Raw genomic sequence first — 523,379 nt, forward strand, 5'->3', positions numbered from 1 at the left:
CCACACAAACACTAAGTACTTGCTGGTGGTGTCCTAACAAAGAGCCATTTAACTCTAGCAATGTGTTTATTGGGAAGCTAATGACACCCATGTAGCCAGCTCTCAACCAAATGTTTCACAATATTTGGAAGAATAGCAAAATGAATACATTATAATTCTTCCTCTTTTTCCCAAGTTTATTTCTTATGCTATTAGATGGCTATAAAGTCAAGATGGCTTCCAAGAAATACTAGGCTGCCTCTAGAACAAGGACCATCAGCCATAGCAGACACCAACCTCCTCATACGGAGTTGAGGGGCCTGGAAAAAACTGTCCTCAATTAAGAAGAACAGGGATGTGAGTAGGAGAAGAAAGGAAGAAAGAACTTTCCAGAAGAACAGAAGAACTTATTATAAAGACACAAATGCAGGAAGAAACATGTAGGGTGTTCAGAAGATACTGCTTCTCTGGAACATCCTCCCCCACCCTGAAACGGTCTGTGTGGCTTGCTTCCTTACCTCCTCCAGCTCTCTGCACAAATGTCACCTCTTCATATCACTCCATCTAAAACAGCTTCCTTCTGCACCTGCCGGGACTCACTGTCCCCTTAACCTGCTTCACCGCAATTATCACCAGCAGAGATCCAATCACATAGTAGAAAAAAAAGTTCATTATAAGTGGAGATCAAAGCCCTAAGGCAGGAACAAGCTGTGGAATGCAATCAATAAGGGCAAAAGTGTCCCCAAATGCCTTTAAAGAACCATGGGGGAGGCCCTGGGAAGGGGCTTTGCATTCTGCATCTATCAACTTTTGCTCTATGGCAACTACAGATGTGCAGAGCAGGAAGCATCTATTTCCAGGTCAGCTGGGCAGCCATCAGCTCTGTGTCTCATTCTGAGGCTTGAACTGATGCAGGAGCAGCAGGCTTGGGGGTACGTTCTTGTCCTGGCAAGATCAGAAGTGAAGAGGGCAAACCCAATGTTCATGTCCATCACCCATAAAAGTCAGGTGCACCACCATCCCATAGCCAAAATATATCAGTGACAAAGTCAAAGTCAAGGGGCAGGGAATTCACCAGAGCTGATTCCTCAAGCCTCATGGGATTATGCATTAGGAGCAAGTATAGTGAAAATGGGGACATTTGACCATGGATTTGTTTTTCACATTCTCTTCACTGCATGAATAATAGACCCAGCCTAGCCTAGGGGCACAGAGTCAGAGAGACCACAGCAGAATGTATCCAGTGATAACACAGCTTACTGAGGCCTTGCTATGTACCAAGAGTGAGGAGGATACAAGAAAAGCCCAAGACTTTGACCCTGTCTTAGAGACCACTGTATGAAACTGTGGTCTACTAGGAACTGCAGCCTTGAGGGAAAGGGGAAGCATGTTTGTTCTTTGTTTCCAGTGTTCTCCTAGCCCTAGAACAACTAGATGGAAGACAGAAAAAAGCAAGCAGGAGGCCCCTGCTCCAGGGCAGGTGTCTGACGAAAGTCACCATGGACATCAAAAGAGTAGAAATGAGCACACAGTCAAGAGGTGAGCAGAAAGGTCCCTGACTACTAACTGCATGTGCCATTTTCAGAATGAAGGATGAAAGGAAGGAGGACAACTTGAAACTCATTTCAGCTGAGAAGATAAGGTAGCAGGATGGTGAGTCAAAGGCAGCTGGCTGGCTCACAGCCTCCAGGAGGAATGGAAGGGCTTCCATGCCACCCCACTTAGATCCTGTGTTGTCACATCTCAGGTTCCCAATACAGATGGCAAAATGAGCTTCTCTGAGAAGGCATGTTTGGAAAGCAGACCACTTTATAGAAGGAACACATGCCACCTGGAATTGTTATCCATGGAGAAATGAACAAGTTCTCCATGAGAGGGTGTCAGAGTGTCTCCATGAGAAGCTGTGACAAATGTCACGCAGAGAGATTCTGACCTGAGCAGGGCCAGGCAGAGGAGGTTCCTCCCTTAGGTGGTACGATGGTTTGGATCCTAAGTGGTCCCCCTGTGCTGATGGTTTGGTCCTCTGTGGTGCTATTGGAAAGTGGTGGAAGCTTTAGGAGGTGGGGCCCAGTGAAAGGAAGTGAGGTCACTAGGGGTGTGTCCCGGAAGGGGATATTGGAACCCTGGTTCGGCCTCTTCCTCTCTCTTCCTTTTTGCTTCCCAGGTGCTGGTGAGATGAACAGTCCTCTTCTGCCATGAGGTCCTGGGCTAGCACAGGCCAAAATTGACTTATCTCAGGTGTTTGTCATAGCAATTAAAAGCTGACTAACACAGACTCCATCACATCAAGGAGCTGGAGATTCCTTGAGATCCTGAATGGCAGGACAAAAGTAGTCAGATGTCAGGGACTGGCAATAGCATTTGTCAGACACCCTCTCCTTAAGAACTGTTGAGGCTTATAAAAGAACAGAATTCTGAGGCCCAAAGAACACCCATTTATTCAAAATTCTAAATTAAAATAAATAGAAATAATAATAATAATAATAATAATAATAATAATAGCATAACAATAATAATCATATAACCAGAAGAGAAATAGAAGCCAGTTAAGTGGGTCATATCAAATCCATAACTTCTTTCAACTTCAGTTCTTTCATCTCTAGAGTTGGGTGTTTGGACCAAACCCCCTTTTATCATCCCTTTTCTTCGGAAATTCTGTGATCCATTAAAGAGCACCTTGTAAGATACTCTCCAAAAATGTCAAAAACAAAAACAAGAATCAGAAGACATCCGTGGGATTGAGAGAGACGGTCCTGGTGCTCTGCCTTGCCCTTTACCTCGGAAGACGTGCGTCCTTGAAAGGGACAAGTTGGAGCACTCAATAAAACTGTAGAACAAAGGAGTTTCAGGAAATTACCTGGACAGGATGAGATCACCTGAGAATCTTGAATGGATTCATGGGCAGGGTTGTGAAGCTGGAGACTCTGCTGAGACCAGTTGTTACAACAGCTGCTGTGCCTGAGGACAGTCAGGTTGCCAACGCCAGCCTCGCTCTGACTTTCCAGAAGGGACCTGGGAAACCACCAACTGTTGTTTCTCCATTCCATCCTAGCCAGGCTTCTGGAATCTTTAATAAAACACAGAAGTGTAGAAAGTTGAGATCAGCACACCCATCAAGGCAAAGGCAGGAGAGGTTCTCCAGGGAGGAGCCATGGCCAATCAGTGGAGTCCTTGGAGCACAGAGAAAGGGGAGGAGTCATCTGTGGATTTTGGAAATGCCTTTGACAAGTGTCCACACCCCAAACCTTAATTGTGGGCAAATAAGGAGTAACTGGGTTTCCACAGGATAAAGGGACTACTTGAAAGCGACAAGGAATTGAATTTCAATGTAAGAAAACCAGGTCATTAAAAAAAAAAAAAAGACATTTCTTTGTTTAAAAAATAAGAAAGGGGGTTCTCAGAGGTCCGAAGGGACCCGTCTTGGTGAATAATCTTATAAAAAGATCTGAAGAACAAAGTACACGGTGAAACTTTCAACTGTAGATGTTCTTAAGACATTTTAAGTGAAATGGTGAGTCAATGGGATAAGGATTTGAAAGCTGAAGAGAAAATGGTACAAGAATTTCAATTTCAGGGCAAGTTCAAGTTAAAGCACTTTAAGAACAAAGAGTTTTAAACCATCACCCAGAAATTTTCCATAAAGCCAAGAGAAGATTTAGGGAGTTATTTACTCTCTGAGAACTTAAAGCCTGAAGCAGTAACATCAGAGACAACAAAATTCCAGTCACTCCAGGAGGATTTGTTAAGTGAATGAGTGAAGTACTCAGCCATCAGAAAGACCCCAAATGGAAATACGTCCTACACTTGAACTATATGTGACAGGCTGTTAAAATGGGACTCTCTTGCCAGGTAGGGTGATATACAGTAGTAATCCCAGCCACTCAAGAGGCTGAGGTGGAAGGATTACATATTCAAGGCCAATCTGGGCACCGTAAGATGCTACTCAAAACAAAATTAAAAGGGCTGGGGGTGTAGCTCAGTGGTAGAACGCTTGCCTAACATGTCTGAGATTCTGAGTTGCATCCCCAGTACTGGGTGGCAGTGAAGGCCCTCTTGCCCCTGTTTCAGTGGAAGCATAGAAACAATAGATGTTATATTCCAAGTAAGGCCATTGTTATTTATAGAACTTATAAAAGGAGATGGCTGGTAATCTCCAAAAGATACACACCGAATGATTCCACAAAATAGCATAATTATAGAGATGGAGAACAGGCTAGTGATTGCCAAGTCAGGGATGAGAGAACTGAGTAGTTTTGTAAAGGGGTAACAGAGGAGAGCCACAATTAAACATTTTGATGGTGATGGTGATGGTTACCTGAAACTACATGTAGCATAAAATTGCACAGAGACACAAACACACGTGTACAATCGAGTACATGCATAACTACTCAAATCCAAATAAGTCTGTGGATTGTACCAACAATGTCAATTTTCTGGTTTTTCTATGGCTGTCATCATGCAAGATATTAACATTGGAGGTGAAGACCGCATCATATCTCTTTGCAATTTCCTATGAACCTATAATGATTGCAAAATAAAAGTTTTATAAAAAGGGGTAGAGCCGGGAACAGTGGCACATGCCTGTAATCCCAGCGGCTCGGGAGGCTGAGACAGAAGGATCACGAGTTCAAAGTCAGCCTCAACAAAAGCAAGGTACTAACTAGCTCATTGAGCCCTGACTCTAAATAAAATACAAAATGGGGCTGAGGATGTGGTTCGGTGATTGAGTGTCCCTGAGTTCAATCCCTGGTACCCCTGAAAAAAAAAAGAAAAAAAAGGGGGGGGGGGGGGTTAGAGTCTCAAATACAAATTTCAACCCTAAGTTGACCACTCAGCTCTCGCCTACATAAGAGAAAAGTCAAGAAAAAAGAGTGGAGGCTGGCAGAACATTTCTAGAGAATTCTCAAGGTTCTCTGATTCTAATCCTGTCCTTGGAGTAAGGACTGGGTACTGGCCTCTTGTGTTAAAGTGAGTGAAGAGCCTTCATAAGGAACACTCTGAGAGGATGCTCTTTGTCCTTTGTAGCTGAAATACATTCCACTGTGTCTGACGCCCAGCTGAGAAATTCCAAGAGTAAGAATTGGGTTAGCCAGCTACTGGCACAGGAGCCTAGGAGAGGAGGCTGGGCTGGGCGGCTGCTCTCATTCAGTTCGTTAGTGCAAAGATATATGACTGCTTTTCCTGAGCCACATGTGGACCAAACAGCGCTCTCCGAGAGGGTTGCCTGGAGACACAAGAAAGCAGCAGAGACGAGAGATGCTGCTGCATCTGGAGAGGCGTGCATTACCTGTGTGGATGCACAGGTGAGAGGGAGGTGTATTGTGATTGGCTTGTCCAAAAGCCAATCACAGCTGAGTACAAGGATCAGCTTGCAACACTTCCCAATTCTTGGCCAGGCAACACCATGCTCACAATAGCAGCAGGCAAGGAAAAATTTCTCTAACCAATATTTTCTTTCTCCCCTCCCTGTGCTCCACCCCAGAGGGTCAGAAATCACAGATAACAAGACAGAAGAGGAAGATGATAAAGCACAAGGTGAAGAAAGAACATACCCTTCTCCCTGCTGGCTCCTCCACCTACAACAGGTCGCAGTCAGGGGAGGAGGGGAAAACTTGCTGTCGATTCGAGTACTATATGTTACAGAGTTCTGGATTTTTAAATTATTGATGGAAGAACCTTGTATTAAGTGGGTGCCCCAGAAACCTGCCTGATTTTTTATCCAGAAGCAAGAGAAGAACAGAGCCCACACTACAGACTTAAAGGGACAGTGGGAAAAAGAATGTTGGTTCATGATCACACTCCAGGGTCCTGCTTGCTCAAGGCGATGGTTACGCTGAGTGCACACGGAGGACTCTGCAGCCCTATTTGATCAAGAAAGATAACACAGAAGTGGAGGGGGCAACTAAAAAGGCCAAGGGCACAGTGACGGGGAAGGCAGCCCTGGCATCCAAGAAGAGACTTACAAAGATTATAACATCAACATGAAGGCAAAGGTTGAAATAAATTTTATTGAAATCAGTAAAATAATAGATTATATGGATAAGGTCAATAAAAATTCTTCGTCAGACTCCAGAATAAAACAATAAGAGGGCACCACTCAAAATAAGGAGAAACAAAAACAAATGCTGGTATGTTTTTAACCTATACCAATAAGTGGTTAAAAGAATAAATGGCTATTGTAAAACATTAATTCACTCAATTTTGAAAAATAAGTATACCACATAAAACACTTTTAGAGAAGAATCCAAAACTATGTCAAAAAATATAAAGTCCTGAAATGGAACTAGAAATACCCATCTTGTTTTGATATTTAATAGGCTTCAATAATAAACTTTAATTTTCTAGCTGGGTACCGTGGCGCACACCTATATTCCCAGTGATTCAGGAGGCTGAGGCAAGAGGATCTTGAGTTCAAAGCCAGCCTCAGCAACTCAGTGAGACCCTGTCTCTAAATAAAATATAAAAAAATGTTGCTCAGTGGCTAAGCATCCCTGGGTTCAATCCCTGGTACCCCCCCCCCCCCCCCCAAAAAAAAAAACTAAAATATGCCCCATGGAACCCTTTCTGGGGAGAAACAGATATCTATTATTACAGTCACACCAAATGAGATTCATTGTAAAAACTTAGAGTTTTAATAGCTACTATATTGATTTAAAATGTATTTCATGAATAGATGAAACATCACTAATAGAGTGTCACTAACATTATTCCAGCAATGACACCACGATGATGCTTAACTTCATCTGAACAGGCTACAAGATTTTTAAAGGTTTAGGATCATGGTTTCCACTCCCCCTGCCCCAAAGGCCTTCAAAGCACTGCTATGCCCGACTCTGGCATCAATGTGGTCTGTGCTTAGGAGGGCCCTGAGTCTTTGGTGACCATTCCAGCCTGGACTGCATACTTCTGGACTTCTTTCACTTGAGAAAAAAATAAACCTTTACTTTGTTTGAACCACATGACTAGTGTTGTTTGTTATATGTAGCCAAACCTAATTCTGACATACGGATGTTTGGTAAATATTTGTTGAATAAATGAACATGTGTTTTTTGTTCTTAAGGTTTTGTTAAAAACAGGCAGTGCTATATTCCCCACTCCAAGTCTATAATGAAGCAGTTCTGGAAGTGGTAACCAGGTGATTGTGATCTTTATCACATTAGTTTGAAACCATTAATTGATGATCCTTCCATTAAGCTGCATTTATGCAGAACACAACCACTAAGGGTTCACTTCCCTGATAGCTGTGTGACCGAAGGCAACTTGCCTCTGAGCCTGTTTTGTCATCAGTAAATTGGGTCAATGTTGTAAGTTGCTTCATAGCTGGACAAAGAGTATGTACGTGTGTGTGTGTGTATATATATATATATATAAAACAAATATTTGGAAGTTTTTTTAAATTACAACCACGAACATTGTTACCATTAGAGGCCCTCTTGGCTCTGCACAAGGAGACTGAGTATGCTCCCAGAAGTTCCTGTTGTGAAGTCTTAAACATCTTTAAAAGAGGGGGGAAAAAACTCAGTGTACTATCATTTAACTTATTTTAATGTTTCTTCAAAAATGGTAAAAAAAAAATACTAAAGTACAGGAAAGGAGTGATCATAATGTTATGGCCAAGGTCACAGACATGGAATTATAAATATACATTTTAAAACATTTCCTGTGTGGGAGACAGAGATGGCTTCCCCCACCAAGAAGGCCCTGGGGGGAAAAACTAAATCAATAAATGTGATTGTAATAGCAGCTCTGCAGCCACTGCATCTAGTAGGGCTGGTCTACGGGCTCCTGACGGTGTTTGCTTTTATCCATTTTTCCAGGTCCTTCCATCTGCCTCTGCTTCCTCCCGTCTATCCATCTCATCTTCTTCCATCACAGCCACCTCTGAGCATTCCACCTGAACCATTGTGGTGCATGAGGCCACTCTTCCTGCCCACATGCCACCAAGACCCTCTTCCCCACCTGGGTTTGGGGAAGGTGGTAGGAGGAACCCTCAGGCTTACACAGGTTGCATATTCTCCAGGTGAAGCTCTGGTTTCCACAGCCAGGACCGGGACATTGCCAGTCTTCAGCTCAGTGCTGGATGTGTCCTCCTCCAGAGGGGTTCCGCAGAAATTCCCAGGCCATCTTGGGAGGAAGCCTCCTCTGTGCTCTCCACAGTTGCCCCTGCAATGCATGGATCTTCCAGGACCTCCTAGGCCACCTGGACCTCCATGGAGTGAGATTGGCATTCCTCTGCCCTCTCAGAGTGGCACGCCACCCCGCATGCTGCCACTGAAGGATTCTTGTAAGCAAGAGAGACTTTCAGTTGGCTCATTTGAAAGTCTTTTCCATCAGACCACTCCATGGCAGCCTTGGCAGCCGGCAGGTCTTCCTAGCACACCAAGGCATGGCCTCTGGCCTTTCCTGTTTCCTTGTCCAGGTGGATGTGGATCATGGGCTGCCCGGTTCTCTTGTTCGTCTTAACCCCACACTGCTTGAAGGAGGCTGTCAGATCATCAAGGGTCACATTGTCATCTAATCCTTGCACATAAGCACTGTTCATGTCTTCTGCTGTCTGTCTTCATTCAGACCCACAGGAGGGCCTAATCAACACCCGGTCCTTCAGCCATGGGTTCACCAGGCTTATTGAAGCCACCTGGCTATCCAGCGTCCATTCCGCCACATCCTTCTCCCTTCCCACCTCTGCTCATGCCTCCACATTCAAATCCCCCTCTTTCCCTGCCCCAGTTACCAGGGCCACTTGTGTTCTGGTTCTTTCCTGGTCCAGAAAATCCTCCTGGCTGCTTCCCATAAACCCCTGTACTAGTCATGGTTCTCTAGAGGCACAGAGCCAACGGGAGGGGTGATTATTAAAAGGGGATTTATTAGAGTGGCTCACAGGACCAGAAGCTGGGTAGTCCACAGTGGCCGTCTGCAGGCTGGAGGGCTGGAGGAACCAGTAGCTGCACAGCCCATGAGGCTGAAGCCTCAGAACAAGAGGGATCAACAGTGCTACCCCAGTCTGAGACTCAAGGCTTCTGGCAACTCCCTGGAGAATCACTGGCAGAGTCCACTTTGGAAGAGTGAAGAAGCAAGAGTCCCATTTCCTCAGGCCATCGCAGCAGCAATCAAGGGCCTTGAAGAAGAATCGAGCTCCGCATCTGCCACTGCTTCCTCAGGCTTCCAACTTTATTCCATCGAAGCCACCATCCTATTGGACAGTGCTACCCACACTTAGGGAGGGTCTCCCCTTCAGTTCACTATCCCACATGACAATCATTCCTACACACACCTTATTGACACACCCAGAAGCCACTTAATCTTTGGCATCTCTCAATCCAATCAAGGGGACAATTCAGATTAACCATTAGGACACCTGTGCTGCTGGGTTGGTCCTGGCCGAGCGGTCTCTGCTGCTCTATTGGGAGCCTGACCTGGAGGCTGGCTGCAGGATCCAGTGGGTGGGGGTAACGAGTGGGAAGCTGCAGTCCACAGCTGGCGTGTTGACCAGAGCTACGGTGCTGTCCATAGCTGCTCAGATGCCCAGAGATGTTCTGCTGAGAGTAACGGCTGTATTCATAACCAGCTGTGTAGACAGAGAGCTGGTAAGAGGATAGGATGGAAGGGCACCGACTGACTGCATGGGGTAGCTCCCAGGAACTGGGGACCACTGTAGTGACTCTGTCTGTATCCTAGACTGGACTGGGTATAAGCCCCTGTGCTCCACGGAGGTTGACGAGTCTTAGTGGACTTTTCCATCTTGCAGCCTTGCAGGTGCGGTAGCTGCCAGCTGCTATCCAGAGGCTGGTTGAGCAGGCTGAGTGCCGTGCACACACTGAACTGCACAGAAGGCCTTGGTGGCAGTGGTGTTATCATACCCCTGGCCAGGCCGGCTGTATGCCTGGGGCTGCAGGTGGAGTAGTATAGCCAGCAAGAGGTTGTCCATAGGAAGTTGCATGTGTGACCTGAGCATAGGTGGTGGTGGACAGAGCCCAGCGTATAGCTGACAGAGGTAGGCTGTGCAGAAGTTCCATGGCTCTGTTGCCATATGCCTGGTGGTCTGTGCATATCTGTGAGTTGGCTGCACTTTGTCAGCTCTAGCCCAGCTGGGCTGCAGCTTGGCTGTGGATACTGTGATCTGTAGATGCCATTTTCTCTCCTAGTAATATTCTTTAGAAGACTTGACGTCAATGAAGAAGAAGTTAGTGAGAAGATAGTGAGATACTAACTCTTCACAAAGCTGGCCCATATTTGGGGCTGATAACTGGGATAACCGAGAGGTGGACCCAAATGATGGCATCCTGGCTACTGACACAGACAACTGAAAGAAAAGTGACCAGAGGGCTGAGGGCTTGCTGCAGCTGAACTTCTAGTTAGATAAATATGCAGGCATAGTTTCCCTCAAAGACCAAATGCCTGTCATAGTCTCAACATAATAAAAAAAGAATGTCTCAGATTAGCCACTTCTAACCTGTCTTATCTTTGGAAATGAAAAGACTATTTATAGATATCGGCGTCCTTCTGGAAGGGCTGCTTTGAAGATGACATGCAGGCGGTCTCCATGAGGTCCTCATTACAGGTCCCTGGAGCGCAGGTCCTCCCATGTGACGGGCCTCACTGAGCTCCAGCATCCTGGCCCCTCCCCTGGTCCCATCAGGCCCAGGATTAGTAAAAGCACACAAGTGCCTCACTGTGTTTGCTGGTCCCCCTAACTTTGCCCACACCTCTGTAGCTCTTTTCCTTGGACTATTGTCCAAAGGATATCAATGGACAAACAGCCTCCCTGCTCTTCAGCTCTCCGATTGGCTTGCTCTGTGTGTCTGTCAAAGACATCTGGCCCACTCTGCATCTCCAGGGAAGGTTCCTTGATGACCAAGGCTCTGATGCCTGTGCCAGGGCCTGGGGCTTGGTCACTAGCTTTGCAGCACTGTGACCCATGAGCACTTGGGGCCAGAGAGAAGTAGCTTTGCAAAAAAGCCCATGAAGAGGAGGCTGAACCTCTTTTTAGATGGGCACCCCGGGGCTGATTAATTTTTATCCCCTGACATTGACATAAGCTTATGTGATTCTAAGTAACCTGCATGATATCAGGAGTAAGTCTCCCTGTGGCATTTACTGTGGGGGGAATAGAACAGGGAACAATTTTGAAGTGAATGCTATTGGTCCTGAGAGATGCTAAGGACCCTGAATGCAAGTAAAGGAGGAGGGAATCCCGTGAGGCCTTACCTTTGTTGAAACATCTATTGATCCTCTTGTCAGCTCCGCAGAGTGGAACACACTTGGGTTTTGAGGTTGTGTGTACCTGGGCGACATTCTGGCTTGAACCCTGAGGGCCTGCAAGGCCCAGGGATATTGTCATAATTTCTCTGAGTTTCTCTTTCCTCTTTTGCAAAATAGGGATCATATTCTTCAAGGACTCGTTTGAGGATTAAATGAGACACTATGGGAAGGCCTGGCCCCGGGTCCAGTGCAAAGTAACATCTCGGATAAATCATATCTATATTTCTTGTCAACGCTCAGCTGAAATAGCACAATACATCAGACTCTCGAAAGATCTTCTGCTTCTTTGTGCTTCGTAACATTTTCTCTTGAGTATTAATAATGCCCAACAGTAGCTGTCTCAGAGGGAATCTTCCCTGGCCTCTGCACCTGAGTCTTTCCATTTTCGGACTTCACAGCTCTGGCATCCGTCAAGCTTGTAAAACTGCAGAGTCTAGGGCTCCACCCCGGGTCTGGAAGGCATGAGGACTTCCAGTCTGGATGCAATGGGCTTTTAATTTCATTGGTGATTTTTTTTCTAAAGGCCAAGTCCAAGAGGGAAGGAGAAGGTTGCTCTTAGCTGATGAGAACTACGTCACAACAGCCAGAGGAGGTTCCCTTGCCCCAGTCCCTGGCTTCTGGTAGACATGGCAACCATCTTTCTGGTCCCCCAGAAAGATGCTCTCCTTCCTAGAAAAGTATCCATATATCCAGGAGTCCAATCCAGATCTGCCTATACTGTCAGGATTTCCAAGCAAATTTCAAGGCTCACACTAGATCAGCAAATTTTTATCAAGAAAAGAAATAAGCCTGTGCTGGGACGTAGCTTAGTGGTAGCATGCTTGCCTAGCGCATGCAAAGCCATGGGTTCAATCTCCAGTCCCGCAAAGAAAAACAGAAACAAGACCAAGGAGTGAGTGAAAGCGAATCCCTCTCTAAATGATCCACCTACAACATCCCACAGGAGATTACAAAGTACCACCTGTCTGTCCCTTATCAAAAAGCAATAATGCCAGATTTCCTGACTTACTTCTGGATACTAATCAGGAAACACAATTGTTTTGTAATCTGTAGAGTTCCTTTGCTTCCTTTCTTTTCTTATTTGTTTTCTCTATTTTGAGTGGCAAAAAATAAAACTTACTGGGTGCATTGTGATGTAAATATTAGATTGTGCCTGAAGGTTCTTCTGGCATATGCTAGCGCTCTGGTACGTATCCCACTTCCATGCATTTCCTTAGCCTTGACCCCTATTTGTTCATCTATTCCTTTTTATTTTTATTTTTGGTACCAGGGATTAAACCCAGGAGTGCTACCACTGAGCCACATCCCTAGTATGTATGTATGTATGTGTATATATATAAACTTTTTTTTAGAAACAGGGTCTTGCTCTGTGTTTAGGGCCTCACTGTGTTGCTGAGGCTGGCTTTGAACTCATGATCTTCCTGCCTCAGCCTCTAGAGCTGCTGGGATTACTGATCTATTGCTTTTTTTTTTTTTTTTTTTTTTAGTTGTAGGTGGACACATATCTTTATTTTATTTATTTATATGTGGTACTGAGGATCAAACCCAGTGCCTCACACATGCAAGGTGAGCACTCTACTGCTGAGCCACAACCCCAGCCCTGATCTATTACTTTTGACCAATGTGAAGCAAGCAGTTACTTCCTCCAGATCTCTATTGAACTATCCTTGTCACACTGACCCAATCACATGCACACAGGAAGATCTTTGGGATCTTAACCATCCAGAATCAAGGGCCCTATTCTTTGAAAGGGCAAAATCTACATCTAACATTAATGAGGAAATTCAATTATTTCTTTTCTGACAAGTCTCCCAACTTTTTCTGTCAAGATAGCTCTTTCAATAATTAACTTTTATGTTATTCCCGAGGGCTGGCTTAGGACATATCATATTGTGATGGAAGATGAAAACCATCCTGGGGCTGTTAGGGTTTGGGACGGTGTGAGAAGTAGCCAGAGTTGGTCCCTGCCAGATATTATTCATCTGGTTCATAAAGTCTTTTCTGGGGATGACTCCAGAACCATTGCTTCTTTCTTTGTTGTCTCTAAAAAATGAAGTAAATAAATATGGTTAGGTCCCAGGGAAGCCATGCCTATCTCTAGTGATGAGCCTGGTGACACAGCTGATATGCAGAGTTTTCAGTCTCATCTGATCCCTAGAGAAGGAGACAGATCCATTTATCCTGGCCATTATCCTGCATCAGATGACACCCAGGTTAGGAGCAAAGGATAAACACTCATTCAACATCCATTCATTCCACAAATGTTCACTGGGCACCCATTCTAAGATGGGGTCAGGTTACAGAGATGGGCACAGCATGGTTTCTGCTCTCAGGACACCCACAGGCTAATGGGGAGATACCACCTGTCACAATGACCTGTAGGAAGCAAGCAATCAAGATGCAGCGGGGGTGAAGGGAAGGAAGCTTGGAGGATCCACCAAATACGCAACATGGAACCCCGGATCAGGTTCCAGGGAGCTCATCCAACCACTGAACAGAACCCCAGATCACACTCCATGGCAGGTCAGTTGGGTTATCTTTTGGTCTAAGGAGAACATCATTACCATAGTGTTTTGAATGACATTTGAAGAAATGACTGCCTAATGCTCCCATAAGTCCAAGCTCTTTGCTCAACATTATGGAAAATTACAGCCTGTTGGTGGAGATCATTTCTCCCTGACATGGGAAATCATGTTCCTGTGAGTCACTCCACACCCCACAGCCAGTATTTTTCATCACATATGAGCTATTATTTCCAGCTGGGTGTTGACAAGACAGAACTGTTCACTAATGCTTAAGTAATAGAGTGGAAAATAGTTGACAAAATATGAAAAGGTTGATTTTGATTATACATACAATCTCTTCTTTAAAGAACAAAATGTGTTTGTGCCAGCATGAGTCATTCTTCACAGGGTTGTGAAGTGATCTATATATTTAGATGGTTATTTAATTGGTTTGTTTTAAAATAATAACTTGACTAAAATATGCTCGCTTTCTGTGTGCATATTATAAAAACTTAAGATATATACAACGAAATCAATGCATGAAACAAATCCTGCTACCACCAATAACTCCTGTTAATATATTGTAAGCATCTGCTCAGATATAACTCTATAATGGAGTGAAGGAATGGATGAATGAACAAAAATAACTTTATAAGAATGGAATCATATTTCTTATAAAATACTAAATTTAGTTGCATATGAATTTAATAGAAAACAAAATATGCTAACATTAAAGTAAAGTGATAGAATTTATAGAACTTTCCTTATTCTTAAACAATTGCTTGAAGAATAAGAAAAAAATATATCATTAATAGAACATCTTTCTAATTACTTGTTTCATTCCCAGAAAGGTTGAAGTGAAAGATCTTGCTATAAAAAGTTAAGTGACCAGCATGCTTGTATTTTCTCCCATCTTTCTTTGTACCATCTCCTGATTATTTTGGTGTTTTATTTTGTTTATTTCATCAAGTTTATGTGTTGAGATTCGGTTCTGCAATCATACTTCTCTCTGTTGGTGCTGTTTCATTTTACCTTTGGTTCCATATTTAAGCTGACTCAACACTTACTGGCGATTGTTTTTTCATTCCTTGATTTGGCTCTTGGTGGGATGCTTTTCTTCATTGCAATGACATATAACATTGATCATACATGAACATGGTCATGTGGCATTTACTATGGGCCAAGGAGTATTTCAAGCACTATGTATGTATAAATTCACTGAATCTATGCAACTCAATGACATAGTGACTACTATTGTTCTATTTTGCAGATGAGGAGACTGAGACACAAAAACAAAAACAGTTCAACAACTTGTTTAAATTACAGAGCTAGTAAGTAGCAAAGCCAGGATTCAAACCCAGGTGGTCTGGCTTCAGAGTCTGCATCCTTGAAGTCTTCCTTTCAGAAGGTTTATGGTTGCTGTATTTTCTGGGCTCTGTTATGTCTGAAAATCCCTGCCCCTTCCCTTTCCCCTTCCCCTTCCCCTTCTCCCCTTTACCTAAGGGGCAATTTGACTGCATTAAAATTTCTCTAGGCCACAGTTCTTTTCCTGTGTTAGATATTGCTCTACTGTTGTGTGGTACTGGGAGTTAACAGAAAGAAATCTACAGCCTCCTTAATATTTTCTCCTTTTTGCTTCTTCAGTTGGACAGAATTCTTTATCTTTGAGGTTGAATAGCTTAATCACTAGATGACTCAATGTATTATTCTATATCGGTTTTGCCTAGACCACAGTGTGATCTTTTGAACTGCTAATTTAATTCATCTATCATTGCAGGAAAACTTTCCTGTATTATGTCTTCCAATATTTTTCTGGTTTATCTGTTGGGATCTTATCAGGAATTTTAGATATCCTTATATATAACTGTCTTAGAGCTCTTTCGCTACTATCTAATTGATTCTCTTCCTTTACATTTGCTGTGATTATATCATCTTTACCTGTAATTGGTCTGACTTTTTAGCCATGTCTACTATTTCTATTTCTATTAGTTACTCAGCATTTTATTTTGTTCCTTTAGTTCTTTGATATACAGATCCATCTCCTTTTGTTGTTTTATCATCTTATTTTGATCTTTTGTTTTATTTATGTTCTTACTAAGGTCTCACATAATACACACACTTGCAAGAAATCTGCTTACAATTTTGGTTTTGGTTTTGGTTTTGAATTCTTCCAGGCAGGAGTTTTTTCATGACTTCAACTTGTATTTTTTCCCCTTAAAATATTTATACAGTAGATGTGCCCCTTCCTCACTCTCTTTTTTTCCTGGCCATGAGATGAAGCAAAGAGAGTGAGCAAGTGGCAGGGCCCCACAATACCCCTGAAAGGCATGCTCCCAATGACCTAAAGACCTCCCACAAAGCCCCACCTTCTACAAGCTCTACCACCTCTCAATAGTGCCACCCTAGAAACCAAGACTTTACCACATGGGCCTTTGGAAGACATTCTAGATCCAGATACAGCAAAGCCCAAGGTTTCACTCCTTTCTAGGATGCCCAATTCATCTAACCAAGGGCAAGTCTACTCTCCTGACCTCACCACATTCCTGCAGGTCCACATTTTGACCTGGAGGCCCTTCCTCCCCCAACAATACCCAGGGTCAAGCACTGCTTCAAGAACTTTTCCTAAAATTTTCCCAAAATTTTTTTACTCACTCCCTCAGTCTTGAAGCTAGAGAGCATTGGTGGGAATCTTCATGATTTCATTAACTATCCATCTTTTTTCCAAAAGCCTTGGGGAGAGAGGAGGTAAGGTCTCTCTTGCCTCTACTTTCTGAGGATTTTATTGAGCATTTTAAAAAAACAGATCTGATTATTACTACATTTTCTCATTTGTGTTAGAATTTTAAAACACAAGAATATTTCTGCCCATTTAACTTTCTTTTTAAATTCACCACAGTCACCATTTGAGTAAGTTCACAGTGTTGTTCAACAGTCACATCTTTCCAGTTCCAATTCTTTTCATCAACCCAAGAGAATACCCCACACCACTGAGAAGTCACTCTCTATTTCTCTCTCCCTAGTCCCTGGCAACAACCAATCTGATTTCTGTTTCTATGGATTTTTGTTTTGGTTTGGTTTTTGTTGTTGTTGTTATTGTTGTTTGTTTTTGTTTTTGGTACCAGAGATTGAACCCAGGTGTGCTTAACCACTGAGCAACATCCCCAGCCATTTTTTAAATATTTTATTTACAGATGGGGTCTTGCTGAGTTGCTTAGGGTCTCACTAAGTTGCTGAGGCTGGCTTTCAGCTCACAATCCTCCTACCTCAGCCTCCAGAAATGCTGAGAATACAGATACGCCACACCTCACTGTTTCTATAGATTTTTTTTAAAAGCTATTCTTATTATTTTATATAAAATATAATCATATAATGTGTGACCTTTTGCATTCTGCTTCTTTCACTTAGCTTAATGTTTTCATGATCATCCATGTTGTATATACCAGAACTTCATTCTTTTCATAGTCCAATGATATTTGATTCTAGGAATATCTGTGTTTTACTCATTCGTTCACTTGATGGGTATGTGAGTCATTTTCACCTTTGGTGATTTTTGAACAGTGAGGCTATGACCATTCTTAGACAAGTTTTCTTTTTTCTTGTTCTTTTTTTCCCTTTTGATGCTTGTTTTCATTTATCTTGGATATATACCTACAAGTAGAATTTCTTGGTGTGTGAAATTGAACATGGTAATTCTACTGTTAACTCTGAGATATTACCAAAGTTCCTCCATGGTGGCCATTTCCATTTCCACTAGCAATGCACAAGTGTTTCAGTTTCTCTATGTCCTTGTCAACACTTATTATTCTCTTTTTTTTATCACCATCATCATTATTATCAACCAGTTCACTTTTTAATTATTTTTGCTAATATTATCAGATTAACACCCTGGAAAAGATTTATGAAATCTTGGTCTCTCATTTTCCCCAGTTTTCTCCACAGTGGTCTCTTTGTTTTCTGGCAAAGCCATTCATCCTTATGCATTTGTGGAATTGATTGATAAATATTTATTGAGTACTTACCACACACCAGATTCTGACTAGGCATTGGGGATAAACGAATGAGGAAGACAGGCTCACCCTCAAGTTGCTCATTAGAGAACAAGCAAAATAGATATTAGTTTCCTACTCCTACCATAACAGATAGCCACAAACTTAGTGATTTAAAGCAACAAATATTTTTAGTTAAAGTTCTCCAAATTAGATGTCTATCATGGGTCTCACTAGACTAAAAATCAGCATGTCAGCTGTTCTACTTTTCTTTCTGGAGACCTTGAGAAAGGATCCATCTCCTTACCCTCTGGCTTCCTAGAAGCTTCCTAATACCCTTGGCTTGTAAGTTCTGCCTCCATCTACAAAGTCAGCATTTGAGCTTCTGACGCTGCCTCTGTCATCACATCTGTCTCTTACCACAACCAAGAAAAGTTCTCCTCCTTGGGATTCCTGTGATTAGCTTGGGACCATCTGGCTAGTTCAGGACAATCTCTTCATCTCAAGGTCCTTCCTTTAATCACATCTACAAAGTCCTTTGCCTTGTTAGGTGACATATTCTAAAATATGTTCCAGTATATTCTGTAACAGGCTCCAGGGATTTGGGCATGGGCATCTTTGGGAGAAGGGATATTATCCGCCTACCATAAGCATGTACACAAGTAATAACAAAAGCAGGCAATGCTTATTGAGAGATCCCTATGTACTGATACTCCTGTAAAAGTTTTACTTGAATTAACTTATTTAACCCCTATAATGTTCTTCTGAAATATGAACTGTTATTACTCTTACTCATAATCAAGGAGGATGCTAAAGTGCAAAGAAGTAAAATGATTTGTCTGAGGTCTCACAACTTGTAAGTAACAGAGCAAGGATTTGAACCCAGAAATCTAGCTCTGGAGCTTATACAATTAGAAAGGGTCCTCTTAGTAAGTAAGATTGGGAAGTCCTTCCTGAAGTAGAGTCCTTCCTAACTGGGTTCCTGCCTTATGTTCTTGGAGATCCTCTGAACCCCTCAGGTGTGGCTGCACTAGGGAGGGAGGTGGTCCCATGAGGTGGATATCCAGGACTACTATAATTTGGATCTCGCATGTCCCCAAAAGCCCACATGTGGAAGACCTGGTCACTAGAGTATGGCATTACTGGGACGTGATGAGACCTTTAAGAGGTGGGGCCTAGTGGAATGAAGTTAGGTCACCAAGAGTATGTCCATATAGGGGATATGGAAACCCTAGCCCCTTCTTCACTCTTCACTTCTGACTGCCAGAGGGTGAGCAGCTTCCTCCACCACACACTCCCACCACAATGTACTACCTCATTATAAGCTCAAAGAATTGGGAAACAATAGACCATAGTCTGAAACTTCCAAAACAATGAACCAAAATAAACCTTTCCTCTTTTTAAGTGGTTTATCTCAGGTATTTTGTTACAACAATGAAAAGCTGATTAATACAAGGGTCCAGGGTCCAGCTGGGATTGGGATTCTCATCAAGGAAGGCCAGAATCCCTTAAAATATTATGAATTCTGGCATAATAGTTTTTTTTTCATATCTAGCCATTGATTAAGAAAATATATTACGGCAAAAATTATGTTAAGTATTGAAATTCATTTAATAAATATAATCCTATTGATCAGAATAATTACATATTTAGAGTAAGGTAAGATAGATCTACAATCTCTTAGCTACAATCCTGAACTTCATAAAGCACTAAAAAAGAGGGATTTTTTTGTAAGCTTATGATAAACTAATTTTGGAGGCAAAGCCTGACCTAAGCTGACATGAGCCCATTTATAGATTTTTTTTTTAGCCCATTGGTAGTGAGTAGTCCCTTACTTAACTGAAGAAATATTAATGTGTTTGATTATCAGGCACAACCCCAGAGTCTTCTGGGAATTTTATTAATATATGGGGTATCCTACTGCCTTCCTAAAACCCAAAATATCTGATTTCCAAAATACATTTGGTCCCAAAGGTTTGAAATAAATGCTTGTAGACCTGTAGGAGATGTATGTGTGAGATATATTATCTGTTGATTCTATAATCAGTGCTCAGTGCCCCCATGACCCATTGGCGCTTTGCAATAAGTTCCCTCACATGTGCACCAAGCTTTCTGGCCCACTTGGCAGTTTTACCTATGGTCTTTTGTCCTAAAATGTCTAAGTCCTTATCTAGAAACTACCTCTTCTCCTAGAGGCAAGTTCTTCCCTACTTAAAATAAATACTATATGACTCCAATGCATTTAAAGGAAACATTCCACTGTAATAATAAGCTACCGTGGCACAGCTACAGAACAACATGGGAAGGTGTATAATCACCACATAGAATTACAGAGCAGAGCAGACCACTGCGGATGGTTTATTACAGCATGTCTTAAAGAGATGGGCAAAAGGTCACACTCCCTGGGTTCCAAGGCTCTTAGAAACTCCAGTCCTATGAAGCCTAGTGGAGAGAAAGCACTGGCTGGAGCAGCATCAATCCTGGATTTTAATCCTGACTCTGCCATCTCATGCTGAGTAATGGTAGAACCCTTTACCACTCTGGACCTCTGTTTTTTCATCCATGAAAGAAGGTAGTTTTGGTTAGCTCTACAGTGTTAGATGCTGGGATTCCGAGGCATGCCCTTTTGCGGGGGCACACATACATTCAGGAACACAATTCTAACAGCATTACAGAACTTCATCTTTAACCCAGGTCAGCTGCCTTTGGAATGAAATGCATGTTTTCTGCTGATAAATTTAATTTGTAACAGCTAACAAAATATGTTCATTTATATGTATGTAATCACTTCTAAATAACCAAAGGGATCAACAATTTATCAAGTTTTCATCTGAGGTCAGTGAGTGAGCAACTCCCTCCTGCTTTTCCTTGGGACTGAGAGTTGAGAAGTCAACCCAGGGCAGAGTTGGCCCCAGTGATGAACTCATTAATTCAGAACTTACTCTGCCCTGGACACTGTGCTCAGCAGAGGAGCCGGAGAGGAAGAAGCTGTGGAGTTGGTGTTGTTGGCTGTGCTTCTGCGTAGCTATCTAGCCAGCACAGCGTAAGACCCGCTATATGCCTGGGTCTGACAGTGATGAAAGGCTTTGTTGATTGGCACAATTGAACCCTACCCCTTTTTTTCTGTATCACAAATAATTAAGGTAGAATGTTGATGGCAGGAGGCAGGAGATTATTCTGGAATCAGGTTTTAAGTCAGAAGACTGGTTTTTAACTTACCATCTGAATGCAAAACACATCACATCATAATGTCCTCTACCTAAAGAACTGGGCATCCCCAGGGGTTAGAGCACCAACCGTCAGATCCAGCTGAACATGCACCTGGTGACAAGCTTAGGGCCTTTTAGCTGGCCCAGGGGCAGCTGGGCGCTGGCCTCCTTGCACCGTCTCTGCCCTCTCTACAAGGAGCAGGCGACATCACTGTCCCAGAACATGACTCAGGGCCAGTGCTTACACCCCCTGCACACACCCACTCTACAGCCAGAGAAGAATCAGGCACGGGTTTTGGCCACATCTGGCCAACAGGCCTCCCTGTGGGATTTGCCCATTCGGACAAGCAGCAGACGAGTGAGGAGGCCGACATGCAGAGGCACCAGAGGATCTCTCAACTCTGAACCTTACTACTGCTGGCAGACAGGGCCTGGATATGCATTTTTCGAATCAGTGGCTGCTGAATGGATAGGTCACCTGCCAAGGCCCAGAGCTGGGAACCCTGCTATCTCACCTATTGCCTATGTCTCTCCTGAAAAATGCCTTCCCAGGTAGATGCACGGGCTCATTTACCAGCCCTTTTGCTAAAGATCAATTCTTGGGACCTCTGTTCAAATGGCTCCATCAGGGACCCAGTGGATCTGAGAAGTCAGCTCAGTAGAGTCTGCTGATAGGTTGTTAAGAGCATTTTTTAGAATTGGGACTGTAGCTCAGGGGTAGAGCACTTGCCTAGCACATCTGAGTCCCTGGATCAATCCCTAGCACTGTGAAAAAAGAAAAAGAAACAAGTTTAATGCTCCTGCCTAGGGCCTGGCTCCTTTCTGCTCCTTAGGGACTGGGCTGGGGCAGTGTGTAGGTTTGTACTGTGATAAGCTCCAGGGTAGGGCCTGGTTAGCCTCCTGCCTGTTATTGCCACCCAAGATGGACAGCTGAAACCTCTCTTACTCTTCTGCATTCCCTTGTTCCAGGCCCCTCCTGCCTCAGATAACTGGGATTCTCCTCTTGTTGCCTTTCCTGCAGCGACAGTGTGTTTCATGGAGAACTCGTTCATCTTCTGGGAGGTTTGTTGATTTGAGATGTTCTTCCCCTGAGGAAGATTCACACGTGGTGACAGTCTGTGGGGGGAGAAATCTGCTTAAGTCTGAGGTATAAGCCACGACCAGCCACACCGCAGCCTCAAAGACGGGTCAAAGAGAAAGTATTTTCAGGTGGAAGCTGTCAGCTTGAATCAAACCCCAGGGACAGGTTCTTGTTCTCTGGCATAATAAGATGGCTACTGGTTGGTCTGCAAAGTGAGGCTTGAAGTTAATTAAGGTTGTTCCTTTCTGAGGCGGAACCCAGGACTGGATCCCACAACCTGAATTTCAGGGCCACTGGAAGATACTAAGGGCCCAGGTTCTTGTGGACCCCCTCTGCCTCCTTGCACAGGCATTGTCCCCCACTGTTTCCTCTGAATGGCCCTTTGCCTTCCTTGAGGCCATCCCAGCAGCCCTGACCCATCTTGCTGCTAGCTACAGTGGGGACAGGAAGTGACCACAGCTGCTCTGAAAGCTGGTACTTGGGAGGCCCTGGCAGGAAAACCAAAAGCCAGCATGGTGGTGATGTAATGGTTTTTCAATAGTGACAATCTGAAAACACAGCCCCTTCCATACCCTCACTCACAGACCCAGATCTTGCACGAAGAGGATAACCAGAGATTGACCCAAAAGGAGGTCCTGAGCAGATTTCAAAGCAGAATCTGGTACTCCTCCCACCCCACACTGTGGCAGACCTCTTTGGGTGATCTACTTTGACTACAGACGGTGACACTGCCATGAGGCTGGGTGGTCTTTTGGACCCTCTGGGTACCACTATGTGCCCAGCGTGGAGGAAGATGCAGGGCCATCTGCCTCATCCCCAGATGCTGACTCGCCGTGGATGCTCGCTGGGTCCCGATCCGCTGGCTGGTTATAGACACAGCAGGTCATTCTCCTCGCCCAGCATCCCCCAGGGGCTGCAGTTCCTGAGTTGCTGAGCAGAAGGGCCAGGCAGTGCCCTCCCGCTGCTGTCAGGGGCAGAAGGGCACTCTTTCAGGGGGTGGCTGGGGAGTGGGACTGACGGTTTGTTTTCTGCAGGATTTTCCCCCTCCACCAGCCATCCTCTGTGCTAAAGGGTTATATGCTGTGCTGGATTTATTGGCTCTATCTAGAATCTATTTTCTCCAAAGGCATTGTCACTGGCGTCCACTCTTCCATTCTGTCCTGGGGCGTAAAGAGATCTGAAATGGACAAGAAATGGAAGAAATTTAAGACCCAAGAGGGAGTAGAGCTGGATGGTACAGGACAGCCCTACTCCTAGAGCAGATCTGAAGCAGAGAGAAGAATCACTCAAATAAATTTTCCTCACAATACTGCAGAAGGCTGTCTTCTGGGCAAAATCATTACCACCATCATCACCACCACCACCACCACCATCCCCACCATCATCATCACCACCACCACCATCCCCACCGTCATCATTGTCTCCTCCCTATTGTATGTAATGCTGTTCAGCCCATGTGTGGGACATCCTAAGTCATGTTACACCCAGGAGCAGATTTCAGGTCTCTGGACTTCCACTCATTCATTCAGTCAACTGCTCATCCCTGGAGATGTGAAAGATGCATATCACGGCTTGTCTCCTGGGTTCCACAGTCTGATAAGGATGACTAAACCAAACCCCCCACATCCAACCCATCATTACTTTCCCAGAGCAGCTCCAAAAATAACCTTCAAGTTTGTCCATCCCCCATTCAAGCCCCATTTTTCTCATTTGCAACATGGTAATGGCCTTCTGTAATACATTAGAGTACTGTTTACCAAATGTTTAATTTTCTGACCTCACAGTGTCCCTGCCTGGAGAGGATACAATTTCTTTCTGCTGAAATCAAAATTGGCCATATAAGCTGGGCATGGTGGCACATGCCTATAATCCCAGAGACAAGGGTGGCTGAGGCAGGAAGATTGCAAGGCAGCCCGGCAACTTAAGGATGCCTAAGCAGCTTAGCAAGATCCCATCTCATAATAAAAAATAAAGGGCTGAAGATGTGACTTGGTGGTTAAGCACCCCTGGGTTCAATTCCCAATATCAAAAAAGAAAAAAGGAAGAAGGAGGAAGAGGAAGAGGAGAAGGAGGAGGAGAGGCAATATAACTTTAATTGGACAATAAAATATGGGCAGAAGTGACATGTGGTGGTTCTTCCAGGCACAGGTGGTAAGAGCCAGTACATGGTTTGCTATGCCCCTTTCCTGTGGTAGTGACCATGCATGTTCAAGGTGGTGACTGCTTCGTCCACCTAGATCCTGCACTGAGTGAGTCCCAGCTGACATGCAATGGATGCAGAGCATGAATGATAAATAAAATGTTGCTGAGCTCAGCCTCAGAGATGTCGGAGCTGTTTGCAAGTGCTGCATAACCTACCCTGTCCTGGTTGCCATGTTTCCTAAATGTCTTTCTTCTTTCTACCTTGCTGCTTTCCAATCCAATCTTCAAATGGCAGCCAAAATTATCTCTTAAAAACAAATTAAATTTGCTAAAACCTTTCCATGGCATTTAAGATGAAATCTAAGCTTAATAACATGGTTCCTAACGTGACCCTTGCTTCTTTTCTCTCCTCCTCCAATGTCACTAGCTGTCCCTTGACCCACCCCCTATTCATCTGCTCCAGTGTTCCCCCTTCTTGCAATGTCCTTCCTAAGCTTGATTCTTAGCACTGAGTCTTCGCATGTTTCCACCACTCCCTAGAACATTATTTCACCTTTTCTTTTGGCTCTGGCGATTGAGCCCAGGGGTGCTTTACCACTAAGCCACAACCCCAGCCCTTTTTTATTATTTTTATTTTGAGATGAGGTCTTAGGGCCTCTTGCTGAGGCTGGCTTTGAATTCTTCATCCTCCTGCCTCAGCCGTGGAAGCCCCTGGGATTATAGGAGGGCAACACCACACTTAGCTCACCATTTTTAGCATGGCTGGTTCCTTCTCGTATTTCTGATTTTAGCTCAAATGCCTCCTCCTAGGAGAGGTTTGTCCTGTTTATCCAATTAAAATTAAGAATCCTCCCACCATGTTCTTGTCATTAACAATCACGTTCTGCTCATATGCAGCATATCTACCTGTTTATATTGATTTTCTACCTCCATTGAGATATATACTCCATGAGGTTAGGTCCAAGCCTGCTTTCTTCACAATGGTGTGTGCAGCACCCACAGGTGCTTGGCATATACATATTGAATGAAAATGAATGAATGACTGCACTAAGTAATTTGATAGAATCAGGATTGAAGTGGTAGCACCAGGAACTCACACGAATCTCCACATGTCAGGGACATTTTCAAAGAGGAAAACATATTTAAGAAGGTACAAATCTGAACTAGAGAGGCTCAGAAATAGCAGCAAAGGCCTATTTTGGGGGTAAGACATAAGGCTGGTTCCAATATTAATCCAGAATTCCAAATCACATGCAAAGAAAGGCTAGGCTGCCAATCCAAATCTCATGGATAGACCCAGGCGATAGACAAGACCTCCAAAGAGACAGCAAGTGCCCCTGCTGCACTCTCCTGCCTCCTCTGACCACATGTCACGCCGCAAGATGATAGGTAGGTCCCTGAGGAAGTGGTAGATTTTTTCTTTTTCCTTTTGCTCATGTCTTCTCTAATAGAATTTTGCAAAAGTATCATTCCCCTGAATACTTTTTTTTGGTGGGGGGCGGTACTAGGGATTGAACCCAAGGGCTCTTAACCACTGAACCACCTCCCCAATCTTCTTTTTTTTTCTTTTTTTCTTTTTTTTTGAGACAGGATCTCACTAAGTCGTAAGTCGTTAGGGCCTTGCTAGGTTGCTGAGATTGATTTTCAACTTGTGATCCTTCTGCCTCAGCCTCCTGAGCCACTAGGATTATAGATGTGCACCACCACGCCCAGCTCCAAATACGTTTTTAACCTTTAATCTTTCACTTTAAGTTTAAATATTTGCAAAAGATGTAATTTTGGCATATTGTAAATAGTAATTTTTTTGAATAATCTTACATTTATTTAATTGAACCAAAATACAGTACTGTGGTGATTTGATACCTCCAGTTTAAAGATGTGTGAGTGTGGTTTTTCTTTACAGCTGAAATTTTTACATCATACCTTTTTTTCTCCTTGAGCTCATTTTTTTTTTAATTTTTTATTGTTGGCTGTTCAAAACATTACATAGTTCTTGATATATCATATTTCACAATTTGATTCAAGTGGGTTATGAGCTCCCATTTTTACCCCATATACAGATTGCAGAATCACATCAGTTACACATCCATTGATTTACATATTGCCATACTAGTGTCTGTTGTGTTCTGCTGCCTTTCCTATCCTCTACTATCCCCCCTCCCCTCCCCTCCCCTCTTCTCTCTCTGCCCCCTCTACTGACATTCGTTTGTCCCCCTTATATTATTTTTCCCTTTCCCCTCACTTCCTCTTGTATGTACTTTTGTATAACTCTGAGGGTCTCCTTCCATTTCCATGCATTTTCCCTTCTCTCTCCCTTTCCCTCCCACCTCTCATCCCTGTTTAATGTTAATCTTCTTCTCCTGTTCTTCGACCCTACTCTGTTCTTAGTTACTCTCCTTATATCAAAGAAGACATTTGGCATTTGTTTTTTAGGGATTGGCTAGCTTCACTTAGCATAATCTGCTCTAATGCCATCCATTTCCCTGTAAATTCTATGATTTTGTCATTTTTTAATGCAGAGTAATACTCCATTGTATATAAATGCCACATTTTTTTTATCCATTCATCCATTGAAGGGCATCTAGGTTGGTTCCACAGTCTAGCTATTGTGAATTGTGCTGCTATGAACATCGATGTAGCAGTGTCCCTGTAGCATGCTCTTTTTAGGTCTTTAGGGAATAGACCGAGAAGGGGAATAGCTGGGTCAAATGGTGGCTCCATTCCCAGCTTTCCAAGAAATCTCCATACTGCTTTCCAAATTGGCCTCACCAATTTGCAGTCCCACCAGCAATGTACAAGTGTACCCTTTTCCCCACATCCTCGCCAGCACTTGTTGTTGTTTGACTTCATAATGGCTGCCAATCTAACTGGAGTGAGATGGTATCTTAGGGTGGTTTTGATTTGCATTTCTCTGACTGCTAGAGATGGTGAGCATTTTTTCATGTACTTGTTGATTGACTGTATGTCCTCCTCTGAGAAGTGTCTGTTCAGGTCCTTGGCCCATTTGTTGATTGGGTTGTTTGTTCTCTTACTGTCTAATTTTTTGAGTTCTTTGTATACTCTGGATATTAGGGCTCTATCTGAAGTGTGAGGAGTAAAGATTTGTTCCCAGGATGTAGGCTCCCTATTTACCTCTCTTATTGTATCTTTTGCTGAGAAAAAACTTTTTCGTTTGAGTAAGTCCCATTTGTTGATTCTAGTTATTAACTTTTGTGCTATGGGTGTCCTATTGAGGAATTTGGAGCCCGACCCCACAGTATGTAGATCGTAGCCAACTTTTTCTTCTATCAGACGGCGTGTCTCTGATTTGATATCAAGTTGAGCTCATATTTTCATTCCACATTGTCTACAGAATTTTAAACTAACATAAATTCCTTGGCTAGTAACTATCAATATACTATAAATTTTGATGATTATTAAATATAAAAGTCAAACTTCATTAAAAATGCATCTTTCAGTGGGATAGATGAGGCTTCTTTTTTATATTAGCTGATGAATCCATGCATTAGCATTGCTTTTTTGCTGGAATAAGACGGTTTCACAAACAATTATGCTTCTAATTACTATGTTTTAGAATGCAATTGCTCAGAAACCTTGGGCCCATAAATATGTAGGTATACATGGAAGGCATATAGATATGTTTTAGAAATACTACTCAATTTTTTAAAACTCTGATTTTTATTCTAAAACTAATAAAGTGATCTATTATCACAAATGATATTTTATGGTCAAGAGCTGACAACTCCATTAGGTCTTCCTTCAATTTTATTGAAAGCATAGGCTTGAAACTCACCCAACTTGTGAAAAGAAGAATCATCCACTGTCTTATAGGTAGAGAGGTGCACCAACACAGTCATCAAGACTGATCAAAGCCAGGTGTGGTGGTGCACATCCGTGATCCCAGTAGCTCAGGAAGCTAAGGCAGGAGGATTGTGAGTTCAAAGCCAGCCTCAGCAACTTAGTGAGACTCTCTCTCTAAATAAAATACAAAAAAGGGCTGGAGATGTGGCTCAGTGGTTAAGTGCCCCTGAGTTCAATCCCTGGTACCAAAAAAAAAATTTAAAAAGACCCGTAGAATGACTATCATTTGTACATTTTACTCTTTTCCTTGAGGATACCTTGTTTAACCTAAGACTTATATAAAAGATTGAGAAAATCAAATTATTGCTTATTTCATTAGGCCTTTTTCAATAAAATATTTCTTATTAAATGCTTTCATATTATCACATACTTAGAACTTGTTTTCTTGTATGTTTGTTTTTTGTTTTTGAGATCTAGCCCAGGGCCTTGCACGTGCTAATCAAGCACTCTACCACTGAGCTGTATCCTCAGCCCTTAAATATTTTTAATGCACTTTTGAGATACGAGTTCATTAGTGGAAAATGTCAACCATATAAATAATTCTCATTGTCAAACCAGTCAGCCAAGTCAGGCTTGCTTGCCTTTATCAAAAGTCACTCTTTTTTAAAAGTCTCAGGATCTCTCTCAACAGGGAAGGTTTCTTTGGCAATATCAGGAAACTGAAAAGACAAGGGTTTGTGTGTGCATGCATACATGATAAACACTGAACCCAGGGCATCACACTGCTAGTCCAAGTGTTCTACCTCTGAGCTACATCTTTGGTCCTTTTTTAAAACAAAAAATATATTTTGAGACAGGGTCTTGCTAAGTTTCCCCAACTGGGCTCAAACTTGAAATCCTCCTGCCTCAGCCTCCTGAGTAGCTGAGATTACAGGTGTGGACAACTGTACCAGCTAAGACAGGTACTTTTAAAAAAAATACTGTCTTTTCACTTCACCTTTTGATTCCACATAGTTTTTCACATACTGGGCTATGCACGATAGTGTAATTTAGGATGGATGAAAAACACATGTTTTCTTTAAAAAAGTCAAAGGAGACTATAAAAAGAAATGTGGAGGAGAGAAACAGTCTTGTTTTCAGGTCAGCCCTACTCAATTTAGATAGAGTGCATATGAAAATTGAGCATCTGGAAACAAATTCCCTTATATCTAAGCAAGCATGCAGTACTCTTGGAAAGTCTTCATGTACCCCAGATATTTTTTTTTTCTTTTGTAGTGCTACGGTATGAACCCAGGTCTTCTCACATGCTAGGCAAGTACTCTACCACTAAACTACACCCAGGCCTCCAGATTTGGAGACCCGTGTCCTATTGCTCTTGGGAGAAGTCTATCTTGTGATGCAGACTGAACCAAAATTCTCCTTCATGATAGATCCAGACAGCTGGGTATAAAAACGGACCACCAAGAATTGCCCTCACCCATTCCATCAGGACTGCCTCTCTTCTCACCACGTCCAGAAAATGAGATGTAGCCATTGGAGTGGAGAGTGCTGTGGACCCCTTCTTGCTGCTGCTTCTGCTTTGGGAGAGGTTATTCCAGTTGCTGGAAGATTGCCCATCTTTCTGAGATGGGAAAAATGGGGAACATGCTTACCTCCTGCCACCTACATTATCAGCTCAATACTGACCCAAGGGAGTTCCTAATTTTATGTTCAATGTCTTACTCTGAATGAATCAAAGTAGTTTCAGTAAATTTAAGTTTTACCCAGAAATAAGTCAAAGTGGGATACAAAACAGAATTGAGATTTTTTTCATTGCCTTATAAAAACATGCTTTTGATTTGCCAAAGACTCTGCATAATAATGCCTAGTCCTTACAATAGTGCTACAAGGACACTATAGTATCCCTAACTTACAGGTGAGAAAACTGAGGCTCACTGAGGTTTGTTATCTTGCCCTGGGTCTCACAGATAGCAAGGTGCAGACTCAGATCACAAGGCCTTTGCAATTTCTACCAGGCAGTGCTGTCTCAGTACCCTTCACCTGTAGTACTTGTGGCATACAGGGAACATCTTTCCTATGTCTTCTACAGATGATTATGGGTTGTAAGTCATGCCACAATTAACAGTAGAAATTTAATAGAGTGAAGAAATTAAAATTGCATGTGATTCCCAAATCTCAGTTTGGCCAATAATCTCAGCCTCTTACTCCTGATGGACTTTAGAAGGATTTATAACAAGTGACAATGTTTGGCAGGTTCTATTTTTACTACTTGGCTTTTCTATCCTACTCCTGGATAGATAGTAGCATGTACAAAATAAATTTGAACATTGCACAGCAGGAAGAGAGAGAGAGAAGAGAATCCAAGGGTTTCAAGGGTTTAAATTATATGTGGATATGAGTGAGGTGGCAATTGTGACATTTGTCTTTGTAACTTTGAGTTGACACAGGTGTTAAACTCTCCCTCAATTAAAATGCATAATAAAGTACATCGACAATGGCCATGAGATCTAAATCAAGCTGATGAGAATAATGAGTGGCAGTTCACAGTCTGAGACTGTGGCAGACACCCCGGGCACCCGACTCCCAACAGCAGCCCTCCTCCACCCACCTCTGACTTCAGCCGTGGCTGCAGTGAACAACCCAAGTAATCTCAGACTCACCTTGCTCTGTCATTGTCCATCTCAAGACTAGGTCCGTGGACCTTTCCACTGGGCAGTGGTGGACACACTTCTCTGATGCTACCAGATACTCAGACCACCGAGAGCACAGTCCAGTACAGGAGGGAGGATGCTGTTTATTAATGTCCTGGGGCAACTTAGAACCAAGAGGAATGGCAGCCAGGGGACAAAATGTCCCAATCTCCCACACTTAGCGGGTGGGGGTGACTCTGGGACACATCTGCACACATTTCTGGAGGTTCTGATAGAGTCAAGCCCCTGGTGCCCACAGTGACAATGGATTCTCCTCCTCCTCTGTCTCAACCTCTCAGTTTCTCATTCCTGCTTTATGGAACCACCTCTCCAATAAACAACTTGTTCCCAAGACCCTTAGACTCTTGCTTTTGGTAGAGCCCCAAAAGAGACCTGGAATTATTAGATTTCTTTTTTTAAATAGACCATTCTCCATAAACATAGCTAAACTAGACAACAATTAAATGGCAATGCAGCTGGTTCTTCTAACCAAACAGCTATTCTTGACTTACAAATGGGAAAGTCAAAAGACAAAGGGACACACACCCCCAGGGAAACTGTGTAAAAACCTTCATAAGGGCTTTTCAAACTGCACCTTAGAGCAAGGCACAGAGAGGCACACACCTGTCATCCCAGCAACTCGGGAGATTGAGGCAGAAGGATCACAAATTCAAGGCCAGGCTCAGCAACTTAGGGAGACCCTGTCTCAAAATAAAACCTTTTAGAAAGGTCTGGGGATGTAACTCAGTGGTAGAGCACCCCCTCTTTCAATTCCCAATACTAGGGGGAAAAAACCTATACCCTGGAAATTCTGGTTTATCTTTATGGAGGATTGCATAATTCCAATTCCACGCCTCCAAAAGAATCACAGCCTCTTCAAATCACTGTCTTGTCACCAGTACTGATGAAATATGTGGTGTGGGGCAGAAAAAGAAGGTTGCTGCAATCACAGCTTTTTAAAGACATATTTTTTTAGATGCAATTTTGTACCTTACTCAATAGTCCTAGCTATTTTTAATTGTAAGTTTAATTTAACTCTGGCCTTCTTGTCCCCACGCTTGGCTTGTTGGAGCTAAATAAAGAAAAAGCCTAAGCTTTTCTTTCTAGCATTTGTGTTGAACTTGAAAAGTCCTTATCACTCCTCCAGGCCCCCTCTGCTTTTGGAATGAATGAAAAGATGAACATGTCATAGAACTGCATCTCTATTCTGACAGCATGAAACTTATGACCTGTTTTTTCATTCTGTCCATTAAAAAATAACAAAATCCTCTTTCCCAGCAACTTTCTAGTGAGAATTTGCCAACTAAGAGTAACTTGGAATTTGCATGTAATTCTTTTACAATACTCTGGAAACCTGCAAAATTTACAACTGCACAAGAGAGCTCCACATTAAAAACGAAGACGCTGGTGAGAATACCATCTATCTCCACTCAGAATACATCATTTGAAATGAGAAATTTAAATAAGGCCTTCCACCATATAGGTTGAAACTGGCTTCACAGGAGTCAGACATTTTTAAGCATTTTAGTTGAACCCTAGTGACTTAAAGCCAGGGAGGGTAAAAACCTGACACAGGTGGACTAGCCGCTGCAGACATTATTAGTTGATCACAGCACTTCTTGTCACCAAATCTGGATGTAGTGTCTGTAGTCTCCTCAACACAGCACTTGAGTTGATCAGTGTTCTTAAATTAATGGAAGAAAATCAGAGAAGATAAATATAAAACAGTATTAAGAATACTCTTGAATTTGGAACAAAACAAAGCCCTTACCCATGAGACGCTAGTTTCTAGTTGGGAAACACAGAATAAATTGATAAACATGTATTTAATATCTGGAGCAGCCTTTGCTCATCACTTTCCAAACATCTTTCCATCACTAAACTCAATATCTGAGATAATCAACTTGTAAAGAGAAAATATTTATTCTGGCTCCTGGTTTTGGATGTCCAACTCCATGATTGATTGGCTCCATTGCTTTTATACCTGAGGTGGAGGTGCTGGATGGCAATGGCAGGTAATGGAGCAAAGCCACTCGTCTCATGCCCAGGAGGCAAGAGAGAACAAGAAGGGGACAGCGTCCCACCATCTCTTCCAAGGGCACACTCCCAGTGACCTAAGACCTTCCACCATGCCCACCTTTGAAAGTTTCCATCACCTTCCAATAACACCCTTTAATAGGTGTTGGGAATAGAGCCTTTAACACATGGGAATTTGGGAGACATCTAAGATCCAAAATGTAGCGTGCCTACTCATTGTGTCTCTCTCAAATTAACAGAATAATTACTTTGATCTGGGCATTTGACCTCCCAGATAAAAAACCATATTTCCCTACCCTTTCTTATAGCTATGTATGGCATAGGACCAAGGTCTGCTTAATAAAATGTAAGTGGGTACATGTGGTGAAGTATACTTTATGGAACTTCCTCCAGAAGTTCTTTATTCCACCTGCTACAGGGACGCTATATGTTATGAGATGCAGCAGCCATCTTGAATCAAGAGGATTGGGTCACATCCTAGGCTTCAGGTTTTGAAAACCTGAAAGAACCTTCAGTTCTTGATAACCACAGAGGTACCCTACCCAACAATCCATATTCAAACTTTTTTTATTAAGAAAGAAAAGCATTTCTACTTTATTGAAGTTACTACTTTCAAGTTTCTGTTTTCATAACTTAACCTAATCCTAATGAGAGTTAAGATATATTTCATGCTTGTAATAATTATCCAAAGGAATTCTACTATCATGTATAACCAAAAAGAACGAATAAAAAATAAAATAAAATAAAGTACATGTACACACACCATATATAATATTGAATTGGATACTTAATAGAGATATATAGGTCTAATACAGAATATCAGTTGATCACAGAAGAGAGACAGGCTTCAATGTTCCACTGGAACAAACAATTGTGGGATTAAATTTTGATATTCAGTAGGAATAAAAATACATATTTTCTCTTGTGGTTGTAGATTGTATTTATGGGCAGTATCATTTCTAAGAAGTTGCAGTGTTTGCACTGAGTAAATTAATGAATGGTTAAACCACTATATTAAATTGAGATATTCTTTTCTGTTTTAAAACAGTTTATAGGGCCATAAATTTTCTATTTGCATGAGGTATTTCAAGGGAACATGTTTCATCTGCATTCTAGTCCTCTTTATATTCTTTCACAGAAGCATCAGCACCATTTGAAATGCCAGTGCTGCAATCCTATCCTCCTTGTTTTTAAAGCACCAAAGGCATGCTTATTTGCATATTAGTTGGCATAAATTTGAATATTAATTTCACTAGGCACTGCCTCTAAATCCAGAAAATAAATACTGCCTGCTGCTGTATAATCATATAGAAAACCAGTATTTAGGACTTGTGAGTACCTAAAAGTTTTAAACCTCCTTCATATAATTATAATTGTATTAAACTTATGTACATATGCATACATATTCATTCACACAGCAGTCAAATTTTGTGAACTTCACAATGAATATGGTCCCTTCACTTCTTCCCATGGGAATAAATTGTAAAAGTTTCCAGTTTGGAAGAACTGATAGCCCAATTTCAAGAATGTATCAATTGGGATCATTCTTTTAGCTATAAATAACAGAAAACCAACCTAAAACTTTTTTTTTTTGAGTTGTAGGACATAATACCTTTATTTATTTATTTATTTATTTATTTATTTATTTATTTATTTATTTATGTGGTGCTGAGGATGAAACCCAGTGCCCCATGCATGCAAGGCAAGCATGCTACCACTGAGCCACAACCCCAGCCCCAACTTAAAACTTCTTTAAGCTAAACTGTGAATTTATTGGCTCACTCAACTTGGAAGGCCAAGGATGATCTGATTTTGGTAAAATGAGACTCAGGTGTTCAAATGATTTCTCTCTCCATCTTTCTGCTCTGCCTTTCTCCATCTTTCTCCTCTGGCTTCATTCTCAAGCAGATTTCCTCTATGTATGGTAGCAAGATACCCTGCCAGTCTCAAGTCTGTATTCTTCTTGCACATAATGACCATTAGAAGACGGGGAGGGAACCCTCCCCTCCATCTGATATCCCCAGAGGAAAAAATAATTGCCCCTAGCCAGCCTCAATCAGGTGCCCACCACCATGGTTAATAACTTTACAGAATTATATGCAGTGAGGAAGGACAAATGCTGTGGAAACAGTCAAAAATGGGTGGGGAGGTGAGGAACTGTATACCTTGGTGCTGATAATGCCAAGGTCGCGGGTTCGTTCCCCGTACGGGCCACCAAATGCCGCAGTCTGGCTGGGCACAATCAGGAGCCACTTGTCAAAAGAAACTAACTTTATTTTTAGAACCACACACGCCAAACAAAACAGCCTCTCAGGAAAAACCCTCAGAGCCTCAACTGCCACCACCGGCTTTCCACAAGCCTCTCTCTCTCACACAAGCTTCTCCCCACCTCCCACAATCCTCCTGTTCTTGAGGCCGATTGGCTGGGTCACGTGGGCGGAGCCAAAAAAGTCCCCCAATGAGCAGCTCCGTGGTCTGAAAGGGCAGGGAAACAGCCCAATGAGCATCACCGCAGAGGAGCCAATCAGCTAGATGTTGCTGGGGCCGAGGAGCCAATCAGCTAGATGTTGCTGGGGCCGCTGTGAGCCAATCATCAGCCAGCAGCTGGAAGTTTGCTGGCAGCTGGAAGTTTGCTGGGGCCCCTTTGGCTGTGGCTCTCAACAATGGAGGGAAGCATGATTGCTCCTTGGTTCTTGCTGAATGAGGATGAGAGCAACTTTCCGTTGAGGTAGAAAAGCTGGTCCCTTCTTAGCATGTCGAGCCTACTATTGTTGAAAACCCACTAGGGAGGTCCTAGAATGTACTAGGGCATCTCAAACATGTTCTTCCGTGTTCAAACACACCACCTGGAGTTTTGAAAAATACACATTCTGATCCAGTAGGTTTGGAATAGGGATCAGGATTCTATAGGTATCACAAGTTCCCAGGTCATACTGATTTGCTGGTCCATGGACCACACTTTGAGTAGCAAAGGTAGACCCTTACTCATTACTGAAAGTCTGTTTTACTTGAAGAGCACAGCACCGTGGTTACCCTTTGTTATGGTTTAGATGTGAGGTGTCCCCCAGAAGTTCACGTGTGAGTCAATGCAAGAAGGTTCAGAGGAAAAATGATTTTGGTTGTAAGAGTCTTAACCCAATCAGTGAATTAATCCCCTGATAGGGATTAACTGAGTGCTAACTAAAATGGTAAGGTGTGGCTGGAGGAGGTGGGAATTGGAGCATGGTTTTGGGTATCTGGCAAGTGGAGTCTCTCTGCTTCCTGATCATGATGTGGGTTGGTACCCTCTATCACACTCTCTCACCATGATGTTCAGCCTCACCTTGAGCCCCAAGGAATGAAGCTGGCTGTCTATGGACTAAGACATCTGAAACCCTGAGCCCTCAAATAAACTTTCCTCCTCTATAGTTGTTCTGGTCTGGTCCTTTAATCACAGCAGTGAAAAAGCTGACAAAAACATCCTTATACAGAATTATTTCACCATCTTCATTTTGCCACAGTTCTGGATGCCACAGACAAAGCCACCTTTATTGCTCCCACCCAAGAGTTAATGTGAAGGTCCCTGCCTTATTTAATCTCCTGGAGCAATTTTACTGGCTTCTGCTTTGGGTATAAAAAAAGTCCCTGATGGGCAAGATCCCTCTCTGTGACTGGCACCTGTCGAAACTGGTACACTGTGCTGAGCAATTAGGTCTTGTCACTGTTTGACTGGCTTTCAGTTTGCATTCTCCTAAATTATGGAGAGTTTAGGAAAACTGAACCAGTGATAGCACTACTTTCTGGACATGCAAAATTACTTGTTTGCATAATGTACAGCAAATTCATAAGTCTGACTCAGCTCCTGGATGTTCTTGCTCATTTAGCATGCAGGTGTATAAAAGATGCATAAGACCTTCGCCAGGGTGCTTTCTCCACACATAATACAGCTGCATCCTGAACAAACGAGAATTGCATCCGAACTTTCAAACAGGGACATGAGAACATGAACTACTGGAACTAGGCATTATTTGGCTGAATGCTGCATTCTGTGCCTCCGTTTTTCAGCACATAGCCTGATTCCCTCCTTCCACTCCCCAGTTGAGCCCACATCCAACTTCCTGCTCCTTATCTCCATGGAGGAGCAAGGGGTAAAGGAAAAACCATCAGGACAGAGAAAAATCCTACCATGCACTTTCCACCAATGTCTTTAATACATGAAATCAGGTGAAAATGAACTTCAAAGATGGTCTTTAAAGGGGAGGAGAATTTCTGAATGGTACGCGTTTGCAGGGAGGGAGCAATCCTACCCATTTGGCCTGGGAGATTCCAGGTGTTCATAGGCTGCTGGTATGTAGACAATTATATGTAAATTTCACCCAGAGAAGCCATCATCTTCTCCTTTTTAATTTTACTCTCTCTCTCTCTCTCTGTACACACTCTAGGGATTGGACTCAGGGTCTCCAGCTTTCTAGGCAAACAATCTACAACTGAGCCACACCCCCACTCTCTTCTATGTCCTGTCTCAGAATCACAGCCCAGTGAACAGCACTGCTATTCCCATGAGAAAGGGAAGCAGAACCAGTGGCCCCCTTGCTGTACCCCATACTCAGCACCCCAAGCCCCAGCCCTCCAGTTCAGAATGGCTTTTGCCACCCTCTCACATCAGTCTCTCCTGGAGTCAGAGCTCAGTACACACTGCCCCAAAACACCAAAATGTCAGTCACCTCAGGTATGTGAGCGTGGGCACTTGCTTGAGGTACATGGCTCAATTTCCTCCATAGAAAATAAGCCATTCTTGAGAATCAAAAATTCCTACCTCATTTTGTATAAATCTGATGGGAAATTTGGTCTGGGGAAATTTCCATAACTTAAGATATGCAAATTTGCTATTTGATTATAATACCAACCCATGATCCAGTACTACTACCCTGCCTCTTGTAAGATGAGAGGCCATAAATGCTAGTATATTAAAAATGTATCCACCAAAGTAAAATTAACGCTCAGCAAATGCTTATTTTTCTAGAATTTTATTTCTCAGATGGATTGGTATAATTTTTAGTGGTACACATTGCCAGCCTATAATAAATATATAAGCCCATCAAAACCTGATAGAAAATTGCATCAGAAATACACTGGGAACTAGGGATCAATTCTACACTAGCCTCAGGGGGCACATCTCGTGACCTAATAGAATGTTTCCAATTCTAATTTCTCTGATTCTGTGAAATCAATTTTTCCATAAACTATAACCAGTACACAAGTGTTTTGCAAAAAAAAAACTAATTGTATTGGCATAATAGGCATGTCGAGTTATGGTGTAATGGACATTCTGTTGTTCTTTTATTGAAACTAATAGTCTAGCATTAAAAGGAGTAAAATACAGAAAATGATAACAGTTTATGGTTTTGATATTTTTTTCTAGCCTTTTAAATTTGATGGTATAGCATATTGGCTCTCAATCTCCTTTTATGGGTATTTGAGGTTGACCCTGTTAAAAATGACAAAGAAATGGCTGAGAAGAAGCATTATCCCACTCTGCTACCCTCAGCAGTGCAGTCAAGAAACAGCCACACTCTGGCATCTTCATCTGCTAGGTTCATACGTCAGCCGCTGCTGCTGGGAAGGTTCAATGAGGGAGAAGAGTTACGAGGACCAGGCTCCTGCTCTGTAATGTTGACAAATTAGCAGATCTCAGCTCTCTGTCTCAAAAATACTTCAACCCAAGGAGATTCAGATGAAATTGAAGTTGGTCATGCAACCCAGGATGACCTTGAATGGAATAGATCTCTCTGTCTACGGGGCATAAAGACTACAGTGCACTCATCAATCAGGAGGCCCACAGTATCAGAGATTTACCTTACTAATTTGAACTTCACAGGCATTGGAAGCTGAAGCTGTTTTGTTAATTGTTATTGTTATTTAATGGGATTTGGATGCCTTTCCCAAAACAGAGGGACTTCCCCCTTTGTTTGGTCTGGCGGTGGTTGTTGTTTAGTACTGGGGATGGAACCCTGGGGAGCTTTACCACTGAGCTATAACACCCCCCCACCCCCATCCTTTTATATTTTACATGTTGACACAGGGTCTTGTGCTGGGACTAGTCTTAAACTTGTAATCCTCCTGCCTCAGTGTCCAGAGTTGCTGAGATTATAGGTGTGTCTGCCACTGGGTTTTCCTTTTAGATACTTAGCTATTGTAGATGATAATTAATTTTGGGATTTTATATTTAATGTTGGACTCACACTCACTGGGCTATAAGGGCTAAAGTCAGAAATTGCATTTCTTCTAACCGGGTAGCCGTAGTTGCTACCCAGGGTCTCAGTAAGTAGAGGAACCAATTTGTTCAGAAACAGTTTTCCCCTGTTTCCCTGGAGTGATTATTAAAATATAAAGTCACTCTGTTGTTATGTATATGTTAAATGAATGAGTGGATGAGCCAGCACTTGGCTGAGTATTGGAAATGACAATGGCCTTAGGGTCAAGAAAAACTGGTGGAGTCCTAGCTCTGCCCTGTATCAGCTATGTGATTCAGTCACATGACTTAAGTTCTCTAAGCTTCTTCACAGTGAAATGGAAAATATAGATCAAATATGGTGCTCATCACACCACAACTTCTCAATAAATTCTTTTTTCTTCTCCATTCAAAGTAGCATTATCCAAAACGAGTTAATGAACTGTTGAAAATGTTTAGTGTCTGTGCTGTTCAATATGGTGGCCACCAGCCACACCCGGACACCAAGCACTTAAAATGAGACTAGTGCTATTGAAGAAATTAATTTTCAAATTTATATAATTTTATTAATTTAAATAGCCACATGTTGCTAGTGGTTACTATTTTAGACAGCATAGGTCTAAGGGGCTCTGTAGGTTTTAGAAGATCCCAATTGGGGAATGACGTAAAGAGCAAGTTTTAATAGAATTCTCAGTAACTGTTCTGGGACCTTCAGCATCTACAACTAATGAGTGCATTCCATTTCTTTTGTGAATCACATATTCTGGGGCTGACCAATTTGCATTGTTTTAGTAAATTGTCACCATTTGGATGCTTATTCATTTTTTGAGAATCCAGTTCTCAAAATAGCACACATTAGATATGAAATGACTTTGCCTTGTTTTCACCCATTAGAGACAGACCCCCAGAGGACCCTCACCATGCTAGGAGAACCATAATTTTATAACACTACTTGGCTCCCACCAAAATTATGAAGCCACCAAATGTTTCTTACTGTTGAAATAAATAGCTCACAGTTACTTGGAATTTTTCCTAGTTTTGGTGAACAATATTTTAAGCAATTTTGAATGTCAACCTTTTGTAATTTGGGAATCTCAATTTAAACTTGTTAAAGGGGGAGAAATGGGTTTTATTCAATTAAAATTACAGACTATTGCATTAGTCTTTGAGAAATAGTTAATTGTTTACTTGAGGGGGTAGGAAAATGAAGTGATACATTTGCATTGGATTTCAGAAAAATTATTTGGGGCACTTTACCTGGGAAGGCAACATCATTTAAAAACTCAGGTCACTTTTCTCTGCAGCTACTTAAACATAGTCGTGAGTCGCTCATTTAAAACACAATAGTGTATTGCACTGTGAGTTGATTTTTAAGGCATTTTGTATACATATTAATACCAGAGCTTATAGTCACTAGAGAAGTGAAATGTGTCCTGGGTACAAAATGCTCAGTGTTGGGAATTTCAAGAAGCTGCAAGACAATCAAATATATATTTTTAATTTGTTTTAATTAGTAGACGAGCAAATTTCTCTGAAGATAAAGCAAATTCTTCCTTCACTGCAATGTAAAAAAGGACCAATAATACCTCACTGAGCATTCTTGCAGACTGCTGCTCAAGATGGCAGTATTACAGTAAGTATCATTTTGTGCCTTTTGGGTTAAACTTGTGAGTCTTTTTCTTTACAGATGCCCAGTACTGCCCTTTCAGAAAGTGCCTAGGTAAGAAACTCATTGCGAGCCATTGTGACCCCAGCTTTAGCTAGAAACCCAGCTCTGTTCCAAAGCAGGACAAACTGAAAGTGTGGGCTTTTTATAGGCAAATCTAATTTCTTAACCACTCTCCTCAGAGAATCCTCTGCACCCTGTTGCCAGGTTCTTGCTGATGGAAAGCCAAGGCAGGAAACATTACCAGGTACTCTGCGCACACCAACAGTTAATTATTAATTCCAGTGGAGAGTGGTTCATGAGATTATATGCAGTTACAACATGATTAACTCTCTGCTCATCAATTCAGTTTTTTTATCGGAACTGTTGCCGCAAATATGGTATAAATTTTCTGGGCATAGCATCCAGTTCCACCTTATTATGCAGCACAGCTTTCAGAGATAGGAGGTACTATGGCTAATCTTAATTTAATTTTAGAAGAAGTTAGCTCTCTAGCTTGCTACAAGCTGCATTCCACTTCTGATGTTATCCCCAATTCGAATTAAGACTTGCTAGAAAGAGCTGTGTAAATTGTGGTACTAAAGAATAACCTTGTATCTGGAATAAAAGTGCAGAGTTTTAGAACTTTCCTGGCACTGTTGAGTCTGTGCCTGCAACAAAGGTAGCTGGATGCCACATCACAGTTTACATGTGACTTGCAGCATTTATACACCATTCAAATCTACCAGTAAGAGCATCACTCTAATCTGCTAGCATCTCACAACTCCCAGAACCAAGCCACTGGCCTTTCAGGAGAGAACGCAGTGTTCAGAAAAGTCCCTCTCTATTAGAGAAAATAAATAAGTTGATGCCTTTTTAATCTGAACAGATGCATGGAATTTCCTATGGGGGATTCTCACAAGGATGTTTATACTTGAATGTTTTTCTGCAAGAGGGAAGAAAGAGCCTGATGTCCTCCTGGATCAAAAACATGAGCTTTTCATTAACTCATGATGAATATATATATATATATATATATATATATATATATATATATATATATATATATATATATCAAATCCACATCCACTTAAAGAGAAGGAAATTACTCTCTGGCTTATTGGACCAGGCAGGACCTGTGAGTCCCATTGGTCCTTAGCAGAGCCTCAACAACTACACGATTGAAGTAATTCTTCCAGGACTATGGGTATTATTCTGCCTTCCTATTACATAGAATCTACACCAGGAAAATGAGGTGCAAACACAAATCAGATATTCTCCAGGGATGTGTTTGCTGAGTGTTGCCTGGAGAAAGTTCCCCCAGCATCCAAATTATGATTGGAGAAAAAAAATGGAAGACTCAAAGAGAACCATGCTGCTTTTTGCAGACACAAGGCAATGGAAAAAATAAAGCCTGTGATGAACTATTTTCCTCCCCACTGCTACTCTTTTTTCAAGGAATCTTCCCTCAGTTTGTGACCAGCCTTAATGTGAGAGCCTCCAGTCCATCCTGCTACTGTTTCATTTCTGGAGGATTTTTAAAATATGCTGAAACTAACAAATAAGTCTCCACAGAAGTGTCAAAAGCCCATATATAGCTTCGTATCTGTGAGTGTGCATGTGAATGTGTGAACACGTACACACGAGGGAGCAATGAATACCTCATGCAACCCTGTTCAGAGAAAATAACATTAAAGTTGAGGGACCTTAAATTAAAGCTGCTATGGGGAAAGCTTTTACAAAATTATCCAATTGCTCATTTAGAAAAGTGAACATTCCAGAAGAAGCAAGAAAAGGATTTAAAAGAATGAAGGAGAATTTAGAGAACTTGCTATACTAGATTTTTATAAAAGTGAAATAAATAAAACAGTATAGTGCCAACACAACATTATGACCAGTGGAGCATAATAAAAGCATAAGTGCATATGATTTCTGGAGAGAGAGAGAGAGAGAGAGAGAGAGAGAGAGAGAGAGAGAGAGAGACTCACATATGTATGTGGTTTTATGATTTATGTTACAATAATATTGGCATTGTGTAATAGAATAGGAATGGTTTGAACTTTAGAATCAGACAAATCTAAACCTGGACTTGAATTCCATGTCTATCACTTCCTAAGCATGTGCTCCTCAGCAAGGTAATACTCTTATTGAATATTAATTATCTAAAATCTAATACAGGAAATGATACATATCTTTAAGGGGTGAGTATCTGAGAATCAAATGACACCTACATGTATCATTTAAGGTTTTAGTGACAAGCAACAGACATATACTTGGGCCAACTGGGACAAGCCTACTAGGTTGCTTACAGAATTTCATACAGAACCAGACTTGGGAAAGAGAAGAGCGAGGAAGACTGAGCAGCAGCCAGGACCACAGAAATTCATGCCACCACATCATAAACATACACTGGAGATCATATAGACTCTTCAACAAATGGTGCTGGGAAAACTGGAAATCCGTAAGTAACAAAGTGAAGTTCAACCCCTCTCTCTCACTCTGCACGAAACGCGACTCAAAGTGGACCAAGGACCTAAGCACCTACTAGACCAGAGACCCTGCACCTACTAGAAGAAAAGTACGCCCAACTCTTCATAATGTCAGCTTAGGAGTCAATAAGACTACTAAAGTGCAAGAATAAAATCAAGAATCAATAAATGGTATGGTATCAAACTAAAAGGCTTTCTCACCGCAAAGGAAACAAATCACAAATGTAAAGAGATAACCTACAGAATGGGAGAAAATGTTTGCCACTTGCACCGCAGGTAGAGCATTAATCTCCAAGATATACAAAGAACTCAAAAAACTTAACACCAAACACACACACACACACACACGCACACACACACAAATAACCCATCAATAAATGGGCAAAGGAACTGAACAGACACTTCACAGGAGAATACGATCAGTCAACAAATGTATGAAAAAATGTTCAACATCATTAGCAATTAGAGAAATGCAAATTAAAACTACACTGAGACTTCATCTCACTCTAGTCAGAATGGGAATTATTAAGAATACAAGTAACTGCTGGGCACAGTGGTTCACACCTGTAATCCCAGTGGCTCAGGAGGCTGAGGCAGGAAGTTTTTTAATTCAAAGACAGCCTCAGGAACTACAAGGCATTAAGCAACTCAGTGAACTCTGTCTCTAAATAAAACACAAAATAGGTTGGGGGGTGGCTCAGTGGTTGAGTGCCCCTGAGTTCAATCCCTGGTACCCTCCCCCCAAAAGAAAAATAATACAAGTAGAAATAAATGTTGGCAAGAATGTGGGGGGAAAGATACACTCATACATTGCTGGTGGGACTAGAAATTGGTGCAACCACTCTGGAAAGTGATATGGGAATTCCTCAGAAAACTTGGAATGAAACCACCATTTGACCCAGTCATCCCACTCTGAAAAATTTAAAATTAGTATACTATACTGACACAGTCACATCAATGTTTATAGCAACTCAATTCACAATAGCTAAGCTATGGAACCAACCTAGGTGCCCTTCAACAGATGAATGGATAAAGAAAATATGGTACATATACATAATGGAATATTACTCAGCCACAAAGAAGAATGAAATTATGGCATTTGTGGGTAAATGGATGGAACTAGAGACTATCATGCTAAGCAAAATAAGTCAATCCCCCAAAATCCAAAGGCCAAATGTTTCTCTGATATGTGGATGCTGACTCGAAATAGGCAGTAGGGGAGTGGGAGCAGTCACTGGATTGGACAGGGGTGGGGGTGGGGGAAGGGAATGGGATGGGAATGGGAAGGACAGTAGAATGAATCAGACATCACTTTCCTATGTTCACTTATGAATACACGACCAGTGTGACTCCATATCACGTACAACCTCAAAAAAGGAAGGTCATGCTCCATATATGTATGATATGTCAAAATGCATTCTACTGTCATGTATAACTAAAAAGAACAAACTTTAAATTTTTAAAGAAAAGAAATTCATGCCATCAAAAAGTATGTGAGCAATTTCACCACTCCCACCACCCGCTGCAAGGCACTGGATGCCACAGCCAGAACATCACACTCATCCCAGGAGGTAGGCATGGCTACCATCACTCATCAACATGGTGACTGCTTGGTCCTCCTCCTTCGGATCAATAGATCCAGTTGTAAAGTCCAAGGGTCCATTGAATAGCCTTTCCTAAGTTCAGAGGAGGCTGAGAAAATAAGTCATTGACATTTTTGAGTTTTATAGTCAAAGCAAGCTCTCTCATCTAGCAAGATTCACAAGATGGAGAATTTACCAAATGAAGGAAGGAATTTTCAATTTTAGGTCACCTAAGAAAGGCATAAATCTATCACATAATGTATCAAACCATCTAACACACGACAGGCACTTAGGAAATGGTGATTATGAATATTTTCACAAATCTGTGGGATTAATGAATAATCCATTATTCAAAAAATGGTGCAGAGACCATTAGTTATTTGAGGGTGGGGGGGAATCTACAATTTACCAAAGTAAATTATAAATGTATCAAAGATTTTAAAAAGATTTTTAATAGAAGACTTAAATCTGTAAAAAATTAATTCATCCCAATGGGTCCATCACATCAGGCTCCCAATACATGCTGAAAGTTCACTAATTTCAGCCTAGTGGGTTTTCTAATGGCGACCCTGTGTTCTGGAAACACAGGAGAGGCCTACCACCCTATCACTTGGAACCACCCCTACATGCCCCAGTCTTAATTTTGTATCTGACTTCCAATCAAAACTTTCTTCTTTTATTTACTGAAAATAAGATGTACAAAGAGCTTGCAGTGTGTTTCCACAAATCTTTCTTAAGGTCATCTGGTCCGCACAGCAGATGATGCTATCAAGAGTACTCTGCAGGCTTGGATTCTCCATCACCACAAAATTGTAGGATTCAGGTAGGCAAGGGTCTTGTTTTACACTTTTTCCTTTTTACTCTGGCACAGTGCTTTGAACATGGGAGGCACTCAATTCATGATTGAAGGAGAAGCCTAAATTGTTTGTTTAGCTGTTTTGAAATGTCTGATAATGGTTTCAGCTTTGAGCACTAACTCAGATAAAGTAATCTCTGATCCTCAATTTCCTGTCCTTTTTTAAAAAAATAAGAACACTTACAGCCTCTATTCTCCCCAAACTTCACATAACATCAAATATTGATCATTTCGGGCCTGACAAAACAATTCAGAGGTGACAGAGATGGACAGCTTTCAAGAACCTGCACTATGCTTTCTCGTCTCTTATCCACAGTCTTTATTGTTCCCAATATCCATCTGCCACTCCTGTGTCCATTTTTTTTTCTTTTTTTTTTTTTAATTTTTTATTGTGGGTTGTTCAAAACATTACAAATTTCTTGACATATCATATTCCACACTTTGATTCAAGTGGGTTATGAACTCCCACCTTCACCCCATACACAGATTGCAGATTCACATCAGTTACACATCCACTGATTTACAAATTGCCATACTAGTGTCTGTTGTGCTCCGCTGCCTTTCCCATCATCCACCCTCCCCCCTCCCCACCTCTCCCCTCCCCTCCCCTCCTCTCTCTCTACCCCCTCCACTGTATAACCCTGAGGGTCTCCTTCCATTACCGTGCAATTTCCCTTCTCTCTCCCTTTCCCTCCCACCTCTCATCCCTGTTTAATATTAATCTTCTTCTCATGCTCTTCGACCCTACTCTGTTCTTAGTTACTTTCCTTATATCAAAGAAGACATTTGGCATGTGTTTTTTAGGGATTGGCTAGCTTCACTTAGCATAATCTGCTCTAATGCCATCCATTTCCCTGTAAATTCTATGATTTTGTCATTTTTTAATGCAGAGTAATACTCCATTGTGTATAAATGCCACATTTTTTTTATCCATTCGTCTATTGAAGGGCATCTAGGTTGGTTCCACAGTCTTGCTATTGTGAACTGTGCTGCTATGAACATCGATGTAGCAGTGTCCCTGTAGCATGCTCTTTTTAGGTCTTTAGGGAATAGACCAAGAAGGGGAATAGCTGGGTCAAATGGTGGCTCCATTCCCAGCTTTCCAAGAAATCTCCATACTGCTTTCCAAATTGGCTGCACCAATCTGCAGTCCCACCAGCAATGTACAAGTGTACCCTTTTCCCCACATCCTCGCCAGCACTTGTTGTTGTTTGACTTCCTAATGGCTGCCAATCTTACTGGAGTGAGATGGTATCTTAGGGTGGTTTTGATTTGCATTTCTCTGACAGCTAGAGATGTTGAGCATTTTTTCATGTACTTGTTGATTGACTGTATGTCCTCCTCTGAGAAGTGTCTGTTCAGGTCCTTGGCCCATTTGTTGATTGGGTTGTTTGTTCTCTTATTGTCTAATTTTTTGAGTTCTTTGTATACTCTGGATATTAGGGCTCTATCTGAAGTGTGAGGAGTAAAGATTTGTTCCCAGGATGTAGGCTCCCTATTTACCTCTCTTATTGTTTCTTTTGCTGAGAAAAAACTTTTTAGTTTGAGTAAGTCCCATTTGTTGATTCTAGTTATTAACTTTTGTGCTATGGGTGTCCTATTGAGGAATTTGGAGCCCGACCCCACCGAATGTAGATCGTAGCCAACATTTTCTTCTATCAGACGGCGCATCTCTGATTTGATATCAAGCTCCTTGATCCATTTTGAATTCACTTTTGTGCATGGCGAGAGAAAGGGATTCAGTTTCATTTTGTTGCATATGGATTTCCAGTTTTCCCAGCACCATTTGTTGAAGATGCTATCCTTCCTCCATTGCATGCTTTTAGCCCCTTTATCAAATATAAGATAGTTGTAGTTTTGTGGATTGGTTTCTGTGTCCTCTATTCTGTACCATTGGTCCACCCGCCTGTTTTGGTACCAGTACCATGCTGTTTTTGTTACTATTGCTCTGTAGTATAGTTTGAAGTCTGGTATCGCTATACCGCCTGATTCACACTTCTTGCTTAGCATTGTTTTTGCTATTCTGGGTCTTTTATTTTTCCATATGAATTTCATGATTGCTTTCTCTATTTCTACAAGAAATGCCGTTGGGATTTTGATTGGCATTGCATTAAACCTATAGAGAACTTTTGGTAATATCGCCATTTTGATGATGTTAGTTCTGCCTATCCATGAACAGGGTATATTTTTCCATCTTCTAAGATCTTCTTCTATTTCTCTCTTTAGGGTTCTGTACTTTTCATTGTATAAGTCTTTCACCTCTTTTGTTAGGTTGATTCCCAAGTATTTTATTTTTTTTTGAAGATATTTTGAATGGAGTGGTTGTCCTCATTTCCATTTCAGAGGATTTGTCGCTGATATACAGGAATGCCTTTGATTTATGCGTGTTGATTTTAAATCCTGCCACTTTGCTGAATTCATTTATTACCTCTAATAGTTTCTTTGTAGACCCTTTTGGGTCTGCTAGGTATAGAATCATGTCATCTGCAAATAGTGATAATTTAATTTCTTCTTTTCCTATTTTTATGCCTTTAATTTCTTTCGTCTGTCTAATTGCTCTGGCCAGTGTTTCGAGAACTATGTTGAACAGAAGTGGAGAGAGAGGGCATCCCTGTCTTGTTCCAGATTTTAGAGGGAATGCCTTCAGTTTTTCTCCATTCAGAATGATGCTAGCCTGAGGCTTAGCATAGATTGCGTTTACAATATTGAGGTATGTTCCTGTTATCCCTAGTTTTTCTAGAGTTTTGAACATAAAGGGATGCTGTACTTTGTCGAATGCTTTTTCCGCATCTATCGAGATGATCATATGGTTCTTATTTTTAAGTCTATTGATGTGGTGAATAACATTTATTGATTTCCGTATATTGAACCAGCCTTGCATCCCAGGGATGAATCCTACTTGATCATGGTGTACAATTTTTTTGATATGTTTTTGTATCCCATTCGCCAGAATTTTATTGAGGATTTTTGCATCTAGGTTCATTAGAGATATTGGTCTGTAGTTTTCTTTCTTTGAAGTGTCTTTGTCTGGTTTAGGTATCAGGGTGATGTTGGCCTCATAGAATGAATTTGGAAGTTCTCCCTCCTTTTCTATTTCCTGAAGTAGCTTGAAAAGTATTGGTATTAGTTCTTCTTTAAAGGTTTTGTAAAATTCTGCTGTATACCCATCCGGACCTGGGCTTTTCTTAGTTGGTAGTCTTTTTATGGTTTCTTCTATTTCCTCAATTGATATTGGTCTGTTTAGGTTGTCTATATCCTCCTGACTCAATCTGGGCAGATCATATGACTTAAGAAATTTATCTATGCCTTCACTATCTTCTAATTTATTGGAGTATAAGGATTCAAAATAGTTTTTGATTATCTTCTGTATTTCTGAAGTGTCTGTTGTGATATTGCCTTTTTCATCCCGTATGCTAGTAATTTGAGTTCTCTCTCTTCTTCTCTTCACTAGCATGGCTAAGGGTCTGTCGATTTTGTTTATTTTTTCAAAGAACCAACTTTTAGTTTTGTCAATTTTTTCAATTGTTTCTTTTGTTTCGATTTCATTAATTTCAGCTCTGATTTTCATTATTTCTTGCCTTCTACTTCTTTTGCTGTTGTTTTGCTCTTCTTTTTCAAGGATTTTGAGATGAAGTATGAGATCATTTATTTGTTGGTTTTTTCTTTTTTTAAGGAATGAACTCCAAGCAATGAATTTTCCTCTTAGAACTGCTTTCAATGTGTCCCATAGATTCCGATATGTTGTGTCTGTGTTTTCATTTATCTCTAAGAATTTTTTAATTTCCTCCTTGATGTCTTCTATAACCCATTGATCATTCAGTAACCTATTGTTCATTCTCCAAGTGATGTATGCTTTTTCCTTCCTTCTTTTATCGTTGATTTTCAGTTTCATTCCATTATGATCAGATAAGATGCATGGTATTATCTCTACTCCTTTATATTGTCTAAGAGTTGCCCTGTGACATAATATATGATCTATTTTTGAGAAGGATCCATGTGCTGCTGAGAAAAAAGTGTAACTGCTTGATGTTGGGTGGTATACTCTATATATGTCAATTAGGTCTAGGTTATTAATAGTGTTATTGAGTTCTATAGTTTCCTTATTCAACTTTTGTTTGGAAGATCTGTCCAGTGGCGAGAGAGGTGTGTTGAAGTCTCCCATGATTATAGTGTGGTGGTCTATTAGACTCTTGAACTTGAGAAGAGTTTGTTTGACGAACATAGCTGCACCATTGTTTGGGGCATAAATATTTATGATTGTTATGTCTTGTTGGTGTATGGTTCCCTTAAGCAGTATGTAGTGTCCCTCTTTATCTCTTTTGATTAACTTTGGCTTGAAATCTATTTTATTTGATATGAGTATGGACACGCCTGCTTGTTTCCGAAGTCCATATGAGTGATATGATTTTTCCCAACCTTTCACCTTCAGCCTATGTATGTCTTTTCCTATCAAATGCGTCTCCTGTAGGCAGCATATTGTTGGGTCTTGTTTTGTGATCCATTCTACTAGCCTGTGTCTCTTAATTGGTGAGTTTAAGCCATTAACATTTAGGGTTATTATTGAGATATGGGTTGTTCTTCCAGCCATATTTGTTTATTTATGTTACTAAACATGGTTTGTTTTCCTCTTTGATTATTTTCCCCCCCTTTACTGTCCTACCTCCCACTGTTGGTTTTCATTGTTATTTTCCATTTCCTCTTCCTGTAATGCTTTGGCGAGGATGTTTTGAAGAGATGGTTTTCTAGCTGCGAATTCTTTAAACTTTTGTTTATCGTGGAAGGTTTTAATTTCATCTTCCATCCTGAAGCTTAATTTCGCTGGATACACAATTCTTGGTTGGAACCCATTTTCTTTCAGTGTTTGAAATATGTTATTCCAGGATCTTCTAGCTTTCAGAGTCTGTGTTGAAAGATCAGCTGTTATCCTGATTGGCTTACCCCTAAATGTAATCTGCTTCCTTTCTCTTGTAGCTTTTAAAATTCTCTCCTTATTCTGTATGTTGGGCATCTTCATTATAATGTGTCTAGGTGTGGATCTCTTATGATTTTGCACACTCGGCGTCCTGTAGGCTTCTAGGATTTGGGATTCTGTCTCATTCTTCAAGTCTGGGAAGTTTTCTTGTATTATTTCATTGAATAGACTGCTCATTCCTTTGGTTTGGAGCTCTGTACCTTCCTGTATCCCAATGACTCTTAAGTTTGGTCTCTTAATGTTATCCCATATTTCTTGGATGTTCTGCTCATGGTTTCTTAACTGTCTTGCTGAGCTGTCTATGTTCTTTTCCAGTTGAAATACTTTGTCTTCATTGTCTTATGTTCTATCTTCTAAGTGTTCTACTCTGCTGGTAGTATTCTCCATTGAGTTTTTAAGTTGGTTTATTGCTTCCTGCATTTCTAGGATTTCTGATTGCTTGTTTTTTATAACCTCTATCTCCCTGTATAGTTGATCCTTTGCTTCCTGGATTTGTTTGCGTAATTCGTTGTCAAAGTGATCTTTCATTGTCTGATTTTGCTGTTTAATGTCTTCCTTGATACTCCAGATCATCTGAAGCATGTATATCCTGAATTCTTTATCGGACATTCCATCTGCTGCAGCTGTTACCTCTTCTAAAGTTGCGTTGACCTGCGTTGCTTGTGGTCCTTTCTTTCCTTGTCTTTTCATACTGCTTGCGTATCTTTCCTGCAGGTGCGGGCGGCGGCTCTGCTCTCTCCTTATTCCAATTGGGGTGTCGTGGCTACCACGCCAGCAGGTCACTGGGCCTGTTCTGGGAGCTGGTGGCGGCTCTGTTCTGCCCCTACTCCAATTGGGGTGACGAGTGTACCACGCCGGCAGGCCACTGGGCCTGATCCGCCGGTCGGTTGCAGGTTTGCCTACCCTGCAGGCGCGGGCGGCAGCTCTACTCTGCCCCTACTCCAAATGGGGTGACGTGTCTGTCGTACCAGCAGGCCACTGGGCCTGTCCCGCTGGTCGGTCGCAGATCTGCCCACCTTTCGGGCACGGGTGGAGGCTCTGCTCTGCCCCTACTCCAATTGGGGTGTCGTGACTACCCCGCCTGCAGGACGCTGGGCCTGTTCCTGGCAAGGGAGGTGACTCTGCTCTGTCACTACTCCAATTAGGGTGGTGTTTGTATCACGCTGGCAGGCTCCTGGGCCTGATCCGCCGGTCTGTTGTAGGTCTGCCTACCTTGAAGGCGTGGGCGGCGGATCTGCCCTGCCCCTCCTACCACGCCTGCGGACCCCTGGGCCTGATCTGCAGGTTGATCACTGGTCTGCTCACCCTGCGGGCACGGGTGGCGGTTCCGCTCCGCCCCCACTCCAATTGGGGTCACGTGACCACCACACCGGCAGGGCCTGATCCGGGCGTGGGAGAAGGATCTGCTCTGCCCCTACTCCAGTTGGGGTGACGTGTGTACCACACTGGCAGGCCACTGGGCCTGACCCGCCAGGCTGTCACAGGTCTATTTACCTTGCAAGCGCGAAGGGCGGCTCTGCCCTGCCCCTCCTACCACGCCCATGTACTACTGGGTCCTGCGTGGGTCTGCCCACCTGGCGGGTGTGGGTGGCGGCTCCGCTCCGCCCCCTCTCCAATTGGGGTCACGCGGTCACCACGCTGGCGAGCCGCTGGGCCTGCTCCGGGGGCTGGCGGCGGCCCGGCTCCTTCCCTCTGGCTCAAGGACAAATTGAGGAGACTCGGGTGACTGAGCCTCACCCCCCTTACCAGGAGACCAACTGCTTATGTCACCGCTGGTATTGATGAAGATCTCTCCTCCACCGCTTTCTGCTGACATCAGATCTCTGCCATGTTGGTATCCTATGCGAATGGCAGCATTTCGTTCCCCTTGCCGGGCAACCCAAGCAACGGGTGAGACCTGACCGGCCCTCAGCAGGACCCGGACCGAGACGCAGTTTCCGCGGGCTCCTAGCCCCGGTCCAGGGAAGTTCCGGGAGCCGGAACTCGGCCGCTCCGTGCTTGGTGTAAGCTCCTATAAGTGTAAGCTCCAAGAAGCAGTCCCCACGGGCTCAGTTCCAGGAGCCGGAATTCGGCTTCTTAGTGCTTGGTGTTTGCTCTGATAGTAGCAGGGTCCAAGAAGCAGCCTCCGCAGGCTCCGCAGCCCTGAGCCAGGGCGGTTCCAGGACGGTTCCGGGAGCCGGAACTCGGCCGCCCCGCGCTCGGTGTTCACTCCGATAAGATCAGATTTTAAGAAGCCCCCAGGCGCTGAACCCTAGCAATCTGTCTGCAAGCCACAGGCGAATTGCAGCCTGAAATTACCTGTTCTATGGCTGAATGAGCTGCGGTCAGTCAAAAACAGGTATGGTGACGTCAGTTTACCAACATGGTGGCTGCTGGCCTCCTCTGTGGTCTGACCGGTGTGGAGAACCAAGATGGACCGCTTCCTTCCCCCGTCTCGAACCCAGAATTCAGCCCTGAGTGCGGTGCTTGCGCGGCTGGCAGAAACTGCAGCACTGTAACCCTGTGTCTCTATCCCAGCGCGCGTTGCAGACTCTAGCCGCGGGGCGATTTGCTGAATAAGCAGTTTTACCCTCCGTGCGACAAACCTCTCGCGTTTGAGTCCCCGTAGCCGATCCTCGTGCGATGGAAATCCTTCCTCCAGGTTCCAGCGCACCCCACTATTGCTGGAAATTCCTAACAAGATATCCTTTAGCCGTCCTGACTTGTCATACTCCCACACAGTGAAGCAGCACACAGGGGTAATGCACTCCCCTCGCCGCCATCTTTATACTTCACTGTGTGTCCATTTTTGAAAGTCTAGTCAAAGATGAGTGAAGCTGGTCAGGGTTTTTTCTTTCCTAGCTATGCATCTCGTTGGTTCCATTTTTCCTCTTTATCTTAGCTCTTTTCGCTACTGTTAGAATGGAGAGGTGATCTGAAGCCATAATTTCCCCATGACCCTAGTGCTTCTTGCTTTTCCTGTGGCTAAAAGATTCTGATATTATTTATTTAAGTTGAGAGCTTTGGACACAAGCAACTGTGAGTCTGTTCAGTTGGCCCTCCACACCTGTGGTTTCCATGTCCACAGATTCAACCAACTGCAGATGTAAGATATTTGGGGGGAAAATTGCATCTGTACTGAACACGTGCAAACTTTCCTTTTTGTCATTATTCCCTAGACAATATAGTACAACAACTCTTTGCATAACATTTACATTGCACTAGGTAGTAAAGGAGACATTATTTTAAATATACAGAGAAATGTGTGTAGCCATACTACACCATATTATATAAGGGACATAATACACTATACAAAGTCTAATCTGGAACAGAAAAGATCCATTCTTTATAGGACATATCAGGGCACATACAGGATTGCCTGGAGCCCTTAGTTTGGGCAATGATTTAGCAGATAAAACTACACATGACATACATATTTTCTCTACACTAGAAGAAGCTATAAATTTTCATAAAAAGTTCCATGTCAATGCTAATACTTTACAAAAGCATTTTAAAATAACTAAGGAACAAGCTAGACAAATAATAAAACAATGTCAAAATTGTGTGACCTTTTTACCACAAGTTAATCTTGGAGTCAATCCTAGAGGATTGATACCTAACCATATTTGGCAGATGGACGTCACACACTTGCCAGAATTTGGAAAATTAAAATATTTGCATGTTACAGTTGATACTTCTTCTGGATTTTTGATGGGCTCCCTTCATGCCGGAGAAAAAACTAAAGATGTTATAGCTCATTGCTTACAAAATTTTGCCACTGTGGGTGTTCCAAAACAGTTAAAAACAGAGAATGCCCCTGGTTATACTTCTACCTCTTTTAAACAATTTTGCTCAACATTTGGCATTACTCATATAACAGGAATCCCATACAATCCACAGGGACAAGGCATAGTTGAAAGAGCTCATCAAACTATTAAAATGTACTTATTAAAGCAAAAAGAAGGAATTGGGAAGGGGTATATATTCCCCAAAGATAAACTTAAAATAACCCTTTTTACTCTAAACTTTTTAAATTTGGATTCATCAGGACTTAGTGCTGCGGAAAGGCATATGTGTCCAAAAAATGTACATAAGCCCAAGGTACTTTGGAAGGATATTCTAACAGGACAATGGAAAGGTCCTGACCCAGTGATTGTCTGGAGTCGGGGGTATGTTTGTGTGTTTCCACAGGGAGAACAGCAGCCGATTTGGATTCCAGAAAGATTAACTAAAGCGATTTCTACAGACCAAAAAGAAGATGATTTGGCTCAAATCCATAACAACTGATATCCAAAACTCCAGTTTGGCTATTCTTGCATCTGCAACAGAACCAGGATGCTTTTTTCAATATCTATTTTATTATTGCCCTTTGCCATATCATGAAGTTCTATTTTGTTTTTTGAGCTCATACAGACCTAGGTTAATGTTTTGCTGATCAGTTCTATTTTTTGACTATAGAGTTTTTAAACATTGCAATGGAGATTTCACCTGTAAAAAGTTATAAGGCCTTTACTATAATGTTATGTGTTGTATGTATTATATTATGTGTGCACACTTGTGTTTTGTGTTATATGTTTGAATGTATGTATGTCCATATATCATATAAGATGAGCGCTCATGATAAAATGGATCCAAATATTTTTTTTCACGTGATTTATATGGTTTAATTTAAATTGGGTAAACAACTGTTGAGGATTGTTTTAATATGTAAACAAAAAAGAAGGTTAACAGATCTGTTTGTTTACTTTCACCTTTCCTTTTCATTATATTTAATAATTCTCTTAAAGACAATGTAAATTGTTAAGAAAATTGTTTTCTTTTAGTGCCTTCGGTAATGTTACATAATTTTTTCTTTAGCCATTATTGCCAGAATTCCTATCTTCATCCCAGTGCTGGTGAAGTCAAAGATAAAACCAATCTACAGCTTCTACAATAGCCATCACTGAACTGCTTGCAGAACTTGCCTGGACACATTGTGAGCTCACCTGTGTGCATTGTGAACTATCTGTTGGTACAGCGAATTGTGGTAGTGCTGGAGTATTTTTGCTGATGGTGTCACCAGTGGTACAATTTTTCAAAGGAGCCCTCAATTGGCTTAATGTCATGGCATTTTGCATCCTCCTCTACTAGTGATGGTCTAAAATTTGGGGGCCAACAGAGGTGAGGCAAAGAACCTCACCCCCCCACAGGTGCAAAGGCCTATCCACAAGTATGGCTGTATGCTGGACCGGTAGTCAGTGACGGGTATGATCCAATTGCAGTGGTACCAACCTAAGACAGGAGGCTGACGCCTAGAGGTCAGTTCATCCGATGACGGGTAAGGACCATATGTTGAATTGGACTGCCTAACAGGCACGGTCCCTAAGCCACATGCTTGTTGTTTAAACAGAGAGGGGGAGATGTTGAGAGCCACAGCCAAAGGGGCCCCAGCAAACTTCCAGATGCCAGCAAACTTCCAGCTGCTGGCTGATGATTGGCTCACAGCGGCCCCAGCAACATCTAGCTGATTGGCTCCTCGGCCCCAGCAACATCTAGCTGATTGGCTCCTCTGCGGTGATGCTCATTGGGCTGTTTCCCTGCCCTTTCAGACCACGGAGCTGCTCATTGGGGGACTTTTTTGGCTCCGCCCACATGACCCAGCCAATCGGCCTCAAGAGCAGGAGGATTGTGGGAGGTGGAGAGAAGCTTGTGTGGGAGAGAGAGGCTTGTGGAAAGCCAGTGGTGGCAGTTGAGGCTCTGAGGGTTTTTCCTGAGAGGCTGTTTTGTTTGGCGTGTGTTGTTCTAAAAATAAAGTTAGTTTCTTTTGACAAGTGGCTCCTGATTGTGCCCAGCCAGACTGCGGCAAGCAGCCACACACCTTCAAGTGGATCTGGGACCAATACCCCTGCTTTCAGAGAGAGCAATGTATATTAGTATTGTTTCTATTGTTTTTTAAAAAAGGAAAATCCACTTCTTACATATATGATATTTTCATTTTTAAATATTTAGGAGAAAAAAAGACCCTCTGCCAAGATATATCCCTAAATAACACTGTTTCTGAAAAATTCCACTTGAAAAAAGACCATTCTTCTACTCTCTCTGATTCATCTCTCAGAATGAAAAAGACCAAAAGAGTTTTAGTAAAAACTCTCTTTCATATTTATTTGCTAATGTAAAGCCAATCTCTAAATTAAGAACAAGCTCACAAGAAAGGTTAGAAAGTTATTCACACCAATCCATTAGTAAGTCTGTTTTTGATTGAACTTTTAAATAAATTTTGATAATTAGTGTGTCTTGGCTTTTGGTTTTCAAATAAGATGAAAGAATTCATTTCCTTTTTGACTTAGAACTATGCCAGATTTAGCCCAGTCAAAATTTCTCCCAATGAGGCAAACACAGTTGGGAATCCCTTAATTCTCACCAGGAAAAGACATGTTGATCATAGAATCCCATTACCAAATTTTAAGTGAACAAAGTGTTAGACTATGTTTTTAATTAGGCCAGGGGTCAGTAAACTTTCCCTATAAAGAGCCAGATGGTAAATATTTTCAGTTTTCCAGCCATATGGTGTCTGCTACAATCTCTCAACTCTACTATGACATACAGTGTAAAAGCAGCCACAGAAAATACACAAATGATGGAATTTGGCTGTGTTCCAATAAAACTTTATTTCTAAACACTGAAATTTGAATTTCATGTGATTTTCACATGACAAGGAAGACAATTATTCTTTTGACATTTTTTTCCAAAATGTAAATGCAATAGCTCCTGGGTCGTATCAAAATAGGTGGCAGGCCAGATCTAGCCAGTGGGCCATAGTTTTCTGACTCCTGCTTCAAGTGAATTGGGAGTGGATTTCTTGAGAAGTTTTCACTAAATAATGCATAATGCTGAATCCCCAGAATTTCCTCATCTTCCATAATTCACACCCCAATGCCTTCAATTTATTCTATACACTCATTAAAAAGAAAGATGCAACTGCATATGTTCTGATATTGTAGGGTTCCAAAGCACAGGTATGCAGTAGGCCTTCATTTGTGGTTAAAGAAAGATCTTCTATATGCAAAGAAGATCTCATGAAGGATGTATCAGAAAAAGTAGTTACCTCCATAGGAGGGGCAAAGGAGGAAAAGAGTTAGGAAGTGACAATGTCACTAGGTACGATTTTGGACTTTCCAACTATTGTACCACTGAAATGAACCTATTTTTCAAATAATAAGTTAATTTTTTAAAGAATTTTAATGCTTGAACAAACAACTGGAGGGATCCTAAAATCAGTATTTAACATCTTTTACATTAAAAGATAGGGCCTCAGAGCTAGAGACTTAGCTCAGGAATAAGTTTCTCATTACTGTATACAGGGTCCTAGGCTCAATCCTCAGCACCACAAGTAAAAATGGAAATGAAAGCAGAGATGTGCATTGCCAACTCTGGACCCATTTTATAAGATGGCCTCTAGCTGGAAAAAGAGCTGTGCTAACAACAAAACACCAGCCTCTACAAGAAAGGTGAGCGTCTTTGTAAGTGCTAAGGGTACACTGTTTCCAAGATAAGACTCTTTAAAGGCAGAGGAGATGCTGACCTTTTTACAACTTCAGCCACAAATGAATAGTTTACATCTTTTATGGCCTAAAGGGTTTTAGAAAGGACAAATATACACATCAACTCACAAACAGGCCCAGAAACACTTCCTAGATCTTGTCATTAATTGGTGTGTCTGTACCTGAGAACCATCAGATCAGCAGGGCAGAGCTCTTAGGGTCATCCCGAGCAGTCATAGACCCAGAGCAAAAGTACAAATAGATGTCTTGCCTACGAGTCACCCACTTCTCTTCTCCCTGATCTCTACAATACCTCAAGAGCTGGTTCCCATGCATGTGGACATCATAGCCTGTGAGTTCATGCTCTGTCCCCTGCACCTCCATCCCATGCAAAGATCTGCCCCTAGGCCACCACTGGAGGCCAGGATGTGCACACCAAGCAAAGTGTAGGGCAGGGAATTCTAGATGATTGAAGCCCAAGAATCTGGAGCTTGGTCTTAAAGAAAAGACAATGGACTCCAAATGGGCAATTATCTTTGGTAAGGAAACTTTCTTCAGACAAGACTGTGCTAGGAACCTTACTTCCTGTTTTAATAGGACTGCTAAAACCAAGGGGACCCAAAAGACTATACAGGAGTACAGAATCTGTGCTTTCACTAAAAGATTAATTAACTAAATTAATAAAGTAAATAGAACAAAAGGAAGGAAGGAAAAGGGAAGGGAGGATAATAGTCTGCTTTCCATTGCTGTGACCTAAGAAAATCAACTTAGGAGGAGGAAAGATTTATTTGGGCTCCCGGTTTCAGGTTTCAGTCACTTAGCCCTATTTCTTTGGGCCTGTGGAAGAACAGTACCTCATGGCAGGAGTGCATGGAAGAAGAGATCTGTTCACCTCATGGCATCCAGGAAGCAAAAGGGAGAAAGAGGAAGCAGCCAGCACCCCAAGTCTCCTTCAAGGGCACAACCCCAATCACCTAACTTCCTTCCATCAGGCTACACCTTCTAAAGGTTTCACCACCCCTTAACAGTGCCAGAGGCTGGATCAAGTCTTCAATATGTGGAAGTTGGGAGAAACTTCAAGATCAAACTACAGCAGAAGGGAAGGAATAATGCTTCTCTAACTTTTCTAACAAAGTCCCCTAATATCAAAAAATAGTTGAAGAGCTAGCAGCAGGGGCTTGAGGACAGGTTCAATGCTAAAAATTCAAAATATCTGTAAAGGATTATTTTATCTTAAAACTTTATATGATTTTCCTCATGTTGTTGATAATGTGTTTTCAGATTTTAAAACATTTGAAATTAGCGTTTCACTTATATTAATTGAACTTTTTGCAAAACATCTTTCATTACAGCAATGATTAAGGAAGTCTCTATGTAGCTTTGGCATCAGGTGCTGCCAGCACACTATGGAGCAGCCCAGTTTAAAATCATCATGTGACAAGCTCTACAGCCCAGACCAAATTCAACAGAGCTCCACTCCCCCTGATTCCCAGGGTCAGTCACAGTGAAAATGGGACATGCATAACACTGAAGCACAGGCTATCGGCTCTTTGATAGAGGTACAAATCAGCTCGTGTCTGCAGTAACGTTATTTAAAACCTTTGTGGCTATTTCCTTGATGGTAAAATAATTCTCACACAATAAAATAAAACAATACATTTTAAAATGCTTAGAAAAGTCCATGGCCTACAACAGGCTCTCAATGAATGGATAGAATCCTGACTTGGACCTGAAGTCTACAAAAAGACATTTACCATGAATGTTTCTGGTGCTTCAGAACAGGATTCAACAAACTACATCATGGGCCAAATGATAATGGGCCTGGGGAGAGTGAGGAGAAGAGAAAAAGAACAGAAGAGAAAGAGAAGGAGGTAGAAGACAGAAAGGAGGGAAAGAAAGGAAATGTTAAGGACAAGGGAGGGAGGAGGAGAAGAGAGGAAAGGAAAATTCAGCAGAGACCATATGTAGTCAACCAGGCCTAGAATATTTATTATATAATTCTTTGCAAATAAAGTTTGTCAACCTCTTATTTTAGAAAAAAGAAAAAACACAAGGGTCAAATAATACCTTAAAAGTTCAGACCCTGAAAGAAATTAGTAGCAGACTGAGATAGTATCAGCTATTTCACAATAATGCTGCATAACAAAACATCCCAATTTTCCACGTCTTAAAATAATCATACTGTATTTCATACATCTGTGGGTGAGCTATGCTCAGCTGGAGTGGCTCTGTTGATCTTGGCTGACTTGCTTGTGCATCTGTGGGTTGGTTGAGTTCACAGAAGGGATGTCTGCTCTACAATGTAAGTCTTTCTGTCACCCTCCTTTAAACCAGTGGGCCATCCAATATGTGTTCTTTTTATAACAGTGACAGAGACTTAAAAACATTGGCAATGTGCAACAGCCCTACAGACCTAGACTGAGACCTAACACATTGTCACTTATTTCCCCTGCATGCCATTGGTCAAATCAAGCCACATGACAGAGCCCAAAGTGAAGTGGCAGGGAGATGCTCTCCTCCAGTGCAAGAGCTGCCTATTCAGATGGCAAGCTTGGGAACAAGGGAGGGTGGAAAATTTGGGCCAATAATGCAAACTGAAACTCAATTCAGTATTTACTAAATACCAACACGTCCAGGCATTCTTCTAGGTGCTGGGTATTTATCAGCAAATAAGACTGACCATCATCCCTACGTGGGAGCTCAATTCCATCAGGATGTAGAAGAGATTTAATAGCCAACACTACTGCTCCTTATCCATGTTGCTTTGTCTTACTGGGGCACACATGGTTGGCATATTAGAGCCTGGATCATCTGACCTTGGCCAGCTGTATGTCCCAGCATTCAGAACCGGGCCTTGGGCAAGGTAAGTGCTCAATAACAAATGAGTGAGTGAGTGTATGAGTGAATGAGGCATTTTCCACCTCTCCTTCCCAGAAATCACTGACTCTCTGTCATTTCATCTACAGATGGAAAGGAAAGAAATGACAGAATTCAGATCTCCAGATTAGCAGATGACGCAAAGCTGGGACGCAGAGCAAATGACAAGTGACAGTGAAACTGGATTTCAGAGAATTTGAATCATTTGGGCGAGAGAGTCCGCAGATGGCACATGCTGCTCAGCACAGAAAAATGGATCATCGCTCCCAGACCAATGACAGTGCAGTCTGAAAGACCTGTGAGAGGAGCACAGCGTTTGTGCAGCGGCTGGTCGGGAAGGATTGGGTAGATTATTAGAGACCCTGACCTTGTCATGGCAGCACCCAGGTGACCCACACCTGTGGCAGGAGGGAAAACCAAACTCAACAGGGAATTTTGTACCCACTGGGGCTGTTGACTTTGGTCCTCCCCCCAGAGGAATGAGGGCAGCCCCACTGCACAGCAGAGAGGATTTGGTGAGGCTGGCAGGTGAGCACAATGCTGCTGCCACCCTGGCACCTAAAAATCAGAGCCAGCAGAAAGTCCAGGTCTACCATGCCGAGGTGGCTCTGGGTGGCCACAGCAGCCCTGGGCAGAAAGTCAGCTCATTCCAGCCCCAGTTCTGCTTCCAGAAAAAGGCCCTGACCTCAGTTTCTTCATTAAGATATTAAGATATTTAGGGCTGAGATTTTAGCTCAGTGGTTGAGCCCTCACCTAGCACATATGAGGCATTGGGTTCCATTCTCAGCACCACATAAAAGTAAATAAATAAAGATATCATGTCATTTACAAATTAAAAAAACATTTTTTAAAGATATTAAGTTATTTGACCCACTTCAGTTTATAGGATTTTAGGGGGAATTGAAAGCATAAAAATAAACCAGAAACTGCCAACCCTCATGCAAAATAAAGCCAACTCAGGAAAGATGAGTAGAATTTAGTGTCATCTTAAGCAAACCAATGGTGTTTTGTGTTTGGAGAAGGGATGGCATTGAATGGACATTTTAAAAAAAAATGAGAATCACGAAAGAGATTGTTTCCAAAGTTGAAAGTAATACAGCAAAAATTAACTGTAAGGAATGGCTTTTCAAAGCTTGAGGAGTGAAAGTTTCTGAGGTCCAAGTCCTCTCAAGAAGGTAATAAACAGGGCATGGAAGTTATCCAGGAAGGTCATCGAAGCTGAATGTGAATGGGTCCAAAATGCACCAACATCTTTTGGAATGAAAGGGACAGAAAGAGTAAGGGAGGGCCAGGGGACCAAGATCAGGGTTTAAAAGGTAACATGTTCTTTTTCTCAAACAACTGTGATCTCTGACATGGGGTGAGCACAGTCAGGCTTATCCTCGCCCCAATAATTCCTGGCAACCCAGCCGTGGTATTGGCACAGGTGCTGGCCCTTGGAAAGCGCTCAGCTTTCCTGTGATTTCTCTGCAGCTCTTCAGGACCCATCATCTGTCACTACTTTTATTTCCAGCCTGCCTCTTCCCCTTCTGACCCTTGAGACCCTATGAGGAGGAGGAATAAGGTGTCACCGCAAGAAGGAAGCAACTTTCCACATCCACAGAGTGAAAAGCAAAACAACAACAACAAAATTTACGTGATCCATGCAAGCACAGAACTGGGGAGTAAAAACTGATAAATCATCTCTGTTCATAAAGCAAATTCTCCCCGACTGGCACCCAGATTGAAACAGAGGAGGAGCAGGCTCTTCACCTGGGCGCACCTGGGCCCCTGCAAATGGAGTGCCAAAGGGCTCTGAGGATTATGCAAATGAGGGCAGTATTTATACATCTGGGTGATACATCAAGTATCAGAAGGTGTCTCCAGGCATGAGTTACAAGGCCTCTAAAAGCAATGAGTCTTTTATAGGGTTGTAGATAATGGTGATTTTCCGTAAATCCTGCTCCAGTCACACAACAGGCCAAGAGCAATTAACATGAATTAAATGATCCCCAGAAAGAGGTTGCTTTGCTGACACATTGACAACCTCGAAATGCACTTAGCTTACTGACCTTCTTGAGGTTGTCTCTTCAGTTGTTTCAGGGGCTCCAGGCAGGTCCCTGCTGCCCCAGACTGTTGTGAATGTGCATGCATGTACACACACACACACACACACACATACACACACACACACATGTACCACCACTCAGTTCAAGCACAGTCCTATAGACCTCTACCCTGAAATGTGTGCATAAGAACTGGTGGAGATTTTATTAACACAAGATTCTGATCCAGTAGGTCAGGGGTGGGCCTGAGACTCTGCATTTTTAACAAGTTCCTGGATGATGCCAAGCTGCTCGGCCTGACACCTTCACTTTGAGAAGGCACACTGTACAAAATCCCTGGAAACATCCCCCAGGTGGGGTGGCCAAGTTAGGTGTGGGGAGAACAATACAAAATATCCAGCGCATTCCTAAAGTGCTGGCCTTTCTACCTGTTTTCATGATCCCAGGGAACCTGGAATGACTTCAAGATCAGCTACACTGTCTGCATAATATACTGCTTGCCCATTTCTCACCATTTGCGGGGAACAAATGGGAGACCACAAAAGGAAAGAAATGAGAAAGCTCTGTATCATGCAAACACTGTAGCTGATCTCCAAGTCATTCCAGGTTCTGGAATAACAATCTCTGGTAAAAGCAGATGAGATGGAAACCAGCTCTGAGAAAGATGAGTCCAGAAATATCTTCCCTTCAGGTCCTCTGAGGGGAACCTGCCTTTTGGATAGACCACCTAGGAAAAGCCATATACACCCCCATTATGAGGAACTTGGAGATGGGCCTTTTTCCAAGATGAAAGAACTAGGGGGCAAAAGAAGAGCCTTAATGCAGTCAGAATTCCCACCCTTAGGCAAAAGTTTGCCTCTCTGTTTTTACACTGTAGGGAACAAGACAGGAGCTAGATGTAAAGGCTGGCACCCAGGGCACATGCTTATAATCCCAGTGACTCAGAAGGCTGAGGGGGGAGGATCAAAAGTTCGAGGCCAACCTCAGCCATTCAGTGAAGCCCTCGGCAACTTAGTGAGCCCCTGTCTCAAAATTAAAAATAAAAAGGGCTCAATGGTCAAGCACCCCTGGGTTCAATGCCCGGGACATACAAATAAATGAAGGTTGGTACAGGACCAATAATGTAGGCCAGAGTAGGGAGAGTTGGTCTATCCAGGCCCAAAACTCAGTGTGTGTGTGTGTGTGGACAGAAGGGGCAGGAAGAATGTGAGTAGTGAGAGCAGTAGGCAGTGGACAAGGGTCAAACATCTGGAAAACAGCCCAAGAAGTGTTGGCAGGGACTTACTGACAATAGAGTGGTGACAGCCATGCAGAGGTGACCCAAGTGGGGCAGCCAGCAGAAAGAAAGAGTCAAGAACTCAGAGAAAATCACACAGAGGGAAGGAGAGAGAAGTGAGAAATCTGTCAGGGCCCATCCCAGGAGCAGATGTGAGGTTTGTGGCAGCCCCATAAAAGTGTAGGCCAATCCAGTCATAAAATTATATTATGATATGATAACGACGTGGCTGCAGAAGGCATCAGTAGCAACGTGCTGCCTGTGGAAGGCTTCCATTTTAATTCAGTAATGATGTGACTGAAATTAGAAATGTGCCCTGAAGCCACAGAATGGGGCCTCTCTGCTTAAAGTAACCTCGAAGCAATTTTCTGATCCAAAAAAAATTCAGGTGTGAAAATTCTTGGAAGGGCAGGAAAAGGGGAGCATTCACTTGGGTGGAGGAGATCTCAGAAAAGGAAGTCACCAAAGAAGCCAGGGAGAGGCCCAGGGATTTTACGCAGAGAACTCTTGGGATTCCTCAGAGACTGGAGTCATCTGACCAAGAAACATGCCCTTGAGTCTGTGGCCTTTCCTTTTTCTTCTTCCTGACACTTCTCCTCTGCAGCATTTTCAGTGCGACTCAAGCCAAGGCAGCTATTTATAGAGCAAGAGCCATTCTACCACAGGGTGTGGTATTTAATTTAAAGAGACGTCAAAGAGTGAGGGGCAGATGGCAGAGCAGGCGGCATGTCTCGATGACCTTGGTGGGGGCACCTGGTCCCACAGATGCATCCTGAGTGTACAGATCTAGAAATGCACTCTGACGAATGAACCTTCTGAAGGAGCTTCTGGGAGGAAAGGGTTCACTAATAAGCCAGGTGCCCCAGTGGATCTGTGAGTAGTTAGTGAAATGACACTTGGGAGAGACCCAGGTGATCCTTTCTGGAAAGTTGTTAACTCAAGAGACTCAATTATATATCACAGGTTCACCTGGATATGGAAGAGCCTGAACTTGGAAAAAGAAAAGGGACATGGTCTCAAAACAGCCCTTCCTTAACCCACCCCAAAAGAGTGACCAATTCTTGTCTCTTCTCCTCTTCCTTCCCACAAATTGGATGCAGACCACTCTTCCATTAACACATTTTTCATTTAACTGGTTATTTTATTGATTTCCCAGAGTTGCTGTACCAAGGTACCACAAACTGTAGCTTAAAAGCAGAAACTCATTGTCTCCCAAATCTGCGGAATGGGCATAGAACATCAAGGTGTTGGCGGGGCCATGCTCCCTCTGAAAACTGTAGGGAACTCCTTCCTTACCCCTTCCCAGTAATCCTTGGCAATTCCTTAGCTCACAGCTGCAAACTACAGTCTCAGCCTTCACTATCACATGACGTCCTCTCAGTCACAATGGACTAGGAGTCCCCCTATCCTATATGATCTCATTGCAACTAATTAAATCTGCATCAACTCTATTTTCAAATAAGTTCTGAGGTACCGGGGGCTAGGATTTCAACTTTTATGGGGGACATAGTTTAATTTAATAATTTAACAGTTATTCCACAATGAGGTTCATAAGCATTAAGCACCAATTAGGCACCAAAGAACAGAAGTGTTGCAGTTGCCATCAGTAAGGCAAATCCCTGCCCTCAAGGATCCCATGTGTTATTGAATTTTATATATACACACATACACACACACCACATACTTATATACACATACCTACAGGTTGTCCCTCAGTATTTGTGGAAGATTGTTTGCAGGATCACCCATAGATACCAAAACCTGAAAATATATGTATACCCAGGCTCTACCCCAAACCAATTATATAAAAATCCCTGGAAGAGGACCCAGCAGACTTAGTATATTTTAATAGTTTCCAAGGTATGATGGTTACTTTTATGTGTCAACTTGACTGGACTACAGGGTGCCCATATTTGATCCAACATTATTCTGGGTGTTTCCATAGGGTATTTTTGGATGAGTTTAGCATTTAAAGATATAGACTGGATAAAGCAGACAGTCCTTTCCAGTGTGAGTGGGCCATATCCAATTAGTTGAAGGCCTGAATAGAAAATAAAGGCTGATCCTCCCCTGAAATAAGAAGGAATTCCTCCTGCCTTACTGTCCTTCAGCTGGAACATGGTTTTTGTTTTGTTTTGTTTTGTTTTCTGGCTTCAAATTTCAACTGAAATATTGGCTCTTCATAGGTCTTAAGCTCTGCTGATCTTTGAGCTGGAAAGACAGTATTGGCACTACTGGGCCTCTAGCTTATTTATTGCAGATGTTAGGCCTTGTCAGCCTCCATAATCATGTGAGTCAATTCCTTATAATAAATCTCTTTATATGTTTATATGTGTCATATATATATCTTATATATGAAGGATAAATGCTCATATATCACATATTTAGGTCATATGTATGTGTGCATGTATGTGTGTATGTGTGTGTATATGTGTATGTGTGCGTTTCTCTGGACGATCCAACTAATACACCAGGTGTTTATAATATGCAAACAACATTAAGAACCACTGACTTCTAATACACAGATAAGAAAATGATTAATTCTGCCTGGGGAGGAGACTTCACAACAGCCATTGCCAAGCAGATGGGGACAGAGGAAAGACTATTAACAAAGAGAACAAAGAAGAGAGGGTGAGAAAAAGGAAGGAGGTATTGCCGAGGAAGCTAAGATGGACAGGTTGAGCCCTGACTGTGCCCAGCTGCAAGTGGCAAGGTTTAGTAACATAGGGAGCTACTGACAAGCTTTGGTCAAGGGAGTGATGTACCATTTCTGCATTTTAGGAAGAGAAATCTAAAAACCCGTAGAGAAGAGGGGAGGAAAGATCGAAAGTGAGGTAGACCAATAAGAATACCAGTGTAAAAGTCTACTATGGACTCAATGTTTATATCTTCCTCAAATCCACATGTGGAAGTCCTAACCCTCAATGTGACGATATTAGGAAATGGGGCCCTTGGAATATAATTAGGTTTAGGTGAGGTCAAGAGAATGAGATCTTTATGATGGTATTAATGCCCCAGCAGAAAGGGGAAAAGATACCAGAACTTCCTGTCTCCTTCTTGTGAGGACACAGCCAGAAAGCCACTGTCTGCAACTCAGGGCCCCCCACCAAGAACCACAGGGAGGTTGTGTGTGTGTGTGTGCTAGAGCTAGAATAAACAGAATTTTGGCATGTAGACTTGGGAAATAAGGAGGAGATGTCAAATATAACTTCAGAGTTCCTAATTTGGGTGACTGAGATGATGGTGGTGTTAAGATTGGGAACACAGGAGGAGAAACAGATTTTGTGGAGGATGTAAGGAGTTTTTGTACACTTAAATTTGAGATGCCACAGGACATTTGCTAAGAGGTATCCAGTGAGCTGATAAAAATAGATGTTTGGCCCTCAATAAAGAGGTTGTACTCTTTGTTAAAAAAAAAAAAAGTTTAGGGATAACCAGAATATAAGTGATAACAGAATTCATGGGAGTAGGTAGGATGATCTAGGAAGAATATAAAAAGGGCTGGAAATAGGAGCCCAGGTACTTAACTGTTTAAGGGACACATGAGGTGAAGGAAGTTATCAGAGGCAACAAAATAGCAATTAGTGAAGCAGAGAAAAACCGGTGGGAATGGTATGATGGAAGTCTTCTGAGGCAGAGTCCAATCAGAAAATAGAAACCACACATTCAAAACAGGGGTGTTTAGTATGAAGAATTATTAAGCCATGATCCTATCATGGCGAGTAACTATAAAGATGGGAAACACTAAAGTTTATCCCCAAACTGAAGAATATCTAAGGAGGGACATACTTGAAAGGTAAATTCAGAACTCACTGCGAAATGTGTTAAGTAGAAAAGAATCATGTTTTCAAGCAGTTAAAGGGGGATGGATTGTGTATTTGCCAAATAATAACATTTATAAAATAAAGTGAATTATTGACACATCAAATATTTCAAAGATATCCAGTAATTAAATAGAGAGAGGGTGGTATGGTTGTGGAGGAGAGGGACAGGAAGAGAAAGTAGGGTAAATTCTTGGCCATCCCTGGTAAAAGCAGTAAATAATCCAAAATATCATATTTTATTTTAAAACAACTATGAATGTATCATGGAGCATAAGGAAAGATTGGCACAAAATCTAAAAATTTATTTTTTTTTCAAGATCTTGAGTTTATTTTTTTATTGGTTGTTCAAAACATTACAAAGCTCATGACATATCATCTTTCATACATTTGACTCAAGTGGGTTATGAACTCCCATTTTTACCCCAAATACAAATTGCAGAATCACATCGGTTACACATTCACATTTTTCCATAATGGCATATTAGTGACTGTTGTATTCTGCTGCCTTTCCTATCCCCTACTATCCCCCCTCCCCTCCCCTCCCATCTTCCCTCTCTACCTCATCTGCTGTTGTTCAATTCTCTCCCTTGTTTCCCCGCCCCCTTTCCCCTCACAACCTCTCATATGTAATTTTGTGTAACATTGAGGGTCTCCTACCATTTCCATATGATTTCCCTTCTCTCTCCCTTTCTCTCCCCCCACTCGTCTCTGTTTAATGTTAATCTTTTCCTCATGCTCTTCCTCCCTGTTCTGTTCTTAGTTGCTCTCTTTATATCAAGGAAGATATTTGGCATTTGTTTTTTAAGGATTGGCTAGCTTTGCTTAGCATAATCTGCTCTAATGCCATCCATTTCCCTGCAAATTCCATGATTTTGTCATTTTTTAATGCTGCGTAATACTCCATTGTGTATAAATGCCACATTTTTTTATCTATTCATCTATTGAAGGGCATCTAGGTTGGTTCCACAGTCTAGCTATTGTGAATTGTGCTGCTATGATCATTGATGTGGCAGTATCCCTATAGTAAGCTCTTTTAAGATCCTCAGGGAATAGTCCGAGAAGGGCGATAGCTGGGTCAAATGGTGGATCCATTCCCAGCTTTCCCAGGAATCTCCATACTGCTTTCCAAATTGGCCTCACCAATTTGCAGTCCCACCAGCAATGTACAAGTGTACCCTTTTCCCCACATCCTCGCCAGCACTTATTGTTGTTTGACTTCATAATGGCTGCCAATCTTACTGGAGTAAGATGGTATCTTAGGGTGATCTTGATTTGCATTTCTCTGACTGCTAGAGATGGTGAGCATTTTTTCATGTACTTGTTGATTGATTGTATGTCCTCCTCTGAGAAGTTTCTGTTCAGGTCCTTGGCCCATTTGTTGATTGGGTTATTTGTTATCTTATTGTTTAATTTTTTGAGTTCTTTGTATATTCTGGATATTAGGGCTCTATCTGAAGTGTGAGGGGTAAAAATTTGTTCCCAGGATGTAGGCTCTCTATTTACCTCTCTTATTGTTTCTCTTGCTGAGAAAAAACTTTTTAGTTTGAGTAAGTCCCATTTGTTTATTCTTGTTATTAACTCTTGGGCTATGGGCATCCTATTAAGGAATTTGGAGCCCGACCCCACAGTATGTAGATCGTAGCCAACTTTTTCTTCTATCAGATGCAGTGTCTCTGATTTGATATCTAGCTACTTGATCCATTTTGAGTTAACTTTTGTGCATGGCGAGAGAAAGGGATTCAGTTTCATTTTGTTGCATATGGATTTCCAGTTTTCCCAGCACCATTTGTTGAAGATACTATCAAGAAAAACTGAAGGCATTCCCTCTAAAATCTGGAACAAGACAGGGATGCCCTCTCTCACCACTTCTGTTCAACATAGTTCTCGAAACACTGGCCAGAGCAATTAGACAGATGAAAGAAATTAAAGGCATCAAAATAGGAAAAGAAGAACTTAAATTATCACTATTTGCAGATGACATGATTCTATACCTAGCAGACCCAAAAGGGTCTACAAAGAAACTATTAGAGCTAATAAATGAATTCAGCAAAGTGGCAGGATATAAAATCAACACGCATAAATCAAAGGCATTCCTGTATATCAGCGACAAATCCTCTGAAATGGAAATGAGGACAACCACACCATTCACAATATCTTCAAAAAAAATAAAATACTTGGGAATCAACCTAACAAAAGAGGTGAAAGACTTATACAATGAAAACTACAGAACCCTAAAGAGAGAGATAGAAGAAGATCTTAGAAGATGGAAAAATGTACCCTATTCATGGATAGGCAGAACTAACATCATCAAAACGGCAATATTACCCAAAGTTCTCTACAGGTTTAATGCGATGCCAATCAAAATCCCAACGGCATTTCTTGTAGAAATAGATAAAGCAATCATGAAATTCATATGGAAAAACAAAAGACCCAGAATAGCAAAAGCAATTCTAAGCAGGAAGTGTGAATCTGGAGGTATAGCGATACCAGATTTCAAACTGTACTACAGAGCAATAGTAACAAAAACAGCATGGTACTGGTACCAAAATCTAAAAATTTAAAGGGAGAACAGAAAAAGCGTTTTCGATTACCTTCAGAGTCCAGCCACCTGCATTCTTCTCCTCTGCCACTAGGGGCACTGCGGTGGGAAAGTCTGAGCATCTGGGCTCCCAGAACTTCTGAAAAAAAGCAAATTCATCTGCATGAGAAAGTATTTGGAAATCTCAGCTGAACAAACTAATCCATGGGGTCTAAATTCCAAACTAGAGAAATCTAGATAATCCACTGAATTTGTTTTTTTAATGAAAAAGTAAAATTTGGAAAGAAATTTGGCAGGACTCATACTTTTTAATTCTCAGCATTTCCTTATTTATTTTGAAGAAGATTATGTGATTTGTGTAAACAACTTTTTCTACTATAAGCTGATAAAGGGAAAGAAACATCCTTTCATGGACCAGAGTGTGTCGAGTCATCCCAGTGACTCTTTTTGATCAGGACTGACCTAGTATACTTTGTCTAAAAATACAGCATATCCTGCCCCTCTGAGGCCTGATTATTGAAAATGGGCCCCTAACATTGCAAAACCTTTTGCTCTAGAAAACAGACAAGTCTCCTTAGCTTGTCACTTCCGCAGGGGAAGGTCCAATCATTCACACAGTCCCTATGGCTGGCAACCATCAGGTTTCCCCTCAGGGGCCGGCTGGATCTCTAAAATTCTCTCCATCTCCAAGGGTATCAGGGTCTTCAAAAGGATTGCTAGAAGGAATATTCTGCCTCACCTATTGTGACAGTTCATTGCATTGATGGCTTCCAAAGAAACACCTCTCCTGGTACACACACACACACACACACACACACACACACACACACACCTGGCAGTCATGCCTTCTTGAACTTTCCTCTGGGCTAGAACTGTGACTTGCTTTAACCAGGGGAATATGGTAGAAATGCAATTTCTACTTATGCGTTCTTGGGAGCTCTGGAGTGCTAAGAAAGATGTCCAGCTTCTCTGCTGGAGAGATCATTAGGAGAAGGCAAGGCCCTGAGTCACCCGGGAAGAGTGGAGAAAGGCCCAAGCTGACCAAGCGCACAGCTGTCTGCTAGCTAAATGCAGTACTATGAGTGATCATTGGCAAGGCCAGCAAAAGAACCAGCCAGTTGATCTCAGCCCTAACTGCAGAATCTTGAGCAAATAAAGCAGTTGTTTCAGGCCATCAAGTTTTAGGGTGGTTTGTTTCACAGGAATATTCAGCAGGGAAGGAGGGAGAATACAATTATGAATGACCCTATAAAACAGAAGTTGGCAAGAGTTGCACAATATGTCAAGGGTCTGACTTTTTTCCTTATGTTGTGATAAAATGAGGTGTTGCTAATTTCCCCCAATCTATGACTGTGTTAATCATGTCTTTTTATTCTGTTTTTTGGATGCTTTAACATCTTGGGTCTTGTGGACCCTTGAGGGATTGCCCCCACCCAGGGTTAGAGTGCTCCCTTCTTATATAAATCAACCAATCCAGAGCCCACATCCCAAACACATTCTGTACTTGGCTATCTCATTCTGTGCTTCTGTTTACCTGCCCTAGTCTGTCTGCCCCAGGACCAAGTACCAGACAACTAGGAACATGCCCTATGTACCAGAGACCAACAAAATCATTCAAATTAGCCAATCCTAAACCTTATTTTTCCTTACCTATTTCCTTTGCAGAAACCACAATAAAAGCTTCCAGCCACATTTCACTTTTCAACTGCTCCCTTGGCCTTCTGACCAAATTCAGTACTTTTCCTTGTGTCCCTCCCTCCAGTAGTGTGTCATAGCCCCTTCTCTTAGTACCTGGGAACATAGCAAACTATCTCTTACGACAGTTGTCTCCTGATCTGTGAACTTTGTCCTACTTGAATAGGAAAATCTATTTTCTAAAACAAGAACTTGTGAGTACAAATAAGTGGACAAATCCTATAGCAGGTTTGACTTCCTCATGTGCCTAAGATGGAAAAGCAGAGGTGACAGGGAAGGACATATTGTTATATCGTGCCACAAAAATTAATAACTACCATTTTGAATGTTCCCATTAGTTCTCAAGACAGCTTCCAGAAATACATTTCATTGTCCCCATTATCCAGAAGTGAAAATCAATGCATACCTTAAATAAAAATCCACCCATGGAAGTAGGATTCCAACCCAGTTTTGTTTTAATCCGAATGTAGAATGTGCTTTTTTCCTGATTTTCCCAATAATTTTTGGTAGGCTCACCAATGTTTTCTGGTCTTTCCTATAAGTTATACAAAGCCTTTGTAAGTTTTCTATGTTGAGTTTTTGAACAAATGAACTTTGCATTTTTAATCACCTTTTTCTGATTATAAAAGTGATCATTCTCATTAACAATTTGAAATATAGAAAAGAAATTTAATTCACTCAGACACTCAGAGATAACCATTATCAACACTTCAGTGTATGTCCTTCTATTCAGATTAAACTCACCATCTCTTATAACCCACTTTTTAAAAAAAATATTTTTTTAGTTGTAGATGAACACAATACCTTTATTTATTTATTTATTTTTATGTGGTGCTGAAGGTCAAACCCAGTGCCTCTCACATTCAAGGCAAGCGTTCTACCACTGAGCCACAACCCCAGCCCATGACCCACTTTTAACCCAAAAATATACTACAAGCATTTTACTACTTTTTAACCTAACTTTCCATTGTTAGCATAGAAATTATTCCTAATGCTTTTTGTTGTTGGACATGGTAGCACATGCCTATAATTCCAGCAGCTTGGGAGGCTGAGGCAGGAGGATTGCAAGTTCAAAGCCAGCCTCAGCAACTTAGCAAGGTCCTAAATAACTCAGTGAGACCCTGTCTCTAAATAAAATACAAAACAGGGCTGGGGATAGGAATATGACTCAGTGGTTGAGCGCTCCCAGATTCACTCCTCAGTATAAACAATACACACACACACACATATGTGTATATATATATATACATATGTAATTATATATGTACATATACATATATATTTCTAATGTTTTGCTATTAAAGTGTTCTAATGAACATTCTCACATGTCCTTATATTTCTTTGTGAGCACCTCTGATTAATATTTTAGGATAAACTCCCAGATGTAGAATTGCCCAAATAATATGCATATTTTTATGACTTTTGATACTTATTTGTCCAGCTTCCCTCCAAAAATGTTATACCTCCTCCATCTACCCCAGAATCTTTTTGAATCTTTGTTAACATAAAATAGTTTATCACTAGACATTGTTCTCTGTGTGTGCACACACAAGTGTGTGCAAACATGTGTGTGCATGTGTGATTAAAACACACACAGGGTCCTTTCCATGTAAAATATAAGCAAAGTATAGTCTTTGATTAATACATGTAATTGGTAAATACAGAGACTCCTTACACTCAGAATTTTTCTTCCAAAATAAAAATATCTCTCAAAAAAGCTTGCTGACCTAATAGTGGAGTGACTATTGTCTATTCAATCACTCAGAACTATGACACCTGACTACCACTATCGCTTAGATGACAGGCTTATATTCATCCTTCAAAATCTATTCTGATTATGGGAAACTTATACAGTAAGTCCAGAGAGGAGGCCAGTAACAGTGTGACCTACTTCTATAAAGGAAGTGTGTCTGGAAGAGGTGGCATTTTATCTGAATCTAAAGAACTAGAGAGATGTGCAGTCCCAGAATGCAAATAGAAGACTGCATCATTTCTCTGCACCACATAGGCAAAGGAATATGCTTCTTACCTGGCATGATCTCAAGTGTCCTCCAAACACATTCATGCTCTCAAATGTCACCTTCCTCATTCTGGCCTTTTGTCGTGTGCCCTAAAGTCTGAGTAGTAACACCTCAGGCTTCAAACTGAAAGGTCCCTGTTAAAATGCAAATAGATGAGCCAGAAGGGCTAACACCTTAACCCATTAGCAGCTTTAACAATTCGGCTCAAATGAGTCTATCAAATGCTTCTTAGTCACCTAAAAAGGCCCCACAGAAATGAGACCTGAATATGTGATACTACTCAGGGCCAAAGTCAGGGTAGAGTGGTAAGAAGTATCTTGGATGACCTGGGGACAGAAAGACCACTCTGATGACAGAAGGGACAACATAGAACATTTTTGAGGATGCTGAGGTGAGAAGCTTCAAAGAAAGTGGTCACTGGGGTCCAGGCAATGAATGGGACTTGTACTGAAACATTGAGTCCCTTTCTCTGCTGGTTTCCTAACCACACTGGTCTGTAGTTTCTATTCTCCACCAACAACAGAACTTTCAGCAGCAATATTACTCTAGGTTGCCACACCATGCCCCACTGTACTCCAGGTGTACACAGGTAAGTATCAGAGGCAGGCCCAGCACACTCCTGGTGGCACCCATTAACAAGGCACGAGCTCTGTGGATAGCAACGAGGAGATTTATGTGTGCTGAAGGAAGGTACTAAATATAATGGCCTCTTCACTGGCACATGGTTATGGTACTATTATGGCTTTCCCTTCATGCCTGTCACTGGATTATGGTAATTTTTTTCTAGCCATGGGTTTTAATCAGAGTTGAAGTCTCTAAGTTACTGACAGCTCGGGAGAGCTGTAACTACTCGAAGATTGACTTCACACTGTCACAAAATCATAACACAAGCAGAAAGCTTGAGGCTCTCACTAGCCTCCTCCCGCCAATTAGAAACAAAGCAACTTTCTAAACAGCGGGTTCCTTTCCCAGGCTTCACACAAAAGGGGAGGGAGGCAGAGGACACCCACACCCCTCCTCCTCCTCCTAAGGTTCAAAGCAAGAAACAATGATCCTGGCAAAGGCAGTGCAAGAAGCAGATATTGCAATTTAGCTAATGGTCTCTACAGGAAGCTAGAAATCATTCCTTTGACATGCTGTGGTACTAAAGCAGCATCAGGCCTTGTTCAGTCCTCCTGACCTTGCAGTAGCTCTTCACAGAGTTGTCTATGGTCACTAGTTTAAATAACCACAGCAAACCCTAAGAAGTGGGCCCTGTAGCCTTGGCCTTGAGACAGAGCCAATGGCCCCTGTGGCCTTGGCTTCTTGTCACCACATGTAATGGAAAGTCCCTCCTGACCAAATGGAACCCCAGCTGTGAGGCATCTAGGATGAGGTCAGGTGTTAGGTAGAGGTCAATAAACCTTTCCTGTCACCATGGAGAAGTCACAGGAGACTGCAGTACCAACCCTTGATGAACCCTAGATAATTCTGCTGGTTGCCACCAGGGTCTTTCCACTTCCTCCAATGGCAACCCTGTCTCCCTCCCAGTATAGTTGTCCTTAGGAACCTCATGGCCAGCATAAATTGTTCTGGCATCCAACTTCGGTTAGTCCTTTACATCCATCCAAACCCTTAATTGCCTGAGGTCCTGTTCTCCAATAACTATCACAGAAATCGATGCCTGAATAGATTGGCAAACAGGCAGTTGGGCCATGGGTGTAGCTCAGTGGTAGAATGTGTGCCTACTATGTGCATGAGGCCCTGGGCCCGATCCTCAGAAGCACGCACACAAGCACACACAAAGACAGGCATGGGTTATGGGGCAACAACAATTTTAAAATCTCATGCTAAAACAGGGGTTGCTCATTCATGTTACATATTCATCTCAAGTTGCCAAGGGGCTGCTCCATAGTCTGGTGGCCCAGGACACCATCCTTAACTTATCATCCCTGTGGGGAAAAAAAGGCACTAGAATCTTATTCTTGCAGTTAAATGAACTGGCTCATAAATTATAATTATTACTTCTACTTTCAATTCATTGACCATAATTAGTCACATGACCTCATCCAACTGAAAAGGGATCAGAAAGGGAGCCATGGGGGATGAAGTCCCCAAAGATTCACTTTTCTGCAAAAATATTTGGTGAGTTGCATAAATGACTAACAGTGAGCGTGACATGTTTATTTTACACTATGAAGAAAAATGAAGATATGCAGAGAAAAAAGTTACCCCTCTCAGTGGTCTTTGCTAATACAATGAAGCTTATTGTGTTCAATTCTGTAGCTATAGGCAGGAATGACCAGATAATGGGAGGTGCGGGGGGACCTCTCTCTCCAATTCATACCCTATATTTGTTTGATTCACTCATAGTTCTCAAAGTGGTTTGCCAGAGTGAATCCAAAATTCTACAAATATGTGAAGATGATGAAAAGGATGGGTGAGAATGTGTACAAAGAGTATGCGAAACAATTTAAATAGGAAGAAAAAATTAGAAGCCAAGACAGGAATCTGTATGGGAGAAAGAGCTGATGAAAATGGAGCTGGACAAGGATAATCTTTGCTGCTGGCTGCTAGCTTTCTGGAAGCATAAAAACAAAAACCAGTGTGCAGATTATTGCATCAGCCTGAACAAAGCAGTGAAGGACTGGAGCAGAGTTTGAAAGAAAGAGACATCTCAGATCACGGTGGAGGGAGGCATAATTTATGCGAAGAAGCAATGACATGTGGAAAAATGGAGATGGTTGTTGTGCTTAGACCCAGGAGAAGAGCTGAGATTTAGTGGGAAGCCTTGAAATGGCAGCAGGAAGTTGGGTTTCCGAAAATGGAAGGGCAGAAGAATCTTATTCTTGTATCCTTGCAAATACTATGTATGTGCTCAGGGCAAAAATCTGCAAAGGGAAAAGCAAACCTCAAAAATGCCAATGATGTAGTGTGGAGCATCCTTCATCAGGGCAAGAGTAGGAGAGAGGAGAAATCTCAAGGATCTTTGTGGACCGAGATAGCAATTCCAGGGAAATGGCACTGTAAGGGGATCCCACACGCAATCTGTCAGCAAATTCTGTTGGCTCTACCTTCAATGCATAACCAGAAGGAGATTCATCTCACTACCTCCACCTTCCACCTCCCTCCAAGTCACTCTAATCTCTTTTCTGGGTTTTTCAGCAGCCTCCTATTGAAACACTTGTTTCCTGACTGTGTTTCCTCTGAAGCCACCAGAATGATCCTCGGAAATGTAATCATTTACATTTATATTTGCCTAAATCTCTTCTGTGCCTTCCTATTTGCTCTAGATCACAATGCCTTTCCTTGACCTAGGATCCTGTCCTCTGAATCTTCTGGACTTAATCCCCCCATCATGGCCTTTCTCACCCACTTGGCTTTGGGCATACTAGTAGTGTTGCTGCTCCCTCTGCCAAGCCTTCTGTCCCAGGGCCACTGCACAAACTGTCCTCTCTGCTTGGGATCTCTGCAGGGCTAATCCTACACCTCCTCTGGGCCTCTGCTCAAATACCATTTTATCAGTCAAGTCTCAAATTATCTGTTCTATTTAAAAGAGAAAATCTTACCTCTACCTCTGAAGGCCTTATTCCCCTTTGACTATCTTTACTTAACCAGTTTTGTGGAATTGGATTGCCACATTGTACTTTTCATATTCTACCATAAGTAAGCTCCAAGAAGACAGGAAGAATTCTGGTCTGATTTGTTCACTGCTATAACCACAGAGTCTGGAACAGGACCTGTCAAAAGTATGAGCCCAACTAATATATGTTATTTTAACAGACTGAAATTTACCCCCAGACTTATCACTGCATGGATGTAGCATCAAAAAGATATTCCAGGGACAAGGTATTTCTTTTTCTTAAAATGCCTTGTGGGATTCAGGGCCTCCTCCTCCTATCTGCTATCAGCTACCATGGATACAGGTTTCTTAAAGGGGTCAAGGATGCGACAAATGCTTTACATTAGCTTTTATGTCCGCAATAAAATTAACAACAAGCAAACCTTGAGTAACGGAGCTATAATTCTGTCTTGCAATTCTGATCCAATACAGACTGTAAGAGCTTGGCTCTGGAGGCTAAAAACTGTTTCCAGAACCCTCAATGGAATTATACCTCTATAATTCATTTACTGTTATACATTTTATATATGTTTACAGATAAGAGCCAAAAAAATCACACAGCCAGCAAAACCAAAGATACCAAGTGGTTTTCATTTTTAAATTACAATCATTATGTAAGATATAATATTTTGCCACACTATAGTATTTCTAAGCTAAATAAGAAATACACTTAACAGCAAGGTAAACATAATAAGATCGCTTTCTTAAAAATGAATATTGCCTTGCTCTGTCTTCAGGGATGTTATTTTCAATAGCAATATCAATTCACAAAGAAAAGTCAAGAGAATAATTATGGATTTTTAGCCAATGGGACTGATATATGTAAATAAGATCAGAGAAAGTATTGGATAATACCCTTGAAAGGACTCGAAAGTCATTGTCCCACCACAGCTATTTTTCAACTATATAACCAACAACAATTCAATGAGCCTTCATCATTTACGTCCAAGTTTCTAATGAAACAAACCTCATGAAAAATAAACAATCATACAGATGGGCTTAGAGAGGTCTGACTGAGACCAGATTTGCTTTTACTTAAAAATATTTTTCTTTTATTTATTTTTTTTTTTTGAGGTAGGGTCTTGCTTTATTGCCCAGGTGGTCCCCAACTCCTAGGCTCAAGCAAATCTCATGCCTCTGCCTCTTAGGAGCTGGGACTATAGGTGCACAGCACAAAACCCAGTTCTATTTTAAAATAATTTAAAGTGGGCCTGGGAGTATGGCTCAGTGGCAGAATACGTGCCTAGCATGCATGAGACCCTGGGTTTGATACCCAGAATCACACACCAAAAAAAAAATAATTTTGATTTAATTAAAAACATTCTATTTAAAATAATTTAAAGTATTCAATAAGAGTGCAGTGTCTGAAAAGTAAACTAATCAATTAATTGAAAAGATTCAAAAGTGTTTTGTTAAAAAGGAACCAAGGCCAGTTGCAGGAGGTGGGCAGTTGTAGTTTGGGTCTGTAAGGCTCCCCAAAGGTTCATGTGTTCCAAGCTTGGTCCCCACCTGGTGGCGCTACTGGGAGGTGTGGCACCTTTGGGAAGTGGGGCCTTGTTGGAAGAGATGGGTCACTTGGGATGTGCCTTCCAGAAGGGTCTATCTTGTCCTCACCGCTGCCCCTCTGTTTCCTGACTGCCATGAGGTGAGCAGCTTTGCTCCACTTTGCCCTTCTACCATGACGTCCTGCCTCACCACAGGCCCAGAACACAACAGGGATGACCATGAACTGAAACCTCTGAAACCGTGAGCCCAAGTGAATCTTTCCTCCTTTAAGTTGGTTTTCTCTGATATTTTGTGTTAGCTTTTTAATGCTGTTACCAAAACACCTGACAAAAGCAACTTAGAGGAGGAAAGGCTTAGCCTGGGCTAATGGCTTTAGAGGTTTAGTCCATGGTCAGCCAGCTCCATTGCTTTGGGCCTGAGGTGAGGAAGAGCATCATGGCAGAAGGATGAGGAAGAGGAAAGGAGCTCAGCTCACAGCAGCCAGCAAGCAGAGAGAGAGCACAGGAGCCCCGGGAAAACAGACCCATATTTCACCCCATAGTCATCACCACCACATTAATGTGTATTACTGAGAATCCTAGGCATCCCAATTTCGCACCAAAGACAGTTTAGTAATAAATAATTTTTATGTAATACCAATACAATTTTTTTTAAGGTTTCACATAATGGCCACACCCCACTTTTTTTTCCAAAAGGTTGGCATAAAATCTATGACCATTACACAGTAAAATACAGCATAACCCAAGGCACACCCTCTGTGACCCAGTGCTTCCAGTCAGTTACCACCTGCCTACAGTTACCACCCAGTAATCCATTCAAACACTTAGTTCATCAAATGGATTAGTTATAGTTTATTAAGTTACAGCTCTCCTAATCTAATCATTTCACCTCTGAACCTTCCTGCATTGTCTATATCACATGAGCTTATTGGGGGACACCTTGTATCTAAACCATAATATTTTGTCATAGTGACAAAAAGCTGACTAACTCAGGAGGAAATGACATTTTTCTTACATCAGACACACTTAATGATAAGACATAAATGCTTTCCTCAACTAAGGAGCTACAACTTCATTTGAGAAGAAATATTAAGGACCTAGAAGTTCTCTGTGTGGATATCTATCCACAGGACACTTGGTTACCATTTATAGCCTATTTCAAATACAGGCTGCTGAATAGCTTCTAAAGGGTATGTTTAAGATCTTACAAATGTTTTTCTTGTTTCAATCAGACATGACCTTTCAAATATATAAAACTGTACATAAGAAAAACTGCCCACAAGACTTCTAGAAAAATTCAATTCACAAATATTTCTCAAGCACCTGTGATGTGTGGAGCATCGTTGTAAGTACTAAGGAAGCAACCATGAAAAAAATATAAATGTCCTTATCTTCAGGAAGCTTCTATTTTAATGTAGAGGTGGGGGTGGGGAAAATAAGCAAATGAGTTATATATTCTTAAGATGATAACTGCTCTATGCTACAGAGAAAAATCAAGGGAGGGGGGAAGTGCCAGTGAAGGTGGAATGAATGCACAATTCTTAAGAGATTTAAGGTGGCCTCCACTGACTGGGGACATTTAAGCAAAGACGTAATGAATTCCAATACCTAGAAGAACTTTCCAAGCTGAGAAAACTACATATGCAGAGATCCTAAGTGGAAGAATGCCCAGCATGTGCTTGGAGCATAGAGCGAAAGAGGGGAAAGCAGGGGGTGAGGTCAGGGACCTCAACGACTGTTTTTTTTCCCCAGTGAGGGGAACCATGGAGCAGGACAGTGACAGGACATGACCAATACCTCCAAAGCATCACTCTGGCTACTTTGCTGAGGATAGCTGGGTTGGGTTAGGAGTGCCAAAGTAGAAGCAAGGAAATGAGTTAGAAAGCTATAACACAAATTCAGGCCAGATAAGATTACTACCGTCCTTGGACCAAGATGGTAGCCAGCCATGTGGCTGATGCATGGCTAGATTCTGAATTTAGTCTGAAGATAAATAAAACAAAGTAGGGACAACAGGATGCGACACTTCCAAAGATTCACATACCACTTTAGGTCTGTACGATCCTCTCCCAGTTAGGCCTAGGGCAGTGTTACAATATCACCCATCCACTGAAACTTCACTGGCATCAGTGAAAATCTTGAAGGAGAGTTCAGAAATGGAGATTCTTCAGGAAGATTCAGAATTAAAGACTTCCTATATCAATGGAAGGTGCAATGTGTCTGCTGTGCAGTACGTACATATTAAAGGAGAGAGTGTCACTCTGTCCCTCCTTGAGTTACCCTTTCTCCTGTTCTGTCACTATGCTAGCAGCTGCAAGAGAACCACAGAATACTATTTCTGTGCTCCACAGTTCCCAGACGAGTTAGGGAAGCATATGAAGCTCTCTCCTCCTTTCTCCTTCTGTTCTTCCTCCTCTGTTTTTTCTCCTCCTCCTCTGCCTTTGTCAGGTCTCCCTGGGGCTCTTCAGGCACCAAGAACAAGGAGATGCCGACTCATGCTCCGAATCACTGTGAACTCCCTGGGGACTGTGCTTGGGTTTTTTTTGTTTGTTTGTTTTTATTTTCACGGGCTTGTCTACCGTCTAATGCTTGTTTATGTACAGTGTTCTGCCTCTTTCTTGTATTTTTTCTTCTGTTGGCCCTAGTGAAGGTAAAGCCAGAAACCAAACAGGACCTGGCCCTGCAAACTCCAGACTCAACCAAGATCACATGGGGTCTTTTACTGAGGTGCTGCATTCCATCATCCAGGTTGTTCAGACCTTTGAGTTAATGAACTCCCCCAGTGCCAGACACCTGCAAAAGATTGTCATTGTTTTGGTTCCTGATGCCTTTGAAAATACAGCTAAGATTTGATACTGGAAATCATGTGTGCAAAGGAAACCTGAGTTTTACTGTGTACTTAGTTTGTAAATCGTGTCTTTTAAGCATATGCCGTGGCAGATGGTAGGTGATACCGTGGCATGTTTAGTTCGATGGGATCCTTGCTAACGCTCACACGTTCCATCTGCACTCTCTAGAGGCCAGGGCATTTTGGTACCTGAGCTAAGAAATCCATCAAAATCAAGAAGACTTTTAAAATGGTAAGTAATGGTAACGGATCTGTGCTGGGCGTGTGCTAATGAAAATGCAGAGCTTCTCCACCGGGAGTGGAAAAAACCAAGCTAAACCCAGTATCAGCAATTCTCCCCACAAGGCTGTCACTGTGATCTGTGATGCGCTATCAAGATGAAATTGGAACCAAGTGTACTTTATTCAGGACATCTGTGAGATAAAAAATATAATGCTCCTTTTCTATCTTTGTGACATTGTTCGCAAAGATGTGATTTGGCTGTTAAAACCATTTGCACTGTATCTCAAGGCTAAGGCTGACAATTCAAATAAAAGCCTCTCTCTCTCTTTGGTTTGTTATCTGAACTGCAGCTAGCTGTCATGGCCATTCTACGCTCTGGGGCACACGGGAAGGGGGCGAGGTGTTTAACTGGCCTGCTAGAGACTTCCACCCGACTCCAACCTTCTGATCTCTATTTCCTGGATGTCTAGGGAGTTTTTGTTTTGTTTTGCTTAATGACCCCAAACCAGATGCAGTGTTAAAAGAAAAATAAAGATGTTTAATTTTTTTAACATTAGGATGTTTAATTTTTAATAATTTTATCATATGCCCTTTGTTAGAAAATGAAGAGTACATATTGGTATGAAGAAGAAATTAAGATCCTACCATTTTAGATTAATACTATGAATATTTAAATGCATTCCATTTTGATTTTCTATGCGTATACTCGTGTGTTGTTGGTTTGGGTTTTTGTCATCCTTGTTGTTTGGGTGCTGGAGATGGAACCAGGGCCTCATGCATGCAAAGCACCTGCTTTACACTGAGCTATATCCCCCACCATGTTGGTTGGAATTTGTTCTGAAAAGGAGCAGAGGGCTGGGGGAGTGGGAAGGAACAGTTTTGTGAATTCTCATTAACAATTGATGATGAGCATTTTAGTTCTCAAACAGATGTGGCCACACTACTTTCTGCCATCATCATTAATCTGCAAAGAACACCATTCCAGACGAGTGTCTCTCTGAACTGTCATAAATCACTTTAGAATGTTCATTAAAAGAAACTGTGAAATGTCTCTCCCTACAAAGATGCAATGTCATAAATGCAGAATTTTATCTAAAATATTCAAGTTCATTGTCCCTTCTGACAAGCTCTGTGTCTTTGTCTACTCAACCCCAACACCCCTTCAGAACCTCAAGTCAGCCTCATATGTGTAACCATCCTGGCCTGCCAAGGATCCCCTCAAGATGTCCTATTTATTGCCCCTTCACCTCAAGGGTACCCCTGACTTTTTGGAGATTAAGTCTTTCTTACAACCTAATCTAAAGGGACTATCTCCCTCTAAAACGGCAACTTTCAGAGCTGGGGGTGTTGCTCAGTAGTAGAACTCTTAACTAGTGTGTGGGAGGTCTTGGATTTGATCCCCAGCACTGCCAAAACAAAACAAAACAAAAGGTAGCTTTCATATAAATATATTTGTGCATTCTTGGACACACCAGATTTTGAAATGGTACTGACAATCTTTTAATAGTCTTGTGACCCTAAGAAGGTAAGGAAAAATCTGAGAAGATAAAATCTGAGAAAAGCTTAGTCATTGGCATCTAGAATTGGCTGACAGCTCTTGGGTCTGCCCTAAAGGTTGGTATTCATTGGTCCGTGATGTTGCCTTTTAATTATGGCAAACACCCATTATGCACCCTCAGGAGAAACTGTAGTGGTTCAAGGAGGAGCAATTTGGCCTCCTTGAAAGAAATTTTACTTTTGGAACAAGAACGTGGTGTTCAGTGTCCTCACTTGTCTTTTGTCCCCTGAGCTGACCTCGCATTAAATTCACACCAACTGAGCCCTTGGCCAAGATTTCTGTGGTGGTGGAGAGGTTAGGATCTGCCAGGGGCTACAAAGGTACCAGCAGGTGCCAGAGGCCAATGTTCCAATACAATTTTAGGCAGAAGTATTCTTGCTTATGTTCTCTTTTTCCACAGTCAACATAGATGTCTATTTTCAATTGCATACAAATTCTTTAACATCTTGTGATGCAGAAGTGAGAAACGAAGACATCCACACCATCAGGAGATCTGGAAAACCTGTTTCACTGAATTATTTCCTTCTCCTTCCCTGGGTTGTGGAAAGGGAGAGGGAAAAGGGGTTCTTAAACTTCACTGGGATATGTAGGAAAAAAATCTGGCTAAGATGTTCCTCAATGGTTGCTAATAGAAGAAGCTGCATATATGTTAAAAATCTGTAATAATTTTTTTATTAAAGGGGAATCAGAAGGCTGCTATGGTTTTATCCACCTATATCCTGTTTGGTTCCCCATTCCTTGCATTATTTTTAGCTATTATAAGTAACTACTGCCATGCATGATGATTTCCAAGTTTCTAAGCAGTAAGAGTTAGTATATTACGTTAGGACACACAACCTGAAGTAAACTCATTGCCTGTATGGTTAAAAATCCACAAGTTGGTGATCTCTTAGCTAACCAATTACACTTTGTTATGTTAGTTTCTGTGCTAAAAATAATAGACAATCTAAATAAAAACTATAAATATAAGCAGGGGGATAAAGCTAGAAAACATAGCTTTCCAAATATAAAAATCCTGCATTCAGGATCCAGCACAAAACTGAGAGAAAATAAAACAAAGTTTCATTTTTATAGAACAGGTCAGGGTCAAGGGCACATCCATTAAAAATAAATTCTATAAACATGGAAATCAGCCACTTGTTCTCAGAAAATGTTGCAAGAGCTCAGAAGAAATCTACAGGTGTTGACATTTTCACTGCCTAACAAATTTTAGCTGACAAGAAAATGCATCAGCAATGCCTAAGTCAGAAAAGAAGAAAAGAGAAATCTGAAAGAGAAAGACCCGTCTCCAGGGAGAAACCCAAACAGTTCTTGGAAGCTGGGAAAGGGGAGATGGTTGGAAAACTTCAGGAGAAGAAGAAATTTTCAGATATATCATGTGCATTTGATGGTGTGAGAAGAAGAGAATTATAGGAAATGGACAGCTTTTGAAACAGAAACCCCAAACACCTCATAAGAGGTGTTTAAAGGACAATCCATTGAAGGGAATTACCTGAGACACTAATATGTGTGCTTCTGTCATCACCTTGAGCACAAAGTAGATTTTGAACTATAAAACAGAACAAGTCAGTTTTATTTCATAAAGTCTGCCTCTCTGGAAAATATGGTGCCCTAAATTGAGATTGTTGTTACATTAAGCTTTACTATTAACTCTCCAGTGGTTTTAGAAGGGTAATTTATTGGAATCATTCTGAAGTGTAAAACAAGCTTGCAAGACAAAAATGAGCCAAAAGTTTAAAAATTAATTGAATAAATCAATTTGATAAGTAGTCAAACATTTAAACAACTCTGATTTTTTCACACAAAAATAAATTGCCTATCAATAAAGTTGATATTCAATGCAGTCCATTTTCAATTATCAGTGATGGAAAAGAGTCAGAAATGAGAAACAAGATCTGTAGAGAGCTTTGAAACTTGATTTCCATTTAAATCTCTCTTTCATTTCCATTTCAATCTTTTTTTGAGTTTTAAAAGCCTCTCTATTTCCTTTCTGGTCATTAAGCTTTTATTAAGAGCCTACTACGTGCCAGGCCCTCAAAAGAAATCATGGCTAAGGGGCTAAGTAGCATTCTAAAAATAGCAGTAGACTTCAGTTGTTTCCTTTTATCATCTCAGCAAAAGACATAGCTTAAATTGGAATTAATATAAATAAATAAATAAGAATATTCTTATCTAAATTCTCCTGTACAAGAGAGTTTTCCACTAGCTCACATTCTTAATCTTGATCTGTTCATAAGAACAAAATAGTAGCTGGGGGAAAGAGGGAAGAAACAGAAAATAGAAAATTAAGATAAAAATAGAAAAATAGAGTATAATTTTATTAATTGAACAATTTTGAAGTTATCCATAATTTTTTCTAGTAGATAAAAAGTTATAAAATGGATACATGTGAATGTTATAATTGACAAGAGGTTAATGTGGACCAGATGTAGGAATGAGACACAACCAATGATGTCCCTTTCTGACAATGACCAGGAAGACAGGGTAGCTGGAGAGATCAGGAAGCAGGAGAATTGATCCACATTTATTACAGAAGTGACAAGAGAAGAAAACCCAGGAAGTAAAGAATAAGTCAAGGCAATTAATGATGAGCTCCTTCAAGTCGTTTTCTTATTTACTCCTTCCACAAATATTTGAGGTATACCTATTGTGAGCTAGGCACCCAGAGAGCCTATCCAACTCAATGGTGTATAATAAATGTTTTCTTGAGTCAGTAAATAAAAGAAGAAAATAATGAATGAACAAACCAATGCTCCAGAATGTTCATACATTCTTTGGCACCTGGAGCCCTCTGCTAGGTAACACTTCTTGTTGGCTCCTGTTGGACTCACTCTCACCCATTAATAATGAATCTTAAATCCCAGTTGCCATGACTTCAAGCTCTCACAGGCCACCCAAACCAAATGAAACCAAATGAATATGTTCTATGAATTTTGAAGAAATCTAAGAAAAAGGCAGGCTGTAGAATTCCAAGAAATATGACTAATGATCTTATTCTTAATTTTATCACACATGAACAAAATGAAAGTAGAAATATTAGGTGACCAAATATGGCAGAGATAGCAGACATCTTCTTGGATAATTTCTGATAAAGTACCCTAACGTGGACCCCACAATCAGCACCATACTTTTCTGCAACAAGAGGCACGTTATTCATGACATGATCTTGGGTGAAGCATCAGTGCTCTCTCAGGCATCATGGCACTGGGTGGGACAACATTGCAGGTCTTGGCAGTAACACAGTTGTGCCCAGCTGTCCAATAGTGCAACACAGACTCAAGCTAACTGAATATGTGATGACCAGGCTTGGAAGGGATTTGGGGAGGACCAAGGCTGCAGAATGTCTCTCAAATATATCTTATGCCAACATCAGGAACAGAAGTTACATGGATCCAATGTACCTGCAGGAATCTAAAAGGAATTCTTCCAGAATTCAGTGCCTGATCAATGGTGTCCCAGAAATTAGCACTTAATAATAATAAACTCTTACAAACTGATATATAGATATGTGTGTATATATAGATACATATATATGCATGTAGGCATATATGTATAAGTATATACATATGTATATATACATAGACACATATATGCATATATATACATATATATTACGTGTGTGTGTGTATGTGTATGTATCTTTTTAAAGTTCCCCAGGTGATTCTAATGTGCAGCCAAGGGTAAGAACCACCATTAGTATAATGCCTTTTCCTCATTTATTGAAAGGGTCATGTTCAACACCTTGATATAACAAAAGAGAATAAGAAGAAAAAGCTTAGCTCTATTTAACAAACTTTTATGTGACAGGGGAACATTCAAAAATGAAGAACCAGGGAAAACTGTATTTTTATGTAAGTTATGAAAAAAGTAGACAGTGTAAAGAAGCATGATTGGATAAAAAGGAGCGTGGCCTAATGTTAATAAACTGGGGGTATTCAGCAAGCTACCTATTTGGCTTTTTTCTGTCTCTTTCCCCAGGACATGGGGCAGGACACCTACCACGGAAGTACCTTTAAGGGGGAAGAGTGCAGGTCAGAGAGTGACCTTTCCAAGTTTTATGTCTTGCTTTGGAAAGATGAATTTAGTTTCTATGGCCCATTAGAGGGAGAAAGAAGAGATAAAAACAGCAAGACAGGAAGAGAGAACTTCTTGCTTCTGAGTCCCTCCTATCTACTTCAGCTCAAAAATACTCAGCCGAGACACCACCTTTTGGGATATCACATTCTGAATCCTCACAATAGTATCACAAAAGATCTAATTCTTCCCTGTCCCTCCTCCAGGTCCCACTATGAAAATGACAGGTTTTTCCAACATTAAAAAGTCACTAGATAAAGGTCTTCAAGAGTGTCACAAGCTTTACCCAAGACTACACTTAGAAATGTTTGTTGATCCAGGCACTTCACAGAATAAATACAAACAGTCAACAAATATATGAAAAAATGTCCAACATCTCTAGCAATTAAAGAAATGCAAATTAAAACCACACTGAGATTCCACTTCACTCTAGTCAGAATGGCAATGATCAAGAACATAGTAACAATAAATGTTGGTGAGCATGTAGGGGGAAATGTATACTCATACATTGCTGGTGGGACTGCAAATTGGTGCAACCACTCTGGAAAGCAGTATGGAGATTCCTCAGAAAACTTGGAACGGAACCACCGTTTGACCCAGCTATCCCACTCCTCAATTCATAATAGCTCAATTCGTAATAGCTAAGCTATGGAACCAACATAGGTGCCCTTCAACAGATGAATGGATAAAGAAAATGTGGTTTATATACACAATGAAATATAATTCAGCCTTAACAAAGAATGAAATTATGGCATTTGTTGGTAAATGGATGGAACTGGAAACTATTATGCTAACTGAAAAAAGCCAATCCCCAAAAAACCAAAGGCCAAATGTTCTTTCTGATAAGTGAGTGCTAACACACAATAAGGGAGGGAGGAGAATAGAAGTTTATTGGATTCGACTATGGGGAATGAAGGGAAGGGGCCGGTGGGAATAGGAAAGACAGTAGAATGAATTTGACATAATTTTCATATGTTTGTATATGAATAACAGCCAGTGAAACTCCACATCACGTTCAATCACAAGAACGGAATACTAATTAGAATAAGTTATACTCCATGTGCTCATAATATGTCAAAATATACCCTATTGTCATGTGTATATACAAAGAACAAATTCTTTAAAATTCCTGTTGATTTGAAAAAAAATGGGAGAAATTGCAGAGTAAAATTAAGTGATCTAAGGCCCAAGGCAGTGGTGAAATATAGTCCCTGCCATAATGAAGGAGACAATATGGTCTCTTCAGGGCTCATCCCTAAGGTTTTCTGTTTGTTTGTTTTTGTTTTTTCTTTCTAGTCTGCCTGATGGAGTGGAGAGCCCTCCATAAACCCCCCACCAAGTTGCTCTTGCTGTCTCATGGCCCAGCCTATTTCCTCTTTGGCACTTGTCACTGAATAACTTGCAATTACTTAGTATATTGGGAGCAGAATTTTGAAAATACTTAATCAGCTTTTCCTGTTTGTTTTTGTACTGTAGACCCAAGGTGTCCATCTGCCTTGGGGGAGATGAAAAATTGAAGTAGATGTAAACACTGAAAAAGGATGAGGCTGGTACTCACATCTGACATACAAAATGGGATTATGCTGCAAAACAATAGTTTTACAAGCCAAGAGTTTGCATTGAGAGGATTTTCCAAATTCCTCTAATATGCACTTTATTAAGAGCCAATAATGGAGCTCTTCTGCTGTGAGAAGCTATTCCTTTCCCCCTAAGACAGAAAAGCCAGTGAGGCTTGATATTCAGTAAGAGGAGGATATAATGCAAGGAAAATTAAAAGCCAAAACTGAAAGCAGAAGCTTGAGGAAGAGTGGGGGAGGGAAGACAAAGAAGAAAAAGAAGAGAGAGTCAGTGGACCTGCTTTGAACGAAGAAATTAGTTGCTGTAAACAAAGAGGATGGTGCTCGTAACACCAAACCACCCTCTGTTTAGGACTCTTGAAGATGGCACCCATATTAGGGCTTCCCTCCTTCAAACTGACCCTACAATGCCGTCAAGAAGAAGGTTCTGAGTATTAGCTTTTCTGAGCCACTCTCAACTCCCATCTAATCTGAATTCCAACATAAGCACAAAGAAATTTAACATTTTGGTTAGCCTGTGTAACCTTTCTTTGGATACACACACCATTTCTATCAGGTTTGTTGAAATTTTGAAAGTAGTTTTACAAAGTAAAGCTGTAGCTTGTGCCCATTTCAGATGACATTCCATAAGATAATGAATTCTAGATACCCAAGCAAGAGTTGGGTGGGGAGGCCTTCTTTTATCAAATGCCAACATTCCCAAAATTTTACCTGGTAATAATATCATGCACAGTTTGTTTATTAATTATTCAGTCATTATTTATGATGCATTATAATGTACCAGGATATAGTCAATACAGAGCTCACAATAGAAAAAGGTGTCAGTGTAAAAAAAAGGATTGTAACACTATCAGGGGTCAAATTGTATCCCCCCAAAATATGTTGAAGTCCTGACTCCCAGTACCTGTGAATGTAAACTTATTGGCAAATAGCATCTTTATAGATATAATCAAGTTAAAATGGGGTCACACTGGATTATGGTGGGATCTAATCCAATATGACCGGTGTCTTTTTTTTTTCTATTTTAAGTTGTAGATGGACACAATACCTTTATTTTATTTATTCATTTTTTACGTGGTGCTGAGGATCTAATCCAGTGCCTCACATATACAAGGCAAGTGCTCTACCACTGAGCCACAACCCCAGCCCCTGACCAGTGTCTCTATAGGAGGATAAAGACACAGACACACACAGGTGAGACACATATGAAGAAGTATACAGATATTGGAATTATACCATGCTATACTGTGGCTCTTAGATGTCCTTCAAAACCTCACATGTTGAAGACTTAACCTAGCCTGTGGAACTATTTAGGAGACAGTAGAACCTTTGAGAGATGAGACCTAGTGGGACAAAGTAGATTATTGAGGTGTGCCTTCAAAGGGAATATTGGGACCTTAGCCTCTCTTTTCCTCTCTCTTTTGCTTCTGTGGAGTGGACAACTTTCTCCACCATATTCCAACAAAAGGTCGAGCTCATTAGGGGCCCAAAAGTAAAGTAGTCTACCAACCATGGATTGGAACCTCCAAAACTATCAGCCAAAATCACCTTTCTCCTTATAAAGTGGTTATCTCAGGCATTCGTTATAGTAATGGAAAGCTGACTAACATACTGCCCTGAGCCAAGGAAGGCTAAGGATTTTTGGCAATCACTGGAAGATAGAGAGAGACATGGAATGGAATTCCCTCAGAATCCCAGTGGGAACCAACATGGCCACCACCTTGATTTTAGGCTTCTAGCCTTTAGAACTGTATGAGAATAAATATTTGTTGTTTTAAGCAACCCATTTTGTGCCATTTTTTAACAGCAATCCTAGGAAATTAATAAAAGTACCATCCAAGAAGAAATGCTTCAATAGAGTAGTCCTACAGTAGAGGGAAACACCTGGAGGGAGCAGAGACCCTTGCACAGACAATAGAACTCTCCTCTTTCTTCAGAATGATGCAGAACTGGTTGCAAGTAGCTGCTTCATAAAAATTGCCAGCTTAGCCCAAGCAAGGCAGGAGACCTACAAAAATGATTTGTTCATACTGTATTCAGAAACCATGCTTAGTTAGTAACTCTGAGTAGGAACCAAGGATATGGTAGACCAAGATGTAACTCAACTTTAAAATGCAGGACAGGAAGTTTTCTACCTGTATAGATAAAGAAAATGAGGAATCAATGACTAAGCTGGAAAAGATGGAATGATGTTTCTGCAGGTAGATATAAGCTGCTTTTAGGGCATTAAGAAAAGAAGCCTAAAGAAAGGAAGCATCAGGGAGCAATGTAAATTCATTATCTGAAGATGCAATATAGCCAATCATTGGTACTCAGAAAAAAAAAGGATTGAAATTTGCTCAATCTGTTTCCCAAGGAGATATTATCATCTTTATTATTATTACTTTCACCAAGTTGACACTTTGTCTGCCAAACTGATATTTTAAGAGAGGTTTTCTTAGTAGAAATGGATTCCTATCTTTTTCTCCCAAATTCCAAAAACAAATACATACCCCAGTGAATGCATATTTAGAATTCCAAAGGATTTTCTAGGTAAAATCTACTCTGCCATATTTTAAAACAAATGAGTTCAGTTGCACAAATACATTCATGCCAAATCACTTCAAAAAGAAATACATGTCAAGCTCCATAGATCATATTTGATTTTTTATTCCAGTAGTAGATATCATTGTAAATCACAGAAAGAGAAAGGGTGAAAAAGCTTGAGCCACTATCTCCCATTATAGGAAATGTTACTTTTTTCTAATTCTAGCTTAATTGAAATTATTTACCAAGATACAAATGTTTGCTTTGCAAGTAAATGTAGGAGAATGTTTCAAGATACATGTTTTTCTGAGTAAGACTATTGAGCAGTATCTTTAGCAGGTCTTCTAGAAAGAAATAATTAACTCTTAGATTTATAGAGACTGATGAGCTGGGTCTGTCTTCTTTCCTACTACTGACTGAAAAAAAGTCTGACAGAGAAGCTGGCTGCGTCAGGAGCTTCCAGATCCTTCTTAGTTCTTGCTTTTGGTATATCTGCATTTTTAGCATTAGCTTGATTAAAGGTAATTACCTTCAGAAGGAATAATTTTATGTGCCTTGGCTAAAAACTTTTGCACCGAAACAACGTTCTTCCTCCTATGGGTAAGGCAGACTCTGAAAATGTAGGAATAAGTGATATTGGAGAGAAAGAAACAAAACAGAAAAATCTACATGTAATTAAGGACCTGAAGTCCAAATGGTGGGTTTTGATTAACATGTACCCTTTTCCTAATGCTAATTCATTTGTTCATTTATTGGAGTTCAAAATTGCACCCTATGCCCTCCAGCCTCGGCAAACAAAGACATGATTTAAAATACCAAGACACAAATGTTCCATTTATTTCTGTGTAAAAGAGTCATTATTAAAGTGACTTATTTTTTTTCTTCAGGAAACTAGCTCTTTTCAAGTTATTTGCCATGTTGTCAATTATTACCATCATTAATAATGATAATGATAATCATTGAGAACTAGCAATGTGCTTAGGAATAAATAGAGCAACATCTAGGCATGGTCCCAACCTAGTGAAACAATGATGATTTTGTTTCACCCCCGAGTTCATGAAGTGGGAATGGCAGATATCAAGGAAGTCCTTACCCATTATCTTCCCTCATCTTTTTTTTCATTTCAAAGTTCCCCTTTGCATTTCCTTGTGCATACAGAGGGTGTGAATTCACAGCCAGCCTCTGTGTATGACCTGGCACTGGCTTTACAACCCTTGCAGTTCTTCAGGCTGGCACTAAATGCCAGTTTGCCCCCAGCTGAGAGGGACTGGATGTCAGTACCACTGGATATGCTATTAATGGAATCTGTTATCAAGTCACAAGACAAGATGCCAGTCTGGCACTATTCTGCAAACTGGAAATGCATGGGGCAAACACAGACACCCTGTCTGACGATGAATAGCTAAGCTGTGAAACCAATTGACTGGGCACCTACTAGAAATTAGCCTGTCAAATATGATTGCAGTATGTGTGATGGAGCATCAGGCACTTGTGTGTCTGTTTTTCTATTCACATGTATGTGCTTCCTTCAGTTTTATAAATGCATATGTGAGGATATATGGAGGGTAAATAATAACAGGAATCCTGGGGCAATATCTTGCTTGGATTAATGTGTTCCAATAACATTATGAATATAAATCTAAGTGAAACATTAGGGGCAAGAGTAGAAATTGTATAATGGCTCTTTTCTGAAGAATAATTGCTTTGGAATAATTTAGTCTCACTAGTTTCATGGATGCCTAGAATAAATGTGTAATTTATTTTAATCATTGTATGGACTTTGACTTACAAACCTGAAGGTACATCCCTCCCCACCAATGCCAATGCTTTTCATTCCATTTCCATTCCAAGTTTCAAAGTTTGCTTTTAAAACCTGAGAATTGTGCCTATGATAGAAAAGTAGTAGCTCTTCTTAACTTTCTCCTACTCAGGTATCCATAGAACAAGGTTTAGAAAGAAAACCAAGCAATGCTTATGGAGGAAAGCACTGGAGGATGGCACTTCTGTTTTGAAGCCCCATGCTATTTTACTTGTTCCATTTGTTGACCATCTACAGACTACTAACTAATCACAGGGGATCAGAAGCTCCCCCACTTCCAGCACCACCACCACAGGAACCCCTAGAACATGAGTGTTTCTGAAAGTCACAGGTAGGGATCATTGAGAAGGAGGAAGGTGAATACTTGGCCTAACTTCCACCTAATTGACTTCTACCAGTTGGCTCAGTTCTCAAAACCTCTCTTCGTGGGCAGTAGAGAAACACACATGAACACCAACACACAGACGCACAACATGGATCCAAAACATGTATGCACATGCTAAAGATAAATTCTTCTCTTGAAAAAAAACACATGCTCTTCTGAGAACTGAATACCGCCTTTGCTTTGGTATAATAATCTCAGTGGAAGTTATCTGTGCATATCAAAGGGTGAAATCTGGTCTGGGCTAATTAAGTTTGTTTTCCTTTTATCATTTAGGCATGTAGGACAGCATTTATCATGCTTTTAAGAATTTTTCTTACATATACTTATATGTTAAATGTGCTGTGAGTACCTATAGTAAGGACTTAAGTTGTCACTAGTTCTCGATTTTTTTCTTTGCTGGGAGTTACAGACCTATAGCAGATTATTTCTGGCCAAGATGTTTTCATTCATTTTTAGAAGAGAGAAAGGGTGAAGGAGTGTGGAGATTTTTTATTCAAATAATCTGATATTTATACCTTTAAACTTCCAATTACAGGGCACAGATTTGCTGTGAACCTTCTGTAAACCCATCAGTTAAAAAGCCTGTGTAGTTTTACAGTGTGTCACCTCCAGCCTCTGATTAGCAAATCACAGGCCAAGCTAAAACACTTAAGTAATGCTGCCGCTTGTCTCAGTTTGGAGGGCTAGATCATTTCAGTTTAATAATTTGGATATATCCTTGCAATCTATCCTTCTTCCCTCTGTAGAGGTCTATTCCACAGAGAAGGAACTTGGAGCCAAATTATGCACTACATTTTCCTTATAAGAAAATGCCAAACACATTTGCATTGATAGAATTTACGAGGGGGTTGTTGCACTCACTCTCTGAAATTACCTTGTTCATGTATTCATTTTGGGGTTGTCTCCTCCTCTAAAATGTAAGCCCCATGGGATCAGAGACCTATCTGAGCAACATCATACCTTCACATCATTGCCTAGAGCTCACAAATATTTATTTGTTGAATGGACAAATTCATTCATTCATCTATTCCTCGAATATTACAGATGACAAAAATAAGTCCCCCCCACCTTTGTTAGGTTCAGTTTTCTAGAAGAGACTCAAGCACTAAACTTATATGATAGTGTAAGTGCAATGAGCCCAGAAAGGAGAGGAAACACCACATATTACCTTCAAAACTCTAAGGCAGATTTTATTTTTATATATGATACAGCGTGAATGTGGACATCTTCACTACATGATTCCCCCTACTGGTTAGTTATTCATTCAACAAGCATCCATTGAGAGCTCGAGCAGTGCTGCCATCCCTATGATCTGAAACCACACCAGAGCACGAAGCTGGCAGTCCCAGGGCAGAGGCAGCCTAGTGTCAATGGCAAACTGGGGTAACATCAGGGCTGCTGGGGAGCTTAGCAGGTCTCTGTAGTCAATCTAGTTCTTGGTTGGGGTAGGCAACTGGTACTGGTCTATTTGAAGTCAGAAGGACAAAGTTCAAAAAACACTGCTAATTCTCAGTTTTTGCACCAAGTGGAAAGGCCATGATGTCCGAGCTAAGTGAGGATGCCTGTGAAGTCTGAAGGCTTCTTCCCTTATTTACCATTTAAACGCATCATTTTCAGGATCAGAATTTTCATTTTCAGGACTTGGTCCAGGGCCCTGGCATCAGAATGTTTTCAAATATGTTCACTCCACCCCTGACTTAAGGACCTGTGGGACAAGGGACACAGGACTGGAGGCCTTTGAGATAATCAACCATCTAACGTCAGGATAAGTGATCTCTATTTATTTATCATATGCTATTTTATTTTAAAACATGCTGTGGTCTCAATGTTTATGTCTCCCCAAAATTCATATGTTGAAACCTGAGTGATGGTACTAACAGGTGGGCATCTATGGAAAATGATTAGATCATGAGAGCTCAGTCCTCATAAATAGGATTAGTCCCCTAATAAAAGAGGCCTAAGGAGCCTATTTGCCTGTTCTACCATTTGAGGACACAGAGAAGTAACCATCTATGAGAAATGGGCCCTCACCAGACATGAAATCTGCTGGAATCTTGATCTTGGACTTCGCTGGCTTCAGAACTTGCCGCAGTCTGGCTGGGCACAATCAGGAGCCACTTGTCAAAAGAAACTAACTTTATTTTTAGAACCACACACGCCAAACAAAACAGCCTCTCAGGAAAAACCCTCAGAGCCTCAACTGCCACCACCGGCTTTTCACAAGCCTCTCTCTCCCACACAAGCTTCTCTCCACCTCCCACAATCCTCCTGCTCTTGAGGCCGATTGGCTGGGTCACGTGGGCGGAGCCAAAAAAGTCCCCCAATGAGCAGCTCCGTGGTCTGAAAGGGCAGGGAAACAGCCCAATGAGCATCACCGCAGAGGAGCCAATCAGCTAGATGTTGCTGGGGCCGAGGAGCCAATCAGCTAGATGTTGCTGGGGTCGCTGTGAGCCAATCATCAGCCAGCAGCTGGAAGTTTGCTGGCAGCTGGAAGTTTGCTGGGGCCCCTTTGGCTGTGGCTCTCAACATCTCCCCCTCTCTGTTTAAACAACAAGCATGTGGCTTAGGGACCGTGCCTGTTAGGCAGTCCAATTCAATATATGGTCCTTACCTGTCATCGGATGAACTGACCTCTAGGCGTCAGCCTCCTGTCTTAGGTTGGTACCACTGCAATTGGATCATACCCGTCACTGACTACCAGTCCAGCATACAGCCATACTTGTGGATAGGCCTTTGCACCTGTGGGGGGGTGAGGTTCTTTGCCTCACCTCTGTTGGCCCCCAAATTTTAGACCATCACTAGTAGAGGAGGATGCAAAATGCCATGACATTAAGCCAATTGAGGGCTCCTTTGAAAAATTGTACCACCGGTGACACCATCAGCAAAAGTACTCCAGCACTACCACAATTCGCTGTACCAACAGATAGTTCACAATGCATACAGGTGAGCTCACAATGTGTCCAGGCAAGTTCTGCAAGCAGTTCAGTGATGGCTATTGTAGAAGCTGTAGATTGGTTTTATCTTTGACTTCACCAGCACTGGGATGAAGATAGGAATTCTGGCAATAATGGCTAAAGAAAAAATTATGTAACATTACAGAAGGCACTAAAAGAAAACAATTTTCTTAACAATTTACATTATCTTTAAGAGAATTATTAAATATAATGAAAAGGAAAGGTGAAAGTAAACAAACAGATCTGTTAACCTTCTTTTTTGTTTACATATTAAAACAATCCTCAACAGTTGTTTACCCAATTTAAATTAAACCATATAAATCACGTGAAAAAAAAATATTTGGATCCATTTTATCATGAGCGCTCATCATATATGATATATGGACATACGTACATTCAAACATATAACACAAAACACAAGTGTGCACACATAATATAATACATACAACACATAACATTATAGTAAAGGCCTTATAACTTTTTACAGGTGAAATCTCCATTGCAATGTTTAAAAACTCTATAGTCAAAAAATAGAACTGATCAGCAAAACATTAACCTAGGTCTGTATGAGCTCAAAAAACAAAATAGAACTTCATGATATGGCAAAGGGCAATAATAAAATAGATATTGAAAAAAGCATCCTGGTTCTGTTGCAGATGTAAGAATAGCCAAACTGGAGTTTTGGATATCAGTTGTTATGGATTTGAGCCAAATCATCTTCTTTTTGGTCTGTAGAAATCGCTTTAGTTAATCTTTCTGGAATCCAAATCGGCTGCTGTTCTCCCTGTGGAAACACATAAACAGACCCCCGACTCCACACAATCACTGGGTCAGGACCTTGGTTAATCTCTCTGGAATCCAAATCGGCTGCTGTTCTCCCTGTGGAAACACACAAACAGACCCCCGACTCCAGACAATTACTGGGTCAGGACCTTTCCATTGTCCTGTTAGAATATCCTTCCAAAGTACCTTGGGCTTATGTACATTTTTTGGACACATATGCCTTTCCACAGCACTAAGTCCTGATGAATCCAAATTTTAAAAGTTTAGGGTAAAAAGGGTTATTTTAAGTTTATCTTTGGGGAATATATACCCCTTCCCAATTCCTTCTTTTTGCTTTAATAAGTACATTTTAATAGTTTGATGAGCTCTTTCAACTATGCCTTGTCCCTGTGGATTGTATGGGATTCCTGTTATATGAGTAATGCCAAATGTTGAGCAAAATTGTTTAAAAGAGGTAGAAGTATAACCAGGGGCATTATCTGTTTTTAACTGTTTTGGAACACCCACAGTGGCAAAATTTTGTAAGCAATGAGCTATAACATCTTTAGTTTTTTCTCCGGCATGAAGGGAGCCCATCAAAAATCCAGAAGAAGTATCAACTGTAATATGCAAATATTTTAATTTTCCAAATTCTGGCAAGTGTGTGACGTCCATCTGCCAAATATGGTTAGGTATCAATCCTCTAGGATTGACTCCAAGATTAACTTGTGGTAAAAAGGTCACACAATTTTGACATTGTTTTATTATTTGTCTAGCTTGTTCCTTAGTTATTTTAAAATGCTTTTGTAAAGTATTAGCATTGACATGGAACTTTTTATGAAAATTTATAGCTTCTTCTAGTGTAGAGAAAATACGTATGTCATGTGTAGTTTTATCTGCTAAATTATTGCCCAAACTAAGGGCTCCAGGCAATCCTGTATGTGCCCTGATATGTCCTATAAAGAATGGATCTTTTCTGTCCCAGATTAGACTTTGTAGAGTGGAAAGCAAAGAGAAAACAGTAGAAGAAGGGGAAATCCTACCAGCATCTTCAAGAGATACTATAGCATTAACTACATACTGACTATCAGAAAATAAATTAAATACAGAATCTTTAAACATCACAAAAGCTTGTAAAACTGCATTAAGCTCTACCTTTTGAGCTGATTGTTTGGGTACTAAAAATGTAAAAGTTTGATCAGGGGTAACTACTGCTGCTGTACCATTATTTGACCCATCAGTGAATATATTTGGAGCATTCATGATAGGTGTTTTTCTTGTCATTTTTGGAAAAATTACAGGATGCAATGACCAAAAAGACAATAAAGGATTAGATGGTAAGTGGTTATCAAATGAAACATTAGATTTGCACATGATTATTGCCCAAGTATTTAACTCATTAGCTAACTCATCAATTTGATTCATAGTATATGGAGTAATAATTTTATTGGGAGAAATTCCAAACACTCCCTTGGCTGCTTTTATTCCTTTGAGTATTAATTGTCCTACAGCCTCAGGATACCTAGTAAGAATAGTGTTAGGAGAATAAGATAAATGTATCCATAATAATGGACCTTCTTGCCAAAATACTCCTGTAGGAATATTTTTTGTTGGTAGTACAATAAATAATAAAGGCAAACTTATATCAATTCTATCCAAATGCATATTTTCCATATATGTTTCAATGATTTTTAATGCCTTTCTTGCTTCAGGCGTTAACATTCGGGGTGAATTTGGATCTGATGGACCTTTTAGGATATCAAATAAAGGTCCCAACTCTCCTGTTGGTATACCTAAATAAGGCCTTATCCAATTTATGTCTCCTAATAACTTTTGAAAGTCATTAAGTGATTTGAGTTGATCTACTCGTATTTGAATTTTTGGTGGACGGACCATGGTTGAGGATAATAGAACTCCTAAATAATTAATTGGGAAATTTAATTGTACTTTATCTATTGCTATCTCTAGATTATAATTTTTTAATAAGTTTGTAAGTGTGGCATAACATTCTAGCAATGTGTTTTTATCTTTGTGTGCTAATAATACATCATCCATATAGTGAAATATTTGTAGTTCAGGATTTTGATTTCTAAGTGGCTGGATTACTTTGTTAACATAAATTTGACACATAGTTGGGCTGTTAGCCATCCCCTGAGGGAGTACTTTCCATTCATATCTCTGATCAGGACCTTCATGATTCAGTACAGGGATAGTAAATGCAAAACGTGGACTATCCTCAGGATGAATTGGAATTGAAAAAAAACAATCTTTAATATCTATAACTAAAACATACCAGGTTTTTGGCAAAGCAGACAACTGAGGAATCCCTGATTGAGCAGGTCCCATAATAACCATCTCATTATTAATGGCTCTTAAATCTTGCAATAATCTCCATTTACCAGATTTCTTTTTGATGACAAAAATGGGAGTATTATGGGGAGATACAGAAGGTTGTATATGTCCTTCTGCTAATTGTTGTTTGACCAGGTCATGGGCTGCTTGTATCTTTTCTTTAGTCAGGGGCCACTGAGGAACCCATACTGGTCTTTCTGATTTCCAAGTAATTTTTATTGTCTCAGTGGCCCTTTCTGAAAATCCAACCCATGTCTGTCTGTTCCTTGATCTATTTGTATTGGTGCTGCTATACCTTGTTCTTGTTTTTCTAATCTTTTTCCTTTCCTAAAACCTTGTCTAGTCATAATAGTGGGTGCATTTTGATTGATGTTATTTGTTAATGTCAAACCTAATTGATCTAGGACATCTCGTCCCCATAAATTTATAGGAAGATGATCCAATACATATGGCTGTATAGTTCCTTCACATCCTTCAGGATCCTTCCAATCTAATACCATTGCACTTCTATGGGGATTAGTTGCCACTCCTAGGCCTCGAAGCGTTTGAGTGGCTTGTTGTAATGGCCAATGTTTTGGCCATTCTTGACGAGAGATGATGCTAAGGTCTGCACCTGTATCCAGTAGCCCATTAAATTCATGTCCTTGAATATTTAGTTTTAGCATGGGGGGAGAATCTAAATTTAAAGTCTAGGATATTATGTTATAGCAGCCCAAACAGACTAAGACATCACAAAAATAAAATTGCAACTTTATTTGCACTCCAAATGATGACCCAATGTATGGTCAAAACATTTGTCTCGTTTAGTAGCTAATAATAATAATAAAGCTAATATATGTTTAGTATTGATTTTGTACCAGGGCTCCATCCTAGAAATTTCCCATTGATTAACATACTTAATTAAAATACTCTGTCCTCATATCACATGACTTATAAATGGTAGGTTGAGACAACCTAGACAGCTGGGCTCTAGAGCCTAAAAACCTCACCACTGATCATTGCTACCATTTATTGAATGCTAGCTATATTCCAGGGACTTAAATTTATTTTTATCTCTGTAAGTCAATTTCTTATAGCAACACTGCAAGATAGATATTATTTTCCTCATTTCACAGACAAGGACATTCATAGATTGCCATAAGTCCTGAAATCAGGGTTTAAATCCTACAGACTATCTGCTTCCTCTGTGACCCTCCTACTCACTGATCTTGCTATTATCTTACCTGATTCTTGCTTCATTTTGTTTTCCTTGGTCAAAAAAAGCAACAAGATGTTCTATTTGAGCATTCATTAGGAGGTGTCTATGTTCCTTTCTGAGAATCAATCTTCCACATTCATATGCCACTGCATATCTTTCCAGTAATGTTCATTTATATATTTTCATTTGTTCCTCATAACAATTGTGAACTATAAAATATGGGTATTATTGTCCCTCATTCCTGAAATGAGTAAATCTCATAAAGGAGGGTGAATAATGTACCCAAGGAACTTGGACTTGGACTGGCTCTACTTTCACTTACTTTGTCTCTTTTTTTGTATAAACATCCTAAAGAAAAGTTAGAAGGCTGGGAAAATCAGACCAAAAAAAAAATGTGCTGCTCATCTCAGAGACCATATGTATTTGTACAATAGCTCCTTACCTGCAGTAAAGATATCTGAAAAGAGATCAGAGGATTCCAGTTAAATACAAAGAACTAGACACATATATTTACCATTACTGCTTCTTAAAACTATGCAAAAATAACAGAAAATGCATAAAACAGAGCATAAACCTAAAATAAAAAAGACATTGAGAGAGAAGTTCAAGACTGGGAGGCTGAACATCTGAGTACGAAAAACTCCACAAAAAGAACAGGCAGGAAGGAATTACCAGAAAAATAATTATATTTTTCCCCAAAACTCAAAGTTTCAGATTGACTCATCAGTAGAATAACCATCGCAATATATGAAAAAAGATCCACATTCACTATTCCTATTGTTATGAAACTCCAAAACACTAGGAAGAAAGAAGATCCTAAAGGCATTTAAAAAATAATAAGTGACATAAAAGGTCTAGGAAACAGAGTGGCATAGCATTTCTCATAGCACTAAAAGTTAGAATGGAATAATGGTTTAAACAGTGTAGGAGAAAAAGAAAAAGTCTGGGAGAAATTATTTCCAACCTAGAATTCTAAACCCATCTACACCATCAATCAAGTATGAGGTTAGAGCTGGGCACAGTAGTGTGTGTCTGTAACCCCAGCCACTAGGGAGGCTGAGACAGGATGTTTTAGATAGCTTATTGTCACTGTGACCAAAATATCTGACCAGAACAACTGAGAGGAGCACAAGTTTATTTTGCCTCACCACCCATGGTGGGCCAATTCCATTGTGCTGGGCCCAAGGGAGGGCAGAATTTCATGCTGGAAGGGTGTGATGGAGGAACACGGACAGCTCCATTCATGGCAGCCAGGAGGCAGAAAGGGGAAAGGGCCACAGGGAAGATGCAGTCTCCAGTGCACATTCCAGTGACCCATGTCCTCCAGCCACACTCTACCTGCCCACTTGGTTAATCCATTCAAACTAGGATGCACTGATTAGGCTACAACCCTCAAATCCAATCATTTTACCTCTGAACATTCCTGCATCAACACAGGAGCTTTGGGGGACACCTCCTAGCTAAACCGTAACACAGGAGGGTCACAAGTTTGAGGCCTTCTCAGTAACTTGGCAAGACTCTGTCTCAAAATAAAACATAAAAAGGGCTGGGGATGTAGCTCAGTGGTAGAGTGCCCCTAGGTATTCTGCCTGCCCTGCACACAGAGAATGAGGTTAGAATTAAAACATTATCAGATATAAATACCTATATAAATGTTTTAATAAATAAAATATATACTGCCTGTCCTTTCTTAAGAAGATACTAGAGAATGAACGTGCTTTACCATAATAACAGAATAAACCAAGAAAGAAGATATGGAATAGGAACAAGAAAACAGGGATCCAGTATATGTGAGGAAAGAAGGGAATACCCAGGATGATAATGATAGTGGAGGCAGTGATGATGATGATGATGATGATGATGATGATAGGATTGCTCAGGGGGACAGTTGTGCATCAGGACCAGGGAGCAACCATTCCAGCTCAGAACAATAGGAAACACAAGGTTCTAGAGCATATCTCTAAAACAAAAATGAAATTGATAAAGATAGTTCGACTATACTGAGAGGTAATTAACACTTAAAACCTTAGGAATAAATTAGAGACATATAGAGCCAAACAAATTAAAAAATAATTCAGTGAAAATGTAAAAATTTTAAAGGGTATAAAATTACAATATGCTACATGGTTCAGCTTTGAATAGTATTAACATGGTCAAAAGAATATAAATATCAAGTATGAGAGTGTGCAGGGAAGGAAATTGTTAACCTGGAATTCTACACCCAGTCCAAAAAAAAAGAAAAAAGAAAGAAAGAAAATCACCTAATAATGAAGGTAAAACAGACTATTTCAACATAGAGATGCTGCAGTAATTCAGCAGCAACAGATAATTTCTATAAGAAACATTAAAGGGAGTCTTTAGGCAGAAAGAAAATGATAACAGATGGAAACATTTATCCATACAAAGGAACAAGGAGTGCTAGAACTGGAACTACATGAGTAAATACACAAAAACGTACTCTCCCCTTAAGATTAAGAACAAAGCAAGAATGTGCATTATCACCTCTTCTATTCACCTTTCCTAGAGGTTCTACTCAGCACAAAAAGCCAAGAAAAATGCATCTGGATTTAAAAGGAATAAGTAAAACTCATTTTACTTCCAGACACTGTGATTGTCCATGTAGAAAATCTGATGTAACCTACCAAAAAAACTAATAGAACTATTAAGTTAATTTAGCAAGGCTACAGAATGCAATTCAATATGCAAAAAATCAATTGTATTTCTAAATACTGGGTACAGTTATAAATTAAAAACAATGCCATTTATAATGGCACCAAAAATAACATGCTGAGAATTAAATCTGACAAAATTGTGCAAGACACATACACTAAAAACTATAAAACCTTGCTGAGAGAAATTAAATGACTAAAAAGAACTTATAAATTATTAAATAAGACTTAATATTGTTAAGATGACTCTTCTCCATGAATTACAGATTCAATGCAAACTCAATAAAAATCCTAGCAACTTATTTTTATTTTAGAAATTGACAAATTGTTTCTAAAATTTATATGGAAATGCAAAGGACTTAGAATAGCTAAAACAACTTTCAAAAAGAATAACAATTTAGAGAACTAACGCTAGCCAATGTCAAGGTTTATTATAAAGCTATAATAATTAATATAGCATTATATTGGCATAAAGGCAGACATAGAAATCAGTGGAACAAAGCACAGTTCAGTAATAGATCCACATACACATGAGCAACCAGTTTTTTACAGTGGGGCAAAGGCACATAAGTAGAAAATGTGCACATGTCCCCAGTGCTTAGAAATCCAACTGATACTCTTTTCTTCATATGATGCTAGAACAATTGAATATCAGCTATTTTTTAAGAACTTTGATCCATTTCTCACACATATACAAAAAGTAACTCAATATGTATCATAGACCAAACTTGAAAACCCAAAACTAGAGAATGTCTAGAAGAAAACATGAGCAAATCTTTGTGACTAGAATCCAGATCCCTAATTTTGGAGTTCCCATTCACAATTCAAGAATCACTTATACATTTAGGGTGACAGCTAGCTTTCACACATCACCCTGAAACAGGAAATGGAACATGGGGAACCTACTTCATTATAATAACTATGCCTTTGACCAGAAACCTTGTGTCTTGTCTTAGGAAAAAATAAATATATATGCTTAAAAATGTAATCATTTGGGCTGGGGTTGTAGTTCAGTGGTAGAGTGCTTGACTCACACACATGAGGCACTGGGTTCAATCCTCAGCATCACATAAAAATTAATAAATAAAAATTAAAATATGGTGTCCATCTACAACTAAAATTTTTTAAAAAATTAAATATAATCATTTATACCTTGTCCCATCCTACACCATCACTCTAATGGTATTAACTGACACTTATCTTCTGATGGCTCCCGAATTTATATTAACAGTTTTTAGAGTGGTATTTTTCACTATCTCTGAATCTTATCCAAAAAGATGCCTCACTGATATCTCAAATCCAATGTGTCCAAAACTGCACTTAGTAGCCTCTCCTACACAACTGCATATGTATCTTTGGAGGTATCACCTCTACTTAGTCATCTCTGCTAGAAACTGGGTGATCACTTAAACCATGTGACAGTACAGGAGAGGCAAGAATCAGACACAATTTCAATATTTGTAACTGGAATGACTGAGAGTGGTTTATCATCAACAGAAAAAGAAGTCCATAGAAGGAATATTATGTTCAGGAGGGAAGATGCTGAGATTGTGGACATTTTAATTTCAAGGTGCTAGTAGGGCATTCAGGTGGAGATTTCTAGCAGTCAGTTGAAAATGCCACTGTACATGACAGATTGTTGATCTTGGTTACAGAAATGAAAGCTTGAGAGCTTTTCTGAAAAGTTTAAACTGTGGTTTGACAGAAATCATACTGTTTCTAAGAGGGAAAACACTCAGAAGCATTCAACTGTGGAGGACAAACCATCAGGGAGGAAGAGAAAGAGTAATGTTGAGGAGAAGGAGTAGCACTGGAGCATGATTTTTTGACCACTTAAGGGACAGGTAGTAGAAGTCAAATTTTTGTGGTAGGTCCTTGACCTGATGGTTCTTCAATATGTAACTTCTTTCTCCTTTACTTAATGAAATCTCTTTCTTCTATTTCCTGCGTGTGTGTGTGTGTGTGTGTGTGTGTGTGTGTGTGTGTGTGTTTCTCCCTAGCCTGGAAGTACCTGTATGGGGAAGGCAATGTGGAGGACAAGGGCCTGGGTGTAGGTTTTTCACTCCATTGCTTTAGGAAGGCGGACAGTAAGGAACAGACTAGCAGAAAAAGTTTTAAGGCTCTGTCTGTCCTTTTTTATTTGTGCATCAATGTAGCAGAGTTGACAGCCTGCCTGAGAGAGGCTGAAGGGATGTGTGTTCTGCATGTCTGGAATTTATTCCTTTGGCTCTGTAAGATGTGACACTGCATAATGGCCATGAAGAAATAATTTTGAACTTCTGACTATCTTGGCAAAGGTTTCAGAAAGACATATGGACAGAAGCTTCTGGACATTTGCAGACGAGCCCTCCTTCAGTGTCTGTCTTTGTAGGTTTGCTTTTACCTCTAGTCCTATGGCTCTTACCTTTGCTTTTTCCTGTTTTTACTTAGGAGATAAAAGATGTATTAATGTAAGAGCAAGTCATCATTATGACACATATCAATTTCTCAACTCTGAGGCAGTGCACAGACACAGGGCTCTGGGTATTAACCCAGCCAGGATTAGAGGGGAAAAAAGTCTGGGAGATTCTGGATACACACAGTGAAAAATATGAGTTGTCACCATGCAGTGGTTCAGCATCCTCATCTATAAATTCACAGAGAGGTGACATTAAAAAAAAAAAAAACTCCCTCCTAGGAATGATAACTGCTTAATAGGATTCTAGGAACAAGCTCCTCTATATCTATGACCTTAAACTTCAGATATATTTGAGGAATTATTCATTTCTCATTGAAACAGATTTTGACATAAACACATTTTTATTTTAAAATAATCAAAGTGGGAAGATCTCTTTTTTTTGGTTTGGTTGACAACCACTGATTGAGGCTTTACCATGGACCAGAGGCTAGAAATTTGAGTTCATAAATTTAAGCTCAACCTGGGAAACACAGAAAGATAGCAAGATGTTGTTTCAAAATAATAGGAAGAATAGTAACAGTGATATAATTGAGATAACATGATCAATCCAGTTAAGTCTCCGATAAGTTTCTGGGCAGGAGTTGGGAAGTCATCACATGTTAAATTTAAACTTCATCTAAGGCCTTCATTTTATCTTGATCATTTTCCCCCTTGAAAAGTATAATATGGTCAGAGGGAACAAAAACTCAGAAAACACCAAAGCCCAGATCCTACTCTGTGAAAATTGACTGTGCTCTGCCCTAAAGTTGCCTTCTAAAATGAGCTCCCAGAAGAATGCCAGTCAAGAGGTCTGTCAGGAGCCAATTTTTATTCATTTATCAGTGTTTTGTGAATCCTCTGAGAAAATTCTTAGGAGTTGTACTATTGGGAAAAGAAGAAAGAGACTGAAAATGTGGATCCAGAAATTCCCCAGGGTATGAGGCATTCGTGGCTTAGACCTCAAGTATTTTTCCCCTAAGGAAGCACTCAAAATCACCTATAGTTGGAATGCTTTAAAAATTGCCTAGTTGATGGTCAGTCTTAATGGGATAAGGTTTCTTTGTTATCTCAGTGGTCATTACACTATCAAGGTCTAAAAAAATAGCTTTTCTATGAAGTTTGAGAAAAATGAGTAATCAAGCACTATTCTGCATTCCTACACATGTATAACCACACACAGATGAAGTCAATCTTAGGAATCTGGTTACAGATTCAGAGAATTACAGAACTAGAAAATATTCAAGGGGTCATCTCTTCCAGCATCCAGAGCCTCAAAGGTTGTGGACAGTAAGGTATAGGTCAGCAGCAAGACTAGCAGGCTATAAAGACCATAGATGATATTTGGGGCATATGCCAAACACCCATGTACAAGTCTGAGATAGAATGGAAGAATGTGCATTGATGGCTTTTTTCACATCTGGAAACAAGATTGCTTGCTGATGGTTCCCAGTTTTACCCAAATGGGATAAACGTTTTCTTAATTCTCGTACAAACAAATAAACCAGGAAAGGGCTCTGATTTGTACTACCTGGATTTGATAGTTCCTTCCTTCAGAACCCAATAAACCACGGACGAGGAGGAGGCAGAAGCAAAGTCAAGCTTACAACCATTGCATCTGCACAGGAAGGGACACGTATGTTTAGAAGAATTCTATGTTTGGCTTAATGCTCTGATGTTGCCATTTATAAGTTCTAAATAATTATTTTTAATAGAGGGCCCTGTATTTTAATTTTGCAGTGGACCCCACAAATTATGTAGCCAGCCAGTCCTGGCATAGAGTAGTAGTTCTGCAGCCCCTAACCTAGCTATGTGGATTGCATGAGTAAGGACAAGGAAATCATCCCCAGGAGCAATGAGTAAATAGTGGCCAGTACAGTTATCATATTTCTGAGAACTGGAAGGGCACCAAAACAAGAAAGACGTGGCTCTTGTCTTCAAACAATCTCAATCTAGTATGACAGATTTTCTTTTTAAAGGTTTGATTCTTCAATCCCAACAAATCCAAATGAGTATATTCATCTCAAGATTGAATAGGACACTTCAGATAGAGCCCTAATATCCAGAGTATACAAAGAACTCAAAAAATTAAACAATAAGATAACAAATAACCCAATCAACAAATGGGCCAAGGACCTGAACAGACACTTCTCAGAGGAGGACATACAATCAATCAACAAGTACATGAAAAAATGCTCACCATCTCTAGCAGTCAGAGAAATGCAAATCAAAACCACCCTAAGATACCATCTCACTCCAGTAAGATTGGCAGCCATTATAAAGTCAAACAACAACAAGTGCTGGCGAGGATGTGGGGAAAAGGGTACTCTTGTACATTGCTGGTGGGACTGCAAATTGGTGCAGCCAATTTGGAAAGCAGTATGGAGATTCCTGGGAAAGCTGGGAATGGAACCACCATTTGACCCAGCTACTGCCCTTCTTGGACTATTCCCTGAAGACCTTAAAAGAGTGTACTACAGGGATACTGCCACATCGATGTTCATAGCAGCACAATTCACAATAGCTAGACTGTGGACCCAACCCAGATGCCCTTCAATAGATGAATGGATAAAAAAAATGTGGCATTTATACACAATTGAGTATTACGCAGCACTAAAAAATGACAAAATCATGGAATTTGCAGGGAAACGGATGGCACTAGAGCAGATTATGCTAAGTGAAGCTAGCCAATCCCTAAAAAACAAATGCCAAATGTCTTCTTTGATATAATGAGAGCAACTAAGAACAGAGCAGGGAGGAAGAGCAGGAGGAAAAGATTAACATTAAACAGAGACATGAGGTGGGAGGGAAAGGGAGAGAAAAGGGAAATTGCATGGAAATGGAAGGAGACCCTCATTGTTATACAAAATTACATATAAGAGGTTGTGAGGGGAATGGGGAAAAAAACAAGGAGAGAAATGAATTACAGTAGATGGGGTAGAGAGAGAAGATGGGAGGGGAGGGGAGGGGGGATAGTAGAGGATAGGAAAGGTAGCAGAATACAACAGTTACTAATAGGGCATTATGTAAAAATGTGGATTGATTCTGCAATCTGTATTTGGGGTAAAAATGGGAGTTCATAACCCACTTGAATCTAATGTATGAAATATAATATGTCAAGAACTTTGTAATGTTTTGAACAACCAATAAAAATAAATAAATTTTAAATAGAAACACACACACACAAAAAAGATTGAATAGGAACTTCCAACTGCCAAAGGAAAGGGGTATAACTATTACAAGAAATACAGGAAGAATGTTTATCTGTATTTGCAATATCACAAAGACTAGCTTTGTAAACCATACTCTAGTCTATGATTACACATGGAATTAGGAATCTCGTGTCCAACACAAGTGACACCATTCTAGCACCAGGACTTACTACTACAAACTGGTAAAAAAAATTCTTTCTACCAAGACCCATAAAGAATAGAACACAAAAGGTGAGCCCCAGAGTGGTACTGTAGCCTCATGAAAACCCAAACAGAGTATAAATAGAAAGAAGTTGAGCAAAAAAAGAAAAGGAAGGAATGGGAGGGAGGAGAGAGACAAGCTGACTGTGTTCAGTTTCTCAAGGTACAATCATTTGTCCAGGAAGGCAGTGAATGGAAATTGTAAAATAAAGGGTAAGCCATATTTAGAGCAATAAATTTTATGAAATGTTAATTGGATTTACTCTCAGAACTCCCCTTTTCATTATTATGTTTAATACCAAACACTAAAAAATTAATCAGGAAATTCCATCTGGCCAACAATTCCAATTTATGAAATTCCTTTTGCTTCAGAAGATTAAAAGCAATCCCTTGGAGTGAACTGAACATTCCAAGACAGCCCTAAACAGCCCCAACAAAGACTCTAGAGTGTCATTTTCTTTTATATTGTAACATCTTTGAGTCACTTGCAATCTATAAATAAACTTGCATTTTACAGAAATTCCTCTACAAAAAGCAGCACCATGCTGGAATTCAACACATGAGACTATTTTTAAAAGTGTTTTGATTTTTAAAAAATTAATTATAGGCCCTAAATAACATAGGAGTTATAACTTGGCTGACTATAAGTTTTGTGTTGCTTAACAACTCTTTAAAACAATTCTGCTACATCCATGTTTTAAGTTTGAGTTAATGTTAATTTAAGATTTTCTGGATTATCGGGGAAATGGAATCAGTAATATTCTGAAATCAATGTAATACTTACATCTATATATATTGTTGTTGTTGCTGTTTTTAGATCCCTTGGGTCTCCCAAGGTATAAGAAATTACTTAATAAGATGAAATATTGATAATAAAGTCTTTCTTTTAAAAGCTCAAGAAGAGAAAAGCAAGGAAATTTGTGGCAATGTTTACTTTACCAGAAAGGCACATTCCAATGCAGATCTATGAAACAGTAACATTATGATTAATGAAAACTGGACCTTAAAAGAGCGTACTACAGGGATACTGCTACATCGATGTTCATAGCAGCACAATTCACAATTGCTAGACTGTGGAACCAACCCAGATGCCCTTCAATAGATGAATGGATAAAAAAAATGTGGCATTTATACACCATGGAGTATTACGCAGCACTAAAAAATGACAAAATCATAGAATTTGCAGGGAAATGGATGGCACTAGAGCAGATTATGCTTAGTGAAGCTAGCCAATCCCTAAAAAACAAATACCAAATGTCTTCTTTGATATAATGAGAGCAACTAAGAACAGAGCAGGGAGGAAGAGCAGGAAGAAAAGATTAACATTAAACAGATACATGAGGTGGGATGGAAAGGGAGAGAAAAGGGAAATTGCATGGTAATGGAGGGAGACCCTCATTGTTATACAAAATTACATATAAGAGGTTGTGAGGGGAATGGGAAAATAAACAAGGAGAGATATGAATTACAGTGGATGGGGTAGAGAGAGAAGATGGGAGGGGAGGGAGGGGGGATGGTAGAGGATAGGAAAGGTAGCAGAATACAACAGTTACTAATAGGGCATTATGTAAAAATGTGGATGTGTAACCGATGTGATTCTGCAATCTGTATTTGGGGTAAAATTGGGAGTTCATAACCAACTTGAATCTAATGTATGAAATATGATATGTCAAGAGCTTTATAATGTTTTGAACAACCAATAAAAAAAATTAAAAAAAAAAAAGAAAACTGGACCTAAATACATTTGTCCTACTGGACTTATTAGTTGATATATATATTTAATTATATATGTATATATATTTTTAAGTTGTTGATAAACCTTTATTTATTTATTTGTTTGTTTATTTATTTATTTTATATGTGGTGCTGAGAATCAAACCCAGTGCCTCACACATGCCGGGCAAGTGCTCTACCACTAAGCTACAACCCCAGCCCCTTATTAGTTGATTTTTAAATCAAAGGATAACAGGAGAATTATCCCTAGATGTAGATCAGACTTACATGCGACCATATACTTGGCAAGAATTATGGTCTTTATCTTACATAAAAAGACACAGATAATATGATTTAGAAATTGTAGTATTTGGGAATTTTAGGCCTCTGCAAGTAACTGTTAACTGCCCTTTCAAGAGTATGTGGTTTGAAACTACAGGAAGAAAGCAAATTACTCAAGGAAGAAATCTATTTCTGCCTCTATCATAATTGACAAGGATTAAGTGTAGAGGCCCACTCAGGTTTTTTCTCTAGAAAAAATATCTCCAGGTGGTTTTCTCCTAGGAATTCCTTTGGAGTAGAGCAGACATAAGCTATAGTAATCAGAGACAGAACAAGACCTCAGATACATGACTCTTGTAACAAAAACTAATTGATTTTCTGTAATTTGGCCTGTCTTGCCACATTATATTTCAGACAGAGTGAAAATTACAACTTCTAAGCCTGCTGGTTTTTGACAATTGGAAATAAATCACAATATTTTTGAAAGAAGAAAGAGTAAACAAAACATTTGATTCAATGATGCCATAGAAATCCAACAAAAACATACACTCCATTTTATTTTTCAATTCTGTGGACAACATCTATTAACTTACACAGTCAGAGACACCGTTCATTTGATCTACTGCACAACAGACACAATGCGAAGGGATATTATCACTTTGAAGCAAGTGACATCTTATATCTCTGTTGGATAAAGAGAACACAAGAGCAAAAGGCTAAGCCTAGCAGAAGTTTCTAGAAAGAATTTAAAAGGAATATAGACCAAAAGCAAAATATCCATGGTCTTCCTTGAGGAAGTGAAGTACTATTGAGTAACCACGATTGCTATACTGGTGGTTGTTCTAAGCAATCAGATCCTCTTGTGGTTCCCAAGGACCTTCAACTCCTAAAATGGTAGTCAGCCTATAGAACTAAGCAAGATAAATATTTTCTTCCTAAATTCAATATTCTTCATTTTGACATCTGCTAAGGATTTTAATCTGAAAGACTGTAAGATGTGAAAGCGACTCTCATAAATTGTGAGACATTTCTTGAGATCGTGTGAGTTCCATTGGTAAGTAGAATACAATGAATTTATTTAAAAGTTATGTAAATTTTTCAAACTCAAAGCCTCTGAATCACTGAAAAATGTTTCCCAAAGATGCCATACCAACATACTACAGCAGTACATAATAAAGACAACGGCTTTAGAGAATGAACACAAATAGAATATTAGACTAGGTGGGCCCTTGTTTACTGGAAGTCTTTTATATAGGCTTACTTTCTTTTGCCTTTTGAAAAACACAGTATCCAATCCCATTCTTAATACTATTTCTTTTTCATTTTTATGATATGTGAGAGGAGTTAAAACTACCTTTCTTAGAGCAAAGCTGATCAAAGTATGCCATCAACACCAACTTGAAATCACTGTTGGGCCATCATCCAATCTTACTTTTGAATTAGAATATAGTCAGATTCCAAAGAGACATGAATAATGTCTGTGCTGGTCTTTCCTTTCCTAATTAGTATTCATGAACTGCTGGAATTTTTCTCCCTTCCCCTCTCTCTGTCTTTGCATTTATCTCAGTAGTTGTATCATTTGATTGCTGCTTGATTGTAATTCAATCTGGCGCCTCTTCATGGAGCACTACATTTCCTCTCGATAGTTATACATTAAACTGTGGTGACCCCAAAGGCTCCACCACTGACAAGATTTCAGCCTTTCTTGCTTTGTGCAGTTCATTTATTCTTGGTTCAAGGGCAGCCTAGACAGACACCGACAGACACTGATTACCTGGCAGGGTTGTAAGATAAGGTTTTCTGCTCTCTTTTGTACCATCCTGATGAACTCTGGTATAGTCCCCTCTGTTATCAAGTAGGAGTTCATGCATAGGGAGAAAGGTCTCATCAAAGTCCATGTGACCTAGTGGGATAGTTCTTTAAAGTCATACTGTTACTCAACTCTTTACACTTAAAATCAGGAGAACTGTCTGATATACAAAAACTTCATCTGCTTTTAAATCTAAAAACTCCTGAGTAGTATTTATGCATGGTCCTGAGTTTAAATAATGCTTAAAAGCACGCAGGAGTGTGTGTGTGTGTGTGTGTGTGTGTGTGTGTGTGTGTGTACATGCGCTCAAAAACTCTCAAACTTTGAAAGCCAAATACTTGATTCAAAAAACACAAAAGGGAGAGCATCTTAACACAGCAGGGATTTGATCACATGCAGCCTCTAAAAACAGTGTCATGTGTTCTACCACCCATTACTTGCAACTCAAAAGTATCTTCCTGCAAGGAAACGGTGAGTCAAGGGGATGTGTGCAGGTGGAGCTTTTTCTTACACATAACTCCTGTTTGCTCCCAGGGATGAGTCAGATTGTTAGAACAGACAACTGCCGGGAAAACAGCAAACCACCCCCTGAGAGCAGTTAGAAGAAGGAAGACCAGAGAGAGATTATAGTTCACCAGACAGGCCTGAGAGCAGCAATGTACTGGAATCATCTTTCCCGGATGGCACTTCATCTCTACCAAAGCATTGGACAGGGTGTTCTATTTCCTTGCATTGGAAAGGAAGAAAGAGTTATAGATTTCTTTGCCTCCAAGCAATCTTCTAGAGAAAGCAATTGTTCCCTCCACATCCGTATTTTATCAGAATCAAGACTTTAATGGAAAAATAAAAGGAAATGAATCGTGTTCTCCCAATTGCTCGGCAGGCATGTATTCCCAGTCTTTCTTTTCTCCCCAATGATACTTAACTGGAACTTAAAATGTGGGTAATTCTAAGAAGTAACTTGGTGTTTTCAGAATGCTTTTTCAAATACAGGACCTACTTTAGTTTCTTCCTACATGAAAATGATCCTGTCAATTTTTGTCATATGTCCATCATTTTAAGTGAATTGTTGTTTTATTTTTAGAGAGAATTTATACTGGCCTAACTATCATCCCTTCCTACCACATGGCATGGAATTTCAACAGTAGGCTGCTTTGTATAGCCAAGGAACAGATAGAAACTAACAAATAACAGAGAAATCAAATTCACCATTGAATTGAGAAATACGAAGATAACCATCCACACTCAGCTCTGTTAGATCGCCAAGAGCCTTTATTCATTCTTCTGCTAAAAGTTTTTAAATTGTTGCCTTCAGTTCCACAGGACACAGGTAGTTAATTGAAGAATAGATTAATTCACACAATTTTAAGACTCTTAAAAATACATACAAATATATTTTGAGATACATTGCCATGACAGTGGGAACTATTTTCTTAATTTCATCTGAAATTGTAATTTTCCCATGAAAATTGTTTGCTTTATTTTAAAAAGTATAAACTTAGAACCACTAATATGTGTATTTCCTTTACATTGTGTGCACACTAATGAAGAACTTAAAAATCCTGGAATGCAATGATATCTTCATATTATTTACCCCATTGAGAAGTAGAGAAAGGATGAGAAAGGGATGATTACAATTAAACACAACTTAGATTTGAAGAATCTAAGATATAGATAGCTGGAGATTATGAGTCAAATAGAGAGGTGGGCCAGTCCATTCCAACTCTGACATTCAAAGACTCTCTGAAGAATATTAAACAAAATCAAGGATGTTATTTTATACATGCTTCCAAACTATTGCCATTTATAAATAACAACTCAAAATTATGCTGTGGCTACATCTTTAAAAAAATTTGTTCTAAATCTATTTGTGCTATTTCAATTATGTGGATAAAATAAGAGCAGAGAAACCCTTCCTGGAAAACATTTTTTTTTCTTCTAGAAATTCTGTCCTGCTACCTCCTGAGCTCCTTGAAAATGAAAATCTCTGTCTTCCAGATGACAGCCACCTTGTCGGTAGAACCAAAATAGCTCTCTCAGCTAGAGAGCTGTCTGTCAGTAAGAGTTCTGACAGATATCAGATTTGGCATGCAGGAGAAGGGCAAGAACGGCCCCATGGAAGGAGATTTGAGGGGAGAACCTGACTAGCTGAGGGGCAAGGCATTTGAAAAACAGTCACCTCCTAGATACCACATCAAGCACAGAGAAACCATCAGGCATTTTTGGAAGTAACACAAAATCTTGGGAGAACAGAGAGTCAGAAAGATGGGTGACAAGTTCCTATTTCCACCATTAGCTCTTGTAGGACTTTGAAAGGGCCATGGTTGGATAAAACATGCACCAGACTGGAAGGTTCCATTTGTGAAAGGAACTGACTATGTTTACATGCATAGGATTTTCTCTCCCTCTAGTGGTGGGGTGGGGGGCCTTTGAAGGGACAGCCTGTCACTACTGCAATACTGCTTCATGAGATGAATTTCCATTACACTGCCTTCTTCCCATAAAAGCTAGGACTGTCTTTAGGTGTGCTCTATCCTTTATGGTAGTTTTCGAAACACCCCCAACACTACTCCATGTAAAGGAGTAAACTATCTTCTAAGTATGCTGATTAGTGGTAAAGGTAGTGGTAAGAAGGCAAAAACCTCATACTTTCTTTGACTAGAGGTGCAGGATCCCTTTCTCCTCCCTTTCATGCTGTACTCCTGATCCCTAATTTTTCTGGGCCAGAAAAACCTGAGGAGTTAAGACAAAAGAGAAAGCAAACTCATCCACAGTAAAGGTGGAAAATATGGAAACTCAGAGGAGAGGGAGAGACACCAATAAAAAGCATCTAAAGTATAGATCTGAACCTGATATAAAGGGCAATAACTAGAAGTAGTTTAGTCATTTGAAAATACTTCTGGTGTAGCAATTTAGATCAGCTAATAGTGAATGAAAAAGTATAAAAAACAGAAAAAGTAAATTATGACCATTTTAAAGAGAGTAATTAAAATTTCCTACTTCCACATACCATAATGCCATAATTGTACAAAAGTATTAATGGAAACAGATCATAAACTGCAGTTGTCTAATCAACAGGTTGTTGATTAATAATGGAAAACTTACCACTTTGAAGTATGCACAACATGCAGCTTTTTCTTATGCTCTATACTCACAGCTAGGCATCAATGATGCCTACTTAACTTCTCTTGGATGTCTCCAAGGCAACCAAACTCCTATGTTTTCACTGCAAACCTGTTCCTTTTCTAGCTTCCTTATCTCAGCTGTTAACTACATTAGCCATCCAGTTATGCAAGCTAGAAATGCAGGGGTTACTCTAACCAGGCTAGTTTTCCACTGTCATATCTAAACCCTCCCTTAATGTTACCTTCTATTTCAAATAGATCAATTGGTCTTTGCTTTCATCACCACCTTAATTTATCTTCTCTCCTAAACTACTCCTCCAAACAGCATCCACTCTGTCCTTTGTCAAAAGCATTTTCCACACTACTTCATTCAACAAATACTTTTGAGAGGCCTACTTTGGACTCTGGAAGCACCATGGTGAATAAAAGGATTTGTGGGAAACAAGATAAACATCAAATAATTATAAACTCTATGTGAACAATTAAAATTGGATGATAAACTAAGAGAATGGATACTGTGTTCAAATACAAGGGATTAAAGCAGAAAAGTGAAAGAATTCGGCCGGGATGATGGTATCTGCTATCCAGCCTTCCGAGAATATAAAGAGATTGTTTCAGATGCTGGCCTAGAACAAAAAAATGAGAAAAAGTTAAAATGCACATTAAGGTTCAATCTGTCTCCAACCACCTTCTGCTTAAATACAGCACCTTCTTTTTTGTATGTTCCCATCCCTAGAATGTAAACACCATTAAGAGCCCAAACTTGTCTTGCTCTTTGCTATACCATTATGTTTAATAACTGTGCATGCAAGTTCTTTTAATGCACAAATCTGTATGCGAAGTGGGAGAGCCGACAGATAAGGCAGATAAGTGGGTCTGGAGTTCAGGAAGTTTCCCTGATGTCAAGGTCATTGGCTGGGCTCACAAGGTTAACTGGCTATGAAACCAAGGCCAGGTTTCCCAGCTTTGGCTCTCTGGCACCAAGCTCTCACGCTCACACTCACACACGAGCGCACAGCGCAAACCTCTTCAATTCCCCGCTAGGAGGAGTCACACCTCCCGACCCTGACACCCTCTCAGCCTCTCCTCTATTTCTCTTTCCTTCCCCTCCCCGCCAGAGTTCCGGCAGCTTCGAGTCGCAATGATCGCCGGGAATAGTAGTCTTCCGGTCCAAGCCTATAGAGTCTCAGTATTTTTCAGAACTACGCTTCCCAAGGAGCCCTGCGGCAGAGGACGCTGAGTCACCTGACCCGGACTCTGGAGGTGCCATGGCGGCGCCCGTGCTGCGCTGGGGCTGTCCTGGCACACGTTGGGTTTTAGCGGGGGTTGGCGGCGGTGTTCGCCACCGAAGAGGGGCTTCGATTGGGTCCACGCCCAATCCGACAAGGGAACAGAGTACAGTGGCTCAGAAGCCCCTCCACACGGCCCAGAATCCGAGGAAAGGGTATACCATTTTCATACTGTTACTGCCCGCCTAAGTGTGAAGTGGAACTGAGGCGCCAGGGAGATGATGGCCACTACAGCCCAGTTTTAGAGGTTTCGAGGGGCTGGAGGGTGGAGCCCTAGGGCCTGAGAACACAAAATGAGCCCTCTGTGAGTCTCGCCCTCATATACTGTCTTAATGTAGGCGTTATTTGGGAAACTTGGTGTGATGTAGCAAGTGTTTTGAGCCGAAGGTTGCACAGACAGAAGAGCAAATTCGATAGCTGTGAGGTTGGCCACACTAGAACGGGAATCATTTAGCTGACATATCTTTAGCGCTACTATGGGCTAACAATGTTCTGAATGTGGAAAGAGAGTTTTTATCTTACAAGCTATCTGGGGTATTGGTGGCTTAATGTCATTAATCAAAAATACGTAATCAGAAAACATCAGCGATATGTGGAGGTGTTTTATGTTAAACACGTGTGTCTAGACTTAAGAGAACGTAGCCAACTAAGAGCGTTCCCTTTTTGTTATGTAAGAATTTTGCTTATTTTGGTAGATATTTCCTGAGCAGCTGTTTAAGCTTTGCCGCATAAGATTTAAATAGTTTCTTTTTAAATACAGAAACATAAGGTACGTTTCTAATATTTTGGGTTTTTTCTTTGACATTAGCATTATTTTTGTTTTTGAGTCAGAGAAACAGAGGGAAAATGTCCAAAAGCATTTGATTTCTATTCTTTTCGTAAATTAGATTGACTCCCTGTAAATGGAAAGTATATTTTTGTCTCGCATAATGAAATTACAAAAATGCTTTGAATGATGCCTAAGAGAATTTAAGAGTTCCTGATGAATTCTTAGTATTCCTTTCACAAGATGTTTCCAAACTTTAAAAAGAAGGAACTTCTTGTATTGAAATGATTGAAACAAAACCCAATACATGTGAACAAAAATCAAAATAATATAGAAGATGTCTTGGGGAAAAGAGCAGGATAGGCACGTACATAAATTTGATATGGATAAGCACACTTATAATTATCGGGAGGGAGCTGTGTACCAACCCAACAGAATAGGGATGGCTAGATAAGAGAGATTATTTTAGCACTTCGCTTCTTAAATTTGATAGCAGTCAAGCATAAACAAACAAAGCAACCTGAGATTAAATCTCAGAAATTTGGAGTGATTTGGGAGCCATTGTGGCCCTTGCCTGTAATCCCATTGACTTGGGAAACTGAGACAGGAGGATTGCACAAGTTCAAGGTCAGCCTCAGCAATTTAGCAAGACCCTGTCTCAAAATAAAAAGGGCTGGGGATGTAGCTCAAGGGTGAAGTGTCCCCTGGCTTTAATCCCCAGTACACTCTCTTCCCAAAGTGCCACATCTGATGGTTAGTTTTCCTTTGTGAAATTTTTCAGGAGTATCATTTAGTGGTGATCTGTTATATCTGTGACACTGGTTGTTGTACCTGTAAGCCATTGTGATAAAATCAATTTAAAATATGACTGAGAATTTCCTTTTTTAACCTATTTTTTTTTTTTTTTTTTTTTGTAGTCAAATCCTTCCATTTGTGTTAATTCTAGATAATATTTGAAAGACCAGCTTTCTTCCATTTACTCAGTGGTTCACTGATAGGCACCGTTAATTTAGACATTGCTGCCCGGCAGTTGTCACCTGATACCATTTCTAAATTATATTAAGATCCCAGATTATTTTGTTCTTTGTAGCCTTCCCGTTTATGCAATGAATCTCCTAATTCCACATTGCAAACAAATTTATTTTGCCCATCTCATTTGAGGTGTTCAATATGAATTGCTTTTGATTTAGTCACCAATGAAATTTATACATTTTAAAATGTAAGGATATAAAATTTTAATAAGTTAAAAAGGAAATTCACATTTGGGTTTTAGGCTTATAGAAATGTATTCGTGCTGACAGATGTAACTACTTCTTAACCATGATCTCTTTCTTATCAGTGAACACAAATGGGCAGCTGTTGTAGGATTGGAAATTCATGCCCAGATTTCCTCCAACTCTAAGCTCTTCTCTGGATCTCAAGTGTGTTTTGCAGCACCTCCAAATTCTTTGGTTTCTTTTTTTGATGCATCTCTGCCTGGAACTTTGCCGGTAAGGTTTTTATGTAATTCTATTTTCATTAGAAAGTGTTTAAACTGAACATAGATAAAGATTTCTTTGTTTTAATATATTGATACAACTCAGGAAATAGTTGTTTAGGGGATTATGGATAAAGGGAAATGGGCTAAATGTTTTCTAAAGACCCATGTCTATAATTCTGTTTCTAAGTGAACTTTCATATTCAAATTCACTTGTTTCACAAACATTTTAGAATGCCTACTAAATACCAGACATTGAGCTGGCTCAAAAAGATGAGCAAAGCTCTCTGCCTTTGAGAAACCCAAAGACTAGTGGGGGTGACATGTCTTAGAAACAAATAGAGTACTCTTGTGAAGGTAACATATAGAGGATAGTTTTGGAATCCAGGAAAAACTACAGTTAGAAATTGTAGGGGTATATTTGTTAAGGAGGGGTTCCTGGAAGAGGCGGTGTCTTAGCTCTTTGAAAAGCCAAATAGCAGTTAGGCAGTTAAATGGAGGAGGGGAGGAACCTAGTCAAAGGAAGCACATATATCATATGATATCACTGTGTAAGATCAATAATGATTGTGGTTATTGAAAATTAAGAAGAGATCAATAATGGAGAAAAGAATCAACCACAATATGCAGTGGGTTAATTACTGATTTTGCTACTCGTTTTTACCTTAACCCAAGGAATGACTAAGCCTAGCATACTATCAGCAAGGTTTTTAGCATATGTTTTCATATAATTGGCTGAATTATGAAGAAAAGGATAGAAGGAACAGTGTAAACGTCTGAGCTTATATTCTGGCCAGGACTGATGGAGATGGGGCCAGCAAGGGTCATCATGAGTGAATTTCATACTCTGAAACATTTAAATACAAGGGAATGCTGGCTGAACTGCATTGGCAGGCTTGCAGGGGTAAAAGTCTGTTTTTCTTGAAGTCACTGCCCAGACTGGAAAGTTCTTGGCAGTGCCTCCCATGTGCCTGCTTTACCAAGGGCTTTCATTGTCTTAGGACAGCATCTCCATCTCAGACTTTTGTCATACTTGGGTTTTTTGTCATGGAGGACTTTCATTCCTGCAGCCTTATCCAGGGCTAGCTTTGACTTGCTGTTGGGTTTCCTTAGAGGAAAATAGATGTGGTGCTCTCTCTTTTTTGTCTTTCTGTCTCTCTCTGGCTTAAAGTGTCCAGCTATGTACAGAGATCTTGGTTTGTTTGAGAAAAGACAGTTTTTCAGTAATACGAGCATTTTGTGTGTGTGTGTTTGGGGGGTAGGGCGGAAAAATAAAACAAATCTAGATTAAAGAAATCTAAATAGGTAAATATCTATTTAGACAAGTTAAATGGAAGGCAGTTTATATAACACCGAGCCAGGCTCGGTGGTACACACCTGTAATCTCAGTGACTTGGAGGCTGAGACAGGGGATTGCAAGTTCAAGGCCAGGCTCAGAAACTTAGCAAGGCCCTAAGCAGATTATTGATATCCTGTCTCAAAATAAAGATGGAGATGTGGCTCAGTGATAAAGCACCCCTGGATGAAATCCCCAGTAACCCCCCACCCCCAGCAGAAAAAAGCAAGATGAGACACAAGCTCTGAGTTCCTTCTAGATTTTTCCAGCTGGGAGTATGATATGCAGCAGGGTACTTCTTACAGTTCACATTTAGAAATAGATCCATTTGCAGATAGGCACATTTTGTGTAAACAGACAACAACCTAAAATGTTTAAGCTTCTGTTGTGCCTAAATGTAGTGAAGTTTAATTAAGGACAGTTAGAAATTTACATCAGGCCAATATGTGTTGAAATATATCTTGTCATGCTCTAAAAAAGAAGGGGCTTGACCAGTGATTAGTTAAACAGCGAAGGTGTTGGGGACATTGACCATTGAGAATTAGGTTTACATTAATTAAATTGTAGGCAGAAGCTACAGTTTTGCAAGAGCTAGGATTTGTTCTTCTTCAGAGCCAACAGCATTCATTTGAGTGGCCCAAAGTGATGATTCTCTTAACAGAGCTGATCTGCCTCTTTTTCAAGAATGTTTCTGTCTTTAAAATACCTATTTTAGTACATGAGTAAAATTATATCAAAACTCCTAGAATAAGACATTGTCACTGAAAACATTTCAAAACCCCAAGATTTGCCTATAAATAGATTTAAAATGTGCTAGAACATTTAGACAGGTGTCCTTCTCTAAACCCTATGATATAACGATGTGCTGATATCCTGACTCTATATCTGGTAACTGCTTTTAACAAACTCAGAAGCTGAGAGTATGTTTCTCAGGATTAGAATAGATCATTATGTTATTGTTTAGATCAGTTAAGCCAAAAAGTATGTGAAATTCATGATGACGCTTGAAACTCTCTGCTCGAGTCTGCACTGTGCCTTTCTCTCCTGAAGTGGCTTGTTGACTGCTCCTTCACGTGGCTGTGTTCCTCCACCCAGCCCTGACATGTTGGCTTCCTGTGCACCATTCCTGGGCTCTTGCTTTCTCAAGTCCCCTTGAGGAATCTTTCATTACCTTCTCTTCTGGGTAACAGATCTGTATTTCTAATGTCCTACAGTATATTTCCATCAAAATGATTCACCATCAGCTTAAATTCAGCACTTAAAATATTGAACTCATTGGTTTTTAAATACATTTATTTATTTATTTTTATGTGGTGCTGAGGATCAAACCCAGTGCCTCACTTGTGCTAGGCAAGCTCTCTACCACTGAGCCACAACCCCAGTCCAAGCCCATTATTTTTGCTTCCCAGAGCTTCACTGCCTCCTGACAAAAGAATAAATCAACAAGTGGGTGGCGGGGGTAGGATATGCTTAGAAATGGATGTTCAGCGGAAAAATGTCTGTGTGTATGTGTTATACACACATGTATATCAAAGAAGGGAAAAAGTCATTGGAAAGAGGATGTTTATTCAGTTGATGGTTTTGGACAAATGGGTTAGGTATTTATTTATTTTGGGGGGAGTACGAGGGATTGAATCCAGGGTGCTTAACCACTGTGCCACATCCCCAGCCCTTTTTTTATTTTGAGACAGGGTCTTGCTAAGTTGCTTAGGGCCTCACTAAGTTGCTGAGGCTGGCTTTGAACTTGCCATCCTCCTGCCTCAGCCTCCTAAGCCACTGGGATTACAGGTTTGTGCCACCATGCCTGGTCTAGTTAGGTATTTAGAGAAAAATGTTTATAGCTCATCTCATACATCAAAACAAAATTCAAATATTTATTTATAAATTAAATGTAAAATTAAAATAAATATTCATTTGTCCTTGGGATGGGGAGAAACTTTGTAAGCATGAAAGAGGAGAAACTCATAGGGCAAAATGATGGAGTTTGTCTACTTCATTCATCCAATAAATATTTATTGACCCACTCATTCATTTAAGGATCCACCCCAGGAAATTAATAAAACAAAATGTGGGCAAAGACTTCTTTGCAAAGTTGTCTATAGCAAGGCGATTTATAATAGTTTAAAATTGGAAACAACCAAAATTTCCCAGTGGTGTGGGAATGGTTGAGTGAATTATCATTTGTCTGTACAGTGAAATAATATCATGTTTATGAAGAATTTTTAGTGGCAGGAAAATGCTAACAGTAAAAATCTCATTAAGATAAATAAAATTTGCATGTAGGTTACTTAATCTTCTTTTGCCTCAGTTTCTCACTTGTGAAATGAGGATAATATATTTGACACAATTGGGTTTTTATGAGAATTAAATGAATCAATGCCTTTAAAACATTCAGTCACTGGGTGCAGTAGGTAGTGCACGCCTGTAATCCCAGTGGCTAGGGAGCCTGAGGCAGGAGGAGCTCAAGTTTAAAGCCAGCCTCAACAATGGCCAGGTGCTAAGCAACTCAGTGAGACCCTGTCTCTAAATAAAATACAAAATAGGGCTGGGGATATGGCTCAGTGGTTGAGTGCCCCTGAGTTCAATCCCCCATACCAAAAAAAAAAAATTTAGTCACTCTGCATGGAAGGTGCACAGTATATCTTAATCAGTATATTGCGTAATGACTTTGATGGCTTTCATCTTTCAAAGACTCTTTGTAATGTTGCACATGACAGCAGAAATAAACACTACACATGACAGCTGGTTACTTAACATGGATTTCTTTAGTTCAGTGATCTAGCCCACAAAATTAACTTGGCTCTCCCATTATCTCAGATATAGAAAATTAAATGTGTAGTGAAAAATAGTATATTGGATAAAATTGTTTCTGAGTTAATAGTACTTCATTTGCAAAAGAGAAGGTTGGTAGGATTTTTTTTTTTAATTCATCATCATATAGAATTTTGGTTTTGTACAAAAAGTAGTGACCAGTTGGTTTCCAGATACACTAAAGAGAAGACAGAAAAATGCAGCCAAAAGAATTTAGGTTAGAGTGTAGTCTTTTTCTATAGATCATATTTGGTCTGTGTGTGGTTTCTTTTTGCACTGCTGGCCTTTGAAAGAGATGCCTACGATTACAGAAGGCCAAAGTGGCTAGAAGAATAGTAGTCCTTTAAGATAGCTCAAGTTCATTCAGTCGGTGTTTATTGAGTGCCTCTATCTTTTTGTTGTTGTTGTTGTTGTTGATGGACCTTTATTTTATTCATTTATGTGTATGTGGTGCTGAGAATTGAACCCAGTGCCTCACACATGTGAGGCAAGCACTCTACCAATGAGCCATGATCTCAGCCCCAGAGTATGTCTCTTGATTTCATAAAAAATGAGATTATTTAGATTATGTTAACATACATCTTTCTGTTGACATTTATTCTTCCTCTCTGTTGGTGTCTTCATTCCTTCATGTACCTGTCATTTATTGTAAACTTACCGAGTGCTGGCCATTGTTCTAGTTCTAGTAACAGAGCTTTGAAGGAGGCAGCAGACAGAAGTGGGTCTTGCTCTCATGGGGCATGGATAAGTAAGCAGGCAGTTGTATCTGTTTATAAAAGTCTCAGTAATGGAAAAATAGTGTGCTTGAGGAGCACAGAGGATGGTGGAGTGCAGCCAAAGATAGAAAGAGTTTGTGAGATTGCCCAAGTAAAAAGTGAATGGAATGTACAAGGGCCAGAAGAAACCAGGATGTGACTTACTCTGGGAACTGAAACATGTTCCACCTGTCACAGGGACAGCAAAAGAAACTGGTATCGGATAGTGAGCCCCGCAAATTCCAGGGCCTGCCTAGTCCTCTCCTCTGCCTTTTTGTTTTCTCCTCCTCCTCCTTTTTTTTTTCTTTTTGTACCACAAATTGAACCCAGAGGAGCTTAACCACCGAGCCACATATTCTGCACCTTTTTTCGTATTTTATTTAGAGACAGGGTCTTACTGAGTTGCTTAAGGCCTTGCCAAGTTGCTGAGGCTGGCTTTGAACTCACACTCCTCCTGCCTTAGCCCCCAAGCTTCTGGGGTTACACATATGCACCACCACACCCCTGTCTTTATTAAGAAGATTAAGTGACCTGGGATGTTCATCTTTTCTCTTCCCTTCCTTCCCCAGGTAAGAATCTGAAAAAAACATCTTTGGAGATTTCATATGTCCTAAAGGAGAGGATCTCATGTAGTGGCATTTGGGGGTCCCTGAGCTGCCTTGTCTTAGAGTAAAGGTTACCAGTCAACAAGTCCTGAAGATATACATAGAACTTTTTTTTTTTTTTAAAGGGGGAGAGAGAGAGAGAGAGAGAAAGAGAGAGAGTTAGTTTTTTATATTTATTTTTTAGTTTTCAGTGGACACAACATCTTTATTTTTTATTTTTATGTGGTGCTGAGGATCGAACCCAGCACCCTGTGCATGCCAGGCAAGTGCACTACCGCTTGAGCCACATCCCCAGCCCATACATAGAACTTTTGATCAGCATTTTAGTACTTCACTTTCAAATGTAAGTTGATAGCCAGAAGCACCAGACATTTGAAGAAATTGTCCAATATGAGGGACAGAGTTTAAAACAGAATAAAAATGAGCTTTTTGAAATTAATATTATGGTATCTCTTCCTGTTTCCCCACAAAGAATCCTCAGAAGAATTATTAGATAACGTCAAGAAAACCTTCCCAAAAGTAAAACATGTGCAATGACCTGGACAATGGAAGAAAAAATAAGAAAATTAGAGAATCAATCCAGGAAGTTCAATATCTGATTAATAGGAGTTCCAGAAAGGGAGGAAACAGCTGTGAGGAAACTATCAAGCAAATAACACAGATTAATTTCCCAGAATTGAAGGACATGAACCTCCAACTTGAAAGGGCCTGCCAGCTCCCCAGCACAAGGAGTAAAAATAGTCTCACGTGCGGGCACGTCATGAAATTTCTGAACATTGGGGATAAAGATAGGATCCTGAAGCTTACAGAGAAGAAAATAAAGTCAGGTCACATTGCAAAGGACTGGGATCAGAGAGACATTATGGAATAGGGTCTTAAAAATTTAGTGGTGGAGGGGGGAATTGTCTAACCTAGAATTCTGAACCCCACACTGTTGATAAGTATGATAGTAGAGTGACATTTTCAAGCAGGCAGCCTCTCAAAAAATTCACGTTCCACTCTCCAGGAACCAACTGGAGTCATAGAGACATTCCAGGTTGCAGGTTTGCAGCAGCAAACCTGTTGCGCATTGGGAGAGAAGGAGGGACAGCTGCAGAATAAAGGACTCAGAAAAAAATGGAGAGGTGGAATAGTGGGTGTCTGATGTTTATTTGGAGAAGAGATTTTACTTGTAATCTGCACTCTCCGAGGAGATAAACTGTAGCTACATAAAAAATGAAGCAAATGGAAGAAAAATAAAAGATATATCACCTCCAGGAGAAACAAAACATTCAAGAAAGAAAATTAATCATAATACACTTAACAGCTCAGCGGAGAAACATAATGAGGTAGTAATTATAGAAGCACCAAGTACTTAGCAAAAACTGTTGGGCTAAGGATGTGGCTCATGGTAGAGTGCTTGCCTAGCATGCATAAGGCCCTGGGTTTGATGCCCAGCACCGTGCAAAACAAACAAAAAAACTGTTAAATATTAGGAAATAAAATAACTAAATTTTTATCTACTATAATTGGAAGTCACATTCTAAATTGGTAAAGCAAGAAAAAGAACAGCACATGAGTGTATGTTTCAGAGACATTTTTAGCCATTGAAAGGAGAACCCTCTCCTTACTCCATTTTAGACCCTAAGTTGTTTGTTTGTTTGTTTGTTTGTTTGTTTGTTTGTTTTTGGAGGAGGGGTAAGAAGTGGGGCTGTTATTGTTTGTTTTTAATTAGGTACTGAGTGAAAAACTTAAAACACCTAAGAGACTATTAATCACAGAGGGTTCTTTCTAATAAAGTTTCTTTTTATTTTATATATAACATTAAATAATAATCAGATGTTACCTGTATTGGTTTCTGAGGCTTCTGCTGGTGGAATTTTCTTCTTTTGTGTTCTCAAAATCCACACACTAAAGATCACCCTCCTCCCCATATCCTAACAAACAACTCACCCTTACTCTGATTTTAGGAGGAATAGACTCATCCATATTTTAGATTCATCCATACTGAAGCTCATGCATGTGATGGGGATCTCTCCTCTGCTGGGTCTGAAAAAACCCACCATCCTAGCTACCTGACTTTCAACTTCATGTTGGCGAGTTTTTCGTGGGGGAGGGGGTGAGCACTTAGAGATGGGCGTGTTTTATTTTTGAACAGAAATGTAATAAAGTAGTAAGTGTGGGTAAATCCTTATGATAGAGTAAGTACAAAATAATGCAAAATGTCTCATTATTATTTTCTCACTTTGTAACTTAGTATCAGTTATCTCTTGGAAATGGAATGGACCAAGTCTTATAGCCCCATGTTCTAAAAACAAGTATACTGTGTCATTGTGACAGTTTATCAAGTCTGACTTTTTGCCAGATTAAGGAAGGATTGTCACGTGGCAAATAGCCAAGCAGCCTCAGCCTTCGCCAGCAGGTGATGGATTTTCCAAAGGTCTCCTGGCACAGCATATTATTTAAAAATAGGAAGATAAATACCAGACGAGACTGCTCAAAGATCTGAAGGAGGTAGCTGCCAGGAACAGGACTGGATGTAGGTAGGGGTGATGTGGGGGCATTGCTGCTTTTCCTTATCCATTAATTTAAAATACATGCCTATAATATTTTGTTTAAAAATTAGAGGTTAAGCTTCCTGAGAAAGATGTCTCTAGAGCACAGGGAGGAAGACTACTGTCCCACTGTGACCTTGAGGGAAGAAGTGTCTCCCATGGCTCAAGTAAGCTCTTAGGTTTGGTCATGGATCGTTGAAGAAGCTTCAGTCTGACTTTTTCCTTTTCTAGAAAACAGTTTTTTAGATCTCACTCTCCTTTCTGGTGCTCTTTCCTCCTGGTGCTGGTACCTCTTGCATTCTGGGTCTGTAGGTGATGGAATCTGGGTTTTTGTACACCCCCAGCTCTTTCTGCTTCTCCTTCCCTCTTGAATGATAGTATAGAATTCTAAGCTGACATTTATTTCCCCTCAGCACTTCGAAGATGTTCCCCTCATTGCGCTCAGGCATCTATTCCTGCTGATGAGAAGTCTGCATCCCTTGTAGGTATTTTGTTTTTCTCTGATAGCATGAGCCAGGATGTTTCCAGGGGTGGGGCAGTTTTTTGTATTTATTCTACTCTGGGCTCAGTGTGATTTTTAACTTAAGGATTAGGCTCTGGATGATGGCAGCATCTATGGGGTGAATTCCTGATGTCCTCTGCCAAGGCATGTGAGACTTTATTGAACAAACCAGTTTCTATGTTAATTTCTGGACCTTGACTGTTGTACAGCTTAGGTTGTGCCAGTCCAGTCCCACACCCAGCCAGGTTCAGGGGCTGTGTTTTCTTAAGACTCTTTCACCCATGACCTAAGGTGGGTGGCCTCTCGAATACCAGCTCTTCAGTTGGTGGCAGAAGGTTTTCAGAGTGAACCAGGATTTTTTGGCTCACATCTTTCTGCTGAGAGCCCTTCTAGCTCCCTGCCCACATGAATTCACAGCCTTGACTTCTGCTTCGAAGGATTTTAGATTGCTGACAACCATCGTCTCTTCAGCCTGGTCAACAATAATGATTTATTTTACTAACATTTACTGAGTGCTAACTATGTAGCAGGTTATTTTAACCTCATAGAGTTGCTATGAGGCTCTAACTGTGGTTATCACAATTGGTAGGTAGAGAAGCCAGAATTCAGACCCAGTAGTCTGGCTTCAGGGTTCATGGTCTTGATCCCTTTGCTGTCCTGTCTCTCTGTGGTCGCCCCTGGGCATCCCATGGCTTTAAACTCTCAACACTCTTGTGGCCCCAGAGGATTTGCTTTGCTTTGAGCTTGTCTGTGTGTGTGCGCAAGTATCAGTTTATATGTATGAAAATGTCTCTGTGTTTAAATGTGATGCTTTTTCTCATCCCCTGCCTCCACCCCTGTCCGCACCAGGTCTGCTTCTGCCTAGCCTGCTGTCCTGACTACTGTATAAACACATCTTCCCCATTCTGATTAGTGACCCTTCTTCTAAATGGGTTTTAGGAACACGTTTATTTTATCTTCTTATTTTACCTTAGTTTTAGAATTTTATGGAATTCCATCATAAATTTGCAGACTGAAAAGATCAGTCAGCCCATTTTACTCCTTGTAGGCAGGATTACAGCTAAACTAAGGGTGGCATTCTTTTTTTATTAGCAAGGATTCAGCCTCACTCATTATTTTGACTTAGTAAAACCTCTTACTGTGGCACAGAATCTTCCTTAATTTATTAGCTAATTATTTGTCTACAGAACTATAGACAGGATCCTAGGTTATTTGCTTAGAGTTGTTTATTTCCTCTTTATCATGTCTTTCCAGTTTCTCTCCTTGAAATACTTGTATATGGATGTGAAATGGAAAGAAAATTAGGAAAAAAATATATGTATTGGCTAAAATGTCACAGGATTTACAAGTCTTTTTGTTCCATAATTGGCCAAATAATGCTGCCAGTAATGGTGAGATTTCAGTAAGGCATCGAGTTTGTTGGAAATGTGTGCAAACCTCTGTGCTCTGTCTTACATGGGTGTGCTCGCGCACACGCACACGCTCCTTCTTTGTAATTTGAAATACTGGTTTTTGTCCCTAAGCAGCAGAAAGGGGAGGGAGGGGAAGAGCATTCCAGTTGCTTGCTGGTAGGAATGCTCCGTTGGCCCAATAGATACCTTCTGATAATCAGGCTACACCACAATTAGATTAATTAGAAACCAGTGACTCTCATGTTTTGCTTGTCTGAAAGCTCTTATCTGTACATAACACAGAACCTCCTAGCAACCATGAATGCCTCTTGTTTCCAGAAGTGGGGGAAAGACATTTAAAGCTGTTTTTCACACATGTATGCAAGAACAGTCTCCTCTCCTCTCAGAATCAGACTGTCTAAAAAGCGTTTGGGGCTTTTCATACCAAAGATGTTTAGAATCTGGTCCTCGCAGTTATGGAATGAAAACTGGGATGTTATTTAGCACATTTTGCAAAACTTTCTTTTACTCATAAAAGTATACATATTATTAGCAAGAAGGAGGAGAATGAAGAAGGGGAATAAATAATGCCTGTCCCCTGGGCATTAACAGTACAGATACCAGGCCTTATGTTGGGGATTTATTCTCGAATCCAAGCATGCAGGTTGCACCAGAAGGGGTCTTGCCTCCCTCAAGAAATCAGGGTGTACTGGGCATGGTGGAGCATGCCTGTAATCCCAGCAGCTCAGGAGTATCATGAGTTCAAAGGCAGCCCAACAATGGTGAGGCACTAAGCAACTCAGTGAGACCCTGTCACTAAATAAAATTCAAAATAGGGCTGGGGATGTCTCTAAATAAAATTCAAAATAGGGCTGGGGATGTCTCTAAATAAAATTCAAAATAGGGCTGGGGATGTGGCTCAGGAGTTGAGTGTCCCTGAGTTCAATCCCTGGTACCCCACCCCTCAACAAAAAAGAAAGAAAGAAATCGGGATGCGGATGCGAGAATAAGGCTCTTTTATAAAGTGTTTTGTGATTATTTTTTAAATTTCTTCTGATAGAAGAATTGTTTTATTTTAAAATTTCTTCTGATAAAGCCAGCTAAATCTGCAGTATTCTTACTCTCTGAACATAAGCAGATATTAGTAATAACTTTTGTTTGGGAGGCCCTAACAGGTTTAAAAATACTTGAGTAGTCTACGGGGCATCTGGCTGAAATGTTTTCCTGACCCTTAATTCTAAATGTAATTATAAAGTGGTTTTTAACATAAAATGTGGAAACGAAACAGAGACTCAAGAAAACATCAGGGGAAAAGTGTTTAAATGCATACATTTATAATCAGATCTGTACTTAATTCTCTGTCCATTCACACTTAAATGATGTTTAGTTATTTGACTAAGAAGACAAAATGTGACAGTTTTCTATTAAAATTTTTTTCCATTTCAATGATTTGCTTTAATGTAATCTGCAGAACCTATAATTACATTGTGTTCTCAGATGTTCTTCTTGCCAGTCACTCTCCCAAGTCACTTTTATAGTTTCCTCCATTCCTTTGAAGAGTGTGCCTTTCCAATGATGAAGTGTTCTGCCTTGTGCTGTATCTTTTGTCCCAATAAGAGGCGTGTCTATGAGCTCATACCCACAAGTGTGGAAGAGTTCCCTTTCAGCTCTTCAACTCTTCAGTGGTCCAAACTTGCCTTATCATATTATTAACTGGTCATCTCGAATGAACTCAGATGACTCATGACCATGATGGACTTCAGCACTCACCTCCCTCTAGTGGGGAAGAATTTGACTCTCCACTGCCATGGACCTTTTCCCACCTGTCAGTGGATTCTTGAAAGGCTCCTGTTTCATAACAATTTTCATTTCCCCTGTCTCTCTGCCAGTTGTACATGCAGCATTCCCAGTATGCAACATGACTCTATTAATAACGGTACCTCTACTTTCTATCAATATATGTTTCATAAAGTTGACTGATCATCCTTTTATATATGTTGTTCAGGAGGAGTTCTATGTTTGTGGTTTTGAAAAGTAGTTTATCGACTCCTTGGGCCACTTAACAGTACCTTGCTTAGAACGTACATAACACACTTGATAAGTACCTCTCTGAATCCTGCTATGTATTAAACATACACATACACAAGGAGTCCATGTGAATGAATTTTCCAAGCATCTAAAACCCTTTTGATATTTTTTAACCTCTTTATAGGTCTCTTTCTAAATGCATTATATGCTTTCCTGCTTTTAAATAGGGTATATTGAAGCTAAGGCAACCTTTCTTGATTGCTCAAGGTTATCAGCAACATCAGTTATTGCTCAGTGTTGTAATATAATGGTGCCTTGAAGGGCTATTGAAGTGTGTAAAGCCATCTGATTCTACAGTAAATGGCTAGGATGGCCCATTCTTTTTAGCTTTCATAGTGCAATGTTTTTCCTTGGATTTACAAGCCACTACCTCTAACCATTTTTTTTTTTTAAAGCTACTGTCTGTATATTTGGTTCTAGAAATCCATTCTTGCTCATTTCTCAATTATTATTTCTGACCTGCTCTAGCCCAGAAAGCTAGATCATCACATTTGTTAATGTAAATAGGAGTAAGGCTCTGCACAGAGACATGCCCTACAGAATAAAGTACATAGATAGCGTGAAAGCTGTTTGGCTTCTTGAGGCTATAAACCAAGGAGACTAGATTAGGAAGAGAGCCTAAGTCATTCAGTTCACTCCTTTTAATTTACAGAAGGAAGAACTGCTGTTGTGACTTGCCCATGGTCACACAGTTTAATGTCCTTAATGAAATATCAGTTCAAATCAAATTTGAACTGATATTTCTCACTCCTAGTTTAATGAACAGCTCCAAATTTGTGTTCCCATTGTAGTTGGAGCTTCAAGAAGTATAATTTATATACATGGCTGTTATTTTGCAGGTATGCATGAGTATATATCTTAAAACATGAATGCTGTTAAGAGATAGTTATGTAATATGTTTGTAGATATATGCCCATATATTCATATGCAAACAGATACATTGACCACAAATCATTGATGCTGACTGTATGCTCCAGGTATTATGATTAGTTATGAGTTAGTAAATTTGACCTCTCTTCTAAACCTGAAGAGAGAAAAGTAGAGTGCTCAGTCATTAGAAATAGGTAAAAGGAGATCTCACCTAATTAGTCACAAATTCAGTGCCCAATGTGCTGGATTTCTCCCAACTCACCGTTAGGAGAGCAACCCTGACTTTAGACAGCTCATAGCTAAATAGATCTCCATGCAGACAGTGGTCATTCTAATGGAGACTTCTTTTGGAATGTTTTTCTGTGCTTTATTCTGGGTAATTTTCTCTATAACTTCTTCCAGTTCACTAATTCCCTCTTTTTTTTCTGTTCTTCTCTGTAATGTATCCACTGAGTTTTATACTTCACTGAGACTATCTCCTTTATAAAAATACTAATTTTCCCTTCTAAATCTCCTTTTGTTCTCTTGAAAGTAATGTGTTCCTTTTTCACATATCCAGTTCTTTATTTGCTTAATAATTTTCAATCTGTTTATTTTATAGTCTGTGTTCACTAATTCTATCAGAAATTCTTGGGAGATCTTATTCTGCTTTTTGTATGTCTGCTAATTCCTGCTAAGGGCAGATGATTTACTTGTGTGTTTTATAATTTGGGATCATGAAGTTATGTTTTAGGGGGACTCTAGTGTTTGGATGGAGAGCCCCTCCAAAGAACTATCTTATTGGCTTTTCCCCAATGCTTCATTTCTTAGCTACAGCCATTTTTCGTTTTATCTTTTAGCTTAGGAATTCATGGGCCACGGAGCTAGTAAATTTGACCTCAATCCTGCTGAGAGTAGGTTATCAATTCTAAGGGCAGACTTTCCCCCCATAACCTAAGGTTGAACCCTTAGAGTAAGGAACAAAGGATAGGACCCCGTAGATGGGGCTGCAGACAAAGCTGTGAAGATGGATGACTCAGAGACTCAGAATTGGGCAGGAAAGGCATCTTTTTGCCTCTCTTTGGCTGTTTCCCTCTGTTCCCTTCTCGTTGCAGTTCTTCTGTGTTGTTCCATATGTAACGTGGTTCTTCATGCCAGCTGAGCTGAGATTTGTGCACCTTCTCACTGTGCCTATGCTATTGCTGTAGAGAGGGATCCATGACTCAACTTTTTCTGAATTCCCCGTAGATGTACAGGAATGCACACCCTCACCTGTTGCACTTAAAGATGTTTGTGTTGGTCAGCGTTAAGCTGAGGTAATCCACTTAAAAAGAGTGAAGATTTGTTTTGGTTCATGGTTTCAGTCCATGGTCACTGAGCCTTGTTTCTTTGGGCCTGTGGCAGTACAGTACCTCATGGAAGGAGCACACAGTAGAGGAGGCTCGTTCACCTTGTGGAGGTCAGGAAGTGAGAGATGAGATCAGTGTCCCATAACCTTCTTTGAGGTTATGCCCCCAGTTACTTAAGACCTCCCTCTAGGCCCTATCCAATAAAGATTCTCCCACTTTGCAGAAACGCCAAGTGAGGACCAAGCCTTTAACCCCTATATGCCTTTTGGGGACACTCCGTATCTAAACTATAGCAATAATCATTGAAAAAAAAATTTCATCTTTAATGACTCATTCCCCTGTTATGTTAAAATGATGACACCAGCTCTTTCTCCTCAAGGAACAACAGAAAGCAGTATGGTGAAACTGAGGGGGGTAGCTGATGCTAGTGGGAGAAATCACTGAGGGCTTTGGGGGTTTGTTTTCCCCTCCGCCCCAGCCCTGGGGAGCCTGCGGACCTCATGTGGCCTTGTCCTCAGGTGAATCTTTGGGGCTGCAGAGCATCTCTTAGACTCAGTGTTTCTAGGAACTCTGTAATCCTTCCCTAGTAATGGGGTATCTTCAGGCAGCATGCTTGCCTCCCCAGGTTTATTCCTAAGTGAGAAATCTTGAGTATTGCATCTGTTAGGAAGGGTTCCCCGCCCCTCCATTTCCATATCCCCTTATTGGTTTCTTTTCCTTTCAAAGTATGCCCTTGGATGAGATAGTGAACACAATAAGAGGGAGCCCTTGTTAGAGAGGAGTGTGCAATACTTAGAACTCTTTTAACTGTTCAAAATGAATTTTGTGCAAAATTCTGAAATACTAGAAAAGGACGTGGGAATGTACAGAAAATAAAATACAAACACATTACCAAAATGTCTGGGAGTATAAAAACTTAGGGGTCCTTTGTTGATATAATATGTAGTAGTTAAAAAAAAAAACAACAACAGTGTTCTGTGACACTCTGTCTCTGACATTCAGGTAGCTCATACAGGCTTTGTTCTGGTGATTTATACTAGAAGCCTATAATAAAAATGCAGCCTGAAATCATGCAGCTGGGTACCTTTCATTTTTCTTCCATGGACAGTTCCAGAACTTAAAAAATTGCAGCAGACCTGGAAAAGCTCTTCCCTCACAGAAAATGTATACCTACCCGGCCATGGCAGACGCCCTCTTGGGTTTTTCCTGCTGTGGTGCATCATGGTTGTTGATACTTCCTTCCCCTCTTGAGCTAGAACCAGTTGAGAAATCTTAGCATAGAAGTCAGACAGATGGAGACGAGCATGTCAGCTTCGTTACTGATGATAGCTCGATTGACAAAGGCAACTTGATATGTAGCCAGATGGCTTCTAGTACTTTATGCTTAAGTTGACCTCAGCTCCCCCAAACTGCAGGCTTTCTGCTTCTGCAGAAAGTTTATCATTTGGCTGGAGTCGACCAGAATACACCACTCCGTGGGCCTGCTGATAGAGAGCTCCGACAGGCTTTGTTCTGACGATGAGTGTGAGAAGCCTATAATGGAAATGCTCAGACAGAAGTGGCTGATCCACATGTGTTCATTTCCTTTTCCCAAGTCACTTGTCAGAGAAGTCGCTCCTGCCACATGGGGACATGGTGACAAGGGAATAGAGGTTGCCCAAATTCTCAAAAAGAGAAAACATGAAGCCACTCTTAGCATCTGCATCGTATCTGGGAAGAGACACTTTTTTGGGGGGTGGGTTCTGTGGAATTCTTTGTCCACACTGCAGGTACATTCTTGGGATCTGTAAGTCTAAGAAAGGCCCACCCCCGTGGTCAGTCTGAGGCCATTCAGATGGACCTTTCTTACTTGACCATTTTTATGTGCTTTCTGCTACACATTTAGTATTAAAGGGGTGGGGCGGTAGTTGGCTATCTTCTATACTGCAGCATCTTGGGGAATTTTTTCCCTTAGCTCTTTTTAAAATCTTGGCAAAGTTGGGAAGTCATTTTGCCATTGGCATTCTAGAGATGACAAGCGTAGGCGTGGTGATTCTGGCAGGGTTAGGTAGTCAGACTGGGCTCCTCCGAAGAGCATGCTGTTCCTCATGGCAGAGAGTTCTTGCTGGGGAGCCTTGCTCCCTAGTCCACCTCTGGGAGCATCCTTATCAGAAGGACTGGAGCTGGGGCAGGGACAAGAAGTGAGAATCAAAACACACTTGTGTTTCCAGGAGCCTTAAAATATTCTGTTCCAAATTTTGATGCATGAATCTCCTTTCACAAGTATAGAAGCAGGAAGCATAATCAATCAAGGGTCTTTGTCATGCTCTGCAGCTTCCTTAGGAGACACAGACAGGCAGGAATCGGTGATTGTCAATAGCGCTTTGAATTTTCAGTGGTATTTGCCAACTCACAGGCCACCCCAGTGAGCAAGGTCGGGAGCTCCAACCCCAGTTGATAGGCAAGGAAACTGAGGGCCTGATTGATTTACCCAAGGACACAGAGAAATCAGGAGCCGGCTGAAAATATAAATGAGAATGGCCTGGTTCATATTCTTAGCGTAAAGCTCCAGACTGCCCTCCCTCCTGCCATAATTGCTAATTGTTTATTTACAACAAAACATAAGAGGGAATTTTTCCTTATAGCTTTTCGTAAACCTTTAAGATGGCTATAGCTACTCCTTACCTTTGTTTACTTATGACAGTCAACTAACTTATTGACTTTATTTCTTACTCTTATTCATCTTTTACACCTATGCAGAGAAATTGATGTATATGAAAACATAAACACTCAAGTGGCATGTAAATTTGATTTAGTATTATTATAATGTTCATGTTCTTAACTTTGCATCATTAAAATATAAACAGAAATACTTTCATATATAGTGGCCTGTATAAGAGCAGGGAGGGGGACTGATAAACACGTAACATTTCCTGAAATAACTTAGATGGCATGTATTCGCAACAGAGTAACAATTAATATGAAGCTGTCAGTCATAAATTCTTTTAGAGGTGCCCAGTTGGGAAATGAATGAGTATATTCACATAGAGAGGCAACAGAATGGAAGCATTAGTGAAAAATAAGACACACATATAATTTGGGAGGGAAATGAAAGTACTTTTCAGCAGAAAAAGATATAATTGGACAAAGTTATTTTCCTACCGGGTAAAAGAACAAATCTTACTTTCATATTCTTGATTATGTATATATGGAATCTTTATGTAGGATTTATATACTTTTGGATAAATACTGCAGAATTCCCTGTTCACAGATTGTAACATGATACTAAGGGGGGGGGGGTGGGGTCACACTATCATTCATTACATACACAGGGATCTTAGTATGTCCCCATAACTTAATTGACTACAATCAATTAAGGTAGATTTATTTAGTATATAAGTGCTTTCTTTTCCATGGCTGATTTTTGGCAGCAGTGGATGGAAGCTTTAGGTACCCATGTGGTTTACAAGTCAGTATCATTTAAACAATTCCTGCCTCCTCTAGGCCCTACCATCCCACTACCCCACTCTCTTTATAATTGATATATTCCTTGAGTTTTGTGTGGGAGACTTTTTTTTTTTTTTTTTTTTTTTTTTTAGTACTGGAGATTGAACCCAGGGGTGCCTAAACACTGAAGCACATCTCCAGCCCTTTTTATGTTTTATTTTGAGATAGAATTTCGCTAAGTTGCTTAGAGCCTTGCTAAATTACTGAGGCTGGCCTCAAATTTGCAATCCTCCTGCCTCAGCCTCCTGAGCTACTTGGATTACAGGCATGCAGATATGGGAGACTTTTAACATCTCACTATCCTTTCAGGAGAATTACATACTCTTCTGCCCCTTCCCTGCTTACTTAGAAACAAAACTCAAACTTTCAGAAAAGTTGAAAGTGTAGTACAGTAAATACCTATCCTACATCTAGGTTGCCCCCACTTCAATGAGCCATTTGAAAGACCTCATAGAAGTTTATTTTAAATACTTCAATGTCTGTCTTTTCTAAGAGTAAAAGCATTCTCTTATGTGAATTCCTCTATAGTGGTCACACTCAGGAAAGCTAGTATTGACACAAAATTATTATTATCTGATGCAGTTCATACTTAGGTTTCTAGAATGGCCTCAGTATTAGCCTTTATCCCTGCAATCCAGCATCCAAAGATTACATGGTACATTCACTTGTCATGTCTCTGTAGTCTCATTTTTTCTTTTTCTTTCCTTTCTCTTTCCTTCATTTTTCTTCCCCTTTCCTTCACGACATTGATGATTTTGAAATATCCCAGGCCAGATATTTTTTCTTATCTACTATGGAAGTAAACATAATTAATGGGGATATTTGCACTATAGAAGTTCAGCCTTTTTTCTTTCCCTTTTAACCGCCATGATTTCAGGGCTTACCAGAACCTCTAACAAGACACTGTTTCTATTCAGTGCAGAAAATTAACTCTTTCACAGACTCCCTTCTCAGAACATTCATGGGACCAGTGAACACAGTAGGTCCATTTTTCGTTGACTGGCATGTGTCTCTGGGGATTCACTTTTGATATTCACAGGTCTTGTTCCACCAAACTCCTTATGAACACCAACAGTGAGCACCTCGCTGCATGCCGTACTTGGTCAGGTTGGTTCAAGTCAGTTGTTCCCTTTCTCAGCAATAATGCAATCGTTCACCTTAATACTAATCTCTCATATACAGAAGTAGACCTCATTCTGATCATTAGAGCATTTCAGTCATGAAAATAATATTTCCCATTACTTCCTCTGATTGCTCTTCAGGTTTCAGTGATGTGATATAGTTTATCATTGCATTCCATAAAATCTCTCTAGGTATAGAATCTTATGAGTAAATTTTAGGACAGGTCTGGAAAGACTTAGCAGTTTCAGTTATGGGAGAAAATCTAAAATGATGGGGTTTATATGGCTTGGCATTTTTAATTTTTGGATACTTTGTTTCAAAGTCATGAACTAGAGAAAAACCAATATTCATAGCTGAAGTAAGGGGAAATCTTTTTTCATTAAAGATCCTGTCTCCCATCTCAAAGTTGTATTCAAAAAGAACAATGTTTTTCAGTTTGGTTGGCGGGTTGGTTTTGGTTTTTGGCTTGATTCCTGTGTCCGCTCCTGGCCTTCCTACCTATTTTCTCCATTGACTCGTTGAATTTTAAAGGTAGCTGCTACTTTGGAAAACAGGAAGTCACCGATGTGCAGCAGGCCATAGTGAGATGTGGGTAACGATTGGCTCAGTTAACTGGTTTATAATTGGCCAGCTTGTTGGAAGCTCATTTCTTTCACCTAAGAATGAGCTTTTTCCAGCCAAAGGTGAGTATACAGCATTACCCAGGAAAATTTTGCTTCACTATAAAACAGAGAAAATGAAGCAATATGAGCTTCCTGACACATTAAGAAATATGTTCTCTGTTCCACTGGAGATAGCACAGTAATTATCACAAAAGGTGTTGGTTATCATTTAAGGGGGAAATATTATGTTGACATAACACATAATTTTAGCATCTGTTGTGCCTTACCTTGGATTGTAAATCCAGACTAATGATCTGTGGAGCTGTTTAGGCCTTTTCTCATTAGACATCCTTGCCTCCTAGAAAAGTTTGCACATGAAGGATTTGACTGGGGTAAGCACTTTGCATTTAATAACACTTCCATTCTGAAACAGGAATTACTAAATGCCTGCCGGGGTGGAGTTATTTAATTTGCAGGACAGTCCTGCAAAATATAACTAATTTTTCTTTTGCACATTAGGAAATTGAGGCCTGGAGAACTTGTACAAGGGCACATGGCTATGAAATAGTAGGAGAGAGATTCAGATTCAGGTCTTTCTAACTCAATTTTGGTCCGGTTCATCTGTTTATAAAAGTCTGTTTAGAAAGCGAGTTAATCACCAATGACTAATGCTAGATTAGCAGCCGTTGGGAACATTGTGGGAAGAGGAAGAGACCAGTTAACCTGCACTCACAAGACTTGTGTTTTACTGGCTGCCAACCACTCTCTAGCCTTCCTGTTTAATTTGGCTAACTGGCCAAACATGGGCCTCCACAAATGAACACTATCACCATAGTTAGGGTCATTGATCTCCAACCTCAAAGTAAAATCCAGAAAGTGTTGTGTGAGAACTCTTCTTGCCCAGGTTAGAGGCAGGCCTAGGACCCGCATAGGCCAAAGGCATTGCCCTTCTTACATCCTCAGTGGTACATGTCAGGTCTTAGTGTTCTAGTAGTCCATGGAAAAAGCAAGAGAAATTGCTCGTATAGGCTGCCTATTTCTAGCCTCACTTTGGGCACTGGCTGTCGGTCATCTGAGCTTGCCAGGTAAGCAGAGGCAGGAGGATGAGAAAAACGAGGCTTCTGATGTTGTTTACATCAAAGAAGTATTCTGAGCTCCCATGGGAAGTGGAATTGGGACTGAGGGCTGGGAATGAAGAGGAACTTCAGAGCTGAGGGACAGCTGCAACTGCCAGCCACACCTCTCTTCTTTTGACCAGGAGTTATTGCACGTGTGATGGATACTTTATTTTTTTCCCTTTTGTGAAAGAGGGTCATAAACGAAAGAGAGAATGTAGCATTTACTTTTTTCTCTTCCCTAGGCAATGCTTGTGTTCTTCATGTTTCACGTACAGAACATATATGTTTACATGAGCACACCTGCATATATATTTAATACCTGAATAGAACTAATACTTATGATGGTAAAATTCTACTTTAAAAAATTATCTTAACCAGTTTTAGCAAGCTGAATTATCACAGCGTTATTACAGTTTTGTATTTGTTTTGGGTGATGATAAAAGGGCTCAATGGTGAGAAGGAGTGTGGGGCGCAGAAATGGGGAACCATTTTCTCTGTTGTAATGAAAATTTATCACATGATAACTTGCTTTGAATACGAATCAGAGGGAGTTCATGCTTTGAGAGAAATTTATGGTGAGCAGTAAGATAAAGGCCCGTTTTACTGCCTTATTTTTACTTAATAAATTTTAATTACTTTCTCTCCATAAATTAAAGCATTTACCATGCTATATCCTAATTATCAGATCTGTCATGTTTAGCATAAATTTCACAGAGTAATTGCCATTTGGGCTTTTTGAAAAACATCACCTTATAGTCTTTGTTTTAGTGTTCCAGAGGAGTTGTCAACTAAATTTTCAGTGAGGACGCCAGTACTGCTGTGTCACCTCAACTTTGTAAAGATATACGGATGGATACTCACTGGACTAACTTTGGGTATCGGAGCATCATGGACTTGCCAATTGAGGGCAAAGTTGGAAGGGCAGAGAAATAGTGAGCATTCCAGACTATTTAGAGAGTCGTGCAGTTTGCTCCTTCAAGACCATCCCAGGTGTCTCCCAGGATGGCTCCCAGGGACTGGCTTTCATGAGCAGATTTATTTTTAATTAGTAGAATTTCACATAAGATGCTCAAATCCTAGAGAATGTTTCACTGACTTAGTAAGTTATGTAATCTTCTTTATTCTGTTAATTTGTTCAGCAAATCCTTTTCTAGTATTGAAGGTAGATTTCCAGTTCAGCTCACACCAGGTGAGTTAGCACAAATGTTCCTTACAGATTAGTAGTATGTCATAATTCTTGGTTCCCAGCATGTGAAAAAAGGAACCCACCAAATTTGCAGTTTTATGTCAACTGGACGGACTTGAGAGTGGCAGCATTTTATTGATTACTCATTTTTCCAAAGAAAAAGCCAAATAAATGAACACAAAATATATGTGTTTGCTCTGCCTGTCATGGCACAGGTGTCCTCAAATTTGCAACTCCTGTTTTTCCAGCTCTTCCTGGTGCAGATCCCAGTGGGTCAGCTGCCTTCTGTCTGGGTAGAGCCACCAGGAGGTGTGATGAAAGATTGCAGATAGGAAGAAAGAAGTAGCAGAGTATTATTCCTCCCCGCTCTACCCTGTCAGCATCTCTAGTGACACCTGGATCTCATCATGGCTCCAGCTTCTGGGAGACAGGGCCGCCATGTTTTCCGCATCCTCTGGTGGCCCCACACCCTGGCTCTCCAGTTAACACTGCTTCTCCCACTTCTCTCCAGCCCTGGGATACGCTGGCTTCTGCTGCTGAGAGTCCCCTAAGCTGTTCTCACAGTGCCCCCTTTGACATCTCCACTCTTCTATTTAGTGTGCAAGGAAGTCTGTGCATTTAAAATGTTCCACTTTACATACCGAGAGTGCCTTCCTTTTCCTAATACATTTTATAGAACAATTTTGCTTTTATTTCATAGCTTGTAGTCTTTGGGGTGTTGATAAAGGAAATGTTAAATTATTCCTTACGTCAGCTAATGTTGGATCCGCTTGGTGTTAGGCTTAGGCCATGGGGCAAAGAAGAATAAGCCAAATGACTCGTTTGCTCTCAGGGAGCGCAGGCTGGTCGGGGAGATGGTGCTTCCCCTGAGTGTCATGGGAACAGAGGAGCAGGAATACCTAAACCTGGATAGTGGCAAAAAAGAGCTCACAAAGGAGGTGACATCTGAGAGTCTCACCAGGTGTCAGAACACTTCTTGCTCAAGCAGATGAGGAAGAAGAATGTTACCAGCAGCAGTAGCAGTTTGTACAAAAGCATTCTCACACTTGGCTGCAAGGGAGCATTAGGTTTCAGGTACTGAAGATGCTGAGCACCTGGACTGCATCCTTTGGGTGTGGTGGAGCAGTGAGGCAGGATTCTAGGCAGAGAAAGTACATGAACAGATTGACCTTCACAAAGGTCGCTCTTGGAGGATGTGAAAGAGACACTAGAAGAAGAAGCATCTGGCCAGGTGGTCAGTGGCCCCTCGTGGTTGGAGGGGGTGGTATTTGAAGGGAGGCTTGAATTATGTCCTAGAGGATGTAGGAAAACAGAAAATCAGGATGTGTTAAGGAAGTAGAATGTGTAGAACATAGTGATGGGGGGTGGTGTTGGGAATTGTCATTATGTGATGGTCTGTTGTACCCAGAGATCAGAACATGATTGTTCAGTTAGACTAAATGAATCTCAGAAGGCTTTTTCTCAGATTGGGATCCCAGTATCTCCTTGAAGCTCTCCTGCTCATTTCTGGGTTGACTTATGCTACACTAGACGTATTTTAAATTCTAAACAAAGTATGGTTGCAGCACTACTCACATTGACCTGCAAGCCCAGCAAATGATTCTTTTTTTTAAAAAACTCTCTCTTCCCATTTGCCACCCACCACCCCTGATATCTTTTCCAGACCATGTTCTGCCCGGTGTCTCCCCAGCTAGTCATGAAATTGGTTGACTCTCATCTCTCACTTCTGCCTCTTACAGCTTTCTTGCCTTCTGATGAAATAAAATAATTAGCCTCCCAGTTGATGAATCATTTTATGAATCCTTGTGTCAGAAATCTAGCAAGAGAACATCCTCTGCTATTTGAGACAACCTACAGGTCCACACATTACCAGACCCTCTATATACCACAGACTGTGTATTGAGTGTTTTAGAAAGCTAAAAAAAAAAAGAACCCACAGTGCCTGCCCTCTGGGAACTCAGCAGCTGGAAAGACCTATGTAGAGAGAATCTGATAGAAATAAAACATTAGAGGCAACATCTGCCTTAAACTGTCTGCATCAGGATTTGGTTTGAGGTACTGCTGTGGAGTTATGGCCAGGTTAATAGTCTTGAAAACTAAAACTATCACACTTTATTCTTTGAAGATTCAAGATAGAAGGTTATGGTTGAGAGCCTGGGTTCTGGGGTCTGACTGCTTTGCTCTGCTACTTAATATCTGTGTGACCTGGCCAAATTAGTTCATCTGTGAGCTTCCCTTCATCACTCTAAGATGAAGATCACAATAGTCTCTGTGCTAAGATTGCTAAGAGGACATTTATGAGACACACATCTCAGACCTCCTCATACAACACCAGTGCACAATAAATACCTGTTGTTGATCATGCCTGAGGGCAAAAGGAAGTGTCCCCAGGCCCAGTTGAGAGAGATGAGCTGAGTGAGTGCTGAGAACTGTTGGTTTCCTTCCACTTGAGAGCTGTTATGGCTAATACTGTGATCCTTCATCGTCCTTTAGAGTAATTATAAAGAAAAGTATGGAACATGCTTTCTTCAGGACAAGTTATTCTTTTGAGTTTCTAGTTAGCCTTTGGTCACCTCACACATGGTCCGTTATCACCTAGAGCACTTCTAGAAACAAGTTTAAAGGCTGGCAGGTGGCAGGTAGGACTGCAGGGCAGATTGGGCATTGCTGGCTCTCTGAAATCTTCCCCCAGCCCAGTACCCATCGCATTCCTTCCCCTGTGAGTTCTCCCATGAGTTGAACACCACTCTTTTTTCCCATTTGTATTGGGATGAACAGACAGTTCTTATCCTCGTGAGACTTATAATTGTGTAGAAATATCTGAACAAATTCAGTCCACTGTGAACAGCGCAGATGGAATTGTACAGACAGAAAAGGTACCTGGGAAGCATAGTAATGATGGCTTCGCAGAGGTGGGGACATCTCAGTAAGATTTTGAAGGGAACAAGGACATGGAGAGTCAAGAGGTCTGTGTAGTTTGTGTGGGAGAACTGGACCTTTGGGGTGTGGGCGGGGGCACAGGAGGAGATGACATTTAAAACAGAGGACAGAGTTAGACCATCCAAGAGCTCGACTGTATCATGGGGCCACTGGGGGCCATTAAGCGACTTCCGGCAATAAAATACCTACCACAAGGTGCGTTTTTAGCAAGATCACTCTGGTGGAAGATGAGCTTGAAAAGGGTGTTGGAAAGGCAGCAGGTTCATATCACCACTGCAGATTCATTGAGGTCAGGGACAGAGTCCAATTTATCTCTGGATCCCTAATGTTTAGTACATTGTAGACACTCAAGAAATGCTTTAGACAGACCAAGTTGAATTTTCCAGCTCGGCATCCTATCCTCAGAACATGCTGACCTGGACCTCCATCTGTCACAGGCAGCTTGACTAAGATCATAATAAATTCTTGTTTCTTGGCATTCTTTTAACTGGCCCTCTGTTTACTAGCCCCTCTGTGCACCTGCAGCGTGGCAATGATTGATGCTTATAATTCTGACCCTGAAGTACTTCAAGCCTTCTAAATCATCAAAAAAAGATTAAAGTATATTCAATATTGCTCGAATGTTTGTGTGTTTTACTGCATTCTTTTTCTTTGGAAATTGATGGTTTATCAAGTGCTGGGCACTTGCATGTACTTGGGCACAGTGAGAGTCTGTGATCACATACGACTCGCAGCTCCCTCCTGGTGCCAGGCATGGGCAGTTTGTTTTGCGTGCTCAAAAACAAACAGAGTAACCTGGGCTCTCTTCATGCTTGGAAGGAGGACACAGCGTAGCCCCAAAGGGACAAATTGAGAGAGTGGCGGTCAGAAAAGCTCTGGGAGTGAGAAAGCCAGTGTGGTGCAGGCAGGGAGTCCCAGAGTCACAAGCGCTGCAGAGCTCAGAGCCAAGACTTGAGCTTCAGGATCGCCGACCCCAGGCACCAGGCTGGGGTTTGACAGGATTCTCCACAGCTCTGTTTGTTTTGTAATGACAACCACTTGGTGAAATACCAAACATCGGTTAAGTGAAGACATCAATACTGAGAGCACCCTGCTCCCCAGCACACCTCTCCTCGAAAACCTTGATTACTGCAGAACTGACGACATTATTAGGCCCAGAAGGAAGAACTTGGAATAGAAGCTGTGAGAGGGCTCCCTCCATTTGTAACCTGGGTTCCTAAAAAGAGGGGTGTGATGTTGTCATAGTGGGGAGGTTTGTGTGGGTTTCCTTTGGGGGGTTGTATATTGCAGCAAGTGGAGGCTTCTCTTAGTTTGTCTTGCAACTAAGTTTGCTTTTAAATCTGTGTGTCATCAGGGCTGGGGTTGTGACTGAGTAGTAGAGCACTTGGCTAGCATGTGTGAGGCCCTGGGTTCGATCCTCAGCACCACATAAAACTAAATAAATAAAATAAAGGTCTTAAAGATTTTTTAAAAATCTGCATGTGATCAGTCAGCACTCATCATCTCAGCACAGAGAACCAGTCCCCAGACCTCAGGGATTCTGCTTGTCACCTAGGCAAGGGCACATGTGGGCTTCAGAGCTTGCCAACTGGGCAAGTCTTGTAGTCTCTCTAGGTCTTTATTTTCTTTGTCTGGAATATTGGGATAATACTAACTCCTTTACAGATTAGAATAAAATAAAATAATGGATATGAAAATTGCTTCACTGGAAAGCCTTATCTATTTAAGTAATAGATATAATTACTATTGTACAATATATGTCTATTATATGCATTACAGTATTACATATAAGTGCTCAATTTACTAAAGAACACCATAAATACTATAATAAAACATAGAAATATATTTCATTGCAAGCACAACATCTTCACAAATTTTCCCAAAGTAGAATGGGAAGTGAACAATTTATTGAGTCTCCATGACTAGCTAGTATACTATCTACTCCTCAAGGTAGATATCAAATCCCTGATTCAGAGATGAGGAAACTGAGGTTCCTAATAACGTGGATATCCAGAGCAGAAGTGGGCTGAGTCCTGATTGCTGATGGGCTCTTTCTCCTCTACCATGTTCTCTAGTCGTTTACCTACTTCCAGACCCCAAAGTTCCTAAAGCTGTTCATGTCCTTTGGGGCTGGGATGTTTGCTACCTGTTTCTGGGTCCTTCACTCCTGAAAGAGGTTCAGGGTGGGTTCACAGGGAACTTCCATGGGCCCCTGCAAAGCCGAGCAGCATGAGGGAGTCAACCATGTGGTACACTGCCAGTCAGAGCCCCAGTCAGGGAGCTGGCCAGGCCTGCGTTGAAAGTTGGGAGGCCACGGGTGCCCCTTTCCCAGCCCTGGAGGAAATGTAGTTCTCAGAAGTTCATTCTTTCTCTGTCGGTAAATAAACACCTGTCAGTCTCCTGGGTCCCACCTGGGCCTTTCCAGTTCAGATCTCACCCAGGTGGTTTGCTGAGCCGCCTCTGGACCCTCTGTGGGGGTCTGACAGGCTCCGTGTCCTGTTTACAGAAGTGGGTGGGTTAGTCACAAAGTAATCCATTCTACTAAGCCTCTCTAGGACTCTTCTGTTAACTTTAACAGCAGAAATTGGGGCAAAGGGTCCCCAGTGGGCCCACACTGTGTGCATTTTATTTTTTGTACCATTTTCCTGGTTTGCAGACAGACAGCTTGTGAATCGGAGCTGCCCACGTAGAGAACCGGAGCTAATGCCCATGGAAGGGCCCAGTTGAATATTCAGGGAGGATGTCAGTGTGAAGGAGAAGCGCTGGTTCAGCTGGCTCTGGTTCTGAAAGGAGCTCCTGTGTGGCTTTTCCGTAGGTTCTCAACAGGAGGTGTGTCGAAGCTGCAGTGATGACAGGCCTGGCTCTGAACTGCCACATAAACAAGAAGTCCTCCTTTGACAGGAAGCACTACTTCTATGCAGACCTCCCAGTAAGTATGCTTTGTGATCCACCCCCTGGAAGTTCTCAGAGCCGGGCCAGCCCTGCCTTGCGGGGTTTGAAGCCAGGGAGAGAAGGCTACCCGCTCATGTTTTCAATCAGCGCTCTGTCCATCCCAGCGGGGAGCTCTGGCTGGCCCTGATGAAGGCAGGTGCCCCCTGATGTTTACTAGATTGGATGCAATTGTCCTGATTGCTGACTCCTTGCTTAGCCTCATGCTTCTGGTGGCTCATTCATAATTGAATGGGGACTAGGAGAAGCCAGTGTTGTCAGGCGCAGCCCCACCGTGGTGTTTGGTGCTAATTGCCTGCAGGACAGAGGCTGACCCTGTGGCAGATGCACTGGTCTGGTCGGTGCCCACCACAGACCACAGATATTGCCAGAGCCGCTCTCTCTTAAGTTGAAGCTCTCAGTAAGATGGCTATTGGGGACATTTCTGTCATCTCACACGGAGCAAGTAAGTGAACAGTAGTAAGCAGAACCACGAGCCAGAAAGCTGCAGGAACAACAGAAATTGGCTGAGCAATAAACTTGGTATTTACCTGCCTTTTCCTTAAAATTAGATTTTTATTTAAGTGCGTCCAGTGTGAGTGAAAGCCGCTTTTTCCAAATTCAGAGTTGGAACAAAACTGAAACATGGAGTGGGTTTCCCAAAATAATGTGTCATTTGATCTGAGCCTCCAATAGTAAGTCTAGCTCTCCCCTAGACCATGCAAAACACTAGAGATAAGGTTGCTTAACCTCTTCAGGTCATTCTCCTTGACCTGAAGGTTGGGGTGATTTGTTGTGTAGTGGGCAGAGACAGGAGGAGAAGTAAATAAAAAACAAAATAGGACCAGAACACTGCAATGTAGTCACCCGCCTCCCCTGGGCTGCCAACCTTCCAGCCTTCTAGCAAGCTCTGCTCTGGTTTGAATTTCTTCTTTGTGATTGCTGGGAATTGAACCCAGGGTTGTGGAGTAGTAGGCAAGTACCCTACTACTCAGCTACATCTCTAGTCCCCATTTCTTCATCTTTCAAGAATGACGGCCACTTTGGTTAAGGTGGGAGCCTGAGCAATATATGATGAAAACGAGAGGTTTTGGTTATCTATGGCCTTCTGTTCTTTCTGGCCCAGGTGGGTCATATAATCACAACTGCTGTTGCCAAATATTCTGTGGGACATATTTATACTAAAAAAGTATTCATTGTTTACCTGAAATTCAAATTGAACAGGGGCATCCTATATTTTCTCCAGCTTACCTTCCCCAGAGTTTAGTTTTATAAATTGAGACTTCCTATCTTAGCATAGAAAATGAATTAGCCTCCTGCAGGGTTCTCAATGTGTGGTTCCTGAGCACCAGCATCAGTATCTCTTGGGACCTCGTTAGAAATATAAATTCTCAGGCCCCACCCTAACCCACTGAATCAGGAACCTTTGCGATATCACCAAGCACACTGCTTTGACAAGCCCCTGATATTTCCGATTCATTTAAAGTTTACAAACTGCTGGCTGGTCTAGTGAAGAGGAGGTCAGACTCTGGAGCCAAACCACCAAGTTCACATGTTGACCTTGAGACTTCCTAGATCTGCATGTGGCTTTAGGCAAGGCCCTTAACCCTTCTGTGCCTTGTGCTACTTAGGGATGTCGTGGGATTAAACGAGTGGAACCTACTGAGAACTAAGCGAGGGCTACAGATGATGTAGCTACGATTCTTTGCTCTGCCTCAGTTCTCTGCGTTGACCTGTGGTCTCTTCAGTGTGTGTTGATGCACGTGTGCATTTGAGAATAATTCTTCCTTTCCACTCAGAAGGAGGTGCCAGAGTCCTTGCACCATCCATCAGTATTTGGGTACTGTGTGCTTTCCATTTGCTGAGCGTGAGCGTCACAGCTCTTTCTGGCTCGAGAGAGGGAAGCTGGGTCAGGGAGGGCAGCTGGCATGATTGGTTAGCTGAAAGAGCAGAACCAAAGCAAGCTCAAACACACTGACCACCGCTGTCATCCCCTTGAGAGTAGAGAGCGAGAATGCACAGCCAGCATTCACTAATAGGGACGGCCTGACAGCGCCTGGTAATGAGATGCAGGGTTTAGGCTAATGAGCTAAATGAAAACAATAAATTCTTTTTAGGGGCCCCAACAATGAAATTATTGTTATTCCCCCAAATGGCTTTCCGTAAGGAAGATGGGTCTGGTGGTGTTAATTGCACTGTTATGGTGTTCTTGTGAGGGGTTTGGGGAGGGGAGGATAGGGAGTGATGGGAAAAGCCAGGCTAAATTATGGCAGCAGTGCATAAATGATTTTTTTTTTCTTCTTTTTGTTGTTTTTCACTTTGGTTTCACATAAGCCTTTAGCTGTGTGACAGTAAAAGGAGTAGTCACCTGGATCCCAGCTCTCGGTTCTGGCCTAGTGAGTGTAACGCATGTGTCTTTGAGTGCAGGCGGGCTACCAAATTACCCAGCAGAGGCTCCCGATCGCTGCGAATGGCAGCCTGGCCTACAGCGTCTGTGTAGGGAAGAAGCGGGGTCAGTTGGTCTCCAAGAGGGTGCGGATCAAGCAGATCCAGCTGGAGCAGGACAGCGGCAAGAGCCTTCACGATGACCTGAGGGCCCAGACGCTCATTGATCTGAACAGGGCAGGTAGGCGCAGTGCTTCAGTCTTTCCTTCCAGCCTCTTGGCTCCTTGGGTGTTAGACACCTTTCTTCCCTTCTGGAGTTTTCCAAAACCAATTGAGAAAGTCAGCAGACTTCCCTACCCAGTCACGGACCCTGCAGCTGGATGTATGTTAAAAGAAATAAGCCAAAGTTAGGAGTCAGTATATGTGGGGGAAGGAGGAACAATTTCAAGGCCAGAACCACCTCGAGAGCCCTTTGGTAATGTAGGCTTTCCCGGAGACTTCTGCCTGGTTTGTCTGCTGATGGACTGGCCAACCACAGGCAGGCTGACTCTGCCTCTCTCTGGTAGGAGTCGGCCTTCTGGAAGTGGTCCTGGAGCCCGACCTGTCCTGTGGAGAAGAGGCCGCAGCAGTCGTCAGGGAGCTGCAGCTGATACTTCAAACCCTGGGGACCAGCCAGGCAAACATGGCAGGTAGGAGCCACAGGGGCACTGTCCCTCTGTCTGTGCCATCTTGCTTTCTGCTTCCTGGGCCTCTTCTGAGTTTTGTTCTTTGCCATCAGTTATGATATAGTTTACATCCCATTTTCAGCCTTTGCCCACCGGCTCCCCACCAGCTTGGATTCTTTTCTGAGCCTCAAATAAAAATAAACACATACGTAACAGCAGCGCGGTAATGCAAGCCAGTGAACATGAGCACAGGAGAAGGTGTCTTCTCCCAGCTTCTTACATCAAAACCATGAGGACTCATGAAATAATGTGTTTAAACAGTTTCATCTTTCCCAGAAAGAAGATACCGTGCCACAAGAATAATTCCTGAGTTCTGTATAGATATAGAGAGTTGCTACTTTTAGACAGGGGGATCTGTTTCTTTTCCTTTTTTTGTAGAAGTTTCACCCCTGAAACATCAACTACCCTGATTTGATTATTACACTGTATACATGTGTCAAATTAACACACTACTCCATAAATTTGTACAATTAAAATAATTATGAAAAAAAAAAACAGTTTCCATCCATGTGCAACCAAAGCCAAATAATATTGGCTGTTGGCCCAGATTATGACTACATAAAGCTTTACCCTGACTTAATTTCAGTAGAAGTAAAGTAGGAAACTCAAGCAACAAAATAAACACCTATACCCTTGGGAAGGAAAGAAACTGTCCCTTTTAAATGTTTGAAAATTGGATATAAATCACAAGTTTGGGGCAAGCTCAGTGTCTTGGTGGCTCAACTCCCTTAGCCCTTGCTCCTTTGCCCTCCCTTAAATTACTGAAAGCTAATCTCTCCCATGGTTTCTTCCCAATTTTCTGTTCCCAGCCTCCAAGCACTCCCTGACTGAATACAGGATCTGAATGCACAGTCGTGGTCTTCTATGGCACACACCACCAGTGATAACATTCCTCTCTCTGTTGGTCCATAGTACTGTTAACACCCTTATCATGTTTCATGATGTATTTGCATGTTATAGAAGGCCTTTGGAATTTGTAATGCCACATTTGTCACATACAAGCAATAGAGGGTACCATCAAAGCTTTGGTACAAGTCAAGTCTGGAGACAGCACTTGCTTATTTGCTATCATCTTAAGCCAAAGACTAGAAACACAGAGCCCCATAAATTTGAATTACATAAAGGTTAGCTGTCTACACATTTCCTTTATAGAAATGAGACTGAGAGTTAAAAGAAGTCTCCATTTTCCATTTATCACTCATGCTACTTTTTACCCACAAAACATATATGAAATATGGGCAGGTTGGATGGTTATCCATTAATGCGCTAAGCATTGATTCTCTATTGCTTTAAGAAAGTTTTTATTATTCCATTCTTCTTCAAAATCACTGTGATTCTTGTGAACCCTGTGGAATAATAAACAGGCCACCTGTTAGCTGAGAAATAGTCCCATCTGGGTCCTTGCCAAGAGATAAACCATAACAGCAAGAACTCGTGAGTCAGTGACAGCTGAGCATGTTCATTAAATCTCATTTGTTGTGACACTTTTTGTTTCTTTTAAACACAAATCCAGCAGCTTTGCTTCCGGCACAGCAGCCGAGTGGCTTTGGTTGTTCTGAAGGCTATGGGGAGTCGGGGACTGCCTGCAGTCTGCTGGAGTCCGGCTTCCTGGTAGATTGTGTCAGCCCTGACTCCTCGGCTCATCCTTCTGTCCCACTACCCTAGGACCCCTGTGTCAGCACTGGAGACTGCATCCTGGGTACCTAGGGCCACCCTAAAGAAGAGGTGGCAGTGAAGACCAGCGGACACGGTGCTTCTGGAATGAGGCCTCCGCTGCTCTGGGTTGTGATTGAGTTCCTGATAGTTTTATTAAAGAACATGAACCAGTTCAAGCCATTTCCAAGTCATTTCCTTCTCAGACAGCACGTGTGTAGAAGTAGACCTACTAAGTGTTTCAACAATAGTAGTATCTACCAGTTGGAATATTTAAAATATGCTCACCAGTTCACTAAGAATTTTTAAAAATTGTCATACCATCTCTTTACAACATTCCTGAGACATTCCTTACCTGTGGTACAGGTCAGCTACAGGGTTAGGTGGGGTTATTTGCCCAGAGTTCACAAGAAGCACCTGAGCTGGGATTTGAGCGCAGGTGACGACTCCAGAAGATCTTTATTTAAGCACCACGGCAGTGTCGAGACTGCCACAGATACCCACTGGGGGAGTAGCCAGAGGAGCAGATCACGAGTGCTAAGGGCTCTAAGGTCCCGGACCTGGGCTGCAGTCCTGTCCCACAGCTTCTCATAGTAGAAACCTGAGCAAATTTTCTGATTTCTCTGTGCCTCACTTTCCACTTTTATAAAAGGTATCCCCAAGGAACGGTGTGTGGAAAGTGAATGGAAGAAACCAGGAAGGACAGGAAGCTGACAGAGGCCTTGAGTGGAATTGGAGCAGCTGCATGAGAGAAGTGACTTTACGGGGGAAATCTGGAGTTCCATTTTGGAAATGCTAAGTCTCATATGCCCCGGGGCTGTCTCAGTGGGTTTGTCATGGAAGCCAGGTTATGGAGAGCTAATGTAGTAGTGTATATGAAATAGCACAGGGCCTGGGGAACAGACAGTGCTGGGTAAGTGCCTATGCTCTATTAACAAAAATAAATAGGATTGCTGTTAGGGAATCACCACATTTTTTGGTTGAGGTATGCTTTGTGAACTATGTTCAGTAGAATTTGGTCCCTTTCACATGGGGATGTACCTCAGTGGTAGAGCATTTGTCTACCATGGGTGAGGCCCTGGGTTCTATCACTAGCACTGGGGGGAAATTACAGCATTTTATATGTGTGCGTGCATACTTTTTTTCTTAAATCTTGTTATTAAAGTATTGGGGAGTATTCAGCAACCAGAATGAGATAGCTTGACAGACCTTCCTACCAAAGCCTGGAGTCCCTGCTGTTTGCAGAAACAGTTTTCTGTCGTGATGTTGTATTTCTGTTGTGTGAATGTGTTTTAGAAAAAAATATGTAACTGCACTCTATCACTGTGCTCAGTGGTATAGTATTTTAGTTTTGCTGTTACAAATCTCTCTGCCTTTGGAAGACAGAAATTGAGCTTGGTAACATTCTCATGATGAGTGAATGAAGGCCCTCCCTCTGTGGGACAGAATGCATTGAAGTAAACCTGCCTGGTAAGGCTCTCATGCACTTGAGGCAATTTAACTTAATTTGTTTAAAAGGTATTTTGTCTTCTCTGGATAGAGTGTCTTTTGTTAATGTTTGATACTGTATTTGAATCTAGGCTCTCGAACTCTCTTTCAACACCGCAGGATACTAAATGATTCCTCTCAGACATTTATGTAGTGTGGTCTTCTCTGGAAGAAACTAAAATTCATGCTTTTATTCCTCTTCCAAATTAGAATTCTAAATTGTGAAAGATGGTTTCCTTTTTAAAAGCAAGTGAGTAATTCAGGGTTCCCTGAGTTCAAAAAAAAAAAAAAAATTGTCTCCCAGGTATGGAGATTTGGTTGAGCGGAGCTGGTTATAGATGGAAGTTTGCCTTTGAGCTGAATGGGCCTTTCAGAGGAGTCCAACTGTTGATGAGTCCTGCTCAGTCAGAATCTTAGAACCTGTCAGGAGCCTATGGTGAGATGGAGGCCAGCCTGCTTACTCATTGCTCAGGAAGATAACAGCGTGTTGGCATTCATTGTTGAACACCGAACAAGCACCATGTGCCAGCCCCATCTCTGGGTTCTGAGAAAGACCTTGTTCCTGCCACAGAGAGCTTATATTCATGGGGACACCAGGACATTAACAGATAAAACACAGTAATTACAGTGATAAGTGCTTCAAGGAAATAAATGAGGTGGTGTGGTTCAGAATAACATTGGAAAGTGACAGTGTTGCTTTTTAGGTTCCCTCAGAGAAGGTGGCATTGAGTTAAGGCCTGAAGAATGACTCGAGGCACAGCCACATAGAGCTGGGAGATGAGCATTTTGGGGAAACAGCTGTGGCCAAGGGCCTGAGGTGTAAAAGAGCTCAGAATACGCCCTGGGGTGCCCAAGGTGACAGAGGGCACTGTAGGAAAAGCAGAAGGAGCAATGGCATTAGAGATGGCTATAAAGTTGGCAAGGGACCGATTACAGGTAATGGCGAGAAGTTTCGATTTCTGTCCAAGTGCAAGGGAAATCACTGAAAGGTTTCCAAGCAAGGAAGTGACATCGTAGTAAGATTAATGTTTTAGAAAACTACTCTGGCTGCTCTGTGGGAAGTGGATTCCAGAAGGAGAGAGTGACACCCAGACCAGTTCACAGGTGCTGGTGGTAGTTCAGATGGAAGATGAGGCAGTTTGACGGTGCTGGTGGCAGTGATGGTAGAGAGGGGTGGGTTCAAGGTGGTTTCTGGAGTGACTTTTCCGTTACAGGCCCGTGTAGAAGATCTGCTAACCGAAGAAAGCAAGGGTACCTCGAGGGAGTTTAAGGATGTAGGTGGTGGTATTGTCTGAAGTCGAAAGCTGAGAACAAAAGTGTCCTCGTGAAGGGACAAATAGGGGTTGGCAGTTGAAATGCCCGCGAGACTAGTGTAGCAGTCTGAGGAAAGGACTGGGCTGAAGAGAGAAATTTAGGTGACATTTGACTCCATGTACCCCTGCGGAGAAGTGTAGTTAAGAAGAGTTTAGAAAAGAAGGCACCAGAAAATGAAATCAAAATAGAATGTCCAGGGAGGCAGGAGGAAAACCAAGAGGGTCAGGCCATAGGAGCTGAGGTCGGAAGATATTTCTAGAAGGAAGGATTAGTTGCTCTGTCGTGTGCTGCTGAGTGTCCAGAAAGGTGAAGACAAACACGCCTTGCGTTCCCTGGATTTGGCAGCCAGAGAGTTGGTGGTGCCTCCAACAAGGGCATTTTCACAGAGGTGGGGACAAAAGTGGGTTGGGAGTAGGTGGGAGGTGGGATAATGGAGACGACACTCGTGACAAAACTTGTTGAAGAGGATTTGCTGAAAAGGAAACAGAAACAGGCTGGATGGCTGGTGGGGTGAGAGGGGGGCTCGGGAGAACCTGGTTTGGGCTTTTGTTTGTTTTCTTAGTGAGAAAAGCTATTACCCACGTACACAGCGGAAGGAGCGCTGAGGAAGAGGTCGGTGACTGACTGGGAGAGGGATAAGTGAGAGAGCCATCTCCTTGAGAGAGCACCAGGGGCCTTAAAATTTGGCCTGGTCCTCAGGGAGCTTCCATTTTGGTCTTAAAGAGAAGGTTACTTCGAAATGGGCTCAGCTTCGTGGTATAGATTGTGTGTATTCTGAGGTTGGAGGCCCTGCCAGTAGAGGCTCACTTACCAATGGGGTCAGAGGATATTTCGAGAAGGAAGGCTGAGTTGTTCTCTCACATGCTGCTGAGGTGTCCAGTAAGGTGGAGTAGAGGGGGGTAACACTACAGTGGCAACAGTTCAGAAGGATGAACCGAGGTGGGGGAGGGGGACAGGAGCAGTGGTACTGAGTGTGTGCCGCTGATGTAGACAGGAGGTAGTGCACAAAGGCTCCCCTGGCTGCAAGGGAGCTTTCCCATGGAACAAAAGATGGGCAGATGTGGGTTATGTCCACCTGCAGATCAAGTGAGGGCTCCTGAGTACCGAGAGGAGACGAGATGATCCAATGGGAACTGCCATTGTGCTTGAAGTTAGTGACCGAGCGATGAAAAAGCCACAGTGTCGCAGGATGAAGTTGTGGTCACACTTGGGCCACTGGACGGGGGCACTGCTGTGTGAAAGAGTCAGGACGTGATCCCATAACTTCCGCTGAGGTTCCAAGACCTCGGGCAAGGTGGCAGCAGTGGAAATGGAGAGGAAGTGACAAATCCAGAGACTGTTTGGAGGCAGGACCTGGTAGGATCTGATTGGCAGTTTGGATGTAAGGGGCAAAGAAGATGGAAGAGGAAGGGGACTTCAAGGTCCTATCCTAGCAGGATTTGAGACTCAGAAGAGCACAACTTGTTCAAAAGGGGATTTAAAATAAGGAAGGGGCTGTGGGATTTTTATAAAAACATTGAGAGGGCAGTGCTAGAGAGATGGTTAGAGTAGTTCCTGAGCAGAAAGGCATCTTTTCAGGCACTTGGAGCCAGAAAGTGGGTGAGCTCTTCCCGTTCTGTGAGAGTGGGAGAGAAGGGGCAGCAGCGGGCAGCTGGGACTCTCACCCTTGGTGCAGGATTAAGCCATTCCAAAGGTCACCTTTTCTTGGCATGGAATTTATTTTCAGTTTTTTTATTATTTTACTACACTTTTCATGTGGAACCTTGGGAAGTGAATTTATTCAGGCCATTGAAGCACTCAAATTTGCAGATTACATTTTAAGTTAAAAACCTGTCTAGGAACTGGGCATATCATGGCACACACCTGCAATCCCAGCTCTTCAGGAGGTGGAGGCAGGAGGATCGTGAGTTCAAGGCCCACCTGGGCAACACAGAAAATCCCATCTTAAAAATCCACCTAGGAAACGAAAATCCAGCATTTTGTCTTCTTCCTGTTCTGAGTGTTGTAAGTGAAATTGGAGAACAGAGTATTTGAGCTTTACTTTGTAAGGTACTCGACGTAATTATTTCATATCTTCATCTGTTTGTCTTAGACTTTTGTCCCCTTTTCTTCCTCAGAAGCCTTTAGTCTTCTCCACAACCACCTGCTTCTTTAGGGGAGGGCCTTTAAGGGGCAGAGTAGGTCCTCCCAGGGTGGGGTCAGCCCCTTGGTCCCACCACAGACACCCCCCATGACTTCATAACAGCTCTGCTTTCCCCTTCAGCAAATCCTTAAAGAATCAGGAAGGCTTTGGAGCCATGTTTGTGGGAAGAAGAGATTATTACAGTACCTGGAGGGAGGAGGAGGGAGAAAGCCCAGGTTTCAGCTCTTGCCCTTGAGCTGTAAATTCTCAAGGACTGTCTTATAAATCTCCTGGAATCGCTGTGAGAAATCCACACTGCATTGGAGTGCAGTGTAGTGTTTTCAGATAATGATTTTAGAGGCTTTTTTCCCAACCCCAGTTCTGACACTTGAAAAAAAAAAAAAACTTCATAATAAAACTGCAGAGTAAATCTCCATTTTAATAGTGTTCTTATTTAGCACAGAAAATGTTAGAGACTCCCAGCTGGTGTATTCAGAACTTCTCTTCTGAGTGTGCGTTAGTACACATCTATATACACAGGCACTTGAACCCCTGAGGGGTCCGCTCCTCAGATGCCTCAGTACTGATTCTGCCGCTGTTAAGTGAACAGAAGAACCAGCCATTTTCTTCAGGACCAGCTGTGTCCTCTGCAACGTGAGGTTGTTGTGACTAGGCAGCACGTGGATATAGACGTAGTTTACCTCAACATCCACCAGCCTTCAGAAGACAGCGCTGCCTCACAGAATTTCTCCAGAGTTGTCTTTTCTCTCTCCTTCCAGAGGGCCAGTTGCGAGTGGATGCCAATATATCTGTGCATCACCCTGGGGAACCCCTGGGCATCCGAACCGAAGTGAAGAATCTCAACAGCATCAGGTTCTTGGCCAAAGCCATAGGTGAATATCAGCTGTTGTTCCTGTTGTTTTGCTTTGTGTTGGTCCTCTCTTGCTGCACAACAAACCTCTTGGAACTTAGTGACTCACTCAGTAACCCCTTTGATTTTCAGTTCTGTGCACTGGTTGGTTCTTCCATTTCTCCTCTGCTTGCTCCCATAGCTGTGCAAAACCAATAGGTCAGCTGAAACAGGGGATCTGAGATGGCCTCACTCACACGTAGGGGCCTCGGTGCTGGGTGTCCACCAGGCTTTTCTATCCATATAGCTTTCCAGCCTTCACTTGCCTGGCCCAGGCTTTCTCATTTACCATTGGAACATTCCAGAAAAATGGAGGCAGAAGCCTCAAAGCAATATGAGTCCTAAGCTCTAGAACTCTCACAGTATCACTTCCAATATATTCAGAGCAGATTGAATTCAAAGCAGACTCAAGTGGAAGGAAATAGACTCACCTCCCAAGGGGAGGATTCACAGGCTCTTGTTGCCATGTTTTACCGTGTAATCATACTCTTTATAAAGTCAAGTTCATTTTAGATTGGCCATGGTTTGAATTTATGAACTCATATGTGGTCATTTTAGATTGGCTGTGAAATGACATAATGGCTCAGTATATTTTTCTGCTGGTTACTATTTTCAACTAATAGATTCTCTGTGCCCGTACAATCAAGATTGGTCTTACTAGAGCACACTGTGGGCATTTCATTGAGGAAAAATGTCTGATAATTATTGAAATAGCTTATCAGGATAGACATCTATGCACTCCCATAGAAACTGATGACTGAGTCACAGGGGAAGACATCTTGTAGACAAAAAATATTTTTTTAAAGCCCAACACAACAAGAAGGAGGGAAAGGAATTCAAAGTGCATCCCTCAAATGTGCACAAGGAACAAGACGACAAAACACATTGCCAGAATGTTGTTGCCCCAAAATGTTTAGTAGAATCCTGAGTCGTGTCAAGCAAAATATCAGAAACAATACAGAAAAGGTGATTCCAGTTTTGTATAAAACCTTCCATCCCGAACTCAGATGGTCACCCAGACTCCATAAAGACACTCACACATCTACAGAAGTTCAGGGAAAAGACATTAAAAATGGCCAAGGGAATAGTTTCTGGGAGGGGGAAGAGAAAGGGAAGGTCCCCATGTGAAGACAGGCTAAAGAGGATGAACTCCTCTGTCTCTAAAAGGGGACATGACCATGTTTCTGAAGCCGCCAAAGGTGCAAGTCAGGGAAACTCATGTCTGTAACCTATGTATTTGAATGGGAAGCTTGGAACCAACAAAAGAGAGTTCCATTTCACCTTGGGCCAGGAACTGTTCTAGATCCTGTGGTTCCAAGAAGTGTCAATGATAACCTAAAAAAACAAGCCACCATGTTTTAAGTAGATTCATCCCTAATCAGTTACGAAAGAGCCTTCTTCTTTTGTCATATGAAGTGTCCTTTGGAGCAGCAGTCAGAAAGAATTTTACCAGCTCAGTGGAAGAACCAAAGCTTTGCTGTCTTGAGCTTCACTCTCCAATCCTGTAATTTTTCCATGATGATTTTTCTGCCTGCATTTGGCTTTTTAGCCATAATTTCATGTCATTCAAAGAGCATTCCAGTGGGGGAGAGGTGGAATAAAAATGGGCATCTTCTGGTATTGCTTCTATTATGTAGCAATTCAATTCAAAGGGTGTGAATTTAAACAAGGAAAGAGGTGCGGTGGGGGGAATTAAGGGAAGATTTATTTCCATAGTGGATAAAAAATACAATCAAAAGATGACATTAAATTCTTTTTATATTTTTTATAGACTATGAAATTCAGAGGCAAATCAATGAACTTGAGGCTGGAGGTAAAATTCTGAATGAAACTCGTTCATTTGACTGCAAGCTGGGGTGAGTTCGCATTGATATCATCTTGACCCCAGTGAGGTGGGCCCTGGGATCTGGGCTAGGTCACAAACCAAACATCTGTTCCTGAGGAAGGCCCTTAGGTTTCTGCAATGTGCTTTATTCATCAGTAAAATTAGAACAATGCACCCTACAGGGATTAATATATGCCCTACCGGACCCTTGAGAATTTTAAACTGACCCAGACCTATACCAGAATGCTTGGTCTTAGGTCCTAGACCTGTTCTTATTCTAGCTTACCTGCTCTGTGGTCAGAATCTTTGCTTCCTTAAATAGTATACCAGACCTCTACCAGCTTAAACTAGAGACAGAAGAAAGCTAAAATCTGATTATAGGCATGCCTTTTTGTTTATTTAGGTAACTTTGACCCTGATTTTCCTATTTAGAATTTTGAGGATTGAAGCAAAATACTGAAAAAAGCTCAAAAGCCTGGAGTTTGAGCCGGCTTAAAGCTGGAAACATTGTCTGGAGATATAGCTCAGTGGTAGAGAATTTGCCCAGCATGTATGAGGCCCTTTGTTCCATCCCCAGCACCTTAAAAAAATTCTGGAAATATTGAAGTCATTTCTTCTTATTTTAAATCATATTTCTAGATATTTCCATTTATTATTATGTTTTCATGAATTCACACAGGTGTCTCCTATGGAAAGCTAAAGAACCTGAATTTGCCTGTGTCCCTTATTGGTAGAGGAAACCCTGTGGTGGTCACTTTTCCATTACTGTAACAAATACCTGAGATGATCAATTTATGAAGAGAAAAGGTTTATTTTGGCTCACAGTTATAGAGTGTCGATCCATGATTGGTTGACCCTATTGATACATCATGGTGGGAGTGTATGGTCAAGCAAATCACTGACCTCATGACTGGGAAGAAAAAATGAAAGAGATCCGGAGTCTATAGTCCACTTCAGGGACATGCCTCCAGTGATCTAAAGACCTCCCACTAGGTCCACCTATTAAAGTTTCCACCACCTCCCAGTAGCACCAAACGGGGGAACCACACCTTTTTTTAACACATAGGCCTTTGGGTTCACACAAGACTCAGACCATAGCAAACCCCTCCTATGCATGTAGGCTAGCCGGTGTGCATGCAGTGTTTGTTCAACATTGTCTTCCTTAACTGTTGTAGGTGCACTGTGCCAATGAGAGACAAAGAAGGAAAACAAGACTACAGGTGATTATCCTTGTATCAATATACTTACACATTTGGGCTTAGGAGCATATTTCAAATCCATTTGAAGAAGAACACAGTGATCCTGGAGCGTTTTTAGGAATACTTACTACATGATGGAAAATGAAGCAAGACTCCCTATTTTATGTGGATCCTGGGAGAAGAAATTACATTTTCCTTGTTTGATAGCCTCAGATTGCCTGGTCTGATCAACTGTGGAAGACCTTGTTCACTCCTGTGTCAGAGCTGTACAGTTGAGCTGAGAGGATAGAAGTCGATGTAGGGGCCTCGGCTATTTTTACTCTTATTACATTCAGTAGCAAATTCTGAAGTTGCTTGAGAAAAAAAAATGAAAAGAGGTGTGTATGTTAATGGCATTTCCCTTCTAATCTCAGGTGATGTTATTTCATTGACAAACAAGTTTGGTTCAGTAGAAAATTTGCAAATAAATCATAAGGATAGGCTTAAAATAAATTGAACTTTTGCTTCTTCCCATTGAGTTTAGCAGATTGCCAAGGTGGAGGCTTGAAGCAGCAGTGTTGTTGAGATGAGCCCACTTCTCCTTTGTGAGTTGCAGGATATATAAGTGCAGATGTTGCTGTCAGTGAGGATCAGATGTAGCCTTTGCCCCAAGGACTCCCATCTGTGTCTGTCAAAGTCAAGATTGTTTAATTATGGTGCTCTTCTAGGTGCAGCCTGTTTTTCCCAGGAACCCTCTTTGTTCCTCAGTGTTGCTCCCTACTGTATTTATGCTGTTTTTTTGCTGAGCATGGAGTTTGCCTTTTAATTGGGACAGTGGCTTCTGCTCAGTCCCTCAAGTTAGCTGACAGTGAAGCCTCCTTTTGGTTTCCTCTTGCCTTCAGAAATCACACTGATTCATAGCAGAGCTTTAACATTGAATTTTGATGAGTTGCTTGCACTTCTAATCTATTACCTTCAAGCCACCATTTATTCTGCATTCTCCTGCTTTTATATAAACCCTTTGACAATTATGAGCAGAGAGAGAACATCAGTGCTGGAACAGCAGGGAGGGACATCTTTGTTTCATATGCATATATACAGTGGTAGGCTTCCACGTTCTTAAAAAATTAACTTTTAGAGCAATTACAGGTTTACGGCAGAATTGAGTAGAAAGTGCAGCGTTCTCCCACTTACTCACAGTGCCCTGCCCGACACAGTCTCTTCTTACTAACATCTTGCATTTGTATGGTCTCTTTGTTATAGCAAGGAACCAATATTGATACCTTATTATTAACTAAAGTCCATAGTTTACATTAAGGTTTCCTCTCAGTGTGATGGACTCTGTGGGTTTTGACATATGTGTAATACATGTATTCGCCATTACTGAGTCATATGGAATATTTCACTGCCCTAGAAGTACCTTGTGCTCCCCCTGTTCATCCCACCCTTACCTCTTGCTTCCACATTATATTTAGGCAAAATTCATTTCATTTCTTCTCCCACTCAAGAAGGAACAGTCCCCTCCCCCACCTTTGACTTTTCATTATTACACAAATACTGCTAAAAATAGTGTGAATTTAAAAATAGGGGAAGGTCATCTTTCTCCCTAATAAATTGTTCTCAGTTGGTCCCGTTGTTTCCAGCCTGTGTCTTAATGAATGTGTACATGGTCCACAGTCATAAATGAGAATGTGGCTGAGCATTCTGCTTATTTTACTCACCATTGCTTCCTGAGCATGGAGAACGGCAGGCTTGGTGATTTGGGCACTTGGTGAGCACTGTGCAAAGATTTTCCGGGGAAACTGGGAATTGATGTTATAGGACATTAGAAATCGTTTGCAAGTAACATAACATCTGGCACAGAAATATTCCTATCAGTGGTAGATCTGTGGTTCTAATCAATCCAGATACTCCAGATTCCAGTTCCGTCTCCTCTCTCCTCCCAGGTTTATGCCAGAGCCCAACCTGCCTCCCCTGGTACTCTATGATAGCACGACTCTGCCTGCAGGTGCAGACTCTCAGCAAGTGATCAACATTGACCAGATTCGGGACATGCTCCCGGAGCTCCCCAGTGTGACCCGAGAGCAGCTCGTCCAGCAGTATGGGCTGCTGCCGGAGCACAGCTTCACGTTACTGGTAGGTGGTGATCAGAGGCGGAAATGAGCTGGCTGGGCAGGCAGGGGGTGGTGTTCTGAGAGGCCCCTGCACGTGCACTTGGTCGCAAGTGGGCAGGCGTCTTGACTCCTACGATAGACGCCCCTGAGAAGAGTGAGGCACAGTGTCCTTGCTCACTGTCCTTTATGGGACTGCTCCTCCGCACCAGAAGAGAAAACAAATCCCACTTAAGTCATTTCTCCCATGTAGAACTGAGCAGCCGCTCCCAGCAGCCGTGGAGACTTTTTGAAGCCAGTCCAAATGTTATGGATGAGTGTTTTCCCATGTGTCTGCAGGACAAAGGAAAATCAATGTATAGGGTTTCTAGATGTCTAACAGTATCGAACCGTGACAGGGTCTGGCAGGATGTTAGGCTCTCAAAAGTCAGTCGGTTGTTTTACCAATTGTAGAAGAAAACATTTATTCCCCACAAAATGCTGGGAACTGTGACTAAAAGTATCAGTCCTTTGAGGCTTGAGGATGCATCTAATGGGACCAGTAGAGAATCTGACACCATTGAGATCTGCTTAGGGATTTTCCATCCTTTTCAAAGCTACTCGGGCTTTGTGGTTTTCTTTGTTATGGCAACGTTAAAGTGATACAGCATCAGTGAGCAGAGCATTTTGTCACCATTGTCTTGTCTGTTAGGGAGAAGTGGAAAGTTTTGCGACTGTGGCTCTCAGGGAGTAAGGTATATGCCCCAGTCATCTTTTGGAGCAGCAAAATCTGTGGAAACTGGACTTTTGCTTTTATAAATAACCAATAATAACTATAGGAGGTAGTACGGTATGGCTGTGCATATTTATGTCTTTTAATAACAGCACCTAGAGGTTTATAGTAGGGTAGGCAATCAAATGTCTACTGAGCGATTGTTTCTCTTTACCATCCGTAAGTTGGCTCCCTTGAGAGACATCCAGGGTGCCTCACGAGAAGCTCTTTTACTACCAATAAAGATCAGGCACCATCAGTTTCTTGCCAGTACCTTAGGCGGACTTGATCCCTGCCTCCTCCAGGCTGCCCTGCATCTTAGTCATCCATCTGTGGCGGTTCCATCGCTGTGCTTCAGTTGTTCATTAGCGAATCTCCTTGAGCATCTCCGGGCAAGCACTGTGCCCGCCTTCCTGTCGCTGAGCACAGAGGAGCACGTCAGCAGACCTAATGCCAGGTCTTTGGCTGAAGCCGTCCGTCAGCTTCCCATAGAGAGCTCCTCTTACCTGAGCCTCATATGGCTCCTGTTCTTCCTGAAGTTAGGTGGCAGTCCCCAGTTTTAGTCTTACACTCCTCCCCTCATCTTCTCACTTGAGTTTCCAGCCCACTTGGAGTAAATGCTGAATTCCAGATCTGCATTTTATTGCTCTTTGCCATCTGTGTGGGGGCTGGGAAGACGGGACACAAGGCCACCCAACCCAGGACATCGTTACCTCTCAGAGAGAGGCTTTGACTAGCTGGAGAGGCAGCCCTCTAGGAGTGCGTGATGTGCCGAGGTTTTTGCTTGGCCATTTGCTTGGTTGCTTGAGTATAGAGAAGAAGCCAGCAGATACTGCAGAGGAATCCTTTTGTAGATCAGCCTTCTCCACAAGAGAAGAGAAAGGACCTTTTGGAACCTCCTCTCAGGAGCGCAGCTCTTTCTTCTAAGGCACTGGGTGAAAGTGTGTGTAGGTGTATGAGGATATCTCTAGGATCCTCACACTTGGCCCCGATGGGTGTGTTCTGGGGACAGCAGCTGTCTCATCTCCCTGAGCTTCAGTTCCATGAGGGCACGGGCGTCTCATACTTCCCTTTGTGCCCCCGTCTTCATTCATGCGTCCTTCACGGGACCAAAACCTGGTGTCAGCCTTCAGTAAGGTCTTTCCTTAGTGCTGCAACGAGCAAGTCTGCATTTTAATAGTTTAAGGGCCTGTCAAGAGAAACCTACCTATAATTATTTTGTTCAACACTTTATTAGCTTTGCCTAGGTGCAGGTACTGAGATAGGGACAAAGACTGTTTTTAAGATCCTTTTTGGCCTCCTTAGAGTTTATGTATGCATACATAATACAACAGCTAGCCAGCCCACAGGGCAAATTGTGACAGAGCTAGATGGGGGCCCCGCGGAGGTGGCGACGACTCAACTGAGACCTGGAGCACGTCAGAAAGAGGTGGTTTGTTTTAGCTGTTTTTGAAAAGAATTATAATGTTTTGGTACCTCAAACACATGCTTATTTTGTAGCTTGCGGATAATATATTAGATGATTAGTCTTTTTAAAAAAAAAAAAAGTGAAAGGCCTAGTACCTGAAATTTCCACGATGAATGAGAACAGGAGCAGATAGGAACAGACAGAGAATGATTCAGACAAATTGTTTTCCCCAAATGAAGCAGCCTGAGCCCTTTATGACTTCGTAATCATTGGAAGCTGGGTTACTCATAACATTCCCGAAAATGATCTGTTCATGTTTTTCCCTGCCTCCATCAGAAACACAACAGATTGCTGAGAAGGGCAGATGCACAAATCTAATGAACCATCTTTCAATTTAAAGAGTGCCCAGGAGTATTCATTAAATAAATAGCAGTGGTGGAGGTGTGCTTTGCAGGGCCTCGGCTCCGTGCTCCCTGCCTTTGGATTGCTTATTTAATTAAGCAGTGTGCGTATATCCCCCCATCCCCACACGACGTGCCTTCCCCGCAAAAAAAATCTTCATAATTTAACTCATCTTTAATTTATATTGTCATGTCCATGTGCAGTGAGCACTGAATTGCATATCGTTATCTTTGATTTTTGCACAAGTCTAATAGTATACCTTAGTATCTGCCATGATGTCAGAGGCATGGTGGGTGCTCAGCAGCTGGGATGGACAGGGAATGAGCCGGGTATCGCTGCAGTACACAGGAAAATCCTGGGGGAAGTAGTCCTGATGAAGGGATCGATGTTTCCAAAGACCATGCACCTGAACCACCCTGGGACAACCCAGCAAATCATGGGTGACATGTGTGTCATCAAACTCTGGGTAAGGAGTTCAGCCATCCCATTACCTATGACCATACACAAGTCACTTGGTCTGACCTTTGTGTTCTGAATTAGTTTCATTGGGACATTAAATCAAATCTACATTCTGGTTTTCTCTCCTACAACCTCATGTGGCTCCCTCCCAGAAGAACTATTACTGGTTTTTCTTCTGCTCACATAAATAAATACCTTGCCCGCCTAAGATTTCAGTTTATTTAACTAATGTCACTTCCCCATCTTATATCAAACTGTCTTGCTCTCTGACCTCATTTGTAAAGATTAAGGAATAGAAATGTGGAAGCTGACAGTCCACAATAGCCAAGCTCTGAAACCAGCCTAGGTAGCATCCAACAGATGAGTGGATAAAGAAAATGTGGTACATATGCACAGTGGAATATTACTCAGCCATAAAGAAGAATGAAATTATGGCATTTTCCAGTAAGTGGATGGATCTGGAGACTATCATGTTAATAAGCCAGTCCCAAAAAACCAAAGGCTAAATGTTCTCTCTGATGTGCAGATGCTCACACACAAATAAGGAGGGAGGTGTGGGAGAATAGAAGTTCATTGGATTAGACAAAGGGGAAAGAAGGGAGGGAGAAGAGATGGAAATAGGAAAGACAGTAGAATGAATCAGACATCACTTTCCTCTGTTCATATATGAATACACGACCAGTGTAACTCCATATCCTGTACAACCACAAGAATAGGAAATTATATTCCATGTAGGTAGGATACGTCAAAATACACTCTACTACATATATATCTAAAAAGAACCAATAAAAAATAATAATAAAAAAAAGAAATGTGGAAGCTGAGATTCAGGTATTTGGATTCTGAAAAATGAGATTCTTCTCACATAACCAGTCCTCCTCTGAGTATATCCAGGAGTAGTTATCAGAATGGTCAGGGTTGTAATCACGTGCATTTTTCTTGGCAAAATCATTCCTGGCTGATGTCCATGAAGCAGCTCTTGTAAACTTCTGTCTTCTTTCCCTCAGGGAATGCAGAGGAACCGTAGCCCTTTGTCTGAGTCTCACATTTGAAAGTCTGCTTGCAAGAGCATGCTCTAGGGTCCCCAGTGTGCCCCTTTCCAGTGTGTCCTTAGGACAGCCCTCTAGGCAGGCATAGGGAAGGAAATGCAGCCTCTTTGGTCAGGTAACTTTCCCCGCCCACATTCACACCAGGCTGACCAGAGGGATCAGGCTCTTTGTTTCTGAGCCTTCCTGTCTATCTGCACACTGATGTGCTCCTGGGCCAAGTGGAAATAAAGTTTCAGGGTAATGGCTGTTTTGGATCACTTTTGTTTCATTAGTAAAGAAAATAAGTAATAAAAAAAGATGAGGTCAGAGAGCAAGGCAGTTTGATAAAAGACGGGAAGTGACATTAATTAACAGTTAACATTAACAGTTAATTCTCTTACTGTTAATGCTCTATACCATGTTCGTTTCCCGAGGCACAGAGACTGTGGGTTTCTTGAAGATTCTGACCACTCCTGTTGGTTTTTAAATGTCAGACTGCCCTATAAATAAACATCAAGTGCTGTCTGCTAAATTTAGTGAAAATCGGTCAACTCCCATGAAAAGCAGAAATGATGTCAATTTTCCAAGTGGAAAAATTAAGTCAGAAGAGAAGCAGTGTAAGCTGTTCTCGGCAGCTTTATTTATTTTGTTTCTTAAACAAAATGGCTCCTTCTGTCTGTTTCATCAAGAAGTGTGTCCACCTGGGCCATAAGGTGTGGGGCTTGCAGGATGGTCTTGCCTGATGCCTCGAGTCATTCAGCCTGGCACATAGTAGGCACCTGGTAAGGTCCAGGTGTGTGCTGTCAGGGAACTGGCCGCGTGTGAAGTCAGTAGCTAGAAAGATGTGGCCTCATCTTGCTCGGCAGGTTTCATGGAGGAAGTATAGACGGAGCAGCCCGGGTTGGTTTCTTAAGGCCTACCCTTTGCCTGTCCCTCTTATCACATAAGCCTTCAGCGTGGCTGTGTCGTTTTGGTGCTTTCTGAGTAGCCCCACAGGGAGAGGGTTAAAATACTGACAAAGGGACAGATATTCTTGATTGCAGCTCTAACCTCTGACTCTCAGGAGTTGGGAGGCTCTGCAAGGCTCAACAGAGCCAGTCCCCTCCTCAGCTGAAACGGGAGGATGACTTGCTTACCCCAAAGATACTCCAGTCTCCGTCAAATCTAAAAAAACTAAATACAGTCAGGCAGACTCCCAAGAATATTCTGCCAGAGAGGAGATGAACACCAGCAGCACACAGACATGATGGATGGAGAGTTGTTCACCAGAGGCAGAATTTTAGAAAAATCCAGCCTGGCTCCAAAGGACAATGTGATTGCAAACCCAAGATCAGTAACCTGGGCTGCCGTGTGTGTGTGTGTGTGTGTGTGTGTGTGTGTCTTTATATGCAGCCTCAAGATGCATCATCTTATTTGAACGACTTGATTTTCTCCAGCTGGTTCTTTCCCTTTGCAAGTCATAATGCTTTGTTTCTGACATCATAGAAAAGGTTAAGGTGTCTCCAAGGGACAAAGAAACAGAAAAGCTATCATGACCACAGTTGGTTATCAAATGGATTGTTTTTCAAGACTTTTACTTTAAGTCTCAAATAAGCTAGAAACAGCCTGGTTTGCTTCTGGATGAATTGCCCATGAAGCAATTGCCACAATAAATACCTGCATATCCCTTATGTAGTATTGCTTTAAAGCTAATGGTTTACAATAGTATCTGAAGCCATGTTGACTGATTTTAGACTACCCAGACTCACCAAGGTGCAAAGCAGTCACCTTCTAACTGCCGTTGAAGGAAAATCCATTTGGTCAACATTGCTGTGGCCATATTTTAGCTCCATGCAATTTTCCAAATTGATTTTATTCTTCATTTTATAAATTGCATCTGGAGCTTGCCAGCTTAGGGACGCTTTTACAGTTACTCTCTGTACTAGAAAAATAACCAAAATTTTGTTCTGGTAAAGTTGAATAAAAAGAGGCATCTTCTGATTCTACCCCTGCAAAAACAGGTCTCCATTTCTTCCAAATTCAAGTGACGGGGGCCTTCAGATGTGAGGATTCTCTGCTATCTGACCCCCTCAGCAACCTGCCTGTTGTGGACAAAGCAGAGGGGGCAGTGAAGTCCTGAGCCCCCTACCTTGGAGACCTGCAGGCAGTTCTGTCCCCAACCAATCCTGAAGCAGCATTTCTTAGTTATGGAATAATTTCTGATTCAAGACAAATAAAATATGCCACTTCAGGCTTCAGGCAGATCTTGAAGCAGATATGCATATCTACATGGCCGGTGAGCTCCTTGCCAATTTTAATCTGCAGCCTGAAAGCTCCTGTTGAGCAACCCAAGTTCTCCCCCGGCTGACTTGCTTACCCCGGATGACAGTGGTGGCTTGTTTGACAGCGTACTTCGAGGGTCCCATTCTTGCAGATGCAGGCTCGTAACTGTGCAGCGCTGCTGCCAGCTCTCACTGCTTTTGATTTTTTGTATTGTGATTATGCAAGAGAAATGCTTATTCCCAAATGGGCCTCCCTTTGACTTCTCTCCTAGAGCAAGTGTACCTCCCAAAGTGTAAATTCATTTCCACATTGGCCTAAGTGTTCCCTGCACAGACTGGTGCACTGGATTGACTCAGGATTTGTGTACAACTCGGTTTTGCCAGAAACATGGCACAAGTGAAATTGTTGAGAGCTCTGCTCAGAGTGTAGGATCTCCAGAGCTCCGCTGGAGAACATGGCCCAGGGCTGGGAATCACAGGGACCAAAATAGGACTATCCACCCCTAGTCGTGTGTCCTTGGGATGGCCCAGAGAGCATGCCTTTGGTGTGGGTAGGTCTGTTCAGAGCTTCTGCAGATTCTTGTAGTTTAAAAGTTGCAACTGTGGTTCAGGATACTTTTGGCTTTCTCCTGAGGGGGGACTGTCACGTGAGAATGCTGCTTTCCAGGCAGCCTTGGGCCAGTTAACTCCCTTTTATTCCCCACTGGAAAGGCCCGTCTCAGTGGTTATTCTGCTTGCAGGAACCCTCCCTGGAAGATTGTCACAGCCCTTGGAAAGGTTCATTCACATCACAGACCAGAGCCGTTGCCAGCCCCCACCACCATCCCCAAAATAATTCCAGACCTTCATCTCCTACAACTTCAACCTTCAGACCTAGAACCATTGCTTTCTCGGCCCTTTTCACTTCATTTCCATCCCCAACTAGCAGTTGGTGTTATTTTCACCGCCACGTTGGTGGGTTTGAGTTTAATTTAGTTTTTCTTATCTTGTAAGAATAACCAAATTCACAGGAATAAGGAGGGAAGGACAGAGCCCCCATGGATGTGTAGATGACAGGCCCCCGACTGTCTTTACAATTGCTCAGCAGCTATTCAAGCCCTCAACCCCTGCCACACAGGGACTGGATGTAATTCCCATTTGTGGCTCCACAAAATGCCATGTTGTGACACATGAGAGCCTTGCCCAGTTAAAACCACCAGCCTTCAGTCTGCAGAGGCAAAACCTCCTGGACAGCCAGCCCCTCTCACCACAGGGGTGACCTGCCCATTTAGGTGCAAGCCTACCACCTGGATTACCCTTATTAGAGGAACCAGAGTGCAGTAGATAAAATAGAGTATGCTTAACATCCGAATTCATGAGAAATTCGGGGATGTGTCTCATTGTGTCAGAAGGTACTTGAGAACTGAGCAGTGTCTAATTTCTCTGGTGCAGTGGCATGGGGGACCTCTGGCCACCTTCCTGTCCCATGGAACCCTAGTGGCAGGGGCTGTAGGTTTGCCACTATCTTCCTCCTTAATATAGGAACTGGAGTGTGTCGTGCCAGGTGGCCTAGGTGTACCTTGGCAAAGGCAAACAGTGAGTTTACCATTTTCTCTTTCCAATTTCTAGGCTAATTGCTGGGGACCTCTGAAGCATCTTTCATAGGTTAATAACCTTTGAACATCTGGCAGGTATCAAAATAATGGAAGGGTGGGGAAGCGCTCTCTTTTGATGAGCTCATTGCCTCTCATCAAGCCTCGCACTGATAGGGGCTCAGTCTCAGTCCCCAGGAAGGCATCGACCGTGTCCTCCTTGCTCAAAGGCAGTGTCACACAAGAACACAAACTGCAGATGTTCAAATTCCTGGCTCTGCTGCTGTCTTGCTGTGTGGCCTCAAGTACATTAGTGCTTCGGTGTCCTCATGTGCAGGAGAGTCCTGATAATCCTCAGCTCACAGGTTGTTGGAATTCACTTACAGGACAGGCCCCTACAATTGTTATCATTGTAACCTTCACCATCAGCAGCCGTCATACACAGCTGCCCACAGGGCTGACTACCAGGTATCTAATAGGTACAGTAGTCTCCCCTTGCCTGTGCTTTCAAGTTTTCAGGTAGCCACTGTCAACCATGGTTCAAAAGTAATTAAATGGAAAATTCCAGAAATAATTTGTATGTTATAAAAAACTTTTCACTATAGGGCTTGAGTTTTGGCTCAGTAGTAGAGTGCTTGCCTTGCATGTGTGAGTCACTGGGTTCAATTCTCGGCTCTGGGTTTGATTCTCAGCACTGCATATAAATAAATAAAAAATAAAGGTCCATTGACAACTAAAAAAAAAATTTTAAAACTTTCATTACAGTATATTATTATAATTGTTTAATTTTATTATTAGTTATTTTTAGTCTTACTGGACCTAATTTATCAATTAGAACTTGTATCATAGATATTTATATGTGGGAGAATACAGGGCTTATTTAGTACTGTCCAGGGTTCAGGAATTGACTGAGGATCTTGGGACATATCCCCCCCATGGAGAAGGGGAGCGCTATATTTAGTAAATGCTCTCGAGAGCCGTGATCAGCCAGCATCTCTAATCTAGGGTCCCTCATAGGTGCCAAGACACTCCCTGTCACATAACCAGCTGTTTCTTAACTAGTATTTTCTGGGCTTCTTTTTCTTCTCTGAACCTGCCCCTGGGCAGCTGTCTCTATCAGGTTTCATTCTACTTATAAATATAGTCCAGCCTCATTTCTGGACTGTCATCGGGTTCACAGGGTGTGTGACTTAGAATGAGAATTGCAGTTGAGAAATCAGCCTTCATCCTATTCCAACTGGACAGTCATCTAACACTTTGTTGTCTCTGAAGGTAGAAGACAAAGGACAACTTGGGGACAGATTGCTTCCCCTATGCAAGGGTAAACTGAGGCTCATTCCGAGAGCAAGCAGCGAAAGTGAGGTGATCTTCCACTTTGCCTCACCCCCGCATTGACCAGCTGACAGGTCCGTTAGTAGGTGAGGGCTCCTGTTATCGTCTGAGAGGTTCACCTGACATTGACTCTGGATGTCATTGAATGCTTTGGGAAATTTGATTGAAATGTGAAAAAGATGCTTTCCAGTCACAGAGCTCGAGACTTCCTGGTATTATACATAAGACAGGACCGATTGTCCCTGCTGCACTTCAGCAACCTCTGAGGAACAACTGGAGTCATGTGAACCAGGAGATTGACTCACTGGGTGGCTGAAGTTTCAGTTCTGTCCTGTGTAGGACAGATGAGGCTTATGGCTTCAGGGAAGGACACTGAAGGTCCTCTAGTGCAGTGACCTGTCTGCATTGCTCTTAATATGATTTTTATGTAAGGGAATTACCGGTCTGCTGTTTTTCAGAGAAAACCAGATGGTCGCACTGCCATGTTCACCAGGGACTTCTGAGATCTGTGCCAGGCTTATTAGCATTTGCCAGTCTCATCGAAGAACTAACACTAGGAAACCAGAATGCATGTGCGTTTTTCCCTGGAAAGCGGGCTTGGGCTCTGAAGAGCCAAAGCAAGCAGCCCGTGCGCAACTTTTATTGATCCATCATTCTCTGGACAGCTGCAGCACAGCGCAGCCTCCGACAGCCCCACTCCCTGTAGCAGATTTTCACGTCCACTTTAAATTGAGCACTGAAACTGTGAATCCCCCAGTGAAGTACAGTTCCAACTCGGAGAGGCTTCATCACAGCACTGACGTGAAAAGACAAACAGAAATCTGACTTGCCATGTTATCCATCCAATAAAAAAACCACCCAAGGGTAGAGGAGTAGATATTCATCACGCCCCAGCCGCTCAGCCAAGCCTGCAAGCTTGAGCACAATATTTCTAGGTGGATTTCGGGAACCTTTCCTTAGCAAAGCAGAGTTCTCCTCCTAACGGCTCATTTCGCCAGCGGGCCTGCCTGTCTGGGTTCAAACAGAGAACTCTGCCCATTTGATTGGGGCCGGAAAGCAGTTTTCTCTCTCCCCAGTGATTTGCACACCATTGCAGAAGTTTGACTATTTCCCGGAAGCTGAGCTGCACTTCCTCTTCATGTTGCTTGAATTTGCCTTCATCTGCAGTCAAGCCTGGGCTGCCGAGGTGGCCTTTGCCCTGCTTTAGCATGAACAGAATAATAGCTATTGGCTCGAAAGGAGATTCAAGAGACGATTATGGGATTATTCAGCAGGCCCGTCACCAGAGAATTTATCTGGTACAAAGGGCGCATACATTTTTTTTTTATTATGGAATTTCTATTTCAGCACTTGTGCCTGTGTGTATATATTAAAGTTTCTAGTATAACTAAACTTTGAGAGCACTTGTTAGTATTTCTTGTTTCTTCCCGGTATCTTATTTTTCCAGAAAGTTCCTTGCTTAATGATGGGTTCCCTGAAAGGGGAGGAAGTGGAAGCTTTAGCTGCAGTATGAATGTTAAAAAAATAAAATATTTCAAGGAAAGTATAGTTTGACTTGGATTTCAGCAGGTAAGGGAAATCTGTTACTTAAAATGTGTACCCTTTTGCGTTTGGAAATTTCAGCCTCCACCACATGAGTCGAGCATGTTTTTATTTTTTATTTTAGGGGCAGTCTTAGCTAAATTTCTGAGTTGTGCTAAATCACTGAGCTGGCGGCCATTAGTATGAAACCTGATGAGTGCCCAGTCACTCTCATGCATAACTGTGGCAATTCCACTATTTAAAGGTCAATGTAGGACATCTAAGAATGAGTGTTTGTGACATGGTGACAGCAGACCCTGATTCCATCCAAGCAGCTACAGTGGCCCAGCGTTGACTTGGCTCTGTGTTAGAACAGCATGGCCCTGGCTCATGCAGCTGACCGTCCAGAGGGGACTACAGTAAAGTCTTCATGAAGCAGCTCTCCATGTTCATTCAATCCTCTGGTGACTTCAAGGAGCACGATGAGAGGCAGGGCCAGCGAGCCTCGCCTGCTCACAGGGCCTGGGAGCCAGCAGCTTCCTCCACTGGTTCTGCGCCTGGCCTGACTGGGTCACGTGCTCATTCCTTCTTGATCTGCTCCATTTCCTACCTTCTTTTCTAGCAATCACTAAGACTCCTAACAGGAGACAGGCCTAGAAAGGAAAAACGGCATTAAACATGTGGGCCCAGTTTGCAGCTCAAGGCTAGAGGCCGCTGGGTGCATGAGTGATGTGAAAGGACAGAAGAGTGTGTCCTAGTGTGTCCTTTACTGTCCTCTAGGCCACATAGTCAGGGCTCTTAAAACACACACGATCATTCCTTCAAGAAAATGCTGTCCGAATGCAGAGTGGCAGTAGTAGAAGTAGAATTCTTGCCTTTTACTGAAAACGATCAGAATTTTCTGGTGACATCTCAGCATTTAGCAAAGAAAGAGTGAATGTCAGATTTGCCTTAGAATGCTGATCTTTCGTTTTGGGGGAAGGCTTTATATAATTTTTTTTTTTTTTAATAGAATGAAGTTGGCCTACTGGAGTTCTTCCAAAATGTGATAAAAGAAACTAGGGCAGAGCCAAAAAAGGTGGCTAGCTGGGTCCTCAACACTTTCCTGGGCTATTTAAAGCAACAGAACCTGACTGTCAGTGAGAGGTGAGTGAGATCTGGGGATTTCTTTTCTTCCTTTATTATGAACTCTGTCTAAAAATAGTTGAAATAGGGCAGGGTGAGTTTTTCCTCTTCCTCTTCTCCCTCAGGCTCTCCTGAAAAGACAACAAACATGGCCTGTATATTCTGAATTCTAAAAATAGTCTCTATCCCATCTGAAAATTCATCTATTTGTTCAGTTCTCCTGACTGTGCACCATGTCCTTTGTACTGTGCTAGGGGCTGGGGCTGGTGGCCTGCAGATGAAAGATGAGGAGTTTGTACACTTGCAGGGGATACAGACCTGTAAGAAAACAGTCACCTCAGTGTGATCCTGTTACTCTAGAGGCAAACGTGGGCTGCCGTGACTGCTAATAACAGGGCCCTGTGTGGGGGCTGCAGAATCATCCAGGGCTTCCCCCAGGTGACACTTGAGCCCAGCCCTGAAGAACTAGTGGGAGTTGCTGGGTAGTGGGAGGGACAGAAGCACTGAACCAAGAAAGCAGTAGCACCATGCTCAGAGGCAGTGGCCATGTACACTCAGGAAACAAGACTACAGAGTGCCTAAGCAGGCAGGACAGAATGGGGGCAAAGCTGGAGAGACAACCACAGGCCACCTGGAAAACTCCTATGCAAAGCCCTAGGGTCACATTGGGGGAGTATGGTGTACATTAGTAAGCTCAGCTGCTGTAACAAAACACACCAGACTAGGTGGCTTAAATATATTTGTTTCCCACAGTTCTGGAGGTTGGCAGGTCCAAGATCAGGTGTTGTGGGTGGAGAGAGAAAGCTCTGGGTCTCTTCTTACAAGGACAATAATTCCATCTTGGAGGCCTCACCTTCATGACCTCATCTAAACCTAATCACCTCCCAGAGGCTACACCTCCTAATACCATCACATTGGAGATTAGGGTTTATATATCTATATATATCTATATCTATCTATATCTATATCTATCTATCTATATCTGTATGTATGTATGGGGGGAGAGGGCATAATCCAGCAGAGTAGAACAGTCTAGAGGCAGAAAGACCAGTTGGAAACATCTTAAAGGAGTGCTAATGAGAAGTGCCCCAGGCCTGAGCCAGGGTGGAGATGGCCCAGCTAAAGTGAGGGGACTGAGCTGGAAGCAGTAACCCCCCAAACAGCGTCACACCTACATTCCTTGCTTGGCCACTTGAGGTAAAATGGGTGACAGTCTTTCTCACTCTTGGTAGAGACAAGGAAAAGGAGTAAGTTCAGAGGGAAGGGCTAGAGGACACCACGATGCACGTAGACATGCTGAGTTTGAGCTGCCTGCAGGACAGACACCCCAGTGGGAGCCAGGAGTCAGTGTGTGTGTGTGTGTGGATCATGGCTGATGCGACGTCTGGGAGGGATAAATTTGTGAGTGCTCACTTGTTCGCTATTTAGCACATGTTTGCTGGACTCTGCCTTGTGCACAGTCCCCAGGCAGATGCGGGCCCTGCCCTCTGAGAACTGATAGTTCAGGACCTGGCGACTGTGAAGCAGCAGGCGGTGCTCTGCGAGGGGAAGGAGATCCCGGCTCCACCGAGACCCGAGTGAAGGGTAGTGGAGGAGCCGCGGGTAAGAGTTCTGGTCATGGGGGCCAGCAAGTGTGAACATCGCCAGGCGAGTCTGGGGTGGCCCCCCGGGAGAGGTTGCTAATGCAGGGGAGGTGGACGAGCACTTACAGCACATAAATGGGCAGAGGACAGCCACCAGGGAGGCTGCGGCATGCTGCGGCGGCCGAGGGGGGAACCTGAGGCTCTGTGGCCTTTGATGAGAAGAACGGCCCAAGGGACAGGAGACTGAGACAAATGGCAGAGAAGTAGAAGGAAAACCAGGGAGAGTTGGTGAGCTGCCCATTTCAAGAAGGAGAAATATAAGCGTCAGGTTTGAGTATAGGAGAGTTCCTTAGGCAAATGGCCCTGCAGGGCCCTGGGGAGGTGGCGCGCAGGCCAGGAGGGTGACGACACCTCAGGGGCATCCCAGGGCCATGGAGAAGTAGAAGGAAGATAGACTCACGTTGATCTGTGATTCCGCAAAGTCATCTGGGCACAGAGGCTGGCCGCACAGGCCATGTGCAGTCTCCTGCTATCGGTTACGTGCCCACGTAGTGGGGTCGGTTCACCTCCTGACCCGGCTCCTTGCCAGCCTGACCATGGATGAGTTGGCTCTGCCCCTCAGTGTCATTCTGTGAAATCAACTCTGATGGGGCCTGCCTCGGAGGATTTTGTGAGGAGAGTGCAGTCTCTGGCCTCAGTTCCCTTACTTTCTTCGCCTTGTTGACAACACAGTCTGCTGAACTCCATGGCATCCGTGGTCTTTCATCCCCATCCTCCCAGGTGTGACCTCTCCACTCAGAAATGCCACTCTACACTGACAGTACGATGGCCACTCAGGCAAGGCAGGATCCATCCAGAATTTATGGAGGAGACACAGCTGTACCAGAGCCTTAAAGGACGGGTAGGGTTTGATGAGCCAGGGGCCCGAGTGTTGCCTGTGGGAGTCAAGGTGTGGGAATGGCAGGGAACTAGCACGAGCAGAACTGAGAAGAGCAGAGGACAGAAGATAGCCAAAAAGTGTGTGTGTGTGTGTGTGTGTGTGTGTGTGTAGATATACAGGCCCCAGCCCAGTCCCACTCCCAAGTCACTGTCATTCTCCTGAAGAGGCCTAGGCTTCTGTGTTTGAAATCTAGGCAGAGTAGGTCACTTCCTGTTTCACATCTACAAAGCAAGATGGGACAGAGAGGAGGGAGACTCACACTGTCCCGAGAACCCAGGAAGGCCCCAGGCAGGCGAGGGGCTTGCGTGTACAGAGCAGGTATAAATCCCTCGGCTCTGGAGTCATGGCTGCCGTACTGGGTATACTTCTTGGAGCTGCTGAATTTTAGTCTTGGGAGAAAACTTTGGTAGCAGATTAGGAAACAGAGGCCCTAAGACATAAGGTGACTTCCCTTGGATACATGCCACTCTCCTGACTTTTGCATCAGTTTCTTTATATGTCAGTCTGCTAAACAACCAGTGGCTTCTAAAGGAACTGGAGGATGAATTGTTGAGTAATTTGTTGAGTAGTTTGGAGCCCTGGTTCTGTCTAAGTAAACATTACAGTCATTCCAAACCATGTGAGGAGGAGCTGAAACCAGTGGTAGCCGCTCTGTTTCTGCACAGTTCAAATAACCTTTAGCCAACTGGGTCTGTCTTCTGTTGTTAATGGCATGATACCACAGACTTGGCTCATGGTTCTGGTCCAAGATTAAGTGGCCGCATCTGTGATGGCCTTACTGGCAGATCCTGAAGCCATGGAGGATACCACATGGCAACAGACAGAGCACAAGAAACATCAGACCTATTAATCCATCAGGAAAGCAGAGCCCTGATCACCTCTTAAAGGTCCTACCTATCCCTCCCCTTAGTATCCCTTGATAGACATTAAATTTCAACCCAAGTTTCAGAAGGGACAGTTCATATTCAAACCACAGACACAGAATGTACCAACCTAACCCTGGAGCAAACATTAATTAATGAACAGCCTTGGCCACTAGGACTTATGTTACCAAAACTTAGAGGGGCAGTAGCTAGCTACTATGTCCTACTGACACCCCATCAGGGAACATTCTAGCAATCAAATTTATAGATGCTGATTGTGCAAATTTGCTTTCTTCATATCAAAAGACTGGCATATAAAGAATCCAGTCTTTTCTGAACTTTCTGATTGTTTTTCAGTATGTTACTTTGGGAGGTTATTTAAATTAATAAGAAATTTCAAATTGTTAATAGGTTTGCTTTAGTTAAGAAAGTAGAACTGGGACTGGGGTTGTGGCTCAGGGGTAGCCTACCATCTGTGAGGAACTGGGCTCGATCTCAGCACCACATAAAAATTAAAAATAAAGATATTGTGTCCATCTATAACTAAAAAACAAATATTAAAAAAGAAAGAAAAAGTAGAACTATAGTTAAGAAAATGGAAATTGCAAATTGCCTAAGTATTTTGTAGTAAAATCAGGCCAGTGCAGCTGTCTGGTTGTCCAGGTCAGGTGAGTGTCCCAAACTTCAGGTCTACAGTGGGCATGAGTCCTAAGCACTGGGAAAGCAGGGAGGTTTTTGAGCCGAGTTGGGAGTGGTGATGCCAGGAGGTTTAGTCCAGCAGTGTCATGTGGGATGGCTTCCAAGAATGGGCCACAGCCACTGGAAGCATGTTAGATCATTGGGGCTATTGTCACAACACTGTCAAAAATGACAGTTTGGGGAATGCAGGAGGAGGCACGGCTGTAGTTAATGTTTTGAAGATCACTGAGATTTGTCAGTATTGGGCTAAACTTTCAGGGAGTGGGCAGTGAGCTAAGCAAAAATGGCATGACCATCTGCACCAGGTAACCAGAGGCATGGCACTGCCATCATTGAGACCAAGAGGGTGCTGGTCAGTGGGAGGCTAAGTGTAGCTTGGCAGGCTGGCTGGCGAGTCTGTTTTCACACAGCCTGTGAATAAGAATGGATTTTTTACCTTCTTTAAAAAGTGGGTAGGGCTGGGTGTAGCTCCATGGTGCATGTGTATTTAGCATGCTGGAAGCCCTGGGTTTAATCTCCAACACAAACACACACACACACACCACGAAAAAAAGGAAGGAAGGAGAACGTGTGTGGCCCACAGATCCTCAAATATTTGCCATCTCGCTTTTTCCAGAAGTTTGCCACCTGGTTTAAAACACATAGTTTGGGTGAGCGTGGGACCTCACAGGAGGCAGGTACAGCAGCAGCAGCATCCCTGGGAACAGATGCGCTTCCCCTTTGCAGACTGAGGGAAGGCCAGGGACCCAGGAAGAGGACCTGGGGGGGGGGGGTGGACGGACAGCTGAGGGAGGAGCAGAGGGAGGCCTGGAAGAAGCCAGCTCACAGGGGCTGAGTTTGGGTCGGGGCAGCAGAAGGGAAGGCTGGAGTTTGGCAGCAAGTGAGTGGATGGTTTCTGAGCGGAGCTGCTCAGCAGGCTGGGGTGGACCCCAGTTGACACATGCTTCTGAGGGCACAGAGTAACCAGCAAGGCTAGATCATTATTGGCCAAAATAAGGTAAGAAACCCAGCAGCTCTGGTAGTTTGTGGGCATTTTCAAGATAGGAGAGGTCTGAGCATTTGTGAAGGGTGAGATTATAAAGCCACAGGATGGAGAAAGTACACATCCCAGGAGGAATCCAAATCGTAGGCGTGTGGCAGGCGATGGGGTGGAGAGCATGGGGGGAGGGGCGCTAGGGGCCACTGGCCTTGCATTAGCTAACCTCCCTAGGAAGTGGGAGGTGGGGTGTGTGCAGGGAAGAGGGTGGGCAGGAGACTGTCTGGAGCAGTTGCTGGGTGTGTGGGCACAGGCAGGGCACTGGGGTGCCAGTAGGGTGAACAGCAGCCTCAGTGAGCAGCACACTCCAAGCCCAGCATCTTCCTGCAGCAGCTTCTTGAGTCCCATTTCAACAGAAGCAGAGAAGGGGGGACTCGGGCAGATCAGCTTGGGATCGAGATGGACAGCCATTTCACTAGGGTGGGCCCTGGCTGAGAAGTGGCAGGGTGTCTGCTCTCAGAATCCAAGCTGGACATGAAGTTGGGACCCTAGAAGAACTCAAGGGAATGGATGAGATTGGAAGGTTTGAAAGATCCCGTGTCAAGGGGGAAGACAGTCTGCACAGAGCCTCCACTTCCCACATCAGAGCTTCCCTAGTGGAGACACAGTCACTGTCCGGAAGCCAGTATTAGATCTGACAGCAGCAAATTAGTAGCTTCTCTTTCTGCTGCCATTGGCTTTGAAATATGATGGTCTGTTTAGTTACCTGGGGAGGGGGGTCTTTCAGGCTTGGTGTGATGGGTACCAATGTTTGTCATCCCCTCATTCTAGTTATGCACTGGCGTACCTGGAATTAGTATAGTAAGCCTTCCATATGTGAGGGTTCAACCAACTGCAGATCAAAAATATTTTGGAAGAAAATTGCATCTCTACTGAATACATACAGACTTTTTTTCTTATCATTATTCCCCAAACAATAGAGTATAGAAACTATTTACGTAGCATTTGCATTGTATTAGCTATACCTAATCTAGAGATGATTCAAAGTATATGGGAAGATGTGCATAGCTTCTGTGCAAACTGTAACGTTTATATAAGGGACCTGAGCGTCCACAGATGTTAGTATCCTTGGGATGGGGTGGGGATGGCAATCCTGAAACCGACCACCTCAGATACTCTATTGGCAGGAGGAATCCTGTGACAAAAATATTATTGACCTACTATGTGTTGAGCATTATGGAACAAAAAGATAATTGGAAAATCCCATGTGCTTTTAGGTCAGTGGAGAGATTTATAGTGTAAATTTATAACCTAACAAATTGAGGTCACTAGATGAATTTCTCTAAGTATTTTCAGTGATTTTGTGTTCTTTTTCTTCCCCATTGCTAACATTTCTGTGTGCTCAGAATTCCTGTGTGGAAATCCTAACCCCTGTGGTGGTGGTATTAGGAAGTAGGGTAAATAAGTGACGTTAGTGCCCTTATAAAATAAGCCCCGGAGAGCTGCCCTGGATGCCTGTGAGGACACTCCTGAGAAGAGGGACTTCACAAGACACCACCTGCTGGTGCCCTGATCTCTAGCATCCCTGCCTCCAGAACTGTGAGAAAGAAATCTATTGTTTATAAGCCACCAGGCAATGGTATTGTTATATCAGCCCCGATGAACTGAGATAATTAACCCATATGGGGGTAGAGACCCTATATTTTGCATGCTCTAGAAACCTCAGCCCTTATTGCGGGTCCAGGCACAGTCTCCACTGTAAGATAATTGGCTGCTGTATTTTCTAGGATTGCAGAACATGCAAGCAACCCACATTTTTAGAGAAACCTGATTCCTTTCTACTTGTCAGTAAGATGGGCGGTTGGAAAAGGATAGTGATTTATTTCACAGCCCTATGCCCCTCTTTCTTTTGAGATTTAATCAGCATGGTTCACAGATGTTCCAAACACTAACTTAGTAACACTAGACACTTTCCAAACCTAATTTCCACTTGAAATTACCCTTTATTCATACTTTAGAATGAACAAGCACTTCAGGGCTGACTCTGTGTGTTAGCTGATTTGAATGAACAACCATATGTGTTAGCTGATTTGAATGAACAACCATAACGGTTCCCCTGTATCTGGGTCTGAGACCCGTAAGCCACTCCTGGTTAAGTTGCACTTTACTGGGCTGGAGTTCATGGAAACTGGCATAGGAGCCAAACTCTGGTTCCCTATGTAAGAGCCACAAAGAAATGAACTGTGAATGGTGGAAACCAGGACTTAAATAGTAGGTAAATTTTCAAGTGGCATGTACCTTTCAGAAGCTGTGACTTACGGACATGTTTGTGTGGTGTTTTTAAGTCTCCTCTTGTTTTAAACTAGTCCCCTAATGACCTCAGATAGACGGCATTTCATTAGCCTAGTTGCTGCATATGCCTTAAAGTAGAAAACCAGATATTTGTAAAGGAGGCTGTAATTCAGTCTCATCTTTTCAGTCATCTTGACACACCCCTTCACCCTACCCCAAGTGTGAGTTAATGACACGTTGCTGTGTTTCCTTTCCCCCTGACCTTTTGTATCATGGCACCTTGGCAAATAAGTTACATCACAGAAGTGTAGATATAATGGATTTGGGGCCCTTCTGTGTCCAGAAAGCTGTTGTGAATCTGCAGAAGAGAACAGATTATACACAGGGCCCATGAGGACAGGTAGAGCCGTGGCTGGGAGACATTGTGTTCCCCTACAGAAAATCTCTCACAATTATAAGGAATTTATATTTGCATAGAAACAACACAGAAAAGTGGCTTTGTTAGCTGTTTTGTTTGAAGTAATTTTTAGGCCGATCTTTCCGTTGAAAATATTTAATTACTGGATTTTTTTCCCCCTTTCTCTTTGTGGTTCATGAATTTTGCAGCCACCTCCTTTTTTTGACTAATTGCACTGAGCAGTTGTCTGTTGCTACAGCTTCTGCCAAACAGCTGTTATTGTTGGGTGGTAAAATAAGCAGAAAAAAACAAAACCAGTCACAAAAATTTGTTATATCCTAAAATACAAAATAAATAAGTAAAATAAAATAGAGCCCAATTGGCCTGTTATTTTCATTCCGGGGTGTGGTTGTGATTATTTAAACGTGTAAGATCGAGCAGTTTGGGTCCTGAATACCCTGACAGTGTGAAATGTGAACTTTCTTTCTCTTTCTCTTCTTGGGGCCACCTAGTCCTGTCACACCCTCTGCACTCGCTGAGCTTCTCGACCTTCTGGAGAGGAAAGCCATTTCTTCATCCGTAGCTAAACAGGTATGTCCACACTTCCAGAAGTTTCTCACTGCTCCACTATCCCAGTAAATGTTTTCTATGAAATCCAGATGCTGTTACTAAGTAGATTTCATAGTGAAAATATTAAAGGCTCGTCATATCAGTGGAGGCTGAAAGGTAGAGAGATCTGGATTAGCCTCCATGTACGACACACGCAGTTTGCTCCTCATCTTTGCTCTTTGGGGGAAAGAGTTATTGCTTGGTCTTGCCCTGAATGTCTCCCTCAAATGTTTGTTTACTTAAAAGGCTGGGCCCTACAGCTCATGGGGGTTGCCAGACCACAGCCTCCCCAGAGCCAAAGGCAGCCTCGGCTCGACCTCCAGCCTGCCTGGTCTTCTCAGGTCCTCACAGCCTCACAAGTCTTAAGCTGCCTCTGGGTCTGCTGCCTGGTAGCCCTCGAGAGTCAGTGCTCAGCAAGGAGGGTGGGGTCCAACTGCCACACATTTGGTAGATGAAATTTTACACATGTGCCCAGGGTGAAAACTCAGAAAAATAGCTTCGTGTAAGGTGGTTTTCTGCCTCATCTCCACCTTCACTTATCAGCAGGAGGTGTGTGAGTGATTCCTGGAATTCAGAAAACTACAAATAAGTGCCCAGAAAGATAAAGAACTTCTAGGCAGCTGCCTCATCTCAACTTCAGAGATCGCAGCTGTCAATGCTTCAGCCAAAATCCTAATGTTATTTTAATGGTGCCTTTTGCATTTAATATTTATACGCACTGACAGTAGTGGCAGGTTACAAAGTGAGGCTTTGGGGAAGTGGCTGCTTTGGGCTAATTATGAGGCACCATGGAGCATACAGCAGGCTCTCTGCTGTGCAGCTGGAGACAGGAGCTGATAAAGGCTCTGTTAAGCCCCCTCGAGTGAGCCTGTCAACTACAGGGACCCACCATTTAGGAAAGGCTTTGGGTTGCATGGATGTCAGAGGAATACAAATGTTTATGACAATGCTCAGCAGTTGTAGAAAGAGTAGATGGCCTGAGGGTAGGAAAAAACTATGTGTGTGTGTGTGTGTGTGTTTGTAAGAGCACATGAATTATTGTATCTGAAATGAAGGAGAAAAATATCTTCCCTTCTCCTTCCTGCTCATCCTGCTCCACAAAAAAGAAAAGAAAACAAAAACCTAGGGCAGTGCCTGAGACGTTCCAGTGGGGAGAAATGGAAAATGCTGGAAGGTGTTGACAGCTGGGTTCAGATGTAGATAGAGACAGGCTTGCGTTTTATCCACTTCAGAAATGTTTAAAGAAATTTTGGCTGCTTCTGTGGGGCAATCAAACCCAAATAAAAACCTGTAAGAAAGGTGCTTAGTGTGTGCTACATAAATAAATAAGGGACTCTCCCTTATATGTCATGGCTTTATCTTTTCATTTTCTACTTTTTGTTTTCTGTTTTTAAGGAGCTCATTAAATTTCAGGGGGGAAATAATGTATTTTGATTATAAGGAATTTAAGTAATGCAGAAAATATAAGATTCTCAAATTCCACTACCATTAGCTACCATTAATATTGGGTGAACATCCTTCCAGGCACCTCCCCTACATATAAACAGGGAGGGAGAGAGGGAGGAAGGGAGAGAGGGCAGACAGCTGAAGTTAGGTAATGACTTCCAAAAATTAGAGTTGATAGTGTGCTTTAAGTTTTTTTAATTATTAAGCATACAGGTCATAGGTGTTTTTAACTTATGAAGCTTTTTATTTTTTCTTAACACACATTAACTACACATATTAATGGAATCTATGTGCTATTTCCATACTGCACCAGTCATTTCTACCACACTTCTGGCACCCCGCCCCCAGCACCTTCCCAGTCCCTTGGAAAGCCTTCATCTGTAGGCAGAAGTGGGACGGCTGGGCCACGTGGCAGATCTGTGTTTAGGCTTATGAGGGCTTCCATACTGCTTCCCACCATGGCTGTGCTAGTTCACACTCCCATCAGCAGACGATGAGAGTGCCTTTTGCCCCACGTCCTCACCACTATTTGTTGTGTTTTGGTTTTTGTTCGTTTGTTTTGATTTTCTTTCTTTTTTGTTGTTTTTTTATAATAGCCATTCTATCTGGAATAAGGTGGTTTTCATTGTAGTTTTGATTTCTATTTCCTTGATGGCTAATGATACTGAGTATTTTTAAGTATTTTTATTGGCCAATTATATTTCATCTTTTGAAAAGTGTTTGTTGAGATCATTAGCCCATTTTTAAATTGGATTTCTTCTTTTTCTATGAAGTTTTCTGAGTTCTTTACATATGCTGGATAGTGCCATTTGTCAAATGAATAACTGGCAGGTATTTTTTCCTATTCTGTAGGTTTCCTCACTCTCTTGCTATTTCTGTGGCTCCACAGAAGTTTTTTAATTTGATGTAACCCTATTGACTTTTTTGCTTTCTTCCTGTGCTTTTAGGATTCTGTGCAGAAAACCACTTTCAGAACCAATTATGACTCCCCTATGTTTTCTTCTAGTAGTTCCACAGTTTCTAGTCTTCCACTTAGATCCTTACCCATTTCAGGTTGATTTGTGTACAGGGTGAGAGAGCAGGTTCAGATTTCATGTGAATATCCACTTTTTCCCAGCACCGTTTGTTCAAGAGGCTGTCCTCTCTCCAGTATGTCGGTGGTGCCTTTGGTGAGCTTCAGTGGCTCTGGATGGGTGGGTCTACTGTGGCATCTCTGTTCTGTCACATTGCTCTGTGGGTCTGCTTTTATGCCAATCTCATACTTTCGTTTTGGTTACTGTGGCTCTGGAGTACGTCTTGAAGTCAGGTACTGCGCTTCTTCCAACTTTTTTCTTTTTCCTAAGATGGCTTTGACTACTCAGGGTCTTCTGTGCTTTCATACGATTTCTTCGATTGTTTTTTCTAATTTTTATGGTTTGGATCTTAAATGTCCCCCAGTGGCTTATGTGTTGGTCCCCAGCTGCTGGCACTATTGAGAGGTGTTAGAACCTTTAGGAGGTAGGAGTAAGGGGGAGCTAGTGAAAGGGAGTCCAGTCAGTGGGGACAAGCCCTTGAAAGGGATATTGGGACGCCCAGCCCTTTGCTTTCGCTCTCTTTACTTCCCAGCAGCATGAAGGGAGCAGCTCTGCTCCAACACACACTCCTCACCATGATGTTCTGACTCACCACAGGCCCCCAAACACTGCACTGAACCAACTGTGGACTGAAGCCCTAAAACAGGAGCCAAGATAAATCTTTCTTCCTTTTTTCTCCTCCATTATTTTGTCCCCTTAACGAAGTTAACACATTTGTTCTATGAAGAGTGCCAGGTATTTTGATGGGAAGTGCCATGTGGGAATGTGAACATTTTAACAATATTAGTTCTTCCCGTCCATGAACGTGGGCCTTTTCATCATTTAATATCTTCAATTTCTTTCATCACGTTTTATAATTTCCATTGTAGTAGCCTCTCACTTTTTTCGAGGCTCATTCCATGGTCGACTCTGGGCCAAGGTGAGGCCGAATATCATGGCAGAAGAGTGTGGTGGAGGAAAACAACTCAAGACACGGCACCAGGAAGCAGAGAGAGCTCCATTCACAGGGACGAAATATAAACTCCAAAGGCATGCCCCAGTGACCTACTCCTCCAGCCATACCTTACCTGCCTTCAGTGCCATCCAGTTAACCCACAGAGCTGAATCAATCCACTGATTAAACTCCATAAACCATGAACTTTGGGGGAAACCTCATTGATAAGCCATAGTACTTGGAATATCATTTTGTATCCTTTCACTTTCAGTCTGTGTATCTTTACTTGTGAGGTTCATGCAGGCAGCACATCGTTGGTCTTGTTTTTCTAAATGCCTTCAGCCAGTCTATATCTTTTAATTAAAGAACTTAATCCATTTGCCTTCAAAGTTATTATCGGAACGAACAGACTTGTCTGTCATTCCGTTTGTTTTCCTCTCGTTTTAAATATTCTTTTTTTCTTCTCATTGATCTTTGTGGTTTGATGTTTTACTGTATTGATAATGTTTGATTCTTTTCTATTTCTCTTTTGTGTATCCACTCTTCTAGGGGGACTTTTACATTCTCCTTTTTTATTCTAGTAGTTATCTTTCACTGCTGGATGTGGGACTCCTATAAGCATCTTTTGTAAGGTTGGCCTGGTTGTTAAGAATTCTCTCAGCTTTTACTTATTTTGGAAGGTCTTCTTCCCCCACCTCCCCCTCATTTTTGAAGGATAGCCTTTCTGGATATAATTGTGTTCTTACAGGATTGGAATATTTCAATTATTCCCTCTTGGCTTCTATGGTTTCTGCTGGGAGATCATGTGTAATGGGGCTGCCCTCAAATATGACTCAACACTTTTCACTTGCAGATTTTAAAATTCTTTCTTTGTCCTGCACTTTTTTTTTTTTAGAATTTTTTTTTTAATATTTATTTTTTAGTTTTCGGCGGACACAACATCTTTGTTTGTATGTGGTGCTGAGGATCGAACCCGGGCCTCACGCATGCCTGGTGAGCGCGCTACCACTTGAGCACATCCCTAGCCCTGTCCTGCACTTTTGATGGTTTGACTATCATATGTTCATGGTCAGGATTTTTTCTGTTCATGAATATTTGGGATTTATTTATATGGGATTCAATTTTGTAAGCCTCCTACACCTGATATCCATGTCTTTCTCAAGATCAGGGAGATTTCTACTGTGATTTAGGTTTTGTACTCCCTTAATCTTTATTTCCTTACCTTTGGATATTTCGGTGATGCAGATGTTTATTTAATGGTATCCTAAAGATTTTGAATGTGCTCTTCATTCTTTGTTTTTTTTTTTCCTTTTTTTCTGAATGTGATATTTCCAAAGCCTGTCTTCCAGGTTCAGATATTCTTTCTTCCACTTGGTCTTGTCTGTAGTTGAGGCTTTTTGACTGGAGTTTTTATTTGACTTATTGAACTCTTCATTTCCAAGATGTGTTTGGTTCTCTTTCAAAATCATCTTCTTCTTTTTTTTTTCCTGAGTTTCTGATTTATGTTCTGTATTGTCTTCCTTATTTCATTTAACTAAATCTGTATTCTCTTACATCTTATTGGCTTTTTAAAAAATCTTTCTTTTGAATTCTTTATTAGACATTTCATCCATTTTGATTTTTTAGGAATATCTCACTAGCAAGTTATGATCTTTTGGAGATCTCATATTGCCATTTCTTTCATATATTTTTGTGCTCATTGCTGTGATTTGTGCCTTTGGTGAATCAGATATCTCTACCACTTTTATGGGATGGCCTTCTTGGTCAGCAGCTTCCTCCTAACACTGTGTCTTTCATTGTTGCTGTTTTTGCAGGGTTGGTTTGGGTGGGCACTGTAATGTGCTTCTGTGGCTGTGGGCACAGGGCTTATCATGTCAGCAGGGAGACCCACCACGTCTGAAGACACAAAAAGTAGGGATATTCCAGAAGTTCAGGCAGGTTTGGTGTGGACGGCAGAGTGTGAGGCATGCTCCCCGTGTGGAACTCCCGCAGTGGGCCGTGGCCCCTGCGGGTTGATGGGTCTTCAGACACTGTTGATGTTGGCTCGCCCCGTAATAGTGCAGGTCTGAAGCTCTTGCCCTCTGACTGGGCTATAGCATGGGTCCAGGTGCTTCATGGGGAGAAGTGGTGGCAGGAAGTGTGGCAGCCCCCCCCCCCCCGTTTTGCTCACACACAGTCCTGATGGCAGTGGGTGGTCAGACAAGCTGCAGCAATGGGAACTGGGCCAGCGTGGTGGGTGCAGGAGCTGTGATGTTCCTCTCTGCTGCTCCCGAGGGCATGCCTGCCCAGAAGCAGGACCTCAAACTCCCTCTTGTAGTACACACCTGGGAATGAGCGGTGGGAAGGGCTCTTCTCCCGAGAGCTCTCTTCCAGCTGTAGGTGCTGGCCAGGGAACCAGGGATCTTGGGCCTCCTTGGCTGTGAGCACCCAAGGGCTGGAGGACCACCAGGGCTTTTCAGCTTCTAGTTCTTCAGTGGAAATCCCCACTGGAGCAAGCAAGAGTGGGCACAGTGGCACCAGGCAGACTTGCTCTCCAGACCTCCTTGGGGGCTGCACCGCTGCAGCTGGACGACAGCTGGAACCACAGACCTCTTTCCCCGCCCTGTTAGTGTCCAGCACCTGTGCGGGACTGCCTAGCATTGCCTTCAATTCTGGTCCCAGCGTAACCTGCAGGCTGCGAGCCTTGGTGGGGGGACTTCCCGGGAGCTGGGATTGCTAGCACCCTGCAGGTCCAGCCCTCTGGGACTCCCACTGTGGAGCCAGCCCCGCTTGTGCTGGGACGTCTGTTTCTTACTGTGCTGCCGTCCCAAGTCTTTAAGTCGACAAGCTTCTGTTTTTCTCCTGTGGGTTTCCAGTGTTCTCCCACAGTACACACAGCCATCTTGAAATCTCATTTGTGTTCGTTTAGTATGTTCACATAGCAGCGCCACCATCACACTGTTCTTTCCAGAACATTCCTATCACCCATAAAAGAAAACCTGTGCTCGTCACTGCATTAGCCCTTCCCCCTGAAACTTATCTGGCTCCCCAGATGTGCCTGTGCTCGATATTTAATATGAGTGGACTCACAGAATAGGTAGGCTTATGTAATCTGGCTCTTCCACTGAACAGTTCATCCATGTTGTGGCATGTGTCTATCCTCCATTCCTTTTTATGGCTAAATAATATTCCATTGTACAAATAAGCCTCCTTTTGTCTAAGTATTCTTCAGTTGATGGACATCCAAGTTGTTTCTACTTTGGGACTCTTATGAATAATGTAGTTTTGAACATTCATGTACATATTTTTGTTTGAACATGTTTTCCAAATTCTTGGGTATGTATATACATGTAGAAACGAAATTTCTGGGTCATATGGTAATTGCTTCACTTTTTGGAAGAACTGCGAAATCATTTTCCAAAATGGCTGTGCCATCTTACATTCCCACCTGGGGTGCAGGAGGTTCTGGTTTCTCCACATTCTCACCAGAACTAGTTATGTTATCGTCCATCTTTTTTTATTATAGCCGTCCTGGTGGACGGGAGGTGGTCCCACACTCTGTATTTGATTGCGTTCCTCTAATGACCTGGAGTATCTTTTTGTGTCGCATTTTATAGTGTTACTTTTTTAAAAAGAAAAGGTGTCGTAATTAATTTTTCAGAATTTAACCAAAGAATCCAAGTGTGTGTGGGGTTTTAGGAACCTGTGAGCCAGAACAAAAGGCCTCTGGTTCTCCCCGTGACTGGTGTTGCCTCTGATGAAACGGGGAGACATTCCAGTTGTGACTGGGTGACCAGGGGGTGAGGACGAGTGTTGACTGTGACAAATTCCTGGGGTGACAGATGTGTGGAAAGAATTATCCTGTCCGGAGAACATTCTGAATCCCAGAGGACCTCCTGCTCTGTGTTCTAACTTGTTTTTAATCCGTCTCTCTCTGCCTGTCCCTTGCCAACATCATTGCCAATTATTTCTGTCCCCTATACATGTCAACGTACCCTCCTCCCAGGTGTTCCGACGGGGCTTCTGAGGTTTCCAGCCTCACCTGGCACCCTGGGGCCAGGGCAGCTAGAGGTCACTGCCGTGAAGCTGTCCTATTTTTCAGAAACAGAAATAGAAACCCAAAGATTATGTGTCGTGTGCGCAGCCTCCTGGTAACCGCCCACAGAACCAGCCGTGCTCCTCTCACCAGATCTAGGTCTGCGTATTAAAGTGGCAGGTGGCAGTCCCTGTCTCCTCGTCTAAGGGCAGGGTCAGCTCACCTACGGATAGCATCCCAGGATGTGCTGCTGCTCGTGACTCCGAGGCCCCGGTGAGGTCCAGCTCAGGGAGGCCATGCCACATGTGTGTGTCTCCTTTTGCACACCTGGAAACAGACGCAGGTGACCCACTGTTTGCAGTTCACGTTTCCAGTGAGACTAGGCGAGACTGGGATCCACAGAGGTGGAAATCCCATTAACACACTACCACGAGCAGCTTCCTCTGTGTACTTGGGGTCTGCGTTAGAGAGAAATCACCAAAGTCTCTTCATGTAGAGCGTTACATGTCATGCACCAAAGCTGTGTTCACGATGACGGTGCCTTTTTCACTTTGTGATTCAAATCTTTGCACTTGTCACAGTGCCCTGCCTGCTTAGGGGCGTGGGTTGGTATTTGTGCCTTCCTACAGTGAATTCTCACAGTATCTGTCCTTGATCAGGGAGGGGAGCCCTCCTTGCCTCCCCTTTGGGCTGGCCTTTCCTGTTCACCCTGACCTTGGGAGCCCAGGACAGTGGGGGCCTTGGCACTTTCCTTCAGGATACTTTTAAAATAGCTTTAGCTGGAGAAATAATCAGGTGGCAGTTAAGAAAAGTGTGTGAATTCGGTCCCCGGGGGCCCAAGGGCTGAGTCCTACCCCATCTGTCAAGCTGGCGTGTGTGTGTGTGTGTGTGTGTGTGTGTGTGTGTGTGTGTCTGCGCGCGCGTGTGTGTCTGGACACTTCCCAGCTTCATTGCCACATATTTTTTGATGGCCATTTATTAGCACAGCATGGCGCTAGCAGATCCTTGCGTGTTTGTCTTGGGCGGGCGGCAGTGGGCCTGAGAGCTGTGCTCCTGGCCAGAAACGGTTGACTTGGCCAGCGCTTCTCAGGGTGGGATTGAACCCCACAGAGGCCCGGGATTCATGCTGCAGCAGGAGGCTCTGCAGCCACAGGAGGCCCAGGGGAGCAGACCTGGCCAAGGCGGGACCAGCCCCCTTGGTGACTCCCTCCCCGCTGGCTCCAGCCAGGGCTGAGGACAGGATTGGACAGTTGGAGCCTGCTGTGTCACCCCGGGGTCTGGGCTGTGGTGGTACTTCACTAACTTGTGAGGTCAGTGAACTGACGGGTCTAACTCTGGGAGTGAAGTACACTTTGCCACCAGGCTGCCCGTGCTCCTGGAGGCTGCTGACTGGACAGTCCAGAGCGTCGCTGCTGAACCCCCACACCTCAGGGAGCTGCCAGCCTCTGCATTTAAAGTCACCTGTCCTCTCCGGGTGCCAAGGCACACACTTGTAACCCCAGCTATTTGGGAGACTGAGGCAGGAAGATCGCGAGTTGGAGAACAGCCTGGGCAATTGAGCCCCCATCTCAAAATAAAACTGTTGGAAAAGGCCTGGGGACGTGGCCCGTGGTCGAGGGCTTCCCCAGCATGTGGGAGGCCTGGGTTCATCCCCAGCGCCACAGAATGTAAGCGTACTTGTCCTGCTGGTGTCCTGCTTTTCCATCTGCACGCTGTAGATCAGAAGTGGTCCCCAAGACGTCACCACTGTGGTGGTTTTTGTGGCCTCAGCAAATCCAGTCAGCACCTGAGCTCCCAGGTCCCAGCAGCACTAGGTCGCCTCTCTAAGGGGCTCCTTCGGGGTCTCCAGGACCAGGATGGTGTACGCAGGGACAGACCCGGGAGTGCCCCACAGACTGCAGCCCTGGCGTGAGGAGCAGTCGCCTTGCCTACTGGGCGTCTCCTCCTCACCAGGGGAGGCTGCCATGGGGTTCCTCACAGCCATCTTGCAGGTGGTACTGTGTGGCCAGGGTCTGAGGTCCCGGTCTCTCCTCTGAATGTCGGACATCCAGGAGCAGGTTTTCCTGGAGCAACCAGGGCTGGGTGTCGGTGGCCAGCCCTACCTATAAGGGTCGAATGTGGCAGCGGGGACCACTGGGGACTGTGATGTGTGTTTTCAGTCATTTTCCATTTGCTGTCTTCAGCGTGGGGCTCTTACCTGCCCCCTCCTAAAGTCACAGCTCCCTTGGGCCGAGTTTCTGGACTTCACTGCAGCTGCTCCTGCAGCCCACGCACGGCCCCATCCTCCCCTGCACGTCACTAATTCACTGGACACAGGCAGATCCATCACTGACCCTCTGACTGTGGTCAGCAGCAGTCCTGTGTCTCCACGGCCCTCCTGTGGGAGAAGAGGACATGCCACCTCCCTTGGCACAGTGGGCGCCTGGCTGACCCCAGAGGCCTCTCGTCCCCTCACCGACACAGTGCTTCTGCCTGGGGAGAACTCTGGGCAGTTACCTCATCCAGAGTGGCAGCCAGCCTGCTCCCGGCCAGGGGGATGGGGGAGGGCCCTTCCCTGGCCAGGCCCCCACAGCTGGGCGTTAACTGAACCCACCTCTCCCTGCCCTGGCTCCACGGGTCACCACAGTGGCAAGTGGAGGCGGAGAAGGCTGAGCCTGGCTTCCGACTGTCCTCCACCGCAGGTGTTCCAGGAGCTGTGGAGGGGCCAGGGGAAGACGGCCGCGCAGATCGTGTCCGAGCAGAAGCTTGACCTGCTGCAGGATCCAGCGGCCCTGGAACAGCTGTGCCTCGCCACCATGGAGGAGCATCCTCAAGTGGTGACTGTCGTAGGGGAGGGGGGAGAGGGTGTTCGCCCGGGGCTGGAGTGGGGGCTGCCCTGCTGGCCAGCACAGGGCCAGCCGGGTCAAGGCCAGACACCTTCCCGCGGCTTCCTGCTGCAGCCCAGAGGCGGCTCCTCGTGAGGGTGGCCCCTTGCATCAGTAAGTCCCTCACTGTTTGTGTCAGCCCTTTAGCTAAGGTCAGAAGAGATGAAATGAGGTGAACCTCCCTTTCCTGTAAGAAAACTCCACCATGGCGCTGACTGTAGGCGGAGTTGTGTTTTGAAGGAGTATCAAGCTCTCCAAGTTCAGCCTCCAGGTTGAACGTGGGTGACACGTGCCGCTCTCCCCCACGGCCCGTGTGCCCAGCTCTGGTTCCCAAGGAGGCCCTCTCAGGGATTAGCCAGCAGGCAGGGCTGCAGGAGGGAAGAGCTAGGGAAACACTTTGGCTTTGTGCCTTTAAGAAGTAGGAAGAAAAGCAGAAGAGAAAATTATGTGAAAATTACGGAGAACATCCTTTGACAGGAGCGTGGCTGGAAACCAAGCCATTTTGTGCAAGAGCGCAGCCCCCGCCCAGCTCGCGACAGCTAGAGAGAGCTTCCAGTGGGGGAAAAATTGCTAGCATCTCTTTCAGAATAATACCCACCCTCCCGTCAAGCTTGCCGGGGACACTAACAGCTCTGTAAAGAGCTCTTGATAAGGAAAATGAGCCTGCACCGGGTCCCGCAATCTCCATCTTCCTGCCTTCTCTGCAGTGACTGATAAGGACACACTTAGTTTCAGACTCGTCCTGCGGCACTTGAGTGCAGACGCGCACACTTGCTGTTGCTGGATGGATGCTGCAGAGCGGGAGGTCAGAGTGGGTGGCCCTGGCACTTGGTGGCTATTTGATAGGAATCTAGCACCTCCTGCCTTCATGTCCCCCGCCACCAGTCCCCAGCGTATGCCCCTCACTCAAATGCCTGGCAGGAGTTGCCGCTTTTTAGATTTGTTTTTTGTTAAGAGAATCTTGTTGGCAGGAAGTGGGGAAGGAGAGTCTCAAGTCCCAGCAACTGGCGACTATCACTACCCTCACTCTGGACTCGGTGATCCACCGCAGACCCCATCCTTGTGTCGTTATGGTGACCCAGAGGAGTGTCCTGGCTCCTGTGGGCCAGCTTCTCGGGCTCTCAGAGGTCACTCATGACCCATCACATGCTTTTCATGTGCACTGTCACAGGAAGCACAGAGCCTAGAACCCCTCACGAGGGTTCCACTCTTTCCTCATGTCATAGGGAGGGGACAGAGAAACTGTGTGTAACTTGCAGCTGACTTAAGCATCGACTGAGGGTTCTCAGGTGTGACTCATTGTCTCCTCTTTTCTGTTTTTAAAGGTGGTGGACGTGAAGAAGGGAAACCCCAGGGCGATCAATAAACTGATCGGCTTGGTCCGGAAAGCCACCCTAAGCCGAGCAGACCCAGCCCTGATAAAGGACATCCTGGAGAAGAGGCTGTGGTCGTGAGGTGTGTTGGGGTCCCTCTGCCCGAGGAGGACAGCGTGGCTGGACAGCCTGTGAAAAGGAGGTCCACGTGTGGAAGGAGCTGGCATCTCAGTCCCTGGCTGGGCCACGCCTTGGAGATGGTAGGCTTGGAGTCACACGCCTGGTGCCTCCGGCAGAAAGTAGCCACAGCCACAGCCACACCCACTGCCCACAGGCCCCAGCAGCGCGAGGGGGCTGCAGCCTCATGTGGCAATAACACGCTCTGCTGGGCGGAGAGTGGAAGCAGAATAAAAGGCGTGCTGCTGCGCCAGGCCCTCCTCCCCGAACCTCACCTCGCTGTCCCTCAACAGCTGTCCTCGAGCCCTGCATTGCAGAGGCCAGGGATTAATAGTGTCCAAGAGAGACTGCAATTTGGATGTGGTGTATTTAGACCTAAAAACAGGTTAATGAAGACGAAAACAAGAAACAAATCAGTGCCGTGAAATACATTTGATTAGGGAAGTCGCGAGACAGGAGGAAGGACATAGCAATCCCATGTTCACTGAGCAAAATGACATTGCACATTCACCTCCCTGGGGATCCCCACGGCAAAGGTCTGAGAATCAAATAAAAAAAGAAAAAAAAACAAGTTTTCAAATAAATTTAATGAATAAAATATATATTGAAATATCAGATAAAAATTAACTTACACTTCAAAGATGTGTAGGTTGACAACCGTCCCCCCAACCTCTGACCAAAAAAGAGAAAAGCTGTAACATTGATTTGTTTTGCTTGGAAAGAATAATATTATAAACTAATAAATCAAAATCTTGACCTTTAACAGTAATTGAGGTGTAGCTGATAGTCCAGTGACAAGGCTGTGTGCGCCCCACCCCCACCCCCGCCCCATTGCTTGAGACGGGAAGGCTGTTCTCTGTTGCCCGGACGCCCCTGTGACCCTTAAATGCCTGGTACCTTGGATCCATGCTTCCTAAAAGACCAGTCTTGCAAATGCTGTTTGGAAAGTACTTGAATGTGACATGAGCACAGGGACAAAACCTTTGGAGGCCCTGATTTTAAAATGAATTCCCTGTCCTACTAAGAACCAAAAGTTACTGGGGAAATGTCACTCCAGGGGCTGCTGGGGAATTAGACCCCCCCCCTCGCCCCGCGCATCGCCACCTGAGCCACGACAGTTCCTGGCCTTCGGACAGGGCTTGGGACTGACGGAGCAGTGAGCAATGCCCTGCCCAGCCAGAAAGGCAAAGGGAGGACACCAGTTGTGTGCTTTTAGACAAGTGAAAAGGAGGTAACGTTTTTTAAAAAATATATATTTTTTTAAAAAATTAGTGACTTAGAACAATAAGAATGTGTACCTCACCCAGGAAGCATCTACCCACACTGTTGCAATACTGAAGTAATTCTCACCAACCTCTCACTCCGTGGGTCCCCAATTCCACACGGGCATGGCTGCTCTGGGGTCTTCATCCGGCAAGACGTTTATTTTATAAGAACTAATGACACTCATTTTATTTCATAAGCTGCATTTTTACTAAAAAGTTCTGACTTCTTGGTGACCAAACCTTACAGAAAGCACTGAAGGATCTTTCCAGACCACTTCAAATCATGGACTTATTTAAATAGGGGCACTGCCAAATCAGGACACCAAAACTATGACATCAAGGGAAAACTGCCTGTGGACGGGTGACTCCAGGGGAAAGGGCCACAGTTAGGACGTGGGATTTCACAAGGCTAATTTCCATCCAGCTCTGACAATGGACTGTCAGCTTTTGAAAATCAGACTTGGTTGACATCAGCGGTTGGGGGTGGGGGTGGAATCAAAGCACAGCTCTGATTGGAACCCAAGCTACTCGAAAGAGGTGTTGACATAACACCCTAAGAAACGCACGAAGTGCGGCTCCGCTCCTACACGGGCCTCAGTGAGATGCAATTTTACATTCTTGTCTGAGTGTGAATTTAGACTGGTTCTGTTTGTACCATTTAGGGGAAATCTCATTAAAATGTATGAGCTGGCATGGTAGCTGAAGCCATTGCCATCTGTCACTGGAATCCACACACCTGTAGGTGGGGTGTCTAATGCTGAGGCTCTGACTGGGAGGAGAATGTGCTGGAGAACTGGCTGTCCCCCAGGACAGCCTGAACCAGGTCTGCCTGGTCAGGCCCCAACCATGTGTTCTGGTAATTCCTGGAGCCGGCTGGTTGGTCCTGGTGGGAAGGGGTGATGTTAGCCCCAGCATATAGCACGTGACCTAGCACAGGGAGTGTTCAGTAAAAGTTCATCTAACTTGTGAAAATTTGTCAGGCCCCTTTGTAAAAGAGGCCGCCAACACCTAAGATTTTCAATTCTGGGTCTAGAAGGCAGCTTTTTGTATTCATCTGAGCTCACGCGTCCAAACTGACTTCTGTTCCTCTCAGGGTGTAAATGGAAAAAATTGAGATCGTTACACCTAGGTAAGGACGTTTTAGCCGAACCCCCTCCATCCACTTTTGTTTTTTTTTTTTTTCTTTTAAGTAGTTATTGCTAATCTGGAAGAAAGCCATGAAATTTCTCAGAGTGAATACCTTCCTCTTCAGCAGCAGGTTAGTTAACTCAATACATACCATGGCCATGACCCACAACTTATGTCATATTTTTCATTTTGGCTGAATTCAGCTGCATCATTTCAAGGACTCCACACAGTGGCTACCAGGGAGAAAAAATGCCCACTGTATGTGAAAGGCATCTTATCTCCCCGTTACCAACGGCAGCACGGGGGTGGCTGCTGGGCTGCTCCTGCAGGTTTTAGGGAATGCATTTGTGGATTGTCAGCAGAGCTGACCCTGGATTGGGAGGGTCAATAGGTTGGGAGGCATCTGAATGGAACTATCTCCTTTAGTCGGATGGCTGAAAACCACCGACACCATAGTCCCTCCTTAAAAACATCTGCAGGACAAGAGTCCTAGTTACAGGAGGGCCTTACTTATTCCAATAAAATGTCAGCTGCATACACTCACACAACCTCCGCTCCATGAAATTTATAATCTGGCCTAAGAGCTTCCATCACCTCTGTCAGGTTCTGAGTGATACAGTAAATCTGAGCTCCCCCAGAGATGCCTAAAATGCATATTGAACTCATCTGACGGAATCCTGGTGCTGGCCTTGTGACTGGTGTGGGGGTTTACCACATCTCCACATCTCTGTAAGGCAAGAACGCAACTCACATCGACCCCTAGGCTAGGAAAGGTCAGCCTGTCTAAAGTCATCAGTCGGAGGGTTCTGAGAGCAAAGGCTAAAGATCTGAAGGCTTCCCCCCACCTTGTCCTCGTTCTTCTTTTCCCTAAGGAACCTCTCTGAAAATCTCATGCTAAAGCCCTGTTTATCCAGTTAATGAGCTGCCAGCATAATCTGTGCTCCAAAACAAGTAGTGACCTAATAAATGCCTGAACGCAGAGAGGATTTACTGAAGCAAAATTATCTCAAAAACCATTCTTTGTCTTACAAGAGCTTTTTCTGAAGCATTAGGTTTATGATGGTCATTCAAAAAGAATAATAATAATAAAGAATGTCAACTCCATTCTCTTAAAATGTCCCTCACTGATTTGACTTAGGGTGAAGCCTAAAGTGGTTGGACATATTGTTTAAGCTGTTATTTGATGGGGAATTAGCACGTGTGATTTACAGGCTGAAGGCTGAAGCAAGAGACCAGGGTGGCTTCTTAATGACTCAAAGCTGGTGTGACTTAAGGTACCAGAGGACCACTGCTTCAGGGAAAGATAGGACCTCAGAGCTGGCTGAGGTTCACAGCAACCCATATGACACACTGGCCAGGGCCAGTGACTCTGAGTAGCACGTGCAGTCATAGCTGTCCTGCAATAAAGTGTTTCATAAAAATGGCAGGCATGACAGCCACTGCAGTAAATAGAGGGTGGTAATTAGCAATCAAATTGAACTGCCCCTAGAAGAGAACCGGAGCATAGACAGAGATTCAACAGCACACGGTGAGGGGTCCTACCCCTCCTGGGGCAGTGCTTCCCCACTGAAAGCAACAGACAGACTGACCCAGAATGGGCAGTCCACGCACAGCCTTAAGCCTCCAACAGATCAGGAAATATCCCGCATGACCACTGCAGCCACGGGGATTCAGACATCAACGGCAGCTTCCAACCACTGGCTGCCCAGATTACATGGGAAACCCAAATAGCCACATATCTTGTTTCTAGATTGTCTCCACAGGAGGACGCTTTCCCGACACCCCAGCCCAGATGCCTTAAAGAAAATCAACTACATCTGACCTAAACAGAAGCCACCTCTGAGGCCTGTGAAAGTACACAATGCGTCCTCCTAACAGTGACACAATTCCAGCCTCAGCCAGTTAAGGTATCTTCCAACACAATGATGAACTAAATGGGTCTAATTTCACCATGCCTCTAAGTGCTGGGGAAGGACTATCTAGTGACACAGAAAGTCTCAGCTCTAGTGAACTCCAGCACCTCCACTTCATGGCTGGGAAACTGTAACTGACCCCCATGAAGCTGTGTTTTAGCCTAAACATAAGCTGGAATTTGTTTAAATTTTTACATTTACCTGGTCATATTCAAAAAATCAATTTTAAATATCCCAGTGGTCTCGCATAATTTGAATCATAAACTCACTCAGTTGAAAACTTGAAATCAGACCCTGAATTATGAATTAAGGCTAATGTCGTGCTGTTCCAGGAATCCCTGACTTGCCGTCCCTGCTCAGGCATCGGGCTAGACACAGCGACGCCAGGGCCAGGCTGCACCAAAGGGCTGTGCCCACTCTTTCTCCAACAAGCAGTGATGTGGGGCTTGTCGCAGGAAAGGACCCATGCCCCTGGGCCACGTTTTAAAATCTATCTAAAATTTCCCAAAACTCATTACCAAAAAGAAATAGTATTTTAAGGACCTCACCTGTTTTATTTAGAACTGAAATATTCTACTCCACTGCTTTGATTTTTTCCCACCAAGAAGCTCCTCCCCTCACCTGCCTGCTCTCTGTTGTCTTCCTAGAACAAGGTTCACATCTCAACATCTTTCAGGACTTGCTCTTTGTTCGTGGCCCGGGCCTCTGTCGTTTTGCTTCCCACCAGTCTACACCATTCCCCGAATAGCCTATTCCTGGCTACGTCCCTCAGCCACATGGGTTTTCTGATGCTCTATGTCCCAGTCAGTTGTTTTTTACTTAATTTTATAAAACCCTGAACACAACCATCTGAAAACTGCAGCAGATTCACATCCCAGTTTCCAACTGCAAACAGGGAAGGGGGGCGGCATCTCATCATGTAAGTTTGTTTCCATGAGAAGTTGAATCTTCCTGCCCCTCACCCTAGGCTCCAGTCATCTCTGTCCTCCTTTAAAGTAAGTCTGTACATACTGGAAAAATTTTGAAAAGGCACAAAGTCACTCTCTTTCCCAGTGGGCACCTTCCACGGAGGTGGCTGTGGCGTTCTATAATGAAATACAGACTCAAGAGTCAATGCCACCAGCGGAGAGGAATATCAAACCCAAAAGCCAAGAATACCATTTCCAGATGTAGCTTCAGCAGTATGTGACCTGCAGAGTCCAATAATCGGATAAATACTCACGCAAAACAAAGTTCAAGGGTAATAAGTTACAGCTTAAATTCCATCTTTGACTGGTCCTCCTTCTCCACCTTCATTCCTGATGAAGACTTTTGGGCTGTACAAAACACAACTTGGCGTCAGGAGCCAGAGAACCATCGGTTCAAAGCAGCAAACGTGAAGTCAGGATGTGCCATGAACAGCTAACTTTATGTTTTGCTTAGACTAGAAACACTCCCAGCCCGGAGCCTACCAGCTCTCCCAGCCCAGGCCAGATGGCCTCGTGTCTTCTTCCCTGGGGCCACCTCGCCATGTCTCTCAATTCAGAGCTGCTTCAGGATCCCTGTAACACAAAACGGTGCCCTCTGCTCTGCAGTGACTCTCTCCTCCATTTTCCTTCTATGTAAGGGGCCAGATTAAGACAAATTGGTGCTCTGGAGGCACAACCCCTGGGCCCATGGATGCCTGCAGGGCTCTGCAGATACCCCCTGAGGGAACAAAGGGAGTCAGGACTTTCAAGTTCCCTCCAAACAGGCAGAGAGGCTCATCCTTATTTGCGTCTCTCCTGTAGAACTGGGCCCAAAGCAGAGGGGAGTGGGTTTTCACATCTATAAATATCAGCTGTGTATTGTCTCATTTTTAGCCCACAATTACTGTGCATCTCCCTCTTGGTAGTGGCTCAGGGTGGCCATGGCCCTGAGAACAATCATGCCTCTTGCAGTAGGGCGAGAAGCAGAAAGAAGCTCTAGTGCAGCACAGGGGGCCAATCACGAAGCCCCTTACTCACAAGCCAGCATTTCTGTGCAGAGTGAGTCCCAGGCAGATGCTTGGCTTTGCGGGCTCCCTGTGACCTGTGTGCATTTACATCCCAGCTCCCAAAGCAGGCTGCTCGGGGCCCACTTACATCCATAAAGTGCAATGCGTTCGCAAAAGCAAACAATTCAAATAATGACCAGCATCTTTATGGTTCTATTAAGCTTACCCTTATTTTTTGCTTCCCCAACTCCAAACTCCACCCCCCCATAAAAAAATCCCACTATGGAAGAGCTTCACAAGTTAACATTTGTTTTCATAAAACAATGACAGCTGTCTTCCTGCGTAAGGTATGAGATGCATTTCTTCATCTGCTCCAACTCCTAGAAACTAAGGTCACCGTTTGCATAGGTAGACTTCATTCTGTGCAAATCTTACTAAAGTAAGGCTATCGTCCATGTTCAGGTGGTGTGATCGTGACGATCAACAAAAGCAACAAGAAATAATTCCCTGCATTCCAAATTCTCCCCACCTACACGTGACTTCCCAGGCGGACAGCTGAGACGGGTTTTCCTGCACCATAAGGCAACATATGTTGAGAGGACACAAGTCCTGGAAGTAAAATGCAGAGGGACATATGACATGCCGTGTGACGGAGGTGAGAGGAGCTCCGTCTTTATTCTTCCCTTTTATAAAACGGAAGCCAAACACTGGCAGCAGGAGCATCCATGGGTCGCAGCTGCACCTTCTTCATGTGCTGCCCCAGGGCCGGCCCTCTGCCACGGGGCACCTCTGGGGATCACAGAACCCCAATATTTGCTTTGCTCCATCTGAGCTGCACACGGCATGACTCCAAAGGATGGGAAATGACAACCCCAAGTGGGAGGAAAAACTGAGCAAAGAAAACCCGCCAAGGGAGCCATCAGCTCATGAGACTCACATTCCATAGGTGAGGGGGGAGACCCGGCCAGGGAGGAGGCCAGAAGACCCCTCCCCGCAAATCAAGTATCGTCAGGAAATATCAAAGTAGAAGTTTCTGGTAAGCAGCTTTGCATTGAACATTCAGTCTAGACACTCTAACCTTATAAAACAAGAATCTCTATTAAAATAACAATTTTTTAAAAAAAGCTAACAACATGAGTCCTCGAAGTCACCCAGGATCTTGTAGCACAGAATGGAGTGTTCCTGGGCCAGGGCGGCGAGCTCCTTCAGGAACTCGGGGAAGAGGGCGGCGGCCAGCATGGTGTTCCTCACGGGCAGGGGCAGGTTTGGGGGTGCCCCCACCACCTTGGCTCTGTTGGTCAGGAAGGGCTGAAGCACTCTTGGGGGACCTTCCAAAAAGTTCTTGCCACTTCCTGTCCTGGCAGCCTCCTGAATGGGGTCTGTAAACAGAAAGAAAACTGTCATGGGGACGGTGTGTGTCCCTCCCCCTGCCCTCTTCAGTGCGTTTGCAGGGTAGGAGGAGGGGGGTTGTCAAGAGTGCAGTTCCTCCAAAGTCCCAAAGACACAGCACTCCTGGCACACATCTGCCCAGAAGACAATGTCCAGCATACAGCTTGGGATAGGAGATTTTATCCAAAATCCTAAATGAGGATCTAGTGCAGAAATTGTGGCAAGAACAATTGGGTTGGGGTCTGGGATCGTGGCTTAGTGGTAGAGCACTTGCCTGGCATGTATGAGGCGCTGGCTTCAATTCTCAATTAATTAATAAAAAGTATTATGTTCATCTACAACTAAAAATTTTTTTTAATTAAAATTTTAAAAAATAGGTTGGTCAAGATACCTCCCAGCAAGAGCAGTGGCCCACAGCTCTAGCCCCAGCTGAAGGAGGGTGGCTGAAGAGGGATAACTGGTCAAGCCCAGGAGTTCAGGGCCAGCCTGGGCAACACAGCCAGACCCTGTCTCAAAAAGAATATGAGACAGGAACCTGCCTGCTGCCCAGGATGCGGGGCGGGGCCAGGGAAACAGGCCTCTCCTGCCGATGGCATCAGTCGGGTGCAGGACTGGCTTGCCAGGGTGTCTCTTAGGACACCCACTGCTCTCCCAAGCTTCCAGTTGAACTGACTGTCCACCTTCACCAGGGCAGCCCTGGTCACAGGATGCAGGGCCAGCACTCGAGCTCGGTGCTCTCTGCATCTACTGCTCGGCCTCAAGGGCTTCCCAGTGAACCAGTCTCCTCCTGGCCGAGTTCTCCAGCCCTCAGTGCAAGAGGAGAGGGAAGATGCCTTCTAATCAGCAGAATAATGGGGAGAACATTGGGATGCTGCAAAGAGCAGCCCAGGAACTCCTGCAGCCACCAGGATCCGGGGCGACACGCAGCTTGGCAGAAGCTGACATTTAAGTAGGGTTTCCAGGGGGTTCTTCTGAGTTTCAGTAAGGCGGGTCTTCATGATATGAGCCCAAGTTCCATCATATGCAAGTGATTTGCATTTTCATACCAACTCAGTTTTACTAATTAAAATGGTTCAACTTCCCTGACTATTTAATTCCTGAACATCTCCAGCCCTCGTATATTTGTAGGAATTATTTATGCCACCTTCTGACCCCTATCCAAACGGTCTCATTACTCCTTTTAAATCATTATATTCAAGCTCTTCATTATTTTGGCTGCTTTTTAGAATTCAGCTCCATTTTTCAACACTCTTCTCAGAGTGTTGCTTAACTGCAGTACTAAAAATTCTTGACATTTATAGTACTTTCCACATTGCGCTCCTATAGTCTTCAGTGTTAAAAAAAAATCCTCTGCTTTACTGCTTTAAATATCCTTTTAGATTAAAGCTTATCACGGTTCATGTCATAAAGAACTGGAGAAGCTGTTGAGAATCTGTCTTCCACCACCTTTCAGGAGAGACTCCTACGAGGCTGTCAACACAAGTGTTGAGGTGGCTGAGATCTGTGCCACCCTTGGGGGCCATCCCTCACCGCCCCACCTGGCCTTCAGGCACTGCTGCTTTCCAAAGGGCCCAGTGAAGCCCCTGGGTCTGTGCTGGCCCTCTGCTGGGAACTCCTCCCTCCGCATCTCTCCTCATCCAGATCTTACGAGGCACATGGTGGTTAAGAGCACCGACTGTCATCAGCCGGCTGAGCCGCTCCAGGCAAGCTGCTTTCCACTCTGGACTGTCCCCTCCTTGCTGGCAAGAAGCTCACGTGTTGTTACTGTAAGGATTAATCAAGGACACAGGGCCCACTGGTGACCCTCACTTTGTCACCAGTTCCTGCCCCTGGAGGCCTTCCCTATGCTTCTGCCCATTTTACTGCCCAGCTAAGGCCTGGCTGCTCTTTGGCCCTGATGTCCAGCTCCTGTCAGGCTCCGTGCTTCCCCAGGGCTGGGTCCCCACCTGATGACGCGTCTTTCACGACCTTTAACACCTCCCTCGACATTTGCTGAATGACTGAAGGAAGTGACCAGCGTCAGTGCCTGCATACCCCTGATGCTCCCTGGGCCAGCTCGCAGTCCTCTCTCCACCGTCCTCATTCAAATTCCCTCCTCTCATCTCCCCTAAAAGGCTTCTGTGGCTTTATTTATCTAGCTTCATCTATGAATAAAAAGTGTCATCGCTAAGGCTTATTTACCCAGCTAGAATTCAAGAATCAAAACTGCCTTTGCTGATGAAGGCAGAGCGTGCCAGCCGGGTGAGGACCAGCCAGGGGCAGTGTCCTTAACAAGGACACCAGCAGCTGGGGCAGACCCAGGCAGGCTCACCACCCCGTGTTGGCTTTTCAGTGTGTCATGAAGCACCAGCGAGCTCCGGAGTCAAAGGCAATCAGACCCGAGTGGCCGACCCTTCCTGGCAACCAGCTCATCCCGAAATGTCTCCCTCTCCTTCTCTATAAATGGGACGTCACCTACCTGCCCGCCTTCCCTTCTAGAGTAAGGGCTCAGTTAAAGGCGTGATGTACAAGGAAAGAGAAGAAACCGACATTGTGGTTGTTCACAGATTTGAGGGGGGAGAGAAGTGCCTGGAGAGTGGCTGCCTCCCAGACCATCCTTCCCAAGACTGCACCAAGGCAGCCGGCCACGGAGGCGGCCTGCTCTGCACAGCGTCCTGTTCCTGCTGCTGCAAGAGGAAGTGAGGAGCTGCCAGGAGGCGCAGGGGACCCAGGTGACATGAAGGCAGCTTGGTGCAGGGCCTGAGTTACAGCCCTAGTAGGAAGCCTGACAAGCCAGCCCAGCCCCTGAGGCAGAGACAGGGAGGGCAGGTGGGCAGGGCGGTCAGGACAGAAGTGGTTCTGAAACGTGGCCTGAAATGCGAGTCTGAAAAGCCGCCACAGAAGGTGCTCAAGACCAAGACGGGAGTGTCTCAGGAGTTAGGAGGGAACCGTCACCCGTGCAGCTGGGGACAGTGGTGCCAGGCAAAGGCCCTGGCACAGACCCTGGGGACCCTTCCCCAGATTCTAACTGGAAGGTGCTCTGTGTCCCCGTGGGAACAGGACTCCCAGATTCGACTCATTTGCAGGTGATCATGCCCCAGGAAGTGCTACAGAAATCGGCTTTTTAGAAGGGACAGGAAACCATCTCACTCTGAGAGTGTCACTTTGCTAACCTGAAAGAAGTGAGGGAACTAATCTCAAAAACTTCATATAAAAAGAAGTCGGGGCTGGGTTGTGGCTCAGTGGGAGAGCGCTCGCCTAGCACAGATGAGGCATTGGGTTCCATCCTCAGCACCACATAAAAATAAACAAGGAAAGAGAAGAAACTGACACTGTGGTTTTTCACAGATTTGAAGGGGGAGAGAAGGTATAAAAAAAAGTTATTTAAAAAATTTACAATAGCCTAAAAAAAAATAAAATACTTGGGAATCAACCTAACTAAAGACGTGAAAGACCTCTTCGACGAAAACTATAGAACGTTAAAGAAAGAAAGAAGAACTTAGAAGATAGAAAGATCTACCTTGCTCTTGGATAGGCAGAATTTATATTGTCAAAATGACCATACTACCAAAAGCATTATATAGATTTAATGCAATTCCAATCAAAATCTCAATGACATTCCTCAGAAATAGAAAAAGTAGTCATGACATTCATCTGGAAAAATAAGAGACCCAGAATACCTAAAGCAATCCTTAGCAGGAAGAGTTAAGCAGGTGACATCACTATACCAGACCTTAAACTATCCTACAGAGCAACAGTAACAAAAACAGCATGGCATTGGCATCTAAATAGACCTGTAGACTAGTGGTACAGAACAGAGGACACAGAGACTAACCCACATAATTACAGTTATTGTATATTAGACAAAGGCAAAAATACACACTGGAGAAAAGACAGCCTCTTCAACAAATGGTGCTGGGAAAACTGGAAATCAATATGCATCAAAATGAAATTAAACCCCTGTCTCTCACCATGCACAAAACTCAACTCAAAGAGGATCAAGGACCTAGGAATTAAACCAGAGACACTGTGCCTAATAGAAGAAAAGGTAGACCATCATGTCGGATTAGGATTCATCTTCCTTAATAAGATTCCTATAGCACAAGAATTAAAATCAAGAATCTATAAATGGGATGGATTCAAACTAAAAAGCTTCTTCTCAGCAAAAGAAACAATCAGTGTGGTGAATAGAGAGCCTACATTTTGAGAGTAAATCTTTACCTCTCATACATCAGATAGAGCACTAATCTCTAGGATATTTAAAGAACTCAAAAAGATAAACACCAAAAAAAAAAAAAAAAAACAAACACAAATAACCCAATCAATAAATGGGCCAAGGAAGTGAACAGACACTTCTCAGAAGAGGATATACAATCAATCAACAAATGTATGAAAAAATGCTCATCATCTCTAGCAATTAGAGAAATGCAAATCAAAACTACTCTAAGATTTCATCTCACTCCAGTCAGAATGGCAGCCATTATGAAGACAAACAACAATAAGTGTTGGTGAGGATGTGGGAAAAGGCACACTCATACATGGCTGGTGGGACTGCAAACTGGTGCAGCCCATATGGAAAGCAGCATGGAGATTCCTTGGAAAACCAGGAAAGGAACCACCATATGACCCAGCCATCCCACTCTTTGGTGTGTACCCAAAAGACTTAAAAACAACATATGACAGGGACAAAGCCACATCAATGTTTATAGCAGCTCAATTCACAATAGCTAAAGTGTGGAGCCAACCTAGATGCCCTTCAGTAGATGAATGGATAAAGAAAATGGAATATTATTCAGCATTAAAAGAGAATAAAATCATGGCATTTGCAGGTAAAGGGATGGAGTTGGAGAATATAATGCTAAGTGAAGTTAGCCAATCCCAAAAAACCAAATGCTGAATGTTTTCTCTGATGTAAGGAGGCTGACTCATAATGGAGTTGGGGGGGACATGGGAGGATCAGACGAACTCTAGATAGGAAAAAGGGGTGGGAGGAGAAGGGAGGGGGATAGGGCTAGAAAAGATGGTGGAATGAGATGGACTTCATTACCCTTCCATGTACGAATACACGAATGGTGTGAATATACTTTGTGTACAATCGAGATATGAAAAATTGTGCTCTATATGTATAATATGAACTTCAATGCATTCTGTGTCATATATGACAAATTAGAATTTTTTAAAAAGAAGACTTAAAAACAGCATACTACAGGGAAAAAGCCCAGGTGTGAGTGACATCCACCTGCCCCACACCCCACACCCCATCATAGGTCAGGCTGTGTGTGCACCTGGCTTCATGAACCGAGCAGGACAGTCTCAAGCACCTGAGCTCCATTATCCGGGCTGACTGCCCAGGCCTTAGATCTGGCTTCTGCACATCAAAATGGAGCTAAGGGGACCTTTCGTGCCCGTGGCACAGGGCTGTCTGGCAATAAAAATTGACTGCCTGGGAAAGCACTTGACAAACTGTCAAATACAAACGAAGACTGAGCTTGGGTAAAGAGACAATGTAAGGGGCCTGGAGCCACCTTCTGTCTAGTGGACTGCAGGAAAGGCCACAGTTCTTTCTAGCTCTTCCCATCAAGAAGGGGCTTTCGCTCCATTCTTGAATCTGGGAATCCAGAGACTTGCTGCAGCCAGCAGAGAGCAGCAGATTTGACCTGTGTGAGCCTGAGCCCCAGGAGATTATCCACACCCCTGCTCTCACTCGTGGAACCCACTGACCAGCCTGGGCTAACCTGCACCACCCCATCATCCAGCCACCCACCGAGAGCGTCCTAAGTGGGTCCAGGCAAAACCAGCTGCACTGGGCCCGGGTCAGCAGCACACCAGGTACACATGCACACGTACACAATCACAAGCGGCCACTGTAAGCACTGAGTTCTGGTGGCGGTCTGTTACACACAGTGCTGACTGACGTCTCCCACGAGGTGAGTCACCAAGCTAGCTGCCTGCTCAGGAGGAGCACGGCTAGCAGACTGACATCCACGTGTCGAAGAGAGGACACAAGGGCTTCAAGTTCATACTCCCACCAAGCTCTGAGGTCTCCCTTCCCTCCCTGAAGGGCCTGCCTGCTCTTCTCTAAGCCCAACAGCTCAAAGCCTGGCCCCTCGTTCTGCCAGTGGCACCTCGCAGTCCCCTAAGGGCTCATCACCGGCAGGGTTCTGGCTGTAGTCAGAAAAAACCTGAGGGGCAGGGAGAGAACAAATTCTTTATTTGAAAGTCGAGGGAGGGGCTGGCAGAGCACATGTGGCATGCTGGAGGCCCCAGGTTCCATCCCAGCACCCAGACAGACAAAGAGGTCCAGGGATATGGGCCCCATGAGGCAAAGTGACCAAGATCAAGTAGCTACACAGAGGCAGGATCTGACAGTGATACAGAGTTCTGGGTTCTTTTTCAGCTTCTTTTAAAAATTTAAAACTTGCCCTGAATTAAATTTCAGCCTCTCATTCTCAATCTTTTCTCTGATCAGCTGCCTTTAGCCCAGGAGGAAGGGCCCTCCTCTCTCTAGTTCCCTGCCAAAGAAAGCCTGGCTTGTCCACAGGTAGAGGGGAAAGGCCAGGGCAACACTGGGCCTCTCCTACTGTGCTCCCCGGGGCCTGCATCACAGTTCAGAAGACGGCAACAGTCACAAATTTATCATCCCAGAGCTTAAATCAGGCAAAGCCAGGTGCTCCCAGGCCTGGCTGGCCAGCAGTACCCTTCTCAGCCCTCCTCTGCAGCACCAACATACCACTCAGAGGCTTCCTGCTCTGTCAGGCCCCCTCCCCCGCACCCCCCCCACACCCCTCTGCCAGAGCTGATAAAAAGGTACTGTCCAGAATCTCAGCGCACACCTGTAATCCCAGTGGCTTGGGAGGCTGAGGCAGGAGGATTCAAAGCCAGCCTCAGCAAAAGGGAGACCTAAGCAACTCAGTGTGACCCTGTCTCTAAATAAAATACAAAATAGGACTGGGGTATGATTCAGTGGTACAGTGCCCCTGAGTTGAATCCCCAGTGCCTAAAAAAAAAAGAATCTTAGGCTGAGCAGAGACTTTTACTTCTCCCAATTGAAATGAATAGTTTTCACCTTCCAGAATCCTAAATCAATCACATTTATATTTTTAGCTCAAGAGCCTCTGAAAACACAATAAAGAGAACAGACGCCCTCCTCAGGACAGGGCTAGCCAAAAAACGGCCCTGGGAATGCACACCGTGCCTCTTTGTGGCCGGCAGCTGCTATGTGACCTGCTGGGGCCTGACAACCCTGCACATCAGCCCTTCCCTGCACTGCCCTGACAGGAAAAGGAGTGCCCAGCCAGACCCCAGCAGGGCACAGCCAGGGCCAGCAGACCTCCTTTAGGTTTAAGAACACTAAGAGGAGGTTCTTTCCTGTGACATCAAAACAAAAACACCTTCAGAAGCTCCTAGGGCCCTGGGGCCGGAGCAGCTCCCATGAGCACAAACTAGCATGCAGGCAGCTGGAGGGGCAGTTTGAGGAGGAGGCGGTAGAGAGGGCTGGCTGACCTTTGGTTAGTGCGGCAGGGGTCACATCAGACATGTCCACCCGGAAGAGCAGGTACTGCTGGGCCTGGATGAGGAGGCCTGGGAAGTCTCTCTCCACCGAGGCAAACTGTTCAATCTTGTTTTTCACAGATGCAAGGACCTGTCAAACACATTAACGATGCTAAATGCCCCACAGTGGATCCACTCTCGGTTATCCATACGTCTTTCAGGTACAGCTCTCATTATGGGAACTATTATGATATTAGGCATTTGCTCATTTTTAACTGCCTGGGTGTTCTTGTTAGGGCACCCTCAAAATATCAAACTAAATGAAGCTCTGCAGTTTGTCTGGACTAATCTACACAGCTAGCATAACCGAACAGGGAAGGAAAGCAAATGAAACAGGACAGTGGGATTTTTGAATAATGACAAGATTGTGAGAAAAGAAGCCCACAGATCAGCATCCAGAAAATGTGAGGGCACAGACATACCTGATAGAGAGAGCGCACGCTCGGCTGGAAGACCATGTTGGTGTTGAGCAGGAAGGAGCGCAGGAGCGGCTGCGGGTAGCTGGCTAACTGCGTGATGATCCCAATAAGCAGCAAATTAACATGCAGAGAGTTCTCCAGCATGTTCTCCAGCTTTGACAGGACCACGCTGATGAATGGGCCTGCGGGAGGAACACAAAGCTTCAGGGCTGGCTGGCACCTGGGGACGTGGCCCTTCACAATGGCGGCACCACTGGAACCACAGCCCCAGACCACCATGGACCACCAGGTGCAAATCCAGATGGGTCAACATATCCGGGCCTTTTCCTCCCTTAAGATCCAAACAGAAGACAAACCACAACCACAAGAAGACAGAAAACTATGCATAGAACTCGTCTTTCTGACTCCATTTTATATTTTGAAAATTATCAAGGGCCTTGAAACAAAATCAGATGAAAAATTTCATTGTCAAAAAATTAAAATAAGCTTTCCCATGCTGCTTCTGTATTCTCGCGCTGCCAGTGCTCAAAACGTGACATTCATCGTCTCAGGTGGCTGTGCGTGGACCGCAGGGTGTCACGCAAACATCAGAGCCCATTTAAAGCTCTGGAAACAAGAAGCCTTTGTGGGGGGCTGGGGGCGTGGCTGGATGTAGACTGCTTGGCTAGATGCACGAGGCCCCGCTCTACAAGACAACAGGAACCCTTGGTTGTTGAGAACAGCAAATGCACATGAAATAATGCCCACCACACAACAGTGCTGAACAGGCCTGGGGTGCCCTGAACCTGCACCCTGAGAGATTCTGCTTCGTCGAGAGATTCTGCTTCATCAACTGTCGCAATGTCAAACAACAGGAGAAAAGGGGTGAACAAAGGCCTGGGGCTGTGACAGGAGTAGCCCTGGCAACACAGAAGCCACTCCCAACTCTCAGATGAGGAAGAGAAGGCACTCAGTCCTGAGAGAGGGTCTGGTGGGTCACAGATCTTACAAAAGAAAATCCACACGACTACAAAAGCAGCTCATTAAAAAAAAAAAAAAAAGTGGCAAAAAAAGAGCTCCTGTTTCTTTGGGTCACTAAAAAATTAATATGCTTTATGTCTGAGTTCACTGAAGGCCCAGGGAAAACAAGGAATAAATAAATAAGCCTGGCATTAATAAAAATTACGTAAGCATGTTTTAAATTTTTACCATAAAAATGTTCCATTAAGCAAAATCAATGAGACTTTTGTATTTCCCCCAGTGGAGCTATTGATGATGCCACAAAGCCGCGGCATATTTACAGCCAAAGCACACGCCCCTTGATAAATAAACACGCCTTATGAAGACTTCACCACCATTAATGCAAATTGAACAAAAACACTCTTCATCACAAGATGCTTCACTTGGAAGCCCTGGTAGGGTATGAGAGCAAAACCCTTGGCAAGGGAACAAGGTCAGCCCTAAGAGACGGGAATACCAGGCCAGGCACCGTGGCGCACCTCTGTAATCACAGCGACTCTGGAGGCTGGGCCAGGAGGCTTGCAAGTCTGGGACCAGCCTGGGCAATTTAGGGAGATTTTCCATATCTTGAAATAAAAAGTAAAAGGGCTGGGGATGTAACTTGGTGGTAGAGCCTCCCTGGGATTAATCTTCAGCACAGAAGGGAAGGGGGAAGGGAGGGGAGGGGGACAGGGGAGAGACTCTACAGGGGAATGACGGGTGACTACATACTCCTGTCTGGAGAAATGTCCACAGTCTCTCAAGAGAGTCTCAAAAGCCAGAGGAGGTGCCTTCCTCGCACGTGTCCTGCCAAGCAGCCTCTCTTCTCCATCCCTGGGACGGGGGCAGACTCCTCAGCCACTTTCCGTGGCAGAGGGAGTAGATGGGCCAGGGGGTGGAAGAGCCCCTGGAGAAGCCTACACATCACAACTGGGCGGTCTGCCCAGCGCAGGAGCCCCCTGGCACCCAGTGTGAAGGCTACCAGTGACCTTCCCATCAAGAACCACAGAAACGTCAGCGGGGGCTTCTCGGAAGGCATGCCAGCCCAATTTTGGCTTTGCGGGTGGATCTCCCGGGGGAGGCTGCTGCCCTCAACCCCCAACTCTGGACCATGTCTCCCCACCCATCTCGCCTGCCCCCTGCAGTCTCTGGCTCCATGTCTGTCTCTGTCCAGGTGGTGCAAAAACGAGTCAATGAGGACCTACTTAGGTGGGAAGAGTCTTCTGTAAACATGTCCCCACTGCGATCTCATGACTGATCCCAGACTGCCCATGGCCTCATCCAGCCACCATACAGACATGAAAACTGCTGACCGCCAGTGACCAGGGGAGACCATCTAGACCATCACTACTACAAGTTGGGGAGACACAGCTTGAACCCCACAAACGGGGAGAGTAAGTCTGGAACAGTATCTCATCGGAGTGGCAGATTTGGGCAAGGCCAGAGGATGGCCACACAACCCACCACTGACACTGAGGTCCACTCATGGACAGCAGAGGCAATGCAATGCCTGAGGGACGGCAAAGCACAGACCCCATGGGCCCTGTCAAATCCTACTTTATTCTTAGTTTCTAGCACTTTTTTTTTTTAACTGCTTAGCAAAAAGCAGTTGCCCGGGGAAACTGGTCGTCAGCTGAGATCAGCAGACAGAGCCACATCTCGGAAAGCCACAGGTGTGCGTGGGGGAGGGAGCAGCTGCTGCTTTCCCTGTTCTCCTAGGAGGACAGGTAAGCTCCCGCCTCCCAGAGCCTGGCTCCTGAACATCCCACAAAGGCTCCACAAAGGCTCCGGTGTTAAAGGCCTGGTCCCCAGGCTGTGACACTACTGGGAGGTGGAGCCATTAGGAGGCTCACCTTAGAGGGAGGAAGTCAGGTCACTGGAACATGCCCTTGAAGGGGAAATGGGGACCTTGGCCCTCCTCCCGGTCACCATGAGGCAAGCAGTTTCCTCCCCAGTGAGCTCCTTGCCATAATGTGCTGCCTTCCCAAAAGTCCAAAAAGCAATGGGGCCAAGCAACTATGGACTGAAACCTCAAAAACTGTGAGCCAAAATAAACCTTTCCTTCTTATTAGTTGATTGTCTCAGGTATTTTATCACAGTAACAGTTAACAAACCACCATAAAATATTTAATTTGTCAGAATGACTAAGACAATTTCCATTGCCTATCCCTGTCATTCAGTTCTCTTCCCTCAAGTATCCTCACCCCGTGCCTCCATCGATCCTGCTCCTTCTGCATTTCCCAAATCAAAGAACAGAGCTGCCATTAGCTCTATTCTCAGCTCTGCAAATTCTAGCTTGGAAACATCTGAACGTAGACCTACACACACACACACACACACACACACACACATACACACACACACACACTCACACACCACACGGTGCCAGCTCTGCCTTAGGTCAGAGTTTCATCATTTCTTGTCTGAATTCTAGCAACAAATTTTCTATTTTAATAGAGATTAAAATGATCTTTAAAGTGATCATTACATCTATATACAATGGTATAAGGGTATTAAAAAAAAAAGGCCACCTTCATGGAGGAAACCCCTGTCCCTGTGCCCTGTTAACAGATTTTAGTATATCCTTCCAGAAATGTTTTATGTATATAACAAGATAATAATAGCTAAATTATTGAAAACATTTATTAAGTACCCCCTGTGTGCCAGCCAGTGTTCCCAGGCACTTAATACAACCACCCTAGGAAGCATATTTATTATTTATTCCATATAAAGATAATGCAGAATGCTGAGTGCACTCAGTTAGTAAACAATGGAACCAGAGTTTTAACTCATCTGCGGCCAGCGCTCTTCACCAGCACGCTCTCGCCTCCCAGGTGGACAGTGTGTCCCCCTCCCTCTTCCAGCATGTTTTTCAAACCAGTGGCAGCACTCTGTACGCTATCAGGAACTTGCTTTCCCACTAAGGATACGTCCTGGGGACCACGGGACCAGCACGCACACAGCTGTCTCATTCTTCTCAGGGCCACCGACTATTTGATGGCTAAGGGAGTCGCGTCAATAAGCCAATCCCCTGCTGATGGGCATCAGGGTTGCTTCAGGCTTTTTCGATTGTAAACAATGCTGCGGTGAACATCCGTGTAGACACCTCTTGGTGCCCAAGTGTGGCTACAGCCTTGGAAATGTTCCTAGAAACAGTTGCCAGGTCACAGCAGTGGTGACTCCTGAACTCTGACACAAGGATAGTCTTTCACTGTTCTTCCTGGCACAAATCTGTCCCCACCCTACGGCTCTCTCCACACGCCTGCCAGGCTGGCTTGATCCTCACGGCCCTTCCTGGCTTCAACACTTCAAGGGCTTCTCGGTGCAGGGCACCAGTTCCCCTCTTCAGCTTGGCGCGAAGACCCCCCAGGCTTCCTCTCCCACTTCCCTGCCCCTCGGACCCCTGCTGTCACACAGGCTCCTCTGCACCCCTCATTTCCTCATCTGTTTCAGCTGGGCTTCCCTCACTCTGCAGCCCCTCCTGGGGAAGCCCTCCCACTGGCCCCCTCAGAGGACAACCAAGTGCATTCCTCACTAGGAGAGCACAGGCCTTCCCCAGCTCTCCTCTCAAAGACTGGATTTTTTCCATTTTGTGTCCATAGCTCCTAAGTTTATAGAACCTGACAAATATTATGGTATCAACAGAAGACTGCTGAATACATGAACAAATAAAATTAGATAAATGGAATGCTGTAGTTTTGTTGGGAAGTGAATTCATTTCAGTGGAAATTGGGACTCCCTGGAGAACACATTTGGAAGTTTGAAAACAAAGCTCTCATATGGAGAGAAGGGGGAGTGTTTTCTGAAGCTGTGTCCGAAGGAGAAAAAGGCAGTTTTAGTTATATTGACCTAGATGTGAAAAACACCATGTTTTCTCAGTTCTCAGGTGCATCATATGTAAAGTGCTGACAAATTTAACAAGTGTTGCATTAGCTTTCTCTCCTAAGCTGGGCTTTGCTTAAGCATCTCCCAGGGATGATGCTCTGGGAGCTGGGGAATGCTGGCATTCTAAAGAACAGCATTTAGAACCAAGGGGGACCCTGACGTCCCATGAAAAGACCACAGGACTAGGCTGGGATTTCTTGGTGGGCGAGAGTGGATGGGACAGGCCTCCAGTGAGAATGGGAGGTGGAAGCTTAACTTCTGTCCTTTCCCTTAAGCTGAGATCTCTGGCTCCCTCCCTTCCTCTTATCAGCTGGGAAACCTGAGATGATCTAATCCTTTTTACTTATGATTGACTGATTGAATTTTAATTAAAACTTGTTCACACTGAAATGTTATCTCAGCTAGAACCTCCAGCCTTATAATTGTGGAATTAGAAGCTTTCTCCTTGTTTAAATAAACCTTCAGGCATCAGTAAACAGATGAATAAATATTGGGGGAGGAGAGAAGAAGAGCCCCTTAAAATTGCATTAAGCCTACTTGGCTGGACCAGAGGGCAATCTGCTGCTGTCATCCATCTCAGGGGACCCTGGAGTAGGTGAAGCACAGCCCCCTGCCCCGCCCCCCCCCATGCCTCCCCACTGCCTGGGAAGGAAAAGCATCAGCTGAGACTTCGGGGCCACCTTCAGGCACAGTAATAAAGCTCCCCACCCCAGGAATGCAGCCAGTCTTCACAGGGCCAAAGGGAGGGCCCAGGGAGCCAGGTCTCAGGGGAATGCCAAGGCCACAGGGCTGGTAAGAGGCTACAGCCAGGACCCACCCACAGGCCTGATTCCAAGGCCAGTGCTCTGTGACACTATCTTCTTCCAGCACCACTCCCTGCTACCAAACAACATTTGGGGTCCCACTCCAGCCTCCCTGAGTATAATGGACCCTTCTCACCTGTAGAAATTCCCTTGGCACCACCATTTGCAAGTTCAGATTTTATTGCCTAATAATTAGTGACATTTTCTATCCTAATTCCTCACCCCATGCACTCATCTGCTTCCCATCCTGTCCCTTTTGCCTGGCATGTGATGTCTGCCAGTTGCTGGCAGCGTATCACCCTGCAGATGAGCAACGAGTGCCTACGGGTCTGCTCTCCTTATCTTAGGGTGAAGACCTGCAGTATCTGAATGGACTCCCAAAGGTACAACCCACTTCCCATGACCTCTGATGTGTGTGCACAGCTTCTGTCACTCAGAAATGTTCTGGCACCTTCTGCATGCTGGGGACAGAGCAGAACAAACACTCCAGTGGGCGAGGGTAAGTTTTGAAAAGACACCTATAAACAAATGCCAAGGAGAACTATATATTAGACTAAAGGAACTGGTTTACTGAATACTAAGGCTGGATTCCCCTGTAGCTTAGTCAGTCCTATTACTTTATCACAGACTTATCAAAGGAAGTAAAATTTAACCCCTAACTTGCTAAATGAACAAGACAATCGTTCTAAGAATGACAAAACAAAACTACGATATTGCTCTTTACAACAATATTTTCACTCCTGTTAAGTAGATGGATAACGCTGCTCACCTTCACCTACCTCACTTTCCTGTTCCAAAATGCACACGGATTCTCAAAAGCTGAACCCACAAAGCAATTTAAGATGGTCACCTGTGAACGGGGTGCTCTGAGTCCTCACGGCTTGGGGCCTGGCACAGGCCGTCTCCTCTCTCAACCCAAATGGGGAGCGCACAGGCTCGGAAGGAGCTTCCGCCATGAAAGAGTCGAAGTCCTCCTCGTCCTCCTCGAGGTCCTTCTCCGGCTCTTCCTCCTCCTCCCCCTTTTCTCCTTGGCCCTCCTCGCCCCTTCCTTCATGCCCCTTTGTGAGAAGCAAGGGGTCGGGCGGGGCTCCATCAGGCTGGTCCATCAGGCTCTCGGGGCCCGAGTCCAGCTCCCTGATGATCTGGTCATACTGGGCCATGAAATCCTCGCTCCCGGGGCTGACCCCGGCCGGGTCGGGGCTGTGCTCGGCCTCGGGGCCCGGGGCTGCTGCCCCCGAGTCCGACTCCGGGGCGACTTGAGGCTCGCTCTCTTGCTCTGGCTCCTTGGACGCGTCAGGCAGGGGGTCAGCCCTGTCCCTCTGCTCTTCCTCCTCGGCATCGGGCTGGGGGCCGGGCAGGGGGCCGTTGTTCACGGGGGGCAGCTGCGCCTCGGGCTGGGCCTGGGCTGGGGGCCCCGCGGGCTCCTGCTGCGACCTCACGGCGTCCTCGGCGTCCTTCTGGGCACAGAGCCGGTACACCATCACGTCGTCCTGGAAGTCCGACTCCTCGATGTAGGGGCCTCTGAAGAGCTGGATGGCGTTCCTCTTCATCTCCTGGATGTGCTTCGGGGGGTCGACGGGGGCTGGGGGGCCGGGAGTCTCCGCCTCGTCGTCAGGCCCGGGGGAGCCCACGTCAGCCCCCGAGGAGATGCCCGTGTCGTAGCTGTCGTCCCACTCCAGCTCCGTCTGGCCCCTGTCCTTGGCTGCGGCCGGCTGGGGCCCCACTGCCCCGAGGTGGGCGGCCGGGCAGGCGCTCTCCTCGGCCGCGCTCTGCAGGAAGGTGTCGGGGTCCGGGGAGTCCCCATCGTAGAGCGCCGACCAGACGCGGCAGTCCCGCATGCAGCGCAGGATGTTGGAGTGGGCCTCCCACAGGTACTGCAGGTAGCTGACGTCCAGGGCTTTGCCGTACTCCACGATGCAGGCCGCGGGCGCAGGGGGAGGCAGGGGATGCTCCCCGGGCCCTGCAAGAGAGCACAGAGCCGTCAGGACCAGAGCCTGGCCAGTGTGGCAGGAGGGGTGGGCCCACTCAGGCCAAGCTGGTCACCAGCCACTCTAGGTCTAGAGATCTCTGACCAAATGGTTTTGGATTAAAAAAAAAAATGCCTAGATTTGAAGAAAGACAGACAATGACAGAGAATCTACTCTCTGAGAAGACAGAAATGGCCAGTCGGGTACTGGCGGTAGCCATCCAAAAATATTTGACACCAGTCATTAGAGAAGTAAGAAGGCTAATCAGGGCCGCCTCTAGGTTGAGAGGATTACCTGGTGCACCTAATGGTACCTCCTATAGACTGGGTAATAACTGGTGACTACCTCCTGCAGACTGGGTAATAACTGGTGAGTTTTTACTTTGACTCTAAAGTGAAAGGAATAACCCATAGGTTCAAGGTAACCCATGAATTTGGGAACTGGGTTTTCTGTAGAGAAACCCTGGATTTTAACTCATTCTGCCTTCCTGGGGACTTTTGGGATATGGAAATATACCATATGGTCTCTTTAAGTCAAGTCACACTCACTGGCCCACTCATTTTAAACTGGGAATTCTATCTTACCACATGACCACTTTTGATGTTACCAGTTCCAACCTAATTACTGAAACAGTTGTGAAAACATCTGCAATTAAGTTTCCATTTTCCCTTAAAAGAAGAAAAAGAAAGACAAGGAAAAACATATTCTACCATGTCTTCACCATCCAGATGCTGCAGTTCTTTATGACTGCTGTGGAAAGTTAGTCCTCTCAACAATCCAGCATGGTGGAGGTTACTTTCCCCACTTACAGCTGGAGAAGTTGAGACTCCGAGATAGAAACACACTCCCCTAACTGGGCCAGGGCCACCATCCAAGCACAGGCAGCCCCACCCCCAACCCCCATTCTTCCTTCAATGCCACACTTTTGCAAGCCTCTCCCCCCACCCCCAACAAAGATCTGAATCTCTACTAGACTGGGTGAGGATCGGGCCTTTACAAGTGCACATTTTCAGGTTGTTCAGGTAGAAATGATTCATCTGTACAGCTCTACTGCCAAAAGGGTGGTGTTTGTCTCTTATAAACCTTAAGTAAAAATACATCAAGGGGCTGGGGCTGTAGCTCAGTGGCAGACGCTTGCCTGCACGTGTGAGCCATTGGGTTCGATCCTTGGCGCCACATAAAAATAAACAAATAAAATAAAGGCATGGTGTCCATCTACAACTACAAAACAAAATTTTAAAATACATCAAAAACTGCCACCAGCTATATTTACTGAGCACTTACTACATGCCAGTCTTTTAAGAGTTACTTTAAGTGTCTTAACTCACCTGTCCTTGGAATGACCCTTCAGGGGAGGTTCTATTTCACAGATGAGGAAAAAGGCTTGGAAGGGTTCAGTGATTTGCCCCCCAAAAGTGGTAGAGCCAAGACTCAGAACCCTACCTGTGAACCACTGCCCAGTCATTACATTAGCTAACTAAATAGGTGTGTGATCCACCCATTAGAGCGTTCATCTGGTGTTCACCTGGCCACAAGAAGGGCAACTTAAACCAGAGGCCAGGGACAACTGCCAAGGTGACGACCTGGTGCTTCAGTGAACACTGATTACCAGGTGTCCGTACCCTTGTGAGCCAGAGAAGGAGCCAACTAGTGACACACGAAGGAGCAGGATGTACAAAACCAAGGGATATGGAATCAGAGTCTACTAGCTAGACTTGAACAAGTCAAGTCCTCTCTGAGTTTGTTCTTAATCTATAAAACAGGAACACTGCCTTCTCCAAAGCAGCAAATGGGATCACACACAATCATATGTTTAATCTGAATTTTGAGTTCTGCGGCAAGTTGAGCCACAACATCATTCTTGGAACAACTTGCATAGTAAATTTTTTAAAAAGACATCAATTTTTAAATATGTTTTTAAGAATAACTTTGGAATGAGAAAAATATAAGATATCCACACTATTGTGCCTTACAGAAAAATATATTTAAGGTACAGCCACATAAATTGTTGATTTCTATGTATACACTATATCTTGATTAAAAGACCAAGAATCAGTAAGACAACCTTAATTCCTAAAAACTGCACTTATATCAAATACTTGGATACTTTCTTGGTCAAGAAGCTCAGTTCTTAAACACATGTCACCTAAGAGGACTGTGGCTGGGTGGACAAAACGGCATGATGGGAGGGGATATCAGAACACTGGCTGCAAACACTTAAGTCACCTCCAGGACTGGATCATTTCCTAGTGGTCACAGGACAGGCAGAATGTTCCTGAACTCAGCCGTGTGACCATTAGAGATATACAAATATTTGTCCTCTTGTTACCAGCTGCTGCCAGAGGACCAAGGTTAATAGAGGTGGCCATTTAAATTTAACTGGTACAAAGTGAACTGTAGATGACAAGTAGGACATGAGTCTTAAAACTCCTGTGGGTGAGAGCATCTAGGAGAGTCCCTCATATGTCCGTCAGATTAATCAGACAGAGCTGACACCACAAACTGCAAGTTTTATAATAAGATATATATTTAGGGGGTGGGTGCCTGGGATTGAACTCAGGGGCACTTTACCACTGACCTACCATCCCAGCCCCTTTAATTTTTTTGTTTTGAGACAGCGTCTGGCTGAAGTTGCTGAGGCTGGCCTAGAACTTACAGTCCTTCTTCCTCGGCCTCCCAAGTGGCTGGGCTGGGTGTGTGCCACGGCGCCCAGCGATGAGGAGACACAACTGACAAACACTCCCCGAGTGGGACACTGTGGGGTTCAGACGAGTACTAGCTCCACCCTCACGACAGCCGTGGCCACACCTGTGACCCTCATTTTGTTGTAGATAGTCACATTTGGACTTTGCCACAAGAAGGGTCACTTAAAACAGAGGCCAGGGACAACTGCCAAGGTGATGACCTGGTGTTTCAGTGAACACTGATGACCAAGCGTCGGTACCCTTGTGAGGCAGAGAAGGAGCCAACTAGTGACTCACGAAGAAACAGGACTCTGTGTTACTCCGCCTGCCTGAGGCCCCAGGCCCCTGGAGAGATGGAACGCAGCATCCTGCGTTAAAGGTCGTCACTAGTGAGTTCCTACCTGAGCCATCATGTGTCCACTTTGACCACAAAATATAATCCCTCTCTTGATTCCCAAGCGTCAGCGTGATCCCGCTGGCGCAGCAGACAGGGGTCAAGGCGAGAAGCTTGGCCGCAGACACGGAGTAGCAGTCTCTTTCCTTCACGGCCCACCTCTGACTGAGCATCATGTGATTGCAGGGGATCAGATACCTGGAAGGACAGACAGAGCTGCATCAGTCCCTGAGATGCCCTGGACCCTGCTGGGACTGAGTCCCAAAGCACCGTCAGCCCTGGTGATGGCAGCCAGGATTCGTCCCCTCCCCACCCCCACCAGGCCACCAGGGCTCGCCCACTCCCTGTCCAGGCTGCTCCTCCCGACAGAACCGCCCCTCACAGAGCATCACAGGCCTTCCCAACTTGACCTCCATGAGCTTCCTCCTTGCCCCTGGCCTCTGCACCACCCGAAATTCCCCTGGAGTGTGCTTTTCCTTTCTCTGGCTGACAAATGCCCTGTCACCCTGCAAAGTCCAGCTCCAGGGCCACCCACCCTGAGAAGGCTCCCGGCTCTCTACTCCAGGACGGAGCCGCTCGCTCCCTTCCCTCTGCTCACTGTTGAAGCACCACTGTCGCCTGGTCCACGAGTGCTTCAGGCCTGACTCTTCAACATGATTCACTGCCAGAGCAAGGACCCGCTTCAGCTGTTTGTCCTGCACTCCTGAAAACTTGGGCTCAGAGCAGGCACTGAATGAAGCTGGCCAGCAACCGCTGTGTTACAGTTTGGATGTGAGGTGTCCCCCAAAGCTCACGTGGGAGACAAGGCAAGAAGGTCTGGAGGAGAAATCGCCTGGTCAGTGAAGTAACCCCTGATGGGAGCTCTGAGGGTGACTGGAGGCAGGTGGGTGTGGCTGGAGGAGGTGGGCATCGGGCGCGGCTTTGGGGTATGTATTTTGTATTGGCGAGTGGAGTCTCTCTCTTCCTGATCAGCATGTGAGCTGCCACACTCTTCTGCCAGGATGTCCAGCCTCACTTTGACCCTGAGGAATGGAGCCTGCTGTCTGGATTGAGACCCCCAAATACACTTTTCCTCCTCTAATATTGTTCTGGTTAGGTCTTTTAGTCACAGTTGTGAAAAAGAAAAAAAAATTAGGAAACTAGGTGATTAGGTGACGGAGAGCATCTTAGTGTGGTTATGAACCTGGAGACAATAAACTGCGCCATCTTCTCTGACGCACCTGGAGCCATTGGTGGGCTTCTTCATGCGTAGAAGGAAGGGTATACGTGGCTTTCTCTCTTCACAGGGACAGCCACACTGCTGACTTAAACCGAGATGGAGCCCATGGGATAAAGGACCCAAGGCCAGCCACAGCGTGAGCAGGAGCCAATCCCCTGAGCTCTCAGGGGACCAGTCACAGCCTTTCCATGAGCCTGAATGGCTTCTGTTTCTGTGCTTAGCTCTGGAGAAAGAGGCCAACAAGCTGTGACTCAGGTTCCCGACTTAGGATATGTCCCAGAGCCTGCAGACTTGGAGCTGTCTCCCTCATCCGCTGAAGATCCAAATGAGGAAACTGGAGTTGATATTAATGACCAGTCCACTGCAGAGTCCGAGTCAAGAGGAAGGCGACTGAATTCCCTTTCATGGTCCTCCTACAGTGAAGGTTTTAAGAATGCTTTCCAGGTATGAAGTGACAAATTTGCCACCTAACCCTCAGCTCCTCCAAAAATCAAACCGCTTCTCACATACTCTAACTTCCTGGTGTAGCTAGGTAAAGGGGTCCTGTCCCCTATCCCCTGTTCTCTGCCCCGCCCCCCACAAGTCCACACTATCACCAAACCACACCCACCCACCAGTCACTTCTGACATGGTGGCATCTATTTCCGTAAGCTCAGTTCCATGAAAGCTAAAAGCCACAAGAACAAAAAGGGCAGATGGAGGAGGACAGCGTGGGAGAGGGGCAGGCCTGTTCTAACCCCTGGCTTCACGGGGACTCATATCTGAGCCCTACAGGAGGAGCGCTGTCACGGGCAGGAAACGAAGGAGCCTTCTTCCCAAGGATCTCAGCGTATACAGATGCTCAGAGACCCAGAGTGACACAGAAGACAGAGGCATCCTCCCACCTGGGTCTCAACACAGCACAGCTGGGCCCCAGTGGGCACCCCCGGAGGGTGGGCTGCTCCAGCGTGGCAGGAGGGGCCAGGGTACTTGGCAGCACTAACACAAGCGTCAGAGCAGGGGGAAACACACTGGGAGCCGCTGGACACCAAGGTGGGAGGCAGACCTGTCAGAGACCCATGCTGGAACCCTTGCTTGGGGACCCTAAGAGGCGATGACCTATGTTTGCAGGAAGGCAAGATCTGACAAGAGATGGCAGGCGAGAGCCAAGGAAACCTGTCCTGTGGTTGCTGATGTGAATTCTTCCTTACCACAGGCTGGTGGTATTCAGATTACCCAGGATTCACTGTATCCTTATTTTGGTCATTAATTATTTATGGATAAACTACTTCAATGTTTTTATATACTTCAGGAACTCAATGAGTACTTGCAGCTCAAACCAAACATATTTCCTGATTTAAGTTGATATACACAGATTTCTACTGTTGTTGGAAGTGTTAAAAAAAAAAAGAACACTGGATCAAAGCTAATAAAGCTATTTATCAGATACCACCAGTCAGTAGCTTGAAATTGTTTTAGAATAAAGAGTTACTAGCAATTTGCAACTTTGCAAATACATGCTTGCAGGAGAAACTAAGGATTTTCTTCTGAATAAATCAATTGAAGGGAGATCCCCTGTCCGTTAAAGAGGAGGTTCTATGAAATTGGAAATAGGGGCGTCCATTCAAATGAATAACCTCCCTAGTATTGAAGGTAGTCATTTCACAGGGTCTTTAAAATGAAGGATCCTCACAGAGGAAGGAACAGACAAACGCTACCCAACCCTCTGTCTTTCCATCACTTAGAGGGAAAAATTGGGAATGGAATGAATGCTAGAAACTTCTAAAATGTCAAATATCAAAACAAAGTGGCGTCCATAGCAGAAAGCTCACATAAGCACTTAGCGTAGGTATCTGTCATCACTTTATCTTATTTGTATTTAAATTCAGAAAGATGTAAAACTAGTCAGAGATTAGTTATTGACTTTAGACGTCCAGATGACTTGAACCCATCTCCCATCACAGTAGGGAAAAAAATGTCCACATTGTCCTCTCGGTTTTCGTTAATTCTCCAACCCTGGGTCTACTTCCTTTGTTCCTGGATATCACTCATTAAAATAAACCATCACTTCTGTCACGAGCCAATGACAGGAATGGTGACAAAGCACACATCCTGCTTATTGCTACACTGATGAGAAAAACAAAACAAAGCAGTGACATACAGCAAGGTGAGCAAGGCGCTTCTCCTGAGATGACAGTCATCCCAGACCGCACCATAGGAACAGAGGGCTCAGAGAGAGTCAGCCTGGCCACGGCTCCACTCCTCCTCCCCGGCGCCTGCCTCACTCCTGCCTTCCCTGGCTGCACATCCCAACAACGGGAAGAGGGCAGCATTCCTCAGGTGCACACGCGGCCTCTCTCCAAGCACAACAGCTGCTACGGGAACCTAACGGTGACATGGTGCACACGGGCATTTCTGGAAGGAAATGCCAACCGGGATACTCAGAAACAGCATTCAGGTGTCTATCAATTAAATTTTCACCTAAACTGGGGACGTTCCAGGAATACAGGGGCAAATCTGTCACCTCACTGCTTGTCAGCATTGCCTGTCTGTCCTTGGCCTATCACATGTCACTTCCAAGGAGGTGGGTGACTTCTTGGTTATCTGCTCACTAAAATATCCTCTCCTGGGGTGTCTTATTTCCACTTGCTTTTCTGATACCTTGTCAAATGAGAGAAACTTGTATCTGTTACGAATGGAATATCACTTTGAAGTGTCAATGTATAAGAGCATTTGAGTTGCAATAGAAAGTGACATAAGGTTATCATTTATTTATCACATAATAAATAACTTCATTAAAAAGCATTCATACAATCTTTACTGCTCTAGGGCCTCTGTGAACTCTGAGTTTGCCATGAACGTTTGAAAGACAGTAATGGTAGCAAAAAAAAAAAAAAGGATGGGTTATAAATCTATTTTTTTATGTCCTTTAAAGTTTACATGACTAGAAGAATAGAGTTTTCATTGTTCTTGCTTTGGAGACATTCTAAATGAGAGAAGATAACTGCTTTCATAAGTTTAAGGTTAAACTTTCTAAAGAATTCCCTCCCTAAATTTGTATAATACTTCACAGCACTTTAAAATATTTTCACATGTATCACCACACATGATCTTCACAACCTTATGAGGCAGCACATTCCAAAACCAGAACAGGTCAGAGCAAAAGAGCAGTTCAGAGGAAGGAGACCAGGAACAATGGCCTCTTGTGTGCGTCTTTTCCCTCTCTCTCTCCATGAATTCCCCCAGCAGTGCAGGAAAATTAGACATACAGGAACCAGGGCTGGAGTTGTGGCTCAGTGGTAGAGCACATGCACTGAGTTCCTTCCTCCACACCACATAAAAATAAATAAATAAAGGTATTATGCCCACATACAACTAAAAAACTATTAAAAGAAATAGAGGAACCATTCAATCAAGACAACCATATCGGGACTGGGGATGTAGCTCAGTGGCAGAGCACTTGCCTATCATGCAAAAGGCCCTGATTATCCTTAGTACCACCAAAAAAAAGAACAACTCTATTATGGTATTATGATCTCCATCATCCTCATTAAAGAAAGAAAGAAGGAGAGAGAGGAGGAGGAGGAAGGAGCCAGCTCAGGTCCAGCCTTTGGTGCATTACACCATCAAGAACTTTGACAACATGCCCTGCAGGCACTTTCTGGGAAATTACTTGTTCTTACCCTCTATGGAAATGACTATCCCAGACTTGGACACATTCCTATTTCAAACATGAGCTGGTTTCTCCATCTTCATAAGGTACATGTCTTGGTCCCAGAAGCCGCCTTGGCTAATGCCATCTCTGAGGACAGTTTTTAATACTACAAGTAAGGCTTTAGAAGCAGAGAAAAGGTGATCAGAGCTCACCTTGTAAAGGTCACTGAATGGCCAGCAAGCAACCCTGCCATCACCTGGGCCAAAGCCGTCCTGACCCACATGGCTGACCCACAGTGGAGACGCTTTAGCCTCTGGACAGGGGCCAGGCTTCCAGGTACACTGAAGAGCCAGCTGCTCTTCCTGCCATCAAAGAAGCAGTGTTTAAGCATTTGACATTAAAATACAAGCCAGTTCTACCACCTAGGAGTAAAAGCCTGGTTTTTGGCAATAAGAGACTTCAAGAGGTTGCTCTTCTGGATTCCCTCCAGGCCTGGTTAAAGCTTCCATCGCGTCAGTGGAGACCTGTTGGGACTCAAGTCATCCTTTCAGGACAGACTACCCAGGGCGCCACTGTACGACAGGATTTGTTCTCTGCTAATGCCTTAAGATTAGTTACTGATGACCTGATCTCAACCCTAAAAAGTTCAAAAACATTTTTTACTTAAAAATCTAATAGGTAAAACTCTCCCATAAAGCGGCACCTCCGTGAGGCCCCCCACAACACACAGCTACCAACTTTTCTGGACTCATCATCTAACCGCTCTCTTCTGCTCTGCACCAGCTTTCAGTTGATTCTGGAGCTTATCAGGGTCTTGGAATCCTCAGGAGGTGTTGGAACAGCTTTCTGGGTCCTACCCCACAGCTTCTGAGTTGGGAGAATCTGGGAGGAGACTGAGAACTTGCATTCCTGACCAGCTCCAGGGGTACCGCTGCTGCTGCTGCTGTTCTTCCAGGATCAACCCCCCCTTAATTTTCCCAAGATACCTATTTGTAAATGCTGTGACATCCACCCTAAATGCCTTCTCCTCCGTACTCTCCACTCCAATCATGACCAATGTGAACTAAGGAAAGCCCAGGGCTACTCCCTCTTCCCTGCTCTCTGCTTCATCCACCCTTACTCTGAAGGACGGGCAAGTGAGGGTCAGGAAGTCCTGTGAGGAAGGAGAAGGGGGTGGCCGGCTGAGGGATGCTGGCTCTCTCTTCCATTCTAACCACAGCAAGGGAGTGTCAGCACAAACCCTGACCAACTCTCCTCAGGAGCATCTCCCAGCCCTGGCCCTCACTCCCCTCTCGGCTTTGGGGCAACTTTCTATCTATCTCTGTTGCTGGTACTGCTGGGATGGGTCTCACTCAAGGAGTCAATCCCAAGATTCAGGATCTGGGTTCAGAGAAGAGGAGGAAGAGCAGCATGGGGTAGCCTGGGGTGTTATAGATTTATGCACTGGGGTGTGGGGTGGAACCCCTACACAAAAGCAGATGCTTCCCTTGAGGACTAGAGAAGAGCTTGGCTGGGCCAAGGTAAGACTTGGTGCCAATGAGTCTCCTACCTGCATCACCAAATCAAGTATCTCAGTAGCAGTCTGTTCTGATTCCCAATACCCACCAACCACTAGTGAACTCTTTCCACCTGTACTGAGGGCCATCTGGGCCACCTTGAGGAGAAGTCCTGTTAGCTCAGCTGCTCCCACACCTCCCTCCCTGCAGAGTTGCACATGGAAAATGCTGATTAAATATTTATGGAATTTAATTGAAACATGATCACAGATCTGACAGTGCACACTAGATGTGTACCACTACCAAAGAAAAAGCCAAATTGTATTCAACAGCATTTCATCTTTGGGATAGTTGTTTTTAATAACAAAGATCCCTAATAAACATACTTCAGGAGAAAGAACTTCAACCACCATGCCAAAGAGCTTTCATGATACTTGTGAAAATTTCCAAATAATCTACATGATGTTTCTAGGAACACATTTATAATAAGATGCATATACCCCCCCCTGCCAAAAAAAAAAAAAAAACTTCACAGAATAAAACTGAAATTAACCTTGGGATACAATGCAAAATTTAAATTGATGCTCTTGATGACGTTCTTCCTTAGAAGTGTTGCTCGTATTTAGCTTATATTACCAAAGTAAAAATAAAATACTAATAGCATACAATTAATTTTGCTTTAAAGGGAGCCACATAGACACACACACAAAGGTGGGGGGTAACTCACCTTAAAACTAGTTGTAACATCACATCTTCACAATGTAAACCGATGAGAGTTCTGAATAGCGCCAGGGACACCACGCAGAGCTGGGAAGCAGTCAACACATATTCTACTTCAGAGAGTGGAATCAAAACTCTACTCCTCACAGATGGCAAATAAATCAGAATTACAAAATAAAATGTGCCCCCACCCCCCAGCAGTGTTGACGAAAAGCACACTGCTGCCAGAGACTGGGCATTCTGGACTTTCCTACGGGAGCTGCTTAGGAAGCCAGTGCCTAGAATTATAGCACCAGGCAGAAGGAGCCTCCTGCAAAAAGGCCTATCACCAACTTATAAAGATCCAGATAAACACGCCCCCTACAGCTCCCCCGACACACCTACTCCCCCCACCTCCCTCCACCTCCCTCCACCTCCCTCCACCTCATATGGAGCTCCTTTACAGGTAATTTGTTTTCCTGGGTCATTTTTTCAAACATGGCATTGCTTATTTACAAAAGAGGGATCACAGAAAATGCATGTAACCCGGAAAGTTCCCTGCAGAGAATTCAGCCCCAAGCCTTGGCTCCTCCTTGGTGCAGGGGCAAATATTCTGCTTGATTCCATTTCCTACAGTGCTAAGGGTATGATGATATAGCTCCCTAATAAGTTCATTAAAAAATAACAAGAAGTCTTTTAATCTCTGACTTCCAAAAGGGAAAGATAAACTCTAGAACAGGGGAGATCTATAAAGGTGCATTACAAAACCACTGTACCCTTTGAGAGTAAGCTTCCACCAGGCCGCAGGGCTATTTAAGTAATGTAGGCTCTCATTCTTTGCACAGGAGAAAAAAGAGCTTGCCTGTCATCTAGGCAGGATGGCCTTAAAACCTGGTCAATGAAATCCACTATGGTGTTATAAAAAAAGAGCTATACTTCACCTGCCCCAAAACATCTCTTTTGCCCAGGGCAGGTCATACACCTGTAGTTAGCTGGAAGCAACGTATCCTGCCCCATTCCAAGTCATTGCCTGCACTGGTCCTTCACCTGCCATGCCTTTTTCTGCCTTCTCCAAGCCTAAATCCTTCTTATCCTCCCAGGCTCACTTCAGGCATCACCTCCCCTTGGAAATACTCATAATTCTGCCACCCAACCCCTCCTCCTCCCAGTCTCAGGTAGTCTTCTCACCTACTGCCACAGTAACCCCTGCAAATCGCCGTGAAGGGTGTTCAGCAGAGTGCTTTTTTCTTTTTATTACTGAACTGCAGGAGTTCTTTATTTATGTACAAGAATTATGCATATGTATAAAAGTGCCTATCATTTTGTGGATTTATTTTCAATTTCTTGAGGGTGTCCTTGGAAGCACAGAGTTTTCATTTGATGATGTCCAGTTTATCTGTTTATTCTGTAGTTGCTCATACCTAAGAAACCACTACCAAGGCTACGAAGATTTACTCCTATGCTTTCTTTTAAGAGTTCTGTAGTTTTAGCTCTTATGTTGAGGTCTTTGATCTTTGATCTATTTCTAGGTTGACACATGTGGTGTGAGGAAGGAATTCAACTTCACTCTTCTGCATGTGGGTATCCAACTGTCCCATCTTTGTTTATTGAAAAGACTATTTTTCCCCCACTAATTGATCTTGAAAGCCTTGTTAGAAAAAACCCATTGACAATGAAGTTGTGAGTTTAGTTCTGAAGCCTCAATTCTATTCCATCAATCTCTTTGTCTATCCTTTTACTAATACCATGCCGTTTTGATTGCCATCATTTTGAAGGAAGCTTTGAAATCTCAAATATTTACACCGAAACTGAACTCAATAGACATTCATGTTTCCCACCACCTAGTCCTGACCACCACTCCCCTCTCTACCTTCTGTTTCTGTGAGTTCAATTACTTGACATGCTTCAAGTGAATGGAATCATCATTCTTTTGTTGATCGGCTTACTTCACTTAGTACAATATCTTTAAGATTCATCCATGTTGTAGCATCTCAACTGTTCTTTTTCCAATTTATTTTGGCTATTCTGAGTTCTTTGCATTTCCATATGAATTTTAGGATCAGTTCATCAACTTCATCAAAAAGACCAGCTAGGAGTTTCACAGGGATGCATTACATTTGCAGATCCAACTGGGGAGTATTCCCATATCAACAATATCAAGTCTCCAGTATATGAAGATGCTTTTCCATTTATTTAAATCTTCTTTATTTCAACAATTTTTATAGTTTTCACAAACATAAGTTTTATACTTTTTTGTGAGATTTATTCCTAAATATTTTATTCTTTATGATATTATTATCAATAGGACTGTCTTCTTAATTGGATTTTTGGTGTGCTGAGTTCTATTAAACAGAAATAAAATTGACTTTTGTGTATTAATCTTGTATCCTCCAATCTTACTGACCTCATTATGAGTCCTAATAGTTTTCCAGTGTAGTCCTTAGTTTTTTACATAATATCATGTCATCTACAAATACAGATGATTTTACTCCCAATCTGTTTTCTTATTTAATTTTCCTGGCTATAACTTGAAGTATATAAGGAATAAAGCTGGTGAAGCAGGCTCTTATCTTGGGGGGAAGCTCTCTTCACTATCAAGTACACTGTTAATTCTGAGTCTTTCATAGATGTCCTGTATTAGATTTCATATGTTCTCTTATTTCCAGTGTGTTGAGTATGTTTATCATGTCAAATGTTGTGAAATGCTTTCTCTGTGTCTACTGAGATGATTATATGATTTTTTTCTTTATTCTGTTCATATGACATATTACATTAATTTATTTTCCAGTTTTATAGCAGCTTTGCAATCCTGGCTTGCTAAATCCCACTTGGTCAGAGTGTATAATGCTTTTTAAATATTCTAGGTTTTATGTGCTAGTGTTTGTTGAGAATGTCTAAATTCATAACAGGTACTAGTCTGCAATTTCCTTGTGATAACTTTAGGTTTTCAAATCATAGACATGAGTTGGGATGTATTCCCTCCTGTTCTATTTTTGGAAGAGTGTGTCATAAATTTAGATTAATTATCCTCTTTTATAATTTGTTAAAAACAAAACATACAACATGAAATTGAACAAATTTGGGTTTTCTAAATGTACAATTCAGTAATGTAAAGTATCTGTTGCATATTGTTGTGCAACAGATCTCTAAAATATTTACAATGAAATTAAAACTCTGTAACCACTGAACAGCCACCCCTCATTCACCCCAACTCAGCTCCTGATGGCCCTGTTCCACTTTCTGTTTCTATAAAGTCTGACTGCTTTACATACCACATATGAATAGAATCATGTGGGTTCTCCTTTGTTGACTGGCTTCTTTCACTTAGTATAATATCCTCAGGTATCACCCTCAGCTTAACATCATCCATGTTGCAGCATCTCAAAGTGAATTCTCCTTTCCTTTGTGATTTTTTGGTTTGATCTACTAGTTATTTAGGAGTTTGCTATTTAATTTCTATATATTGGGGAATTTTTTTTCAATCCATTTTGATCAGAGAACATACTTTGCATAATTCCAATCCTTCGCAATCCACTGAAGCTTTTTATTTTTTAAAGTTTTTCAAAATAACTGGAACACTGAGGCTTTTCTTATGACAGAGCTCATGGTCTATCTTGAAGAATGCTCTATGCACACTGGGGAATAATGTGTATTCTTCCATTAGGTGGAATCGTAAATGAATATTTTCTCTAGTGTAACATCTTAATTTCTTTAACGATCTTTTCACTATATTTTGTATTATTAGTAGTTGCTCTAGTTCTTCTAATATGCTTAAATTTATCAGACTCTACTTTAGGTTTATGCTAAGTTAGTTCCAGTGAAATACAGAAATTTTGCTCCCACCTAGCTCTATTCCTCTTCCCCTCTTTGTGAGATTACTGTTAACACATTACATCTATATGTTACAAACTCAAAGATACATTGTTCGATTATTATTGTTTTAAAACAATAATTACAACTATTGGAGAGAGGGTTATGATAGGTGGCAGTAATAGCAATAGCAGGATTTTCAAAGGGAATCGGGGCTCCAAACTAAAGAGTCACAACCTAGCCACCTGTAATCCCAGTGACCCAGGAGGCTGAGGCAGGAGAATCGCAAGTTTGAGGCCAGCCTCAGCAACTTAGCCAGATCTTCAGCAATTTAGAAACCCTGTCTTAAAATTAAAAAAAAAAATTTTTAAAAAGCACTGGGGATATAACTCAGTGGTGAAGTGACCCTGGGTTCCCAACTTCTCAGACTTTCACTTCAAAATATGCATGGAAAGAAATATGATCTCTAACATCCAGACTTGACACTGGTTCCTTGGTTTTACCTGGACTTAAGGTCTTATGTTCTCCAGAATCCTGCCCCTTGAGAAGTGCCTTCTGCTAATTCTACAGAAGAGCTAACTCAGACAAACCGAGAAAGATCTCCTGTGAAAAACAGTAAGTGGGAAGGCTCTTAATAGAATAATAAATCCAATTAATCTCTATACAATTAAAAAGAAGGTAATGGATGTGAGAGAAAAAGAAAAAAAGGGTGAGGGAAGACTAGGGAAGGAAAGAAGAGAGAATATTCATAATGTCATTATCAAAACAAACTCTCCCGGAATCCAAGTGACAAGTTCCCTTCCTCCTGGGCTCTCCTTACCCGAAATGGGGTGTTGATTCGGCTGGTGAGAGTGTCTAGAATGTGGACGTTCTCGTGCTGGTGCAACAGGATAAACCGGAGGAAGATCTCAAGCAGTGCTGGCTCGGAGATGCTGCGCAGGAAAAGGTCCAGGTAGGCGGTTGTGGTCATGACCTCCTCCACAGTCACCTGGGACGGAAGATAGTGAGCACAGGTGAGTGCCTCTCCATGCTGCAACACTGCCTACCCAAGCCCAGCACTGGCCACTGCAGGACAGGCCAGACAAAGGTGCCCACCACCTACTCACATGGCAGAACACCTCAGGCTGCCTCCAAGCTTCAATTCAATGAAAAAAAAAAGTGGAAAGAAGCAATTCAAGTGTTATGAAAACTCTACTCCTCAGATACGGTTCAAATACGTGTAATCAAAAATGGGGAAAAAAGATTATGAAAAGTATTTACATGGTTAGTAAAGGGTTAATCAGAAAGTCTGATGTAACTTGTTTAATTATTAGTCATGCAATAAATATTTACTGGGATCTACTATGTAAAAGCAGCTGGAAACATGGAACATATTTTATATCCAGGAACATGGACCATAACAAACAAAATGATAATACAATAAAGTGCAAAGGAGAGGTACCAAGTGCTACAGATGTTCAAACATGTTTCTGGAGAGTTTCAAGTCAACTTTTTGTAGTATTATTACAAAGTACTACAAGCACTTACTACTTAATACAGTAACTGTGACTTTTTATAATACAAATTAATATGTTCTAACCTATATGATTTTCCCCATGCAGTAAAATATCAATCTCTCAGTGAATAAGAGTCTGAAGGGTCTAGTTTTTCAAAGAACTGAAGATATCATGCTTGAAGCATCAAAATCTGAACCTTAAACATTTTGATTGGGGCCAGATGCTATGGCACATGCCTGTATTCCCAGCGGCTCTGGAGGCTGCGGAAGGAGGATCATGGTTCAAAGCCAGTCTCAGCAACTTAGCAAGGCCCTAAGCAACTCGGTGAGACCCTGTCTCTAAATAAAACACAAAATAGGGTGGGAGATGAGGCTCAATGGTTAAGTGCCCCTGGGTTCAATCCCTGGTACAAAAAAAAATTTTTTTTGGAAATTTTTTAAGGAGCACATGCTTCTTTATTCTCCTAAAAGTGTGACGTAACATATGTCTTAATGATTAGCAGTCACTGCCAGGGTCATCACTTGCTCTACCTGGGTACAGAAACATCCAGACTCAAATGCAAGAAAATCACCAAAGAAATGGTTTGAGCTTTCAGATTCCAAAAGGCACACCCTGGAAATCTTAGAAAGCTCCCTGCCGTGAGTCCAATGGACTTGATTCCAAATGAAACAGAGGGCAATACTTTTTGAGGGATTATATTGTCTCTTTTCTGGTTTATCTTCTTTCTTCCTCCCTTTAAAAGTGGTAGCTATCACTTTATTATACTATTACTGTGCTTTTCCTTTTATACTACATTCCTCTTCCACTTTTAATTCTCAGCTTTCAAAACCCACAGATGAGTTTAGAAACCAGATGTCCAGAGCTGCTAGATACGTGCAGATAGGCCCTGAGTGATACATCTGTGAGTAAACGCTTGGCACTATCTATTTTGGCTGTTCAAGTTACTTTTTTAAAAGTTCTTGGTGTTCAGCTGTTCTAGAAAGATGAGTCCAGGTGGATAAGATATTACCAAATCAGCAGTCTGCTTTCTTTATTCTAAACAAGGCATGCTCGTGAAGTCCATTTGTATTTGCTCTTCTAGAATCTACTCAAACTCACACGGCAGTTCCCCGAGTGGCCTGGGCAAAGCCCCAGAGTACAGACTTCCCCCAGGTCGGCACCACCAGTGGGAGCCTCAAAATTCAACATGCCATGCTCATCTGACTGTCTTGAAAGTAGCCTGTAACCCAAACACACCTGTGGAAACAGGGAAGCATCAAGCACTTGGCAGGTGCCCACACTGAGAGGAGTGCTTCTCCTAGACTGCTCCTGCTCCTCCAACAAACTGCTTCTGTCCATGCGATTCCTATGTTCGTGGCACTTCTAATGCTGTCCCAGGACACACTGTGTCTTTTTCTTCATTACTCCAGTCCCGTGTCCAAACCTGGTATACAGTCAGTACTTACTCCTGAGTGAACAATAGCCCCTAAGGATCTAGTGATTTACATTTGCCAGAGTTGAGCTTATCTTTAAGTTCTTACTTATTTTCTACGTGTATCCTGACAGCCCAGAAAACTAAGGACTTTTTTGGGGGGTGCGGGGGTGGGTGAAGGTGCTGGGGATTGAACACAGGGCCTTGCAAGTGCGAGGTAAGCACTCTGCCACTAACTTACGCCCCCAGCCCAAAAAACTTTCTTTTATAAATAACTCTAAAATAATGGGTGTCATGAAGCATACCTAGGGGCAAATGAACCCAACCACTCCAAACATGTAGTCCCATTAGCTCACATCCACTTGACTACTGCAACCTTGGGCTGTTCAGCAGAAAGTTAATCCAAAATGATTTAGGCAGAAGTCTAATTTCCTAGTGAGCCTGATCACTAGAAAAAAAAGTACAACTGTGTAATCCTTCCAAATAGGCCACGTGTGCAGTTCTTTAATACCATAGTTTCAACTTAACTACCGACACAGCTGAACTGACATGTCATGCAGAATTCAAGGAGGTGCTTTTGTACCAATCATGCATCATCAGATTTTCCCCCTTAAGTTACACATGACCTTAATAAGCTCAAAAGCCCAGCAATAAACTCCTTAGAACATAAGCCCCAGTCTTGGGGGGCTAACATGAAAGGAGGGCATTAAGCAGCTATTGTTTACTACTCTTAGGCTGAATAAATGGAAGATTTGATTTCTTTTTAGAAATCAAAGCTGTCATTAATAAGCTAAGAGGATTTAAGGGAGACTTGGAGGAGCAGGGTTTACATAACAGGCTATAAATATTAAAGACCCAATTTCACTAAGTATCAAGTTGCAAACTCTTTATAAATCAAGGTCACACTCACCTTAAACTAATACTCTAGCCAGGAAAATCTGGTTCCCTTCCCATCTCTTCTCCCCACCACGTCCTGGGAGCCTTTAGAAGCCTTTTATCCAGGAAAATCTTCTCCTGCCCCATTATCTTACTTTCAGAAACTTTTTCTAATCCCTCCCAATAGGCAACCTGCTGAACAAGGATGAGACCAGAGCCTGAGTGTGATCACTTGAGAGCTGACGAGAAACCACCAGAGGAAAGATGCTCTGCTGTGCAGAATGTAACGTGGAATCCTCCACGACGGCCCTGACGTGGCAGGAGCCAGACAGGAAGACAGCAGACCTCGTGCTCCAGGGACAAAGGACACTGAGTGTGAGTGTAGGGAAGACCATGTCTCACAGATGACCCCAACGTCCACTGACTGGTTCCCACATGAACTGCAGGTAGGTATGAGCTTACACAGAAACCGCACCTTAGCACCACATCACATCAGTAATAAAGTCTAAGGATACGAATGTTACTTCATACCAACAGCGGACCACAATGACCAAAATGGCCTAAAGAAAACTGGGTTTCCTCAAATAACTGTCCTTGGCAAGATAAGGACAATTAGACCTTCAGAACCCATCTGTGTGAGCACTCTGATGTGCTTACTTTTCAGACCAAGTTCGAGAAGAGGTCTCTGACTTAGGTACCTGATTTTATTAGTCAAGTCCAATTTCTTTCCATCCTTTGAAATAAAATCTTCACCCATTTTCTATGACCTCCTCCAGCCCTTGTCTGGGTCCCTTCATGCCAGGTGCCTTTGCTAATCTCCTAAATGGGTGCTTTTGAAAGGACAGTTTCACACCCAAGAGTGGGTGAGTGGATTCAATGTATTATTGGTTCACTAACAGTTTAGACTAGATTCAAACAGAAAATGTTAACATACACTGATTGTAGTAAGAGCAAGTGCTGTTTTGTGAAACATTTGCACATATATTTTGTTGGAAATACATAAAATTCAGTATCATTTATATGTGCTTTGCTCATATTTCCAGTAAATATATATATGTATATGCACAGATCTATACATGTACATATGAAAATGCACAAAACACATTTCTGACCACAAGGAGTCGAGAACATCTGGCACAATTCCCATTCTATCACCCACCAGCTTGTCCCCAGGGCCTATCCTCCAGGATATAACCCAACACGCTCTGGCCTGGAAGAAGTGCATACATGCTTGATATCAGTCCTCCGAACAGGATATCAACTGAGTTTTCAGTCAACTTAACTCCTTTTTACCTTTGCCTAAGAACTCCAAGTGTATCTTTTTTATTAGAATTTCAAGTTTTTCATAAATGGACAGTTTGTTTTCTTTTTTAAAAGGAGATGGGTGGAGGAGGTGACACCATGTGTCACCTTCCACTTCTATAAAATCAAAACTCTATAAAAAAAAAAAAATTAAGGCCAGACCCAGGCGCAGCCATCATGCCCACAATTGCAGCAGCACATTAACTTAATGCGTAGGAGTGAAATTGAGCATACAGACATCCTGACCTTTCTGTAATCAGCTCTAGTTGGGCAACTCCATTTGCATCTAAATTAGCACCAGAATCCTCCCTATAATGGCTGGTTTATGTGTGTCCTGGAAAATAAATTTCCCACCTGCTAATTGTTTTTCGGTGATCCAGTCACATTGCAGCAAACAGATGGATCCTACCTTCTGTCACTCAGGTGGGTGGCAGGCAGTGGGGTTGGGTGACTGTGGCACCCTCTCCAAGTTAGAAGCCACCTTTCCTTGGCTTTTCTTTTGATGTCAGAGGAGAAAACTAGCTAACAGCTGGTTCTGGTGGGTCATCTATGAGTCCTTTACCCCTAGTGGCTTCAACCAAAGTGAGGAAACAGGTGAGACCTAGGAGAATGTGGCTCAGGCACAGCAGCAGAGGGGAAAGGAATGCTGGGGCTGGACCGGCCAAGACAGGGGTGAACCGGTCTGCAGAGAGGACGGGGTGCAAGCCCAAGGCTGGTCCACCCACGCAGGCAAGGGCAGCAGCTTGAGGGACTCCAAGGACACCGAGCGCCCACAGAACATTCAAGTACAGAAAGGGAAGTCGCAGACGCCCTGGCTCTCAGTGGGCAGCCCCTCAGTTGCAGCCAAAAACTCAGGACAGAAAACGTTCAATCATTCAAGGTCTGAAAATAGTCTGCGTTGATGATTCAGGCTTCCTCCCTCCAGGCCCCCTCATGCTTCCCTTCTGCTCCTGGACCTCAAGGCCACAGACTACTGATGCCACCGCCAGAGGCAGGCTGGGGAGGTGAGTGGAGGTGACATTCAAAGTCAATAAGTTTGGTTATTTATTCCCGAAATATCTGAGAACGGAGGAAATGAAAATGAAGGCTACACTGAGGACTTGGGCAACATAAATTGAAAACATACAGTGAAAATAAAGCCAGCGCCTGCCCCTTTCCCGGCATTTCTTCAAAGCATCTGTGATACATCAAACACGGAAGTATAACAAACTATACCTTCAGGGAGAAAAGGGCAACAGGGAACAAATGGCTTTTCAGGGCCCTTCCAGCCCCTGTGTGGAGAAGCCCCTCTCCATCTTCCCAGTGGAAAGTGGGGCTGGGGGTGACCGGGGGGAACCCGGCATTAGAGACACGGGGGGGTGGGGGGCACAGTGCCACCCTTTGTGCCGCAGCAATGGTGGCACTTCCTGGACCAGGAGGCTTCCTCACCAAGCGCATGCTCTCCATGACTGCAGCTGGCCCAAGTGTGATGTGTGTGATTTAACACTGTTCCTACACACCACCCTCCCCAAAGGACACTCCTATAACTTGGGTTTGATTTTTGTAGTTTCCCATTTTGTTCTCAGTAGAGATGGCTTTGCCATGAGTATTGTCAATTGTTACAAATGCTACTCCTTTTGGGGTTCTTAGCTTTTACACTTCCTGGCAATGGGAAGGTAGCAGGGATGGCGCGCTTCAACAGACATTTGTCAAGCCCATGTGAAAGCTCTGTGTTAAATGCCGGGGACAGACAGTGCTTTGCTGTTGTATACAGAAGCCAAAAGCAGTGTGAAATTCCAACATCTAAACCCTCAAGAGTTCTATCCTGGGGTTATGGAGTGATGTTAGCCTTTCAGAGAATATTGCTGTCAGCACAGAGTAGAAAAGGAGATTTGGGAGGAAACAGGGAGTGGAAGATAGGAGAGTGTGGTTTTCAGAAAAGAACACAAGCTTTGTAGCTAGACAGACTCAAGTTCAAGTCCTAACATTCATTACCTGCATGATCTTGATTGTGTCATTTAATCTATTTGGGCCTGCGTCCTCCTCTGTAAAATGAATAGTCCACTATTTACTGAGAGGATTAAAGACAACAGGCATAAATTTCAATACAAAGAGTCTCAGTAAAAGATGACTATTATTTTCTGTTTGGGGGCATTAGTTTAAAATACACCCAATTGGGGCAAAAAAATGACAAATGTAATCTGTGTCTGTCTGTTCATATTTGGGGAGATGTACAATAGCTCTTATAAAAAAATGTGCTTTTTTATTTCCACTCCTCTCCCCCATTCCTCTCAAGCATTTTTCAGAATTAGGAGTATTATGGTTTGGATATGAGGTGTGTCCCCCAAAAGCTCACGTGTGAATCAATGCAAGATGGTTCAGAGGAGAAATGAATGGGTTGTAAGAGTCTTAACCCAATCAGTTATTTAATCCCCTGGTAGGGATTAACTGAGTGGTAACTGAAGTGGTGGGGTGTGGCTGGAGGAGATGGGAATTGGGGTATGGCTTTCTGTATATATATATTGGTATCTGGAGGGTGGAGTCTTTCTCTGCTTTCTGATCCTCATGTGAGTTAGTTCTCTCTGCCACACTCTTCTGCCATTATGTCCTGCCTTACTTTGAGCACCAAGGAATGGAGTTGACCTCTTATGGACTGAGACCTCCGAACCATAAGCCCTCAAATAAACTTTTCCTCCTTTAAAATTGTTCTGGTCAGATCCTTTAGTCACAGCAGCGAAATAGCTGACTAAAACAAAGAGATGCTAACATGGTCACAGGAAACAGGCTGAGACAGTCCCAAGGAATAAGTGTGTCCTAGAACAAGCTGGAGTTAGAGGGGACACAGGAACCCTCTAAAACATTTCTTCTTCTATATTTGCCAATGTGGGCCCATTTAGACCTTGCTCTACTCCCAACAGGTCCAGTTGACCAATATTTGAGAGCAGAAATACAGCTGTCATTGCCAGCAAAAATGGCCTGATGTCCACAGGGTCCACACTGCAACCACAGCTGGCCAAGATGAAGGGTCACTGCTCTCATATATTTTTGTCTCTTGTCCATCATAAACCACTCTCTCTCTCTCTCTCTGAATAGTGAACAAAGGGCTACAGCTTCCTTTTCTGCAGTTGGTATGAGTCATGTGTATCCTATGACTTGATTATAACTCATCAAAGTACAATCAAATATATGATCCACCACAAAGGTCACTTGATTCCCCCATTCCCATTTACTAACTGTTCCAGAAAGCTTCGTTTTGATTCAAACGTCCTAGTTGCAATGTGAAAAACAATAAAAACAGCAAACCCTTGACAGTTGTTGAGCACCTGCTGTTTATTTAGGGGCTCTGCTAAGCATACTGTTTCGGGGCTTTGAGACCACACAATCTGATGGGAACTGATTCCAGATGAACGGAGCAGGAAGGATCCTAACTGAAAGGGCAGGGGGCAAGCTCACAGAATCACCCCAGGCTGGGACCAGCTCAGAGAGGAAAGCAGGGCTGAGGCCAGACAGCTGGGACACAGGCACCCATGCAGCCTCTTCTAAACTCAGAGCAGCTCACGGGGCTTCTTGTGGCAACACAGCTCAGGAGTAGCTCAAAGTCTTTTGAATCAGAAGAATCATTCCTCATTACAAAAGGAGATTCTACCTGCTGCCTTTCAACTGCGCTTTGCCTTGCCCTCCTCCCCTCAAGAAATGGTGATGGAGAAATGCTACTCCCCAAAGTCAACTAGCTTGCTTTCTTTCTTCCTATATATGTAATGTATGTATTTAGTATTGGGGATTGAACCCAGAAGTACTTTACCACTGAGCACCCACTGAGTCCTTTTTATTTTTTAGATAGGGTCTCCCTAAATTACTGAGGCTAGCCTCAAACTTGCAGTCTCCTGTATCTGCCTCCCAAATCACTGGGATTACAGGGATGCACCACTGCACTTGACTCAACTTTCTTTCCTATTCTGGAATTCTTATTAAACCCCTTAGCTTCCAAAGTCTAGGCTAAGTCAATTATCTTTCTCAGTTTTCTTAATGCTTTTAAGAATGTAAACTTTCTTCAGAAACTGCATCTGACCTACAGTGAGTTCTCAAAGGATCTGATGTACCATCAGACACTCAAAGAACAATCAATAAATGTGTTAAGATGGAAATCAGTAGCCCTGTTGCTAGGGGAAAAAAAAAAACAAAACACTTGGTTTTCATGTTGGGGGATGCCTTCATTAACAGGGCAGTTAGTTAATCTGATAATACTTAAACAACAGAGGAAATTTTCTATTTATAGAAAATAACTCTTTATGCAAAATAAAAAGCTTAACTCATGGGACAGTCTTGAATTATGGCAACCTGGAAAAGAGATCCACTGGGAAAAAAGACATGCTTCTGTGGTCTCCCCCATTCCTCTTTCTAATGAATGAGACAGTCCTACTGAATTCAGACGAGAAGGACTTTCAAGCCAACCCTAGAGGGGAAACGGTGTATGGGCCAGAGTCTCCAACAGCAGGTCCCTAGGTGGAAAGGTGGCCTCTCATGCCTGCTGCTCTACCCCCAGCAACTCGGTCGGCCTCTGGACTAAATGCAGCATCCAGAGATGGAATTTTAAATTCAGACCAGCCTTCCTAGTTAGCAAAAGTATAACGAAAGCAAGTTCTGATGATAAAAGACTGTTTTCACTCCTGGATTATGTTCCATGAGCCACAGAAAGACCTCAACACAATGAAAAGACAGAAAACAGGCAGGTGTCTGCCCAACAAATTCAACAATTCTAGTCATTGTGGTCATTTTTCTCTGTTATCCCAAACCTGCTGATCATCTGGCACTGGTTAATCACAGAAGAGCCCTGTCAGAAAGCAAGTCCAACACGGAAATGAGGAGAGAGGGGGCCCTTCAAGTTAGTGTGGGGCGAGGGAAAATTAGAGCAGGAAGGGAGAATAACAGGCTTAACTCCTTTTGCGTTTTCCTTGCTTTTTGGTTTTCTTATGACTACCTGAAGAAAAACTTGCAGGGCATTTGTTGGTGATAAATTTTTAATGTTCTCTTAGGAGAGTACAGGGAGAGAATAAGGGATTCACACCAACTTTCAGACCAGATCTCCCTCCTCTCTCTACACTTGTTTCCGAGGCAAATACCACCTGGCTTCCTTAGATAAGGTGGGGTTTTGTGTGAGTTTCTTTATTTTTTTTTAATTTCTTTGAGTGTCGGGAGGGTGGGGCCTTCCCTATCTTTTCATAGTTCTGATACTTAAGAACCGAATCCTTTGGTACAGCATTATCTCCCTCATGCACTTGTTGAAATTTTTTTTTAAAAGAAAGAAATCTCATTTCCCACTTCAAATCAAAAGTAAATGTAAGCTTAATTTATAACCCTAATTTCCTCTCCTACAATGGGAAAGAAGTGACATGTGGCATTGCAGAGAGGTCAGAGAGGAGGCCGTGCAGCACCGGGCCAAGCGCTACACATTCTGTCTATGTGGTGTGGTAAGACCCTGAATGTCCTCTGTCACCTGCCTTCTACAACTTGAAAAATTATAAAACTAGGTGAGACGAGCTGCAATAGGAGAAGGGGCAGAATCAGGCATGGTGAGGGTCAACACTCATGACCACCTCTAGGCTTCCTGAGACCTTGCCTCTGAGCCAAGGCCAGCCCATGTAGGGCTTTCCACATGTTAGTAAAAAGAGTAGCCCCTAGGCCCACGGTTCGATAAGCAAATGACTTAGCCCGAGCAGAAGGTGACTTCTGCCAATTAAATAAAGGTTCCCCTTTCCTAAGGGTGGACACAGTCCCATGCCAGGGCACAAAGTCTGGCAAGAGAAATGTGAACTCCATCTCTTCTATTCGCAACCTCAGCAGGTGCTGCAGGACTCCATGCAGGGTCCTCCAAGCCTTTCCAAGGATTAGAAAAGAAACTTCTCGCTTCCTATCAAGGAAACAAAACCTGATCAACATGTAAGAAGCCCTGAGGTTTGTGGCAGGCACGATTCAATGTCTTCCCAGTATTCGTTCTCCTGTCCTTCCTTAAGAAGAAACTTTGACTTGATAGCGTAAAAACAAAACCAAAAAAATGCTTGCTTTGCCTCTAGATGTGGCTGTCCATGTCCTGGCCACAACTTAAACAGAAGTGATGTATGGAGCTGGGAAGGACCATTCAGGGGATTTTCCCTACAGCTAACCCTTGTGCAAGCCAACAGGGGGTTTCCCTGAAAACAGGACATTCGCAGTGTAAGTAAATTTTAACAGAGATCTCCTCCCCTTTAGAGCAGTGCCTGGATATAATGGGTATTCAAAATGTCTGCTGAATGAATTCATTAATAAATGAAGGTTTCATAATAAGAGCAGCTAATATGTGCAGTTCATAATAAAGCAGAAGAGAAATGTGAAGATCAATCCAGTAACCATTCTCAATACCCCTCCCAGCACAGCAATGGGGTTTCCAAACTTCTTTTAACCATGATTCATCATCAGAAATAAACTTAACGGTAACACACAATACTTTCCAGTATGGAGTACAGTACATCTGATACTTTCTATTTTATTCTATTTCAAGTGCTAATTGTTATCTGCCAAATTGACTCCCTAATTCATTAACATGATGACTATTTGAAGACACTGATTAAGCTTATATACAATTACACGGATTATATATACATCAATTTTGCTAAATAAGAGTCAATGTCAACAGTTCATATTTTAATTAAAAATCTTAAATTTTTATAATGAAACCACCAAAACACTGTGCTTATTTAGTTGTTAATTCTGCACAAGAGCTAAATGTGACCCTGATGCCCTGAGAACTCTACAATCCAAAGCAACTCACAGAGCCATCCTGGGAAAGGCTGGCCTGGGACACGGGGCCTACAGCCGCTCAGGCGACTTGCCATTCATCTCCCGCCTCCAGTCCACACTGGCAAAGGGCATCGCCATCCTCTCCCAGGACTCATCGGCCCTCCCCCATGCTGGCTCCGCCCCCAGCATCTACCCTGATGGTTCAGCACTCGCCTTCCCTGCTCCTTCCCTTTGCTGATCAGGGAACCACCAATGAGCCTATCTCTAAGCCATGATTCTCTCGGGTCTACAGATAGTCTAAAGACGACAAAGGCATCAAGGGGCGGTAGAAAAGGCTCTGTAGTGGGAATATAAGATACCTGCATTTTCACCCTTAGCATCTGAGGACCACAGCAAGTCATGTGATATGCTTCAGACTCACATCCTCTGCTCCCCACCGCCACAGGGAGACCTGTCATATAGAAGGTCAATGGTGAGAAGTAGTGAAAGCATCTGTGAAAAGTGCCTTCCTGCACAGACTTTGGTGAAAGCAAAAAGAAGGGAGGCTCTGTAAGATAATGGAAAAGCACTATGGGACACTTAAGGACCACCTAATGCGACATGAAGCCACCATCTAAACACTCTACAGCTAAGCTAATGTCAAAGAACTAATTTCCATATGTTGAACCAACCTTGCATCCCTGGGATGAACCCCACTTGATTGTGGTGCACTATCTATTTAATATGTTTTTGTATGCGATTTGCCAGAATTTCACTGAGAATTTTTGTGTCTATGTTCATCAAGGATATTGGTCTTAAGTTTTCTTTCCTTGATGTGTCTCTGCCTGGTTTTGGTATCAGGGTGATGTTAGCCTCATAGAATTTGGAAGGATTCCCTCCTTTTCTATTTCATGGAATAATTTGAGGAGTATTGGTATTAGTTCTTCTTTGAAGGTCTTGTAGAACTCAAGCTGAGAATCCATCTGGTCCTGGGCTTTACTTTGTTGGTAGGCTTTTGATGGCATCTTCTATTCCATTGCTTAAAATTGATCTGTTTAAACTGTGTATGTCCTCCTGATTCAGTTTGGATAGATCATATGTTTCTAGAAATTTGTCAATGTCTTCAAGATTTTTCTATTTTATTGGAGTATAAATTTTCAAAATAATTTCTGATTATCTTATGTATTTCAATAGTGTCCATTGTGATATTTCCTTTTTCATCATGAATTCTAATAATTTGAGTTTTTTCTCTCCTCTTCATTAGCATAGCTACAGGTTTAGCAATTTTATTTATTTTTTTAAAGAACAAACTTTTCATTTTGCAAATTTTTGAATTACTTCTTGCTTTTCAATTTCATTGATTTCAGTTCTGATTTTAATTATTTCCTGTTTTCTACTACTTTGGGTGTTGATTTCTTCTTTTTCTAGGGCTTTGAGATGTAATGGTAGGTCATTTATTTGTACATTTTTTTATTCTTTTAATGAATGAGCTTAATGCAATGAACTTTCCTCTTAGCACTGCTTTCATAGTGTCCCAGAGATTTTGATATGTTGTATTGTTGTTTTCATTTACCTCTAAGAATTTTTTATCTCCTCCCTGATGTCATCTGCTATCCATTGTTCATTCAATATCATATTATTTAGTCTCCAGAAATTGGAGTAGCTTCTATTTTTTATTTTATCATTGATTCCTAATTTTATTCCATTATGATCTACTAGAATACAGGATAGTATCTCTATTTTTTTTTTCTGAGAGTTGCTTTGTGGCATAACATATTGTCTATTTTGGAGAAGGATCCATATGCTGCTGAGAAAAGGTATATTCACTCAATAAAAGATAAAATACCCTATATCTGTCTGTTAAGTCTAAATCATTGATTGTATCATTGATTTCTACAGTTTCTTTGTTTAGTTTTTGTTTGGAAGATCTATCCAGTGGTGAGAGAGGTGTGTTAAAGTCACCCAGTATTATTGTGTTTTGGTCTATTTGCTTCTTGAAATTGAAAAGGGTTTGTATGATATACATAGATGGAAACCCCTGCTTGTTTGCACAGTCCATGTGAGTGATATGTATTTTTACCACCAACTTTTCACCTTCAATCTGTGGCTGTCTTTTCCTGTGAGATGAGTATCTTGAAGACAGTATACTGTTTGTTTGTTTGTTTGTTTGTTAATTCAGTCGATGTCTTTTAATTGATGAATTTAGGGTATTAACATTCAGGGATATTATTACATTTCTGGTTATTTTGGTTTATTTTTGGTTTTTAACTTGACTTGGTTTCTCCTTTGATTGGCTTTTCCTTTAGAGTAGTTTTTCCCTTTGCTGATTTTCATTGTTGTTTTTCATTTCCTCCTCATGGAATATTTTGCCAAGAATGTTCTGTAGTATAGCCTTTCTTAGTATAAGGTTTCATTTTTTCATTATCAAATCTGAAGCTTAATTTTGCTGGATATAAGATTCTTGGTTGGCATCCATTTTCTTTTAGAGCTTGGTATATATTGTTCCAGTATTTCCTAGCTTTGATGGTCTGGGTTGAAAAATCTGCTGAGATTTGAATTGGTTTCCCCCATAAGTAATCTGAAATTTTTCTCTTGCACCTTTTAAAATTCTAGTTTTATTCTGTATGCTAGGCATTTTCATTATAATGTGCTTCAGTGCAAGTCTGTTGTAATTTTGTACATTTGGTGTCCTGATTGCCTCTTGTATTTGATTTTCCAGGAAATTCATGCTTGGAAAATCTTCTGATATTATTTTATTGAAGAGACTGTGCATTCCTTTGGTTTGTATCTCTATACCTTCCTCTATCCCAATAATTCTTAGATTTTTGTCTTTTCCTGTTGTCCCATAATTCTTGGAGGTTCTGTTCATGGTTTCTTATCATCTCCACTGTGTGGTCAAGTTTATTTTCAAGATTATTTACTACCTGTATTTCCTCTCTTTTCTCTTTGTTGGAGTGATCAATTGTTGCCTGTATTTGCTCTCTTAAAATTATGTACATTCTGAACTCCTTCTCTGACGTTTCATCTACTGTGCTATCAATGGATTCTATCATTGTGGCATCTTAGTTTGTTCCAGGTATGTCTTCCCTTGTTTTTTCATGTTGTCTGTGTGTCTTTCTCTCTAGCAGTGCAGATCCAAGGTATTACAGTTTCTAGTGTCCCTGCAGGTTACCAATACCTCTCCTTTAAGGGGGAGATCAATATTTACAGCACCCAATGCAAACACTATGCAGCCTTAAACCAAAAGGCTCCTGTTTAGATTATTACCGTTTTGTCATAATAAAAAGAGATGACATGTTTGGTGAATGTCTACTATACAAATAGTAGGTTTGCATAAGGCTCTACAGTTTCTAATGGTGGACAAAGAGGGTGGGTGTAGGATGTGAGATTTATGAGGTAGGAGGTGAGACTGTAGAGGTATTAGTTCACAGGAAGAGTGAAAGAGGAATCAGGAGAAGTAGGCTAGCAGGGACACCTCTGGTGTCACCAGACCTGCAGGGACCTTGGTGATAGTCTTTCAGGTCCTGATTGTTGTCTCTAGATGGAAGCAGTTTGGGAGAGCCACGTGTTTGTAGATGGGGGGCCATAGCACGGTCACCACTCCTCTTCCTCCTCCTCTCCACCCCCTCCTCCATGCACGGTTGATCCTCCTCCTCTTCCTCCTCCTCCTCCGTGTACACAGTCACTGCTCCTCCTCCTCCCTAATATCAAAGAACTGGAAGACTGTCTGTGCTGTGGCCTTACTTCTCTGACAACCCTGAAGCTTGAAGACTCTGAATTTCTTTCCAAATTGTGAGCCTTCGTTTCTCAGTTGTAAAGTGATAATGAGGAACCAGATGGCATACCTTACTGGCTCCAAAATTCTGAGGTTCTCTTAATTCCATGTTAGCAAAATAAAACTAAAAGGAAATGTTAGCTCTTTGCCTTGGTGATTTTATTTTCCAGGATAACCTACACACTGCTCCATTCTAATGGAGCAAGAAGGGTGCTCACCGCTTTTTTTTTTAGTTGTAGGTGGACACAATACCTTTATTTTATTTATTTTTATGTGGTGCTAAAGATGGAACCCAGTGCCTCACACGTGCTAGGCAAGCACCCTACCACTGAGCCACAGCCCCAGCCCCTCACCACTTCTTTTGCTACATTTATTTAGCCAACTGCATGTTTATGGAGTGCTTTGCATGTGTACTATATAGGAGCAGCTGAGGACAAACTGAAGTACTAGAAGCTTCTGTCCCTCAAGGTACTCTCAGCAGACAGCTGTCAAAGCTCATGTGAGGACACAAAGGCTAAGTTCATGGCATAGGAGAGCTTGGTGGCAGATTAGAGATGAAAGAAATCAGTGTGTGTCTAACTGCAAGGCTTTCGCCAGTGTGGGGCTTGCACAGGGAATTTACAGACAGATCCGTGTTGGACAGACAGTCTGGATAAACAGGGAGTAGAAAGACTGCTCCAGCAGGAACAAGGAAATAAGAAACGGTCTGTGCAGAGAACAATGACTCTGATCTGACTTTGAATTTGCACTGGGAATCATGAGGAGTAGGAAGGGTAATAGGTAGGAAGGAGCCATATTAGATGGGGTTTTCAAAACCAAGTAGAGCATCTGGGTCATCTTCTGCAAGTTCTTTGGTGTGGGAGGGACATTTTGACCACCCTGCTCCTTTTTTCCCCTAAGTATTAATTATTACTTCCAAACTTGCTAGAACCAAGAAAGGCTGGATTTCTTCTTCTTCTTTTTTTTAAAAGACTTGATAGAGGAAAAGGACGTCTCCACTTTTAATGTCTTCTCCCACGTGCAGGACCTCCTAGCCTCTTAGCCTCCCTTGGTCATTCTTCCCAGGATAAGGGAAATAATTTTCATGGTTAGTGAGCTGGGGTGGAGCCTGTCCCTCCTCTCTGCTCTGGAAGCCAGGATCCTGGAAGGAAGAATACATTATTCTCTCTAGTCATCCACACTACAGCTCTATGGTGCCTCTAACTCTAGGGTTTAATAGAGTAGAATCTTGTCCACATGGGCAAACCCTATTCTCCACCATTGGGTTGTTTGTTTGTTTGTTTGTTTGTCTTTTTACTTGAGTTACATTTATAGATTAATTTGCTAATAAATGACAACTTTAAGATATTGAGTGTTACCCCCCAAAATACATAAGTTTTATATTTTTATTAATTTTATTTTTTGATGCAAATGGAGCACAACTTTTCATTTCTCTGGTTGTACATGCCGCAGAGTCACACCATTCACACAATCACACCCATACATAGAAGTAATAATGTCTATCTCATTCTACCATCTTCCTCCTCACCCACACCCCCCTCCTCTCCCTTCCCTCTGCTCAATCCAAAGTTCCTCCATTCTTCCCTTGCCCCTTCCCCCAACTATAGATCAGTATCCACTTATCAGAGAAAACATTTGACTTTTGGTGTTTTGGGATTGGCTTATTTCACTTAGCATGAGATTCTCCAACTCCATCCATTTACCTGGAAATGCTAATATTTCATTCTTCTTTAATGCTGAGTAATATTCCATTGTGTATATGTATCATAGTTTCTATGTCCATTCATCTGTTGAGGGGCATCTAGGCTGTTCCCACAGTTTAGCTATTGTGAATTGAGATGCTATAAACATTGAGGTGGCTGTACCACTGTAGCATTCCAGCATTGGTTTTACTGGTAATAAAGATGCTATCTGATTGGTCCATCAGCCTGACTCATGTTTCATATTTCTCCATCTCTTTCTTTGGGAAGGAGGGCCCTTAATACCTTGATCAGACTGTACTGACTTTTCTTTTCTTTTTTCTTTAATTTTTTAGTTGTAGTTGGACACAACACCTTTATTTCACTTGTTTATTTTTGTATGTGGTGCTGAGAATCGAACTCAGGGTCTCACATGTGCAAGGCGAGTGCTCTACCGCTGAGCCACAACCCCAGCCCCAACTGTACTGACTTCTCTGAAACTGCACTGCACGTCCCTCAGTTACTCAAACTCAAGTTTGCATTGATTTTCACATAAATGGTTTCTTTATAATCCAGGCTCAGCGTCCCTATAATAGAGCACTGCAAGTGACGAGGTGGCTCATTGCAACACACAAGCAATCCTAACAGGAAACCCCATTCAGCAATGCAACATTCATGGCTATTGTATTTGGGCCCCCACCACTCTAAAGTCACCCATTCTGGCCTCTCCTGTGCTCAGCTTCCCAGTGGTCCAACCTTTCCTGCATCCGAAGCCCATGCTACCCATGGCACCAGGTGTGACTTACACCAGAATAATCACACTTCCTCCCTTGCCCATTAAGCCTCTTCCACACTGTTTAAGTGAAAATCTATATCCTATTCCCTCTGAGTGTAAGAGCAGGATGTACACAAGATGAGTGATCACTAAACTTACTTCTTCTAGGAGAGTAACTATGTTTTAAGCCGTTGGTGTGATGAGACTCCAAATGATAACAAATTAACTATATGGAGGGAAAATGCCAAATGCGCCTTTCCAAGCTGGGCTCGGTCAACACCCCACTGTCATCCCCACCAGAAAGACAAGTGGACACACAGGTCATGAAGCTACCATTTCCAAAGGAAGGGAGGGAAGGAGTTGTTGATGACCATCATCATTAATTACTTCTACTAATGGCAGTTTCAAAAGTAGCTACTACTTTCAAAGTCTTGGCTCTGTGCCAACCATTGTATTAGGCACTTTACACTCATTGTCTAAGTTAATTCACTGTGGCCTATCAACGTAGTTATGAGGTATATCAGTCAACTTTTTGTTGCTATAGCCAAAACATCTGACAACTACAACTTCAAGAGGAAAAATGTAATTTGAACTCTCAGTTTCAGAGGTTCGGTCCATGGTTGGTCAACTCCAGCACTTTGGGCATAAAGCGAGGTAAAACATCATGGCAGAAGATGGCAGATGATCACAGTAGAGGAAAACTGCTCCCCTCAAGGTAGCCAAGAGCAAAGAGAGAGAGAGGGCGGAGCCAGGGAAAAGATACAATCCCCAAGGGCATGACCCTAGTGACCTTCTTATCCAGCCATGTCCCACCTGCCAAGTATTGCTACCCAACACAGCAGTCCTTCCAAGTTATTAATCCATCAAATAGATTCATCCACCAATTAGGTCACAGCTCTCATAATCATTTCACCTCTGAACACTGCCACACTGTCTCCCAAGTGAGCTTCTGGGGGACACCGCATAGTCAAACCATAACATTAGGGCTCTCATACATAAGAAAATAGAGAGCTGGGCATGGTGGCACACACCTGTAATCCCACCAGTTCAGAGGCCAAGGCAGAAGGATGGCAAGTCTGATGTCAGCCTCAGCAACCTAGCAAGCCCCTGTCCCTGACTCAAAATAAAAAATAAAAGGGCTCAGGATGTAACTCAGTGGTAAAGCACCCCAGGTTCAATCCCCAAAGACAGATGGGGAGGGAGGGAAGGAGGGAGGGGCTGGCGACAGAGAGACAGAGAGACAGAGAGAGAAAGGAAGGGAAGAAGAAAATGGAGATTTGAAAAGTTGCCCTGAAAGTACAAAATAAGTGGCAGAGACCAGATTCCAACTCAAGTCCACTTGATACCAAGAGTCACCTTCTTCATACTATTTTGAGAAGATGCATCAACCATCTGGACCATGTAGGTAAAGACCCAGTTTTCCATGGGTGCTCCATCCAGTTGCAGGGCTTTAGAAGACTTGCCCTGCTCCTTCCCAACCCACCGACCCTTTTCAACCAATTCAGCTACGTTTTCTGGAAAGAGCTGCCCCCAGGGACAGATCAGGAACTGAACTCCAGAAAACAGCCTGCCAAAGAACTTGCTGGGCACCCCACCCACCTTCCTACTGTCACTGGGATAAGGGTGACATGGAACCAGTGCTCTCCTGAGGACCACTGTAACAACACCCTGAGCTGCCACTGACTGCAGCACTAACCTCAGGCCTCACTGCTCCTGGCTGGCCCTGAACCCCTCTCAGCCTCAGACCTGAGTCCTGCACGGGGACTCACCCCTGCGGCACCTCTGACAGATGGAAAATCACAGGCAGTGCAGGTCCTGCTCCCTGGCCCCCAGGGGAACGCTGGAGAGCAAACACAGGTCCCCGATGCTGACATCACTTAAAAGTCATAAAACACACAACTCTACCAAACTCAATTTGGAATCCAATGCTTCATGACACATTTTTTAAATATTTTATTAGTTGTAGTTGGACACAATACACAAATTTTTATTTGTTTTTATTTTTATGTGGTGCTGAGGATGGAACCCAGCGCCTCACTCATGCTAGGCGAGTGCTCTACCGCTGAGCCACAACCTCATCCGCTTCATGACACATTTTTAATGATTCCATACAACAGTGGTTTGCCAGCCTGGCTCCATGTGAGAACTACCCGGGAAGCTATTCAAAAATACCCATGCTCATGGCCTATTCTGATCTAGTTAAATCAAAACCTCCAGGGAGGGTTGGGTTTCCCTTGCAGGTTCTGACATGGGCAGGCCGTGAACTGTGACCACAAAGTCTCCTGGAGGTCAACAGGGCCACCAACTACATCTATACTACACAAGTGCTGTTTAAGGTACTGCTGAGGGTTAACAAAAACATTCTTAAAACCTGATTTGGGCTGAGCAGTGCTTTGTGAACATAAAAATGACCAAATATGCTCTTTTCAAAGAAAATGAGGAGCTAGGACTAGACAATCCCTGGAATTAAATTCAGAATTAAAATTCTACAAGTGATACATAACAGCCTCTGGACCCAAGAGGCTGACGGGCATTGCAGCTCACAGAGCCAATCAGAACTGAGAGCCCTGGCCCTCCACTGCCCACCCAGTCATCAAGTTCTCCGATTGACGATACCGTCTCCTACCACCTGCAACATGAGACTCATATTTTCCAGAGCCTGTGAAAAGACTTAATATCTCTATTGAAGGAAAACAAAGGAATAATTTGGAAGCTTCCAAAAACTTCATTTATCCAATTGGGTAGGAGAATACTGTACATTCTTGAGTAAGTTAATTGTTCAAATGAGCACTAGAGGAACTCCCAGGAATAATAGGATTTGACTAATTCCCTGCTATGATGGGGAGGCTATAATTGGAAGAACGGATGTTTTGAATTAATGAGTAAAAGAATCTAAGCACCGAGCACTGGCTGAAGAGACAGGGTTGATGTATTCACCCACTGCCTGACCTTCCTTCCACCGCCACGGAACAAGCAGCGCGGTCGATACTGTGCCTTGTATTTTGCATTGTGAGGCATGGAGTGACTCTGCCTTCATTCTGGGTTGCCAACACCATTCTCATGACATTGGGTTTCCACAAAAGAATCTGCAGATTCGTTACATAAAAAAATATTGCTCCTTTCTTCTTTTTAAAGGAGGGCCACCAAAAAATTAAACCCGAGAGCCTCTTGTTAGCTCCACTAGATGGTGCAAGCTCTCCTTTCCAAGCACTCTTACCAGCAGGAAAGGACATTTAAAAATTAGTGCTGGTGCACCCAAGCAGCCCCTGAGATGGGCAGGGTGTCTGCTCTGGCAGAATCTTGAAGAATGCAATTAATAAAAGCATGAGGATTTTTTTCCCTAAATTCTGCTTTGGAAGCTCAGGAGTTAAATTTATGCCATAGAAGGAATCATGGATCTAGAATTTAGCTCAAAAGGGCTCCTGGAAAGAGACGGAATTGAAGCCTCAAGATCTGGGATTGGCTGGAGGTAGCCGGTCACCAGCTACATAAGCTTCTCATAGCCTCTCTGGTCCTTGGTGTCTTTCTCTGATAAAATGATGAGCTAGGACTAGACAATCTCTGGAATTAAGTCCAGAATTAAAATTCACAAGTGAAACATAACAGACTACATTTCTATCTCCAATTTAATCTCTCCATTTAGATTTAGCAAGAACTTTAAACACAAAGGATATGTTTCATGAAATTCATAGTCTGTGAAATTTCTATGAACTAACATGTTATTAATTCATTTACTGAAAAATGTTCACACAAAGCTTACTAGGTAACTGTCCCTGGGCCAACACCACACCAGGCAATAAGGACACAAACACAAGCAGAAGACCCTCAGCTCTTCCCCACACATAGCTCCTCTATGAAATTGGAAACTAATGAATTTCAAGCTCTCAACTCTTAAATTCTCAAACAAAACCCTTTACTGAAGGAAACTGGACAGTGACATCTACACTTGGGTAACCTTCAAGAGAAGGCAGTCTTGGATTTCAGGGCACACTGGATTTTCAGATCAGGGGTGCCCAACCTACAGTCACAGTGAAGCACTTAACATGAGCATGGAGAACACAGGGGCTTATTCAGACAGTGTGACATCTGGATAAACAGCCATGGCAATGACTTATTATTTTTTAACTCAATATTTCATAGGCAACTCACACCAGAAACAGTAAAGTTTAACCACCTCATATAATTTTATTTCTGCAAATGGAGAGCCCACTTCAAACAGGATTCTTAGAGTCATCACTGATTCTTCGGGAATGTTTTTTGTTCATTTTCTCTCTGCTTCTTACTATAAAACATCTAATCTTCCTTGGTACTTTTTCTAGCAATATGTGTTTTAAGTCTGGCTCCCTGTGGACTTTCACAGCAGTTAGGAGTTGTCTCCCTTTCAGCACAGCCACCTCTCATCTGCAGCCAGTCCTCAACACGCTCCCCTCACCTCACTCTTCTCCCACTCCAGGTGGCCCAGAGGGCCAGCCATCGGTGCACACAACCCCTTCCCTCGTCACCATGTCTACACTCACACAGGTGTTTACTTTATTCAAGAGCCATCATAGCACCTAGCATATTCGCGGCAACACGCTAGGTGTACTGCAGTAATGTTCATTTAATGAATGGGCAAGTAAACCAGCAGGTGCAGGCCCTGCTCTCAAGGTGCGTTCCGCCCAGTGGGAGAGGTCAGCCATAGGTTCATGGGGGGCAGCCTTCCAGTGCCACCTGAGTGGTACCAAACAAACTCCAGAGAAGTGCTCAGGGATTGCCTCTGCCTGCACTGACCAGGACGGAGTTCCAGAAGGAGGTGGCCTGAGGTCTGTGCACTGGAGGGTGAGGAAGATTTGGATGCCCAGGGGAAAAGGGAGAGTGTCTCAAGTGGAGGGAAGGCGTAAGCACAGGCCTTCAACCAGCGGGCTGATGTGCGCTCAGACCAGAGCCAACAGGCCAAGGCAGCTGGAGAAGGGAGCCTACAGGGAGGGAGCAGGAGGAGGGGTTAGCCTTGGAAAAGATTCAAACAGTGGGTTGTACCACATCTATGCTTCTCAATTATTTCTCCTAGTATCTTCATATCTACAGTTCTCTATTTCCTCTTGGCAATAAGCCAAATTTTATTAATTATAGATCAATGAAAGAGCTATTTAGTCATCTGAAACTATAAGTTTTCCAACAATAAAACAAAAACAGTCAAAAATCTGCAATAGCTCTGTAATATAAGCTGGATGGCCTCTCAAAACTGTATTAATTCAACGTAATGCACCAAATGAAAGCAGTATATGACACACACTTCTAGTTTCCAATTAATAAATCAAGTATTTCCAAGTCAAACCCTCTCACACTTGTCGCTAAAATCTTCTAGCTCTGTTTAACAGCTCGCTCTCACTGGATAGAGCAATTATTAATTTAGTATGTCTAGAGCTGGCCTGCTTAATATGATTTCTTGGGTCTGGGTTTAATAGTGCTACTGCCGCTCCATGTTACATAGCTGCGGGCCCACAACAGGCCTGGGCCTCTTAATTACATTATTCAACTGCAATTACTGACCAACTACAGTGATCTTTACATCTGGCCGCCCTGCTTCCAGGGGACTCTGCTTGTCTAAGTCCAGGGTCACCGAGGAAACAGAACAATGGTTTGGACCCCACCACTCCCACTGCAAGCTGGGCCAGGCTCCTTAGTGATGGCTCCTCAGTCACAGCGGGACCCCAGCATTGGACATGAAGCACAACGCAATACAGGAGGGATGGCCAGGCACACTGGGCTTTCCTGCTGAGCCCAAGCACCAACAACTAGCTCAGCTTCCCAATCTGCTAGATGGCCCTAAAGGGAATGCCTGCCTGTCCTGAAGCCAGCCAGACGCTGTAGAGACGACAGCAGCAACTTATAAGACAGATCTCACTGCCCCAGGACACCACTGAGACCACCTGCACAGTGCACCAGGCCAGTGATCCAGCACCAGTGTGAGCATGGGGGACCTTTCTGCACAGTGGAGGACAGAAACTTTTTAAGTAACTGATTGACTCCAGGCATGGCTAAAAGCAGACAAAGTTCCATGTAAACAAATACAATTCAACATTATTACAGGAACAGAAACAGTACTTTGCAAAAAATAATACAAGACAACATGATTCAGGAGTCTTCAGTGATTAAAAACTATGGGTCAGTGTTTTAGTCAGCTTTTTTGCTGCTGTGACTATAAAGGACCTGACCAGCACAACTGTAGAGGAGGACAAGTTTATTTGAGGGCTCAGGGTTTCAGAGGTCTCAGTCCATAGAAGGCCAGCTCCATTCCTTGGGGCTCAAGGTGAGGCTGAACATCATGGCAGAAGAGTGTGGCAGAGGGAAGCAGCTCACATCATGATCAGAAAAGCAGAGAGGCACTCCACTCGGCAGACACAAATATATACCCAAAGCCACCCCAATTCCCACCTCCTCCAGCCACACCCCACCACTTCAATTACCACTCAGTTCATCCCTATCAGGGGATTAAATCACAGATTGCATTAAGACTCTTACAACCCAATCATTTTTCCTTGGAGCCTTCTTGCATTGACTCACATGTGAGCTTCTGAGGGACACCTCATATCCAAACCATAACAGTCAGTAACATAGAGAATACGCTTTAAAAATTGAATTACTGAAATGCATAAATAAAAATATGGTTAAGCAGCGGCTGCTCTGCTCACTCCTCACCCTGACATAAGGGATCAGGGCGCTCCTCCTGCAAACTCCACACCCAATTATAGCCCATTAATATTTTATTATAACAGTAATAAAAATTTGAAGATAGTACTTAATTGCTCTTAAAAATCTTCAGTCGTGACTCTCAGTGGGCATAAAAGTCCACAACATGCCCAGTCAGTGAGAGCTGAACTAGCCTCTGGTGGAGTCCCAGCTGCCCTGCCCACATGCACACTACCAGCAAGCTAGGGGACAACTCACAGGTGGCTATTCCCAGCCTCTCGAAATTTTCATCTTTTTTCTAAAGTCCCCCCAAAACTTACATCCATCAGTTGAAGTCAATAAGCTATGAATTACTGAGCCTGCAGGATACAGATCATGAATATGTATGTGCATGTTTGGAAGACAAGGCTGTAAACAATGGGCACCACAAAAGCCTACATGCACCTAAGACAGGTCTTCAAGGACATGTCTGAAATTATTCTACCCAGGTACGCTGTTCAAGCCTGAATTTAGCACACAGGAGACGGTGGGGAAATTGGTTTTTCTGGGAGATTTTTTTGCTTCTGTTTTTCCAAGCACACTTATGGAATTATCTGCCGAATGAAATACAGAAACACACCCGGCTACTCTTTGCAAAAGCCAAAGGCGCAGGCTTTTTTCTTTTTTTTTTTTTTTTTTTTTTGAGGTCATGGTTTTCACCACTAATGCCTCTGAGCTGCAGAAAAGGACTGCGTGTAATTATTTCCCCTTCAACCCACCTCTTACTTCAGCACAGTCCCCTTGGGGTCTCTGCCTCCATCTACCAGAGAAAGTACCAAACTTCTGTCGTCATTTCCCAACAACTTATAAATGAAGGATCCAAAATAACCCACAAGACTAAAGACTTCCCTAGCTCACAAGACCCTTGACTGAATACCAGGAGCAAGCCCAGAGGGCATCTGGACAACCCAGTCCCATCCAAATACCCTGCAGCGCTCTCCTCACCCTGCTAGAGCCAGGACAAGCGCTGAAGCCACCTTCAGCTGCACTGCCAACCCCAGCTGCACGGTCAGCCCTGGACCCCCACCTGGGCAGATTCTCTGACTGCCAGTCAGGCTATTTCACTGGTTTTTAATCTGCTGCCCTTCAGCCTGATCACTGCTTTCAAATAAAAAGTATGTGATGATCCTTTCAATAGGTTCTCTCCATCCTTCTAGAGAGTAGCTTCTACTATTATTATTTTTGAACATTTACTGATCACCTAAAATATGCAGAATTCCATGTTACCCTGTGCATTAGAGGCTGGCCATCTTTCTCTGTCAAGATCCAGAAAGCAAATATTTTAGGTTTTGCAGATCTAGTGTCTATGGTGTATTCATTTTGTTTGTTTGTTTTGAAGATTTTTTTTTTTTTTGGTACCGGCACTGAACTCAGGGGCACTCGGCCACTGAGCCATATCCCCAGCCCTATTTTGTATTCTACTTAGAGACAGGGTCTCACTGAGTTACTTAGCGCCTCACTTTTGCTGAGGCTGGCTTTGAACTCATGATTCTCCTGCCTCAAGCCTTCTGAGCCGCTGGGATTACAGGCATGCGCCACCACGCCTGGCTCCTGCTGACCGTTTTTTAAGTGTACAGCTCAGTAGTGTGAAGTACATTTATACGGTTGTGCAATCAACTCCAGAACTTTTTTCATCTTGCCAGACTGAAAATCTGTCCCAATAAAACAAGAATTCTCCATTCTCCCCATCCTCCTGCCCTTGGTAAACACACTTCTACTTTCTGTCTCTGTGAATTTGACCTTGAATCATGTGGTCCTTGTCCTTCTGTGACTGGTTTATCTCACCTAAAACATCCTCAAGGTTCCATCAATGTTGTACCAGGTGCAGAGATTCCTTCCTGTTTAAGGCTGAATAAATTCCACTGTAGGTGCCTACCACATTTTGCTTATCCACATATCTACTGATAGATGTGAAACCCATCCTTTTATTCTGAGGACACAGAAAAACAAGCCATGGGCTACATGTGGCCCATGGACTGAGGTTTGTCAAACCCTGACCTAGAGGCACAAAAAAGCAAACAGCATGGACCTAAGATACTAAGCTCCTTAATCCAGGGCATCTCCAATGTATCAGGTTCTTCCCAGAATCCCTACACCAAAGAAACACCCACCAAGCACCCATTGATCCAAGTATTTAGATCCAGACAACAGTGAAGTCCTAACAATGCGACCTGACATGCACTCAAACCTGGAATCTGCACACCAGAATCTGCACACCTCATTCCCAGCTCCACAGCAATTCTCCTGTGACACTAGCTTTTAAGTTCCGCACTCACCAAGAATTCCCTGCAAAGGCTTAGCTACATTGAAGGGAACCGATACCATTTAACACTGAAACTGCAAGTGATTCTGATCGAGAAGTTCCCCTGGTGTCCAACAGATGTCACTGTGTTTCCCTAACTACCTGGGAACATGCCGGCCCCTGGGGGTGTGCTGAAAAGCCCAGGGAACCTTGGCACTTGCTTGGGAACCCAGATACGGGCCTTCCAGGGTTTCAGAGGAGTGGCCAGGCAGGGTCAAAGTCAATATGTGGCTAATGTCAGGCACACAAGCTCAGTGCTCAGTGCTCAGTGCTCAGTGACAGACTCAGGCTCCTGACCCCCCCCCTGCTTCCTTCTGTTGGCCACCACACCTCCCAGACCCCATACCACAATTGCTGCCTTGTTTTGTTCCTGAGCCCCTCATCATCTGCTGCCCCCTGCACTGCTCATGAGAGACGCAGGCATTCACCTGCCTCAGGAATTGAAGCAGCCTCTCCCCTGGTCTCCATTCCCCTACGGCCTTTGCAAGCCACAGTGCTGCTGGGAAACTTTTGGGCAAATGTGCCCCTCCTGGCATCACCAGCCCAGCCCTCCTCCCACCAGCCCTCCTCCCACCAGCCCTCCTCCAGCCTGCTCGCCTTCCAGCTGTGTACACGGTCACCCTCCCCACTCTTACCCCCTCACGACCCCTGTCCACCCTGGCCTCTTTCTCTGTGGCAACACTTATTCTCGTCCTTGCTTTTTAACATGTCAGTCTCCCGGGTACCAGATAAAAGCTCATGTTGCGGGGGAGTCTGGTGGAGTGCTTCGCACGTGGACATGGCCTCAGAACAATGATAGTACCCTTTCACTTCAAAGGAGATGGCAGGGTTGGTCCTGGAACAAACATGGGGATTCCTTTACACATCAGAGTATAGGATTTTTTCAGAATGTGCTCATGTTTGATCTTCACAACCTCTACAGAGGAAAGAGGAGTATTAGTATCTTCACTGGGACTCAGAGAGGTAAAAAATTTTGCACAAGGTCACACAGCAGCAAACAGAAGAGCCAGAATTAGAACCCAGATCTTCTGACTCATAGTCTAGTGCTCTCCTGTGACACACCGGGCCTCTGCATGAATTCACGTAATAACAGCCCGAGCTGACGTTGGTTACCTGTGCTTTAGTGTATTATCACTGCATTCCACATCTGATATGTAGCAGGCATTTCCACGTGCCACATTAAGACATCACTATGATTTTAGGTTACTGAGGACAAAGGTCAATACACAGAATTAGACACTAACTACAAACTACAAATAGTAAATATTAAAATGTATTTTTAGGAAAGTTTATATTGCAATATACTGAAGCACTAAGTGCAGGCACTCCCTTCAGGTGCCAGCCATACCTGCTCATTAGTGCTCTCAGGTGTCCCTCAGAATCTACTCTGCATCTTCCCACCCTGCTCTGCACCCCAGTGTGCGCCAGCTCTTTCCACGGTTCCCTTGCCATCTGACCTCCACTTGGACTAGTGCAAAGGGGTTCCAAAAGGAGACCAGAGGAGGGAAGGGAGAGAAGCTGGGAGGATAATCCTGACCCCTTCTGAGGGCTGCCTCAGGCTGGTGGTGACTCATGACTGAAGTTCAGGCTCCTATCAGATGGCCCTGTCCACACAGGAAAGGGCCCTTTCTCTGACTCATTACATACACGTTCAGACCTAGGGGTGGTAGCCATGGTAAACCTGCCCAGAAGATGGTTACAAATTCTTTAACACTCTTACCATCATGAGGTGGGGTCTAGGTCCCCTCCCTGGAAAGTGGGTAGATTCTGTGCTACTATGAACAAAACAAAAAAATTGGGAGAAGTGATCTGTTCCAGGTTCCGAAGCCAAGTCTTGGGGGGATTGGCAGCTTCTACCACTCCCTCTTGGAGTCCCTGGACTTCGACATGGGAAGCCCAACCCGCAAGGCTGCCGGGCTGGGAGGAAGCCTGTTACTCTCAGGGTTTCATTGCTGTGACCAAAAAACCTGACAAGGACAAGCGAGGAGAGGAAAGATTTGTTTTGGCTCGTGGATTCAGAGGATTGAGCCACGGTCAGCCGGCTCCAAGGCAGAGACGCCAAGGCAGAAGGGCTGAGGGGGGGAAGCTGTCAGCTCCTGGCAGCCAGGAAGTGGGGGGCATGCCCCCGATGGCCCACTTCCCCAACCACGCCCCACCTGTCTCCAATTCTTATCACCTCCCAGAAAGTCCATCCAATGATGAATCCACAAGTGAGTTAACCCACTGATGGGGTCAGAGCCCTCATGACCCATCCATCACACCTCTGAACACTGCCGTGGCTTGACACAGGAGCTCTGGAGGACACTCCAGATCCCAGTCACAACAAAGGAAAGAGGAGAGTGGCCTCCAGCAGGCCTGAAGCTGCTTGGGCTGCAGACATCACAGAGCAGAAGCGAGCTTCCCCACTGTGCCCAACTGAAATCCTGAACCAGAACTGTGACATAGACCAATAGTCCACGACTGTTATAGTCACCAAGTTTGGGGATTGTTTATTACACAGCAATAAATCACTGAAGCACCACTCTCTTCTAACTAAGCAGTCCACTTACTAAGGTCCCTCACTACCCAAATTGAATTCCACCTGTTCCTACAGGGCTCTGACAAAATACAAATGACAGTCCTTAGAGCTGTTAATCACATTCTAGGCTTCTGAGAGAACGGCAGGACTGCACTCCCCTGGTGACAATGAAAGTGAACAGAAATGACATGAGTCACTCCCAGACAAAAGCTTCATGAGCCACTGGGCCATTCCTTAAGCTCTCTCCCCTCTGACATTTCAGGGGGTGATATTAGTTCCAGATGATGAGGTTTTTATCAACCCAGATCCCCATGGGAGGATCACATGAAGAGAAGCTACCCACAAATTCTTCATCTCACACCCAAGATGAAAACAAGAAAAAAACGTCTGTGACTTCAGCACCTAAGATTTGGACCTTGTTATAATCATCCTAACTGACATGAGAAGCTCCTTTGTTAATACTGACGGAATGACCATTAGGGGTCCATGTGGCCTCCTGAATATTCTGCACACCAGGAAGGAGGTCTATAAACTTACATTTGCATGCCCATATTTTTCACATCTACAATCAGGAAACCCCTCTCGAACCTCCACCCACAGGGAGCACTGCTGACCACCTGGGGTCAGTGAACAAGTGAACAAGGCAGCCCATTCCCAGCTGGCTGCCCGGGCCTCCTCTGACACAGTCTGGCCCTTCCAGCCCACCTCCTCTCACTGGCTCCTTCACTTGGAGTCAAACAGAGTCCCAGGCCGGCTTCTCCCAGCCCTCCCCATCTCCACTCCTGTTTCCTCTCACATCTGAAATAAAATCCTGGTGAACTTCATCCTGTCTGCTTCTCTGAGAACCCAGGCTAATGCCAGTGCGCATTCAGCTTCAAAATATTAGCTTTGACAAACTAAACACTGACACAAGAAAAGTGGCTCTTATTGAATAAAGTCCGTCCCATTAATCTGAAGTAAAAAGTAACCAGTTTTTCAGAATGTGATACCCCTATCTATGGCTGAGTCTAATTCCTTATTGCCTGTAATAATTCAACATTGTTTTCTTCATGTGACTTTTACAAAGTATAACTTCAACCTATCTGAAAAATTCCCCCTTTTCCAAATGTCCAGAATAGTCTTCCAATCCCTTTTCAAAAACCCTGGAGACGATGTATATTTTGAAATTCAAAACTTTTAGAAATAAGTGCATCTGCCACATTTGATATAACATCCCCAGGAGATCTTGGAATATAAAGAAATAGTGATATTTCTTCCACAAAATATATAAGTGTTAGCCAGGCACAGTGGCGCACGCCCATAATCCCAATGGCTAGGATGGCTGAGGCAGGAGGATCTCCAGTTCAAAGTCAGCCTCAAGGTGCTAAGCAACTCAGTGAGACCTTGTCTCTAAATAAAATACAAAATAAGGCTGGGGATGTGGCTCAGTGGTCGAGTGCCCCTGAGTTCAATCCCTGGTACCAAAAAAATATGTGTGTGTGTGTGTGTGTGTGTGTGTGTGTGTATTAATGCAAGTGGATGAAAGTAAACAGTCTTGAGATGGTTCAGGTAGAGCTGGACAAAAACTGAGTTCAATAAAGGTTAGATTGTATGCCAAATGAATTAGAAGAAAACATTCCATTTAAGTTCAGGTTGTAGATGAGGAATTGTGAACCCGTATGTCCACATTTCAGAAAACTATGCAGCCCTTTAAAACAAAACAGAAAACAAACAAACAGAAAACCAGGTCCACCTTTGTGTTAACGCAGCAGAATAAGTGGCCACCCACAGTGTTGGATGAGGAAAAGCACAAACAGAACAGCCTGCGGTATGGGGCTGGGGATGTGGCTCAAGCGGTAGCACGCTTGCCTGGCATGCGCGCCGCACTGGGTTCGATCCTCAGCACCACATACAAAAAAATAAAAATTAAAATTAAAGATGTTGTGTCCGCCAAAAACTAAAAAAAAAATAAATATTAAAATTCTCTAAAAAAAAAAAAAAAAGAACAGCCTGCGGAGACGAGACGGCCTGCAGCACAGACACAGAGCGGGAAAGGAGAGAGGACCAACCTTCACTCAGGAGCACCCCGCTCCGCACCTTCTACCACCCGCGATGTTTCGTAGTGACTTGTCTCTAGTTAAGAAATGCTATGGGGATGCTGTGTGTGGGTACCGATGGCGATGTGGGGACATTTTAAAATGTGAACTTATTTACATTATTTAGGAGACAGACTGAGTTCGCCTCTGTCAGCTGCCCAGGCTGATGGCAGGTAACTAACATGTCAAGTATAAATTAGGGACTGAGTGCACAAAGATTTATTTAGACACCTAACTAAGGTGCACGTGTCAGGGCAGTGGACCAGAGCCCCTACAGAAGACCTGAGCCCAAACTGTAGGCGTCCCTTCTCCTGTCCAAGGAGCTGATGCAGGAAATAGGCTACAGCTGCTCCCACTGGGGACCCCCCAAGAGCCGCCCGGTTCTGGGCAGTTGCTCCTCTCCCCATCCTGCCGCTCATGAAAGGTGGTGAGCCTTCCCCAGCCCACTGCCTTCCCAGCCTTTTTAATTCTAAATGACAAAAACACAAACAAAATGATGGAGAACAGGAAGAAAAATTAATTGAGGAGGGAAAAACTCAGTCTTTGTTCTCCCTAGGTGCTTAAACAACCCTGGGAGAAATTGTCTGCCGTGGATAAAAGTTGAAGAATCTTAATTAGGGAGCTGCAAATTCAAATCCAATACAATTTCATTCATTTTCTACAGTCATTATTGGCTCTAGGTGGGTTTTTTTTCCCACAACATGTATAGCTCCATAGTTTTGAAATATTCATTATTTTAATTATGGACATAATTGAGAATAATAACAGATAATATATAAAGAGCTATGTAAAATTTGAGTTAGCTATTTGTCTTTTACAAAGCACTGTCCAGGAAGGTACCAAGGGCCAGCACTCTGTTGGCACTTAAGAAAGATCTCACTCACGTATTGTTTTTTCAACCCTAGGCTACCCAGTGAACAGCACTCATGGGAACCCTGCCCACAGAAAGCATGCATGTCCCTGTGTGGGCAGAAGCATAGTTAAGGAGGGGATTCACCTGTGCCTGGTGCTGTGAGGAAGAAGGGCAGTGGGGTGTGGCCAGCAAGATCCTCACCAAGGCGCTGTGGGGCAGAGCTCATCCTCGGCTGTGGATGAGGAACTGTCACTATACTGAGTTATAATTAGCTAAGAGCAAGAAGTCCTGGTGTGCCACCGCAAGGTACGGTGGACACAGATAACAATAATGAACTGTACATTTCAAAAAGCTAGCAGAAAGATTTTGAAAGTTTTCACTAAAGAAATGATAAATGAGGGCTGCATTGTGGCTCAGCGGTAGTGCGTTTGCCTAGCATGTGTGAGGCACTGGGTTCGATTCTCAGCACCGAGTATAAATAAATAAAGACCTATCAACAACAAAAAAAATTTTTTTAAAAAAGAAAGAAATGAGAAGATATCTGAGGAATATGTTTAACCTGATGTAAACATTATGCAATGTACACATCTATCAAAACATTTCATGGAACTCCACTAATGCATTAAAAAGAGTTGTCATTATTTGTAACATTAAAATATGCTAATTATAATAACATGAATTGTCCTGAGCAAATAGTAATTATAATAATTGTCACTATTATAGTAATTATTTTGTCAACAGGTCAATGAGGAAAAGGACAGGAATAAATGAGGAAGAAAGTCCAATTGTGTGAGGAGGCCTATGAATAATTACTGCAAAGAATTTCAATAGCACTGTTGTATTCCTCTGACGTGGGAAGTTCCTCCACACAGGGGCTCAGAGACCGTCAGTGTCATACACTTACCCCATCCCCCAAACAACCACATACAGACTAACAGAAAGACAGCCTCAAAACAAATGCAAGGTTTGTATTTTCCAAAGATATTGTTTATATTTTCTAAGACACATCCAATTTCACAGACTTGGTCCCTTTGTGTCCATAAACAACTAAAAATCTCAGTGTTTTGATATTTAAACCATATCCAAGATTACCTCTTGAACCTAGAAGCAACACAAAAATCCTAGTCAGATCAAGTACTCTATTTGTTTTGGAAAACATGGCTCTGAGGCTCAAAAGGGCCTGCACTTGATAAGAGAGAAACATCTTCCATCAAGACCAGTGCTCTACGTCAGAAACCCTTTGGCATGTAAAGTAAGGCTGCAGAGCCGCTGCAGTCAGGTATTCTTGGCTTCTGTAAAATAAGAGCCCATAGCATGGAACTCCAGCAGGGAGAAAGGTGAGCATTTCATCAAAACAATATACAAGTTGCTTCTGGCTTCTCTTCCTACCAGCAGTGGTAATTCCAGAAACCTGACAAAAATCCTATGAACTAAATATGACACAAGGCTCTTCACTTGGCAAAGAAAAAAAAAATTAGAATTCTAGGTCCCCGAGTGTCTCATAACAGCTCACAATGGAAAAGATATCAGTTGATTTATTATGTAAAATGAGAGTCATAAGGAATTCAGAGCCGTGCTAATGAGACAGCCAACCTTTGATGGGACCTTAACTTGGCTTCACTTTAATTTTTGCTGTCACAAAATTGTTATAATAGAAAATCATGTTCTATTAAGGAGACGGCAAATCCACGACACTCAGGCTACACTGCCCCTCTCTAGGCAACTCATATCCGCTGTGACAGACTCGTCCTCAGTGGACAGCTTAACAGGGTCCAAGCAGCCTCCACCCACAAACTGAATAGGCACAAGATCCAGGGGCCACCTGCCAAAGCTCCTCTAGACTGACGACCTTACTTGACATCCACCAGGCTGGATTCCACTACTCCAAACACAGGGGCTATTTTTAAGACCTGTGCTTGATATTACTGAGAAGTATGGACGCAATGAGAAGGCAAATGGGGTTCAAGCCACCGTGGAGTCAGTTACACTGTGTCTACCCTCTTCGGTGCCCATCAGTTTACTATAAACAGACAGAAGATTTCATTAGCCAATCACTGACCTTGTGGAGAGCAGGGGCCAAGACAGGCACCAGGAATCCGTTGTAAATGTAACTGACAAGCTGATTGCGAATCAAGGGGTGAGCCACCTGGGACACAAACAGGCAGGCAAAGAAAGTTCAATCTTCAGGTCTTAAAATCAAACATTTCTGTATATGTGCTCAATGCAAAAAGGAAATCCAAATTTGGTTCATTTATACAGTATATAAAGAATAATTCAGAACTGCTGTGTGATTTTTTTTTCAAATGGTTTAACCTAGTATAAACAGCTTAGCTAAATCTGGATTTTCAAATTTAAAAAACAACGGTAATTTTCAAGAGTCTATGGAGGGGGACAAAAGACTGAATATATATAAGGATTCATAAATTAAAATTAACAAACTGGTAAGTATGAATTTTACCCCTTAACTTCCTCTAGAGCCCATCTTAACTTGTAACTAATTTCAAAAGACATAACTGTCAAACAGATAATTAAATATACTTATTTTGCTAGCAGAAAGAATTTTCTCATTCTGAAATACACTTTCTGATAGTCATTTATGTTAAAGAGAAAGGGATTTGGAAAATATTTTCAGGGGCTACAGTTGTAGCTCAGTGGTAGAGTGCTTGCCTAGTTTGTGTGAGGCACTGGGTTCAATCTTCAACATCAATAAAAATAAATGAATTTTTTTAAATAAAAAAATTTTTTTCATTAAAACATAGACAATGTTCAAAACCAGAAAACACTGAGAGTACTAACACTTCCCATATTTGACTGTCAAAATATACCCAGCATGATACTTTACCAGTATCTATGAGAAGTAACCTTTCCAGTTGAATCCCCAAACAAAAATTCTTAAAAGCATATGGCAGGCTGGGGATTCAGCTCATTGTGTGCTTATCAGCAGGATCAAGGCCCTGGGTACCACACCAAGGAAGAAGGAGAAGGGGGAGGAGGAGGAGGAGGAGGAGGAGGAGGAGGAGGAGGAGGAGGAGGAGGAGGAGGAGGAGGAGGAGGAGGAGGAGGAGGAGGAGGAGGAGGAGGAGGAGGAGGAGGAGGAGGAGGAGGAGGAGGAGGAGGAGGAGGAGGAGGAGGAGGAGGAGGAGGAGGAGGAGGAGGAGGAGGAGGAGGAGGAGGAGGAGGAGGAGGAGGAGGAGGAGGAGGAGGAGGAGGAGGAGGAGGAGGAGGAGGAGGAGGAGGAGGAGGAGGAGGAGGAGGAGGAGGAGGAGGAGGAGGAGGAGGAGGAGGAGGAGGAGGAGGAGGAGGAGGAGGAGGAGGAGGAGGAGGAGGAGGAGGAGGAGGAGGAGGAGGAGGAGGAGGAGGAGGAGGAGGAGGAGGAGGAGGAGGAGGAGGAGGAGGAGGAGGAGGAGGAGGAGGAGGAGGAGGAGGAGGAGGAGGAGGAGGAGGAGGAGGAGGAGGAGGAGGAGGAGGAGGAGGAGGAGGAGGAGGAGGAGGAGGAGGAGGAGGAGGAGGAGGAGGAGGAGGAGGAGGAGGAGGAGGAGGAGGAGGAAGAAGAAAAAGAATAAAGAAAGAAAACAGACACACACACACGTACTTATGGCTTCAATTTCAAAATATACTGCCCACTAGTGAAGGAAGGAAGGAAGGAAGGAAGGAAGGAAGGAAGGAAGGAAGGAAGGAAGGAAGGAAAAAAAACTGAAAAGCAATTCTAGATAAGTAAGGCTAGATATTTAAATTACGGATAATGTCTGTGTCTCCCCTCCCCCACATTTGGAAAGGAATTTTTATTTCCAGACACTTCTGCAAGAAAATCTTGATAGGCTATACTATTAAAAAATAATTGAAGATGTGATCCATTTGTCTTACATATAAATAAAACCTCCTTCGACTTAACGATAAAAACAAAATGGAACTAAAGTAATTTACTTGCATTTTCTTCCAGAAGCTATTTCTTTATTTGGTAAATAAACAGATAAACTTAACATTTTTCACCCTCCAATCACCATTAAAAAAAAATTTCATAATAAATCCAATATTAAGGTAATATTTATGCTGTATAAAAGTAAAATATTTTTATGAAAATCTACTACATCCTTAAATATATATAAAATCTGATTTTTATTGAAAACAGTAACAAGGAATCTGAAGGTAAAAATCTAATCAAGAAGCCAAATATACAAGAGTTCAGTGGCTGGTTTTTTCCCCTAAGCAGACCAATTTCAAAGCAAATTTAATTTGTGTTGCTAAGAAGATGGTTAACTTCTTCTAAATTCAATTGGGATAACAATATTCTTTATGTGGTATGCACCATTAAGCAAAATAAAGTGTTTTCCTTTGTAGACTCCCAAGAAGACCTTGAAGTAAAAGTGTTATAATTTGGAATACTTAAAAGCCTAAAAATACCTATTTAATGAGTCAGGCACTGAACTTATTTTGATGGGTAAGTGGATGTGGATAATCAAAACAGAATTAACACAATCTATAGAGGATATAATCTACTCATTTTTTTCTCAATTGAGACTTCCCAGAATCTTACAAAACAAACACTTTCGCTCATTCCAGAGCATTTGGTGGGCTTGAAGTAGAGCACCCATATTCCATGAACGTGATTAAGATTAGAAGGGACCCCAGCAAAGGGACGCACCTGGATGACGGCGTTGCAGAACTCCAGGGAGTTCATGAACTGCACGAGGGGCGGCAGCAGGAGCCAGTCGTCCTTCAGCAGGCAGTGCCATTCCTCGCCCTTCTCCTCCAGCTTGGTGGGCAGGGAAGAGTAGAGCCCGCTGAGCCCGGTGGCAAGCACCTGTGTGCAGAAATAAAAACAGAACAGTCTTCTCCAAAGCTCTGAGGCTGCTACTAGAAGCTCCTGAGTGGTACCTATTTTCTAGGCCAAAGACTAAACTTGAAGGAGCAAGGTGGAGGATCAGCTGGTGAGGAAGCATTCTGCAAGTGGAGGGAGCAAAAGGACCAGAGCTACTGGGCCACGGCATGGGTGGGTGGCAGCGGTTGATGGTCCCTTAGTGCCAGGCACCATGCTGGGCTGGAAGGGAGAGAAGTGAGAGGGGTGAACACAGATGAATAAAAAGGACTCCTGTCCCCAGGAAGCTCAGGAAAGGGACAATATGGTGTAGTTGGATACATTGAGCACAAACACCCCAGTCTATGGCGGCAAGCCTGGGGTTGGGGGGACCCAGGACAGAGGGCTGCACAGGTAGGAACCATGAGGGACTCTATGAGAAGGATTCCTTGCAAATCCCCACACACTGAAGGTCGTGATTGACACACATTTCCAGGTTAGAAAGTACTTTAGTGCAAATTATCTCATCTGATCTTCACAAGCAATAGCAAGGAGAAAGCTGGGGGTGGGGTCAGTGAGCTGTGACGAGAGTTCAAATGGAGGGGCAGGAGTTGTAGCTCAGTGGTAGAGCTCTTGCCTTGCATGTGTGAGGCACTGTATAAATAAGTAATAAAATAAAGGTTCATCAACAACTGAAATAAAAATGAAAGAAAGAAAACAGTGCTGGGGATATGGAGAAAGAAAAGACGGTATCTCCAGGCCTAGGAGAGGCGCAGTGCTGTGTGGGTGTAGAGTTACAGGTAGACAGAGGCAGCTAGCTAAATAAGCACCAGCTCCTGCAGGAGTGCACAGGCCAGCAGGGAGAGCCCAAGGGACAGGGGGTCTAAGGCTTGAAGGAGTGCTCTGGGCTGGACATGGCCATCTGAAGCCATCTGAAGCCCAGTTGTGGCCAGCACCTCAAGCCACACAAACCTGAGAGAGAAAAAAAGGGAGACTTAGACAGGAGAGACATGACAAAACAGCCCACAGCAGCTGACACTAGAAACAGGAAAACAGGAGGAGACACTGGCCTAGGTGTGCTAAAGCACGGGAAATGACTTCCACAGGCCTGCTGTGGCCTCGCCCTTCCCCTTGTGCTGCCCCCTCCCTGGGGCACTCTCTGTATCTCCCCGCTCACCGGATCTGACCTGTTCACCCAGTCCACACCAGAAGCATGAATGATTTGTCAAAGGTGTTGAGTGTCAGAGTCCTTCCCAGGAGGAGCACACCAAATGTAACAGTAAGAGTACAGACCTGGGAGGTTTTCCGCCAGAGAAACCAGATGAAGCTGCGGGAGGGACTGGGAAGTGGGCGGAGGACATCGTATAGGATCTACAGTGCAGAATATAGGGCAGCACAAGAAATGGATAACCCATTCCAATGCTGGAGAAATCAAAGGTTCATATATCATTTCTCTGTTCCACTTTCTAGTAACCTTTATTCACTCATCTACTCACTCACACATTTAAAACAAACAAAATACTGAGCAGTTAAAACTTCAGGCCAGGTACTACATTAAGTACAGGAAAATCAACAGTAAGCAAGATCACAGCTTTATCTATTTTTCAAAATTAGGGCATTTGTGCCCAAAGGAAAATGTCACCTATTTAAAATACTTAGCTCCTTGTCAACATATCCAAACAAATCCCTTTAATTCTGATTTTGAATGTGACCCAGATGAGTTGCCTGTTGTAAATTAGAAATCTCTGGCAAAACAGAACAGAGCCCAAAAGTTCTCCTTGAAGAGAAATCTAATCTTGATGCCACATTTTAAAAATCAATTACATTTGCTAACTCATGCTAAATTAACCACAGAACAAAGGCTTTAATTCTGTGTACTCCTGATTTCTTAACCACTTTGAGGCTTTGAAGATGAATTCATAAAGACAGGCTTAATTTGTCTGACTAAAAAGCTGGGAATAACTATTCAGTATATCAATATAATTACAGCAACATTAATTTTCAAATTACATACATCAGTGACAGTAATTAAAAATAACACATACCTAATACTCACTTTTTAAAATGAGTATTCTGAAAAGGGCATAGCTGAGATGTGAACAGAAGGAAGCCGTCCAGATGGAAGGACGATCCATGCAGGACACGCCCTGCACAGAAGTGGCAGCTGGGTGGGGAATCCTGCCATGTTCCTGCCACTACCAGGTGGGGCAGGGTGACAGCCTGCTATCTTCTTCAGAGTGCCAAAGATACTCGGGAGGAAATGTTCTGCAGAATAGAGAATCATCAGTCTTGAGAAGGAGATTCCACACCTTTCCTGCTATTTATAGCCTCCCTTCTGGGGCTTTGCTCAGAGTTCGATTCGTTCACCCAGATCACACGCAGTTCCAGAACCCAGCCGTGGGCCTGGCACGGGCAAGGTGAAAGAGCGGGGAACAGTCAGAGCAGGCGAGCTGGAGAAGAGCACCCACCAACTAAATAACCCAGCACGGAAGATCCACTCGCCACCTGAGGAACTCAAGAGTGCTGTGGGACCAGAACCAGAAAAAGGAGAGGCAACAATGGGTTCTAGGTATTTTCCAGATTCGAGGGTTTAAAAACACAATCTATCTACGTTAAAATTTTTTGAACTTTGAAATTATAAAAAAAAGAATATATACATATAATCACTAATTAAAAATAAAAAGCCCATCCACTATTTTAACCTTTTATTGACTCAGAACACATACACACACCAAAAAAAAAACAAAAAACCCTGAAAGCACTATATTTATTCCCAACACAGTAAGTATTAACTCAATAGTTTTCATTTATCTCCCTTCAAGAGTATCCTTAAAAGAAACTAACAGCCATATGAAACCATACAGGTAAAGACAGACAAAAGACACAGCTCCCTGGCAGCTGGGTGGCCCGGCCAGCACTGAGACCAATCTGGTTTTGAGACAAATTCTGTGGTTGTTGGGCAGTTACTAAAGCTCTCTAAATCTCAGTTTCCTCACTGAGCTCTTGCAAGGATTAAAGAAAATAACCCATGTGACGAGATTAGCAGAACGGTTTCCGCATAGCAATGTTTTCATAGTGATGTTTCCACATAGTAAAGGAAAGATGACCTGGAAGATGACAGGCACAGGGCACTGAACAAGTCACGCGATTTCCATCTCTAAACATCTAATGGTACCCAGTTAATTCTAGAAAAACAAAGATTTTCAGCAGATGGCTATAGTCTGAAGCTGGCAGCAAAACACCTGGTGGAGACCATTTGCTACAACTTCCGAAAATAAAAAGCCTCATAAATTTTGGATATGGGATAAATAACTTTCTACCTGCGGCTGTGTACCTAAAGGTCACTTACTTCAATTTGCATTTCTTGATTTATGTATATATGGGCTGTTTTCCACATTGGCCAACTTGTAACAAATGGCATGGGCTTAACCATCAATATTCAGTGTTTTTTTTGTTTTTGTTTTTTTTTTAAGTGATAGGGTTATTTTGTCCCCAAGCATTTGTTGGCACCAAATTGTTCTCTTGAGTGTTCTTACTCTCCTGGTTTTCTTGGGAAAGCACTTTTCCAGATAAACAGCTACAGGACCGGCCAGCTCTCCATATCAGCTACAAGCTTCCAAAAGGGGTCCAATTTCCTCAAAGAGTCATTACCTCCCAACAGCCTGATCCTAACACGCTTTGACAATCATACTAATTAGAGAAAGCTTTTTGTCAACTATGGCCCGTAGCTGGACAGTTAATAGAGTGTGCTTTTATCTTCAACATAAAGGGGCCTTTTTTTTTTTAATTATGTTGTCAGATGTAATTATAGAAAACTGGGTACAAAAGAGATTATGGGATCTATCCTGAGGGGCAACTTAACACAACGAAGCTTGTCTTCCCTTCTAGCAAACAAGGTCAGCTGTTTTCCCTGCAACTTTAATGGACTGTACAACATTGTGAAACACATTTTTATAAAAGCAACAGTCACTCAGTGAAATCTGCTGGTAATACAGTTAGTGAAAAATCTAAATGTTAAAAACATGCCCCATTCTTCTCCCAGTATATTTTAATTTTTAAATTATGAAATGTTACAAACATACAAAACATAATAGAATTGAAACCCATCACCAAGACCAGATTTTAACATTCTGCGGTATGTTTTTTCAAAGCACTCTACTCTCCCCACACAAAATAAAGCATTACAGCCTGGGAGAGAACCACAGTGGCAGAGTGTGTGCTCAGCATGTACAAGGACCTGGGTTCGATCCCCAGCACCAAAATATAAAATAGATCAAACATTACCAATAGAACTAAACCCTACTCTAACTCTTTCTTCTCCCTTCATCCCCCAAAAGCAACTATAATCTTGAACTTAGTAAATATTTTTCTGTGCTTGTTTTTGTAATTTTACTGTAGATAGATAGATACAAAAAAAGTAGGCATTATAATTTTGAGTTCTAAAACTTTATGTAAATTTTCTGTAAAAGCCAACATACTATATGTACCCTTTTGCTATTACTTATTTTACTCAACATGTTTAGATTCCTGGTCTTCACACATGTAGATGAGGTTACATGCTAAAACATGTGATTCATTCATTTTGAATGTTGAATAGTATTGCATTGATGTATGAATAAACCAGTTTATCTTTTCTTTTATAATTTATATTTTTCTTTTTTTCAAATCACTGTTCTAACATGTGCTAGGTTTCTCTTGGGCAAATACCCATAAGGTGAAGGGTCACAGGGTATTCACATATTTAATCTTACTAAATACTGTTACACTGCTTTCCTAAAATTTGTAGTCTTAAGTCACTCGTTGTTAGTAGATGTCTAGTTAACCTCCATGCTGAGTGTTGGCCGCTGTCCCCTTGTGTATTCAATTTGCACTCCCCTGACTCCAAGGAAAGAATGAGAGCATACTCTCATATGTCACTGGCTTTGGTGTCTTCTGAGGGTCATACATTCATATCCTTTGCTCATTTTTCAAACAGGCTGTTTCACCTTTTTCTTCTTAATTTGTTGCATTACAAATATTTTTATATATTATGGGTACCAATCATTTGTAATTATGTTCATTGTAAATATTTTCTCCTAGTATGTGTTTTTGTTCTTAATTCCAATCTTTTTTTTAAACATGTGTGTGTGTGTGTGTGTGTGTGTTGTATTAGAGGTAGACACAATACCTTTATTTTATTTATTTATTTTTATGTGGCTTGAATGGTGGATCTAACCTAGTGCCTCAAACGTGCCAGGTGAGAGCTCTACCACCGAGCCACAACCCCAGATCCCAATCTTTTCTTTATGGTTGGATACTCTGTAAGATATCTTGAAATTTCATTGTTTATGCATATGGGTTCTTGAGTCACAATGCCCAGGTGCAAACCCTGACTATCATACTAGCCCTGTGGGCTTGTAAAATTTACTTGATGTCTTCCACTATAAAAAAGGGAATGACGACACCGGAACCTACAGCTATGAGGAGTTAATGAATTAATACGTGGAGAGCACTGAGAACAACACCTAGCACCTGGAAAGCACCCCCAAAATACAGGATATCATTGTTGCCCTAATTCATAATTATCTCAGCAATTCTTGCCCTTAAACACTTTAAAGCAATTTCTAACGTCATTTGTTGCATTCATTTAAAAAAAAAAAAAAAAACCCTACTTGGATTTTTATTCAAATCACATTAACATCACACAAACTACACCTAGCAAAGGGAAAGTTGTTCCTTCATACTGTACAGATCCAAGAGTCACCACCTTAGCCAATGGAGCACCATTGGGTGGGACAACCCAACAACCTGATTTAATCAAGTACATGGACTAACTTCAATTTGTAGGAAAACAGGGGAGAGGAACAAGTCAAACTATACAAAAAACATCAAACCCAGGATGTGGGGTGTTCTATAAGACAATGGTTGGTCCCTTCAAAAGTCTGTGTAGGGGGGAAGAAAAGTGGCAGCTGTTGTTTATTATTAGAGGTTAAAGAGACACAGGGTATGATGGAGGTTTGGGTATTAGATCATATTAAGGAACTGAATAATTTTCTTAGGCACAATAACGGTATTGTGCTTATATAGGAGAATGTCATTTGTAGGAAAACATACTAAATTATTTGATTTCTGCAAGTTAATTTCAAATGACACAGCAAAATAAATGAAAAGCACAGATGAAAATACACCACTGAATACCAAAGTATTAACAAATATGGTGTTCATTTTAGTATTCTCCCAAATTTTCATTTTACTTTTTTTATAATATATAGTTATAAAACATAAATTGCATTAACTTTCACAAATTGATTTTGCAAGAATGTTCCACTGTACATTATCTATGAATGACAGAGCTTTCCATTTATTTACATCTTTTTTAATGCCCTTCAATAAGGTTTTATAATTTTCTCCATAAAGGCCTTTCCTATATTTGTTAGATTTATTTTGAGATACTTTTTGATCATCTTGCTTTTGTAAATGTTGACTTTTTAAACCTGCATTTTGCATTCTTATCAAGTGAACCATCTGATATTCTGTGATTTGTTTCAATGCCTGCTCTCCTTTAAGAGCAGAACTATTGGAAACAATTCAAGTAAACCCAACACCAAACCTGGGAGCATTCCACCCACCCCGCCCCCACCTGCCAGAAAATATCTGCCCTTTCCTTAAGTCTCTCTTTACAGCAGCTTAAAGTTTACAATAAAGTTGAAAGGGAGGCACAGAGGTGTTCCATATACTCCCACTCCCTGCTTATGCACAGTCTCCCCATTATCAACACCCCCCACTGACAACTCAGAGCCACCCAGAGCCCATCCATCAAGTTAGAGTTCACTCTTGGTGTTGTGCACTGAGGGTTTGGACAATGTGTGATGGCTGTACCCACCATTACAGTAACATATACAGTGCTTTTGTTGCCCTAAAAAGTCCTCTGTGCTTCACCTGTTCATCCTTCACCCAGTCCTGATTTGGAAAAACTAATCATTTTATTGTCATCATAGTTTTGTCTTTTCCAGAATGTCCTATAGTTAGAATCATGTATAGCCTGTTCAGATGGGTTTCTTTGATTTCATTATATGCATTTAAGATTCTTTCATGTCTTTTCATGGCTTGATAGCTCATTTCTTTTTAGTTAAATAATGGTCATTGTCTGTATGTACCACAGTTTTTATTCACCTGCTGAAGGACATCTTGGTTACTTCTAAGTTTGGGAAATCACAATAAAGCTGCTATAAATAGCCATGTGCAGGTTTTTGTGAGGACATAAGTTTTTCTTTTGAGTAAATACCAAGGAGTGCAATTGATGTATCATATGTCAGTTTCTGTTTCATTTTATAAAACACAGCCCACTGTCTTCCAAAGTGGCTGTATCATTTTGCATTCCCACCAGTAATAAATGAGTTTCTGTTGCTCCACATCCTTCCCATCATTTGGTATGGCTGGTGTGGCCCCTGTACACCAAATGCCAATTTAACCACCTCCCTACCACCTTAGCTTCCTATAATATGCAACCAAACACACCCCACATACATTTCTAAATGCCCTCTGGGTAGTGAACCACCCTGGTCAAAACCACCCATACAGTATTAATTAACAAGGACTCTAACCTACCTTTGGCAATTTGCCTGACCTATTCTAACAAAACTCACTGAGAGCCTTACAAACTATTCCACACATCTGAGGCAATACAGTTTATAAAGACTGGTTAAAAAAAAAGAAAAGAGAGAGAGAGAGAGAGAGAGAGAGAGAGAGAGAGAGAACCAGTGAGTCAGGTGCAGTGACACATGCCTGTAATTTCAGCAACTTGGGAGGCTGAGGTAGGAGGATCAGAGGTTCAAGGCTAGCTTCAGCAATTTAGCAAGATCCTGTCTCAAAAAATAAAAAGGGCTATGGATATAGCTCAGTGGTAAAGTGCCCCTGGGTTCAATCCATACTACTACTACTACTACTACTACTAATAATAATAATAATAATAATAATAATAGACAATGGAACTAAAATGGAAATGTTCACAGAACTGGGAAAGTACGGATAGTTGTTGCCCAATCAACAGAAGACACAAACCTAAAAAGCTGTCATTTATGTCCCCCTTCCAAAGACAGCACCAACACCAAAAAATACTCAGAGATCTAAGACCTCCCATGAGTTCCATATCATTCCCATGGTTTTCTGAAATGACTGGACCTGGGCTACTCCAATATCTGTAAAGAACCTTGTACTTTATTTCTCACCATACCATGGAATAAGAAACTAATCAGAGTATTTCTCGTTATCAGATCTGCAAGTACATATTCGTTTTTTAAATAAAATCAATGCTTCAGTTCTATAATTAAGAGAAATAATTAATTTGTGAAACCAACTGAGAGGGGTCCTGCCACATCCTTTGATTCACTGGAGCAAAATCAACCTGAAAAGATAAGAATTTAGAAAGAGATATGTTCTTGGGGGAAAAAAAACTAAAATTGTTCCCAATCCAATAAAAATGAACCTGCAATGGCAGCACTTCTCATTTCCTCTGTTGGCTTATTTTGAGCTGACATTGCTCAGCCAAAAAGCATCTAAACTTAGATTTCTCTCCCCCCTCCCAAGATTTCCTCTAAACATTTTCCCATAGGAGGTACAACTTGGGTGCGGAGGAAAGGAATAAAAAGTATTTATCATTAACACAGGAGAGACAGAGGGGAGGGGAAGGAAAATATGCCAAGGAGGGGAACTTACTGGACAAAAGTAGGTGTTCTCCACGATGTGGTGGGCCACCATGCTGTTCTCAGCAGAGAGGGACATGATAAAGAGCAAAGCATCCCGCGCTTGTTGGCCTACTGTCCCCTCACGATGAATGAAGGGGATCAGAAGGGAGAAGATGAGGAAGTTGGCAGCCCCCTGGTCCTCACTGGTGTGGAAAAAGAGTTCCAGGATGGACGGGTCTTTGGCCAGGATGCAGCAGAGCTGATTGAGCAGGACCACCAGCTTCCCCTCCACGGCGGGGGTGGCCGTGCCTGAACAAGAGCTCAGCAGCATCATCAGAGGCTTCAGAATGGGCTTGTGGTGCAGCAGGGGCTGGTGCGACTGGGTGACCAGCATTTCATACATCTTCAGCTGCTCCATTTTAGTCTCATCGGTAAACTCCCGTCTCAGGCTCCACAGGAAAAGCTTCTCCATGATGTTCTCAGAGACCACGAATTCCAGAATCGGCCCCATCGCCGCATCCTTGGCTTGCTCTTCAATTAGCAAGAACAGCATGTGCTCTACATAGTTCTGCACGGCGCTGGCCTCATCCGGGGGGATGGACCCATATTTTGCCTGGGTGTTCTTCAAGGGGTCATGCTTCTCTAAGATTTTCACAACCTGTAACCAAACCGAACATTCATTATCTATCTGGGTTTATCATAATCACAAAAACATACCACCCTTGATTTGACCAAGTCATCACTCAAGATGCAGGAACCCGTAGTAAGATCAATGTGATATGTCTGTGTGTGTGTGTGTGTGTGTGTGTGTGTCTGCCCATCTGTCTCTGTCTCTTTCATAAAATGAAAGGGTTAAACTATGAAAGAAGATGTTTGAAGATGCTTATTTATAACAGTTAAAAATTACAGCAACCTAAATGTCAAAGAAAACAGTATGGTCATGCAAATTGAGATTACCTGAATTCCTTGGCTTACTATTGTGAAGACTATTAGAGCAAAAAAAAAAAAAAAAAAACTGTAGTCATATTTAGATGAAAAAAAAAGCTAGCTATGTGTGTGAGATCCATAATTATCAAATATGTCAAAAACACACAGGTGAAAAAGGAGTGAAAAGAAATACAGGAAAATAATAATAGCGTTTGTGTTCAAAAGGAATGACAAGTTCCTAATTTTTTTTCTAAACTGTCAACAACACAATGTTGCCTTTTTAACTTTAAAATACAATAAACAAGTAAAAGGAAATCTGACTAACCATATCTTCCTATAAATGGAGTTGCTTTGGAGATTTCATCAGAGGAACACAGCCACTCATCTGCCCTTGACAAAACAATATCCTCCCTCCTCTACCCGGATGGGCAGCCTCTTCAGGCAAGGTAGGAAAGATGAAAGGAAACTGATGAACAGACGTATAACCAGCAGAATCCACCTGGATGGCATATGATGAAACTCAAAAAAAAAAAGGCTTTCAATGCTCCATTTCTTTGAGAAAAAAAAAATTCTGAGGTAACTAATTATAAATTAAGTCCCTAAATTTTAGAGTGATGAAAAAGTTTTGGAAATAATAGTAATGACTATGAATGTAATTAATGGTGCTGAATGGTTTTTAAAAAATGGTTCAGATGGTATACTTTGTCAAATATACTTCACTACAAAAACAATCAACTAATAGTAGAAACTAAATACATACGTAAGTGGGTCAATCACAGCCCTGCTCTATTCCTCTCCCTCACCCCTGCAGGCATTCCAATGCTTCCTACCTACCTTTCTCTACCCATTGATACTCCTACTTTGAGACTTAGAAATCTGAAAAATTTTATACCACAATTTCCATTTAACTTCATGACTTGGGATGTCTACAATAATCCCATATAATTTGCTCCCTTAAAGTGCATATGCATGGGCTAAGGACGTGGCTCAATGGTAGAGTACTGCTTGTCTAGCACATGGAAGGTCCTGGATTCTACCCCAGTACTGGGTGGGGGTGAGGGGGTATAGACACACATTTTTAAACAACCAAACATCTTAGCAAAGACTTTATTTTTGCTCCTTTTTGCCTTTCTGAGTTGCATGCAATATGCATCTCTGCAGTACCTTCCTGGCCCAGTTCTACGATGTGCTGTTACATATTCTGCATTTAGGTTATAGAATTTTTGCAAGTCACTGGGGAAGCTGGAAAATACACAATGCTCTGTCAGCAAGCATAAGCAATGAGGCAAATGTACTTCTCAGGGAAAGGTCTAAGTTTCTCCCTGTCAGAAGCAGGGGAAAGGGATCTTTGTGGACCAGGCAAGCGCATCCTGACAGAAATGAGTGGATTTCCACAGAATCTATAATTTCTATCAACTTCCATTATAAAATTGATAGTGCTTTGTCACAAAGGAAAAAGTCACCCAATACCCTTGAGTTGATATTTTTAATGAGAAAGGCCTTCGGTGAGCAGCTACACAGGAGATGCGTGGCCCAGTGACGGGTGGCCACAGTGCAGCCACGGGGCAGACATTGGTTATCCTCTGCTTTGTCACAGTCCTGCCTCCAGAGTGTGCCCCAAGCCTACTGCCTCCACCAAGTCCTCCAAATTCCTCACCAGCCCGAAGACCTCACTGGCAGCAGGGCCCCAGGACCTGGGTCTCCCCCTTTCCCTTTGGCTCTGAGCCTTGACAACATCCACAGAGTAGAATCACAGTACCACACTAGTCCCAAGGGGCCTCCACTTCAACACCTCACGCTCTCCAGCCCCAAAAGTTCCTCCCTTTGTGGTTCCACATTATAGAATAGATTAGCTATATGCTTTATCAGTTCCATAATTTCAAAGTCCACATATTGAGTTTACTCATGAGAGCTATCTTTACAGCTCAGTCACCACAGTTAGAAATGTAATTATACTTCTCAGGGGTGCTGAGACTGCCCAAGATGTCTAAAACTGGAATTGTGCCTTCACATTGATAATAGCATGGCGAATTACCTCAGCCTTTCTGGACAACAATCTGGTAATAAGTAACAGAAGTTATGAAATTGTTTTTGCCCTCTGACTTGCAAATCTGACTTCGGGAAAAACGTCCCAAGGAAACAATCCAAAAGTAATTTATTAAAAAATTTTAATATCAATAGTATTTTCCAATAATAAAAAATAAAATATTTTGACCCAAATGGTCAAGAATAAGAGAATTATAATCAAAAGGTTATATCACCATATAATACAACTATTGTTACATATCATTACATGTACCTCTATACATGAAATAATTTAAGTTAAAAAGCAAATATATTGACAAATGTATAATTAGAATTGATCTGAAGAGACATAAGTGATATTTTAAGGTTAATTAGTTCTTTCCTATAAGTTGCTCTAATTTCATAATATAAATTAAAAATAAAAGTAGACAAAGCAATTTATACTAATATCTTTAAAAAGGACCAAAACATTAAGTTTGAAATGATTATTGGACATCTCCTAAGCAATATACATTCATAAATCTGCATATATTTGTACATCTGATATTTATCATGTGTCTCCTATGTAGGTAATACAAAGCAAAATTCCTTATTTACAGGACCATAAATCACATTTTTTCATGAATTAACCTTCACTTATAATATTTATTCCAATGTATTCCTTTGCAAACTCTTCCTTCCCCAGCAGTGCTGGGGACTGAACCCAGGCCTCACTCATGGTAGGCAAGTGCTCCACCCTGAGCCACATCCCCAGTCCTGCCAGGAGGACTCTTATAAAGAGAACTGGGATTTTTATAGAGTGCTGATTGTTGAGCAGAAGCATATTAACTTTCTCTTGGCGTCTCCTCTATTCTGCCCCTGGGTTAATGGGCAGGGAAGCATGAGAATGGGGTTACAACCACCCACCCAGGTAGAAGGCTTGTTGATCTCCTGCAGTGAAGCAGGCAGCTTAAAACCCCTTTCCTCACTCCCAGCCCTCACCTGGGGTTATGGCGGAGAAGTGGGCTGTGTTGCAACCAAGGCCCTTTGTGTCATGGGCTGAGAAGTGCTGATCAGGCCTGCTTTGCCACATTTCCCTTAACCTCCATGCTCAGGCGGCAGGTCCCTCCCAGGCTTCCTCCTGCCCCCTACCAGGCAGACACACCCATAACCTGCTTTCCACACACCCTGGGAGTGATTCGCAGGGCAGGGGTGCCTAAGCCGCTTCTGGGCTGAGCCATACTGAGATGCCAAGAACCTTCACCCCAAGGTCCCACCTCTGCTGCCCAAATGGTGTCATGGTTCTTTCAGTTTCTGGAGACTGATTGCTGATGTGACCTGGACTTCCCTGACCTTTCCCTTGGGTGCCCTCTTCTCACATCAACTCCAACACTCTGGCCTCCCTGATTTCTACTTGCTGCACAGAGCAACTTAGCAACTCTGACCTTCCAGGTCAATGGATGCCACAATTCCAGTGGCTCACAGTGCCTTCCAGTGCCTGGCCAGCTACCTCAGACTCTCAACCTGGCCTTAGATTGCCCACCCCTAGCTCTGACTTAGTCCCACACTATCAATCTCGGGGATAATGTGGGTTCAGGGGGAAGCACTACCAATGAGGCCAAAGGCATCACAGTAGGTGAGAAAGTGAAAGCAAGCAAGACTGTGCTTTGCAAATAGCCCCTCTGCAAAAGAAGTTTACTTCCTTAGGCTGAAAAAACTTTTAGTAGACTGATCTACACCTAACTAAACCCATGCTCACAACTAAAGTAAACCAGCAGAGATCAGAAATTATAATGTAAATGTTTTGCTGATCATAACCAGGCTTTGTTGATTTGAAAACTTTTTAAAATATATAGGCATGTATGTGTGTGTGTGTGTGTGTGTGTGTGAGAGAGAGAGAGAGAGAGAGAGAGAGAGAGAGAGAGACAATTGTGAGCCTGGATCACATTTAGATCCACATGTAAATTATCGCAAGTCTAAAAAGAAAACAAAAATCGGGGGCTGGGGTTGTGGCTCAGCGGCAGAGCGCTCACCTAGCACGTACAAGGCCCTCAGCACCACATAAAAATAAATAAATATCGGGCTGGGGATGTGGCTCAAGCGGTAGCGCGCTCGCCTGGCATGCATGCGGCCTGGGTTCGATCCTCAGCACCACATACAAACAAAGATGTTGTGTCCGCCGAAAACTAAAAAATAAACATTAAAAAAATTCTCTCTAAAAAAAATTTAAAAATAAATAAATAAAATAAAGATACTGTGTCCAACTAAAAAATAAAAATTAAAAAAAAGAAAACAAAAATCAACAGTGTTGTACCTTCCTTGACCGAGGACCACCGCCTAATGCAGAACACTGGATTGTGTAAAACATGGGTCCAATCTAATCTAACATTTCTTGTGTTGCCTTTTAACCCATATATCACTGTCCAGGAAATAAAATGTAATCATTAAAAAAAAATCAGCAGTATGAACATGGTATTCAAATTATCAATCAGATAAAAATAGCCAAATTTAACCCAATTTCAAAGCTATTTGACCTACACATATGAGGTCTGCTGGGGCTAAATAAAATTAACAAATAGCATCTTTTTTTTTAATGAGGAACATCAGATGTTCCTACTCTTGTCCCTATGATGGCCCCATTAGTTGGTGACAGTGGGCCTGATTTTTTTACTTCAGCATTTTTATTCAGACATATATAAAAACAAAACCAAAGACTTTAATGATATAACAGGTATTTTCCTCCAATTTGGTTCACACAAAGACGTCCAGTTACTTCTCCTTCTGACCCTGCCTCCCACTTTGAGAGATCAGAAGCCTGTGCGAAGGAGGCAGCTGTGCTGTTGTGCCCAAACAAGAAAACAAGGCCTCTTGCAAGGGCTCTGACTTATGTCAGTTTTACCTGACACCTTTCAGTATAAAGCACATGCACTGGAATTGGGAAGATTTTAAATCCTGGGCCCTGTCGCTTCATTTGTTTAATTTCTTCCATGCTCAGTACCCCCTCATCATGTTTTGCTTTCCACAATTTCTGCTGCCTGTGGTCAACCACAGTCTGAAAATATTAAATGGAAAAATCCAGAGTGGGCCTGAATTGTAAACAGTTACAAAGTCTAAACAGGCAGTTTAAATGCTTTCAGAATGGAAGATCTACATTAATCACATAATCACACCTCAAGCTAACATATAATTTTCCCTCATGGTAAACACAAGTATTTCTGAGTCGATTCCAGCTTAATATTACTCTGCGTCTTAGATACATGCCTATATCAACAGGTGATTGTTTTTGCTACTCTAGTTAGAGCCTGGTTATTTCAAGAAAGTCATACTTCCAAACTCTTTGGAATGCTAATTTAAAATGGGAGTATGGAAAAAAAACAAGTTACCAGGCAACATTTTCCATCACACAGAAGAAACGCAGGATTTAGCCGTCATACACCAAAATCCACTTAATACCAAATAACTAACAAAATAAGTTTCCATCCAGTTTTTGCTCCTTACTTTTGCTCAGTCTTTCCCTTGCATACCTATCGCCACAGGGGTAGGAGCCTTCACCAAGTCACTTCTTGTATTACGTGCACAGTGGCAGCTCTAGGCCTGAGTCCCAGGGACCTGTCTAAACCCGAGATAGGAACAGGATAGGTAGGAGCTACGGAAAGGACTTAAGAGAAAGGGTCTAAGTAACGATAGACCAGAAAATGATAATTTCAACCACAGCAAAAATCAGACTCTGCAATGAGCGCACAGCGGGGCTCCAACAGCTCCTCCACTCCAGGTCAGGTGGAAGGACAAGCTCACTCCTCAGCCCTGTCTTGAGAAGCACAGGTTTCCTTTGCTTTATTTTCTACTGTCTACTGTTGAGTTTGGAGCTACTGGTAAAACTGGGAAGAGAGGCCTTAGTTCTTAAAATGCTAACAAACATCAACTTACTAAGATGTCCAGAAGATTAACTAGAGTTCTTCAATACTTCCCAACTTCTCATCTCTCAAAGGCTTTAATTTCTCTGACATTTAGTCTACAACACGTCATGCACCAAAGGACACACATCAAAGGACAGAGCAAGTGAACAAGATTCAAATGCATGTGTTGAAGGCACCTATAGATGCTCTGTATTTCTTTAATAGATCTTGGCTACTTAGAGCTCTACACAAGAAACTATGCATAGTCGGATGCACATTTGTAATCCCAGAGGCTCAAGAGGCTGAAGTAGGAGGATCATAAGTTCAAAGCCAGCCTCAGCAATTCAGTGAGGCCCTAAGCAACTCAGTGAGACCCTGTCTCTAAACAAAATAGTTTTTAAAATGGCTGGAAATACGGCTCTGTGATTAAGTGACTCTGAGTTCAATTTCTGGTACCCCCCCCCAAAAAAATGATACTACACCTAAAATATATGATCTATTTTTCATTACTGTGGAAAGAAATTTAACTTAACAAATCTGGTTGGGTCCATTTCTTCCCATCCCCATCCATCCCTTCCAAGATGAAAAATTTTAACCCTGTTCACCAGCTCTTCCTCAACTGTTACCATTACTATATTTGAGCTCTGTCATTTTCTTATCTAAACACAAAATGGTAAAACAGTTTATTTTTGGAGGCTGAAGATGGTATGAAGAGATATGAACTGTAAGACTAGAAAAACGCCGCACCACACGACACAGATTACCAAAGAGTTTTTCCACTTTATTACAAAAGGCTGTGTGTTTATATAGGTCTAAGGAGAGGTCACAGGGCTGAGGTAGATAACAGGTCGCCCGTTTATTGGCAAGCTCTTCCATATGTCAGTTCCAGAGCCCAAGAAGTTAATTCAAATTGGGGCTAAGGCTTCCCACCAGCAGGGTTTGAACACTGGCGCCGGCAGGAAGGTTTTGCGCCAGTGAAAGAAACAAAGAGGAGAAGGAGGGTCATTAGACGCCTTGCTGGGGTTTTTCTCTGGGATGCGGCTGCCGTTATGTTTTCCCAACATGAACCAACTAAAAGTAAAGGCAGAAATGCATATTTCTTATGGATCTTTTTTAAACCTACACTCCTCTGCTCTCCTGGCTCTAAGGAGAAACACAATTTGGTATCCAATGCTTGAACGAAACAGACAGTGAATACAGCAAGGTCCATGAAGTCACAAAGTCACAAAGTACAACTAGGCCATGAAAAATAACTAGTATAGGGGGTTAATTCACACGGTAGTTGAACTGAACAGTTTATTATCTGGTGGGTCAATGCTTCTCTCCACTTTTGCCCTCTTCCATTTGGTAAGAGATAAACTTCACAATCTACTAGGTTATAAAACTGTTCTTGCAGATGACTATAAAAACTTAAACAAACTCAAGCTTCCTGATCACTCAATGCAAGTCCAAATATCTTGCTAGAAGTAAATTATACAATGTTTAAAATTAGTGTACATTCAAAACTGTTTCCTAAATTCCTGAAGTCTTCTAAAGTTGTATATTTCCTGCCTTTCTTCAGCAGTTTACTGAATATCTACAATATCCCATGCTCTGTTCTGGGCACTGGGAACACAAATTAACCTCAAATGGTCTCTGATCTTGAAACACATGCAAAAAGTCAAGAAGGTACTGTACATGTAATTGTAATAAAAGGGAGTTGGCATAACGGTGAAAGAAAACAGGGTGTGATGTTGGAACATGGAGTGGGAACAGGAAAGAGAGCAGGGAAGGATTCCTGGAAGAAATGCTGTCCCAGATGAGTCCTAGAGAAGAAGAGGTATTTATTCAGGGGAAGGAATGTTCTAGACAAAAAGAAGGGCAAATGCCTAAGGCACAGAGGCATGAACTGCATGACGGACACTTGCCCAGGGGTGAGGGTGGATAGGAGCACATGAAGAACCCCACGTGCTATCCTGGCGTGCGTGTGTGTGCGCGCGCGCGCGCACGCGCGCGCACGCGCGGAGGAGGGGGGGGTGTCGGATCCACTGAAGGGTCCTACTAGGGGGTAACCCAGACAGATCTGGTGTTAGATTCACCACTCTAGAAACTTAAGGTACAAGAAAGCCATTCAGAAGGTGGGAGGAGCACAGGCAGGGCCATTTCCTAATTCCAGATGGATCACTATTAGGAATGCACCGATTCCTAAATATCTCCTCTAGAACCACTGTAGGGTTGCCATGAACAGATCGCTGGGCCCAGGGGACAGTCTGGAAACTCACGCACACCACTGGCCATTCACAGTCTCTCCTCTGGCGTGCCCCTGAATCACAGACTGTCCTGGACCCCTGCTGGCTGTACACCAAGCTGTCCCTGACAAACCATAAGGTGAGAGTGGGCAAGTGGATATCCTCCTCCATCCACATTTGCTTTGTAATTCAAGTTCTGGAACCAAAGCTACTAATACATCGTAGAACAGAGCCCGCCAAATACATGTCAGGTATGTTGCACCTGTGCTGAAGGACGGGAACAAAGAGAGAAACGAGACACTGCACTTCTATTGCCTCTGCTTTTCCTAAGTGGTGAAAGCACTGTACTGCAGGTCCTGTTCCCAACCACACACGTGAGCCCTCGTCTCTGCTTCACCCTGAATCTTTTGCCTCCTCCACCCTCTATTCATCATCCAAAAAAGCCAAAACTGTGTTCCAAATATCCTTCTATAAAATGCTCTCTTTTTCTGTCATCAAAACCTTCTTCACAGCCACGTTGCCAAAATGTCACTTCCTCTCTTTCCCAGGCCATTTCCTTCCATAATAGCCTCTTCTCATGCCTTAATTCCTATAATCATCATTATTCACTTTGCTGTTATATTCCTTGCACTGCCATTCAGATCAGCTGGAACATCCTTTAAGCCCAGGCCAAGGTGCTGCACTCTCCAGTCCCACTGGGATGCTCACAACAGGGCGCCTGAAGTGTGGGTGAAATCAACCTCTCAGGAACAACAACCCCTTGGATGCCCAGTGAATTTCCCAACAGGTGTTTTCATCCGGGTAAGAGAAAGGCCCCAAAGGCCTTCTGTAAACAGACTGAGGACAGGTTCCAGATTGAAGAGGAAAATTACGCCTCAAGAGGGAGGAAGGGGAGGAAGGAGAGAGAGAGGTAAGGAAGGACAAAAAGAAGAATGGAAAGATGGAAGGATGGAAGGAAGAGGGAAGCAAGGAAGGCCCAGGTGAAGTTCAAGAAATGGCAGAGCCAACAATACGACTGACCCCCACATTACCAATGACTGAACTCCATTCCCTCTGACAAAGAATTCTCACCTTCAACTCAATACTTTTCTTTGCTAAAAGGAGGGCTAGCTGCCTGCACTGTATTTCAATAACCCAGAATGCCTGGTAACGCTGAAGTCCTTCCTGCTGAACGGGAAACTGAATCACAGGAGCCTGAGACCAATACTTCTCCTCTCAGCAATGCGCAAGAGCAGCACTGGTGCACCACTAAGGCAGGTCAGGCTGACAGCACCCAGCAGCCCTGGAGAAGGTCTGCCCCGGAGGGAGTCAGACAGCAGGTGACCCACCCCCACACAGCCAAGGCGTACCACATCCTCAAGAGTGACACAGAACACCGGGCAGAGCACATCGCAGTTACCCCAGGAGGAAGGGTTATGATCAAAAACAATATACACAAATTAACCAAAGGGGCCCCGGCACGAAGACGATGTGTTAGAATGACAGATGTGGTCAGCCAAGTGAAATGAACGACTGAAGCTAAAGAAGGTTCCTAACAGTTAAAAATGAGCATAAATAATTAAATACTTTAATATACACATACTAATCCATGATAATACCATGTACCTTATGAACACAAAATAATAGAGAAACTTAAAAGGTAAAGAGAGGAGTCAGGCCTTCTAAAACACTACTGCCAGCCACATCCAGTGGCTTCTCCTCTCAGCAATGCACAAGAGCAGCACTGGTGCGCCACTAAGGCAGGTCAGGCTGACAGCACCCAGCAGCACCCAGCACCACTAGGCACACAGATCCTTCTCGGGCTCATGACCCTAATTTGGAGCCACCATTATAAAAGGCTTTAAAAAGTGCAAAGCCAATCCCAGCAGCTCAGGAGGCTGAGCCGAGAGGATTGAGAGTTCAAAGCCAGCCTCAACAAAAGCAAGGCCCTAAAAACTTCAGTGGGACCCTGTCTCAAATAAAATACAAAACAGAACTGGGGATGGCTCAGTGGTCGAGTGCCCCTGAGTTCAATTCCTGGTACCAAAAAAGAAAAGAAAAGGTGCAAAGCCAAAAGCAATTACTCTAATTATCTGGGAAAACTCCTAAATTACTTCCACCCTTTACTAAAGCAGATGTATCCTCAATGTCCACAGCAAATCCATGAAAATCTCAGATTTGAAAAGAGAATGGAAAACACACAAAAATAAAAAACCTTGCCAGCGTTACACTGGACAACAGAAGGAGCTGCACAGCGTGTCGATCCAGAAGCAGAATTGGTTTTGTTGCTTTTTGATCTAAACCATGTCCCCTATAATTGCTGTGATTTACAGGCTCAGTGCCTTAACCGTGTGTTGTTTCCAGCCACAGGAAGGAACTGGATAGTCATTAAAAAAATTGTCACATAAATAGCCACTTACCAGCTCACCTGCGGAGTGTGATGCTGGACACTTGGAGTAAAGAATGCCAACTTTGTTTATTTTACTACCTGTGAACTCCCTAAGGAAAGGAGCAGGCTGGTAAATCTTCTCAACATTCAACCCTTTATTAACCACATTAGCAGATCAGGGAAAAGTCAGAGAAGAAAAAATAAATCATGGGGTAAAAAAAAACTTTTTATAATCAACTTTGGGATGAAGGAGACAGATATTCAAGACATCTCCCTTCCTTAAAAGTACATGGGATTTGGGGCTGGGGTTATGGCTCAGAGGTAGAGCATTTGCCTAGCATGTGTGAGGCACTGGATCCTCAACACTACATAAAAATAAATAAATAAAGGTATTGTGTCCATCTACAACTAAAAATATTAATTTTTTTAATGGAATTTAAATTGCCTGAAACTGGTAGAACACTGAGGTCACATCCATGGGCTCTGGAGTCAAGGAACAAAGGTCCAGGCACTGCCTGGGTACCTCACTAGTTGTACATGTTATTTAACCTCTGTAATCTTCCATTCCCTCGTCTGTAAAACAAGGAAGTTAATACCACCTACCTTAGAGGTTTGTGAGTATTAAATGATATAAGTACTCAGTAAATTCTTAAGAAAAGTGTACTTTAGTATTACCAGAGTTTAAAGACTGGATGGAAATCAGCAGGGAAGTGGGAAAGGGAGGGGAAGTTATTATGATCAAGCATATTGCAAAGTGATGTAAAAGTCACTGTAAGAAACATCTGTTTTTCCAAAAACATCTAAGGAATGTGCATGTTCTTTAAATGCTTTTGTAAAAACCAGAGTCTTTAACAGAGACCTGTTCCAAGTAAGCAAGATGAGAGGTTCCTTTTCTTCCCATCTGAAAGGTTTCCCTCCCTCTGCTTTTGGAAACCCAGTTATCTGTCACAGACATAGGAAACCCTGGTTTGGGGTCATGGTGGCTCTGGGGTCACTGAGGCCAGAAGGGAAGGTCCAGCTCATCCTTACCTGTGCCCAGTGGTTCTTAAATACGATCATGCATGTTTCCGGGTCAACTCCCTGCAGACTCACAGCCTGCTGGAGTTTGCTTTCTGTTGAAACCGATGACATCATAAGCCTTCGAAGCCTCTAAGTCATATTTTATTTTCATGAAAATGTGGGAAGCAGTCACTAACTTCCAAGTGTCATATTAGAAATGTAACTTCTTCACTTTTTTATGGTCACCTTCTGAAACCTGTGAAGACAAGACAAAAGGTGCATCTCATTATGTTGACCTATTTAGGATGCTATGATGTTTAAGACCAGTGGATAGACATCCTCAAAGTCCAACACAGAAAAATATGTATAAAATATATTTATACTCAATCCCAGGGCTTTCCTATTTTCCTTACCCTTGCTACTCAAAATATTAAATGATGGCATATAAACCATACGCATGAATTAAACAATTTGGAGATTTCTTCTCTCTACTACAACCAACCACAAACCCCAAGTTATTATTCTAAATCACTCAAGTTTCTATAAGCAAGAAATTATGATAGAAATGTTTATGGAGTCTCAAACACTATTAAAAGGCAAACTATGAGTTAACAGTGATAGAAATAAATGACTTAATGCAGCATCCAGACTCCCAGGCCTAACATGACCACATATTTTTTTAATCAATGCCTGTCATAATGAAGTTAAAAATATTCACATTTTATGGCTCCAAACTAAGTGAAGGTTTCTAATTTGTCTGAAAAACAACAGAATTCCAAGTAACCTTGGCAAATGAGAGATAGAAATGATCCATCAAAAACATGATGGTGCTTATTAGCTGTGAGAACAAGGTAGTGCACTTACAAATGAAGAATGAATTATGTGGATAAAACACAAAGAAATCCTGACTACAACAGGGGCAGGAGGGGGAGAAGATATTGAGGTCAGCGTGTACCCTGAATATGATCCAGCTGTGTGGTGCTTTTCGATAAAAGCAATAACATAGGAGTATTATCTCACCAGCTTGATCAGCCCAGGAAAGGACCAGGTAGAGTTCAGAATATTATTTCCTTTATTGTAGAGACTGGAAAGAGTTCAGGGGGGAAAAAAGGGTAATTGCAATTACAGAGCACTGGAAAATAAATGCATGATAAGAGTTAAGTTTGCAGACTTATGCCAAAGCAAGAGGAAAAAACGGTATTTTCCACTGAGTAATATGAAGGGTGTTACCAGAAGATCAGCCACGCCTCTAACAGTAAAATGCAAAAAGCAAGCGGGCTGGAGGCTAAGACCCGGGTTAGACTTGGGGTTAGGTTCTTTGCGGGGAATAGAATCCCACACTGGAAAATTCAGAACAAGTTCTTCTGGGAGTGAGGAATGAACACTGAAGGACCTTTAAAAAGACTTTTAGGACATAAGAACAGGAAACTTGCAAGAATTAACATATCTCGGGAAGAAATATTGGCTTCAGAAGAAGATTAAGGTGTACAGAGAGGAGGGCCTGCTGGAAGACCAGGCAAACCACACACTTGAGGAAAATGGCTTTCGTGTATTTTATTATTAAAATTGGCAAATTCCCCCACCTAGCATTCCTAATAATACAAACATGCTGTTCTCAATAAGACACTGTTTATTGCCAACCATGCCTTTTGCCACTGAGAGGAATATTTTATTGGGTTCCTGTGGTGTTCTGCAAATCAGGAGTGCCCCTGACCCCATGCACAGGTTACGCCTTCTCCCATCCCCTCAGTCGCTGCCACTCCCCATGATCCTGCTGCCAGTCTCCCACCTCACTTAGGTTACCTGGCCAGCCTTGACATGAATTTAAGTCCACAGCCCTGTTTTAAATGGTAAGAGATAAAACAAGACTCTTGAATCAGTTTCCTCGTGGTCCTAAACACTGTGTTTCTGCAAAAATGCCAACGCCTTTTATTCCGACAACATCGCCATAATAATAAGGAAAATCAAAGTGTTTTAGTTTTTCTCAGAGGTTGAAAAGTACAAGACTTCCTGAGAGGCTTTCCAGCTTCAGGATTCTGATTTGTCTTCAAAGGTAGGAGAGGAACATGCATCACACCAATTGCTTCTAAATCAAAAACAGAAAAAGATGCCCCCTAAGATCCTTTGAGTTAGTTCTCAAGGAGAATTTACCTGCAACCTTTTCAGGGATGTAAGAATGTAGTTAAGACAGGACAAATATCTCAGCCAATATCATGAGCTTTGATGAAAAAAGAATGTTAACTTTCGGGATTCCCTATCCTGGGGAATCTCTTTCTTGGAAATTATATTCTTCTATGTGCTGGCTATAACACAATCTCTAGCCCTGTTCCCTTAAGAAACATGTTTTTAGTTTTTTTTGTTTGAAATCCTGGGGAATGAACCCAGTGGCACTCTACCACTAAGCTACAACCCTAGTCCTTTTTATTTTGAGACAGGATCTTGCTAAATTGCCTACAATGGCCTTGAATTATCAATCCTCCTACTTCAGCCTCCCGAGCAGCAGAGGTTATGAGTATATACCACCTGAAATCAGCATATTTTCTACCAAAAAGGCATCTTGTTTGGTTTATGCTTATCCAATCATACTTCAGAGACTTGTACCTGAAGAATCAAATGTGCCATGAATACAGAACTACAGCATAAAGAAGACTTGGGAGAGAATGGACGAATGAAGCAAGTCAAGCTAAATGTGAGAAAGAACAGTGCCGGAGATCCTACCAGTGGAAATACTACTGAACACACCCTGGCACCAAAACGTTGGGTGTTTCCATTCCTTCTCTCATTCCCACCTTAGAGCATGGGAACTCTGGCAAGGCCCCAGGGCAACAGAGAACTAAAAGAGGGAGCTGCACATTCCTAAGGGATAGGAAGGAGGACGCCACCTCGTCAAGCGCCAAGGCTTTCCACGCATAGTCTGCGATCTTATCAGTCTTTACTTCTGTCCTTTTTGCACCCATTCCAGGTATTTATTAAGCTCTCAGATCACAGCTAAAGAACCAAGTGAAGTATGGAGCACAGACCTGAGCAAAAGGCTGACAGCAGGTAAAAGAGGTGGCAACCCCCAGAGTCCCAAGTGTGGCCATTCTCAGACCTTCTCCCTCTTGGCCCCTTCTCTCTCCAGTGACTGCGGCCAGGAATGTTCAGAGCGATGCCTGCTACTGGGGGCACACATCCAGCCTGTTCCTCCCCTCCTGGTTCCTCCTGGTAATACTGGGTTTACAGCACTCAACTGTGCTGGGTTCACAGGACTAAGCCCCAGTACTATCAGGGTGGGTTTACAAAAACGGCTAGAGAATTTAGGCAGAGTTAGAAGCCAGGGACAAAGGGTAAGGGCTAAGTGAGCAGCTCAGTTCTCCAAGCCTGCAAGTTCCAACTTGGGAACCTGATCTCTGACCTGACGATGCCCCAGGGATCCAGTTCTACCTGTGGTTCCAAGGAGCTGTGAGGTCTTGAGCAAAACTCACTTGGAGAAGGAATTAGAACTAAGTCACCATTTCTTGGGTCTCTTATGGCTCAACCTGTTATTTTATGTACTTTATTGAAACTGTTACATGGTTGGGGAGGGGTCATTACACAGACATTCAAGAAGAATAAGAGCCTTTGTCCACAAATCTTCCACTGTAAATGAGAGATATCTGTATTCTTTTTACACTTCCCTTAAGAAATCCACAGCACAGAAATCAACTACCTCAACAGAATTCTGTGATGGTTGTGGCTTCCCATACACACCCCATTTCTTTCTTTTTTCTCTCCCGTGGGTTGAAAACCTCATTGTTTTACCATGCACACTGGATGCCCTGAGCTGGTGCGACTGAGGGCTGAAAAGCTTATTACTGTAAATGTGCTTACCATGTGCAATGCCATCTAGGGTGAAGACTCTTCAAATACTGGGACACCTGAAGAGAAGTGAACCTTGTGCCTTCAATTACAAATAATTGGGGGGGATTCATTTTGGGTCAAACTACCTCACACAACCTCTTCTTAGAGCCCAACGAAATCTTATTAAACCTAAATCCTCACTGTGCTCTAGTCCCCTGGCCCAGTTTCCTTCCCTCTCTTGCCTTAACATCACATGGCAACGCTGGGCAGTGTGACAAATGGAGCCAGCATCTACCAACCCCCGACTCCTAGGCCTCTCTCAATGCACCACCGTAGGACTCTGGTCCATTCATTGTTCCAGTGAAGCAGAACCTCCTTCAGTTCCATTGACTTGTAAGTCATTGGTTAACACACGGTGTGTGCACAAAGAAAATCCTCTCACTACACCCATTCCAAGTGGTTTTAAGCTTTGACAGATGCATGCCTCAAAGTAGGAACAAGACTGCAGAACACTGTTAATGCCATGAAAGCACCCCACCAGGTTTACACCTTCATTTCACAAGAGCAGATGGCCAACAGACCATACCCATGCTCTGGGCAACTGAATGATAAGCAGAGCACATGGAGAAGGGAAAATCAAACTGAGCATCCAGATTCACTCCTGAAATTTTGGGGGGACATAATTTTTAAGGCTATTTAAGAAAGTAAGCATATCAACTGCTCTCCTTCAAGAAAGTTTTGAAAGCCACCTCAAAGATGCATTACAGATTTTTTTTTTTAAATTAAGAGTCCAAAACAAAGGCTAATGGCCATTGCAGATCCTAAAATATTACTGAAGAGATGGATGTGGAATTTTGTGACTTTCATGATAACAAAGAGCCAAAGGAACATGTTTAATCAGGGTCATATGGATGTGGGGATCTCACAGTCTATCAGGACAGACCCTAGGCACATCCTGATAACCACTGGTGCTCTCTAACTCCGTGCTGTCTTTGGAAGCAGTGTTTAAATAGTACAGTTGCAAAGCTCCTACATATTCATCAACAATGGTTTTATGGTTATATAAATTATGGCAATTCCAATAAGAGGCAGTTCTTAATGGAAAGATGGCCAGGAGGCACATGGAACAGCACACAAAGTACAGCCACTGTTCGTATAAGAAGCCAGTGTCTTACTGTAACTATGTGCTTATAAACACAGAGTGGCCTCCACGAAGACTCAGCAAGGCTAAGGGTGCTGCCTCAGCACAGGGGCACTAGGTGGCCAGGGGACAGCAGGGGGACAGAGGCTCACTTTTCACTGTTTAAATTTTGTACCAAGTTTATGTACTACTTAGCAAAACAAAATTCTTTGATTTGACAACATAAAAGCAAAAGAACATCCTAAACAATAGGGAAAGTCCCTAAGTCCAACTTAAGTACAGCCATTATCTGTCCTTGAAGTCTCTTCTTAGTCCTATATAAAAGGAATGTGGCTGCAGGATGAGCGTGATCTGACAGGTGCAGATAGGGAGAGAAGGGTCACTTAGTGGAAGATGCTATTTGACTCAATTATAACGACCACAAGATGTTTGAAAGGTATTTAATACAAAACCTACAAAGGAAAATAACTACAGTTGTCCCTGGTATCCCTGGGGGACCAGTTTCAGGATCCCGCAGATAGCAAAATCTGCAGATGACCAAGTCCTACTTGTATGCTTTAGATCATCTCTAGATCACTTATAATACCTAATGCAATTTAAATACATGGAAATCATTACACCATATTGCTTAGGGATGGGAAAATCTTTATGTATTCAGTAGATGCAACTTTTTTTTTCTCAAATATTTTTAATTTGCAGTTGGTTGAATCTGCAGGTGTGGGACTTGCAGATACAGAGGGCCAGCTGCATATCTGTAATTATACAAGTTGTCAACTTCCAATGGAGTGAATATGAAGGGAAATAATGCATCAGGAAAGTGTAAGGAATTCAGAAGGATGGTAGTCTTATTTTTAATGAGCACTGTTTTCAATGGTTATTTTAATATTATTTTCCAATAGTGCTTGTTAAATTAAATTCATATAATTTTGGGCTGGGGCTATAGCTTAGTGGTAGAGCGCCTGCCTCACACACATGAGACACTGGGTTCTATCCTCAGCACCACATAAAAATAAATAAAATATATTTTTAAAAATATTTATATAATTTACCTTTGGCTTATGAGGTTAATATCTCTAGGAATTTGTAAAGTTAATATTTTGCCAAACTCTTTGTCAGACTACGTCAGTGGTTCTCCAAATAAGATCTGAGGGATGCCGAGGCTCCCCCTATTTACAGGGGTCACCAAGGGTTCTCTCTTTTTTTTTTTTAACCAAGGGTTCTCAATAATTTTTTCAAGATCCTCTTTCTAAGAAAAAACAAAATCAGTCAAAGTAAATGTAGCTTACAACAAAGATTGCTCAGATGAAAGAAAAAAAAAAAACTTTCTGCATTGCAACTTACTGTAGCTACACTTGAGTTTCACTAGTCACAAACCTTAAAATTGGCATTTCTTTTTAGGATATTTTATATTAACATGGCAAAACCTATTCCTTCAGACCAAGATTTTCTCTAAAAACCAAACATCAATATGCACCTATAAATAAGTTTCTTAAACTTTCTCTTTTAAAAATATTACACTCACTGTAGGCACAGTGACTCAGGAGGCTGAGGCAGAAGGATCACAGGTTCAAGGGCAGCCTGGACAACTTAGTAAGACCCTGTCTCAAAAAATAAAAAGGGCTGGGGATATGGCTCAGTGGTAGAGAACCCCTGGGTTCAATCCCTAGTATCACAAATAAAATATTTATATATATTACATTCATCAGCTACAGATCTGACTGCTGTAAGCCTTCAAGCATCATTTTGTGGAATTCTGAAATAGAATTTGGCAAGAGACTGGTTACCACTGAACAGAGTGGTACTGTACCTCACTGAGGGGTACACACTCTTCCCCTTGTACAGAGAGATGTGCACATTGTTACAAGCCCAAATCTATCTCTGCACACAGATGTTAAGTATTAATTATCAGTGGCTTCCTTCAGAGACCCCACAAGAGAAAGAGCTCTGAGAACTTGCCATTAACAGTTATGGAGGCTCCAACTCTGCTTGGGGATCCAGGATTAAGGCTTCCCACCTGCTGTTCCAAAAAAATAAAGTAAAACAGAAACGATTCCTATCAGGCAATTCCTTCGCGGCAGCAGGGATGGCTTATTGACGGCCGCCACCACCCAGCCAAGCAGACCTGCCAAGACTCTCCTTGTGGAGAGGGAGGATTAGTTTATCCAGAAGCTCCAGAAGCAACTGGGTAGATCACAATTCTTCCACCTCCCATCTACACTTGCCCCTGGAGTGACGGGCACAGACCTGAATGGCGTCAAGCCATCTACACTTCTGAATTAAAAACTCTTCTCCACTATATTAACGTGTGTGTATCAATGTCTTTTGTACATGGGCAGGGGCAGCAAAAGCAAGCAAAGAAAATCAAAGACAGTGTTCTAAATTAAGTTTTCCTCTAGACAGATTTTGCATTTGGTGCTATTTCTCCCTGGAGTTGGTGCTTCAGGTAAAACACAAGGAGCACGAATGCATAGGGGTTCCTGCTCCCCATAAAAGCAAGCTGCATTTAGAGGTAACGAACTGCCACAAGCAAAGGAGTTGTCAGGAAGGTGTGCAAGTGAAAGAGGAAGCTGAGTACCTCCCTTTATTCAGCAAAAAGTGATTTTATATAATACTAACACATAGTTCCATAATAATTCGCCTCCATTCTGTGTCCTAGGGTATTACCAAACATTGATGATCTGACCCCTTACTATCAGAGTGTAGCTGCAACTTATCTGGGGGTTGGTTCTAACATCAGTGTCTAAGATAAGGCATGAAAAGGTTCAAAATAACTCCCAAACACCCCTTAGCAAAGCACTTGCTAGAAACCAACAGACATCTTTTTAAGTTGCAAAAACAGTTGTAAATCCAACAAAACAGCATGTATTTCGGTCAGGCTGTACGAAAGCAATGTGTGTTTTCAAATCCAAGACTCAGAGATACCCACACAACCAGAGGTGGCTGGAAAGTGGACTAAGCAAGAACACAGCAGAGCGCACATGTACACTACCTAAGAATAACCCCTGCACCTGTGAACCACTATCCTCCCTCCCTTTCAATCCCTGATTTTTTTTTTGCGGGGGAGGGGGATGCAGGAGTCAAGGACATATATATAAGTCATTACACAAGACTGGCGCTTTCTTCAGAATTACCACCCTGAGGGAGCTTCACAAACATTAATAACACCAAAATCTGCATAAAGTGCCAAGTACATTATGTTTCCTGCTTTCATATCAAAAGGAATCTAATACAGGCAAACCATCCAAGAGACAACTCAAGTAATATTAAAGAGAGATGTTTCCATTAAGTAAACATGCCTCTGTTTCTAAAATATTTTAAGTTTACACTCACAAACAGAGCACACAAACACTGCCAATCGGCAGCTCAGTAATAAATATCATGCTCTGCAGAACGATTTTCACAAGTAAAAGAAGGCATAATGATAGAATAGGAGCCAAGAAAATGTAAGCACCTGGGCTTCAGATACAGCTGGTCATGCTGACGTTAACCTTTATCTAATCAGCCCACATGGATACCAGCAGCAGCGGCTTCCAGCCACTTCTGGGTTCCTTCTGTGACAAATCTAAAGAGAATTTTTACTTTAAATCTGACCATTTTTGCTTCTAGGGGCTTCCAAAAATACATTTAATCATAATTAAGTTACATTTAAAATACTAGAGTACTTACTTAGCACCAGAGAATATCTCACACATTATATGTTGTTCATTGATAATCAAGTGATTAAAAGTTGCCATGGCCTTTTTTGTCATGTTTTGAGAATTTAAGCCACAAAATAAGAAAAAGGTAAGAGGACTGCTATGATGTTGGAATTAAATATTTTACATAATTATTTCACAATAACATCTTTAGTCTAACACCATCAGTATTCTATATTTATTGCCTACACAAAACCATAATTACTTGTTGATTGATCAAAATTACTAGTTGACTTGAGCAATTCAGCCAGCAGCAGCCTTCAAGGTAATTAGTCAAATCAGCAGTCTATCAAAGTGACTAATAAGTTTCTGAATCACAGATTAGACTCTAGAACATCACCATAATTTGTAGATTCAGTTTCAAAACCGTGATTCATCTTGTTAAACTCAAAGAGTATTTTCCTCATAATTTAATTTACTCTGTATACCTTTGAGGTTTTTCTTCCCCTTTAAGGAAAAAAAGAAAAGTGACAACAAAAACCAAAGCACAAAATTCACTGAAATCAAATCTTGTTTCAATAAAATAAGAAGACCAGGAAGACAGGCGGGAGCTGTTTATGTTATTGTTTTGAGGGTGGACAGAAAGAAACAAAAATGGATTCTCACCAATCAAACCACTCCTCGGTGCCTCAAATTCCATTAAAGACCACAATTCTCTTGATTTGATGCCAATGCCTCTAAAACACTCTTACCCAAGAAGACTGTTTTTTGAAAGAACAAGGAAAGCAATACACTTAAAGTCTGGAGAAAATTTTCTTCCATTTACTAGGGTCAGTGAAACATCCATCATACTGAGACGCAAACACCTTACAGAATAAAAGATCAGAGGAGCTACACAAGTAGGAGATCAAAGCACCAGTGCCTCTGGGGGACCAGCAAGTAACAGTCTGAACAGGTCCCCCTGCGATTTCTCTCCTAAATCTAGCTTAGGAGGCCAGGGGAAGAAAGGCAAAGCAGAACATGCTATCCCCCCAAAATACTGTGATTAAAAAATAATTGATTCTAGTTTGGTGCTCTGTCTCTCTCTCTCTCTCTCTCTCTCTCTCTCAATAATCTTTTCGAAGTCCTTAAACAGAAAAACCATATAATAAAAGTTTTACAAAAGCAAAAGTGTTCCAATTAGCTACACACACTAACTATAACTAGGCACACGAAATTATCTACTCAGCATAATGGTACATCCAGTGGAAAGAAGTTACAACCATACTCAGCAAATGCTTGCGAATATGTCTCAAGGAGCTGGAATGCACTTAACTAACACCCTCCCTCGGCTCTAATTCCTCCTGCTCAGGCTAACAGACACCACTCTGTCCAGGCGTGCCTCACATGCAAAAAGCACGTTGTCACCAAAAGTTGAAGGGGATAAAAGGCAAAATGGAAATAAAACATGCCCAATATAATATTAACAAAACTTTTTTTCACTAGTTGCCATGATCAAAGACATTATCCTGAACTAAGTGCCCACTAAACCCCTGCCTTGAATCTGACTGCTAATGCCTTTCTTCTCTAGATCTCTTGGTTTAACTCCTCTCCCCACGGTGACACGGGCTCTGATGTACTTATTTGAGGACCAGCTTCGGTGTTCTTGAGAGGAGGAATCCCGTCTTTTGCTACTCATGAGGTGATTCAATAGGCATTTAATCCAAGTGCCCACGATGTGCAGAGCGGGATGTATGGTTAACATCCATTCGAAGGCATCAGGGACTGATCCGCTCACTGGGTGAGATCTGCCTCAGCAAGCAGCGCCCTCAACCAGGAGAGAAGAGGGAGGCCATTTTTTTGAGCACCACCCTGAGCCAGGCACCACACACCCTGTGTGTTCACACACCCTGTGTGTTCACACCCCCAGCGAGGCAGGGACTGCCATCCCATTTTACAGAAGAAACTCAAACTTAGAGAAAAGGGACTGGTCACATGGCTGGCATTCTAGAAGCAGAGTCGGGAGGCCTGGGCAGAGGGAGGAAACAGATCAGGAAGAGTTGGGAAGGACTTCAAGGAGCAGTTCCCTCACCACATCTGTGTAAGTAGATTTCTGAGAGTGACAAAAGGAAGCACTTCAGCTAAGAGAAGAGTTGGTAATGTAGGATCTGATTCCCTGCAGTGCAGCTCCCCACAGAACAGTGCTGTAGGACAAATCCAACTTGCAAGGAGACTAGAAGACTGAGAACAGGAAAAACCACTAGTCAGTAACCACTAGTCAGCCAGTACTGCTACCACCACAAAGTATCAAACAGTCTAGAACACACATTGCTGGAGGGACTGCAAATTGGTGCAATCACTATGGAAAGCACTATGGAGATTCCTCAGAAAACTTGGAATGAAACCACCACCTGACCCAGTTATTCCACTCCTTGGTTTACCCAAAGGACTTAAGATCAGCATACCACAGTGACACAGCCACATCAATGTTTACAGCAGCTTAATTCACAATAGCTAAACTATGGACCTAGGTGACCTCAACAGATGAATAGATAAAGAAAATGTCGTGTATATACACAATGTAATATTACTCAGCCATAAAAAAGAATGAAATTATGGCATTTGTTGGTAAACGGATGGAACTGGAGACTACCATTCTAAGTGAAATAAGACAATCCCAAAAAAACCAAAGGCTGAATGTTCTCTCTGGTATGTGAATGCTAACACACAATAATGGTGGAGGGGTGGTGGAGGGAAATTCACTGGACAAAGAGGAATGAAAAGAAGGAAGGAAGGGGGACTAGGAAGGACAGTCGAATGAATCAGACATAACTTTCCTATGTTCATGTATAAATACACAACCAGTGTAACTTCACATCATGTACAACCACAAGAATGGGATCCTAGTTAGGATGTTATACTCCATGTATGTATAATATGTTAAAATATACTCCATTATCATGTATATCTAAAAAGAACAAATTAAAAATAGTCTAGAAAACTTGGGTTTTGGCCACTACAGAAGTTGCATTTTTCTGCTCATGGTAAGGTCTAGCTATAGAGTCTAACTAGTTAGCAATTCTAATAGATATTAGAAAGATGAGAAAAACTGATGAGCAAAACTTTAAAAAAAAAACACTAACCATTAACTATTTATTATATTCTCATGTCACTTTATTCTGAGAGGAATTTATTAACTAAACTCCATTAAGAGATGTTATTACCCAAAATGCCAGTTCAAAAACTTGGTTTTCCCTTTCATTTGGCACCTACTGATCAGCATGAAGAATACTTGTATACACTCTGTAGTTCTCTGTATACAACTAAAATTAGCAAGTTAAAACATAACTATATGTGCCTTTCTATCAGTTTTTATAAAATGTAAGACCATGCAAAATTTTAAATACAAATTCAGGTCATTAATCACGTTTATCCTCACATTACATCCCTGTGGAACAGATTCTGCAATTTGGCTCATGGTTTCCTAAAATTTCTGCAGACCATGCTTATATCCCATACAAGATGGTCCCAGACTTACCTTCTTTCCTTTGGATAATTACAATACAAAGCACATTCCTCTGTGTGTAGTTTGGGCACCTGTGACTTGGCCAGGTTTCGAATTTAATACTAGAATAAATCACATCATGTATCAAGCAAATTATATAAGAAACTTGGTTCTACTTTTACAAGTTATGTACCAAACCTTCTATGTACATACACACATACACACTCTCTCTCTTTCTTTCTCTCACATGCACATGCGAGCGCACACAGTCTCTCACACACAGGATAATGAATTTGTTAGTGGACTACTTCTTGCACAGCTAGAAGACTATGTCTACCTGAAGACTATATTCATCACTCAGAGATTACCTAGTAGCCTCCTTCCCACACTCCCCTATCCTTTTACTGAATTTCAAGAGTTACAAGCACTGAAATAGATGCTCAAATATCCCCGCCCCCCGAGTTCCCTGCTAACTAGTTAGACTTTATAGCTAGACCTTACCATGAGCAGACCTTATTCTCCCAGCTGCAAGGAGTACCAGTGGACCTCAGCCCTTTTCAGAAACTGCTCTCTACTGAAGAGAGCCGCTTTGCCTAGAGTTACACCCTCCTTGAGGGGAGCACACATTCATAACTAAGGGTGGGTGGGACCCCCTCACTTCAACTCAGGACAACTCTTGAGGGGCCATCATATCTCCCTGGAGGGTTGACACAAGCCTTGGATGAGCTTTGGTGGCAGGCCATCATCACCTCTGTGAAGACCATGCCCCTTTCTTTCCACCCAAGATGATTCAGAGAGCAGACCTTAACAGAGTCCCCCTTCATGCAAGTGTCCATATCAGAGCCTGCACTCAGGAGGACCTGCAACAAGTACCACCAGTCAACGAAGACACTGCACATCTAAGATAATTAGACACATTTAGGAAAGAAAATAATTTTTAAAATAACATTTTTTGCGTGTGGTGCTGGGGATTTGAACCCATGGCCTTTTGGCATGCAATGCAAGCACTCTACCAACTGAGCTAAATCCCCAGCCTCAATAACTTTTTTTTTTAAACGTTACAAGACTTTGATCACCAAAATACTCCAATGCTGCGTCAGTATGCTCAACCCATATTTTCCAATATTCAGCCCTTTATAATTCTGATCCCCAGACCAATCTTAAAAGAATTAACACCAAAAAATGGCTTTTCCTATTATATAAATTGTAAACCTCTATGTACTTACATTACATTGAAAAGCATTTACCCTTCATGTTAGGCTGTTGGCAATTTAGCTAATTTAAAAATAAATAAGTATCAACAATCTGGAGAACAAGGAAAATAAATTAGCCCAGTCACTCACTTGTTTCTCTTAAAAATAAGCTGTTTGGGGCTGGGGTTGTAGCTCAGTTGGTACAGCGTTTGCCTTGCATGTGTGAGGCACTGAGTTTGATCCTCAGCACCATACAAAAACAAATAAATAAAATAAAGATATTGTATATGTCTATAACTTAAAAACTATTTTAAATAAATTAATTAATTAACTGTTTTGAGGGGTTGGGGGTGTAGCTCAGTGGTACAGCTTGTCTTAGCATGCATGAGGCCCTGGGTCTGATCCCCTGTACCAAATCATAAAATTTAAGAAAAGCCCTTTTCAAAGATTTTCTAAGAGGACTCTAATCATAAAAAGCAGAGAGTAAGAAGGAAGAAGAGTCCTTTACTCGACTTTAACATCCACTCATCTCCCTTACAAAAAGGCTATTCGTAAGCTATGTGAAAAGGACATGTGTCCTATACTACCTTGTGAGGAACTATGTTTCTGGGGAACTGTCTTGCCTATTAAACATCTCTCTGATATTTCCAAAATAGTTATCACTATAGTGCAACACAAAGAACACCGGACCAGGGGTCAGAATTCCCGGGTCCCAGTGCTGGTGCAGCCACTGACCTGTGGCACCTAGTGATTCCACCAGATTAATAATTCAGGGATCAGCAAGGCATGGTGGTGCACATCTACAATCTCAGTGGCTTGGGAGGCTGAGGCAGGAGGATTGTGAGTTCAAAGCCAGCCTTAGTAATAGTGATGCGCTAAGCAACTCGGCGAGATCCTGTCTATAAATAAAATACAAAATAGGGCGGGAGATGTGGCTCAAGGGTTGAGTGCCAGAGTTCAATCCCTGGTACCAATAATAATAATAATAATAATTCAGGGGTTGGCCGGTCAGTCAGGCAGCCCAGATTCCAGTACTAGCTTCATCCCTTACTAGGCCACATGACCTTGGGCATGACATTAAACCTCTCTAAGCCCAATGCCTCATCAACAAAATACAGATGACCATAATGTCACACCTCACGGGACAGTAAGGAGATTTGCGACACTGTAGGTGAGCGCTCAGCACAGTGTCTTCCTCATTAGGAGCACTAATAAAAGTGAGCTATCACTATTAACTAGCTTCCATCCAGGTCTACCAGAACCAGAGCTTTGGGGAGAAGCAGTGCTTCAGGCATTTAAAAAATAATGAATATTAATACTTTTTAAGATGTCAACTCGTTGCTTTTATCAGTCTTATATCCTAAATTTCCACAGGAGATTTTGCTCAAAAAAAGAAAGGAAGGAAAATGTCTAAGAAAGTTCAAACCCACTGGACTAGAAGATCTTAGAGCTTAAGCCTTATCTGCCTGGGCCCACTCCAAAGGGCAGCCTTCCCCTCGGAGCTGCCATTTATGCAGTGAAGTAGAGAGGTGTGTCCAGACTGTTGCAGAGAATTCCTGAATCTGCACTGTATCTGTAGGTATTTCTGCCACTTCTCACACACACAGGATGAAATTGATGGTCTCCAGCCCTTGATGACAACTCTTCAGGAGACAAGACAGAGCCAACCACAAAAGACTGCACAAAAGCATGTCACACTATTCTTTCCTGGTTTCAGAACAGAAATATTCCACTCTAATCAGAACTGCCAACCTAGAGAAAGAACTGCCACACCATTTCCGAACTAAGGAACAAGTGGCGAGGCAGAGACCGGCTGCTAGAACTAAAAAATGGGACCAAAGGGAATGTCTCATAACTGGAACCTGAGAATCTGAATTTCCCTTGGCTCTTGAGGCCCGGCCACAGGCAGAAACAAAGTCTGGGCTCTGCAAGAGCAGAAAGTCTGGGGGTGTAGCTCAGTGGTACAGCGTTTGCCTAGCATGTCCAAGGCCTTGGGTCCCAACCCCAGCACTTAATGAATGAATGAATGAATGGGCAAGCAAGTGAACAGCAAATGGTTTTGCTTTTGAGACAAAGCCTCTGTTATCAAACCTGGATATTTCCAGGGTTCTCCTCCTTTTTCAACATGCTTTATGTATATGTCCATGGTACTGGTCAAGTCAAGTACTCGCTTCCTCATGGCATTTCCAGATGCAGTAATGGAAAGGGAGTCTTTAGTCCTGGGTAATTTCTTACTTCTCAGATCTTGGCCTAGACCTCCACCACTAGGAAGCATTCCCAGAGGAGCTCATCTTCTGCCCAAGATTACAAACTCCATGATGACAATGTTGACCTTATTTCACTGTTTTATTTTGGTTTGTTTTTGTGGTGCTGGGAATTGAACTCAGGGCCTAGTGCATGCACAGCGAGCACTCTACCAAAAGAGCTATATCCCCAGCCCCTGCTGTGTTTTTAATTCCTTACATAAATGCTTGCCACTTGATAGGCCCGTAAGAAATATTTGTTGAGTAAATTGATGAATGAATGAACAAATGAATAAGTAAGAGATGGTAGTTGTGCCAAAAATTTAAGCCCAGATTAATCTAGCATTTCCAAGATATTTAAACAACTGCAAGATATCCCCAAAAGATAAATGGGACAATTAAAGTTCTTCTCCTAAGCCTCTCAACCACAAACACATTAAATAGTATTAAAGCATTCACTCTTCCCAAAATGTGAGAGGTTTTTCAGGGCAGGTTTCCTTTCTTTTCTCAGTACTGAGGACTAAGTCCAAGGGGTGCTCTACCACTGAGCTATGTCTCCAGCCTCTTTCACTTTTTATTTTGAGTCAGGGTATCACTAAGTTGCTAAAGCTGATCTCACACATGTGTGTACCACCACACCAATAGTTTTCTTTTGGAATTATTTAATTTTATTTGGAAATTTTAATTTGTCAAGATAATTCTTATAATCAACTGATAACACCATTGTTCTTGGTTAAGGATAGGTGATAAAGGTAGGTTCTGAAACTAAGAAAAGGAAATATTTTGCCTTGGTTCATTTTAGCCAATCTCACTGGCAATAAAGGTGAGATATGAATTTCTTCTGTACTTCTGGCCTTGAAACTGCTAACCTTTTTATAGCTTAATAATCACAATATCAAAAAACAAACTGAATTATAAAAAGCATTTACTTTTCATTCCATATTACTGATAAACAGAAATATTAATCCATGTTCCTCAGACCTTCCTGGGAAGCCAAGTACTCCTCAGGGAAACGTAAAGCACACTGAGGACTTGTATGCTGCCAAACCTGGAAGAGGGTGGCTCAGAGAACGGTTCCAGGGGCAAGAGGCAGTCAAGCTGAGCCAGTCTCCGTGGGTTAGCTGGATACCAAACCTCTTCTCACTCCCATGACAGAAGAGGAAAAGAACCACACAGCCAGACACTGTGGTCACCTCCTAAACCCCTGACCCCAAGGAACCCTGTTAGCACAAGGCCCTGAACAACCTCAAAGAGTCTGAGACCGCCGTGTGTGAAAGGCAGGCCACATTCCAGGTCCCCATCTGCACACTCTTTCCCTGTGATCTGTTACACACTGGCACCTGCGAGGCCCTGTGGGGAGGGAGGATTTATGTAGTGGGCTGTCTGATTAGCGTCGTCAGCATCCCTTTACCTTAGCTCCAGAGAGTTTGGGAACATTGCTTATTTCACCATAAGCTTTACCTCCAAACTTGGTGAGCTGTGTTTCACTATAGGTGAAGCAGATGGAGGTGTGTGGATGGATTAAGATGAGAAACAGGAAGACACAGTGAAAAATCAATGAGTTTGAAAACTGGAAACCAAATCCTCATTCTACTCTCAACCAGCTACCAAGCTTGGACAAGTGACTGACTCTCTCTGTGTCTCACTTTCTTTACCATTGAGTCCTGGGGCTACAGTAAATGCTTTGCAGTCTCCTCCAGGTCCTAAATCTAAGAAGTATTTGAAGCCCATCAAGTCACTACTGAAAATCAACCACATAAGTCTCTCAAAGTGCCAGGCCTTTTAAAGTACTTTGGATTCAATGCAATTCAAACCATGACCCACACCCTGTATCATCCATCCCATGAGCAAAGACTTACCAAAATATTAGTACTCAACAAGCACCGTGAAACACGTTGGAGGGTCCCAAGTTAGAAAAAGTAATAAAATGGTACAGTTTTGGTTCGGTTTGGTTTGGTGGCTTTTTTGTTGTTGTTTTGGGTTTTTTTGTTTGTTTGTTTGTTTTTTTTGGTGTATGTGTATATCAGGGATTGAACCCATGGGCACTGAACCACTAAGCCCCAGCCCCAGCCCTTTTATTTTATTTTCTATTTTAAGACAGGGTCTCATTAAGTTGCTTAGGGCCTCAACAAGTGGCTAAGCCTAGGTTTGAATTTGTGATCCTCCTGTCTCAGCCTCTTGAGTCACTGGGATTACAGGTGTGTGCCACCGCACCCAACTTGGTACAGTCTTTTGAAAGGTAATTTTTGCATATATATCAAGTCTTTTTAAGGTCACAATCTTTTATCTTTTTTTTCTGGTTTTTTTTTTTTTTAGTTGTAAATGGACAGAATGCCTTTATTTTATTTGTTTATTTTTATGTGGTGCTTGAACCCAGCGCCAGGAAAGTGCTCTGCCACTGAGCTACAGTGGCAATCTTTGACACACTTCACTACACAAACAGTAGTAGTCATTAAAAAATTGGAAGTAAGCAATATGTCCATTATAGACACGCTAAGTGAGCAAATGAAATTGTCTACATTCATTGTAATGGTGACTTATAATAATATTTAATAGCACAGGCATACTTTCACACTATAATATTAAGTAAGGAAAGCAATAGGAAAAATTAAATATATGGCATGACATTATGTACAACACATACATTATTACGCATTATTATACAATGCTATGTATAGTTTTTTTGTTTTTGGTTTTGGTTTTTTTTGGTATCAGGAATTGAACTCAGGAGAATTCGACACTGAGCCACATCCCCAGCCCTATTTTGTATTTTATTGAGAGACAGGGTCTGAGTTGCTTAGCACCTTGCTTTTGCTGAGGCTGGCTTTGAACTCAGGATTCTCTTATCTCAGTCTCCTGAGCCACTGGGATTACAGGCATGTGCCACTGCACCTGGCGGTTATGTATAGTATTTATAAATAAGACTAGGAGGCTAGATAAACTGAATAGTAGCTACTCCCAAGTGTATGTCATTTCTTCTTTTGTGTCCGTATTCTAAATTCCCTATCACAGCATGTAATCATTATAATCAAAGAATTTTCTAGTTTATATACAGAACTGAAGGACACAAAACAAGGAAGGTTTTAGCAATTACTACCTTATGCTGCCTATTAAATGCATTTAGTGTTCAGACAGAGAAATGTCACTTTGGGCTGGGGTGGCCAAGGATAGAGCCCGGGGTGGGGGGTGGGAGGGTTCCTTTGATAGAGTCTCACCAGCACAAATATCAAGAGCACAGAATCTAGGGCTGGGTGTCCTAGGTGCCATCCTCACCCTGCTGCTTTCCTTGCTGTCCGAGTGTAGACAAGTCTCTCCAACACTCTTTATTCCTCGGCTTTGTCATCTGAAATATGGGGCTGTTATCAATTTTTTCCTCATAAAGCTCTTAGATTCTGCCTGCCTCATGAGAAGCACTACTCCCCATGCTAACCGTCATTAGAAGGGCATTTTAGGCAACATAAAAACGGTAATATTTCACTCTCTTTTGCTAACCTCTTATTATGTATCAGGTAACACACAGTGCCCATCTCCCAAGTCCAGGAAGGAAAGACTAACATATCCAACGTGTAGATGAGCAATCTCAGGCACAGGGAGGGGTCTGGAGCTGAGCTAGTATCAGATGCCAAGCAAATCTGACTGCAGGGCCCATGCTCTTAATCACGGCACCATCCTGCAGGGGCAGTAAACACCCGCACCTGGGCACACCATTTACTCTTGAAAAGGACAGGAACTGGGTAAAGAAAGCCAGGCAAGAGAGCTCAGCTCTAATTCATTAGGTGACTGAAAGCTCATAAGACATTCTGGGCAAAGTAGTTACAGGACAAAAGATGAATGTAAGGAAATCGGTCTAGCACAGATAAGCGTGGGATAAGCTGGCATGAGGCAAAAAAGAGAGTGGGGAGAGAGAGAATACATTATAAACAAAGCAGGTGTTGTGCTGGTGAGAGACTGTGCCAGGTGATAGCAAAGAGAATACAGAGGGGCAAATAAAAAATGTTTGTGCGTGCGTGTGTGTGGGGGTGGTGTAGCACTGAGCCACATCCCAAGCCCTTTTTGTAAAGGCAGCGGTTCACTGAATTGCTGAGGCTGGCTCAGAACTTGTCCTCCTGAGTCACGGGATCACAGGCAGGTGCCACCACACCCAGCTCCAAGACACTGGGAAGGGAAAATTAAGAGAACTTTACCAACAATGAGTCTTGGGAGAGACAAATCACATCTCACAATCCACTGAGGATATTTTGATTTCTGTAGGTTTTGTCAATTATTTTGTGCAGTTACTTAATTTTAAAGCATTTTTTTAAAAGATCAACAGCAGCACAAAGCAAAGCCTCACACAGCATCGTCTCCATCCAAGCAACTCCTGGGGACTGAAAAGGTGTACCTCAGCAGATGACCAAAGTGACCAACGGGGAAGCAGAGAACATGAACGTTCATTGTGTGAAGGAGGCGGCTATTTACAAAATCAAGATAAAGAACCCACTAATGGCTAATAGGACAGAGCCCAAGTGTGATAGCATCTCCCAGCACAAGGCAGGGCTGATTTACCTCTTGTTTTCCAGAGCTTGCCAACACAAATGTGTGACTGGTCTAATTAGCTCACTCAGCCAAGGAAAAGACATGGCCCAAACCATGCGTCACCCATCACTCCTCCCTGGATGGGGCAATGTCTCACAGAAGCCTATCCTTCAGCCCCACGTTGCCCTCATTAGAGAGAATGAAGCCTGCCAGCACCCGGCACCGAGGCGCTTAAAGAATATCATTGGATGGTGATGACAGACACGAGTCTCAGAAGAATGAGCTCTTATGGTGGAAAAGAAGAAGAGGCATAATGGACTGCAAAAATGTCCGTGCCCTGGCTGAAGTCCCATTACGAGCTCCAGCAGGGCCACCGACTGCACGGCGCCCACCTTCCATCGCGCTCTCAGGCTCCAGGAAGGCAGTGTAGCGCCCCCTCCACCCGGGTCCTGAGCACACACATCTGTAGAGCCTGGCCAACTACTGGATTTGCTCAACAAATATTCTTGGGCACTTAACCATTCACAGGTAATAAAGGATTATCTAGTCTTTTGTTGCTAATGCAAGAGAAGATCTAAAATCAGTCGGTGTGCTTTAAAAAAAAAAAAAAAACTTAAAGGGAAGAGAAGACAATCCAGAGAAAAAAGAAGTGAGGACTTCAAACTTCATCCAACAGTCTGATGGCGGCAAAGGGCAGCTGCTGGCTGGATACCTTTAGGGGGTACATACACGTTCAAAAAGCAAATATTCTTTACGGGGGCAGGGAGGAGGTTATGTAATTGCGCCCACCTCGTGAATGCAGGCCAAATCAGAATGGCAGAAAGAAAATTTCAAATAGTCATTTATCCAAATTGTCCTGCCTGCTCTACCTTCACCATCACTGCCTGGAGGAAACTCAGTCGGGAGGCCCTGGAGAAGCTGGGAACACCCAGGGCAGCAGCGCCACCAGAACCAGGGAATCCAGACACTTGGGACGCGGAGCCAGTGGAGTCTGACACATAAGCACAGTTCACATCTTTAATTTTCTAAACTTCTTATTGTCACCACTAAGATTTCTTTATAAGACTATCTGTTCATGTGTAAAGTCAGGATAGTTTATTATCCCGATTTTATGTCTATAGAGAATTTTGAACATCCTGGAACTTGAAAAATGAATCATCTGGTATCACTTGATACTGAACAACAGCCACCATGAAAGTAAGAAATTTTTCACAGGAAAACAAAATGTTGATTTTTACCATTTTACTAAGTGTATATTACTTATATTTGAAGTATTTGAAAAACAAAACTAGATAGAACTATGCTATAAAATGAGAGTCAAACAAAATTTTTCTTTTTTTTTTTTCTTGTACCCTCAGGGGCATTTACCACGAACCAACATCCCCAGCCCCCCCCCTTTTTTTTTTCCACTTTGAGACAGGGTCTTGCTAAGTTGCTTAAGGCCTTGCTAATTTGTTGAGGCTAGCCTCAAACTTGCAATCCTCCTGCCCCAGCCTCCTGAGTTGCTGGGATTATAGTCATGTGCCACCACATCCAAACAAAATTTCATTAAGAATTGTTTAAAAGTATTTATGAATACCTTCCTTTTAAAGTATGTTTTCTTTAAAATACCCTCTCCCCAACTTGGGTGCAGAAAAGTCTTGGTCAACTATTCAATTTTGTTGCATACAGCACTGTGGGAAAGAATGACTGCAGAAATCCTACTTGCAATTGAGATGGATGGATAGATAGAATACGTCATTTAAGGTACAGAATCATAAAAAATGACATATACATTTCTTAAATATTTTATCATGAAACATAAAAATCAAATTTATTTGCTATCATTTCCATATAGATCAAGGCTAGTTCTTCAACTACATATCTACTGACAGAAGTTCAAATTTGTCTTTTATGCATGAACTGTACTCATGAAATGCATCATCTGTAATTTCCTGTTTGGGCTACCGGAAGTTGAAAAAAACTTTAGTGTGACTCTATCTCAGTGTGGAATCCTTCCATATTTTAAACATCTTTCCCAACCATTTAGAGTTCTGTCTCCACATCCAATTTGACAGTTGCAACATTTTATGGCAACCTACCTTTATTCCTTCCCCAAAAATTCAACTTCCTGGGGCTGGGGTTGTGGCTCAGCAGTAGAGTGCTCACCTAGCACGTGTGAGACGCTGGGTTCGATCCTCAGCACCATATAAAAATAAATAAAATAAAGGTATTGTGTCCAACTACAACTAAATTTTTTTTAAAATTCAACTTCCTTTTCACATACATTTCCTGTTTCTATGTCATATGATGAAACTGTGTAATTACTATAACAATGCTTGCTGCTGGCAATGGGAGACATTTGCAGCTTTGAGAGCTCACTAGAAATAGTCTGTGTTTTTTCAGACAGAATGGAAAGCACTGACAATCCAGGAAAGCACTCAGATAGGTAAAGAGAACTTCCATTGTATTATTAAAAGAAGCCAGCTGCATTCTCAAAAGCTAGCCTCTAACATGAAAGGGTATCCGCAGGCAAGATTATTCTTGTTTGGAAAAAATATGAGTTAAGTCTCTCAGGGAGGGAACTTTGTCTTTCCGCCACATCCCTTGGGGGAGAAATGCTATAGAGTCAATTGCTTTCCAGAAGGCGAGTACAGCGCTATGCTCTATGTAGCTCAAGGTCATCCCCATACTTTAATTTGCAGGATTTACACTGGGAGATAATCCCTAATAGATAGGCGGGTAGAAAAATTACCTGCCTTGAGCAGTTAGCCCATTTCTAAGAAAACTGAGAGATCTGCAAATAAACTTTCCCTCTTCACCCCACCCCCACAAAATAGACACTACTCTATACCTATCAAAGGCCTTCTCAAATAAGCAGTGATAATACTGAGGCCAGCCCACAGCCTCATGTTTGATTACTAGCCTCACTGGAGACCTTTGGGCACAACATCTAAGCTCTAGACTCCACCACTCCCCATGGTCTCCCATGACTGGTCCTCATGGGCAAGCCACTGAACCAGCTGGATGGCCAGATGTCCCATAACACAACTCTGTACAGAAATGTAGATTAGTCCTGGTAAGGAAATAGGAGAGACACTAACATTCATAAAGCTTGCAGGTGATCACAAATACAAACACATGTGTGCACACACGTTTACACACACATACTATAAAAAAAAAGATATCATCCAAAATGTCAACAGTGGTTTCTTCTGGAAAGTGAGACTGCATGTGTGTTTAATTTTATTGGTTTTATCAATTAATTTTATTGGTATATTCTAAATTTCTAAAACTAACAAGTGTCACTAGTATTATTTGTTTTTCATCATCGGAGGGAAAAAGCCTGGTTCATAGGAAGTACTTTTTTTTTTCCTTAAAAATATGTGTCATTTTAGTGACATATCATTTACTGACATATTTAATGATATACTGTGTTCATTCGATCAATCTGCTAATGGGTAGATGTTTAGTTTGTCTGCAGATTTTGAATGTCACTGTGTGCAGGGGACATTCCTTAAACATTTGGCACACCCATGATTCTGTCCTTCAGTTAAAATCTGAGGAGGGGAAGTACCAGCTCACAGGGTCAAGGCATCTGAAGGCCGAGGGTGCAAGCAGACTCCCCGGAGCTGTCCTGCTACATGTGACCGATCATTAAGAACCCATTCTCCTCACTAGTGCTGCTCATAACAGGGGATTCACTTGCTCTTGAATTCTCTAGACTTTGGATTTTTAACAGCAGATTAAAATATAGGAATAATTTGGTTGTCTGTTCAATTAGAAAATTTGGCAATCTTATTTATATTGCAAAATTTTGTTAGAGCCACTAAGACAAATAAAAAAATAAAATGAAATAAACCTCTGTAGGACTCTATATTCAACTCAGTACTTTTGGTGAAGCTAATCATAACATCTTCAAACCATTAGCCTGTGGGATTCGGCCTCCCCACCAAGAACTCCCTGGCTAAGGACTGAGGGGGTCTTTTCATAGTAATTACCTTGTAAAGGGAAATGGAGTGAGTGAGAGAATGTGGGCTCCATGTGCTGCTGCAAGGAACAAGTGCCTAGTACAGAGTTAGCTGTCCCAAGACATTTATTGACAGCATTTCTGTGATAACTTTAATACAGCATAATGAGAACTTCAATGGCAGGTGTTTCAATCCAGTTTTTGTGTTCATTTGTTTGTTTTTGGTAGTAGGAACTGAACTCATGGGTACTTTGTCACTGAGTCACATCCCCAGTCCTTTTTATTTTTTATTTTTAATATGGTCTGACTAAGTTGCTGAGGCTGGCCTCAAACTGTGATCCTTCTGCCTCAGCCTCCTGAGTTGCTGGGATGACAGGCATGTGCCACAGCACCCAGCTGCCCAATCTGCTTCATTTTACAGATGAAGCAATGGGTTTACAAAGCTAGACTGAGAACTCAGGTCTCCCTGATGCAAGACTCATGCTTTTCCTCTAAAACTAATTTGTCTGTTGGTGGGTTTTCCACATACAGATTGGAAGCCAGCGACACCTTAATTCTCACAATTACATTTAATCAGAGCAATCTGCAATTTGAGATTTAAGTCAAGATGCTCAAAATATACTTGGTTTACAGATTTCTACGTAGTTACATAATACTTCCCTGTAGCAGATATTTTAAGTTACAGACTAAAAGCAAATAGGTTTATACACACCTCAGAAGATGATGAATGATTGATTATAAATCCCTATCCTGATACGGGGTTTCTGATTGCATTAGACAGAGGGCATGAAGACTAATTAAAAATGCTCATACATTCATCACAGTTGATTGTACATAATCTACTGCTGAATGTACAAGTGTGGCACCTTCTCCAAAGTGACAGAGAAAACAGATGAATTTCCACTCAAAACTCCCACAGGCTATTTGTCTTGATTTCGGGGTAAATGGGCTTTCCCTAATAACCTAAATCACAAACAGAGTGACAGTTAGAAAACCCTAGGCCAAATTTCACTCCCCTCTGGAAGCAGGGACTGGCCCGGCCGGTTACGCCGCACATGATCAATAAATAATTATGGATGGACTGGTAAACAGGTCTACAGGCATACTTCACGGATTTTCAAAACTAATTTTTCTGGATGCCTACATAATTGGAAGTCATAGTGTGTGTTCCAGGGAGCTAAAGGAAATACACCCCGTATGCCACCACACACAGCCCCTAACCAGCTCCCTCACATTCACGTGCCAGCCCTACGGTGACGGCTCTTGCTCTTGCTCCTCTCTCCCCGTGCCTTCCGGGTGACAACTGCTATCTGATAGTCACATGCCAAAACACCACCAAGGTACACTGCGGAAGGGCCCTTGCCAACAAGGAAAGGGGGGCACCCTCACCTCCACCTGCCAGGGAAACGGCCGCGCACCACAATCATCAGCAGATGGCCCTCAGCTCCAACGGGAGGGATGGGGGGAGGCTGATGGCCCTCTGTGCTCTCCAAGAACCCTTGTTCCCGCCCCCTCCTTCCTGGTCCCAGAAAGCCACTACCACCAACTTCCTCTCTGACCTGATCTAGCATCGAGATGTGAGGGTAGGAGAAGCCACTCATTGTATGCCTGAAAGTCCCACTGTGTGGGAGCGACGAGGAGTGGAAGAGGAAGAGCATCTAGCCCACAGAATCCGCTCATCAGACAGCATGTTTGGAGAACTGACGTAAAATTCAAAACCCAGGCTGGCGGGGGCTGGGGGTAGCTCAGTGGTAAAGCACTTGCCCAGCATGCAGGAGGCCCCCGGGTTATCTCCAGCACCACTAAAAAGCAAAAACAATAATCAGATAGGTGTAGTAGTGCAGACCAGTAATACCAGCAATTCAGGAGGCAGGAACTGGAAGTTCACAAATTCAAAGCCAGTCTGGGCAGATTAGTGAGATCCTAACTCAAAATAAAATAGAGCTGGGGTTGTGGCTCAGTGGTAGAGCACTTACCTAGCACATGTGAGGCACTGGGTTTGATCCTCAGCTCCACATAAAAACAATTAAACAAAACAAAGGCATTGTGTCCATCTACAACTAAAAAAATCAAAAAATATATTTAAAATAAATAAATAAAACACTTGGGATATAGCTCAGTAGTAGAGCAACTCTGGGATCCATCCCCAGTACCACAAAGGGAAAAAAAATCAAAATTATATTCAATGAAGGCATCTGAAGTTCTACTTTTTGATTCATTCAATGTACAAAAGATTTGACAAATGCAAGCAGATTAGAAATTATATAATCTGCATCATAGCAAAAAAAAAAATTTTAATTTTTTTCCACAACAATTATAAAGCTAAGCTGAAAAGGGAGAAAATTAATAAAGACTTGGCTGGGAAAGTCATTCTGGTTTAAGCAATAAAGTGACAAAACCAAGAAAAGATAACAGCTTGAACAATGGCAAGATGGTTACACAGTTACTCTCTGAAAAATTACTACTTTCTGAGAAAACAATCAAATAGCAGTGCAGGATTAAGCAAGGCTACACAGACTCCTTCCATATGAATCACTAGTGAACCAAATTTATATCTTCCATTATGAAACTTTCTTATATATTCCTTAAATAGTTCTGTTTTGATTTCACACACACACACACACACACACACACACACACACACACACAAATTCTTGCCTTTTTTACCCTCTGCTTTCTTCATACATCTCTTCGTGGGCCCAGGAGATCCAGACTCTGACCCAAGCTCTGCCCCTATAGATACTAATGTAATTTACACAATATTAGTGAGCCTCCGTTCACTCATCCATGTATCCAGCCAATTCACTCGGCACCAAATTGAGTGCCAGGTGGGAGGAAGAAACTGAATGAGACAAGCATGGTCCCTGTTCTTGTGGAGCTTGGCCCATAAAAATGAGGGGTAGAGAAGAAATTCTGTTACTGGTGGTAGCTTTGCTTTATTTATCTGTGGTCCTGGGGATCAAACACAGGGCCTTGCAGATGCTAGACCATAGCTCTACCCTGGCCCAGGTTTCAAGTTTTCAACTTTACTCTTCTCCCTCTGTCTTCTGATTCTCATGGTACAAACTTTATTTTTTCCTTTCATTTTAACAACCTCTAACACCCACAAATGGTACCACATGAAAACTGTACTAACAAAGAGACTTGGCCAAACAGGTTCATGTGACAAAAAAAAGGAAGAAAATGTGATGGAGGGATTCTACAGAAATCAAGATCTCAAAAAAAAAATGCACAAAAGTTTCATTTTAGAAAAACAAGATGTGAGTTAAAGTTATCACTGGCAGGGGAGAAGAACAGAGAGCAGAGCCCGCTCTTCCACCTGAAAAATTGGAACCTGATCCCATGAAAAGCTGGTCACTGGGTCATTCAATCCTGATTGCTTAATGAAAGTGTGCAAATCAGCAGATATTATGCTGGAACGTTCCAAGTGTCCCTAATTATGACCGAGTAGATAAAGGCTTTAAAAATCATACTTCACCCTATTTGAAAGGGTGTCTGGCACATCATTAATTAAAACACCTCGGCTCCCAATTACATTAGAAGCATGGTAATTATCTTCATACAAAATATGCTTTATAACACTCAAAATGCTTCAAACCCTGGGGTGACAACAGAATATAAACAAAAAGACCCTGCATTAGGGCTCCTGTCCATTACCACGCTGCTGCAGATCCAAGTGAAGAGCTCCCCCTTTGGGAACAAGGAGCACTAACAGGCCTGAGAAAGACGCAGTGACTACTCAGATCATTATTAGTGTTAGCAGCACCTAACTTCTCCTGGGCCACTACCTTGGGCCCCATGCTGCGCTGAGTGCTTTTTCACATACCCCAAGCTCAGAGGGACTGAGCAACTTGTCAAAGGTGCCCCAGCCAGAAAGTGCTAGAGGAGAATAGGTCTGTTTGGCTCCAAAGTCTATACTGTTAATCGTGACAGCCACCAAAGCCCTAAGGTGAAAAGAGGGCAGGGGCCGTCGGCTGCACATACTTCTCCCCAGAGGAGATTAAACACACAGCCAGAGAAGCCAACGCTGAACCCGAAAGAAGTCCAGATAGGCATCAGAAAACCAGCCTCCCGTCCCAGGGCTGGTAAAATCTGAACGAAGAGCAGTGGGAAGGCTGCTGTGCCAGGAGGGCGAGGTTCGTGGAGGCTTCTGAGCAGGTGGAGTCATCCAGTTACGCAGACTGTGCTGCACACCTCCTGTCAGCTGCCACGGCAACGCCTGGCCTCCAGGCAGGGCGCCAGAGACCCCATGAGGAACAGAGCAAAGAAGGGACCCGGCAGCACCCCAGGCCCTTTTGGGAAGCCCCCTCCAGAGCAGGTCCCCCAGATGGAGACCTCTCCACCTGAGAACTCCCCCTACGTGCCCCCGAATCCAGCTGTGCTGTAGGGAGGCCAGTGCTGACTCCAAGAACTGAGTGTCAGCCGCTGTCCTTCAATGCCTGACAACTCAGAAGGAAGGACCTCTAAAAAGAGTCTGAGTTTTCAGCCACTGAAGAGAAGTCATTAAAACTCAGTGCCTGGGAATCAGATTGAAGAGGAAACTCAGAAGCTGTGGTGGTTACCGGGCACTGGGAACACAGCTCTGCAATCTTACAGGCCTGTCCCTCCAAGAATAAGGAAGGGGCAGCTCTACTCATGACGCTTCCTGCCTCATTAAAATTTAAAAACACATTATGGCCTAGTGGAGTCAAATAAACCTGGCTTTAAATCCCAGCTCTGCTCCCTACTCAGTCTATAGCTTTAGGCAAAGTACTTAACCTATTTTGGCCCCAATTTCCTCAGTTTCAAAACAGGGATAATGCCTTCTGCCCTGCTGGTATCTTATGAGTATCTCTGGGAGTGCACTCCGCACACCAGTGCAGGTGATGCCCTGCCCTACCGCCCCTCCTCAGGAAACTGGTAATATTCCCAACGGCTGCTTGGGGGCAGTCTCCGACAATGATTTTCTGTACTTAAGCGTGCAAGTGTGTGTGTGTGTGTATACACTAACACACACACACACATGCACAACATCAACCTGCTAGTCCAGTGGAACTACATAGTCCTCACAGAACCAACGGTGGGAACCTGGCCTGAAAGCAACGTATCCCTGGGTTGGCCACCAACCTGTGACATGCCTAAATGTCAACTGTGGTATTCCAGGAGCTCAGCCATTCAAATTCCCAGTTCAAATCCAGAAAATAAAGCTGGCCAGCAGCAGGCAGGAAAGCAGACAGGCCGGAGACAGAGGAGCAACTCAGAGAGCAGCTGGGTTGGAGTGAGGGCGCACTCCCAGAACTAGTGGGCCTCCAAGCAGCCTCTGATTTCCCTCCCTCTAGGTGTCCCCTTTCCCCCGCCCTGGTCCTTCCTGGAGCTGAATGCTCTTTCCCCAGGATGGAACAATAAGCTTCCTACTCCTGAGGTCACAGGATGCTGTGTCTGTTCTCTGCAGCCAGAAATAAGGCGGGTGGGAAGCCAACACCGCCTGCGAGAGAGGCCGGGAGGGGCTGAGAAGCACTCAGGCTGCTCTGTGAGCCTCGCGAACAGGTGGAAGGAGAAAGGCCTTGACCCCTCTAGCTGAGAAAGGCCAGCCCCTCACAGAGGCAGGCCACCAAAGGAAAGGCTGGGGTGCGGGGGACACCCACTATAAACAAATAATGGCTTTAAGAAGTTCCGTGAAGTACAATACCAAAGTCGGGAGCCCTACCTTCACCACCATTTATAGGTTCCTTGGGGAGGGGTTTGCTCTCGTTTTTGTTTTTTACTCTAACATTTCTTGAGAATGAAACAAAGCTGGGTTTCTTTTTTTTTTTTTAATATTTTTAGTTGTAGGTGGACATAATAAACTTTATTTTTTTCATGGTGCGGAGGATGGAACCCAGTGCCTCACGCATGCTAGGCAAGCGCTCTCCCACTGAGCCCCAACCCCAGCCCTGAATTTATCTTTGAGGTGAAGCTTTGATTAAGCAACGAAAATCAAAGACTTTCTAACGTCCTCAAAATAAAACCAAACAACAAAACCGACAAGCAAAGCTTCCCTCTACCCCACCCAAAGACATGAACTTGGGAAAGGAGTCCGAGGAGGAAGCGGCACCAAGCCCGCAGGGGACACACATGGGCCTCCCTAGCACCCACCGCCCCTGACCTGGCCTCCCATCCTCCACCAGGTTTTCTGCAGCACTTCTGGGGTCTCTTTCTGTTCATCATTTACTTTATTACCAGGCTTGCAACCCAATTTGTTCCACTCCAGGTCTTCCGGCTTAAATGTGTGAGTTCTATATTTCAACAGAATGGACATCAGGCTTCGGCAGACACCCCTGATGTACATTTCAGAGCCACCTGCTTCAATGCCTCTCTCAAATCTGCATAGGACAGAGAATTTGTTTACTGTTTATTTAAAAGCAGAAGCAGAAAAGTACTGCTGCATACATCAAACCCAGCGAGGGAGACAGGGGGACTCTAGCAGGCCACAGCATAATTTATCCAGATTTACTTTTTGTCAGACCACTGCTCAACTGGGCTTGAAATCTGTTGTTCCCGTTAGCTTTTCCTTCAGCCAGCAAAAGAACCAGCCTTGAGAGCAGCTGCTGTAATTGACAAAAGTATTCCCTTCCCACAGGGGTGGGAGTGGGCAGAAAAGCTCAGATCTAAAGCCACTGGCCTGGGTCCACTCAATATGTGACGAGAAATGCCTGCAATAGCAACCCTTGGGCTTCTGTTTGGAGCTACAGGGTTTTTATTCAGTCCTCTTGCTATCTGCGATTCAGTACCTTTCTAGCATTGAGTGGCAACAGCTCAAGGTGATGAGCAGTGAATCACAACAAATTTCATTGGGTGTTTGGTTGTTGTTTTTTTTTTTCTTTTTGCAGCCTTATAAATAAAATCAGAATCTTGGAAGCGAGTAAACCTTCTGAGGTATGCGTATCTCAAGGTTATTCATTTCTACACTTCTATGGCAGGAGTATAAATACAATCAAAAGAAATGTGGTTTACGATTAACAAATTTCTCCATACGTGAAAACTCACATTTTAATTGTCGAGGCACTGTACTAAAGCACGACAGACCTTTAACTTCTCAATGCTTATATTGCAAAATAAATAAATAAATGGAAAGCTAATTTTCCAGCAGGGCAGAGGAGTGCAGAGGTGAGCAGAAACCGCCAGCTTCAATGCAAAGCTCCAGATCGGAACGGTTTTTATGTGATGCAATTAGCAAAATGGACAGAATAAATCTAATTCCTCATGATGCCTCAGAGAGATTTCAAAATGTTAGTAAAACAATGGCACACAACTTTTCAGGAATCTGGGCAACTTTAAGTGGGGATTTTCAATTTGTCAGGGGTATCTGCTCAGATTATCTTCTCTGGCCCCCAGTGCCTCAAATTCAGGGTTGGGATTTGGAAGCCGTCTGGGCATGTGGAGCCTGGCCATCTCGCCTCTCACCTGTGTTGACTCAAATGAACGGGGCTGAGCCCATCAAATGGTCTCCCCCAAGAATTTAGGATCAGAAAATGCTCAAAGTGTTTTTCTAGTTATTTCAACAACTGGAACATAAATTCAGCAGAAGCTTGAAGAAGCCTACCTCAATTACGTGGAGTAAAAGCCAGTTGAGTGAAAGAAAATAGAAAAGAGTGCTAGCTGGCATTCCAAATCCTGACTTGAGTCCTAGCTTTGCCTGACTTCCAGAATCCTTGCAATAAATGTCCCTTTTTATTGAATCTAGTAGGTGTCTCTTAATATCCAACCTATTTAAATCAGGACTAGAGCAGCATAAGCATGGGATAAAGGTCAAGCTATGTTGGAATGATCCTTCAGCAAGGGAAAATAAGATAATCATCAAAATTCAGAGCCAGAAAGCCCACTTTGATCAAAAGAGATGGCACTGACATGAGAATCTGATTCCTATTTCTGTCATGTATTTATTATGGCATCTCAGTTCAAAATCAAAGAGCCCTGAGTCTCTCTGTGTCAGATGGGTAAGACTTCCCTTCCAAGGGCACCTCTAGCTGTCCTCCCTGCCCCCAACCACGTGAACACATGGCAGCAAGTGCTTCTTTTATCTTCCCTGGAGTGTTCATTTGTTCACATTAAGCATCTTCTCAGAAGCCCACAGTGACTTCCAAAGCTTGATGTGTCTAATTGAAACTCCTGACTAAGTGCTGCATCCCCTCGCTCTATGATACCTAAACACTGTCATAACCCATAATGCCTAAGGTCACAGCCAGCCCCAAAGGTCGGCCCGCTTGATGGCCATCCACAGTCACGAGACTCCCACGCCAGGTGGAGAACATTGCACTTGCCGGCTCTTCCTCCTAGAAATGGCCAAGGAGAATAAGGGGGGGTGGGATGGATCTCAGGGTCTGGATGCTGGAGTATCATTCTGACTTTTTTTAAATAACCAATTATGATTTCATTTCTACAGGTATGACTCTACAAAATAAAGGTGCTGAGGCTTCACATTGGCTTTAGCTTTTTTCTTCTACCCCAGCACTTCTAAGAGGTGTGGAAAGATGACATAAAAGATAAGTAATAACATTTAAGAAAAAACAGGGCAACGTGTGGGACATTGAATGAACTGTCCAGAGAGCGCGTGCTGTTGGTGCCAATGGCACCATGACAGAGGCAGAACTGGAGGCTGCACATCAAGGACAGGAAGGACGTGGATCCACAGAAGGACCGGAGCTTCGGCCACCACAGTGTTCATTTGCCTTCATGTTGGTTGTTGACAAATGATATTAATAAGCCACCTGGAGAAACATTAAAAAACTATTCTGGGAAGAAAAAAACTGTTGTAAAAACTTACTAAATATGCAGGGAGATTTCTCCATAATGGAAAGGACAGTGCTAGAGGGACACTGCCCACCAGAGCCTTCCTGATGTGAGGGCAGGGAGCACAACTGCTGGGCTGGCACAGTATCCAGTCCCTAAGAGCCCCTGGCTGAAGGCTCAATAAACAGTTGTTGAAAGCATACATAAGCAAAGCCTCTACATTTAAGAACCTATGATTTTTTTATTAAAATAAAGAATAAAAGTAGAGAATATGTTGTCCTTTCCCTTTGGCGTCCCTAATAAACAGGGCATCAGAAACCCTCCTTGGGATGATAGAAGGAAGAAGCAAACCTCACACAATTACCATTTTGTACAATAAATGATCAAATCCCACCGTGTTAGCAAGTAAACAAATCTGTCACTTGACTCATTCTCTACACTGACATATTAGCTGAAAATGAGCCTTTCAATAATAAAAAAGGTAAGTTACTCTACAATTGTGAGTCCAAACACTCTCTGAAATACATATTAATTTGCTTAAAAATGCCACCTCTTCTTAAGTTGATTTTGTCTTCCAACCACCTCAACCACAGGCGATTATGTCCCATGTGCCAGATCCATGTGGTCCAAATGATGGACAGCCCCCTAACCAAATGTATTGCCATGGCAACAAAGGGACTGCATTGCTGCTCTCTACCTACCATGGCCCAATCAATTATTAAACATGCCTACACTACAGTGACACAGTATAAATGATCATGTTCATTAGCAGCAAGAGTCAACCGGGAGAAAATCACAAACACCAGAGAGCCACATTGATCACAAAACCAAACACACTCTCCATGAGGGCGAGTGTTAAAGACCAAGTGTAAAGGAGGAGGGAGAAGAAACGGTTCTTAATTTTAAGCTTCCACTTTAGAATTACACGAGCATACAGTCTCCCACCTCTTATTTAGAAAGGGAGAGAGGAAGGAAAGAGATGGAAAGAAAAAGACCTATAAAATGACTTTATATATGTGACACATTTTATCAAAAGCTACCGAAATAGAATTAGATAAGATGGTTCAAGAGCCAAAGGATAAAATCCATCTTAACCTTGTTTTATGGTTTGGGCTTGGTTTCGATTCTGGATCATTTTCTGGTTTATTTCTCATTAGGAGAACAGGCAGGGGACTGGAAAATTGGACCCTGGAGGGGATGGACAGCAGTTGGCAGCCAGCTGTGACCAGCCTGTCATCCAACCTGGTTGAATCTCCACTCACTTCCCACGGGGAGATTTCCGAACAGAGAAAGTCAGACTAAGGATGTCCAGCAGGTTTAATGGGAAAAGAGAAATTTTGCCCCACCAAGAGTAACCAGGAATTAAGTTCATTCTGGGGCTCCTGCAATTCACTCTGGGACATAGCTCAAAATGCAATTAAAACTAACTGTTGTATCTTGAACCATCTCACAGTGAACTGGGCCGGGTCTGGGTTAGAGGGTTCCCCTGTCTTATACTCACAATGATTCAGAAACTGCGTCGGCAGTGAAGGCTGGAGTCAATACTGGGGCTGGATAAATGGCTCTTTGATTCACTTTACTCATGTCGCCCAGTAGAAAAGAGAAGAAAGGGAAAAAGGAAGTAGCCCTCCAAAAGATTCTAATTTATTTATAAGAGATCATAGTCTAATAACGAAAGTTTCAGGCAGAAAAGAGTTTTTACTTGGTTAAAAATAACTGACATGGCCCCAAAAGGAAGTCTCTAATTTACTGACAAATTAAAAGGCATCTGTGAAAGTCTGAAGAACCCGTTCGCACACAGCGTTCCTCTGATACTGCTCTGGATACAGTCCTCTGTCTTTCTGCTTTGCCAAAATCTGGCTTGCTACAAGTTGCAGCTATCAAACCCTGATTGGACTGCAGAGATGACTAAATAATTTACGAAAGCTGTAGTTTTCCAGTACAGTGATCCTTCCACCAGAGATATTAATTTTTATTACAGCAAACATAAGAAAACCTCTTAAAAGATAATGATGTACAATTATTTCACTGTTTGTATGGGAGAGAATGTGAAAAAAAAATATTAAATATTTACCCAAAATAATTCTTTCCCCTTAAAACCATCTTCCCCCGAGAAAAGCATCACAAATACTTAAAATGAAATCCAGGGTGGCCTTTCCACTGCAAATTACTCCTCTTAAGAGGAAAAATGATCACATAAAGAAGCTGAGCGTTTACAAACACTTCACACAGTAGTATTTTATTTATATACCCACATAAAATAAAAAACATGTACCTTGGGGATCATTTACACAAGTAAATGTCTTTCTGATTACCATATAAAAAAGCTTAAGAAAGATAACCTCTCACATCTGACAGTACGCACGAGATGAGTTATAACTGCCATTCTGTTTCCATAATTGAGCAAAAGCCTTTAGACAACTGGTCAAATATCTGCTTCTCATTTTTGATCTGCTGACCTGCATGCAAATACATGCTCGCAATCTATTATGAGATCCATGGAGAACAACGTGTTCTAGGAAAGACCTTTTGAAGTCTTTAGTTTTTATATTTCTTTAATAACTTTCATTGAGAGTATAATATATACAATCCATAAAAGACATTTAGAAGTTGCTATGGCTTAGATAAGTATTCCTCAAAGGCCCACTGTAGCCCAGTGGTTAAGCACCCACTGGCTTCAACCCCTGGTTCCAAAATAAAGCTTGCTTCCCAGGGTGGCACTGCTGGGAGGTGGGAAAACCTTGAAGAGGTATAGCCAAAGCCAGGCATGGTGGCACACACCTGTCCCATCTACTCAGGAGACTGAGGCCAGAGGACTGCAAGTTCAAAGCCAGCCTCAGCAACTTAGTGAGCCCCTAAGCAACTTGGAAAAACCCTGTCTCAAAATAAAAATAAAAAGGGCTAGGGATGTGGCTCAGTGATTAAGCGCCTATGGGTTTAATTTCCAGTATCAGTACAGCCAAATGGGTGGTCTTTGGCTCTGGGGTTACTGGGGGCATAACCTCAAAGGGGACTGTGAGGAGTGGTCTCTTCCTCTCTCTCTCCATGGATTAGCTTCCTGGCTCTTGATGTGAGCACCTGGCTCCACCATTGCCATCCAGCACTCCTACCAGAGGTCTAAAGCAATGGGTCTGCCCAGTCTTGAACTGATACATCTAAAACCATAAGACAAATAAACCGTTTCTCTAAGTTAATTTTCTCAGGTACTTCATTATAGTGACAGAAAGTTGGCTAAGCAAAATGAATATTCTTCTCCCAGTTGACAAGAACTTCATGGGTACCGGTCATAGTATTCAGTCTACTTTCTTATAAATAGCAGGCACTCTCATTCGTCACAGAAATAAAAAATTAGAATATACTATATAAAACTAAACAGTAACATTACTCTTGTAAATATTCTCCTTGAATTTTATTCATAAATCACTTCTACCACTTCCACTTAGATAAACAGAGATTGAACAGATATAACGTATATGTCTCAGTACTGCTTTTCATAGCAAAACACAGTGAACTTCAAAATGTCCGACAATGGCACAGTGATTCCACATGACTTATGGAACATCTATACAATATACAACTATTAAGAAGGATGCAACACTAATCAAAGTAACTACAAGACAGAACACAGTGCTCCTGAAGTGGACTCCCACATTCACAGCCATGATTTCCAACAAAGGAACCAACACAGTCCAACAATGCGGGGGGGTGGGGGGGCTTTTCCAACAAACTGTGCTGGAATAACTGGATATCTGTACAGAGGACATTAACCTTGACCCCTACTTCACAAAAATCACAAAAACTGACTTGAGGTATGTTGAGAGCCACAGCCGAAGGGGCCCCAGCAAACTTCCAGCTGCCAGCAAACTTCCAGCTGCCGGCTGATGATTGGCTCACAGCGGCCCCAGCAACATCTAGCTGATTGGCTCCTCTGCGGTGATGCTCATTGGGCTGTTTCCCTGCCCTTTCAGACCATGGAGCTGCTCATTGGGGGACTTTTTTGGCTCTGCCCACGTGACCCAGCCAATCGGCCTCAAGAGCAGGAGGATTGTGGGAGGTGGAGAGAAGCTTGTGTGGGAGAGAGAGGCTTGTGGAAAGCCGGTGGTGGCAGTTGAGGCTCTGAGGGTTTTTCCTGAGAGGCTGTTTTGTTTGGCGTGTGTGGTTCTAAAAATAAAGTTAGTTTCTTTTGACAAGTGGCTCCTGACTGTGCCCAGCCAGACTGCGGCATTTCGTGGCTCGCATGGGGAGCGACTGAGGGTAAGTGAACTGCTCGCCCCTGAGGGCAGGGTGAGAGGATGGGTAGCCATTTTAAGATTCTTCTTTTGTTATTTTGTTTCACTTGTGTTTTAAGTTGCCTGTCCCTGGAGATGTGTAAGATGGAAGAAAAAACGCTCACATCTGAGGAACAGATAGGGAGAAAGGACGGATGGACATTTCAGGAGGCTATTATAATGATTTTGTGTTGTTCCAATTTTGTTTCACTCAGTTTCAGTTTTGTTAGGCATTATCTTGTTGGGTTGTATTATAGTAGAAATACGGGATCAGAAATTAGTAAAAAACAAACTGAAAGAGTGTTAAGTAAATTGTTAGAGGAAGGAGGCATCAGTAAAATCAAGAACAATCAGGGCATACGTTGATACAATACAAAAATGTAGCCCATGGCTTTTTAAGGAGGAGTTGTTAAATATATCACAATGGAACCATCATGGTGAAGATTTAAAAAGAATAGAAAAGAAAAGCCCAGGGACTCTGCCAGTTGGCACATTGCCATTGTGGACGTTCGTATCTTGTTTGCTTAGTCCAAAGCCTTCAGTTCAGACAATGGTAGAGGAAGAAGAAGACATAATGATTCAAGTAAAAGAGAAGGTCTCTCAAGTTAGTCAGACAGAGGAAAAGATTCAAGTAAAAGAGAAGGCCTCTCAAGCTAGTCAGACAGAGAAAGAAAGTGTAAAACAGAAAAAGCCATCAGGGGGAAAGTTACAACAGGAGACTGCTACTAACACCTTTCTATCACCAGAGGGTGTAAGTGTCCAACCAACAGCACTACCTCTACAGGAGACTGCTACTAACACCTTTCTATCACCAGAGGACGTAAGTGTCCAACTAACAAGGCCACCTCCATATGCTGGGAGGTCCCCAACCCCCGCAGTTGATAGTTGGGATCCTGAGACAAGATCTCAAATATTAACATGCCCTGTATTTGAGGCAGGAGGGCAGCGATTTTACCAAGTTTTAAATTTCAAAACAGTGAAGCAGCTAAAAGAGGCTGTAACAACCTATGGTCCTCAAGCACCCTTCACTGTAAGCATGGTCGAATCCATTAACAACTTGAACATGATGCCAGCAGATTGGGCTAATATGTGTAAAGCTGTGCTAAATGGAGGACAATACCTGTTATGGAAGGTTGCCAATGAGGAATTTTGCAAGGAGACGGCTAGGCGTCTCAGAGAAATCTAGGTATGTTGTTAGGAAAGGGACCTTATGAGGATCAGCAGCAACAAACTGCATATGATCCTGGCGTATACGCACAAATTGCTGCAGATGCAATTAAGGCATGGAAGACTTTACAAGGACATGGAGGTTTACAAGGTCAATTATCTAAGGTAATACAAGGAGCTAATGAACCTTATGCTGAATTTGTAGATAGGCTTATTCAAACAGCTACCAGAGTTTTTGGGAATACAGAACAAGCAATGCCATTACTAAAACACCTGGCTTATGAGCAAGCGAATCATTGGTGCAGAGATATCATTAGACCATGGAAACATGAAGATTTAAACACATATATTAAATTATGTAGAGACATTAATGAACAAGAGCAAGTCGTGGCAGCTGCAGTAAAACAGGCTTTAGATGCCAGAGACATTAATGAACAAGGGCAAATTGTGGCAGCTGCAGTAAAACAGGCTTTAGATGCCAGGCCAAGAACATGCTACAATTGTGAACAAACAGGACATTTTAAAAGGAATTGCCCCATTGGAGGAGGGTTTAACAAAACTAGGTATCAAAGGAGTAGAATACCAGGTATTTGCCCACGATGCCGTAGAGGGAGACATTGGGCTAATGAATGCCGTTCTCAAACCACCATAGAGGGTACTCCATTATCAAAAAACGAACAAGGACCAGGTGTTTATCCACGATATCGTGGAGAAAGGCATCGGGCTCCATTGCCAAAAAATGGACAGGGGGGCCCAATGCTCCGGGGCCCAAAACCACAAATATACGGAGCACTGGAGGAACCCAGCAACCCCATCAGGGTAGTGCCCAGGACACAGTGTCCATCAGATCCCTCATCAGACAAACCAGAGGGAGCGCAGGGTTGGACATCTGCGCCTCCGCCAGAGCAGTACTAACTCCAGAGATGGGAGTTCAAATCATTCCCACAGGGGTGAAAGGACCTCTTCCCAAAGGAACAGTAGGCTTATTATTGGGACGCAGCTCTTCTACTCTAAAAGGACTTATGATAAGTCCTGGGGTAATTGATCCCGATTATGAAGGTGAAATAAAAATTATAGCCAGTTCTCCAAAGGGTATATCAGTAATTTCACCAGGAGATAGAATAGCACAGTTACTAATAATACCCAGCCTACATGATAAATTTTCCAGTCGTACTGTAGAAAGAGGTTCCAAGGGATTAGGCTCCACAGGTGTAGATTGGGCTATGCTTTCTTTAAATTTAGATTCTCGCCCCATGCTAAAACTAAATATTCAAGGACATGAATTTAATGGGCTACTGGATACAGGTGCAGACCTTAGCATCATCTCTCGTCAAGAATGGCCAAAACATTGGCCATTACAACAAGCCACTCAAACGCTTCGAGGCCTAGGAGTGGCGACTAATCCCCATAGAAGTGCAATGGTATTAGATTGGAAGGATCCTGAAGGATGTGAAGGAACTATACAGCCATATGTATTGGATCATCTTCCCGTAAATTTATGGGGACGAGATGTCCTAGATCAATTAGGTTTGACATTAACAAATAACATCAACCAAAATGCACCCACTATTATGACTAGACAAGGTTTTAGGAAAGGAAAAAGATTAGAAAAACAAGAACAAGGTATAGCAGCACCAATACAAATAGATCAAGGAACAGACAGACATGGGTTGGATTTTCAGAAAGGGCCACTGAGACAATAAAAATTACTTGGAAATCAGAAAGACCAGTATGGGTTCCTCAGTGGCCCCTGACTAAAGAAAAGATACAAGCAGCCCATGACCTGGTCAAACAACAATTAGCGGAAGGACATATACAACCTTCTGTATCTCCCCATAATACTCCCATTTTTGTCATCAAAAAGAAATCTGGTAAATGGAGATTATTGCAAGATTTAAGAGCCATTAATAATGAGATGGTTATTATGGGACCTGCTCAATCAGGGATTCCTCAGTTGTCTGCTTTGCCAAAAACCTGGTATGTTTTAGTTATAGATATTAAAGATTGTTTTTTTTCAATTCCAATTCATCCTGAGGATAGTCCACGTTTTGCATTTACTATCCCTGCACTGAATCATGAAGGTCCTGATCAGAGATATGAATGGAAAGTACTCCCTCAAGGGATGGCTAACAGCCCAACTATGTGTCAAATTTATGTTAACAAAGTAATCCAGCCACTTAGAAATCAAAATCCTGAACTACAAATATTTCACTATATGGATGATGTATTATTAGCACACAAAGATAAAAACACATTGCTAGAATGTTATGCCACACTTACAAACTTATTAAAAAATTATAATCTAGAGATAGCAATAGATAAAGTACAATTAAATTTCCCAATTAATTATTTAGGAGTTCTATTATCCTCAACCATGGTCCGTCCACCAAAAATTCAAATACGAGTAGATCAACTCAAATCACTTAATGACTTTCAAAAGTTATTAGGAGACATAAATTGGATAAGGCCTTATCTAGGTATACCAACAGGAGAGTTGGGACCTTTATTTGATATCCTAAAAGGTCCATCAGATCCAAATTCACCCCGAATGTTAACGTTTGAAGCAAGAAAGGCATTAAAAATCATTGAAACATATATGGAAAATATGCATTTGGATAGAATTGATGTAAGTTTGCCTTTATTATTGTACTACCAAAAAAAATATTCCTACAGGAGTATTTTGGCAAGAAGGTCCATTATTATGGATACATTTATCTTATTCTCCTAACACTATTCTTACTAGGTATCCTGAGGCTGTAGGACAATTAATACTCAAAGGAATAAAAGCAGCAAAGGGAGTGTTTGGAATTTCTCCCAATAAAATTATTACTCCATATACTATGAATCAAATTGATGAGTTAACTAATGAGTTAAATACTTGGGCAATAATCATGTGCAAATCTAATGTTTCATTTGATAACCACTTACCATCTAATCCTTTATTGTCTTTTTGGTCATTGCATCCTGTAATTTTTCCAAAAATGACAAGAAAAACACCTATCATGAATGCTCCAAATATATTCACTGATGGGTCAAATAATGGTACAGCAGCAGTAATTACCCCTGATCAAACTTTTACATTTTTAGTACCCAAACAATCAGCTCAAAAGGTAGAGCTTAATGCAGTTTTACAAGCTTTTATGATGTTTAAAGATTCTGTATTTAATTTATTTTCTGATAGTCAGTATGTAGTTAATGCTATAGTATCTCTTGAAGATGCTGGTAGGATTTCCCCTTCTTCTACTGTTTTCTCTTTGCTTTCCACTATACAAAGTCTAATCTGGGACAGAAAAGATCCATTCTTTATAGGACATATCAGGGCACATACAGGATTGCCTGGAGCCCTTAGTTTGGGCAATGATTTAGCAGATAAAACTACACATGACATACATATTTTCTCTACACTAGAAGCTGCTATAAATTTTCATAAAAAGTTCCATGTCAATGCTAATACTTTACAAAAGCGTTTTAAAATAACTAAGGAACAAGCTAGACAAATAATAAAACAATGTCAAAATTGTGTGACCTTTTTACCACAAGTTAATCTTGGAGTCAATCCTAGAGGATTGATACCTAACCATATTTGGCAGATGGACGTCACACACTTGCCAGAATTTGGAAAATTAAAATATTTGCATGTTACAGTTGATACTTCTTCTGGATTTTTGATGGGCTCCCTTCATGCCGGAGAAAAAACTAAAGATGTTATAGCTCATTGCTTACAAAATTTTGCCACTGTGGGTGTTCCAAAACAGTTAAAAACAGATAATGCCCCTGGTTATACTTCTACCTCTTTTAAACAATTTTGCTCAACATTTGGCATTACTCATATAACAGGAATCCCATACAATCCACAGGGACAAGGCATAGTTGAAAGAGCTCATCAAACTATTAAAATGTACTTATTAAAGCAAAAAGAAGGAATTGGGAAGGGGTATATATTCCCCAAAGATAAACTTAAAATAACCCTTTTTACTCTAAACTTTTTAAATTTGGATTCATCAGGACTTAGTGCTGCGGAAAGGCATATGTATCCAAAAATGTGCATAAGCCCAAGGTACTTTGGAAGGATATTCTAACAGGACAATGGAAAGGTCCTGACCCAGTAATTGTCTGGAGTCGGGGGTCTGTTTGTGTGTTTCCACAGGGAGAACAGCAGCCGATTTGGATTCCAGAGAGATTAACCAAGGTCCTGACCCAGTGATTGTCTGGAGTCGGGGGTCTGTTTATGTGTTTCCACAGGGAGAACAGCAGCCGATTTGGATTCCAGAAAGATTAACTAAAGCGATTTCTACAGACCAAAAAGAAGATGATTTGGCTCAAATCCATAACAACTGATATCCAAAACTCCAGTTTGGCTATTCTTACATCTGCAACAGAACCAGGATGCTTTTTTCAATATCTATTTTATTATTGCCCTTTGCCATATCATGAAGTTCTATTTTGTTTTTTGAGCTCATACAGACCTAGGTTAATGTTTTGCTGATCAGTTCTATTTTTTGACTACAGAGTTTTTAAACATTGCAATGGAGATTTCACCTGTAAAAAGTTATAAGGCCTTTACTATAATGTTATGTGTTGTATGTATTATATTATGTGTGCACACTTGTGTTTTGTGTTATATGTTTGAATGTACGTATGTCCATATATCATATATGATGAGCGCTCATGATAAAATGGATCCAAATTTTTTTTTCACGTGATTTATATGGTTTAATTTAAATTGGGTAAACAACTGTTGAGGATTGTTTTAACATGTAAACAAAAAAGAAGGTTAACAGATCTGTTTGTTTACTTTCACCTTTCCTTTTCATTATATTTAATAATTCTCTTTAAGACAATGTAAATTGTTAAGAAAATTGTTTTCTTTTAGTGCCTTCTGTAATGTTACATAATTTTTTCTTTAGCCATTATTGCCAGAATTCCTATCTTCATCCCAGTGCCAGTGAAGACAATGTAAATTGTTAAGAAAATTGTTTTCTTTTAGTGCCTTCTGGAATGTTACATAATTTTTTCTTTAGCCATTATTGCCAGAATTCCTATCTTCATCCCAGTGCTGGTGAAGTCAAAGATAAAACCAATCTACAGCTTCTACAATAGCCATCACTGAACTGCTTGCAGAACTTGCCTGGACACATTGTGAGCTCACCTGTATGCATTGTGAACTATCTGTTGGTGCAGCGACTTGTGGTAGTGTTGGGGTATTTTTGCTGATGATGTCATTGGTGGTACAATTTTTCCAAAAGGAGCCGTCAATTGGCTTGGTGTATCTTCCTCCCTTCTGCTTGTCATGATCGTCCAGCTAAAATTTGGGGGCCAACAGAGGTGAGGCAAAGAACCTCACCCCCCCGCTGGTACAAAGACCTCTCCACAGGTGTGGCTGTATACTGGACCGGTAGTCAGTGACGGGTAAGATCCAATTGCAATGGTACCAACCTAAGGACCATATGTACTATTGGACAACCTAAGGCAGGCACGGTCCCTAAGCCACATGCTTGTTGTTTAAACAGAGAGGGGGAGATGTTGAGAGCCACAGCCAAAGGGGCCCCAGCAAACTTCCAGCTGCCAGCAAACTTCCAGCTGCCGGCTGATGATTGGCTCACAGCGGCCCCAGCAACATCTAGCTGATTGGCTCCTCTGCGGTGATGCTCATTGGGCTGTTTCCCTGACCTTTCAGACCACGGAGCTGCTCATTGGGGGACTTTTTTGGCTCCGCCCACGTGACCCAGCCAATCGGCCTCAAGAGCAGGAGGATTATGGGAGGTGGAGAGAAGCTTGTGTGGGAGAGAGAGGCTTGTGGAAAGCCGGTGGTGGCAGTTGAGGCTCTGAGGGTTTTTCCTGAGAGGCTGTTTTGTTTGGCATGTGTGGTTCTAAAAATAAAGTTAGTTTCTTTTGACAAGTGGCTCCTGATTGTGCCCAGCCAGACTGCGGCAGAGGTATAATACAGATGCGAATGTAAGAGATACAACCATAAAGTTTTAGAGGAGAACAGCATCATGAGTTGGGAGTGGGGGAAGGTTTCTTAGGGTACAGAAAACAATAATAGGAAAAATAATGACTGTCTCATTTTTTGGGTGGAGTGGCACATGCCTGTGATCCCAGCTATACATGGAAGACTGAGACAGGAGAACTACAAGTTCAAGATCAGACTCAACAACTTAGTGAGAGCCCTCACCACCTCAAAAAGACAAAACATAAAGAAATAAATAAAAATGCTCATCAAAGACACAATTAAGAAAATGAACAAGCAGGTCCCAGCATGGGAGTAAAGAGCTACAGAGCATGTCTGCAAAAGACGGTTTCCAAATACTCCAACAGCTCAGACGGTGTTAAAAATGAAAACGAGGTCAGAGTTTCACAAAAGATATACAAACAGCCAATAAGCACACAATAAGTACTAAACCTCATCATGACACTGCACACCAACCAGAATCACCAAGGTGAAAAGAATGAACAACCCAAGGATGTGGAGCCGCAGGAATTCACGTATGTTATTAGTGGAAAAGTAAAACCAGCAGCCACTTTTGAAACAGCCCTGGTGATTGCTCATGAAGGTAAACATATGTCCATCCTATGATCAAGTCAGTCTATCCCTAGAAACAGAGCGCATGCACACAAATCTATACACACACACATTCATTCATATATATCCACTTTAAAGACTTGGAAAAGAATGTTCACAGCAAATTTGTTCATAATCATTAAAAAATGAAAATATCCAAATGTCCATCAATAGGGAAACTGTATATTCATACAATGGAATACTACTCTGCAATTTTTTTAAACAAAGTTGGTGTTATTTTATTTGGACCTTTATTTTGTTTATTTATATGCAGTGCTGAAGATCGAACCCAGTGCCTCACACACGCTAGGCAAGTGCTCTACCACTGAGTCACAACCCCAGCCCTACTCTGCAATTTTTTTAAAAAAAGAACTAAAATATAAACAACCTGATGATTCTTAAAAACTATGTCAAAGGAAATAAGCACTACACACAAAAAAAATGCATATATTGTGTGATTCCATTTATTTGAAATTGGACAACAGACAAATACATTTATGATGCAAAAAAAAAAAAAAAAAAAAGAACAGTGCCAGGGGTAATGGCATACTCCTATACTCCCTGTGGCTCAGGAGGCTAAGGCAGGAGGATCACAAGTTCAAAGCCAGCCTCAGCAACTTAGCAAGGTCACAGCAACTTAGTTAGACTCTGTCTTTAAACAAAATATAAAAAGGGATGGAGGAGTGGCTCAACGGTTAAGTATCCCTGGGTTTAATCCCCAGTACCACAAAAGACAAAAGAAAAAAATTAGAAGAGTAGTAGCCTCTGGAAAGAGGGAGGTGGGGATTGACTGGGAAGGGTCACAAAGGAACTTTCTATAGAGGGTGATGATGATAGATGACGTTGTATATTTTCTATATCATGATGACGTCTGGGTTACACAGGTACATGTGTTCAAAACTCAGGAAATACACACTTAAGATGCATGCATTTCACTGAGCACAAATTTTGTACCAAAAGAAAAACTGCAAACAAATATTTAATTTTTATGACAGGTATACTGAAGTACTTAGAGGCTATTTCATGATTTACTTTAAACATATCAAAAGAATTAAGACAGATTAATAAGGGAATGATGGATAAATGAACAGATGTGTGATAAGCCAAGAATAAATGTTTGTTAGAAAGTCTAAATGATGGGTCTACTGCAAAATTATTCCAACTTTATGTTTAAAAATCTCTCATAACAAAAGTTTTCATGATAAAATATTGAAAAACAGGGTGTAAGAATATTTATTGAAGTCAATTTTTATATGTGTACACATATACATTCACATATGTGTATTACTGGGTATATACATATATATCTATAAAAGTCCACATTTTTAATTTCACAGAAAAGAGTCAGGAAGATGACACTCATCCAGGTCCCTGCTGGCACTACGTTTCACAACCAGTATGACAATGAAGTCACTGTTTGGCAGAGTTTATACAACTGAATATTCAACGGAAGCTGTTAAACAAGGTTCAGCCACAGTTGGTCTGAAATCGAAATTGCATGCAGAGCTGGCTGCATTGAAAAGGGTATAGTCCGAATTTGCTGCTCACCAGGAAAAATTCTCCACGCTGACAACCATATTGGTATCTCAACTTGGGGGTTTACTGCTGATGCTAGACTGTTATGTAATTTTATGTTCCATGAGTTGTTTGGAAATCAGACTTTATTTGACAAGACCACTCCCTGGGTCTCATCTTGCACCTCTAACTAGAAGCAAGACCCGGATACCAACACAGTGGTAAGGCTGGAGACCATATGGTGTCAGCTGCTTGCTGCTGGCTATGATGATATGGGCATTCACATTTTCCAAACCTACCTGTCTGCCATTAACTATTTTGACTGCAGAGTTCTGTCCATGTGAGCCCTTTCTCCATCAATTCACACTTCCTCAGAGAGACATATGTCTGTGTTTATGGAATGGAACTCAAATGAACAGGTTAAACATGGGCTCTGTACCTTCAATGAGACATGTTCTACCAATTAGGACTGTTGGTAAGGACTTGGAATTTATGATCTACTAGAATAATAATGTGTCTCCTTTCCTGGAAGGTCCTTGAGAAGGATCATGGAGAAAGGCACGACCTGCACAATCTGCTGACAAACCTGCAAAACAGGCTGACAAACCAACGGAAGGCTAGGTGATGAGAACGTAGGAGCACACACTGATGACAGCGACCCACACTGTGAACTAGGTGACGCAGTTGTGGGACGGAGTCTTAGAGTCATTGGTCCAAACGCGAATTTTTCCTAACAACCTTATTGAAACCATATGATGGGTTATATTTTTCTTTGGGGTGGTCTTATATAATCTTTTTCTATAAAGTACAGGTATCTATACTAATGTTTTTGTTTTGTGATCTGGGGATTAAATTCAGGGCCCCATGCATGCTAGACAAGCACTCTGCCCCAGTCCTTCTCTATTTTATTTTTCAGATGCTGAGAGCCATAGCCAAGTAGGAATGACGCATGGCATTTTGGGTTGAAAGGTGACCCTGCTCAGGAATTAGGGTAGCTCGGGGGTTTAGGGTGGATCCTGCTGGGAATAGGGTGGCTCCAGGATTAGGGCGGATCCTGCTGGGATTAGGGCATATCCTGCTGCCTCAGGCACCTGCTCCTTTGGAGTTCTCGCAGGGTTCTGAGAGATTTGGCACGCGAGCCAGGTGGAGGAGTGTGTTCACGGAAAGTGTGGGTAGAGTGTCAGTGAGAGTTCGGGAATAAAGAGTTGCTGTTTGAATCTACAAGGCGTTGTGGTGGCTCGGTTATTTTGTGCCCAGCCAGACTGCAGCATTCAGACAAGATCTCTCACTAAATTGCCCAGGCTCTCCTGGAACTTGCAATATTCCTGTCTCAGTCCCCCAAGTAGCTGGGTTACAGTTATGCGCCACTGAACCCAATTGTAGTAATGTCTTTATATGAAAGAAAAAAGTGTCTTTTCAGTTTTAAAGACAATTGTGAAATAAAACTGTTTCACCTTCTTGGGGGGACGATAACCACAATCAGCATACTGGTGCATTTAATAATTATTTCAACTCTACTTCATGGGCAGCAATGTATTATCCATTTATAAAAAAAACAAAGCACTGACAGTCCCCTGAATTTACCTAAACCATCTTAATGTAAGTTTGCCTGGACAGAACCATATTATTTCACAGTCCCCATGTGTTCTTTCTGGGTGGAGCAGCTTAATGAGGATTAGTCAGATTGGGCTAGATCTTCCCTGCATTCCCACCACACCCTGTATGTATCTCCACCATATTTCCATTGTTTTGTAACTGTTTTGATCACTCTACAAGTTAATCAGCTTTTGTTACTATAAGCAAAAAATTGACAAGAACAACTTAGGAAAAGTTTACTTTGGCTCATGGTTTCAAAGGCTCGGTTTGCAGTTAGTCAACTCCATTGCTCTAGGCAGGCCTGGGGTGAGACAGAACAACATGGCAGATGAAGGCTGATCAATTCATGGCAGCCACAAAGCGGGGGTGGGGGATCAGGAGTGTGCAAGCCCATCCAAGGAACCAGGGACAAGGTATCATCCCCAGGGACATGCTCACCAGTGACCTACTACTTCCTCTAGCCATGTCCTTCCTACCTACAGTCACCATCTAGTAATCCATTCAAATCACTAATCCATCAGAAGGATTAATCCACTCATTAGGACACATCTTGTAATCTAATCATTTCACCTCTGAACATTCTTGCATTGCCAAGAATGTTCAGAGGTGAAATGAGCTTTTCGGGGGACATCTTGTAAGGGTAAAAGAAATTGAAGTTAAAGTGTAAAAGACAGGGCATTGTAAAGTTTCTAAGCTGCAAGGCCTGAGTTAAAATGTAAAGGACCAGGTATTGTTAAGTTCCTATGCTACACACAAAACCTGAAATTCCTGTAGCTGTTAAGACAATACTTGGAACCGCCCAGTAAATATTTCCCCTGATAGCCTGGTTGTTTGATAACCTAGGACCCTGTGTGACTTTGCACGTAGACATCACAGGGCCTAAACCAATCAGTTTGAATGTACCTCCCCCCTTAGAACTGACCTATCACTCCCGCCCGACCTGTTCCCGCCAATGAATGAACTAATCATGTTTAGGAGTTGTTGTTTGATTTTCCCACGGTGTATGATGATTTGTTAAAGGAGACTGTGATGTATATAAAGTCCCCACCCTCCCCAAAAAGTGTACTTAAGCAGTGCTCAGCCCCTGCTCGGGGCTCTGGGCTGCTCTCCCTTCTTGAGTGAGCACGGAGCCCCAGCGCGCTGGAATGGATCCTCAATAAACCCCACTTGCTTTTGCATGAGCTGGTCTCTTGGTGGTCTCTTCCTCCGACGCTTCGCCGGACCCTTACAATCTCACATCCAAACCATAGCCCTAGATCAAATTTCTTAAATGCAAGAGCTATATCATAAAGTTTAATTTGGTTATCTCCAGAGACTAGGAAAGTACTTGGCACTTACAGGGCAGTAACTAATACTAAATGAACAGAAGAATAAATAAATAAACAGCAATTTCAAGATCCCAGCGTGGACTCGAGTCAAAAGGACCTACTCACCAGATTCTACTGTAGCTTACATTCAATTACTAGAAACTGTTATCTGTACATTCCCCACTGCCATTTTTGGAACAGTTTAATAAAAATTCATATGGGAAGACAAAGTCTTAAGTCATCAAAACCCACTCCTAGATTGCTGACTCCTTAAGGTAAGAGAAAGAGGAAGGAACCAAGTCATCTCTGTACCCTGACAACAGCAAGGTCCCTAGGATAAGAGGTTTAAAATATATGCACTCCAAGGACATTACCTTGGAACTATTGGCATGGTAAATAAGAGGTCGGCATTCAGGAAAATGAATAAAGGGGACACAGGAGCTCTCCATACTATTTTTTGCAACTTTTCTGTAAATATAAAATTATATCCAATTTTTAAACTTTTTTTTTCTTTTAAATGCTGACAGGGAAGGTCCCCAGGCCATGTGAGACAAGAAGGAGCTAAAAGAAGCAGAAGGTATGCAGGGGCACAGAAAAGAACAAGGCCAGAGAAGGGAGAACAAAGACAATCTTCCTAGTTCCCATCCTTGTCTAGGACCAGCCAGGTTTTAATGATATTTTCAGTTGTGAGAAAAACAAAAGTTCCTGCCAGAGAAAGGAAAATCATTCCTCAACCAAATTCAGGCTTCCAATGCAGATCTGAACCTTCCAGATGAAGCAAGTCAAGGGAGGGAAAATACATCCCTTTAAAGGTACTTACACTACACATACGGAACAGAAGGGCAACTGTAGCAAACAGGCATTTTAAAGGTACTGTCAGCAGCTCAAAGGAAAAGGACCCTGGAACAACAAAGGAGGGGGGAGGGCACCTGCAGGCTTTCTGCTGGCCACCATCATTCCTTGGACCAACCACCATTCACCTGTTTTGTCAGCTGAGAATGACAAGGGAGGTAAATTTCACACTTCACAAACAAGTCCCTGAGGGCAGAAGTCACATCTGCTAATGTATTTTGTACCATCGCTGGCTCAGCACCCCATGAAGGTAAAGAGCTTATTAATCAACGCTTCCAGTGATGCCAATGGCTGGGAGAGCCAATTTGCTTCCCAGCTCATTCACTCTCTGGGAGTAGTATTTATTAAGTATTCATTGTACAATGTCAGACCCATGCTAGGGCTGTCTGTATTCTTCCCCCAAAATGCTAAATGCCTGCCTACAGAGAATTTCACACACACCCAGAAGGAGGAAAAACTATCATTTTAAGTGTTTCCTATATTTGTTCTGGGCAGAAGTTTTAATAAGAATGTTCCTGGAAAGTTATGGGTAGTTTTAAAGAGGGCTGGTTGGGAAGGGGAGGCTGGTGGGAAATGGACTTTTCCTACCTTTGAGCTGCCCTATTGCTCTGCGCGCGCTCGCTCGCTCTCTCTCTCTCTCTCTCTCAGCAGGTCAAGCTGATCCTGAGACATGGAAATTAACTGGTCCCAGGACTCAGTTTGTTCCAATTCCAAGTAACTATTTTGGGGTTGGTCTATGATTCTAAGCCTTGTAAGAGTGAAAAAAAAAATCAAATCTTAATCCCAAGAATCTTTCTCTGCAAGGATACAGCTGAATTTTGGGTTCAACCAGAAGTTGTAGATCAATGCTGTGCTCTGCTCACTGAGAGGGCATGTCAGAAAAAGAGCAGTCTGTTCTTTCCACCCTCCATCCCTTCACCTATAGCTCTGGCCTGGGGCCACCCACAGACACTATTTATTTTTAGTTCCTGGGCTCTGATGAGGAACCTCTAGATGGGCCTCAGGAAAAGGCTACCGACTCCAGAGCCAGCAACCAAAGGAGACAACACTGGCCAGAATCAGACCTCAGTACACTGCACGCAGACAGGTCCCCAGAGTCCTTTACCCCTAAACTAATGTGCTCTTTGTTGTTCTGAGATCTTAAGTTCTCAAGAGGTTGTTCTTCATTTGTAAATGCTGAATGTCTCTGAGATATTCTAAAATTAATCCATTTTCTCTCCCTGTCTCAATTGTGGACACCTAAATTGAATAACACATACGCTACACGACAAGTGGTGCGGCCCAGGACAATATGGCTGCATTTCGGTCCTTGGAATGAGCTTTACAGCAAACGACACGGACTTCTTTTTATCCCGGGGTGGAAGGCACAGGCTCCAACTGCTGCTGGTGCCCTCTCAGAGCTAAACGATATCTACTTACAGATAATATCATGAAATTAAAAGAATTTCAACATAAGAAGTTGGCTGTTGCATATAATTTTCCTGACACCAAAGAAACTTATTTTAGAAACTTGGAAGAGAAACTGACCCAGAACAAACTCATCTTAAAGGACGAGTTGAGAACTTTGCTTCATTTGAGTCAGACTCAGGATGATGTGGAGCTGGCTAAAAATGTCATGTACAGGTACCATACAGAGAACAGAAATGTCACTTTGGCGGAATAGAAGTTTGGACCTGTTTTCATGAGGCTGTGTTATGAGTTGGGTCTTGAGGAGTCTGCAATGGAGCTCATCAAAGACCAGCATTTACACAGTTTCTTCTCAGACTCCACATCATTCAATATTTTGATGGATATGTTATTTATCAAAGGCAAATATAAAAATGCCTTGGAAGTGTTGATAGAGATGAAAAACAAAGATGTGAAGTTCACCAAAGATACCTATGTCCTTGCTTTTTTAAAAATCTGTACTACATTAAGAGAAGAAGCTTTAATCAAGGAGACATTCTTTCCAGGAGAGCCTGCTGCTTTTCAGTGGCGTTAGCTCTGAACCAAAACCAGGTAGCAAAAGCTGCATCCATTTTTTCTCAAATCATGAATCCAGAGAGCATAACTTGCACAAATTTAAATATTATAATCCATATCCAGTCAAATATGTTGGAAACCCTGATAGATATACTAACGAATACTGCAGAAGGAAATTTATCAAGATTTGTGAAAAAACATGAGTTCTCAGAGGAAGTGTTGGTCAAGGTTAGGGAAAAAGTGAAGGATGCACCCAACCTTCTGGCCAAATTTGACGAGATCTATGGGAAACTGCACATAAATGGCCAGGTCACCACTTACACTTACTCTGCTCTGCCATACCCCCAGGGACAGGAAGTCCTATACATTGCTGAAACTGAAGATTATCAAACTGTTACACATTTTTAGAATCCCCAATGCCAGTCCCTGTTGGCTGAGTAACCTCATTTTCAGGCTTCCTCGGGTCTAAGGGGCCTGCTTCAAGTGAATGGTTGGCTTTTCTGAGATGTCAGGCATGTAACTTTGGTTGACGCTGTGCTAACACCAAGTCTTCTCCCTGAGTTCATTGAGTGGTGACGTACTGAGCAGAGAAATTATTATGCTATACCACTGTGAAGACCCAGATTAGGCAGAGAAAGCTCCGCACCCTCAAAAAGGAGACTTCCCCTGTGCAAGATGCTGGGGGAAGAACGTGGCCATGCTCACCCTGACAATCGCCCTGAAAAATGGCCTTCGCTAAAAGTGGTCAATTCAGACTGATTTTTTTCAGGGAATAGTTACTTGCAAATTATACCCTTGCTGAATTTAAGAGATCTAAAGCCCTATCCTACCGTATTGGAAAACATGGATTTTCTTACTGCCCTGCCATCATTTTAGCTCTGTGACCCTGAAAAGGTATTTGAGGCTCATTTTATCATCTCCAAATAGTGCTTACATGTGATTGCATAATAATTTGAAATTTTTATTTAAATTCAGTAGAGTCATATTTTCTCAAAAATAAGAGAAATAAAAACACACCTGCGTAAAAAAAAAAAAAAAGTCACACTTATGGTAACTTTGAAATAGTATTTAAGCATTTATTATGCTTGCAGAATTGAAAATTCAGGACTTATTGGGTTACTCGAATGCTCTGAGCCATGTAAAATCATACAACCCTGTTATATAACCCCTACGTTATCTCCCTAATTCCATCTCTGTGTCTCTTCCCAACCATCTGTATACCTGCCCTGGAGAGGCCTGCCTGACAGATCAGTCTTCCTACACCACCTCCTCCAGTCTTTACCTCAAAATAGCCTCTTCGGTTTTTATTTCTACATTCTGTCTTCTTCAGAATCCTACAGACTTAAAATATCTTAGAAAAGAAATTCTAAGTTCAGTCCTACTCCTGCTTCCAAGGTCAGCAACAGTCAACTTCTGTCTAAATATATATAATGCAAAATCTCGGATGAGCCCTAGCCCATGCTGTTCTTCTCATCTCCTCCTGATGCCCTGTATCCCTGGGAGTATCTTCATCTCTCTCCCAGAGACAGAAGTGTCATTCTCAGAGTATCTTTGAACTCATGGGGGAGGCCTGGCTGATTGCTCACCTAGCATGAGCAAGGCTCATGATCAGTACCAAAAAAAAGTTCTGAACTCATGCTGGGGGAGGGGATTCTCTAGGTCATTATAACTCAAAGTAAATAAAGGGCTGGGATGTAGTTCAGTGATAGAGCTCTTGCCTAGCAATGCGAAAAGCCCTGGGTTTACGGCCCAACACCACAATAAATAAATAAATAAATAATCATAGTGCCCCCCTGCTCACTTGATAGCTTTTTCCTACAAAATATAACATCAAATCCCAGAAGTGGTACATATCTATAATCCCAGGTACCTGGGAACTTGAGACAGGAGGATCACTTGAATCTAGGAGTCAAGGCCAGCCCAGGCAACACAGTGAGACCTTGTCTCAAGAAAATACATACATAGTTATTGAGTTACTCAAATGCACTGAGCCATGTAAAAAGTATATGATTCTATTACAAAACCCCTACTTTATCCCTAATTCCATCTCTGTGCCTCTGTGACATATATATATGACATAAATCTAAGATCATCTGCCAAACCATTTGACAATATATGATACGAAATTAAAGATACTCTAGATAACCCTTCATTATAAAATACTAATTAATGCACATATTGGATGTAAAGAGATAATAAATGGATAATTAGGGTTACAAATAATACATATTTGATTTCTCTTTTGTAAAGGTGGGTAGAGTTGTCCTCTGTCTCAGGAAGCAAAGTTGATTTGCAAATAAATTTTAAAAATAATTACCACCATTCCAAATCTCTTCTCATATTACATGAATGGTTTCATATTATTATGTTCTGAAATTCAATACACTTTGAAGATATATCCTTTTTTTTTTTTTTTTTTTTTGGTATGTGTGAAAATACTTCCCTGACAAAGGTCAAAAAAATACAGCAGAGCCTTGCAGTCACAGTAAATATTTTATTAACTATCCAGTCCAAAAAAAAAAAAAAAAAAAAAATCACCCTTCTCTACAACTCTCCACCCAGGTCACTTCCCTTACCCTGTTTCCCACAACCCCCTCTGAATTCTACCCATAAACTATGGGTAGCACCTGTACTGGTTCAAGAACATGATTTATTAATGCACATGTGCTAGACTCTGAGACCTGATCTTTAGCTTTCTGAGAAAACCATATGGCAAAGCATCTTTAAATAAAATTCGCTGACCAAGTCTTGGCAGACCATCAGTCTCAGAGGTGTAGCATAATCTGTCCTACTTTATCAAAAGAGCCTTTTCAAGTCTGACTACTGATCCCTTCCACAGCTAACTCTAGGCAAACAAAATTGGTTTGCAGATGGTTTAAAGCTCTGAAGATTATCAAACTGTTACACATTTTTAGAATCCCCAAATTATTTAGTGCTAGCCACTGGGTATGAAAGGAAGGTTTTTGTTGTTGGTGGTGGTTTGTTGTTAATGTCCCTGAATAGCACATGATGTAGCTGTCAGTCCACAGCCTGCTGGGACAACACTACCCCACTGTGCACACCAGGGAGAGCCAGGGTTATGTCATTTTCCTGTCGTGACACAGTCATTACATGGTTGGTGTCAGCCCATGTTTTCAATGTAGTTAAAGAATTCTTATGATGCCACACTGAAACATTTGTTCTACTAAATGAACTTCATATTCTTGTTCTGCAATTGCACTGGGCCCATTCTGTTTCTCTGCATTTGTCCCTTACTTTTCTTGGAGGAAACTAATAAGAGTTACAACTCCATCAAAGTCCCACAGACAGAAAAACTAAATTCTTCTAGCAAGCTTATTCCTTGCAGGTTCCCAGGTGGTGGAGTGCTTCTCCCCAGTGCAAGAGGGCACACTAAACTCCAAAGACCTAAGTATTTCACTATGAGAATGCCAAACTTTCTCTCCAACAGACTGCTTTGGGGCACATGCTAACCTTAAACCCTCTGCCTCAGATTCCCAGTCAATTTAGTTCCTGCCCTCCATCCTTACTAATTAGAATTCCACTCAGATTTGTTTGGAATGCAGAACAACAGGACTGTCCCCTGTACATGAATCCCAACCATAGAGGACCCAAAGGGAAGTGTCAGCCACACTGGTCAGATGATTCTATTTTCACAAACTATGAAGAGTCTAAAAAGACAAGTACTGATATCAAGTCAGCCTCACCAACAGTAATGCAAATTCAACTATTCTTACACCTTTCCGTTTAGTGATTCTTTTCAAATATTTTTTAAGTCTGTATCTCCCCACATTTAACTGGAATAACATTTCTCAGGAAAAACCTTTGCAACTCACTTATCCTGAAGCATTTATGAGTAACCAGCCATGGTGCTTAAATTGGCCACTGATCGTTTCCAAGTTGATTTTTCCCCTCTATGGCCTTGATAGGCAATTAGTAATACCAGCTTTGGAAGAACTCTGGGCTAGACTAACATGAGTGCGCCCTCCAGCAAGAACGCTGGGGCCTCCCTCGGTGGTTCATTAAGCACTGTAAGTATTAAAGTAAATATTCTATGGAAAATCATGACTCTATCCTGAGATAATTCCCCAGACAGTGTATTAATCGGGATGCTGGAAGTTACAGGTGACAGAAAACCAACTCAAAGTTGCTTAAGCAAAATGGAAAATACATTAGCTCATCTAGATGAGAAGACATCTTGGATAACTCACAAAATGGAAGAAAACTAGAATCAGGACTCTACTGTCAAGAAACGCATTTGCTCTCACCCACTGCCCACCTCAGCCTCTGTTACCCTGTATGTCTGTGCCTAAAGGCTTCCCTCTCTTCTACTCCATGTGTGTCCCCCTGTGACCCAGGAAATAAGCTCCAGGCTATCATTTGTCCAGCATTTCCACCCTAAAAACAAAAATGCCTTACCCACTAACCACATCACAAAAATCCAAGGGAGGATTCCCACTTGATCCATCAGCGCCTTTCCCTGAACCATCACTGCAGCCTGGAAGACAGGGATCTCTTATTAGCCAGGCCAAGGTCGCGTGCCCACTTTCATGGCTAGGAGTGGGAGGCAGGAAATGGGGAGGTCATAAATGAACATGATTATCATCATTATCAAAACCACAGGAGGTGGAAAAGCACACCCTAGGTGAAGAGGCTGCTATTACCACACGGCAGGGAGAGCAAATCATCCTGGACAGCCATAAGCACTAGGGACTAGTCACCACTGACTCCTGCCACGCAAAGGTGTGGTGGCCATCTATTCAGGTGTCATTGCTAGACTTCTTTAAATCTTTCAGAAGGGTAAGGCAACCGGCCAATCAGTGGATGACCACTATGAAGCATATTAATACATTCTTGAACAACAATTTTGAATAGCCGAACTCTGAATGCTCACAAAAAGAGAATATCCTCAAATTCTCTGCTAAGTTCTTATCAAAAGCTTAGTAAAAATAAATAGCATTCAAGGAAGATTACATGAGGAATTTGCTGTCCATCTAGAACTAGTCATTACCAGCCGAACAGCCAATTTGTTATTTGTTTGTTTTTGTTGTTGTTAGCAGTATTTGGTTTCACTTACGTATTAGCCTCCACCTTCTTTGAGGTTAAAACATCTGCTGGGTCCTTGCTAGGGGTTGGTGCAGGCAGTCTAAGGAGGGGGTCTGGGTTAAGCTTCTCTGCTCCTATCATAGGGACAGAAGAATGGACGGAACTCTGTACCTCTGTACACACTGCAGCCACTCTGCAATCTTGACAGTGGGTCGCCCAAAGAAAAACACATTGAAGAAAGAGGGAAAGAGAGAAAGCTTACTGATGACAACATGAAGATATCTATCATAGAAATATCTGTTATGTGAGATAAAATTCCTTGCTGTTAAATTGAATTAGGGGTGCAATGCTCTGGATTTAGAGAAAGAGATATGGCAAAAATTCTCTTTACCCATCATGCTCAGATTTGGATACTGAATTGTTCATTTAAAAAGTTAACCAGTTGATAGAATGGTAAAAAGTATATAACTGTTATTTTCACTTCATCATATGAATCTGCATTAAGCATTCATCCACGAAGCTTTTCGGTAGGAAGTGTTTTGTGTAGACACTCTGCTTTTTGGCATCCTACACCTCCTTTCTAGCATAAGACTCCCTTTAATGTATACTTTCATCATTTTTCCATTTGGGTCTCTGAGTTTGGTGGTTTTGTTTTGTTTTGTTTGTCGTACTTGGAACCAAACTCAGTGGTACTCCACCACTGAGCTATACCCTCAGTCTATTTTATTTTTTATTTTGAGATAGGGTTTCGCTAAATTGCCCAGGCTGCCCTTGAACCTGAGATCTTCCTGCCTCAGCCTCCTGAATCACTGGGATTGTAGGCATGCACCACCAAACCCAGCCAGTTTGAGTTTCTTTAATGTAAATTAATAATTTTAATGAAGATTAATAAAGACACTATGACACTTTCTAAACAAGCCAAGCAGAGAATTTTTAAGGAACTTTTACATTTTTTCACAACCATTTACAGCTGTGTCACCCATTCACAATTAAAAGATAATTTTTTTCTTGACACACTCTCATCAAGTTCTTCTAAAGCATTAAACTTGCTTTTCTGAGAAACAAACATCTTCTTGAACTCATATTTAACTGGTTCTTATGATGCTTAACTAAATTTTTTAATCATAGTAAAAAATAAATATAATTTGCACAAACACACAGCGGGCTGCTGGTAGGCAAAATTCAACTGGAGGCAGCACAGGTCCCAGGTCAAGGTTAACATCCAGGAGGTGCTACTGTCCTAGCATGCTGTGGATGGCAGTTCTCACTTACAGGGAGAACATGGAGAGCTGGATGACCACGGAATCTGGGGAAGTTAAGGTAGGTGAAGACGCTTCCATCTCAGCAGATACCTGATTGTTAAACATTTTCTCCTGTTAATAATGTCTTTTTTTAGTTGTAGATGATCATAATACCTTTATTTATCTTTATGTGGTGCTGAGGATTGAACCCAGTGCCTCACACGTGCTAGGCAAGCACTCTACCACTGAGTCATAACCCCAGCCCAATAATGTCTTTTGATAGACAAAAGTTTTCAATTTTTATGAAGTCCAATTTCATTTTTCTTTTGTTGTTCATATGGTGCCAAATCTAAGAACTCATTGCCAAATTCAAGGTCATGAAGCTTTAACCCTGAGTTGTCTTCTAAAAACTTTTACAGCTTTAACTCAGATTTATTTAGATCTGTAAACCATTTTGAATTCATTTTTGAATATATTGTATGGTTTTACCTTTGTTCTTCTACATATGGTTATCTAGTTGCCCCAGTGCTGCTTGTTAAAGAAACAATTCTTTACCCATTAAATGTTCTTTTAACTCTTATTTAAAAAAACCAAAGGGTCATAAATGTCCAGGTTTATTTCTGACTCTCGATTCAATTCTATTGGTCTGTATGTCTATCCTTATGCCAGTACCACAGTGTTTGGGGAAGAGGGGGAGCACTGGATGTTCTGTTTCATCCTATGGTGCCGGGGATCAAACCTAGGGCCTCACACATGGCAGGCACCACACCTCCAGCCCTGCCACACTGTTTTATCACTGCAGTTGTGAAATATGCTTCCAAATCAAGAAGTGTTAACTTCTGCAACTTTGTTCTTCTTCTTTGTTATTATTTTGACTAATCAGGGACCCCTTGGAATTAATTCCATATAAATTTGAAGACTGACTCTACAGATCACTTTGGGAAATACTACCAATAACAATATCAAGTCTTTTGATCCATACTGGAAAATCTTTTTACTTATTTCAGCCAGGTTCTGTAATTTCTGTTGCATGAGTCTATCACCTCCTTAGTTAAGTTTATTCCTAGATATTTTATTCTTTTGGGTGCTATTATAAATAGAATTATTTTTATTAATTTCCTTTAGATTGCCTCATTGCTGGAATTGTTTCTAAACGTTGATCTTATACCCTGTGACTTTGCTGAATTCATTTATTAGCTCTAAGAGATTTTGTGCATGGGAATTTGGGGTAATTTTCTATATACAGAATTATGTCATTTGCAAACAGAATTAGTTTTATTTTTTCCTTTCCAGTGTGGATGTCTTTGATTTCCTTTCCTTGCTTACTGGCTCTTAATGTTCAAATGCTATTTGAACAGACATCCTTATCTCGTTCCAGATCTTAGAGGGAATGTTTTCAGTCCTTCTACATTGAGCATGTCATCAGTTGTGAGCTTTGCACAAATTCCCTTTATTGTGTAAAGGTAGTTCCATTCTATTCCTAGTTTACTGGGTGTTTTAATCATGAATGGGTATTGAATTTCATCAAACGCTTTTTCTTTGTTTCCTGAGATAATGATGAAGTGGGCTTTTGTCCCTATTAATGTGGTGTATTACATTGATTTTCCTTGGAGTTATATGGGGATTACAGTTAACATCCTAAATTTGTAACAATCTGGTTTGAATTGATGCCAACTGAGCAACAACAGCATTCACAAACTATCCTCATTCAGCTCTGACCCTTCCCTGAATTTATATTGGAGTTGTCAAAAATTAAACCTTTATATACCATATGCCCCACTAAAATAGATTTATAATTATTGTTTCATGCGTGTCTTTCAAATATATTTGTTCAAACAACTTCCATTATTGTACCTTTCAGCTCCAGAATTTCTCACTGGTTCTATTTTATAATCTGATCTCTTTATTGATACTACTTGGTCATACAGTGTCCTCCAGATTTTCCTCTGTCCTCTCCCCTCACTTCCTCAAGCCCTTTCAGCTCACTTATGCAATTACATATAAGGTCTTCATCTAGTAAGTCAAACACCTGGGCTTCCTCAAACACAGGATCTATCAGTTTCTCCCTTTCCTATGGATGGGCCATACTTTCCTGCTCTTTAGATGCTTTGTGATTTTTTTTTCTTTGTGAACCAGGTGTTCTAATAAGGATTTCAAATCCAGAATATATAAGAATTCTTAAAATTCTACAATAAAAAGACAAACAACCCAATTCAAACGAGGCAAAGGACCTTAAATAGATATTTCTCCAAAGCAGATATATAAGTGGCCAACACACAGATGAAAAAATGTTCAAATTCATCAAAGGAAAACACAATGAGATCCACTTCACATCTACCAGAATGCCGGTAACAAAAAAAAAATTTAATTAAGCAAATCAGAAAGTAACAACTCAACTGTTGGTAAGGATATGGGGGAAGAGAAGCTCTCAAACATTGCTAGTGAGAGAATAAAACAATATAATCACTGTGGAAAAGTCTGGCAGTTCCTCATAAAGGTAAAACGGAATTACCACATAGCCTAGCAATCCTTCTTATACACTACCAGAACTGAATACAGCTATTCAAACAAATACTTGTGAATATACATAAACACATACTTCATGAATTTTCACAACAGCGTGATTCACAATAACCAAAAGGTGGTTACTCACAATAACCATCAACAGATGAATAAACAAATTGTTAGCTGGTGGTGTTGCACACCACCCAGCAACTTGGGATGTTGAAGAGGAGGATCTTAAGTTTGAGGCCAGTCTGGGCAACTTAGCAGGACTCTGTCTTAAAATGAAAAGGGCAGAGGATATAATTCAGTGGTAGAGTACCCCTGGGTTCAAACCCAGTACTGCAAAAAGAAAAAAAAAAGTGATATATGTATCTAATGGAATATTATTCAGACATAAAAAGAAATAAAGTATTGATGAATGTTTTATAACTTAAATGAACTTCAAAAACATGACGGTAAGTGAAAGAACCAGACACAAAAGGTCTTTTTTTTTTTAACACAAAAGGCAAATCCATAGACACAGAAAGCAGATCTCTGGATGGCAGGGGACTGGGGGAGAGGAAATGGACAATGATCATTTAAAGGGCACAGAGGTTCTTGTGGAGAGATGAAAAGGCTTGAAATTAGGGGCAGCAGTTGCACAAAATTATAAGTTACTAAATGCCTGTGAGTTTTACCTTTTAAAGTGGTTCACTGCACACTGTGTGAATTTTACCTCAATCAAAAAAGGAAAGAGAGGGGCTGGGGATGTGGCTCAAGCGGTAGCGCGCTTGCCTGGCATGCGTGCGGCTCGGGTTCGATCCTCAGCACCACATACAAAGATGTTGTGTCTTTCGAAAACTAAAAAAAAATAAATAAATATTAAAAAAAAAAAGGAAAGAGAAAACTTCTGTCACTTAAACTTTATCTCTAAGTCAACCCTAAGCAGCAGAGCTTCGTGCTTCAACCTCACTGCTTTACATCCTGAAAAGATGGCTTCTACTAAACCACACTCTGACGTCATGAGCTTGGCTTAAGCTGAGGGACTCTCAAGCACACAGCTACGTGAAAAAACACATGGCAGCTTGTGTAGGGAAGCTGCTGAGAGAATGTGGTGTCTCTGGTCCCCCACTGCCCTCTGCTCAAGGACCCTCAAGAGGAATTTCTTGGATCCCCATTCCTTAAAAGGCTCCTGGGTGACTAGTGTGTCATGCTCAAGATGCTGTGTGACTGGTAAATGGGTGCATTAGAGGCATTTGGGGAGGTGCCCTATCCATGCCACCTTCCACCTTCCCCCTTCCCCCTTCCAGCTGCATATTTGATATTACTGGGGAAGACATACACGGGGCAGCCAGCAAATTATGACTTGTGTAGCCCGACTTAAAAAGAACAAATTGAATCCGGGCATCTCCTTCTCAAGTATTTGAATAGTAAAAGATAAATCAGAAAAAGTAAACCAAATTAAGTCACACTGACAGCAGAAGCCTGGAACAAGATCCTCAAACTCTGGAGCTAAGGTCTATATCTTACAAGACCCACAACTTACTAATGAACAAAAAAGGGTATGATGCGAAAAACACACTTGTACGTAACACATGATCAAAGAAGAAATCCCAAGGGAAAAATTTAAATATTTTAAACTAAGAAAAGTAAAAAAGACAATAGAACTTGAGATGCAGTAAAAGGAGTGCTTAGGAGGAGACGTATGCCACTGAATGCACACATTGGAAAAGAAATATCCAAAGTCAATAACCTAAGCTTTGACCTCAGGAAACAGTAAAAAGAAGGACAAATTGGATCCTAAGTAAACAGAAGAAAAACTAGAGCAGAATCAATGATTGAAATAGAGAATTAACTGAGAAAGTCAACTAAACCAGGAGCTACTTCTCTGAAAAGATCGATGAAACTGATCATTCTTTAGCCAGGTTAACTAAGACGAAAAGATAGAAAATACAAATTATTAATATTAGAAATGAAGGTTGTGCCATCACCACTGACTCCCAGGACACCATAAGAAAAATAAAAGGATGATCATAGCACAGCTCAAGTCCCTGAACCTTACTGTATCATAATTGACAACTGCCTACCTACTGCATAGCACTGAAGAAATCAAGTGAGAAAAAAATTCGTAAAAGTACATCAAATTATACTGTTACCTCATTGTAGAACCATTAATTTAATTAACACTGCCCTGAGTGACTAGATAACCAAGAGTTCACAAAATCAAAACAACAGATTTAATCTTGGATTTTGTTGCATTTTCACACTGGTATTAATGGTAACAGACTGCAGCTCCAAGCCTCAGAAGCCACCTCAATGCACAGGCACTAAAGACCCCCAGAGAAATGACTTAAAGGTTCAGCTTCTGCAGACAGCAGCAGGACCCCACATCTCTCAATACCACTAAATACCTGACAATGTTGCCATTCTACATTTTTGTAGAAGATGAATTTATTTTCCAAAGTTTTCTGCCAGACTCTTTTATAGGAACCTATTTACCTAGCTACCAATTTATTTGAAAAGTTAGGAAAACAGAAACATACCCCAAAGATTCTTAATCTATGAGATATGTCACAGTTAATGGTAACAAATCGGACTTTTCTCCTCATGTAGAAATCCAGCCATATCAATAACCATATTGCAAATCAATAGAGCATCTGCTTCATCTTTTTTTTATTTGTAGATGGACACAATACCTGTATTTATTTGTTTATTTTTATGTAGTGCTGGGGATCGAACCCAGTGCCTCATACATGCTAGGCAAGCGCTCAACCACTGAGCCACAAGCCCAGCCCTCGCTTCATCTTTAAAAAAGAAAAAAAAAAGTCAATTGGCAGGGGCTGGTGCAGCTTGTGGGAGAGCACCTACCTGCCTGGTTGTGTGAGGCCCTGGGTTCCTTCCCTTCCACAGCAAAAGGAAAAGCCAATCCAACCAGCAAAACACTGCTTAAGTTTTTGGGTGTGCCTAAAGAAAGACCACTCTCAAAGAAAGAAGCTGTATTCTTATGTATTCTTATCCATAATCTCTTTCCTTAATTTGTTTTCTATCATAATTACATTGGCTTACATAGTGCACGTACATATTAACACAGCTGCACTTAATTATAAATGCACATAACAAAAAATAGAGGCTATGTTGACGATAAACACAAAGATAAAGCTTTAGGAACATCCTCTGAAATTTTAGGAAAGTAAATTTCACTTGGGAGTGTTTCTGTCCATCTAAATAGCACAAGTATATGTATTAAAAATTCATAATCTTCTGAACTTGTGTCTATTGACCAAATTGAAGGAAAACTGCCCCCTCTACATACAGCCACTTTATTTTATGAAATAATTTAAATTTGGTGTTTATTCTGCTATATTGCTGCTGATCTCACTGAAATTTAAATTCTATGTATTTTGCTAACCACACCAAAACTAAACCCCATAGGGGGCTTTATTCCTATGCTCTTCAGCAAATCGATATTTGCACAGTGAAACTTGAATTTAACTGAGTGCCATTCTAACCCATATCCCTGAGAGTCCCACAACCCAGGACAGTGGCAGCATACTTTCCAGGGCCTAGGCAATTTCTGTCAGCTAAAAATACTTTCAACATAAAGGTATACACTAGTGTGTCCATTGGAGAAATACATAATTTAATACCTCCAACAATTTCATTTATCTTCCTGACAAGGTATTTCAAAGAACTGGGTTTAGAGTTTTGTTCTGGAAATGTCTGAACTTACCTCCTTGAAGACCTAAAATTATCTTTGGCTAGTTAGGTCCTTAACTCCAAGGCCACTAATACCAATTAAAGTTTCAATAGTAGTCACAGTGTGGCCTGCACTGCTTTAAGTACTTTACATGTAAACCAAAAGAGTCCTCACAACAATCCTATAATACAGGTAAGTATACTATTATTTTCCCTGTTTTACAGTTTGGGAAACTGAGGCAGAGAGTAGTTAAATAACTTGCCCCAAATGACTTGGGGCAGAACCAGTATTCCAACCCATGCAGATGATTCCCAAAGGCAGTACTCTTTTTTTATAGTATTCCTTAGGTCCCAGAGTAGTTAAAATTTTTCTTTAACTGAAAGGATTTTACTTGAAGAGAATGGATGGTCTCAATCCAATCCAGGGGCAGTAGTGAGGGCAGATTTTTCTATGTCAATTATTAACAAATAATAAATTAGTAGGTTATACCCCATTACTTAACAGAAAGTTGTCTCTTTTATTGAGTTGCTTGCATATCAAATAGTCCTTCTGGAACCTAAAGAAATGAAAAGTGGTCATAAAGTTCCCTTAGCTGCTAATTAAAAATCTCTATGTGTGGTCCCGCGTTTCTCTGCATAAATTTTTAAATTTTTCCATGTCCTCCTGGACATTTCTATATCGGCAATTACAAGTCATTAAAGCAGTCACTTGTAATGATCTCATAGTAGCCATAAATTAACTTTGCGAAGATTCTACCTGAAAATAGTTGAACCTCTCAACGGTAGCAAGGTTTGCTCTACTGACTTCAATCTTCACAATGAAAAAGTTCTAGAAGAAAATGGAGGGAAAACTGAACTCAAAGAGAACAGAGGGGAATGCAGAGCTAAGTTCCAACTGGCTTGCACAAGGACTCCATGGTCACTCTGTAGCTGTGCTTACTCTATAAGGTCACATTCTAGAGCATGGCCAAAGAAAACTAGGGCCTTAAGGAAAACCAGAGGTGTAGAACCTCCAGGAACACAAGCAGTAGGGATGGTTAAGTCAGCCAGGCAGGACTCGAACTGAGCACAGCTGGCTTCAGGGAAAAGAGCAAGATCTTTTAAGTAGGGAAGCCACAAGACGCAGAGTTTCCTGCCCAGAGAAGGAAGCAGAAGCTGATATCAAAGCCACTAGGGTTCCAGTTCTTAGGAAACAAGCTGGCAGAAGAAAAGCAGATCTGAGCTGGGCATAGTGGTACACGCCTGTAATCCAACAACTGAAGAAACAGAGATAGGAGGATCGCAAGTTCAAGGCCAGCCTTGGCAACTTAGCAGACTCTGTCTCAAATAAAAAATAAACTAAAAAGGAAGGGGAAGTAGTTCAGCGGTAAAAGCACCTCAAGGTTCAATCCCCAGCAAGAGGAAGAGAAAGAGGAAGAGGAGGAAGAGGAGGAGTGGTGGTAATGGTGGTGATGGTGGTGGGTGGTAGTGGTGGTGGTTGTTGGTGGTACTGGTAGTTGGTGGTGGTTGGTGGTGGGTAGTGGTGGGTTGTGGTGGTGGTGCTGGTGTTGGTGGTTGGTGGTGGTTGGTGGTTGGTGGTGGTGGGTGGTGGTGGTAGGTGGTGGTGGTGGTGGTCCGGGGTCCAGATACACAAGAAGAGTGAGTCAGATGGCAGCTTTGGAGGTTTTACTGTCTTCAGCCTTTTTTTTTTTTTTTTGTCTCCTACCCACCAGTGAATATTCTAACCTCATTAACTTCTACCCCAAAATATAAGTACACATTTTCAGCCCCCACATGCACTCTTGTTCTCCTCCAACACATGCAAAATGAGAACCAGGAAAGGGATAGTTATCCCTTCTATTTATTGCTTAATAACTTTCTGAATCTGTCTAAAGAAGCTCACACATTTGCTTGTTAACATTTTACTTTTAAGATTGTAAGGCTTCATCTTTTAATGAAGCTACCAACAGATAGGAAAAACATTAGGGAGGAAGGGAGCTCCATAAGACATCCCTAGACAGACAGTCAACACTATTTCACTTTCAAGGATACCAGGGCCAAACACAGCACAGCCTCCCCTATACAGACTGCCCTCCCCTACTCTAGATACGGGAGGCTGTTTGTTTGTTTTGGTACTAGAAATTGGATCCATGGTGTCTCACATGTTATGCATAAGCTGTACCACTGAGCTACATACCTAGACCCATGGACCAAATCTGACCAGCCACCTCTATTTTTTTTTTAATGGCCCACCAGCTAAGAATAGTTTTTGCATTTTAAAATAGCTGAGTAAATTAAAAAGACACAGAAAAATAGACACAGAAAGTGTATATACAAATGTATGCATGTTGCAAAGCCTAAAATATCTTTAAAATATACTTACAAATGGACTCTTTCAAGTCCTTGAGACAACTGTTCTTAGGACATATTTGTGCTGGCTGCTCACCCTTCCCTATCAAACAATCCCCAGAGGGGAAGAGGTTGCTGCAGAGTCCTCTATAGAAGTAACCCCTAAATTTATATGTGTACCAAACACTAGGGTTTCTCAACCTTTGCATTATTGACATTATTGAAGAAGAAAAAAAGCAGACTTTTTTTTTAAGTTGGTAAGGAAGATTTTGTTCATCATTATTACAATAAGAATCAAGATTATCACAACAAAGGAGAGAGATCAGGCCCAACTCTGAAAACAACCAGACGGGTAGGGATTAGAATCAATGGGCAGAATGAGAGGCCAGTGGACAGAAAAGGACTAAGACACTTCAGGGCTAGGGGTATTCTCAATGAAGGCAGGCCAGAGTCATCAAATAACCAGGGCAGAAAATGAGAAATGTAATCAGACATCCAGGCTGGGGGCTTCTCACTAGCAGGACTCTTGCTGAAGCTTGGCTGAGCAGGCTGAAGTCAGGCCAAGTCAAGAAAAGGAAGCAGAGGAGCCTAACTCAAATTTGGTGAAGGTGAAAGTTTACACTTAGGATCATATAATTCTTTGTTCGGGGACCATTTTGCCTGTCCTAGGAAGTTGAGCAACATATCCAGCCTCTGCCCACTCACGGCCAACAGCACGCACACGCATGCACGCACGTGTACAAACACACGCACACACAAGTTGTAACAATCAAAAAAGCCTCGAGACAGGGGCAAATATTCCCTGGAAGCAAACACTGCCCCAGTTGAGGACCACTGCTTTAGGCCTGGGGCTGGCAAGCTTTTTCGGCAATGGGCCACAGAGAAAATACTCTTGGCTTTGCGATATGTGCGCACTTTCTGTGCTTATTCTTCTCTGTCCCTTCTTTTTTTTTCCAACCACGTAAAAAGTGATAATTTTTCTGAGCTAATAGACCATTAAAAAAGGATGGGGATGGCTGGCCAGCTTTGGTCCATGGGCAATAATCTGTCATATTCTATTTTAGACCAAGTACCACTTTTCAAATAGATACCAATGGCACGCAGATAATATCATACTTGACAAAATATATATTTATTAAAATTATGACTAGAGGTCTAATAACTTTCTATCAATATTGTTTACTCAACTGGGGGATACTAGAGGCAGGACCCACAGCACGTTTTTACAGTAGGAAGGCATGCTTGTTCTCAAAGCACTGCTTTAAAATGTTCCCACAAATCTGCCCTTTGCCCATAAATCCTAAACCTGACATTCTTATTCTTAAATACCAAAACTCTCAATTCCTCAATGCTGACTTAGGGGTTTGGTTTCGTCATTACTATTGTTTTTATTTGAGAGTGTTTTGGTTTATACTTAACATGTTGTTCATATTCTCTCTCCTTATCTAACATTCTGAAATGCATTTCTAAAATTAATCTATTCCTGGCCTGAATGAAATAAGTCATTGGGATACCTTATCTTCGTTAGGGGCCCATCACATGAAACCTACCACGACTCTCTCAGCTTTTGCCTCTAAAAGCATATATGTACTTCTATATTAATAACAGGATTACGCTGGAAATGACGACAGGCTAAAACTGACCATGGGCTTAATGGTGTACCACGATACAGTTACTGAGTGTGAGAATCTCAGCTCTCTGTGCTTTTGTTTCTAACAGCTTCAACATTCACCATTGGGGCAGCAGAAGGGGAACCAGAAACTTTCATTTATTTCAATTTACTAGATTCCATAAGGTAAAGTATGAACTATGGCAGGGCGGGGCCAGAGAAGGTCATCTAAACCAATGCAGGAAAACATGTCTAATATGTAGATCCCAAATCGTATATATCTGCTATGGGCTTATTCCTCTTTGATGAAAATATCAACATTAAAATTTCAGCTTTTGTTGATGTGATGGCACACGCCTGTAGTTCAGCTCTCAGGAGACTGTGGGGAGAGGATGGCGTGAGCCCAGAAGTTTGAAAGCAGCCTGCAAAATCCCAACACACAGAAACACAAAATCAGCTCTGATACTGAGACCTTCAATTGCAAAGCAACTGCTTCTCATCAAAACAGCAGACATACTTTTTATTTTTAATTTAACTCACTTTTTAAAATATTTTTTTAGTTATACGTGGACACAATGTCTTTATTTATTTTTATGTGGTGCTGAGGATCAAACTCAGTGCCTCATATGTGCAAGGCAAGTGTGCTGCCACTGAGCCACAGCCCCAACCCAATTTAACTCATTTTTAAATCATAAAAACAATATATAGTTACTGCAAGAAAGTATAGAAAATATATAAGACAGTAAAAATCTCTCATAGCACCATATGAGAGATAAACTATTTTTAAAGCTTTAATATATTTCTTTATAGTCTTTCTTTTATACTTTCTAAAAAATTGCATCAATTTTATAAAATCAAGAGCATAATGTGTTTGTGTGTATACAATGTTGATTTTTGTTTCTTCCATTTACTATTCTCCAGTATTAACCCAAGTCATTAAATTCTTCCCCAAATCCCATTTTAATAGTAGTTCATTCTCTACTATAACTCTTCCCTGATTATTGAACTCAGCTTATTACAATTTTTCACTATCAGAAATGCTCTTCAGTGAACAAATTAATACAAATAATTTGGGGAGGTCTGGCTTTTTATGATGGATCTGTACAGAAGAATGACCAGAAGAAATTACAGATTCCTTATTTCTTGACATGTATTGTCAAATCTTTTGCCAAGTGTTCTAGCACCTTACACTGCCATCAGCAGATTCTTGGGTACATTTCAATAAAACCTAAAGAAGCTATATCCTTAAACCAATAAGTACAAATATCCAGAAAAATTATATCCATAGAGTCATCACTTAGATTTTGTTAGATGCCTAAAATAGTCAGATTGTTAATTATATATAAGATCACCAGAAAATCTCCCCCCCCCAATAAAAAAGGAAAAAAGGGGGGGATAGCTTCCAAAGAAATAGACCTCAAAGAAATAAAGAATAGAATAGAAATATGATTTATTTAATAGGTAAATGGTGCAGTTGGATAGGAACAATAACTACCAATGTTCTATAGAGCATAGTAGGATTATAATGATTAATAACAATTAACTGAGTATATCAAAGTAGCTAGTACAGTAGATTTTACAAAACAAAAAAAAAGTTAAGAAGAAAACAGGCAGGCAGGCAGGCTGGTCAGTCAAACTGTTTGCAAAATATATGACATTTATGATATCAACTAAAATCAAAATATATATTTTTAAAAGGTAGCTTTCTTTCAAATGCATTTTTTAAAAAACAAGGTACTTAATCTGCAACATAATACATTTTTTAAAAAACAAGGTACTTAATCTGCAACATACTTATCTGCAAACTATTCACTAAAGCCATCTGTAAGCACAGGCTGGAAATCATCCCAACCTGTGCTGCAGAGATGCTGGTTCCCACTCCAGTCTTCCTTGCCTTAGTAACAGACCCAACCTCACAAGCACAGCAAAGAGCCAGACAAAAACCTCCACCTCCCAGCCTCCCTGTGGCCAGAAGTGATGTGGGATGCCCTCTGCCTGGTGAGGACAGGGAAATCACTTCTAAGGCCTTTAGGAGAGCTGCAGAGAGACGGTGGGCAGGATGTGAACTGTGCCAAGCTCTGCTACCTTCTGACCTTTCCTTTCTCTCCTGTAGTAGGCCCTGCAGAGGCCAGAGTCAGGCACTAGAGAGGAAGACAGGAGGACAAGGTTCACACTGCAACACGGTGGAACAGAGGCAGAGGGAACCCGGGTCGCTGACAACCACAGAACCACTCTGCTCCCTGGAGAGCCTAGTTCCATACTTACTTTACTAAAAAAATAATAATAATTTCCTAATTTGCTCAATCCATTGTTTGTGATGGTGACCAAACCCTATCCACCAGGGTTAGGGTTCAGGTTCAGTCATGAACATAACCCTTTCCAATATATCACCTTTTAGAGAAAGCACATGACACCAGCAGACATTTTTTGGCTCACCAAAATACTCACAGACTCTTTCATATTATCAGTACCTATTGAACACCTATGTTGGGTAACAGAAACACAGGAATGAATTAAGATGCAGCTTACGGTATAAAGGAGATGGACAGGTGATTAAGACAAAGTTTAATGAGTCATACAGAACTAAAAGAATGGTGTGCTTGCTGTGGTAGCATATCAGAAAAGCACTGAACCTAACCTGTGGAAAAGTGAGCAGGATCACAGAAGGTTTCTCAGGTGATATGAGCTTTAAACTGAGACATGAAAGACGAGATACTTGTGTGTACTCAGGCAAAAGGAGCAATGAGGAAGGAGGAATTCAGGTAGTAGGACAAGCATGTGCAAAGGCCCAGGAGTAGAGAAAGTTCATGATGCCCTTATGGAAGGAAAGAGGTCGGATATGGCCAGAGCGTAATTCCGGAGTGGGATGGAGGAAGCACTCTTCTGGGCCTTCCAGAGTTACATAGGCTCCTCCTCGCAGGGCCAGATTAGACACTGATTTTTTTTTATTGTTCTTTTATCACAATAAATAGAGGCCCAGGCCCAAAAGAGGCAAAGACTATGCACCAAAATGTCAGGCATCTCCCAGGAATTACCTGACCCCTGCCAGCTCTTTGCCTTCCAGTGAGACTCCTCAACTGTTTGAACATTCCTGGCCCCAGGATTGGCTGGGCTTGTTCAACAGCAAGGTGGATAAGGAAGGGCTGCCTGACAGGTGACTGGTGGAACAGGGGCTGAGCTGGTGAATGCAGAGGACTGTCATGATCAGATTTACCACTGGGGAGAGCAACACTCCAGCCATAAAATAAAGAAGTGAATGGAAAAAGGACACCAATTACAGTAAAGGAAATATGAGATGACGGAGGACCGGACTAGAATTCTTATGATGGATTGCAGAGAAGTGAAGTATAGTTTGAAGAGAGAGTTCACAGGCAAACTCAAGAAACCCAACCACATACACCGAGAGGAAGAGAGTGGTGAATAAAGGGTAATACTGGGCTTCTGGCCTTGGCAATTGAGAATGGCAGGCAGCAGAGCACAACAACGGGGACTACACACGCTGTGGAAACAGCCTGCTTACCCGTCTCCACCAACTAAGAGTGTGGGGACCTGGGTAAATTACTTGTGATCTATGTGCTTCAGTTTCCTCATCTGTGGAATAATGGCAAAAATAACAGAATCTGTCTCAAAGGGTTTTGTGATCGATGCAGGAAAGCTCACAGAATGGTATCTGGCACGCAGGAAATACCTGTGGTTAATGGCAGCTGAGGACGCCATTTGCCACGACAGGGAGCACAATGGGAAGCATAGATTCCAGGGGAGAAGAATGACAAGTTCAGTTTCAGGTCTGTTTACCTGACCTGACTATGGGACATCCAGGAGACCACTGTGGGAGTTAGGTGCACCCACACAAACAGTGGTGTCAAGGTGACATCTCAGCAAGGGCCTGGCAGACAGAAGAAGCTGGCCTATGGGAAGAACAGGCAAGTGAGATGTGGCGCAAGAAAAGGGCTGGGAGAACCACAGTGTGGCTCAGTGACACAGCATGCACTTCACAGCTGTGAGTCCCCAGTTCAGTTCCCAGCATCAAAGGGAAAAGACCTGGGAATTTCCTCCACTCATAAGAGACAGTGGAAAAGGACGGAGGAGACAAAAGACGAGAGGAAGACACACAAACAAGTGTGCTGACAAAGAAGGACCATAAAAACTAAAGGAAAAACCAAAGACATGAATGACATTGAGATGGAGGAATGGGCCATCATTCATAGGGAACAAACTTAGAGCCCAGAAAATAAAAGACAGGGGCAAAAAAATACATTTAATAAAAAGTGGCATTCCCTAGAATCCATGTTTAAAGTTTATATTTTATGAATTACCTACAAGAATTGCATGTGAAATCTCTTAAGTTCACAAGGGTCAGAATGCTCTATTAGTGAGTGAACTGTCTTACCAAAGAGGATAAGCCTCAGAAAAATATATAGTAATCTGAGTAGATAAGGAAAAAATCCTATTTTTCAAAGAAAGAAATCAGAACATAACTTGGCTTCAGTGAAAAGAATCCAAACTGCGGTTTACAAATGAAGTTCTAGCCTCAAGCTTTCAGTTACTAATCCCCCAAAAAAGCCATTTTAAATCACATTAACTTGAGACTTGAAAGAAACTGAGAGATACTCATCTAATCTAGATCCTAGATATGAGAACTATTTTGGAGAGCTTGTTGAAATGCAGGTACCCCAGTCTACCTAAGACCTATGGAATCAGACTCTCAGACTCTTCCTAGGAAAAAGTCAGGAGAAATTCACTGCTTCTTGAAATGTTTTTAAACAAACTTACCAGGTGATTCCTGTGCACACAAGATTTGAGAACCCCTAATCTACTTGCTCAGGGGATCAAAAGCTAGAGAAAAAAGAATGATCTAAAGAAAAGCACGAAGAAGCTAAAGAATACACCAGGAACAGTTGTCAAACTTCAACAGGCATCAGAATCACCTGGAGGGCTTGTCATACACACGCTTCTGAGCTCTATCCCAAAATTTACATTTCTCACAAGTTCCCAAATGAGGCTGAGGCCATTTCTCTAGGGACCACACTTTGAGAACCTCTGCCTTGACAAGAGCTATTCAAGGGTCTCAGGGCTGGGGTTGTGTCTCAGCTCTCAGAGTGTGGTCCTGTAAACTTAAAGACAGAGATGAGGCAAGCTATTTCAGAAATGATGTTAAAAATTAATAGAAAACTAACAACACATAAATTATTTACACACACACACACACACACACACACACACACACTTTCTGATCAATTAGAAAAGACAAAAATCTAACATCAAGACTGGTTTGGAACAAATGTCTTCTGAGTTAATAATAAAAAAGGATACCCAAAAATGACTGTGCTCATCTAAACTAAGAATGAAATTATAAGAGTTATGAGATAAGCAGAGTCAAAAATGACTGAATAAACAAAATTACTAAATCTGCAAAAGAAAGAAGATTACTAAGTCTATGAAAGTAGGTTTTTAAGTCAATGAAATTGTGAAAAGAGCTGTTCATACAAAATGAACAAATTTCATATTTACATGGTTATGTAGCTGATTTAACTATTGGACCCTAAGTCATGTGGGGGCCATTCTTTCATATTTACTCAGAAAACCTGGTCCCCAACCAGTCTTGAGGCTGGACTGTCACTCTAAACCACCTCTGGAAAAGGTTTCGCAGGGGTTCCACACAGCCAGCGGTGCACAGAGGAGCACACGCTGGGCCCCCCTCTGCACAAGGCACATTCCCAGCATCCAGGAGAAAGAGGGCGCTGGTGCTGCTGTAACCGCTGTGCTTCTCTCATGGGGACGGCTCCTAACCCTGGAACAGTACATTAGACACATAACTCCCAACAGCTCCGAAAATCTGCAGTTGCCTCCACCTCCCTGCTATTTGTGGCACATCCCAAATTCACAGCGATGCATTCCACACAGCATCTCCTCAGGACCGTCGCTCACACTGTATCACACTGTCTCCACCCTTCAGGCTCCATTTTCAAAGCCATTTTCCACTCGTGGTTCTTGCTGCGCTACCTCCAGTATCCACTATCATTTCCTCCAAGACAGTAACAGGCCTGACATTAGAGCCTGTCATTATCCAAGCTGCAACTATGGGCACCTCTGCTGCTCCCTCTCTCCCTGCTCCCCCCCTCCTTCCCTCCCTCCCTCCTTCCTTCCTTCCTTCCTTCCTTCCTTCCTTTCTTCTTTTCATCAGAGGATTAAAATCAGGGCCATCACTTTACCACCCCCAGTCCTTTTTATTTTTTTATTTTGAAATAGGGTCTCAGAGCTAGGGTTGTGTCTCAGCTGTAGAGCGTTCACCCAACACATGTGAGGCATTGGGTTCGATTCTCAGCACCACATATAAATAAATTAATTAAACAAAGGTATTGTGTCCATCTACAACTAAAAAAATAATAATTAAAAAAAAAAGAGGGCTGGGTTGTGGCTCAGCAGTAGAGTGCTTGCCCAGTACATGCTAGGCGCTGAGTTCAACACCACATAAAAATAAATAAATAAAATAAAGGTATTGTGTCAAACTATAACTAAAAATAATTTTTTTAAAAAATAGGGTCTTGCTGAGTTGCTGAGGCTGGATTTTGAACTTGTGATCCTCTTGCCTGAGCCTAAATCAGGGATTATAAGCATGGGTCCCCACCAGGCTACCTCCTTAGTATTCCTGACCTGGCTTTCCCCTTCATTATGTACATTTTCTTTTACATCCTTCACACCACATTCCCAACACCCTCCTGCCTGTCCCAACATAACTTAATTCTTAAGGACACAATATTTGGGTTGTGACCTTTTCAAAACCAGTGTATCATCAGGTCAACACACACAAACTTTCTGGAGCTAAGAGGTAAACACGCATTTCAAACAGCTTGTGCCATGAAGACATGTGAATGGTTTGAAACTGCAGACTTTTGCCCCAGGAATCATTATTGGCTGTTCTTTACCATCAAAATGTTGATTCTGCTTAGGGCCTTGAAACAAATGCTCCCTAAAACTGTCACTAGTCAGAGTTCACTGGGAAAAGATCTGTAACAGGGGATACACACATACACACACACACACACACACACACACACACCCTACTTTAAGACCAAACCTCAGAGTTCAACAAAATCAAATCCAAAATTTAATTTGGGATTAAATTACCTGGCCAGGTGCAATGGTGCACACCTATAATCCCAGCAGCTCTGGAGGCCCAGACAGGAGGATCACAAGTTTAAAACCAGCCTCAGCAACTTGGTGAGGCCCTAAGCAACTTAGCGAGACCCTGTCTCAAAATTAAAAAATTAAAAGAGCTGGGCATGTGGCTCAGTGGTTGAACATCCCTGGGTTCAATCCCCCATAACAAAAATAAATAAATAAAAAGTGTCATGACCCACCATATAACTAAGATAAAACTTAATGCCATACCTACTTATAGTTATTAAATCTCAGTCTAAGGTAAGCTTCAAATTTGTGCAATACCCTTTTATTTCTGATATGCCTTCTTAATTAGAAACAGAGGGATTCATGGGAATTTCTGCATAGACATACTATAGATATTTATAATTATCTGCTTTTCTTTTCCTTACCCTAAACTGTCTTTGAAGGTATGAACTTCTCTTTAACAAATAATGCTAGGAAAATGGCATTTTTACATGTAAAAGCATGAGTTGTACCCTCAACTTATACCATATACAAAAATTACCTCAAAATGGATCTCAGAAATAAAACAATAAAACTCTTAGAAGAAAACATACAGAGAAAGCTTTGTGACACTGGATTTGATAATAATTTGTTCAATATGACACCAAAAGTACAACCAACAAGTAAAAGTAAGTAAATTGGGGCTGGGGTTGTAGCTCAGTGATACACCACTTGCCTCACGTGAGTGGGGCCCTGTGTTCAATCCTCAGCACCACATAAAAATAAATAAGTAAAAATAAAGATATTGTGTCCATCTACAACTAAAAATAAAAATTTTTTAAAAATTAGTAAATTGGACTATATCAAAATTTTAAAACTCTAAAAAAACGTAAAACTTCTGTGCATCAGAGGATGCAAGTAATGGATTGCAAAGGCAACTTATGGGACAGGAGGACATCTATGCAAACCATGTCTGATAAGGGAAATATCCACATAGAAAACTCAACAATAACAACAAAAAGATTTTTTTTAAATGTCAAAGAACTTGAACAGATATTAAATGACCAACAAACAGATCAAAAAATATTCAACACCATAAAGCATTGGGGAAATGAAAACGAAAACCTCAAGTTATCACCCATGCCCATGAGAATGTCTACTGTCAAGTAAAGAGAAAACAACAAGTACTGGCAAAGACATGGAGAAACTGGGACTCTTCTGCACTGTTGGTGGGAATATAAAATGGTAAACAGGACAGAGATTCCCCAAAAACCAAAGCCATATGATCCAGCAATTCTCTTCTAGATACCCAGAAGAAATGACAGTGGGGACTCAAAGACCTATTTGTACATCCATATTCATAGCAGCATTATTCACCACAACCAAAGGGTGGAAGAGACCCATATGCCCATGGATGGATAAATGGATAAACAAAATGTAATATACGGGGGCTGGGGTTATAACCCAGGAGCAGCGCATTTGTCTAGCAAATGTGAGGCACTGGGTTTGATCCTCAGCACCACATAAAAATAAGTAAATAAATAAAATAAAGATTAAAAAAAGAATGCTTTTTTTTTTTAAAAAAAGGGGGGGTATACGCTTACAATGGAATATTATTTGGCCTGAAAAAGAAAGGAAATCCTGACGCATGCTATAACATGTGGACCTATACTAAATGAAATGAGCCAGACACAGAAAGAGAAATACTATAGGAGGTATCTAGAATAGTTACATTCAGAGACCAGAGAGTTGAATGTCAGTTCTGCTGATTTTACTGCCCCAAAGGTGTCAATCTTTAGGGATTTCTTACTTATACAATGCTAATTCCCAAGTCCTGGCTTCCATTCTAATTCTGACACAATAGATAGGAATTTCCTTCTTTTTTTTTTTTTTTTTTTTTTTGGTGCTAGGAAATGAACCCAGGACCTTGCTCATACTAAGCATGCTCCCTACCACTAAAGCTATACCCCCAAACCTGTAATTTGAAATTTTTAATGTGAATTTTTAACAAGTACTCTCATTATACTTGGAGAAACACTGCAAAATACCCATGGGGGATCATTTAAAAGAGGCAAATTATAAAGCCTTAAAGGCATACCTCTAAGGAAGTTTAGCTCTCATCCTGTTTGGCCTGAGTAGCCCAGGAATCTTTCTACAACATTGGCAGAGAGAGAGACTGGACTGCCTGACTTTAATAAGAAAGAATATCAACATTTATGCACTCAAATAAGTATGCCTCTATAAACTACACAACATAATCACTTATTTTAATAACATTATCAGTGTTTAAAACTCTGACTCACTCTTAGAACTAATTTTGGGTAGAGGGTGTACACCCTCGAGTACTCACTCAAATTACAAAAAGAATCCTGGCTTCCCTGCGCTACTGCCTTCTTGGTTCTGATCAAATCAGAGTGCCCCGTGCATCGCCCTACCTGTAAATGACTTGAGGCTATTTCCGGGAAACCCCCTTACAGGGCTGAAAGATGCCTCCACAGAAAACGGGGTGCTTAAGAGGATGCTCCCAGAGGACCAAGAGGCACCTCCCAAAGAAATGTTTTCAAAATGCTTTGAGTAGAACATCGAGGTCAGACCGTTCAAAACACTGTTTTGAACATGATGATGTTCACTCGGATGTGAAAGTGCAAGCAGGATTCTTTTCAAGTATATCACTGAACATTCCAGACTCACATTGGTGTGTAATAAAGGCAGGCGTACCTGTGACGGCTCCCTTCAAGAGCCCCCGGCTGGGTGCTGTCTGTTGATCTCCCTCCTCAGAGGAGTGTGGAAGACCTCCCCAACATCTGCTCTCACAGGAACCCACAGAAGGTGACTTTCAGAATCTACAGAAAGGAATAAAAAAGTCCCACGATCATTAACTAAATGAAGAGACTCAGTCCACGGTTCCCCATTTCCCTCCCCCCTCCCATTTTTCACTGTTTGTTGTGCATTGAGTCAATTCTCTCCACACCGCCTTTGCCTTCATCATAAGAAATAAGTGAAAAGCAAATCTTTATTTACAAATCTGAATGCTAGCCAAAAATGAGAAAACCCTGCTGGGTAGGGGAAAGTAACATCTTCTAACAGATGTCAAGTAATTATGCGTTTCTCTCAGAAGAAGATAAAAAATGTGAAACTAAATGAATTCACATCCATGGATGGATAGCATCACATGCAGAGGAGAATGACAATATAAAATAGCGAACAAGTGGCCACAATGACTTTATAAACTACTTTCCAAAAATAGGCAATGCTCCCAAAATATTCCCTGATACCCCTGACCTCTCTACACACCGATGGTTGAAAATGTGGTTTTTGGCCACCCCACTGGCATTTGATTTGAGACAGGCACCTCACGTCATTGGGCCTAGCTGGCAAGCCCAGTTTCACAACACAAACCCACATCTTCATCCTCAGTGAACAACCAAAAAAACATGAGTTTGAGGAGAAGCAAGCTGGGAAATCACCCTGCCTGATAGAAATGCAGTGAGCCAAAGCTAGAAGGGCCCAGGCCAGAAACCAGAACATCTAAAATACTTCATCCCAACAGAGATGTGAGAAGCAGAAGCTAATGTAAATGTGAAGTGAAATCACAAGGATTCACCATCACGACAGGTGCAAGCTAGAGAAAACTTCCAAAAGCTAGAGAAGACTACACTACACCTACAGCATGCCACACTTACATCTGAAAACTGGAATCCACTGAATGCCAGAGGAACGGTCAAGTAAATTTGCCACTAGCACACAATTTACTTAATCACAATTCTGTCTGCTATGAATAAATTTTACAAGTTTATAAAAAAAAATGAGAAAATGTCATTTATAACAAAAAGAGGAAAGAAAAAGCAGAGTACAACAGGGTAATTACATATAATTACAACCATTTCTGCAAAAGCAAAACAAGATGTGATTTCTTTTGATAGAGTTATAAATATTAGGTGAAATATTGCCCCATCCTTTCTACCGGTTAAGGTGGGCAATACAAATCTGAGTCTTATAGAACAAATGAGTCATTCTGGATGGCATAATTTTTCTGCACTGGTCCAATGAAGACAGTTCCACAGGAGTCACCAGAAGAGGTGGTGTGTGTGGCATGTGCACGTTTAACCTATAGATGGCTACAAAAGCATAGAATGTGATAAATTTGATTATGACAAATGTCTCATGAAAGAGCAAAAGAGAATGGGGACACAATGTGACCTTCATCTTCCAAACTGCACAGCAGTGGCACTGACTGGGCATGAGAAGAGTGGGGTGTGAAAATGATGACCTCAATCAGCCTTCTTCACTGTCAGCGATCAATTGCTTATCAAGCACCTGGGAACCAGCAGAGCACCTCCTGATCAACTGTCTGGGCCATGAATTTCGAGAGGATTTGGAAGTAACAGAATTGTATTGCTTCCAGAACCCCACGAACAGTTCTATCACAGGTACTGGAGAGACACTGGCTCTTCTGCCACCTCTTGGCAATTCCAGATCACTTCAGATGCCTCTCGGGTGATTTCAAGGCTTTCCTTGTTCTGTGACTCAGGACTGATGAAAGGACGCCCCTAATTCCAGAGAAGCACTTCTCCCATCTCCATGCCCATCCCCGTATACCCTCCTCTCGTGCTCCACATTGTTAGTCATCGCACACACGCACTTTTACTTGGGTCACAAGACATGGCTGTGGATCACTGAGGGCTTTATCAGGTGCTGCTCAGATGTTACCGTCACAATCCCGCCAGCAGAGATGCTTCCCATCATCAAAGGAAGCCGGGTCCTTTCACAGTATTGTACAGAATGACATGGAAAGCAAGGTTAAATGGAATGCATGTAAGCTGAAGGGGCTTTCTTAAAACTCACTGGGTCTTGATAATTCTCTTGATCACAATCTCATTTAAAAACAAAATATGTCACCTGCAGAAAGTGGGGGCAGTGGAGTTGAGGGGAGAGGGTGGCAGTTAACAGGTCAGTTACACTCAGCTGTCTCCCCAGGTAAGTGCTTGCCTTCTAATACAATGTAATGAAATCAGATTCAGATTCACAGTCCTTCTGTGTAATAACCATGTCACATCCCTAATTTCAACAGAGGAACAAAATTTAAAGCTCATTTCCAAATGGTATAAATTCAGAATTTAGACCTCAAGGGTGCCAAGTGCAGAAATCTGCTGAGGCAGAGAGTGCAAAAAGGCAAGGAAAAACCACCAAGTGAACTCTGTGGTGGTGGTGGTGGGGGGGGGGGGTACATGCTACTGTCCCCATCAGGGATTGCTCCCTATGTGGAGAATCTCATGCAGGGGTGCCAGCACAGGAGGTGTGGATATATCCATGGCACTGTGTTAACAAACCCAAGACATAATCAAGTGCTTTCCTGGAGGCTGATGAATAATCCAACCAACAAGAAAGAAGTGTCAGAGCACTCAACAGTTTTCAAATACATGAGGTGGACCAGCTAATTACTGAATAATTCCATTCTTTAAAAGGCCTGAACTGGCACAGGTGACACATCATAGTCACACGTGGAAACCTGCAGAGAACAGAGCATTCTGCAGAGGCTCAATCTCTGCTGACTCTGTTCAAGGACTCTATTAATAACTTAGGATCCTAACATGGCTGGACCCAACTGGATCACTGAAATCCAGACCCTAAATTCTACAGATGATAAAACTGAAGCACAGGGAGAATCAGTGATCCACGTCCAACCAAGTAGATGGAAAATGGTGAAGACATTTAGGTTTCAGGACGGCTCTGCAGCCTCAAGAATTAAGCTCCTCTGCTGGAGGGCAAGGAGAGCAAGGAAGGCAAGAGGCAAGACACAAGCAAGGGAGCGAGCACACCAGAAACCCCCCTATTTATTGGGGAGAAGCCATTCATAGAACATCCCACGCAAATAAGGCAAGGGGTCAGGTTCCAGGGGGTGGAGTCTAGCTTCCTGATGTCTTGTGGTCAGTAGACTGATTGACATTGTGGCAAGTCACGCCCATCTCAGGTCAGAGCACACAGAGAGTAAAGAGCACACATGCGTCGCACAGCGCAAAGAGCACGCACGACAGGCCAGTCCTCCCATAGGCTCAAATGAGCAGAGCTCACACACAGCCCATGGACGGCTCGCAACACTTTATCATATGCTAAATACGATATTTGATAATACCAATCTTCCAACTATTGTAGCCTTACTATGTTAGGTTTTCATCTCTTTTTCAGAATTGTCCTATTTATTTTTTTGAAGTGAACACAAAATCAGCTTGTTTAGTCCCCCACAAATAACCTGTTGTTATTTTTTACTGGTTTTAAACCTACAGATTAATTTAGAGAGAACTGACATCTTTGTATCTAAGACTATGACAGCTCTTCTAATTTTTTCATGTATTATTTGTGACCCTAAGGAACATTTTTAAATGGCTTCACACACAGCATGCATATTTCTTAAATTCTTAGATATTTTATCTTTTTATATGCTAATGATCTTTTCTTGTATTAAACCTTCTAATCGCTCATTGTTAGTATATATAAAAGCTATGAATGTAGATACATTATTTGTTTTACATGCACATTTACAAGTTATCTTATTCTTAATAATTAGTTTTTCTCTTGATTCTCTTGGATATTCTAATTGCCTACTGCATTATTTGACAACAATCATCTCCTTTCTGATTTTTATGCCTTTATAATTTTTTTCTCTTTCCCAGCTGCACTGACTTGTGATTCCAAAACACCATTAGTAGAGAAAAGTATGGATATCTCTATTTTTGTCCTGATTTAATGGCAGTGTTCTCAAACTTCCTCTTAAGCTTGAGATGGTTTGGGGATTGAGATGAAAGTACCTTACTTTGCTAGGATATATTCCTAGTACATTTTGAGGGTTTTTTAAAAAAAATGAATAATAGACATTGAGTTTTCTCAAATGCCTTTTATATTAAAGTGGTTGTTTTTTTCTACTTATATTTAATAAAATGATGAATATCATTAGTAAATTTCACACTATTGAATCTTCTTGCATTCTAAAATATCAGCCTCAGCTGTCATGGTGTTTTATTCTTTTAATGTGTGCCAAGTACATATTAAACATGATATCTGGCTCAATTTGCTAGGCAGCCCTACAAGGTGGGTGCTCTCCCCTGCCCGCTCTGCCCTTCGCTCCAGCCATTGCATCTCCTTGCTGTTCCGGTCTTGCTTTCACCTCCAAGAATGTTCAGGGCCTACAATGCATGCCATTCCCTGAGTCCTACGTCCCCAGACATCCCCATTCATCCTTTTTCTCTGTCTCTGCTCACATGTGACCTAACTACAGAGACCTTTCCTGTCGACCTCAAATAAAACAGAAACAGTCCTCCATCTGGTCACTCTCAGCCCTGACCCTGTTTTTGCTTGTAGCACCTGTCACCACCTGACATAAATTCACAGATGGAATGAATGTGCAATATTTAATTTCTATTCCATTTAACCCAAAGAATGTAAGCTCCATGAGAGGAGAGATTTGAGAGGAGAGATTCTGCCTGCCTTACTCATCAGAGGATTCCCAATACCGACAACAGGCCTGGATCATGGAAAGTACTTAATATTTGTTAAATGGATAAATGGGAGGGGGGAATGAAACAATGAATACCCATCTTATACACAAGAAAACTGAAGCTTAAAGAGATGACATAAAATCTCAGTGGCAGAGCCAAAATAGGAACTCCAGTCTAACTTTCAATTCCTCACCCTTAACCATCAAAACAAATGACAGGCAATTTTAGGTCACAAAAAAAGCTCACATAATCTTCTGAACAGTAAAGCACAAGTAAATGACACAACTGTATGGAAATCAGAGGAAAACTGTGTAGACAGTCTTTGCACAAAGTGAGTGAAAAATTTAGAAGACAGTCTGTAAGGAATTACATTAAGTTACCCCTCCTTTTTCAACCCACCAGCCCCACAGCAAGCAGCGTGGGGGATCCATCCATGCAATGGATCCTTAAATATTCAGAAGATAAAATCAGATGCTTCAGGATCAAATGGCAATAAATGTGTTTACCACTGGCATCGGCAGACACATACTAGAAGTGCCACTCCCCGGGGGACAAGCCGCTAGGGGACACACACATGAAAGACCTAACTTGAAAACACGATTATGAAAGACGGTGGAATGAATCTGACATCACTTTCCTATGTTCATATATGAATACACCGCAGTGAATCTCACCATCGTGTACATCCACAAGACTGGGGTCCTGATTAGAATAAGTTATACTCCACGTGTGTATAATATGTCAAAATACACTCTACTGTCATGTATATCTAAAAAGAACAAATTAAAAAAAAAAGACTATTTGCTCTTTCCAAATTGAATTTTTTTGTTTGTTTCAACAGACAAGTTACAATTAGGTATTATTCATCAATAGGATACATTCTTTCTTCAAACCAACCTTAAGCTAAAAACGAAATTTCATGAATCTCCATATAGGACATTAAGCGGCCGGCATCTTTAACTGGTTTAATCAAACTCTGTATTTTAGACCCGTGTGGCGGACCCACCATTGCGATGTGTCATACTTCCTCCTATCCTTGTAAAGCATAATGAACAACGACTGAGCTAGTGAGGCAGAACTAAACGTTTTGAACCTGTGAATTTCAAAAGCAAAGCCCCATTTGTGTTATTTCTAAACAGTAAATAATATCATCTTCCAACATTTCACTATCAAATTACAGCCGTTTTCCACACACTAGAGGAAAGCTACAAAAGGACTCTCCTAACAGTTCGTTCTATTATTGCTCATAACCTTCTAAATATTTCTCCTCATTGGCTTCTATTCAAAGGTAAATGGAAGGCAGTAAAATTTATGGAAAATATATTCAACTGCTTAAAATACATCAACCAAAAGGAAAAAGATTTTAGAGCTGTATTATGAATTGTGAAATTACATTGCTTTCACTAAGTCTTCGGTTTCAATGATGGGTAACAAAACTGACAGACAGGTCAGATTCCAAAACACCTCCCACTCCGAGTCTGACTCTTTCATCTCAAATTCTCACCGTGGTCAAAGCCAGAGTAAACACCTGTCCCTCACATTTTTACACAGCATCACTTTGTATGCTGCAAATACAGGCTTTCACACCAAGGAGGAAGCAAATTCCAGGGCACTGGGCAAATTTCCGCCTCTTGAACCACTCTGTTGATTGTTCCCTTGACTTTCTTGGCTGTCAAGACAGTTGGAGGAGGGAAGAGGAAACATATTTTTCTGTAAAACTGTGAAGTGTCACCAGGTAAGTTTGCCTTAAAACTCTGCACACAAGACAGGTAAAATAAAACTCAGGGGCTGGGGTTGTGGCTCAGCGGTGGAGCACTCGCTTCGAACGTTGGAGACCCCAGGTTTGATCCTCAGCACCACATAGAAATAAATAAGTGAAATAAAAGGTGTTGTGTCCAACTACAACTAAAAAAATAAAATATTTTAAAAAATAAAAAATAAGTAAAACTCAGGTCTCAGGTTTTAACTTCAGCTATGAAAATTATATTCTTGCACTTGACTCAAATGTTGCAAGATTTTAATATAATAAGATTATGAAAGTGAAAGTCAACTTAAATCAAGTTTTACAGTTCATGAGCCATGAAAGACACTTAAAGAAGAATTTTTTAGAATAAAATTTTAAAGATACCATACTTAGCCAGGTGCAGTGGCACACGCCTGTAATCCCAGCGGCATGGGAGGCTAAGGCAGGAGGATCACAAGTTCAAAGCTAGCCTCAGGAACTTAACAAGGCCCTAAAAAACATCTCAACGAGACCCTGTCTCAAAAGAAAAACTTAAAAGGGTCAAGGATGTGGTTTATTGGTTAAACTCTCCTGAGTTCAACCCCTAGTACCACCACCAATAAAAAAGAAAATATCACAGTTTATCAAATTAGGGGTGGTGTGACAGTTGTACCAATTCAGCAATACCTTAGAGTAGGAAAGTAAGGGAGTCTAAAGAATATCAACTTTTTTTTTTTTTGGAAGGGAGGCTAGAGTCTTAAAATCAAAAAAAAAAAAAAAAAAACACAGATTAACATTAAGAAAACTTACCTTAATAAAACTCAACTCAGTACAGGAAAGGGATTTATTTATTTTGCTTACTACTATTCCATTTTATTTAATCCTGTCTCTAAGAGTTCTAAAAGATGTTTATACACGTTAATTCCTCATTTACCAGAACAAGACGGAAAGGCACTGCCATTGTCATTTACATGCATGGAACAGAGAGAACAAGTGACTTTCAGGAAACTTCTAAGCAATGAAGTCAGGAAGTACACCCTTATTGGCATAGGCTTTTTGGTGGAGGAGAGAGGTGAAACAAACAACCAAACCGGAAATATATGCAATATTAAGATTGACTTAAGTAAGCCAAGCAGATTTGGAGTTGATTGTGCAACGGTCACGCCACAGACTCACAGGAAACATAGACTTGACAGAATCCCAGTTTATACTCCAACATTCAAAAATACCTTTTTTATTCAAGCCCTAATGTGATGCATGTCCTATAATCCAAACAAACAGACTCGCCTGGGCTCAGCCACTTAGGTTTATATCTGCCCCTGAAATCACGGATGCAAAAAAAAAAAAAATTCCAAAGCATGAAGTGGTTGGCAAAATTCCAACTTCCACATGCAATCCTGAACACAGAAAGCACGGAGACAACCAAGTAAGACAAGCTGCTCTAAAAAGCACAGCAAGAAGGGAAGATTCCACCTCCTTCAGAGGCAGGCTCAACAAGGAGAGTATGAAAAACAATCCCCAGCAGTCACAGGACATCTTGTATGCACCTCTATTAGAATTTGTCTACGTGATCCCCTCCCCAGGAGGCTCTGATCCTTGAAGGCAAAGAGGCAGCTTTAAATTACCCTGGCCTATCAGCCATAGAATTCAACGAAATGAACCAAATGTTGAGTCAATTAACCTTTCTTAAATTCTCCTTGACAAAATAAATAAATAAATAAATATCATTGCATTTATGAGAAATTTTCTTGAAAAAAAAATTTGTTTTGGTGCTGGGGAGGGGACCCAGGGCTTTGCAAATACTGGGCAAGCACTCTACCTACCACTGAACTACACCCTCAGCCCTTGATTTAAAAAAAAAAAAAAAAAAAAAATCATGGCCTGAATACCCATTAAAAACCAAATAACAGGAAAATAACTTTTTTTAATCATGAAGGCAAAGCTATTATTAAGTCAGACCATAACTTCGTGGTAATATGTTTTTCCAATAAACAATTAGCCTTGGAATTACACAAGTATTTCCTAGCTCTATATCTGTCTGCCCAGACAGGTAAGACTTCAACCTCAAATGCCCACTGTAGTTTCTGGGTCTGCTGATTGGCATGTTGTTGTCAAGATTTCCCTTTTTTTTTTTTGAGATGGGGTCTGTGTTACTGAGGCTAGGCTTTGAACCCCTAGGCTCTTACTCAGCTTCCTAAGCAGTTGAATTTACTTTCTTTATTTAGGTGCAAATAGATTTTATAATACTAGATTCAACCACAGGAAGCATAAATTTGGACTCCTGTTTTGGTTTTGTTTGTTTTCTTCTTGGAAAAAATTGCACTAAAGTCAAAAATAGTTTGATGCCAGGAAAGATCCAGAGTTAGAAGAAAATTCAGGGAAATCCAGAGGTCTGCTCTGCTTCAGGCTCTCTCCTAAGCCTTGAAACTTCCTCTGTTCTGTTCCCAAGAAACATTAAGGGCCACCCCTCCAGGTTAGGACCGACTGGTACACAGTCCTAGAACTCCTAAGCCAAACATCTGCCCAGTATCCCCTAATCTCCTCTGCATTTCACTCATTGATCCCCAGACATTCAGATTTCCCTGAGATTAAAACAACAAAAACCTCATTCAAGTAAAATGTGATCTTTGGCATCATGCTGTAATTTTGAAAGGTCAAGTCCACACTAGCCAGCATTTGAGGCAACTGGTTAACATCATGCCCATTGTCTCTGCCCTACAAATTAAAATCACAGAGTAAAAATGCAATGTGGACACAGGCCAAAGAAAGGAAAATAAAAACTTCAGTAGAAGGATGCAGAGGGCAAAGATATTATCAATTACCCAGTCGAAACTCATAATCCTGACATCAATGACTAGAAGAACACAGAGCTATCACATGATCCATCACTAGACAGACAGTAAGAAAGCAGGGCAGAAAGCCTCTTCTCTTTCTTCTTATTACTGTTCAAGAAACCACAGGTGTAAAACCTTAAAATTAATATAGATATTTTATATCCCTCCCCACATACACCAAAAAAAAAGTCTAAATGCCATTAATATGCATATTCCTGATAGAAAGATGGAGTTCCTCTCTCAGAGTTCACTGTCATTATCAAACCTCCGACTTGCTGGCAGAGGAAATCACCACCCACGCTAACTAATACCCACCTGATGGCAGGGAATTGAAATAAATGTTCGATGCCCTTTCCAGTGACCTCACTGGAGTGAAAGAGTAATTCAAGTCAGAATAAGAATCTTTATGAGAGGCTTTCTAAGCACACATATGCCTTGTGGAAAATGCTCTGGCCCCAAGCCTCAGCACAAACACCTTTTATATGCCAGCCTGCCTTAAAACACAGCACTTCTTTACTAACTGAATCACAGACATGGCACGTTTGCAAAATAAAAGTAAATGAAATGTCCACATATACAGCTTTCTTTCCTACACTATTAGGCAAAAAGTACAAGTGGAATAAGTTAAGACACTGACCTCTGGCTTGAGCACAAATGGAATTACCCTGCCACACATTATTTAAAAATGCAAAGCACAATTCCTGAGTTAATTTGTCACTTGGAGAAAGCACTGAGCTTTTATGATGAGAATTCATTTATGAGAAGCTCTTAGCAGCTTTCCCCTTAACCTTCTCAATTTATCTTACATTTGCTACTCTTCCACAGCAAACTTTTATGTGCAATTTTAAGGTTGTATAATGTAAGTTACAAGGGCATTAGTCTTTGAAACCCAAAGAACAATCTAATGAAAATGAGGTGATGCTACCAGCTGCCAATGGTTTGCACTCTCCTGACCCAACATGCTGAAAAATATGATTCCAGAGGATTTTGTAAGATCTTCATAGAGGACAGAAGAGGGACTGGAGCCAGCTTTTCTTTGACTGAGAAATGGGGAAATCATATCTACGTCTACAAAGCTGTGTTTTTTAAAAACCATTAAAATAAAGAACAGCAAAAAAGAAATCCACAATTTTAACATGATCTACTTCCTTTAGAGATAAGAGTGGCTTTAAGCATTCTTGTGAGTAAGCAATCAATCTTTTAGACACAATGAACTTGAGACTTCTCTAGGCATCATCCAAATTGGAGGAGGCTGTTGGTGGTATTGGTAGTGTTTTTTTGCAGTGCTGGAGATGGAACCCAGGTCTTGCACATGCTAAGCACACACTACCACTGAGCTACCCCCTCATACCCAAGCATACTTACAAGCAACTAGAGCATGAGCCTTGGGGTAATGTCCAAAATGCAATGGGACCTAGTCACACCATTTCCCTCTTTTCTCTAAGCCTCAGTGCCACTGTCAATAAATAGGGAGAATACCCTCCAGCTCTACAGACTCACAGGGTTGAATTTGACAAAAGAAACTATACCTGAAATTACAGCACACACTGGGATGCAGTACCCAAGTACTGTTCTGTTGATGACAGCAACAAGGGTATGCCCCTCCCAAACACCAAAATCAGAAAGGCAAGACCGCACAAGAACCAGTTCTGCTCTACTTGATGTGTACAGTAATACCTGCACTGACTAGACTGACTGAAATAGGATCACAGCATCTACTGAAAGCTCTTCTGGTTCGAATGGCTGCAATTTTTATGAACACTTAAAAGTACTACCCAAAAGCAACTTAAACAATGATTAATCAGGGATAGTACTGGGAAGGGAGAGGCAATAGATCCTTTCTAGAATCTGATAAAAACTACAGAACCCTCCACCTACAAAAAAAAAAAAAAAAATCCATATATTTAAGCAAATCCACTCCCTTCACCCCAAAGTGCTCAGATTAAACTCTGGGCTCACTCATGCCAGGCATGTGTTCTACCCCTCAGCTTCATCCCTAGCACAAAGCTTACTTTTCTGATATCAGGGGATCCTGGGCTAGGGATCCCCAGTTGCAGACTGTTGAATGACTATATAGCCAATCATAAAGACACAAGACACAGAAAAAGAAATAGGCTCATAATGATAACTAAGTACCTATGGTTACATGTTTCATAGGTACGGTGCTTAGAAAATCTTCCATCTCCCAGGACACATGAAGTTGAAAGGTCTTCAATTCCCAGGCACCTTAGCAGTATTCAGAGGCCATTCATGAGGCCTTCATCCATCAAGCAGAAAATCACTTCCTTTAATAAACAACCAAACAACCAGACTTGCTGCAACAAAGGTAACAGCTACATAAGTGTGGTTGCTTCAGAATTTCCACATGAAAGGGGCTTGGGAGTGGCAGTGTAACTGGAAGCCCCATTTAGGAGATTTGTTTTGAAGCTGAAGTAGCTTGAGACTGCACATAAGATTGAAAAATGTATCAAATTTCCAATAGCAAGGAAAGAAGCATGCTGTACAAAGGGCACAGGATAAGGCATCCCAACTCTTGGCACCATCATCATCTGTCACTTTAACATGCAACAGAATCACCCAGAAGGTTTATTAAATCAAATTCCTGGGCTTAGGGGGAAAAATGCTGGGTTTTGGCTCAACCCTCAAAGTTTCTAATTCAGCAGTAGTGGAGTGCAGGCCAAGAAGTCACCTTCTAACAAGTTTTAGGGGATACGGATGATATTCCTCAGGGGACCATACTTTGAGAGGCACGGATCAGTATGATTAGAGCCTAATTCTTCTAGGACATCCCAACCTCCTAAGCATTCTCATAGTGCCGTCCAGCTGCCACATCAATCATCGAATTTAAAAATGAACCAGGGCTGGGGTTGTGGCTCAGTGATAGAGCACTTGCCTAGCATGTGTGAGACACTGGGTTTGATTCTCAGTACCACATATAAATAAATGAATAAAATAAAGTTCCATCAACAACTTAAAAAAAAAAATGAACCAGTACCACTGTCACCCAGGCCTGCCTCTTACCCACAGATCCACAAGCGTTGGTTGGGCTGAACATTTGAGACCCGCACTTAGCTTCCTGCTAGCTGGCAGTGTCTGCTGGACACTCACACCAGAGAAACGCAGAGGAAGAAGGTGGAGCAGGTCTGTTTTAACATTCTACCCTCAGGAAGCAATAAACAGCAAATTGGTGCTGGGAGGGTTTACTTCACCTAGGAATCCATCCATGACTCCGGAGCTGTGGTTTCCAGTTGAGCTCCACCAAGGTCCGGACACATCAAGACTTGGGTGGGAGGGGAGCAGAGAAATGACGGAGGCTTTGGCATTTCACCTCTATTGCTCTATGAAACAGAAGGTCCGCTTTTCTCTGATTTATAGACTGGGTTAAATTCCATATTTTAATGGTTTTACTGTCCTCTTGCAGCAAAAAAAGATTTTAAAAACCACTAGATTTGATTATCTCTAAGGATCATCCATTTCTATGATTCTACTACAACACAAGCAAAGGCTCAGTGAAACATTACAAAGATTAAACTATCAAACTGGCCCAAGAGGCTGGCAAAAGGGTGCACATGGCATCAAGAATGGGTGGCTGGCAGTCAGACCATGTGTCTGGCATGGAGGTCTGGACATCAAGCACTGGAGTGTCCAAACTCACTGAGGGTAGCTACTGAGCCCGTGGAAATGGAATACAATACTGACTAACTCCAGTGTAACCATCTTTACTTAATCCTGCCCATTCATGCAGAAACCCAGGTCTTTTCAGTAGGTGTCACGGTGATACTGTAAGATTCAGAACAAGATGCCACATGCTCAGGATAGTTATTGGACAAGGGTACTTACTAAACAGTAAAACATTTCTTCATGACACATATTTGTAAACTACCTGGCAAGCTGTGTATGAAGTGCTAGGATCATTAAGTCCACAACTCCATGACAGTTGAAGGGAAAGAACAGGGGGCGTGGAGGTAGGTGGCCACATTTTTACTAGCTTTTAATTTATAAACCACCCATGATTTCAGAAGTCAGAATGACCTGTGAGGGGCAAACGAGGAAGTAGGACCTTCTATGTGGAACATAACTTCATTCTTGGGATATCAAAACCAAGTGCACTATCAAAGTGTCCTGTCGTGGTATGGGAGATAGAATTTAATATAAAACAGAAAGGCCGGTGAGGGCGTCTATAAGGCCATTGGGGTCCCATGCACACCAGCACTCCAGCTTAAATATACCCACTGCTACCTTTTTGGCCACTGTGGCAACTACAGGAAGAAAAGATGGTCTTAGTAAATCAGTAGCCTGACTCCAGTCCCCACAGACGATCTAAACCACTCAGCAAAATCCATTTCTTATAAACTAAAGCAGCCTGAACGTCCCCATGCTCCAGGGACCATGGGGTAGGGAGAGAGTCAGACAGAGAAAGGTGTTATGCATTCAATATTTCATTCAACAAAAGGGTTTTCTGAGCTCCTGTGGCAATGACAAATAACACACAGTCCCAAGTCTCAAGGAGCTTGCAGGGGCCCTGAAAGACCCCACTCTTGCCCAAGCACCTGGACCAAACGATTCATACCTAATGGTACAGGGAACTGGGTAAGGGTCTAAAGCCAAGCAAAGCAGCAACTGCAAATACAGTCACCCACCACATAACAGATTTCAGCTGATAACAGACCACATATAGGCAGTGGTCCCTTAGGGTTATAACAGAGCTGAAAAACTCCTATTGCCTAGTGATGTCATGGTCATCATAGTGCAATGAGACACCTGAATAGTGCAATGCGACACCTGCTTTGTGGTGATGGTGGGGTAAACAAACCTCCTATGCTGGCTGTGGTACAGAAGCAGAGCACACATAATTACGCACGGTATGTAATGCTTGATAACAACTATGTTGCTGGTTTAGTTTAGTTTTTACTAAACTTTCGTCATTATTTTAGAGTACACTCCTACTTGGTTTGGGGGAGTTGGTTTTTGTTTTGCACTAGGGATTAACCAAGGGGTGTTTAACCACTGAGTTACATCTCTAGTCCTATCTATTTATTCATCTACCTATCTACCCATTTATTTATGAGACAGAGTCTCGCTAAATTGTTGAAGCTGACCTCAAATTTGCAATCCTCCTGCCTCATAATCCCACATCACTGAGATTACAGGCACCCTCCTTTTGTGTGTGTGTGTGTGTGTGTGTGTATTCAAGTTAACTGTAAAACAGACTCAGGCAGGTGTTTCATAAGTATTCCAGAAAAAGGCTCCATGCATGCCCCCAAAGACTTCTAGTAGGACAAGATCTGGGAGCCAAAGACAGGGACACTGATAATCCTTACTCCAGGCTAATGTGTGTTGAGTCTTTGTTTTGAACAAAAAAGTCTAAAAGGTAAAAACAAAATTTAAAATTAAATTTTTAAGGACTGAGGTTGCAGCTCAGTGGTAGAGTGCTTGCCTAGCATATGTGAGGCACTGGGTTTGATCCTCAGCATCACATAAAGATTAATTTAAAAATAAAGATATTGTGTATATCTACAACTAAAAAAATATTTTTTAATTAAATTTCTAAAAATATAACTATAGTGCAAATGTTTATATAGTTATACAACATGTTTGTGTTTTAAGCTAAGTGTTATTACAAAGAGTCAAAAAGTCTTAAAAATTTGGGGGCTGGGGATGTGGCTCAAGCGGTAGCATGCTCACATGGCATGTGTGCAGCCCAGGTTCAATCCTCAGCACCACATACAAACAAAGATGTTGTGTCCACAGAAAACTAAAAAATAAACATTAAAAAAAAAATTCTCTCTCTCTCTCTCTCTCTCTCTCTCAAAAAAAAAAAGTCTTAAAAATTTTTAAGTTTGCAAAGAGTTATAATAAGCTTTGGTTGACTTACTATTAAATAGATAAAGGTATTTTTATAAATTTAGCGTAACCTAAGGGCACAGTGTTACAAAGTACACAGTAGATACAGTAATGTCCTCGGCCTTGGCATTCACTGGCCACTTGCCCAAAGCAACTTCTAGTCCTGCAGACTGTTTATGGTAAGCACCCTGCACAGGTATACCATGCTTTACCTTTTTTAGCATATTTTTACTGTACCTTTTCCATGTTCAAATACACAAATACCTGTCATTGTGTTATACTACCTGCAGTATGAGTACAATAGTGTGCTGTACAAGTTCACAGCCTTGGAGCAGCAGGCTCTCTCACCTAGGTTTGTGTTAGTACACTCTGTGATATTCACACAATGACAAAATCACCTAAAAACCCACTTCGTAGAAAGTCTCCTTGTCCCTAAGTGACACATGGCTGCAGTCAAACCTATTCTTCAAAATTCCTTAAGTTCTTCATCAAATACTATGTCATCTCTCAGCAAGTGCAAGAGAAACAGTTTTTGCTGACTATTGCAAAACACTATTGTCTGTTAAGGTAAATACCAGAGGAAGCAATGGGCTTGCATTTGGGGGGCCAGCCCATGACCCAAAGTGCTCACACCCTGCAAGGAAATTAAATCTCCAAACGAACAGCAGGCTCACCTCTCCCATCTCATGTCATTTCAGGAGAGGTGAGCCTGAATATGGTGAGCTCACCATTTTCAGTTATTTCTTACCCTTTCTTTTTCTTGTAGCCAAGTGCATTCATTGAACTAACACAAACCTAGGTGAGAGCAGAGCCGCCGCCCGCGCCTGCAGGAAAGATACGCAAGCAGTATGAAAAGACAAGGAAAGAAAGGACCACAAGCAATGCAGGTCAACGCAACTTTAGAAGAGGTAACAGCTGCAGCAGATGGAATGTCAGATCAAGAATTCAGGATATACATGCTTCAGATGATCTGGAGTATCAAGGAAGACATTAAACAGCAAAATCAGACAATGAAAGATCACTTCGACAATGAATTACGCAAACAAATCCAGGAAGCAAAGGATCAACTATACAGGGAGATAGAGGTTATAAAAAACAAACAAACAGAAATCCTAGAAATGCAGGAAGCAATAAACCAACTTAAAAACTCAATGGAGAATACTACCAGCAGAGTAGAACACTTAGAAGATAGAACATCAGACAATCAAGACAAAGTATTTCAACTGGAAAAGAACATAGACAGCTCAGCAAGACTGTTAAGAAACCATGAGCAGAACATCCAAGAAATATGGGATAACATCAAGAGACCAAACTTAAGAGTCATTGGGATACAGGAAGGTACAGAGCTCCAAACCAAAGGAATGAGCAGTCTATTCAATGAAATAATACGAGAAAACTTCCCAGACTTGAAGAATGAGACAGAATCCCAAATCCTAGAAGCCTACAGGACGCCGAATGTGCAAAATCATAAGAGATCCACACCTAGACACATTATAATGAAGATGCCCAACATACAGAATAAGGAGAGAATTTTAAAAGCTACAAGAGAAAGGAAGCAGATTACATTTAGGGGTAAGCCAATCAGGATAACAGCTGATCTTTCAACACAGACTCTGAAAGCTAGAAGATCCTGGAATAACATATTTCAAACACTGAAAGAAAATGGGTTCCAACCAAGAATTGTGTATCCAGCGAAATTAAGCTTCAGGATGGAAGATGAAATTAAAACCTTCCACGATAAACAAAAGTTTAAAGAATTTGCAGCTAGAAAACCATCTCTTCAAAACATCCTCGCCAAAGCATTACAGGAAGAGGAAATGGAAAATAACAATGAAAACCAACAGTGGGAGGTAGGACAGTAAAGGGGGGGGAAATAATCAAAGAGGAAAACAAACCATGTTTAGTAACAGAAATAAACAAATATGGCTGGAAGAACAACCCATATCTAAATAATAACCCTAAATGTTAATGGCTTAAACTCACCAATTAAGAGACACAGGCTAGTAGAATGGATCACAAAACAAGACCCAACAATATGCTGCCTACAGGAGACGCATTTGATAGGAAAGAGGTATGAAACTTTTAAATATCAAGACAGAAGTTTAGAAAGAGACTTCGAATTCAAGATTGAGGAAGAGGTGTTGGTAGGAACTAGAGCAGAGACTGACTAGATGTGAGTAGCTATTTTTATCTGCAGGGAATATGTAATATACATTTTTCCTAAATGGTATGCTCTGAAATGTTTCACTAATAGCTTTTTCAGTCTTGGAGAGAGAAAAAAAATTATAATTTCTTTGCTAAAATTTCTCTCTCACAAATATAGACCTAGTATTAGTAAGACCCTCAACCTAGGACCTCTACAAAGAATTTAATTTAGATGTAGAACATGTTAAAAACTCACCCACATTTTAATGTCAGTATTCACATTATCACAATAAGTTATCCTCAAATATAAAAAAGAAATGTAATTTTTTTAAATAAGTACTTTTTGGTTGTAGTTGACACAATACCTGAGGATCGAACCCAGGGCCTCACACGTGCTAGGCAAGCGCTCTACCACTGAGCGACAACCCCAGCCCCAAGAAATGCAATTTTTCACCAGTTATCCACAATTTCAAAAAGAAATGTTTGCCTATAGGAGGGGAAAATTAAATTCATAAGATACAAGAAAAATATCAGAAGCATTCAAAATAGCTATCTTGACATTCCTTGTATTTCATTTGTCCATAAAATGAATGATAATCTGTCATGATACCAAAAAAGGTAAAATGCTGAATTCCAGAGTTGTACAAAAGCTCTTCCCTCACCAACCTGGCAGGGGGCAGCTGCAGTTTGGGGCAGCAGCACAAGGGTGTTGGCATGGAACCACTCAGGCTAGCTGTTGTAGGTCCTTGCTTTAGAAACCTATTTGCAAACCCAACACTCGAGATAAATGAGGGAGATTCACACAGCATTACCTTGAAGAAGCAATTAGAAGAGGCTGAAAAGCTGCAACTAACCCCCCAACCATTTGCTTCTTCACAGTGGGAAGCTGAAGATAATCTTGTTTATTAAACATAAATCACTTGAGAGAGATCTGGCCAAATTCTTAGATAATATTCCAGATGCAACTGCTGCAAAGCCAGGAGCTGCTTACAGATTATTTACCTCCAGCTCAGCAAACAAACTGGACCAGTTTTTCTTGTTGCTTCTAGGAAAGTGACAATTTTAAGCCAATCAAACAATTCAACAGAAGCACTCCTGGGACCCAGGCTTGCTCTATTTTGATCCACCCCTCCTCCTCCTCCTCTCAGTAGTGTTAGGTTTCTCGCATACAAGTTTGCTTCCTGCCCTTTCAGTATCTCTTTTAAAATCTTCAGGCAGCAGAAAGCAAACCCTACCAATCAATCTTATTCTCTCACATATTTCTGTAGGATATTTACATTTTTGGGGCTGGGGAAGATAAGAGTCCTTCATAGGGAGTGTGTGTGAACTTTTTTTTGACAGGCTCTCACAGAGGTAGCTGTTTCCCAGGGTTCATGTTCATGTGCAGCCAGTGAGCAAGTCGGACTCACGGGTTTTAAGAGCCACAAGCACAACAGGTCAGCCGCCCTGTGCCACGTTAACAGTGGAATGTTATTAACTTAACACTATCAATTGATTAGTCAAACAACTGAAGGTTTGAGACTTTCTTCATGACCCTCTTTCTTCTAAAGACCACAGGAAATGCCAATGATTGGATAGGGATCCACTATACCCCAGAAGCAAGAGCTGAACAGATAAAGCAGACAAAAGCCAATCCCTGCACCCAGACTATAAAACCTCATTTTAGTTTTAAAGTCTACTGTAACAGGAAGCCCTGAATTAAATCTCAGACCCCATACATTTCAGTTCTTAATTCCACAAATTCTATGTGCTACACACACCCCATATACATCCTCTGTTCCACACAGAACTATAACTGTTTTAGGCCCCAACACACCAGTGTAGCTCTCTCAAAGCACTCGGTGAAGAATTCTCTAGAACCCGTCCACACCACAAACCTGACCCCGCTGTTTTCTCTTCCTCTTGGAGCCAGCACGCTGCCCTTGCTCCCAGGCTTGGCTGCTTCCTCCAAGGCCACAAAACTGGCCAGTGCCAACCCCTTGAGTAGCTAAACCACTGATTGGTGATGTTTGCCTCTGCAGTGCATTGCAAACTTTTGCGGCCTAACAGCAAAATACATCACAGAGCTCCAGCTCCAGAGTCAGACGAGCCTGGCTTTGACTGTTCCACTCAGTGTCTGACTCGGGCAGTACCCTCAGTTTCAGTTTCCTCTCTAGGTTGGGGGTGACAATAATTTTTACCGGGATTGGGAAGACATGTGCCTGGCATACAGCAGGCTCTCAATAAATGTCAGCTATTTTTATGATTATAATATTCATTAAACTCCTACTCTACTACTGTATTACAATAGGATCTAAATAGGCAAGCTTCAGGACAAATTTGGACTTTCTTTTTTACCCTCAAAATATGTATCTGAGGGCTGGGGTTGTGGCTCAGTGGTAGAGCACTCTAGCCTAGCATGTGTGAGGCACTGGGTTCGATCCTCAGCACCACATAAAAATAAAGGTATTGTGTTCACTTACAACTAAAAAATATACTTAAAAATACAAACACACACTATATATATATATATATATATATATATATATATATATATATATATATATTTGGGTTTGGTTTTGTTTTTAATATGTTGTTGTTGTTACCAGCACATTTGGAGAGAGAAGCATTCTCCATTCTGTTGCCATCTTTACAGCTTCTCCCTAGAATCAACTACGGTTCTTCTTATGCTACCTATCTAATCACCAACAACAAAAAAGGACTTAAAAACAAAGGCAAAAAATAAATAAATAGGGCATATTGGGCTTGGCGTGGTGGCTCATGCCTTCAGTCCCAGCTACTCTGAAGAATGAGGCAGGACAATCCCTTGAGCCCAAGAGTTTGGGCCCAGCCTAAGAAACATAACAAGACCCCTTCAAGAGCTGGGGATGTGGCTCAAGCAGTAACACGCTCACCTGGCACGCACGGGGCGCTAGTTTCAATCCTCAACACCACATAAAAATAAAATAAAGATGTTGTGTCCACCAAAAATTAAAAAATAAATATTAAAAAATTCTCTCTCTCTCTCTCTCTCTAAAAAAAAAGACCCCTACAAAATACACACACACACACACACACATATAAAATAATAAAAACATTATAGAATTAGGGGAGCATACATTATACTTAAAAGGAGTGGAGCTTTCTGAAAACCACAGCAAGGAATCGGTTATTTTCAAAAAGATTAAGACCTCTGAATCAGCTAAAATGTCCAACCTGTATACAGGTAGGAAGAGGAAAGGAAGAAACTCTGCAGTTTTATGGTCAGGAATAACTTCTTAGACATGGAAAAATTTGTGAGGTTCTTATAAAACACAAAACCTGGACTGGGGCTGTAGCTCAGTGGTAGAGCAACTTGCCCAGCACGTGTGAGGCATGGATTCGATCCGAAGCACTACATAAAAATAATAAATAAAACAAAGCCATTGAGTCCATCTATAACTAAAAAAAAAAAATTAAACACAGAACCCCAATATTCCCTTTCCTGGTCTGACACAAAATGGCAAAGTAAATTGAGTAATGACAGATTCAGAAAATAGCCTTCAAATGCTAGGACTCCTCATGCAGAGAGCCACTGCCCAGGCAGTGTTCTACTCCAGATGCACCTGTAAACTCACCTAATATCTTTGCATGTATCAAAAAATTAAACTGATATTTTCTATTTTCATATTCTTCTTAACTTAGCCCACCTAAATAGCTCATTATTTGTTTTTTTCTTTTTTGGAGGGAAGGGCGTGGGTACTAGGGATTGAAACCCGGGACAATTTACCACTGAGCCACATATGCAGCCCTTTTTATGTTTTCATTTTGAGACAGGGTCTCACTAAGTTGCTGAGGCTGGCCTTGAACTTACCATCTTCCTGCCTTAACTTCCTGAGCTTCTGGATTATAGGCATGCTCTATCACACTTGGCTCATTAAAAAAATGAATTACTAATTAAGAAACATGTATACATACCTTCTTAACATATATTACTTCTGGAAATTACATACTTTAAGACTGTAAAGACATTCAACTATTACAGACATTTATCAATATCATAAAATAATTCTTTAATTTATTAGAAAATCTCTATCTTCTTCTATTCCACAAAGTCTATGCATTGAAAATATGCTCTGTAAAAGGTCAGTTGCTTTCAAATACTTAAAAACAAAAACACATGGGCTTCTTTCAAGATACACAAAAATTTTTCAAAATAATTGCAAAGTAAAAGGTAGATAGGACCAAATTATTGTCATAACTAATTAATACAATGATCTTGTATGAGTCCGATTCAGCTATGCTTTTGTGGAACCTGTATATCCTGGTCTGAGAATGCAAAGTAAATATAATCACAGGCATTTCCATGGGAACCAAAGAGTAAGGACGTAACAGTGGTTATTCCCAGGTGACTAGATTGTAAGGTAGGTGATTTATTTTTCTTTTGTTTTATGTGTGTTTTCCAAGTCTTCTGATCTATGAAATTTACTACTTCATTATCAGATGAAAAATGTGTTTATAAATTTTAGCAATACCCTACGGAACCACTACTAGAGGGCCAGAGTATGTTTTTCAAAGGGCCCTTGTTCCATATTGGGAGTGAACATGCAGACGTGGCTCTCCACCTGCTCCTCCTCATTTGTTTTCCCTTGGTTCCATCTTCTCTAAGCTCCATGGTGCTTCAGCTCTGTCCGGCACTTCAAGGTCCTTTGTACAATGCCTCTAATGCTCCAGGCTATTTCGACAGAACTGGGCTTTACATGCCTCTACAGAGCTTAGCCCAGGTCACAGCACACAGCAGACTTCTGATACCTATTTGTTAAACATCAGTGAAACGCATCCATCAATCAACAGTAAAGTAAGCCCATCCTCTGCTTCTCTGGCTTAGACGCATCTCTGTATTCTGTGTAAGGACAACAAACACTGAGATACGACCCCACTGGCCAACTTCAGGCCCACTTACGGCAAGGCTTTCAGAAAACGCTGCAGCACCAAAGGAAGAAGCGGATTCTCCCTGCGCCAGCTCTGAGCCTCTAGTAAGAGGGACAGATCTAGCCGCATGACACCTCAAGAAAGCAATGCAATCAATTTCTGCACCTTCCATCCTTCCTTGGAAAGGCACTCGAGGTTGGCCGGGGACGCCTTCCTGATTGGGCTTTACTATTCCAAGCAAATTAAGTCAGCCAACAGCACGGGTGAGACAGGCGTACCTGATCCCTGCTGGGGGGTGACCTGCCCTCCTTTAATGACAGGGTGGTTATCTCAGTTTACAAAGCCTATAAAGCACTGGCAGGGCTTCCAGGCTGCTGAGACAAGGCACTATTATTGCAGTGACGCTGAAGACAGGGCTAATCATAGGGGAAACATCCTTCTATTCTTCGGCTTCAATCACTTTAATTATATTTTCTGTGAATTCTCAAACCAGTGGGCACACAAATTGCATGAAGAAAAATATGAGTTGTGTGTGTAAAATTAGTGTTACGAGAGGTCCTGTGATGCCACTACTGCTGGTCCTTGGCACTGTGGACTCGTCACTGCTGAAGTAAGCAACCCCAGAGTGGATTATGACCTATACAACCAGAGTTTGGATGGCAGACTAGTGTGGGAAGCAGTCAGTGACCAGGATTTGACAGCCCACGAGATCAGGTGCTTTCTGTCCTAAACCATACCAAGAATGGTTTTTAGTTTGCCAGTCTGAGCCACCAAGAATTGCTGCTGGGATTGGGGGAGTGAACCAGGAAAAAAGTAAGTCACAATCTTTTCCATGTCGTTCACACAGGGGCTAAAAGTTAAGAGGTGTTTTTATAAACATTCCTAACTCAGCTTCTTTGACACTAATCTTTCAGGCAGTGGTAGTACACACTGAAGGTCAGACACACAACGCTCGTGAGTTCAGAAATGCCCTCCAGGAAAGCCCTGTATATTTCCCAGATTTCTGTGTGTGTTTTACTACAACCTCTGCATCAGACTTCTGAGGCCTAATCTGCCTAAACTTGCTCTGTTTTCTTTACGGGACTGTAATGTTTAGATCCATGAGTGATAAAAGCAAACAGAGATGTAAATACTGAAGAATATGAAGTTTTTGCACTGGGGAAAACAGCAACAAATGTCCTCCTAACCTCTTAGTCTGCAAAAGAGCTATTTTACAGTCTTTATGGTGGGAAATGCCTGCATGTTGGCATAGCTGGTCCTGTATCAGGTAAGCAGACCCAATGCGACTTATGGGAACAAAGGCCTTGGTCCAAACAGGAAAAAAAAAAAAAAAAGATGATTTCCAGTCTTCCCCACCAATACCACCAGCTATTCCTGATGCCACCAAGGTACAATGCCCAAATCAGCAGGCAGATGAACAGCCTCTCACAATTCTTAAGAGATCAATCCTCTTTGACTTAACCTAGTGAAAATTTTAAAACCACATTTTATTACCCTTCCCCACAAAAAAATAAATTAAAAAATCAAGGATGCTGCATTTTGCCTGAAAGCCTGGATACCAGCAGTGAGGCATTTCTAGGAAACATACACTCACACATTCTTAGGAAAAGAACCCGGTACAAAGCCAGCTGTGGTGGCGCTCACCTGTAAATCCTGCTACTCTGGTGGCCAATGAAGGGCAACCTCAAGTTCAAGGCTAGCCTGGGCAACTTAACAAGACACCATCTCAAAATAAAAAATTAAAGGATCTGGGGATACCACTCAGTGGTAGAGTGTCCTGGGGTTCAATCACACACACACACACACACACACACACAGAAGAATTCAGCACAAAAGTATTATTCACCACAGCCACAGCACTAAATAATGAACATTTGGTTAAAAAAAAAAAAAGCATCCAATAAATACTACAAAGTATTTATATATCATGTTATTAAATAAGAAAAACACTAACTGAGCACTTAGAATGTGTCAGGCTTGTTTGAAAACAACTTAAATGACAAGTTTGTTGTAAGCATTACATGAATTTACACACATGTAAGGTAGGTATTATCATTATCTCCATCACCGTCCCTATTACAGATAAGAATGTGAGGCACAGAAAGCTTGAGTGACTCATCCAAGGTTGCACAGTTAAGTGGCAGGTAAGTGATACAATATTTAATGACAGAAAAATGCTGATACCATAATAGCAAATGAAAAAAATATATCTAGTACAGACCTAATTTTATAAAATATTGATGTTTGTATATACACATATGCTCAGTGTCTCCATACAGGAAAAAATAAACACTAGAAAGAAATTCAAGAAAATAACCCTAGTTGATGAGATTACAGTGTTTGTTATTTTTTGTATGTCTATATATCCAAGATGTTCTGGAATATATGTGTATTACTTTTATACCAAAAAAAAAAACTATATTTAAAAACTTAAAAGCTTGGTTAAGGCCTAGAAGCACATCTCCTTCAACAGTGAGTTCACATTCTCCCAGCTCAGGCGCTCTGCTCTGCCAGAACCAGCAGGGCAAGCCAAAGCATTTCTCAGAAGCAAGTTTTACACTAAATAAAGTCTCCTTTGAGAACTTTCCTAAGCAGACCATTCCACTGATTTTCAGGAAGCTCAGTAATAACCAAATCCCTGTTAAGGTTTGACATGAAAAATACATCTAACTGGGGGAAAAAAAACTTTTATTATAAAAATGTCATCAATTTGAAAGAATTTTATTGGAATTCGAAATTTAAATTCAACCATGGGCTGGTCAACAGATCAGCAGGAAGAAACTGGCCTCTTGGCTATGTTTTCATAGGTTTATTATGCAAAAATATGAGGCAGGAGTACATTCTGTAAGAGAGAAGAGCACGGCAAAGGCCCAAACGCCAGGAAGAATGGCGAATTCATTACTCAGTCTTCTACTTACAACTACATTTAAAATTTCTAAACCACTATTACACAAAATTATAATGCACAAATAATTTTTTAAAAAAATAAAATAGAATTTCTAAGCTTCTCTTATACCAAAATAAATTCCTCATTGCTCAAGATTCAAACATTAGCAAGAAAGACATCATAAATAATCCTTAGAAAAAAGAGGACCCAAACCCCAGAAACCATAAAAGAAATGGCTAATGCATGTAACTATGTAAAAAGTAAAGCAAGAAGAAAAGTGAAAAGTTAACTGGGAAAACATCAGCATCACATAATGTAAATTGTATTAATGTAAAAGGAGTACTTACAAACCAATAAGAAAAAGATAAAAACCCCAAGGAGAAAAAAAAAACAGGCAAAGCGTACAAAAAGAGAAAAAGAAACGCAAATACCCAATACAGCCATTAAAAGATACCTGACCTCATTCAGATGGAGATCAAAACTCTACTGAAACAAGTGTCAGCAACACATATAAATATTAAAAGTGGCTGGGGCTGTGGGTGAAGAGGAAATCTTTGATACTCCCCCAGTTTAGGTTTTAAATGTCCCCACCACGGAGTAAAGACTTGATCCCCTGGGAGGCCCTCCTGGGAGGTGGAGGAACCTTTGGGAGGGGTGGCTTGGTGGGAGATTCTGCAGGTCACAGAGGGCCTGCAGCCCAGGGGACTGTGGGGATCTGTCCCTCCCCCTCCTCTTTTTCACTTCCCAGCCATGAGAAGCTTTACTCCAACAGGGGATCCGACCAGGATGTGCTACCACTGACCAAAGCAACAGGGCCATTCGTAGACTGGAACTTCCAAAACAATGAGCCAAAATGTGCTGGTCAGCTTTCTATTGCTGTGACCAAAATACCTGACAAGAACAACTTAGAGGAGGAAAGTTTAGTTTGGCTCACAGTTTCAGAGGCTCTGTCCAGAGTCAGCCAACTTCACTGCTCCGGGCCTGAAGTGAGGCAAACCTCATAGCAGAAGGGCCTGCAGGAGGGAAGCTGCCCAGCTCACGGCAGCCAGGAGGCAAAGACAGAGCCTGGGACCAAAAAAATCCCAAAGCCACATCCCCAGTGACCTACTTCAAGCCTACCTGCCTATAAAGTAGACCTTTCAAATTATCAATCCATCAAATAGATTAATCCACTGATTTGGCCACAGCTAATAATCAAATCATTTTATCTGAAAATTCCTGCATTGTCTTACATACAAGCTTTCAGGGGGCACCTCATATTCAAACCATAACACACAAAAAAAATATTTTCTCCTATCAGTTGACTTATCTCAAGTGTTTGTTATAATGACAGTTGACCAATATTATGGTTTAGATGTGAGGTATCCCCCAGAAGCCCATGTGTGAGACAATGCAAGAACATTTAGAGCTGAAATGATTGGCTATGGACCCTTAACCCAATCAGTGAAGTGATCCCCTGATGGGATTAACTGGGTGGTGACTGAAGGTGGGCAGAGTGTGGCTGGAGGAGGTGGGCATTGTGATCATGCCTTTGGGGTATATATTTTGTATCTGGCTAGTAGAGTCTCTTTCTGCTTTTGATCATCATGTGAGCTGCTTCTCTCCACCACACTCTCCCACCATGATATTCTGCTTCACCTAGAGCTCTGAGGAATGAAGCCTGCTGTCGATGGATTAAGACCTCTGAAACCGTGAGCCCTTAAATAAACTTTTACTCCTTAAAATTGATCTTATCAGGTCTTTTAGTCACAGGAGCAAAAAAGTTCACTAAAACAACTAACTTACATTTTTGGTGAAAGTATAAACTAGAATGACATTTTTGGCTAGTAACTCAGCAATACCACTGACAAGTAATTTACACCCTCTAGATACAGCAAGGTAAGAACACCAAGATACATAGGCCAGGATGTTCACTGCAGCATGGTTTGACAGGTGAAATAAATAAGTACACAACCCAAATTTTCATTAGAAGACAGACTGAGTACATTATGGTTTAGCCATACAATAGAACACAAGTCAGTCTTTAAAAATATAGGGTATGTCTATGAGCATTGATAAGGAGAAATATTCAAAAGACCTTAATAAAGGGTCAACACTATTACAACATGATCTAATTTGAGTAAAATGAAAGGGAATATATAACACACTATTAAGTTGAGGCTATAGGTTTCATTTTTACTTTTTATTTTACACTTTCCCATACTTTTGGACTTTTTACAATGTGTGTGCATTGTTTTTTTTTTTTGTTTTTTTTTTAGTTTTCGGTGGACACAACATCCACATTTTATTTTTATGTGGTGCTGAGGATCAAACCCAGCGCCCCGTGCATGCCAGGTGAGCGCGCTATAGCTTGAGCCACATCCCCAGACCAATGTGTCCATTCTTTATATTTATTTTTTTAGAAGCCACTATATGGATTTCATGTTCCCAGCCCATAAACTTACATTTTAAGCCTTTTATGAAATGTTTGCTCATAATACCCTATTAACAAGAAAGCATGTATAATTTGTAAACTCTAAAATTTGGAGGGATTTTTGAGTAAAAGAATAAAGCACTCAATATTTAGGATTAATAACACATGAGATTTCTAAACTCTGAGAACAAAAAGTCACATACAGATGTTTTACAGTCATCCCTGTAAAACACGTGAGGCAGATTCCAAAATTCTCATGGATACAAAATCCAAGGGTGCTCAAGTCCATTATATATGTATAGTATAGTGTTCTCACCCATCCTTCAATATTCTTTAAATCTTCTCTATATTAGTTACAATACATAATGAAATGCTATGTAAATAGTTGTTACACTGTATTATTTCAAGAATAATGACCAAAAAAGTCCATACATATTCATTATAGACACACAATTTTTTCCCCATATATTCTCAACCTGAAGTTGGTTAAATCCAACAATACAGAATCCATGAATATAGAAGACTAAGCATATTTTTAAGACCATCACAGAAAAGCATATTTTTCAATAACATACTACAAGGTTGCAGTTGAAGCTCAGCAGTAGAGCCCTTGCCCAGCAAGTGAGGCCCTCAGTTTAATCCCCACTACTAGAAAAAAAATGCATTATAAATCAAGGATGCAGATCCATGAGTGTGAGAGGCTAACTGTATTTTAAAGACCATCCCAGAAAAGCATGTTTAAACATATATTATGGACTTTCACATATTATGACTCCAACAAAAAGCAAAATACGATACAGCATGATTTAATACTACCTCCACATAGCCCAGTACCTCCCAGCTAAGCAACAGCCAATACTATGGACAGGAGACAAAAGGAAACAGAATCCTAGAAAATTCATTCCAAATTTTTATAAGAACTCCAAAGAAAAGGTACCTTCTAAACAGAACCATCCGGAGGAGGCACAGGCAGCTTATGTAAAGAAGTGCTGCTAGTCACTGGACCTCAGCATTTTGAAGTGACCTTTGGAAAACCTCCCTGCATTCAAAACCAGACACACTACTTAAGAGGCACTCTGCTAGAGTCCTAAGAAGTCTTCCAAAAATTGTGTTGGTTTGGGGATTTGTTTTTGCATACAGTTTTATTTATTGCTGCCTTGAGTTTCATTTAATTATTAGTGTGGTGAAATATGTGAAACATAAAATTCACCATTTTAACCATTTTGCTTTTTGTTTATAGAAATGTCACCACTGAAAAGAAAGTGTTCCTGGGGCTGAGGATATGGCTTAGTGGTAGAGTCCATGCACAAGACCCTGGAGAGAAGGAGGGAAAGGCTATCTTCAGGATAAATGTTAAATGGAGAATAGAATGGTACCCATGAATGCTATTATCCTATTAAGCCAACTTACTTTTCCATTAAATTTCAGAAATGTGTTAACGAGAGTCAAGGAAAACCCTGGAGCTCACGTGGGAGGTGTGGGGCAGCACTCATGCCCACTCCCGCACCTGCCCAAGTACAGGGCAGCCTGTGGGCTGAGGCCCCGGACACCTCGAGCTCTCAGCAGAGCAGCCGCAAGCACAGAGCACTGCAAGCATCAGGAGCCCCGCGACAAGGGGAATGCTACAAGTGGAATGCATCCAAGGAAAGCATTGAGGTACTTGAAGCCAAGGGTATTTTCTCACCTGGAATTGTTTTAACACAAGGTGTAGCAGATTAGGAGGGTGCTGGGGATTGAACCAAGGGGTGTCCTACCACCGAGCCACACTCTCAGCCCTTTTTTTTTTTTTTTTTTTTTCACTTTGAGACAGGGTCTCACTAGGTTGCTAAAGTTGTCCTCAAACTCGTGGTCCAGCCACACTCCTCCACCCCCAGCCCCTCTGTAAGGAAATCTCTATAAAGATCCTGGACAACAGAGTTTGGAAAGCTTCCCGGTAGGTGAACAAGAACACACCCACTTGTGAAAGGGTGTTAGACCCCAAACTCCACAGAGACAAAAAGAAGCTCCTGGGCTCCATCCCCTCCAGACCTGGCTCTCTGTCATCTGACTGCTCAATTTGCATCCTTTAACGTACCCTTCATTTAAAAAACTGACGATAGTAAGTAAACTGTCCCTGGCAGATTACTGAACCTGAGGAGGAGGTCTGGGAACCTCAGCCAGGTGGCCTAGTGGAAGGAAGTCATGGGTAACCTGGGGACCCACTACTTGTGATCAGCATCTGAAGTGGGGACAGAGGTCTGCACTAACTCCAGGCAGTTGGGGCACTGAGTTAAGCTGTAGGACGGTCAGCACCAGCCAAGCACTGAAGACCTGATCTGGAAAATGCATTAATGTGACATCAGAAGTGTCCTGTGTGAGCATAGGAAAAATTGTTTTCCTCTTTTAAAAACATGATTAGAGGGCAGGGGCTGGGGCTCAGCGGTAGAGCACTCGCCTAGTGTGTGTGAGGCACTGGGTTCAATCCTTAGTCTCACATAAAAATAAATAAATAAAATAAAGGTATGCTGTCCATCTATAACGACAAAAACTTTTTTTAAAAAAGATGACGTCTCTCTAGACATCAAAGGATAAAAACATCAGTTAGGAGGAAATAAGTTCAAGAGATCTATAGTATAACATAGTGACTACATTTAATAATACTCTGCATTCTTGAAAAATGCTAGGCTGGGGGTGTAATTCAGTCCATGCACAAGGCCCTGGATTTCATTCCCTTACCATTAAAAAGAAGAAAAATGCCAAGCGAGTCAATATAAAGTGTTCTCGCCACAAAAATAATATAATTCATGGTAATTAGCTAAATTTAGTCATTCTACAATGTAAATCAACTTCAAAACATCATGTTATATGCAGTAAATAAAAATAATTTTAGCTGTCAGCTTTTTTAAAAGATCATTAAATTGTGGTGTATTCTTACAAAACAAAACATCAACAAAATGTAAACAGCAAAAATAAATAAAATATAGCTTCATAAGCCAGGCACAATGACATGTACTTGTAATCCCAGTGACTTAGAAGGCTGAGTCAGGAGGATCAAAAGTTTGAGGCCAGCTTCAGTAACTTAGCAAAATTCTGTCTCAAAATAAAAATAAAAAGGGCTAGGAGTGTAGATCAATGGTAAAGTGCTCCTGGGTTCATTCTTCAGAACCAAAAAATATAGATAATCTATGTATGTACATGTATATGTATATACCTTCATGAATAAGCATGTGTGAATCTCAAAAACATAATCTTGAGTAAAACAGCAAGTTAAGAAGAATACGTGTTATATGATTCTATTGGTAGAAACAGCAAAAGCAGATAAATTTAAACATTATATTGTTTGTAGATAAATACACAAAAAGGCAAATCCATTTTTTAAAAAAGCAAGGAAATGACAGCTGTCATGAAGTTCTTAGCTGGCAGCACGGTTGTCTCTCTGAAGTCCCTAATGAAATAAAAGCACCAAATGACAGAACCGAAGAACTCCATAAAACTGAAAAGAGCAGGTTGGAAGAGAACTTTAAATGGACAAGAGTTTTCAACCAATTTCTGGAAAACAGGGAAGAGGAATGTGATGACAGGTGAAAGAGAGGAGAAAGCTGCCACTCCAGGGCCACCCAGGAGGCACCAGAACTCCCAGAAGGCTCCGGGCTCAGAGTCAACAGGTGTCAGAGAGGGAGGATGACATGGTGCAGGAAATAGGAGGAGGAAGCGCTGACCTTGCTGACACCCCTCCTCCCTCTCCTCTTTCAGCAAAGCCTCAGGCAGTGTGGCCAAGGGTACTGACAGACCAAATCTCTCAGGGTTCACTAAAAACAGTGAACCAACTGTGGCAGGAGGGAGTGAGATGTGAATTTTGGTACTCAGAGTAAATTCCTCACTGGGGCATTGTTAGAGTGAAGCAAATCGGCCAACAGATAACCCAGTGCCATACAAACATACACACATAAAGCTCTACTCAGGTGCAGAGAAAGCCTTCAACAAAACCCAGGACCCGTTCATATTAAAAACACTGAAGAAACTAGGGATAGAAGGAACATACCTCAATATCATAAAAACTATACATGCCAAACCCAAAGCCAACATCATACTAATTGGAAAAACTGATAGCATTTCTACTAAAACCAGTAACAAGACAAAGATGTCCACTCTCACCACTCCTATTCATTATAGATCTTGAAACTCTAGCCAGAGCAATTAGGCAAAAGAAAGAAAATAAAGGGATACAAATAGGAAAAGAAGAAATCACATAATCTGTTTGCTGATGACATGATCCTATACTTAGAAGCACCAAAACTCCACTTCTAGAGCTAATAAATTCAGCAAAGAAGCAGGATATAAGATCATCATACAAAAATCAATAGCTTTCCTAACTTCTAATAATGAATCTGTTGAGAAAGAAATCAGGAAAATAATTCCATTCATAACAGGTTTTTCTCAAAAAAAATTAAATAGTTGGGAATAAATCTAAGGAGGTGAAAGATTTCTACAATGAAACTAAAGACCCAAGAAGATGGAAGAACATCCCATGTTCGTGGATAAGCAGAATTAATATTATCAAAATGGGGGCTGGGGTTGTGGCTCAATGATGGAGTGCTTACTACCATGTGTGAGGCACTCGGTTCGATTCTCAGCACTACATATAAATAAATAAAGTCCATTGACAAATATATATATATATATATATATATATATATATATATATATATACACACACACACACACACACACATATAGTCAAAATGGCCATGATACCAAAAGCAATCTACAGATTCAACGCAATCCCTATCAAAATATGACATTTTTCACAGAAGTAGAAAAGTAGTCCTAAAATTAATACATAAGAAAAGACCCAAAGTAGCCAAAGCAATCAACTTGAGGAGGATCAAAGACCTAGAAATTAGATCAGACACACTAAAACTGCTAGAGGAAAACATGGGGTCAACACTCCAACATTTACGCACAGGCGCCAAATTACTCCTAGAGCTCAAAAAATAAACCAAGAATCAATAAATGTGATGGCGTCAAATTAAAAATCTTCTGCACAGCAAAGGAAACAAAAGCATGAAGGGAGAGCCTACAGAGTGGAAGAAAATCTTTGCCAGCTACTCTTTTGATGGGGGATTAATAGCCGGCATATATAAGAAAACTCAAGGGCTGGGGCTGGGACTCAGTGGTATTGCGCTTGCCTAGCATGTGTGAGGCACTGAGTTCGATCCTCAGCACTGCATATGAGTAAATAAAATAAAGGTTCATTGACAACTAAAACATATTTAAAAATGAAAAAGAGCTCAAAAAAGTTAATATGAAAAAAACCCAATCAGTAAATAGCAAATGATCTAAACAGATATTGCTCAAAATAAAACATGCAAATGGCCAATAAATACATGAAAGAGTGCTCAACATCTTTAGCAATCAAGGAAATGCAAATCAAATCTACACTAAGATTTCACCCCGTTTAGAGTGGCAATCATCAAAAATACGAATAACAGGGACTGGGATTGTGGCTCAGTGGTAGAGCACTTGCCTGGCATGTGTGAGGCCCTGGGTTTGATCCTCGGCACCACATATAAATAAACAAATAAAGTGAAAAATCCACTGGTAACTAAAAAAATATTTTTAAAAAAATATGAATAACAATAACTGCTAGCAAGGATGTGGAGAAAAAGAAACACTCACACCTTGTTGGTGGAACTGTAAAATTAGTATAACCATTTTGGAAAGCAGATGGAGATTCCTCAAAAGACTAGGAATGGAACTACTATATGACCCAGCTATCACACTCCTTGGTATTTACCCAAAAGATCTAAAATCGGCATACCATGTGGTAATATGTGCATACTAAAGACTACAGCAGCATCGTTCACATACCCAAGTTACAGAACCAGCTTAGGTGCCCATAGACAAATGAAGAAATAAATAAGATGTGGTATATATACGCAATGGAGTTTTACTCAGCCATAAAAAAGAATGGGATTATGTCATCTGCAGGTAAATGATGGAACTAGAGAATATCATACTATGAGAAATAAGCCAGACTCCAAAAGTAAAGGGTGGAATATTTTCTCTCGTATGTGGAAGCTGGAGACAGAGGGAGGAAAAAGGAGAGAGGTCGGTCATCTCACAAAAATAGAAGGAAATAGATGCTCAATCAGTGAAGTCTATGTAAATACCCCCAAAGTTTTAAAAATTCAAAAATCTGAAGGAGTTCTGGTCCCAAGCACTCTGGATGAGGGGTATTGAACCCTCTTGTGCTGTAGTCAGTTTCATTTTTATACTACTCCATTAGCAGGGCTCCCAAAACTTAAACAGAGAAGCAAAAAGGCCTCTTCAAGAGAACTTTGTAAAACCCATTCCTCAAGGGCATTTTACACTTCTGTTAAAAATGTCCTAAACTGGGCTGAGGATGTGGCTCAAGCAGTAGCGCGCTTGCCTGGCATGCGTGCGGCCTGGGTTCGATCCTCAGCACCACATACAAACAAAGATGTTGTGTCCGCCAATAACTAAAAATAAATAAATAAATAAATATTTAAAAAAAAAAATGTCCTAAACTTCCAAATTGTAATGGGTAAGCCTCAACAAACGTTCTGAATTGTTAAAATGCCATATTCCATAGTAAAATCTTTTAAGTTAAATGTAACACAAAAGCCTCTAGTGATGTGTTTTTGTACAAAACTCTAACACATAAGAACACATGAACATATTAATTATATTAAACTTTTGTGTAAAATAATAAATATTTATAAAATGTCAAAAAATATCTCACTAACATTGGGAACTAAGAATTTTTTTGTTGTTGTTTTATGTTCTTTGATGATAAATGAATATCTCCCAGTGATCAGGATTCAAATTTATTTATTTATTATTTAGGTACTAGGGATGGAATCAGGGGCCCTTTACCACTGAGCCACACCCCCAGCTCTTTTTCCGTTTTGAGATAGGGTGTTGCTAAGTTGCTGAGTGTCTTGCTAAGTTGCCCAGGTTGACCTCAAACTTGCAATCCTCCTGCCTCAGCCTCCTGAGTCCCTGGGATTGCAGGCATGCACCACTGCACCCAGCAGGACTCAGTTCTTTAGAAATATTTAAATTTTTCACATATTAGGATTCCTAATAAATAATCTACACTTTAATAGAAAAAATACAAATGAAAACAACAGAGTAAAGGAAAAGGATCAAGAGAGAGGGAGAAGGGAAGGGCCTGGGGAACACTAGGAAATGAAAACTACCCAATTCCAATTGTGCTATATTCATGTACAAATATACCACAATGAATCCCACGTATGTGTGTATATGTGTGTGTGTTTATTTTTATATATCTCATAACATACCAATCAAAATAATAATAATAATAATTGTTTGGGATCAGTAGAGTAAGCAGATCAAGGGAGGTAGGAGGGGAGAGAAAGGAAGGTTCTGGGGAATAAGAAAGATTGATCAAATGATGTTAAGTACATGTTAACATGGAATAATAAATCCCATTATCATGTGTAATTATAACACACCAATAACAATAATAAAGTATAAAATGATTCCACTCAGGGAAGAGGTGCAGCTGGGAAAAAGAAAAAAAAAATATATATATATATATATATATATATTTTTTTTTTTTTTTTTCCCCTAAGTAGCAGGGATTGAACCTAGGGGTGCTTAAACACTAAGCCATCTCCCAGCCCTCTTTATTTTTTAATTTTGAGACAGGGTCTTGCTAAGTTGCTGTGAGCCTAAGTTGCTGAGGCTGGCTTTGAACCTGCAGTCCTCCTGCCTTAGCCTTCCGAACCAGTGGGATTCTGGGCCTATGCCACCACCTGGCTACCTACAGATCTTTTTAAGAGTAGAGGAAATGCTATAGTCCTTCATTTTTTATTATGAATAGGCACCAAGCATGTAAGGAGAATCAGGAACACAGGGAGAAAGAAAACTGACCCTGAGGGAAAAAGTTAATTCAGGAAACAGAAGATTAACTTTAAAAAGAAATAACTACAATCCAACTCAAAGTTTAAGGATAGTGCAACCATTACACAAGGCACAATGAAAATAAAATGATTATGGAGAACAATAAAATATGATTGCCAAAATAAAAATTCAATGCAAGTACTATAAGATAACAGTAAGGACGTCTCTCAAAATGTGGTGACAAACAGATAAAAGGACAGGATGCGTGAAGGAATCGATTTAAAATAAAGAACCAATGCAGATGGTGCATGCAGTATCCAACTAAAAGCTGCTCAATTTCCACCAGGTAAATCCTCCACTGTCCCAGCCCCAAAATATCAATGACACCAAGGCAGCTACCTGTCCCAGGGAGTGGATCCCACAGGCTGAATTAAGCCAACCAAATTGTCTCTTTTTCAGAATCTGACTCCTGAAAAACATAGGTTCCAGTAGGTGCCTAAAACCAAAAGGTCATGTGGATACCATCAGGTGTAAGTAAGCTGACCCATGAGGGAAAGAGGGAAGAGAGAAGCAGAGAGAAGGACAAGGGACTAGAATGCTTGGCTTTCTGGCCCATGCCATAGTCCCTGAGGATCTACTAGTGTCACTGAGACTACCCTGCATTTTTAAGGCTCTGGGGGATTTTGAGTTAACTTGAGAGATTCTCTGTTCTTTGCAACCAATAAACTTATTCACACAGCAGGTATCAGATGTCTGGAAGTATAGAGCAAGCAATCCTGTCCTGCTGAACAGGGCTCACCCCCTGTCCCTTGGCTAATCAGCTGTGCAGCACACAGCACTGGCTCCTGCAGGCTGTCATTCTGTCAGCACTCTGTACAAACATGAGCAGTGTGGTCTTGTTGAACATCATTACATTTACATGTAATCAAATGCTCCCTAATAATTAACATGTCAAAATCCAAGGGTAATCATAATAAATTTGATGAAACATTCAATGAAAACTTGAAACTGTGGAACAATCAGGAAAAGGAGGAGATGTTAACTTGCCTTACAACAGGGAACAGGCAAACAAATGGCTCAAGACTGGAAAAGAAAATGAGCACATTAATGTCTTGTGTATCCTCACAGCGTTCTTTAATCAGCCTGAAACGTTAGAAAGCCAGGAGAATTTCTCTTCTACAGAAAGGTGACTCACTTGGAAAGGACACAGAAGGCCACTGCCTAGATTAATCAACACTGAACAAGAAAAAAATGCTCTCTGAAGTTCAAGAAATGGAAGAAAACTCTTTTGCATACAGAGGAGGTAACTCTTTTTGCATATGTGGAAGCTGACATTCTTTTTTTTTTTTTTTTTTTTAGAGAGAGAGAGGGGGAGAGAGAGAGAATTTTAATATTTATTTTTTAGTATTTGGCGGACACAACATCTTTGTATGTGGTGCTGAGGATCGAACCCGGGCCGCACGCATGCCAGGCGAGCGCGCTACCGCTTGAGCCACATCCCCAGCCCCTGGAAGCTGACTTTCAAGCATCTCCTGGATGGATAATGACGGCCAAACCCCAGCATGAAAATCTTAAACCTAAAACACCTTGAACAACAGACAGTGCTGAGGCAGAGCAGGGGAGTGGCCATTGCAGTAAAGGTGCATATGTGTGCTCCTGGGACTCGAAACCACCAACACTTGTCTTTCTCAGTCTCTCTGACCTCATAGATCAGTCAGATTGCCTTAAACCTATGTGTGTGCGCACATACAGACAACAATTCCATTGTCTGTTTTCTATTTTCTATTTTTTCCAAGCACAGGTAATTCATTTGAAGCCACTGCTATTACAAGATAATTATAACTCCTCCTTCTTTTTTCTGTTTTGTCAGATAGGTTCTCTCTAAGTTCTACCAACTACTCTCTAACTCCTGAGCTCAAGTGATCTTCCTGCCTCAGCATCCTGAATAGCCGGGATTACAGTCATGTGCCACCGCACCCAGCTCATCCATTTTTTTTTAAGAAGGGTATTTTAATACCAAAAAAAATGTAGGAAGGATTTGAACTCAGAATATTCTACACCCCATGACTTTGAATATATATTAGATGATTCTGTACCACAGTTCAGCAAGTTTGACTTTAGTTATGATTTGTAATTCAATCACTAATCCCGCCTGCATTACTGCATTTGCCAAAAGGTTATCTTAAATAAGGAAGGCAATAATACACTAGTGAAATAGTTAAGAATAATACAGTGTTTAGGAATCCAAAACATGACAGGGGTAGGTAGGTTCAGGTAAGTAAGAGCTGAAAAGCTTCCCTCAGTTACAAAGCATGGGTCCAACAGGTGACACAGAAGGAAAACAGCAGTGCAGACTATACAATGGCACTTCAAGAAGAAACAAGAATGCTTTAGGAGGCACTCGGGAAGAGGCCTCAGCTGGGTAGAGGAATGCCAAAGGACATTCTTGAGAGACAGAACTGGAAGATTCTAGGGATCCTTTGGATGCCAGCTGCAGAATTGGGACTTTGGAAGCAACAAGGTGTCAGTCTCCAATGGATTTAACATGCCACAGGAAGCATATCAGAATATTAAACCAGCAGAAGCTAACATGTTAGCAATAAGTTTCTTGGACAGTTAGCCAATCACCCCCAGTTCTGGCTTGTAAGGTTCTGTCAGAGAATATTCAGTCCCATCTACCTTGTATGAGAAACTACCATCACTATTTCTGTGTCCAGAGCTATGTGACTAAATGCTCTTGAAAAAAAAGCTCATCTGCAGTCTCAGGTGTGGCTGCCTCTAGGAGTTTGCTCTTTGTAGTATGAAAGTAGCATCACTGGCGGAAATCAGAAAAACATGAATTGTTTTGGAAAAGAATCAGGAGCGGCCAATTGATAGAAATGTTTACTAGAAGATCACCCGTTCATTCATACATTCATCTAACAATATTTCTTGAGCCCCGACCTGGCACCTACCATAGTACATATTTATGATGTAGTTAAACAAAAAGACAAAAATCCCTGCCCTTGTGAAGCTGACATTCAAGCAGGGAGACAGAGATAACAAACACAGTAAGTAAACATACAGTGCAGTGTGTAAAAACTGCTTTGAAAAAAATTTAAAAAAAACAAAGATATAAGATCAAAGAATACACACACACACACACACACACACACACTATAGCTAAAAGAAGAGATGAGTTCTCCAAGGAATGGAGTATTTGCTTAATGCCTCTTCCAGTTCTGAAATTCTACCACCCAGATCAAAGAGTTTGACACAAATAACCCCAACCTTCTTGCTTAAGCAGAAGGAGAGATCAGAGAATCAGTGGTCTGAAGAGATATCAGAGACCTGTCCATCACTCTGAAACTGTCATCTTACAGGTATCATCTTACACTATCATCTTACAGATGAGGAAATGGAGGCCCAAAGAACTTAAATAATTTCATCTTAGAGCAAAAGATGCCTGGGCACAAAAGGGAACTTAGAAACCTCTTTAGATTTTCAGTCACTTCTACCAAAAGCAGAATTCCTTCCACTTGCTTCAGAAGAGGATCACATCCTTTTGAGGGTAATGCAATGAAAAAAAATTTAATTACACAAATAAATGGCTTAAGTCATATAAAAGTAATAATAAAAACAGCAAATATTTATATTACAGTACTTACTTCATGCCAGGCACTATTTTGTCATGAATAATAATCTTAATAATCCCAACAACCCCCTGAGGCAATGCTTGCAACAGCCAAGTCACCCCCTTCATAAAACATGATTTCTATCATTAATTAGAAAACTAAGTTCTTTGTTTGAGTCTAGTTGAATGAGAGCATATTTTTGTACATCAAGAATGTAGATAAACTTCATTTGAAGAAAACTTGCTTTAGAAGAAAACTTGAAACTATATAATCAATGTATTTATGCTAAATACATTGGGATGTCATTAATTCAATAAAGGGTCCTTAAGAATAGGTTTTCAACAACATATTATTACAAAAGATACTCTTTTTCAAGACCCAGATCTTAAATGAAGGGAAAGGAGGGGTATGGGAATAGGAAAGACAGTAGAATGAAGTGGATATACCTTTCTTATGTTCATATATGAATACACGACCATGGTAACTCCACATCATGTACAACCACAGGAATGGGAAGTTATACTCCATGTATGCATAATATGTTAAAATACACTCTGCTGTCATGTATATCTAAACAGAAGAAATTTTTTAAAAGACTCTGATTTGCAAAATTTTTAAAAAATGAAATTATGATAAGGCAAATTTGGGTTTTTGTTGTTTTTAATTAAACAAATATGTTTCAGTTTTTGGAATAGGGGAAAGGAGAAAGAAATATGAAAAAATAATTAAGTTCTTTTTCTGGTATTACTTTAAGCATATGATAAATAAAGTTCTACTATTAGAACCATGATCCTGACCAATAAACATGCAGTGTATGTTAACTGATAAAACTCATAAAATATATTTTTATTCCTAGTTTGTATTCATAATTTTTGTGTACGTGGTGCTGGGGATCAAAACCAAAGGTGAGCTACACCCCCAGCCCGGTTTTATTTTTAATTTCAGACAGGAGCTAAGGAAAATGTATTTTTTTTAGTTTTTTTTTTTTTTTAAGTGGACACAATATCTTTATTTTTTTATGTGGTGCTGAGGATCGGTGAACCCAGTGCCTCATGCATGCCAGGCGAGCGCGCTACCACTTGAGCCACATTCCAAGCCCGGAAAATGCATTTTTAAATTAAAAAAAAAAATACTAAAAGTTACCCTTCTCAACACAGTTGAATATCAACTTTGTAAAATGCATTATTAAAAGTTATTAACTGGGGCTGGGAGCTGGGGCTCAGTGGTAGAGCGCTTGCCTAGCACATGTGCGGCACTAGGTTCATGCCCCAGCACCACATAAAAATAAAGGTATTGGGGCTGGGGATGTGGCTCAAGCGGTAACGCACTGGCCTGGCATGCGTGGGGCGCTGGGTTCAATCCTCAGCACCACATAAAAATAAAATAAAGATGTTGTGTCCACCAAAAACTAACTAACTCACTCTCTCTCTCTCTCTCTCTCCCCCCCATCTCTCTCTCTCTCTCTCTCTCTCTCAAAAAAAAATAAAAAATAATAAATAAATAAAGGTATTGTGTCCACCTACAACTAAAAAAGAAAAGTTATCAACTGTGTTGTCAAAAGTTGATGATCTTTGCTTTCAGTTAAGGAGGTACCTTTTCATTTCAATGGACTTTCCTATTAAAACATTTTGCTTATGTGCCACATGCCATTACAATTAACTCCATGAGCTGGGTGTGGTGGCACATGCCTCTAATCTTAGTGGCTTGGGAGGCTGAGGCAAGAAGAACTCAAAGCCAGCCTCAGCAACTTAGTGAGTCCTAAGCAACTCAGCAAGACCTTGTCTTAAAATAAAATATAAAAAAGGGCTGGGGAACGTAGCTCTGTGGTTAAGTGCACCCAGATTCATTACCCAGTACCAAAAAAAAGAAAAGAAATGAAATGAAATTCACTCCATGGAACTGTCCACCCATGGCTCTGTGCAGTTGTACTGGAATTTAATAATACAGAATAATAACTGAATTCATGGATTATTGGTAGAAATGACACAGAGGAAAATAACCTATGAGGATCCCATTTCATGGTATCATATTTTCAAATACACAATCTTTCTCCTTATCCTTATCATCATGGAGGGCCCAACATGAACATTTGGCACGGGGGCAGTATAGTAGTAGAACCCAGGGCCCCACACATGCTAGGCAAGCTTTCTACCACCATGCTACATCCTGAGCCAAGAAAATACTCTGAATGACTAATACTCAGTTCAGCCATTATTTGAGTACCCAAAACGTGCACTGTAAATAAAGAATATAATAAGGAGTAGTAGAATCCTTGTCTTCAAGCAGCCTTTAAACTAGCTGGATAAAATCTATGTACCAAGAACTATAGCCACAGGTACAGCAAGAGCCAGAAAGGCAGTGTTGTAAAGACCTGGGGGAAGAAGATGGAGCTCCAAGCTTAATGCAGCTGACACGCAGAGGGGAAATGATCTCTTCTAAGATTCAATGTCCACAGGGTAAAAACAAGCCAGTTGCATAGAGAAAGAACAAATATTTTAGATACTGAGATCAGAAGGAAATGTACCCTGTGGTTCCCAATAGAAGATTCTGTTTAATGTAGTAAGAATCCTAAAACGATTTTTTTAAAAAACAAATAGGTAAGATTGAGGGTGAGAAGCTCTAATGAAAACCAAGCAATTTAATATGGAGACACAAAGGGCTTGTCTCTATCGTGGAACTAAGCTTAATGCCTATAGCAAGACAGTGAGATATTGCTGCCACATTCAGAATACGTGCATTTCTTCCTGTGGAATAGTTGTAGAGTCTAAATAAGTAAATGCAATAATGTTATTTCACTTGCTTTTTCTCATACAAACTGAATCACAAAAACATTCTGGGGTCAACATTTTGATACTCCATAGTAAATGGAAATAGGCTGTCAGTCTTTCATCTAGGAATTACTATTTCTAAAAGAAAATGATTTTTGGTTTTGGTTTTAAGTTTTTTGGCACCATTTAGATTTGTGTCAGCTCAGGTTTATATTCTTCTGTGCCATCAGAACTGAAAAGGTGGCCTGAGGGAAAGGATACTTTGTCAAGTTTAAAACTGGGGGAAAATTTTAATAGAGGACAAATCCAGTCACCACAAACATTCTCCTAAATTACTTGTCTATTTTAATTTAAAAGATTTTTTGTTTTAAAGGGATCTGACCACTGAAAGCAGAAGTTTCCTTGTACAGAAGGAAAAAAATCTTTCTTTATAGGACAGACATCTAGACAGCAAGAGGTCAATTCTTTTTACCTAATCAGCTACCTAGTAATTACTCAAAAATAGTAAACAATCTATAAATACTACCCAGTGTTCTGAGGCAGGGTTTGCACAAATTGATTATAAATAAAATCAACTTTAAGCTAATATGATTAATTATGATTAATTATAATATGATTTATTAATAATTAATAAAACCAACTCTAAGTTTCCAAATGGACCAACTATTAGTATTTGTGAACGGTTTACCAAAAAAACTTTTTTATTATTATTGCAGATGCATACACCTAACCAAGAGTCAAGTAGACTTGGTCAATACACAAATATTTACTCATGAACTTGGCTCTCGCTGTTGCATGATTTTTCATTTAGTTTTTACAGTCTGTGGTAACATGTACCACTGGCCCGAAAACTAGCAATGAAGAAAAAGGTCATAGAAAAAATATTTTTAAAATGTAAATTTTAAATATTCCTTGTATTTATGTACTGATCCATAATATTCTGAGAATATCTCATAGAAAGCAGCATGGTGGCATTATTTATTTAACCCACATCTAAGTCTCCAACAAATTTGAAGTGGCTTAGGAAAAATGCATGTATTACAGAAGAAAACTAAAATTCGTGACCCAGGAAAATACAAATTAGAGTGGAAAAGGAAGACTCTGCCCAGGATAAGAGAAACTGGAGTTGAATTCAGATACGAGGACATAAGGTCCTGTTACTGCAGCTGAGTAGAGAATCTGATTCCATGCTTCGTGGCAGTCAAGGGGAAAATGTAAACACAATTAGTTATGATTCCACCAGGAACAAACACTTGCACTCTTCCAGGGAAGCCAAGCTGCTTCCTGTCACTCACTGAGAACGATCTGCTCTAGCAGACAGCACTGAAAGATGGGATGAAAGAAATTCCCAGTGACATCATTAGGATCAAGGTCACAGAGGTGTTTTGTATGCTGTCCTAGAGTCACCTTCTTCTTCCTCTCCCTAATTTTCCATATCCTACCAGGAGACTGCCATCCCCCACCTCACTCTCAGCCCTGGGTCCACATCCACGTCCTAGTTCAGAACTCCATTACCTCGGGCGGTTCACAACTGCCCCCGGCCACCTCTCCCCCCATCCAATCTATTTATACACTGCGGTGAGAATGAAATCCTAGTGCTGTGACAATGTCAATCTACTAAAAAACCTCCACCAAGTCCCTTCCACTTCCTGAGGCAAGCTGGTACTTCATGTCTACTCCCATGGCTTTCTCCCTCCCGCACCCCGAGCTGTAAAACCTGTCCCAGCCATGCCACCATAGGATACCCTTCCCTTCACCTCTGCAGGATACAAGGCCATCTTCCCTGCTCCCCCAGGAGTAACCTAAGCTGACTAGCGCTGTTCCTCCAGAGGGTAAGCCTCGCCTCTCCCCCGTCCCTCTTCTGTCTGGCCTCGCCTGCAGGCTGCTCCCTGTTCCAGCCTAAGCTCTAAGCTGGTCCTGCAAGCACACTGCAGAGTGAGCCCTCCAAGTCCTCCGGAGGACATGAAGCTCCCCACCATCGGCTCCACAGTGCTCTGAGCATAGTAGTACTTGGATCATGGCACCTACAGAACCTCGCACAGTCAGCTTTATGTCTGCCTCCTCCAGGACGAGGACGGAGTCTGGCTATCCCTGCAATGTAATAACCCAGTCACTCTTGATTCTCTGCACGGAAGGTTCTCTGAAGAAGCTGTTCTGTACTGAAGAGCCTTCAGACTGCTGTGGCCGAGGAGAACACTGTCACTGTGGACAGATGGAGACTTATGGGTGGAGAGCCAGAATTATCCAGAGCCCTTTAACAAACAATTACCTTAACTTCTGTATGTGACCTAAGAGCCTCGTGACAGATTCTCAGAACGTATCACTAAGATTAGCAGACCTCTAGCCTCCACTGACCCTAAACCTAAGAATGCTATAAGATTCCGATCATCTGGAACCTACTAAAGAGATCCCCCCCTTCCTGTACCGGCTACCGGAAGTTCCCATCAATGTCACTGAGGATGTATTGACTTAGGACTTTCTTTTGTTCTGTGATTTCAAAGTTCACATAACCTCTTCCATGGTATAACATGTCATTCAGGGTAACTTGAATCTTATGCTCCCGAGCCACGGTCACTCATATTTGGCTCAGAATAAACTATTGCCTTACTCCCTTTAAAGCTAAGTCATTACTTTACATTGACACTGATTTAATAAAAGCTCAAGTAATTTACTAATTTCTAAATTTGAATTTGTCTCACCTTTTCAATAAAGAAGGGCCTGGGTTTTTTGGTTGTTGTTGTTGTTTTCACTTGTTCATGCATATGAGTTGTCTGGGGGTTCTGGTCTCTTGTTTTGTTTTGCTCAGGCTGGGGCTGGGGATGGAACCCAGGAGGGCTCCCATGCTCTAGGCAGAGGCTCTACCCCTGAGCTACAGCCCAGCCCAGCCCAGCCCAGGAGTCAGGATTATTTATTATGGCACACAATGACTCCCTCCCAGAGAAAAGATGGCCCTGAAGAGTAGTCAAAGTCACCAGCTGCACCATTGGGGGTCTGGGCTTTGATCTTATCTCTGTCACCGATTTCTGACATGACACTGAGCAATTATTTAACTTCTCTTCACTACAGCTTCCTCCTCAAAAGATGAGTAAAGCAAACCAGCCTATTTCCTTCTCAGCTAAGTGGTCAGCCCTGAATCCTTTATCATCCCTTTTTTATCAGCTTTAAGTTGTCCAACTCACATGGCCCACCTTGAGAAGGTCGTTATTTGAAACAGCAGTTATGTTTACAAGGCATTAATTCTCCATTAACTTTTCATGACCTCACAGCATCTCAGTGCTCATTCAGGGGGCATAAGTAACCCCGGCACATTCCTGCCATCATTCCCAGCTCTTCCTGGAGCCACAGCAAAATAATTTCCCAAGATGTCACCATGTCACACAGAATAGTGATTCTCTTTCCCTTAACATCCACACAGGAAATAGCCCAACTCTTAGGTAAGGGGTGAGTTCATGAACTACACCTATTAAACACGTTGGGTAATACCGTGGTTGCAGCCTAAGAATGGATGATTGAAAAGAATAATAATAAAGGGCTTAATGCAAATACTAAAAGTGCATCTCATTCAAAATGCATGTGACATTAGTCAAATCCCTCTGGGGAACAATTCCATTTGAGGCAGGGAGTGGCTGGCCAGTACTCATGCATATAAAGGTCAGGTTCAGGTAAGAGGTGGTGACTCAACTTCAGCTGGGTGCATGGAGACTCAGACAGGCAAAGAACACAGTGAGGTTCCCTCACACACAGTAAGAGGTCTTTTTTCCACCAGCCTTATTTACCAAAAAGCAATGACCTGCCAAAGAAGAGATTCGGCAAAGAACCCCCCTTTAAAAGATCAGATTCAAAAGATGGTTTTCTCACAAATATTGATACTATTGCAGGGCACAGAAAAATGCATCTGCAAAAGTAGACACTGTGCGAACTGAAGCAGCTGGAGAATGTAATTCCTACTGGCAAGCAGTAAACGGAAAAAAAGCAAATGCAAGAAGCCTCTGTTGCTCAGGTGCAAATAAGGACACCAGAACGAAAGGTCAGGAGAATTCTTGTCACAGCCACATACCTAAGGCTTCCCACCATGGGAGCTTACTGAGCCCCCGCTATTCTGAATCCTCTAAGTCATGCTGACTAGAGCATGTTTCCTCAAAGGTGAAAAGTGAAAACTATGGTGCCAGCAGTGACCAGTGATCAGAAGGGAGCTGTGACAACTGTCCTGCCTTAAGATAATCTTCAATAGTTGCTTTTGTCAGTTCAGAGTATCTAACAGTGCTCCCGTGCTCCAAAGGATTAAAATGAAGACATATATGTATTATTTCACACTCAGTTACTCCTGCTTAAAAATCAGTGTTGATACATCGGGAGGCTGAGTTAGAAGCCAGCCTCAGAAATTTACCGAGGCCCCAGGCAATTCTGTAAGACCCTGTCTCTAAGTTAAAAATATTAAAAAGTGCTGGGGATATGGCTCAGTGGGTAAGCGTCCGTGGGTTCAGTCCCTGGTACCAAAAAAAAGAAAGAAAAGAAAAAAAAATGTTGATTTAAGCTGCTAAAGAAAAATACTCCACACACTAACTGTCTTCCAAAGTCCGCAGGTAAAAGGACAGCACCTAGCACAAAAGAGGGAAAGAACTACTAGCTGAGTCCACAGCAGAACTGAATAAATAACCTTGAATAACAGAACTTGGCAAGAATCCCTTGATGCTTTTCAGTTGAAGAACGTGGCCCCAGTTCTGTGACCTCATACTCACAGGGAATTTTCCTAGACATAGAGCTCAACATCTGAGGAATTTAAAGCACTTTATAATTAACTTGATCCCCTATTACAGTCCTTTCTAGTAAAAAAAAAAAAAAATTCTGTAAGATTTATTTTGCCCACAGAGAACAAAAAGCACAAAGATGAAGTGAATGACTTAAAGCTTAAATGGCATCTCTCCACCCTGTGGCCAAAAGAAAGCTGCAACATCATTTCTGCATGGAGAAGGACTCTGGGACAGATCTGAACAGAAACAGGAAAACCCACACCCCACAGGAGGGATGGTCCCTTCAAAGACCACACACTCATGACCAAAGCACTCGCCAATGCTCAAAATGAGTCCAGAACAGCTCTTTCAGGACCCTCTTCATGTATAAAACATCTTTTAAAAATTTCAACTGTGGTAAATTTTGTTCTTTGAAAGCAAATTTGTTATCTCGGAGTTGAAAGTTCTTTTTGAAAATAAAGAGAACACTCAAGCTGGGTATCATTTTTAATCAAAAGAATAAGTAATTTTCTTAAATGGCTTATAAACCACAGTTGGGCCAGGTGTGGTGGCACACACCTGCAATCCCAGGGACTTGGCAGGCAGGAGTATCGCAAGTTCAAAGCCAGCCTCAGCAACTTAGTGAGGCCCTAGGCAACTTAGCAGGACCCTGACTCAAAATACAACACAAAAAAAGCGTTAGGGATGTAGCTCAGTGCTTAAGCACCCTGGATTCAATCCCTGGTACCAAAAGAATTAACAAACAAATGCAGATGGCTTCCCTAGCCACAGATTTCAAATCAACTAAGCACAGATCAGAAATACTTGGAGGAAAAAAATTTTAAAACCTACAGACCTTTTTTCTTATCACTACTTCCTAAATATTACAACTATTTACATAGTATTTATGTTGCATTGGGTATTATAAGTACTCTACACACAATTTAACTTAAGACAATGTGCATAGGTTATATAAAAATACCATGCCACCTTATATAAGGGACTTGAACATTTGTGGATTTTGGCCTCCTTGATGGGTCCTGGAACTGAGGCCCAGTAGATACTGAGGACAAATGCACTTCTAAAGACATTTTTTCCCCTCCCAATACTGGGGATTAAAACCAGGGGCTCTCTGCCACTGAGCTACATCCCAGCCCTTTTATATTTTGAAATTGGGTCTTGCTAAATTCCTGGCTGGCCTCAAACTTGAGATCCTCCTTCCTCAGCTTCCTAAATTACTGGGGTTACAGGTGTGTGCCATGGCATCCAATCAAAAGACAATTCTTAAGAATTGTTCCAAAATTCCTTTATCGCAACAGCAGCTGTGCGTGAGCAGGAACCCCCCTAGATGACTTCTCTGAAGGGCAAGTTTTATTTTTTACAGTGTCATGGATAGGAGCACTGTTTGTGCACTTAATCAACTGGATAACAGCCAAATCTGATTCTTTCATGTTGTTCATTTGGTCAAATACATACTAGGTGCTGTACTGAGTGCTGGGGATACAATGAAGAGCAAAACCAGGCCCACTACCTGCTGCCTTAAGAAGTCTATAGTCAGGTAGGGAAATAATTTACAAGTATATAAGTTATAACCACTAAGACCAATGAAGGAGAAAAAATAATCAGTGACACAAAGCTTATACTAGTGAAACCCAACTAGTGCAAAGAGCTTCCTGAAGGAAATGAGGTCAAGCTGAAACTAAGCAGGAGCAAACAACCATAGGGGACTACAGTGGGGATATATGCAGAAAGTAATGGGAGAAGTGCTCCAAGCAAAGTGAACAGCATGTGCAAAGGCTCTGTGGCTTTTTAAAAGGTATGATACACTGAAAAATCTTGAAGATAGGCAGTGGTCCTTAAAGATTGAGAGATAGTGACAGGGGGAGATAAACCTGGATAGTTGGAGACCCTTGCCCACAGCCTCTTTGCACGACTTGGGTTTCACTAGTATAGGCTTTTGCATCACTGATTATTTACCCTAAGAGTGATGAGAAGCTCCAGATTTCAAAGGGAAAGGAAAGTAGAGGGGGAGGATATGATGAAATCTACGCTGTTCAACTGTCCCCAACGATGGATGGCAAACCAATGCGAGCAGCCAGGCTGGAAGCAGGAAGACCAGAGGCTACAGTAATAACAAGAAGGGAGGCTGGGCGGGCTTGGGTTGTGGCTCAGTGGTAGAGCACTCGCCTCGCATGTGCAAGACCCTGGGTTCGAATCTCAGCACCACATAAAAATAAATGAGTGAAATAAAGGTATTGTGTCCAACTACAACTAAAAAAATAAACTTTTTTTTTTTTTAAAAAAAAAAAGGGGAGGCTGGGCATGGTGCGGTGCTACACACCTGTAATCCCAGCGGCTTGGGAAGTTGAACCAGGAGGGTGGCAAGTTCAAAGCCAGCCTCAACAAAAGCAAAGAGCTAAGAAATTCAGTGAGACCCCGTCTCTAAATGAAATACAAAATAGGCCTGGGATGTGGCTCAGTGGCTGAGTGTCCCGAGTTCAATCCTTGGTGGAGGAGGAAGAGGAGCGGGGGAGGGTAGAGTTAGCAAAGACATGAGGGACACAAGGGGACATAAAGGCAGTACAGGCTCAGATGGGGGACTCTGCATTCATTATTTGGTTTCGCCTAAGAGTTTCTTAATCACTGGCAAACTGAAAAACATCATGCAAATGTTAGGGCTCTTCCTCAGTCATCCTCTGCATCCTATTATGGTATTTCTGAAACATACTTTAGGGGATGAAGAAAAAGCAAAGAGGAAAAACTTAAGAAGTATTTCATTTTTATGTAAAAATGTGCATTCCTGAAAAATTGAGCAACCTGGGTAATAAAACATTGCATACCTTCAGAAATATTAGTGAGTAAATATTTCTTCCTTGCACAAAAGCATAGATTAAACAGTGCAGAACTGATCATCATGACACATCAAGTGAAAAATAAACCACTAGCTTGACTACTTCCATACACAGCACCTCTCCTTAGGACAGGGTGATTTCTACAACTCTTAAAGGACAGGAGGCTGAGAAATTTAATAATCACCATCAAGCTTCATAATAAACTACTTAGTAAGTAACTAGAATGCCCAAGAAGCTTGCAAGGATTTAGATCTAATCCTTCACCAATTGCTCCAGCCTCAGGGGGAAGTCATTTTTATACCTACATCACAACCTGCTAACTCCCAGGCCACGCCCTCCAAAGAATGCAGCTTTTCCATAAATCTGGGCTTCATGGTACATCTGTGTCACAATGTCACAGCAATGATTAAATCAAAAATTACAGGAAGCCACTGTTTTGGACAAAGCTCCCGATCAGACTAGGGTAAAAATCAAAAGCGAGTCCCTCACACTGGAATCCCCATCACCAAGCTGAACTGGAGGTATTTATCTCACCTTCCCTGACCTTCAAAGAAATCTGGATTAGAGAGCTAACAGCCACAGTCCTCAAACAGGCCAGTTTCAATCGGCATGATAATAAAGTTCTCCCTGCTTTAATCCTTACACGGAAGAAATAACCTGATATGACCCAACGCTAACTATCAGTAATTCTCCTATTATTCTGTCCCCCAGTCCCCATCTTACAAGGAATGAAACTCTGAATTGACCAATCTGCTTTGCGCTTGTCTCTGCTTTAAGCCCTTCTGTCTATAAAGTCAACCTTGGACCATCAGAACAGCTAAATTCTATTTTTTGGAATGAAGTGTTGCCCGAGTTTAGAATTCAAAATAAAGCCAATTACAGAATAAAAAATATTGGGCTAGGTGCAGCGGCAAAAGCCTGTAATCCCAGCGGCTCAGGAGACTGAGGCAGGAGGATGGCAAGTTTCAGGCCAGTCTCAGCAATTTAGTGAGGCCCTAAGTAACTCATCAAGACCCTATCTCTAAATAAAACACAAAAAAGGGCTGGGGATGTGGCTAGTGGTAAAGCACCCCTGGATTTGATCCCCAGTACCAAAAAAAAATAAAAGAATAGAATAACAACTATCAATGTTCTCACTCATACATAGAAACTAAAAGGTGATCTCCGAAAAGTAGAATAGTGATTACTCACAGCTTACGAAAGATGCAGGGGGGAGAAGGGAGAGAGAAAGGTTGGCTAATGAACACCAAAATACAGCTAGATAGGAGGAATAATTGTTGTAGTGTGCTACTGGTGACTATGGAGGGAGACTATGGTCTACAACAATTTATTACATATTTGATAAAGAATATAAAAGAGGAGTCCAAAGGCTCCCAGCACAAAGAAATGATAGAAGTTAAGGAGATGAAAATGCTAATTACCCTGATATGATAATCACACATTATATGCATGTACTAAATTATCAAATAACTATGTACATTTTTAATTGAAAATTAAAAGAAAATAAGCCAATTAAGATTAAAATAAGTTGTAACTTTGCCCTTTGACACATGTAATAACTTCAAAAGATAGTCAGCCTTACAAACTATGAAATCAAGGTTCTCTGAAATAAAGGAGTTGATTAAGCCATTTATAAATGTAGCCAGAAATAGAACCCTGGTCCTAGAACAGGTTCCCACGACCCCCAGCAGACAAGTTAGAGAGCAGCTGGAGATGCATCCACCACCCAAGAGCCAAGAGCAGTTATATAAAAGAGAATTTGAGACAAGAAAGCAAAAATCGTTGATATTAAATCTCACTGGCTATAGATAAGAGGGGTGGGATATTTGTTTTTCTGTAATTGGCTTTATTTTGAATAGTAGACTTGGCAACACTTCATTCCAAAAAATGGAATTTCGGTGTTCTGATGGTCCAAGCAGAGGAGGCTGACTTTATAGACAGAGAAGGGCTTAACGCACAAACAAGCACAAAGCACACTCCTCAAAAGATGAGGAATCTGGGGATGGTTCTTATTTAAGAAGCAGTTCTTGCTGCTCGGTAGGCTGGGGTTCGCCAACTGGACAGCTGAAACATACACAGGGCACGGCAGTGCCCGGAGGAGACTGGCCCGGTGATCATGGCAAGGCTCTAGTCGGGACGGTGAAGCCGCCCAGACGCTGTGAGCTGGTTAACTTCCCTTCTCTCTCCCCCCTCCATCCTCCACTCTGTCATTAAATCTAGGACACCTCGGAGTGTTTTTCTTATAACACAGACACCACAAAAAAGTCGAATTTTATACCGAAATGGCCACCTTTGTGTCTGACTTATACAAAACAAGTTGTACAACAGCTCACCACAAACAAAAGAGGGAGCTGGTTTTTACTAGTCTCATATATCAATAACAAACCACCATCTAAATTCCAATTCCCTAAGATAAAAAGAGTTAGTCTATTTTGAATTTTCAACTAGAGTTTATACCACCCCACCTACAACATGCAGCTTTGGATTTTGAAAGAAATTCAATTTCCAAGCAGAGAATATAAAACCATAGTACCACAGTACTATGTAACCAATATAAAACCATAAAACCACAGTAAGTCAATAAACTGACTTCTAAAGGCTGTGTGTTGCTTTTGGTCATCTAAGTCACAAGTCAGGCATTATTTAAACAGTCATTCTGCATATGAATTTCTGTTTTCCTTCCCCCTCCAAAAAAAATCATAAATACTAATGTATATATGAAATAACTTGACTAGCATATAAGGGTACCATCTTACAATCATTATCATTTATAACATATATGCTTAAGCCTGAATTGGACACACAGTGGTACTGTGAGAAAGATTTTACTTCTGATATGCCACGCTCGGTCTCTGAGAGATGCGGTGCTCTGCGTTGTGTGGCTATATTTAAATTATTCCTTGAAATCTTTCCAGCACAGGGGTGAGAAAATTGGAAAAACACTCAATAGTTGTGGTTTTTAAGGAAAGAAAAAACAATAAAATAGATTGAGTTTAGGAATTAAAATCTCAAGCCCTTTAAGACTATAGAACTATCAAAAGAATAATTTGCAGAAAATTATTGTCACTGAGCTATGCCAGTGGTTGATCTCTGTGTGCCACGCGGCAGCTTACTCAGACACTTCATGATCACGTTAAAACACATGGAAGAGCCCTCCTGATAATGAAAATGTTGACCCTTCCATGATTTCATCTGCTTGACCAAAGTGTTGCCAAGGAGTCTTCAAACACAGTCATGACCACTGCACGCAGTCGCCAATATAGTAAGGAAGAAAAATGGATTATTGTATTAGCCTCAGGTCATTTAACAATTTGAGGCTTCCAAATGAAGGGATTTCCATTCACCCTTCACTTTTCTTGAGAAGCAAAAAGAAATACGCACAAAAAAGCTGGTGAGAACTAGAAAGATTAACCAGGATATTAGAAATATTTTATTTAATTTTTATGAATAGGAAAAAAATGAGTTTTGTATTTATCAGTTGTAAATAAATGAAGTGATAACTAAAGAATCCTGGTATTTGACTTTACCTTTCTTATTTCTGGGCTTTTACTTTTTATTATGGAAATGTTCACACCAATACAAAGTAGAGAGAATCACACACTCAATGGCCATGCCCAGCTCTGTGTGGCCAATCTGGATTCCGCCAGTTACCAACCATTTCCCATTTCTACTCCTTGCCCCTGCTGGACTGTTTTAAAACAAATCTCATAGGTCATACTGGCAATGGGCAAAAACATGCCCCACCCAAAGATATATTCACTTCCTAATTCTTAGAACCTGTGAATACTACTTACAAAAAGGTGTGACTAAATTCAGAATCTTAAGGAAGAGTTTTTCTTGGATTATCCAAGAATGTCCTAAATGCCATCATTGGTAAGAGACAGACAGAGGGCGATCCGCCACAGACCCAGGGAGGAGAACGCAGAGTGAAGGTGGCAGAGAATCTCAGCCACAAGCCAAGGACATCCACCAGAGGCTGGAAGAGGCAGGGATCCTCCTCCAGAGACTCTGCCCTGCCTACACCTTGATTTTAGATTTCTGGCCTCCAGAACAATGAGGGAAAGAAGTTCTGGTTTTTAATCCACCCAGTTTGTGGTAATTTGTTATATCAGCCTTAGAAAGCTGATATGCTATCACATAACCTGAAAAATTTTTTTTCAAGAAATAAGAACTTTTAAAAAAACAAAAACACTACTATCATTCCTTTATCCCCCCAAAATATCACATTCATTTTTGGGTTTTTTGGGGTGTTTTTTTTTCCCCAGCAAGAAATTTCACAGGTTGTTCTGTGTATTTCCTACTGAATCAACTAGGAGGCACGTCATTTGTGCGTCTTTCTCTTTTTATAATAGTAAGATAGATCAGGGGGTAATAAGCCTGACCTGTCAATCATAAAGTCCCCATGAGACTCTGACCTAATAGCTTTTGGGGTTTGGTTTGGTGTTGGGGGGATGCTAAGTATTAAACCCCACTCCTTAACAGTTTCAGCAGCCACTGAAGTCATTCCCTAGAGCTACTATTTCACTAAGGGTGATAAAATGGCAATATTTTATTTCTATCATTCATTGTCCATTTGTTAGAATTCATCTAAAAGCAAGATTGTATCTGAAGCATCTATTTTATTGTTGTTTTTGGCTTACTGGAAAATTAAGATGGCAACTTGCTCATGCACTTCATAGCATCCATTTTTAAGGCAGTGGATATCTGCCTCTTGATGACAAAGACCATCTGTTTACAATCAATCAGTTCAACTACTCAAATGCCCATGTCCTCTGCTTACCAACTCAAATAACTGGCCTACAATATGAAACCTATTTTAAAGAATCGAAGCCAGCACTGGTAGGACAATGACAATCCGATGTTAGTCTCAGGGTTTTTCCACTCCCTCAATAAACTACTTCATGTCATCTGCCCATGCCTACTTTATCCTGTTTCACTAATACAAACCATCTACTCTTCTGGACTCTGCCTTTGGTTCAGTGTTCTGCACACCAGCCCCACAACCAGCTCCAGCTCTCCCCTGTGCCCTCAAGAATAAACACATCTCCAGCTCTTACTGTCCAGCACCTCTCCTCTCCTCTAATAATGGCACAATCTTTCTTTTTAAAACTGTTCCCCTTCGCCAAGACATTCCCACCTGTAATCCCAGCAACTCAGGAGGTTAGGCAAGAGGAACACAAGTTCAAAGCCAGCCTTAGAAACTTATCAAGACCCTGTCTACAAACAATAAATAAAAAACAGGCTGGTCATAGCTCAGTGGTTAAGTGCCCCTGGGTTCAATCACTGGTACCAAAAAAAAAAAAAATCTTGCTCCTCTTCCCCAGCCCAAACAGGTATTTCCAGAGAGGGCTCCAATTACCAGGTACTGAACCTGTGTCCCTGAGCACAAGGACAGGAACGTCGATCAAGTGAGGCCAACCAATCCTGAGATTTTGAGAATTTAAACTAAACAAAGGAGGTCAGGTCCTCTTCTGGCTGCTGCCTGGCTTGCTGCAGCCACACCCCAAGCCACGATGAGAAAACTGACGCAGAGTATGAGACAGAGAATCAGGGTGGTACAGGAGCTCCCAGTTTCGGCTTCCCTGAGACCCACCCCACTTCTCCTATACTTTGGCCATGGGAACCAAGAAGTCTCCCTTCAACACAGTTCCTTCATTGTTCATTTTTGCAGTGCCGGGGATGGAACCCAGGGCCTTGCACACCCCAGGCAGGCGCTCCACCACTGAGCTACACCCAGGCCTACAGTTCAGATTTCTATAATTTGAGAGCTCAGGAATCCCAATACAGCCCCCATAGAGAGTCTTGAAGACTCTACCTTCAAGGTAGTGACCTCTACCTTTCCAGTTTCTTGCACTTCCTTTCTATACAAATAACACTTTATTACACACTGTCCTGATTTTCTGTGCATCAGCTACCCGTCTTTCACGGCTGTGCAGAGATGTATCTTACACACCTTCTGAATCTCCCCATGGTCCCTAAAAGAGTTCAAGTGGAGCCTGAGCATCTTAGTTAACCGTCACAGAGACTCCCTGAGATGCGGATTATCTCTTTTGTTATTTTGCAGCGGTAGAGGTCAAATCTAACACCTCACCCATTCTAGGCAAGCACTATTCCACTGAACTACAACCCCAGGCCAAAAGAGTAATTTTGTATACATGTTTGGTTTTGTTTTATTTTAATAAGATCCAGGGTCTCACTAGGTTGCCAAGACTGTCCTTAAACTCAAGATCCTCCTGCTTCCTGAGCAGCTGGGCCCACAGGCCTGCACCACCACACCTGAGTCTATTTTATAGATGAGGAAGCTAAGGTTCATCAAAGAAAAGCAATTTGTCTGAGGTCACACACTTACTAATTGGTAAGGAGATCAGGGATGTGAACCACATTTGCATCCAAATTGCATCACTATGCCCATGTAGCCTAATACCATAATAAATACTTGCTAATTAACTCACCAGAAGGCATAATAAATCCAAAACCTCCATTTAACCCCTGAATTTCCACTACCCCAAAGTGAATATCCCTCCATCATTAAAAATAATCACAGCAGGGCTGGGTTGTGGCTCCATGATAGAGCACTTGCCTAGGATGTGTGAGGCACTGGGTTCGATTCTCAGCACCACACATAAATAAATAAATAAATAATCACGGTAATCAACTAATGTATAAATAAACGAGCTACATTAAAATCAGTCTCTTGAAAAAGTTATAATACAATTTCTCCAAAATTGCTACTGGCAACCTGAAGACTAAACACTGGCGTTTCTCTTAAAGTAATGGGGAAAAGAAATGAATATTTAAGACCACTCTGTCAGAACACGTTGTATACAACTCCCCTGGCAGTGATATTTCAAAACAGCAAAAAGAGATTTGTGAGCACCTGTCAATGTGTGACACGCCTACAGCTCTCCGAGGGCTCAGAGGAATATCCCTGTGTCATCATTAGACACTAATAGTTACTGAGCACTCCCATGGCTTGCAGGCAAGAACAGAGGTTTTCAGGAAGAAAATGGTTCCGTCTCCATAGCTCATGGAGGAAAGGGCTAGGAAGACAGTGATAGGATTTCACTGGCAAAGAACCTGAAGGCCACCAAGCGCTCATCACCAATGATCATAACCTTGGAGGCAACCTTCTCAGTTCCACTCATGCATCTCCATGGAGCACAGATCTTCATGGAGCTCCTGCTAAAAAATTAACTTGGGGACAACAAGGGTTTTTGTGACACCTAGCCAAGTGCCTTCCATTGAAAAGTATCCATAAATGTTTATTGCCAGTGGTGTTTCTTTCTTCCCACTCCCCTTCTTTATCCATTTTCATCACTTGACTTGAGGACCTTACTGCCTGCCATACAGGCACTCTTTTGGGGAATATGACTGTTCCCAGTAAGCCAGAAGATGCTGTCAAAGCAGCACACTGTCATTCATAATCTGACAACAGCAAAGCCCAGCACATACTGAAAAATGCTTGCTTCCCATGGAAGGAAAAGATTTGGGTAACTCACATACTTTGGAGAAAGGCAGGCCCTAAAGAATACATTCCATTGCAGCCACAGACTAGAGAATATCCCAAATGAGAGATACATGTGAAAGGACTTTGTAGACCATGAACTACCAAGAAAAGGTAAATCACTCTGTTCTCCGTGTGGCTATTACAAAGGCATAGACCTGGAAAGCAAGTAGTTACTATGATTTGAAAAAAATTACACCAGGTATAGTTATGAGGGGTCTTCAGCGACAAGGAAAAGGAAAGTGGTCTGAGAGGTTGCCACAGGAAGCCGAAGCAACAAGGGTATGTGGAGATGGAAGGTCCCCAGGTTATCAAATCCCCATCCAATTCAACAAATAACTTTGAGCACTGGGCACTGGTGTGTGTCTCAAGATATTAAAACCAACTTAGCCAAAGCTAATACAACCAACCATCTCTGTCCTTCAAAGAGTCTATATGTTATATGGTCAATAAAAGAAGATACAGTAAAAAAGTAAACTATAATGTTAAAAGACAAGTGCAAGAGAACAGTGTAAGAGGGATGCGAAGTGCAGAGGGTCTGAGCTTAAAGGCCAATCTGAGGGAAGGAGGTCAGATTCCAAATGATGTTTCTCAAAAACTACGTTCCATTAGGAATGCAGGAAAAACAAAGTCACATTGTGTTTGAAGGAAATTTGCATAAAATTTGACAAATCCAAATTTCCTAGGAACATACAGCTCCCTTTCTACATTTCTTCTCCTTCACCTTTGTTCAAAATTTTTGACCTAAATGTGCTAATGCAGCATATTTAATGGGGATGATAGGAAAAGACTCAGCCGGAGGCAGAGCAACGGGAATTACAAGAGACAAGGGCAAAGTAGATGAGACCAAGAACAGGTGCAAAGCAGTTCCTGGAGAAGGGACAAATTCAACAGGACTTTTTTTTTTTTTTAATTTTTTAATATTTATTTTTTAGTTTTCGGCGGACACAACATCTTTGTTTGTATGTGGTGCTGAGGATCGAACCTGGGCCGCACGCATGCCAGGCGCGCGCGCTACAGCTTGAGCCACATCCCCAGCCTCTCAACAGGACTTTAAATCCAACTCAATTCTTTCCTTGGGAAAAGATGGCTCTAGGTCAAGGACAATATGTAAGTTTCACCTCTAGTAACAACCTCAAGCAACTTGCAGGCCCTCCCTGGAGCACTGCCCCAGCCAAAAGCTCAGGGCCTCATAGTGAATGAAGGAGATGCTTCTGCCATGGCCTCAAAGGGGACAGTGCAGGCACACAAGCCCCTCCTTGGCCTTGCCTGCCCTAGGTGAATCTTAATGCTTTCAAATTATCAGTAAACACACACTGGCCACCTTCTAAGTGAAAGAAAGGCAACACCAGGAACAGCGAGAGCTGAAAGTATAGTTTGGCCCAGATCCTACGGGAGTTTATAATCTAGCTGAGGAGAAGGACAAATGAAAGACAACGCCTGAATACAACCAATGGCTAAGGCCCTAAACTTTCTGTACCAAGATTTGGATGTTAGGAAATTGCTATAGGAAGAGACAGTTGAGAATGAATGAATGAATGGAGGACACGGGCTCTGAACTAGGTTTTATGAATGCACAGCCCTGAAATAACTGGAAAGAGGAAAGACTAGTCCCAACAGAGAAGAGGAAAAGAAAGAGGGAGGGTGTGTTCAGAAATGAGGTTCAGACCAACCCAGCAGCCAAAGCAGAGGACCTGCTCAGGACACTAGGTCATCGATGAGTTGAGCATTAGGGTTCTAGAGAGAAACAGAAGCAGTAGGAGACGTGTCCTTGTTTATGTATATGCGTATAAACAGATTTACTATAAGAAATTGGTCATGAGATTCTAAAGTCTGAGAATTCCCAACATCTGAAGTCAGTAAGCTGGAGATGCAGAAGAACCAAAAACATAAGTTCCCATGTGAGTCTGAAGACAGAAGGCCGATTCCCAACTTATACACAGGAAAGGGAGGAGTGGGAGAGGGAGAGAGAGAATGGGAGCAAAGTCTTGCTTACTCAGCCTTTTTATTCTAGTGAGTTCTTCCACTTATTGAATAAGGCCCACTCACACTGGGGAGGGCAACCTGAATTACTATGCTAATCTCATTCAGAAACTCGCACAGACACACCCAGAATGTTTATCTGGGCAACCTGTAGCCCAGACAAGCTGACACATAAAATTAACCAACACGCCTGAAATTGAGTCACTCCCTAGTAGGCAGGTAAGGCCATTATTGGTGACATAAGCAAAGCTATACTTGATGAAATCAAACTGGGTCTGGGTGTGGCTTGATGGTAGAATGCTTAACAGCACAGACCAACACCTGGGTTCAATCCCCAGCAACACAAAAAAGCAAAATCGAATGTGGCCTGAAAACAGAGTAGGAGAATAAAAAGTTGCAAATAGAAATGAAGGGAAATATTCTAATTAGAATATTTGATAATAGAATATTAGAATATTTGATAATAAGAGAATATTTGATAATAAGAGCCAGAGCATCCACTAGAAACATATACAGGATTCAGTTCAATGTAAGGAACTCAGCTGGGTGATTAAGATGAGGAGTTACTTGTCTCCCTGTCACTTAATTTGATGTCAGGATCTAAACATACACTAAGGAATTGGAGAAGGAAGCCTAGGGTTCTGAAGGTCAGCAATGAGGATGCAGATTTTGGAGTTAAGCACAAGAGTTGATTCCTGGCACACCTGTACTGACAGGAGCCTGGAGAACAGCAGGTTGTGTGAATCAGCCTAGGCAGGACTCCGTCACACCTGCTCATTTTGTGATTCACTGTAAAGGAATGACCACTCCTTGGTGATGACCCAACCCTAAAACATGACCAAGAGGTAGGATTACTTTAAGGAAAAAAGGGGGCGCCAAAACAGCCAGTCCCAAAATGCTGCAAGCTGGTTCTCACTATCTCTAGCAATTCCAGGGTGCAGTTTTCAAATAGGACATGCAAAGTCCTAAACAGTCATATGCTGGTGAGTACAAGAAATTCAGAGGCCAAACTTAATCACACTGATAAAAAATTAACATTAACCATTAAGTTTTTAACACAAGCAGCAGGTAAATATCAATGAGTTTGGTGCTTCCTGAAGCAAATCAAGGTCAGATTTTTCAACAGCATTTAAATTACTACATCTTGCTTAAAATAAGACAAAGGTACAAACATTTTGGAATATGTACAAATTAGATTTAAAATATTCAACTGATCAAAAATGACTTCATGTTAAAGACAATAATCAAGAATAATATATTAGATATGTTGCATTTCTCCACACAAAAGATCTAAATAACCATATATAAACATGTCTTAAGAAATTCTTATTTATTTGATTAATTTATTTATTTATATGTGGTGCAGAGGATCGAAACCAGTGCCTCATACATTAGGCAAGTGCTCTACCGCTGAGCTACAACCCCAGCCCAAAATTCTTATTTTGTTAAGAAAGTTTTTATACTAAAAATATCAGGGGCTGGGGGTTGTGGCTCAGTGGTAGAGCATCAACTGGCACATATAAGGCACTGGGTTTGATCACCACATAAAAATAAATAAAGTAAATGTACTGTGTCCATCTACAACTAAAGAAAAAAATTTTTAAAAATCAGAAACATTTTTCTAATAAAATAAATTGGTCAGATGTCATCCTTATTTTGAGGATGTACAAAGTTTTCCGTTAAATGACCTGCTAAAGATCCTTTTTTTTTTTTTTTTGGCAGTACTAGGGATTGAAATCAAGGGTACTCTATCAGTAAGCTACTTATTATTTTTTATTTTGAAACAAGGTCACTGGGAATTGAACCCAGGGGTGCTTTACCACTGAGCTACACCCAGCTCTATCCATCTATAAATAAACTTATTTTTGAGACAAGATCTCACCAAGTTTCTGAGTCTGGCCTCAAATTTTCCATCCTCCTGCCTCAGCCTTCTCTGTCACTAGGATCACAGGCCTGTGCTACCGTACCCATCTCAAGATCTTATTTTTAAGACAATGTGTTATCTCTACATACTACGCATGTATATAGATACAGGGTGTGGGTAAGTGTGTATACAGATATATATAGATATATATATGTAAAAATATTCTTCCAATTCTGATATGTTACAAAGAAAATGAACCTAAAATGACCAACTCCAAGTCCCATGAACACGCATACCAAAAAAATATCAGAAAATATTTATTTTGAGGAATAAAACATACTGCTTTAATAGAATGGTTATGAAAAAAACTTTAAACTAAGTGAAAATATTAATCAACTCTTTGGTCAGTAAAAATTCTGCCACAGGAATTCCTGAAATGTCCCTCCTCAGTGAGTCTGAGTCATGCAATCTAGCCAACATATCTTATTTCACATTTTCTGCATACAAGAGATGAAAATCAGTTTCTAGCACTTTCTACAAGCTCCCAAATCCTAAAATTGACCTCTGACCAATATTTCCAACAGAAGTAAACTTTAACAATCCAAGGAGAGGAGTTAAAACACACTCCTGGGGCTGGAGTTGTGTCTCAGTGGTAGAGCATTTGCCTCGCAAGTGTGAGGCACTGGGTTTGATCCTAGCACCACATAAAAACAAAGAAAGGCATTGAGTCCATATAGAACTAAAAAAAAAATTTAAAAAAAAAAAACACTCCTGCATTCTGCAAAACCTCATGGATTTTCTGAACTCCTTAATGGCATGTCCTAGAATAATGTTCTTAAGAAAATGTGAAAAAAGAAACTATGCTTCATAAAAACTAATTAGCAGATCATCCAACAACTGCAGAGTATTTTTATAGCTGTTATCAATTACTATCCCCTCTTTGGGGAACACATTAAAGCCAAAAAGAACTTGAAATGTGAAGAAATGAGGTGAGCACCACCTGAAAGCTTAGCGCTATCACGACCTCTCCTGGTTGTGTGCTGATAATTTCGATCTTCAATCTCGGTCGTTAGGAAAAAGGATGCTAACACAACAAGAAGTGAAGTGGCATGACGGTGACATGACTGGCAGAAGTGCAAACTAGAGAAGTGTGACATTTTCACATCTGTGACTTTCACCAACCTTCCTACAGAAAACACTCGCACACGCATACAATGATACTCTTTTCAAGGATGGTTTCTTAAGCATTATTCTTGAGAAATGAGAAATAATCCAAATTCCACGAGAAGGAACTATTTAGCCCATAATAAATCTATTTGACACAGAACTCTATGGCCAGTCAAAAAAGAAAACTAGAGATGATCTATATGTATGAAGAGAGAAACACTTTCAAAACATATTGTCAAGTTAAAAATAAAAACCAAACCAGGTATGGTGATCCATGTGTGTATTTTCAGATACTCAGGAGGCTGAGGCAGGAGGATCACAAGTTTGAGGCCAGTCTCAGCAACTTAGTGAGACTCTGTCTCAAAATAAAGAATAAGAACTGGAAATGTAAATTATTGGTAGAGCACCCCTAAGTTTGATCCCCAGGACCAGAAAAATAAAATTAAATTAAAAAATATAAAAATAAAAAGCAAGAGCTGGGGGCTGGGGCTGTAGCTCAGTGGCAGAGCACTTGCTCATTATGCGTGAGGCACTGGTTTCCATCCTCAGCACCATAGAAAAATAAACAAATAAAATAAAGGCACTCTGTCCATCTACAACTACAAAAAGGAAAAAAAAAAAAAAAAGAAGGGCTGGAGGGTTGAGATTATGGCTCAGTGTTAGAATGCTTGACTAACACGTGAAGCACTGGGTTCCATCCTCAACACCACATAAAAATGAATAAATAACATAAAGGTATTGTGTGCATCTACAACTAAAAAATAAATTTTAATTTAAAAAAAAAAAACAGTGAAGTGGGGCTGGGGCTGGGGTTCAGTGGTAGAGCGCTCGCCTAGCATATGCGAGGCCTTGGGTTCAGTGCTCAGCACCACATAAAAATAAATTAATTAAATAAAGGTATTGTGTCCAACTACATCTAAAAAATAAATATTTAAAAAAAAAAAACAGTGAAGGGCTAGATGTAGCTCAGTGCTCGAACCCTAGGTTTATGAATTCCTACTCCAAAAATAAATTAATACATAAATACCAAGTTGAAAGTTGCATGGTATTATTCTTCTTTGTCATTAACAACCAAAATGATAAATAAATATAGCTTTATATAAAGAAAAATTTTGAGGGGATATATAGCAGTTTCTTCAGAACATAAGATCATAATGCATTTTAACTGTCAACATTATATTTTGGTAATGTTTAGATTTTTAATAATATATATTTATATGTATAATCAGAAAGAAAAAAGTTTCATAAATGGAAGTGGAGTAGGAGTCTTATTCATAAAGAAAAGGGAAAACAAGGTGTTAACTTTTTTATAATAGTGCTGAAATATTATCTGTCTCTACCTCCTTGGGAGACAACAGCATACTCACTCTCAGAACTTCAAAATTAAGTGACACACAAATACTGAAAAAGTCCTTTTAGTGTTCTTTCTTTATTTCTCAAGATAAAAATACATCCCAAATTCCAGTTTATCAAATTCATCTGAGCAGCCGGGCATGGTAGCACACACCTATAATCCCAGAGACTCAGGAGGCTAAGGTAGGAGGATCATAAGTGGGAGACCAGCCTCAGTAACTTAGTGAGGACTTAAGCCACTTAGCAAGACCCTGTCTCAAAATTAAAAGTATTTTTTTAAAAAAAGAAAGAAAGGGGCTGAGGATATAGCTCACTGGTAAAGCACCCCTGGATTCAATCCCCAGTATGAAAATTTTAAAAATTAAATTATTTTCAAAAAATTCAACTGAGCAAACACTGTCAACTTCTAACAGCATGTCTCTAATTCTAAGCAAAAGCAATCACAAAATTAACAACAACAAATGGTTCAGGTTCTGAAGATTCTAAAGATATTTAAGGCATTTTCATAATGGAAATACGAGGAATTAGAGATAAATGTCTTTGGATCCATAGTCCTATAACCTACCCAAACACTGTAAAAACCAGATAGAAGGAAAAGAAAGAATAGCCTAGAGAGGTAAATGAGGAACCACTGGCCTGGGGAAATTCTCAATCTGCCTGGGGAAGAGCGCAAACAAGTGCTAGGGAGACTCTAAAATCCTGACCACAGACCCTTACTCTATCCTCTCTAAAGTTTTTCATAAATACCAAAACACACATACAAAAAATAAAATTTTATCTAAATCAGATACATTGCAAAAAAAAAGATTCCGGCCTGACTCTGCCTCATCTCTAAATTTCATTCCCCACAAAAAAGAAGTCCTTTGACTCTTCTGTTTATTCTGGTAATTACTACCATGTTTGAAAAATCACACATTTACATTGCTGTTTCCTGGTTTGTTTGTTTAATTTTAGACATTACCAATAGTTCATTATTTAATCTATCAGGACATCTATTAATCCCCTCTCCCTGCAGGATTTCCCTTCCAAATGTGATGGACATTAGTTCAGTTTTATTGGATAGTTACACTGTTGAGACTCAGAGAATATAAAGATCATATATATGCATATATATGTATACACACACACACACACACACACACACAAACAGGCACATACACATATTTATATATAGTCCTATTGACCTGTCCATATGAGTCCTCATTTTGGTTAATAAGAAATAAGATCCCAGCTGAGTGCAGTGGTGCACATCTGCAATCCCAGATACCTGGGAGGTCAAGGAAAGTGGATCATAAGTTCAAGGCCTGCCTGGGCAATCCAGCAAGACCCTATCTTAAAGTAAACGATTAAAAGGCCTAGGGATATAGCTTAGTGGCAGAGCAACTGGGTCAATCCCCACACAATAAAAAAGAAAAAAAGATGATTAAAGAAAGAAAGGTGATCCCATTTCATATTCAAATACTTCACAAAATGAAATGGAAAAAATTGAAAGCATGGCCTATAAATCAGAAATCCTGAATGTTGATCTGAGTCCACCAAACAGAGCAAAGTATGCACTTAAAATCCCTTTTTATTGGGTTGGGGTTGTGGCTCAGCAGTAGAACGCTCGCCTAGCACCTGCGAGGCACTAGGTTCAATCCTCAGCACCACATCAACACAAATAAATAAATAAAATAAAGGTATAAAAAATCCCTTTTTATCTCACAATGTTATCTGTTTTCTTCCTGTGTAGTCTAATAGAGTTCGCTATGAAATGATTAAATCACAAGGCATAAATATGATATGTGTGAAATAACTTTGTTAATCATAAGACATTATAGAAATTTTCACTTTTGTTACTGTCTTTACTAAGAGATCCCTTTAAATAAAGTCCCTGGAGTGTTTAGTCACTCTTAAGCATTGTTCCTCTACCTGGGCTAAAACTAAGAATTGGAAGTCACTAGGAAGAAGTGTAAAGTAGATATAAATTGTGTTTCAAGGCCAAGAATAAGGTTCCAGATCCCTATGAGACAAGTGTACATACACATAATAAAGATCAAGTGTCTAAGCAGAAATCAGAGAAAATCAACTTGCTTTATATTTATAGAGAGAAGAGGGACATTATCAAATTTCCTTCTTAAAGGTGCTACAAGATCATAATTTTATTCCTCAGCAGTAAATTTGTTTCTTCTAATATTTACCTTCACATTTCTACACATTTTTACATCTGTTTCTTGAGTTGTAGTCATTATCTGTTAGCTTCCTTTTATAGAAAGAACTTTGCAAAGAAAGTATTTTGAAACTTGGGAGGTCGAATACAGAACTGTCCAGCAATGTGTTACTCTGATTCTGTAAAAACAGAACACCCTTTTCATTCCTTCAAAGTCTTCAAAGGCCTAAACATAGTACCTCTGTGTTCAAAGTAAGAAGAAAGGAGCTGGGCAGTTGGACCTAAATTATTTGGCCCCTCTAAATCATTCCCTGAGTTCATTTGATTATGGCCAGTTTCCCTTGCCCTTTCCATTCACCCGGCACAGTTTAATCCTGTTCCTAAAGCTCTAAGACAAATGACAAATGGGACCCCAAACTTAATTTATTTCAATGCAGGCACAGACACAATTCTTAGAAGCTTTGCAGGAAGAGATTAACCAGAACTAAAAGAAACCAGCCTTTAATTATCTGATAAGTTATTCAAAGCCAACTAATATGCCATAAATTTATGGACTGAATCTCCGGCTCAACTTCTGTCCAAAAAAGACTACTGAAGTTTTCCAAAAGTGGAATTTGGCTGTGGTCCACCATGTTTGGGCAGGTTCAGAGACCATATCCTGACTAGTGCCAGGAGCACAAGTAAACTTGAGGTCAGGCAGGTGACCCTGACAAGCAGGCATGGTGTACCATAAGGAAAGGAAATCTTTTCTCTCTTAATCAACAAGATAAAGGTGATTAAGTGGGAATTATTTTTCAATGACCTATATAATTTCATCAGGGCTGCTATGACTATTAGCAGGGATCAGCTGACTTCCTAATGAGATGAATTTGATAGCAAGGTCTTCCAGAAAAGCAAAGGGAGTAGTAGGCCCAACCCACAGGGAAGCAACAATTGGTAGGCATTGTTTACTCCTCCTCCTCCTCCAGAGGCTGTCTCTCTTTGGTTTGGGGGCTGTTTCCCTCAGGGGGAGTGTAGTGTTCCGGATCCCTGGATGGCTGGGGATGGGGCACCTGAAGAATGGTGGAAACTGGCTCTGTTGTGAAGGTATGGGTCCAGAGGCTGGGACAGACCTGGCATAATTCATCAGACCTGCTCATGTGATTTCCAAAATCCCCAGCAAACAAGGCTGCAGCCGCCACCAATACTCCTCTAAGCAGGCTTGAAATAAAACAAAAGCTAACTCTACTCCCTCGCAGAAGTGGGGTTAACAAGTGAGCTTTGTTAAGGCCAAGGAAAACATGCACACACACTATCAATAACAACCACGACCTGAATAGTTTCATGAGAGAATTTATGAAATTGAGCAACAGCCACCCAACAAGTCCTTAAACCAGCGAAGTGCTACAAACCTGAGTGGCACCACTTATCTGCTGTGTAAGCAAGGAGGTCTGGAGAGGAAAACTGAGAGCCAGATCTCTTTGCCAGTCCCTCACGTAGGATCCAGGCTCCCTGGCCCCAGGGACCAAGGAAAGGGGTGGAGAACCTGATGACATCTTTCTCCGTCAAAACAAGCTGGCCCTCTCTTTCCCGGAGTCAGTCACCGAGTAACGTCCTGTGCCACAGCCTGCAGCTCTAGGAACCACCTCCTTCCCGTCCTGTCCCGGCTGGACCCACCTGCTCCTCCTGCCCAGCTCGCGGAGAACCACTCGGGCTGTCCCCTTTCCTTCGAAGCCCTAAATCAAAGAACCCTTCGAGCGCAAAGCTCAGGTCAGCATGCCACGTACCTGCGGCCACCGCGGCTCCTCGTCACCGCGCAGCGTCCCCGTACAGTCACAAAGTTTGCTCCGCGGTCCCGGAGAGTCGGGCCCCGGAGCCGCCACCCGCGCTGGGCACTGCGAGGAAGGCAGAGCCGGCTCCCCGCCGGGCCCAGGAATCCCGGCCGGCTGCCCTCGCAGGTCCGGGCCCGGGTCCTACAAGCCTCGGTCCAAACTCAGCAGGAGTACTCGTGGAGAAAGTAGCCGGCGACACGGGCTCGGAGCGCAACTTTCCGACCGTGCGTCAGCCGGTGGCGGAGCCGTACGGGTCCAGGGCTCACCCTCGCCCGCCCTCGCCCGCCAGTGCCCTCGGGAGCTGGGCGGGGCGGGGGCGGGACCCAACCTGCCGGCCCAGGGGAGTGCGCAGGCCCCGCCCCGCCGCCGCCGGCCCCGCCTCGCCGCCCGGACGCGCGACCGCCAGGTGCGCCAGAACTCGGCGGCGCGCGCTCCGGCCCGCGCGGTTTCCAAGGTGAAGGGGGCGGGGCCTCGGGGAGAAAGTTTCCACCGAAACTTGAACTGGGGCTCCTAGCAGGACGCGTCACCCTTGGGGGCTCGCCTTTCGCCGGAACTTCACCTCTCCACACACAGGACGTTAAAAAGAAAGGAAGGAAGGGGGAAGCTTGGGACTTAGCAACGTGCGGGACTGGGGCGGAGGTACGGTGGCAGTTTTGTTGTTTTGCTTTTAAGGGATAGTTTTAGCGCTACCGGGCTTGATTGTGGGTTTGTGTGTCAAAGGTTTACTGACAATGACCCTTCTCCAAAAAAAAAAAAAAAAAAAAAGTAGGGCTCTTTACAACACAGATGAAACTTCCCCAACTCAGACCTCCTCGGGGCATGGAAGTGCAGGTGGGTGCAGGTGACCCCCTTCCCAGAGCCCGGCCCTCCCGCCCTGGACTGCCTTTGCCCGTGGACTGCGCGAGCTTGCACACTGTCTTGCTTTCCCTTCTGTCTCCCACGCCCTTTATGCGCTTGGACCGCGAAGTCAAGCCTCTGCTTTCTGGACTTTAAATCCCAGAGGAGGAAATCGAAACCCTTGGTTAGAAGCTCTCTTGGCATTTTCACGGCCCTGCGGTTATGTGGCTGAAACTTAAGGTGAGCCTCAATCTGAGCGGGTGGGGCTGCGCCACAGATTACAGAGGCGGACATGGAGGTTTTCAACTACAGCAGCATCCTACTGACCCTTCGCCAAGTTCTGCTTTGGGGGAAGTATCTTCCTGCCTTCGTTCTCATGAATGGCAATCCGGATATAACCCAAATCGGGTAGATCTAATTTCATGTTCTCTCTTGCACCCACAGAAACTGAAGGGTGAAAACTTCAGTCTTCTATAGCTGCCTATCACCACCGCTGGGCTTGCGGATGGCAGCAGAAACACAGATTAAATTTACCAAGAATATCTTTCAGGATTCATCAGCTTTCACCTGTGACAAGTGCCATCAAGAAGTGGCTCCTAAGTATAAACCCGGGAAGACAAGGGAGTTAGAGATGAGAGAAGAAATCAAGAATTTCTACACAGTTCACCTGGGCCTGCTCTACCCTAGGAATGTGGGGCAATCACTCATTCAACAAGTATCAATTCAGTGCTTTTTTCCATGCTAGGCACTCTTTTAGACGTTGGGGACAAAATAAAGAACAAAAACAAAAGTTCCAACCCTTATGGAACTTAGTTTTCTGATAGAGACAGGTGATAAATAAATAAAATATGTGAAGTGACAGATGATTTTAAATCCTATGGACATAGTTCAGTGATAGAAGGTTTGTCTACCATGCACCAAGCCCTGAGTTGATGCCCATCGACACACACACCTATGCACAATGCCACTGAGAAAAATTCATCAGAGAGGCTACATAAGAAATATGAGGGAGCTGGGGTTGTGGCTCAATGGTAAAGCACTTGCCTAGCAAATGTGAGGACTGGGTTCGATTCTCAGCACCACATAAAAATAAATAAATAAAAGTACATCAACAACTAAAAAAAAAAAATTTTAAAGAAGTATGAGAGGTGCTCTTTTAAAAGAATGATCAAGAAAAAGTATTTGAAGGAGGCAAAGGTCTGCGCAGACAACTTTCTCAGCAGAAAGCATAATGAATACTGAAGGCAGGAGTATGCCTGAGTTACTAGGAGCACCCAAGAGGACATGACAGAAGAATGGAGAATGAAATCAGAGAAACAAGAGCCAGGGGTGATGAAGATCAGGAGCCATTGCAGAACTTTGTATAGAAAAGTGACTTCCCCTGGCCAGTTATAATGGGATCACTTTATAGCTTGGGATAAGTCCCCAAAAGGCCCATGAGTTGAACACTAGGTCCCCAGTACTGGGTACTATTGGGAGGTGGTAGAACATGTAAGAGGAGGGACCTACTGGAAGCCTTCCAATCAGATAGGGACATGCCCTGGAATGGAATAGAGGGATACCGGCCCCTCCTCCCTCTCTCTGTCTCTTCCCCTTCCCCATTTTCCTCTCTTCTGCTCCCTCCCAGCCTTGAGGTGAAAATTTCCTCCACCAGGGCCTCCACCATGATGTCCTGCCTCACCACAAACCATCAAGTCATCCATCCAACCATAGACTGAAACCTCCAAAATGTGAGCTAAAGTAAACCTTTCCGCCTTGTAAGTTAATGATCTGAGTCTTCTGTTATGGACAGCTAACTGACACAGATCACTCTGACTTCTGGGTTGAGAATAGACAGTAAATGGTAAAAGCTAAGCACAGAGACCAGTTAGAAGGCTGTTAAAATAGTCCAGGAACAAGATGCAGTACCTTTGACCAGGGAGATAGTGGTGGAGATGATGATCTGATGGTGTTTCCTCACAGAGTGGATGTGGGTATGAAGGAGAAAAGATAAGGAGGACTCTGAAGCTTGTGGTTTAAGCAGTACCATTTAAAAAAAAAAAAAAACTCACCTTATAAAATGAAGAAAATAATACCTATTTCAACAAATAAGAATCTCATATATACCCATTATGCCTGGAGATATTGTTTTAAAAGGAAGTGTGTCTTACTAAAAGTAAAGGAGGGGAAAATAAAAACAGGAAGAAAGAACAAGAAATAAAAACATGAAAAATGGAATTCCAACCGAAAAAAGCAATGGAAGAAATGAAGTCTAACAGAGGCACCAAGTAACTTGGCCTACTTTCTTCTAAGACATGCTTCCTCCCTAAGACAGAGTATAGCATCTGAATTTGCAAGTTTAAGAGTTTGAAATATGAAAAGTTTGTTATAAAGCAGAAAAAAATCCACAAAGTATGAGACAATGAGTTTTGCTTGCTACTCCTGGCAAATAGAAAATTCTCAAAAAAAAAAGAAAGAAAATGTCCAATATATTTCAAAAGTCCAACTATTGCCTAGCATGGATGGGTCCAGGATTCAACCCCCAGCACAGAAAGAAAAAGAGTTCAACCATACAAATACTAGAATTTATAAATTTTGGATAATATTATACCATGCTGAAGTAAGTATGAATTACAATAATTTTTAGCAGTCTATACTAAATCTTTAAAATGTACTTTTTGAACCATTACTTTCACTTCTAGGAATTTATTCAAATATTTATTTACAATGTATATGTAAGATAGTCATTATACTATTATTTAAAATGTAATGGAAGCCAGGTGCAGTGGCACATGCCTATAATCCCAGCAGCTTGGGAGGCTGAGACAGGAGGATCACAAGTTCAAAGCCATCCTCAGCAAAAGCAAGGCACTAAGCAACTCAGTGAAACTCTGACACTAAATAAAATACAAAATAGGCCTGGGGATGTGGCTCAGTGGCTGAGTGCCCCTGAGTTCAATCCCTGGTTCCAAAAAATAAAATATAGCGGAAAAGTTGCAAATACCCTAAGTATCAAGCAAAACAATTATGAAAAGCACTTTACGGACAATATATTTTTAAACAGCATGCATCCAGTAAACGGCCATTAGTATTAACCTCTGCTTATTATGATAATTAAAGTAAGTACATGGTTGTAAATGTATATATTAGTGCTATCATTTGGATCTGGCTATGGTTTGGATTAGCTCTCACTTTGGCTGCTACTGAGAGGGAATGGTAACATTAAGAGGTGTGGCCCGAGGGAAGAGGCCCTCAAAGGGGAATATGGGTCTCTTCCTCTCTCTTTTTCTTCATTCAGGCTGCTGGGAGATAAACAGTTCCTCAACCTTGCACTACCACTGTGTTGTCCTATGCTGCCACAGGGCCAGAGCAACAGGGTTAATCAGTCCTGAACCAAAAGCTCTAAAACTATGAGCCAAAATAAACCTTTGCTCTTTTTAAGTTTATTTATCCCTGGTATTATATCATAGTAATGGAAAGCTGAGTAACATGATTAGTAACATAATGTTAACTTTTTCCAAATTGTATTTTTCATTATCTAATTTTATTTTTACCCTCTTCAGCAGTGTTGCTATAGTACTTTAAAGCATGAAATTAGACTTCTTTAATGCCGAAGCCAATTAAGGCTCCTCTCTTTCTTACTGCCTTTATTCCCACTTATAAATGTAACTATGTCAAAATTGTATTGTACACTTTTCAAACTGTTAAAAGAATTAAATTTTTTAAAAAAGCTATCTAGGATTATATGAAAAAAAAAAGGAGAACAGTATCTCATCAATAACACACAGACACACACTCTTCTTGCTAGTAGGACTATAGATCTTAACATTCCTGTGAGAAAGTGGACAAAAGGTATCTATCTAAAAAAAAAAAAAAAAAGCAGACACTAAGGTATGGCATAGGGAAGTGAGTGGCCCAAGGTGCAGATGTCAAAGCTGTCCCTCCATTGTGCCAGTACCTTGGAATCTAAACTAAAAAGAACATGAAAACGTTTTCATTTGTAGTCAGATTAAATCTAAATTGAAATTATCTTCTAAAATTGATTCTCTTAAAAAGAGCTCAGAAACGAACAATGTGTAGCCTGTTAGAAAATTAATCATCCTGTCAAGAAATTCTTCTCCCTAACAAATACATTAATAAAACCCCATTGATTTTGAATGGCCTCGTCTCCTATGGAAATCATCAAGTGGTCAGGCTCCACTCCACTGAAGATATGAAGCTTATTTCCTCTTAAAACTCTTCTCACACCTGTCTGTCTTGTCCCTCCAAGTGAATCACTGTGGCAAGTGAGGACCCCAGCCCTGAAGCACTTGCAGCCCCCAAGCATGAATTCAGATCCCCCTCTACTGCTTTCCAGCTTTGTGACCTCAGTCAAGGAACTGCATTTCCCCTGCTTCCGCTTTCTCTCCAAAGAGACATAATAATAGCACCTACATCACTGGAGAGAGAGTGGGAACGAATATCTGGATACAGACCAGGGCGCATAAAAAGTACTCAATAAATTTAATTTTCAAGGCAATTTCTAGGAATTTATCATAGGACAATAATCGTGACTGGGCAGAAAGATTTATGTACATGTGTTATATCGGCAAGATTTTATAACATCAAATTTTTACCCCAGCAATTTAGCAAGATCCTATCTCAAATAAAAATTTTTTGAAGGACTGGAGGGCTAGGAGTGGGAACACGTGGTTGTAATCCCAGCGACTTGGGAGGCTGAGGCCGAAGGATTGAAAGTTCAAGACCAACCTCAGAACTCAAGACCCTGTCTCAAAATAAAACATAAAATAAAAAGGCTGGGGTACATTGCTGGTGGGACAGCATATTGGTGCAACCACTATGAAAAGCAGTGTGGAGATTCCTCAGAAAACTTGGAATGGAACCACCATTTGACCCAATTATCCCACTCCTTGGCATATACCCAAAGGACTTAAAATTAGCATACTACAGTGATGAAGCCACATCAATGTTTTAGCAGCTCAATTCACAATAGGTAAACTATGGAACCAACCTAGATGTCCCTCAACAGATGAATGGATGAAGAAATTGGTAAAGAAGAATGAAATTGGGCTGGGGATGTGGCTCAAGTGGTAGCGCGCACGCCTGGCATGCATGCGGCCCGGGTTCAATCCTCAGCACCACATACAAACAAAGATGTTATGTCTGCCGAAAACCTAAAAAATAAATATTAAAAATTCTCTCTGTCTGTCTGTCTATCTCTCTCTCTCTCTTTAAAAAAAATTTAAAAAAAGAATGAAATTATGGCATTTGCTGGCAAATGGATGGAACTGGAGAATACTATGCTAAGCTAAATAAAGCCAATCCCGAAGAACCAAAGGCCAAATGTTTCTCTGATATTAGGATGTTAATTTCACAATAAGGGGGGCGGGCAGGAAGGGGGGTAGAATAGACGTACTTAGGATTAGACATAGGGGAGTGAAGGGAGGAGAGGGGGCACGAATGATAGCGGGTAGGAATGATAGTAGAATGAATTGGACATTATTATCCTATGTGCATATGTAATTACACGATCTGTGTAACTCTACATTATGTACAATCAGAAGAATGAGAAATTATCCTCCATGTATGTATAATATGTCAAAATGCATTCTACTATCATGTATAACTAATTACAACAAATAAAATTTAAAAATAATAATTTAAAAAAAAAAAAACGGGCTGGGGGGCTGGGGTAATGGCTCAGCAGTAGAGTGCTTGCCTTGCACATGCAAGGCCCTGGGTTCGATCCTCAGCACCACATAGAAATAAATAAATAGAATAAAGATATTGTATTCAACTACAACTAAAAAATAAATATTTTTAAAAAGGGCTAGAGATGTGGCTCAATGGTTAACTTCCCCTGTGTTCAATCCCCAATACCATAAAAAAATTTTTCATTAATAACTGTCTAATAGAAATTAAATAATTTATGCTTTCCCAAACATAGTCTAGCAAATAGTACAGACTCAGTTTTATAAAATGTTCCTTCAGGACTGCAATAGTTATACAGGCTGTTCACAGTACCTGTCCTAGGGGGCAAGTAGGATCTGGGATTTAGTTGTACTTTGCTTATTGAGCAGTACTCCCTGCTTCAGGGTTGTTCAACCCAGAGGATAGGATGTCTTTTCTAACTGTACGAAAGGGCAGTGTGGGCTAGCATCAGCCCTGTGTACAGATAGACAGGATGTAGGACTGAAAAGACCCAGACAGCCATGATAACGCTGATCATCTTGAAGTACCAGGACTCCTGGAGAGATGTAGTGTTTTCATTATAATTTTCTGTATTTTCACAATGTTCTATAGTAAACATGTATTGCTTTCACAATTATAATAAAATAATAAAATTTACTTTTGAAAATAATGGGATAAGAAATACAATCAAAACAACAATGAAAGCCAGGAGTGATAGTACATGCCTGTAATTCCAGTCACTGGGGAGGCTGAGGCAGGAAGATTCAAGTTCAAGGCCACCCTGGGCAACTTAGTGAGACCTTGTCTCAAAATAACAAAAAGGACTGGGTATGTGGCTCAGTGGTAAAGTGCTCCTAGGTTCAATCCTTGGTACCAAAAAGAAAGAAAGAAATCCTTCCCCAATATTCTATTTTTTCTTCTTTACTTTTATTTTTGATCTTTAGATTTTTAACATCTTTTGAATTTATTTTTTATGTAATAAGAGAGGGATCTGATTATATTTTTTCTCCTTATAGTGAGCTGATTTTCCCATTATCATATACCAAATAACACTTTTTTTTCTTTTTCTTTTTCTTTTCTTTCTTTTTTTTTTTTTCCAGGAGATTGAACCCAGAGTCCTCTACCAATGAGCTGTACCTCCTGCCCATTTTACTTTTTTTATTTTGAGACAGTGTCTTGCTAAGTATCCAAGACTGGCCTCAAATTTGCAAGCCTCCTGCCTCAGCCTCCTGATCTATAGGATTACAGGAGTGCACCTCTGCATGCATCCAATAAGCCATCATTTCTTCACCAATTTATGATGTTGTGTCTCTAACAAGTTCCCGTGTTATACACAGGTCTGTATCTTGACTTTCCATCCTGTGCCCTTCATCTGATCTTCTGCACTGGGAATGTGGCTTGGTAGTAGTGTGCAAGGACCTGGGTTGCTCAGTGCTGCAAAAATTTTTAAAAATGGTCTTGGATGATGTTTCCATTGCTTTGGCTTATTTATCAAAATTGACCTTAGACATTCACCAAATATACTTCAGAAACACTTTGTTGATTTCCTTTCAAAAATACTTCTGAAATTTTTATTAGAATTGCATTGCATTTACAGATTTATTTGGGAGGAAATAAATCTTTGATATGCTAAATCATTCCATCAGTTAAAGTATTTTGCTTTTTTAATTTTGGTATTAGAATTGGGTTTTTTGTTGTTCTTTGTTTTGTTTTGGCTTTTTTGCTACTGGGGATTGAACCCATGGGCCCCCTACCACTGAGCTACATATCCAGCCATTTATTTATTTATTTATTTATTTATTTATTTAGAGACACAGTCTCACTCTATTACCAAGGCTGGCCTCAAACTTTTGATCCTCTTGCCTCAGCCTCCCAAGTCACTGGGATTACAGGTGTGCACTACCATGTCCAGCCATACTACTTTTCTATAATGTTTTGTATTCTTGCTTATCTTAATTTATGAATATTATATGGTTTTCATGCTTAAAATGCCATTTTCTAATATGTTAACCTTTCTAATTGATCATTGTTGGTATAGAGAAATTCGATCTATTTTTTATATATTGATTATGTATCCGACTGTTCTGCTGAACTCTCTTTTTAGTTCTAATGGTTAAATTCAGAGAGGTATTCACAAACATGATCAACATCTGAAAGCAATGAGAATTTATGCCTTTTTTCCCAACTTTATATGTTTCAACGGATATTTATCATCCTTCACACTCACCCAGTATCTTTAATCATTCATCTTAGGTATTCAAAGGTTTCTCTTCTTGTAAATCCCCACCTCCTATTTCAAAAACAGAAACCTTCAGACTTCCATGCAGCTAAAACACAGACTTTGAAAGGGAGATTGATAAGTCAAAGAAAACCCCATGGAGAACCATTCTGGTAGAGAGGTAGGGAGAAGAAGAGGATAGCAAGAGATTCCTACAACAGTGCCCAGTGCTCAGGCTGGTGGAGTTGGCAGTGCATGAAGCAGTGTCTTTGTCAAATAGTGATAACAGTGGTGTCTCCACTGGAGCAGATCTATCATATAATTTGGGGTGCTCTTCCTAGTTCCCTAGCCTCCAAGTTGCATCTGGACCACTTTATAGATTCAGTGAGCTACCCAATGCTATTTAATAAGCTGCTTTCTTTAAACCCTCTAGGGATGGCTTCTGCAGTTTTCAGCAGAACCCTAACAGTTATGTGTCCTGTTTATTTTTGTCTTTTAGCAATGGCCAAGGCAGAAGTACTAATTTGCAAGGGATTGATCACAGTTGGGATCACTGTCTTTCTCAAACCTGCAGGGAATATGGAAGCAGGCACTACTAGTAGATTAGACAAATTTCAAGTCTCTATTTTTACCTTCCAATCAGAACCCTAATTTTGTCTGTAGTGGCAAAATGCAGATGTGCTTGTAACTAAAGGCAGCAACACAGTCCAAGCCAAAGGAATGCAAGAAGCCGTCCCTGTACGGGACTTCAGAGAGCCCAGCAGGCTTGTCTCCCGGCCCTTCTCTCCAACCCCTGCATCCTCCTGGACTGAGGTTACCTAGAGAGGCAGAAGCCACCTAAACATGATGGGGAGAAAAGCTGAACACCTGGGCTGGTGATGCAGGAAGCCCAAAGTGGCCTAGAACAGGGCTTTGGGAAGCCACATACCACCACTGTTAACACTGCCACCTCTGAACTTCCTGTCCCCAGATGAAAACAACCCATGTGTGTTTATCCCACTGTTATTATGGTTTCCTTCACACATAGCAAACATTTTCCTAAATAATGGAGCAGCTAGAGTTTTTGTTAAATATGATGTTTATAGTTTGGGGGTTGATGTACTCTGTTGAAAAACTTCCAATCTAATCTTAGAATAACTTAAGATATTTTTACATCATTAGTGGTATTGAACTTTATAAAATGCCCTTTCTGGGTCTGAGATGATCATGTGTTGTTTTAATTTCTGGTGTTCTGTTGCTGTCTCATGATGTGCTGATTTTGTTTTTGGTAGATCTTCTGTTGTTTAATTATATTTACCTTACTAATATGAACTCTATTTGATTATAAGATATTCTTTAGTAGGATATTGGATTCCACTAGCTAACATTTTACTTAGGATGATGTTACACTTCTGTTAGTAGGTAAATAAGTCCTTTTTTTCTTATACTATCATTATGTGACTTGGCATCTGCATTATAATTTAAGTTGGGCACTTTGACCCTTTCCTATTTTTTCTAGAGCAACTTATATAATAGGAATTATCAGGTAATAAGGTTCGGGGAAAATCATCTGAGTACTATACAACTGAAATGTGGATCCATTTTTTCTTTTACCTTTCTTTTTCCTTTTAATACACATACAGATTAGTGCACACATTATAAGTTTACATCTCAGTTTTCACAAACTGAATAGACTCGTGTAATCAGCAGGCATATCAAGAGACAGAATCTGGAAGTTTCCTTGTGCCCCTTCTTGTCACTCTCCTAGATTCTAATGACACAGAGTAGTTTCATCTGATTTAGTATTTTATGTATTTGGAACAATAAAATATATGCTCTTCTGTGTCTGAATACTGATTTATAAGGCTCATCCATGTTGTTAATTTAGTTATGGATGGTTTATTATTTGTCATTTGAAATATTCCTTTGGTTGAGTATTCCATGAATTAGTTATCCATTCTACTGTTGATTGTTGTTTGGGTGACAGATATAACTTGCTATTTTCCTAATCTTTTTATTTTATATTTATTTATTTGGTGCCTGGGATTGAACTCAAGGGCACTTAACCAATGAGCCACATCTCCAGGTCTTTTGTATGTGTGTGTGTGTGTGTGTGTGTATTTTTATTTAGTGACTGGGTCTCACTGAATTGCTTAGGGCCTCACAACGTTGCTGAGGCTGGCTTTGAACTCACGATCCTCATGCCTCAGCCTCCTGAGTCACTGGGATGACAGGTGTGGGCCACCATACCCAGCAATCTTTTAAAATACATTATAAGAAAGTAAGAGAATTGCTTAAGTACCAAAAACTCGTTAAGTGGGGGAGACGTAAAATGGTGCAGTCATGATTGGAAAACGGTGTGATGGCCCCTTAAGTGATTAGACACAGAGGTGTTGTGTGGCCCTGCAAATGCACTAATAGGGATGTACTCAAGGGAAATTAAAATTTGCATCCACACACAACTCATATGTGATTATTCATAACAGCATCAGTAGACAGCCAAACAGCAGAGACAGTGCAGCGTCCACCAGCTGGCAGTTGAACAGGTGGGGTGTGTCCTCACAATAGAATACTATTTGGCTGTAAAATCTGGGATGTATGGATACGTGCTGCAACGTGGATGAATCTTGAAAAGATTATATTACATGGAAGAAGCCAAACACAAAATATATTATTCTTTGATTATATTTATATCAAATACTCAGAATTACAAAAGACCAGACTTGGGGACAGAAAGATACTTAGTGGTTGCCAGGAGCTAGAAAATAAGAGGAACAGGACCTGTCTGCTAATGGATGTGGGTTTTCTTTCTGGTATAAAGAAAAGACTCTGGAATTAGATGGTGGCAAAGGTTATACATTCTTGTGAATATACAATATATTCTGTGACTAAAATTGCTGAATTGCATACTTTAAAAAGATGAATCACAGTTTATGAACAATATATCAAGTTTAAAAAAATGTGAAATAAATGAATGTCAATGCTTGCACTTTTTTTTTAATTATCCACTGATAGAACTGGGTTACAATGGGTTACATATGAAGGAAAAAGGGAAAAACCTCTAGAGGAAGTTAATGGGAGAATAAGGGGGAAAACCCACAGAGGCAGTGTCTTGGTTCATTTTGTTTGTCTGTTAATAAATGCCTTAAGGTGGGTGTTTCATAAAGTAAAGAAGTTTATTTAGCTCAGTGTTGGAGGTCCAGGAACATGGTGCTGGCATCTGTCAGGTTCTGGTGAGGTTCTTCTGGTTACATCACCTATGGGAATGGCATCATGGTAGGAGTGCAAGTGAGAGGCAAGACAGAAAGCAAGAGAGATCCAGGTGCAGTGGCCCACACCTGTAATCCCAGCACCTTGGGACACTGAGGCATGAGAATCACAAGTTCAAGGCCAGCCTAGAAATTTACCAAAAATAATAATAATAATAAAGAAAGAGAGCCCCAGACAGCAGAACTTGCTCTATGCAAACCCATTCTTGAGAGAACTAGCCTGCAAAATCAGCATTAATCTCTCTCAGGGGTAGTGTCCCTGGGACCTGATTACCTCACATTAGGCCCCAACTCTGACTCCACCACCTTTTGACACCAACACACTGAAGACCAAGCTGCCAGCACATGAACCTTTAGGGGACACACTTAAATCATATCCAAATCACAGTAGGAAGACAGTGGAGATACGTGCTTTTTAAGCCTTGACTCTAGATGGAATGATTAAAAGTTAAAAAAAAAAAAAGAAAAGAAAAAGGAAGGAAAGGAAAGGAAACTTTCTCTTGAAAATCACTAGCTCTGCTCCCTCTTTGAGCCAGAATTAATATGATCTGTGTGGTCCCCTTCATCTTTCTGGGCCTCCATTCTCCCATCTGTAAAGCAAGGAGCTGGCAACTGAGGATGGCTGGGATCCCTTCCTGTCCCAGATGTCTTGGTTCAATGCCACAGTCCCTCTGCTGATCCTGCCCACTGGCTGGTGCTACAAGCCACTTCAAATAGAAAATCGGTTTGTCTATAGCATGTGCTCCCTTTGATGGCTTATGAAAGTCCTGTTTGTTATACAGAGCTTTTTCCTTAGTTTTACAAATTTGGTTACTATAAGGATGTTTTTAGCCATGTAACCACAAACACATATTTTCTTGATGTCTCAGTTAATTTGCATTTTATAAAAAGAAAAATATTATCTGTGTGGTACAAAAATACGCCATACCAAAAGTTTAGATAAGATGGATGCTGGATTGGTTGTGCCTGTAGGTTCCCATTAGAGCCAATTCAAATACTGTTGAAGAAAGCATTTTAAATCAGATTTGAAGCCGGGTGCAGTAGTGCACGCCTGCAATCCTGGCATCTCAGGAGGCTGAGGCAGGAGGACTAGAAGTTCAAAATCAGCCTCAGCAACTTAGCAAGGTCCCAAGCAACTTAGCAAGACCCTATCTCAAAATTAAAAAAATAAAAAGGGCTGGGGATGTGGCTCAGTGGTTAAGAGCCCCTGGGTTCAGTCCCCAGGACCAAAATAAAAGAATAAATAAAACCAGGTTTGAAACAATTACAACAGGTAAATATTCAAAGAAATTGATTATAATTTCTCTTTTGATCCCTCACCACCACCACCATACTGGGGTTTGAACCTAGGAGTGCTCTACCATTATATCTCCTGCCACTTTTATTTTTATTTTGAGACAGGATCTCCCTAAATTGCTGATACTGGCCTGGAACTTGTAATCCCCCTACCTCAGCATCACAGGTGTGGACCACTGTACCCAGCTGGATTTCTTTTAATCCCTTAGTGATTTATTTATTAATTGATCCTAAAGATTGAACTCAGGGGCACTTTACTACTGAGCTTTATCTCCATTCTTTTTTATTTACTTTGAGACAGGGTCTCACTAAATTGCCCAGGCTGACCTTGAATTTGTGATCCTCCTGACTCTGCCTCCCACATGTCTGGGTTTATAGCATGAGCTGCCACCTCACCTGGCTCATATCCTCACTGTTTGAGAAATTTTTTATTGATAGATCTTTTTAAAATCTACCTTTTAAACTAATAGCTTATGCTTTGCTTTTCAGAGAACATATTCTGTGTGATGCTAATTCTTTGGAGGTTTTTGAGGCTTCTTTTGAGACCCACTACATAATAATTTGATATAAATGTTCCATGGATACTTGAAAAAAATGGATATTTGCTTTTAAGCATCAAAGATGTATTGAAAGAAGATAAAGTTTATTAATTTTCTTAAGTAAACATTTTGATATTGATATTTTAATTTTTGTTGCACAGGGAATTGAGCCCAGGGCCTTACATGTGTTAGGTAAATGTTCTAATAAGCTATATCTCCAACCTACTTGCTCATTGCTTATAAAAAAACATTTTTAAAGATGTCTTCTTAGGGCTGGGGATGTGGCTCAAGCGATAGCGCGCTTGCCTGGCATGCGAGGGGCGCTGGGTTCGATCCTCAGAACCACATAAAAATAAAGATGTTGTGTCCACCAAAAACTAAAAAATAAATATTAAAAAATTCTCTCTCTCTCTCTTTAAAAAAAAAGATGTCTTCTTAGATTTACTGTTATTGTTTTTTTTAAAATTTATGTCCATTATATTACTAGTGTTTTGTTTTCTGTATTTTGAGTATATATTGTTTAGGGCATATTTCTTCATTTATAGGTGGCACGTGTGTTTACAATATATTTTCTTTTTTAAAAAAAATTTTTAGTTGTAGGTGGACACAATATCTTTATTTCATTTATTTATTTTTATGTGGTGCTGAGGATGGAACCCAGGACCTCACACATGGAGGCAAGCTCTACCACTGAGCTACAGCTCCAGCCCATGATATATTTTCTTGACCTACTGTTTCTTTTACCAACAAGCAATTACCCACTTTATCCCTCCAGTGCTCCAGAGAAACAGAACCAATCAGACAGGTGTGTGTGCGTGTGTGTGTAATTATGAAGATTGTCAATTCCAAATCTTTAGTAGGGGCAGAAGTCTCTATACCTAGGGGAGCTGATGGTTGATGTAGTTTGGCAGAAACTGGCCTTTTGACTCAACTGATTGGATGAGGCCTGCCCACGTTACGGAAGGCAATCTGCCCCACCCAAAGATTGCTTATTTATTTATTCATTCATTTATTGATTTTTTTTGTGCTGAGAATCAAAACCAGAGTCTCACACATGATAGGCAAGCATGCTACCATTGAGCTACATCCCCAGTCCAAGACTGCTAATTTAAATGTTAATGTCATTCAAAACATTCTACAAGTTAACACACGAAATGAATTATACCATCTCTTATAACTTACCCCCCTGACTTTTTTGTTTTTGTTTTTTGGTGCTGAAGATTGAACCCAGAAGGGCTTTTTTACTGAGCCACATCCACAGCCCTTTTATCTATCTATCTATCTATCTATCTATTTATTTATAGTTGTTGATGGACTTTGTTTCATTCATTTACTAATATGTGGTGCTGAGAATTGCTGGGATTTGTCCTTTCTGGAATCTCCAGGATTCTCTTTGTAAGCTACCACTGAGCCACAATCCCAGCCCCCTTTTCATTTTTTACTTTTGTGGCAAGTTCTCGATAAGTTGCTTAGAGCCTCACTAAGTTGCTGGGGCTGACCTCAAATTTGTGATCCTCCTGCCTCTGCCTCCCAAATCACTGAGATTACACGCATGCACCACCATCGCCAGCCTTTAATCCCCTTAAATTCAAACTTCATATTTAAATCATTATCCTAACTTTCTTCTGATTCAGATTTTGCTGGCTAACATTTTCTATAACTCTATTTTTTGTCTTTTATTTTAAGGCTATCACTTGTAAATAATGCATTGCTAGATCCAATTTTTTTAAAAATACATCCTGGGATTCTCAGTCTTATGAGTTATAAATTTAATCTACTCACATATCACTGTAATTTTTTATATATTGCAACTATACTTGCCATCTTTCTCGAGTTTTATTTTTCCAATACTTTCTGGTTTGCCTAAAGTTTCACAGATCAAATTTTCTTCTGCTTGTCTGAAGCATGCATTTTGTCTTTAACCTTTGCGTAGTAATCCCTAACTTACTTAGAACCATACATACACTTATTTTTCTTTACTGGTGTCTAAAGTTTAGCAAACTCTTATGGCTCTCTAGATTCTCCATTAGGACCTCACTTCATGTCATTGGTGTTTAATTCCAGACTGTTAGGGATTGGTCTTTCTGGAATCTCCAGGACTCTCTCTGTAAGAGAAAGAGCTAGCATCCACTCCTTGGTCACCTCTTATCTGGAACCAGAAGTATCTGGTTTAATGCATGAAACATTCATACAAATGCATTTATTTAAGTATATAAACATGCCTTAAAGGTAAAGTGTGTACACATGTACATGTGTGCATATATATCCACATTTATATTCTTTCTTTCTTTCTTTCTCCTTTCAATATTTTACATACTTTCGAGAACCCACCAACTTCCAAACATTGCATTAGGCCTTCAGGGAGCCATAAAAAGGAACGCAAGACCAAAATTTACCACATAATCCAGTAAGGAAAATAGTGTCTACCCTAATCACTATACACAAAGAAATAAAATTAGAGTTATAAAGAATTTTTTTTAAGGAAAGAAACTTAGATGGGGCTAAAACTGGAAAGGTCTAATAGAATTGTATTTGACCAAAACCTTGATGGATTTTGTAAATTTCCAACAGGTCCAAATTGGTAAAGATGATATTTCTTGTGAAAAAGAAATATTGACTATGGTGTGGAGGTAGACAAGCATATTCAAGGAATAGGAAACAGCCCATTTGGACAAAAAAAATTATTTTAAAGAATAGATTTTCACAGCCAGCGCAGCAGCATACACCTGTAATCCCAGTGGCTGGTGGGGGCGGGCAGAAACAGGAGGATCGCGAGTTCAAAGCCAGCCTCAGCAATAAGGGAGGTGCTGAGCAACTCAGTGAGACCCTGTCTCTAAATAAAATACAAGACACGGAGCCCGGATCGGCTGCATTCAAGTTCGCCTGCTTCTCGTGACTCAGCACTAACGATCCCGCTGAAATAACTGGTTGGCCCATCTGAACATACAGAGGTAAAAGCCAACCGAGCCTTCATAGGCAGTGGCCACAGGACTGAAACGGGGCTTGGGAAAGTCAGTCAGGACTCACCCGTTGCATTGGTCACCCGGCAAAGGGAACGAACGGTCACCGTTTGCACGGGATACCACCTTGGCAGAGAACTGACGTCATGGGCGGAGGAGATAACTTCATTGAAACCAGCGAAACAGGTGTGTAATCCCCTAGCCATCTCTCTCCACACAGCGGGGAAACCTTAAGAGCCCCTCCTAGCTCTCCTGTGAGCTCCATAGCCAGACCGAGGGAATCAGGAGTGGCGCGGGACTCGCGGCGCGGAACTCCCGGCTACCGCTCCCACCAGTGCTGACAACTGAGGTCTCTTGCACCAGCTACCGGGGCCGTGGCTACTGGAGGGCAAGCAAATTCGCTGGGGGTTCTCAGCCCCAAGCTCTACAAACTTAGGGTCTGAGGGAGGCAAACAGGGAGAGTGAGCCCAGGCGTTCATGAAAACAGGGCTCCCAGGAGCAGCAGACCTGGCGTGTAACCAGTATTGTGGTGAGCGCCACAGGTGAGCGGGGGCCTGGCTTGAGGAAACACAAGAGAAGGCCCTAGACACTCAGGATTGGAGACCCGCCCAGTCTGGGACGAAGAGCTGCTGCACAGTGAATGGTTCCCACCTATTGAGAGCAGAAGCTTGGCCCAGTGGGCACAGCTCCACCTACTGGAAGAGAACTTAATTGAACTCTATGACTGCATTTATTATTATTATTATTTCTTTTTCTTTCATTTTCATTTTTTTGTTGGTGTTGTTGTTCTTTAACTTTTTTTAATGTTTTTAATTTTTTTAATTTTTTAATTTTATTATTATTAGTGTTATTTCCTTATATTTTCATTTTCATTTTTTATTATCATTATTATTTAAAATTTTTTTTTCTTTCTTTCTTTATTTTCTATTTTTTTCTTTTGTCTTTTCATTTCTTTTCAATTTTCTTATTCCCCCTTCCTTGAATTCTACCTGCCTACTCTCATTCTCTTTAGTGACTTCTTCCCTTCCCTTCTAATATACTTCCTCACAAGCATCAAATGAATTTATAAGAATAAACAGTAACTCAGCAGTCAAACAGAACAAGAAGTAACATGAGCAGCATAAAAAAGCAAGGAAGAAAAGGAGTACAAACAATGAAGGACAGCCTAAATATTCTGGAGGATCTAGAGTCATTAGAAAAACGGTCATATAAAGATCTCAAGGAATACCTTAGACAGATGGAATGGAACCTTAAAGAGGATATGAGACAACAAATCCAAACAGTGAAAGAACACATTGAAAGTGAATTACATAGACAGATAAAAGAAGAAGTTAAGCACCTTTATCAGGAGATACAGATTATTAAAAAAATCAAACAATAATTCTAGAAATGAAGGAAATGATAAACCAAATTAAAAACTCAATTGAGAGTATCACTAACAGAATGGAGCAAGTAGAAGCCAGAACGTCAGATAATGAAGACAAAATATATCATCTTGAAAAGAGTCTAGCCAACTCAGAAAGGCTGGTAAAAAATCACGAGAAAAACATCCAAGAGATATGGGATAATATAAAAAAACCAAACTTACGAGTCATCGGGATAGAGGAAGGTACAGAGATTCAAACCAAGGGAATGAGTAACCTGCTGAATGAAATAATTACAGAAAACTTTCCAGAAATAAAAAAGGAAACGGATATACAAATTGTAGATGCATACAGGACACCGAGCACACAAAATCACAGTAGACCAACGCCAAGACACATTGTTATGAAGATATCCAATATACAGAACAAAGAGAAAATATTAAAAGCTACAAGAGAAAGGAGGCAGATTACATTCAGGGGTAAACCAATAAGGTTAACAACGGATTTTTCATCACAGACGCTGAAAGCGAGAAGATCCTGGAACAACGTATTTCAAACACTGAAAGACAATGGATGCCAACCAAGAATTCTGTATCCAGCAAAATTAAGCTTCAGGTACCACAACAAAATAAAAATCTTTCATGATAAACAAAAGCTAAAAGAATTTGCAGCCAGAAAACCAGCATTGCAAAGCATCTTGAGCAAAACACTACACGAGGAAGAAATGAAAAACAATAACCAAAACCATCAGTGGGAAGTGCCTCTGTAAAGACAGAGGGCGGGGGAAAAGCTAATCATGGAGAAACAATCTAATTTTTAAAAAAAAAGAAGATAAATAATCAAACATGGCTGGAAGTACAAACCATATATCAATAGTAACTCTAAACGTTAATGGCTTAAACTCTCCAATAAAGCGACATAGGCTGGTAACATGGATTAAAAAAACAAATCCAACAATATGCTGCCTCCAGGAGACACATCTGATTGGAAAAGACATACACAGGCTGAAGGTGAAAGTTTGGGGAAAAAAATATACCCCGCACACGGTCCTCGTAAGCAAGCAGGGGTGGCCATCCTCATATCGAATAAAATTGACTTCAAGACTAAGTTAATCAAAAGGGATAAGGAAGGACATTATATACTGTTAAAAGGAACCATTCACCAGCAAGACATAACAATTATCAATATTTATGCACCAAATAATGGTGCTGCGATGTTCATAAAACAAATTCTCCTCAAGTTCAAGAATCAAATAGACCACAACACAATAATTATGGGTGACTTCAACACACCTCTCTCACCATTGGACAGATCCTCCAAACAAAAGTTGAATAAAGAAACTATAGAACTCAATATCACAATCAATAACCTTGACTTAACTGACATATATAGAATATATCAACCACCATCAAGTGGATATACTTTTTTCTCAGCAGTACATGGATCCTTCTCAAAAATAGACCATATATTATGCCATAGGGCAACCCTCAGTAAATATAAAGGGGTGGAGATAATACCATGCATTTTATCTGATCATAATGGAATGAAACTGGAAATCAATGATAAAAGAAGGAAGGAAAAATCCTACATCACATGGAAAATGAACAATATGTTACTGAATGATCAATGGGTTACAGAAGATATAAAGGAGGAAATAAAAAAATTCTTAGAGATAAATGAAAATACAGACACAACATATCAGAATCTATGGGACACAATGAAAGCAGTTTAAGAGGGAAATTCATCGCCTGGAGGTCATTCCTCAAAAAAAGGAAAAACCAACAAATAAATGAGCTCACACTTCATCTCAAAGCCCTAGAAAAGGAAGAGCAAAACAACAGCAAATGTAGCAGAAGGCAAGAAATAATTAAAACCAGAGTGGAAATCAACGAAATTGAAACAAAAGAAACTATTGAAAAAATTAACAAAACTAAAAGTTGGTTCTTCGAAAAAATAAATAAGATCGACAGACCCTTAGCCATGCTAAAGAAGAGAAGAAGAGAGAGAACTCAAATTACTAACATACGGGATGAAAAAGGCAATATCACAACAGACACTTCAGAAATACAGAAGACAATTAGAAATTATTTTGAAAACCTATATTCCAATAAAATAGAAGATAGTGAAGACATCGATAAATTTCTTAAGTCATATGATTTGCCCAGACTGAGTCAGGAGGATACTCACAACTTAAACAGACCTATAACAATGGATGAAATAGAAGAAGCAATCAAAAGACTACCAACCAAGAAAAGCCCAGGACCAGATGGGTATACAGCGGAGTTTTACAAAACTTTAAAGAAGAATTATTACCAATACTTTTCAAGTTATTTCAGGAAATAGAAAAAGAGGGAGCTCTGCCAAATTCATTCTATGAGGCCAACATCACCCTGATTCTGAAACCAGACAAAGACACCTCAAAGAAAGAAAACTACAGACCAATATCTCTGATGAACCTAGATGCAAAAATCCTCAATAAAATTCTGGCGAATCGGATACAAAGGCACATCAAAAAAATTGTGCACCATGATCAAGTAGGATTCATACCTGGGATGCAAGGATGGTTCAATATACGGAAATCAATAAATGTTATACACCACATCAATAGACTTAAAGATAAGAACCATATGATCATCTCGATAGATGCATTAAAAGCATTCGACAAAGTACAGCATCCCTTTATGTTCAAAACATTAGAAAAACTAGGGATAACAGGAACTTACCTTGACATAGTAAAAGCTATCTATGCTAAGCCTCAGGCTAGCATCATTCTGAATGGAGAAAAATTGAAGGCATTCCCTCTAAAATCTGGAACAAGACAGGGATGCCCTCTATCACCACTTCTATTCAATATAGTTCTCGAAACACTGGCCAGAGCAATAAGACAGATGAAAGAAATTAAAGGCATAAAAATAGGAAAAGAAGAACTTAAATTATCACTATTTGCATTTGACATGATTCTATACCTAGAAGACCCAAAAGGGTCTACAAAAAAACTACTAGAACTAATAAATGAATTCAGCAAAGTGGCAGGATATAAAATCAACACGCATAAATCAAAGGCATTTCTGTATATCAGCTACAAAGCTTCTGAAACGGAAATGAGGAAAAACACTCCATTCACAATATCCTCAAAAAAAATAAAATACTTAGGAATCAACCTAACAAAAGAGGTGAAAGATCTATACAATGAAAACTACAGAACCCTAAAAAGAGAAGTAGAAGAAGATCTTAGAAGATGGAAAAATATACCCTGTTCATGGATAGGCAGAACTAACATCATCAAAATGGCGATATTACCAAAAGTTCTTTATAGGTTTAATGCAATGCCAATCAAAATCCCAACGGCATTTCTTGTAGAAATAGAGAAAGCAATCATGAAATTCATATGGAAAAATAAAAGACCCAGAATAGCAAAAGCAATTCTAAGCAGGAAGTGTGAATCAGGCGGTATAGCGATACCAGATTTCAAACTATATTACAGAGCAATAGTAACAAAAACAGCATGGTACTGGTACCAAAACAGGCGGGTGGACCAATGGTACAGAATAGAGGACACAGAGACTAATCCACAAAGCTACAACTATCTCATATTTGATAAAAGAGCTAAAAGCATGCAATGGAGGAAGGATAGCATCTTCAACAAATGGTGTTGGGAAAAGTGGAAATTCATATGCAACAAAATGAAACTGAATCCCCTCCTCTCGCCATGCACAAAAGTTAACTCAAAGTGGATCAAGGAGCTAGATATCAAATCAGAGACTCTGCGTCTGATAGAAGAAAAAGTTGGCTCCGATCTACATATTGTGGGGTCAGGCTCCAAATTCCTTAATAGGACACCCATAGCACAAGAGTTAATAACAAGAATCAACAAATGGGACTTACCTAAACTGAAAAGTTTTTTCTCAGCAAGAGAAACAATAAGAGAGGTAAATAGGGAGCCTACATCATGGGAACAAATTTTTACTCCTCACACTTCAGATAGAGCCCTAATATCCAGAGTATACAAAGAACTCAAAAAATTAGACAATAAGATAACAAATAACCCAATCAACAAATGGGCCAAGGACCTGAACAGACACTTCTCAGAGGAGGACATACAATCAATCAACATGTACATGAAAAAATGCTCACCATCTCTAGCAGTCAGAGAAATGCAAATCAAAACCACCCTAAGATACCATCTCACTCCAGTAAGATTGGCAGCCATTATGAAGTCAAACAACAACAAGTGCTGGCGAGGATGTGGCGAAAAGGGTACTCTTGTACATTGCTGGTGGGACTGCAAACTGGTGCGGCCAATTTGGAAAGCAGTATGGAGATTTCTGGGAAAGCTGGGAATGGAACCACCATTTGACCCAGCTATTGCCCTTCTCGGACTATTCCCTGAAGACCTTAAAAGAGCGTACTACAGGGATACTGCCACATCGATGTTCATAGCAGCACAATTCACAATTGCTAGACTGTGGAACCAACCCAGATGCCCTTCAATAGATGAATGGATAAAAAAATGTGGCATTTATACACCATGGAGCATTACGCAGCACTGAAAAATGACAAAATCATGGAATTTGCAGGGAAATGGATGGCACTAGAGCAGATTATGCTTAGTGAAGCTAGCCAATCCCTAAAAAACAAATACCAAATGTCTTCTTTGATATAATGACAGCAACTAAGAACAGAGCAGGGAGGAAGAGCAGGAAGAAAAGATTAACATTAAACAGAGACATGAGGTGGGAGGGAAAGGGAGAGAAAAGGGAAATTGCATGGTAATGGAGGGAGACCCTCATTGTTATACAAAATTACATATAAGAGGTTGTGAGGGGAATGGGAAAATAAACAAGGAGAGAAATGAATTATAGTAGATGGGGTAGAGAGAGAAGATGGGAGGGGAGGGGAGGGGGGATAGTTGAGGATAGGAAAGGTAGCAGAATACAACAGTTACTAATAGGGCATCATGTAAAAATGTGGATGTGTAACCGATGTGATTCTGCAATCTGTATTTGGGGTAAAATTGGGAGTTCATAACCAACTTGAATCTAATGCATGAAATATGATATGTCAAGAGCTTTGTAATGTTTTGAACAACCAATAAAAAAAATAATAAATAAATAAATAAAATACAAAATAGGGCTGGGGATGTGGCTCAGTGGTCAAGTGCCCCTGAGTTCAATCCCCAGTATCTACCTACCTACACGCCCCCCCCCCAAAAAAAGAAAGAATAGAGATTTTCACAATTCCTGGTGATTTAGCCATGATTGGGGTAATTTAATTATATTTTTTTTGTCTTGTTTTGTTTTTCCCTGGAGCTCTGGGGATGGAACCCAAGGCATCACACATGCTAGGCAAGCATTCTTCTACTGAGCTACACACCAGCCCCTAAGCTTCCAAAATAAACCCTTGATCCTAAGTCACAAGGCAATTCTTTCCCCCTTATTTAAAATATAGGGATGCTCTACTTGCTCTTTCCTAGAATTGCTTTTTTTTGATTGTTGTCCATACCATTGGTGAACTGGTCTGTTTTTTAATTTTAACATATTCTTCCAAGATTTCATGGCACTGAGGGATTTGGTTTTGGTTTTTCTTTTCCTTTTCTCTTCATAGGAAGAAGAGAAAACTGATCAGGGCTAAATATTTTATTTATTTATTTATTTATTTAGAAAATAAATAAAAAATAAAAAACCACCACCACCAACAAAAACAAAACAAAACAAAACAAAAAAACCCAAACAGTGAAAAACCAGCATTTTATAAGTCCTCCACTCTTCCTTCTGTTCTTGACTCTATTTTGTCTACCGTTGGAGTCTTAAGCATGCTTGCCAATTCTCTTCTAGATTTCTTGCAGATTGCACCCTCTTTGTGTACCACACAGGGTTTATACTGGATGCCTTACCTTCATTTCTAGCTACAAAATGACATGTTAAACTCAGGCACTTAGGACACCTACAGCCAGTTTCAAGGGGTTTCTCTGAGTAGGCGATGAGAGATTATAATTAAGCTGCTGTGTGGAGCTTTTGAAGAGGAAAATTTCAATGGAAAATTATAGCCACAGTGGATTCTTGATTACTCATAAGATAAAATTACATGAATAATTGAAATCCACAGGTTATCCTAATAAAATTGACTTCCCTCGATGCCATTAACCCTTATTTCCATATCAGCTATCCTCACTACTACAATTCACAATTCACATCCAAAATTGAAAAGGTGGCAGGTCTATAAAATTCACTGTTGTAGTTAGAAAAGGAAATATTGTTTATAAATCGAATATATCCATATTAAGGGCTATGGGAACTCATATTAAAAACCATTCATACTCCCAACTATTTGAATGGTGGGAATCATTCAGTAGGACTTTTTCTTTTTCAGTTGAAAAATAAAAGCAAATATCAGACTCAAATCATGCTTAAAGAGAAGCATGAAAAAAAGCAATCCACTTGTCAAATAAAAATCAATTTGAAAGATGTACTTAAAATTCAGGAATAAGGAATAATAGCAGATAACCAGTGGGGCTTAGTGTCAAAGAAGATAATACAAACTGAGTATCCCTTATCTGAAATTCTTGAGACCAGAAATGTGTGAGGTTTATAATTTTTTTCCAGATTTTGGAACATTTGCATATACATAATGATATACCGTGGAGATGGAACCCAGGGCTAAACATGAAATTCATTTGTTTACTTATACATGAAGGTAAATTTATACATTTTAAGTGTACCAGTGGTCTTTTTAAAATATTTTTTTAGTTGTCAATGGACCTTTATTTTTTTACATGTGGTAGTGAGAACTGAACCCAGTGCCTCACACATACTAGGCAAGTGTTCTGCCACTGAGCCACAACCCCAGCCCTGTACCAGTGATTTGATTGCAACCCATCACATGAAAATAGGTATGGAATTTTCCACTTATAGAATCCATTGGCACTCACAAAGTTTTGGATTTTTGCAGGGCCCAGTGGTACACACCCATAATCTGAGCTACTCAGGAGACTGAGGCAAGTAGATGGCCAGTTTGAGGACTGCCTGGGTAAATTGGTGAGAACCTGTCTCAAAATTTAAAAAAAAAAAATTAGAAAGAGGCTGAGGATATAGCTTAGAGATAGAGCAGTTCCATCCCCAGTACAAAAAAAAAAAAAGTTTTGAATTTTGGAGCATTGGATTTTGGATATTCAGAATAGGGATGGATGTTCAGCCTGTATAAACATGGTTTACAATGTGTACTTCCTCTCCTCTACCCAGAGCAGCATCCAAATCACTTTTGAATCTGTTAAAACTAGAAATTCTTGGGCACAGCCCTAGATTTACCATTAGAAACATATGTATTTTTTTAAAATATATTTTTAGTTGTAGATAAACAAAATATCTTTATTTTATTTATTTAATTACTTTTTATTCGGTGCCGAGGATGGAATCCAGTGCCTTACACGTGCCAGGCTGCGCTCTACCACTGAGCCCCCACTCCAGCCTGCAGCTCATGTTTTAATAAGCCTGCCAGGTGATTCAGATGCATAGGAAAATTTGAGAACCACTGGAATAAAATCTAGAGGAATACATTAAAGGGCACCTCTCCCTTGTACACAATTCACATTTCTCTAATTCTAAATAAGACGTGGGGCTTAACTACCTGTGGCTTATCTATGAGTTCACAAAGTGAAAAAGTGTAAGATCTGGCATAAGAAAAGCATGCAGGGGGCTGGGAATGCGGCTCAGTGGTGGACCTCTGCCTGGCACGTACAAAACTCTGGGTTCAATCCCCGGGCCTGCAAAAAAGAGGCCAGGGGAGTATATATGATGTCCTGACACCAAAATAATTCCTAAACTAAGTCTATCAGGTTTACTTCCCTACATCTCAGTCATCAGGGCTTAATGGGGACACAGAAACAAGCAGCAATTCTTATTCCTCCTTGATCCCCTGCTTCCACTTCCTCGCTCCAGGCCTCTCTGTGTTCACCATCTATGACAGTTCCTAATCGCGCTCCCACCCAGGATTTGTGAAACTATCATTGACGAACAGCAGCATCTTCAAAGCTAAGTAGCTTAAGAAAGGAATAAAGGGCTTTCTCTGTAGCCTGGAAATTCAGTTCTGAAATGTAAAAAGTTACATTTTTAAAAATTCTAGGCTTGTTTAGAGTTCTTTATCATATTTCATTTGCCAGTACATTTTGCAGAGGGGCAGGGGGGTGGGTACCAGGGATTGAACTCAGAGGCACTCAGCCACTGAGCCACATCCCCAGCCCTAGTTTGTATTTTATTTAGAGACAGGGTCTCACTGTGTTGCTTAGTGCCTCACTTTTGCTGAGGCTGGCTTTGAACTCATGATTCTCCTGCCTCAGCCTCCTGAGCCGCTGGGATTATAGGCATGTGCCACTGTGCCCAGCTGCCAATACATTTTTTGAATGATGCCACTAAGATACTGTGCTTGCCGTATATACCACAGAGGCATATAATATTATAAAAGTAATAGCACAGACAGTCTATAGAGTTCTTAAAAAATCTGTACATCCTTGAAGTCAGATCCTCTCAAATATTGCTAAATATTGGGGAAGGCAGTACATTGAATTGGAAACATGTTGAAATGTATGGGGAATTTTACCCCTTAAGTCTACAGTCTTTTACAATAAATAAAGCAAATAAGCAACAGTATCTGTGATAACTACACAGTGAAATGTTGTTCAACCGTGTCAAGGTGGAAGTCTCTCTAGCACTATGAATCTCTTATCCTTGGTTGCATATTAGAATCACCCAGGGAGTTTTATAAGGCCCTGTGCTCAGGCTGCACTCCAGAACAATTACATAAAAACCTCTGAGAGTGGAAACCAGATATCGGTGTTTTCTAAAATTTCTCTAGGTAATTCCAGGACAAACGAGATCGAGAACCATTTCTTAAGCTGATCAAGAGGACTCAGTTTAGTGTAGTTAGCATGTAGAATCAGAGGTGTGAATACGGCATCCGTGATTATTATTGGTTACTAGATCCTTAGCTCACACTCACATTATATTACTCCATTTATTCAAAAACAGTAAGTTGTGATACAAAAAGTAAATCAAAATGGATCAAAGACCTAACATAAAAGCTAAAACTATGGAAAATATAGTGGAAGAAAACAGAGGGAAAGCTTTGTGATATTGGAGTTTAAAATGATTTCTTGTATATAACATCAGAAGTACCTCCAACAAGAATAAAAATCATAAATTGGACTCATTGAAATTTAAAACTTCTGTCCACAAGAGGATGCCATGAGAAACCAACCTACAGGATGAAAATATTTATAAATTGTGTCTGATAAAGGGTTAATATCCAGAACATAATATAGAGTTCCTATATATAACAATAATGTACTATTTTAAAAAGCCAAAAAGATTTTTAAAAAAACTGCTACATCTCAATAACAGTGAAAACCAATTATAAAATGGGCAAAGGATTCAATCAGGCATTTTCTGAAGAAGACATTAAAATGTTGAACAAGCACATGAAAAAAATCATCATCAGTGATTATTTAAAAATGCAAATCAAAACCACAATGAAATAGCACTCCCCTGTCCCCTGCCCCTCATGTGGATGGCTACTATCAAAAACTACCAGAAAATAAGGATTAACAAAAAGTGGGGAAATTGGAATGCATGGGCACTGTTTGCAGGTATGTAAAATGGTGTAGATGCTTTCAGAAACAGTGTGGGAATTACTCAAAAATTAAAAATAGAATCATCATATGTCTCATTCTGTCTTGTGCTGCTACAACAGAATACCTGAGACTGGGTGATTTATAAAGCATAATATTTATTTTACTCAAGGTTCTGGATGCTAGGAAGTCCACGATCAAGGGGTCCCTGTCTGTGTCATCCCATTATAGAAGACAAAAAGACAAGAGAGTATGAGAGAGAGCGCGCACAGGAAAGGGCCAAACCCACTCATGGTAACAAACTCACATTTTTTCTTTCTTTCTTTTCTTTTTTTTTGTCTTTGGAACTGGGGATTGAACCCAGGGCTTCCTGAATGAGCTATATCCCAACCTACAAACTCACTTTTCAGTAACAAGATTAATCCATCCTCAAAAACAGACTCCTCAAGACCTGATCAACTTTTTAAAAATATTTATTTAATTGTAGATGGATGCAATAGCAATATCTTTATTCATTTTTATGTGGTGCTAAGGATTGAACCCAGGACCTCACACATGCAAGGCAGGTGCTCTACCGCTGAGCTACAGCCCAAGACCTGAATCAACTTTTAAGGGTCCACTTCTCAACCTTGTTGCATAGAAGATTTCATTTCTAACACATGAACTTTGGGAGACATGGTCAAACCATAGCACCATATGATATAGAATTCTACTTCTGGAGATATACAGAAAAGAATTGAAAGGAGGAGCATGAAAGATATTTTCACACCAATGTTTATGGTATCATGGTTCACAATAGCCAAAAGGTAGAAGCGATCTATGTGTCTGTCAAAAGCTGAATAGGATAAACAAAATGTGGTATATGCACACAGTGGAATATTATCTAACCTTAAAAAGGAAAGCAATGCTGATACATATTGCAACACAGATGAACCCTGAGAACATAGTGAAATAAGCCAGTCACAAAGAGACAGATACTGTATGAGTCCACCTACATCAAGTAGTTAGTGTCATCAAAACATAAAGATAGAAAGTTAAGTGGTGATTGCCAGTGGCCAGGAGGACAGAGAAATGGTGACAAGTTGCTTAATGTATATAAAGCTTTGATTTTACAAGGCAAAAAGAGTTCTGCAGAATATTTACACAACAGTTTGGATGTACTAAACAAAACTGAACTACATACTTGAAAATGGTTATGATGGTAAATCTTATATTACATGTATTTTATTTCCATTTTAAAGACATACATACATCCGGTGTTTTCCCATTGCTGACAGCGGTTATTCCCAATCTTTTTCTCAATGAGGCACACATAGAAAATGATCGCTAGCATACTAGGTCAATGCACAGAGTTGCTCAAGACTAGAGGTGACCAACAGGGGTGTCTGGCCATCTCGGTTTCATGTGGCTATCTGAAAGGCTGAAGTATCTACCTTTTGGCACTTGGTGATCCATCTTGGACCCCATCTTGGGAATATGTATTGACATTATTCGACCTTATGCCTGTAAAACTGTTTATAATCTGGATCAGATATAGTATGTGAGGTTAGAACATCATCCTTCACCCAGGACACTGGGAATGCATTGGTAAGAGCACTACCATTTGTGTCAATAAAGTTTCCTCTTAGCATATTTATTTATTTATTTATTTATTTATTTATTTATTTATTTTTAATTTTTTATTGTGGGTTGTTCAAAACATTACAAATTTCTTGACATATCATATTCCACACTTTGATTCTAGTGGGTTATGAACTCCCACCTTCACCCCATACACAGATTGCAGATTCACATTCTTAGCATATTTAATAAGATGAAAAAACAAATAGAATAGCTGATTGGGGAAAAAAAAAACTGTTTATAATCTGGCCCAGCTCCGTCTTCTTAGGGCTCTTTCAGTTGCATGTAACCAAAACCCAACATGAACCTATTTAAATAAAAAGGCAAGTTTATTGACATCCATACCAAAGGGAACAGGCTATCGGCGAGGATGCTTTGAGGAGTTAGAGTAATCTTGTTGTCTTGAACTCATCTCCCACTTGACTGCATCCCACTGGAAGTTGGTTTCATTTTGCAGAAATGCTCCGAGTTAGTGACTTTCAATCACAGGTGGGTCCATATTACATATGGAGCATCTCTGGTGTGAACGTTCTTTTTTTTAATATTTATTTTTTAGTTTTAGGTGGACACAATATCTTTATTTTACTTTTATGTGGTGCTGAGAATCAAACCCAGTGCCTCACACATGCTAGGTGAGCGTGCTACCACTTGAGCCACATCCCCAGCCCCTGGTGTGAACGTTCTTGTGCCTGCCTCCTAGTGCACAGATGGAAGAGTTTCTGTAGGGAAGTGGTGTTCAACAGGTCATCTGTCCCTCATTCTCAAACTTTAATGTGTTTACAAATTCCCTGAGATCTTAAAATGCAGGTTCTGGTTCTCTAGGTTTGAGGTAGGGCCTCCTTTTTGTATTTGTAATAAGTTCTCAGGTGATGCTTAAGTTTCTGGTGCAAGGGTCACCTTTTAGTATCAAGGCAATAGAGCACATTTAGAAATGGGGGGCATGGGGCTGGGGATGTGGCTCAAGCGATAGTGTGCTCGCCTGGCGTGCGTGCAGCCTGGGTTCGATCCTACAAATAAAGATATTGTGTCAGCCGAAAACTAAAAAAATAAATTAATATTTAAAAAATTTTAAAAAAAAAATAGGGGGCATTTTTCATAGTCACAATGACTGGACACACTCCTCTCAATTAGTGGTGGGGAGCAGGGATGTTAACATTACCCCATTGTGCAGGAGTGTCCTACAAAGGAAGAACTGTACCATCTAAAATATCAATAGTTCCCCCTTTACAAAGCAGTGTTCTCATGCTTAATAACAGCCAAGAGCGTGGGGGGCACTGAGAAGTGAAGGAATAAGGGAGTGGCCATGAAGAGGCACATCAGCAAGAACACCGGGTACTGACACGTGGAGAGGGGAGGTGGCAGGTGGAGGGGACAGCCTGTGTGTTGGGAATTGGTTACAAGGAAGAAATAGATAAATCAACTAAATGAACAAGTAAATATGCTTAAAACGTTGGAGAAAACACTTACTAGGAAGGAAAGAGGGAAAGTCAGAGAGGAGCTTCAGGTTCCGGATTAGAATTGTGGGAATCATGTGAACTCATGTTTTCACATGTGTGCAGGTAGCTTTACAAATAATTATAGAGGTACAGGTGTGTGCATATATTTTCCTGTCCATTGAGAAAGCCTAAAAGCAATAACCTCTCTCCCGCTGTAGCAAATCATGACCCCAGATCTTGGTTTCTAATTACTATCCTCCACTGGAAGGAACTTAGGTCTTCTTGAGAAAATGGATGATTCCAGGCTGGAGCAGGGCAGACACAGAGGAGTCTGCAATATCTTGTGCCAAAAAATTAGAACATTAGGAAGCCCTTAAAAAATAATGGGAACATGTCAAGAAGATACAGGAGCTATCTTGAAGGGGTTCCCACTGGACAGATCTGCTATAGTTGAACATTAAAAAAAAAAAAAAAAGAAGAAGGCAGGCATAGTGGTACACACAAGACCTCATCCACACAGGATGAGAATCTAAAGCTTCCAGAAGCTGTTCTGCTCAGTAGCATTTTCTCCTTTGGTATCTGTTACATTTTTAGACTCTTAAGGTTATCTGGCCTCCCACTGCTGTTTAACTATTTAGCATGTGGACACTTTGTCCTCCTAACAATCCTGTAGATTTCCAGAAAGTGATCAGTAAATATCTTAGAATGAGATAAAACTTTCATACCATATGAAAATAGATAGTGACACTCATGAAAAATTAAAACCAGGGCTGGGGATGTAGCTCAGTGGTAGAGTGAGTGCTTGCCTGACATGTGCACCACAAAAAAATAAAATAAAATAAGTAAGAAAAATTAAAACCATAGAGTAAATGTTAAAGTCAGCATTAAGGTTTTCCTTTCCTTATTTTTTAAAACCATTACGGTGTGAGCATCTATTTTTCATCTGCTTAGACAAGAAAGCAACCTAATTTCAAATCCTGTTTGGAATATATATGTTGAGTAGCCAGACTCCTCTAAAGTTCATGTGGAGGCTTACATTTGAGTGATCTAAATGCCTGTGTGTATGGCTGAAGCAGGTGCCTTCAGTATTATAAGTGGATCCTGTGCTTGATAGAAACAGGCCAAGTGCAGATTAGACTCCATCTCCTGCACCGTTCTCACATTCTTTTTTTGTCCAAAAGTTTGGACACATAATCCTTTATCCTAAATTCCAGCCATTAAGCCAAAACAGTGTGGCCTATGTTTCTGGGAGTATATCTCATTAAAGAAATAGGCTCCAGTCCCAGATAGCCTGGATTCAAATCCTAGCTCAGCCAGATACTGATTAGTTCCATGACCTTGAAAAAATTACTTAACTACTTAGTTTCTCATCTGTAAAATCAAATCATACTGGCAATTATTCCTGGAATTGTTACAAATAATTAATAGATGAAAAATACTTAGAATAAGGGCAAGCATATAGTAAATATTCAATAGTTGTATATTATTAAAACAAAAAAAAATCATTTTAGCCAGGCAGAGTGGTACACACCTATAATTCCAGTGACTCATGAGGCTGATGAGGCAGGAGGACGGCAAATTCAAGGCTAGCCTCAGCAACTTAGCAAGACTCAGTCTCAAGGGCTGGGGATGTGGCTCAAGCGGTAGCGCGCTCGCCTGGCATGCGTGCGGCCCAGGTTCGATCCTCAGCACCACATACAAACAATGATGTTGTGTCCGCCAAAAACTGAAAAATAAATATTAAAATTCTCTCTCTTCTCTCTCTCTCTCTATTTAAAAAAAAAAAAGACTCAGTCTCAAAATAAATAAATAAACAAACAAATAAATAAAAAGGGCCAAGGGTGTAACTCAGTGGTGAAGAGCCATTGGGTTCAAGCCCCAGTACACACACACACACACACACAAACACACACACACACACACAAAAAAAAAAATATATATATATATATAGAAATATATATATATTCATATAATATACACATGTATATAGTTTGTTAAGAGATATGTTATGGGGCTGGGTCTATAGCTCAGTGGCAGAATGCTTGCCTAGCACATGTGAGGCACTGGGTTTGATTGTTAGCACCACATAAAAATAAATTAAGTAAAAGCATTTTGTCCCTCTATAACTACAAAAAAAAATTTAAGAGATATATATTATATGGTATAATGTAGGAAGAAAAAGGAGCACTCATAGTGCAGAAAACATTGTTTTTCATAATGAATGTAAAATGGTCAATAAGATAAATAAATTGGGGCATTTCCATGCAATTGGATACTGCGGTAGTTTGGATCTAGAATGTGCCCCAAAGGCCCATGTGTTAAAAGATTGGTCCCCAGCTTGGTGTTGTTGGAAGGTAGTAGAACCTTTAAGAGGTGGAGTCCAGTTTAGGGAAGTTGAGTCATTGGGGGTGTGCCCTTGAAGGGAATCTTGGGAGCCCAGCCCCTTCCTGTCTCTCTTTTTGCTTCCTGGTCACCATGGTGTGTGCAGACTTCCACCATGCACTCCCGCCAGGACGTACTGTGCCATCACAGGCCCAAAGCACAAGGCCAAGTAACCATGGCTGAAACCTCTGAAAGTGTAAACCAAAATCAACCTTTCCTCCTTTTAATCTGATCACCTCAGTTATTTCATTGTAGTAATAGAAAACTAACACAAGTACTAGTCAATAGTTTAGATCAGTGGTTCTCACTTTAATATGCATCAGAATCACCTGGAGTGTTTGTTGAAACATGGATTGTTGTGTGTCACCTCCTAAATTTCTGATCAGTTAGGTCAAAGACAGAGCCCAAAAGTTTTCTGTGTGTGTGTGTGGGGGGGGGGAGCGTCACTGAGGATTGAAACCAGGGCCTCACACTATCAATTAATCTATACCCCCTACTCCTACAAAAATTTACATTCTAAGGAGTTTCCAGGTAACCCTCATGTTGCTGGTTAGGACCACACTTTGAGAATCACTTGTTTAAAACAGTGTTTCTCAACTTTGGCACTATTAATATTTTATTAATATATTAATTATTAATATCAAACTAAATATTAATATTTAATATTTTGGTCCAGAAAATCCTTTGTTGTGGAGCTGTCCTGTGCAGTGTAGGATTTTAACAGCATCCCTGACCTGTACCCACTAGACCCTGATAGCACATTCCCTCACCTACTGTGACAACCAGAAATATGTCCAGATAATTCCAGATATCCCTTGAGGAAGCAAAATTGCCCCCTTTGAGAATCAGTGGTTTAGAAGAATGAATTACTAGCATGACCCAATCTTAAAAATATAGTTTATAGTGTAAAAAGCAAGATGAGAAAGAAGACATACAGATAGTATGCATCCATTAATGTAAGTTTTAGAAACACAAAACAATGTGATATATTTTAATGTATACACATATATTAAAAAGTACAAATTGCAAGGACGCACAGCAAAATCATTAAAGAGAAAAGAGTCTGCCTATGGAAAAGAGGAAAGTAACACAGCCTGGCAGGGTTTTCCACCTGTCATGTTCAAGTGCAGGGTTTATTAGTCAAATACTCTTAAAAATTAGCAGCTCATAGACTGGAATTGTGGCTCAGTGGTAGAGCACTTACCTAGTGCATGTGAGGCCCTGGGTTCCATCCTCAGCACTACATAAAAATAAATAAAGAAAATAAATAATTTTCCAACTACAATTAAAAAATAAAAATAGTTTTAAAAATTAGCAGCTCATTTGACAACATGATAATTTTTGTTAATTTTAAGTGATAAGGACGTGGGCATTTATTATACTGTTTGCATCATATTTCTGTATTCAGAACATTTTTTTCCAAATCCACAAAACACAAATACTTAGTAAGGGAACCATCCACATCAATATTGATGTTATGCATATAATTGCTAAAAATATTTTCTTTACAACTATATCTTGAATATTGTCTTAATTTTGGTTCTATGTGTGTGCTTCTGCCTAAACCTTACTATCCAATCCCCACAGCCAACATTTTTTTATTTACTTATTTTTAGTTACATGCAACACCAGGATACACCCAACATTATCACAAAAGCATGGAACACAACCTGCTCCAATTCAGTCCCCAGCACCTCTCCCCCTGCCCCTCTCCCTTCACTCCACCAATCCCTCTTCAATTCATTTACAGTTTACTTTTTTTTTTTTAGTTAGTGTCCTGTGAATACACACAACACCAAGCCCCCCATGCCATATACGTGCATGCACATACGAAAACTTGGGTCAGATTCATCTTACTGTCTTCCTTTTTCCTGTCCCTTCTTCCTCCTCCTCAATCCCCTTTGTCTACCTTTACTGGCCTTTCCTCTATTTTGATGAAATTCCCTCTCCTTTTTTTTTCTCTCTATTTTTTTTAATTTCATCCTCCCTTTCCCTTATTATGGATTAGCTTCTGCATAACAGGAAAACATCAATCTTTGACTTTTGGGGATTGGCGTATTTCACTTAGCATGATAGTCTCCAGCTCCATCCATTCATCACAGATGCCATAATGTCATTCTTCTTTATGACTGAGTAATAGTCTATTGTGTATATGTACCACATTTTATTTATCCATTCATCTGTTGAAGAGCACCTGAGTTGGTTCCATAGCTTAGCTATTGTGAATTGTGCTGCTATAAACATTGATGTGGCCGCATCGCTGTAATATACCGATTTTAAATCTTTTGGACATACACTGAGGAGTGGGATATCTGGGTCATATGGTGGTTTCATTCCAAGTTTTCTGAAGACTCTCCATACTGCTTTCCAGAGTGGTTGCACTAATTTGCAGTCCCACCAACAATGTATGAGTGTACCTTTTCCCCCTCATCCTTGCCAACCTTTATTATTCTTTATACTCTTGATAATTGCCATTCTGAACTGGTGGGAAATGAAAAAATATAATTTTGATTTGCATTTCCTTAATTGCTAGAGATCTTGAACATTTATTCATATATTGACCATTTATATTTCTTCTTCTGAAAAGTGTCTATTTAGTTCTTTTGCCCATTTATTGATTGGGTTACTTTATTTTTTGGTGTTAACTTTTTTGAGTTCTTTATATATCCTGGATATTAATGCTCCGAGGAGCAGGTAGCAAAGATCTTCTCCCATTCTGTAGGCTCTCTCTTCACACTCTTAATTGTTTCCTTTGCTGTGCAGAAGTTTTTTAATTTAATGTCATCCCACTTATTGATTTTTTATAAAGAAAATAAAGGTATTGTGTCCAACTACAACTAAAAAATAAAAATATTTTTTTAAAAATTAGCAGCTCATTTGACAACATGATAATTTTTGTTAATTTTAAGTGATAAGGACGTGGGCTGTGTAATATTCTATTGTGTATATGTATATTTCTTACACTTCTGGAGTCTTATTAAGGAAGTGGATTCCTAGCCAACATGTTGAAGAGTTGGGCCTGCATTTTCTTGGAGCAGTTGCAGGGTCTCTGTTCTGATTTCTAGGTTTTTGATCCACTTTGAATTGACGTTTGTGCAGGGTGAGAGATAGGGGTTAAACTCATTCTTTTACATACGGATTTCCAGTTTTCCCAGCACCGTTATTAAAAAGGCTATCTTTTCCCCAGTGTATGTTTTGGGCACCTTTGTTTAGTGTGCTGCATCTTCTGTCCTATTCCATTGATCCTCATGCCTGTTTTGGTGCTGTACCTTGCTGTTTTTGTTACTATAGCTCCTTAGGTTAATCTGAGTCTGGTTTTGTGGTGCCTCCTGCTTCACTTTTCTCACTAAGGATTACTTTGGCTATTCTGGGCCTCTTACTTTCACAAATAAATTTCAGAACTTCTTTTTCTAGTTCTGTGAAGAATATCATTGGAATTTTGATGGGAAAATTTGATGGGAAATCTGATCTGTACAGTGCTTTTAGTAGTATGGCTATTTTGACAATAACAATTCTGCCTATCCAAGAACGTGGGAGCTCTTTCCATCTTCTAAGGTCTTTTTAAATTTCTCTTTAGTATTCTGTAGTTCTATAGTGTTCTATAGTTGTAGAGGTTCTTCACCTCTTTTGTCAGATTAATTCCCAAGTATTTTACTTTTTGGAGGATATTGTGAATGGGATCATTTTCCTAATTTCTTTTTCAGCAGATTCACCATTGGAGTATAGGAATGTGATTGATTTATGCATGTTGATCTTATATCTTGTTACTTTGCAGAATCAATTTATGAGCTCTACAAGTCTTCTGGTGAAATTTGGGGGGGGGGAATCTTCTAAATATAGGATCATGTCAGCAAACAGATCATTTGAGCTCTTATTTTCCTATCTGTATCGCTTAATTTCCTTCTCTTGTCTGATTTCTGTAGTAAAGTTTCAAGGACTATGTTGAATAGACGTGGTGTAAGGGCGCATCCTTGTCTTGTTCCTATTTTATATATATATCTTTATTTTATTTATTTATACGTAATGCTGAGGATCAAACCCAGGGCCTAACACGTGCTAGGCGAGCACTCTACCACTGAGCCAAAACCCCAGCCCCTTGTTCCTATTTTTAAAAGAAATGCTTTTAGTTTTTCTCTATACAGTATAATGTTGGCCGTGGGCTTGTTATATACATCCTTCACAATGTTGAGGTAAGTTCCTTCTATCACTACTTTTTTAGTGTTTTAAAAATAAATGGGGGGCTAGGGCAGCTCAGGGGCAGAGTGCTTGCTTAGTACATGTGAGGCACTGGGTTCAATCCACCACATAAAAATAAACAAAACAAAGGCATGCTGTCCACAGCTGGGGTTGTGGCTCAGTAGTGGAGCACTTGCCTGCACATGTGAGGCACTGTGTTCAATCTTCAGTGCCACATAAATAAATAAACAAACTAAAGGTATTGTGTCTATCTACTACTAAAAGTTTTTTTTAAAGGCATTCTGTCCATTACAAATTTTTTTTTTTAAAGATGAATGAGATCTGTACTTTGTCAAATGCTTTTTCTTCATCTATTGAGATAATTATGGGATTCTTAACTTTGATCCTTATTTATGTGATCAATTACATTTGTTGATTTCCATATGTTGAACAAACCTTGCACCCCTGGGATGAACCCCACCTGTCATGGTGCACTATCCTTTTAATATGCTTCTGTATGCAGTTTGCCAATATTTTATAAAGAATTTTACACCTATGTTCATCAAGTGTATTGGTCTGAAGTTTTCCTTCCTTGATGGGTCTTTGTCTGGTTCTGGTATCAGGTTGATACTGGTTCATAGAATGAGTTTGTCAGCCTTCCCTCCTTTTCTACTTCATGAAATAATCTGAGGATTGGTATTAGGTTTTCTTTAAAGGTCTGGTAGAACTCAGTTGAGAATCCATCTGGTCCTGGGCTGTTCTTCATTGGAAGGCTTTTGATAGCTACTTCAGTTTCATTATTTGATATTGATCTGTTTAAGTTTTCTACATCCTCATGGCTCAATTTGGGTAGGTCATATGTCTCTAGGAATTTGTTAATATCTTCAAGATTTTCTAGAATACTGGAGTATAAATTTTCAAAATAGTTTTGGATGATCCTCTATATTTCAGTAGTTTCCCCATAGCTAACATTCTGATATGTATAAATGAAGCCTTCTGTTCTTCTCCTGTATAACAAAGTATAAGAAGTGTCAAGCTAATCACCAGCATTCTCTGACCATTGGAGCTCTGTAGTCTTAGGAAGAGGCTATGTTATGTACATACACAAATACACATTTTATACATAATAAAAGGACTAGAAAAAAAAACAGAGCAAAAGTTAGTACTGGTTAACTCTGTAGTATTTTAATTTTTAAAAAAATTTACTTTCTACAATGTACATACATACCATTTTGCTTTGTTATTTTTTGTTTTGGATACTAAGAATTGAACCCAGGGGCACTTTACCAGTGAGCTACATGCCCAGCCCTTTTATTTTGAACCAGGGTCTTGCAAAGTTGCTGAGGGCCTTGCTAAGTTTCTGAGGATCTCACTAAATTGCCAAGGCTGGCCTTGAACTGGCAATCCTCCTGCCTCAGCCTCCCAAGTTGGGATTACAAATGTGCCATTGTGCTCGGCATATACTAATTTTATAATAAGAAAAAAGGAATTATAAAAGCTATTGTAATTTTTCTGTTTCCTCTCTCCCTGCCCCCTCCCACTAAGAATTGAACCCAGGACCTCAAGCTTGCAAGCACAGTACCACTGAGCTACATCCCAGTCCTTTTTATTTTGAGACAGGATCTTGCTAAATTGCTGAGGCTGGCCTCAAACTTACAATCCTGCTACCTGAGCCTTCCAAGTCACTGGAATTACAGGTGTTCGCCACTGTGCCCAGAAATCTTAACCATTTTGAATTGTGTAGTCCTACAGCAGTAAGTACATTCATTTTGTTATAAAACTCTCACCACCTCCATCTCCAGGACACCACCTTCCTCGGCTGAAATCAGTACTCATTCAACTCTAACTCCAATCCTCTCCTTCCCTTAGCTTCTGGCAATCACCATCCTACTATGTCTAGAATCTGACTATTCTAGGAATGGAATCAGCCACTATTTCTCCTTTTGTGACTGGTTTGACTTGGCATACTGTCTCCAAGGCTCGTTTTTATTGTAGCACATGTCAAAGCTTTCCAGATTGCTTTTTAAAAGGGAAGCATGAAAGTTTGCCTCCTAACAGAGAATTCGACGTGGCCAGCATCGTAGTTGCAGTAGGACCTATTTATTTGAAAGAAGCAGGAGACCGGGATGAACTGTCTGATGTAATGCATGTCCCAGGGGGGAGATACCTTGCTTGTTTTCATTGAGCTCAGGAGTGTCCAAATTGATACAATAGCAAGTAATCATGTTTTCTTACAGAAAATTTCTGTCTTGTAGTTATATTCAACTCAAGTAGAAATTTCCTGATAGTTTCAGTGAAGGCAGCTGTAAAAACTGCTTAACTAGAAAGCTGTCAGGTGTCCAATTTATCCTGCTCACTGGTTTCTGCATTTGATAGGATGTGGTAACTCTATGTCTCAAAACTGGATAGCTCAATATACAGAAAATGGTTTGGCTCAGAATCTGAGCCCCCTTATTATATTTGATTGATTCTGTTTATGACAACGTGCTACTTTACCCTTCTAAAATATGTATTACATTTGCACTCAGCAGAGGGTCAGTTTTATTGCCCTTTTTATCATGAAAAGAATAGAAGTTTCTCAAGTAAGTTTTCATAGTTATTTCATTTATCTCTAGAGCCTGGAAGATAGGTTACCCGTGAATACTAATGAGATGGTCTTGGAAGAGTTGGTTAATTATTTTGGTTGATTGGCTGGTTGTTGTTACTCTGCCATACAGTGGTGGAATTAGGAAATGCATCTCTCTAGAAAGGGAAATTCTTCCCATTGGTTTCATGCCTATCTTCAGAGTCTGGTATTTATTCTTGTCCCCATTCAAATGATACATTTAAAATATCTACCATGGTGGCCCGGGTCATGACTCAGTGGTAGAGTACATGCTCAGCATGCATGAGGATCTGGGTTCAATCTCCAGAACCAAAAATAAATAAATGTGTAAAATAAAATATCTACCATAGATGAAAAGAGTTTACAAAACTATTTACACCAAACAAAGTGGCGCACACCTGTAATCCCAGCGGCTCCAGAGGCTGAGACTGGAGGATTGTGAGTTCAAAGCCAGCCTCAGAAATGGTGAGGTGCTAATCAATTCAGTGAGACCCTGTCTAAATAAAATACAAAATAGGGCTGGGATGAGGCTCAGTGGTCAACTGCCCCTGAATTGAATCCCCAGTACCGCCCCCCCCAAAAAAAACTATTCACTTAAGTTATTGCAAGTTATTTTTTAAAATCAGCTGAATAGAATGCAGTGCTCCAAAACCACTTACTGTGTGATTCCTGTTACCATTTTTGAAAACTTATAATTATTTTATCATTTATAAAATAATTGAACTTGATAGATTTCAGTGTGCATTAGAGCATATTCAGTTCAAAACCATGAAAAGAGGCACAGTTTTACATTCGCAGCTCTGAGAGGGTATTTAAAATTTTGTCCTTAATGTTCACTAATGACTATAATTTTTCTACCTTTCCTTTCATTTAAACATGTCCTGAAGTTCTAGATAAAGTCAAGACATTGAAAGGAAGCTTTTTTCAATATAAACTTTTTAAATAGTCTCATCCAGGATATTTATGTATAATGATTCATCATAAAACTAGAGGTTTTACTTACTATAGATAATTGATAAAGCTACAAAAATTAAGCATTTTGTGATACTGTTTCCCCACATTTTGTTATTTGGTCTCTTCTAAATCCAACGTGTAAGCAGGAGTACAGGGAAGCCTAAAGAATATATAAAGTGCCGGGCACAGAGGCACACACCTATAATCCCAGCAGTTTGGGAAGCTGAGGCAGGAGGATTATAAATTTGAGGCCAGCCTCAGCATATTAGGGAGGCCCCCTAAGCAATTTAGCAAGACCTTATCTCAATATATATATATATATTTTTTTTTTTTTTTAAATTTAAAAAAGGAAGCTGAGGATGTGGCTCAGTGGTTGAGCACACCTGATACAAAAAAAAAAAAAAAAAATGCTGGGATGTAGTTCAGGGTTAGAGTGCTCCTGGGTTCAAAGCCCAGTACAATACAAGAGGAAGTGAGGGGAAAGGGAAAAATAATACAAGGGGGACAAATGAATGTCAGTAGAGGGGGCAGAGAGAGAAGAGGGGAGGTTAGGGGAGGGGAGGGGGGATAGTAGAGGATAGGAAAGGCAGCAGAACACAACAGACACTAGTATGGCAATATGTAAATCAATGGATGTGTAACTGATGTGATTCTGCAATCTGTATATGGGGTAAAAATGGGAGCTCATAACCCACTTGAATCAAAGTGTGAAATATGATATATCAAGAACTATGTAATGTTTTGAACAACCAACAATAAAAAATTTTAAAAAAAAGAAAAGCAAAAAAAAAAAAAGCCCAGTACAAAAAAAAAATCTTTTTATTTAAATATATATATTGCATTGCCTTGAAATTTTACACACACACACACACACACACACACACACGTATATGTAAAGTTTCAGTGGACATCAAGAGAATTTTTCCTGGAAAATGAGAAGCAAGCAGAGGGATCATTTCTGCAGCTTGCTGCTTTGAGGGAAGTTCCAGGCTGCGGGGCAGATGCCTTGAGTTGAGGAGATGGAGCTAGTAGTTGATAGTCTAAGAAACCAAGATAGCGGGGCTGAGGCTGTTGCTCAGCGGTAGCGCACTTGCCTGGCATGTGTGAGGCACTGGGTTCCATTCTCAGCACCACATATAATTAAATAAAATAAAGATTTATCAACAATTTAAAAAATAAATTAAAAAAGGAAAGAAAGAAAAGGAACCAAGATAGCCAGAATTCCCAAGATGGAGTACCAGAAAAGAGAGAGCTGCACAGGGAGAAAACCCTGGAGACCTAGAGAATGTCCCACTAAATATTCAACAGGCATGTGTATGAAGAAGCTACCTGAATAAGAAGAAAACAAGTCTTTAAAAAGCACAGAGGAAGTAAATTAAAAAGCCTTATTTCTATTAATGAAATTGAATACATAGTTACAAATCTTCCACAAAGAAAACTCCAGGCCCCAATGACCTTACTGGTGAATTGTACCAAATATTTAAGGAAGAGAGAATGCAGATTATAAACAAGCTTTCCAGAAAATTTAAGAGGAGGAACTATTTTTTTTTAATATTTACTTTTTGTAGTTGTAGTTGGACACAAGACCTTTATTTTATTTATTTATTTTTATGTGCTGAGGATCGAACCCAGGGCCCTGCACATGCAAGGCGAGCACTCTACCACTGAGCCACAACCCGAGCCCCAGAAGGAACTATTTTCTACTCACTCCAACAAAGTAGCATTTCCCTGATGCCAAAGCCAAATGGATATATTACAAGAAAACTGTACACCAAATATCACTCATTAACACAAATGCAAAAATTCTTTTAAAAAATCAAAATATAAAATAATACTTCCTTATCCATAGTTTTATGTTCCTTTTCAGTTTGGTCCAAATATATAAAATGGAATATTCTAGAAATAAGCATTTCATAAGTTTTAAATTACATGCTGTTCTGAGTGGCATGATGAAACCTTGGTTGTCTGTTCTGTCCAGAACAAACATTCCTCTGTCCAGCATATGCTCAGTGCATATGCTGCTCACCCATTAGTCACTCAGCTGCCACCTGAGTTACTGGAATGACTGTCATGATATCACAGTATGTTCAAGTAACAGTTATTTTACTTAACAGTGGTCCCAAAGCACAAAATTTTTTATAGTACATTGCAATAATTGTTCTAGGTCATTATTAGTTATTATTAATTAATGGCTCACTGTGCCTAATTTATAAATTCTTCATATTTATAATTTATCATAAGTATATATCTATATGGGGGAAAAGCTAAGTATATTCTGATGCTCCTTGACTTACAATGGAGGAACCCAATAAACCCAACACAAGTTGGAAATACAGTAAGTCAGAAGTGCATTCAAGCAACCTACCTACAGAACACCAAGACTTAGCAAAGCAATACCCCATGGAGAATCAGTTATTTACCTTTGTAAATAGGTAATAAGCAACTTTGTGAGACTTTGTCTCTAAATAAAGAATTTTAAAAGGGGCTGGGGATGTAGCTCAGTGGTAAAGCACTCCTTGATTTAATACCCAGTACCAAAAAGGAAAAACAAACACAAAAATATTTTAAAGTTTACATTTTTGAAGGTTTGATTGAAAAGACAGATTGATAAAATGGCTGTTGTAGCATTAAAATATAGTCTGAGAGAGATCCAACTCTCTCAAACTATATCTGAAAAGTTGAGATCCTGTTTTAAACTGGAGCAAGATGCAGAGAAGGGTGTGGCTCAGTGGCAGAGAAGGTGGTTATGGGCCATGAGGCCCTGCATTCAGTCCCTAGCACCAAAAATAAACAGATACAAAGACAACAGGAAGGAAGAACTATTTGCAAATGGTTGTAAAATAGATATTCAAATGTCCCTTCTAGCTTCTAGTCACTTAATCTTGTGTCTATTTTTAATTTTGTGGCCAGTCTGCAATTGCTTTTTCTTATATTTTAAAATAAAATCTGTCCACACTTTCTCTCTCTCTCTCTCTCTCTCTCTCTCTCTCTCTCTCTCTCTCTATATATATATATATATATATATATATATATATATATATACATATTTATTTTTTAGTTGTAGGTGGACTCAATATCTTTATTTTATTTATTTGTTTTTATGTGATGCTAAGAATCAAACCTAGGGCCTCACACATGCTAGGCAAGCACTCTACCACTGACCAATACCCCAGCCCATGTCTTACAATTTTTAAAAATAATAATAATAATTTTTTTAAAAAGGTCGGGATGTAGCTCAGCAGTAAAGTACCCCTGGGTTCCTTCTCCAGTGCCACAAAATAAATAATAAGACAAAGAAAATAAAAGTCAACAATTCTTCCACGATTTAGAGATTGTATTCTATGTAAATATGTATTATATAAACAATTTCATCAAACTAGACTCTATGTATTGTTTGGATTTTGCTTTTTTTCACTTAATATTTTCTCACTATCATTTTCCCTATTTATAAGTAATTTCTAGAATTTTTTTTCCAATACCCACGTTGTATTTCTTTGTATGAACATACACAGGTCATTCTGTCAGCCCTGATCACTAGACATATTTTGTTATGTCCAATTTCTTACAAGGCAAGGCCAGTGTCCACTGGGGCAGGGGGCGTGGGTCAAGTCCCATAGGGACTGCCATTTTACACTTTTGTGTTCCCCACAATTATGATGGAATTTGGGGGGAAAGGAATAGATGCCACAGACAGGGGAGTTCAGAGGGGCAGAGTGAGCCAATCTGTCCTCCTGGTTCAAAGGGCGCTGCTTATTACCTTGGGGAGGGATTCCCCGGAGCCCCGCCCCTCGGCCCTTCATCAGGCTGCTCCCGGCCCACGGTCCACTGAGCTGCACTGCACCCTTGTGGCCCAGCGGTGGCACTGCAGCACAGGAGTCCGTGAGGCCATTTGGATTCATTTCTTGTCTGCTTTTTAAAATCCACCAATTTAAAGCTGTAATATTGGTCTTCAATTCACTAATAGAAAATGGACAAACTCAAAACCATAGGACGCGTGATATATATTAGGGTCTATAATAAGGTCTTCTTTAGAGGCCTCAACATTTAAATGCAGAAACAGAATTAAGAATAACAACCAAAAAACTTACCATTAATTCCCTGGCTTTTCGCTCCAGCTCCAGCCCTCCTCACTCTGCCCCTCCCGTACTGTCCTTAGACCTTACTGAAACATGTCCTCAAATGCGCCCAGCTTCTTCTTGCTTGTGGGACTTTGCACATGCTGAGCAAACCCCTTACCCACTCCACTCTCTCCCTCTGCCTGAATTCTAAATCTTATTTAGGACAGACTTCTTTTCACTCCTGTGTGGTCGATGGTGCCTTCCACATGTTCCCCAACTCCAAAAGGTAATTCCTGTAAACTCATCTCTCTCCCCTGCTGCTCTGGAGAAGCCTTGAGCACTCTTCGTTTTGTCTCCCACTTTTCCTGCCTTGGAGACAGTAAGACCCAGACAGAAAGGAGAAATCATTGTGTTCAAAGGAGGAAGAGCACATGAGCAGCGCAGTACAGGACACTGTCTTCATTCAGTTCCTTCGTCTTCAGTTCTGCCAGTGTTTTGGGACACCTACTGACTCAGACCTCACGGACCCCCTAGGAGGGGGAAGAGGAAAATACAAAAGGATGGGTTGAGCAACTCATTCCTGATATTAACTTTGTACAATTTATTGTTCCTTCAAATACTTACCTTATAGACTGGGCGCAGTGGCGCACACCTGCAATCCCAGGGGCTGGGAAGACCGAGGCAGGAGGATTGCGAGTTCAAGGCCAGCTTCAGCAACTTAGCGAGGCTGTAAGCAACTTAGCAAGACCCTATCTCTAAATAAATTTTATATATGTATGGCTGGAGATGTTGCTCAGTGGTTAAACAACCTGGGTTTAATCTCCAGTACTTAAAAAAAAAAAAAAACGTGGACAAAGATTTGGCTGTTGAGGTCCATCTTCTGGACTTCACTTGAGAGAGTAGTCTCGGGCACATGTTTTAAAGGACTCCCCACACGATTCTAACGTTTAGCCACCATTGATCTCTGCCTCAGGGTAGCTGCACCACTGTAGGAAACATCTCAGATTTAAAGTCTTGAAGAGTTCCAAGAGTGACAATCTCAGGTAAGTTGGTGGAGCACTATGTGAGGGCAGGGGTAATCTGGGGGATGTGCACTCCATTCTTCTTTCTTCTGTCATAAGTACCTTGATTTTTCCCACGGAAAACCAATCCTTCCCTGCTCCTCGTCCTTGCAGTTGAGGCAGGGCAGAGGCTTATCCTTGCTCCTCTACCCACTCCCCAAAGCTCTCGCGAGACCGCCAACTCGCGCATGCGCAGCCCTTCCAAGCTCTTTGATTTTGCTTTTTTTAAAGATCTTTTTTTATAACTTTATTTTATTATTATTATTATTATTATTATTATTATTATTATATGTGGTGCTGACGATTGAACCCAGTGCCTCACACCTGCTAGACGAGTACTCTACCACTGAGCCACAACACAAGCCCATGAATTTGCTTTTTTAGAATTGCCCCTGGATTCAGTCACATCTGAATTTTTCGATTGAACTTCTACTCTTAGACTTTTAAACCATTCAGCCAATGGATCCCCTTGCCATGTTTTGTTTTGTTTGTGTTTGTGTTTTTTCAAATAAGTTTGAGGTGGGTTTGTCATTTTCAACCAAAAAAAAAAAAAAAACCTGTGACAGAAATTTATGAGACTTTCAAATAAGATGGGCAGCTTTATATTATGGTTACTTACAGAAAAGGGATTGATTAATTGATTTGTCTTGATATTTTGAGACTTTGCGTTCTCGTTCTATGATAAAAGTTTCTTCATTGTTCTTAGCACAGCCTAAGATAATTCAGCCTGAAAAGCCCATCTATTTGTTTAGTTTAGCCCTTTGACAATGTATTTATCTTTGCCATGGGTTCTTAGTCTACACATATAAAAAGGAGATAATGAGACTTATTTCACTGAGCTATTGAAGGTAAAATGAAATCACTTACATGAAATCATTTCATGCTATCTAACTGCAAGGGCATCATTGTCATTATAATCATCTTTCATTTTCTGTCACGAAGTTCCTGGATAGTTTTTTATTGTTACTATTAATTGTTGTACCAGTGCAAACTGTGATTGAGCAAGTCAATGATGAAAACAGAAACTGTGGTTTCTTTTGGATTATCCCAGGAGCATTGTAAAGATCAGTTGAAATGTGCACTTTGGAAACAAAGGGACCGCATCTGACTAGGTGGTACTGTTATCTCTGCCCAGCAAGCCACTGAATCTTTGATGTTCATTTGCATATATGTTTTATTTCCCAGCTTATTAATATCTTATACTTTTCATTTAATTTTAAAACAAAAAGCCCACAGGCTGTTTCATAGAGCACAGTTTCATACAATGAAGGGCTTTATCTTGATTTTCATCTCTTCAGCCTCTCTGCGGCATGTAACCACCCTGACCACCCACTCCTTGAAATTCTTTCCTCCCTTAGACTCAGTGGCATACATTTTCCTACTTCTTGACCTTTTCAACAACTTTGGACTCCCTTCTCCTCCCCTCCCAGTTCCTAACTCTGGGGATGTCCCTAAGGCTCTGATTTCAATCCCTGTGCATCTCCTGATTCACTCCAGACTTCCATTCTCTAGTATTTTTTATATCTCACTTTCTTATCTTCCAAAAATTCGTAGTCCCCAGGATGGCAAATATCTGCCTTTGTAAGGGTCTCCTGTCAGTGGATGGCACCACCGTGGCTCCCATGTCCCTGACTCTTCATTGCGTTCCTCTCTTTCCATTTTTGCAGGCTCAAAGCCCTCGCGTGTCTTTCAGGCTCTGGCTCCCCTGCTCTCCCCGTGAGCCCAGGCGCTCATCTTCTTCCTCCCACCCCCATAGCTGGACTCCCCCCATCCTGTATGATCTATGGACGGCAGCCAAATCGATTTCCTAAAATGCCTCTTTGTCAACTCTATGAGAGCAAGAACCATGCCCTGGTCATCTTGGTGTCCCCAGCACATGGCACAGTGCCCAGCACATATTCTAGGCCTTGATTGCCTGTCATTCCCTTACTCCAGGGAGTTGCTTCAGTGTGTGTGTGTGTGTGTGTGTGTGTGTGTGTGTGTGGTCGATTAAGATCTCTTAGCTTGTCTGATTCATAATAACATGGATTATTTACACCATCTTATTTCTGACTGCTTCAAGGAGTAAATCAGTTATCTGGCTCAATCTGGTTTTTCCTTTTATAAGCAAATATTCCACTGATAATTAAGACTATTTGACACCCATTAATCTCTGTTATCAGTGTTCTGTTTGTTTGTTTTGCAGTACTAGGAACTGAACTCCATCTCCAGTTCTTTTTATTTTTTGCTTTGAGACAGGATCTCACTAAGTTGCCCAGGCTGGCTTTGAACTTGACTATCCTCCTGCCTCAGCCTCCTCAGTGGTTGGGATTATAGGCCTGCACCATGGCCCCTGGTTCTCTACTGTCATGGTGATTTGTCTCCCTAAGTAGATTCTGACACCCTTGAAGCCTGAAACTCTATGAATCAATGGCCTTGCAACAGTCTTTTGATTCAGCCCTTACTTAAAAAAACAAAAACCCTTTCACCAATACTGTCTATGGCCCAGTAAAGTAAAAACAACTGATATGCTTCTTTTCTCTATTTACATTTACTTTTATATTTATAAAGGTCCATGGCTTATATTTTTGTCTCATACCACCTAACGCCAGTGGTCTTGAGTAACAGTGATCCCTCATTAAAGTTTTGTTCATTAATATGCATAAGACTGAGTGAGCACCTGTACTCCCAGTGACTCAGAAGGGTGAGGCAGGAGGGTTGCAGGTTTGAGGCCAGTCTCAGCAACTTAGCAAGACCTTGTCTCCAAATAAAAAAAAAATCAAAAAAGGAGGGGTGGTAGGGATGTAGCTCCATGGTAGAGCACCCCTAGATTCAATTCCCAGTAAAACACACACACACACACAATACTGGCACTATTCTACTTTGCATTACTTCTTGACCTCTAAACTTAACACAAAAATAGCATCTTGGTGGCCTGTCTTTCTTATTAATATCTTTTTTTTTTTTTGAGCTGGGATTTGAACCCAGGGCCTCAAGTATACTAACCACATGTTCTACCTCTAGGTTCCACCCCCAGACCTCCTGTCAGTGTCTTTAATTGGAGACATAAGAACTCTACCTGTGGGGCTGGGAATGTGGCTCAAGCGGTAGCGTGCTCACCTGGCGTGCGCGGGGCGCTGAGTTCGATCCTCAGCACCACATAAAAATAAAAATAAAGATGTTGTGTCCATTGAAAACTAAAAAATAAATAAATAAATATTTAAAAATTCTCTCTCTCTCTTTAAAAAAAAAAGAACTCTACTTGTCATTAAGCGAGTGGTCTTTTGATATTGGCATGATAGAATCTCATGTATTAGCCTGGTGTGGTGGTGCATGCCTGTAATCCCAGTGCCTCAGGAGCTGGAGCAGGAGGATTGCAAGTTCGAGGTCAGCCTCAGTAATTTAGCGAGGCCCTAAGCAACTTAATGAGTCCCTGTCTCTAAATAAAATATTAAAAGGGCTGGGGATATGGCTCAGAGGTTAAGCACCCCTAGGTTCAATCCCTGGTACAAAAAAGAAAATCTCATGTATTTATTTGAGCTAAAAGCCAAATGAGAATGGAAAACAACAAGAACAGTGGTTGATAAACATGATGGAATAAAATATGAGACTTGTGATGAAAAGTGCCTCTGAGGCTGGGGCTGGGGCTGGGGCTCAGTGGTAGGGCGCTTGCCTAGCACATGAGGCACTGGGTTGGGTCCTCCGCACCACATAAAAAATAAACAAATCAAAGAAAGGTACCATGTCCGTTTATTAAAAAGAAGAAGAAGAGGAGGAGGAAGAGAAGGAGGAGGAGGAGGAGGAGGAGGAAGAGGAGAAAAAGAAGGTAATTGGTAGACCAAGGGACCTCTTTTATCAATCCACACTCATGTCATTTCTGAGTTTTTTGTCCTTTTTTTTTTCTTCTCATGACAGAAATGAGCAAGTGATCACCTGGTCACCCAAAAGAATTAATGGGCCTCTTTTAAATTCCTAACTCAAAGCCAGGGAGTTATTTTGAGTACTCAGTAGAATCTAACACATTATGTTGATGCAGGAAGGCGCCTCAGAAATAGTCTTTAAGGCTGCAAAATTCTGCATGTATTTGAATAATTAAGACGTATATGCCCCCTCCCCCAGCCACCCTTTTATTCCTAGACACTGCCGACATTAATAACATGAAGCAATAGTGCACTCGCACACTTTCCAAAACAATCGTGCTAATTGTGCCCTTGCCAACTCCTAACAAGAATGCTAGTGTGTGTTACTCCACGATTGTGCCCAGTTCTACGAAGAGATAGCAGCACCTTTGTCTCCAGTAGCCAAGGCTCACAGATGGGTCACTTGGCTGAGGGAGAACTGGGCTGTGATCTTGGCAGATGGATTGAAAAGTTGGCTGACTTGCTCCAAAACCTGACATCCTGACCAGCCCCAGCCCCTGCAGAGCCCACAGTTCACCTCCCCACCTGCCCTCCCTGTCAGTGTTTCCTTGCAAAAGTCCCTTTTTACTGTGTGGCTCGCATTCACTCTCTGTGATGACTATACTTTGGCATGTGCACCGTGTGTGTGTGTGTGTGTGTGTGTGCGCGCGCGCGCGCGAGCGCGCCATATGTATATGAGAGAGGAAGACTGTGTGTCCAGGGTTTCTCAGTCTTCGCATTCTTAATATTTTGGGCTGCAAATCCTTTTTTGCAAGCTGTTGCCCTGTCATGAGAATCAGAAATATCTCTAGATGTTGCCAAATGTCACCCCACCCCCGCCAGAGGCGGTCATCCCTAACCAAGAGCACTGCTATAGAGTAATTTTGCATGAATTATTTGAATCAAAGTCTCAAAGTCATGATTGAGGCATGATCCACTATAAAGTACAACTGTATAAAAATCCATCAGAACCAAAATATTTCCAACCGAGAGTCATTTTTTATTTCAAGAAATATCAAACACAGCATCATTAGAGTGTTAAAAATGTGAATGGACCCTTCAATTTTGTGGCCATTTGTCCTCGTTAAGCACATCTGATACACTGGGCTTCTATTCAAAACATCCGAACGGGGAAGAAGGGAGCTTCCCTGGGTTGCCCACCTCTTTTATTTTGCACTACTTAGAAGTTTTTATTGTGTTCTCAGATCCTGTCCCAAGTACCTAAAACATTCTGAAATGAAATGGTTCACACAGCATGACATCTTACATGTAAATATTACTTTTCAGGACATTTGAGTAATTACTATTATCTCTTTCATCCTCCTCTTTTATCCCTGTGAGATATAAAACTATGATTCCTGTCTTAGAGTTGAGACTTCAAGAAGTTAAGGGACCTGTAATAAAGTCATTCAGCCAGAATATGTCAGAGCCACCTCTAGAATCCAGATCTTTCTGATCAGAAGTCCTGTGTTTTAATCTTTTTCTTTCCCCACCATAATAAGAGGACCTAAGTTAGGAGACAAAATAAATTATCAGAAATCTCCAGTGGGGATGGGGTGGCCCCACTGTGGTTCTGTCGCATAGAGGTGATGACATCTGGGCATGGAAGCCTGGCTCAGGGTTAATTCTTGTCCACTGCAGCCTTGAAACATCACCCCATTGCTTCTCCTTTAAAGGAACTCTTCCTTAAAGTGCTTTCTGGAAGGGCATTAAGACACGTGGGGCTGGCATTGTGGTAATCTTGTCACTTGGGAGGCTGAGGCAGGACAATCGCAAGTTAGAGGCCAGCCTCAGCAACTTAACAAGACTCTGTCTCAAAATAATAAATGAAAAGTTTTGGTGTAGCTCCGTGGTAAAGCACTCCTGGGTTAAACCCCCAGTACCAAAAAAGACACCTGGAGGCTGGATGCAGTTTAATGTGGCTGCAGTTTCTGCTACTCAGGAGGCTGAGATGGGAGGATCTCTAGAGCCCTAGAGTCCCAAGCCAGCCTGTGAAACAGAACATGTCTAAAAAAAAAGAAAAAGAAAATCAACATCTGAGTTTAGCCCGTGCTAGGAACAGGGTAACTTCTGAGGCCAATTTGATCTGTGAGGAGGTGATACAGTTGGGTTATTGCTGAGATTGGCAGTAGGAGAGATTCCAGAAGAAAGGTCGGGGAGGCTGGGAATCATGGGATCACCAGGCAGGCAAAGAGAGATGCAGATTGCGAGATCAGGTAAAGGAGAACAGGCTGAGAGAACAACATGGCCCCCAACTAGGCAGAGATAGGCGTGTATGCAGTACAGGTCCAGGAGGGAGGAGACTGTGCCAAGGAATGGTGTGCTCTCCACCCCTGGGGGTATTAGTTAAATTTACAGTATTGCTATCAAGGATCTGTATGAGTTTGCTAAGCTGCTAAAACAAAAATCACACATTGACCCTACTCTGTTCTTAGTTACTCTCCTTATATCAAAGAAGACATTTGGCATTTGTTTTTTAGGGATTGGCTAGCTTCACTTAGCATAATCTGCTCTAATGCCATCCATTTCCCTGTAAATTCTATGATTTTGTCATTTTTTAATGCAGAGTAATACTCCATTGTGTATAAATGCCACATTTTTTTTATCCATTCATCCATTGAAGGGCATCTAGGTTGGTTCCACAGTCTTGCTATTGTGAATTGTGCTGCTATGAACATAGATGTAGCAGTGTCCCTGTAGCATGCTCTTTTTAGGTCTTTAGGGAATAGACCGAGAAGGGGAATAGCTGGGTCAAATGGTGGCTCCATTCCCAGCTTTCCAAGAAATCTCCATACTGCTTTCCAAATTGGCTGCACCAATTTACAGTCCCACCAGCAATGTACAAGTGTACCCTTTTCCCCACATCCTCGCCAGCACTTGTTGTTGTTTGACTTCATAATGGCTGCCAATCTAACTGGAGTGAGATGGTATCTTAGGGTGGTTTTGATTTGCATTTCTCTGACAGCTAGAGATGGTGAGCATTTTTTCATGTACTTGTTGATTGATTGTATGTCCTCCTCTGAGAAGTGTCTGTTCAGGTCCTTGGCCCATTTGTTGATTGGGTTGTTTGTTCTCTTATTGTCTAATTTTTTGAGTTCTTTGTATACTCTGGATATTAGAGCAGGAGAAGAAGATTAACATTAAACAGGGATGAGAGGTGGGAGGGAAAGGGAGAGAGAAGGGAAAATGCATGGAAATGGAAGGAGACCCTCAGAGTTATACAAAAGTACATACAAGAGGAAGTGAGGGGAAGGGGAAAAATAATATAAGGGGGACAAACGAATGTCAGTAGAGGGAGCAGAGAGAGAAGAGGGGAGGGGAGGGGAGGGGAGGGGAGGGGAGGGGAGGGGAGGGGAGGGGGGATAGTAGAGGATAGGAAAGGCAGCAGAATACAACAGACACTAGTATGGCAATATGTAAATCAATGGATGTGTAACTGATGTGATTCTGCAATCTGTATATGGGGTAAAAATGGGAGCTCATAACCCACTTGAATCAAATTGTGAAATATGATATATCAAGAACTATGTAATGTTTTGAACAGCCAACAATAAAAAATTAAAAAAAAAAAAAAAAAAAAAAATCACACATTGAGTGACTAAACAACAGAAATGTATTTCTGCAGTTCTGGAGGCTGGAAGGCTGAGATCAAGTTGTCAGCAGGGCGGGTCCTCCTGAAGCTGTGAGGGGGGCCCTGTTTCAGGCCTCTTCTATTGGTTAGGGTGCTCTTGGCTTGTAGAAGCATCACCCTGATCTCTGCCTGCTTCTTCACATAGCATTCTCTGTGTGTGTGTGTGTGCACGTGGGCACGTACATATGTGTATGTCTGATTTTTCTCTTTCTATAACGACACCAGTCATTTTGGATTAGGGCCCACCCGAATGACTTTCTTTTAACTTGATTACCATTATGAGGACTCTTCAATTAAGGTCACATTCTGAAGCATTGGGCATTAGAACTTCAACCTGTGAATTTGAGGGGGACACAATTCAACTCCTAACAGGATCCAAATGATATTAGATGCTTAAAAGGGAGCAATCCCAAGCCAGGCACAGTGGTATACACCTGTAATCCTAGTGACTTGGGAGGCTGAGACAGGAGGATCAATAGTTCGAGGCCAGCCTGGACAACTTAGTGAGACCCTGTCTCAAAATAAAGTCAAAAAGGTTGGGGTTGAAAAGCCCTTCTGGGTTCAATCCCCAGTACTGCAAAAAAAAAAAAAATTAAAAAGAGAGAGAGGGAGGGATCCCAATGCTCGGCTGAGTTTGCTTGCAGCTCAGGGATAGAGGATTCACATACCATCCAGGAGGTTTCAGGTGCAATCCCCAGCACCAAAAAAAGAAAAGAGAGGGCACTGGGGTTGTAGCTCAGTGGTGGAGCACTTGCACTGCACGTGTGAGGCACAGGGTTTGATCCTCAGCGTCACATAAAAATAAATAAATGGGGCTGGGGATGTGGCTCAAGTGATAGTGCGCTGGCCAGGCATGCGCGAGGCACTGGGTTCGATCCTCAGCACCACATAAAAAAATAAATAAATAAAGATATATTGTGTCCACCTAAAACTTAAAAAATTAATTAATTAATTAATTAAATAAAGGTACTGTGTCCATCTACAACTAAAAAAATATATTAAAAAAAGAAAGAAAGAAATGTGCAGTGCCCTTGGTTGTTTTGCTAGGGACCCTTTCCTCCTTTCCCTCTTCAGCTGTGGCCCAGCAGGAGTGACACCCTCTAGGTGACACTCTAGGTGACCCTGCAGGGCTGCTACAGATCAGCAGCAGATGAGTCATGACCAAGCCACCACCTGGTTTGCAGGGCAGGGTGGAGGGGACCTACGGAGCTTCTGCAGGTGACTTTTAAAGCATGTAAGACACATGTTTTGGTTCTTAACACTCGAAAATTCCATTTCTGAGCCAAGGAAGTTAAAAGACAAAAAGATAGACATCTTTCAAGATAAACAGAGATTAGAGATAAAAAGGAACACCTCTTAAATGAGACAACCTGAAGGACTTAGACCATGTGTCAGTGACCCAGAAGTAATTAAGGCATAATTAAGGTACCCTGAAGTGTTGTGACAGAGTTAATTCATACCCAGTAGACTGGAACTCAATCAGAAACTCCAGCCTTTGGAACTTGGAATCAGGAAATTGTCCGAGTTCTTGCTAAAATCACTGGGCATAGGACTTTTTCTCCTGGTCTGCCCTGCTCTCTACCCCACACCTTCTGTAAGAGTCCCAGACCCTCTGGCCACAGAGGAGGGCACATAACCTATGCGGAGCCAGGCACAATGCTCTGTCCCCATCACCACCACCACCCACCCCTTCTCTGTGGTGGGCCCATGAGTCACATCATTTCAAGGCCTAATTCAGGATTTGCTACTGGAGTTCTAGGGGGGAGGCTCATTCTTGATTCTTATTTTGTGATGCAAAAAGAATATGGATTTGGAACTGTCAGAAATTCTGTTCCCCAGCAGCAAGGGGAATGGAGGGAGGGTAAATAGAGAGACTGGGCAGCCTTAAACCTAATTGTCATCTCAGGCACCCCACACTGCTTAGCCCTGGCTTTTCTCTCAGTTCTGTGAGCTATCTCAGTATCTACTCAATAAATCTAATGCAGGGAATAAGTTGGTTTGGGCTGTCACTTACCACCAATGGAATCCTGAAAAATATACTTGGGTTCTGTTGCACACTGAGAAAAAATGAAATATTTCCCCCCATGGTTGAATAAGGCCATACATGAGTCCACAGAAACTGAGGTTTAAAATGCACCAAGCACTGCCAACTCTAACTGGAAGCTTCCACAGAAGGCTTGCTAAAGGCTTCGCTGGCCCCATGATCAAGGGTGTCCTAACTGGGAGGGGGAGAATGTTCCAGATTCCCAGTCTATGGTTATCTGTCTCAGCTGAGGTCTGAATTAGAACCCTACGCAATGATAATGACAGTCTGTGGGGCCAGGAAAGGGCAGCATGAGAGGAATGAGTTCCTATGCGGAAACCTCAGAAACTATCTCAGCATTTGACACTTAATTATAGACTTTTAAAAATTTTTTGAAACCTAAGGTAAGCCTGTCAAAAAGGTTTACTTTGCTTTTTTCCCCCAGGGCTGGGCTGACAGCTCTTGGAGCCCCTGTAATTAGCCCAACCCAACCAGGCAGCAAGTCAGCACAGGCTCCCGGCGCCGCCTAACCAGACTGGTCCTGCCCTAGCCTGACAAACACCCTCGGCCACCTGGCCCAGCCTCTCCCTCCATCCTGTGGTCCACCTGGCCCCTGGCTTCCTGGTTGGCCCCAGCCAGGGGGAGCTTTCTCAACTTCCCCCTCATGACTTTCATAGTGCCTCTTTGTTTCCTTGAGGTCCACGCTTGGAGGCCAGTTCAAATGCTTCTCAGGTGTGACTCACTCAATCCTTCACTTCCCAGTTTCCTTGGCGGTGTCTCTCTGGCCGCCTTTGTCCCCAGCTACCTTTTATTTTGTGGGGGTGGGTGGGTAGGTACCAGGGATTGAACCCAGGGGCATTCAACCACTGAGCTACATCCCAGCTCTTTTCAATACTTTATTAGGAGACACAGTCTCACTGAGTTGCTGAGCACCTCACTGTCGCTGAGGCTGGCTTTGAACTCACAATTCTCTTGTCTCAGCCTCCCAAGCCACTGAGATTACAGGCATACGCCACCATGCCCAGCCCCAACTACCTTTTAATGCAACTCCTGGAAGCTGTCCTCTCCTCAGTTGTGTGCCTCCTAAGGATAGAGACTATCCAGATTGGCAATTATCAAGAATTCAAGTAACAATAAATGCTGGAAAGGATGAAGGGAAAAAGGTACTCTCATACATTGCTGGTAGGACTGCAAATTGGTGCAACCACTATGGAAAGCAGTATGGAGATTCTTCAGAAAGCTTGGAATGGAACCCCCGCTTGACTCAGTTATCTCACTCTTTGAGCATATACCCAAAGGAATTAAAATCAGCATACCACAGTGATGCAGCCACATCCATGTGTATAGCAGCTCAATTCACAATAGCTATGCTATGGAACCACCCTAGGTGTCTTCAACAGATGAATGGATAAAGAAAATGTGGTACATATGCCCAATGGAATATACTCAGCCATAAAGAAGAATGAAATTGCAACATTTGACAGTAAATGGATGGAACTGGAGACTATCATGCTAAGTGAAATAAGCCAATCTCCAAAAAAAAAAAAAAAAAAGCCAAATGTTCTTTCTGAAATGCTGATGCTAACATACAATAAGCAGGGGTGAGAGAATAGAAGTTCATTGGGTTAAACAAAGGGGAATGAAGGGAAGGGAGGGAAATGGGATATAGTAGAATGAATAGGACTTAACATTCCTATGTTATTATTTGAATACACTACCAGTGTAACTTCACATCATGTACAACCACAAGAATGGGAAGTTATATTCCATGTATGTATGATATGTCAAAATACTGTCATGTGTAACTAAAAAGAACAACAACAACAAAAAAAATTCTTAATAGTGTATGGGGCTGGGACGTGCGTCAGTGATAGCGCTTGTGTTCAGCATGCAAGAGGCCCTGGCTTCAATCCCCAACACCACACGCACACACAGGAGAAATTCTCTGTGGTGGGGTGGACCTTAAGGGAGGTAGGCACACAACAAATGGGGACAGGTGAGTCCTACCGGGGAGCTAAGGGACCATGTTCAGGGGAACTTCATGGAGGAGATATGCCCGCAACAGCCATGATCACGCTCACAGTGGACTGTCCCAGCCAAGGGTGGCGGGAAGTCCTGGGTGTGGCCTCTGCAGGTCCCTGTGAGGCCCTCCCACAATTGGGAACGCTCTGCAGTCAACTTTTGGGTGTCTCCTCAGGGTGGATTCACGAACTCAAGACTCGTCATACTGAATTTTTTGGTTCTGGCAACCGCCTCCAACTGTTAACATATTCTTCATTCAGATAAGTTATCATCTCCAGTTCTGCTCTATGCATATCACGTAGAGCATATCACATAGTACATTTAAAGTACTTGTATCCACTCCATCTTATCTTCCTTTACTAACCTAATTCTCAGGGTTCAAGGGCTGACTCACTGACACACCCTACATTTAACTACCTCGAGTAAGCAGTTCTTCCCACACAAGGCTGTACTCCCCGAAGACAGGGTCTATTTTTCCCCTATGTGTCCCCAGTACCAGCTGTGCTTGGTGCATGGTGAGGAGGGCTCAGTGTCTACTAAAATAATAAACTCCTCCTTCCCCAAGGCATCCCCACTTCTCTCCCTTCCTCTCCTCTCCTCCAACTCCTTATCCACTGCCCCCTCTTTATCCTTCTACTGCTATAAGCTGCCCCTTGGCCCCAAGGGCAAGATTTGGGTAAAGGTTTGACATTTGGCCTTGAGATTTTATGATTCTGTCCTAGGATACTGATTCTAAGGTGCAAACAACTTGTTTGCCATAGTTTCTTGTTCTGATTTTTTCAGGTACAGTTATCGGGGTGGGGAATTTTTAAGACAGCCCGTATCCTAAAATTGAGCTTAGAGAATTCCTGGTTGATAAATGATTATTGTATTATGCATTAATGAGTTTACAGTATTATCTTGGAATCCCAGAGTTATACAGCAAGGGAAGCCAGCTTCACAGCTGTTTAGAGGAACTCCTGTGTGTGACAGTGCTTTGGAACCTTTCAGTACTATGCAGAAATAAGAGTTTTGTGAGGAACCCTTGAACACTGTTGGTGGGGGTGTAACTTAATACAGTCACTATGGAAATTGGTATAGAGGTTCCAGACAAAACTACAACTAGAGCTATCTTATGATCCAGCCCCAATAACTGTATATACCACTCTTTGGAATTACAATCTGTATACTACAGAGAAACCTACATATCACATCGAGCATATACCCCTATTTATCATGGTACAATTAATTCACAATGGCCAAATTATGGAATCAGCCTAGTTGCCTAACAATGAATAAATAGATAAAGAAAATGTCACACACACACACGCACACATACAATGGAGTATTATTATAAAGAAGAATGAAATCATGTCATTTGCAGGAAAATGGATGGGACTGATGATCATAATGTTAAACAAAATAAACCAGATTCAGAAAGATAAGTACTGCATTTCCCCCCTCATATATGGAATCTAGAGGAGAACAGAGAAAAGATGATAGGAAAGTGTTAGGGAGTGGCTAGCCGTGAGCAGTAAAATGCATGGAAAGGTCACAAAGTGTTCTTTTCGATTACATTAGGGTCCTTCTTTAAACTATCTTAAGAAATAGAACTGTGTCAGTTAATCTGCAGAACACAAAGAAAAGCAAGGGAGCTAGTTGGAAATCACCATCAAGAGAAAAGGACTAATTGGGCTAACTCTTGACAGGGTCCATTGATGTGGATGTGAAGTTAGGAATTACAGCTGTAAGTGCCTCCATCTGTCTGGGAAGGAAGAGTCCTTTAGCAGCGCAGGCGCACTAAGGTAACTTTGACCAGCTACTGAGCCCAGCACCCACATCAACATGGGGTTGACTTGTAGATGAAGCCCCCCTACACAGGATGCCCCCAAGACAGTTCCGGGGAGGACTAACTAAGGTCAAAACTCCACCGCCCAACGTGAAGGAGGGGTTGAATACTTGGCTGGCCAAGAATGCAGAAGGTGGTCCCCAGCTCTCCTGGCAAACAGTAAGAAATCTGGAGATAGCAGCATCTCTTCTGTTGTTCTCTGCTTGGAGACGGCCAGCTCTCACCCTGGAGGGTGCTCTCTGCCTGAGCCTCAGTTTGCTTTTACTTTACTTTCACCTGCAATAAAATTCTGTTGCATGACTTTTGGTGTCTGACATTAAATTTTCTTTCATGGGAACACAAGAACCGAGTCTCAGCTCCCTGCTTTCCTATGATAAAAGTAGAAGGGAGACCATTAGGACAAGAGGAAGGAGGTCCTGGGGAGGGGAGGGGACAGTGGGGGGATATGATCAAGTATGTTATATGCATGGACGAATGTATGCCACAATGAAACCTGTTATTCTGTATAATTAAAATGTACTAATAAGCCAGGTGCTATAGCACACATAATCACAGTGACTCAGGAGAATGAGGCAGGAGGATCGCAAGTTCTAGGTCAGACTCTGCAATCTAGCAAAGCCCTGTCTCAAAAAAATAAAATAAAATTTAGGGCTAAGGTTGTGGCTCAATGGTTGTGGTTCAGCACTTGCCTTGCATGTTTGAGGCACTGGGTTCAATCCTCAGCACCACATATAAATAAATTAATAAACAAAGTAAAGGTTCATCAACAATTTTTAAAAAAATTAAAAAGCACCCAGGATATAGTTAAAAAGTAAAATTTTAAAAGGTTAAATTTTCAGAACCAAAAAACAAAACAAAACAAAAAGACACCACACACACACACACACACACACACACACTAATTAAAAAGCAACTTAAAAAATAAGATTTTGTAGTTAATATCATTACTTGTTGCTGTCCCAACTGTATGATTTTTCCTGACTCATATAAAAGATAGAGTTTACTTTCAGATGCCGTGGTGCGTGCTTGTAGGTCCAGTGGCTCGGAAGGCTGAGGCAGGAAGATCTCAAGTTGAAAGCTAGACTCAGCAACTTAGTGAGGTCCTGAGCAAATCAGAGACACTGTCTCTAAATAAAATGTAAACCAGGCTGGGGGTGTGGCTTAGTGGCTAAGTGCCCCTGGGTTCCACCTCCAGTACCAAGAAAAAAAAAATGGATTGGAGGCCAAAAAGATTTTTTCTCAAAGTAAAATCTATCACCAGTGGACACTGATTTTTCAGGCAAAAAAAATGGCAGCTATCTGTAGAGCTCGCTAGGGTTGGTCCCAAGGAAAGCCTGCCTGGCTTCTTCCTCCTCTGCTGATAGACCAAACCTGCTGCCGAAGCACTTGGATCACACTGCTATTTGTACTCAGCTCATCTTTGGGAAATATAAAATCAGGGTGGAGTAGGGTTACCCAGATATCCTGATAACACACCCTGTGTGATTTGTGGAAACATGTCTATTTGGCTTGCAGGATTCTGTATATAGAATACAGAAATTCAAACGGGAGCATGAATTCCTAGTGAGGAGAACACTGAAGAGAGTGACAAATGCTTGAACTATTTGCTTTGTTCCAAAAGAATTTCACCATAATTATGAAATTATTACAGGATAATGCTAGATCAAATGAGTTACTAAATGGGAAGTCCCAAGGCCACTTCCTGGCTCATAGTGGACACTCAATAAACACGATACATCTCTCCTATTCTCTTACCATTGTGATAATCAAAGCTTGTTAGATTTTTTTTATGACTTTATTTTATTTGTTTATTTTTTAGTTTGGTGCTTTGAGGATCAAACCCAGTGCCTCACATGTTCGAGGTAGGCACTCTACCACGGAGCCACAACCCCAGCTCAATGTTGTTAGGTTTTGAGGTCAGAATCTAGAATAAATTGCCACCAGAAACAGAGACAATTAGAGACATGAAAGGATTTTGTTGAGACCACAACACCCTTCAGTCAGCACCTAAGGTTGTCTGGTCTTTACTTATGCAGACAATAGTCCCTCCTTATCTTTAGTTTTATTTTCTGCAGTTTCAGTTATCTATGGTCAACTGTGTTCCCAAAACATTAAATATAAGAAATAAAAAATTCATACATTTTAAATTGAATACCATTTCTGAATAACACAATAAAATGTTTAGATGTCCCATTTTATCCCACCTGGGATATGAATCATTCATTTGTCCAATGTATCCACACTGTATATGCTACCCAACCATTAGTCACTTAGTAGCCCTCTGATCAAATTAACTCTAGCAGTAGCACAATGTTATGGTTTAGATACAAGGCATCCCCAAAAAACTCATGTGTGAAACAATACAACAATTTTCATAGGTGAAATGATTAGATTAGGAGATATTAAACCCAATCAGTGGATTAATTCACTGATATGGATTAACTGGATGGTAACTGTAGGCAGGTAGGATGTGCCTGAAGGAAGTAGGTCATTGGAGGGTTTATATCTTTAGGGTTTATATTTTGTCCCTGAGTGAATCTCTCTCTCTCTCTCTCTCTCTCTCTTCCCTTCCTATTTGCCATGTCCTTAGCTGTTTTCCTCACCATGCCCTTCTGCCATGATGTTCTACATCACCTTGGACCCAGAGCTATGCCGCCAGCCAAGCATGGATTGAAACCTCTAATACTATGAGCCAAAATAAACTTTTCCTCCTCTACATTGTTCTTGTCAGGCCTTTTGGTCACAGCACCAAAAAAATTGAGGAAAACACACGGTAATTATATTCAAATAAACCTTACGTGGTAAGCTGATGGTACTTCCCAATGCCTATGTTGTTCACCTCATCTCATCATGTAGACCCTGGACCACTTCACAGCATCACAAGAAGAAGGGTAAGTATACTACATTAAGATATCTTCAGAGAGAAAAAGAGACTACTTTCATGTAATACTTATTATGATATGTTGTTATAATTGTTCTGCTTTGTTATTAGTTATGTTGTTCATCTCTTATTCTGCCTAATTTATGAATTAAACTTGATCATAGATATGTTTATATAGGAAAAACATAGCATATATAGGGTTTGGTGCTAGTTTCGGCCATCCACTAGGGTTCTTAGACTGTATTCCCCCATAGACAAGGGAGTTCCACTGTGTTCAGTATGAATGGAGCTTAATGCATATCAGCACAACATACAGTCTTAGAATTAGGCCAATTAACCCATCAGAAATGATCCAAGCTTCTAGATGTGAATTCAAATCAGTATGGGTTATGCAGCTGCCCTTGCTCCAAGTAACTCTGCCATACAGCAATCCCCACAATATAAAATTCTAACTAGGGCCATGGCAGGGAAGGGGATATTTTCCTTCCAAACACTACCTCTGAGCCTCAGTCATCACTATGGAAGATAAATCATAGTTCATCTCCAATATTCATCAAAGTGCCAGAAACATCATAGGCACTCAGTATTTATTAGATAAATGGATCTCTGTTTTTTAGAGTGTTGTGACAGTTGATTTTCTGTAGAGATGATGGATTGAACAAATGCATCTAATTTAACTCCCTTATAATCCCATCAAGCCCACAGAGATGGTAGCGAGAGAAGCAGCGGCATCAGTGATGAAGTTTTGGAGACTGAGAGCAGAGATGAAGGTCCTGGCTGATCTGAGAAAACCAGAGGCTACCAAAGGCTAAGTTCACGATGGTGCTGGATGTGGAGTGGAGGTGAAGAAGGGGTGAAAGAAGGAACTGTAGGAGGCTGGCAGCTACTTGAGAAGTAGCAGTACTCTGTTTTTTTTTTCTTTTTTCTTTTTTGAGTACCAGGGATTGAGCTCAGGGGCCCTCGACCACTGAGCCACATCCCCAGCCCTAGTTTGTATTTTATTTAGAGATGGGGTCTCACTGAGTTGCTTAGCATCTTGCCATTGCTGAGGCTGGCTTTGAACTCAGGATCCTCCTGCCTCAGCCTCCAGAGCCCCAGAAAGAAGTAGTAGTACTTCTATATCCTCTCCTGCTCTTTTCTCCTGGATGGCTCCCTCCTAACAGAAGTGTGGGTTTTTCACCGTAGAGAAGGAGCCAGCGATGCCAGAGGAAGAACTGGGGTTCATTAATGCAGGCATACTAAGTGCTCAAATATTCTCCCAATTCTCCAAATGCCAGCCTTTCCCTCCAAATGGAAGGTTGGAAAAGACTTCTCCAAGGAACATGTTATTTCCAAGAAAGGGGAAAAAAATGCTTAAAGATGATAATAGAATGGATGGGCTGGAATTTCCCAACAAAAAGACTATCCACATTATCTCACAATAAAGTTCATGCTCAGCATGGCTTGGTGGCGCACACCTGTAATCCCAGTGGCTCTGGAGGCTGACGCGGGAGGATCACAAATTCAAAGGCAGCCTCAGCAATGGGTGAGGCACTAAGCAATTCAGTGAGGCCCTGTATCTAAATAAAACACAAAACAGGGCTGGGGATGTGGCTCAGTGGACAAGTGCCCCTGAGTTCAATCCCTGGTACCAAAAATAAATAAATAAATAAATACGGTTCACTATTGATAAGTCTTCCTCAAAACACAGAGTTCCTAATAACTTTTTGCTTTCTGCTCTCAAATATGAACAGACAAGTGGGATTACCAAACACCTGAGATAATCCATTAACAGGAAAGATCATGGAAGGACCTAAATTGACAGATTGAGAAGGTCCACCAGGTAATCAGTTCAATGAATAGAAGCAGACCGTTCAAAACATGTTATCATGACATTTTAGAAGCACAGAACGTCCACAGAGGCAAAGCACATACAAAGGAGGAGAATCAGAATAGCATCAGACTTTCAAAAATCCGGAAGCTAAAGGACAACGGAACGACACCTCCCACACTCTGAATCTGAGAGTGGAACGCCTGGGTGAGCCTAGTGCAAATTGCTCCTTGTGTTTGATAAGCCTCATTCATCTTCTGATGGGGTTTCTGTTCTCCTCCCCACCTCTCTCCCACTCTGACCTACTGCCTGGATAATCTGAGGACACTCGGATTACCCACATAAATTTTCTCTTTGACCTACTCCAGAACTATAGATGGGCTCTGGTGAACATCAATGCAGAAAATAGACAGCAGAAGTCTCCCTGCTGTCCTTGTGCTGTACCCGGGCCACAATCCTGCTGCTCCAACTGCAGTCAGTTCTGTGTGGTCAGGTCTCGCCTGTGACCTTGCCCACTGATTTTCTCAGAAATGATTCTTACACACTTTCACAGAAACTGAGAGCCAGTCTAGGATCCAGAAATTCTGCTCAGCTTATCATTTTTGAGACCTTGTTTTAGAGTGCCTTCGTACTTTTTCCTTATGGATCTAGGTTTGTGTTTGCTGTTGAGTTTTTACATTAACTACATGCTATCGTTTGAATGTCCCCTAAAGGCTCATGTGTTAAAGGCATTGTCCCTAGCCCATGGCATTATTGGAAGACGGTGGAACCTTTAAGAGGTGGGCCCTAGCAGAAGGAAGTTAGGACATTGGAGGCGGACCCTCCTATTAGGACTCATCCTTTCCTCTTCCTCTCTCTTTGCTTAAGTAGCCACCAATGAAGTGAACAAGGTTCTTCTGCTGTGAGCTACCACCATGTTGTTCTGTGCTGCCACATGTGACCATGGAATGAAACCTCTGAAAATATGAGCCAAAATAAGCCTTTCTTCCTTTTAAGTTGATTATCTTGGGTATTCGTCACAGCAATGGAAAGCTGACAAGTCCATGACATATAGTAGTTGATAAAATATCTGAGAAAAAATATTTAATAATGCTATTCCTCATATATTTCAATCATGTCCTCTCCTGAGACCTTGGGGATGGTATCCTGGGGTTGAGCCAATGAGTAGTGGATTGAAGTGGAAAGAATCCATGTTGTAGAAAAGCAGCTTCACTGGGCCATGGGCAGCCTGAGAACATAGCATCTTCTCAGCCTCCGTTCCACACCCCCTCCCATCTCCGTATGCATGCCAGAATTTCCATTTCCAAATCATTCCTTATTGGCCAGTACCCGGAACCTTTCCAGAAAAAAAAAAAAAAACAACCTAAGGCAGAACAGACTAACGGTTTGATTAGCAGGGGAGTAAAGTCCAAAATACTGGTCCTTCTTATTGCTTCTCCTAGCCACAGCTCACTCCACTACCTAAAACCCATGGATCCCTGTAGCCCCACGAGGGGGTCCCTTAGCACGGCACACAAAGGTTCTTTGTTTGCAGCGAGGATGGAACCCAGAGCCTCATGCACGACAGGCAAGTGCTCTACCACTGAGCTACACCCTCAGTTCTACACAAAAGTTCTTTATGATTTTACTTCTGCATAAAATCATAAAGAACTTCACTTGCTGCTCCTCTAGCTGTTTTCCTCTTATGTTTGGTAATATTCAACTATTTGTAAGTTTCTGAAGTCTGTTCTTTTTTTATTATTTTAAATTTATTTTTTAGTTGATGGAGCTTTATTTTATTTATATGTGGTGCTGAGAATCGAACCCAGTGCTTCACACGTGCTAGGCAAGCACTCTACCACTGAGCCACGACCCCAGCTCTGAACACTCCTTTCTCCTTTCTCCTTTGCCTGCTTGTATCCAAGACTCAGTTCAGGCACAACCTCCTCTTGGAACATGTCTCTGCCCCTAGTGATGGCACCTTCCCAGAGTAGCTTAGGTGTACTTCCTCTGTGCATAACATACCCTATTGAAAAGTGTCTCTGTATCTCTGTGTGTCTTGCATGAGACTGGAGGAGGAACAAGGTCTTCTGTTTTCACAACTCCAGTGCCTAGCACAGAGCAGGCATGAAATGAATATTTGCAAATGCAATTCTTTTTTTTTTAAACTTTATTTACTTATTTTTATGTGGTGCTGAGGATTGAACCCAGTACCTCACACGTGCTAGACAAGCGCTCTACCACTTAGCCCCAGCCCAATGCACATATAATTCTTATGAACCCTCTAACATATTAAAAACTATTATGTTCACACTTTACTTAAAAAATAGATAACAGACTTTATTTTTAGAGCAGTTTTAGGTTTACAGAAAAGTTGAGCTGAAAATAAAGAATTCCAACTGGGCAGCTGTGGCGCATGCTTTCAATCCAGCTAGTCAGGAGGCAGAGGCAAGAGCATTGTGAGTCTAAGCCCAGCCTGAGCGACATAGTGAGATTGGAAAAAAAAAAAAAAAGGAATAGAGTTCACAGGTATTCCACTACCTCATCGCCACAGTGTCCTCTATTATTAGTATTTTACATTATTTTGGTAAATTTATCACATTTGATAACCCAGTGCTGATCGATTATTAATAGCTAAAGTCCACAGTTTACATTAAGGTTCACTTTTTGTATTATGCCTTCTGTGGGTTTTGACAAATCATTACATTTGTGTTATACAGAATAGTTTCGTCACCCCAAATGCTCTGTGTTTCATTTATTCCTTCTCCTATACTCACTCCCCAACCTGAACCCTGGAAACCACTGAACTTTTAACTATTTTCATAATTTGACTTTTCAAGTGTTATAGTTAATTTTTGTTGTTGTTTTGGGATGGGGGGTTGGTACTGGGGATTGGTATCCAGGGACACATCCCCAGCCCTTTATTTATATATATATATATATATATATATATATATATATATATATATATATATATATATATATATATATATATATATTAGGTGTAGATGGACACAACACAATGCCTTTATTTTTTATGTGGTGCTGAGGATTGAACCCGGGTCCCACCCGTGCTAGGCGAGCGCTCTACCGCTGAGCCACGATCACAGCCCCTCCAGTCATTTTTTATATTTTATTTAGAGACAGGGTACACTGAGTTGCTTAGGGCCTGGATAAGTTGCTGAGGCTGACTTTGGACTCAAATCCTCTTGCCTTAGCCTCCCGTGTGCTGGGATTACAGGCATGCGCCACTGCACCCAGCTCTAGTGTTATAGTTGAAATCATATCCTAGGTAGCCTTTTCAGTCTGACTTCTTTCACTTGGCAGTATGCATTTACATTTCTTCCGTATCTTTTTATGGCACATTGTTATTTTGATCTTCAACAAAACTCTGCAAAATAAGTTGTTTTACTAGATGAACACCTGCGACTTGGTGAGGAAATAACAATGTAAAGGTAGCTAAAATATTCACAATCCTATACTATCCATCCATTAAATAAACATCCATTGGGTCTCTCTCTTTTGGTAGGCATGGTGTTTATATAATTGGAAGATCAATAAAAGTGTCATTGTCTTAGTTTGGAGTTACTAACAATTAAAAAATAGGTATATGTAGAAGAAATCTCATCTTTTTATAATATATAAAGGGCTTCTAAGAGGGTAGGTATCTGGTTGACAAAAGAATTAACTCAAAGCTGGGTGCCATGGTGCATGCCTGTAATCCCAGCAACTCTGAAGGCTGAGGCAAGAGGATCACAAGTTGGAGGCCAGCCTCAGCAACTTAGCAAGACCCTATTTTAAAATAAAAAATAAAAAGGACTGGGAATATAGCTCTGTGGTGGAGTGCCCTGGTTTCAATCATCAGTATCACAAAAAATAAAAATACAAAAATAGAAGAAAGAAATTAGGCAGTGAACCTGAGATTGCTCAAGGCCAATTTTCTGTTTTCCTACAATGATCATGGCAGAAATAACATCACTTCCCTGAGTGGTGACATTAAAGGGAAGGATGTATTGGGGACAGTGACAAGTTGAGTGTGCCTAGAGCACAGAGGGTGGGGAGGGGAGCAGTTGGGCGGTGGATGCTGGTGACAGTCAGGCTACCAAGGGCCTCCAAATACTGATGTCCATTAAATGTGTCAGTCCCACTACTTGCTCTTGATATTTAGCTCAAAGAACTGCTGAAGTTGAACATTCCCTTCGGAGTGTGCAGAGTAAGACAAGCTCTGTATGAGACATTTTTGGTCTTGCTAAGGTCAACGTCGTGGGTTTGTTGCTGAGGAAGAGTTCCAACCATTGCTATGGAGATGGTACAGAAGCAAAGATAAGCAAAAATGTTTGTTTTCCAAATGCAAAATTAGAGGGAAGCACAGTAAATCAAGATTCCATACATAACAAGTTTTGCAAATAAACACTGATTGGAAGAGAAACTACAGGAAATGAAATTGAAATTGACCAAGTCTAAATCCTTCAAGAAAATCCATCTGCCTTCTCTCCCAGATGGTTAGACTGCTTACATGTGGGGACGTATCCTTTCATCATCCTATGATTTCTTATTTTGAGAAACAGAAATAAATAGAAAATTCACCTTTGATCTTCATTATACCCTTGAGCATGCTATATTGAAGGAGCTGGAAGCTATTTGTAGGCTTCTGGAGAGGGGGTAGATTAATTTCTGCCTAGTTATTTTTAAGAATACATTTGGAAATGATTTTAGTATAACAGGAAGAGGTATTGGCATTGAGGTTCAATTAAGTACAATTCAAGAACATTACCAATACCTACTTAATCTGATATATTTAAAACTATAACCTAGTGGAAAACAAACCTAAAGAGGTCATTTCAGTACCATGTTCTCTTGTTCCTATAATTAAAATTTAATCCATTTTCTGCTAACATTTATTTATACATTTTTCCAGTTTTTATTGAGGATGTACTTGTGCCCAACTGGGTGTCAGGCACTAAGAATACAGTCACAATTAAGGCAGATATAGTCCCTGTACTGGTGAAGTTTATAGTCTAATAATACCAGAAGACTACAACCAAATACATGAAAGATTAGATTTGGGGGGAGCACTGAGGATTGAACTCAGGGGTGTTTTACCACTAAGCCTTATCCCCAGCCCTTTTTATTATTATTATTATTTTTTTTTTTTTTTTGCAACAGGATCTCGCTAAGTTGCTAAGGGCTTTGCTAAATTGCTGAGGCTGGCCTTGAACTTGAGATCCTCCTGCCTCAGCCTCCTAAGTCACTGAGATTACAGGCATGCCCCACCACTAAGCCCAGCTAGACATTCTGATTACCATACCTAAAGAGATTTGCACTGGTGAGTGCAAACACCAGAGCTTCTCAAACTTTACTGTATGTGTGAATAGCCCAAGTATCTTATTAAAATGCAGATTCTAATCCAGTATTCTGGGGGTGAGGAGCTGATATTCTGGATTTAAACAAGTTGTCAAGTAATGCTAATTCTGTGGGTCCATGGACCACACTGGGTGGCAAGGACATCCAGTACAATACTAAGATGTAAGACCTTATGTGGGTTCAGTGGTACATGCCTATAATCCCAGCAACCTGGAAGGCTGAGGCAGGAAGATCACAAGTCCAAAGCCAGCCTCAGCAACTTAGCAAGGTCCTAAGCAACTCAGTGAGACCTATCTTTAAATTATATATATATACATACATACATATACATATACACACACACACACACACATACATATGAGCTGGGGGTTTGGCTCAGTGGTTAAGTGCCCTTGGATTCAATCCCTAGTACCAAAAAAAGAAAGAAAGAAAAGTAATATTAAGATGTGAGAGAGAATAAGATTAGAACTGTTTCTTTCCTGCAGTGCAGAGCATGTGGAGATGATACATGGGTGGGTGAGAGGCATCTACGGACAATTAGAGCACAAGGCTCACAAGGGAAGTAGCCAGTGGCCTGGAAGCTAAAGAGAGAAGCAGCAGTAGCCAGACATTGAGAAGACTCTTCCTAGGAAGGTGGAGCCCCCAACTGAGCCAGGAAGATGCAGAGGATGTGCGCCCGGGGAGCGGGGAGCGGTGCAGGAGGGCGCTTCAGGCTGAAGCCGGTGTTGGCATTCTCATGGGTCAGTTCAGGGTCCAGAGCCAGCCAGTGGTTCTGTTGGGCAGCTCTTCCATTCAGACAGCAGGAAAGATAATTCTGGAAAGTAGGTCCATAGCAGGGTGCAAGGACAAGGCCAAGCCCAGAACTCCTACAAATAGGTCCAAAGGCCCGGACCTTTCTTTTTACCCATTTTCTCTGAATACGCAGCACATGATACCTTGATTTATCCACAGGGCTCTGCTTGTGTCCAGTTCAGGAACCTGTGCACTGCAGCTCTGGAAACTTCCCTGATCCTATTATTTCCCAGCTTAGGGGTTTGCTCTTTCTCTAGTGTGTGATATATATATATATATATATATATATATATATATATATATATATATTTTTTTTTTTTTTTTTTTTTCTGACAGAATATCTGTTAATAGACTTCTTTGCATTGGCCCCAAGAATGCTTTGGGTGAATTGTCACTTTGGGTACTCTGTTGGGTTCTTCCGTTCTCATCACTGGAATGTCTGTCAAGGCTGGTCCCACATTCCTGCAGCGGCTGGATTGCTATGGCCCTTCCGAATGGGCACCAGTCCTCCCATAAACCTCAGTCTTCCTGGCTCCTTGTCCTCTGTTCTATCACCTCCTGGATCCTTGGAAGCAATTGAGATGCGGTCTGATGGAAACAGGGGACAAAGGAGGGAGTCAAAGACAGTAGTAAGGAGAAGTCATTAGGAGTCATCTCTGCCTTACCTGCTTCTCTATCCATAGTGCCCAAGACAGTGCCTAATCCATAACAGAAGTTCAACAAATGTTGGCCAAATTTTAATTACCAATTTTCTTTTTTTAGTTGTTGATGGACCTTTATTTTTTCTCATTTATTTATATGCGGTGCTGAGAATTGAACCCAGTGCCTCACACATGCAAGGCAAGTGCTCTACCACTGAGCCACAACCCCAGCCCAAGTACCAATTTTGTATAGTCTTACTCTACTGATTTTCAAGACATGTGACATCAAATATCAGTCTATTTAGGAAACTTCTTAGGTTGAAGAACTTTCTAAAACTTATAAAAATATTTTCTAGCTCACATTATCTTTTTTTTTTTTTCCTGGTGCTAGGAATTAAACCCAGGGCCTTGCCTATGCCAGACAAGTGCTCTACCATTGAGCTCCATCTCCAGCCCCCTGACATCACTTTGAAGGAGGATGAGATAATGTTTGTGGAAGACAGAATCATAAGATGATCCCCAGTGACTCACCCTTTTCAGTGTGGTGGAAGCTGTAAATATAATACATCATCACAGCTGTGATTGCAATACGTTATATGAAGATTATTCTGGATCAGCCTGAAATAATAATAATAATAAATAATAATAAATGAATCCTTTAAAAGCAGAGAGTTTTCTCTGGCTCATTGAAGAAGAGGAAGCAAGAGATTCAAACCCCAAGAAGGATTCCCTGTGCCATTGCTGGCTTGGAGATCAAGGGGACCACTTGTAAAGGACCTAAAGGCAGCTTTCAGAAGTGGAGAGCCACAAGGAAGTGAATTCTGCTAACATTGGGAGCAGATTCTTCTCCAGCGTCTCTGGATAGGAGCCTGTATTGGCCCACATCTTGATTTTAGCCTTGTGAGACCCTAACTTCCATACCCAGCTGAGCTAGCCAGGACTCTGACATACAGAATGGTGAGCTAATAAATGGCTGCTGGATTAAGATGATACATTTGTAGCAATTTGTTATGCAGCAATAGAAAAAAAATACAATGTTTTATACTTCAACATAAGATATATATTTGTAATGTGTTCAAATAATATATGCATTTAACTTGTCTTATTCTTCTATATATACTGGAAGAAAAGACAGAAAAGTAATTTAAATAATATGGGAAATAACATACCCCTCTCGGTTATTCTGTTCAATAATCGTTTGCTCAGCATCTGAGGAGATGCACTTTCTTCTTGCAACATACTCTCTACATGGCCTAAGGGGCAATCTCCTCACCTGACTCTCCTCCATTCACACTTTTTTTCAGTTCATCTCTCCTAACTGTAAACATTCCCTTATATGCTACACACACATGTTACCTTACATGGTGGCATAAACAAAACATATACAGTTCTTTATAGGCAGTTACAAACGAGCCAAGGGCTTTTTTTTTTTTTTTTTTTTGGTTATGGATGGACACAGTATCTTTATTTTATTTGTTTATTTTTATGTGGTGCTTAGGATCGAACCCAGTGCCTTACACATTCGAGGCACGTGCTCCACCACTGAACCACAACCCCAGCCCTTAAGGGCAATCTTGATTATGCTTACAAGCAACTTTATCATTTTTTCTCATCTAAAATTGGGAGTCACTCAGGCATTTCAGCGTGAAATCAGGAGAATTTGTGAATTAGCCTGTTTTCAGGTCAGAATTATTCATTAGCTCTGAACTTGTGCTATACAATATGGTAGTCATGAGGCACATACCTGTAATCCCAGTGATTTGGGAGACTGAGAAAGGAGGATCTCAAGGGTTTTTTTTTGTTTGTTTGTTTGTTTTTTGGTACTGGGAATTGAATCTGGGGCCTTGCACATGCTAGGTAACTGCTCAGCCACTAAGCTATATCCCCAGCCCAGGAGGATCTCAAGTTTGAGGCCAGCCTCAGCAATTTTTAGTGAGGCCCTAAGCAATTTAGTAAGAGTTTTGAGACAGAGTTTGTCTCAAAAGAAAAAATAAAAAGGGCTGGGGATATGGATCTGTGGTTAAAAACCCCTGTACCAGGACCAATTCCTGGTCCCCCAAAATAAATAAATAAATAAATTTAAAAATAAATTAAAAAAACAAAAGGAGGCAGGCCCAGTGGCCTATGCCTGTAATCCCAGCGGCTCAGTAGCTGAGGCAGGAGGATCATGAGTTCAAAGCCAGCCTCAGCATTTGCAGGTAAATGGATGGATTTGGAAAATATAATGCTAAGTGAAGTTAGCCAATCCCAAAAAACCAAATGCCGCATGTTTTCTCTGATATAAGGAGGCTGATTCATAGTGGGATTGGGAGGGGGAACATGGGAGGATTAGATGAACTCTAGATATGGCAAAGGGGAGGGAAAGGGAGGGGGCATGGGGGTAAAAAAAGATGGTGGAATGAGATGGCTATCATTACCCTAAGTACATGTATGAAGACACGAATGTTGTGAATATACTTTATATACAACCAGAAATATGAAAAATTGTGTTCTATATGTGTAATATGAATTGTGATGCATTCTGTTGTCATCTATAACAAATTAGAATAAAAAATAAATTTAAAAAAAGAACGAGGTGTGATAACACATACCTGTAGTCCCAGCAGCTAGGGAGGTTGAGACAGGAGGATCACAAGTTCAAAGTCAGCCTCAGCAACTTCACAAGGCTCTAAGCAACTTAGTGAGACCCTGCCCCCCCCCCAAAAAAAAAGGCTGGTGTTGTGGTTTAGTGGTTAAGCACCCCTGGGTTTAATCCCCGGTACCAATAATAATAATAAGAACAACAACAACAACAATGAAGGAAATTTCAAGCTGGTAATAATGCATTTGACAAAACTCAATGGTGAATGTGTAATGTTCTATTTCACTCTGTGTTTTTCCCCCTCAAGAAATAAACCCCTGGGGCTGTGGCTGTGGCTCAGGGGTAGAATGCTTATCTAGCACATGTGAGGCACTGGGTTCGATCCTCAGCATCACATAGAAATAAATAAAATAAAGGCATTGTGTCCAACTACAACTAAAAAAATATTTTTAAAAAAACAAACACCTGGTGTGACTATAATTTGTGTACAACCAGAGATATGAAAAACTGTGCTCTATATGTGTACTATGAATTGAAATATATTCTGCTGCCATGTATAAAAAATTAAAATAAATGAATACATTTAAAATTTTTTAAAAATAAATATTTAACCAAAGGCAGGGAGGAAAGCCAGCCTCAGCAAGGGTGAGACGCTAAGTGACTCAGGGAGACCCTGTCTCTAAATAAAATACAAAATAGGGCTGGGGATGCGGCTAAGTGGTTGAGGGCCCTTGAGTTCAATCCCTGACACACACACACACACACACACAAAGAAAAAAAAAACAGAAACAAAAGGGGCTGGGGATGTAGTTCAGTTGTAGAGTACCACTGAATCCAATCCATTTAAAAAAAGTTTAAAATACCATTCAAAAAGTACCATAAAAATTAAGAAGTGATGTAAAAAGTGTTTTTTGGAAACAAATGATCTGAGTTTGAATCCTGGACCCACCACTTGTAGGCTCTGTGACCTAAGGAGTGTTACTTGATATCTCTGTGCCTCCTTTTCTGTATCTGCAAAGTGAGGATAATGGTAGAAACAATTGCCTAAGGTTGTTGTGAAGATTAAATTATGTAATTTATATAATGTACTCTAATGGATAGCACCTAATTCTTAAGTACCAAGTAAGTTTAGCTATTACTTTTTGTATTAGTATTGTTTTAGAGATCTACTTGGGATCTGTTGTATTTCATTAACCAGAAGATTTGTGATTTTTATTAATTCTGGACAGTTTTCCATCATTATCTTTTCAAATGCTGCCTTTTCTTAATTTGTTTGCTCTTCTCTCTTCTCAAATTCTGGCTGGACAACCTTATCATTATATCTTCTGTAAGCTTAAGCCACTCAGTTCCCTGCTCTGCAAAACACAGATACAAACAGAGCCAACCTCACAGGATTGTCGATGGGATTAAACCAGTTAGATACGAAAAGCACTTAGAATAGCATCGTGTGTGTGTCAGCTATTATTAACATGACGGTTACAGCTCCTTATTCATTTTTAGCCCTAGGAGATTTCCCTTAATTTATTAAAGATATTTTATAATAATTTAGCCTACTCTATTAAATCAGAATTTATTCCAGTCTCTTATTCAGTTTTAAGAGGTGACAAAGGCTTTTGTTTGGAACATTTTCCCTTTCACCCCATTTCATGGCCGTTTAAGAGAGTTTAATGTCTATATTACATTGAATTATATTAAAAGCATGACAGAAAACCCCAAATAATCACGGCCTTAAAAAGGGAGGGTATTTCTTCTCACACAGATGAAGTCTAGAAGGACGAGGTCCAGCGTGAATGACTTCTCAGGACCTTCAGAGGTCCTTCTTCACTTCCTGGCTCCCTGGCTTCCACCTGGTAACCAGTCCCAGCCACCACATCACAACCTGGTCCACAGAGGAACAGGTTGGGAAGGGTGTGCCCCTTCCCTTTAAGACATTTCTCTAAAGCCATACACACCATTTCCTATTGGCCAGAACTTGGTCACATGGCTATGCCTGGTGTCATGGGCCACTACAGAATGTACCCTTCATTCCTGACCACCAACTGCCAAGGAGGTAACTGGTATTGGAGACAATCGGTATTGTTCCCTCTGGGATCATGTATCCTCCCTATCTGGTTCATCTCTAGGAAGAATGGCTTGGCTTTGTTTGCCTCGGACTTTTCTGGTGTTAGCACTACAAATCCTATGTCCCAGCACCTGTCATCCACCCCTCCCATCAGTCCTGTGGAAACTGGACTATCAGTTACCCTATATCACCCTACTATGGCTCCTTGAAGAGCAGCTCTGTGTCTGATTCACTGTTACATCCTCGGTACCTAGCACTGTGCTCCACATGTAGTAGTGTGTTAGTTTTCCATTGCTGTGACAAAATACCTGAGAAAATCAACTTTTAAGGGGGAAAGGTTTATTTTGGCTCACAGGTTTCAGAGGTTTCAGTACATGGACACTTGGTCCTGAAGCTTTGGGCTTGTGGCAGCACAGTATATCATGATGGAGCAGGCTAGGGTCCCAATGTCCTCTTCAAGGCCATGCTCCCAGTGAGCTAAATTCTTACACTGGGCCCCACTTCCAATAGCACCTCAGGCTGAGGACCTGGGCCTTTGGGAGACACTCCAGATCTAAACTAAGCAGTATATACTCAAATATATGCACAGTGCTTTTTGTGTGCCAGGAACTGCTCTGAGTGTTAGACATATATGTTTTGAGTTGAATTGTGTCTCCCTCAAATTGCTATGTTAAGGTCCCATTACTTCAGAATATGACCTTGTTTGGAATTGAGTGCTACAGATGTAATTAGATAAGATGAGGTCACATGGGTGTAGGCGAGGACCTGATCCCATGTGACTGGTGTCTTACAAAAAGAGAAAACTTGGGTACAGAGACCCACACCTAGGGAGATGGCACATGTGGTAGGAGTTACACTGCCACAAGCCAAGAAACCACAAGCAGCCTGGAGAGGGGCCTGAAATAGACCCTTCCCTAGAGTCTTCAGGGTGAGCCACACCCCAACACATTCAAACCAGACTTTCAGCCCCCAAAACTGTGAGGCAATACATTTCTGTTGTTCTAGCCATTCAGTTTGTGGGGCTATGTTATACCAGCTCCAGCAAATTAATACCATGTATCAATTCCTGTTAATCAATCTTCACATTTGTTTGTGAGATAGCTGCTATTATCATCCCCACTTTACAGACAAGGATGCTGAAGTCCACAGCAGTTTTAAAAACCCAGAGAAGGGGCTGAGGTTCTGGCTCAGCAGTAGAGCACTCGCCTCGCAAGTGCAGGACCCTGGGTTCAATCCTCAGCACCACATAAAAATAAATAAGTGAAATAAAGGTAAAAAAAAAAAAGAAGAAGAAGAAGCTGGGTGTGATGGTGCACACTTGTCATTCCAGCAACTCTGGAGGCTGGTGAGGCAGGAGGATCGCACTGAGGCCAGCCTCAGCAATTTAAAAGATCCTGTCTCAAAACAAAAAATAAAAAGGGCTGGGAATGTAGCTCAGTGGTGGAGCACCCTGGATTTAATCTCCAGTACTGCAAACCAACAAGGGAGTTGCTAAGAAGAAATAAGAGGTATAGACAAACTGAAAGGGAGAAGGGGAAAAGGAGAGGGGGCATTTGGGAAAAGTTAAAATGTGCATAGGAACAAAGAGAAAGAAACAAGGGGCAAAGGAGGAGAAGGATTAAACCTTGACCAGGCTGGGCATGGTAGTGCACGCCTATAATCCCAGTGGCTTGGGAGGCGGAGGCAGGAGGATCACACGTTCAGAGCCAGCCTCGGCAACTTAGCAAGGCCCTAAGCAACTCAGCAAGACCCTGTCTCTAATAAAATACCAGAAGGGCTGGGGATGTGACTCAGTGGTTAGGTGCCCCTGGGTTCAATCCCTAGTAACACAGACACAGACACACACACACACACACACACACACACAATTGACCAGGCCAAGAACATTAGAAGTTCTAGGTCACTGTGTATGAACCACTAACATTTTTCTTTTTCAGCTGTGTCAAGAGTTTGAATAAAAACGTCCTTCTGTCAGGAAATGCTTCCCAGTTTTTGACACTTGCGGATATTTTATCGTATTTTGAAGCTGAAGCTACAGCTCCTAAGAGCCCTGGTCTTGATTTTGCAATATAGACTTCAGTTTTATTTGAAGAGAGGGACTAAGAATAATCACTTGTAACATGAATGTTACTTTGAGAGGTTTGGAATTTATGCTCATGTGCTTTATAGATTTGCTTTTGATGGATGGAATAGCACTTACCTTTCAAAACCCTTATATATTGTGCTTCCTACCTCTAATTTCAAACACATACACACACACACACACACACACACGTGTGTGTGTGTATATTTCTCTGAAGACATATCTGAAGTGCAGAGTCAGGGGCAAATTCTGTGACAATGAGGCTTCACATTCCACATCCAGAATGCCATATACACATTACATTAGAGACGCTTTTGTTACGGTTTGGATTTGGAATGTCCCACAAAGTCTCATGTGTTCAGAGGTGAGCTTTTAGGAAATAATGGATCATGAGGGCTCTGATATCATCAGTGGATTAATCCATTTAGAGTTTAATGGACAACTTGGAGGTGGGATCTAGTTGGAGGAAGTAGATCACTGGGGTTGTACCCTGGACAGTTTTATTTCTCCCAGCCCCCCCGCCCACTGCCCCCCCTTCCACACCCCCACCCCACCCCTGTCTTTTGCCAGGAGCTGAGCAGTTTTCCTCCTCCATTCCCTTCCGCCATGATGTCCTCCCTCGCCTCAGGTCCAGGGCAATGGAGTCAGCCAAAAATGGACTGAGACCTCAGAAACCATGAGCCCAAATATATCTTTCCTCCTCTAAATTCTTCTGGTCAGGTATTTTGTCACAGCTATGAAAAGCTGACCTGTACGTGGTACTACGTCTCCAATCAGAAGAAGACATGCATCTGGGAATACAGGGTGGTGGGAGCAGTAGTGGCTGTACTTAACATGTTTCTCAGTGACCCAACAGGGACTTTTTGCATCCTGGGCCCTATGAGCTTAGCAGTTCTGTTGTCAAAAGAGGCACACTTTCCCAGAGGACACAGCAAGGATCCAGCTGAATTACAAACTGTGGTGCCGTCTGGGCATCTGAATTCCTTATGGCCAGGAACCAGACAGTGAAAAGACAACCATCTTGGCAGGGATAACTAACCTGATGAACAGGGGAGTAAGGTGATTTTTTTAAATTATATTTTTTAGTTGTAGATGGACACAATACCTCCCCCCACCCCTTAATACCTTAAAGCTTTGCAGGTGAATCTCATTCTACCCTTTGTCTCTAAATTTTCATTCCAAGTTTCTTATCATTCCCTTCTATGGGTTTGGCTCTTGTGTCACTTGGGAGGGTAAGGATGTTTTGGCATGTCTGTTTAGTTGCTGGTTGGCCACACCTTTGGTTTTCTTTCCTATGACAGATTGTTATTGCTTGTAACTGCCACCTGGTTTTCTACTTCACTATGAACACTTCACAGTGCAGTCCTTTCCCGGGTTTATTCTTTTGTGTTTTCTGGTAAGCTGATTATGCTTTTTGTTTTAACAGCTTTATTGAAATACAATTCACGTACCATGAAATTCATTCTCTAGTGTATTTAGCTTAAAATAAAATTTATCCCTTAGTATACCAAGTTGTGCAACCATCATCACTTCCGATTTTAGAATATTTTCGTCACCTTAGAAAGAAGCCCTGTACCCACAGCCATCATCCCACCCCCCATTTCTGGCAACCATTAATTATTTTCTGTCTCTATGAACTAGCCCAGTCTGGACATTTAGCAGAAACAGAATCACACATCATAGGAATCCTTTGTCTCTGGTCTCTTTCACTTAGCACAGTGTTTTCAGGGTTCACCTATGTTGTGCATGTATCAGTAGTTCATTTTTATGGCTGAATAATACTCCATTTTATGAATAGGCCACATTTTGTTTATCCATCCACCAATTGATGAATATTTGGTTGCATCTACTTTTTGGCTATTATGAATAATGCCACTACAAATATTCATGTACAAAAAACCACATTTTTTGTGTGTTTTCATTTTTCTTGGATATATAACTAGAATTAGAATTGCTGCATAATACAGTAACTCTAATTTTTTACTTTTTGAGGAACTGCTGAATTGTTCCAAACTGACTGTACCATTTTACATTCCCCAGTCACAGTCATAAATGAGAGTTCCAATTTCTCTGGGTCCTCATCATCACTTATTATGGTCTTTTTCTTCTAGCCATTCTAGTAGGTGTGAAGTGGTAGCTCATGTGATTTTGATTTACATTTCCCTAATGATTGATGAAGTTGAACATCTTTTTATGTTCTTATTGACCATTTGCATATATTTTCTTTGGAGAATGCCAGTTTTGAAATTGGACTAATTGAGTTTAAAAAAAATTATTGCTGAATGAGTACAGTGGCACACACCTTTAATCTCAGATCCTCAGGAGGTTGAGGCAGGAGGATTGCAAGTTCAAGGCCAGCCTGGGCACTTGGCAACACACCTCTCAAAATAAAAAAGTTTTTGAAAAGGGCTGGGAATGTACTTCAGTGGTAGAGTACTCCTGGTTTTAATCCCCTGTGCTGACAAAAAAAAAAGAAAGAAGAAAGAAAGAAGGACAAAGAAAAATACAGGCGACACCAAATTATTCCTCTTTCCCAGTTTTTATTTATTTATTTTTTATTTTTTTTGGTACTGAGGATCCAACTCAGGGGTGTTTGGCCACCTGAACTTCATTCCCCAATTAAAAAAAATAATAACTTTATTTTATTTATTTATTTTTATGTGGTGCTGAGGATCCAACCCAGGGCCTCACACATACTAGGTGAGCATTCTACCGCTGAGCCCTAGACCCAGCACCGGTAGGGCTGATTTTACACAATGGTGACAGGGGGCATAAGAATGGAACTCAAGATGACATGTTTATGTGTTTCTTGGTTCTCCCTTGATCAATCATAACTGTGAGCAGACAAGCGAAGTGACCCCATCCTTCGAAGGGTATGATACACAGGACTACGAAAACCCAAGGGTGAGGGTTTGAGTCCTGCCATGGTGAGCCACAAAGACTTGCAGAGGTAGAAGCTGAAGGCAAGAGGTTAACCTGAGATGCTCTCTGGAGACACAGGCAGAAGTAGATTTGTTTGGTGAAGGAATACTCCTTCCCACAGTTCATCAGATTAACTATCCCTGTCAGAGATGTGCCACTCACTCTCTTTACAAAGTCTTGCAGGGTCATTACCCAGGTTTGTAGGTTGAAGTCTCTCCTTTGCTGTGCATATGACCATACAAAATTTCCCACTAGGTTTTCTATCTGCTGACTTTCTAACAATCAGCCTATTGAGGACAATTTATTAACTCTTTATGAAGCCATTTCTGGTTTTATTTCCATTACTCACATGAGCACTGTCCAGTGGAAATACAGAGCAGAAGCTGGGTGCAGTGGTGCACGCCTGCAATCCCAGCAATTCTGGAGGCTAAGGCAGGAGAATCACAGGTTCAAGCGCAGCCTCAGCAACTTAGTGAGATCTTGACTGAAAATAAAAAATAAAAAAGGGCTGGGGATGCAGCTAAGTGGTAGAGCACTCCTGGGTTCAGTTGCCAGTACTGCAATAAATAAAATAAAAAGTCTGAGGATAAAACTCAGTGGTAGAGCACTTGCCTAGCATAGGCAAGGCCTGGATTCAACACTCCTATCCCCCACTATCCCCTCCCCAAAGAAATACAGTGCAAGCCACATGAGATTTTCTAATACTTTCTAATTTTTCTCATTGGCAATGAAATTTTACAAACAGCCACATTTCAAATTCTCACCACAGCACATGCCCAGAGCTCTGGAACCTTTCAAATGGGGTTTTGCTAATCTACATAGTAACCTTTCCAGGTTGCTAACAACAAGTCAATTTGTATATAGGGGAGCTAGCTGAGGTATGCTGGTTCCAGAACTCATTCTTGATTACAGCCTGATCATGTCTTTACTTGTAGGTTATTGTTATGAATGAATTAGGATTTAGCATTGGTTCTTTTAAAAAGGGCTCTCTTGAAGATAAATCTTGACTTCAGCTTTAAGTAAACTAAACTTATTTTAAGACAGGATCCTTGATGGGCAAGGGCAGGAAATAACAGCATGTGAAGTTCCTTATACAAAGGTGTCGCGGGCCGGGTTGTAACTCAGTAATATGGCATTGTGTGCTCAATTGTGCATAGGCTCTGGATATGATTGCCGGAATCGGGGAAAAAATATTGATTTATAAGAAAACCTCACTGCCTAGGTACAAGTGTCTGCTTTAGCTTGCAATCAGCCTCAACAAATGACGGTGAGGTGGTGATTCAAGGGTCAATTTGCACTGAACATGGAATTCTGATCTCTATTCCACAGCTTCCTGTTGGACTAACAGAGTCTCTCCAGGTCTGCATGACAGCTCCCTTGACTGTCTCCCTCCATGTTTTCTCAGGTGCCCTTCTCTGATAAGCTTGTTCTATTCCTAACTGTATTTCATCGATCAATTCCTGGAGAATCCCAGAGCAGCACAGGCCTGACAGCCCCAAAACCTCAGTGACAAAATGCAGAGCATTTCTTACCCTGCATGGGTTCACAGGCCGGCGGGCAGTCATTGGAATCTTAGCTGGGTACTCAGGTGTCTGCCATTCTGCAGATCTTGTCTGGGTTGTCTCACAGATTTGGGGGCTGACTGGCCACAGGCTGGTCGAGATGGGCTTACCTGGGACAAATGGCTTTCCTTCACATAATGTCCTTTCTAGTAGGCTTACTTCAGCTTCCTCGCATGGTGGTGACAAGTTTCCTAGTTCACAAGCCCAAGCAAGCAAGGCCTCTCGAGGTCTAGACTTGGAAATCATACTGTCATATTCCAATGGACAAAACAAATCCAAAGGCTAGCTCAGCTTCATGGGAGTAGGAAACCACTTCCTTCCTTTTTATTTGTTTCCAGTGCTGGGATGGAAACCAGGGTCTCATGAACACTAGGCAAAGGCTCCGTCACAGAACTGCATATCAGTCCGTACTATTATTTTTATTTTTAAAATTTTTATTTATTTATTTTTATGGTGCTGGGGATTGAACCCAGAACCTCACGCATTATCTTTCAAATAAAAACTTTAAAACACTCATAAAATTTGGAGACCAATACAATAACTTCTTATGAACCCACCAAACTATTCTAATTAATCTTAATATCCCATTATATGAAGAACTAAACCTGGGCTGGGGCTGGGGCTCAGAGGTAGCACACTTGCCTGGCATGTGTGGGGCGCTGGGTTCGATTCTCAGCACCACGTATAAATAAATAAAATAAAGGTCTATAAACAACTAAAAATTTATTTAAAAAAAAAAGAAGAAAGAACTAAACCTATGGTGGTGCAAGCCTATGATCCCAGGGGTTTGGGAGGCTGAGGTAGGAGGATGGAGAGTTTAAAGTCAACTTCAGTAAAAGCGAGGTTCTAAGCAACTCAGTGAGACCCTGTCTCTAAATAAAATACAAAAATAAGGCTGGAGATGTGGCTCAGTGTTCAAGTGCCCCTGAATTCAATCCCCTTGTGAGGATGGCCTTTGGCCTGAGCCTAAGCAACTCCATTTTTAAAACTCCAGTTTAAAACTTGTAGTCTCACCAGACATGCCCACAGGTTACTTCCCCACTCCCTGATAAACAGAGTGAAGCCCCTGGCAGGCTGTCCTCGCCTGATAAGAGGGAAAGGTGAGAAGATCAGGGTGGAGACCACCAGACGAGATGTTTCTGATCCCAAGGTAAAGGATGCACTTAGAAATCCAGTGGTAGCTGATAAAGATTGAAAGGGGGGTCAAAAGCCCCGGAAATTTAGGATAAATAATAGAGCAAATGACCAGGGATTCAGGCAGCCGAAACAAGGATGCACTCGAGCTGGAGAGCCTGATGAGGACCTGGCATCCCATCACTTGTCATTGTTCCTGAGCCTCTGCATGATACTCACTGCTCTCAAACTCTACAGCCTCATTTGGACCTTGGTGAGAGCCACAGCTTCCTCCCTTTAACCCTCTCCTCAACTGGGCATCCACTCCACGCCAGGAGAAGCCTGCCTTGTTTCCGGACCTGGTCACCGTGGTCTGAGTGAGTGTGTATCTGCTGGACTTAAAACCTAAGGCCTCAGGCTTTTGATCTGACTTTTGAACTTAACATGCAGAGGGAATGTCTGTCATTAGCCTGCCATGATTAAGTGTGTTTTGCAGTGCTTAGAATTAATCTAGAATTGTTTGCTGTGAATTGATTATGTCTATTGCAGTGCCCAGCATTAAGGATAGTCGTTTTCTTGATTAAGAACCTATAGAGTGAAATTGTATTGAGTAATTTGAGTGAATAAAGCATTGAAAGGGGCAGAAGCACGTGGACATTATTTCTCCTCTCGACTGCATACGTCGCATTTTTGCCCCCTTGTGACACCCCAGTACCAAAACACACACACACACACACACACACTTATACTCCTTAGCTATCCAGAAGGTAGAGGCAGAAGGATTGACATTTCAAGGTCTGGGCAACTTAGGAGACCCTGTCCCAAAATGAAAAATAAAAAGGGATGGGGATGTAGCTCAATGTATGGAAGGACCTAGAATCAAACCTCCCCTCACCCAAATCACCAAAATGTGGAACGTACTGTACTTTTAAATCCACTGTACGTCTCTGTCCATCCTTACTTTATCTTCTTTGAGGTCTTTAGCTATATTTTTTTAAATTTTATTTGGATTATTAGCGGCACAGAAAAGTATTTTGAGGCAGAATCCTGACAGTCGTATCTTGTAGGTTAAGCCCTAAAAGAGCACATGGTTTTAGTAAACGTCTACCAATTAGCTATAAAATTTTAATTCCAGACAGTCACTTTTTATTTAGGTTAAAGGACTTAAGATTCATGCCTTCTGGTGATTCAGCAGGAAAAAGTAAAGAAATTATGTTTTTTTGAGTCATTAAACAAATATTTATTGTGCTTCTACTTGCCAAACACCGTATCACGTACATATTTATGTAGCATATTCTCTTTTTTTGTAGTGTAAATTGTTACACACCATTTTGCTTCAGGTTCTGTCAATATATCGAAAGTGAGAAGCCAAGAATATAATATTCTCCTTCATAACGAGGGCTCTTTTTCAATATCTCATATATATATATATATATATATATATATTTAATTATTTTGTAGTTGTTGATGGACCTTTGTTGTGTTCATTTATTTATATGTGGTGCTGAGAATTGGACCCAGGGCCTCACACATGCAAGGAAGTACTGTACACTGAGCCACAACCCCAGCCTTCCAAGTTTCTTATCATTTCCCTTCTATGGGTTTGGCTCTTGTGTCACTTGGGAGGGTAAGGATGTTTTGGCATGTCTGTTTAGTTGCTGGTTGGCCACACCTTTGGTTTTCTTTCCTATGACAGATTGTTATTGCTTGTAACTGCCACCTGGTTTTCTACTTCACTATGAACACTTCACAGTGCAGTCCTTTCCCGGGTTTATTCTTTTGTGTTTTCTGGTAAGCTGATTACGCTTTTTGTTTTAACAGCTTTATTGAAATACAATTCACGTACCATGAAATTCATTCTCTAGTGTATTTAGCTTAAAATAAAATTTATCCCTTAGTATACCAAGTTGTGCAACCATCATCACTTCCGATTTTAGAATATTTTCGTCACCTTAGAAAGAAGCCCTGTACCCACAGCCATCATCCCACCCCCCATTTCTGGCAACCATTAATTATTTTCTGTCTCTATGAACTAGCCCAGTCTGGACATTTAGCAGAAACAGAATCACACATCATAGGAATCCTTTGTCTCTGGTCTCTTTCACTTAGCACAGTGTTTTCAGGGTTCACCTATGTTGTGCATGTATCAGTAGTTCATTTTTATGGCTGAATAATACTCCATTTTATGAATAGGCCACATTTTGTTTATCCATCCACCAATTGATGAATATTTGGTTGCATCTACTTTTTGGCTATTATGAATAATACTACTACAAACATTCATGTACAAAAAACCACATTTTTTTGTGTGTTTTCATTTCTCTTGGATATATAACTAGAATTAGAATTGCTGCATAACACAGTAACTCTAATTTTTACTTTTTGAAGAACTGCTGAATTGTTCCAAACTGACTGTACCATTTTACATTCCCCAGTCACAGTCATAAATGAGAGTTCCAATTTCTCTGGGTCCTCATCATCACTTATTATGGTCTTTTTCTTCTAGCCATTCTAGTAGGTGTGAAGTGGTAGCTCATGTGATTTTGATTTACATTTCCCTAATGATTAATGAAGTTGAACATCTTTTTATGTTCTTATTGACCATTTGACTAATTAAGTTTTAAAAAAAATATTGCTAGGTGAGTACAGTGGCACACACCTTTAATCTCAGATCCTCAGGAGGTTGAGGCAGGAGGATTGCAAGTTCAAGGCCAGCCTGGGCACTTGGCAACACACCTTTCCAAATAAAAGTTTTTAAAAAGGACTGGGAATGTATTTCAGTGGTAAAGTACTCCTGGTTTTAATCCCCTGGGCTGACAAAAAAAGAAAGAAAGAAAAAGAAAAAGATAGGGCCATCAAATCATTCCTTTATTTCCCAGATTTTATTTTATTTTTTGGTACTGAAGATGCAACTCAGGGGTGCTTGACCACCTGAAATTTATCCCCAATTATTTTTTTTAAACACCTTTATTTTATTTATTTATTTTATGTGGTGCTGAGGATGGAACCCAGGGCCTCACACATGCTAGGTGAGCATTCTACCACTGAGCTACAACCCCAGTCCCCCCAATTCTTTTTATTTTTATTTTGAGACCGGGTCTAACTAAGTTGCTGAGGCTGGCCTTGAACTCATGATACTCCTTCCTCAGCCTCCCATATTGCTGGGATTACAGGTGTGTGTCACTGTGCCCAGCATTATTACTCATCCTTGAAGGTCAAGTGACAGATCATGTTTTCACTTAAAGTGAATCCCAAACACTTAAAACAGCACTAACATCCATAATCTTTTTTCCCCCCCTGTGGTTTAATTTCCAATTGTCCAGG

At 41.8% G+C, this 523,379-nt stretch overlaps 2 protein-coding genes, 1 non-coding gene and 3 pseudogenes across 4 annotated transcripts; 4 read left to right on the forward strand and 2 right to left on the reverse strand.

The window, feature by feature from the left end:
* Positions 1-7,780: 7,780 nt before the first annotated feature.
* On the reverse strand, positions 7,781-10,109 carry LOC124102727 (RNA-binding protein EWS-like; annotated as a pseudogene).
* Positions 10,110-118,277: 108,168 nt separating this feature from the next.
* On the forward strand, positions 118,278-196,700 carry Gatb (glutamyl-tRNA amidotransferase subunit B). Of its 2 annotated transcripts, none has more exons than XM_046459226.2 (13): positions 118,278-118,491; positions 120,442-120,592; positions 148,069-148,182; positions 150,609-150,807; positions 151,133-151,255; positions 158,648-158,761; positions 160,550-160,634; positions 161,779-161,823; positions 163,728-163,917; positions 175,638-175,771; positions 184,013-184,091; positions 194,259-194,393; positions 195,767-196,700. In XM_046459226.2, exons 1-13 carry the CDS (start codon positions 118,316-118,318, stop codon positions 195,893-195,895), a joined length of 1,674 nt encoding a protein of 557 aa, XP_046315182.1. In that variant the 5' UTR covers positions 118,278-118,315; the 3' UTR covers positions 195,896-196,700. The 2 variants fall into 2 exon arrangements, with proteins under 2 accessions (XP_046315182.1, XP_058439900.1); XM_058583917.1 differs by lacking the exon at positions 118,278-118,491 and adding an exon at positions 120,113-120,321.
* Fhip1a (FHF complex subunit HOOK interacting protein 1A) lies at positions 196,500-437,136 on the reverse strand. The gene is made up of 13 exons (XM_046459225.2): positions 436,796-437,136; positions 369,663-369,787; positions 291,511-291,736; positions 279,090-279,716; positions 270,243-270,401; positions 267,660-267,746; positions 233,919-234,086; positions 229,317-229,396; positions 222,248-222,438; positions 218,046-219,155; positions 211,533-211,711; positions 211,063-211,201; positions 196,500-203,570 (listed from the first exon to the last, which is right to left on the reverse strand). Exons 3-13 carry the CDS (start codon positions 291,613-291,615, stop codon positions 203,317-203,319), a joined length of 3,099 nt encoding a protein of 1,032 aa, XP_046315181.1. The 5' UTR covers positions 291,616-291,736; positions 369,663-369,787; positions 436,796-437,136; the 3' UTR covers positions 196,500-203,316.
* Positions 337,557-338,340, forward strand: LOC124102728 (proteasome subunit alpha type-1-like; annotated as a pseudogene).
* Positions 342,805-343,905, forward strand: LOC124102729 (pentatricopeptide repeat-containing protein 2, mitochondrial-like; annotated as a pseudogene).
* Positions 437,137-517,562: 80,426 nt separating the features above from the next.
* Positions 517,563-517,682, forward strand: LOC124102802 (small nucleolar RNA SNORA32). The gene has a single exon (XR_006854996.1). It is a non-coding gene; the product is annotated as a small nucleolar RNA SNORA32 (small nucleolar RNA).
* The last annotated feature ends 5,697 nt before the right edge of the window (positions 517,683-523,379 follow it).

This window comes from Marmota monax, unplaced genomic scaffold (genome assembly GCF_021218885.2).
Source record: "Marmota monax isolate L192 unplaced genomic scaffold, Marmota_monax_Labrador192_F-V1.1 WCK01_AAM20220418_F8-fsc00002, whole genome shotgun sequence".
In the NCBI taxonomy this organism is placed as follows: domain Eukaryota; kingdom Metazoa; phylum Chordata; class Mammalia; order Rodentia; family Sciuridae; genus Marmota; species Marmota monax.

Excerpts from the sequence above, each read along its gene's own strand:
- Gatb (XM_046459226.2), top strand. The coding sequence starts at position 118,316 with ATGGCGGCGCCCGTGCTGCGCTGGGGCTGTCCTGGCACACGTTGGGTT. Across the intron at positions 118,492-120,441 it reads GCCCAGAATCCGAGGAAAGG|TGAACACAAATGGGCAGCTG; the intron begins GTATACCATTTT and ends CTTTCTTATCAG. Across the intron at positions 161,824-163,727 it reads GAAGGAAAACAAGACTACAG|GTTTATGCCAGAGCCCAACC; the intron begins GTGATTATCCTT and ends CTCTCCTCCCAG.
- Fhip1a (XM_046459225.2), bottom strand. The coding sequence starts at position 291,615 with ATGATGTCATCGGTTTCAACAGAAAGCAAACTCCAGCAGGCTGTGAGT. Across the intron at positions 222,439-229,316 it reads ATGTTACAACTAGTTTTAAG|GTATCTGATCCCCTGCAATC; the intron begins GTGAGTTACCCC and ends CTGTCCTTCCAG. Across the intron at positions 203,571-211,062 it reads CCCTGCCGCACTAACCAAAG|ACCCCATTCAGGAGGCTGCC; the intron begins GTCAGCCAGCCC and ends TTCTGTTTACAG.